Here is a 537,861-nt window from a genome sequence, read left to right on the forward strand (position 1 = left end):
TGGGTACAGATAATCTTGCGACCTACACGGACATGTAGAAGGAGAGTGATACTGCCTGGGTACTTCAATATGAGGTTCTAACTGCAGTATCATAATATTCCACAAGCATGGTTTGTATGGATTGATATGTTAGAAATCTTCTAGCGTCCACTCGTTTAGCGGAATACATGCACCGAATTTTCTAGTATCCTGACAACATGACCCGCGGAATGGGATCCACGTCGTGTGGCTGATAAACAAGAAACGTAAGCGAAGATGATGTTGTCAACGGTTACCATGAACTCATCCTATGGACTACATGGCGACATGAGCGGAGGTTCGGAGGCATGACGAGGCTTTGGTAGTACACGAGGGATGCCGTGCTGGTCTAAGAGGTATATAAGGAGGTCCCCCCCCGTGATCCTGCGTAAAGCTTCTCGACCTTAATTTTATCACTCACTCTTTTGCTGCATAAGAGGCGGGGACAGCCATACTCTGCACTTTGACAACTCTTTCACAAAGTAGGTAGAGTTGCCAGTCTCACCGTTGCGTCATACGGACGGATCGACTAACTTCACGTACTTTCGCTCCCATAGCTCAAACCTTATTAAATTTCTAGGACTTCTTTGTACATACCGAGATGGCGGCACAAACTGCAAGAGCCTGTTCTTCCATTGATCGCCAGTGGACTCTAGAGGACGTGATAATAATCCCCTCCGGTTCCGATTCCGACTGCGGCACAGATAGCGGCGACGAGGCGATGGACAGTGTCCTGCATATGAACCTGTTACATGACCATCATCCTGACGACTCACTTCCTTCTATCTCTGCGATTGTGGCCTCTACATCAGACCGTCGTTTCCCCGCTCTGTCGCCAAACTACACAGGCCCTGCAGATCTCCATCCAGTTCCTCAAATCCCAGCGACATTAAATCACCGTACCCATCGTTGCTTCCTAGATAGTCCGTTCGTATTGAATGCGAAGAATCACTGCATAAGCCTGCATAAGCCTGCTCAGCACAACCCCAGTCAGGTCTAGCCCAAGGCTGAACTTCACCTGCATTCGGTAGAGATCAACACAATGTCCGAATACCCAGCTCCAGAGGATCGTCCAACACAACATTGGCTTGCGACAGCCTTGCCTCCACGTCACCTTCTTCCTTGGGATGAGCAATTCCCCCTATCTCATTTCTTCGACTGTACTTGCTCATATCACTTTATTGTAAAACTCTCATTGTTGCACATCGACTCATTCTGAACATTCCCAAAAACTTGCACCCATCGTGCATTCGAACTGCTGGGGTCGGCCATTGATTCGATTAACAAAAAACAGCCGAGCCCTCCGCACAAACTGTCATCTCGATGACTTCGACATACGCTCCACAAGGACCACCAACATGGGGATCTCCAGGCCCTCAAGTAGCCGTCATGGCATTACCAATGAACTATAGCGTGATTAAACCTCCAGCCAAACAATTATACCCCCGTGGCTGGATTACAGTTCCCATTCTACAGCTCATTTTTGCCGTCATCAGTGCTGGCTTTACAGCATTTCTCCTATTTACAAACCTACGTATTAGAGTTATTCTTATGATTTGCGCCGTGAGTTGCGAAACCTCTAACCCAATGGGATGCACGGCACAGAAGGCTAGCGGTGGACTCTAAGAAAGCTGACATTTGCTAATGCATACTTGGTCATAGCTGCCACCTCTGCGAGCGGCGCTTCGGAAGGGTTTCTTCATAAACCCCACCGCTCCGGGATCCCAGTAAATTTCAAAGTTTGTCAAGGGAAATTGGGAGCTGGACAAGTATTTTTTAGGGAGCATACAGAAATTATGCGTTCATTCTCGGAGGACGTAGAGGCCAGCCCCCTGCTTCAAAGAGCTTGGGTTAAGCAAGAAAGACTTCTATCTCGTCGTACGATAGATTTCACTTCGAGACAGATATACTGGACTTGTCGGATGGCTAGGTTTTCAGAAGATGGTCAGGACGATAACGACGGAGGCACAGAGGCCAATGCTCTGGTACATTGTCTTGCAGCGATGGATGTCTTTAAATCCTCGGACAGAACGCTGTTTGAGGAATTGTTTTTCAGAGCTTGGGCTGATTTACTAGAAGAGTACTCTACTCTTCAACTCACATACGAAAGGGATAGATTGCCCGGGATCTCTGGCATAGCAACTATTGGGAGCCAAGTCCTTCGCGGAGGATACTTTTCAGGCATATGGGAAGCGAATTTGCCGGATGGGCTTCTTTGGAGCGCCACGAAATATCCTGCCGTGTTCACTTCTGAAAACCACGTTCCATCTTGGTCATGGGCTTCTGTTCTTGGTGGGGTCAACGCTGGTGGGCATGATCCCAAGGGGTCAATGGTCGAATTACGTGTACGAGTCTTCATAAAACACGGAAGACAGATTCTACATATATGGGGTAGGCTTCATCAGTGCAATGTAGAAACCGACCCACAACCGCCAGCACCACGCTGCCGAAGCGACCGGAAGTTGAAGGACCGTACCAGTGGAATATCCTTCGTACAAGTTCAACCTACATGCAGCGATTAACCCTAAAGAAGCAGGAGTGCGTTTCGAAAACACTTGTATTTTCGACTGGGCTGCGAGACGTGGAATCGCATTATTACGCTCTGGGAGTTGCATGTAGTGCGCCATGCTCGCATAGATCAACATTATGAATACTGCTTAGAAGGCTGGACGATGGCGACAATGACTTATTCGAACGGGTTGGTAGAGTGTGGTCGACTGACCCTTCCTGGAGAACGCCAAAACCGACAACGATATCTTTTATTTGAACCTGATGCAGTCTAATGAGGGCAATATGGTTTTACGGCAGCCACGACGCTCGCCCTCAGCTCGAATGTTGGCCTTATCAGCATCCACCAGTCAAGCTCCTCTGTGTGTAAGTATCACAGGCTCCAGCTTCATCATTGGTGAGCGCGTAGTAATAAGTCGGGTTAAGTTGTGGTCATTCTAAACGAAAACAAGGGATACTTTTGACGAGAATCTTATTAATGGATCTACCCCCAAGTCCTCATTCTAGTTGGTCGAAATGCAGCTGCCTGGCTCTTTCAAGGAGAGTTGAGCTCAATAAGTCCGTACTAACCCAAAAATCTTCGGATTGAGGGCGACCGTGGAAATGCAAAAGATATTGCCGCTTACCACGTTTGCTTTGGCGCGTATGCAACACATCGACTCCCTTATCAAATCCGGTGTAAGTTGACTCAAAATTGTGTAGCATATTCTTGTCCAGAATGTTCCTTCGTGGCTCCCAACCAGTACTGCCATCAACGTCCCACCTTAGAAAGAAGAGGTTCTTACCCCACCGTGCTAGTAATTCCGCTTGGTAGATACCAGCGTTGTCATTGTCATTCGGCGATGCTTGATAGGTTAGAACGTCTTGCTCTGGAGTCAAAGCCTTCGTCTTGAACCATCTGCGGTCTTTGGGCTTTTTTGCGCCGGTATGCGGCTGACCTGTGTCTGGGGGAGACTCGTCTGTCGTATCCTTTGGGTGTTTGGTGTGAATACCACAGGGAGAGGTCGTGTGGGTGAATTGCATTTGAAACGTCATGGTACCGTTATCGCGAATACATTTGAGCACGGCATCTGAAAGAAGCCATTCCTCATAACTTGCGATGGTGGTGTCAAGATTATAATCTTTGCTCCCAGAAATGTTCCCGTGATTCTTTGCTTGCGATTCGGTGACGTCTCTTTTAGATTTGCGGCAACGGCTTGGATTCCGTTTTTGTGTTTGACGATGCGAACTTGCTTTCCGAAGCTTCCGTGCTGGGGTAAATTCATCACCGCTGTCACTTCCTTCGCCCGTGGGTTCGCAAGCTTTGCGCCTCCGGCGCTTGTTGCGACCGTCACATATGTTGGGCGTCCTAGTCCTTCCCTCTGCGTTAATAACTGCGGCTGCTCGGGGCTGGATTTCTTCGAGATGTTGCGTGTTGGATTCCACTGTGTGGCATCCTTGACTGTCCATGAAGTCTTGTGCTTTGCCAATTGATCCATCCAAGGGCTTGCTTTCTTGGATTGTATTTGGGACAGTCGCATGGTCAAAAGTCCTCGAACCTAGGGGCAAAAGCACAAGAGCGCTGTTGCCTGCCTTCTGGACATTGGCCGAGGCGTCGGCGTTATTGATATCGTCGACGAAGTCATTATGATTCAGCAAAGTCAGGCCCCGAGTTTCAAGCTGGTGAGAAGGGCAGAGTTCGTCATCAGACTCTTGAGCGGCTGCAAAGGAATCTGTCCGGTCCAGTGGCATTTCGCCTGAGTAGCCTGAAGTTTGTGGCACGGATGCAGACTGGCTAAATGGGGCCTCCATTGAGTCGTGGGCTACAGAACCGGATGATGCTAGTCTTGATACTTCTGTCCGAAGTGAGTCTTGTTCAGCCGCTGGCAGAGAAGTGACAGTATGATCATCTACTGTGCCGAGAAGTTGAGGATGGGTATCTAAGGACCTATGGTCAGTACGAATGAAACACTTGGAACTCATTTGCCTCAGGCCTACTAACCGTCGATTGTTCCATAATAAGATTCATCCCACTCTCCAGATACATCACTTGCCGCATCGTTTCCCGCAACGGACGAATGCGATTCACACGGTCGAGAACTCTGCAACGGATCGTTGACGCCATCATCTTCATTGTCCGTGTCATCCTCCTCATCGGAGGAAATAATTATAGCATCGTTGCTGCTGCTTCCGGGCAGCACGAATCCGTCTGCTGGAGGCGATGGAGCAGTTATGTGCTGTAGCGGTAGCTTCTGCTGCTTGCAGGACGATGGTTCGCTAAAAGATTCCTGGGTGAAATTGTGCCTTGGTGGTGCCCAAATACGCTGGTCGTCAAGAGAAATGAGAGTCGCCATCGTAAGTGCATGTGACCGTTAAATTGAGGGGGTGAGAACTATGTGATTCTGATTCCAGAGAGCGCAAGGCAAACGTCTTAAGTACTTGGAACGGTCCAGCATGTCCAAGCCGATGCCATTCCTGCTCCTAGGCTTGCTCGTTCAATTTCAATCAACCAGATCTCGACCTCCCAACTAGTCGAAGCATGTCTGCAAGCAACCTGAAAGGAAGTCTTTCCAATCACCAATCATGACGATGCCGGACCGCATTTACCGCACCACCTTCCGGAGGTGTTCCTCACCTAGGCAATATCGCCGCGAATCAGCCCTCTCTGTCCTGGTTGAACCTTCCGGTCAGCCTAACCGTCCACTAATTGCACATGGTGTCCTCTGCCCTCATCCATGTCGTCGTCATCAGTCGATTTGGGAACAAGTGCGAAAGTCTAGTGCGGGACACCATGGATGCCGATCCATCAATGCATTCTATTTTCAGTGTTGAGTTACCAGCCAGAGTCGCCATGACGAGTGACTTCTGCACCCTCGTCATTTCCAAAAGTTCCTATCTAGCCGCCCGGCGCATGCATTGACGGGCCGACTCAATGCACGCCAGGCATTTCAGCTCGTTGAGGCAATATTGATGACGTGTCCATATCGGGTATGAGGCATTTTTGGCAATTAGTTTAGTTGTCGTGAGTCTGCCTCAAGCCTTATGTCTAACGCAAGAACCTTGTCCCAATAAGTCGTTATTCGGGAGAGACGTCAGAAGAGTGGCGGAGAGAAGATTGCGTGTCCGAATATCGTCACCTGCAAATCGCAAAAACTAGAGTTCGATGAGCAATTGCCGTAATAGAAGAGAAGCCTCCTGACTGGCTTCTCCATCGTCCGGAGAGAGGCGTCGGGGCAGACGTGCATCTTGCGAACTGACTCAGGGGAGCGTAAGGAACAGGGCAGGAAATGAAGAAAGGATGTGCGTGATCGGGAAGTGTGGAGCTCAAAAAAGGGCTGGCCATGAGGGAAAAACCACGATGAGGAAACAGACTGAAGTAAAGAGTACAAGTCGACGAGGTGGTGGGAAGTTCAACGTATTTATACTACAGGACATGGTCGGTGGGGTTTTGGCGTGGGGCAGGCCAATGGCGGCGAGGGCGTCTTGCCCGATCGGGGTGCCGCCTAACCCGGTGGGGGAAACAGCGCCTCCCAGACTACAGATTAAATAGCGCTCTGCTCGTATTGAAATGACCAACTGACCGTCTTTTGAATAGCCATCGTGTCGGCGAGATAACTCTGACTTGATGGCGTCGCTTCGTTGCTCCTCCGTGAAATCAATTCAGCTTCACTTACGGTAGCCTCAGCCCCTGACGACTTGTGAGTGGCGTAGACATGTGTTCTAGCAGGATATGCCACTGCTCGCCATCCAAAGGTGTTTGATTCTTGCCGATTTGCATCAGAATCTCTAAGATTATCAAGTCTATGGTATGAATCCAGAGGCCTTGAGTCGTCACCTGACCGGATATTATGTTTTGATTTAGTCCTGCCGTCTACTCTGCAATCGACGTGGAACGTCCGGACGAAAGGCCGAAGAGACGTAACGGAAGTAAATATGACGGAGAAGTGTAGGGTGGCTTCGGAGACAATGCTTGGGACAATGCTTGTGAACGTTGGTTTAGTGTTGACTGCCGGAGATAGGAGGTATAGACGAGCGATGACGAGGGGAATCAGCCTGGGAGGCAGATTAGTACGTAGGCGATAGTGCGGCGAGAAAGCCATTCACCCAGTGAGCAGCTTACAGTAAACGAACGCTAAATACGGACAAAACGACTAGACGCTTCTGTGCGTTGAGATGCAGACCATTGACTAGCTTAATGGACAACATCAACAGCAGGAACTCGATAACTAAGCCAGTGACTTCTACTGCAATCCAGCGAGCATGCTGTGCGCATGGTTATCATGAGACAAATATTGCTTGTGTAAATGTGCCAAAGTACTTACCAGTGGGCCTGTGCCATCTACAGTAGTCCATGGTGAATGGAGGTTGCCTCGCAGCGCAACCGTGAGCATTGAGGCCATTGTCCATGCTCCAGAGATACCAGCCATAATGTAGCTTGGTTTCACCTGGGGGCCTGGATATGCTAGACGTACAAGAAATAGAGCCGTGGATATTCTGCAGAATCCCATGGCTAGAATGTAAAATTGCTGGGCCGCGTAAAGCAACTGATGCGGTAGTTAGTGTATTTGGTCTTCATCGAAACCATGCAATAATCCAACGGGGTGTCGCACTCGTATTACCGCGCGTTGATCCTCAACCCGTATCCGATCAAACGAAGCACCATATCCTCGTTTTATTGCAGCAAATATAGCGGCAACGTCTAGTATCGAAATAGCCTGTGCGTGGAAATACGTTGGTGAATTGAGCTGTACATAAGGATAACCAGACTTACGAAAGCCACCGTCACGGCATAGTCGTCTATACCCCATCGTCTAACGTTCAGTTTTGCCCAAACGCGCACACAGAACATGAGTGCGGACCAAATCCCGAATAGCAACGTGGCAGAGAGAAGCCAGTTCCCATGATTTTCTACTTCAACCATATTGCTGTCGTTGACATAACTTCTCTCGCGGCAAGTCCGGAACTGTGGTATACCGGGCAGTAGAACAAAGATGTCAGTCACACAATGATAACGCAATGACCTGCGCTTTGGTTCGTTTAAATAACCTATGTATACACGAGACGGCGTGGCGGGTGATTTGCCCGTCTCGCTGCTGTGTTTACAGGTGCAAGTCAGTATTTGCGTCCCACTCCTTCTAGTCTCTACACCAGATATCATTCTGCAAACGTTAGCCGTCTCAAATTTAGAGGCACGCCTGAGAGTCCGAAGAGTGAAAACATGGCGTGTCTTATCTTGAGGTCATTGGGGCGGAAATGTTGACACTTGGAAATCCAGCTTACGTTCGTGGCTCACACAATGTGCGCCACGGGGCCAGCAGCAAATGGCGACATGGCCGTGACATCATGGGCGACACCACACCGTGCAACAACCCTGACTTTCTAAATTGGCTTAAATGGATTGTATAACGTGGTCCGTTATCTTTAATGATATTTGCCACTTATTACAACAATTAAGGCAGTTCTTTGTGTTCTTAGCAGACTTCCTTCTGCTGACGAAATCACCCGCCGGTCTCTCCTCGCTGCAACGTGCCCAGACAATGGAAATCATGTCTAGGTCCAGTATAAAGCTCCCAAGAAATAGGCTTATGACCTATTACCTAAAGAAAAGAAGACACATAGAAGTATAAAGCGGATTAGTTAGTGATAATTAACTCAGTGTGATAATGTAAACATGCGACGCCTTCTGATTAAACAAAAGCGCAATATGCTGCCAGCCATGGCGGGCCACAAATAGTAGACAAAAAGCACTGGTAACAGAATTGAGTCACTACGGCCGGGAAACGGCTGATTGGTCAAAAGCGAGTCAGGCAGCGCTCACCTGGGTTTCTGAAAAGGTTAACCCGTCTTGGATTCAGCGGCACCAAAGGAACGGTTAAGGACGCCCCAAACTTGCGCCATTCAATGCCCTCAAGTCAGGGAGGCAGGCATCGGGATAAACCGTGCCAATCACAATCTTACACAGGGGAAGCGCTATACCTCCCGTTGACCAGCTGCTCGAGACGTGCCAGTTGGGGTTTGCTGCTCGTCTGAAGTCACTTGACACCGTGCCACCACCAGGCTCCCCATGATCGCCATCAAGCAGAGCCTGTCGAATGTCAGACTCTAATTATACATATCCAAATCTCAATTTATATGCACACCTCCCAAATTCAGTCACAGCATGTTACTGATATTTCCTACTGGTAAAATTCGCTGTAATTAGTATCTCAAGGATTCCCGAATGTTGTAAACCAAAGAGCACCAAAGAGAAAATGGAATATTCAACGCCGTGGAAGAGGTTTTGCGGGCATTATGTCCCCCCATCCCTGCTTCAGTATATTACTAAGCAGGGCAGGTGATGACCTGCCGGGAGTCGCCTCGAGAGTTGCGCTTTTACTTCGAACAGAAGTAAGCTAGCCTCCAATACATGACAATTGCTGTCAAAATATGTTAACGGGCCACAGTGTAGGATGAGCGTGTTCGGAGGGCTGCTCCGGTGTAGGTAGAAGCTTCGGACATAGCGTCCGAAACATTGATGCTGGAGCGGACTTACCCACATCCGGCATCTCGGAGGCGTAGACACAATGATATTATAAAGAATATATAATCGACGATTAAATTAATCAGCCATCTGTATAGTCTGCACATTGAATCTCGTGTGCTTAATACGTTTACGATTTAACGCAACCAAAACATGAATCAATCAGACGTCCCTAACGGCGATGCGTCCACTCATCGGTCGACAGCTTTTACCGGACTTGGGTGTATCGATGTACATCATCACTGCTTTCCAGGAACGGTACCTGAGTTGAAATCAGAATTTGAAGACAATTTCTATAATGTGAACTACAGTCCGTTTCCTGCGACTCTGGAAGAACACATCGAGTACATGGACCAAGTTGGTATCCAGACAGCCGTGATAACGTCGGGGACCCATCAACCGCCCACCCTTTTTCATCCTTTCAACAGCAAATAACCTACATTCCAACCGCAATTTCTCGCGCAATTTTAGAGCAATTGCATTTCTGTTTAAATTTTTGGAATCACCATGTTAAAATACACGAAAGACAATATTTAATCTGCTATATTAGCTGTTAAGTGCCAGAATTTGGTGGATTTAGCACGTACCACAGCCAGCCACCCTAACGGCTGCCTTAGGCACCTAAGGTGTTAGATTTAGCCCCTTAAATAGGGCATCTTAGAGCCCCTTAGCTAGCTAGGAGAAAAAAACAAGAATCCTCACATTTTATATCGTAATATTAGCTGTGCGTAATAGTCTATCTGTGTTATGGATTTAAGGGTAGCGCTTAGATCTTAAGGGAAGAAAGAGATAAGTACGCTAAAAGAGCTACCTAAGAATCTATCACAGGTTTTTACTAGAGCTTAGCTAGACTCTATAAGGGCTCTCTATAGAGCTAGGCTAATCTCTTCTCTTTTTCTCTTCTCTCAATAAGAAAAGTTACTATTAGTAACGCTAGCTTGCAGAAGCTGCTAAGCTAGCCCCTTATAGAGCCTGTAAGGTGCACGCGCGCACGAGCAATACCCCGCTCTCTACCGCGTGTTACTGCCCCTTTGCCTGCATATTACCAGCGCTTTACACATACACATATAAGAGTAAGCTTTAGTCTTAAATGTAATATACCCTATTACTACTACCTAGCTTTATCTACTATTATTATAGTGCTTATTATAATTCTAAAGCTTCTCTTTAAGCTACCTAAAAGTAATATAAAAACTAAAAGCATATAAAATACTCTTATGCCTATAGTATATTCCTAGCTAACCTTAAGTATAGTAAATACTATAGCTTCTATTTAAGAGATAGAGATTCCCCTTCTAATTAAGGTTAAATAGGTAGCTATATATACCTAAATTATATAGCTAGAAGAGCTATAAAAACTATAAGAAAAGAAGAATTAGCTACTTTAGCTTATAAACTATATAAGTAGATATTTCTCTAGTAATACTCTTATAAGATACTACTAAGACTTCTAGAACTTCTTAGGTAGTAGTAGCTAAGAGATTAAGATTAAGAATATTATAGCTCTCTTCTATCTAACTAATTTATAAAAGCATAAGATCTAGATAAATAACCTAATTTATACCTTTAATAAAGTAAAGTATAAGTATTACTATAATTATTAGAAGATTCTCTTTATACTAGACTATATAACCTCTATATATAGAGTAAAATAGAACTAATACCTTAATAAATAACTAGGTAGTAAGAGGGAAGACCTTAAGAATAACTAGGAAGAATTCTAAGTATAGACTCTTATCCTACTAAAAAATACTATAAACTAAAAGGCTTAGATAGCTATACAGCTTAAAAAGGCTTAGCAGCTAGAGAGGTAAAGCCTAATAGACTTTAGTATCTATCTTAATTTACTAGAGAAATACCTAGAAAGACCTAGTAAGAAGGCTAGAGCTCTTATCTTCTTTATAAAACTTTACTTAGAGCTATAAGACTATATTAATCTATATACCTTTATAATAGAAATAACCTAAGAGAAAGTAGTATAATTAGCCTAGTAATTTTAGGATATAATGCTTAGAAAAGGGAAATAGAAATAAGAAGAAAGTCTTAATAAGAGATAAAGCTATAAGGCAAGTAAATAATAGCATAAGAACTTACTAGAAAAATAGCTATTATTTCTCTTAACTATAATAGGAAGATACTAACTATCTAGCCTAAATAATATTAGGCTATCTTAGAAACCCTAGTATTATAACTATAAGAGTAAGAGATATTTATGCCTAGCTTATAATAAGCTACTTAAAGATACATAAAATACCCTAGAAAATAGCTAGAGGTAAAAGTAGCTACTCTTACTTTTACTATATAGAAAGAAGTACCTATAGGGTACTACTTTAAGAGCTAGATAATTATATAAGGCTAAAAAGCTATTAAAATATATATAAACCTAGATAGCTATATAGCTATAAACCTTATAAGCGCCTAATTTATAAGATAATATAAGTTCTCTTAAGTAACTATAACCCCTTTTATTCTCTATATAATTAGTAACCTTATAGTTTTCTACTATAGTATTTATAGAGTCTCTCTTACTGCTATTAACTCTTAAGAATAAGAGAAATAGTTATCTATACTATATAGGAATTAATATATAGGCCTAATAGTTTTACTACCTAGGCCTAACTCTTAACTAAGCCTAACTTTTAATATCTCTAATTTGCCTAAAATATTTCTATTAAGCTCTAGAAATTCTACTACTTTAAGCCTAAGTACCTAGGCTTTATACTTACTTTATAGTAATAAGCTAAGCCTAGCTACTTTAATAAGTAAGATTAATAGCATTTAAGCTTATAAGCCTAAGAGCTTATTAAACTCTTTTTTTCTTTATTATATCTTCCCTCTTATAGTAGTTATTATACTAATTATATATATACTTAGATTATTATACTATACTTTATACTATATAGTAATAGCTTTAAGTAGTATAATCTAGTTTATATATATATTTTTATCTTATATAATTTATAAGTAGTTATATCTTTATAATATCTCTATCTATAAAGTAGAGCTTATAATATATTATACTTTATTAGAAGTAAAAGCCTAGTTCTAATAGCTAATATAACTAAAGTAAATAACTATAATTAGGTTAATAACTTAGATATAGCTTGCTATATTATAAAAGCTAACTATAATTCTTAAATAGTTATATAACTAGTATTAGGTAATAATATAAAATAGAAGATAATAATATACTTAATAACCTATTTGCCTTATATCTATAAATATTCTTAAGCTTTCCCTACCTATATAGCATATAAGGTTTACTTATACCTAAATAGTAATTCTATTATAATTATAAGATTTATCTTTAGAATAACTTTTTCTCTAGATTACTATAAATATAATAAGTTAGAGTGCTTATACTAGGTCTAAAGCTTAATCTATTTGCCTTTAAGCTACCTAAATTACTATTATTACTACTATTTACCTCTTAGCCTCTAATAAGAATAAGAGTTAAGTTTAAATCTATAATAAATATAGTATAAGAGATTATAGGTAAAGGCTAAAGGTTAACTATAGATCTTACTTAGTCTTATAAGTAGGTTTAAGTATAGTAAGAGAGATAGAGGTAATTACCTTTAAGTTTAAAAGCTTATAACTCTCTACTATTATACTCTCTACTCTATATATTATCTATACTATTATACTAAGTATTACTAGCACCTAAGAGTATTAATTTATTGCTAAACTAATAGTCTCTATCTCTAGCTTAAGATCTAATTTTAAATCTAATTATACCTAGCAATCTAGTGCCTTTAGCTAATATTCTCTTTAATTAGGTTAATACCTTTATAAAGAGTAATAGTTTTAGGATTATTTAATAGAATTAATATTCTTATAAGAGATAACTAATTAGATATTTTAATATAATTATTTTAGGAAGCCTTAAGACTTAGAAAGCTATAGTCTTTAAGATTAAAGGTCTTAAAAATATAGATATAAATAGAAGATAACTACTAAAGCTTTAGAGAAGAGTAAGTAGCTTCTCTAGTAGTATAAAGATCTAAAATATTACTAGTATAACTATAAATAGAGTATTATAGTATCTATATATCCTTCTTATTAATGCCTTAATATGCTAGTTAAGGCTACTATTAAATCTATAAGCTATTAAGCTAGTATATAGGCTAGTAATATAGCTGCTATTATTAAAGAGTATTACTCTAAGATAGCACTTAGTTAGTAGGATATCTATAATACTTATTCTCTTATTAGTTAGAAGAAGCTTAATAGCTATATATCTACTATAGTACTAATTAAACTTTTTAATAAAAAGAAGATCCTATATATCTTAAAATAGGCTAATAATAATTTAAATAGGCTATTAGGTCTTATCTAGATATTTTCCTACTATTTATAAATATAGAAATAATTCCCTAAAGTATTAAGCCTTAATAATATATATAATACTAATTAATTTAAGCTTTCTTTATTTTAAGCTACTAGCTAAATATACCTTAGTATAATATTTAATACTATATTTAGCTTAATTAATAATAAGAGAAGAGAGAGGTTTTAATTTCTTATAGAGAGTATTAGTTAACTAATCTAGCAGTATTCTATTAGGTAACCTTATATTATTATTACTAACTTTAATAAGTTAATAAAAGCTACCTTTAATAATTAATTTCTAAATATATAGTAATAGCTTTATATTTACTATATTCTTTTAAATTATTATGGATTTAAGCGTAACGCTTAGATCTTAGGAAAGAAGGAGACAGGCACGTGGGGAGAGCTACCTAAGAACCCACTATAGGTCTAGACTAGAGCTTAACTAGACCCTATAAGGGTACTGCTAGGAACTATACTAACCCCTTTTAGTCTTCTTCTCTTCTCCTTTAAAGAAAAGCTACTATTAGTAACGCTAGTCCGCAGGAGCCCCTAGGCTAGTCCCTTACATAAATATTCTACTTAATATAAAAATTAAGTAGATTAATAATTAACTAAATAGTAATAGCTCTAATAGTAGCTCTAATAATAATTAACTCTTATAGGTACTAATTATATAAAGTATAATAGATATATTATTAACTAGTATTTTATCTACTAGCAAAAAGATTTCTTATACCTACTAAGATATTATTATTATATAGAGGCATATTATCTTTACTAAAATAAAGAGTATTTTTAAGTAAGTATAAAGAGATCTTTATAATAAGTTTAATAATTAATACTTAGTTTTATAATATCTCTATAGAACTTATCTACCTATAAGAGCTTAATAGGCATACTATTATATTTATTACTATTATAACTTTAGTATCTATATTACCTCTAGTATAAAAGTAAGTAATAATAATATTAAGAATTACCTACTAAATAGTATGAGCTACCTCTACTAACTTATTAAGGCAATATAGGATATAATATATGACTAAGAAGGTATATTTTAGAATATATATAGAGAGAATAATATTCTTACTATCTCCTAGTATTAAAGCTTACTTAGAGACTATCTTAGTAAACTTTAAATAACTATATTATTAAAAGGCCTTAGACTAATTATAAAGTAATACTATATTACTTATAAATTTATACCTATAGGAAAGAAACCTTTTTCTAGCTCTATTAGACTATATAATAATAATTATATAGTTTCTATTAAGCTTAGTATTTCTTACTATTATATAGTTTATAAAAAAATATTATCTATAATGCCTTTTACTAAGTAGAATATCTATTTATACTAGTAGCTATAGAAGATAGTATTATAAGATTTATACTAATAAATTCTTAACCCTAAAATTATAATTATACTATATAGAAGACTAAAGAATAGTAAAGAAGCTATCCTAAAATTACTAGCTATTATAATAAGTAGTTAATCTACTAGTTAGGCTACTAGCTAGCTTAGAAGCTAAGTATATAAGCAAAAGTAAGATTAGCTATAAGGCAGTCTAAATAAGTTAACTCTTATAAGAAAATAGAATATATTATAAGATAATAATAAAAAGGCTAAAGATATAAGCTAATAATAGAAAGGTAGATTTACTATTATTCTATAAGCTAGTAAGGTAATAGAAGTATAATTAAGTAGTTAGAGATTATAGCTAAATATTTAGAGAATAAGAAGTTAATAGAAACTTACTATAAATAAAAAGTAAGATATAAATTATATTATAGTTAAGTAATAAAATAGATAATAGAGTATAATAGCAGAAAATATATTTTAATAGTATAATTATATAATAGTATATTATAGTAGTATTATACTAGTATATAAATAGTTTATAATAGACCTTATTATAATTAATTAATTAGTAGCTACTATAGTAGCTATTAAGGTAGCTTAATTTACTGCCTTAGTCTAAAAGTACCTATAGACTATATAAATTTAGGCAAATTAGAGATATTAAAAGTTAGGCCTAGTTAAGAGTTAGGCCTAGGTAGTAAAACTATTAGGCCTGTGTATTAATTCCTATCTTAATAGGCTTTATTATAGGATTACTCTTAAGCTACTATAGTAGGTAAGAAGTTAACTTAATCCTAGTAATAGTAGACTAATATACTAAGTATTTTCTCTTTCTTTTTATACCTACTACTATTAATACTATAGGTCTTATAGAGCTCTTTTATAAGAAAGTTAAACTCTAATTTAGAGCTCTATAAAGGATTAAATCTAATAGAGAGCTAGTCTTTACTAGCTAATTCTAGGCTAACCTCTACTATATATTAAAGATAAAGTAAAGGCTATTTATAGCTTTTTACCTATAAACTAATAGGCAAATAGAGCAAATAAACTAGGTTATTAAGTATTATTTATACTACTTTATAGAAGAGAAATAGGCTATCTAGTTATAACTACTACTATAAGCCTAATTTACTTATAATAATATAGTTAGTAGTACTATAGGCCTCTCTTCTTATTATACCTTAATAGGCTATATACTAGAGTTTTACCTTACTCTTAAGGCTAAGAGTAATATAAGAGAGATTTTAAGCGTAAAAGTCTATACTTAAAAGCTCTATAAAGTATATAAGTAACTTAAGAGTTACTAGTAAAAAGCTATAAAAGTATAAGTAAAGTATTATAACTTATAGTATTAGCTACTTACTCTAAAGAGAGAAGACTTAGTTATATTAGCTACTAAGAACCTCTAATTTAAGAAGAGAAAAAGAAAGCTAATTTCCTGCTATATTAGACTATTTTAGGTCCTTAAGATAGTAGGAAAATAAGTATATAGGATAGCTCTACTATAATAATATAGTTAGCTATATAATATATTTCCTATTATTATATTAGAACTATAGAAATATAGGTAAGATATAAGTAAAAAGGTACTCTTTATGCCTAAATTAAAAGATAATAAGAATAAGTATAAAGTAGAGAAAGTTAAGAACTAGAGAAACTTCTAAGAAGGTATCTTATACCTAGTAAAATAGAAAGAATAGCCTGCTAAATATAACTAATAGGTTACTACTAAGAATATAGAAAATACTACTAGTATAATCTAAGTATTTAAGTAAGCCTAGGCAGGCTAAACTAGAGGAAAATATTACAGAAAATATAGTAAGAAGTAATAATAACTATAATAAAAGGTAGTACTTACTGCTATTAAAACTCTATTTTAAATCTAGCTCTTTAGGTATTTATTACTATAAATAAAAGCTATATATAATACTTCTAAAGAGAGAGTAAAGTAAGAGGAAAAGAGTTTATAGTAGACCCTTTAAGTTTATTACTACTCTCCTTTAGAGGGTATATATTCTCTTTCTTATTACTTGCCTTCTTAGTAAGAGAGTAAACCTAGTAAATAGCTATTACCTAGAAGTAATATCCTAGGTTATATAGGTATAAATAGAGAATTTAGCTATTCTTTTAGGCTAGTAACTCTTTCTTATAATTAGGCTATTAAAATATTAATAAGAAGCTATAAATTTATTAGGAAAGAGCTAACCTATACTTCTATAAAGTAGAGGTAAAAATTAAAAAACCTAAAGCTACTATTAGCTTATAATATACTACTAATAGATAGTAATAATAGGCTAAATTATAGCTATTAGTAAGTAAATTCCTAGAATTATTATAATAAAGCTATATACTTACTTAGCCTTAATAGCACTAGTAAGCCTAAAAGTAATATAATAGGTAGTCTCTATATAGTTAAAATTATATATAATTACTAGTAAAAGTCTAGTATAAAGCGCTTAGAACTTATCTAAGAAGAGAGAAGATCTATTATTTTTATCTTCTAAGTTTATTATAGCTATAACTAGCTCTTATAGCTAGTTTAAAATTACCTACTATAGTAGGTAGAGTCTATAATAAAATATTAGTAAATACTAGTAGAAAATAAGAGGAATCTAGGAGAATTATAGGCTTATAGGTATTACTATACTTTTTATACTAAGTATAGTATTTAGTAACCTTAATACTACCTTTAATAGTAGTAGACTTAAGAGGGAAATAGCATAATATCTAGAGAATATTACTCTTTTTAAGCGTGCTATTCTTAAACTTCTTAGCTATAGTATATAAATAATAAAGGCAGGTAAGCTTCTTAAAGGTAATAGTTATTATTTTAGAGGCAAATTAGTAGTATTATTAAGAGTAAATAGTATCTCTTTAGAAGCTTAGATTATATTATGTGGGCGGAATTGCTCACACCTAGTAGCTTAACAAGGGATAGGAAAAAGGGACTTAGTGTTTTTATTTAATCTTATAGCTATCGCACAGATAAAAGGGAGGTTTTGCCCCCTCTAGCTAGATAACCCATAATTAACAGACTTAACCGCGATTTTCTTAACTAGAGCTATTTACTTAATGCATTTAATACTTATTTACTAAATCTCTTATTAACTAAGAGTACCTTTCTTTACTATAGGTTATATCTTATAAAGGTATACTACTAAATAATATTGCTAAGGTCTTTTAGAAAGACTAAAGTAATTAAGAATTAAATACTATTTAATCTAAGCAAGCAGGAGACTTTTAACTACCTAGTCTAAAAGCACTTTCCTTTGCTATATACTATACCTCATAAAGGTATACCACCAAATAATATTAGGAAAATCTTCTAGAAAGACTAAAGCAATTAAGAATTAAATACTATTTAATCTAGGCAATTAGAAGGATTCTAACTATTTAGACTAAAGGGAAGTAATAATCTAGACTAAATTGCTAATAAGCTGCATGTAACTAAGGTATTACGCGGACCACTCTAAGCTCTTAGGTGTGTTTATTTTAGGCTAATAAAGTATTACTACACATATTATACTGCTAACCTTTTATCTTATTATAGGGCTTATAACCTCTAGTCTAGTAATCTTTCTGCTTTATCTGCTCTTCTATATTATTCTAGCCTTAAAGAGCTTATCCCTTAGTAATAGTTATACTACTGCCTTAATATACTTATGTTTTTTTAGCTCTATGCTACTTACTTAGTAGTATATTTGCCTCTTAAAGTTAGTTAACCTCTGCCTTTAAGAGAGCTATCTTATATATAATACTATATATTCTCTTAGTAATCTAGTCTATAGTAACTAAAATTAATATTAGTAACCTTTCCTAATAGTAACTAATTTATCTTTTAATATAGTTAGTGTATAAAGTTACCTCTATTAGATTATTTAGGGTCTTTAGAACCCACGCGTTTAGTAGCTCTAGTGTCTCTTTAACTAGCATTAGAGTTTATAGCCTTATATCTAGGCGTAATAAGACGCTTTTTAGATTAAATAGAATAAGTTCTATGCCTTAAAAAGCTTCCTAAATATTTTCTCTTATTATTATAGCTTTAAATATGGTAAAAAACGCAGGGAAAAAGTTAGCCTTAGTAATATAGTATAACGGGCTAAGCCTAGTATTAGCTCGGCTTGCACTCTCGCCTTTATTCCCAGCCTTATTATTAGTAACCTCTAGCAATAAGCGAGATTAGCAGAAGCAAGCTTATAAGGCTATAAGAGCTTTGCGAGCTCTTTCCTTATTGCTCTCCTTTTCCTTTTCTCCTTAGCTTTAGATACTTATTTAGAGTTACCTAGCTAGTTATTAATATACTCGCTTAGACTGTTACATATAGGTTATATATGCTCTTATAAGTCCTTTAATTTCTTTGCTATATGCCTTCTTAAGCAGCCTAAAATAGCTAATATCTAGTAGCTAAAGAATATAAGATAAATAAGATAGCATATCTAGCGTGATAATCTTATAGTCTTTATAGAATAACTTAAATGCAGTTAAGTAGTAGCTCTTATACCTATCTAGGATAAGAAGATAGTATGCGCTATAAGTTTAAGGCTAAGTAACTTTTTAAAGTACTAGATTTAATCTATAGCTTTCTTATTTATAGTCTAGCTATTATAAGTTATAGAGACTACCTAATCCTTTAGTAGCATACTATCTTTATACTAGTTTACTAGGTAATATTACCCTATAATAATAATAAATAGTAGGATAGCCTCCCCTTAAGAATTAATAGATTAAATTACTAAAACCTATTCTCTATTACCTGGCTAAGTGTTATAGTCTAGCCCGATTAGGCTATCGCGGGTGCTAGCCGCAGACATACTAGTTGCTTTCGGCCCTTTAGCTATTACGGCAAAAGAGTACAAATTAAACTAGTCTCTTATGACTGCTTAATCTAGCACTATACAGGCTCTCTCAGTTGCACACACAAGACTGGGCTTAAGCCTAGACCTTTACACTAAGCTAAGGTTAGCTTCCTATATCTATCTAAGCTTATAATAACTATAGTAGCTAAGATTATATCTATTATAAAGCTAGTCTTATTAAAGTTATAGAAATCCTTCTCTAAAATGCTATATTTTATAACTATATTACATATAAGCTTAAACTAGTCTCTAATTAGCTTTAGATCTTTATATAAGACCTTCTAGTAGTTATATTTACGCGTAAAATATATAGTAAGCTCTTTATAGCGCTTAATAAAGTTTAAAGCCTATTATAGTTATATAGAAGGCATATTATAATTTATAAGCAGTTAACTTGCTATATCTTATATACTCCTAAGCTAGAGAGAAAATAATTATACATCTAGGTTAAGAATATACTAAATAATTATTAATTCCTCTAGATCTATTAGTTTTTATAAGTTAGGCATAGTATTATATTGCGCTATAGTGCTATTTAGATAAGTACTAAGTAAGCTATAACTAATATTATAGACCTTTATAATAGTTTAAATACTTTAGTTTAGGCCTCTTTAAAAAGCCTAACTAGCTAAGATTATTTAACTTTCTTTGTCTTAAGATTCTATTTTTTTTAGGTAGAGAAATAGATATTTAAAGAATACTACTTCTATTTGGGTTATTAGGTAGCTAGCTTATTATAGTGGCTAGCTTGTTATGTACCCACGTTAGTTATATCTAAAAATAAAGCAATTTATAGTTTTATAACGTTATTATAACTATAACTATAGATTTATAGTATATATACTATACTATAAACTAAACTATAAAAGGTAAACCTAAACTATAATTATAAGTAGGCTCTAAAAAGCTACACTAAAACTATAAGTAAACTCTAAGAACTATTCTAACTATACTACAAATAATGCTCTGCTGATATGTCTGCAGCTAGCACCTGCAATAGCCCAGTCAAGCTAGACTATAATAATATTGTGATTTAAGTTAGACTATTATTCTATACACTCTATATTATTCTTACCGCCTAAATTCCGCCTTATATCTAGCTACTTTATAAGCTATAGCTAATAATTTATAGAGTAGATATTATAAGGTTCTTACTAATATAGATATAGTTAGAAAGCGTTAGGAATTAATCTTAAGCAAATTTAAATAAATTTAATGCAGTCTAGTATTTATAAAAAACTTAACGTTAAAGATATTATAAATTGCATATATGCACTAGAATACAGTGGATATATAATGCGTTTAAGTGTTATAATAGTAGCAGAACTAGCTCTTTTCTATTGCGCTCTAAAATAGTATAACTCTAATGTACTGTTATGGATTTAAGCGTAACGCTTGGATCTTAGGAAAGAAGGAGACAGGTACGTGGGGAGAGCTACCTAAGAAATCACTAATTCCCCTCTATATCGCATTTTGCAAACCCCCCTGACCAATAACAGAGATAATTATTATTATCATTCTTACACTAGCAAAATAAACTAGTTAGTATTCTTTAGCTTTGGAATATATAGCCTCTTATCTATTAACTTACAGGCCCATATTCACCACAGGGGATTTCCTTATATTTATTCTCCCTCCTTTCTATTATACTACAGACACCATATTTAGGGCCGCCCGGGGGGTAGTAGCAGTACTAGTAGAGCACGATTTAGTTAGTTTATTGCTTAGCATTCGGTATTCTCTTAATTGCTAGCACGAACCCCAGGAAGTGGTTCCGCACTATAACGAACCCACGGGGAGTTCTTAAGCGGCCCCAGGCGGGCCACGTTGGTTGGCAAAGGCCTATCTAAACGACGCAACGGCCTATACGGCCTATACTTCGCCTTCGGTATCGCCCCAGTCCTTCGCGGCCGTCCACCCCGGGCAACCCCAGTCCTTCCCTTCCTCCCACTCCGGGCAGCCTCAATAAGGCTAGCAAACAGGGCCGTAACAAGAATTGCGATTAGCTTCATAATATTTGTAAGAGATAGAGAGATATATAACCTAGTATTGAGTTTATTAAACTTAATAGCTAGTTGGAGGAATAGAGGGGATACCAATATAGGTAGAGCGAGAAACTAGCTTATTTTTATACTTTTTTTTTAGTATACTTTTACCTTTTTAAATAGCGCTTAATATCTCGCAACTACAGGTGGCAATTGTAACGGGCTGAGCCCGATGGTGGCTCGGCTTGCACTCTCGCCTTTGTCCCCAGCCTTGCTACTACTAACTTACTAGTAACCCCCAGCAACAAGCGAGATTAGCAGAAGCAAGCTTACAAGGCCACAAGAGCTCTGCGAGCTCTTTCCTTCTTATTCTCCTTTTCCTTTTCTCCTTAGCTTTAGATACTTGTTAATAGTTACCTAGCTAGTTGTTAATATACTCGCTTAGACCGTTACAGCAACAAACGCTACAAGCAGCCTATCGCTCTTTAGACAAATAGCAAGCTCTAGACAGACACATGCCTTGCCACCCACGCGCTACTACTATAGTACTAACAGAAGAGTAGCTCCTGCAAGGGACCACTAGATAACCTGGGATATAACTAGCTATACAAGCAATAACTTTTACGTAACAGGAGGAACTCTACCACTACCTAGGGACAAAGTATAGCTGCGCTATTTACGTAGCGTGAGGGGTTTTCTCTCTATTATAGATTTTCCCTTACAACTAAGCCAAAAGGAGTACTAGGTTATATAGGTATAAGTAGCTTACTAGCGTAAATAAATAAATAAATAAATAAATAGCGCTTAATACAAAAGTGAGCATTATTTATATTGTCTAGTATAGACTATAGTAGAGGTAGTAAGCTATATAGTTGCCTAGTAGAATATACTTTACGAATTTATAAATACATTTAATTAGGATTATTTTTTTCGCGCAATGCATTATTTTGTCCTTGTATTCGTCGTTTATTCGTCGTAGTATCTCCAGATCACCCGAGTTTCGTACTAGTCCAGCCAGCAACTGGTCCAGTCTTGCTGGGCAGAGCACGAGGCAACGAAGGACCTGTATTGCGGCTACCGCAAGATTCTGTCGACTATATATCCTACAGCTTTGATTACGGGCGAGTTCTTCTCGCCCTGGGCACTGTCAGCTTCATCATTTCGCCGTAATGATTGAATATGGGATGGGTGTCGGTATATCCTACAGCATCGTGGAGTTGAAGACGTTTCATTGTCCCGGTGTCACGGTCCACAGAAGGGCGGATGTCGTTAGCAAATCCCAGCAAGCCATAAACCTTATCCTTTAACTCGGAGCAGACATTGCTGCAAAACCCTTCTATCAAATTTTCCAGAGTCATCATATCGGTGTATCTTTTTGCTCTTGTTTTAAAGAGCCGTTGCATCAACCTGATGTTCTTTAGCATAGGTTGCGGTAAACTCTGTTAAACCGTTAACTGAAATAAAAACTAGTGAAACGTCTCAAATGTCCAGATGTCCAATCTATAAGCCAACAAGAGGAGTCAAGGAAGACAGACCTCTTGCACAATCCACAAACATGTCCAATAAGTACTCTTAGAAATACGTATAAGGGTTGCCTTGGTTGGTTGGGGTGAACACCTTGTCTCTCTACCCTCTGCGATGGTAGCTCTAAGATGCCGGGTGTGGCCTGCTTTCCACTGCAGGGACATTATGCGAAACAGGCCAGCCATGTTCTTGTACCGTTGTGTTCCAAGCCAGGCGACAACCTTTATTGCTCTTGTATAAATATACGACATTAGAGAGACCTGTCGATTTCGTTCTTCCGTGTCTGCCTGGTTGATACAGATAGCATCGACCCATAAAGGTAGGGTGTACTTTGGCGAGCGTAGGTGTAACAATGCGAGTAGTAGTAGATTGGGGCCGACTGGAAACAGTTGGTTATTCAATCTGAGCAACGCTGTATTCGAGATGTATGGTGTATTCTGGGTCGAAATCCCTCGTAGCGGCGCCGTCGAACCCGCAACGTCTGGCGAGACGTGCATCTCTGACATGTCAGGGTACGGGAAGCCCCAAGTGTACGACAGAGCGACGTAAGCCGGTTTTTCGCCAAATGCCGTTGATGTGAGCATGCACTCCAAGGGGTCGTTGAAATTCCCAGCTGATAATATTAGAATCCGGATAGCATCCGCATCTGGAGGAAGAGGAGGATATGTGAATGGTCCGCCTTGGTCGGGCATGTTTGTGCCGTGTCTGTTTTGTTGACGCAGCCTCGCTGTTCCCACTGTGACCAGTTGTTCGGGACCGACGAGGATGGATTTGTTCAGATTGTAGAAGTGGATTCAATACGCGGTATATGCTGGTTTGTTAATAAGGCGTGGCTGGGCTGCGAGTTGCACAGGACTGCAGGCTGTCACGGGACAGACAAGGCATCTTCAGCTGGTACACGTCAAATCCAAAAGTATTCGCGCGGCGCGGGCCGTATGAGGTAATTCATCTTGGGCTTCTTAAGGCATGGTACAATTACTAATAATATATAAGCATTCTTATTGGTTAAATTTGCTTATAGTATTCTTCTCTTATAGAAGCTCTTTCTCTTACAGTCTTACATAAAGGACGTAAAGGATAAACTATAGGCTACCTATAAAATAAACCCTTATCCTATACTTAGAGAAATAGATAGTTTAAAGAAAGTAATTAATAAGAATCACAAGATATAGATCTTCTTAAGGTAACTTAAATTGTGGTTTTTAAATGTGCAGTATTAGAAAGGTAAGAGCATTTATAGAGGTAGATAATAACTACCTATTAATGCGCTATTAGCATTATAAGTCTTACACAAGAAGAACTACTACTCTTTATAACTAGAGAAAGAGATATTATATAGATAAAATAACCTAAAGCTAGGTATATACTATACATCTTATTCCCTAGATATATAAGGCTAGGTTACTAATGTGATATAGAGTAAGTTTCTATTTAGTTAACTAAAGCTTACAGTAAGGAAATAGACGGAAAGGTGCACTATAGGCTCCCTATGGACATAATAAATGTAATTAATAAATAGATAATCTAAAATCTAGATAAGTTGCGTCTAATTAGACCTAATCTAATAGAGTTATATAACTAAACTAGATGCTAAAGGGGTATATAGCTCTATATATGCTTAGAAGTAGTAGAATGCTAATATTATATAGAGAAAATTCTCTATAGAGTTGCCTATAAGAGGTTAAAGGAGTTAAAGAATAAATTACCAAAATAAAGGCATTATAGATAAGATAGTAAATTGTCTATAAAAGCTAAGGGTATTATTATTAACTAGATAGCTAAACATGCAAATAAGTAGCGCCTAAAATATAAGGATATAGATAAATTATAAAGCTTAGCTAGCCTTAAACTAAGTATATTTACCTATATCTCTAAGTAAATGCTTTAGTTAAATTCTAATACTATTAGCTTAAATATCTTATATAATTTATTAAGTTAGAAACTAGCAGTCTAAATAGCTAAAAACTATAAATATTAATACTTAGTTAAGATATTAAACTAGCTTTATTCCGCAGTAATACTAGGTTTAAAATAAAGGTAGTACCTATATCTCCTAGCTTAATACTAAATTATTACTAGTACTTAGTTTTAAATTCATGGAATAATTAAGAAGCTAGCTTAGAAAGGGATTCTTTAAAGGAATAACTAATAGTGCTAAGTTTAAGTTAAGCGTAAAGCCTATTTACACCCTTGCAAATTATAGTAGCCCTAAGTATAATATTCATAAGATATAGTATATATAGTAACTTAGGAACTTAAAAGAGTATATATTAATCCGTCTATAAAAGGTTATAGAATAATACACACTATACGACTACTCTGTGATTTTATGTAGGATATTACCTGATTTACCACGGCATAGATAAAAATAGATTACTTAAGTCTCTCTATTAATTGGGTAATAATAACGTAAGGCCTGTAAGCTATAATACGGTTGCAAAGGACCTAGCTGCCTAACTTCTTTGTTTGTTGTCACGCACAAACTAATACCCAAGCTAGTGCTGTCTTATCTCTACTATAAATCGCTGGTTTAACTATAGCTGCCTAGAGCTAGGTTTTATGTTATAGGTGCAGTACAAAAATAGGCCTCTCTAAGCGTGTGTAAATCTAATAGTCTGGTGTATTATGCACTATTTTTGTTGTCTAATTAGCGCAATAAAATAGCACTAGGGTATTTTGATTTGCTGTAGTCCTAGGTAAGACTTTCTATTTGTGTTTTGTAAGCGTATACGTTGCATGCTAGCAGTAGAGGGAAATAAGGGAGGGTAGAGCAAATAAGTGGTATTAAGTTCTTTTTATATTGTGCCTTCCCTGCATGTTTTTAATAAACACCCAGCTAGTTTCTTTATATATATAGCTAACTATTTAGAGGGATTTTAAATATTAAAGCTATATCTCCCATTATAAACCATATGCTTAATGCCTAACGCAAAAAAGATTATGTTAGTATTATGCACAAACGAAAATATTTCTATCCTAAGAGCTTATTTATTAAGTATAGCCTTTATCCGTCTAAATAGCAGTATAACCCGTTTGTAGGTATACTAAGTATATCTTGCTTTAGCTATAAGTGTATTTTAAATAAAGCTGTAGCATTACAATTTATTGCTAAGAAAATAGATATTCCTGTGCTAAAACTATATAGCTGCTTTAAAGATAATTAAGCAGTCTACTTAGTAATAGAGTATATTAAAGGGGTAAAGATAGCTAAGCTTTAACTAGAGCAACGTAAGACAATTAAATTGGAGTTAGATAGCTATGTAGATACTCTAAGGAACTTAAAATCTAATATATAGGGCGGGCTATTAAGCATTATGAGCTTTCTCTTCCTTTAAAGACTTTAGGGCTAATATTCCACATATAGGTTATTCCCCCGTACTAAATCATAATAAAGTTGTTGCGTCTAGTATAGAAGATAAAACCTAGAGAGTTAAAAGACCTTATCTTCTGTCATAATAACTTTTCTGCGCATAATATTATTATTAACCCGGTGAACTTAAAGGTTAAGGCTGTTCTTAATTGGGAATACGCTAGGTTTTATCTAGAGGAGTTTAAGTCTAAGTTTTTCCAGCGCCCTAGGCTGTTAGTGGCGCTTATTAGGAAAGTTAATAATGTAACCTAGCTATTAGAGACAATGCACAAAAACAAGGAGTAGATTGATCTAATTAGTCTTATAAATACCAAATAATATGGGCGATGTAGCTGATTTGTTCCTTTGCTATAACTGTGTTCCCGCCACGGCACGTTAATCCTTCCCTCTATTACAGATATTAAAATGCCTCTAGGCCCTAACCCCCCTGCTGCTTAAGAAGCTTAGAGAGGTGTTTAGTGTAAGTATAAATTATGCCACTTTAGATTAATTGGCTTACAGGTTGAATTATTTGTTGTGCGTGCAGTCCTAGGGGCAGCCTGGCTGCGTTAAGGAGTATTTATAACCGCATACTGGGCATGTAATAACTTTAGAGGGCATATTGCTTAGGATTGTAAGTAGTAAATAAAATTGCGTTGAGAAACTAGAAGGAGAGAAGTTTATAAAGAACACTACAATAAATACCTAAGATAGGGTGCTAGTAGAGTTATATATTGTAATTTTACTGCTTGCCTAACCCTAGGCCATAAAACCAAATTGACAATAAGGGGGCATACTAAGGTAGCTAAATGCAGCTAGAGTGACAGCTTGTTAGCTACTAGAGCTAATATTAAGCATACACATTAAGCTTATCTGTGTAGCTTAGGTGTTATTCTATATCTCTATTAGCCTTAAAAATAGTTAGTTTAGAGGAAAACTTCTGCTATTCTCTAGTTAATATATATATAATTATACTTTATAGAAAGGGGTATTATTATTTGTCTGTATTATGCTAGCTACTAGGAGTGCTAAAAGGCTATATTAGAGGTCTTAGACTAACATATAGTAGCTGCCTAGAGCTAGATTTTATGTAATAGATATAATAGTAAGTAGCTATAGCGTGTTTAAATGTGAAGGATATAATTAAGAGCTTTAGATAATAGCTTATAAGATAATATTAGGTGTAAGTAACTCTAGCATACTAGTCTAACTAGTTATTTCCCTAGTAACTACATGCTAGATAGATCTTTAGCCTATTTATCCTGCTAAGTATACACTATAACTATTAGCTAGTGCTTAGTTTATATAGACCTGGTAACTCTTATTCACGCGATAGAGGCATAATAGCCTGGGAACTTATAACCTAAAAGGGGGGAGGTTAGGCATTATATCACATTAAATACTATCCTAAGGTATATTATAAAAAGGGTGCCTATAGTCTACTAGTTTATTAATTTATATCTAATATAATACTAAAGTATTATAATAGCTTAATGCGCCTATTTCCTGCGTCTTAGGCTAGTATATTGCTTTAGTTAGGCGCTATAGGTATATATTACATTAGAGCATATTAGATATAGTGTGCTAAACATAAAGACATAAATATATAGTATAGAGATATATTATATATAGCTATAAAAATAGGATATATAACTAGTCTAGTAGTCTATAGTTTTAATATTTATATCTCTTAAGGCAAGATAATACTAGAATATATCTCTTAATAGCATAATATTAATGTAACTTTTTAATATTAACTTTCTTTCATATTATACTCTTCTAAATTTGCTGTCTAATTATAGAAGGTAAATCCCAGATAATTAAAGCTATATTAGCTAAGCCTAATAACTAATAAATTTAAAATTACCTTTAGGAATCTAAAATCCTTAGAGAGAGTTATAATAAAAAGCAGTATTATTTAATACTCTTAGATCTATTAGTAATATTTAGTTAGTTATATTAAATACCTACTACTAATAGAGGTCTAGTTCTTAGTACTATATAGTTAGTTTGCAAAGAGAAGTATAATAGCGTATATTTAGGCTTTAGGAACTATACTGTGCCTAATCTATATAATAAGTCTCTAGACTAGGGCAAAGAACTAGTTCCTAAGAAAAGGTTACTTAGGTTTAATAATAGGTCTCCCCTTTAAACTTAAGATAAACTACTTCAGGATAATATTAGCTTTATAGATATATTTTAGATTAATATTAGCGCTAATATATATATAGTTAAGGGATACTTTTTAAGTCTATAGATAAATAGCAATTGCCTAATTAATAAGAACTTAAAAAATCATATTAAAAAATAGAAACTAGAGCGTAAGAAACCTTATCTTATTATATGTTCTCCTTAGGTAAGCTAGAGTAATAGCAATTTATATACAACTAAGAATACACTAAATCTTTAGCAAACTAAGTATTAGGCTGGCATTTTACCTCTAGATAGAAAACCTTATTAAGCATATATAAGAATCTTATAATAATTACTTTTCTATTAACTTATTACTACTTTTAGGATGCTGCTATTCTCAGAAATAGAAGACCTAGATAATCACAAATTAATTTAGCAATATATGCTATATTAGCTAGATTACACACAAAATAAAAATATTACTAAGAATTAGGTAAGCTAAGTTATTTTTAAGAACTATAAAGGATAGTAGAGAGTTATATTTAATAGAATAGAGGTAGCCTTAGAGTTAGCACTATAGCTTATTAAATAGCTATATAGCAATAATATGCCCTATATATATAACTATATTATGGCTAGAGGCATTACGTAAAGTTATATACTCTAGGTAAATGCTAGATCTTAGTAATAGCATCTTTCTTAGTAATATTACCCTATATTATGCCTTTATAACCAAAAAACTTCCTTCTTAGCGCTTTATTTCCTGCTTATTCTCGCTTAATATAGGATACAGCATTGGGACCCTAGGGCTTAGTTTACTTTAACTAATACCATTTTTTTTGGGTTCTATTTTCTCCTATTTCTACCCGCACGGTTAACTGGAAATAGTGGTAGCAAATAGGTAAGAGCAAGTTTAGGATTATAACCAAAACGATAAAGTAAAACGCAAATGTTAAGGGTGACATGGATGACAAAAACGGGACCCCGAGGAACTTGCGGATTTGGCTCTCCCTCTCCAGCGAATCGCGCGACGTCGCGCGACCTTAGGGTGAGCAGGGTAAGCTTTATAGGTATGTGTCGCGCGGCTGGGTAAGCTAGGCACCCGCGCAGCGAGATGGGTGGGCAAAGCCACACTCTAATTGGCCGCAATCTTGTGACCTTAGATATTAACCTTTTCCGTCTTTTCTTATGCCTACCTTAGATTTGTACTTTATTATGTCGCAGACGTAAATAGCTATATAAGGTATGCGCGTTAGTAAGTTAATTAATTATTACTACCGCTATAATATTAGCTTATCTCCTTATTAACTTTATTAATAGACTGATTTACTTGTAACTCCCCTGCGTGAACGCAGGCGTACGGGAAGCAATTTTTCTCGCGCAAAGTCACAAATAGTCTGTAGCCAATTTAACATCATAAGATGCCACAGAGAAGTAAATAACCTTTAGGCCCTAGATTATACACTGCTTTACCTGTATGTAACATACTGGTTGCCTAGCTAAGCGGGTTTAACGCAGTCTGCCTTGCAAATTATTAACATCTAGGTAGGAAAATAGATAGAATATTTTTATTATTAAAACTTATAATTAGCTTCTTCTATTATCTTACCTAAATTCTCATGCAGTTAGGTTTTAGTTGCAATTTATTACAGGGGTATAGTGGTTTGTCTATTAGATAGAAGATGTGGTGGTGTGAAAACCGGCTGCCTCATCAGATTCATAGAATCGCGTGATCTAGCAGACTAACACGAATTTAGGCTGTCTCCTAAGCATTTCTAGGCAAAGGAGCTACCTTCTTGCGTAGTTATTACTATAGAACTATTTGCCTACATAGAGGATGTGGTATTAACGTCTGTATTTTTATTAGATGAGAAACCATAACTTAAGCTCTAAATCTGGTGTACATGTCTCTTTGTTGATGGAAAGAGCCCAGGATGTACTGATGGTTCTGCGACCTGTAAACCAGAACGGATCGGCGTCTTCTTCGGTGGTAACACGTCTGCCAAGACTTCAGAACGAGATTTTAGGCCGGTTGGGAATGCCAAGTTTGAGTATCTAGTACTGATACGGCCAAATCATCAAGTGGGCTTAAATCTTGCGACGAGTGCGTCCCACTAGAGCCATGGAAGCAAGGTAGGATCAGATAAGATTGAGCAGATTAAATTAAACTACTCCGTAGTGGTGTGGAGCTGTAGCCTACGACTGTCATTCGTGCAAAAACCAGACATCGATTAATGTCTGGTGCTCGAGATGGTGGGGATGGTGTGGTCTTAAACGACGGCGTATTGTCCAGCGGAAGAGGTGGTTTTGCAGAGCGAGCCGGTGTGATGCCTCCACCAGACATTTTATTCCCCTTTGGTGGGTCGTCATTGTACCATCAGCTGACATTGAAGTTGGCATAGTAAACTAGGAGCAAAAAAAAAAAAAAAAAAAAAAAAAGACCAGCTTTGATGCATGCCATGTCATGTGGTCGAGCTCCAGACAAGTTGAGCATGAAGTGGTCGGTGGTGCCTGTCAATGTGCCAAGAGATTCTGCTAATCCATCCATGTCTCATTAAGTACCGCGACTTTGGCAGGCTTTTCTGCTCCCAGCACGGTTTAAAGGGCCTGCATCGGACGTTTGCCGAAGAGAACTAGTATATTCATAACTAAGACGAAGTTTGCAACTGCCTCGCATAGAGGGGATGCGGTGTACTTGGCCAAGCGGTCAAGCGGCCAAGCAGTCTAGATTCCCATGGGCAGTACTTCTATATTGCATGACCGTCAGGCCCCCGTCTTAGAAAGTAATAAGTTGAGAATGCCTTGCGCCGCGACTGAGCACCCATCGCCATTAGACTTGCAAGTTTCCGCTATTGCAGCGGCCTTGCTTCGCATAATTGTAGCCTGCTTTCCCAGGATGACTTGCTTGAGAATTGGTGAAAGCTCTTTTCCCTGAACATTTCGGCGCGGTCTGGCGATTTCCTATCCTGCCAATCCCAAAGTACTCGACGCGACGTGCGAAATCGTAAGTATCAAACCACACGGGGAGGACTACCTGAGGCACTCCGGCACTAGTATATAATATGTAATAAATTAGTTAAAGTTAATGGAAGAAGGGTGGAAAGAGAATCGCAATAACGAACCTTACTGCTTCAAAATAGCTATTTGCGCCGCCATGATTGACAAAACAGACTACGGAACCTGACGTGAGGATAGAAATAGGTTCGGCTACAAGCCAGTCGACGATACGAACTCGATCATCGTAACCGTAGTTGATCTTCCGATGCAAGGGAGAGTAGTCGCAGTCGGATTTCTTGTCGCCCTTATTGAGCTTCCATAACACCTGAATGTCTTCTTCTTGTTCTGTTGCTGCATCTAAAAGCGACTTAATGGCAACTGCCAAGCTCATGGTTCCTTTATCATCATAGAGGAAATGTGTTCCCAAGTTGATGTATACGGTTGACCGGCGCCGTAGCCATGCATCCAATGCCGGGTCAGACTCCTTTAATGGTGCTGCTGACCGAACAATAGGCCCGCAAGAAATAATGTGGTCTGGAACAACGGAAAAGGGAAAGTCAACCGTCCAGTTGCTTGGGAGAAAAACTTTCAAACCCTCGGGCGGTTCAAAGGACACCCTGCCCCAGTCGGAATAGTAAATCTCCGTCTTCTCCCAAATGCTCATGGCAACACTATGTATCCAATCGCTATGGGGGTTCTTTCTCCATTGTCTCTGATGGTACAGAGCCGCTGGGATCAAGTAGAGCGGCAAAGGATAGGGCATAAATGAAGCTGTTCTTTCCTCCATACTCTTGCGTCAGTCATGGTTAGGAAAGGGCCGGCTTGGGCGATATAAGATAAAGATGTAGGGTGGTTTTGGACGTACGGGGGATGCTTCCAGAAAGACTCGTAACGAGGCTGACTGCCAAGGATAAATTCGCGGTAGGTATTTGGTGACAGAATGGACCACCTTGGCTTGAGGTCGTAGCACGCGGTGACGGCTGGGGTACACAGATTATCAACCATGACGAGGTTTGCATCAACAGTCTGAATAATGTTCTTTACTTGCAGAATGAGATCAAGCAACTCTTCAGCGCTCCAAGGGCATGCAACACGGGGCATCAGCGGCGCAGCGCGAGAGACGGTCCGGATCGTTGGAGGCAGGCTGCATATTTCCTGCCATTGGTGCTCGGGGCGATAGAAGAGGCATTCTTTCCATGTAGGGCCTGACAATTCGTGAAAAGTGACTCGCGCGTCCGGGGAGAGGGCAGTTTCGTTGAGTGCGTCTATAAGTGGCTGCAGAGAAGGGAACGAGCACAGGTGCAGATCAATGTCGGAGGCGTTGGACTGAAGCCATTGGATGACTGCGAGATGGACATTGGCCTGTCCAAGCTCAGCATTGGTGATGAAGAGAATGCGCTTCTTCTTCATTGTTGAAGGGAGCGCGGGTATCGGGCCAAGGTTTCCAGTCTACTGTTGTGTGCTGGAGAGGACGGCATAATACATGTTTTAGAAGGGAGATATTGATAGAGCCAAGACCAAGGCGAAGGTTGTGGGTTGATGTCCAGAGGCGCCGTCAAAATACCAGGTTGCCGGCCCACGGCCGGAGCAGTCGGCCCACGTTGCGTCAAGTCCGGTCAAGGGTATTATCGTCAAGTACCAGACTCCGTACTCCGTACATGTCTGGTACCGCTACCCTCCAGCACTGCGCCAAAGCGCCACCCCGTGCCGCCCAGACTCCACTATCAAGTAGCCAGCCACACCAGACCCTTAGGTATATTGATGTGCAAGGCTCCTTCCATATCGGGAGTGATGTGACTGGATTAACCGGATGTTGCCATCATGCCACCAGACTACCTAGGTAGCTATGAAGAAATATACATGCACATTACACGTCATCTCGTTGAAGCGGCTTTTCTCCTGAGAGTGGCCTAGTGCCTGTATCTCGGCGGGTCAACGTATGATCACTGTTCGGCGTCACTTTTCGACTCTTCCATTCTACAAAACATTTCGCTCGGACTCGTCAAGTCTGCACGCCCAGCATGAGCATTTGAAACAGTTGCTTGCGAGGCCAGAACTTGCCCAGGCAGCAAGCAAGGGCAAGAACGCCATGACCTGGGCGTCATCTCAGGGTGCAGGCTTCGCCGAGATGGTGCAACTTGTGCGCCAAGCAGCCGAGAAGGCAGATGCCGCCAACTTCATAGATGGCCTCACATCTGGCCACGGAACGTCTGTTGGGCCTCGGGGCACATCCGTTAGCGGCGGACAGCGACAGCGGATAGCCTTGGCCCAATCCCTGATCCGAGACCCTGAAATCTTGATTTTGGATGAGGCCACTGCAAGCGTCGATTCAGCCAGTGAGAAAAAAATGCAAGCCGCTATTGAGCATGCGGTAGTTACAGGAAAAAGAAAAGTAATATCCATTGCCCACCGACTCTCAACAATTCGAGGCGCCGACAAACATCATCGTGCTAGAGGCCGGTGGAGTTGTCGAACGAGGCACATATGATGAGCTCATGGCCGTGGAAGGCGGCAAGTTTGCCCATCTCATTCAACTACAAAAGTTGAGAACAACCGGCAGTGTGGCAGAAGTAGAGTCACGCGATAGTGCGTCACTTGCTGACTTACACGATAAGGTCAAAGAGACACCTACCGAGAAGGACGAGGGAAGTCAGAAGAAAGCAGCGGCTGACAGCACAATCGAAACCTCAGACGAAGCTGATAACACTCCACCTCAACCATTTAGCAGTGTCGTGAGAGGCATTGCTTGGTTGATCCGGCCATCTTTAGGTTGGGTCTTTTTGGCAATGGTCGCGGCCACCATAGTTGGTGCAACATTCTCTGGCTCTGGTCTGATATTTGGTTACACAGTTAGTCCTCTGAATCCTTGCCAGAGCACTGTCCAGCGTATTCTATCAATGGGTCGACTATTTGGGGGTTTAATATTCATGCTCGGCGCCGTTGAGCTGATTGCCAATTTCCTCGCCTGGTGGGGTTTCGGTGTTATTGGAGAGAGAATACTTTACACGTTGCGGCAGTTATCTTTCCGATCATTGTTGGAGCAGAAGCTCGATGGCATATATCGGAAGGTCGCACGCCGTCCCGGCTGCTGTCCATCATCACCAAAGACTGTATGGCCATTGGCAGTTTCAGCGGCTCTACTTTTGGCACAGTGTTTGTCATCTGTGTCAACATTATCATTGCAGTCGTTATATCTAATGTGTATGCGTGGAAAATTGCTCTTGTGGCTCTTGTCACGATTCCGATCCTGCTAGGATCTGGATTTATGCAGCTACGCATGCAAGCCCGCTTCGAGGAACGCCACCATGAAGCTTTCTCGACGGCGAATTCTTTGGCTACTGAGGCAATCCAATCCATCCGCTCTGTGGCGACTCTTTCCCTTGAAAGGACGTATATGTTATTTTACAAACGCCTTCTAGAGCCTTCAGCGAAACAAATCGTAAGGTCTGCTGCGCTGACCAATATCCTGCTTGCTATATCGCATACCGTCTCGTCCTTTATAAACGGCTTAACCTACTGGTGGGGTTCACAACTCATCATGAAAGGAAAATACACACAGAGAGACCTGCTAATTATCTTAGTAGTCATGCTAACTAGCGCTCAACTCTGGGGAACAATGTTTACTCTTGCTCCGGAGCTTTCTAGACCTTGCCTTGCTATATCGCGGGTCATGGCTATCGTTCACATGGGCTCTAGTCCCCAAGAACTTAATTAGCGTCATGATGCGGAAGCAGCCGTCGAAACAAAGGAACCTGATCCAACAGCTACGTCTGGGAAATCTGGCGCCACGGTGACCTTCGACGGTGTATCATTTGCCTACCCGGGTAACCGAGATATTTCCGTACTGGACAATGTATCTTTTACCATCAAGCCGAAACAATTCGTCGGTTTGGTTGGCCCATCTGGGGTTGGAAAAAGTACAGCCATGAACCTGGTTCAGCGACTTTATGAACCCACGGCTGGCGCTGTTCTGATTGATGGCCTGGACATTGCTAAGCTCCCTGACTCGTTCCGCAGCAGTATTGCCTAGGTGCCCCAGGACCCTGCTCTGTTTGATGGAACGGTACTTCACAATGTGGCCTTGGGTGCGGTACCTGGTCATGAGGCCTCAAACGCCGAGATTAAAGAAGCTTGCCGTGTGGCCAATATCCACGATGAGATAATGGCCTTGCCTGATGGCTATAATACGCAATGTGGACCGTCCGCGTCTCGCCTCTCCGGAGGCCAGAAACAGCGTATAGCCATTGCGCGTGCTCTCGTGAGGAGGCCGCGGTTGTTGCTACTCGACGAGAGCACGAGCGCACTTGACGCAGCAGGAGAGGCTGAACTGCAGAAGGGCCTTCAAAGAGCCTCCAAAGACACAACAGTGTTGGCAATTACACATCGTCTGCACACGGTCCACCAAGCCGACATGATTTTCGTCGTCGATGGCGGAAGAATTGTCGACCAAGGACGACATTCTGATTTGCTCGAGACAAACGAGAGTTATAGGCTTAACGCAATGCAACAAATGCTTCAATAAATAGCGTTTAGTTAAAAGGCTCGTTTTCGGTATAAAATAACGGGGGTTTCGTAAGGGAAACTTTTCGCTAGTTGTAGTCCACTCAATAAATAGAAACCAATAACATCCGAAACCCATATAAGCCGTTTGTTGCTACAATCCTGCATTGTCTGCATGTGTTCTTGCGCAGATACTCTACTCGACTTTTTTTTTTTTTTTTTGAAACAAATTCCAATAAGAGACAAGGTAGGTATATACTTCGAACCCAAGGCTCCGACATGACTAGAGCATTTCCAAAATCTTCTGTGCTGCGATGCGCCTCCCGCCGCCGTTTTCCCTGCAGATCTTGGCAAAACCAGTAGCCTTCTCCCTAAATTGCGCTGCTTGTGGTCCCAGAATGACTTGCTTTAGGATTTTTGCTAACTCTTTTGAGTTCACTTTTGGTGCATGCTTTGGGCTCCCAAATTTGCCAATGCCAAGCCATTCCGCCCGCTTCGCAAAGTCGTACGTATCGCCCCATACAGGCAGAATTATCTGTGGCACGCCGGCACTGACATGTTTGTTAGTCTATTGCGTTCCAGTGACTGGGGATAGCGAGACCCGAGACCACTTTACCTCACAGCTTCAAAGAAGGAATTCGCGCCTCCATGATTCACGGAGCAAATGACATATCCAGATTCAAGAATGCTCACAGGCTCAACATCTATCCATGTAGTAACCCGCACGGAGTCGTTCCATTTCACGCCAAAACTCTTGAAGGTGTCATCAGACAGATCAAAATCGCTCTGCCTATTGAGCTTCCACAATATTTGAAGAGGCTTGTTGAGTTTCTCTGCAGCTTTTAGTACAATATCTAGAGCTCCGGCCATTTCCATGGCGTGCTGCTTGTCATACGTTGCATGAGTACCCAGGTTGGCAAGAATCGTCGGTCGTTTCGTCAGCCACTTTGCCAGCTCAGGATCTGCATCTACCAGTGGCATGGATGGCCTGACTATTGGTCCGCATGGAATCATATGTTTGGGCAACACATCAAAAGGGAAGTCGATTTCGGGGCGGGTGGCAAGCAGGATCTTCAAACCTTCCGGAGGGACGATGGAGATGTAAGCCCAGTCAGCATACTCAGTGTCTATGGTTGCCTTCATCCCTTCTGCATGCTGCCCCATGAATGGATCATTGTGATTTAGGTACATTTTGCGCACCATGTAGTATACCAGGGGCATTTGATACCATGGAACAGGGAAAGGAATCGTTGATCTCGGGCTGGGGCAAAAAAATACCAGAATGAGTGACAAAGCGACCAACTGAGATTGGGGAACAAAACTTACGGAGGGTACTTCCAGTAGTACTGGCGATCCGGCTGAGCGGCCAACGCAAACTCCTTGTAAGTGTTTGGAGATAAAACGGCCCACCGTGGCTTCAGCTTGTAGCAAACTGTGACTGCTGGAGTGAAGAGGTTGTCCACAATGGTAATATGCGGATCTAGGTCCTGAATAATCTTTTCCAGCTGTTTTACCAAGCTGCAAAGCTCATCAGTGGTCCAAGGGCACGCGATGCGCGTGAGCTTGGCGGCTTTAGAGACGTTCCAGACAGTCGGGCGAATAGCACAAAGTTCTTGAAACTGGTGCTCTGGGCGGCCAAAGAGAGCATCCTTCCACGACGGACCGGACAGCTCAATAAAATTCAGCCTACTATCTGCCGTGCCAGTATTGTTCAGGTCACGAATAGACGATACCGATTTTCCAAGTGGTGCAAATGAGCAAATGTAGATCGTAACTGTAGCATCGAGCTGCAACAGCTCATAGGTAGCTGCTAAGAACACATTGGCTTGACCCAGCTCGGAGTTTGTGAGCAATAGTACGCGCTTCGGCTCTGCCATTTCTAATCCACGCGAAAGACTTGTGCTGAGCTGTGAGTTTTTGGTTGCTTCTTGGAGGCGGTGATAACCGAGAGGCGAACTCTACGTTCGATTCTGTACGGAAATAGTCTATTTGTAAGATAGGACAGCCTCGTTAAAAACAAAATCTGGCCTATGGCCGCAACTGTCACAATAAGGGTCCTCTGAGAAGGGCATACCTACGGCGCGTTGGCCACACGCATGCTACCCGGCATGTAGTATGCGTCAGTACATACATACACCTGGCACAGCGATCAAATCCCCGTAGAAGCTGCCCCGAACAGGCCATGATATAATTGCTCTGTGGATTGTTTCGCGATCCAGACCTGTATCCATTATACAGGGGACAGTAAGATTGTATAGCCTTGCATAAAAATCCACAGGTCAAGGTGCTAGTTATGCTGGACCTTGTCACTATACTGCCCTGTTATTCATTGCTAGCAGTCAGAAAACAAACTTGACCCTTGAATGCACCAGACAGCTTTTTATGTACACCTCCTGGCGTGGCCAGCTACAAGTGGCGCCTATAACCTTATGCGCTAGCGCGGCCCTCGTCCCCACTTTAACTCTGTAGTGATCAGATTGATAAGATGATCCTCACTGCTTAGCATCCCGTGAGGCATTTCGTCTTGCTTGCAAGTGGAGCTCTAGCACCGTATGTAAATATCCTTTTCGTCTACCTTGGGAAGTGTATGTATCTACTTAGGTAGTTGCATATAGACATGCTGCAGCAATACGTAATTCCAAGTAACCGTGCGTAAACCGACTAGCCACCCATAGCCTGCAATCTACATGAACCCGGGATGGAGAAGAACTTCCGCAGCCCCGCCCGTGATTTTGTCTTGATGATGGCATGTACTGTACACACCGTGGTCCCCAAGGTAGATGACTAAACCCACCATACAAGGTCTTGGCAACCTTCTACTATGGCATGACACTGGGGGTCTATTTGGCCTGGTTACCGTACTTATGCTGGCCTTCCGAACATGCACTCGCCCAGAACAGGTAATAAGGCATGTGATAGAACATCTGCAACTCTGGCTCGCATCTAGAATATCTCAGAGTTGCTGCAACAATTGGTAGAGCCGATCATCCAGACACCACATCTCAACAAACGCTTACAGGACAAGACATCATGGCGTCAATGCATAAAACATTCGGCCCGTTCTACTCTGATTCGACTATGCGAAAACATATTAGGCTCCGCAGAGGGGCCAGATAAGGATTAAATTGCTTTATGCAACCCAGGCTGTGGTGTGGGTAGGAGAGCATAGAGAGTGTATCTCTATAAAGCCTATATGTTTATATTATGCAATTTGCTGCCACGTAACTAAGTGCGTCGAGAGACAGCGGTATAAAACCGAGCCCCTTTCGGAATCCAGTCTGCCTCGGTACGATTAGTTTCGACAACGAGGCTCTTTGAATTGAGCAAACCAGTCAGCTTATCCCGGGTGCCGCTTCAGTCGCAAGTGTCAAGAACGACATTCTGTATACTGGCCCAATGATGACCACTAATACCTTTAAGCACAGGAACATCTGCACCTTCCACGTCTACCTTGAGCAGATCGATGTTTATGACGTCTTCCGTTGCCAGAACGTCGGACATCCATTTTATGGTTACATGTACTTCTTCGGCCCGGGAAAACATGAGGCAAAGAGCGATGGGGACGCTAAAGGAGAGAAGTGGTCGAGTTAAAGAATGATAAAGAACCAGGGAGGGGAACAACTGCGCTAATTCACAGCAAATAGTAAGCAAGGAACCAGGGACTGGGAAGAAACCGAGCGCTCATTCCACCTGAGGCTATAATGCACGAAAGTACGGGATATATCGTGGTTGTTGTAGCTCCTCATCTGACGGTGCGCGCTTATTGCGTTGCTGTCTTTGGGTGCCACGGTGCCAAGGTGCTACTAATCCAGCTTACGTGTACATAGAGCACAACATGATTGATATGATTGATATGATTGATTAGATGGGAATGATTGGATTATCGGAACACGCCCACCCCGCTGAGGGCCGCGATTGTAATCCGTATTGCAGCTCGAAAACCTACATCTTTGATTGTGCCGCACAGGCCTCGTGTGGATGGACATGTAGTAAACGACAGTGACTTACGTCTTAGCCGACGTGTAAGCTGGCAAGACTCGGTAGTGACTACAAGCTTGTATATGTAGCTGAGGGCTTTGGAGCGGGCTCCCATAAGCAAGTTGGTGTTTGAAAGGAACATTTATACGTGGCCGCAAAGGCTGGTCAAGAAACTCGCATGCGAGTCAAGCATAGGCCCAAATCATGAGATTTCATGGTGTCTGGTGCAACAGGCCTCCGAGCTGGACTGCCATTAATCTCGCAGGTGTATGTCCTCAACCCCCAGCAGATCAGACCACAGCTTATGTACATGTACCTGGTAGTTACAGATGCATGTATGTACTACCTAGGTAGGTACAAGGATGCCCTGGAGCCTACATCACTAAGTGGCACCAACTCCCCTGTCCTAACATGACGGTACTTTGTTAACTGGGTCTTGGTAGCCCACTACCCATTCAACCAAACCATCCCAACCCTGCAAGCGTTCAACTTATCTCGTACTGGCGACTATGGCACAAATTGTTATTGAAGAGGATGGCCTTTTAAGCGAGGCTTTTTGCTTCTTGGCTTAGAAGCAGGTCGCCTAAGTCGGATCTCCCGCAATTGGACTCTGCCGCCCGCCTCCAGGCCTTGGGAAATATTGGCCACAGCCTAACAGCTTTCTCGTGCTACATGAACGGGCCGTAGCATACCCTCCAGAAATTACATTCTCTGGCCCTGATCAGTTGTATGACTGATTCCTCATTGTACACAGCGGTTGTCTATCGGACTGTGCATTCACCCCGCTGTCTCTTAACCATCCAACACTACAATCATGGGTGTCTCTGCACCTGCTGGCATCATCACTGCCAGAGTTTTGATTGCAGGTGCCAGCTATGCAGGTCTGGCTGCAGCAGTGAACTTGCTCGACTTGCATGAGGGCGTATCGCCTCGCATGGCTGTCGAAGCCTACCGGCTCAAGGGCGATTGGCCAAAGGTCCGCTTCGAAATCACAATTGTTGATGAAAGGGACGGGTTTTGTACGTACCGTGTATCCTGACCTAGTCAGCCCAACTATGAGAGATGTCTTGTTAGACTGTCTAACTGCCCTTGCAGTTCATGTTGTTGGTGCGCCGCTTGCGCTGGCCAATCAATCCTATGCGGACAAAGCCTGGGTTGAGTTCGGAGACCTGCCTGACCTCCAACGTCCCAATATCACCTTCATTCATGGCACGGTAACCAATGTGGACTGGAATTCTAAAAGAGCTACGGTAAACGCTCACGGTGAAGACGCTTCAAGTGTGCTTGGGTATGACTACTTCGTGGCCGGCACCGGCCTGAGAAGAGTATGGCCCGTTGTACCTCAGTCATTCACTCGTAAAGGGTACTTGACTGAGGTCAGAGATCACATTCAACTGGCCAAGGATGCATCTCACGGCGTCTTGGTCGTCGGTGGAGGCGCGGTCGGCATCGAAATGGCTGCAGAGCTTAAGCTCTATATGCCCGACATCAAAGTCATGCTTGCGCACTCCCGTGACAAGCTTTTGTCTTCCGAGGGTCTGAGTGATGAGTGTAAAGACGCCTCGTTGAGATTGCTCAAGGAAGCCGGTGTAGAAGTATCCATGGGCCACCGATTGGATAGGTACGAACAGATTGAGACATCTGACGGTTCTGAAAAGTATCAAGTGCGTTTCACAAATGGCACTACGACTTACGCAAGCTTGGTCATCATGGCCGTTTCCAAAAGCATCCCATCGACATCCTACCTCCCAGCATCAGCACTTGACTCAGAGGGTTACGTTAAGATTCAACCCAAGTAAGCTTTTCCTTGTGCGCTACCATCGGGAAACTGCAGTCAACAACAACTGACGCCGTTTAGTTTGATGATCCAGTCGGATAGTCCAAATGCCGACCGCCACTACTGCGCTGGTGATGCAGCAAAGTGGTCTGGTATCAAGCGCTGTGGCGGCGCAATGAATGGCGGGTACCGTATCGCCAATAATATACACCAAAGCATCTTGAAAGATAGCATTAGCCATTCCCCCGAGTACAAGGAGCTAGTAGAACTTGAGCCCATGATTGCACTAGCCGTGGGCGAAAGCGCGGTCTCTTCAGGCCCACATGGGACTGACTCGGGCGCTCATGTTATGCAGAAGTATTTTGGTGACGACTTATATCTTTCAGGTGAGTTTTTGCATCTTTACAATAGTTGATACTGAAGATTAACAGTCGAGTATAGGCTGCTGGAGATGGCTGGGACTCGGAATAGGGGTGGAGTAGAAACGTCAACGAACGACTGGGGTTCCCAAGGGGTAACCAGGCAGGGTTTATGTTGTTTGATAACGGTGCCTCTGTCGACACTACTAGCAGACTTGGAGTAGTTAACAACACCATCACGTCGGTTAACATGAGAGAAAAGATAGCCGGAAAAAGCAATTATGAGGGGTAAATTGTTCGGACGAAAGGAAGAATGGTTGTATTTAAAGGACCACTAAAACAGTTTGGTGAAAGGGATGGGGTCATAAATATACAAGAATTTCAACCGCGCAACGCGACATATGTTGACAGAGACAATGGGGCAGTCAATATAAGCGGCGGGGTATTATGTTAGTGATAGGCTGTAGGCCGTAACCAGTGATTAGTGCAGTCACTGAAAGCGTGAACTTGGGATTATGCTAATAATCGTGTTGAGAGCTAATGACTATAGGAAAAGGAAAATTCGGGGTGCCTTATATAGCGTAGTTCACAGTAAGTGCCTTGAGGAACGAAGTTCCGGGAGCTTTTATTTATTAATTGTGACGTCCTTCATCCGCAAGAAACTGGGGGCGTTGTCTGTAACGGGCTGAGCCCGAGGTTGGCTTTCTACCTGTGTTTTATATTACATTTAAAGCTATAAGAATAAAAGAAAATATTTAAGAGGCTTTTAGAGGCATAGGACTTATTCTATTTAATCTAAAAAATATCTTATTATAGCTAGATATAAAGCTATAAACTCTATTGCTAGTTAAAGTAACACTTAAGCTACTAAATCTATAGGTTCTAAAGACCCTAAATAACCTAGCTAAGGTAACTTTACAAACTAATTATATAAAAAGATAAATAAGCTAATATTAGGAAAGCTTACTAATATTAATTTTAGCTGCTATAAGCTAATTTTCTAAGAGAGTATGCGAAATAATAAATTAGCTAGCTGTCTTAAACGTTAAGAATAATAAACTTTAGGAGGCAAATATAACACTAAGCAAGCAATATAGAGCTAGAAAAACACAATTACGTTAAGTTAGTAGTATAACTATTACCGAGGGACAAGCTCTTTAGGACAGAATGATATGGAAGAGCAGATAAAGCAAGAAGAATAAGAAGAACGCCCGGCGATGTGGTGTGTGCGGCAAGTCCGGTCATACTGCGCAAACTTGTCAGATTGATGTGGAAACATCTAATAAAGAGGGAGGTAATAAGGATGAATTGATTTCATATGTTGTGGTGGTTCTTTTGTACAATCTTTCTGAGAAGGTGGTTTGGGTTGTGCCGCTCACTATGCAGCTACGTTATGTGAAATAAGTAAATTAAGTAACCTCTGTGTTCAGGAGGTATGCATTGCATTTAATTCTCTATGCTCTAAGGCACCAACATACGTATGTTGTGGAACACTCGGTAATACTCAGTCCTTCTCCATTCGTTCACGAGTGAAAACCGCCTACGCCGTACTCTGTACTCCGTCCCTTGGCATACCTACGGATAAGTCCCTATACATAATTCGGTGTTACAGCCGGTCTCGGTCCCCAGGTTCACAACAACGCCTTAATTTCTACGCTAGCCTAAAATAAGAAGCTAATTTATTTCCTACATTCCATTTCTGGTGTGATATCCGTGGCATGAATACTGCGTGATTCATAGGAAACCAGGCTTTGGGGCCTTGTTCCAAAGCATCACTATCCTTAACGACACAGATATTGGCTCTCGCGAAAGATCAGCTTCCACTTCTAGAAGGTAATTGGTTGAGACAGACAATTATTTTGGATGTATCTCAACTTGGAATTTGATAGACAAAGCAAATGTGGCATGTTTCGTATATAAGTTGGGCATTCCTCGTATATTTGAAATGAAATCTTCTTCTTCGATCATCCTCATCACCCGAGCCTTATCTCGTCATATTCTATTTCTGCCTAACTCCCTTAGTCTCTTATCTCGTACTGGAATAGCAATTATGAAGCTGTCTATTCTTGTCATCTTTCTCCCAGCTATTCTAGCTGCCCGCACAACCAGTGACAAGCACGTTGAGCCCATTACTCTCTGGACACCCAATAATGCCGATATCATTGACAACAAGTACATTGTCAAGTTTAAGGATGGCATCGCGCACATTAATATTGACGAGGCTGTAAGCGTCATAAAGGCCAAGGCTGACTTCGTGTACGAGAACGTCTTTAAGGGTTTCGCTGGCCACCTTAGCACGGCCGAGCACGCAGTCCTCCTTGCCCACCCAGACGTAAGTTTTTGGATTTCCACTGATCACTTCTGAGCCATCTGAGAGGGTGAAAGGTACAAGAAATAGAATTAGCGGCAGCGGACAGCCTTTAAGACCGGCAACTGTGGCTTACAAGCGATATCTAGGTTGACTACATAGAGAAAGACGCCGTGATGCACATTAATGGCTTTGTTGAGCAAAAAGGAGCGCCCTGGGGCCTTGGCCGTATCTCTAACAGCCAGAAGGGAAGTACCACCTACAGATATGATGATAGTGCTGGCACTGAAACTTGCGCCTACGTTCTCGACACAGGTGTTGAGGCTAGCCACCCTGTAAGTTTCCCATCCACAGCCCCGCAGTACGTATCAGTGTTAGGCCGTAACGTTCTTGGCCTTTCGGGCTTTGGTACGGAGTTAACAGCGGTTTGTAGGAGTTTGAGGGTCGCGCTACTTTTCTTAAGAGCTTCATTGAGGGCCAGAACAAGGACGGTCACGGCCACGGAACCCATTGTGCCGGTACGATTGGTAGCAAGACGTACGGTGTTGCTAAGAAGGCCAAGATCTACGGTGTTAAGGTCCTAAATGATAGGGGCTCTGGGCCTGTTTCTGTTATTATTGCTGGCATGGACTTTGTTGCTCAAGACGCCAAGTCGCGCGGCTGCCCTAAGGGTGCTATTGCTAGCATGAGCTTGGGAGGTTCTCGAAACGCTGCCCTTAATCAGGCTGCCGCTTCTATGGTTAGCTCTGGAATCTTCCTCGCCGTCTCCGCTGGGAATGATAATGGAGATGCTGCCAACAAATCCCCTGCCTCTGAGCCTTCTGCTTGCACTGTTGGTTCTACAACCTCCGGCGACGCCCGATCTTCGTTCTCCAACTTTGGCCCTATTGTCGATATCTTTGCTCCTGGTAGTAGCGTTCTCTCTACCTGGATTGGTGGAGGCACGGTAAGTGCTCGAAAACACACTGCGTATGACCGGTTTTGTTTGATATCTAACGGTAATAATCTTAACTATCTGCACGTATAGAAAACCATATCTGGTACTTCTATGGCCGCTCCCCACATTGCTGGCCTCGCTGCCTACCTTGCTGCTCTTGAAGGCAGCACCAGCTGCACTCGCATCCAGCAACTAGCCACCAAGGACGCCCTCTCGGGTATCCCTTCCGGCACTGTCAACCTCCTTGCCTACAACGGCGCCAACGTTGTCTAGATAGTGGCATCTACATTTTTGCATTCTCGTGGGGAGGAACCCTTCAGGGAAGGGAGAGGCTGTTGGTTCGGGCTGAACATTTGATACAGTCTACTAAGGTCAAGTCACTCATTCAGAGCAAGCTGAGTATGCTATTGCCTGGAAGGCAAGAATAACTATTATGCCGCTGTCTTACGGACAACTCATTTCACTTCAGCTCAGTTCAATTTCGTACTCGGCTACTAGCCGCTTTTACTCATCAGCAGTGTCTGGTTGCGGGCTTGTCAGGTGACTGCCGACCCGCTGCTAGGTCAACCAGCAGGGGCCACTTCGCCAAATCGTGAAATCTGACCAGCTGTCCCTCCTTCCCTCGCTTGTTTACCCAACTTCTTGCAAATGCCACGATTAGGGGAAACTACGTGCGAGCGCAGGTCTCGTTGCCCACTAGGAAATCACGCGTGACGGGGAGGGTGGGTAGAATTTTCCTGCCCTCGTTAGTTGTCAGATATGGCGGTCTGTCGTAGGTATCGAAATCCACCATAGTAACGGCTGGGGGCTCTTCATGTGGGGCGGCCCCTGCGTTCCAGGCGATGTGGCCGGGACAGCTGGGCCTGGGTGTGTTCCTTCCCGAATTGGGAGGAGGTGGCCGGAGACCTGAAGTTACCCCTCACGCCCCCAAGGCTACGGTTTAGATGAATACATGCACTTTTACACATCACTTCTTTAAACCTGTCTTTTGGGACCTAATAGGCGGACCGGGCCCCGTCCCAGTTACTGCATCAGGCGTAGCCCCACCGCTGTCGGCCTTCAAAGAATACTGCCTGCACCCCGACGGAATCTCCGTCTCTATCACTTATGGAACAAGCAATCCTTTGGATGGTCTTGTGTTAATGAGCCAAAATATAAATAGGGGTGATACAATGGCTGAATCCCGCCACGCTCATCAAAATAAATTACTAGTATATGAAACTTCACCATTGTATGAGATGTGTTACGAGAATGCAAATACCAGCTGTAGGCAGATTGTCACACAACTCTGGGTCACATGAGATCGAGTATGGCGGCAACGAAAGTGCCTATTGTCTTGAATGGAAATTATCTTGGAATTATCTAAAGAACATATGAAAGAGGGGAATAAATGTAGCTATTTATCTTGTAAGCAGCTTCGCCGAAACGGCGAAGCTGTAACAAGTAACCATGCCTGATACAATCTTAAGACGAGGAGTCGTTGATGATACAATGCCGCGTTGCGGCATTATAGCATTGTAAAAAGTAACGACTTACCCCGTCTTGAAGTCGTGATAGCTGACAGCCTGATATGCGACAATAACTCTATCGACTGTTTTGTTAGCCCGAACACGCCGGCGACGGGGAAGCACGAACGCGAATCCTCGACTCTGCTGCCTTAAAAATTGGCCTATAAGGAGTTCTCTTCCTAGAAGAGACGAGACGTTGCTATGTACGGCGGGCTAGATATAACAATAACGCACGATTGGCGAAGACTTCTTTCATTATCGTTGTACTTTTTGGGGTACTGAACGCTCGATCAATTGAATCTCGTGGCAGATCCTAACATCCCACCGAACCCCCGCAGTTGGAGGGGACAACTTGCGTTGTCTGGTCGGTTATTGTGCTAATGATCACAACGGTCTGCAAGCGGATCCAACTTGTCCAGGTGGAAGCAAGCGATCTTTCCAAGAAATCTCGGCGACCAAACACTAATTGTCCTTCATAGCTCACCTTGCCTCTAGATCATCCTGCGAGTGAACATGTCTTAACCTAACAACTACACGGTCGGCTGGATATGCGCCATCATAACGGAGTACGTTGCTTCCCAAGCTTTCCTCGACGAAAAGCACGACCGACCTGAATACGTATCCCCAATGACAACAATGATTACACCCTGGGAAGAATGGGGAAGCGCAACACCGTCATCGCTGTGTTGCCCGACGGGGAGTATAGCACATCCCTTGCTCTCGCCTTCCCGAACCCGGCCGTGGATAACGACGTAGTGCTAGCTCCCTTCCTTACCTCATGTCAGATTATCTGGGCTTGGAACCGGTAGCCATGGCAGCCATAACAGCGCACTGTCTACTTTTTAATAACTTTGTCAGAGGTGGATATAATGGGTCCAGGTTCATTTAGAGCCGTGAGAGCCGTGATACCTTGGCTTCACTGTGCACAGTGTTGCAAATTAACCCAATTCCAATTTTAATTTGTCGCAGGTATCGGGCTGATTTATGCTGCGCGGAATATGTCTGCATGAAGACATGCAAACCGAGTGCGGCAATAAGATGACAACGAACGAATGGAGAGTGAAGAGAAAACCCATGTTATTTATTATTTTATTGAGTATCGAACAGCGCTCAATTTCCCACAAGTACCACTCATTCCATGTGTAATCCATGTGTTGCAGTCGGCGTTTCCGTTTTCTGATTCGCCCTAACTGCCTATCACGTGTGGCTGTAAGCTAAACTTAAAGCAACATTAGTAACCCTGCTGGCGGCCGCTCTAAAGTCACTCTTTATTAAATATATAAGTACTCTATCCTGCTTTAAGCTTATCCTGTATTCTTTCTTTTGCCTTTATCCCCTAAGCTCTTTATTTCTCTTGCCTGGAAGCCTACCAATAGCAAAAATGCCGCATTTCACTTAGGCGTACGCGCGTGCAATCCCTCGCAATGCCTCGCTATACCTCGCTATGCTTTGCCATGCTATTAATGCAGTAGCGAGATAATAAATAATATGTCTCTAAGCCTTCTAATTCTACACGGATATTATTTTATACTATTACTATAAGGGAAAGTTACCGTTTTACTGTTACTCTATAGCGTCTTTATAGTTTTTGCTTATTATGGATTTAAGCGTAGCGCTTAGATCTTAAGAGAAGAAGGAGATAAGTATGCTAGAAGGGCTACTTAAGAATCTACCACAGGTTTTTACTAGAGCTTAGCTAGGCTCTATAAGAGCTCTCTATAGAGCTAAGCTAACCTCTTACCTCTTTCTCTCTTCTCTCTATAAGAAAAGTTACTATTAGTAATGCTAGCTCGCAAAAGCTACTAGGCTCGCTTCTTATATTGCTAGTAGATTTACCTCTTCTTTATTTACACTTATATAGTATTGTATCTCCTATTATTGCTTTTAAACCTAGTACTAACTATTATCTTTCTTTTGGAATATTTATTTCCTCTATTAGCTTTAATATTAATAGAATCGCGTTAAATTTTAGTCTTAAGGCAGCTAACTTAAAGTTAACACCACAAAATAGAGGCTAATTATATAGTCCCTAGAGCTTGCTAGGGAACACGCTGCTAGTCTTTATAACTAGCGCTAAAAATAGATAGACACGTGTACTAAAGGTTTTAAGGTTCTATTACTCCCTAGAATACAGAAGCATTACGTTAATAATGGAAGTATTTTTATCGTTTAACTAATATTAGCTTATAATATATAACTAGACTTATTATAGACTAATAAGAACTATATAAATAGATATAAGGTAAAGCCTATAGCTAGAGTTAGTTTAATAGATGCAAGAGATAAGTCTTACGATAACCCTGTAATATTAACGTGGATAGTAGCGCAATTCTAGCCTAGAGAGAAGTAAAGCAAAATAAAAATCTTAGCATTACGCCTAGTTCTATTTTAACTAATCTTTAGCTCTTATTACTATGCAGGCTAAGGTTGCAAGAAGATAAGTGCTTTATAGTTGCTTAGCTAATATTCTTAACTGCATTTATAAATCTATAAATAGGCCTTAAGAGAACTTTTGCTATAGCATACTATAGCTTATAATTTACTCTATAGTTTTAGCTATCTAATACAGTAAGACTATTAGTAATTATTATCTATTTAGCCTCTAGCTTAAGATAGTTCTATTAAGTAATACTAAGTTTATAGTATAGCTAGATTGTATAACTATTACAGAATATACAATAAAGGAGGTTAATAAATGGAAAACAAACTGTAGGCTAGTAACTGCGCGGCTATATTATATAAACAGAATAAACCGGAATTACTGCATAATAACTAAGCAGCTAATAGGCTAGGCCTAGTAGATCTAACACAACGCTAGCATTCTAGCTAAGAATAGCGTGCTTACTAAAGTATTTAAGGCTATAGTAGTCTAGTAAACTTTTTATAGTTACTATAAGGGGCTAGCCTAGCAGCTTCTGTAAGCTAGCATTACTAATAGTAACTTTTCTTATAGAGAGAAGAGAGAAAGAGAAAAGAGGTTAGCTTAGCTCTATAAAAAGCTCTTATAGAGCTTAGCTAAGCTCTAGTAAAGACCTATAGTAGACTCTTAGGTAGCTCTCCTAGCATACTTATCTCTTTCTCCCCTTAAGATTTAAGCGCTACGCTTAAATCTATAATAATAAGTAGGCATTTACGTAATTAAGTGTGTAGCCTAAGCTAGCGTGGCTTAGCGTAGCTAAAGTGTAGCTAAGGCGCGGCTAAAAGTCCCCTATAGCTATATGCACTATACTGCTCACGTAATATCTAAGGTAATACTACAAAGAAATAAAGAAACTTAAAACCTTTAAAGAACTAAGTTACTTATATTTAATATATATATTTGCCTTAGTCTTAAGAAGATATACTATATATAAGAGTACTTTATTATTATCTAGTTTAGGTACGTATTCTCTAGTTCTCTGCTAGATAACCTCTAGGTAAATAGTCTCTAATATCTATTTAACTTATTGCCTTACTTGTGTCTTGCCTAGCTTTATCTTAGAATTATATATATACTTACACTTTAATTTAGTTGCGCTAATTAATTTAGGGCACAGAGCATATAGCGTTAGACATAATAACTATAAACAATAGAACTATCTAGTGCTATAGCACCTAGATACCTACGCTAAGTCTTTTAAGTAGATCTAGATATTATCTATAATATAATTGCGTTAAGTCTTATACTAATACTACTAGCTTATTATCTATAGGTATAATAGTATAAGTGCTATATTTAGTTATTTCTAGTAATACTAGATAATTAGCATAGTATCTATAGATTTATAGATTTATAGATTTATAGATTTATAGATTTATAGATTTATAGATTTATAGATTTATAGATTTATAGATTTATAGATTTAGATTTATAGATTTATAGATTTATAGATTTATAGATTTATAGATTTATAGATTTATAGATTTATAGATATAAAGCTATATATCTTAAATAAGCGCATATAGACTAAGTAACTAGATAATATATTAGTATATATATAAAGAGAAATCTAAACTAGATTATAGGGTTTAGAATCTACTTAAGTCTAGTACTTAAGTAGTCTTATCTCTTTAGCACTAGATATTCTATTAGCTTTATGCTATTTATACTTTTAACTCTTATCTTTTATCTCTTATCTCTTGTCTTTTAACTCTTAAGATGTAACTCTCTCTTATTTCTGTTGTTGCTATGGCGGTTCATATAATCTCGCCAGCAATTGCGATTGCAACTCAGTCGACCATAACTTTTAGGAGGCTAGAAGCGCGGCGGGGGAGAGGGGCGCGTACCTAGATACCGCATCAGGCTACCCCGGTGCCGCAATAGGCTTGGGCCCCGCCCCCGTTATACTGCCGCCTTCCCCCAATCCGTCTCGAGTTAGGGGTTATAATCCTCCTCCTAGGCTGTGGCTGCTTTACCCTTATAACCCTTCGCGTCCGCGTGGGCCGCCTTCGCTGCCTTCGCGTGGGCCGCCTCCGCGCCTGCCTCCAGTTTAGCTGCCTTACTCTCTGCCTCTGCTGCCTCTGCCTCGGCTGCCTAGGGCTCCGCCTCCGGCGTCTACGCCCCAGAAGACCATGCCCCCTCCCCTGCCCCCTAGAAGCAATAAGGCACCTGTAGTATATACTATAACTAGTTCTATAAAGCCACGTGCAGCAGTTTAGCATTAAATATTTAAAGCAGTTTAGCCTTAAATATTTAAATATTACTCTACTTATATTAACTAGTTAAGCCTTTTTAGCACTTTAATATTACTAATTATCTAAAATAATAATAGTATTGTAAGGGACTGGCCTAGGGGCTCCTGCAAACTAGCGTTACTAGTAGTAACTTTTCTCATAAGGAGAAGGAAAGAAGAAGAAAAGAGTTAGCGTGGTTCCTAGTAGCACCCTTATAGGGTTTGGTTAAGCTCTAGTTAAGACCTATAGTGGGTTCTTAGGTAGCTCTCCCCACGTGCCTATCTCCTTCTTCCCTAAGATCCAAGCGTTACGCTTGAATCCATAACAAGTATATCCTATTAAAGTATAACTCTAGGAGTTACTATTTAGTAAAAAATAGTAAGAATATAAGTATCCTATATTCTAGCAAATTACTAGTATGTTAGGTTTTCTAAATATTAAGTCTATCTAATATTAAAGCTAATCTACCTATATTAGTATAACTTAAGACTAAACTTAAATTGCAAATATATAATAATAGATATATATGCTTTATGTAATATTTGGTAAATCTATTGTGTGGGCAGTTTAGTGCATACAGCTATAGGCGACTTTTAGCCATGCTAAGCTATGCTAGCCTAGGCTATATATTTAATCACGTGGGAACCCACTTATTCTGCGGATAAAAAAACCTAATTGTAAGCCTAAGCTAGTTTTTAGATCTTTAACCTTTTGGCTGCATAGCTGTTTGTTCACAATATAACTTAACTTTACTTAATAGAGCTGTTCCTTCCTGCCTTTCTCCCTACTATTTATTTGGAAGCCTCCCTCGCCCCCTTCCTTCCTTCCTTCCTTCCTTTCTTCCTTTTCCCTGTTTTATTTCCCTTCTATAGTGGGTGCCTTTTCCACCCACAAACTATTAAGCTAGCTATTTTTGCGATTTAAGTTAATATATTTCTATTTACTAAGAGCTTTTTTGTATATCTTTATACTATTTATATAAGACTTAGAATAGAAATAAAAATAGAAATAAGAGAGTAAAAAGGGGCTATATTGCGTTCTTTAAGCGAGTAAGAGCTATTAGTAATAGTAACCTGTAATATTAGTATTAGTATTAGTTTATATTTAATATTGCCTTTTATATTTTAATTTAAGTTAGTTACGCAATATTAAACGCAATTATTCTAGACTAATCTTTTGTATCTATACTGTAATAGATTTAAGCGTAACGCTTAGATCTTTATAAGAGAAAGAGTTTCTATAAGAAGAGAATATCTCTATTACAAGCAAAGTCTACCATAAAGGCACTCAGCTTTAAGGCTATTTAAACCTTATTCTAACTTATTAATAAGCAATATTTTACTATATAAAGAAGGAATTCTCTCTCTTTAGGATAATAATAACTTAATCCTTAATTTTTTAACACAATATATTTTATTTCTATACTATTTCTAGATATAAATTCTATAATACTTGCTTATCTAATAAGCTATTATCCTAAGTTACTTTTAACTAAGGTTATATCCGTATTATATCCGTATACTAACCTTATTTCCGTCTTATTCCCGCGCATAACTAAACCTCCTTTTTACTCTAAAAAGGCTCTACCTTTTACAGTATTAGTAGCTAATTAATAGTAATACTACTATTTACTAGTAGCTTTACCTTATATAAGTTATAAAGCGTTAGCAATAGCTTTTTCTTATACGTAAGCATACGCTTTATAGCTAAACTCTTTAACTTATGCTTCCTTCTATAGTATTACTTAATGCTACTATTTACTAGTAGAATAGCAGCGTAGCATCCTAGACATATCTATATACTATGCTCCTCCTATACTTAGATATGGGAATAGTAGAATAAGGGGAATTTACAGATCTTTCTTAGGAATTTCCGTCGGCTCCTGCAGCGCGGGCCGACATTTGTGGTGCCCATTTGTGTCATTAATTGATTTGTGAGTAGTTAATTTGTCGCGGCCATAAAGCCAAGCCGTGTCATTTAAATTAACATGTGGTGATCTAGAGACGAAACATTCCAGTGCCGCGTTTATTGCATCAAACGATCCAAAGTTCTCCATAGCGATAGATTAATTATCAGCTCACTTGTGACTAAACCCATGCAGACTTCTAGTATGCAATTAGTGTTCGGTCAAGTTGCGGGGAAGGCGCAGGTGAACTGTTTAATGTCAGCATTAAACATTGCATGCTCAACCATCGCACGAGCACCAGTTTGCTTGACTCGTAACAGCTCTCCCGGCAATCACAAATTAGCCGTTCCGAATGCCTCAGAGTCAGGTCAGAGCTCCGGGCAGTCAGTCTCAGGTAGAGCATAAGGAGCCCTGTTACAAATCGCATCGTGACAACATTAAAGGCCAAGTCTAGCGTGGCACTTAATAATCCCAGCATACTTAGGTATCTAAGCATATAATGCCAGATAATCCTACCCTTAGATCGACGGAATTATCACACAATTACCACATATCTTTCTAAGTAGTACCTTGCTTTTGTCTCTTTGCACACGATTAACAAATCCTACTCAAGTATTCCGTACGCTGCTCACGACATTAATAAATCCTACCGTGATACCTCGCTCTAGCGCCCCCAGAGATATTTTCCACTTGAGTGCCAGTATTGTTGATCAATCCTTGGCTTGTTGGTGGGGTCGACAACTCAGATTATCGAGGCAAGTTATGCGAATAGCTGTTCTGAGAGGTCTTATTCCACTTGCTCTTCAACTTAAGAATACCGACGCGCCAGTCCGTGGCCGTCTTTAACCCCATTCGCAGGTCCACGCTAACATGCTCGCAAAAGACTGTTCTTGTGTACTGTGATTCGTACCTCGAAACTTGAGCTTGCAATCTCTGGAACCTGGTTGTCAAACACGGAGCTTTTGCACATGCACCCAAGCTGACCTTGTTGAAGGCTACGCTACAGCTGAGACGCCGGCCATGAAGTTTGCGAAGGAGCTTGAGAGAGATGCTGTACCAGGTAAGCCCTTCCCCTATTCCTCCAACTACTTACTTTGTGGTCTTTACGGTATTTGCTCGTCTGATTTGTCCGGGAAGCAGCTGCTTCCATAGCGTCATCAATTGGACGCTGCAGAATCAACAAATAGGCCACCCAAAAACCTTCACAGAACATGAACTCGAAGCTAATCGATTTTTTCTTTTTTTTTACCCTTCTTACAGAATGGCGCATCAACTACCTCAACTACAAGGCTGGCAAGAAATATATCAAGGCCGTCTCAAGAGCAATTAATAGGACACCGAAATTTTCTTATCGAACATCTTCCTACTTTCGGTTAAGCAATTATAATCGAGCCTTAATTCTGCCCACCTTAACTTCGGGTCTGGCCCCTAGGCGGACTCCAAAGCGAAGCAATAGGGGGCCTATTCCTCAATCCACTCCAATCTCATTTGCAGGTTATGCGAACGAAGATAAAGCGTTAGCTGGCGACGGTAACAACATGCGGCATAGAAGCTTTATGCCGACGCCGCCAACACACAGCCCTTTAAAGGAAAACGAGAGCAAGGTCCATGACTTTGCGCTGCCAGCACCTGCTATCAAGGCGCCTGAGCTCTCAGAGTTAGGGAAACCGATTGAGGCGATAACGGCTCATAGCAAATTGCCGCTGCAGCTGGGGGACTCTATAGCGGCAGAGCCTGTAACGATGAGGTTCAAGAGTCTAAGGTCACCTTCGATTGCACGGCAATCGACAGTTGGAGGTGTGACAGAGTCGCCGTCACAATTGCGACGGATACTTTCACACGTACCTGCGCCTTTGGATTTATCGAAAGATGGTGCATTGATCGACTTTGACTTGGTTCGAGAGAGGGAACAGGAGTTTTATGAATTTATGGACTCCGAGTTGGAAAAAGTTGAATCCTTTTACAAGTTTAAGGAGGATCAAGCTGGGCAGCAACTCTCTGTGCTACGGCAACAACTTCACGAAATGCGAAACCGACGAATCCATGAGATAGCTACGAATCCTGATAATAATGCCGAAACCTCCAAGGATAACCTTAATGGGTGGGTTCAACCGATAAAGGCCAAGATGTTTCCGTTAGGACCCAATTCCAAGGCGCTTCTAAACATGCCGACTACCCCGTATCTTCCACCGAGTGCATCGGTTGGTGATGCGGCCGGAGACTATAGCCGCCAGCGACAAAAAGACGATATAGTATATCGAATAGCTAAGCGCAAACTAAAGTTAGCTTTGCAAGAGTTCTATCGAGGGCTAGAATTACTCAAGTCTTACGCACTTCTCAATCAAACTGCGTTTCGCAAACTAAATAAAAAGTTTGATAAGGCTAGCAATACCCAACCGACTTTGCAATATATGAACGAAAAGGTCTATAAGGCTTGGTTCGTAAATAGCGATACTCTTAACGGGCACATTAAGGCGGTTAAAGACTTATACGCACGATACTTCGAACGTGGCAACTACAAACTTGCAGCTAGCAAGCTACAAAGTCTTTCGAAGCACTCAACAAGCGAATCTAAGAGTTCGTTTCTCAACGGCTTTCTTATTGGCACTGGACTCATTTTCAGCGCTAAGGGCCTTACTTCCGGTTCACAGTTGCTATTTAACGCTAACCCTATTATTCGCAGCTATACTAGCTATCTCCTGCAAATATATGCAGGTTACTTTCTTATGCTCTTTATGTTCTTACTCTTTTGCATAAATTGTTTTATATGGACTAAAAACAAGATTAATTATCCGTTTATTTTCGAATTCAACCAACGAAGTATACTTAACTGGCAACAGCTAGCAGAGTTTCCAAGTTTCTTTTTCCTACTATTAGGTGTCTTTATGTGGATGAACTTTAGCCAATATGATGCGGATTGGCTCTATATTTATTACCCTGTGCTTTTAATTTGCATTACTGTGGCAATTATATTCTTTCCCGGGCCGGTACTATCTCACAAAAGCCGGTTATGGTTTGTCTATACTCACGTAAGCGTTGCTGCCGCTGGTTGATTATGTATTTAAGCTAATAAATAGCAGTGGCGCCTTTTGCTAGCTGGCCTTTACCCAGTTGAGTTCCGGGATATCTTCCTTGGAGACATGTATTGTTCCTTAACATATTGCATGGCTGTAAGTTTGCTACAAGGACACTCGGTTTATGCAAAGTATCAGACTAACAAGTGTAGAATATCGAATTATCCTTTTGCTTATACGCCAATCAATGGAATAATGCCACACAATGTAATTCGAATAATTCCCGACTATTAGGCTATCTGATAACGCTACCCCCTATCTGGCGCTTCTTCCAGTGCGTTCGCCAATACAACGACACTGGCAACGTATTTCCTCACCTTGTTAACGGCAGCAAGTATATAATAACCATTATAGCTACCGTGATGCTATCTCTCTATCGCATTCAAAATACTAGCACCTATTTAGCCCTCTACATTACCTTTTCTATTATTAACGGCATCTACGTCTGTACGTCGCCTTGTTCACCCTCACCCTCTGATTAACACCAGCACTAACTACGGCCTAAAAAGCTATCTGGGATCTCTTTATGGACTTTTCCCTTCTGCAAATCGACGCGCGGCATCTTGCTCTTCGCAACATCCTAGCATTTAGACACCGGTGGCCATACTACCTTATCATAGTTGTCGACCCTATCCTTCGCTTCGGATGGATCTTCTTCGCCATCTTCACCCATAACATGCAACTGTCCCCAATAGTGTCCTTTTTCGTGTCGTTTGTGGAGATTCTCCGCCGCGGAATGTGGGCTCTCTTCCGGGTTGAAAACGAACACTGCGTCAACGTTTCGCAGTGCAAGGCATCTCGTGATATTCCGCTACCGTATCGCATCGAGCCACTTATAGGTCGCGCTAGTGAGGAAACTTCTCCCGCGTTGCCAACGGATAACTAGTAACTATAGTTAGGTGGCGACCGAACTTTAGCTTTAGGGTTAGGCAAGGCAAGCAGGACGTACAACCACAGCGTTATAAGGGAGGTCTGTAACTTAGGTTTAGGGACCCTATCGCATATCAGGCTTACGCCAAATTGCAGCTCACGAAAAACTAAGACATTAATATTAGTAATAGCAGCTGCCTGCTAAGTAGCCGCTACTGCCTAAACAGGCAGAAGGTTTCTTTTGTGTGTAAAGAGCTACACAGTTTCCATGTAGCTCTTAATAGAGTTCTTACTTCTTAGATAATTCCCACTTAACGTAATTGCCACTTTTAGCGCAGTTATGCTAGATCTTATGTGACCTGGACGTTGTCTGACAAAGGGTCTAGCTTATTGCCTAATTTGGACGAAACCCTGCTCCCCGCCATAAACAACCCCTAACTAGGTGATGCGATTAAACCACGCGAAATCTAGCCAAATAATATAACCAAAAAATAGCATTATTACTGTACATTTTTATAGTTATAGACACTGTATACTTTTTTTTCTACGTAATTCCACCGGTAATTAGCTGAGAAAATAGCAAATATACCTAATCGTCGCCAACCCGGTTTTGTTAAATCGGCGCCAAACCCCCTTGTCCTGCGAAAGTGGGGCCCGCCTTCGCACGCAGAACGAACCGTCACCAGCATTGGCGACGATTGTAATAGTGCATAGAGAGGTTCTGCCGTGTCCTTCTTGGCCTCCAACCCTTGCTTCCTGAGGTAACAAGTATAGCGGCAGCTGGTGTCGCGAACCGAGACCACGCCGTTTCTTATCCATGGCGGGGGACGTTGGTACAGTCGGCGTTGTCGCACCTGATGGCCGAGACGCAGCCTATAACAGGGTGCGTAATTAACCAATTTAACCTAACTTGTAACCCCTCGCAGTTAGATTATTATCTCGCTAAATACATTTTAGTTAGATTAAACGTTATTTTAATTAGAGACTGCTTCTCCTAGTTAAATTGCTATTAGTTAATTTAATCTAACCTATATCTTTAATCTTTATAGCTTAAAGCTAATAGCAGCAATAAGCTATTAGAAATATAGTAGCAATATTATAAAGGTTTAATTAAGCGAGTAGTTAGTTAATCTTCTTGTCCTTTTATACTAATAAGCATTACTCTTTTATTATTAGCTATACCTCTATCTTAAGATAGAGGCTTTTCTTAACTAGAGCGACTAGGTTAATAGCTCTATCTAATATACTCTAATACTAGCCCACTACTACTATAAGGGTAAGATAATACCCTTCTTGCTCTATAACTGTAGACTCTAAGTTATCCTAATGTTATACCGATTAAGATAAGTTTATAGCGATAAGACTATCTTTTCTGCGCTACTAAATAATATTTTGTCTTAGCTAATATTATAGGTATTAATAGCAAATCTATAGCTATTTAAGAAAGGTTTAGATATTTTAATTAGTGCTCTTGCTACTAAGAAAGAGAGCTAAATTAATATTTATTATTAGCAAGAGTAAAGGTCTATATATAACGTTTATACTTATTAAGTAGTGCTAAACTATTTCCCGCCTTGCTATCTCTATCTACCTTATTGCCTTTGCTTAGTAACTATACTAGAAATACGTTATATCCCAAAAGCGCTCTTTAGCCGCAAGCTATTAAGCTTACTGGTAAGGCAGAAATCTTATAATTAGCATACTTGTCTTTCTATAGCATTATAAGCCTCGCTAAATAGTCCTTTTTCTAGCCTATTATAGCTCTATATCTCTCCCAGTAGTATTAAATCGCTAGCTATCTATAATAAGGGTATAGTACTATAGCGCTAATATAGGCAACAGGCTAGAGCTTATTGTAATACTTATTAAGCTTTATCCACGCCAGATGAATATAGTTTGTTAGCCCAAAACAAACACACTTTATTAGCCCAAAACAAACACACCTAAGAGCTCAGAGCGCCCTGCAAAATACCGCACTTACATGCAGCTTATTAGCAATTTAGTCTAGATTATCACTTTCCTTTAGTCTAAGTAGTTAGAATCCTTCTAATTACCTAGATTAAATGGTATTTAATTCTTAATTGCTTTAGTCTTTCTGGGAGACTTCTAAGATATTATTTGGTGGTGCACCTTCGCGAGGTGTAACCTGTAGCAAAGAAAGGTGCTCTTAGTTAATAAGGGATTTAGTAAATAAGCATTAAATGTATTAAGTAAATAGCTCTAGTTAAGAAAAAATTGCAGTTAAGTCTATTAATTAAGAATTATCTGGCTAGAGGGGGAAGAACCTCCCTTTTATCTGTGTGCTAGCTATAAGATCAAATAAAAACTCTAAGTCCCTTTTTCCTATCCCTTGTTAGGGCCCCAAGTGTGAGCAATTCCGCTCACATACTATAAACTATAGTAGATAACTAGTAAAATACTACTAAGTAGGTAACCTAGTATAGTTAAACCTTTATAATATAAAGACTAACTAACTATATAGGAAACTTAACTAGGTAATAGTAAAATACACAGTAATAGAAGTACTAATTCTCCTAATAGTCTAACTAGATATTCTAAGGGGCATCTATAATATCTTTTATATAGACCTACTAGAGTATATAGTAACTAATCTGCTTTCCTTCTAGCACCTTATAGACTCCTACCTAGGCCTAAACCTTATACTAATAGAATAAGACTAGGCAATATAGGAGTATAAGGTTAAGAAAGTTCTAGCTGCTAAGAATACACTAGAATAGAAATACTAAAGAAATATACTAGTAAAATAGATAGGCTATATATAACTAATATAGAAGCTACTAGAGGCTATAGAGAATACTAAGGCGCTTATAAGGTTTAAGTTATAATAGAGAGATATTAGGATAAGTAATAAACCTAGATAGTACTAAACTAAGAAAAATAGTAAGCCTAAATAAGGCAAGAATTAATTAATACTAACTACTAATTATTCTTCTTAAAGAGTATATATAAAATATATAGCAAACTAAACTAAATAATAAAAATAAGCATATAGAGTATAAAGCATAATAATAGTAGCCTAGACTAAAAATAATAATAAGCCTAAAGGAGTAATAAATAGGATATAAACTAGGCCCTATTAGAAGCATACTAAGTAATAATAGGCAATATAAGAGTAACTAAATAGTTACTATAGTAAAGGGAAAAAGAGAGTAAAAGGATTCTCTATCTTATTCTTCCCACTCTCTTTAAGCTCTAGGTTAAGTATAGATAGCAGCAGAGAAGGCAATAGGCTAGGCGCTAGTAGCAGTAATAAGCTAAATAGCAGTAATAGACTAGGAAATAGTAGGATAGCATGCTACTTTTAAGCTAGGGTAGAGCTAGCAATAATATTAGCTAGATAGTAAATATTATAGTAAATACTATAAATGCTATTAAAGAGCTAATAGGAGATATTATTATCTAGTTAGAAAGTTATAGTTAGCTAGAAAGAACTAGCTAGATTATAGGGTAAAAGTAATAAGGTAAAGTTATTATATAGGCCTTTCCTATAGCAGCTAAGATTAATAGTAGTAGTAAAGCTAGAAATAACCTTACTAGACCTATAATTAGCCTAAGCAGCTAACTTAGTAGCATTATAATAGCAGATAAGAGTAAGAAACTTAGCTATAAGCTTAATATTATGCCTCTTCTATCTAGGAGTAGCTTTAATAGTAGGAATAAAAATAGCTCTCTTTTTAGTAGTAACTTGCTATATTAAGTAGATTATATAGCATAAGTAAGAGTTTAATATAAGGTTTTATAGGTTCTAGTTATAGTAATAATATGCCTTCTTATAGGCTTTATAGGTATTACCCTACTCTAAAATATAAGAGGTATAGCCCTTCTTATGCAGGTTATTTTAGTACAGCTTATAGAGCTAGGCTCTCTTCTTACTATTAGAGAGCTTCTTATCGCTAGAATTACCTTCTACTGTATAATAGCTAAGATAGCAATAAGATAACCTATTATAGTAAGAGAGAGGCAGAGAAGCACTAGCAGTAATAGATATAGTAGCAAACTAGAAATAAATAGTATACAGAAAGGTATAATATAGGATATAATAAGAGATAGATTAGTTATTAGTAAGAGTAATAAATAGTAGTAGGTAGTTATATAGTAGTAGAAAGTAAGAAATTATAAAGATTTCTAGTAAGAAGAATAATTAGATTATAATATTAGAAGGAGAAGAGTTAAGAGAAAGAAAGAATTATGTAAGATATTTTTATACTATAAACTAGAGAGAGTAGGGTAATAATAATAAGGCTCTATACTATACTAATTACTCTATATAATAAATCTATAGTACTAGTAACTATATATATATAATAATAATAAAGAGTATAAGGCCTACCTCCTAATATAAAGAAGTAAATATAAAAGCAAGTAGTAAGAGAGTATATTATAGATTTAAGTATAACGCTTAGATCTTAGGAAAGAAGGAGATAGGCATATAGAGAGAGCTACCTAAGAACCTACTATAGGTCTAGACTAGAGCTTAACTAGACCCTATAAGGGTGCTACTAGGAATTATACTAACCCCTTTCTTCTTCTTCTCTTCCCCTTATAAGAAAAGTTACTATTAGTAACGCTAGTTTGCAGGAGCCCCTAGGCTAGTCCCTTACAAATAGAAGATATTATTATCTAGTTAGAAAGTTATAATTAGCTAGAAAGAACTAGCTAGATTATAGGGTAAAAGTAATAAGATAAAGTTATTATATAGGCCTTTCCTATAGTAGTTAAGATTAATAGTAGTAATAAGGCTAGAAATAATCTTACTAGACCTATAATTAGCCTAGGTAGTAGACTTAATAGTATTATAATAGTAGCTAAGAGTAAGAAACTTAGCTATAAGCTTAATATAGTATGCCTTTTATCTAGGAGTAGCCTTAATAGTAGAAATAAAAATAGCTCTCTTTTTAGTAGTAACTTACTATATTAAGCAAATTATATAGTATAAGTAAGAGTTTAATATAAGATTTTATAGGTTCTAATTATAGTAATAATATACTATCTTATAAGCTTTATAGGTACTATTTTACCCTAGAATATAAAAAGTATAGCTTTTCTTATATAGGTTATTCTAATATAGCCTATAAAGCTACTTTTTCTTCTTACTATTAGAGAGTTTCTTATTACTAGAGTTACTCTCTATCTTATAATAGCTAAAATAGTAGTAAGATAGGTTATTATTATAAGAGAGAGACTAGAGAGTACTAATAGTAGTAAATATAATAATAGATTAAAAGTAAATAGCATATAGAAAGTAGTAATAAAGAATATAATATAGGATAAGTTAGGTAATAATAAGTATAAGAAGTAATAGTAGGCAGTTAACTAGTAGTAAAAATAGGAGATTTATAAAGTTTACTTAAAGAGAGAATACTTAGATTATAATATTAGAAGAAAGAGAGATAAAAGAAAGAAAAAAGCAAGTAGATTATTTTTATAGGTAATATTAATAGAAGTAAAATTATAATAATATAGCTTTATATTAGGCTAATTACTCTATATAATAAACCTATTATACTAATAACTATATATATATAATAATAGAGACTAAAACCTAAGGTAAAAGTAATAAGAATAACTACTAAAATCTACTTATAAGTAGAGAGAAGTATATATAAAAGTAAGTAGTAAAAGAGTATATTATAGATTTAAGTATAATACTTAGATCTTAGGAAAAAAGAAGATAAGTATATAGAAAGAGCTACCTAAGAACATACTATAGGTCTTAATTAGAGCTTAATTAGACTCTATAAGAGTACTACTAGAAACTATATTAACCCTTTTCTTCTTCTTCTCTTCTTCTTATAAGAAAAGTTACTATTAGTAATACTAGTTTATAGGAGCCTCTAAGCTAGTCCCTTACACTAGCCATAGGATTTAGTCCAGTCTATAATTGCTCCTAGGTTATTTAGTCTTTATTATAAAGAGTCTATAGCTTTAAGAGATAAAGTATTATCGCGTGGTAACTAATAGCAGATAGAAGAGAACGCTAGGAAACTCACAAAGCAAGCAAGAAAGAGAGTACTAATTTTATATTATATTGCTGCCTTTCCCCTTCTCCCCACTTTCTCTTTCTCCTAATTAGTATTAGGAGCAACTATAATAGTATAGCAATTAGTACTATTATTAAAAACCTAAATTGTAAATATTACTTTACAGGATAGTTAGCGTCGCGCGACCGTCGCGCGACCTTTATAGAGGCGGCTCACCCAGGCATCTATGCATGGCTCACCCGGTCTTGACCGTCTGGCCTGAGCCGGATTCGCATTTTCCTCGGAGTCTACTGGGACACTACTGGGTAGCTAACTGATTCTCAGATTCTTATTTCCTTCGACAGAAGAGCTCTGTACTCGATAGGCGAAATGGGTCGGAATTATACCTCAGACGGTGGCCATTGGCCACGGAGCAAATGCTCACTGGATAGGGGACCCTAAAGCCGATAATGTAATGATATGGTATCATGGTATGTCCCTCACCTTCCTGAATTCCATCAGAATGCTCCAACACTTTCCTAATTACTACTGAATAGGCGGTGGATTTTGTGTACCAGCCAATGCCGGCTACTTCAAGTTCTGGGACAACTTAGTCTAGTCCTCTCGACAGGCGGGCAAAGAGCTATCAATTCTCGCCGTAGGATACAGCCTGGCTCCAAATGCGCCATATCCGACTCAACTTATGCAAGCGGTAGATGCGCTGCGCTACGTCTTATACAATACAAATCATCAGCCAAGTCAAATACTTCTTGGGGGAGATTCAGTTGGTGGCAACCTTGCCATAGGAGTCTTGTCCCATCTAGCCCACCCACATCCTGACATTGAGCCGTTGGTAATACCGAGTCTAGTGGCTGGACTAGTTGCCATTGGCCCAAAAACATCTCATGACGACAAATTTGACGAAGTATCCATCTACTCTGGCGGGGGCTTGGTAACTCCATACACGAGCAAGGTGTGGTCAACGGTGTATCTTGGAGGAAGCGTACGGGACTATTATACAGATCCATCTGATGCGCCATCAACTTGGTTTGAATCCTTCCCCGCGAAACGTGTATTAGTAATAGCGGGAGGAAATGAGATACTACTTCCTAAGATTCGACAATTCGTTGAGCTCCTAAAGGTAAGTGGCAGAAACCTTGCTCTTGACTTGGATTTCGCTAAGAGTCTCAAAACAGGTCAGCTTCCGTCTGTAGAGTTCCTAGTCGGCAGACGAGAGGCTCATATTGCACCGATATTTAATTTGTTTCTCGGAGGCAGGAAAGAGACGGAACAAAGCCAACGAGTGCGACGGTCCAACACACAAGACGGACACCTACAGGCAGCGAGATAGAGACAGGGCGCAAGCGAGAAGTAATAACCTTATCTGTACCAAAGACGTTAGCAAGAGACCACGCAAACAGACGCCTATAACCGGACCGGCTCTAAGCCGCCAGAAGGAAGGAGGAGGAAGCAGGGGAACAGAGGGAATAGCAATAACCCCCCCCCTTTGGAAAGGGCCGGCCACGTACGTACGGGAAAGGTTAAAGAAGGGAAGGAAGGAAGGACTAAAGAGAGGGAAAATAACCGTCTTAAGTATCCTAGCCAGCAGCGCAGCTTAATCGCGGGGACCGTTAAAGTGAATTTAAGGTGAGCCTAAAGTGAACCGCACACAAACAGCTACAGCACACTAACCCCCTACTGCTCTAACTGGGCCTAAGCAGCCTCTTGCAACTGCGCGTTAATGACAAATAAAGATATAGCTTACCCACGCGTCCCGCCACCCACACGCTACCGCTACAGTACCAACAGGAAAAGTAGCTCTTAGGGGACCTACTAGATAACCCGGGATATTACTAGCTGTAAAGGCAATAACTTCTACGCAACAATAAGAGCTCTACCCCTAATTGGGAGCAGGGCGCAGCCGCACTACTAATATAGCGTGAGGGTTTTTCTTCCTATTATAGGTTTTCCCTCACAATTAAGCTAGCAGGAGTACTAGGTTAATTAGCTATAAGTAGCTAACTAGTGTAAATAAATAAATAAATAAATAAAAGCCAACGAGTGAAATTGTGGCTGATGGATTTGCTATAAGTGTGGTCGGAGATTGATGTTTGTGGGTTAGGTGATGGCATTGGTGGGGGACGCGTGAATCCAACGTATGTTTATCTGTGTATTGGTGCCGAGATGATCTGAGAGAGACGGAATTACAGGAATAATAGAGACGAAAGTTGACGTGTTTATATTGCAGCGTGCGAGACCGGAATATCTGGACACCCGACGCATTGGGTTGAGTCATCGCGGGGCTGTAAGTGAAAGAAACATGTAATTTATGACGCAACAGTCCAGAGACAACAAGCTTTCAACTTTACATTATCTAGCCACCTCGACACGGAACCATCGAGAACTCACTGTATAGCCAATCGCTAAACTGCGCACTCGAGCCGCAAGAGGACCCATAAACTGAGATGTCTCGATCAAACGTTCAGCTCAAGACTCCAAAAGGTACCCGCGACTGGGTTGGCGATGACTTGCTTCTGCGAGAAAACATCTTGTTCGTATTGTGCACAGCATTGCCAGAAATGACGAGTAGCTAACTCCGTAGTAGCAAGACAATCACCGACGTTTTCCAGCGCCACGGTGGCACCCCTCTTGATACCCCCGCCTTCGAATTAAAAGACGTCCTCTCAGAAAAGTATGGCGAGGACTCACGTCTCATGTACGACTTGGAGGATCAAGGTGGCGAGATCTGTTCCCTGCGCTTTGACCTGACGGTTCCCTTTGCTCGCTGGCTTGCCATGAACGGCAACGTCACCCATATTAAACGCTACCAGATTGCCAAGGTTTACCGCCGAGACCAACCTGCCATCGCCCGCGGGAGACTACGAGAGTTTCACCAGTGCGACTTTGACATTGCCGGTGTCTATGACCCCATGGTTCCCGACGCCGAGATCTTGTTTGTCATTGTTGAAGTCTTTGAAGCACTGGGGCTCAACATTGTCATCAAAACGAACCACAGGCGCATTCTAGACGGCTTATTTGCCGTTGCAGGCGTCCCAGATGCCAAGATACGGTCCATTAGCTCTGCGGTAGACAAACTAGATAAGATGCCGTGGGAAGCTGTCAAGAAGGAAATGCTGGAGAAAGGCCTCCCTGAGGAAGTTGCAGATCAGGTTGGCGAGTATGTGAGGCGCAGCGGCAATATTTTCGACATGCTGGACGAACTCAAGTCGAACGAAAAACTCACAGCGAATGGAGATGTGAGTGCGGGAATCGCAGACATGGCACTTCTTGCGTCATATTTAAAGGCATTCGGAATCGAAGATACTGTGTCTTTTGACTGCTCGCTTGCTCGAGGACTGGACTACTACTCTGGTTTGATATTCGAGGTTACCACGCAAGGACCAAGTACACCTGAATCCCGAAGCAAGTCCCCAGCCATTCAAGTTGATAGCATTGCTGCCGGGGGCCGATACGATAATCTCGTTGGCATGTATGGCAAACGCCCTATTCCATGTGTTGGCATATCATTTGGAGCTGACCGTATCCTTACTACCCTGAAGCCACCAACGGTGAAAGATTCAAAGAATTCCTCTATTTCTCGCAATCTAGACGTGTATGTAATGGCAATCGGCGGCAAGGAGTTTGACGGTCTTTTACTGGAGCGAATGGCTATAACCCGCCAGCTTTGGAAGGCCGGCATTCGGGCAGAATACATGGCCAAGGCGAAGCCCAAGCCACTGCAGCAATTCAAAGCTGCCATGGGCGTGCCTCTCGCTATAATTCTCGGACAGGAGGAATTGGCTGCAGGTCAAGTAAGGCTAAAGGTATTCAAGCCCGACGTGGATGAAGAGAAAGAGCCAGGGCAACTTGTCTCCAGGGACAACCTGGTTGAGGAGGTGAAGAGACTCCTATAGGGCATACTCAGACTTGTCTTTTCAGTATCACGTATATAAGTATTCAACGCAGTCAACCTGCATAATGCATGGGACGCAAGCCTGTGTATTCAGATTACTGATTCAAGCGGGGTATGCATCTGAAGTTTACATTATTATCTAGTAGGCTTCATCATATGTAAAACGCCATGACACATGTCTGCCATCTACATACCATGACCGGCAAGGGTAACGAATGCCACGATCGCGATTGGGTTGGCAGCTAATAGCACCAATGCCAGTATGACGTCTATCAAGCCATCTGAATAGTCAATATTGGCCCCTATGCCTCGTGGCACACCGTCCCTTTTTGCCAATGGAACGTTAACGGTACCAAACTATTCTATTCAAGTTCGTGTACATATGTACATACGAGAACCAATCGCAGTTGCTGCTAATAACAGTCTAGTCGCGCCACGCCCCTCTTTTCTCGCCTCGGTTAGCAAATTTAGCTGTATCCACGGCCCGATCCTAGATCTGGGGTTGAGGAACAACCGTCTCGTATGTACATCCATAGCCATTATGGAGGCGATCGACCTGAACCAAAATGTTGCAGGACTCTTTTGGAAACGTTGCAACCCCGCTTGTCATGGGTGTGTCTTTGTACGCTCGGCATTGTAATTCTCCGCATTTTCTTGATCCTTGTTGTTCGCTTAAGTCAGTCAACAGCTGAATGTGCATAGTTGACATGCAGCTTTTTAAGTATAATTCTCCGGCTGTCCCAATACATGTCTGGGGCACCCAAAATTGTTTCAACATATTACTCTAAACTGTCTTCTTTGATCACTTGATCTGTGGATACGACATGCGGTTCACGCCCATAGCTACGGCCGTGCTCGTGTCGGTCCTGGGCAGCCAGTCTGCCTGCGTAGTCGCCCAGGATCCAGAGGCATGGTACAAAGCTCATCCAGGAATGTCGCGTATCAAAAAGGTGAACCAAGATACACATCAAATTGTTGATGAATTTGGTCGTACCCGGTTTTTCCACGGAACCAATGTCGTCATGAAGGAGCCGCCATGGTATCGACCAATGGACTGGGTGCCTGGTGTTTCTTCCTTTGGCGAGCAAGACGTCCGCAACATGCACGATCTGGGCTTGAACATTGTGCGACTGGGCCATCACTGGGCTGGTGCGGAACCGGTGCGAGGGCAGTACAATCAGACGTTCCTGGATATTATGAAGAAGCAGACCAAAATGGCCGAGGATAATGGTCTCTATGTCTTGGTAGATGTCCACCAAGACTGCCTGGCTCGACAATTCTGTGGCCACGGTGCACCTGACGTAAGCTTTGAACCCGTAGATGTTCACAAGTTGAAAGGTATAACACTTACATGCGTTGCAGTGGTTCGCCAAGAAAGGCTGGGTGTCAAGTGGAACGATGTATCCTTTCCCTCTTAAATTAACACCATTCCCAGTTGATAAGGACGGGTTTCCGACTCCCCAGTCAATCTGCAGCTCTGTAGACTGGTCGCTGAGTTATACTTCAGTTGCACTTGGAAATGCATTTGGGCGACTCTACAACAACTACGATGGACTTGGTGACGCATTTGCTGCATATTGGAAAAAGCTGGCATCCGAATATGTCGAGACTACCAACATCGTCGGATACAATCTGCTGAATGAGCCGTGGGTGGGCGATACCTGGGCCGATCCGACACTACTTGTACCAGGAGTCGCTGATCATAAAGTAATGGAGGGTCTCTGGAATCGCGCTACCAAGCAGATTCGCACCGTCGACAATGATACGCTCATCTGGTTCGAAGGCGCCACGTTAGACGTGCTATCTGGCTTCAACAACGTCCCTCTCGGTGACGGGTCCAAGTCGGTTCATTCCTTTCACTACTATAGCCCTCCACAGCTGGGTTCCATCTCCGCAACTCTTAGTAATCGTCACAGGGATAATGAGCGCCTAAAGACAGCTGGCGTGTTAACAGAACTGACCTTCTGGATGGGTGATGATAAACAGATGCAGGGTCTTGCAGATGCCATGTCGGCGACGGATGCAAACATGGTGTCCTGGATGGGATGGGCATATGAGAATTTGTACAACGGCACATCAGGAAAACCGTATCCTGAGCTTGCGAAACATTATAGCCGCGCGTATCCCGCCGCCGTTGCAGGCACTGCTAATAGCTTCAGCTTTGATGAAAGCTCTGGGACCTTCAAGCTGTTGTTTACGTCGGATCCAAAGATTGACTCCCCTACCGAGATCATCCTTCCCGTGGCTACCTTTCCCAATGGCTACACCGTCCAGATTTCTCCTGGGGATAGCGTGGTTCAGTATCCTCGGGATAAACGTACTTTGGCGTTGTTCGCGGCTTCGAATAGAACGAGCCCAACTGACATATCTGTCACGATAACTCGCAAATAAACCTTGACATAGTGTAGTCAGAAATGGAACATACTTATCGCATTTGGATTGTCTCAAAAGTACTCGATTATAATGTTGCATCAACCCGAAGCTCATAAGAGGACAAATATGTATAAAGTAAGAAAGCATCAGACCTGTCACTGCCGTGCTGTTGCAGTGTTTAGGGATCTCCGCATTCTCTTCACGTTTGTCAACGGGATATAACCCATACTATCTCTCTGCATCAGCGGAGCGTTCCCTTTTGCTGAATAACCTAGCGGTTATTTTCTTTGATAACGTTGCTGTAATTCCGCAACCTTTTCACAAAGCTTCATCGAGAAAATGCTGTCAACCAATCAAAATGAAGTCAAGGCAGACATCCATAAATGTTAGAACCCTGATTGTGAATTATGTCTATAGTTGAAAATATTAGGAGATTCCTTAACGCAAGGAACGAAAATGAAGGAAGTTCAAAGAGTTCACTGAAAAAAAGTTCCGCACCAGAACAGCCTTTATCAACAACCGTGAAATGGTTGATCCTATTTGCCATTCCCAAAATTCTCAAGACACTCGCCAGTTGTGCTGGGCGGTTTTTGCCTAAAACTCTCAGCGTCGGCGAGATATCGAAAGCCGCTCCCACTACTCGAAATTGATTGAATACATCTAGATGTAACAAAGAGCTCCAATTTTGCTGAGATAAATTTTATGAGCGGTTTGAGTGTCGCCAAACTTGCTGCGCTGATGGCCAGTCCCATTTCAACAGTCGTCCATATTGAAATATCCAGTGCAGCCCCTAGATCAGTTCCGGTTAGTATACTTGATGTGTTTGAGCGAGCTAAGGGCAAGAGAGCTATACATAGAAAGTCCGGGTCATTGAATTTGTGAAGATACGCGGCCCTAATAGCGACAGCAAAGCAAGCACTATGATGAGTTAGCATGTCACTTTACACAGCGAGTCCTTATGCCATCACGGCTGCGGTACATGCAACCCATGCCTATCAGAATCGTTGCTGCAAACTTTTCTCGTCTCGTCAGCTGCGTATGGCTCCAGATAAGAAAGCCAGGCATGAGCACAAATATAGCATCAGTGACAAAACTGAAAGCACTGTAGAGAAATGCAAAGATTATTATGATGCGCATGTCGAGGCATTTCCCTTGTTGGTCTTTATCCCAGTAGTATGAGACAGGCCAACACCTGAACATAAAAACGAAGACCAGGGCTGCTCCGCCAACAACAGTGCAGAAAGCCGCACCGTATATTATCCAGATGTGCGTTCTTGTTACCATGAATCGAAGCAAAAAGAATGCGAACGAAATCTTGGCAACAATCATTGTTGTGCCGTATAGTTGGGCACAAAACCACCAATACTAAGGAGCTTTAGTTACATATTATTTACAGCGGGAAGGGTATTGCGTACCATCAAAGCCTTTTGGACTTCCTCCTTGGTCAAGTCGGCTGTATGTGCGCCATCTCCATAATACATCGAAAAGTATGACGAGGTAAAATATGAAATAAAGAGTACCTGCAGACTTATCAGACGATACCATTGCGTTGATGTACCAGGTTCCCTTGTCGCATACTTGCGCTACAATCATGAGCCAGTCATCCAAGCCAAATGATCTGATTATTTTAGCCCGTACAAAACATCGTAACAGGACCGTAGGGACCGTCAAGACCAAGAATAAAACATTCACTGCAAACATGTCCACACCCCGCTCTCGGTCAAAAAAGGTCATTTTGCGCGGTTAACTACCTGTAGCTAGGTTCCGTACAGAGTATGCATCGATGCATCTGTATTTCGTGCATGCGCAGCCTGGTAACGCTGTCTGTGCAGCTACAACAAGAGATAGAAAGGAGTCTGGTCTGGTGGAGAAGATCTATTTGGTCCTTGCGGTGCGCACTAGAACGAGGACGTGCGTCCGATATTATATCTGTTGAACTTGATTGCTGTGACCGAGCGGCCGTTACATGGGCAACCAGGGGAACCATCCCCATCTCAACTTATCCGCCAAGAGGGGACATCCCGAGGAGACTTGAAGGCGAAACTGTTCACAGCTCGTATTTATAATGGAGACCTAGACATCAGTGGGGAATTAATATGTTCATGGGGCGGGTTATGTTGAGGGTGATATACAGAACCTGACATATCACGATGCGAACAGTGCGACGAAATATATCAGTTACAACAGACTTATGATCAATTGCAGCAAGTGTTGCCTAAGACAAGTCATATGAAGCTTGGAAGTGATGTTTATATTGCAGTCTTTTATGCGTGAACTGGACTTTAGTATCGTACAGTGCGGGACACTAGCAAATACAGGCACGTTTTGACACGTCTCATGATGGTGCATAGAAAACTTGGCATAGAGGAGAATGTCTGATGTGTGAACATTTCCGTCTGCAGACACTCTCGCACACTCAAAGTTTGGCACCTTTTTCCACGGGTTGCGATTTTGCACTCGTTTCCATGACGCGACGCACACTGCAGCCACAATCTGTCACTCGTAGACAACCTTTTCTTTCAATCTGTTAGGAGTTGGTGGCATCTAAATGTCGCACTGGCCAGATTGTGATCTTTTTACGTGTCTAAAGCGGCATTGGCCGAGCGGATTATGATGGAACATACTCTGTACTACCGCCGCGTCATCCTGTCACTTTTGCTTGGTTAGCGGGACTAAAAAAGCAAAGACTATGCTCCGTATCTGCCGTGCCATCATTAATCTGATCCTTGAGATTCCGAATCCCAGGGAATTCAAGCCAGCCATTGTGCCAGGTACCCACGCAACGGCGGAAGGCAGTGAGATAATGGCAGCCCAGCCGTGTCTTGCACATAGCCAATAGCGGAGCGGCAATGTCATGCCTCGGGAGCGTCTCCAAATTGAAGCATTGTAGACTACGCCGTTATGGGCTCAGACAAGAAGTCCGGCGAAGGTATTTCGGCTCGAAGTCCGTTTTGCTCTACAGGGTTAAGTACGGAGTACTCACAGACAGGTTACTTTAGTACTAGACGCTTTCTGGTCCCTGCTTGTAATGGTCTGCCTTCTGATCTATACTTTCGCGTAGCCCAGTGTTTGCCTTGACTTTCTTGACTTTTGATCGTGCTTCCCGAGCTCCGTCGTCTTTCTTGATCCTGTTCTGGTTCCAGGATGTGTCTCAACAAGCTCCGTTTCCACTACCGAGGTAAAATAGTACTCGACGCCCACCGACCTGTCACCAGGCTTCGACTGCCGCTGGTGCTGTGTTGAACTATTCTGTAAAGCTGTCATATAACAACATTCTGTTGTACGGGGTAGTAATATTCACTACACGCGTCAAGAACTCCGGAGATCCAGTTCATTTATACATTTATGCAACTCTCTACGCCGCTCAGTGAGCTTAGATACCTTGCTTTTCATGCGATGCTATCAGGGTCTATGCTTCTCTGGCAGCTTTTCAAGTTTCCCCTGGGCTATAACCAGTCTTTTGAACATTGCGTTTGGGTAAACATGAATGAGCAAACCGCTTTTGGCGTCTACTAGCAGGGTCTGAGGTCTCCATGATAGCGTCATACTGTGCTCAAATTGCTGTATAAGCTTGTCCACTTGATATTACAACAGCCTACAATGTCCTGTATGGACGGTATGACATTGGTCACCGAAATGGAAGCTGCAATTTAGACCAGATGTCACTTCATAAGCATTCATATGGGGACAAACGACGTATATTTGCTACCTGTAGTAGACCCCAATTCACCACCTAATTTCTATCAAGCTCGATGCCAGCTCTCCATTGCAATTATGGATAGCTTTGTGCATCATCTCCCGCGCATTGATTGCTAGGTTCGGCGATACTCTCATTGTTCAGCCTTTCCAAACATCGGGGTTCTCTGGGCGTTCTATCCTACCCCTTGGTTTTCTTCTGGTGCCGAAGGTACTGAGCCACTGACAGAGTTTTGGGCTTTCCGCACTTTTCGCAACGGGAATCACTCATCTGCGAGATTACCCCTAACTTGCGCAGACAACCATAATTTGGGCAGATAAAACCGGCGGCGATAGAATTTGTGGCAGTCTTCCCGGCCCATTTATTTGAGCTTCCATCCTTCGGGCATTTTGGTTATATTCTCGTGTAGAACAGGCAAATGGCTAATAGGACAAGTTAGCTACTAGAGCACGGGATTGCAACGTCATGAGCGTCAGACTTACAAATGTTGCTTGAGGAGACGTGTTTCGGAACTCAAATATGAAAGTGCAGATGTGAGGCAAGGGTAGGATGTCGATGTATGGAGGAGAAGTGCTTCCTTTTATAGTCATCGGAGGCGCAGTCCATGCGGCATGCATTCAATGTTAATTTCAGAGGCTGAGAAGGGTAACGAGGGTTGACCGCGGGTTTAGTGCGCAGTCCACCCAAATGCAGGAACACAGCTCCTACCTTCATTGTGGAACACGCTGCGGAATGTCTGTTGTGCCTGAACAGTTTAGTTTCATTTGAAACATCAACGGCCATTACCCGTTGACCACAAAGTAAGTCCACGTGGAATTTTATGTGTGTGCACAAGCCAACCCAGCTGCCAAACTGGCATTTCCAACCGAACTCGAGGACAACAGCACAGCACTGAATGACATGGAGCCCGTTGGACCAATCTAAACATATTCGGGTCAATACAACATCCGGTCACCCTGCATGGTCATCGCACCTTCCCTGTTCAATCGAAACGGTCAATTTGATCTTGATGCATGGACTTCACGCCGCTTGAAGCTGGCCGGCGAATCGTCGAGTGAGGCAGGCGCGACGGCACCAGACATCAATGATGGGAGTCAATTTCCAAGCCAAGTTGTCATCAACTGGTCACTCCCCCCTACGTGCAGACACATACAATATCGTCAATCTGCTGATGGGTTCAGCTGAGGACGCTAAACGAGTTCCATTCAGCATTCTCAAATTATTCGATAGACCAGGCTCTATGTCGACACCTGCCAGAGCGACAACGACCCGTACAGTGATAGCGTCGAGGCCACATGGAAAGTCTGTGCCTTCCTTGGCGTGGTGGGAAAAGATGCTTCAGTATTCCGTCGTGTTGGGTGGGTTATGCCATTTTGAGGGGAAAATCATGAAGACAACACCGAATTAGAAGGAGTCGACGACGACGATGATGATTACGATGAGGAAGTTGGCCTCCAGTAGCGGGAAGCCATCAGACATCACTCGAGTCGGACACTACGCAATTCAAATTCAGGTCAATTGTGAGTCGAAAGTAGTGTCGGCCTGATCCATCCGCAACAACAGCCCTGAAAGCATCTCCGCAACTCAGTCCTAACTCAGAGCCATACCACTAGAACCTGCACTGATATGATCCCAAACCAGCATCCTGCTTGGGAGATCCATAGAGCTTGGGAACCAATTGTTGTGCTCGGAGAGGTTGGAGAGGTTGATGCGAATGGTGTTGGTTATTGCGACTGTTGCCTGAAATATGTGCAAGTATCAGAAAACGGCCATGGCGCATTTCAGTCATACTTGATTGATTTCTCACAACAGTGACAACAGAACACAGAGGACCAACTGATGATTGCCAGACTTAATACTTGCTCAGAGACATCTTGACGGCGGCCACCTCACGACGCAAGCGGAAGGTCGAAACGGTCGGTGAATTCAGAATGCGTCCATCGCTCCACCACACAACAGGCAACCGGATGCCAGATTCCAACTAGTGATGATAACATCCTGCCATCCTTAATTTCTATGCGATATTGATCTCGCCTGTGTAACCACTCGGCAGGTGGCGCTCCCATGTACATCACCGAAGACTCTGGTGGCTTACCTTTGACGAAGTTGTCGAGCTCGATAGCCACGCCTTGACCTATACCTGAGCACGGCATATTTTGCACCTGAGTCAAAGTAAGACCTACCTGCCTAGTTCTTGTTTGTGCTCAACGCAAACCACCACTCAATTGCTATCAGAAGAAGGTGCAATCAAGGCTGGTGAAATAGCGGACGGTGAAACTGTTTTACGAATTGCATCATCTACACTTTGGCTGTGTCGCGCCTCAAAGTCATGACTTTCGAGCCGAATATAACTGGAACGATCTCCCTGCATCAGCGCGGAGTTTCTGTTGCTGGTCAAATGACCTAGCGGTGATTTCCTGGGATACAATTCACTGATTGATGGCACATTTGTTCCGTATGTTCTCAATACAAGTATTTGTGTGCGAAATGGTGGTGCATGGCCAACAGTCGACCCCGCTGCACTCGAGGGGTTACTTCTTTGAAAGCTGCACTGTATTCTGTTGCCAAGTTGAAGGAGGTGACATCCAGCTCCTACGTCGCTGAGCTGCGAGGCAAGCAAACAATAAGCCACAATACATGGAGCTTAGCAGACTCTTGTGGCTCGATCCGAACGAATAAGAATTCGAAATAATCTCGGCAAACACCATATCAGGATAGCACAATGCGTCTTGGCATGCAGCGTAAATAAGATGACTTACAGCAAACATTGATGTTGGGTCCATCAATGTGTTAGCACTCCGATATTTACAAAGTATGCACCTGTGCTGCACACTTTACCGAGGCTGCTATTCTGCAAAAGCAAAAGTGTCCGGGAAACGAAGATGCCGCAAAAAGTTGGCATAGCCTCAAACTTATTCGACGCCACTATTGCCGCGCTGAAATGCCTGCAACGATGTGATAGGGCTCGGAGGGTGACATCGCATTGCATTGTCTCGAAGCCCACCAACGAAATAACTTGGTTGCCGTCTGAGACGAAGGCCTCAGCGTCATTATTGCTGACAAGCATGGGCCATGGAACCTTTGAGATGCATGTTATCGTGTGGTAGAGCCGATTGAATGAGGCAGGCACAACTTTCAGGTAACATCAAGGTTACAATTGCCGACAGGGGCGACATGCATATCTTTCATCTTCAGGTCTTCAGGCCTTCAGTTCGTCGGGGACTTCCAAAACCTTTCAAGCCACAATATTGCTACCTTCCAGCAAATGAACAGCTCAAAAAAAGCATGTAGATACGAAATAGGATCAAGCCGGGGCTGATTAGACCGCCAAAAGCCCAAGCGCCTGAGACATCCGCTATATTGTGTCATGTCGCCTAGTAGCCATCACCGCTGAAAGGGTCAACACATGTGTGTTCAAAAAGTAACTTTCTCACGGGAAATCTTGATCCTTGAAAGTTCTGAATTCCTGACAATCTTCCAAGTCGCGCGTTTGATGCACAGAAACACCAACCCACATCACAATTGCTTATCCCCATGGCCAGCCAAGATGGTGACGTTCAGCAGAGCCCCGCCGTTACCAGCGCCATAGCAGGAAAAGCGGACAGTCGCAAAGAGAAGCAGAACAGCCAAACAAATATACACAAGACCACCGACTCCGAAGATCCAGTTACCGAAGGCACGAAACATACTGACCCCGAAAAGGCCAAAAGTATCACCAATGTCGATCAAGATGGGGACGACTATGATGTCAGAAAAGAAGATCACTTTGGCGAGGCAACCGTCATCAAAACCGCAAAGGACTTGGTCACACACGTTCTCCATGTCGACGATGATCCAACCAAGTCTCCGTGGACTTTTCGCGCAATACTGATAGGTAAGTTCGGCATCGTAAAAACGGCACTACTCATCAATTTCATGGCTTGTGTTGCTGCTGTCTAACTTCTTGCTAGGTATGATCTTGTGCACCTTTGCATCTGTGCTGCAAGAAATCTTCTACTTCAAACCCCAGATTATTCTGGTGTCTGTTGTGTTCTTAACTGTGCTCGGATATATTCTTGCAATGCCATTCCAGCTCATCCCACGGCCCATTGGGGATGGCAAAATAGCTCGCCTTTGTCGCTTCCTGAACCCTGGCGAATTCAACTCCAAGGAACACGCCTTCACGATTATTATGGGCTCTGCAGGCTCCTCGTCCGCGGTGGCGACTCAAATTCTAGCAGCACAGCGTCTTTACTACGGATTCACACCTAACAAGGGAGCGGCTATCTTCCTCGTCATCTCCTCACAGTTTTTGTCCTATGGCGTTGCGGGTATGCTTCGCACAGTTCTAGTTCATCCGGCTAAGATGCTTTGGCCCGTCAACATTCCTGTCAACACTCTTCTGGAAACATTGCATCGTGACAGGAGCGAGACACAGAAAAGGCTGCGATATTTCACCTTTATATTCAGCGGTGCATTTCTCTGGGAAATAATTCCAGCGTGGATTGCACCCATTTTCCAGGGCATCTCCATTCCATGCTTGGCGAGACAAGATAGCCTTCTGATTACGAATCTGTTTGGGGGTGCGCAGAATAACGAAGGTCTTGGCTTCTTGGGCCTCTGTTTTGACTGGAACTACATTGCGGGACTTAGCTCCCCTTTGTGGTACCCTCTTTATACTCTGGTCAACAGCTTGGGGGGATACCTACTTTGCATAGTGCTCTTCATGGGTATTTACTACGGCAACATATGGCGCTCCCGGGACTTTCCATTCCTGTCGCAGTTGATGTTCCACCAGTCGTCCAACGCCACAAATTTCGTCCAGTACAACATCACCGCCATCTTGAACCCGGATAACACCATCAATAGCACCCTTGTTGCGGAACAGGGCCTCCCATATCTCTCCGGATCGTACCTACTCAGTTTTATATCCACCAATGTTGGCATCACCGCAGCAATCGTCCACTTGCTCTTATGGAACTACAACGACTTAAAAGAAGGCTGGAGCTTTCTGCGGTGGTCAAAGATCCGGTCATATTTCTCTCGCCAAACCACTTCGAATCAGGATGAAGCTGCTCGACGCCAAAAGATCGTCAACGACAGTGAGATGGATCCACACTATAAGTTGATGGTGCAAAATGGCTATGTTGAGGTACCGAATTGGTGGTTTGGTCTCGTACTCTTGTTGGCGTTTGTTATCGGCATGGTCACGCTATATCAGGTCAAATCAACATTGCCCTGGTGGGCGTTTATTGTGTCAAATCTCATCGCCGCACTTTTTATTTTGTTCTTCGGAGCCCAGATGGGCTTGACAGGTTTTCAATTCAACCAACAGCCCGTGGTCCAAATGCTGGCTGGCTATATTCTTCCTGGAAGGCCGCTTGCCAATATGTACTTCACCGTGTTCGGATTCAACGGTATTCAGCAAGGCCAGTGGCTACTCCGGGATCTGAAGCTCGCTCAGTTGGCTCATTTATCTCCCAAAGCCACATTCACAGCTCAGATGCTCGGTACCGTGATAGGAGGCATCATGGACTATGTGATCATGGTCAGTATTGTGGACAACCAAACCCCTGCCCTGTTGTCCATCAGTGGCACCAATGTCTGGTCTGGGCAGAATGTGCAATCATACAGTACGCTAGCCGTCGCGTGGTCTTTGGCCAAGGACATGTTTTCAGTGGGAAGTCGCTACCAATGGGTCACGCTCTCGTATCTTCTTGGGTTCATGGCGCCGATTCCGTTTTGGTTGGCTTGGAAATACACCAAGCGCGAGGTCTTCCGTGACGTAGACACCTCCATCATCAGTTGGTACTGTGGTTTGTTGTACGTGGGTGTCAACTCGTCTCTGCTCATGTACTTTGGTCTCGGCATCTTCGCTCAGTGGTACCTTCGCACCTATCATCCTAGTGCTTTCATCAAGTACAATTACTTGGTCTCCGCGGCTTTGGATGGTGGTACACAAGTTATGGTCTTCCTTCTCAGCTTTGCCGTCCTGGGTGCCAGTGGAAACGAATACAAATTCCCCATCTACGCATTGAATAACGGGGGTTCAAACGAGTCAAAGAACATTGACTACTGTAAGTTCAACGTTGCTGCAGCAGGTTGATGGGTGCACTCTTCATGGTAGGAAAGGGTGTTCCATGTAAGGGGTGGCTTCGCAGACAGGTCTGGAATTGTTGCAGTGGATGGGCGCACGCTACACGGCAGATGTTATTATTGACTGGATTCAACGTGTAACGACCGACAATGGGACATGCTGTGCAAATCGAAATGTGTATTTCTCCGAATTTTTTATCAGCAAGCTTGAATCAAAGTATTTTCATTCTGACTACAGGGACTTTTTCCCAGCATACATCACCGATCTTTGCACAGATACGTCGCATCGTTCCAACCCGTACTAATTTTCTTTCTTTCTCTTCCATCATTCCTTAAACCGTTCAAACATCCTTGCCAAATCAGCACTGTCCAGCAGGGCTCCTATAATCGCAGTGATGAACAGTGGCAGGAATCTTGGCCAAGCTGAACCCGTCAATATCGACACACATGGGCTCGTGCCTCCCATCGTTGAAGTATACTGTCTCTGTGAAGTCCCCGGATGCCGTGATATGCATCTGGCTGCCGGGGCAGATGCTCCAGCAGTTGTCGGTGCAGAAGTGTCCGGATTTATCGCTGCACTCGATCATGCATCCGCCGAGTGAGAGGGCCGTTGTAGCGTAGGCGAGGAGGGCTAATAGGTGAAGATGGACCATTTTGAGTGTCTTTAAGTGGTGGTAAGACGAAACAAGAGCGTAGTCTCGAAGTTGAGAGTTGTTTATGTTGCGTGCTGAGGTGAGGCAGTTACCAATGTAGTTGCACCCAAATGAATTAAAGTTCAAAGAAATAACTACGCAAAGAGTAGGTTATAAAACGGCGATGGGATTAAATACTTTTTATACAAACCTTTAAAGGCAATAGCCCGGAGCAATAGAATTCCATCTAAATGTCAGAAACTAAAATAGCATGGCCAATCTCCGAGTATGCGCCTTATCATGAGCAAATGAAACCCACAACAGGACATAAAGCCGATCACTAGAATAATACAAACCGTAAGCAAAGCTCCCTTTTTGACTTTTACAAAGTCTAATGACACACTGTTTACTTTAGGGCAGGTCGTGAGGCTGAATTTCAGTAAATCTTGAACCTACAGGGTAAGGATGTGCGTTTCCCACCAACACTGACAGCCATACCAACGCGTAGGCACCAAGCTGTTTCACCCGGGATATTTTTAGCTTCAATGAAATGTGCCTGTGGCGCCAGATCAATGCCTGAATCGGGTGAGGGAACTGGTTTTGTGGCCAATGCCATGACTGCGGCTCGTTTAGCTCGGTATCGTGTTCCGTATTTAATACGGGAGCGACTCCCAGGCTTGTTTTAAGGAGGGCTTTTTGAATGCTTACTTGTGCCTAGAGGGTTCAAGAGCGAATTTGGTCCCGTATTTTATTGAGAACCCGACATTGACATTCTCAGGACTACTTGAGAGTGAAATACACTCTTTTGATCGCTCAAGCAACTAGCATCACCACACACACAATCTGAAATAGTTTTACTATGGACATGAATTTGAGATAGTTTTGCTAGGCATTGCTTGTATAATAACTTAACTATCGTCATATACCGTTCGTGGCTGCATGCACAGTATGCAATGTGTATTCGCAACATAATTCTCACTCGCTCGTTTGCAGTGGTGGAGTATCTTGATTCAGAGTAGCCATCACGCTGTATACTGGTTAATAGTCACTCACGAGATTAAATATTGACACTTCTTGGGACACTTACGCAGTAGGATACCGAGTGCCTTCAATATCCACAGCCTCCGCCTGATCACGAATCTTCTTCAATTCTTCGTCGCTCAGCTGAAGCATTGCAGACGCTGCATTCTCGTCCATCCTAGCAGCCGTTTTAGTCCCTGGGATAGGGATAATCTCTGGCCCTTGTGCCAGCAGCCAAGCAAGAGCAACCTGTGCTGGTGTAGTTTGATGAGTATCGGCCACCTCTCGAATAACCTGAACGAGTTTCATGATTTCCGGAAAATTCTCCTCAGCGTACTTGGGGTAAAAGCGTCGCAGGTCGCCTTCCGGAATATCCTGGTGTGATTGGAACTGGCCGGTCAAGACGCCACGCCCAATGGGACTGAAAGCAACGAGACTGACACCGAGCTCGCGACAAGTCTTTAAAACATTTGATGTTGATGACTCGATGTCTAGTGTGAAGAGACTGTATTCCCACTGCAGAGCTGCAATTGGATGAACTGCGTGTGCTCGACGCAGCGTGTTTGCAGAGACCCCGGACAGTCCAATATGGCGTATTTTACCTTCCCTATATATGGAATAGTTAAATCGTGACTCATGTCATCATTCCTCTTTATAAGACCTACTTCTTCAGCTCCATCACAGCCTCGACAGTCCTTTCAATAGGTGTAACACCGTCTACCATGTGGCAATAGTAAAGGTCAATGGTGTTCACGCCCATTCTTTCAAGGCTTTTGTCGCATGATTCCTTCACAAAATCTGGGTCGGAGCGGAATGTATGCTTTCCATCTGGTTGTCGTTGAAGCGAAAACTTGGTGCATAAGCACACCTCGTCACGCTTGCCCGACCGCTTGAACCATTCTCCGACAACTTCCTCAGAGTCGCCATAGACGTCGGATAGATCCCAGAAGCGCAGGCCAGCGTTGTACGCATGATCCAGAAGAGCTAGTTTCTTGGCGCGAGTGCCTGGTGCTCCGTAGAATCCACTGAGGCTGCCGAATCCGAGGCCGATGGAAGAAACTGGAGGGCCATTTCGGCCCAGCGCTCGTTGTGGGAGAGACATTTGGAAGTTGAGAAACAGTAATTAGGATGCTTTACAAGAGGCGTTGACTGATGGTTAAATATATGATGCCTTCTTAATGCTCCACTTTTCATGTCTCTGTGTCTTTAGCAAAGTCAAAGACGTCGATGGACATTCTGCTTAGACATTTCTGGTATCGTTCGTACAGGGTAATTCGCATTTCGGGGACGACGTCAGCACTTGTAAACAAACGGTCATCCGAGTGGTATTATTTCAACGCAATGGCTGGAGCACCGAGGCACAATGGCGGCAGCATGATTCACACGGCAGCCCAGATCCATATTCAGATTGGCGCTAAAACAACTGATGCCTCGTTCACGCACTGATCTGATTGGCCGGGAAATGACGCGGGAGAGAAAGTGGACAAAATGTTTAGGAAGGACGCGGAGTCTCCAGCTTGGCGGATCGGCGAGGATACAAGACGGGGACAATTATTTGCTTGAATGAGTGTTACTTATGTCGAGCCCCTTGATGTTTTAAACTTTCATTGTTGCTCATCGTGATGGACCGGGCCATACGTTTCATACTGTCAATCTGCATGCCTATAGCTTCATACACACCATCCCTGCTCATCGAAGACCTTTAGTCTAATAAGAACAGTTTTTTCCGTTTCTTGCATTTTTTTTCTTTCATTCTTTAGCACCCTCGTCTACAGATGACTCACAATATGAAACAGAAGCTCCTTCGATGTCATCGACGAACTTTCCACGTACACAATAGGTGTGTGACAGTAGGCTCGCGACCCGGGCGGCAACTGGCCAAATGCTGCCATTAGTCTATGTCAATGCAAACCTTGCCGACGTTACCCCCAGAATTCAAGTACTCATACGCCTCCTTGAGCTGCTCTAACTTAAAGGTCCTCGAGTCAATGATAGGCCGAAGATTTTCCAGGTTGGCCTCAACCGCACGGCACATGGCCTCCATTTGCGAGCGGTTACCAACTGAAATGCCACGCACTGCATAGTGTTTAAGCCAGGGATCCAATAGATTCGGCACTTCTGCTCCATTACCGTCTCCGCCGACAAACCCAACAACACACATCGTACCGTCGAGCTTTAGACTCGCAACGCTCTGCTGCATTGTTGCCGCACCAGCTACCTCGACAACCAGATCCACGCCAACACCTCCTGTGAGCTCTTTAGCTCTTTCGCCCCAGTTCCAAGTTTCCCGGTAGTTGATGATATGGTCAGCACCGATGCGTTCAAGCAATTTAGCTTTTTCGTTTGAACTTGTCGTAGCAATGACCCTTGCGCCAACTGCTTTTGCAAACTGGAGGGCAAAAAGACTGACACCGCCTGTACCTTGTGTGAGCAGCCACTGACCGGGTGTTAGCTCTCTTCCCGGTTGCCCAAAGAGCGAATTCCAAGCCGTAACGCCGGCGCAGCTGAGAGTGGCTGCTTCTGTGAAACTAAGACCCTCGGGCATTTTTACGATGCCCTGTTCGTCAAATGCGCCAATTGAGCGAAAGGTTCCGTCAATTGACCCGCCCAGTGAAGAATCTGCTGCTGAAGGAGTGAGAGATCCTGCAATATGCCTCTGCAGGAGCGTGGTGACGACTTTGTCTCCTGGCTGGAAACGTGTAACATTCTTTCCTATGGCAAGAACGGTGCCGGCGCCATCTGAGCCCGGAACGACGTTGGGCTTTTGCGGAAAGGGATACTTTCCCAACGGAATGATGATGTCGCGAAACTGTGATATGTCGGCTTCAGGTCAATTGAAACAGGTGTTTGAGATCATACGTTGAGAGATGCCCCGTGAACTGTGATGATGTGTTACCAGGAATCAACTTGTAGCTGAAAATAGACTTACTCTTTACGAGAACTTCGTTGTCGCCAATTGTAGGTATCGCTTCTTCTGAAAATTTCAGAGAGTCAAACCCGTCATAGCCAGTGACTCGCCACTGCCTGCTCGTTTTGAGTATTGCCTCAGCCATTTTGAGTGAGAGGTTTATATGAATGTAGTGGATGTTGCGTGATAATAGCAAGTAAGCTGGTATTGTGAACCGTAAGGCAATCAAGAGGTTCGTTGCTGTGCGTTTTATTCTGCGTATACATGGCGCGAAAGTTCATCTTCATTGAGCATTTTGGTTACAGCCTGATTGGTAATCTGAATTGGCACTGCTGATAAATTTACCCTGATGATCTTAGCAAGTCAGGGATTCTACAGGGAATAGACAAGCAAAGGTGTCACATACAAGCCCGTTTTGGCAATTTCCGGGGTGGGGCCACGGCGTTTCACGGAGTTGCACGGAGTACGGAACCCAGAGTTGGATGAACCACAGTACCAGACTAAATAATGGGAAATAACATAATCACACAATAAGACGGTGATGATTCTTATTCCTGGAATATTTCAGAACTCACACATCTCTTGACTTTGAGGCGGTTTATCAAGGACATAAGCGTCGCCGGCTCCGAACACAATATTCACAACGTCAACTGGAACCGTCTAAAAAAATGACAGTTCAAAGATATCAAAGCGACAGTAATGTCGATACGACAACCCTAAGTAAGCCTTTGGACTTCCATTTCTCCAAACGGACCATCAGTAACCGTATTTTCAAGGCATCCATGGGAGAGACCCTCGCCAGCTGGGCCGGAGCAGACAGTCAAGCCTCTGGAATTCCCACTAAGGAAATCGTTGAACTTTACAAAAGGTCCGTGATCCGGAACCGATAGCATGACCATGATTTCAATGCTGTTTTGTGTCTGACTAGTCATCAGGTGGGGTGAGCATGAAAACGGCTTTGGTCTCATCCTTACAGGAAACATCCAAATCAGCTTGACAGCACCACACTTACAAGGAGATCTTATCATTGACGAATCTCATCCATTCAAGGACCACGATTTGACGCCTGGAAACAAGTAGCAGCGGCCGGAAAGGCTAAGGGCTCGCTTATGTTAGGGCAGCTGTCCTATCCTGGCCGTCAAGCGCTCGCTGCCGTTGCCCGCAAAACAGTTATTGCACCGTCCGTCGTGCCGTTCGGTAAGTTCTGCGTTGACCATGAGATTACTAGATTCGTGACTGACAGTTTGACCACAGCGACCGATGCTCTCAATGCAACCTTTGCGAAGACTCGAGGAGCTACCCAGGCGGATATTGAGTTCCTGATTAGGGGTTTCGTTCACGCCGCCAAATATCTTGAGGCAGCAGGTTTCGACGGCATAGAACTCCATAGCGCCCACGGCTACGTGTTAGCACAATTCCTTGCTTCTCGTACAAACAAGCGCACAGATGCCTACGGTGGCTCCCTCGTGAATCGAATGCGACTTCTTATCGAGATTGCAAAGCAGATTCGCGACGAAACCTCCCCGTCTTTCATAGTTGGCGTCAAACTGAACAGCGTTGAGTTCCAAGACGGAGGATTCACGGTTGAGTTCACGGCCCAGGTGGGCCGTGAACTGCAAGATGTTGGCATGGACTTTGTCGAGCTGAGTGGTGGGACTTTGGAGAAAATTGGCCACGAATGGACCAAAGATACGACACAGAAACGAGAAGCCTTTTTCCTCAAGTTTGCAGAAATGATTGTCCCGCAAATGGGAAAGACTGCTGCTGAGAGTCGCACGAAGATCTTCATTACTGGCGGGTTGCGAACCATCAGTGCTATTGCCAAAGCACTTCGAGCGATGAAAAGGCCATTGGTGTTTACTTGGAAGACAAATCCATGCATGAAGCAGCTGCGTCTAACGATACCGAAAGAAATTTGCCTTGGTTCTTGGAAGTATCCGCCGAGAGTTTACCGTATGACTATTTATAACGATCGGCTTATTAACAGGGTTAAGTAAGGCAATTAATAGTTACTCTATTGCTTAGGGTAGGTAACTTAGGTTGTAAGTGAATAAGACCTTTACAGGCTATTAAATAGTAAAGCTAAGATTATTAGGAGTTTATCCCAATTAATTGTGAATTAAATGCTTAGATTAATTACTAAAGATCTAGACTAGCTAGATATCTTAATAGTAACTATCCTATATATATTATTTCTATCTCTTTATTAATTAGTTCTGCTTTTCTTGCTTAGTTGTGCTTAGTCTAATTATCCTAAGCACTAGTAATCTAACTAAGCACCTTATAGTTCCCGTGTCTTATCACGTGACCTCCTTTACCCATAGCGGCTATCTTATGCAGCTAGGCCTTAGGTCTTATTCTAAGACTAATTATTCTGCCTTGCCCGCTCTTGCTCTTATTAGTTTGTAACATAATCCTCCTCCTCTTTATCCTCTTATTCTAAGAGGTCTTTAAATAGGTTGCTCTTTTCTAGCTTTATTAAGGTTTTGTGAGTTCCCTATTTCCGTTATAGAGCATTGCTATATCTAACTATATCTCTAAGCAGCCCTATACTTCTATATAACGCTATAAGAACGTTATAAGTTATATTAAAGTAATAGGAATCTAGCTACTTAATATGGGTTAATATACTTCTTGCTAATAAAGCGGTTTGCTTTATTTTATTTTAAAGGGCTATTTAAAATGCTCTTCTTGTACTAAGAAAGGTATTTATAGTTGTAATGGGAATTTTTCGACGAAGGAGTTTAATGCTATTAAATCTTAGAAAGAGCGCTTGCGTTAAGAAGCTTAGTTAAAGCGTTAGGAAGTTAGTTAGCTAGCTTCTGCGGTAGCTGCCGCTTATGCTGCCCTTATAAAGGCCTAGCAGGAGGAGGTTAATCTTTCCTCTAAAATTAATTAATATACCGAGATATAGTCCTAAATGCTTTATTAGGAATTAAGAGCTTTAGATAATTTAGATAAGGCAGAGGGTTAGCAAGTTGCAGTTAATAATTTTCCGTGGGAAGATTTTAGTGATCTAAGTTGGGAGGCTATTTTAAGGGGGGACCCTTTTATGCCTGTTAGTAGTACTAGTCTAGCATCCACTTAGAGTCTTTAAAGTGTAACTTAGGTTTCTATGTATTTTCTGTATAATTATAGCCTTTCTATTTAATAAGATATTTAAGCTTGTTTTTCTTTTTGCCTTTCCGTACGCTTAGTACTTACTTAACTTTATATTTACTATCTATTAGTTCTATTCCTTAGACCTTATTATCCATAGGAATGCTTTCTAGTGCTAGTTCTAGCAATAACACATAAAATATTAGATGTTATTTTAATAGTATATTAAGTTTGTAATAAATGTCTAATAATTTCTTTGTGATTTTAAATAGTCTAATTTTCTTCTAATCTAGTTTATTGGATAGTTATTAGCTCTTAATGTTTCTTTATAAAAGATAGACTTTATCTCCCTCCTTTAGGATTAGCGCTAGCAATCTAGTTTTATTAGCATAGTATTTTATTCTATTCTAAAGGAATATCTATTCTTCCTAGAGATATTTTTGTAATTCTGTGAGATTTTCTACCAAGGTAGTTACCTTAGGTGCGTTAATTGCGCTATTATTTAGTGTAATAATTATTAGGTTAAATCTATAATTTGCTCTAAAAGGTGATAATCCTATAGATTTATTATTAGAGCTATTATATGCCTATTATGCTATTAGTAATAGTTAAACCTAGTTATCTTATTTAAAGTTTACAAAACTTTAGAGGTATTATTTAAGTGTCTAGTTTAATCTTTCTATCTGTCTATTAGTCTAAGGGTAAAATACTATTAATAGCTTATATTTTAATCCTAGTTATTCTATTAGACTTTTCTAGAACTTTAAGGTTAAAACCTTATCTTAATCTAAGATAATTTCCTTTAGTAAGCTATACTAGCTTATAACTATTCTTATAAAAGTATATATAAGGTCTAAAGCAGTACTTACTTCTTTGTATAGGAGAAAGTGAGCGTATTTGGTAAGTTTATCCGTAATAACTAGGATGCTATTATAGACAGTATTAGTTATAGGTTCTTTGGACTCTAGTAGTTTAATAATCTAGTCTATAGCAATAACTTCCCACGCTTATTCTAGTGGTAAGATTAGCTATAGTTCTCTGTATAGTGCGTATTAAGCTACTTTAGCTTTATTATATATATTACAGTTTTAAACTACCTCTTGCACTATCTTTCTTAATTTAGGAAAATTATAAGTTTATCTTAGTCTAGTAAGTATTTTGTGTATACCCTAGTGTCTATATAGCAGGTATTTATGGATTTCCTTAACTAGTTCCTATTATAGTTTTACTAGAATGTAGAGTTATCTGTGGTATTAGTTTTCTTGCAGGGAGCCTTCCCTTTAGAGTTCCTTTCTATTATTTACTATAAGCAGATTATTAGGAAATTCTTTTGCAATACGTTTTTCCCATATAGTATTAGGCTAGACTTTCCACGTGGCATCTATTTCCTTGAATCCTAGCTTAAGTATTCTATTCTTAGTTTCCCTAAGCATATTAGCTAAGTAAACCTATTTCTTAGGTTTAAGGTCTTCTCTTTAGCTTAGAGTGTCTACCCTGCTATTCTTACTTCCTTTCTTATAGATAATTTTAAAGTTAAATTCTAATAGGAATTTATACTATCTGATTTATTGTTTATTTAGGTCTTTAGTTATGGTAAAGAAAGTAAGGTTTTTGTGGTCTATATAGACCTTAACCTTATAGGTAGTCCTACTTAGGTAATGCTTCTATTCTTTAAAAGCTTTAATAATTGCTATTAGTTCTTTATCTAGTATTACATAATTTAGCTTAGGTCTATTAAGCTTCTTTAAGTAGAAGGCTATAGGGTATAGTCTTTCCTATTTATCTCTTTGTCCTAATTATCCTCCTAAGGCAAAGTCTAACGCATTAGTTTTAACTTTAAAAGGTTTCTCTAGATTGGCCGGTTATAGTATAGGGTCTACTAGAACCCTTTTCTTAAGATCCTAAAAGGCCTCTTCTTCTTTTTCTATCTATTAGAATAGTTTATCTTTTTAGGTTAAATTAGTTAAGGGTATAGTAATGCCTCTAAACTTGCTAATAAAGCGTTAATAGAAGTTAATAAATCCAATAAAAGCTTAGGCTTCCTTTATTAAGGTTAGTTATAGCTAATCTTTTACTACTTTAATCTTATCTAGGTCTATCTTAATTTATCTAGGAGAGATTTTATATCTAAGAAATTAGACTATTTCTTAGTAGAACTTACATTTTTTAGCTTTAACTAGTAATTTAGCTTCTTATAGTTTCCTTAGAACTATATATATATATTGCTTGTATTCTCTAAGATCTTTAGAGAAGACAAGAATATTATTAAGATATATAACTATAAACTTATCTAGGTACTCTTATAGAACGTTATTAATTATAGTTTAAAATATTACTAGTGCGTTAGTAAGTCTAAAGGGTATAATAAGATACTTAAAATGTTCTCTTCTTATTCTAAATATAGTTTTCTATTTTTCTCCTTCTTTTATCTATATAAGGTTATATGCTCCTTTTAAATTAAGAGTAGTAAACCACTTAGCTCTATGTAGTTAGTCACAGAGTTCTAAAATAAGTAGTAATAGATATTAGTTTTTAATAGTGATTTTATTTAGCTATTAATAATCCACATATAGCTATAGTTTTCCATTTTTCTTTAGTACAAATAGGATTAGGTATCCTGCTAGTAATACTAATAGTCTAATATATCCTTTCCTAAGATTCTTATTAAGATATTTATCTAACGCCCTTTATTGCGTTTTATTTAGAGGGTACATCTTATGGAATCCTAGTTCTTTTCCAGGCTAAAGGGTGATCTTGTGGTTCTATTAGCTATATTCCGGTAATCCTATTTCTAGCTTGTCGCTAAATAGTTTGTTATACTAGCGGTATTCTTCTAGAATTGCTTATTTTAGTGATAACTTAGACTCCTTAGTTATCACAAAAATCCTAAGTGTCCTCTTTAGTTTATTTAAGGTGCTATAAAAGCGCTTCTTAGTAACTAATCTGCTTTCTAGTGTGTCCTAATAGAGTTAATTATTTCTCTAGTTAACTCTAGGATTACTTGCTTGCAACTAGGGTATCCCTAATATAATTTTATGTTTTAAGATCTCCGTGATATTAAGTTTTAAGTGGTAGCGCTTTCCGCTAATATCCATAGGGAGTAGTATAGTCTCTATATCTATAGACCCTTAGCTATACACTACTAGCTCTCCTTCCACAGTTCTAAGTTAGTAGGGCTTATCTTTTGCTTTCTAAGGTAATTATAATTTATTAATAAGATTTAGCAAGATATAGTTTCCTTATGCTCTACTATTAATTATTGCCTTAGTTAGTCTTCCTAACATAAAAATGTCTAGTACTAGGTGACTAGTAGTATTACCTATTATACTTATAAGGGACTTATTAGTTTGCTAGGTAGATACCCCTACTTTCTCTAGCAAAATCCATTTTTTAAGTGCTATATAGATTTCTAATGTTCTTGCATTTCTTTGCGTTAGTTCTTTTGTGTTTATTAGGAGCTTAAATAGCTTATTTAGCTTATTCCTTTAGATACCCTTTCTAAGCCTATATTAGTAGTTTAGTAGAATAGTAGCTATAGTTTAGGGGCATCCTATAGAACCTTGCCTTAATAAGGTAGTAGGCTATCTAATTATTCTAACTTAACTAAGTTATTATTATATATTCTATATCCTAGTTTAGTAAGGTAGGCGCCTCCTTTATTATCTTATTCTATTATAGTCTAGTTTGCTAATTATCCTCTATAGAATACTATACTATAGGGTGCTTAACTTTATTAGCATAGGAACTACTTTTAGTCTAGTTTTTCCTATATATAGTGCTAATATAGGTGGTATATACATAAGAACTAAGAGATATCTCTATGCGTACTATAACGTAGGTTTAGAGTATAGTAGTCTCTAAACTTATTCTTTATTCTTAGTTTATTATCTTACTATATATTAATAATAAGATCTTAAAGTATTTTTAGGTTTTCTACGCTATATTCTTTCCTATATACTAATCCTTTAGAGGTATTATATTTAAGTTTGTGCTAGCATTAAGCCTTAAGCTTATATCTAGTAATTTCTTTATCTATTTCTTCTAATAACGTATTGTCTACAGATTCTTCTGCTTCTAGTATCTAATTTAACCAGTTAGAGCGTTATGTACCTAGTATTTCCCAGTCTAGTTAGGTCCTATATTCCTAATCTTCTAGCTCTCTTAAAGCTATTAATACCTGCCGTTCTGGTGTCTTTTTATTTTTCTAATTCTTAGGCTTCTTTAGATAATATCCTACTCTATCCTTATCTAATTTATAGGTAAAGTAATTATTATTATAGCATGCAGTCTCAGAGAGATTTATAGTCTACTTTCTTTATAGCAGGTGTAATCCTAATTTCCGGGGTAGTATGCAATTAGTCCTCTCTTTCCGCAATATTTGCCTATTACTCTAGTATAGGCTTCTAGGATTTCCTAGGTTTTAGGCATTTATTCGCATAGTAGCCTAGCTATCCACAATTAAAGTACTTACCTATGCCTTTCTTCTTTTAGCTATTATAGCATATAGCGTCTAAATCTATTAGTCCTGCGTGTGTTCTACTTAAAGTGGGATAGTTACGCTTTCTACCTCTACTATAGTTTGCTGTAAATTAGGGCTATACCTAGGGCATAAAATATCCTTTCTTTTCTGCATATTGCTTATATAGTTAGTTATTAATTCTAATAGCAAGATCTACTATCTTTATAAGAGTCTTAGGTTATTTTTCTTTGGCAATTTTATCCTTAACTTCTTCCTTAAGCCTAATATAGTATTATTTAACTAGAGCTTCTTCTCCCTAATTAAGCTTTACAGAGATTTAGTAGAATTTAGTTATATAGAATCCTGCTAATCCCTATTATTTAAGAGAGTAAATTTGCCGTATAGCAGTATATTTCTTATCTAGATTTCCAAAGGTAATATAAAGTTTCTTCTTAAAGTTAGTATACTTACTAAAGATTTGCTTAGTAAGGTCTTCTATATTATCTATATATTCTAGGTTTATAAGGTAGTCTCTTAAGGTAGGTTCCTACTATTTAGCGGCCCTTCCTAAGAGCATCTCTCTAATATATAGCACTTTCTTATAGTCTTTAGTAATAGTAGTATAGTTAGCATGTAAGTAAGACCTAGCTTAAGTGAGAAAGGCTTGCATATTATCCTTTTCCCTATTAAAGAAAGTAGGCCGTAGAATCTTAGAGGTTCCCCCTAACTTCTTAGCTTTAAGGGAGTAAATATGCGCCTAGAGTTGCTAAATTATACCAAGCATATCCTTCTTAGATACAGTATTTCTAGATTAGGTGGATATCTTATTAGCTATTTAATAGTATAAGGTAACTTACCAAATAGGAGTAATTAAAATATAATAATTAGCTTATTAATAGGGTTAAGTAAGGCAATTAATAGTTACTCTATTGCTTAGGGTAGGTAACTTAGGTTATAAGTAAATAAGACCTTTACAGGCTATTAAATAGTAAAGCTAAGATTATTAGGAGTTTATCCTAATTAATTATAAATTAAATGCTTAGATTAATTACTAAAGATCTAGACTAGCTAGATATCTTAATAGTAACTATTCTATATATATTATTTCTATCTCTTTATTAATTAGTTCTACTTTCCTTGCTTAGTTATGCTTAGTCTAATTATCCTAAGCACTAGTGATCTAACTAAGCACCTTGCAGTTCCCGTGTCTTATCACGTGACCTCCTTTACCCATGGCGGCCATCTTATACAGCTAGGCCTTAGGTCTCGTTCCAAGACCAATTATTCTGCCTTGCCCGCTCTTGCTCTTGTTGGTTCGTAACACTGTTCGGGCAACTTTGCAGGGTAGGCGGCATATTTGAGAGCAACAGGGTTACGAAGTTGGCTGGTAAACTTCAGCATTAGAATGTGTTACTCTTATATCTTTGACGTACGTCTAAGACAGCTATGGCGATGGTTACTACCTTATGAGATTGAGATTATTTGCAAATGAATGTAGGCGATTAGCGTACTCGATTTTGCAACTCGATCTGTCGATTGATTTCGTAGGCGTAGGTGCTGTTCGAGGGGTAGAGGAGTCAAGGCGTCGTGCCGAGGAGCTGTTGTCATTAGCGACAGGTAATTGGTGATACTGCAGCCTCATAATATTAGTGATATTGGACCGTCTGGTATGATGAGGTGCTCCGCACACGGTATCTTATCATGTTCGTGTTCCATTCTCTGGTCGTCGTGCGACCGTCAAGCGAACTCATGTCTTGCAGCGAGGCAAGCGTGCTACGTCTAAAATTGATACAATGCCTTTATTTGTATAGCATCTGGGCCAAAGCGGCTAATAATATACGCAGGAAAATGAATGGAACGGGCTGGGTCATAAACTCCAGAAACGACGTGATATGGGGGAGGACGACGAGCAGTCCAGAATCGGGGAATCTTGCACAAGGCTTCCTGCAATCGGGCAGATATTGACTGTGAGAGGTTGATGACTTCGGTGACTGGTTCCGATAGTTCTTTGTCAACCAGCAATGACTCGTCGTGCATCATGTATGGCGCTTGTTTCCCGCAGACTGGAGCAAATGTATTCGTCGAGTTCAGCAAGAGGCTTTTTCTGCATGTCAAAGACAAACAAAATCGAATGTTGGGCAAAGTTTATGACCATTTGTTCTTTGTAAAGGCTCCGTCGTGTGAATACATAAAGGCGCAGCGGGACTAATGTAGTCAGAATGGCCTGGAAAACAGAGCCCTTGAAATTAAACTGAGACCTCTTTACTAGTCACAGATCTCCTCGCGGCAGGTCGGCATTTAACTTGGAGCGGCTTCACTCTAGTCGCACCCTGCTGGACTGAAGAACAGGACCATCCTGTCTCTGTCGCAAAGGTCGCCGTCTGTGAACCGCTCTGAGACAGGCTGCGGCAAACTAGTAATATAACGCGTAGCCATGGACCCAGATTGATAGGGTGATGAGTCTAATCTTAATTTTTTATCCAATGAAAACGGGAAAAGGGCTTTTTTTCGCTATGATGGTTGTCGTGACCCTGGTTAAGCCATAGGGAAGTAAAATACTACATATCACAAATGCTCGCCAAGAGGCACCGAAGTGGGAACCATCATGTGCGCCAGAACACCGCCGCCACTCAAAGGCTAAGGTCAATTGATGGGGTGATTATTGGAGCGGTCACTGTGATGTTGCTGTACGCGAGCCGCATCGGGGATATGCATTTATATTAATTGCCCCTCAGTACTGTACTTCGCGAAGCAAAGCCCTTCTCTGTTTGCGACTCGGCTGTTCGTCTCAAAGTGATCCTCGGAGCGCTGAGTGACATACAGACCCATCTCACTTGACTCCAATTGAACAAATCGAATGACTCGTTTGCGCGCTTATTCCGAGCCAAAGTCCTCGAACGGTTGGTAAAGCAAATGTACCTTCCATTTCTGGTCGAGCCCTGGATCGAGTACGGCATTGGCGTCTGCGTCCTATTCCTGCGGTACTTCGCAAGAGAGTTTAGAGGCTGGGAAGGAGATGACTATCTTGCTGTCCTCGCCCTTGTGCTATGGACCGTATGTAGGAGTAATGTTTCTTGCATAAATCTTGCCACTAACAGAACTCTGCAATTTCACAGTTTATGCCATCTTTCTGGCATGTCATCAGTGAGTAATGCCACCATTATGTCCGCAGTGATCTATTTGCTTTCACCTCTCCAATAAAATAGGAGAGTACGGGATATTCAGCAGTCTTCCGGACGAAGATAGGCCTACCTTAACTCCCCTACAGATTGCAAGGTACGAGTATTCATCGAAGCTATTTATAACAGCACGGATCTTGTACGTTACCCTGATTTGGACGTTAAAGGGTTGCCTGCTCTTTTTCTATAACCGCATTGTGTACGTTCTCCTGCAGACTTCCCAGGGGCTATGAAATGAGTAAGCTAATTGGATATTCTCTAGTCAAGGACTCAAGCAGCAAGTCCTTGTGAAATGGGCCGCGGTAGTTTGTGTTTTGTTCTACCTTGGAGCTCTGGCGACAATCTGGGGCCATTGTACGCCAGCTAGCAAGAACTGGCAAATCATGCCATATCCTGGTGGTAAGTTGTTGGATGGGATATAAAGCGGTTGCTAATATTAAATAGATGAAAGCGTGTATTCGAGAATATACTTCCTGGTTCTTATGGCCTTAAATATATCGTATGACCGTCGCATCTCTTGCAAAGCGGTTCTCTATTCTGAATCTTATTAGAACCGATGTCATTATCCTCATTATCCCACTAACATGGTTCCCAATGCTCCGAATCCCAGTTTGGCATAAGATAGCTATTGGCCTTCTTCTTTGCTCTGGCGTTTTTGCCATTATTGCCGCGATTGTGCGCTGCATTCTAGCGTTACGGGATATTAAGAGCTTCAACAACACGGTGATGTGGGCGATCCGAGAAATGGTATGACGTAGTTCACTCCTGCACAACTTCCCGCTACTGTATAGCTGAATAACGTTTCGTTTTATAGTTTATCGGGATCTTCATCGTCAACGCCGCAGTTATTAAGCCGGTATTCTCTAAAAGATTTTGGTTTGGTACCAGAGAAGACAACAACGCTGCGCGTAGCATCTGGGGCCATCATAACCATCACAACTGCTCCCCCAACACAAGCGACAGCCTAGTTTGAGTTCTTCAATGTCTAAGCCGGCGCGCAATATGTTCTTACCAGCAGATATCGAATTAGCTCATCAACGTAGGGGCTGAAGCAGGCCGACGTAATCGAACTACGTAACTCATTTACAAACAATAATGCTTAATTAGTCAACTAAAAATGGAAACTTTAACTGACAAATATTGATAGTTGTAGCCAGTAAAACTATACAGTGAATCCCAAATCTAAGCATTTGAGTCTCTACGAAGCTCTGTATAGATCTCGCAGTACTCCTGGTCGTTTCAATTCAGGAAATCACCGTAACGAGCCGTGAATGCCTCCCTGCCAGGAGTTCACAACACCATAGGCAATTACCACCAGACCACAAACCGTGTGTGACACGAAACGTGTACTCTTATCGCCTCGTATACCAAGTTCCCGTATAACGCCTTCTAGTATTTAACCTATTTTTCCTGATCTTTTTAGAAGTGAAATTTAGGGCTGAGCGTCTTTGACTTAAGTATCCCTCTTTGATGGGCGGCCGCAAAGATGCAACGGAGATTGATATAAGTTAACTTAATATTATGTAACATTTCTTGTCAAGTTGCCTCACGGCTGCCAACCGAACTGGCTTCCCTGGGATTCCCGAATCGATGCGCCTCTCTGTCAGGGAGCAACCAAAAGCAGTTTGACAATTTCGATAAAGGCTTTTATCCCTTTCGCGTTGGCGATCTTAAGAATTCTGTTACCAAAAATACCAGGCACACGATCAAGCCCAGGTCTGCGAGGTCAACGCCCATGTATAGTGCAGCCAGAAAACCGCGCAGTCTGTCCTCCATTGTCCCGCCCTTGCCATGCGTGTGCATCTCGACAGTGCCAGCAAACGCTACCCCAAGAGTAATGCCATAGTTTACAACGGTATTAACCAAGCTGGCGCTAAGGCCCTGATGTTCCTTGGATACGGCGTTCGAGAGTATCAAAGTGGCAGCAGGGAAGCTCATATCCATGCCAAAGGGCATGATAAGCATGGATACAAATATCTGACCCCAGTACACCTGATCCGTTGGCGCCAGTGCGGTGAGAATCGAGCCAGCTGTGAAGGCTAGTAGTGCAAGTGTCATGATGATAGACGGCCTTACCTGCAATGCAAACAGCTTGCCCATCACAACCGCCGCACACGCGCCGACAATTGCCACCGGGCAAAACCATGTGATCGTCAGCAATGGTGAAAGCTGGCGGATGTCCTGGAGGATCTGAACCAGGTAGAGAGTCCAAATACCGAACGTCGCCCACCCACAAACAGTGGTTGCCAGAACAAATCCAACGTCAGCGTTGACGATGTCAAATGGTAAAAGAGGCATTGGGCTAAACTTAAACTCAACAAGAAGAAACGCTCCGAACAACAGAACACCAAAAATAAGGGAAACAATAACACTTGGTGCTGGCCAGCCGTCAATCGGGGCCTGGGTCCAAGCAAAATTAAAAAGAACCAGGGATACGATACCAACGAAAGCGCCAGGAAGGTCCAATGTTTCACTAATAGACTTCCAATCTCTGTTTTGGATTTGTTTCGTCTTCTTCGGCGGCGTGGGGATCACAAAGTGTCCTGCCGCAGCCAGAATAGCGAGCCATATAGCCAAAGCCCAAAGAGACCATGGCCACCAGGCCAGTGCTAGAAGCGAGGCAAATACACCACCAAGTACGGCGCCGATTGGTGCTACGGCTCCAAATATGGCAAACACCATAGCCTTGCGAGGACCCGGTGGATAGAATGTGCCAAGGATGGCTAAGGCATTAGGCATGCAGATGGCCGGCCCAATACCCTGCAGGACTCGTGTAAAAACAGCAAACTTGTAGCTCTTAGAGTAGACGCTGATCCCAGCGATAGCTGACCAAATGGAGAACCAGGAGAAACCAGTAAGCAGCATTCGCTTATGGCCTAGAACGTCGCCTAGCCGTCCGGAAATCAGGATGAAAGTTCCCACAGTAAGAGAATATCCCGCGACGAGCCAAGCAAGCTGTGGGGGGCTCGTGACATTGAAGCTATTTCCGATTGTGCGCAAAAGCACCAATGTGCCCATGAATGCCGCCTCTGAGTTTGCTGTGTCAGCAGATGGAAGAAGCAAAAAGAAACATTACTGTTTGACTTACGTGTGCAGAACTGAGCCATGCATATCACGCCGACAAACTTGATTTCGTGAGGGAGCGAAATAGTCTCAGCCTCTGAGGGTTCTTGGCTGGGTTTGTCGGCAAGGCTATCCGCGCTCTCGGAGGAGATATCTGGCCACTTCTCGTCACCAATCTTGGAACCCATACTAGGCAGCTTAGGCGTATCTGTCTCGTTGCATGGAGGTGAAGGCAATTTGAAGAGACTACCACGGTGAACAGCTACAACGATATGCGGGTTCTGTAAAGCGCAATTCGGGTCTTATGATTTCCAATTGGAAATCCGAGATGGAGCACGATGGTAGGCCAGACAGAAAAGGAATCCTGAAATCATGAATGACCGACTTGCTTCACTTTCGTCCTTCCTAGAATGTTCTAATTCGGACCCCTCTGCCTCCGGATGGCGTGTCACGACCGCAGGGGTAAATTTGCCGCAGTGACATGTATCAGTGACTTGCAGCCTCGAGATCTCGAGACCATGAGCGGTCCCTTGTCGTGGTGACTCGCAATCATTTATTCAACTTGTTAGTCAGTGTTCTACGGCCTTGGCAAGATTCCGGGCTCAGTAGAGAGAAGAACAGGATGTGCAACTGCGGGAGATGGCACCGCCCAAAGTGTGAAACTCTGAGTTGCGCTCGTATATCCGAAACCAACCCCTGTATTCAAGCCCTGTGAGTGATTACACTTAATTGGTTGCCAGGCATGAATTTATGCCAATTGGAGGGGTGGAGTACGCAAACAATCAATTTCACAGTCAGGCATTTACATCTGGTTAGATCCGTTAGGTGTTTGTGGTATGTATTGATGAGGCCCTTGAGCAATTGCGGTTAACTCGAAGCATGGCCCCCATGAACATGAGTTTTGTCACGAATACCAGTGGTCATTTCCAATTCACACCCTACTCCTCCTTGAGACATTACGCATCATGGCGGAAAGGTTGGATATATCAAACAGTACAACCTGTGAGGCAAACAATCCACAATCAATTGCATTCTTGACAAAAACGAAAGGAAGGTAATACTGGGGTTATTAGCTGCTATTTTCTTTAATAATTGGTCGGTTATTAGCGTCTGACAAAAGGGAAGGTTTGATGACGCAGTGACATACCAGACTGTTAGTTATGGCAAGTCAGTTCACTTAACCACAACGCCTACACCCCAAGTGGAAAAAAATTGGAGAAAACAAGGAGCCAGTCAACTAGATTATCGGCCACAAGCAATCCTCCACCCTCTGGTGGATTCTGCAGAGCAAACTCAGATTTACGGAGCAGTTTCGTGTGAGCTCCACGCCGCCGCTAACAATGGCATCAACAGACTCGATCTGAAGCACAAGTTTGCAGTTGCATCAAATTCAGACAGTTTTTCATCTGAATGTCGGCTTTTTAGAGCGGACGACGCTAATATATAGTCCTGATATTCGACTTCATGCTTACACGAAGTAAAACGACCACGAGTCAGAATATCTTTCAAGAACGATAGAATTTGAGACAAGGAGTCGTCCGACTCTACGCTTGGCCCCGAAAAGCCGTGATCGAAGCAGGAGCACATGTAACTACGGCTCGATCTTCAGGGCGCAAGAGAACCGACAGACTCGTCACAAAGATGGACGTCAATGCCCGAGGTGACGGTTACAGGACAAAATACGAAGAACATGACGTACCCAGCACTTATCACCAATGTGTCCAAGGCGTTGTCCGCGTATACCTACACAACTCACATTGGTAGAAGAGTAGAACAAGGACTTGCACATCTGGTGTAGCTTTTATTTTATTTTGACAGGATGCCTCTGTTAATACCGAAGATTCTTGAGGGATAATTTAAACTTGTTAAACAGAGTTGTCATAATGTTTCAGGCTGGCTCCGTTCCGGATGAGTCAGTTTTTCTTTCCGGCCGAATCCCGAGGCCTGTCCAAACAGAGGCCAGATTGATAAGCTATACAACATGGGTTCCGCAAACAAAACATTAGTATATCTCATCCAGTGCCATTGTTCCATCTCGACTGAGTAGACTTCTTATACAATGCCCCGGAGTCTCCGCACTTTCTCCAGATCATTCCATCTACCCGCCTGTTGCCTTTATCATCCACCCTAGATGGTTCAACAGTAGGATCAGCGTGGCAGAGTATTGCCTGGAAAATGTCAAGTTCAGTAGGACGTTCCGACATATCAAAGAATAACGAGCCTACGTACCTGTCGAAGGTAGTCCATGCAGTGTAGCAGATGAGGCAACTCTGCGGCGCTATATCGGTCATTTCGGCTCTCGTGAGCCTCGGTCGTCTGATGCGCTAGCTCATTAGCGAGGGTCTGCTTTTGCAGACCAGTACGAAGTATCGTGAGGCAATGCAGCTGATGAAACATGGAAATGCCAAAAGCTTCCATTTGGCCGGTTTTCCGATTTTTCTCGAAGAAGAAACCGTTATTTTCGGTTAGTAGGTTTTCCCAATTTTGATCGTGACTGTGGGATATATTTTGAAAATCGTCGTTCTTAGAGAACTGGACGCTAATGAGTGCCAGCCGTGGGTGGCTTTGTTTTCCGAAACTGATCATTAAGTAGATCGAACCTGTGAGAATGAAACCAAGACAAACACCTATAATGACTAAACTCGCGTCACTTTGTATATTGCAACGTCTTGATCTTTTGGGGTGCGAAAATTGCTTTTCGTCTACGAGCAGCAAAGAGTCCATGCTATCGACATCTTCTTCGTCTGCATCGCTCACCCTGAGACCCATTTTCCCGTCAACCGGAAAATAAGGAAATGATGGAAAGTCAAGGTGGAATCGAGGATGCTCGTAGGCGCAATCCCGTATCGTTGATTGATTCTTGGCAAGTTTTTCAAGATTGGTGAGCCTTGGCAAGTTATTAAGACTTGGCGAAGGGAGTCGAGCATAGGCTGAGTAACCCATGCTGTCGACGCAGTTGCTCAAGTGGCTGACAAAAGTGGCTGAAATATTCAATTCTCCCCTTCTTTCCACACAGTATGGCCCTTAATAGTATGTTATTGTCCTATTGTTGCTTTCTCCATCTTTCCCCTCTGTTCCACTCATCTGGGCTCAACTGGGCTTGATTCAATCATAAAATGAGTATCTACTTCGTACTGTACCGTACCGGTACTCCTCCATCAAATAAGTAAGTGAATTAATATCTCTCCATCTTCGATGTTCATAGCCATTTTGTGACTAATGGGTAAGTCATAAGAAGCTCGTACATAGTCTTGCTGTAAGGTACCATAGTGCCGGTGGTGTGAAACGAACAAAGCAAGACCAAAATGGGTCATTGCGGCCTACGCAGGGCTATTATTATGTCAAGTACCATGAGTACCGACATCCTCCAAGCGAAGGGGATCAAGAGCTGACGGTACTTGTCGCGGCAAGCAAAGACTAGTTGGTTTAACGCACGAATAGTGGAAGAAAATGGACTCATGCGCCTCTCATTCAACTGGGTCCATCCCATGACCCTCATAAACTCATTGCCGTATTACCCGAATGTGGCGCTAATGAAACAGCATGCATCAAATGAATTTTACATATAAACTAGCGAGCAAGCTTTAAGGTGGCTGTTAACCCCTGCCAAGGCGACCTAACATTTACGGGGACTCCCACGAACAAGCAAAGCTAATTGCCACTGTGAACTAAACGCCACTGAAATACCTGCAGCAACAGACCCAAAATGGTAATAATTTGGCGACCTAGCTTGGGCAGGCGTGACAGCCACAGTTCTTGGAGTTAGCTACAGAGGTATCGTGCACATGAGGAAAGATGAAGACGATGAAGTACACAAGAGCAATGTAATGCTTGCTGATGAAATCGGCAGAAGCATGGCGGCTAACCCAGAAATATTTCTTCGGATACATTATCTGACAGGTTTGTAGGGGTCTAGAGGAAACACTTGCTGCTGCTAAGGAACGAGGGGTATTTATTCCAGAACACAGCTAACTCGAAAAAAAAAAAACACAATTCCAACATTAATGAGAGGCTTATCCGTCCTAATGAAACTGTTTGCCCGTCTGAAGACTGCGTCACCCATATCTAGAGGCATCCCTAGTCGGATGAATACAGTTCCGAAGCATCCTTGTATGTTGAACCTGGTAGACAACTCATAATTCTGTGCATGTTGAAATTCCATATCTTCAGCCAAGTTTGAGAATTGAAAGGGGATCTATTGCAACTTTACAGACTGACCAATCACCAGACGTTTACAGTCCGTGAACGGCCTGTGATCAAATATTTGCTATGTTTTCCACCCACTATTCCGGAAGTACAGCCGCAGAGTGCCAACACGAAAATTTCAAGCGGACCTAAACTCTCCAGCATCAGTCTGGTCTTTTCATGTCGGGATAAATAATGCCTTGCATGAGAATGGATACACCCCTACCACCCAGCGGTCCCGGCATGTCACCACTTCGCCCAACTTGTTGGAATCGACAAGGGTCTGCAACTACCTACCAAGTACTGGTCGAAGCGACTTTGCATTTTGGCGGTAGTCAACGCCTACAATTAGCTAGGCAGCAGGTATTCTAGTGGTTTAGCGATGAGTTTTTTTTTCCTGCCGCCCATGGGTAATCGAGATGCCGAAGACGAGTTAGCACTTGAATGCCAAGAGACCTGACAACCTTTGCTTGGCTCCAGGTGGGACCCCGAGGAACTTGCGGATTTGGCTCTCCCGCCCCAGCAAATCGCGCGACGTCGCGCGACCTCAGAGTGAGCAGGGTGAGCCCTATAGGTATGTGTTGTGCGGCTGGGTGAGCTAGGCACCCGCGCAGCAAGAAGGGTGGGCAAAGCTATACTCTAATTGGCCGCATGCTTTGTGATCTTATATATTAACCTTTTCTATCCTTTCTTATGCCTACCTTACCTTCTTACTTTATTTTATTGCAGACATAACTATCTACGCTAGATATATCTTAGTAAGTTAATTAATTATTACTACTGCTATTATGTTAGCTAATCTTCTTATTAACTTTACTAATTAATTTACTTTATATACCTCCCCTCTGTGAATGCACGCGTAATAGAAGCAATTATTCTCGCTAAGTCACAAATAGCCCGCAACTAATTTAACATTATAGATTCCACGGAGAAGTAAATAAACCTTATCTATTAGATTATATACTACTTTACTTAGATGTAATATACTAGTTGCCTAGCTAAGCGCGTTTAATGCGGTCTGCCTTGCTAATTATTAATATTAAGGTAATTAGAGATAGAAAGATAGATAGAATATTTTTATTATTAAAACTTATAATTAGCTTCTTATATTATCTTAGCTAGATTCTTATGCAGTTAGATTTTAGTTACAAGTTATCACAGGAATATAGGGATTATCTATTAGATGGAAGATATAGTAGTGTAAAATCTAGCTGCCACGTTAAGTTTATAGAATTGCGTGTTCCAGCAGATAAACACAGATTTGGGCTGTCTCCTAAGTATTTCTCGGCAAAGAGGCTAGATACTTGCGTAGCTATAGCCATAGAACTATTTCCCTGCGTGAAGGATGTGGTATTATTGTGAGTATTTTCATGAGATGAGAAACCTAGACTTAAGCTCTAAATCTAGTGTATATATCTCTTAGTTGATAAAAAGTGCCTAGGATGCACTAAAGGCTATACGGCCTGCAAACTAGAGGTAATTTGCATCTTTATTGTTAGTACCGCATCTACCAAGTCTTTAGAATAAGATTTTAGGCTGTTTAACTCCTTAATTACGTCAGAATATTAATATTCCACACTATATGTATAGTATTTAGTATAAATATAAATAAATAATGTAGTGCTAGATGGTCTTACAGATTTAAAGGGCTATTTAGAGGATAAAATAGATGTATTTACAGAGTACTTATTAGGGTAGTGCTATAAGCCAGAGTACTCATAGTGTGGATCCTATCACATAAATAAAGAGTATCCGTGTTAACGATGGACGCTCTCTCATCTTAACAACTCTTTTGCATCTTACGCAGATAACGCTTAGTATACTCTCTATATGAAATGTGGCTCCATAAACCATTTATTTTATGTACTTAAACCATCTATCACGAGAGCCTAATAAAGTCTAGCAACACGACGTTTTAGGAAACGATGTACTGCCTTGCATATTAGGGTGTGTGCAAAAATAGCGCAATATTAGGAAGACAGATATATCCGACTTCCGTGTTTGTCTGCTAACGGCTAATATATACGGCCTGCTATTATGGATAAAAGACTAGCGTTCCCTCTGCACCACCCTTAAACTAACTCTCTTCTTTGATTATTAAATTTAGTGTTGCCACTATGATTTGCGTGTACCCTAGCTCACAGACCGAGCTGGACAATATGGCACTCACTCTTAAAAAGGCCAAAAAAGTGGTTATTCTAGTTGGAGTAGGTGTTAGCACTTCTACAGGCATTTAAGTGAGTTTTTATAGTCCAAGTTATACTATTATATGCTAAGTATTTAAGATTTCCAGTCTAAAAATAGCTTACACTCACTTAGAATTACATTTAACATCTATAACCTGAGAGCCGACAAGCGTGGCACATTTCTCATACATCCTGCTAAGCTTTACTGCCAAGCACGTGCCGCATGGCTAATAATAACTCACAATTTCCTTCTGGCTCTTAGGAGGAATAGCTAGCTACTTTAGTGCTATACTTAAAATGTCGATATGCTTAAGAGAAAGGCAGGTCTCTCTACGGGAATATCAAAAGAGAATGTTTACATTACCCTTTATGGCGATCTTCGCATGCAACAACGCAACCTCTACCAGAGGGTTGCTGACTGGCAGCCTCACAAGTCCGCGATCCTGGCTAGCATCACCCCAGCATGCATTCTCTGGACTGCAAGGCGCGAGAGGCGAATCAAACTCGGAAAGCGATCTATACCAGCAGGTTACTTGCGACTGGATGTCGCTCTTTTAGGCGAGGAACATCCCCACGGGGAGACGATTGGAACTGTCACTACAAAAGATCTGAGGTCGCCGTTTATTCCATGATGACGTCAGCGCCACAACGACAGATCTTAATGACTGGTGACATTCTTAAACCATGCTCAGTTTTATATGACAATCTAAATGACCATTCACGGCCGTCACTGTGCCAGTCATGGCTGGCCAGAAACTCTCTCGCCGTCTGGTGGATTAGGTAGACCCTTGAGTTTTTGATGAAAACGAAAAGTCCACACAACTGACGGATTTTCTTATCCAACCCTTCCGGTCTTAACCCAGCTTTGCGTGTAGTTCGCGAATTCTTTGACTTTGCTACCCCTACGGCCATCGCCATTTCCTCGATTGTCAAAGGACGCCGTGCGCCGACTATAATCTGCAAGATCGTTCTTACATCCGCCATTTTATCTGATGGCACTCTATTTAACATTTTCCTATACGCGGCGCTGACAGAGCTGGGAATCAATTGAATGGATTCTTCGTCGGGCTGAAGGCTATTTCGAAACATAGTTGTGATATCTTCCATAGCCAAACATAGCCACAGGTACGTACGACGTTCCATTTGGAGAAGTTGCTGTTCCAATCGTTGCTGAAAACGAAATGAAGACAGCTTGGCCGTGCACGGGAACTATCGGGTGGGGTGGTAATCTTAGAGCGACTGAGGAAGATCCACCATTATTCTGCTAGCTCTTTGACAGTTTCGTTCAGTCTCGCCCAGTCTTAAAGGTGGTCGACCTCATAAATACGATAACACATGGAACATATCGTGTTAATTGCTATTCGTGAGACTCCTATGCAAGTTCTGTATTGATGTGCCGGTCAACAAGCGCCAATTGGCTCTCCAGCTTGTCAGTTTTTATACTAATTACACACAAGCTTGAATGCCTCTAAAATCGTCTCTTGTTGATGATTAATAAACTTAATGGAACTGCCCGCAACTCTGGCTTCAACGCACTCCTCTCTGCTAGCCCAGAGATACGTCTGGTGCTCGTTAGGATCCAACCTGATGCGTATGGGCTCCTGTACATCGACAACGAATGAATACTTCACCATCCGTAGACCACTTCTTGACAGAAAGAACGCACCCGTGTCAACCACGGATCTCCCCAACGACGAGTCTCGTCCCGTTCCAACCAGTTGACTGATATGTCGCAGATGCAACCCGGTTTCCTCCCACAGCTCGCGTGATAGCGAATGTAACAACGTATGATCTGCATCGTCACAGCTACCACCGGGTATCTCCCAGTAGGATGGGTTAGAATCGTGTTCTGATCGTTGCACCAGCAATATCCGCTTTGCTGCACCACTTCCGTCGAATACCAAAGCGCCGACAGAGACAGAATCGAACTGCGGTTGAGAAGATAAAAACTCTTTCAGAGAGACATTGAGATCTGTGACAGATTTGTCCGCTGTGAAAGTCGAAGAGGGGCCTGATTGGATACTATTACTTTTATGATCTGTCTCCATTAAAGCGATGCACAGACTAGGCGGGACAATAAGTTGCAGTATAGAATATGGAGGCGACCTCGACAGAATATTGCGTTGTGTAGTTGTATTTAAGCTAAAAAGACGTTCCAGAGATTCACTTGTGCCAAAACTTTGCTTTCCCCGCGTTTCTGCCTGGTGCGTTAATGCCTCTTGCCTTCGGCTACGGCGAACTTGCGGAGATAGCATGCCCATTAGTAGCAGTGATTGAAAATGTGTTCACATGCCTGTAAAGACATCCAATACGGCAACATCATCCCCTTAAAAAGATCTTTTATTCACTAGCCACTATTGCCTAAGGTGATATCTTAAGGTTTTACTCGATTGGGTACTGGACCCAAAATGCACGTGCAATCTACACCCCAACAGGCGGTGACGAGGCTGAACATCCTTTGGCCTCCTGTCAAAGGGCCGCCGAAAATACAACACGCGCGTGCCAACGAGACTGCCCCAATATGAGGATCGGAACAATTTGAGAAGTGGTTGGGTATACTACGCGCAAATCATGAGTGCCAAACCCATCGAGCCGCCGATGGGTGCATTGGTCAGCGGCATCAGATGTCCGGCTCAGCCAGTCTGTTTAATGCATATGTAGCTTCATTTCAGTCTTGCCAAACTTGGGCGACATTAGTAAATAGTAACGGATAGTTGCCACGGAGACAACACGGTTTTTCGGCCAGGAGAGGAGAAATTACTCTGCATGAGAAGGTATTATCCTGTAGTGGGAGTGGAAAGGAGGCGGCGATGGTAAAGGTGGCATTCCAAAAGTCTAGTCAATACCTTGCCTAATGTTACCCTAATGATGCATCTGGAATAGACAGAAGTGTGATCTTCCCTTCTGAGCGGCATAGAGTTCTACTTTTGGGCTGCTACCTGCTGCTTGCGTTTACCGGCGCCCGACCTGGGGAAATTGTAGATAATGAGAAAAAGAAGTCAAAAGACGGCTCATGGCAAGACATCTACGGCCGAAAGATTCGCCCATAAGAATGCACAGAATATGTAATATGTCTCTTGACTTAATTTGCTTTTTTTGTTCTTGGGGGGCCAGCAAATAACTCAAACAGCGGTCAGCTAGAACAGAGAAGCTCAGCTAGCCACTTAGTTCATGTAGAGTGAGACCTGCCTGGCATCGTTGGGACCAAGGTTACACATAAGGAAGACTGTCGGCCCACGATAGCTATGATTGGCCTTGAAGCAGTGTCAATATCGCACTGGGACTGTTACAGTGAAGGAATCATGTGACCTCCAAGTTTATGAGTGTCTCACATCAATACATAAGTAGCCTCAGTGAGAGTTTTCCTTACAGATCTCTCTCCTTTTCCCCCTTGTGGACAATCAATCCATCCAAATCGCATCCGAAAATATTTCTGACTCTAATCTCCGCACACATTTCGACATCGCTGAAGTCCACATTGCGAAGATGCAGCATGCATTGATCGCGGTACTGACCTTCATGGCAGGATTGACCATCGCGAAGCCATCAACGATTGAAACAATAAAGCCTAGGAGTGGTGATTGTCCTGCTCAGGCGATGACATGTCCTGAACTTGACATAAATGTCAATTGTTTTGTCGATCCGTGCTTAGGTATATCTTGTCCTGCAGGTTCCGTTTGCTGTCCTGATTATAGATCTGATTGTCAATATCTCTGTTGTTAAACTTGGTTGACGTGGACTCGCAATGCTTCGTGTCCCGTCGTTTGCTGGAGATAAGCTTCTGGTCGTTGTATGGAGTTCTCCGCTAGAGTTTAAGCTCGGCCGACTGTTAGCGGGTCTTTTTGTATTCATCGGTCTAAATTCTTTTTGGTTACACGAGTGCCGGTACCCTGTAACTGTAGATCGATGCGGGGAGATCTTGCAGACGGCGCAGGCTTTGCAGATGTGTGAATAGACGCTGTCGGGTTTTTTATTTGATCGGCCATATGCAGATTTACAAGCAGCAATACATACACCAGGCTTACCTTCGGTGCCCGTGAATAACCACAGCCAACTAACCATGTTCTTCTCTATTTCGGGTCGCTATGCCCTATAGACGAGTCTCTTTCCGATTAATTTATGGATGTTGCTCTTTCAGACCAGGTGACCTGTTGTTGGCTCTACCACCCAAGACGGCGGTGGAAGCAACAGTTTTCAACCTCCTTAAAGCGATACTCTGCATGTAGGTTTAATTGAAAAGTTCTGCTTGCTAAGTAGCAATTAAAAAAAAAACACCAATGCTAGCGATGCTAGGAAATCGTAGGAAACGCTACACTCGTAATGCTCCCGTCCATTTCTGGCACAATGCACTTCGGTACGGTAGCCATTTTAGGCGATGCCGTGATGCCACTAGCACTAGCTCGATTGTAAGGCCGTTAACTCCGGAAAGATGGCCTCTAGCGCCAAGCTTTCGATGGTCAGACGCCAGTTGTATACGGTTACTAAGACAAAGGTATAAATGCTCTAAACCGCGAGCCTCCTGCTGTTGACCAATCCCATCACCATGATTCTCTCCTATTTTCGCCAAATCCGCAGCTGCACTCTTAACAGAAACTTTTGCAGATACTTTCTACCCTGTCACAGTCATCTATATACTCTGACAAGTTCTTTCAGACCTTTCTCTCGGAGCGCTGCTACCTACGACAAGATGTCGCTGCTTCTTAAGTCAGGCATAGTACTTTGCCATAACGAAAAAGACCAAGTTGTACCCACCAAAGCAGATGTCTTAATTGAAGGAAACCGCATCACCAGAATTGATGATTCTATGTCTCCTCCCGCCTCATGCCAGATTATTGATTGTGCAAATAAAATTGTTTCGCCCGGTTTTATCGATACTCACCATCATGTATGGCAGTCGCCATTCAAGGGAATATTTGGTGACATGGCTCTTTTGCCTTATCTTGCAATAAGTAAGGGGACAATTTCATTATTCCTCTGTGTAACTCGCTTACAAGCTTTTAGCCCATGCTTCCGGTCTTGAATTTACCGAACGAGATATGTACTGGGCCAATCTATCCGGCAATATGGAGGCAATCGATGCCGGCACGACAACAACACTAGATCACGCGCATATGAACTAGTCAAGACATCATAGTAAGTCGGTTTGCTTGTGGTGTGAGGTCCAATGTCTTACACCCAATAGGTCGCTCCGCCATTGCTGGCAGCATTTCGTCTGGCATTCGATCGATATTTGCTTACACTCCGGTATCGCAGGTGTTGGCTACTAGGCCTGGGGTTCAGTTCGCCTCCGAAGCCCTGCCAAAATGGGTGATGGAGACATTCGAGCAGCTGGCAGCCTCTGAGACGCTAACTAATCCTGAAGCTCGAGTTCAGCTAGGTTTTGGCTGGGACTTTTATTTCCTGCCTGAAAGTATCACAAAGGCAGTGTTCGCAACAGTGCGCTCGCTGGGCGCAAAGGTCATCACTTCTCACTTTATTCGGCACATTCTTGACTTGGATGGGAGGAGTCTCGTGTCCAAGCTACATTCCGGCGGCCTACTTCAAAGCGACATATTGTTTTCCCATGCTGGTGGTGCGACACTAGACGATGTGAACCTCTTACGTCAGGCAAATTGCTTCATATCAGTGACGCCAAATACGGAGGAAGCTATGCAGGTAGGGCCAGCGGTTCCCTTTCGACAGAATTTGTCTGGCGTTAATGAAATCTGCTCTCTTGGTGTGGATTGCCATTCCGCAACTAGCAGCAGCCTGGTGAATGAAATGCGGCAAGTCCTTCAGATGGCCAGAGGCCGCGATAGCGAACATCACATACAACGAGGCGTGCAGCCGGCAGATATTAGCCGGAAAACAGCAGAAGTATTCAATATGGGCACGATTCAAGGTGCGCGTGCTCTGAGAATGGAGGCGGACATTGGAAGCATCAAAGTAGGTAAGAAGGCGGATATTGTATTGTTTGATGCCCTATCGCCAAGTATGTATTGCGCAGCGCAACAGGACCCGGTTCTGGCAATAGTATTGCACTCGAGCATCCGAGACGTCGATACAGTTATTGTGGATGGCTGCATTCGAAAACGTGGCGGTGAACTTTTGCCAGTAAGTTTCGTCGACTACGAGACGAGAGACTTTGGACAAACCGACCGACGAGTGGAATGGACAGAGGTCGCGCATCATGTCATGGAAATGCAGAAGCGCTTCGTTGCCAAGACAGCAGATTATAACCTTTTGGAGCTGGAGCGTACGATACGTAAGAACTGGGGGTTAGCTTAACTTTCTTGGACGATTGCAAAGAAAGCGAAAAAAAAAAAGAAAAAAAGAGCCAGTGAGGGTTTGGAGACGGAACAAGTTAACCGCATCGTGTATTCCGATATTCCAAATTGTGCGGGGTGGCTCTACTGATTAGGATTGGTTTTGTAAAAATAGGACGGCTATATTTTGCCCAAAACTGTACATATTCTAATCCTGGAATGACCTCTAGCAGCTTTTTTGTTGTCTTTCGTCTCCTCAATTTGCAGTTCCACGTATGACTTGAAATCTGCCTATATTAAATCATCGTCTTCGAGTGACCTCGATGCTATACGCGCTTAAGGAAGTTAAAGTATAGCTCGATTTGGTTAGAATCTAGCGAACTGGCCGGAACAGATCTTATTAGTTCGAGGCTGATAACGGGTTATTTTTGGGAATCACGAAGTCGCTTGGGCGCCAGACCTGCCCGAGTTCGTACTACGTTCAACCAAGCAGAGCAAGCTGAGAAAACGGCTACGATATGTGATGACCACGCCACGCCACGCCACGCCCAAGCAGTTGACCACTTCATGGCGCTTGCTCTCTTGTATAATGCGGCGCCCAAGAATCAACTGGCAACACTTGTGCAGCAGAAGCCCAGTGTGGCGCAAAGTTGAGAAATGAAATCGGGTCACCACTACGACCTGGACCCATTCAAAGCTCGCACTGTCTGTGTAACTCATTCTCTGCAGTCACCCATTTTCTGTCCCGAAAGCCATGGACATCGAATGTCAAAACCATGAGAGTCTTACGGTGTTGGGGGTGGATGCAGTCTACCTTGCTGCTGAAAATTGCTCCTCAAACAAATGAGCTAACCACCTTCTTGATCATATCCTACCCTATGTTGATACCCAGCTGTCATAGCACGATGCAGGCTACAAGCCTAACGCACTGGAAATGCAGTGTTTCGAATACGAACAAACTAAGCTGAAGAGGAGAAGACAGGGAGCTTGTGATTTTCTCTACTACACATGCTAAAAACCTAGGCCAAGAATGAAGTGGCGGTTCAAGTTACTACACTCTGACCGTAAAAGCTAATACCAGCCCCATCATATAAAAAAACGGATCCAGGTTAGGGGAAACGACGCTAAGGACGGGACGACCCTAGCACTGATCTGGAATTGTACAGATTATTGTGACTATCGAAATCACACCCTCGTGCCAAGGCGGCTCTTCTTGACCTCGACGGCCCTACTACAGTTATATATAAAGATGCAGGGGAATGAAAGGACAATAAGCGAGGCAGCGATAAGAGGCCCGAGAATAGCGAAGACGGTGAAGCTATATGACGCAGACTGGAACGCGTCGTTGCCAGCGAGAGTTTAAGTGGCGAGGCCTACTTGCATTGCGGTCAGGACAATGGCAATGTAGACAGTTGCGCTTGCCAGCCAAGCAAATTGATCGTGGAAGTAGGCACCGTACTGGTTCCAACGAGCCATGTAGCCGCGGAAGGGAGTCTGCGAGAGGGCGTATGTCTTGTTCAGACGACTCAGCCGCAGCTCGTCGGTGGAAGGGCGGATCGATGTTTGGATAGATGTGCTCTGGATCCAGCTCTTCGATGAACACCCTCCATGCAGGCCAGCTTGCCTCCTGCGGCAGCAGATGCTTTTCCCGGGCGATGCGGAAGTCACTCTCGTGGCATATGAGTGCGGCGTAGGAGAACAGGAAGCCGAGCGCACGCTTGCCGAAGTCCTAGGCGCTGGCATGTCCGTGTCATGTAGCGTTGGGCATCATCGTTGGCAGGAGAGCAGGGACAGCTCTCTGTGGAACATAGCTATTCGGCCCAAAACGCCAGCTCCAAAAGGACGCGCGGGATCGGCTTGAGAAACATCCGGCCGGTCGTCCAGACGAGATGCATATCCATCCGCTCCGTGATAAAGATCTCCCGGCTGAGCAGGAGCTGGTGGTGCAGAGGTCGCGGCGGCATGAGCAGACCGGCGATCCAGAGCCAGCCGTGGATGCTGGTGAGCCGACGCAAGTCGAGCTCCCGCGCGAAACAGGCCGTGACATTCTTACTAGCGGCGGCCAAGTCACCAGACTCCGTGCTGTACGACGCGGGCAGGAGTGATATAAGCAGCGCGCGGTTGTTTCGGGGCGCTGTGGCAGTTTGCTTGTTCTCGCTGCAGTGTGAGGCAAATCCTAATGGAGAGGGCTTCTTTTTGATGAGGGGCCAGGCATAAAAGCAGAAACTTTGGGAGACATGGCGGATAATGAGCATTTAGTTCTCGTGAAGGGTTGAAATGGCTTGATCTACGCAGCGTTGACTCACCGGAGGTATCTATTGCGACAAATGCTGGGGATTAAGGATACCAACGACAATACCCTGAGTGAATACGTAATAACCAACACACTAGGTCCCACGGCTATCAACGTCAACATCACAGATGAATACGGTAGAACTGCGCTCTATATTGCTGCAGAACAGTCAGACGAGCCCGTGGTAATCGATCTATTGTCATGTCCGAGTATTGACGTTAACGGCATGTATTCTGACCGACGAACGCCAATTTGGACCGCGATACTTAGAGGCGATCTTGGTATAACGAAAGCGCTGCTACAAACCGGGAAGGTTAACCTGAAAGAGAGGGATAGCCAAGGCTAGACACCACTTCATAATGCCATTTGGGTTGGAACACGTGATATCATTAAACTACTTATCTTAGCGGCATAACCTCCTGATTTCAGGTCGCTCTTTTGGTCCTACTAAGCAATCAGATGACTAGAACGCCTATTGAATGGTAGTAATATACATTTCCTGCCGTCATTCAAACAGAGATTGGCAGGAGGAAGCTGAGGGAACAAAGGATGATCGTCCCATTCGAGACATGTTGCAAGGAAGGATAACTTGCGCTCGCAGGAAGAAATTGAACGGTTGATATCCGATTTGCCTACAATGGCGATAATTCCTTGGAAACCCCTAACTTGAGCTCTGAATTGGTGTACATGTCTCTTGGTTGATGAACAGTGGCCAGAATGCTCTGACGGTTCTACGATCTGTGGACCAGAGTATGTACGGAGTTCAATATAAACAGGAATAAATGACGTAATGATGTATGGTCTGATAGATTCAACAGACCATTTGAGGACAAGGCAGATGTATTCGCAAAGTACTCATCGGGGGAGTGTCCATAAGCCATAGGAGTCATGATGCGGATACTATCGCATAAATGAATAGTATCCGTGCCGAGGATGCATGCTATCGCATCTTAAACAACTCTTCTACATAATACTCAGACAACGCTTGGTATGCTTATGCATTGACAGCATCTCCATCAACCATTTATGTCACATACTTCGACTGTATTATTACGAGAGCCTCATTGAACCCGGTGACTCGTCGCTTCGGGAAAAAAATATACCATCTCGCATCTTAATGTTTGTGCAATAGCAGCGCGATTCTGGCAAGACGGGATTCGTCCGACTTCTGTGATTGTTCGCTGACGGCGAACCTATATGGCTGCTGTCAAGTATAATGCTATGCAATTGGAGGGCGCTATCTGGGGGATGATCATGAGTTGGCTCCAAGGGTCCTATGTTATAGCCATGGTTTGCGTAACCCAGAGATATCCGGTAAAAGCCGTTTTATTTCATCTAACATGTCTTCATATAACTCCTTGTCTGCATGTTAACAGGGTAAAAAAATGCCACGAGGAGCAAGCTTGGGAAGTCTCCTTCATTTGAAGAGGGAAAAGATATACCACGCTTATATCGTATCGCTCGTATATCCAGGGGTTGAAATGCTGCATCATGCCTCAGCCCCAACTTCGTGCTGTTTTCTGCGCCCCACAAACCAAGTCAGGAACTCACATCGACAAGATAGAGAGGCTCGTGGCCTACAATGCTGCCATTCCGATTACAGGCTGACCCCGCGGTAAAAGAAGCACTGGCTGCTTTTTACCCGACTAGAAGTGACCACCGCTTGGCTTATGTGCTGTCGCGAGTCGAGCCCGGCACAAATGGTTGGATATTTGAGAACGAGCAAGTCGCCGCCTGGCTTGGTGGCAAGGCGGATATGAACCGGTCCGCCTCATCCCAGGGTCAAACCATCAAGAAGCTGTGGCTCTCCGGCGAGATTGGCTCTGGTAGGACGACTGTCCCAGCCTGCGTCACGCGAAAGTTGCTCGCCCATGCCACGCCTCAGCATGCCGTCGGGTACTTTGTCTGCGACGGCTACAAAGATGACAGGAATCCCACATATGTACTGCAGACGATTATTGCGCAAATAGCGCAGCAAGACAGGGCGGCGTACGACCAATATGTTCACAGTGTCGCGCAGAAGCGTATGCCGTCTGGGATAGTAGGCGTTGATGATACCATCGCGACGACGTTTGACGCAGGCAATATTGACCACTTGGCATTGCTGCTGCTCGCCATGTCCAGACACTTCGAGCGAGTATCCCTTGTTATCAGCCGGGTGGACTATATGCCGCCGAACATTGTTCTGCGCCTATCGTCGCTGGTTGACGCACCGGAGTCGCCTATTCGTACTCTTCTCAGTGCGGACGACGGCCCTGCCCAGCAGGCTGTGTGTGCGGAAACTGGCTCATGCCCAGTTCTCGTCAGTGCCACTTCGGAAGATGTTCGACTGTATTTCAGAAATGAACTACGGCGGAGGATAGCACAGGGAGACTTGTATCTGCAAAACGCGCCAGCGCAGCAGGCTGTAGAAGACTATATTGCCAGCAATCACAACGGCTCGTAAGGATGGGCTTGCAGTCAAAAATATACGACGGGATTTAGCTGACAATTCTTCCTAGGTGGCTCTGGACTGTCCATATGCTGCAAGAGCAATGCGACCTACTTCGACGCGGCATTTGGCAGCCGCCCACCACGGTCACGGAGACAAATGCGATTGCTACACGGCCTGATCTTTTTATATCCGCCGTAGATCCTTATTTGGAGCGGATCCTACGGGATCCTGACACTTTGCCCAGATTTATTCTCAAAACCGTTACCAGATGGCTCAGTTCTACATGTGATTGGCCAACCCTACAAATGTCCACGTTAGAATTGTGCGACATCGTCGCTGCCTCTTATACAGAGGAGCATAAACCGGCACAAGTTTCCGGTGTCCAAGAGCGGGATATCTTAAGGGCATGCGGTCCTCTCGTCCATAAAATTCCACTCCTCGATTATTCCGTTTTCAGTATATCCCACTCCTCCATGTACAACTACCTGAAGATAAATCTCGCAAACTATGAGTCACCCCTGAGCGAACTATTCTGCGGAGACAGCTGTCTTAGCGAAACAACCGGCGAGTTGAGAAGAGCCTGCCGGTCATTGCCGGAGGAACGATCTCCCCTAAAAGAGAGGCTATACAGGGTTATCCTGGAAGTACAAGAGAACGAATGGGGTCCAGATAACGGAAAAAGCCTATTAACAATGGAAGGCCTAGGCAGTCTATACTGGGATCAGGGCCGCATGGAAGAAGCTGAGGACATGTATCGCCGCGCCGTGCAAGGATACGGGAGAAATCCGCCAACCAGGTCCAACGCCGAATTTGCGCTCAACGTATACAACGGTCTAGCTGTCCTATGTAAGCGAAAAGGCAAATTCAACGAATCCGAAAGATTTTACAAGCTTGCTCTGGAAGGCAAAGAACAAATACTGGGGAAGGACCACGACTCTACTCTCGGTACAATGGGCAACATGGGCGTGATGTACGCTGCACAAGACCGAATACCCGAGGCGCAGGAAATCTGGACACGGTGTCTGCCCCTATTTGAAAAAGTTTATGGGTCGAAGCATAAAAACACTATCATGCTCATGTACAACCTTGGCCTCACGTACAAGGATTTACAGCAATTTGATGACGCGGAACGTCTACTGCGACAAGCTTACTACACGTATGCAGAAACTCTTGGAGACGGCAACACAGCAACTCTAGATGTCGCCAGGGCGCTGGGTCATCTCTGCATGCTGATGGATAATATGCAGGACGCAGAAAACATATACCTTATGCTGGCGGACACCTACGCAGAGCAATATGGGCCAAACTCCGAAAAAGCCCTTGCGGCGTGCCACTCCTTGGGGAAAGTCTACCAGGATCAACAACGATTCAGTGAAGCAGAAGAAATACTGGGGCATGTGCTGCAAAGCTATGAAGATAGGTATGGATGGGACCACGTCCCTACGGTTGACGTTGGGTACACGATCTTCTTGCATAAAACGCCAGAAGAGGGCGTGGAGCTGGGCGAGAAGGTGCTGGCGGCGTTTGACAAGCTCCACGGGACTTATTCCAGGGTTACAAATAGCACTGCTGACACGCTAGGCCTTATGTACGCGCAGCTTGGGCGCCTGGATAAGGCGGAGGCGATGTGGATGTGGGCGTTTAGGGGACACTCGATGAAGAAGGGGGCCAGCGATGTGGTTACAGTGGCGGCAGCTGAGAATATAGGCAAGGTGTTGAAGTTGCAGGGGCGGTATGTGGAAGCAGTGGGGTGGTTGTGCAGGGCTTTGGCTGGGTTCGAGGAGCTGGAGGGTTTGGATGGGGAGTCGACGAGGCGGTTGTGTCGGGAGTTAGCGGGTGTGTATGATGATTTAGGGTGGGATGAGGCGGCAGGTGAGATGACTAGCCGGGGGGGTTGAGCAGGCTTCGATTTATATCAGATCTTGGTGGACACGAGTTAAATATGTCTGTTTAATGGTTCCAATGAACTGTCAGGATAGCACGCCTCGTCCTTTATTCTTGACATTTTCAAGTCTCGCATGTATTCCTTGTTTAGTGATAACGTTCGGCCTCGATCGATGCCTGCCGCCAACTCTTGTGCGCGACCTGGGGTCGAGAGCGGTACATGTCTCCGAAAGCCTAGCACTGTGGATCAAGACCCCATGCCCGATGATCATGAGGCTATTGCTATAGCCGGCATGTCTATCAAAGTTGCGGGTGCCGATGACGTTGACGAGCTCTCCCAGCTCCTCCGCAAGGGGGCCTCGCAGCATGAAAAGATGACACAGGACCATCTAAACCTCGACTCACTAATTCGCCAACCTGACAATCGCGATTACTTCTGCAACTTTGTGCGCGATGCCGACGATTTTGATAACAGGGGCTTCAAACGCAGCCCGTGTGATCCAGCCGCCATGGATCCTCAGCATCGTCGACTTCACCTGGCAGCATACCAAGCTGCTGAGCAGGCGGGCTTGCTTACTGAGAATACACGAACTGGACAGCATGATAAGGGCCGGAGCCATTTGGTGTATATATCGGCTCGCCAACATTCGGCTACAAGCACAACGTCGCCACGCATCGCCTCAATGCCTTCATGGCCACTGGTTACCTGCAGAGCTACCCTTTTGGACGCGTAGCAAACCATTTCGTATGGACTGGTCGGGCCATCGCCTTCGACACTGCGTGTAACAGCCTGCGTAACGGCGAGTGTTGCGTGGTGCTAGCCGGTGGTGTCTTCATCCTGACCAACCCACACTGGTTCCAGAACTTGACCGCAGCGAGTTTCCCGAGTCATACCGGTCAGTGCAAGCCGTTCGACGAGAAGGGTGACGGCTACTGCCGTACCAGGTGTCTGGAGGCATGGCCTTTGCTAACTTCGTTTCGAAAGTGGGATACCCGGAATGAGGTGGCGCTAATCAACAACTACGGTGTCTCGGGATCCAACGCTGGCATGGCTGTGGCGGCTCCGGCAGCTTCCAAGGAGAGTCAGCACGCGGCAGCAATCAAGAAACTTGGACGACCATCCTTCTTTATCTCTGGGTCCGATGCACACTATGTCTAGGAATATGCCGCCAAGCTTGCTGCCCTCGCTCAACGCCAGCCCAAGTCAACTGTCGCCGATCTATCCTTTAACATTAACCGTCAGTGGTACAGCAAGAATATGGAAACCCAAGAACAGAGTTTCTACACGTGGGATTTTAATACTCTTCAAGTCTTTTAGTATCACAAAGTGGCTAGATAGGTCATAAGGACCAAACATTCAACGAGCGATAAGCACATGTAATAGCGTTACTTAGTCACACGCAATGCTAGGGAAGCTGCGAAACCCGATGCTCCGCCGGCAGTTCGTATACCTCCTTTTCTCCATCAGTCTGAAGTTCAGATGCCGCAACTATAGATTTCTGTGCGGTAGAAACGTTCCTACTCGGCCTATTTTGCCCAGCCTCGAGCGACGGAGTATCAGTCGGGGACTGTAGTTCCCGGGGCGAAAGCACTTCCTGAGCTATCGGCGGCCCGCTCGCCTGACGTTGAATAATTGGCGGTTGGCCTGAATCCGTACGATTTCGATTCCTACTCCTGATAAAGAAGAATGCCCCCAATGCAAGTAGCATAGCAAACACGACGGGACCAACCACAGCGCCGACGATCCAAGCCGTTGACGAGCCCCGGTCACCACTGTCCCTTTTTATCGCAGGGTCCGCCCTATACACTACCGTGGGGGCGGACATTTCCGACTCACAATAGTAGTACAGGGTCGAAGGCTGCACCCCTTCAGTGGATGTCGGTAGGATGGTTGCGGTCCGACAGAACTCTCCGGGCGAACTAGATAGCCAGAAACTAATCAGCTTTGACGTCCATTCGGCCCCTAGACGCGTTTTCGAGTGGTCATACCAGCTGAGTGTGGTCCTTGGCTGAATAAGTACATTGTTGGCGCAACCTGCGAATAGAGTCGAGCAATGGTCGCCTGATTTACAGCATCCGCCGACGGAAGTGGACGTGGTGAAGGTGTAGCTGCCTTCGCATACCCATGCTGAATCTGCGACAGTTTTAGAGAAAATATTGCGGTTGGTTGGGTATATCTGCTACGTGTCTTACAGGTTGAATGTCGAGCGGACGTGGGTATGTAGCCGATAAAGGCTGGATTCATGGTGATTGGATCTGGTCTGGATGCTGAGGCCATTGGACACAATCTCGTTGAAAATCAGCGGCGTGTGAAACGAAGAACCAAACTTTCCGAGGCAAAGCTGCAGCGGTCAGGCCTTAGCCTGCAATTAGTAGTAGTATGTTTACCCTATTTATTTCTGAACAGAAATCCGAGCGATTCCGTCGTATTTTTCGTGTCAGCATTTTCGGTTCCAGCTAACTGGAAGAGGCTACATTTGCGTTGGCGTGATGGAAGTGGTATCGCAGGTTGGCTAGGTGGTGCGGCTGGGTTATTAGTCTATTCTTGAAAATTAATCGCAATTGGGATAGCGGAGGTAAATCTCGTGGGCAAATTACTGTCGCTGCAAATCGTATATGTAGTGTCAAGGAGGAGGAAATGATGTTGCTTATGGATGCCCTTTATCTGATGGCGAAATCCGACACTCGACATTGAAGAGGCCAAGAACCTGAAGTGAGAAGTTCATCGACTGGAAAGACTATATGTGCATCTCCAAACGATGCTCGACGATGAAGCACAAATCACGTACAGGCACATTCGCTCCATCCGCACCAACGGGCCAATTGATGCACTAGGTCCTGTCTGTCACGACTACCTTTTCGGGGCGCGGGAAGACGAGGCTGAAGCCACTTTCACGGAGGTATTAGACGGGAAAAACAGCATCGCGGACTTACAGATCTGGAGGAAAGAACAATTTTGTAAAATATCCTTGACACAGATTGCGATCGCTTCGCCACCGACTTTACGGTGTGCGAGATACGGCTAATCGGCTGCTTGCGAATTGCGACGCCCTTCTTGTTGGAGTCAACTGTCCTTCAAGATTCGTCAAGCGCCACAACGAGCTGTCAAGGCGCATTACGCGTCTACCAAAGGGTACTTTGTGAAGATCCAAAGCTGGTTGGCGACTGGTTTGAGCTTGTGCGCGACACAATCGCGAATCACGGCATTTCTGACGAAGATGTCCACAACTCTGACAATATTAGCTGTACGATGGGGGCGATCTCAGCTACCTTAATTGTTACGAGCTCAGAGAGGCGTGATAGTAGCCCAGCCAAGAAATATGGAATACATCTCAGTAATTCAAAGCATTAGTTCTCAAGGGAGGCCTTCCAGGCCATCTATCAGTTGCGGGGCAGTATCACCTCGCGTACTGCATGAAGATAGCGCGGTACCAAAGGACTGGGTTATCTCTACGAATGATTACGGCGGACTATAAACCAGAGAACCATATAATGGACCCAGCACTTCAAAATGCATGCTAAGACGTGAATCCACGGTACATATCGTCTTCTGATTATACTTGGATATGAAAGCACACTTCGACGGAATTCAAGCTATTCTGCAGAGAACACAAGATTATTACGCTCTGTATGCCATCTCATTCATGCCGTATTCTCGAGCAGGTTGACGTTGGTTGCTTTGGGCGGCCAACAAGAGCCCATTGCAAGAAATTGAGGGACTTATGAGGAACTTGTAACACGTGACATGTGCGCCCTCATCACACAGCACATAATTTAAGGCCGATTTCCTACCCGCATGCTGCACTGCATTTAAAGTCGCAATAACAAAAGGAATATACAACGGCTTGTAGAGGCGAACAAATTTTTCTTTCCGATTCAAAAGTGTATTATTAATATCACATGTTGGATGTGTGACGCTAGGAACTCCAGCGCTGGTTGAAGTGGCACCTGAGCTACCGAACCTGTGGGTTTTAAAGGCCTCAAGTCTCACACGATAGCGGTCACAGATAGCATTATTGATGATAATTAAAGGTTACTATAGAAGTCCTTAATTCCTTACAAATAAGACTAGCGGTAAGAACTGCCCTTTCTATGCTCCCCCTAAGCTAGAAAGTGCTGTATTAATTATTTAAGCTTAGCCTTATAGCCTTCCTGCTTGGTTGCGCATGCGTGTAATATACCCCCTAGTTAAATAGCTGTAATGCAGTTTAAATTTAAAGCTATTCTAACCCTTTAACTGCCTATATTGCGATTTTCTATGGTGTTTTCCACGATATTAACTCTAATAGACTTACCTTTCCTTTAATAAGCCTAAAATCCCCCTCCCTATTATTAGTAGAAAGGAAATTGTAACCCTATTACAGCATAAAGAGGTAAGTTTATTATGAGTATAGGAACCTAAAGAGAAAGCGTATAAGAGTCTCTCTCTTTGGCCTCTCTTGCTCTCTTTCCTTTCTTTCCTCTTTATTATACCCTTTATAATAGCCTTAATGTTCCTATTATAATTATGCCTCTTTATTCTAGTTACTGCCTTTAGGAGGACTTCTAGTAGGAGCTCCCTTCTAAGCTATATGCCCTCTCTCTCCTGCCTTATCTAAGCTCTACTATAAGCTTCTCTTTTAAGTATTGCTATAGTGTAAGTAATACTTACTCTAATTTAGAAGCAGAGAATATATAGCTCTCTCTAATTCCCTATTATTCCTGCTCTCTAAGGCTACTAAGAGCTAAGAAGGAATAGAAGGTATGCTTTCTTAAGTATTTAACTCCTAATTCTATATTACTAACCTAAGCATTATAGTTACTATCTCCTAAGCTAGAGGTAGCTTGTAATATCCCCTATAAAGGGTGTATTTATATAGCAATTACTAGTAAGAGCGCGCGCAGCTAATATTTTAAGAGTATTAGGCGCTCTTAGCGGTATTATTTATGCAAGGAAGGCAATTACCTGTGCTAACCTTGGTAAGCTTAATTCCTTTATTCTGAGCGTTTATTGTTAACTTCCTTTATAGCTCTCTCCCTCTAGTTCCTATTGCTAGGCAGATACTAATAGCGCTTAATGCTAATAAAAAGGCAAGCTTACGTCTACCCCTAATTTAATACTCTCTTTCTAACTCTAAGTATAGAAGATATATAACTAGTACTATAAGGCGCTATAACTATAGCTTTATCTAATTACTAAGCCTAACTTAGTCTATTTAGATATTATAATTAAGCAGGCTAAGAATGCTACTAGGGGCTTCTCTATAGTAGATAGTAAGAAGATTTATTAGGTAAAGAATCTTTTTAGATAGGTTATTAACCTACTTATATAAGTACTATAGCTTTTCTTCTTACCTTACTTTACTTTACTTTACTTTACTCTTACTTTACTGTGCTCTTTTTAGCGTTTAGGCATTTTAGCGTTATTAATGCTTTGCTTGCTTTTTTATTATATTTGCCTCTTACTATATTTTATAGCGAGAGAGGAGAGCTATTATATATCTATTTAGGGTAAATATATCTTATACCCCCTATAAGGTGCACGCGCGCACAAGCGACACCCCGCTCTCTGCCACGTGTTACTGCCCCTTTGCTTGCATATTACTAGCGCTTTACACATATATATGTGGGAGCAAGCTTTAGTCTTAAATATAATATACTCTATTACTGCTACCTAGCTTTACCTACTACTATTATAGTGCTTATTATAATTCTAAAGCTTCTCTTTAAGCTACCTAGAAGCAATATAGAGACTAAAAGCACACAAAATACTCCTATACCTATGGTAAATTCCTAGCTAACCTTAAGTATAGTAAATACTATAGCCTCTATTTAAGAGATAGAGGTTTCCCTCCTAATTAAGGTTAAATAGGCAGCTATATGCGCCTAAATTATACAGCTAGAGAAGCTATAAAAACTATAAGAAAAGGAAGATTAGCTACTTTAGCTTATAAACCGCATAAGTAGATATTTCTCTAGCAATACTCTTATAAGATACTACTAAGACTTCTAGAACTTCTTAGGTAATAGTAGCTAAGAGATTAAGGTTAAGAATATTATAGCTCTCTTCTATCTAACTAATTTATAGAAGTATAAGATCTAGATAAATAACCTAACTTATACCTTTAATAAAGTAAAGTATAAGTATTACTATAATTATTAGAAGATTCTCTTTATGCTAGACTATATAACCTTTATATATAGAGTAAGATAGAACTAATACCTTAATAAATAACTAGGTAGTAAGAGGGAAGACCTTAAGAATAACTAGGAAGAATTCTAAGTATAGACTCTTACCCTGCTAAAGGATACTGTAAACTAGGAGGCTTAGATAGCTATATAGCTTAAAAAGGCTTAGCAGCTAGAGGGGTAAAGCCTAATAGACTTTAGTATCTACCTTAATTTGCTAGAGAAATACCTAGAAAGACCTAGTAAGAAGGCTAGAGCTCTTACCTTCTTTATAAAACTCTACTTAGAGCTATAAGACTATATTAATCTATATGCCTTTATAATAGGAATAACCTAAGAGAAAGTAGTATAGCTAGCCTAGTAATTCTAGGATATAATACTTAGAAAGGGGAAATAGAAATAAGAAGAGAGCCTTAATAAGGGATAAAGCTATAAGGCAAGCAAATAATAGCGTAAGAACTTACTAGGAAAATAGCTACTATTTCTCTTAACTATAATAGGAAGATACTAACTATCTAGCCTAAATAATATTAGGCTACCTTAGAAACCCTAGTGCTATAACTATAATAGTAAGAGATATTTATGCCTAGCTTGTAATAAGCTACTTAAAGATACATAAAATGCCCTAGGAAATAGCTAGAGGTAAAAGTAGCTACTCTTACTTTTACTACACAGGAAAAAGTACCTATAGGGTACTACTTTAAGAGCTAGGTAACTATATAAGGCTAAAAAGCTATTAAAATACACATAAACCTAGATAGCTATATAGCTATAAACCTTATAAGTGCCTAATTTATAAGATAATATAAGCTCTCTTAAGTAACTATAATCCCTTTTATTCTCTATATAATTAGTAATCTTATAGTTTCCTACTATAGTATTTATAGAGTCTCTCTTACTGCTATTAACTCTTAAGAATAAGAGAAATAGTTATCTATACTATATATTGCTATAGATAGAGACCTAAATCCATAGGAAAGTTCTCTACTAATTAGGATATATATACTTACTACTTATAAGATTTACTTATTAATATATAGCTAAGAATAATAGTATAAGACTTAAAAGAACCACTTTAAGCTACTTAATACCTAGCAATTTAGGAAGAAAGTCTAAGATTTAGCCTTTATATACTCTATATTAGCTATTCCTAGCAGAGATTTATTGCTACTAGAGGATATAGAGCTCCTATAAGAATAAGAAAATATAGGGGATATCCTAATAGAACTAGAGGAATTTAGGAATATCTTTATAGATATACAGGTAGGCATTCTACCTTTACATAAGAAAGCTAACTATAGTATAGACCTAATATCTAATACTATGCCTTCTTATAGCTCTATTTATTCTCTTTTATAAGGAGAGCTTAGAGAACTAAGAGAATACCTTAAGAATAACCTAGCTAAAGAGCAGATAAGACCCTTAAAAAGCCTAACTAGAGCTTCTATTCTATTTATACTAAAGAAAGATAGAATGCTTTAACTCTATATTAACTATAAAGAACTTAATAAGATTATAGAAAAGAATTAGTATGCCTTACCCCTAATTTTAGAGATCTTAGATAGGTGCTAAGAAGCTAAATTCTTCTCTAAAATTAATATTAAGAATACCTACTATTAGATTTACATTAAAGAAGGGGATAAGTAGAAGATAGCATTTTAGACCTAATATAGTTACTATAAGTACCTAGTAATACTTTTTAGCCTTACTAATACTCTAGCTACTTTCTAAAGCTATATTTATTAGGCTCTAAGAGAGCTAATTAATACTATTTATATAGTATATCTAGATAATATTCTTATCTTCTCTAAGAATAGGAAAGACTATACTAGGCATATATAGTAGGTACTAGAAAGAATAAGAGTAGTAAAGCTATTTATAAGGCTCTCTAAGTACTTCTTCTATTAGGACTCTATTAAATTCCTAGGGTTTATTCTATTAGTAGATAGAATATTAATAGATTCTTAGAGGGTTAATACTATCCTATAGTAGAAGAAGCTAACTATCTACTAAGAAGTATAGGTCTTTCTTAGATTCTATAACTTCTATTAATAGTTTATAGAGGGATACTCTAGTATTATAGCACTCTTAAATGCCTTAATAAAAGGAAGCTAGTAGGAAATTAAACCTAGGCCTATTACCTTTTAAATAGAGGAGAGGCAGGCGTTTAACTGCCTTAAAGCTGCCTTTAAGAAGGCACCTCTGCTTAGGCACTATAATTCTAACCTGCTAGTACGCATTAAAATAGATATATCTAACTTTACTATAGTAGGCATTCTCTTATAACTAGATAATAGAGAGTAATACTACCTAATAGCCTTCTAGTCTTAGAAATTTATAGATATAGAATAGAACTATAGAATGCCTAACTAAGAGCTATTTACTATAGTAGAATTATTTAAATACTAGTAATACTATATTAAAGGAGTAGCTAACCTAGTTAAAGTCCTATTAGACTATCTTAACCTGTAAACCTTTATATATTAGCTAAGGCTAAATAAAAGGCAGGCTTGCTAGTGTATATTTCTATTACCCTTCTATTTTGTAACAATTAGCTTATTAATAAGGTTAAGTAAGGTAATTAATAGTTGCTCTATTACTTAGGGTAGGTAACTTAGGTTATAAGTAAATAAAACCTTTACAAGCTATTAAATAGCAAGCTTAAATTATTAGGAGTTTATCCTAATTAATTATAAATTAAATACTTAGATTAATTACTAAAGATCTAGACTAACTAGATATCTTAATAATAATTATCCTATATATATTTATCCTATCTCTTTATTAATCCCTTAGAGCGCTCTAGAGCGTCTAATACTCCTAGCGTTCTAACTTACTTAGATTACTAAGGTAATCCTAGCGCTCCTATCTATCACGTGCCTAGTTATATAGTGCCTCTGCTAATAATTCCTTAAGCGCCTAGTTATTTGCTCCTACTAGGCTGCCTTATAGCTATAGCTTTCTGTCTCTTAGAGTTATAGTTAGTTTATAATATAATGCCTTCCCTCCTTTAGTCTTAACCTTAAGGCCTTTAAATACAGTTATATATCCCTTCCTATTAGTAAGTAATACTTAGCTTTATAATCCCTCTGCCTTAATTATACTAATATTATATCTAGTTAAATAGTTAAACCTTATTCTTAAAAAGTTAATAAATATTTCCTACTTGCTTTATATATTTCTAATTTAGGTGCTAAGATTATACCTTATTTGCGGTATTTTTAACTATTAATCCCTTATAAGGTTTCTAATTAGTCTTCTTATTATGCTAGTTATATTACTATAGCTTATTCTTATAATAGTACTAGTATAGCATTATTTTGTGAGTAGTTTATTTAGGTGATTTATTTTTGTTATTTTTCTTATTTTTATATTAGTGTCTAAAAATATATAAGAGCAGAAAAAGATTATAGTAGAAGAGCAAGAAGCTAAAGAGGCTTTAGAATAAGCTATAGCTTATCTAGCTTAGATCTATAAGCAAAAGTGTGCGTTAAAAGATTATAGTAATAAGCTATTTTAGTATAGTATTTAGGGTTTAGAAGAGAATAAGAGTTAGGAGTTAGAGGTTATATCTAATGTGTAGTCTTATAGTGCTCTTAATATGCTAGACTAGAAAGCTATTCTAGGTAACCCTTCTTTATTTCCTACTAGTAGTACTAATCTAGTAACTACTAGGAGTCTTTAAAGTGTGCCTTAGGTTCCTATATATTTTCTGTATAATTATAGCCTTTCTATTTAATAAGATATTCTAATTTATTCTTCTTTTTGCTCTTATATACACTAAGTATCTATTTAACTTTATATTTACTATCTATTAGTTCTATTTCCTAGACCTTATTATCTATAGGAATATTTTCTAGTGCTAGTTCTAGTAATAATATATAAAATATTAGATATTATTTTAATAGTATATTAAGTTTATAATAAATATCTAATAATTTCTTTATAATTTTAAATAGTCTAATTTTCTTCTAATCTAGTTTATTAGATAGTTATTAGCTCTTAATATTTCTTTATAAAAGATAGACTTTATCTCTCTTCTTTAGAATTAGCGCTAGTAATCTAGTTTTATTAGTATAATATTTTATTCTATTCTAAAGAAATATCTATTCTTCCTAGAGATATTTTTATAATTCTATAAGATTTTCTACTAAGATAGTTACCTTAGGTATATTAACTATACTATTATTTAGTATAATAATTATTAGGTTAAATCTATAATTTACTCTAAAAGGTAATAATCCTATAGATTTATTATTAGAGCTATTATATGCCTATTATGCTATTAGTAATAATTAAACCTAGTTATCTTATTTAAAGTTTATAAAACTTTAGAGGTATTATTTAAGTATCTAGTTTAATCTTTCTATCTATCTATTAGTCTAAGAGTAAAATGCTATTAATAGCTTATATTTTAATCCTAGTTATTCTATTAGATTTTTCTAGAACTTTAAGGTTAAAACCTTATCTTAATCTAAGATAATTTCCTTTAGTAAGCTATACTAGCTTATAATAGTTCTTATAAAAGTATATATAAGGTCTAAAGTAGTACTTACTTCTTTATATAGGAGAAAGTAAGCATATTTAGTAAGTTTATTTATAATAACTAGGATGCTATTATAGATAATATTAGTTATAGGTTTCTTAGACTCTAGTAGCTTAATAATCTAGTCTATAGTAATAACTTCCTATGCTTATTCTAGTAGTAAGATTAGCTATAGTTCTCTATATAGTATATATTAGGCTACTTTAGCTTTATTATATATATTATAATTCTAAACTACCTCTTATACTATCTTTCTTAATTTAGGAAAGTTATAAGTTTATCTTAACCTAGTAAGTATTTTATATATACCCTAGTATCTATATAGTAGGTATTTATAGATTTCTTTAACTAGTTCCTATTATAGTTTTACTAGAATATAGAGTTATCTATAGTATTAGTTTTCTTATAGGGAGCCTTCCCTTTAGAGTTTCTTTCTATTATTTACTATAAGTAGATTATTAGGGAATTCTTTTATAATATATTTTTCCTATATAGTATTAGGCTAGACTTTCTATATAGTATCTATTTTCTTAAATTCTAGCTTAAGTATTTTATTCTTAGTTTTCCTAAGTATATTAGCTAAGTAAACCTATTTCTTAGGTTTAAGATCTTCTCTTTAGCTTAGAGTGTCTACCCTACTATTCTTACTTTCTTTCTTATAGATAATTTTAAAGTTAAATTCTAATAGGAATTTATACTATCTAATTTATTATTTATTTAGGTCTTTAGTTATAGTAAAAGAAGTAAGGTTCTTATAATCTATATAGACCTTAACCTTATAAGTAGTTCTACTTAGGTAATACTTCTATTCTTTAAAAGCTTTAATAATTACTATTAGTTCTTTATTAGGTATTATATAATTTAGCTTAAGTCTATTAAGCTTTTTTAAGTAGAAGGCTATAGGGTATAGTCTTTCTTGCTTATCCCTTTATCCTAATTATCCTTCTAAGGTAAAGTCTAATATATTAGTTTTAACTTTAAAAGGTTTCTCTAGATTAGCTAGTTATAATATAGGGTTTACTAGAACCCTTCTTATAAGGTCCTAGAAGGCCTTCTCTTTCTTTTCTATCTATTAGAATAGTTTATCTTTTTAGGTTAAATTAGTTAAGAGTATAGTAATACTACTAAACTTATTAATAAAGTATTAATAGAAGTTAATAAATCTAATAAAAGCTTAGGCTTCCTTTATTAAGATTAGTTATAGCTAATCTTTTACTGCTTTAATCTTATCTAGGTCTATCTTAATTTATCTAGAAGAGATTTTATATCTAAGAAATTAGACTATTTCTTAGTAGAACTTATATTTTTTAGCTTTAACTAGTAATTTAGCTTCTTATAGTTTTCTTAGAACTATATATATATATTACTTATATTCTTTAAGATCTTTAGAGAAGATAAGAATATTATTAAGATATATAACTATAAACTTATCTAGATACTCTTATAGAACGTTATTAATTATAGTTTAAAATATTACTAGTATATTAGTAAGTCTAAAGAGCATAATAAGGTACTTAAAATATTCTCTTCTAGTTCTAAATACTATTTTCTATTTCTCTCTCTCCTTTATTTATATAAGGTTATATGCTCCTTTTAAATTAAGAGTAGTAAACTACTTAGCTCTATATAGTTAATTGTAGAGTTCTAAAATAAGTGGTAATAGATATTAATTCTTAATTGTGATTTTATTTAGTTGTTAGTAATCCACACATAATTGTAATTTTCCGTTTTTCTTTAGTATAAATAGGATTAGGTATCTTACTAGTAATACTAATAGTCTAATATATTCTTTTCTAAGATTCTTATTAAGATTTTTATCTAATACTTTTTATTATATTTTATTTAGAGGGTATATCTTATAGAATCCTAGTTCTTTTTTAGGCTAAAGGGTAATCTTATAATTCTATTAGCTATATTCTAGTAATCCTATTTCTAGCTTATTACTAAATAGTTTATTATACTAGTAGTATTCTTCTAGAATTACTTATTTTAGTAATAACTTAGACTTCTTAGTTATTATAAAAATCCTAAGTATTCTTTTTAGTTTATTTAAGGTGCTATAAAGGTATTTCTTAGTAACTAATCTACTTTCTAGTATATTCTAATAGAGTTAATTATTTCTCTAGTTAACTCTAGGATTACTTGCCTATAACTAGGGTATTCCTAGTATAATTTTATATTTTAAGATCTTTATAATATTAAGTTTTAAGTAGTAGTGCTTTCTACTAATATCTATAGAAAGTAGTATAATCTCTATATCTATAGATTCTTAGCTATATACTACTAGCTCTCCTTTTATAATTCTAAGTTAGTAGAGCTTATCTTTTGCTTTCTAAGGTAATTATAATTTATTAATAAGATTTAGCAAGATATAGTTTTCTTATACTCTACTATCTATTATTACCTTAGTTAGTCTTCCTAATATAAAAATATCTAGTACTAAGTAACTAGTATAGTTGCCTATTATACTTATAAGGGACTTATTAGTTTGCTAGGTAAATACTCTTACTTTCTCTAGTAAGATCTATTTTTTAAGTTCTATATAGATTTCTAATATTCTTATATTTCTTTATATTAGTTCTTTTATATTTATTAGGAGCTTAAATAGCTTATTTAGCTTATTCCTTTAGATACTCTTTTTAAGCCTATATTAGTAGTTTAATAGAATAATAGCTATAGTTTAGAGGTATCCTATAGAACCTTACCTTAATAAGATAGTAGGCTATCTAATTATTCTAATTTAACTAAGTTATTATTATATATTTTATATCCTAGTTTAGTAAGGTAAATACCTTCTTTATTATTATATTCTATTATAGTCTAGTTTGCTAATTATCCTTTATAGAATACTATACTATAGGGTACTTAACTTTATTAGTATAAAAACTACTTTTAGTCTAGTTTTTCCTATATATAGTATTAATATAGGTAATATATATATAAGAACTAAAAGATATCCCTATATAAACTATAATATGGGTTTAGAGTATAATAGTCTCTAAACTTATTCTTTATTTAGAGTTTATTATCTTATTATATATTAATAATTATATCCTAGAGTATTTTAGGGTTTTTTACGCTATATTCTTTCCTATATACTAATTCTTTAGAGGTATTATATTTAAGTTTATACTAGTATTAAGCCTTAAGCTTATATCTAGTAATTTTCTTATCTACTTTTTCTTATAATATATTATCTATAGATTCTTCTGCTTTTAGTATCTAATTTAACTAGTTAGAGCATTATATTCCTAGTATTTCCCAGTCTAATTAGGTCCTATATTCCTAATTCTCTAATTCCCTTAAAGCTATTAATACCTACTATTCTAGCGTCTTTTTATTTTTCTAATTCTTAGGCTTCTTTAGATAATATCCTACTCTATCCTTATCTAATTTATAGGTAAAGTAATTATTATTATAGCATGCGGTCTAAGAGAGAGATTTATAGTCTACTTTCTTTATAGCAGGTGTAATCCTAATTTTAGGATAATATATAATTAGTCTTCTCTTTCTGTAATATTTACCTATTACTCTAGTATAGGCTTCTAGGATTTCTTAGGTTTTAGGCATTTATTTATATAGTAGCCTAGCTATCTATAGTTAAAGCACTTACCTATACCTTTCTTCTTTTAGTTATTATAGTATATAGTATCTAAATCTATTAGTCCTATATATATTCTACTTAAAGTGGGATAATTATGCTTTCTATCTCTACTATAATTTACTATAAATTAGAGCTATACCTAGAGCATAAAATATTCTTTCTTTTCTATATATTACTTATATAATTAGTTATTAATTCTAATAGTAAGATCTACTATCTTTATAAGAGTCTTAGGTTATTTTTCTTTAGTAATTTTATTCTTAACTTCTTTCTTAAGCCTAATATAGTATTATTTAACTAGAGCTTCTTCTTCCTAATTAAGCTTTATAAAGATTTAGTAGAATTTAGTTATATAGAATCCTACTAATTCTTATTATTTAAGAGAGTAAATTTATTATATAGTAGTATATTTTTTATTTAGATTTCTAAAGGTAATATAGAGTTTCTTCTTAAAGTTAATATACTTACTAAAAATTTACTTAGTAAGGTTTTCTATATTATCTATATATTCTAGGTTTATAAGGTAGTCTCTTAAGGTAGATTTCTACTATTTAGTAGCTCTTTCTAAGAGTATTTCTCTAATATATAGCACTTTCTTATAGTCTTTAGTAATAGTAGTATAATTAGCATATAGGTAAGACCTAGCTTAAGTAAGAAAGGCTTATATATTATCTTTTTCTCTATTAAAGAAAGTAGGCTATAAAACCTTAGAGGTTCCCCCTAACTTTTTAGCTTTAAGGGAATAAATATATGCTTAGAGTTACTAAATTATACTAAGTATATCCTTCTTAGATATAGTATTTCTAAATTAAGTAGATATCTTATTAGCTATTTAATAGTATAAGGTAGCTTACTAAATAGGAGTAATTAAAATATAATAATTAGCTTATTAATAAGGTTAAGTAAGGCAATTAATAGTTACTCTATTACTTAGGGTAGGTAACTTAGGTTATAAGTAAATAAGACCTTTATAGGCTATTAAATAGCAAGCTTAAATTATTAGGAGTTTATCCTAATTAATTGTAAATTAACTAGATATCTTAATAATAATTATCCTATATAACGTAATCCACAAGCGAGTGGAACACACAAGCGAGCGGAACACCCTAACCTACCTTATTACAAAGATTCTACAAAAAAACAACCAGAACAAAAGAAATTAATTAATCTTTACTGCTATCCTCTTTATTAGATATCTCTAAATTAATCTAATAAGTTTGCGCATTATAACTAGTATTACTATATATACTATATTGCTATCCCTTTATCTTATCCTAAGGCTTTTAACCTCTTATCTTGCGATCTTCTTGCTAAATCTGCTCTTCTATATTATTCTAGTCCTAAAGAGCTTATCCCTTAGAAATAGTTATACTGCTGCCTTAACGTAAGCGTATTTTTTTAGCTTTATACTGCTTACTTAATAGTGTATTTACCTCTTAAAGTTGCTAGTTCTTAGCTTTTAGGAGAGCTATCTTATGTATTATTTTACATATACTCTTTACAAATTAATCTATAGCATCTAAAATTAATATTAGTAAGCTTCCCTAATATTAGCTTATTCTTCTTTTAATATAATTAGTTTGTAAAGTTACCTTAGTTAGGTTATTTAGGGTCTTTAGAACCCACACATTTGGTAGCTCTAGTGCCTCTTTAACTAGCATTAGAGTCTATAGCCTTATATCTAGGCGTAATAAGACGCTTTTTAGATTAAATAGAATAAGTCCTGCGCCTTAAAAAGCTCCCTAAATATTTTCTCTTATTATTATAGCTTTAAATATAGTAAAAAATATAGGGAAGAAGTTAGCCTTTATAATGTGGGTTATATACGCTCTTATAAGTCCTTTAATTTCTTTGCTATATACCTTCTTAAGCGGCCTAAAATAGCTAATATCTAGTAGCTAAAGAATATAAGATAAATAAGATAGCATATAGAGCGTAATAATCTTATAGTCTTTATAGAATAACTTAAATTTAGTTAAGTAGTAACTTTTATGCCTATCTAGGATAAGAAGATAATATATACTATAAGTTTAAGGCTAAGTATACTTTTTAAAGTGCTAGATCTAATCTATAGCTTTCTTATTTATAGTCTAGCTATTATAAGTTATTAAGATAACCTAATTCTTTAGTAATACGCTATCTTTATACTAGTTAGTAAGGTAATATTGCCCTATAATAATAATAAATAGCAGGATAGCCTCCCCTTAAGAATTAATAGATTAAAGTACTAAAACCTATTCTCTATTACCTAGCTAAGCTAGATTTACCTTACTATATCTTTTAGAGCTTATAATAACTATTATAGTTAAGATTATGCCTATTATAAAGCTAGCCTTATTAAAGTTATAGAAATCCTTATCTAGGATGCTATATTTTGCAATAGTATTACATATAAGCTTAAACTAAGGCTTAATTATCTTTAGATCTTTGCATAAGGCTCTCTAATAGTTATATTAACGCGTAAAATGTATAGTAAGCTCTTTATAGCGCTTAATAAAGTTTAAAGCCTAATTAATTCTAATAGGAGGCATATTGCAATCTATAAGCAGGCAATTTGCTATATCTTCCATACTACTAAGCTAGAGAGAAAATAATCGCAAATCTAGGTTAAGAATATATTAGAGGATTATAGATTCCTCTAAATCTATAAGTTTTCGCAAATTAGGCATAGTATTGCGCTGTGATGTAATTCCCTTAGACTAGCGCATTAATATTGTAAGGCTAATATTATATGTCTATATAGCAGCTTGTGCACTAAGATTGCAATCTTATTGCCTAGCCTAAATTGCTAGCATTAGATTTCTCTTATTTTATACAGCTTGCATGTTTATAGGCGGAAGAAATTAACATTAAAGAACGGCTTTATTAAGTCTAAGTAGAGTGTTTTGCTCGCTTGTGTGTTCCACTCGCTTGTGGATTACGTTATATTTATTCTATCTCTTTATTAATCTCTTAGAGCGCTCTAGAGCGTCTAATACTCCTAGCGTTCTAACTTACTTAGATTACTAAGGTAATCCTAGCGCTCCTATCTATCACGTGCCTAGTCACGTGGTGCCTCTACTAATAATTTCTTAAGCGCCTAGTTATCCGCCCCTACTAGGCTGCCTTACAGCTATAGCTCCCTATCTCTTAGAGTTATAGTTAGTTTGTAATATATTTTACTATAAAGTATAGGGTAGGAAAGACTAATCCTACTAATAGGCCCTCTAGACAGCCTAACTATAAAGGTAAACCTATTACTAATAGGGAGCTAATACTAGACTTAGAAAAGAAGCTAGCACCTACTTAAGAAGTAGAATTAGTACTAATACATTAAAGAAGATATAGCAAAACGCTAGGAGCTACTAGCTCTATCTTAGTTATAGCTAATAAGAAAGTCCTAGTACCTAATAATTTAGGAGATATAACTCTTATAGCTTATATAATAGCCTAAGATATAGTAACTATATCCCAAATTAATAACTAAATTAGGGAGAAAGTAGGGTTTATATAGATAGTTATAGTAGAGAAGGTTAGATAAGCTCTTAAGCTGTAACCTACCTATAATAATAACCTAGCTAAACCTCTAATAGAAATACTATATAAGGCCTAAAAGGAAGACGCTAAACTATAAAGGCAAGCTAGTATAGATTCTAAAGGGAATAGCAGGAGAAAGAGTAGTATTTATACTTATACTATAAGTAGCCTTATACTATATAATAATAGAGCTATTATTCTATAGAAACCTAGTCTTAGGTAGGAGCTATTATAGCTATATTATAATAATCTGCTAGTAGGTTACTTTAGAATAGAGAGAACTATTAAGCTACTTTAATAGTACTTCTACTAGCTAGGCATAAGAGCTAAAGTTAAAGATTATATAGCTAGCTATACTATATACTAAGAGGTTATTACTAGATAGTATTACCTATATAGATCTCTTAAATCTCTACCTATACCCTAGTAACTCTAGGTTAAAATCTTAATAGACTTTATTATAGGACTGCTCTTAAGCTACTATAGCAGGTAAGAAGTTAACTTAATTCTTATAATAGTAAACTAATATACTAAGTATTCTCTCTTCCTTTTTATACCTACTACTATTAATACTATAGGTCTTATAGAGCTCTTCCACAAGAATTTAAACTCTAATTTAGAGCTCTATAGGGGATTATATCTAATAGAGAACTAGTCTTTACTAGCTAATTCTAGGCTAACCTCTACTATATATTAAAGATAAAGTAGAGGCTATCTATAGCTTTTTACCTACAAACTAACAGGTAAATAGAGCAGATAAACCAGGTTATTAAGCATTATTTATACTACTTTATAGGAGAGAAATAGGCTATCTAGCTATAGCTACTACTATAAGCCTAATTTGCTTATAATAATATAATTAGTAGCACTATAGGCCTCTTTTCTTACTATATCTTAATAGGCTATATGCTAGAGTTTTACCTTACTCTTAAGGCTAAGAGTAATATAAGAGAGATCCTAAGCGTAAAAGACTATACTTAGAAGCTTTATAAAGTATATAAGTAACTTAAGAGTTACTAGTAAAAAGCTATAAAAGTATAAGTAAAGTATTATAACTTATAGTATTAGCTACTTACTCTAAAGAGAGAAAACTTAGTTATATTAGCTACTAAGAACCTCTAATTTAAGAAGAGAAAAAGAAAGCTAATTTCCTACTATATTAGACTATTTTAGGTTCTTAAGATAGTAGAAAAATAAGCATATAGGATAGCTCTACTATAATAATATAGTTAGCTATATAATATATTTCCTATTATTATATTAGAACTATAGAAATATAGGTAAGATATAAGTAAAAAGATACTCTTTATATCTAAATTAAAAGATAATAAGAATAAGTATAAAGTAGAGAAAGTTAAGAACTAGAGAAACTTCTAAGAAGGTACCTTATACCTAGTAAAATAGAAAGAATAGCTTACTAAATATAACTAATAGGTTACTACTAAGAATATAGAAAATACTACTAGTATAATCTAAGTATTTAAGTAAGCCTAGGTAGGCTAAACTAGAGGAAAATATTACAAAAAATATAGTAAGAAGTAATAATAACTATAATAAAAGGTAGTACTTACTACTACTAAAACTCTATTCTAAATCTAGCTTTTTAGGCATTTATTATTATAAATAAAAGCTATATATAATACTTCTAAAGAGGGGGTAAAGTAAGAGGAAAAGAGTCTATAGTAGACCCTTTAAGTTTATTATTATCCTTCTCTAGAGAGTATATATTCTCTTTCTTATTGCTTGCCTTCTTAGTAAGAGAGTAAACCTAGCAAATAGCTATTACCTAGAGGTAGTATTCTAGGTTATATAGTTATAAATAGAGAATTTAGCTATCCTTTTAAGCTAGTAACTCTTTCTTATAGTTAGGCTATTAAAATATTAGTAAGAAGCTATAGATTTATTAGGAAAGAGCTAACCTATACTTCTATAAAGTAGGGGTAGGAAATAAGAAACCTAGAGCTACTATTAGCTTATAATATACTGCTAGTAGGCAGTAATAGTAGGCTAAATTATAGCTATTAGTAAGTAAACCTCTAAGACTATTATAATAAAGCTATATACTTACTTAGCCTTAATAGCGCTAGTAAGCCTAAAGGCAATATAATAGGCAGTCTCTATATAGTTAAAACTATATATAATTACTAGTAAAAGTCTAGCATAAAGCGCTTAGAACTTATCTAAGAAGAGAGAAAATCTATTATTTTTATCTTCTAAGTTAATTATAGCTATAACTAGCTCTTATAGCTAGTTTAAAATAGCCTATAGTTTATTAAAATTACCTACTATAGTAGGCAGAATTTATAATAAAATATTAGCAAATACTAGCGGAAAATAAGGAGAATCTAGGAGAACTATAGGCTTATAGGTATTACTATACTTCTTACACTAAGTGTAGCATTTAGTAACCTTAATACTACCTCTAATAGTAGTAAACTTAAGAGGGAAATAGCATAATATCTAGAGAATATTACTCTTTCTAGGCGTGCTATTCTTAAACTTCTTAGCTACAGTATATAAGCAATAGAGGCAGGTAAGCTTCTTAAAGGTAATAGTTATTATTTTAGAGGCAAATTAGTAGTATTATTAGGGGTAATTAGTATCTCTTTAAAAGCTTAAATTATATATATAATAGTAAAGAGATAGTATAATAGAAAGAAAATAATAGCAATAGGAAGGCAAATTATTATTATTATATACACTATAATTAGTTATATAGTAACTAAATTATAATAATAAAGGTTACTTTATTATAGCAATAATATAGTATTATGCTATCTAATAGCTAGCAGATAGCTAATAAAGCTATTTAGGCGCTTAGCTATAGAGAGGGGATAATTGTAAGGTGTACGCGCGTATAAGTAATACCCTACTCTCTACTGCGTATTACTGCCCCTTTGCTTGCATATTACTAGCGCTTTACACATACACATATGGGAGCAAGCTTTAGTCTTAAATACAACGTACCCTATTGCTGCTACCTAGCTTTACCTGCTACTATTACAGTGCTTATTACACCCCCCCTTAGTGCTTTCTCTGCTTTATCTATAATATATAAGCTTTATAGATATAGTTATGTGCGTAAATTAATTAAATTAAGCATGCTATAAAGTGCTTAAATCTTTGCCTACTAAGAGCCTTTATAAATCTATCTACTAGTATCTCTATAGTAGGCATATATAATATTTTAAATGCTCCTTTAGCGCATTCCTACTTTAACTATATGCTATAAATATTAATATATTATAGGCAAGTATTAATTCTCTTACTCTTACTAAGCATAAGATAAATTATTTGCTAATTATTATACTTAATATCCTAATCCTTCCTAGTATTAAATTAAAGCTCTAAGAAGAGGCACTTAAGAGTAATAGTCTCTTATGCTACTTCCTATAAGGCAAGTAGCTCTACCTCTATTATAGATATAGTTATAGTGGTTTAGCATGTAGCTTTCTATATAACTAGTCCTCTAAAGAGCTTAATAAGGTATTCTTATAAGGATTATTAAGTCTTAGAGTTATTTGCAAAGAAAGTATTACTTGTAATCTCTAATGCTTAGATTTTGCTGCTCCCTCTAAAGCAAAGAGCAAGTTAGCTTATAGTTATAAGATATTAGATAGCTTAGTCTGCTGCTTTCTAGTGCTTAGGTCCTAGGTTTATGAGGAATTATAAGAGCTTTAATGCTATAAAGGCAATATTAACTCTTACTATAATTATAGTATAGAGTATAAAACTAACTTTTTCCTAATAGACCTTAATCTTAAGCTTAATTGCCTCTCTAAGATACTTTACAAGCTCTATTACTAGGATTAGTATTACAGGGAATATTACTTTTCCTACTTAGCTAAATTTATAGCTAATCTTATAGATATACTACTTATAACTAAGGTAGATTTTTCTGTTCTTCCTATCCCTTATAATTTAGATGCCTAGAAAGAATATTACTTTACCCTTCTCTTCTAATTTATATGCTTCTTTTAAGCTTTAGATTATATATTATACTGCTTCTAGTTTATTCTTATAGAATATAAGGATAATATTGTAACGGGCTGAGCCCGATAGTGGCTTGGCTTGCACTCTCGCCTTCCATGCTGCTATGGCGGCTAGTAGCTCCTAACAATAAGCGAGATTAGCAGCAGCAAGCTTAGGAGCTTAAGAGCTTCTAGAGCTCTTCTTTTCTTATTCCCTTTTCTCTTTCTTCTTTAGCTTTAGATACTTATTCTAGTTACCTAGCTAGTTATTAATATACTCGCTTAGACTATTATATTATCTAAAGCTTCTTTCTAAATTCTTGCAATTAATTATATTATGCTTTTACGTGTATTATAACTATATTAGGAAGTACTATATTTAATTAATTAATTAATTTAGTTAATAGAGATTTACTTATATAGCTATATAAGATAGTATATAGAGTATATACTTATAACTTTATCTAAATAACCAGATATAAAGTAAAGCCTAAGAGGGAAGATTATATTCCTAATCTTGCGGTATTACCTACTAACTTAAGAGGCATTTAAAAGCTCTACAGTTAGATAATAGCAAGTAGAAACCCTATAAAGATTCTAGCAGACCTAGGTTAGCAGAAGGCCCTTAATAAAGCAAGCAGCATTATGTTCCTGCAATAGATCTTAGAGCAAGATAGCAGAAGGCCCTTTAAGAGAGTGGCAGGATTCCTGTGAGCCTAAAGAAGCTATAAAGGATTCCTGTAAGCTAATAGAAGCTATAAAAGATCTCTATAATAGAGATACGCAAATAAAAGAGTTATCTAATAAAGAGATAACTTATAATAGAAAGTAATAGCTAGGAAGAAAGCCCCTAAAGCTAGACCTCTTAGCTATTAATGCAGATAATATTATAAATATTAGAATAAGTAGCTGTAATGTAATAAGCCTTCTAGTAAATAATAGAGACCTTACGCGCAGAATAGGCGTCTAACTGCAAAGAAATAAGAGCCTAGATATAAGCCTTATAGTTTATAATTACTACCCTAAACTATTTCTCCCTAGGGGATATTGCTAACCTAATGCTCTAGAGGTTAGGTCTTATGCCTCTAGTGTTAAACACTATCTTACTGCCGCTTATTGCCCTAAATAAAGCGCAACTAGGCCTCTAGCTAACCAAAAAGAAGGCCTTCCTACTAGATCCCCCTTAATTTAAAGGAAATTAGCTAAGCTTCTATGCGTAGCTTAGTAAGATTTAAAATAAGCTTTAAGTAGATAGCCCTACTATTAGAAGCAGACCTAACTAATTTGCCTATATCTATATAAGGCTAGGTAGATAGCCACAGAGAATAATAATTGCTTATGTGGAAGCCAGAGGAAATAATAGAATATTTAACCCAGACTAATATTTATAGTACCTAGAGGAATATTACAGCAACCTAAACGCTAAGGCTAGAGCTATAGAATGCCTTAGGTCCCTAAGGCAGAAGAACAATAAAACCTTTACTATATTCCTGCCTAAGTTTAAGAGAGAGCTAGCAGACTTAGAAGGAAGCTCTTAGCTAGAAGACGTAAAAATTAGTTATCTAGAAGCATTAATTAATGCTTAGCTTTACTATATAGCTATATATACTAACCTTAACTAAATAAGATACCTTACTTAGGTATAAACTCTATAAAAAGTCTCTTTACATTTAGAGAGTATTAGTAAAACAGAAAGACTTTAATGTGATAAGCACTTAAGCAGTTAAGCGAGAGAATAGCACTAAGAAGCTAAAGGGAAGAAGGTATTATAGCTAATAATTAAAGAAGAAGAAGCTTTAGAGCAAATAGACTAGAAACTAATAAGAGCAAATATAGTAGGAAGTAAAGCAGCTATAAATAAAATAAAGGGGACTAAGAGTATCACCTATTACTATTATAACTAACTAGGTTATATTGCTAGAGGTTATAAAGGTAAAGTTAAGAATATAGGCAAGAAGAAATCTCCTGTAAGGCATAAATTGCATTAGACTATAGCTATAAGAGCATAAGCTAGAAACTCTAATAACTCTAAACCTAGTAATAATAAATATAGAAGCTTCTATAAGATAGCCTTAGACTGGGATTTAGAAAATAAGTAGCTTCTAGCTAAAGGCGTAACTAGAAGCAGAAATTAGCTAAGAAGGACTAGGATAAATAGAGAGACTAAATAGATAGTAGGCCTTTCTATATTAATATAGGACTTAATAGGGAATACTATATAACTGCTCTTATTAACTATAAATACCTAAACTATAGTATAATTAAAGAGGCTCTTATCTAAAAACTTTAGCTACTATATATTACTATTTCTCTCTAAATACTTAAATAGGTAGCAGGATTAGTTTCTAGGGTAATTAGATATATCTTATATATAGATATTAATATTAATAGCTATTAAAAGAGCTATACTTTCTTCTATATTATACTAGGCTAGAAGGAAGATATAATTTTAGGAAGAACCTAGATAAACTAAGAGAATATTATAATTTACCTAGCAAAAGGCCTACTATATATAGGCTTAAATAGCTTATAGGTTTAAAAGAGGCATCCTAAGAAAAAGAGGAGATATAAGCTTTAAGGTATAATAGTATTTATCTTTACTAGTCTTATATAATAAGCCTAATAATAAGAACTAAAAGATAAGAAGAATAGGCTATAGGTTTTTACTATAAGTCTTTAAGATATTAAGAAGGCTCTAGCTCTAAAGAAGTAAATAGACTCTTATAAGAAGCTTCTAAAGTATTACTATAAGTTTCTCTTTATGTTTAATAGAGAAAAAGCTAACTAGCTACTGCTAAACTAGCTTAGAATTAACTACTAAATCCCCTTATAAACTAATAAGAAGGGTAAGAAGAAAGAACTACTATTTAGGCCTTTATATAGGATATTAAGAGAAGAACTTATTATTCTTTACTAAACTCTTACTAAACTTCTAGATAAAGAATTTATTTAAGCTAGTAGCTTAGTAGCCTTTATACCTATACTATTTATATAGAAACTAGGTAGAGAACTATAATTCTATGTGGACTACTAAGCACTTAATATAATTATATAGAAGGACTAATACCTACTACTCTTAATTAATAAGACCCTATAAGCTATATTAAAGGCTAAGTAGCTTACTAAGCTAGATATTATTACTGCCTTCTATAAGATCTATATTAAGAAAGGAGATAAATAGAAAACTGCCTTCTAAACCTACTATAGACTCTTTAAGTAGCTTATTATACTATTTAGGCTAATAGAAGCCCTTATAACCTTCTAATAGTATATTAACTAAACCCTATAGAATTACCTTAATAAGTTTTATTTAGCCTATATTAATAATATCTTAATCTACTTAGATAGGTTTCTAAAGAACTACTAATAGAAGGTTAAGTAGGTACTATAAAGACTCTAGAATGCTAGCTTATAGGTAGATATTAATAAATATAAATTTAAGACTAAGAGTATAAAGTACCTAGGCTTTATTATAAAAGTAGGCAAAGGAATCTAAGTAGACTCTAAGAAGGTTTAGGCTATCTAGCTATAGGAAGAACCTAAGACTATAAGAGAAGTATAATAGTTTATTAGTTTTATAAACTATTATTACTAATTTATCCCTATATTCTTAAAGATTATAATGCTACTTACTATATTAACTAAGAAAGATACCTAGTTTATATAGTTACCTACTTGCTAGGCTTCTTTTAATAAGCTTAAGTTACTACTAATTAGTGCCCCCCTATTAGCATAATAGGATTCTAACTAAGAGATAATAGTAGAGATAGACTCTTTAGGCTATATTATTAGAGGTTTGCTATCACAGAAAGATAACTAGGAACTTTTATGCCTAGTTGCCTTCTTCTCTAAAAAGAATACCCCTACTAAATATAACTACCCTATTTATAATAAGAAGTTACTTGCTATTATCTGCTACTTAGAGTATTAAAACCCTAAATTATATAGTATTACTTTATTTAAGATTCTTATAAACTACCTTAATCTTTAGTACTTTATAAAGAAGTAATAGCTTAGTAAGAGATAAGCTAGATAGGCTAAGATTCTATCATAGTATAACTTTATTATTTAGTATTATTCTAGCAAATAAGTAGTAATTCTAGATATACTTTTATAATAGGAATAGGATATACTAGTAGGACTTAATAATAAGAGACTCTAAGAATATAAGTTATAGCTATTTTAGTTAGTTAAGAGAAAGAAAGAAGCTATATACTTATATATTAAAGCTCTTATAATAGTAAAGACTAGCTTTATAAAGAAAGGCAATATAGATTAATTAGAGAACCCTACTACTAGCTATAATCCTAATATTAAGAACCTCTTTACTATAACTAACCTATAAGAACTATAGACTAAAGAATTATAAAAGTATAACTAGTACTAGCTAATAAGAGAGGTAGTTTAGAAAGGTAATAGGCGCCTTCTACTATAGTAGAGGTTACTAATTACTCTATTAGAATGCTCTATTAATAAAGGATACTAACTCTATTAGAGAGAGAGAATTTAGATTTCCTAATATAAGCTACTATATATAAAGATTATCTAAGATACCTATAACTTAATACTAACTAGCTACCTAGGTAGAAATATACTTAAGTCTCTACTTAGCAGAAGATTTTACTAGCCTAGGTTAGATAAAGATATATAGTAGTTTATATAAAATTATAATATTTATAGTTAAAGCACTATATAAAGGGAAAAATAGTATAGACTTCTTAAACTACTACTAGTACTAGATAGAATTTAGTCTAAGATATTAATAGACTTTATTATTAACCTTTCTCTAATAAGTTTAAATAGTATAACTAACCTAATAGTAATTATAGATTAACTATTAAAGAGTATTATCTTAGAGCCTATATTTATAATTACTATAAAAGTAACTACTAAAGCATTAATAAGATGCTTTATTTAATATTATAAATTCCCTAGAGTAATAGTTATAGATTAAGGTTTATAGTTTACTAGCTATCTCTAGCGCTACTTATATTAACTCTTATAAGTCTAGTAATACCTTTTAACTATATAGCACCTATAAACTAATAGAGTAATTAAGAGAGTAAACTAGAAAGTAGAAAGATACTTGTGTATCTTTATAGTGTATACTTAAGGTAATTAGGATAATCTACTACTAGTAGTAGCTATAGCCTTAAATAATAAGATAGCTACTACTATAGGTATTAGCCTATTCTTTCTAACCTATAGATACTATATTAACCTAATCTAAGTTAATAAACTGCTTTACTCTAATAATACCTTCCTAATAGTAAAAGTAGAAGCCCTAGTTAAGAGGCTATAAGAGGCAATAGAATAGGCCTAAGCTATAATAGCCTTAGCATAAGAAGTATAGGAAAAATACGCTAATACTTAGAGGTAGCCTACAGACTAATTTAGAGTAGAGAACTAGGTCTAGCTATAATTATAAAATATTTAATCTAAAAGACCTTCTAAGAAGCTAGACTAGGTAGCAGTAAAGTATAAGGTAATAAAACTTATTAGCTTATATACTTGCTAATTAGATATACTACTAGGCATCTATAATACTTTTCACGTTAGCCTATTAAGGCTAGTAGCTAATAACTATCTGCTATTATAGTAGATAGATAATTACTGCCTCCTAGTAATTCTTAATAATAAAGGAAATAAGAAATATTATATAGAGGTAATAGTAGGCAAGAAGAAGACTTAAGAAAAGTAGTAGGTTAGGGTAAAATAGAGTAGCTAGGTAAAACCTACTTAGGAATTACTTAAGGTATTTAAGAAAATATCTGCTCTTAACTAGTATAAGAAAGAGTATAGTAAGATTAAAGGATAATATAATAGAGGTTTAAGGGAATATAGCGTTTCTATTTATTTTACTTTAACCCTAATATAAGCCTCTAAAGGAGGGAGTATTATAATAGGCTAAGCCTAATAGTAGCTTAGCTTATACTCTTACCTTTTATGCTGCCACAGCAGCTAGTAGCTCCTAATAACAAGCAAGATTAGCAGTAGTAAGCTTAGAAGCTTAAGAGCTCCTAGAGCTCTTCTTTTCTTATTTTCTTTTCTCTTTCTTCTTTAGCTTTAGATACTTATTCTAGTTATCTAGCTAGTTATTAATATACTCGCTTAGACCGTTATAAATATTATCTATAAAGAATATAAGAAATATACTATAAGCTTCTAAATAGAAGATATATAGCTTCTCCTTATATGCTATAAGCTTATACTCTCTAAGTCTTATACTTAGCTCTTTAAACTATAATTAAGGTAAGTCTCTAAGCCTATAAAGTGCTTTAATAAGCTCTATATATATTTCTTTGCTCTTATACCTATTTAGAAGCTTATATATTACTAGTATTATATGCTTTCTATATATAGCATAAAGAAAGGCATTCTTTACGTTAAATTAAAGTAGTTCTAGGTTAAATCTTATAGTAAAAGTAATAATAATATAGAATATATATACTATAAGTATAATAGTATATATTTATTTAATTATTAAGCTTTCCTATAGGTCTCTATATATATAGATTCTTACTTTATATCTCTTAAGATATTCCTGCTTATTAAACTTATAGGTAAATACCTACTTAAGAGGTAGTAGCTTAGAATAGGCTTTTATATGCTTAATAAGCTTCTAAGTGCCTCTCTTCTTAAGTGTCTTAATCTCTTTATATATAGCTTCTATAAATTAAGCTTTTATTAGGTATTTCTATAGCTCTTTCTATATCTATAATAGAGTTAATAGCTTAGACTAGTATATCTTTCTAGCTATAAATTAGATTTATTTATAAGCTCTATTTTCCTTATTATAGTATATATTAAGTATTAAGAATATAGTTTTTCTACTCTATAGATCTTAGTTATCTAATATTAGTTAATTAGACTTAATATTAGATTCTAATTAATTCTATAAGTAGTTAACTAGATAAAGGTTAGGTTATCTTTTGCGTATAATTTCCTAATCTTAAATGCTCTCTTTTGCCTTTCTCTTCTTTATTCTTACGCTCTTATATATAGGAAGTACTAGTTATAAGATCTCTTTATCTAGTTATATTAAAGGGAAGTCTCTTTCTCTAACTTATACTAATAGAAATATACTCCTATTAGGTTATTATGCTTTACCTACCTTATCTGTAATAGTAGCTACTCTATTAGGTGCTTAGTAAGCTTTATTTAGAGCTTACTATGCTTCTTATTCTTACTAGCTTTACTTTATTAAGATAATAATCTTATCTAGCATGTTAGTTATAATGCTAACTATATTCTCTATTAATTCTAGATTTTAAGAATGCTTTATGTGTATATATACTATACTTTCTTAAGCATTTAAGTAGCCTCTTACTTGCTTATTTCCTCCCTAGATATTAGTTATAATAATATCTAGAGTCTAATATAGCATTTAAAGTCCTAACTATATATTAAGCTCTCTACTCTCTTATTTCTTAGGTTAAGTGCTTAGTATAGCTCCTACCTCTAAGTTTAAATGCTCTATTAGTAACTAAGTTAAGTTATCTTTATATAGCGCTAGAAGTAAGTCTAATTCCTACTATATTTCCTAATTATTATTAAGTTATAGCTATATAAAATTAAGCTCTATTTCTGCAATTAGAAGCTCTATTAAGCTTTCTTTTACTAGATTATAGAAAAGGGACTTATTAAATATTATATTCCTAGTTATTATAACTTTTCCTAGCTAAGAGACCTAAATTTAGTAAATATTAGATGTAGAGTATCTAACTAGCTACCTAATATGCTCTCTAGGACTTATCTTATAGTACCTTTTATGCCTTCTAGCCTCTCTATCCCTCTATAAAGGATATATATAGCAGCTATAAGCATATAACCCGCTCTAATCTAGTCTTAAGTTAGCTATAAGCTCTCTTATTAGCAGGTAAGTATTATTATAGAACTAGCTCTTAAGAGTCTCTACTAGTATTTTCTACCTAGCAGATTAGCTTAGACTAATATTATGCAAATAAGTAGCAGCTTAAGAGCTCTCTAACTATAGGTCTATAGGAAGCCTTACTTAAGTAAGTATTATATTTATATAAACTATAATAGTCTGTCCTGCTCTTTTAATTGCTCTATTTAGCTTATACATATAGGAAAAAGTAATTTAAAGCTCTATTTCTAACGCTCTTACCTAGCTTTAATATTCTATAACTATAGCTAGGTTAATTATAGCTCTCTTATTATCCTACTTATATTTATAAATATATAGTCTAAATTAATAATATACCTATCTTTTAAAGTAAGTAAGGCAGTTAAAGACTAACTACTTTATTTTATTAGGTAGTAGGTATACTTATATTATTCTAGTGTACTTATTAAGGAAAATAAGTAACTAATTTATACTATTATAGCTTAGTTTATAGTCTTAAAGATCCTAATAAATATGCTAAAATAGGCAAGGCAAGTAATACTTACTTAGCCTTCTTAATATTATATTCTTTGCTTTAATAAGCCTATAGGTCTTATACTTTATACGCTTAGTTCTCTTAAATACTATATTTCTTATATTCTTTATAAGCTTACTAAGTGTGTCTTTTCTAAGATAGCCTGCTTAAAGATACTATAGTTCCTTTAAATTCTTGCGTAGGATTAGGGGGTCTCTGCTTAGTCTCTAAGTGTAAGCATTTTAAATTGCCTCTTTTCTTGCGTAGATAATAGTAGTAACTATAGGTAGTATACTCTATATTACTCTACTTACTATATTTAAAGCATAGGAGCTAAATAGCTTATATTTAATAAAGATAATATTATATCTTTAAACTAGCTATACTAGGATTATATTCTATTCTATTATTCTAAAGCGTAAAGAGCTATTATAGCTATAATACTATATGCTCTTTTAGTTATAACTACTCTCTAAGACTATATTAATATAGAATCTATTAATAATAGTAATATTATTAAGTATAAGGTTCTCTATTAGAGTGCCTTTTCTGCTATTTAGAATATTCCTAAGCATATAAGTCCCTTTTCCTATGATTAGAAATAAGGTTATTCTAAATTCTATATACTCTCCTATAGTCTCCCTAAATGTCTCTAGCTCTAATAGCTTAATGTTATTAACTAGATATATAGCGCTATAGTTATTAAGAAGTATACTCTATAAGAGTGGGTATTTATAAGGTGCGCAAGCGTATAGACCCCGCTTTGCTACCACTCACGTGTTAACACATAATTACTACTATTTAGCTAGCACCTTATATATCTAGATATATAAGGGTAAGCTTAAGTCTTAAATATAATATACCCTCTTACTGCTACCTAGCTTTATCTTCTAATATGCTATATATATTATAATTCTTAAGCTTTCTTTTAAGCTACCTAGAAGCAATATAGAAACTAAAAGCATATAAAATACTTTTATACCTATAGCAAGCACCTAAATAGCCTTAAGTATAGAAAATACTATAACCTTCTACTAAGAGATAGTAGTTCCCCTCCTAATTAAGGTAGAGCAGGCAGCTATTTGCGCGTAAATTATATAGCTAGAGAAACTATAGAAATTATAAGAATAGAAGGACTAACTACTCTAACTTATAAATTATACAGGCAGCTGCTTATCTAGTAATACTATAATAAGGCATTAGTAAGACTCCTAGAACTTCTTAGGTAGTAGTAGCTAGGAGATTAAGGTTAAGAATATTATAGCTCTCTCTTACCTAACTAACCTGCAAAAGCATAAGATCTAGATAAATAACCTAACCTATACCTTTAATAGGGCAAAATATAAGTACTATTATAACTATTAAAAGATCCTCTTTACTCTTAACTATATAACCTCTATATATAGGGCAAGATAGGACTAATACCTTAATAATAAACTAGATAATAAGTGGGAGGAGATTAAAGATAACTAGGATAAATTCTAGGCTTAGATACTTATCCTGCTAAAGGATACTATAAATAGGAAAGCCTAGATAGTAATATAGCTTAAAAAGGCCTAATAGCTTAGCAGGCAAAGCTTTATAGACTTTAGCATCTACCTTAATTTACTAGAGAAATACCTAGAAAGACCTAGCAAAAAGGCCTAAGCGCTTACCTTCTTTATAAAGCTATACTCTAAGCTATAAGACTATATTAACCTATATGCCTTAATAACTAGCCTAGCCTAAGAAGAGGTTATATAATTAGCCTAGTAATTCTAGGAAGTAATACTAGGAAAGAATAAGCAAAAATAAGAGAAAGCCCCTAGTAGGAAAGGGAGCTATAAGGCTAGTAAGTACTAACCTAGCAACTTGCTAGGAAATTGCTTCTCCTTCCCCTCTATACTGCTACTAAAATACTAGCCTTCTAGCCTAAATAATATTAGGCCTTCCTAGAAACCTTAGTGCTATAACTATAAAAGTAAGAGATACTTACGCTTAGCCTGCAATAAGCTACTAAAAGACTCATAAAATACTCTAGAAAATAGCTAGCAGTAGAAGTAGTTACTCTTACTTCTACTACCTAAAAGAAAGTACCTATAGGGTGCTACTTTAAGAGCAAGGTAATTATATACAGCTAAAAAGCTATTAATATATATATAAATCTTAATAGCTATACTGCTATAAATCTTATAAGTATCTAATTTATAAAAGAATACTAACTCCCTAAGGTAACTATAACTACCCCTATTATACACGTAATTAGCAACCTTATAGTTTCCTAGTATAGCGTATATAAAGTCTCTCTTACTATAATAGACTTATAGGGGTAGGAGAAGTAATTCTCTATACTATATATTGCTATTAATAGAAACCTAAATCCCTAGGAAAGTTTCCTACTAATTAGAATGTATATACTAGCTACTTATAGAATATACCTATCTATATATAGCTAAGAATAGTAGTATAAGACTTATAGAGACTATTTTAAGCTACTTAATGCCTAGCAATTTGCTAGGAAAGCTTAAGATATAGCTTTTATATACTCTATATCTATAATCCTAAGCAAGGATTTATTACCTATAGAGGATAAAAACCTAGCAAAAGGACTAGAAAATCTAGGGGATATTCTAGTAGAGCTAAGAGCATTTATAGATATATTTATAGATACACAAGCAAGCATTCTGCTCTCTTACAAGAAATCTAATTATAGTATTAACCTAATATCTAGCATAATACTACTATATAGTCCTATCTACCCTCTCTCTTAGGGAGAGCTAATAGAATTATAGTAATACCTTAAGGATAACCTAGCAAAGGGATAGATAAGACTATCTAAAAGCCTAGTAGGGGCCCTAATCCTATTTATGCTAAAGAAAGACAGAACGCTCTAACTATGTGTTAACTATAGGGGACTTAATAAGATAATAGAAAAGAATTACTATATATTACCCCTAATTTTAGAGATTCTAGATAGGTGCTAAGAAGCTAAATTCTTCTCTAAGATTAATATTAAAGATGCCTACTATTAAATTTGCATTAAGAAAGGGGATAAGTAGAAGACTACTTTTAGGACTTATTATAGCTATTATAAATATCTAGTAATACTCTTTAGGTTAACTAATACTCTAGCTACCTTCTAAAGCTATATCTACTAAGCTCTAAGAGAGCTAGTTAATACTATTTATATAGTATATCTAGATAATATTCTTATCTTTTCTAAGACTAAGAAAGATTATACTAAATATATATAATAAGTACTAGAGAGAATAAGAGCAGTAGAGTTATTTACTAAACTCTTAAAATGCTCCTTCTACTAGAACTTAGTAGAGTTCCTAGGGTTTATCCTCTTAATTAATAGGATATTTATAGACTCTTAGCAAGTTAATACTATCCTATAATAGAAGGAGCCTACTACTTATTAAGAGGTATAGGTCTTCCTAGGATTCTATAACTTTTATAGGTAGTTTATATAGGAATACTCTAGTATTATAGCACTATTAAACGCTCTTATAAAGGGTAGCTAATAGGGGACTAAGCTAGGGCCTATTATACTAGGAAGTAAGAAGAAATAGGCATTTACTTGCCTAAAGGCTACCTTTAAGGAGGTACCTCTCCTCTAATATTACAATCTAGAACTCCCTATATGCATAGAAATAAATGCCTCTAATTTTACTATAGTAGGCATCCTCTTATAGCTAGATATTTAGGGGTAATATTACCTAATAGCCTTCTAGTCTTAGAAATTTATAGATATAGAAAGAAACTATAGAATGCTAGACTAAGAACTACTTGCTATAGTAGAGTTATTTAAGCACTAGTAATATTATATTAAAGGGGTAGCTAACCTAGTTAAGGTTCTATTAGACTACTAAAACCTTTAGACTTTTATATATTAGCTAAGATTAAATAGGAGATAAGCACGCTAGTATATATTTCTAATGCCTTTTAGTTTTATTATTAAATATTAGGCTAGGAAGTCTAATCCTACTAATAGGCTATCTAGGAGGCTAGATTATACTAGTAAACCTATAATAAATAGGGAGCTATTACTAGACCTTAAGAGGAAAATAGCACCTACTCTAGTCATAGAAACTATACTAATACATTAAAGAAGATATAGCAAAACGCTAGAAGCTACTAGCTCTATCTTAGTTAAAGCTAGTAAAGAAGTCCTAGTGCCTACTACTTAGGGAAATATAGCTCTTATAGCTTATATAATAGCTAAAGATATAGTAATTATGCTCTAAATTAATAACTAAATTAGAGAGAAAGTAGAGTCTATATAAATAGTCATAGTAGAGAAGGTTTAATAAGCTCTTAGGCTATAACCTACCTATAATAATAAACTAGCTAGGCTACTAATAGAAATACTACTTAAGGCCTAAAAGGAAGACGCTAAACTATAAAGGCAAGCTAGTATAGATTCTATAGAAAATAGCAGGAGAAAGAGTAATACCTATACTTATACTATAAGTAGCCTAATATTATATAATAATAGAGCTATTATCCCATAGAAACCTAGCCTTAGGTAAGAGCTATTATAGCTATATTATAATAATCTGCTAGTAGGTTACTTTAGAATAGAAAGAACTATTAACCTGCTATAAAGGTATTTCTATTAGCTTAGAATAAGAGCTAAAGTTAGGAACTATATTGCTAGCTATACTACCTACTAAGGGGTTATTACTAGATAGTATTGCCTATATAGATCCCTTAAATCCCTACTAATACCCTAGCAACCCTAGGTTAAAATCTTAATAGATTTTATTATAGGATTGCCTATAAGCTATTATAATAACTAAGAGGTTAATATAATCCTAGTAATAGTAGACTAATATACTAAGTATTCCCTCTTCCTACCTATATCTACTACTATTAATACTATAGACCTTATAGAGCTATTCCACAAGAAAGTAGAACTTTACTTTAGAGCTCTAGAGGGGATTATATTAGATAGAGGGCTAGTCTTTACTAGCAAGTTCTAGGGAGACCTCTGCTATATATCTAAGATAAAATACAGGCTATTAATAGCTTTTTACCCCTAAACTAATAGGCAGATAGAGCAAATAAACTAGATAATTAAGTATTATCTATAGTGCTTTATAGGCAAAAACTAGGTTATCTAGCTACTATTACTGCTATAAGTATAATATACTTGTAATAATACTACTAGTAGCATAATAGGCTATATACCTTACTATACCTTAATAGGTTATACGCTAGAGTTTTACCTTACTCTTAAGGCTAAGAGCTATAGGGTAGAGGTGCCTAGCGCTAGGAACTATATTTAGAAACCCTAAGAAGTCTATAGAAGACTAAAGTAATACTAGTAAAAGGCTATAGAAATATAGGCAAAATACTATAATAAGTAGCATTAATCTCTTACTCTAAATAGAGAAGACTTAGTAGGGCTTACTATAAAGAACCTCTAGTTTAAGAAAGAGAAAAGAAAGCTAATTCCTTATTATATTAGCCTATTTTAGGTTCTTAAAGCTATTAGCAAATAAGCATACTAACTAGCTCTGCCTAGCTAGTATAGCTACCTTTATAATGTGTTCCCTATAAGCGCATTAGAACCCTAGAAATACTAGCAAGAAATAGAAGAGAAGCTACTCTCTATACCTAACTTAGATAATAATAATAATAAGTATAAGGTAGAGAAGGTTAGAGATTAGAGAACCTCTTAAGAAGGTACCCTATACCTGGTAAAATAGAAGGGATAGCCTTTAGAATATAATTAGTAGGTGCCTGCTAAAGATATATATATGCCTCTTGCTATAGCAGCATATAAATAGGAAAAAGGCAGTAGAAAAGGCAGTAAAATATTATAATAATACTAGCTAAAGAAGACAGAAAAATCATAGAAAAGGCATTACGCTACTAAAACTCTATTTCTATAGAACTACTGCTATCTACCTAGCAAAAAATAAGCAAAAACCCTATTAAATCTAGGGGATAAAAATCAGAAAAGCTCTTAGAGCATCTAGGAAGTTAGTATTATACTTATTAGTAGTAATTACCTTCTTAATGCTATAAAAAAGACAGTAAATTACTACTGCCTAGGAGTAGTATCTAGGGTCTAAGAGATACAAATATAACACCTAGGTAGCCTTCTAGGCATCTAGAGTACTACTATAGGCCTCCTAGAAGGAAATTAGCAGGCAAAATTATAGCAAAATAAGAATAAAAAGCCTATATATACTAAGTTAAAATAAGAAGGAGAAACTATAGTAACTATAAGTTACTATTAAGCAATAATATACTGCTTATAAGTAGTAGTTATAAGCTAAATAGGAATATTAGCTAGTAATATATAGGCAATTACACTAGGTAACTATACACTAAATGCGCTTTAGCAGAACTAGTTAGCCTATAGGCAACCTAATAGGCAGTCTTAGTGTGGTTAAAACCACAGGTAAGGTCTAGTAAAAGCCAGGCAAAATAGAGGCAAGTTATAAGTATAAACACCTAAAACCTATTATTATTCTCTAGGTTATTAGGTTGCTTCTCTTTGGGAATTATTGCTATAATTAAGCTATATAAAAACTCTAGAAGCTAGAGGAAATCCTATATATCTCCTACTATTCTAGCTATAGGCTATATATAAATATTAGCAAAGGAAAGAAGAAAGTGTGGTAAAGATATAGTAACTTACTGCTTTATAGGTATTAGCACGCATAATATACTACTAGTATCTCTTGCTTAGCTCTTTCTTAGAGTTAATCTTAGTATTAAATTAACAGTAAATCTCTAGCACTTTAGGAGTACTTATCTCTCTAGCGCGGAATTTATTAATTACAGTTTATAGGCAGTATATATAGAAGTGCTTTTCTATAGTAATAAAAGTTATTTTAGCGGCAATTAGGTGGCAATTTACTTGTGAAAATAAGTTTAAATAGTAATCTAGAGCAGGAAATAGTAATAGAAAAGATAGTATAGCAGGAAGGAAAGACAAGCAAAGAGTAGGCAAAGGGGCAGCAATATATACATAATATTAGTTACTACGCAATAGTACCTTAGGTTATACGCACTAATATTTTTATAATAATAGATAGTTATATTAATATTATAAGGCAATTTATAACCTAATAGCTAGCAAACTAACTATAAGGCTATCTGGCAACTAGCTATAGTAGGGGGGGGATAATTGTAAGGTGCACAAGCGTATAGACCCCACTTTACTACCACTCACATGTTAACACATAATTGCTGCTATTTAGCTAGCACCTTGCACATCTAGATATGTAAGGGTAAGCTTAAGTCTTAAATATAATGTACCCTCTTGCTGCTACCTAGCTTTATCTTCTAATACGCTATGCACGTTATAGTATTTCTCTTTCTTAAGCGTAATATAAATTCCTATAGAAATAAGCTATATGCTTATTATTATAGGATCTAGAACTACTATACTAATACTTCTAGTTACTAGAAATATACTCTCTTAGTTCTATAAGTCTATTACCTATCTAGATAAAGCTATATATAAGTATAGGTTTGCCTATTGCGTGCTATTATAGCTATTCTTAGTAGCTTATACTGCTTTACTGCTTATATGCTTAATATTAACCTATAAGCCCTTCTTTCCTATGATTATATAGCATAGGGATTTACATTCTAAAGGCCTCTAAAAGTATATACCTCTTAGGCATAAGTATTTATAGTTATCTAATTTTTCTTAAGCTTATAAGCTCTTATTTAAGCTATCTAAGCGCTCTCTAAGTATTATATGTACTTCTTAGGCATTTATATACTTAGCCTTATAAGCTATTATAATAGCAAGAAATATTATAGTATAATCCTATAGTATATATATCTCTTCTATCTCTTATGCCTTATTTATAATAATTAAGTTAAGTATAATTCTTACTTATATAAGCTTATATTAAGCTCCTACTGCCTTAAGGAAATTATAAATAGTATTAGTCCCTTCTATCTTATTAATTCCTTTAGCTTTAGCATAATTATAAGCTCTATTCTAGTCTATATACTATTTCTCTACTTTAGAAGTTATGCATTTTGCTTCTTTTAATATTACTTAATAGTATATATAAGCCTCTTCTTATATGCTTAACTTTCCTAGAGTAAGCTATACTTTTATCTTCTTAACTATCTGCCTTAGAGAGTATCTATATAGGTTCTCTTTCTTAAGCTTTATAATAATAGCCTTATATATACTTAGTTTAACTATAAGGGATATCTAGGACTTAATTGCGTGTGCTTTATTCTTAATCTTTATATATACTGCCTACTTAATTTAGTAACTATAGCAGAGAAGAGCATATAAATTAATTACCTTTAGCTTAGTCTCTATGCAGTCTATATATTCTTTAAGTTAGCAAATTATATTATTAATTATAGGAGGTTTAGAAGTATAGAGTATATCTATTATATACTTAGAAGCCTCTAGATTAATATATTTCTAGAGCTTATATACATAAGTATAATTTCTTAGAGCTATATACTATTTAGTCTATTAAGAGAGTATCTTAAGCTTTATCTTAATAGGCAGAGTACTCTCTCTAAGTGACAATTTATCCTCTATTAAAGGGATAGGATAAATGCATTAAATGTAATTTTCTATGCTTATCTACACTATAGAAATTATAGGAGAAGTCTTCTTCTAGGCTTATAACTCTTACATAATAGCAGTTATAGATAGTATTATTAATAATAATTAAAGGTTACTATAGAAGTTCTTAATTCCTTATAAATAAGACTAGCAGTAAGGACTGCCCTTTCTATGCTCCCCCTAAGCTAGGAAGCGCTGCATTAATTATCTGAGCTCAGCCTCGCGGCCCCCCTGCTCGGTCGCGCATGCGTGCAACATCAAGCAACCTAACCAGAGGCAATTTCGCAGACTGACTATATTAAAGGACGAACGAGTCGCGTTAAAGTTGGTCACCACCATCCGTAATTGGTTTTTCCTCACACGATAGCATATTAGTCTAGATGTTGGGTCACATATTTTTGAGTGCCTAGCAAGGACTGCAGTCACTCTTCATAAAGAACACCAAACAACTCTACTGGCCCTAGGAGCTAAATTCCATTTACTACTTGGCCTGCCTGTCAAAATTCGGATCTAGCTATCTCCAGCTAATCCGTAGATTGCTGCAGCAGAGCATTATTGGGATTTTTAGTATCCTCGTTCTCTTCAACCACTGTTTTGTTGGCAGAAGCATCTAGGTATATTCTCATTATCCCGTTTGCCTGACTCCATCTTTTGCTCGTCATAGAAAAGTCGCTGTGATCACGGAGCGTTAATGTTACGATGACCCGGCCGAGAGAGGTCTGCTTGAGGCGTCGGGATGCTATACCGAAGTCGAGTCCTTGAGTAATAGTTGACAGAAGGAGGACCCCCAAAACGATTGTGAAACACAGAGCGGCTAAATAGGCGGGTATCCCGAATTCATAGTGGTACATAACTTGACGAACCATTTTACGGACTTTTATATCAGCCGCACGATCTGGCTCAAAATTATAGTGACCCAAGACTCCTTTCGTGCCGACCATTGCAGAAGCTGCAACATCTGTCCAGAGAAGCTTTAGTATTTGAGGCACGGTATCCGGAGATGAAGAAAGGGTCCTCCACTTGAGCCATAAACTCATTGAATTCCGCCCTACATAGTCAAATAAGTCATTCCCCGTAATCTCCGACAACCCCTTACGAAGAACAGTATTCATGGCCGCAATGGGAGCAATTCCGGCAGGGAGATTGTCCCTGGGGTTCGTGTAGTCCAAATCATCTTCCCACATGAATTGACCAGCAGGGAGATAGAGGGATGGTTGCCGGATCGTTGATATATTTTTTGTACCCTGATATTGCTCATCAACAATTCCCCAGATGCGTGATATAGCGGACAGCGGGAGGTAGGCATTTTCTACACCCCAGAGGGGCATATCTGCTTCACGTGAATAGTTCTTCTCGTCAATATTGTGGATGATTAAACCTCTGATGCCCTCCGTTGTTCCGTTATGAGAAAAGCTGACTGTCTTAACCGTTGCGCGTATGCCTGAGGCACAGGTGTACAGCGGGGATGACCAGGAGCTCCCGTCTTCAAAAATCATTGACGGACCACCGTCTAGTCTGCGTGGAACTCCACGTATGACATTACATGCGGTGTATGTATAGTTCAGCTTGGTTGGATAATTCGGATAGCTATCCTCACACAGGCGGACTAGATCAAGACATATTGTTAGAACCAATGTGGATAACTGATGGGAAGAAGGAAGAAGACCAATGGACTGTTTAACATACTCGGGATACTGAAGTTACTGTGGCTCATGTTCCAGGGATTTGAGAATCCAGGAAATTCACCATTTGACCCTGAGGCGTTGAAGTTATCAGTTTGAAACACCTCCGAGAGATCCTGGAGTAAACCCAGCGACTGGTACTTATCAACCTTTGCATGCTTCTCGATGAACAGTTTAAACTGCTTGCCGACTTCGGAGTGAATGTAGGAGTAACCCTCTGCCCCAGATGTTTCGTTGCGCAGGTTGGTGACGTTCATTATGACCATTGTCAGTGCATTGGCGTACCAAGAAGCCATGTAGGCTCTCGCGTGCAAATTAGGTGTGTTCAGGTTTTCCCTTCCCTCCATCTGGTATTTAAAGACATCTGCTGTTTTGTTGAAGTTGGCAAAGCCGCCGTGATCTGTGAGCGCAAGTCCAGTTATTGTGGTGCCCGAGTAACTATCACTGGATACCGATACGTTGAAGTCTAAAGAGATGTTCTGATTTACACAAGTTGTCGATGGCTCAATGAAAAGTATGTCTTCGGACCAATAAGAAGTGCGGTCAAGGTTAACGGGAACTGTGTGGTTTCTGAACCCAATAGCGCCATTTTTGGCATCAACGATTAAGCCTTCAACAATGTTGAAGCTATCTGTGAGAGCAAAGCTCTCTAGAAATCGATAACCACCAGCTGGCATAGGCTCCCCATTGTTGGACCTATTATCACGTTTGTAAACCAGCTGTCGCCATTCAATATCGAAGAAGTTGGAAACCGTCGTTGGCACCTGATTCGTTCCGCTTGAGTAAATTTCGCGAAGACTGTTGGAAACCGTGACATTGAAGCTTTTACTAGAGTTCAAACATTGAGGGAAAATTTCCTCCGGGTAAGTCCCATTAAAGAATATTACCCCCCCATTCTCGTCGTAAGGGCATGGCACGCGGCAAGAGCCCTGTGAATCCAGGTAGCATCTCCGAGTGAAAGACCATCCGTTCCTGCTTGATGTCCCAGAAAAGATGGGGCTTTCATCGCGTGCGTACATGAAACTCATCTTCGCTGCCTCCCGGCTGAGAACTTCTGTCTCGTAAAGCCCTAGAGGCGTAACAACGCTTGCGACACTAACGAGGATAGCGAAAGCAGGTATTGCCATTGTGATGCAACGCACAAACTTGCGAACCCCAAGCGACTGTGTTGTGTCTGCTCCGAGGAAGATTGGCCAGAAGGAACTTTGTAAAGGCGGGCAGACAGCGGTCCTACACAGATTCAGATTTTATATATTGGCGTTGCAGGCGCTAAACTTACCATGTTGCAGCAGTCTCCTCATCTTTCAGACTTGTTGCCAAGATGAAGGTCAGGGCAGTAGGTACCAATAACTTGACTGAAAATGTGAGCTCGCGACGTTAAACATAACAAGCTCCCTTGAATTTTACCTGTTAAGATTGCTGCGGCTATGATGCCAGCTACGAAACCGGATGTAAGCTCCATTCCTACACCATGGAAATGAGGTGCTGAAAGCAAACATCAGTTCAAGATTTTCATCGACCTGGGGAAATTTCGACAGACCACAAACGGCCACATTGTTTTTAAGATGCTGGTTACTCGTATTTCGTAATGACTAACACTACTGACTGCATGGTAGTTGCCTGATAACTTCAAGTGGAAGGGTTAAACTGTACGGACCAGGGGCTTAAGGCTGGTGCAGGACTGTTATTACGCCGGATCACTCTGAAATGGCCCCACCCCGAGCTGATTCGGGGTGGGCCAAGCTGAAGCGGTCCCAACAGAGGAAAGTGGTCATTAGTGAGATTAACAGCCCAACCCAAGGGTTATCAAGATTCTACGGGAGACACTTGTGATGCCCGGGCCATGCAACACTTTTCTCAACCAAGCGAGGCCCATGTGGCAATAATGCAATTGCACAACCGCCACCGAAGTGTCCATCATTAACCGCAAGTCAGCTCCTCACCAGCAAGTAACCCACCGTTTCCCTCTGTACCATTCTCAATGGCCGAGCTGGCTAATCTGGCTAGAGACGTTATCCGCCATGCTCTTGGCTTCCGCCTGGAGCGTGTCTCCGAAACACTCACTAGTTAGCGCGCGTCGCGATGTGCAGAGAGCACTTTGAGTCCCTGTGGCTTCCGAGCTGTCTTACGAATGCACTCCGAAGTGCAGTTTGCGGTTTACTTCCCCCGGACATTCGCACACGGCTCGACTGCCGCCACGCACGAACAGCGCGCAAAGGGTGCACTCTGATCTCGCCATGCATGATCAAGGAAACTTGAACAATGTACATGACGGGAAAGGGCTCGTCGTCATCCATGTAGCTCTTTTCCGCATGGCAACCCGGCCGCTCGCCGAAGCGTACAGGATCCTCGGCTACGAGACTCACCACGGCGTAGAGGACATTCTAGGCAATCCATGGGTTGAAATTGAACAAGCCGCGGAGGCGACATGGCCAACTGTGCCTAATGCGCGCCCTAGGTCACGATTTACACGAAGTGACTGGGACAACCTCTGGGGCAACAAGTATGACATAGTCACCGACTTGGCTTGCCCGTTCACCGACCAGCTGATCCAGGCTTATCCCGATGCAAAAGTCGTCATTGTTCAGAGAGACTTCGAAAGTTGGTGGAACAGTTACCAGGCAGGCGTGTTAGACAAGATATTCTCTCCAGGCCAGCAAATCTTCGTCTTCCTCATCAGGACCGTGATAGGGTCGCGAGCCGCTGATGCCATGATTAAAGTGAATTATATACATGCTTGGGTATGCCATGCAACGTCATACTGTGCCGTTAAATTGCCCCTGACGCCAAGCAACCAAGGGCCGCATCAAAGTCATCATTAAGAGCGCGCTTGATGCAGTAACCACCATCGCCTTAGTCTGTATGTCTTTTCTCAGCGCTGACGAATGTTCGAGACACCAAAGTAACAGCTTTCCCAATGCCCTTGCATCTCCATCGTAGTCTGGAGCTTCAGTCCCAGCGTCAATCAACACCAACTTAGCGCGCGTCCCATCCTGTTCTATCAGTTGGAGAATCGTGTTCAAATACTTAATGTCACCATGTTGCACTCCGACTTTGAAAAGCTCTCGAACCCCTCGAACCAGGTCGAGAGGCTGCCCTAGGGTTATGGGGAGGTCGCTATCTCGGGCTAAAATTTCCAAATCCTTGCCAGCATACGGCAAAAGAACGCCAGCAACCGTGCCGGGTTTCCAAGGCTTCCTGTCGGCGATAACAACTGCAAGAATGGGGACGATGCAGAAGCGACTAGCCATGTCAATATTGATTCGAGCTGCTAATATTTGACCTATAGCTTGGATGAGAAGTTGACGGGTGTGAATCTCGCCCTCAATAACCCGTACATCAACATCAAATTCGATGCGCTTGAATACACAGTCTTAGCCATCCCAGGTACACCGGTCTGCTGAGCGACTAATGTATGTCAAGTCCTTTAGATTGTCAACGGCTGTAGTTGGTAAGCTGTCAGTTTCCTTGTCCCCATAGGTGAGTGACTTTTGTATTGGCCTCTCGACTTCGTTATCTGGTTGGCAGTCAAACGTGGCCGTGATTCCCTTTGCATCCATCCGGATGGTATTCCACGGCGGTGTCTTCTGGTTTGCGTCGTAATACCGTCGAAGATGGTCTGTGATTTTCGATGATAGCCATCGATCATCTTCTATGTCTGCTTCGACCTTGAGGCAGTACCAGCGACGATTTGCTAGATCGTATCCCGCTGCAGAGCATCGTACCCCAGGCGTTATGAGGTTGCTGTAGATTTCAACAACTGGATCGTGCCAGGCACGGTTTGGTTCCATGCTTGCGGCGGATGGCCTGAGAGGTGCGGAAGGCTGTTTCTCCGTGGATAAAGTGAGCAGAGAGTACCACGTGTTTGAAAACAAGACGTGCGAAATGTAGCCAAATATGTCAAGGTCAACATGAGATGTCTGATGTCAACAGCTAAGGTCAGCTTGGTTTGGTCAGTAGTTGTCAAACTGTGTGTACAGTGCAAGAATCTTCTTTCACCCCAATTGTTACTGCACAAATGGGTGCATGCACGGTACAAGAAGTTGCGGGCACGGTGCAGAGCCAGGAAAAAGAGGCAGAAAAGTGGGGTTGCCTAATAGGGAGGGACAAAATGGAAAGGCAAGAGCGAGGATTGCTCGGGGGGCGGTTTGCTCCCAGGCCTGACTTCAGGCTCAACTCCGTGCAATATCTGTTGATGTCACTCAAGAAACGGCAGGCCTGGTTGTACTTATGACTCATCATTGATACCTATCTGTGAGCAGGGTACTCCTGACTAATTGTGCCTAGACGGTTTTGGTGTGGCTTAACTTCACTTAGCGAGTTTGGGCTAGCAATAAGGAAAGTCTGGTCTTTCCGAAAGGTTTCCATAATAAGGGTGATTTACTGGGCGCGCTATCGAGTTCTTTTTGCGTAAAGAGTACTCTAAGACATAGATTATATCTCAGGCTCAATGGTTATCCAGAGACGCAGCCCGGATATACTCAAGACAGATGCCGCTCTGGTTACATAGATTTCTAAATGTGCCACCTTGATGCCATAAGGCAAGTGCTGTGTCCGATTCTATAACCCTCCCAGCATCCATAACGTAGATACAATCGTAACTTAGAATAGACTGCAGTCTATGAGCGATACATATCATAGTCCGTCCACGGAACGCCTCCGCCACCGCGCACTGAATCATTTTGTCTGTTTCCATGTCCACAGAAGAAGTAGCCTCATCAAACACAATAATCTTTGAGTCTCGGACTAGCGCACGCGCAAATGCTATAAGTTGTCGCTGGCCGAGCGAGAAGTTCCGACCATCTTCTTCAACAACCGTATCGAGTTGAAGCCTTTGGCGGGTTTCAAGGTTGTTGCCACGGTTGTCATCATGGGCCCCTGGAGGTGCTAGACATGCCCGGTGTAGAGCGGACCAAAGGGTCGAGTCATTTTGTTCATTGAAAGGGTCGAGGTTGCTGCGCACTGTGCCTTGAAACAGGGTAACATCTTGTGGGATAATTGCTAAGCGTGATCGTAAATCATGAAGCCCAATGGCAGAGATGTCCAGTCCATCAATGGTTATACTTCCACTTGACAACTCCACAAAGCGAAAGAGAGCGTTGATAACTGACGTCTTGCCCGTGCCGGTACGACCAACAATGGCAATGCGCTGACCAGGGTTTATACGCATGGAAAGACCTCGCAGTATCAACGGAAGATGGTCTCGGTACCGCAGTTCCACGTTGTTAAAAACAACCTCACCTTTCCGAGGCCAAGACTTATGCACGCTTGGAATGAGTTTCGGGCTTTCGCTCGAATCGCCCGTCGAGCCCTCCAGCTGTCTCTGGTAGTTGCAGATATTCTCGACGGAGTGCATACCAGTCTGTACCTCCGAGAGTTCCCGCACGGCAAACTGTAACATTTGTACAACCGTAAGAATACAACTAAGCACTAGACCGCTTGTCGAGGGGTGAACGCTGAATCGCGATGTGATAACTAGCATGCCTGTAGCAAAGACAAGGGCATTGCCAATGCAGTCGAGTCGAACTGACAGCCACCTCTGATTAGCGATGGCAAGATAGTAAGAACCGCTCATCTCGTCTATTGAAACGGAAAGATCCTTCATGAATTGCTGCGTTAGACCATAGGCGCGAATGGTCGGCACGCCGGTAAGATTCTCACTAAATTGCGAAACCACGCGTGAACGCAACGCTGACTCGATCCGCCTGAGCTCCCTAGCAGACGCTGAATAGTACAACGTTGCAAAAATAAAGAGTAAAGTTGACAGTCCTACCGCAATAGCAAAATAGGGAAAGAATGCAACAATAAGTCCTGCCACAGAAACTATCATTGCCATAGTGAAACAGAATATCCGTATAGCGCCAGGTAACGATGTATCCATAACGTCCACGTCATGAGAAAAGTGATGGATGATACGACCCGTTGGTATGGCATCAAAAAAAGACATTGGTGCGAAAAGAATACTGTTGAAACCACGTCGGAAAACTGAATGAGACGCCTTCATAGCAAAGATAATGAGGGTCCCTGAGAAGAGAAGCACAAGAACAGCCTGCGCAACTCCGAGAGCAACATAAATCCCAACGTTCTGCTCAGTTGGCAAGCTAAACTTATTAGCTGTCCAGTATGAAAGCCATAAAATAGTCATGATCTTGGCCCCCTGAGCGAGAAAAAGAATGCATAGTATAAATATGCTGCTGCAAGAGGAGCCCGTGGCGCGAAGGTAGTCCCCATACGCTGAGCGGTGACAGCCTGCTGAATTCGACTCATTTTCCTGCTGTGTTGAGACTACTACACTTATCTTCTCTTCTGCTCGTATCTCCGGTTTTACAATTACTATGGCATCTGTTTTGTGCTGAGTGGTCGGTTTCTCGCCAAATGTGGTATCAATAAGCGCTTGGAAGTCCGTATCTTTACGGACCAAGTTCTCAAAGGTGTCGTTTGCACGAATTTTTCCAGCGTCCATCCATATGATGCGATCACAGCAGTGCAGAACCCATAGTTGGTGAGTAGCAAGAACGCGGCATTTGTTCCGAAGCAGACCAAGTATAGCATGGTTGAAAATTTGCTGGCCAACATTAGAGTCGACAGCGCTTAGAGGGTCATCCAGGAGCACTATATCAGCATCACAGTAAACGGCTCGGGCAATATTGAGTCGCTGCTTCTGACCTCCTGATATGACAATACCATGTTCGCCTAATTCTGTTCCATCTCCGTTGGGAAACATATCGAAGTCAGGTTGGAGACAGCACCTACACGTAGACAACCATGTATGTTAGTGATAATGATGCCAGTGAGTGGTGTTCAAGATCCCTACATACGCCTCAATTACCTCTCGATACCGTTGTTTACTCATTGGCTTGCCAAATATGATATTCTTTTCGACAGTCGCATTCTGTAGCCAGACATCTTGTGGGCAGAACGCCCTAGATGATGCAATAACGACGTCGCCGCTCATTTTGCGCATTTCTCCAGCAAGTACCGCAAGTAGGGAGCTTTTGCCACTCCCTACGGCGCCGATGACTGCAATTAGTTCGCTCCGACCAAAACTAAGATTCAGATTTTGAAGCACAAATGGCTTCGTATCACCAATACTGTCGAATGAGCCAGGCCGTGTTTGGTTTGCACCGTGTGAGTCAGCGACTCTCATTTGATTTTGATACATGTTAGATGCTTCGTCCTTGTCTTTGTCGTTTTCTTCCACTTGGGGAGTCTTCCACGAAAACGTCGCGTCGCAAATCTCGACTGCATTTGGCCCGTCTAGCCCATGGGTCATCACACCACTCTCCTCGTCTTCCATAAGAAACTCTTCAACACGCTTTAGAGATACCCAAGCATCAGCAACCTGGCTTGCCACAGGTGGCAGAAGGTTAAGCGGAATTCGAAGGGCGTTAAATAGCGCAAGGGCTGAAAATATTCGTGCCGGAGAAAGGTCATGGTTGGACAGTGAATACGCAATAAATGATAGCATAGATGCAAAGACGGGTAGCAGCATGTTTGTAGTGTTCACACCATTTCTGGTTGCAAGGAAGCCCTTCACAGCAGAAACCTCCTTGTCTCGGATGGCATCTACGTTATCCTTGAATGCCTTTTCCCAGGCGAAATACTTGATGGTTCGGATTGACAGCAAAGTCTCCCGTAAGACTGCGACACGTTGATCGCTCATCTTGTTGATGCGCTTGCGGCGACGAATTAAGCGGCGTGTTGCCAATGCCAACAGAAGTGTACCAAGTACGAGCAGCCCGAATCCAGGAAGCGCCGAGTACGTAAGGTTGACAAGTAGGACAGCGAGAGTTATCAAACAGGCCAACGGTGATGTCCATATTACATGAAATTGAGCCGCGGCTTTGTCGATCCGCATAACGTCGACGTTGACGAGGCTGGTGATGCCACCATTTGTCCAAACGGTGTCATTGCGCAGTTGTCGCGCCATTTTACGCTTTCCGGGTGCCTTTAGTTCCTCCATTTTTGCTTTTGACATGGTATATTTAGGCGCTGTATTCCGTTCATGATAGTTCTCTGGTCTCCTGTTGTCTCTCTTACCTCCCGACTTGAGTTTCGTAGAAATGACGGTGGCTTTTGCGTAGATCATGGCAACCAGTACGCCTCTGCTCTGCCCACCAAATAACATTCCAGTGTATATAAAATGGTTTATACAGATACTCTGAAGAACCAGCATCATCGTAATGCCAATCAACAGACCAACACCGCGGTATATCGGAGGCGATGGCTTACCCAGACCATGAGCCCTGTAGGCATCCGAAGCAAACTGGATCAAAAAGCGCAAGGTGAACGCCGCCATGACACGTAAGACAGCACCAAATAAAGCGCAGATGCCTCCAAAATAGAATTCGAAACGGAAACTCGCATAGAGGGCTCGAAGAAGCGGGTGCTTCTGTCTGCGGTTGACGTACTGTTTGAATAGCCCCCTAACTCTGTTCGTCAAAGATTCCACGCCACGGTTTGGATGCACTGCCCATATATCGCCTTGTTTGAGCTGCCGCTTATAGCCAGTCTGAATTTATTGGTATTCATTAGTAAGTGCTACAGAATTTGCTAGCTGCTGCTTATTTAATTCATATTGGCCAAGATCATTGCGTACCGTGATCATTGGCGTCATCCATTGAAACGTCAGTTTGCTTAGAAATCCGGCTTTGTATTCTCGCGAGACGTTGTATTTGTTGGGGGATGTCGCGGTTCCTCTGCCACTAGTTGGGTTCAACTTGTGATACCATTTTGTCTTGATTGCGTCGGTTGTCGTGTTGCTATTGAATCGGGCCATAGGTCCGGCTGTGTGGCTCTCAGTAACTGGAAAACCATCATCATCATACTTGTTGCAATCCTCCTCATTCTTCTGGATCACGCAGTCTTTATCAGTAGTGTTGCTGCTCCTGTCGTTCCCATGTGAGGCTCCTAATATACTCAAATCATGCTCCAGTCTCGGAATATCGTTCCCAGGGTACCCCATGGCCGAGGGAGAAACCGTAGGTGAAGGTACGTATCGGCGCCTCAATATAGTTGCACAGGCGGGTTAAACCGTGAAAAATCACAAAATTACGCTCACTGGAAATACAGCGAGTAACAATTGGCAAGATGATCCCGTGGTGCAGGCGCGGAGGTGTTGTATGTCGCCCTCGGGATCACAAAGCGCTGCTTTCCGTTTCTGCGGAAACGGAAATGGGGTTTGTGATTTAAGCTGCTCGAATAACCTGGACGGTAGAAAATAAACTGAGGGATATACCAACCAGGCTCGTGCATAAAATTATTCCAAGACTCTTATGGCATTTATACCAGAAATGTTGGAGAGTGAAGAACTACGAATACCAACTGGACTGACATATTATTAACATAAGCCGGCGAAATGGATTAGATGCCACCGTTTTATACTTAGCATAGATTAGAATGCATGGCTGTCGTTTACGGGAGCCTAATTTCCTATTCCAGGCAGCTTACGATGTCGATCCGCTTTGTGATGCCAGTCATATTTGGTGTCTATTTTGCTGTTGCCCAAGGCGTAGGGTGGCATAGTAAACTTACTGGATAAAACTAGCTTGTATTACCTACTTCTTTGTTGATATCTGTATGCTACGGATGATGTCAATTCTTTGATCTCCCAATGCATTCATCATGATCTTCAGGAGGTGAAAATGGGCCTGATTGATGGTGCTCGTAATCATTCGTCATTCATTAAATAACCGTTATCTACTAATGCGCCACTGTGCATGAAGCTATTATTGAACCCCGTTGATCTTCACATTTGACCGCAAGCCTCGTATTTTCATGTCGGAATGCATGTCCTCGATTTGACCGCATCTGGACTAATAGCGAGGCGAAGTAACAGGCAGGGTGTATGGAGTACTTGGTCGCTCTTTTCTTGCGATCTGCATTTCGGCACATAGAACACGGCAGGCGGAACATGACCGGCATTTCGTGGCTGAAGACAAATACCACATTGGTGGTTTGTGCGGCAGATCGTTTACGAACTTACAAATTCATAGTTGGCTATGGCGACCTCAACGATGTATCTTCCCTGCAGGTCTATCTGTGAGGGCAATTATTGATCAGATCATAACTGTCATCTCTATGGACCCTGATTGCTTTCTATTATTGTCTCAATATACTTGGCGATTGAAAGCAAGGGTAAGTGATGTTGCAGAATATCTATACATTATAACTATAGCCAGCTATCTAAGCTGCTTACATATATCCCGAATAACAATGTAGGAAACCTAGTTATTTGAACATCATCCAAAACCCACCGGAAACAATCAGTACAGGAAGAAGTTGGAGAAGGAATTTCAACAGTCGCATCATTGCCATGATGATGGACTTGTTCCTGCGTTCGGATATCCTCGAGATATACTCATCGGTTGAATTGACATGCGGGTACCCGCAGGACGGCGTCGGCTTGCCAAGAAAATCGCACAGTGTCGTCAAATCAAAGGGCGGCGAAAGTTCTAGGAGATTCTTGGCAGGGACCAGCTCCCGAATCCGCTGGTTGTGTGCCAGAAAAGCCTCTTCAGCCTCTGCTCCGCCATACTTGTTCCCATTATGGACATGAAAGATGGCTTCAAGGAGCTTCAAGAATGATCCCACCAGCTCTGGCTCCACGTATCGTAAAATTCGATAGGATGGCCATCGCATGAGCTGCCAAATAGTACCTTGCATCGATTTGATCCAAGACTCCACTGGCCTCGTGGTGAGAATCACCTTGGCTTCGGGGTAGGCGTTGATAAGTTGATCTGCGAAAATCGCACAGGGGATATCAAGGGTGGCATCAAAACCACGAAGCAGAATATCGAACTCAGGTCGGCCGTAGGGTTTCTGTGAGCTCTTGTCTATGAATGTGCTCTCGATTGCCTCAACCCAGAGTCGTTTTAGATGGGTGTCTTCCACAATATGAGACATGTGAAGTGGAGTGTAGCCCAGCATTTTTAAGGCCGCCAAAAGTGATGATGTTCCGGTACGACACATGCCCAGACAAAGGACCTGTATTGGCTCAGAGTTTTCTTCCCGCTTCTCCAAGTCAATCAGGCGAGCTTTACGGGTACTCATTGCAGTAATAAATGAAATAAAGTGAGATGCAACTCCCGCTGACTAGAGTAAAGATTCGATACAGTTGGCTGCGAAGGAAGCGTTCAGAAGAGCTGGCAGAAAGCTTGTCTTTATGAGCCTGGCGACCTGGCGATCATGTAGCTAGCCAACAAAATACAAAACTAAGGCGGACCCCTATATTAATATCAAATCTCATCGACAGGACCTTTACAAAAACGATAACAATCGGAACGGAGATCCCAGCAATGATCATGCAAGCGAGGAGCCTTGTAGAATGGTCAGAGTCTACTCATCAGAAGGTGGCGATTCACCTTGGGATGTTACGGCGCAGCACAATTGTGCGTCAACTACCCCTGAGAATCCTGTTACCTTGTTCTGATATATTACAGGCTCTGATGAGGTACTCCTCCTAATTAGATAATAAATACACCAGCCAATGCATAGATCAATATTTTTCTTTTACTACTATGCAACTACAAACGCCCTCGCTGTTGCCGGGCCTCGTGTAGCCAGTTACTGAAGAATTCCTGAGTGGTGCTGATCCTTGCTATTGTTGGAGCTTAGGTCGGGGTTCGCCTGGAGCAATGGGTGGAAATAAGACCGTACAGGGTCATACCTGCGTAGGTATTCGTCAGGCTGTTGTAGCAACTACCGTTGACAATGTGGCGAAGCGCATGCATCTGTTAGTTGCCCATCGATGTTGTTGTTACATTTGTTACATTCACCCTACGACAGATGCAGAACCATACAAAGTTATCAACATATGATTAAGTGAGAAATTGGATCGGGTCTCAAATACTTCTGGCGTCGCCGCTTCAACATGGCTGCTAGTCGATGAGAAGACAGATATTCTGGATTTACTATGCGATTCCCCAACAAAAAGAATCGGACGCAGAAGTGGATAATGTCGCACCATGCATGTAGAAAGACACGATCGGCGGATATAGAAATATAATGTACCTCAACTGTGACCATTACTACGCCATCCCCAGTTCCCGTAGGCTGCAAGAATCATGGAAACTGATTGAAACGAATAAATGGCTATTCCCAGTTGAGTTAAATCCGTGGAAAAAACGGTATCATATTCATCTTTGAGCTATCTTTATTTAATTCAACTTTGGTTTCTGTTGGTACCTCAAGCTCTTGGCCTTCGCTCACTACATCTGCCAAAACTCACCATGCTTTTGCCAGAGGACACGATAAGTCAACAGAACGCCGAAATAGAACAGCAATCTCGGCGCCGACACGTATTCCTCTTCACCCACCCTAGGACAGCATCCAATCTTCTTTGCCGTCTCCTGTCAGATCAGCCAAACTGGATGCAGGCAGAATACCACTTTCGAAACGCATTCACATTCGCTCGCAAGTCTTTCAACTGGGGTCCAGTCATAGATATAGACGAGGAACAACGGGTAACTTTCGCGAATTTGCTTCAGGATGGGTACAATGAGCTTCAGCAATTTCGGGATGCTACTCGCTTGCAGGTAGAAGCTCTTGCCTCGCATATTTCCTCCTGACAAGCAATCAATAACTGATGTTAAACAGGGCAAACATTGTTTCGTCAAAAGCCACCTGCTGCATATATGGGAACCATCCATTCTTTCCCAAAGCATATGGGGCGGTGAATCAGGCCCGTCTTTTCCCGCACTATCTCCTCGCAGAGCAGGCAGTATGGCAAAAAGAACCAATCCAACTATTTTCACAGATGACTTCCTTAGTGCTTGGTTGCCCGTCTTCCTGATTCGTCACCCGGCTCTTGTTTTCGAGTCTTGGTATAGAGCAGAGAGTTCTGCCGGGCCAGTTGACATATTCGACAAGTCTTTGGCATTCTTTACAACCTTCACATACATTCGTCAACTCTACGAATGGTTTGAAGCAAATGCGTGTAACGAGGCGAACGAGGCGGGCGAAAGCGAGAACGATGCTCAGGATCAGCCCTACATCGGGCCTATTGTCATAGATGCCGATGATATTATGGAAAAACGCTCAATAAACAGGCTGTGTGAAATATGTGGCATGGATGCACAATCCATTCGCTATACATGGGAAAAGACAACACCTGCTGACGCCAAACTAGCTAGTCGTCGGCGACTAAGTTATATGGGTGGATTCTGGAGCTCAACTTCAATCGACAAATCGAAGTCGTCTAGAGGCCTGGACCTATCAGAAAAACGCAGCCAATGGAAAGAGGAGTTTGGAGATGGGGTAGCGAACAGGCTTTACGATCTTGTCCAGAATGCCATGGCGGATTATACCTACTTACGAGATAGAAAGATCTAAATATCTAAAAAAAAAAACAACGCCCCGGAGAATAATGCCTACCCTTAAAACTCAGTGGTGTTTTGCTGTAAATGCATGCTCAGACTCGGTAACTGAACAAAATGCAGTTTTCTAAACGGTATTCCATGAGGACTTGGCCTAAGCCTAGTTAACGCTGGCCCCAATTCAGTGTAGTAGTCGACCCGAAGACTTGGTGGCTTCAAAACTGAAATTTCGATTCAAAGATAGCAACAAAAGTCATCAAACGCCCATGGTGTTTTACTCGAGCCGTGAGTATGGAATGGTAGGGGTTAAGCCCGGTGCTAGCCTGGTCTCCAGTATTCATGACCCCAGTCCGGTGGCTCAAGTGACAGCATATATTGGGACAGTCATCGAGGATATGCGGCTACATGAGCACAGGAGTGATACTGAGCTGAGTTTTCAGCTTCTGAGTCAATATCTCAACAATTTGTTAGCTATCTCCATCGTAAGTACTCCGTAGAGTAACAGATCCAGTCTAATGGTAGGCCCTTGCCTCGGTCAACTTCCTACGGGCGTTCAGAGAAAACAACGTTAAGCAAGCGGTGCAAGAAAGGGAGACAGGGTCACAATGAATTTACTCCACTGGGGCCGACTTTCATTCTCAAAGAAACACCATTCGTGTGAAATCCAACATCTCTTTTCGACAGTATCACCCAGCCACCATTTATGCATGGGGAGAATCCCTGACAACGGAGTGCCACCATGAATGTAAGACCTTGCAATTGGATGATGATCTGACCGATCGACACAGTCAAAAACAGACCCCAACATGTCCCGGTACCGTGAGCTTCGTTTCGGGCAGTTGGCATAGAAATTACTACATGTGCGAGTGAGGATCACAGCATTTGCCACCTTGGATTATGCTTGTCGGGCTCAATACTAACCCAAACACAAGGCTACGGATGAGCTCATTGCGGGTTTTGCTCGCAGGTTTAAAAGAATCCCTTGAGCCTGCGCTCTTTTAAATCGCAGGGACGATCGCATGTTCACTACGATCGCTACTGAGCCAACTCTGCTTATCCTGTCCAACAAACCAAGTCGACATATTGTGGTTGTTTCGGCGGAGATTCGAAAAGATTGTTTGACAAAGATGGCGCAGTTATTGCCAAATGAGCCTCTTTTTACACACCTACTCCAGCTTGCTAACGAGGTCAAACACGTAATTATTCATGATGCCGAAAATGGAGTTGATGCCAACTGCACCCACCTGCTTCACGATGTCTTCCAAATGCGAAAGATGTTACGGCAATCGCTGACAGAGACTGTGTTTGACACAGCACGCAATTCTTTGAAAGAGTCGAACCCATATGTCCTAATTTTATCTCCAGGAAACTATGGGTTTATTGTAGCTGCACTCTCTGTTCTCTCAATTTCGGGTGCATTCGCGCCGCTAGGTGAGCGACTGGTATTATGAGCTTTCTTGAAGTATGTTCTAATATTGTTTTCTAAGCAACCGGTCTACTGCCCGAGGAACTGTTTCATTTGTTCCAAACATGCAACGCTCTGTGCGTCTTGGCGGATCAACAATGCTTGCCGCTGGCCGAAGAGTGCCAGAAGCATGCCGCTTCTCAGGGCGTCAACATCACTGTGCTACCCATCATCTACGGGAACACTTCGTCAAAGAAGCATACTAACCCAGACTTTTACTTTGAGATAGACCCAAAGTTAACGGTTGCACCACATCGACCTGCCCTGATGCTATACACATCAGGTACAAGCGGACCGCCTAAAGGGGTGGTACACACACGCCGGCTATTTAATGACATGCACAGTTTTGCCAATACAGATGAAGTTGTACTGAGCCATACGCCTCCCCACTGGGCTAGCGGCCTGGTTACATTGCTCGGGAGCGTTCTGGCAGGAGCAAGAACCGAAATTGTGTGTCAGAATGCCAAGGCTATTTGGCAACGTTTGAGAGAGGGAGGAGTGACAAGTTTAGGTGGTTCTCCCCGGTTTTGGGCGAATATGAGAATATACTTCCAAGACCACCTAAGTCGACTTCCACCAGATGAGCGTAATGCCTACGTTCGGGGTTTTCAGTTTCTTACCAAGGCCGCCACTCGTGGGTCAATGCCAGATCCCGGGCTGCTACGATTCTTCAGAGAAGAGCTCGGCCAGCGCCTACACATCTGTTACGGAATAACCGAACTTGGCTCGACAGCAATGAGGACTAGCAACGACACCGATGTGAACCTTGAGGTAATTGTGTCCCTTTGTCACTGTGGGTCACGAGAATGTGCTCTAACAACATGGCCAATAGCGCTGTATAGGGCGGCCAGTACCAGGAGTTACGGCAAAACTCTCAAATGGAGATCACGGGGAGCTGCTCATCAAAAAATTTTCCATATTTTCTCAGTAAGTTGTGCCATAACGGATGGTTGGACCGCTGTTTACACTCTTAGCTACTTGAATGACGGAGCGGCAACTTCGGCTGCGTTCGATTGTGATGGATATTATAAAACCGGAGATCTGGCCCATCGTATAGGAGAAGACTACGTATTTGAAGGTCGAGTGTCCACGGACTGTAAGTTAAATGCCGTTTATCCATGTGCTGCCCAAGAAATTTAGATCTGATCGAGTTAACGGGTTCGCATGTCAATAGTTATACGCTACCGAGGCTTAAGAGTGCCGATACTGGAGACCGAGATGCAACTTCTGCAACTTCCATTCATCAGCGAAGGCTGTATTCTTCCACTTCCAGATCCTAATTACGGCCAACGAGTTGCTGCCCTTGTTCGGCTTCGGACCCCGCCTATACTAAGATTCGGGGAATGTGAAGAAGCACACACCCGAAGCATTGGTAAGCCCTACATACAGGTTCTTAGATGCCACCTTAGGGCATCGCTCCCGATGTTCATGCTTCCGACTGCACTGAGGATTCTCAAAGACGAGGAAGAGATTCCAAGGACGCTCTCGATGAAAGTGATAAAAGGAAAGGCTGTGGAAAAGTACTTTTTACCGACGAAAACCTCGCAACTATACAACGATGTGGAGACATGGGATCCGGCTAAGACTGAAGACATCTGGCCCCAGAAGCCTTGGGATTGGGGTGGGCTGCGCGTTGGGAGAGACTTACAGCAACATCGTGGAGGCTCAGAGGTGCTTTTCTAAGTTGGCATGGATGAAGAAGATCGCAGTCAACCGGGCAGGGGGAATACTAATTTCTTGGCCAAAGAATAAAATCATACTAGAGTAAACAATTTTGGATTACTTCTATTGCGAATGAGGCATGATATATTCTCTATGATAATGGATTTTGAAATGGCGGCCATTGCAGCTATCCGGCGTACGAGCCAGACTAATAAGTTCCATGCAACAGCCACTCCCTAACACATGCCTCGAGGCTCTGCCTTCCTGAAAGTGCCCGCAAATCTAGAAATGCGTCGTGAACATAAGCGGAATCGAATGTGAGATTTGGAGTCACATTGTCAAGCGTCGAAATTTACAGCCTTGTGGCCCTCAAAGTTGCTGGGACGGTTGGCCACCGAGACTCGATTGTGACAGTGATGCTATCGCTATCCTCTCTCGAACATACAGGTGATGGTTTTGGTGAGCTCATCGCCCAAACTACCTAGGTAGTTGTACTTTGACCATTGTCAGTCTTCACGCCGCAATTGCATTGTCGCAGACTCGTTACTCTGCCTCAGTGGTAGTTGGGAAGTCATAGCTTTGTTGGGAATGTGGTGGCGGCGGCGCAGTGAGACACACATTTCACTTGTAGAGCAAATTTCACCACACATGAATGATTGTCAACGAGCTACGGAGTATTTCGTCATGAAACCGACAAAGCATTTGCCAAAAGGATTGAAGGGTCGACGTCTCTCACGCTCGCATATCTCATTCACACAAGTACCCGCCGGGGGGTTCGAGACAGGTTACGGGTTATTTAACACGCCAAAATCCGTACCTGGCTAGTCATGCGGCCCTCCAACCGTGTTATGCCCACCACATGGCCTGCAATGTTACTTTCGTAGCTCAAGTTAAGCGTACCTCTTGTCAACGCCGCCTTCAGGGGAACTCGTACCTGGGCGTTGTGAGACATCATGCTCATTGACTCAGCTTAAGTATGACGTATCATTAAACTCCATTGACACCAGGCGTGATGTTGAGCAAGGTATCATCGCATCATCGCGGTTGCACATCTGGTCAATATGGTTGCAATGGTCTGATATCGTGGGTTTGTGTTCAACTCCCAACCCCCGCGGAAAAAGAAAATTCAAGATGACAAGAATTAAGCCTAAAACCTTTCCAAATTTGGCCAGGTAACATATGTACCAACGCCACAGTGAACCAGGCGAGCGCATAATGCATCATGTGTTGTTGATCACGGCTTTGCTAACGCCTTGCATGCCAACGCAAAGCGATCAACGACCTCACACCTTGGCAATTACCGCACTTTGGACAGTTATACCGAACGTATATTGAATGTCATTATTGAGGACTTTTCAAACGCACCCGTTATCTGTGAAATAGGGGAAGGGTGGTGGCGCAGTCTCTGGCTGCACACATCCCATGGCATGTTCGGCTTTACTTGTGATGGTCGGTGATTCGAGCTAGATCTACTGTATTGTTCGTTCGTCGCTCTCTAGGCAGTTCCATTGCCACCGTCTCACTTTTCTCGGGGAATGTATTACCACTTGTCGCATATTCCCCTAATGGCACTCAACGGGACGTCAAGCCCCGAGTCAAGCTTCTCCGAGGGTTCTTGATGTGTACCCTCCATTTACTTCGCGCATCCCAAGCCGAAGCTTCCCACTCTGAGAACAGAAGCAAGGACCGTAGAGACGCCTGGAAGAAAATGAGAAGGCACAAGTTTCGAGAGAGTGTCAACCCGGCTGGTATCGACACAGAATGTTGTATTATAGTGCTACCCTGTATATGGCTGATTCCGTTTGGAGTTTTATAATACGCTTTCGCTTATTCACTGTAGAAATTGTACCTTGCGTGGACCCATACCATCGGCAGCTCTCTTGCCGTGGTGTATTACTAAAGGCCCTGTATTAAGTAGGGTAACCTGTATCACTAAGTAAATACAGAAACAAGCTTCAAGACCAGGGCCTCGTTGAGGTACACAATGTTACTGAAACAACATGCGCCATGTACAGTACTGCCCACCTGAGAACTTCTTTTGTTTATCCGCTGTAGTCTCTCAGATGCCCTCAGAAGTACGACACCTCAAGGCGATAAAACACTGCAATGTTTTCACCACTTATGTATGTAGGCATTGCTTATTGAAATGAAACGCATATAATATATCAATCTTTTCGGCCCTTTCCACCCGGTTTCAAAATGAAAAGTACTTACTACCCTACGCCACTGGCTGGACTTGCCAGCCCATAAAATTCGCCAGCTTTTCCCAACTCCGCCACGCACGTTCTGCATGCTCCCAGATCGTCCTTTCACCTTCAACTTGCGTAGTCCTCGAAAACACCTCCATGCTTACCCAGCCTTCCCACCCAGCACTAACAAGCGCCTGAATAACGCTCAATACCGGCAAGTAACCTGTCTCCTCGAACGGGAATAGCCTGGCATTCCGGCTAAGGGCCATTAGCGGCGTAAGTCCGGTCTCCTTACGCCACGGGTGGTCCGACGTGAGTGGAGAGTCAAGTAACTCCGCATCAGCAACTTGCAGCAATGGCATTCTGTGCATAGGAACTGTGTTGATGAGATTCTGGAGCGAGGCTTGTAAGTTAACCGCCCCGTCAGGTGTTCTGCCAGATGGATCCTCAGGATTCATATATGTCTGGCCACAAATGTTAAATGTGTCTGGGAGAAAGAGCAGTTGCTTAGGCTCGCCGGCGAGTTGTATCCTATCCCATGCCTGTTCCCAATCCTTGACGTGTGCTGCAAAGCATAAGTTCTCGTAGGCAATGCGGACACCTAGTCTCTTTGCGAGCCGCGCTAATACCGCTAAATCTGCCGCAGCGGCGTCACGATTCCCAGTGTAATCGGCCGACTTAACAGTTGGCAGCGTGCTCGGCACGCCGATAACATTGGTGCCAAGCTGGCGAGCTGTAGCTACCCAGAGTTTAAACTCAGCTAGGCGTTCCTCTCGAAGGTCAGGATTCCTTAAGCCGTCAAAATTGCGGAATGGCTGAAGCGATATGATCTTCAGATGGAGGCCGGCAGCTAGCTTGGCGATATCTGCTGCCGCCAGGAGGACGGCCAAGCTGCTTTCTGTCGTTTCTGGCAAGGTATGTGGGGATATTGTATTGCGTATTGGCAGGGAGTACTGGAAAAGATCGTCCCAGTACAGCTCGACGCCGAGGAATCCCTTAGCGGCTGCGACTTTTAGTTTCGTATCAAGAGAGTGTAGGGTCGAGGAGCCGAGAGACATGGTTGCTATGGAGGGGAGGAAGCGTTTTGGATGTGAGCCATCGCTCGTGATGGCATTTTCGTTTGTCATCCCGATACTACTCAGGCAGTCTTTCGTGTTGAGCTCATTACGCTAAGATATCCAACAGTATATTGCAAGCAAGTGTTGAAATACAAGTCGTCGAATAGTGAGCATCTTAATACGAATGATGCGTAGTTAAATGTAGAATAACCTCGTTTGAACCAAAGACGTCACATTGGTCGTATTCTGCGTCATCCAGTGCAAGAAATGTCGCCCGTCAACGGATCCCTGGACAGACTGCCAGACCAAGTCTGCACCATGTTAAGGCTGTGTACTGCGGCCGATCGCCCGAATGCAGCTCACCAATATCGAATGCCCTCGGGCTTAAGCCGAGCTGACAATCCTCCTGAGGTGGTACCCGGGACCGTGGTGCATTCATGCTGCCTGGTGGACAAGAATCGCGGCATTATCCTGTTCTCCCTCTACACTATTCTGATGAATATTTGAGTTGGCGATGACTCTAGACATGAATGATCCCAGCCAGCATCAGAGTACAAGAGGCAGGTAGAAGGCTCGATGTGACCGTGTGCGGCCAACATGTGACCGTTGCTTAACGCGAAGCTCGCGACTTCTTGATGCATGCTAAGGACGTCCTTATTTTCTTTGTCCCCGGGAGTCAAAGGTATTACTCTATTTTCATGTGGTCAACACATAAATATATACATGTAGGCTTGATTGCAACTCATGATAGCATGTCTAATCCCAGGAAATGCCAAAAAGATCATCACCGGCCAGCAGCCGCTCCCACTGAAGCCATTCATTCGGGTCCGCAGCAAAGGCATCCAAGTCCGAAAACTGAAAACCATCATCTGCCGACATCACTCCCTTCTGAGGAGTCTGCACTGGCTGCTCAGCCGCATTTGTGGAATGGGATGTGACAGCTTCTTGACTCTCAGTTCGAGGCCTAGCGGTGCCGCGTGATGACTTCATTTCCACCAGGTAATCCGGCGGCACCGGCGTAGGTAGTCCCTGAGTTCTAGCTGCGGCAGCGTACTCGTCCCAAACCTCCGGTATCCATTTCGATAGCGCCGTGTAAACAGCATCAGCTGCCCTGCCAAAATTGTCCGGATTGTGAGAAATCAGTATGCCAATGAGATGCCAGAGCCGCTCAATTTCATGACCTGCTTTGCGGTGACGAGCAGCAATGAGGACGTAGAGAATGGTGTCCCAGATATACGTCGCACTTGTACGGCCAATGTACTTATGGAAACTGGGTGTGTTGCGGAGCAAGGCCGCATACTCTAGCAATTTGCTCGCGTTGACGAATAAAACTTCTCGTTCGCGTGCGGTTAATTGCATTTGCTTCTCGGCAAAGTATCTTGGATTGTAGGTCAGAACTTTCATCCTGCAAATGACAGAGCGTATGACAATCGACACAAACATGTGCAATGGCTCTGAAGGATCACAGTACCGCAGGTACTTGGATTCAAACGAGTCCTGCAACTTTGCAATCATCCGCTCCTTTTCTTCCACGGAAACTGCAGCACTGCTGATGATGTCAAAGCCACTTGCGTTCGAGGACAAGGAAGAGAGATAAAGGTGTCTGAGAAATTGAGTGATGTCACAGCGGACACGGACGAGTGTTAAGGATGTAATGCCAGTCCGCTCCCTAGGGAGCTCCGTCATGCCCGGGCCAATGTCTTCATCATCGACATTGGATGGCGGTTTTGTGTCCCCAACAAATATATCCAACGACGGCCGGATACCCAGTAAATCTGAAGTGTTGAAGTCGAGCTGAATGATGTGCCACCAAAGCCGACGACGTAGCTCTATTTCAAAAGGTGGTAAGCCCAAGGTGACCCCGTCCCGGTGCAGGCCAATACGCATAGCCAGACGAACTGCCAACCCACACAATATGTTGAGCGTGTTGTAGCTATAGAACCTTTTAACTCCAAACTATAATCTACGGTCAGACTTGGGCAACTGTGACTTGTGTTTTGTTGGAACGTACCAGGTAGAGTGAGAGCGCCTGGAGGTTGGTTAAGTCCGGATGCTCGACAAATGCAGCATTGGTGAGAGCTTGCGTTGCAATCTTCTTGTACTTGCGAAGCACAGGAGACTTATCCTGCTTCAAAATGGTCCGACATTCGTCTTGCGTCATGGTACTGACAGTGGCGAGACAGCAGCAGAACAAAATAGCTTCGGTGTTTTTTGACATGCCGTCAGGCCTAGTGAGTGCCGCGTTCAAGGTGTTAAACAGTGACGGCAGATGAAGCATCTTCAACATATTATCAATTTTGTCAGTGAATATGTGTTGAAGTTGGTAGAATGTGGCAGCATCGGGATAAAACTCCCGCAGGTCGAGTGAAGGCTCCGTGCGACTAGGACGACCTTCTAACCATGAGAGGAGGGGGGCGTCATTTTCGTCTGCGGAATCCATAGGTTCCATTTGTTCATGTGGCCTATCGTTGGATGGCTGTTTAAGCTATAGGGTTAAGAGAAAGACAAAATCAGAATCAATGTAATGAGGAACAACGATTGACGGCGGAGTTGCTTACATCGCTGCCAATGCTTGACCACAACGTGCTGTGTGACAGTTAGGATATCTAGCGGCTTTAACCCCTGCTAAGTCTGGCAAGGGGAAACCAACCTATCAAAATACCGGGACGAAGAGTTGACATTATATCTGGTAGTGTGATCCTGGGGCGTCGAGTCTATCGACATGGATGATTCAGTCGTTGGCCGTTGGAACGCAGGCTCCGAAGCGGCATCGTTGTCCGAACAGTCCATGTCCTCCTCGGGTGCCTCGTCCAGCCTCTCACCGTGCTTCTCAAGCATGAGCTCATATCGACGTAACTTGGCATGCAGACCCTCGTGGACTGCCTTTGGCTTCCTCCCGCGCCTGCCACGTACTGGTGCGACAAAGTCACATTGTGTCTGAGCCTTGAGGCAGTTAGCGCATGGGTCGTGTCGGTCGCATTTTACCTTTCGCTGCCGACAGAGTAGGCAGGAAAAGTCTCTCAGCGGTCTTGGGTCTTGGTCTTCACTGGAACCCATACTGTTTTGCTTGACGATCTGGCTTGTCCGGATTGGCCTTTGTCAGCCGATGCCGTCACTTGTCTCGCGTCTCGGTGTGTTTTGGTGTTGGTGTAACGTCGAGGTTTCATTAGGGTCGGCGTTAGAGGTATGTGCTTTCGGGGCGAGAGTCGGGGTTCGGGAAATTAAAGTTGCTGGGCTCGGCGCCGAGACCAGCTACTTTGGGGTGACGAACACCGAGATTGGTGTCATATAGGGACAGTCAAACAATGCAAAGCAGTTCAGAATAACATATCAACTCCAAAAAAACCATCTAGATACATCTGACAGAAAACATTCACATCATCAAAATGCCCGAAGTCGCTGAAGAGGTCGAAAAGGCGCCTAGTGCCCCGGACGCCAAAGTCCAAGGCCAGCAGGAGATGGAATATCCAGGCATGATGAAGCGAGCTCTTATTATGGTTTCTGTCTACCTCTCGGTCTTTCTCATTACCTTGGTAAGGGCGCAGTTTCTTCCAACCGAGTTTGGTCGCATACCATTCTAACCAACCATTCTTCAGGACCAAAATATTATCTCGACGGCTATTCCCAAAATCACCGATGAATTTCACTCCCTCGACGACATCAGCTGGTATGGAACGGCATACTTGATGACCATGTGCACCTTTCAGCTGCTCATGGGCAAAGTATACAAACAATATCCCGTTAAACCCGTCTTTATGGCCGGAGTATTTCTTTTCGAAGTCGGATCCGCCATTTGTGGCGCCGCACCCTCATCCGCCGTCTTCATCCTGGGTCGTGCCGTCGCTGGCCTCGGTGGCTCGGGCATGATCACCGGCACAATGGTCATCATGTCACACACATTGCCTCTACAGCAGCGACCTGCCTGGCAGGGTGCCTTTGGTGCCATCTTTGCCATTGCTTCAGTCATTGGTCCTCTCGTCGGCGGTGCCTTCACGAACAACGTTACCTGGAGATGGTGCTTCTATCTCAATCTCCCCGTCGGAGCGGTGTCCCTTCTTGTAACACTCCTCATTCTGCAAGTCCCCAACCAAAAGCTGGAGCCTCGTGCCGACACATTCGTCGGCAGAGTGAAGCAGCTTGATATATTTGGCAGCCTCATCTCTTTCCCGGCCATCATCTGTTTGGTTCTCGCTCTTCAGTGGGGTGGCACCACATATGCTTGGGACAATGTTCGTATTATTGTTCTTCTTGTCCTTACTGGCATCCTTTGGATCAGTTTTATTGGAGTTCAAGTTTGGAAAAAGGAGGCTGCTACTGTACCCCCTCGCATTGTCAAAAACCGAAGCGTCCTCGGAGCCATGTGGTTTGCTCTTTTCAACAACGCTAGCATGATGGTGATGGTCTACTATCTCCCTATCTGGTTCCAGGCAATCAAGGGTGTGGACGCCATCAAGTCCGGTATCATGCTACTGCCCACAATCTTGGGGACAGTTATAGGCTCAATTTCCTCTGGTTTCATCATTAGCAAGGTTGGCTACTACGCACCGTTCTTTATCCTGAGTGCCATCCTCATGCCCGTTGGCGCTGGCCTTCTCACAACCCTCAACATTGACACTGGTGCCGGTGAATGGATCGGCTATCAGGTCTTATTTGGTCTTGGCGTCGGCTTTGGCAACCAGCAACCACTCAACGTCGTACAGACGGTGCTCGACCGCCCTGATGTTCCCGTCGGGTCTGCTGTCATCGTCTTCCTCCGATTTCTGGGCTCCTCTCTTGCTCTCCCTATTGCACAGAGCGTCTTCCTCAACCACTTGGTGGCTGACCTGACAAATCTATCTTCAGTCAACCCTGAAGATATCGTCAAAGGTGGCGTGACAGATCTAAGGAACCTCGTTCGTCCCGATCAACTTTCTCTTCTCCTGAGAGATTACAATAGCGCCATCATCAATGTCTTCTATATCGTCACGGCTACTAGTAGCTTGATGGTATTTTCTTGCTTCTTCATCGAATGGAAGACAGTCAGGCCTAAGAAGTAAGCTACGTTCTAAGGACAGTATCACGCGTTGAGGTGTTCGCCTGGCCCAGAGTGTGGGCGCCGGCCCCGAATCTTCGGTGCCAGACCAGACCAGACTCTCACGTACCAAAATAATATCGCTCGAGCAGCTTCGCGTGGCGTATACTGTACACGGTGGATGGTTTTAGACGTGAAACCCGCCGTGGAGTTCTCTTCGCTACCTCCCTCTTTGGCTGTATCTCGATATTTCAAGGAGATATGCCCATCGCACCAACTCCATTCCTCCCACCTACACACAACCCTGGCATTCAGTGGGTTGTAGGGGTACCCTGTTATGTTCTCCGATAATTTCTTCTTTTTAGGCATAGTCTAGCGCTGAAGCGATTCTGACACCACTGCTGAAAATTCCAAGACTACTATTGCATCTGCTGGCCACGCATTTTCACATCGGACCTCAAAATTACATCCGCTGTGTACTTTAGCGTATAATGTATAATACAAGACTAAGATAGATACATAGATACCCAACGACAAAATTGATTGTTATTCGCCACTTAATAGTAATTCTATACAGGCTACAGGACACCACATCCTCTGGTATTTATCATCTTGTGCTTGGTTCTCGGATACCCGATTTGTAGAATGCGGTAGATCCTGTGGGAGATTATGAAGCGGACAGTGACCCAAAATACTGGGAACAGAAATGTATAGATTGGAAACGTAATTGTAACTAATACGCGAAGTAAAAAGGGAATTAATATCTTCGTAGCCCTAAGGCCATTCTGCTATCTAAGACTCAGCATTTAAGACCAGTCACCATCCTGAAGAGCCTCTAGGCTCTGACCAGCTTTAATTTGCTCTTGTACTTCTTGCATAGTCCAGGATCGAAATTTGTGACCCCGAGGATAATTAGTATTCCTTAGCGCCACCTCCCCATTACTGAGAACATGATGTAGAGCCTCACAAAACTTCTCATACGCATAAGCTTCTGCATCATGAGACCACACCCATCGCGGGTAGCGAGAGCGAATCAACGCTGGATTCTTGTCGATTGCATCCCAGTTAGTGTGCTGCTTCAGCTGTTGGTTGACAAACCCCATCTTCTGCCCGCACGATACTCTCTGGTAGCGGAGCTTGTTATACGCCTTGGTGGCATTGGCCGCCTGCGACTTGCCACCGAGTTGTAAACAGGTTGCCAAGGTGATGCCATCTTCGATGGCCTGGGTAGCACCATTGCCGGACGTTGGCAGAAAAGCATGTGCTGCATCGCCCAGCTGGACTACGCGGCCACCGGGTGAGGTCCATTGTTCATGAGAATCTCGAAGTTTGAGTTGCCAGTTGACGACGGAACCCTTCGGTGTTGTTTTGATGAGTGCCGCAACGGCTGGGTGGACGGCCACACTTTTCTCCATGACATCAATTACTTCTTCCGGATCAACGTCAGGAATCCATGCTTCCCTGGCTGATTCATCGTGCTATAGCGTACGGGTCAGACGTGTACATATGGAAGAGAGAAGTTAGAGGGCAAAATAGACCTACCGAGTGCATGAAACTCCAGAATGCAATGTCCTTTGTGAGCGAAATCATGGCATGAGCACCATTTCTGTAAAGATGTCAGCAATCGTTCGTTAAATTGGTTAAGGAGACAACCATACCCAATCCAGAACTGCCAAATAGGTCTGCCTTCTGTTTTGAAGTTCCACTGTGCCTGAACAGTTGGGTCACGCAGCGCATGCTCAATGGGGAACGCAGCACGATAGATGGCCTTTCCGCTCGCCTTCAACTCCGTGGGCATTCCAGGAACGATAGTCCCGGAGGCAGTCCGAAGGCCATCAGCTGCGACGACGATATCAGCGGTTCGCTTCTCTCCGTCTTCGAATACAACACCTCCCACGCCTTGGTCAACGTCTTCCCAGAATTCTACGACCTTGTGGCCCCATTCAATCTTCAGTCCAATGCGCTCAATTTGGTCCAAGAAAGCTCGATAGAGCTTGATGCGACTGTGGGCGTTGACAGACGAAAACCCCCTTCTCCCAATCAGACTCTCTGGGTCGTTGAACATTGGCGGACTAGGACCGTAGATGCGCTCTCCTGTTTGCTTGTAGTATGACATTTCCACATCATACTGGGTATCCTCAACCTCATAACCCAAGTCGGGCCAATGGCGCAAGAGCAGAATAGCACTGGGCTGGATTTGAATGTTATCACCGGTCCAGACAGGGCCGGAACTTCGGTCGATGATGTGGACAGTGTGTCCCTTTCGCCAGCATTCCAAGGCGCAGGCAAGACCACCAAGACCAGCACCAACAATAAGAACATTTATGCCTGTCTCTGGATAACGCATGACCGTAGCATCGATTTCCCTCTTGGCCATATCCTCAGCACGGGCCTTGGCAAAGCTAGCAGAGGTACCGAGTTTTTCGACATTTTTGACGCTCAGATGCTCGCCGTTGGTGTCATTGGTAGATGTACCGTTGGGTTCTATTCTGCCCGGCGCCATTTTGATGGGAGGTAAGAATAACTACGAGAATTGTATGGTTCTTCGAGGCACTGTAAATCTGCTAGGAGCCTTGAATATGGACACTTGTGCACATTGTGCTGCTTTATGTCCATTTTTTGGGTACGGATGCTGGGCCGGTTTTGAAGCATCAGGCCATCAAAGTCTGACATCCGCGTTGAGTGAGACAACTCAAATTGAACCGACCGGTAGCCGATTTGGTGATGCAGGGATTTGCCCGAAGACGACTGACCCATTATGAATGCCCCGAGAAGCAAGCTGCATCGGGGTCAATGTTCAAGTGTCCCCATTTATGGCTTGTCGGGATATTCTTGGTGGTACGGAAACGACAGATCTGGCCCCCACGTGCCGAATATACCGAACATGGACCCCGAGATGTTCCCAGCTTGGAAAGATTGTCAAAATTGTAAAACCGCTTGTGATGTATCTGGCGACAGCGGAAGTGCGAGAATATTCGTGGATTTTATAAAAAGAGTCTCATTTACGATGGCATGGCTCAATTGAACAAGTCGGTCAACTAAACTCACTCACCTCTCAAGCTATTCTATAAGCCATCTCCCAAAGTCAAAAACATTCCATACATATCACTTTCTTAATACCCAATGGCTGTTGAAAAGTACATCCCCGGTCGCCTTGATGGCAAAGTAGCCCTCGTCACTGGCTCAGGGCGTGGTATTGGTGCGGCCATTGCTGTTCAGCTTGGCAAGCTGGGCGCCAAAGTAGTTGTCAACTACTCTGCCTCTGCCACTCACGCCGAAAAGGTCGTAGCGGAGATCAAGGCCAATGGCTCTGACTCTATCGCCATCAAGGCTGATATCCGCGATGTATCTCAGACTGCCAAGCTCTTCGATGAGGCGGTCGCACATTTCGGCCAGCTGGATATTGCCGTCAGCAACGCCGGTGTCGTCAGCTTCGGACATCTCAAGGATGTCACCGAAGACGAATTCGATCGTGTCTTCAGCCTCAATACCCGTGGGCAGTTTTTCGTCGCGCGAGAGGCCTACCGCGTGCTAGGAGAAGGCGGCAGAATTATTCTCACCTCCTCCAACACATCCCGCGACTTTAGTGTTCCCAAGCACTCTCTCTACTCTGCCTCCAAGGGTGCTATCGACTCTTTCGTCCGAATCCTCTCAAAGGACTGCGGAGACAAGAAGATTACTATCAACGCGGTTGCTCCTGGTGGTACCGTCACCGACATGTTCCACGATGTGTCACACCACTATATCCCCAATGGCGAAAAGTACACGGCGGAAGAGATGCAGATGGCTGCCTTTGCATCTCCTCTTCACCGCAACGGATTTCCTCAGGATGTTGCTAATGTTGTTGGATTCCTTGTCAGCAAGGAGGCTGAGTGGGTGAATGGAAAGACCTTGACTCTTGATGGTGGTGCTGCTTGAGGGACATGATTACTGCATGCTGGTATAGTAAGAAATTTAGAAATACTGCTGGTTGATAGAATTGAATGATAGTGAGTAATTATAGAATTCTTTGACAGAAACTTCGCCTCTTAAGGCACATTTAAGTTTGTGATCAGAGTGTAAAGTGATAAGGATCATATGGATTCCTTTCGCCCCGAGATAAAAGTGAGACTTACGGTACGACATTGGCACCGTCTTTATAAACGACGAGCCAACCCGTAGGTCGATTCATATTTAGTGCAATTAGGCATGGATGAGTCCCCAGTATCCGTGCCAGTAGACGGTCTGGCCGGTCCAGTGCTGTCCCTCAATATACCGCCTGTCGCAGGAACTTCTAAAAGGTGATGGAGACGTACGCATGAATGAGCATGTGCTTTACAACAATCTATAATATACGTTATGTAATGCAATTATATAAATGATACTCTATAGAATTCGACATTTATTTTGGTCCAGTGCCAACAGGAAGATACGGATGCAGAAAAGGAAACGTGTGCCTGATCAATCCCATGAAAATACACCATATCGTTCCACTGGGAAACTTTGCATTCCCATTCGTATTCACAACGCTCACACTCTTATTACTGTACATCCCCCTATTATCATCAGCGGCCTCAATCATCGCAGCCGCCAAGTCAAGGTAGGACAAGGGGCTAGTTTCGTCCGTGAGACTGATGGCGTGGCCGCGTTGCACATCAATAGACAAAGCTCCTGGTTTGAAGTAAATCGACGTAAGCCAGTCTTCCTGCTGCTTGAGAAGCTCTTCAGTCTCGATCAAATCCTTGTAAACATAAGATGCGGAGCGATACAGAATTTGTCGCAGCACATATGGCACGTGGCGAGAAAACTGGTCGTCGATAGTGGCGGATGAAAGAAGGATAAGCTTTGGCAGCGACTCCGTCCGTCCGTTATGCTTAGCAACTTCTCTAATTCTCTGCAGCGCCTCGATGACGGATAGAGCGGTGTCTTTTGCCAGGCTGCAGCCAGGAATGTTATCGTTTGTTGAAACAACAAGGAAAACGGTGCGGCAGCCGCGAATACAAGACGCCAGGAGCTCGACATCGTGAATGCTGCCTTCAAAAATACCTATCTGGCCTCCGTCTTTAAGATCGGGGAACAAGCCAAGGAGCTTGGCCCGACTGCGACAGTAGGCGTTGACTTGGACATTAGATTCCCGTAGCAAGTTGTTGATAAGTGCTGTGCCACAGTTGCCCGTTGAACCAAGAACAGCATATTTTCGTGGTGTTGTCATGTTGGCCCAGGGAGAAATTCGCTTAGATGATGATGCTGCATGGACTAGACGCTAATGGAAATCTAACTTCTTCGGCACTGCCGCTGACTGTTTTGTGGCTTTTATGGGAAAAACATATGGACAGGGTGAGTACAAAGGGAGTTGTTGGACGGCATATGTAGCGGTTGCTAATCTTTGCGACCCGATCGGCTCATTAGTTTATCGGCATTCGGGACATAGCGATATGTTCGCAAGCCTGTAAGCCCGAGGTGCATACCCAAATGTTCAGATGGCGTGAAGAAGTACATGACCATGTGCAGTTACGGTTATCCAGGAAACGGCAATAACCCTATTTCATATCCAATTATTCTACCGCCCGTCCAAGTGATCATTATCGATGAAGCGGATGCATCGCCTTAAGTCCCCTAGCGAACAGACGGTATGCACCATACACGAATTTTGCGTGGTCACAGTTTGAATCCAGTCTCAGTACTGCATATTCGAGTACAGTAGCACCAATAAGACATTCATATTCCGTAGTTACTCTATAGGCTGCAAAGTTCCAAGCACAGCTCAAGCATGCGCTGGTTTCCCGCTCTCCATCAAATGCTGCTGGAACTTGGGGAAGAAGTGTCGAAAGAATGCAGTATCTACCATTTCTTCCAGCCTTGTTATTTTCGTCCCATCCTCACTAAATGATGTAAAAACAGAGTACTCATTTGTCCATTTTTCACCCGCCACCGGCGTATCTGCCTCAGCAATTGCATATACGGCAGCAGAGCCACGCGAAGTATCATGAACAATTTCTCGAATATCCAACTGTAGGGATTGTCAGATGACTCAGACGGCTTTAATATGAATGTAACATTGAGTATCAAACCTTCCAGTTTGTTAGCTTCGAGGAGAGAATATTGTTCATAATAGCAGCTTCGGTTCGTGATTTGGCCGGTAACTGCAGCGACAATGGCAGAACTCGTTGCTTGAAGTCATCAGACCATAGTGCAGTGATGTCTTCAGCTCTCTGTTCCTTCCAGGCGAGGAGGAACTTGTTGAGAGTTTCTTCTTGCACTTTTGCGATTGCCATTGGGTCAGGCGTTGGTCTCCAAAGATACGGCGACATTTAGGCGCGGTCAAAGCACGAACAGTATGAACTTGATGAAAAAAGCCGTTCTTCGTCTTAGGAGAGTATTTAGCATAGTGATACATTTTATTCCAGGCGGAGAGGTCTAGGCCATTTTGTCTCCCGGGATAGGATCACTGGAGTTCGGGGGATCTACAATTACCCCGACGTGGCTCAGGAATTTCGGAAAGTTGGGGCTCCCAGACCAGTATTGGCGCCAAGCTTGCCCATTCATGGGTAATGTGACCATTTCTGCACGCACCTGAGTGCTCATTCATTTGATAAGTGAGCTCTCATTATTGATGTGTAGTGCAATTCATCTGCCCTGACAAAGCTTATCGAATGACTCTGCGAGGGACCACTGATCACATTTCACGAAACAAGGTCGAGCTATCGTACGAGTAACGTTATTACTCCTAGGATCACATGCGCAGACTCTTCAATAATATATGGTGTCCCATTGTATTGAGGCTCTAGCAGTCTTTAAATCCATCAACAATTTCCCCATCCCGAATAAATTCCTCAACCCAACCAATGGTCATCCTACCGTGATCTTAGTACCGGTATCTTGAACTCGGAATTCAGTTGACTCACATGCTCCGTTTGGTGTCAGCAAACTTTTCGTGGTCGCCTACGAGGTGTTGCTTGTACCATGGATCCTGCTTCATGCGTTTATAATCCGCTACGCTCTTGAACACTACCTGACTGAAGCAGTCAAAATCCGCGATGTTTACCATCTGTGGGTCTACAAGTAAAGACATCATTGCACGTGTGGCTGTCTGGTTGTGAATCTGTTGTATATTAATGAACACATTCATGCCTACATATCTCATTTGAGAGGGCTGCTCACTTGCGTCCATCTTTTGACGCCATATTTGACCATGAGATCCTTGGTCATAGGGGCCGACACATTTACCATGTGATTGCGGTAAGCCCCTTCGCTCATTCCGGATTTGCGGTAGCCGCAAATTGTGAGGCAGAGAAACTTGTTGTTTTCGGAGCCATTCAGGGCTGGGATCTCTGGATCTTGAACAGGGTTCATGTTGGTGGATAAGAAAACGAATAAGATTACCGGAAGTTAGGGCGTGGTTTCGTGACTGTTGAACTGATGTATTCGTATGGAAGCATATGAAGGAGATGAGTGAGAAACTTATAATTCGTGGCAAATGACCCGAACGCCGAGTGGTGGACCATCTGTTCGGCAGATATGCATGTTGCTCTTACGGGATATAATGGTGTGCAACCACCCTGACAAAAGGAACAAGTTGGGTTGTCGAGTCCCAGGTTCATCTTTAACTTCACATTTTCGAGCAATATTCGAGCGCACGAAAGTATTCATGATGGCTTCAAAGGGAAATGCCGACAATGTGGCCAATAAGGCAAATTCTGTACTTCCCGCGACGGCAGTCATATCTGGCTCATTTCTTTCAGGTAAGTTCAAATATCTACCTGAACCACAACTACTAGATTGCAGTCGTATTTCTAAATCGTCGTGTCTAGGAGCAATGATGAGTTTGTCTGCATTCGTGATTCCGGTACTACTAGACACAAACGCATCGCCTGCGCATATCGTTCGCCAATGGGTGCGATTATATCATTACGGACACATTTATCTACCGGCATTATGCATTGCTACCTGTGGGATATACGGTATCAGCGCTTATCAGCGAGCTCGCAATAGCCGCAACTGGCGACAGTATGCGTTTGCGGCCTTGTCGACGATATCTATGGTGCCTTTCACTTGGATCATTATGACTCCGACTAACAACATCCTATTTGCACTTGATAAATCGACATCGGCCATTGACCTTAGCTACGTCAGGGGTCTGGTTGTTAAGTGGGCATGGATGCATGTTACAAGATCATTCACCCCTTTGCTTGGAGCGTACCTGGGTTTTGCACACCTTCTGCAAGAACAGCGTGTTTAGCTTTAACGGAGCGTCATGGCATGCTGGCTACATATCCGGGATATGTGGGGAGCAACTAAGGCTTAGTTTACTTTTTGGAATAGGCTATGCAAAAATTGCTCAAATTTACCCCAGGTTATCTGGGCAATTATTCCGATGTTTCATACTAATGTGACAGTGTAACGAAGTTGAAGCATGTCCCCATGACCACTGAGTCGCCCGTTCCCCTTCCATACGTTCTCCGTCACGATTCCTCATTTACTTCGGCCCTGAAATGTAACAAAACCCGCACATCAAAGTTCAGCCACTGCAAATTAGGTTAGAGGGGATTCCGATGTATGCCACGTGGTCTTTGAATCGGGAGATTATCTTTAAAGATTCTCATCGGGCTAATAAGCCCAATAACCCGAACTCCAACAGGATCGATGTGCTGGGCAACTGGGACCTGGATCTTACCCTTGTTAGATCCATGTTGTCTTACAGACCCCCCGCCATCCGCTGACAAGCCTCGCAAACAACCCGATCCCAGGCCCGAACCAAACACATCATCGACCTCTTCCAAGACGTCGTCTGACTGGCGAATCGGGCTGCCGTATATTTTTTTGGGAAGAATTAGGTAGGACGATACGTCGTCATTTATCACGAGTTTATAGTCATGTCGTAAGTGAAATCAAGTATATTGTCTCTACGGCAAGGGAAAAGTTCATCACACACAACAAACCAAAGCTGATCAATAGTTGGCAAACATCTAGTTCCCAGGACATACAAAAGAAATGTACTGTATAATGAACAAATGAAAAAGTTGTAAAAAAACGCAAACAAGATAAAACAAAGCTCATAAATGAACGAGACAAATTTATCCGTAATACTCGTCTAGCCATTTTCGCAAATCGCCAATTGTAGGGTAATCCAGGAAAAGTGATCCGCCAACCTTCACATCGAGCTCCAGTCTAAACTTCTCAACAATAACAAGAGACATGAGACTATCGACACCCAAGTCGCTGAAACTGGCGTCATCCTCCAGATCGGAAATTTCGAGGCCGGCCTCGTTTGCGATCAGTTGGAGGGCCTTGTCCGCGACGCTATCACCTCCCGTTGCCTTCGCCTTCGGCTCGGCTGGCGCTGCCGTAGGGTGAACTTCCGGCGCCGGAGTTGGGCTGGGAGTAGTCGCCTTTTGAGTTTCAATATTGATGTCCTTGTTGGATGTGACCGGTGTTGGCGTTGGCGGTACAACGGTGACAACCGTGGTAGCTTTCTGGGCTGTAGTAGACTGCTTGCCTTCAATATTCGCTGCCTTGTCAGGAGGTGAGAAGAATCGAGTGAGAAGGATTCGAGGATAGCTGTGGAATTCAATTCCTTCAACCAGGCCAACAATCACATTATCCTGCATGATGTAGACATCGCCAAAGAAGGCGGTGGGATCTTCCGGTGTAGGGATCATCTTGACGTAAGAACGGTATTTGGCGCCAGCAACGAGAGGCTTAGCAAAACGCATTCCATTCCAACCTGGCGTCACGCAGTAGTTCTTCTTGGTATCCATGGCATCGGAGCAGTTCATGATAAAACCGGCCAAGTGGGCGACGCTGTCAATGAAGTAGGGCGCAACAGTCCACACACCGCTCTCTTTCGTGGTGAGTTGAACGTCTGCGAAGCCTTCGAGCTCGTGCATGACAACAGATTGCATTCCGCGATATTTTTCTGCGTAATCTACCAGATTGGCGCCAAAGATGTTGTATGCCATATTACGCGAGAAGCGATTCGCTTTGCCTTCCACAGCAAGACGTTCCAGAGCTTCGATGCGGCTGGAAACAAGGTGCGCCATGGGGCTCCAAGATGAGAGCCACTCAGCCGAGTTGCCATAGACGATATTTGCAGTGGCAAATGGCTCATGGACGGTACCATCGTTGTCAACGTTCTGCCAAGTTAATTCAGCAATGCCAGAGTTGACATTAGCAGTGGCCACAGTCACTCGGATGAGCTGGGCGGACTTCCTGTCAGCCTTTGCGACGAGGCCCTTGGTCACGACTAGGTTGCAGACATTGATGTCGGTATTTTTTGACTTGGGAAGAAGCTTCTTGAGCAAATAACTTCCAAGGGTGTATGCAATATCGGCGTGGATCGACTATTGCAAATTGTTAGTAAATACCAATCACAGGACGTATTTGATACACATATGGGGTTTCATACCGAAGTCACAACACCGCAGTTATTCATACGATGTCCATCAGCAGCAGCCTGGAAATCTGGCTGCATGAGATCGGACTGCATGACAACCTTGCCGGCGGCGCCATCGAAGCTCTGCTCTATAATTTGTTGCACAGTCGAAGTCTGGATCTCACTGCGAGGAAGGGGTTCGGCATTGACAAGAGCTTTCTCTGTAGCGTAAAAGTTGTTTCCCTTGGTCAAGCACCAGTCACCGTTATACTGTAACCAGTAGTTCTTCTCGCTCCAAGAATAGGCGGGAAGATCAAGAAGTCTGACTCTCCTCTCAAAGGGGCGGTGGAACTCATTCCAATCAATCTTGACGCCTGCCGCGTGAAGCGCTGCCATGCTGTTGGCCAACGTTTTCCAGTTGCAGTCATCTCGGCGACTGGAGGGCACTGCGGTCCGGGTTGCTGGGATGATGGACTTGATGAAGTTGACGCAGACGGGATGAGGGCCAATTTCTACCCATATGGTGTCTTCTCCAACTGTTGCAACTTGCTGGGCAAAGTTCAGAGCGGACAAAAAGTCAACCGTTCCGCGGGTAGCCTGGCGCACGTACTTGGCGTTGAGAGTCTTGCCGTCGAATACAACCTTGCCCAACAATGGAGAGATGACGGGCAACTTGGGTTCCTGGAATATGACACTAGTCTTGCAGATCTCCTCAAAGTCGCCCAAGATGGGATCCATTTGCTCAGAATGGAACGCAAAAGCAACATCCAGCCTGAAGCACTTGAAGCCCGCTTCTTCCAGAGACACGGATACGTTGTCAATCTGTTCCTTTGTGCCGCTAAGTACAGTATCAGACGGACCATTGATGCAGGCAATGGTGTAAGTCTTTCCGGCGGAAGCGTCCGCAATTTGGGACTTGGAGGCACGGACAGCCATCATGCAATGGCTACCAGACTTGCATCTCTCCTGGAGCATTTGAGCCCGGAGACCAACCATGAAGATGGTATCACTTGCACTGGTCACACCAGCGACATGCATGGCGGCAAACTCTCCCAAGCTGTGGCCCATGACGCAATCAGGCTTGACGCCCAAAGACATCCAGTACTGAGCGAGAGCGATCTCCGAACAGACAAGTGCCAACTGAGTGACGACAGGAGAGTGAGCATGGTCTTTCGGGTGCGAGCCGTCCAGTGCGGGAACGAATGACGGGAAGCCTTGTCGTTGAGCGAGTGAGTCGAGGCTGTCGATGTGCTCTCGGAAGGTTGGCACGTCGCGGTACAACTGGATATCCATCGACTTATACGAGGCACCTTGACCCGTGAAGGTAAAGGCAATGGGTGGAGAATCAGACTTTCCAACCGGTTTGATGGAGTCTGCCTTTTCCAGCCGAGCAGAAAGCTCTTTCTTCAGCTGGGCCAGACCCGACGCAACCACAGCAATGCGATAAGTGTGATGATACCGGCGAGCAGTCGTTGTGTAAGACAGGTCTGTAAGTCTGGCGTCCGGATTTTCATCAAGATAGCTGATCAATCGCTCAATATTGTTCGCAAGGGAAATTTTAGTTTTCGCAGAGACAGAAATGACGTGTGTCTCGCGGGGATCGGTGTCGGTAATCTCACGAGCAGGGCCTTCTTCCAGGACCATGGTTGTATTTCCGCCAGCAGCACCAAAGTTATTGACTGCAGCAATACGTTTCTTCCCAGGAACGCGAGGCCAGGCCGTCATCTCAAATGGTATAATCAGGTTCCGCTTGTCAAAGTCTTTGGGGAACTTGGGGTTGATCTCAGTCTTGATACCAACATGACGCGGGATAGCACTCTTCTGCAACATCAACAGCACTTTGATAAGGGCAGCAGTACCAGCAACACTTTCACCGTGGCCTATATTAGATTTCACTGCGCCAATGTGAAGAGGCTGGTCTTTGCTTCGGCGCTTGGTGATGGGAGCATACACGTCCATGATGCCTTGCATCTCCTCGTGGTCGCCGGCTTGGGTTCCGGTGCCGTGAAGCTCAACGTACGAAACGTCTAAAGGATCCACACCAGCTTGACGAAGGACCTGACGGGACAGGTATGCCTGGTGACCAGCGTGAGGATGAGTGATAGAGACAGCTTGGGCAGAGTGGTTGGTTCCAGCGGCCAGGATGACGCCCAGAATATTATCGTTGTCGGCGTTGGCATCCTCAAGCCTCTTGATAACAAGAGAGCCAACACCGTCCGCTCGGCAGTACCCATCAGCAGTGGCGTCCCAAGTCTTGCATGCATTATGGCCTTTGGTAAGGAAGTGGCCGTTGCAAAGGCCGGCAAAACCATCCGGGTTGGTGAGTACATTGACGCCTCCAGCAACGGCAGTGTCAACATCGCCGTTCCAGAGAGCCTGGCAGGCCACTTCAATGGCAGCCAGACCAGACGAGCAGGCAGTATCAATGCTGTAGCTGGGTCCGGCAAACTTGAAGAAGTAGTTGATGCGGCCGGGGCCAAAAGCTCGGCATCCACCAGGGATGTAGTAGGTGCTAACTTCCTGGCCTTGATTGACCTCACGATAATCATCAGCAGCCTGACCATAGTAAGTACCCACACGCTCTAAGCGCGTTGAAGGAGTTCGGTTGCCGACGAAGCCTGACTGCTCTAAAGCTTCATACGCTGTCACAAGAGCGAGACGCATTTGAGGATCGACGACTTGCGCCTCACGGGGAGACATGTTGAAGAATGGGGCGTCAAACATCCCAGGTTCGTCAATAAAGCAGCCATATTGAGTCATGCTCTTGTTGAGTTGCTTTCCCGTAGGGTCATAATGAGTATCAATGTCAAATCGGTCTGCAGGGATACGTCGGGACACATCAAGACCCTTCTCCAAGATATCCCAGAATTTGGCGTTGCTTGTGGCGCCACCGGGGAGCCTGCAGGACATGCCAACAATGGCAAGTTTCGACTGAGCGCTTCCACGAGGAGCAGTATCCCTGGGACTGACATCAGAGAGCCAAGGCATGAAGTCGTTCGTGGTGACCTTGACTCCAGGGAGATCCTTGCTGAGGGCTGAGTTGAGCTCATTCAGAGGCATCGAGTTGCCAAAGCTAGATAGCACTACAGAACACGCGCCGCCATCTTTCACATTATTGACGATGTTGTTAATGACCCGATCCCAAGTTATGCCCTTGGTGAGGAGCTCAGTTACAACGGACTCAAACAGCTCAGCTGCATCCTTGGCAGGGAATGGTGAGCCAGTGCTAGTAGAGTAAATAGGCATTAACGGCCACACTTTTCTCGTCATGGTGTGCAGTTGCCCGCCATCATGGACAATTGTCCTCGTGTGCTGAGAGTTGTAAATATGTGGCGCATGGCAAAGACCGCCATAAACTGGCAAAGCAATAAATCTGGCAGTACGATAAAACTCAGACTTATTGAACAAAGCCTTGAGCTTGGCCGGCGGGCCGCTGATCGTAACTGAAGATTGGGCAATTGCGCTGATGAAGATCTTGCCGGTTGAGGGAACAGGCGACCGGGCGTGGAAGCTGTCCAGTTCCTTTTGCGCGGTGGTATGATCTACACCGTGCACAACGTAGGCCCATGTGTCAGGAGACTGCGACAAGTCACGAGATTCCAGTCCCTCTGAGATTCTTGACACAAGGAACCCAAGACGGAGAGCGACACGGATGGCATCGGCGCCAGCAAGCGGCAGGTCGCTGAGACTGGGTGACAGGGATATGGCTGTCGAGGCAAGTAGTCCGATGCCAAGACCAGTTAGGCTTTGGCCTTCAAATTCAATCAATTCATTTCGGCGGTTGATGGCATATCTGTGACATGGATTCATCGTTAGCACTGTCATCTTGTATTGGCCACGGCCTGGTACTCTTACCCAATATAGATTGCAAGTTGGGCAACAATAAGCAAAGCGCCATCTACAGCACCGCAAAGTAGCCCTTCACGCAACTCGTCATTCTCACCCCAAGCAAGAATAGTTTCGAATGCAGGAAATAAACTCCTCAATTCAGCTGGAAGCTTCTCAATCTCCTCCTTAGCAACGACAGTCGCCTCGTGAATGAACTCTGCTAGCGTACGATATCGACTGTCTTTAGAGTGTTTGTGAATTTGGCGAAAAATGCTTTGGAGATCGCCCTTTGGAAACTCGTTGCTGAAGTAGACGAATTCCATATCAGGCACCCCCAAGTCAGAGGTGGAGGATGGTGTCGAGGAGGGCGTAGAGTCAGACATTGTGCTGTTGTGTAATGACCCAGTAGTGTCTAAGACTGTGAAGAGATAGTTATATAAAGTGGAGTGGCCCTTAGTTTCGAGAGGTTATTGTGCAAATTCAGGGGATCGGTGGCTCGAAGTGATGTAGTCCTGACTGAGATTTGGCTAGGAATATTACATTGCACAATTCTCTCGAACTTCTAGATGAGTAGGTTGAAAGAGAATAGAGAACAGGAGGCACTTGTAATACAGGTTGTATTTAACAGTAGCTAGATATTATTCACGAATATAACCGATATCATATCAACCATGAATGTGCCGTGATCCCGTACAAGTGGCGTTGGAGCATGGTTGCGTCGCGATATACACTCAATAATCGTGACATAGCTCACGGTATGAGGCTATTTCCGAATAAAGTTAAAATTCTCGGTAGGCGAATTTCTCTCGCCTATTGCCAGATAAGCCAGCGGCATGGGTTTGGTTAATTCGACAATTAGCCCGTCTGCATTTGTCCCGGAGGGCGCGATGACCGAGCTGGGTGTCAACGAATCAACCCGACAGCACCTCGGAATATTTGATACCACAATGCTGACAATGCAACTAGCGTCAAGTATGTTCCAAGTCAATGTTACTTCCTAACGTGCCTTATCGTTACCGAGATGTCCCGGGATGGAGGGCCGACCTGTGCTTCCGAGGAGAGCCACTCCGGGAGGAACGCAAAATACCGACATTCTAGAACATTACGCAACTCAAAACCTGATACGGACCCCGGTTTTCTTCAAAAGTCCCAGGCCGCTATTCTACAATGATCTGCTCACCCCTAGGTGATCTCGGTGGTGGTTGTTGAGACCGTGGCCCATATATTGCCGCACGCTTCGCCCTACACAGATAGACGATTTTCGTCTCTGGTAAAAATTTACTAGCTTTCAAGATAAGCGCCCCGAATAAAGAGCTTTTATTTGCGATAATGGCAAAGCCTGATAACGAGACGGCTGTCCAAGATGACAAGGGCGGATACCGCCAAATCAACAAGGCACTGAATATTTGCGTGTTCGAAGACTATCTCGACAGCCAAAGGGAAAGGCTACCAGTTTTGGCTGATGTTGAGCAACTTACACCGCGAGTACTCCGTGTGCTTGGCCAAAACCCTGGCAAGGTATGTATCGATTATCCCGACTTACAACCACGCTGGGGCAGTACTAACAAGCCCATGCAGTTTACATATCAAGGTACAAACACATACATCGTTGGTACAGGGAAGCAGAGGTTGATGATTGACACTGGCGGCGGCGAACTGGCATGGGCTGAGCTAATTGAGTCTACGCTCAAGTCCATGGACATAAGCCTCTCTCATGTCTTATTGACTCACTGGCACGGCGACCATACCGGGGGTGTGCCCGACCTTCTACGTCTCTACCCATACCTCAAAGATGAAATTTACAAGAACGACCCCAACGGTACTCAACAAGATATTACGGACAACCAGATCTTCGCTGTTGAAGGCGCAACAGTGCGCGCTATACATGTGCCAGGTCACTCGGAAGATCACATGTGTTTCATTCTTGAAGAGGAGATGGCGATGTTCACCGGTGACAATATTCTTGGCCATGGTACTAGCGTCGTGGAAGACTTAGGAACATTCATGGCTAGTATGCACCGTATGGCAGGGGAAGCCTGTAACATCGGCTACTCAGCTCATGGTGTTACCATCACAGATCTACCCGCCAAAATAAGTACCGAACTGGATAGTCGCTACAGACGTGAACGTCAAGTTTTAAATGCACTGAAGAGGCTGCACTCCCATGGCCAGAAGAGCGCATCTGTCGGCGACGTTGTGATGCAGATTTACGGGACGGCAGTGACCAAGGAGACGCGCGAGCTGGCACTTGAACCGTTTATCAATGAAGTCTTGTGCAAACTTGCTGGAGATCTAAAGATTGCTTTCCAGATTCGGGGAGGGACGAAAAAGTGGTATTCTATCGAGAGTGTAAAGTCACATCCCCAGCTCCACACTCTCGGGACATCTGGCCCTCGATTAATGGATGTTTATGCCGGGTAAGATTATTTGAGCTTATAGATTCTTGTTTCAAAACATAGCTAGATTGAAAGTTTGATAAGTTTGCTGTTTGTGTCTCGAAGAGCTATTGTGTCCTTGTTACTCTAGCTACATCCGATGTCAACGTCTGGGGCCTATTGCAGCCTGTGAGAATGCTTCAAAGCTAGACTGATCTCATATGCGGCACTATTGGCTCCGACAGATGTGCCATGCTGACACATATGTATTAGATTCTACATTGTAGTCATAGCGGCGAATTCAGTAAGATGGAACTAAGTGCCGTCGGGGATATAAATTTCGGTCAAATTATTTCGGGCCCGAGGTTCGCGTGTCAGTGGACCCCGTCAGATGAAGGCAAAGCTCGTACTTGACCGTATGTGCCGACTTGAATGATCTAGCTAATTGGCGGAATGGATTACTTTCTCGGTAAGTTAGATTGTAGTATTCTTAGTAATATTCGGGAAGAAAACAGGTTACACGGCGGCAGGGCAAATGCCAAGTGGTGGCTGGGCGCTGTGCGCAACCCGTCTGATGTGCCAAGAATGCACACACCTTCATGGTCTCCTTTGTTTTTTTTTTCCAATATTTTGCAAAATCATCGAGTCCATCGACCTCTCTATTACCATTTCAACGGCTACCTGATTCATACCACCCGTAATATCTTCTCACTTCGAGCTTTTGTTCTTCATAGGTCCCTTGCCTCCCTGGCTACGGTAGACTTCAGGGTAAATAAACGGGATGATGATATTCGCAGATATTAATTTACGGTACACGATTTCTTATGGCAGTTTCATGGACAACGAAGTCTATTGGGTGAATTCCGGTGCTACGCTTATAAAATTGACAATGTAGCCCGAATGTAGTGTTGACCACAACATGAGAGCCGCAAATCTCATAAGGAGAAGAACTGAATCTCTAGATACGACAAGTAGATAAGAACTACATGATCTAGTGCTGTTTATATCCCGTGTATCTATCCACGATACCTCAGAATCATAGCCCGACTGAAAATACCCGTAGGCTCAACTTCCTTCCCCAATATCGCAATTTGGAACAAAAAAACCTGAGGAGGTCACCCCAACATCTTCACGTCTATTAAAATTTTCCTGTGCGGTACTCCCTCGGGATGGGAGGCAAAACATCCACACCATCTTGCAGAATCATGGACTGTCCACCTTGAATATGGCTAAGAATATGACAGTGCAGCAACCAAACACCTGGGTTATCACTTGGTCGACGTAGAGCAAGCCAGGACCCTGCATCCCCTAACGTAAGGTAGGTATCCCGGATCGGTGGATTCACAAGGTTGAACGCGTCTGGCATAGCGGCGGCTGCCTCCTCAATGGTATTCCAGGTAAAATTGGTAGAACCACGCCCAAGAACATAGAAGTGTCTACCGTGAACGTGAATAGGATGAGAAGGACCGAATCCTGGTGTGAACATAATGTAGTCAACCCATTTTGTCTTGCCAAGAGTGGTGACGGTGTGGTTGTCTTGTCTACCAGGCTGTGGCGACAGGAGCAAGGGCGGCTGGTTTTCCGTGTTCTCTGGGAGGACAGTTTCATTCATGGACCAGAAGGAGGCAGATTTACCGACAACCATGTCCAACTTGTAGGTGACATCAGCCTTGGGAGGGGTCTGGGGCGGATAAGGGCGAGCCTTGTCAGGGTCAAAAAATACGACGTTGGCAGTCAAGTTTTGACCCGTCTCGTTGATCCAAGGATCGGTAGGCGCAGGGTTCTGTTTCTGGCCACGGATCTGGAAGTCGATGGTGGCTTTGGTAGATACCATGAAGGATGGCGCAGTCGAAGAAATGCGCAATGTGTACTTTCTAGGTTTCTCCAGCTTCACGAGAACTGTGTATCGTTCGCCGTTGCTGATTCCAACCGAGTTGACCAGCTTTGGCTCAATGTCGTTGCCATCAGCAGCAACAACATACATGGACATTTCATCCAGAGAGACTTGGGCAGTCTGAGATGAGAATCCTCCAATGAGATCAAACATTGCCCAGGTCTCGTCGCCAGCTCTTCTTTGTGTGATGGGAAATGTGAGATACGGAGTCTTGGTGGCATTGCAACCGTAAAAGAAGTGGTGTGGAACAGCCTTGAGGTCCGGATTACCCCAGGGAGGACCAAATGCTGCGATAATCTCGGGGGGCAGACATCTACACATCTCGTTAGTTTGTGACGTAGTTATTTGAAGAGGCAGCATAAATGAACCGCAAAAAATGGCCAACTTACGATTTATCGGTGAGCTTGGCTCCAGGAATACTACTCAGGATGCCAATTTGCTCTGGCATGATGATTTTGTTCTGCTCTTCCGGGGTCAAGCAATTGACCTGGCCCTTGCCGTTGAGAAGCATAGAGTCAAAGCAAGGAGTTGGGACGCCTGTAACGCTCGAAGAAGCCCATTCATCACTAGAGATGAGCTGGCGCCAGTCGGAGAGCATGAGAGGGATGCGGTTCTTCTCAGCCCGCTCGATGGCCGCGAGAGATTTCGGATTTTGGGTGATGAAATGATAAGGATTAGGCGTATTGGCGGCTGGATGAATGACAATAGGTCCAATGAGGCCATCAGCCATCTGGCTATGACTATGAGCGTGATACCAGAATGAACCGTGTTGCGTCGCTTTCCACTTGTACACAAATTTGCCACCAGGTTGAATTTCATTTTGAGACATGCCTGGTGTTCCATCAGACCAAGGTGTGCCAATCATTTCAATGCCTGCAGAAATTGGGTTAGAAGGTATTTCATGGTAGAATAGAATGTTGCTAGATTGCAAGCGGCGCTTTCGTGAGACTGACCATGGAAGTGAAGGGTGGTGTTCTGTGGTGACAAGTTCTTAACTGTGACAACAACATCATCCCCCTCGTGGAGGTTCATGGTGGGACCAGGAAATTGACCATTAATCTTGAACATTTTTCGAACTTGGCCATCGGGAGCTCCATTCTCCCAGGTGATGGTGAAGTCGTAGTGGCGAGTACAGGCTGCTAACACAGCTTGTAAGACAAGGCTAAAGAATAGCCACAGGGAAGTAGACGCCATCTTTTAGAATCAAGATATTCCACTTCAGTAAATATAGTTGATTCTAATCTTGATTTCATAATTTTCAACAATAACAAAACAGGCTACGTAGTTGACATGTTTATAGAAATTGCGACCGTCTCCAAACTTGGCATCCCTGCTTTCATAACGGGATGTCAGGACTGGAGCGGCGCGGTGAGGGCATCGAAAAAACGAACGACGAGCCGTTCTTCCGGCAACAAGCTCCCGAACCGGGCCATAAGTGACCATGATGATCTAAGCTACCGATAAAAGAGCCAATTACATTAAACATGTAGTACTGGTGTTGAAAAATTGTACCGACAGTGGCGCCCAACATACAAAGGTACTGGCCGGGAGTTATGACTCGGGCCTTTGCATGTCGGGGCAATTGATGCAAGCCACCAGCCCAGCATTAGCCTATGCATGTTTCGTCGAGACGGATTAGATGGTCCTACAGACAAACCAGATTTTAGAACTATCCTTCTTAACTACCGCAGCTTTTCCATTGCCCATCTGTTGGCAGAATAGCGCTTATTCCCGACAGACTCAAAGACCTGGTGGACAGATTTCTTAAGAGCGACGGACGGGAGCCAGAAACCGTCGACCAGGGATCACAGGGCTCTATTTCATTTTACAAGAGCACGAATTTCAAGCCAATATGTCAGATACGAAAGAAATACCTGTCGCTTTATCGGACACAGAGATAGAGAGTGTCGGTTCGCCAACTCCTCCAACACCAGAAGGCAGTGATGTCGCTTCTGCTAGCAAGAATGACTTTGAAGTCGATTGGGATGGGCCAGATGACCCAAACAACCCCAGAAACTGGTCAACACCCATGCGTCTTGCGCAAATTATCCCCATTGGCATTTTTGCCCTCAACATGACTCTGGCAGCTACCATGTTTGCGCCAGGAGTCGAGCAACTCGTACAAGAGTTCGGCATCACGACCAGCATCATCTCAACCATGTCCCTCACGATTTATGTTCTCGGTTTTGGCGCCGGCGTCGTAATTGCACCACTTTCGGAGCTATACGGCCGCCTGTGGTTGTACCACGGGTCGAATATGGCTTGGTTGGCCTTTTCACTCGGCTGTGCGTTTAGTACAAACATCACTTCATTTCTCATCTGCCGTTTCTTGGCTGGGTGCGCGGGTTCCGTGCCCATGACTTGTGGAGGAGGCACAGTCGCAGATCTGGTTCCTCCAAAGGATCGAGGCAAATACATGGCTGTTTGGGGCCTTGGTCCTCAGTTGGGACCTATCATTGGCCCTATTGTGGGAGGATTCATGTCTCAGGCTGTGGGTTGGCGATGGACATTTCGCTTACTTTCCATTCTTGTGAGTTCATCTCCAATGTGGTGTTCACGCTTCAAACTCATATAAACAGCCACGCTAATGAGTATCTCTCCAGGGTGGCATCTCTCTTCTGGTTGGCGCGATAATTCTCCGAGAGACAAACGAAGCCATCCTGCTCAAGCGAAAGGCCGCAAAACTTCGCCAGGTCAGCGGCAATGAAGCATACACCCCAGCCTCTCGTGTCAACAAAGTTGGCAATTTATCCGCCGGCCGCTTCTTACTCCGCGCCCTCATTCGTCCGACCAAAATGCTCATGCTCTCGCCTATTGTGCTTTCCGCATCGCTATATAACGCCTTCATTTTCGGCCTCATGTTTATGCTGTTCGACACGTTCCCTCAGGTGTTTGACAGCCAGTACGGGTTCGCTCCTGGCGTCCAAGGCCTCGTATATGTGGCCTTTGGCGTGGGTACGTTGCTAGGAATGCCCATCTTGACTAAATTTAGCGACAAGATTATGAGCCGTGATGGAGTTAGAGCCGCGCCAGAACGACGTCTTCTGCTTATGCTCTGGTTTAGTCCAACTATCGCCATTGGTTTTGTATGGTATGGTTGGTCTGCTGAGAAACAGACGCACTGGATTGTGCCTATCCTCGGGACACTTATCATTGGGTTCGGCTCCTTGTTTGTCATGCTGATAACCCAAATCTACTTGGTGGATGTGTTTGACGCTGCTGCCGCTGCATCAGCGTTGAGTGCGGTGCTTATTACTCGTACCATTGCTGGGGCTTTTTTGCCATTCTGCGGTACGCCTCTGTATTCTCGGCTCGGCTATGGCTGGGGTAATAGCTTATTGGCACTTATTCTGGTGGTACTCTATCCCATACCGCTGATACTATATCGTTATGGCAAGAAACTTCGAGATAGGTTTCCGGTCAAGCTGTAGAGGAGCTGGTAAGTCTTTGGTGTGGAGCCAGGCGGCTGGAGGAGTGCAGATAGTACAACACATATTAGCCAGTGTTAGGCAGAGTAAAATAAACCAAAGTCACAACAGTAGTCAAATAGTATGCAATTGGTGATGGTATTACGCCCGCAGCGTATTATAAGGAGGCTCCGCTGCCTGGCCGTCTCATACTCGACTGTTCTTTGGAGCAGCACGTGAAGGACTTCTTCGAGAAAAAAACCTGTAGTAGCCGCTAAGCGCTAAGTAAGTATCATCACCTGAATCCAGTGACAGATTCCCTTGAAAAGAGTTCACAGTGGCGCAATATCGACGCAAAGATGTTTTGCCATGGCTGCAACTAGTACATCATATATCAATATCTAAAACTATGGTGCCATCCTAACTTCTGGACGCAACTGTAACTAACGGGCTCAGAATAACAAGTGTAAATCTACGACGACGAATTTTCGCTCTCAATCCTCCATTCGAGCCAATCAAATGCCAAAAGCAGTATCAGCCGAGATAAAGTTCGAGGGTGTCTTGCCAACCACCTTTCCCTTAGCCTTCAAGAACGCGACGGCACCTCGGAGGCCTTCTTCATGTGACGCGGTAAGATCTAGATGTCATGTGTTAACAACTTGACCTGCATAGTGATCCTCAAAATGCATGTACATACCTGGCAATGAACCGGCCCAACAGCCATGGGCTCTCAAAGAGATCTCAGTTTCATTCTGGAAGAGACCCCTACCCTCCATAGTAACATAAAATCCCGGAGTCCAGCCCTTGGGTGCCGTCTTGGGGTCTTCGTATTCCTGGTAACTCTGAAGAAAGGACCGGTCACGGCGCACAGTATACTTGGTTAGCTAGCAGTGCAAGAAACTGCATTAGCTCTTATTTGCTTCAAATTGCGATCAGGTTATTTCACTTACAAGCTCAGAAAAGTTGCTAGTGGGTGACTTAAAAGTGCGGATAGAACCAGGCTTGTTGTTGGGACCCTTGGTAGAATCTGGGTTTGAACCACCATACCAAGCGGTGTCAAAAACTTTTCTTGTCATTAACATCTTTCCAGTGTAACTTTAAACGTCATTGCGTAAGAAGTCAGACCTACAGCTGTTCAGAAAAGCTTCAGAGTCGGCGATCTTGCTGCCAATGATGGCAAGAGTTGCAGTTTCAAAATAGTTCTTGCCCGTCGGGCAGGCGCAAGGATAAGAACGGGTCGCCGAGCATGCGCGTTCCTTGGTAGGGACAGTGGTGGAGACAACTCCCAAGGTCGCAAAGGCGAGTATAAGCCCGGTAATGTTGGAAGTGAACTTCATGTTGGCAATGCTAGTGATACAGCCGACGATGCTTGTCTTTAGTGAAATATGTGGATTTGTACGTTTTACTATCTGGAAACAATCGGGGCTCCTTAATATATATAAAGTATCTTACCGCGGTGTGAGAGCTCTCGACGTAAAATGAGTGACGTGAAGTCCTGGTCGGGTCATTGTATGTATTGTCGGCCCGGTGGCGCCCGAGCTTCGCACTATTCAAGGTGCATTACGAGTAATAGTAACGAGTAGGATTGAATATTCCTATTGCACGAAAACTTACAAGCATGGACGCTTAGCGTGGCTCAAGTTTTATGGGAGTTCATTTATCACTACACCAAAGTGAGTCCGCTGTGGTGTACTTTGTAGCCATAACAAGATAATCACCTTGAAGATGCCATACTTATAAAGAACCCTTATTGGTCAGACTGCTACAAACTCTCTTTGTGATAGCAAGCCAGTAGTTGTTCTAATATAGTGTATCTGCTAAAGTAAGCCTGAGTAATTAGAACGGAGCCACCTCCGCAATACACACTTGCAACCAAACGATCAAATACCGACGTAGAAATTTATGGTGATAGAATACACACGTGGCACTATTATAGTATATAGAAATAGCATCGGACTTCCGGCTTTCTATCTGCGATCTGAGAAGCATTGTTATTAATTAGAACTAGTGCAACAAGTCAGAGTCTCACAAGCTCCAATGTGAGAGGTAGGATCACGCAACGTCTGAGTTGTACCCATTCGAGTACCAAGTTATTTTGGCTCAGACCATATCACTACTTGATGTGTTGCACTTCCTTCTCCGCTCGCGGTATCTATCTCAGATGAGCCAAGTCCTCAGCCGCAATCAAAAAGTGATGTATAATGCAAGCGGCTAACGGAACTAGCTCGGACGCCGAATGTGAAGCCCTAAGGGCCGTGCAATGTTTAATGTCGTACCGAACCATCGAATTGGTAATGCTCAGCGTGTTCCGGTCCAAATGAATGTGCGGCAGATGCAAGTGCTGACAAAACCTCCCGAACGCCACATCGAATTGCCCCGAGCCAACGTCGCATTTATACCGAACGCACCTCGCCTTTCTCTTTCTATTGCCCTATCCTGGTGTTTTGCATACTTGTGTCAATCGATATCGCTATCTCACTAAAACATCAAGTTATTAAAACCTTTAGTATTGTTTTGTTTCGTCTCTCTTCTTCATTACCACAAACCAGAATATCGTGCTGACACAACCTGAAACTATTCTGGCTCTACAGCATACACTGGTCTAAAGTACAATGTCTTCCAAGCCCATAGTAGTAATCTTTGGCGCGGGTGCCAACATTGGCGCTGCAGTCACCAAAACCTTTGTCGAGGCCGGGTATCGCGTATGTGCAGTGTCACGCAGTGCAAAGCCATCCGACGATGGTAATGTGCTGTCCGTCCAGGCTGACCTGAGCAAGCCCGCGGAGGTGCCCCCCGTCTTTGACACAATCAAAAGCCACTGGGGTAGTGACGCTTTTCCCAAAGTAATTATCTGGAATGCTGGTCGTCGAACGCCTACTCCTGACAAGAGTAACATCTTTAGTGTTCCCACCGAGGACTTGCTAACAGATTTTGCCATTGCCAATGCGAGCCCTTGGGCAGCTGCCAATGAGGCCATCAAAAACTGGGCCGATAACGTCCAAGGAGTCTTTATTTGCAATGGAAACATTATGGGCAAAGCTGTCTTTCCACACCCAGACTACACTACCCTTGGGGTTGGCAAGAGAGCTGCAGCATACTGGGTTGAGGCGGCTGACATAACTTATAAGCCAAAGGGCTTAAGGTAGGTGACATATCAACTTGAGGCAAGTTTAGTGGTGCTGACTATTTCACCCGTTGTAACAGATTTTACTTTGCTGATGAACGAACTGCCGAGGGTCGTCCTGTAGGTAGCGTGCCAGGGGCTGATTCACATGCTCGCATGTTCCTGGAGCTTGCAAAAGGCAACGACGATCTACCATGGTACCTTACGTTTGTTCAGGGGAAATATAAGCAGTTTTAGGAGGGGTGTTTTAAGGGGTAGCTGCACCATGCGCTATGTTTTCTGGTTGCATGGAACGAGTGATAGACATTAGACGAAGCCACATCACAAGACTTCAGCTACTGCAACCTTGTTCTTAATCTTAAAGGGAAAGCAATGTTATGCACATTAACACCAGGCTGGTTAGAACAGCTCATAGAACGTTTCTCGAAGCCCATTGTGCAACATGCCTGTACCTCGACTATGTGATATGTCGGTATGCTTCTGTCTCAGATAAAGAAGATACAAGTAAAAACAACAAAGCCATGCGGAGGTGAACGAATAGAGAACGGTCATTACTCTATAGCCAGAGACTAGTAGTTACGCAGTGTGCTTCCCGAAAATGCCGGTACATCGTGAGTCCCTGCTTGTTCACAATGGTGCCGCAGTATGGTGTGGCTGACCCATGTCAAGAAACGAAGCCAGGAGAACGTTCAACTGGAACATTCGCCTGCCGAAGGTACAGACCGAGGAGCCATGGAGGCGAAATTAACCCCAAAGCCATAAGACAGAACGGGTTGGTCCGCCACCGAGCTTCCCGGCACCGAATTTCGGGGCCGACAGTGCCGGTCCACGGCTTCGGTTCATGGCTTCGGGCCTGTTATTTCGGGCCCGAGTACCTGACATATACGCCGATACGATGTGTAGTGACTCCCGACTGGCTAGGACTCAGGAGATTGGTTTGAATTACTCTCCAAGACAATGGAAATGGCAAATTTGACTAATGGTATTCTGCGTTGAATGGCCGTTGCAAGTAGATTCTAATTGTGCAACAAAGTATTGCACACTTCTACCAAAGTATGGATATCCTAATTATGATGAACAAATTTTATACAACTATTGTTTCACCCGGTGCCCTATCGGACGAGGCCAACGACTAAATAAGAGTAACATATTTGTCAGCGGCATTTGCAGTGTTTAGTGTGCTGACCCTCTCTGTCCGTGACGTCTACTTCCTGCAAGAACTATGATTCTGTCAACTATGCCGCAGCCTCGCAATGATTTCAGAAGAAAGTGCGGTAAGGCCTCTTCGCAAATCTGCTTCTATGTGCCCTAACGTAGCTGCCGAAAAAGTATCTGCTCGCCGTCGACCACTACTGACCGGAGAGTCCATCGGCCGCTCCAAAGCTACCCTCGCCGCGAGAGCGTTCCGCCGTAACGTCAACTGGTTTACTATACTCTGGACATGGTGCAACTCTCCCAATATCAGCTGAGTCGTTGTTCGCCTTGTAGCTTGGTCATCCAACGAGCTATAGTCTATACAAAGCTGTCTAATGGACGCAGTGGCCATCGTCTGACTCCGGACACCGCCGAAGCTGATCTCCATACCTTCAAGACTTGTCCCGCTATGAATTTGACGCACTGCCATGGCATATAGCTCTAGCACTTTAAACACGATTATCGATAACATGGTCGTCATGTACCCCGTCTCTGTACAAGAACACTGCAGCATATTGCTGACTGCTTGAGTGGTTTCCTTGTTCTGCTCCAACACGGCAATGGTGGACAAGGTACTTCCAACGGTCCCGTCGCTGGAGCCGGAAACTGAATTGCCTGAGCTGCCACACACAGACTCGGGCGAGAAGACCTTGTGTAAGAGGCTCATTGTTAGTCCCATGCAGCGGCACATGGTACTCAACTCTGATTGAGTGCCTGCGCTTTCGCTACTCGATGACTGCGCCAGATTGTTGCTAAGAGATGGGCACAAGTCGAACGGCATCGTGCGACCAAATGATGGGTTTAGTCTGTTTAGGTCTATATTACTGTCGTCCGATATAAGAAGATCAGCGATATCGCGGTGGTCTTGCGGGATGGAAGAGCCTCCAACATTGAGCAACTCAGCCTCAATGTCAAATGGTTGGGTAAGAAAGTCAGTGAATTGATCATTTATTGCCGAAAAATTCGGCAATCCTAAGAGATCAAGCGAACAAGTGGTATCTGTGAAGCCATTCATAAAGCAGGCCAATTCGGCGGAAAGTTCGCTAGAGAATTCGGCAGAGTCAGCTACAGTGCTGAGCGGTGGCGACGGCGGACTCGTTTCTGCGGGTGGCAAGGTATCTTGCTTCTCCCCGACATTGGAGCCTTCAGTGCAGCTTCTATCAGAGCTCCCGACGCTATGGGAGGCATCACGATGCTTCTCTCGCTTGCGGCCAGGACGTTTTGTGACAAAGTACTCGCAGGCGATACCCCTCTTTTCGCATCGTGAGCAAGTTGGTCTTTCTTTTGGGCATCTGACTTTGGATACTGCACAAGAGTGGCAGCTGTCTCTAATCTTTGTCATTGTAGATCCGGACGACAGGGCGACGGTGATTGTATCATGTGGTTGTACTGGTCTTGGCATTGCCATTGAAGGAGTAATACGCGACTTTGACTTCAAAAACAAATGATATGCAGCAGCAATTGACTCGTAGGAACGAAGCAAACAGTTTCTTGGCAGACCTTCCTTCCGCTTAGTTTTATTGCTGGCCTGCAGATGCAGGTCATCGTAAAGGTGCGGCTGAGGTGGGATAGCGCACTCGCGCGTCTGATATCTCTGGCAAATTCCACCCGGTTTGCAACTGTCGACACTCAAGAGGATTACCCGTCTTACGTGGCCATGCATACGTCCGCTCAGAGCGTTTCGGACTTATTCGTCCATTTGTATCTCGAGCATTGAACCACATAGGGGAACATGTACCTCGCGCCTAGTCAACAGCCGTCACAACCTTGATATGTTATGCCCCGCCCGGACCGTTATTTGCCGTCCGCTTGGGATGAGATTATCAGGATTCAGCGTGCATATGTAGTTAGGCAAGTTGATAGGTGCTTCCTTTCCTAAAGAGGCGAAGGGTTCCCTGTGATGGTGAACTACTGACCCGTTGTCTGTCGCTACATCTTCAGTGGGACAAGCTCTAATTTAGTGATCCTTTTAAGGCAATTCGCCAATTTTAGTGCGCGTGTCCTCGATACATCTGAGACAGTTATGCGCTCTATTTTTGCTTGTTCTACTTTGGGCAAGGAACGTTACTTTGGTAACTCGACATGTCCTGGGTAGAGCAGGGTCGTATTTTCCAAGGGCTATGCTATGCCATCGCTTGCCGTCGCGTGTCAAGGTCGTAGTGATTACTACCGTACAGGTAGGCATAAAGTATAGCAGGTGGTCAGTTTCCAAGGATGAAACGTCGATGCACATACATAAGTCCATGGCTTAGGGAGTCTTAGTCATGGTCGCAAGTTCCAGGTGTATAGCCAGATATCGGCGATGCTGAGTGTTATTTGGGAAGATCAGGGATTTGTGACGTAGACGAATATGCGGCCGTGATATACCGAAGCGATTATCATTCTTCGACTCTGGAGGTGAGAACAGTTTCATGGCGCAGCCACTACGTGTTTGTACTACTGCACCAACAATGGCTCCTCATTCTGACTGGGCCATTTCTCCATCAGGCCTCACCACTAGATACTCCGTTCGGTGGCTGATGAAGCCATCGCCAGGGTCCAGGTCAAAAGGGTGGTGAGCTTGTGCGGCTACCCTTGTTCGCTCACCAAGATGCGATCGCCCTTCGAATCTGCCGCCAAAAAAACAGAAGCTAGTTCGATAGCTAATCGCATTTGACTAGCTTCGGGACAAAAGAATCAACGCACCGAACCATATCCAGGCGGAAACGTACCGAAAGCCACGCATCTGGCATGCGTCCGCCCTGCATCAATTGACAAGAGATCCCATCATCGACTCCGAACAAAATGGTGACATGAACCGCCAGTCAGCCAGCCTCACCTGAGCTGATAGTTCTCTCGTTGTCAGCACTTGCGGATACACGGCTGGCTATTTACACGAAAACCCCTACTTGAGGCCTTTAAAAGGCCAAAGAACGTAACTAAACGAGCGAACAACAGCGAGAGTAAGGCACTGCAACCCTCCCCGCAACGCCGACAGGTCGCAGGACGCAAGAAGACAGCCATCCTGTCAGACGGGCTGCTGTTGGACCGCAGAACTGACAGGGTATTATGCCAGGGAACGGCTAACCGGCACGTCTTACAACCATTTTACATCTCTTGGCTTGCACGGCAATCGATGCACAACGGACCCCAAATGGTGGCAGGGCGTGATAACTCCAACCCCCCATCCCCACACGTTCGGTCGTGATCATGAGCTTTCAGACTTACGACCTGTGCGAACCACGTCAGCGGTATGTTTTGGTAGTCACGGAGTGACCGTGTCGACTGAAAGCTGCTGCCAGGGTCACTGTTCGACTCTACCTCGTGGCGTTGCAGGGAATGCTTGCCGGCAAACCATTATGCAAAGAGGTAATGACGACAGTAGTGGCATGATCGACGTCTTTTGGATGTGGGCCATGTGTTTATGAGCATTCATAATCCTCCGCACATGTAAGTCTTTTCATACTATACTGTTTCGTGATATTTTCACATCGGCCCCGGCTGTAGGGTAGTGGATGAAAACACGAGGATCGACGAGTGGCGTATATTACTTCTACAAGTGGGGATACTACTACAGTAGATGACAATACTTTGTTGGATTTTGTTCATAATATGGCACTAGTTTCATCACATAGCAATATCGTCACTCTCACAAACTCGTTCTGATGGCTCTTGGTTTATGGATAGCGTACTCCAATTCCACTCCGTTGAGACCTCGGCAATTCTCAATGAAAGACAGGGACGGAAATTAAAAAGTTCAGCTCGCTGTAGTTAGTTACTTTAGATTATTTTAACGTTATTAACGCCTCCTCCTCCAGTGGAGAATGTGGTACGCCATGTGGTGAATGGGGCTGGTGGTATCAGTCGGCATGGGTGGAAAGGCGCCAGCATGTCTATGGTCGTTCGCCCATGAATTGTCTCTGAATTGGCCATCCAGTCTCAAATACGGTGGTCGTGTCAACCCTGCTCTGGTTTCGGTGGCAGTGTACTACCAGGCTAAGCAGCTGGAGGCGGCGGACTTTGCCGTTCTACGGGATAATATCTGTCGGCCTCCTTACAATATCGCCGAGTTTCATAGCAACAGGGCGATTCACATGCCTAAAATGGGCGGCTCGACGGGCCGTTGATCAGTTTCTTGATATGTCGTCTCAACGCTGCAATCCTCTTAACTCACTATGCGGGCATCTCATTATTTAATCGTGCCAGCTAGCTTTGGATGTAGACTGAAACATGGCACAGGCAAGAGGTGACCAACGTGTCAAAATAGCCCCCCAATAGCGAGCACTTAGCTACGCACGGCATAATCTTTATTTGGTACCGTATTAAGCATACGTGCTTAGTGAGACACTGGGCATACATTGACCGGAGATATCCACACCGGAAAAATGGATCAAGTTCTAGAATAAAGTGGTGGAAAACGTGGGCTTCGACATGAGCCGACGATGACCTCGCAGCTGGTGATGATTCGCGTGGCGTTCATATAGGTGTGCAACTCATATGTGCTTTCTCAGCATTTGTCTCATGGTTGCGATTTCTTCTGTACTATTGCTTGGAGATTGGTTATCGGGACAAGTCCTTGTCGCTCGCATTTCTTACGCTATCTGCAGGTGTTTGCATCGATAGTTGCATCTCGGCATGAGTTGCCGGCGATTTGTCTTGGCTTGGAGCGATAGCTATTGACGAAATAGGTAGCGACTTTCGGCCCCGAAGTTGTCGACGAAGGAATTTGGACCCCGAGGTATTCGCCGAGACATCACCAAGTTATTTTGCGGCTTTTCGTGGTGTAAAGACGTCAGCATCACCTCGGGCTGTTATGACTATGCGAGGGGTGTTACATCGTCTTTGACATTGGGCGCAAGGCCCAGTCTGGCAGACGAATAAGGGCACTATATCAAGAGTGCTAGGCCTGATTTCATAGATAACAGGCGAGGGAAGCCAGGTCGGGTAAGCGTGATGCAGTGCTGACATGCAAAAGCCACGCAGCGCAGGGATAACAGGCGAGACAATGTTACCAGACAGAGACAGTACTTGGCCATACAAGAAACGAAAATGCAGCGGCTCTCCAAGCAGCCACTCAGTGATATGGAGTGAGGTGAAGGAAGTGCCAAGTCTCTGATTCCTCGATTTGTCCCGGTAGACACAAACGGGTAAGATTTGGGCAGCGCCACAGGGCGTTGCATCATCAATTGTGTGCAACAAACTAACTAGCAAAGGGAAGGCGACTACTATTTCCTGATTGCTATGGTGAGGCACTTATCGAACCATGTTACTGAAGTACGGAGATGCCTTGAGCAAGAGTCGGGTTGAATGCTGTTGACCTGAACTCGGGCGAAGTCAAGAGTAGACTGTCAATGGCAGGACGCTTGTTAAAGTTTAAAGGGAAAATTTCCTGGCGAATCTCTGATAGAGCCAACTTGCTCGATAACACATGTAACAAACACCATGGCTATGCATCAACGTCGGTATCCAAGTCAATGATAGACTTATAATTCAAACAACGATATCATCTAGAGATCCTGGAGCAAGGCATTCCCTAGCTGGATTGATACTAGCCCTTCACTTCGTATATGTAAAGAGATCATTAACCATGCACATGGCGTTATTTTGTACATGTACTTCCTATCCGGCCGAGTAAGACGGCCTCTAACCCCCACTCTCGCCACGTTTTTCGAAGTTTCGGGGTGCGGCAGGATACTGTCGATCCTTCGAGGAATATTCGCTAGCGAAGTGGAATTTTCCCGATCGGTTTATGACTACCACTCCATGCTGCCCAGACATTTAGTTTGACGTATTCCAAGACATTCATCTCTTGCCGCCTTGGGGTAGAATCCACTGCATTGGCATATACGCATCGTACCGATTGGTGCCACTCCTTACAATTTGGTTACATTCCCCAAACTTTGTTTTGGAGCTTACACGCTAGATATTCTGCAATCCGACCTCTGGGTAAAAGTTGGAGACCATTTTACACATAACAAACACCATTTCGGACGACTACAGAATATCAATGCTTGAAGTCAAATCGTTTCCGGATATCTAAAGGTAAGGTGATTTTCCAGAACACGGAAGCCAATGGTGGTAGTGTTGGCCTTAAATTCATGTAATCTGACGTGGCAATAGGATCTTAGATGCACCCTTAGATAAATATTGTCGCAAGATACTAAGCAAGATCATATCAACAAAGCGAACTCAGCGCCTATAATGTCTAAAATTCGAGATAGCTGCCACTCATGCGCCGTTTCCAAGGTCAGATGCCCCAAGGAAAAACCATCTTGTTCAAGGTGCGAAAAACGAGGCATGGTTTGCGAATACTTTGCCACCAAACGCCCTGGTCGCAAACGGGATCCCACACGATTACATCATAGTGCTTCAACCTCAGATACATCTAGTATCGCCAGCGCTTCTCATCATGATGCGAGGGAATCGGAGATATCTACAGATCTTCAATCGCTTGCACAGCCGGATCAGATAGTTGTTTCTCCCACAGCATCCGGCGGCTTTTCTGTACCATCGGCGATGACACAAGATGTCACTACTCTCATGGAAGATTTTGCAGATATTTCCACGCCACTTGAACCATCGGCGTGGCCTAAAGCCTCTGAAATGGACATTGATGGTGACTTTACGCACCTGCTTACGCCTCCCATTGACTTTTCGGAGATGGAACCCATGCACTTTGAGTTTCCAAGCCTGGGTGAGGGACAGGACGACATTGCTGAGCTTCTTATCACCAATGATGTCGATGCACAATCTCTGTCAGCAAAGTCCTTCCATTATATGGCTTCCTCTGTGTCGTCTTTGCCATCCTCGGATGGACAGCTGCTGATGGAGCATTCACCTCAATCAAGCCCTGTTTGTAGCTGCACAGCTGAGGCACTCGGTCTGATGAGCAGGCTTTTCTCGACTGAGTCACTTCGCTCTAGCTCCGAGCCAGCTAGTCCACAGAAACAGGCTGCGATTTCAGGTATCAACCAGTCGACTCATAATGAGTTTTCAACTCAGACAATCATACTGCAAAATAAGCAATCTATAGAAGTCGTTAGCCGCATACTGCAATGCTCGTGTGCAGATGACGGACATCTCATGACCATGATTTCTATTATTGTTTTTAAAATTCTAGAGCTTTATTCTCAGGCGGCAAGACAAAAGCAAGGGGCCGCCAAGTACAGTCACTGGAGCAACACATCTACGACTGGAAACCTCATGAGGACGAGTGGCCTGGACCAATTTGGCTGTTCAGACGACAATGACAGACGCATAACTACTCAATTGATCATGAGTGAGTTACATCGCGTACGACAACTGCTTAACCAACTGACCATCCGGCGCAATACTCGTGGTGCCCAAGAGACCTTCGGAATGAACTTGAGTTGTCTTGGGAACTGGCAGGGTACACTTTCGCCCCATGACGATTGGATGAATGCTAGTTTCTCAGGTTCCACCCTGGGACAAATCGAGGTTGATCTACGAAGGTGTCTCACTACTTTATCAAGAGAGATTATTCACGTGTTACGGGAGAGCTAGGGGCAGTACATGGATGATTACCGAGGCGCTATTGTCTGATCTGTAATAAAAAGGCTATAGAGTCTAGACTTGTTTGTCGGGATGTTTTCCTTTGCTTTTTGTTGGTTTACGTGTGTTGAAAGGCACCTGTTGTGATCGGTGTCATTCTAGATGTGCGAACAGTCTTTTCACTATCCTTGATGGATATAGAACTACTTGGAGAGATCTTGGCCTAGAGCTAGCTGTTGTTGTCAAACTGTCATTTATGGGATGAATCAATTGAGATAAATCGGTGTCACACGGGACGGTCTGTCATAATCACCGCCCTTTAGTAGTGAGATTCATGCGTAGTCTCGGCTTGCCTCACCTGCAACACACCAGCAACAATCCTACCTATAAATCCACATTTTGAGAAAATCGAGTAAAATACAACGATCAAGTTTACAATGCATCTCACAGTGAATTGTCATATGCAGTAGTGTACAATGTACAACTTGCCAGCTTACAACGGCCTTCGCCTACCCTTGTTGTTGTGCAAAACACCATCACTTTCTCCGACTCGGGTGATTGGTACTGCACTAGCATCAGATTGGAAGTACCGATGTGGCTCGCCTCTAAGAAATGTGCCGTAGCGGAGCGGAAAGGCGACTTATGCACGTCCTACGGGGGTTACATCTAGTTATCTTGTGTCAGATGCAGGCGGGGGACCTTTTGCCATGTCTGACCTCAGGTTGCAGAACCTAGCCACCAAGTACGACAGGATCCCAAGAGCGGATTAAGCCAAAAAGAATGTCTCTTACTTCGGGTTATTTCGTCGGGTTTGTTGGAGCTTCACCCCATGTCCGTTAACAGACCTGCCAGACTTTCGTTGATGGCATTTTCATCTGGAGCACTGCGGCTCTCAATCGTAGCTGCGTGAGTCGTATTAAAACTGTCTAGCTGTAACGCATGTTCAATTCCGAAGGCCAGAAGATGTTGAGGTAATGGAGCGAGATCAATTGTAAGATGGGGGTCGGTCGGGGGTTGCATTTGACACACCAGACTTCCTAATGGAGGTTATGCTGAGTAGGCCGTGAGCTAATTAAAGGCTGAAATGCGGCATGTGAGGCTATGAAGTTGATACTTTATTTAATGTACTTCTGCTCTAACCTTTAACCTGACCTCTACATCTCAATCCCCAAACCTCCTTCGGCGATCTGACGCTGTCTTCGGAATGGATACCATAACGCTACTAAAATTGTATAGCGACGATCTCGCTGCAGCAATTGAGAGACTTTCAGACGAGACCCGGACTGCCAAAGAACAACAAGACTCATGCCAAAAGCCACCACCTTATGCATGTGATGGGGCACAAGCAGCCAAAGCGGCGGTATTGTCAGCCAACGCCAAGATCAACGCGCTCGTGTGCGGCCCAACTCAGTTCCTTCAGCATCTAGCAAACCAGGTCTGTATCTCATTATTATATCTAGTGTAATAGACGCGGCCCTAATCGTGATATCATAGACTGAGATCCTGGCTTGCTTGCGCTGGTTGGGCGAGTTTCAGATCCTCGCCTGTATACCCTTGGTTGGAAGCGTCTTGATCGAGGACGTAGCAAATCTGACAAACGTGCCCGAGACGCATCTCAGCAGGATTATCAGACTGACATCGACTGCTGGCTTTCTTGAAGAGCCGGAACCAGGCCACGTAAGCCACACGCCATTATCAGCTTCGTTCTTCTTTTCACCCTCGCTGCTTGATGCGGCCATGTTTCTATCCGAATGCGTGGCTCCAGCAGCTCTGCAAATGACCAAGGTTACTCACGAGTTTGGTGATTCCGGGCGGTTCAATGAGACGGCTTACACACTGGCCTTGCCTGTTGCAAAGCCATTCCATACCATGCGATCTGGAGCGCCGAAACTAAATCGCCAGTGGTGTGCATATCTCCAATATGCTGGGGGACTTCCCAACTGTGACGACGTTAATAGCATTCTCAAACAGCTATCTTGGCATAACATCGGGAGTATGCCGGACACGCATATAGTTGAGGTATGGCCAGTGCAGTAATACATAGGATCAGCATATTCCTGGCTAGCTAACCACATTTGAGTATGATGACAGGTCAACGCGCCATCGGTGTCAACATCAGTGACCCGATGCCTTGTAGAGCTGCATCCGACCCTGCAATTGACTCTACAATTGGCCGACTTAGGACCACAGAGCTCGCAGGATATTGGGTCAAAGGACCTTGATTCTCAGGTTACTATTAGCAGACGTACCCCCGGTGCTCGGCAAACCGCAACAGACGCAGCAGTCTACATCCTTCACTTGCCTTTGACGTCGCCGAGTTCAGTACTTAGTGAGCTGCTGGTACATCTTGAGGTTCTCCGTGAAAGAAGGGGTATTATGCTTATCTGGACGGCACGCATGCTCCCAGAGCCAGGAACACTTACTGATCCTGAACTTGAAGCCACAGCTCGCTCTCGAGATCTGGCGCTGCTTCAGTTAGCAAATGAGGGAGAAATGGAAGTTTGTAGCCTCATTAGTATGGTTGAAAGAGTCAGAGATAGCATGGGAAGGCTTGTAATAGCCAAAGAACTACGTACGAGTGGCAATATGGTTGCTGCTTTGGTGGTCAAGTACCAACCAGGTCACCCAAACCACAGAGAATAATGAATCGTTCCAAAAACATAGGGACGAGAAAAAGATCAAATACATCTCTACAAATGTTGATACACACGCTACGGCCATTTTCCGCGCCCCAAAGTGTAATACTACGTGCAATAGGTCTATACGGCTGCCCATACGGCTGATGTAATGCTGGTTTTGTCACACGGGACGGTCTTTGAGTCTTTAATATTGGTTACATAAAAATACCACAAAGACAGGTGGTTACAAAACAACACCAGAAGGTAGGAATTAGATCCTAAGGCCCTCAGCCCAATGGCAGGATTAAATAGGGATCCCAAGGATCAGTCCGACTTAAAAGAACCGAGGGGCTTTGGTACCAAAGGAACTTATGTGTGAATTCAGGCTATTTGCTCCAAGCCCAGAACACTGCCCTCGTCACAGGTTCACATACATGTGTAGTGAGACTTCGTTTCACTTCAATGTTAGCTTTATCATTAGATATTTGATGGCTAAAGTGGAGCTTACGATGAGTATCATCCCTACTGAACACGGTTTAATGTACTTCAAGCGACCATCTAGTCCACCGAAGAGGTTTGATATAGCAGGTGAACGCCTTCCTTTGTAACAGGAAGTTGCAAGGCTAAATGATCAGAAATGAGCTTCGGTGATCCAGGACCGCCATGAGGACATGTGGAGGTAGTTAAGCTGCTACTCAAGAAGGGAGCTAACATTGCGACTGTGGATGATATTAGCACCACTCCGCTTTTTGTAGCATCAACGAAAGGACATTTGGAGGTGGTCAAGGTGCTGCTCGAGAACGGGGCTAGCACTGCGACTGCAAATATCACTGGAGTCGCACCGCTACATGTAGCAGCAAGGTTGGGACATTTGGAGATGATCAAGCTGCTACTCGTGGAGGGAGCTGCCATTGAGGCTGTAGATGATAATGGAAGGAGTCCGCAAGTCGAAGCATCAAGAAGAGGACATGTAGAGGTGGCTGAGCTGCTATACAAGAAGCGAGCTGACATTGAGGCCGCAAGCAAGAAAAAAGGTGGCAGAGAGCTGGTACCGTACAGGGAGTACCAGTTTGTTACCACAAGAGTTGTTGGAATATCTTCGGCCGCTGCTGGCTGGTAGAGGGAAGTAGCGGGGTTTTTATATATTGTGACTTCAATGTTTGGTTGTGACTCTGGTTCTCCCTCCTCTCCTTCAACCATAGTTATGTAGTTAGTCGTACCAAATAGGCCAATAAACACGTCAACATACCAGCCGTTTTTTCTGTCGGTGGGGTCTTGCACATTTTACCAACTATAAAATGCTAATATTGGACATGTCCTTCTTATCTTATTGAGAGTACGGCCCCAGACTGCATATGGAGACAACTGTCACTGGTCAGATAGCATAAATACTTTGAAACCACCTGAAGTTCTAGGTAGCAGGAGTAAGACAGCATACCGTTTGCTATCACATCAAGTCAAGGAGGACAGCCGCCGCATGTCAGCTGTTTTGGCCCATACCCCTTGCGAGACTCTTCTTCTCAAGGTCTTTTACTATCAACTGTCTAGTAGGTTCTCGTCTACGCCCAGCGGCCAAGTGTTGAGCATCCTGCCGTGTTACATGCCTGTTTCCCACGCAGAACAGCGATGTCACTTCAGGCGTCTGTAGATCTGATCGAGTTATCCTGCGGCCGGTTGGCGGTCTCGCTACTCGAGCCGGTGCTAACGCTGCCAATACTACCGACCAACTCCAACAAGGCTACATCCCTGGATTCATTTTTTCATAAACCCCCGGCTACGGCGGTGCACATGTAAAAATCATTAAACCTGTCGATGCTTCCAATCAAGCCTCAACGCTTACTGGCTCTGCCGAAGACCTCCCTTTCCATGTTCCCATACTACTAGCAACCGTTCACCACTACCCTGTAAGAATGTGCGTAACGTATGGTGGACAAGAATGGTTGAAAGCTCCTGCCAATAAATTATTACTTCGAACGCATGGGCCCGGTTCAGTTGATCCACTCCGCACACGCGCTTCAATATGTCTGATTCCCGTACAGGAAGTCAGCATTGAAGTTCTCTGAGCAGAGTCCCAACTCGCAACATTCTTCCACTCATGCCATCACCTACACTGCTATCTGCCAAAGCGTCCGAGTCCATGGCGAGGCCTAACATACAACACGTGTCTTCGCTCGAAACATACTTTGACGAAATTGAAGTGACTAATGGCGATAATGAGTGCAGAGTTTGGTCAGAGAAGCTTCTCGATGCCATCGCCGAGCTAGCCGCCTTTGTTGCTAGCCGTAGAGAAGGAGGTCCTGCCACCGAGTATGTTGAACTTCTTAAGGGATCTTTCAACATGAGCTTTCGTTTCAGATTCGATGACGAAGGACCCGATGCAATCATTCGGTTTCCGAAGCCGGGGCACACAGCTACAGCCCTCAGAGACGAGAAGCTTGCCAACGAGGTCAGAATCATGGAGTACATCAGCCAGAATACCACCATTCCTATTCCTCGTATTCATAGCTGGGGCACTACTGCAGAGAGTTCACAACAGTTTGGTCCCTTTATCATTATGGATTTCGTCGAAGGAATGCTCTTGTCTGAAGTGCTGAAGCGCCCCACAGAAAGCGATCAAGAGGACTTTATACTAAACCCCGACGTCGACAAGACAATGTTAGAGAAGGTTTACCGTCAAATCGCAGGTTATATTCTCCAACTCTCTCAGCTACATTTTTCTCACATCGGGTCCATCTCCAAAGAGCCTACCTCAAACGAGTGGGTGGTTACCGGCCGGCCGGTGACATACAACATGAATGAGCTGGTATCTGTCTCGGGTTGCCCAAGTGACAATTTCCCGACAACAAGCTTCAACTCTGCAGCAGACTACCTGAAATCTGTTTCTGTACTGCACTTGGATCATGTGTGGGCACAGCACAACATTGCGGACAACGCGGAAATTGCAGAAAAGCGATATATTGCTAGACGCCGAATGCCCCAGCTCATTGACAAATATTGTATCGAGAATACCGGACCATTTCTTCTCTTCTGCGACGACTTGCGTCCATCGAATATTCTGATTAATCCAGACACGCTTGAAATAACCGCATTGATCGACCTTGAGTACACAAATGCCATGCCAGCACAATTCACGTACGATCCCCCGTGGTGGCTTTTATTATCTGGCCCGGAATTTTGGCTCGATCGTGGTTGTCTCGAAGAATTCAACAGCCTTTATGAGCTCAGAATGGAACAGTTTCTTCAGGCGTTAGAAGAAGTTGAAAGTACGTCATGCACCGGGAAGCAGCTCGAGCCGCCACTTTCTGCGAGGATGCGTGACTCGTGGGCAAATGGGAGATTCTGGTTCAACTATGCGATGCGAAAGAGTTTCGAGTTGGATTCAATCTATTGGGCGGTGTTGCACGAGAAAGATACTGAACATGGTCAAGAGGAGTATCCGGAGATGGAGAAATTCATCGCCACAAAGATGGAGCAGCTGGAAAAGTATAGAAAGGAATGTGCAGCTCGTTCCTCAACATAAGAGATTGTGAAAGATGTCCATGCCGAGAGGGAGAAAGCTTACCGAGAATCAACGCGGCAGATAGAGGAGTTGTACGCGATAGATTATTCCCCAGGACATCTGTAAAGTGGGATAAGTGCCAGTACGAATGTCGAAATGGTTTCTTTCAGCAGGTATATATTCATCAAGTCTACATCAAAGGCACACTCTAAAGACAGTGATATATCTGTTTTCATAATCCACGGGGAAAAGAATACCGTGAAAAAGATAGCGCTACAGAAGTGTGCCGTCTCCGTATCCAAAAGCCTCCCTCCTCAGTCATCTCCTCTGTCAGATGGAGTTGACCAATCTCCGCTCCTCCTTCAACAGCACAAGGCGCTTGACGACGTCATCTAGATCAATCATGGCCCCCTTTTGCTGACTGGAAGTATCATCCCGATTTCTAATATTGACCGCACGCTGCGCAATTTCCTCAGCACCCACAACCATGACAAAGTTGTACTGGGCCAACTGCGCCGCCCGAATCTTCTTTTGCAATGTGTTACCCGACACATCGACATCAGCATATAGCTTCGCATCGTGCAAGATATCTCGCACCTCCCTGGCATAGTCTTCCGCTTCTTTCATAATGGGTATGACCATGACTTGACGTGGTGAGAGCCAGAAGGGCCACTTGCCGGCAAAGTGTTCAATGATGATGCCCAGGAAGCGCTCGAAAGAGCCCACGACGGCACGGTGAATCATGACGGGTCTTGCCATGCCAGACGGAATGCTGCCCTCTTCTGCCCCCTCGGTTTTGGCCTGATCGGCCACAGATTCGCTGGTACGGTAAAGGAGGTTGAAGTTCTGGGGAAGTTGGAAGTCGAGCTGGATTGTGGCGCATTGGAATTCTCTACCCAAGGCATCGTTGACTGTGACATCGATCTTAGGTCCGTAGAAAGCACCATCTCCGGGATTAAGAACCCAGTCATCGCCCCTGAATTCTTTGAGTGCGTTCTTGAGTCTCTCCTCAGCAGCATCCCAGTCGGACAATTTGCCCATGTAAGAGTCTGGACGAGTGGAGAGCTTGAGCTTGAAAGAGAATCCGAACAGGGTGTACACGTGAGTCATGAATTTGAACATGCCTCGAAGCTCGTCGGTGACTTGGTCGATGGTGCAGAAAATGTGCGCGTCATCTTGCTGGAACTTGCGGACTCTGGTGAGACCACTCAGCGCACCAGAAGCTTCATTGCGATGAAGAGCGCTGAAATCAGCGACTCGCCAGGGGAGAGACCGATAGGACCGCTCTTCGCTGGCAAACATGAGAGCGTGGCCAGGGCAGTTCATTGGCTTCAGAGCAAACAGCCTCTCCTGTTCCAATTTTGCAGTCTCGTCAGCCTTCTTGTCCGTTGGTTTGTCTGTGTCTTTGCTCGCATCTGGGCTAGAGGCGGGCGCGGTATCAGGTGCTGTAGTGTGCTTCAACGGTACGCTGAACATATCCTCCTGATAATGTTGCCAGTGGCCCGAAGTTTTCCAGAGCTGGACATCGTACATGAGAGGCGATTGCACCTCGTCGTAGCCACGCATCCAGTATTGTTCGCGGAGCATGGACTGAATGGCGTTAAAGATACGAGTACCGTGGGGGAGAAAGAATGGAGAGCCTGGAGAGAGCGGACTGAACCAGAATAGCTTCTGGTTTTTGCCAATAAGCTGATGGTCGCGCTTCTTGGCCTCTTCCAGATAGGTAAGCCAGGCCTTCATTTGGTCATTCTTGGCGAAGGCAACGCCAGAGATACGCTGAAGTGAGTCATTGGCTTGGTCACCCAAGAAATAAGCTGAGCTGTTACCCATGATTTTGAAAGCAGAGATCTGTTTGGTGTTTTGAATGTGCGGGCCGGTGCAGAGATCGACGAGCGAGCCGTTGCGGTACACGGTGGTGGAACCGCCATCGGGGACGAATTTCTCGATGTAGTGCATTTTGTACTTGGAGTATCCAAATAGCTTTCGCAGATCCTCTTTGCCAATCTCGACTCGCTCGAAGGGCTGCTTCGCTTTGAAGAACTTCTTTGCCAACGACTCGAGGACTGGGCGATCTGTCTCCTTGACGGCGTCTCCTTCTTGCATAGCCATGTCATAGAAGAACCCCATGTTGGTTGGAGGGCCATGGGACAGCCTACAGCCATAATGGTGCTCGCAAGCCTCTCCGAGTACGTGAGCGGCTGAGTGCCAAAAGACAGCACGACCCTCGGGATCAGCCGAGGACAGGTAGGAGACACTGCTGTCCGCTTCCAAAGGCCTGGTAAGGTCCCACACCTCGCCATTGACCTTGGCAACGATAGCCTCCGATGCGATGGTCTTGGGGGCATGTTTCAACAATTGACCCGGAGTGGTCTCCCAGGCAGTAGCAGAGACCTCAGTCACACTATCCGGTCCGACTGTGAGCGACACAGTGATGGGGTTTCGGGGTTTCGCAGCTACGGCGTCGTCGTGTTTCTTCTTGAGCTCCTCGAAGAGCGCGTTTCGCTCGGTAACGAAGCTAGGTAGTCGATCGCCGTCAGACTGTGCTGGGGGACCACCCCTCACGGGGATATCGGCGGGTGCGGCAGCGGCCATCGTGTCTTTGGACAGGTCAGTGGGAGATATAAATGTTTCCCAGATTACACCGAGATGGGGGAAAACTGAGGCTCAGAATGGTCATGACCACCGAACCGTAAGGGCAGTTGGGGGAGACGGGGAGCCTTGAGTTCGAGTTATATGGGATGAGGATATGATCGATCTGCCTACCAAAACAATGTCACACCAGTTGGGCCTCTTGGTTTTCTGCCTTCGGCAATTGGTCTTGGGGGCTCGAGCCTCTAAACTTGCGGGCCCTCGACGCGTCAATTAATCGAGAATATGTCTCCGGCGCGAATGACACTGACGAGAAGAGATGCAGGCTCTAGTATCTCGGAAAGGCGGAGAGAGCAGCAATACCACACCAAGGGGTCAGCTGTCCATTTCATCGCGGGGTGAAAATTATTATGCGTCAAGATTGACAAGATGGAGGGGTCGACGAGATTCAGCCCCACCAACTTTCAAAAGTGGGGTCTTCAGGAACCAAGGAAACACCCGACTTTGAAGTTTTCTCAGGACCCAGGTCAAAAATTATCTGTGGAATGGAAGTACCTACCCAGGCATTTAAATAGCATGGGTACTTCAGGCACAAGGGCACAAATTGTTGTTCGCAACTTTGCATCACCCCAAGTACACCAGACTTGACGATATGTCGATTCCACCTCCACACCTGAGAGGGTGTTCTGTAGCAACAGCTTAGCAACAAGTGAGTCCCTTTACATAGATATTCCTAAGAGACGATCTAATCTATATTGATCTTGAGTGTGAGGAAGCATCCGGTATAGCATGTCAACTTCCATGGCCGTAATTGCATCAGAATCTATTCAGGATAATAGACGAAGCCAGTTACAAGTTGTAATGATAGTCCCTTCGCGTGATCAGTTAGAGTCGCAGGCCCAAGTCGGCGCATTCGTCCGGGTCCCAAGGCTTCTTAGCCTTACTAAGATCAACTTATGTTGCCCACGCCGGGCTGGATCTTCCCCTAGACCCAGAAGGCACTGCATACTCGAGAACAGATTTCTCAAGTTTAAACGGTGGTGCCAAGATGAGAATGTCTTCATCTACTCCCCACTCCTTGCCTGGCATCTTGACAAAGTATTCTGGCCGTTTGAGTAATTCCGGCCGAGCCTTGCAGATGGCCGCATGTGTTTTCCGCACCAAAGAAAACATTTCATCGTAATGCCGCACATGAAACCCTTCATTTCGTGCCAAAAGCGCCTTGCTTTGTTCTGCGTTGTACTGACCGAGTCGGTAATACCAGATATTATACTGCGTGAGGCTGACATCAATGTCGTATGTGGTATCTAGCTTTGTCCGTTGGAAAAGGGCTTGCATGACTGCGATTGCGCCGACGAGACCTGTTTGATAGTCCGAATTGGCTGAGCAAATACCAGTTAGCTGATGTGCCTTTAGATTCAGAATTTACTCACGAAGTAAAGGCACTACAGGCTCGTTTAATCCCAGAAATTTGCCTTGTAGCCATGATATGCCCACCAAGCAGTCGCTGATCTGCTGCCAGCCAGACCTATATGCCAGCGGCCCTTTAAAGCCGTAACAGTTCTCGCGGACGTATACTAGTTTCTGGTTGATTTGACGCAATGACTCGGAATTGAAGCCATGTTTACTCAACACGCCAGGGCGGTAGCCGTCGATCAGAACGTCGGCGCCTTCAACAAGCGCTTCAAAAGCCTTTTTCCCCTCCGCTGTCTTCAAATCGATGTTTGTATCCTTCTTTCCCGCGCTCAGGTCAACCCACGTGCCACTGACGTCCGGTAGGTTCTGATTCGACACTTTGATGACGTCGGCACCAAGAACTGCCAGGATTTTAGAGATTACAGGAGCAGCTATAACACGAGAGAAGTCAATGACACGTATACCCTCCAGTGGCTTGAGTTTGTTCGACTTTTGTTGTGGCCAAGTACTTCGTGATGCGGCAATTGGCCTCATTGTCCAAAGTGGTTCACCAGACATGATTTTCCCGTGTTCCGAGGCAAAGAACTCTTCGGGTGTCAAACATGTCACCCCTGCTTGCCTAAGGTCTTCGTTCGCCGTCCTTTCCAAGTATGTCGCGTCATACTGTGCTACTTTATCACTGAAAATCTTGATGGCCTCCTCGCGAGTAACGTCTTGCTCTTCAACACCAACCATACCCATCGTAGCGGTCGCGTTCATAGAGCCATGCAGATGGTACCATTTGCCATCTTTGGTTTGGTAAACGTTCGTTGCTTGCTGGTGGATTGCCTTCGACATGTTATACAAGTCACCCTTCTTTAGCTCAGCCATCAGTGGACCATTTTGTAAGGCTGGCTCGCCATTGATCGTGGGAAGCACAATCGACTCTAGGAAAAGAGTGGCGAGGTCCCTGTTATGAGGAGAGTAGTCAGCAGTGTGCCAAGATACGGCTATGGCCAGCTTCTAATTACTCACGTATCAACCTCGGCGTTTTGGTATTCAATATCGTAGCGATCTGCGCTGATTGCGCTCCCTGCAGCCGCTGCAAGAGCAGACAACGCAGATGCAGACTCCGTGATTTTGCATGGTGTCGGAATGAACGGATTTGAGTCGCTGCCTGTAATTTTTACATGTTTGGCTGCTTCCACGAATTCCTTAGGCAGAGACAGCTGGCTATTGATGAGCAGATGCTCCTCTAGGATGCGGTGGCTCTCCCGTTGAACAGAGTACGTTGCCATGACTTGATATGTTGGTGCCAAAGTGGTGCTAAGGGAGAGATTGAACAGTTCATGAGATTTATGTTTTATGCTGACGCGGTTTTGTTTCAATCGTGTCTAATGTCAGATTCGGAACTCCTTGGTCTGCGGGGTCACTTTAGAGTAAGCCGGATCGGTTTCCTCGGCATTTAGTCCAGCCTGGTGTCATCGGTTTTACATGTAGCACCAAATGGGAAGTGACAAAGCGAATTTCTTTACTCCGTATTACGTATGGTGCAAATGTGAAATTGGAACGGAACTTTAACATACACCCCGCCCAAAGGTCCACGATATGCTCAGAAGCATGGAAACTCCGTGGCCCTGGGCTCGGGTCCCCATTCCCGTGTTCCATATTTTCCAGTGCGATCGCTAGGGGGTTGTCTTGGCTAATCGTAGGGGCGAATTGAAGATTGGGTGCGCTTTGTTAATGGTAGATACCCCAGCCGTAACACAACAGAACTTGCATGTCACCGTCAAGATGTCCTATTGCCTGGCAAGTGTAGCAGCAACACGAGAACACGATCTGGTATTATATTATAAGCTAGACTACGATAATATGCTTATTCAGCTTTAATACGTTTCAAAAGCCTTAAAGCTTGAGTATGGGAACAGTCGCTCAATGCAAAGCAGGTCTAATTATCCGGGTCATGTCAAGTTATGAGCTCATTCACAATACTCCAACAAGAAGGAGACGGAAGAGGTTGAGCAATCGAATTAGCATGAGACCATTGAACTATATAGACGCTGTGTATTATTGCAGGGAACAAGCAACCGTCCACCCTACTAACAGTCCCAAACCATGCTCATCAAATCCTATTTGCAGTGAGATGGAAACGGGTCATCATTGACAGCAAAACCATATCTTCGGAGTCTAGCTCTAGCAGTAGACCTGGTATTTGTGCTTGTTGCTAATATTGATGCAATCGTTGGGATTGACATAGCGCCAGTCGGGATTGACAGAGTTGGAGCAATCGCCCAGCAACACTACGTTTTTCATCTGCCGTTAGGTTCCATCTTCCATGACAGTTTGAGTAGTATTCTTGTTGCAACTTACCTCTGCAACCTGGTGCAAGCCACCAAATCTTCATTCCCTGACCGGGAAGGTCGTAGCAAACGCCATCTGGCTGGTGAAAGTCTCGTTGGCCCCTCGTGCACGAGGTATCCGAAAACGTAGCCATAGCCACGGCCGGGTTAAATTTGCCGCGCTTGTCTATCAAATCTTCGACAGGCTGAGCGGTGGCAGCACAGGTGAGGGCCGCAACCAAGATGGTTCGGAGACTGATGGGCATCATTGTATGCAGGGAGTGAGCTTGAACGAGACCGCAGTCTGTGTTTGCGTGAGTTTAAGCTTTGAAGTGTTGAAGATGGGAGTAGCGAAGTGCAGGTATCGACTTCGGAGACGGATTGCTTGAGTCTTTATATAGAAACGATGGTTGCGATTAAGTTTCGTTTAAAGCTTTGAACGAGCCCACATACATTGCAATGACCACACCTCGTTGTGCAAACATGATCATACGATGGAAACTCATTCGGTGTTTCTCGATAGCAATATCGGTTGTGCCTTATGATCATTCCTCAGCTGTGGGATATGTATGCAGTGCGGATCCATGCATACCGACTTTTTAAGGGAAAGAAACAAAAGAATGACTATGCAAATGCAAATGCAACATAAGCTGATCACTGCCGCGCTGGTCTCCAACCGGGCGTATAAGCAGTGGGTGCATGAATATTGGAATGTGCCGCATTTAGTGGCTCGACTTCTACTACAAGGTTGCATCAGCCACAAAGTTCGGTTGTTCTCAAGGTTATCAACTCGAACTACGGCTCATTTAGAATGGAAAACTGGTATTAACGTAACGCAGCTAACGTCCTCGAAGATCCCGAGGTATAGCATTCGATTCTGGACGAGCAGCCGGTCGGCTTGGCGTATTCATAGTGCGTGACAACATACTGTTCGCGTGTTTAGGCGCTAGACTGCAGTCCTTATAAGTTCCCTCGACTTCTATTTCTGCTGTTAGATTGAGACTCAACATGGTGACAGTAACGCCGAAAGACGAAAAATAGGCACGCGACCACATGGAGACTTGACGCCCGACATTCGGGTGATGCCGAATGCTGAGTCCAGACTCTGGAGCATGGCTATATGATTTGCTACACAGTCTACGCAAAGGTCCACTTTGGCACTTGTGGTGACATTGAATACTGCATGGCAATATACGATATTCCATATTCGTATTACATCAGCCGAAGCTGTCATGTACCTTTCCTCGTTCTTGCCAAAAGACATGCGGATGTAGGGCCGTCATCCCGTTACAGCGACTGTAAGCAGGTCAAGTGTTAGAGACCAAGATCAACGTAATATGCCACGGCCCAGGCAAGACGAAACATATGAACTTCTTCTAGTACTGAGTTGGGCATCGGCATCGGACCTGCCGCAGCTCGGTCGGCGACTTGGTGGGTTGTCATATATGAATCCCGACTTGATGCTGTTGGCAGCGCTGATGGAGCCGTTGCAAGGAATCCGGTGATGCATCATGAAATTGGTCGAAACAGCTAAGTACGACGTGTTCTTGGCGATGATAACAGCAATTCAAGATAAGTAAAGACCGAAATGGCTGCGTGGAATTAAATCTCGGGCTCCAGTCATGCCAGTTGATGACTTCTTCCCTGCACCCAAACAACGGATAATAATATTCTGTCTGGCAATACCTTTGATTGTGTATGTTTCCTCTCCATGCCCCAACCCTAAGTATGCAGTCTTATTGGTTCCCCCGGCATTATTGGCTCCAGTTTACTCAATCCATAGGGTTTCTCGGAATTGCGCCCCTTATTCTTGACCTTTTATGGTGCCAAAGTACACTCACAGATAGCATGACAACAGCTCAGTCTACCTCAAGAAAGTGATTATCTTAGTTTCTCCAGACATTTGGCGGCAGACATGGACTTGTGAAGTCCTGGGTGATGAAGGCACAGGAGTCTGCTGGATCCATTCACGTGTGGAGTTGCCCAGGACAGGGATGACGAAAAGCAACCGTTGACCTCTTGAGTTGCAAGCTGAACTCTACATCTCAACCTGCGACATAGACTCTGAGAACACGACCACGCCAAGTATGGGGCATGAATGTTGCAGCCGGCCGGCTCCGGTGGCCGAGCTGACAGCTTCGCCAATCAGGGCTTTGACGGAAGAGGCGAATGCTGATGACTGGACTCAAGATTGTGCGGAAGACGACGACGACCCAGAAACGCCCAGTATTCAGGCGCCGCAACAGACCGAATGCGCCGCCAGCGTATCAAATGATTGCTGCTTTTCTGGGAAATGTGAAGACACTGGGACTGTGTCCAATCCAGACACGCCTGATTGCTGCCGTGGAAAACAAAGCCCATGCTGTAATGAATCTTGTCTCGACCGGCTGGCAATGCGCGAGTGTGGTAAAGACGCCCACGCGAAAAGTGAGTAGCTGAATCTTGCAAAATTCGATATATTCCTGCAAGATATGCTAACTATATCCAGCATGTGCAGGGAGTTCCGACGGCAAGGCTTGCAACGAGCACAGTCTCTCCATCCTGGACCGCTATGGCGCAACTCTTCAAGCCCTTGGTTGCATCTGCCGTGCTCTCATTGCGCTTGGCCAAGAGACATGTTGTGAAATTCGCGAACGCCACTCACCAGGCGGTACCCCATTGCTGAATGCGATGTCAACTTGCTCTCCTCCTCGCGGTTCTCTGGACTCCTGTTGCAACAGCGGCTCTATCACGAGTGAAAAGGCCGCGCAGAACCGCCTTCGTCTTCGGAAGAATCCCAGCGGGACTTGCTCGCCTTTCAAGGAACCTGATTCGGTGAACTGTGCTCCCTCTCGCTGTGGCAAGTCTCAGCCAGCAACGAAACCTCCAGTTGAAAGCAAGTGCTTGAAACCTTGCTGCTCGAAGGGAGAAGCCGTCAACGACGCACCCACCGAGAGTAAATGTGTCAAGCGTGGTTGCTGTCAGGCCTCAATTGCAAATTCCAAAACCGCGGTCAAGTCCTCTTCGTCTTGCTGCATGGGTGGTGATGTTACAAGTGGGGAGCCTCCCGCAATTGGAGATGTCAATTGTTGCGCATCCACGAACAAGGCCACTGAGGCGCGCTGTAGCAAGGGCGAGCTTGTAGAAGCTTGTTGCGGACCAGCTCTAATTGAAGCCACTAAGTGTCTTCCAACTTCCTGCTCAGCAAGTTCTTGCGGGAAATCATCCACCCCTGCCACGCCGAAGGGTCCAGGGACTGTTTGCCCAAAATCCTGCTGTGCGAAGGAGAGACTCACAAATACTCAAGATGCTTCCGGCAAGGGATGCTGCCCCTTTCCAGCGCAGGGCCCTGAATTGAAGGTTCACGGAATGCCCATCCAGGTAGTGCCAGACATCGAGAACCAAGGTATTGGCAACGAACATGTCGTCCTTAGTGTTTCCGGAATGACCTGTATTGGCTGTGAGACCAAACTTAACAGAACCCTGACTACCATGTCCGCTGTCAAGAATTTAAAGACCAGTCTGATTCTCTCTCGAGCCGAATTTGATATAGATCTTCGGCTCAGCTCCCTAGCAGACATCATGAAACACCTGGAACGGACGACCGAGTTCAAATGTGAAAGAATTCAGAGTCAAGGCTCTAGCTTGGATATAATCACCTCTATTGACCCTTTGAACTTTGTCAAGCAGACATGGCCAGACGGAGTTATTGATATGGAACCCATGGACAAACAAACAGTACGAGTGGTGTTTGACCCCAAGGTCGTTGGAGCACGAGACCTCACTGGAGAAGTTTGGCGTACACCAATTGAACTTGCTCCTCTACGTGGTGACCCTTCCTTGGAGGCTGGTAGCAAGCATGTTCGCCATATTGCGTACATGACGCTCCTGTCTATCGTCTTGACGATTCCGGTGCTCGTCATGTCTTGGGCACCGCTACCTGAGAGAGAGCTGGCGTATTCCTCTGCTTCATGTGCCTTAGCCACCGTTGTTCAAGTTTTTATCGCAGGGCCCTTCTATCCTAAAGCTCTCAAGGCTCTTGTCTTTTCTAGACTTATCGAAATGGACCTGTTGATTGTCCTGAGCACGAGCACTGCTTACGTGTTTTGCGTGGTTTCCTTCGGTTATTTCGTTGCAGAGAGGCCCCTTTTGACCGGTCAATTCTTTGAAACGAGCACTCTCTTGGTCACTTTAATCATGGTTGGCCGGTGGGTTGCAGCCATTGCTCGCCAGCGGGCTGTTGAGTCCATTTCTATCCAATCACTTCAGTCATCAACAGCTATGCTCGTCGAAGGAGAGAGCCAAACCGATCGTGAGATTGATGTGCGACTATTGCAATACGGCGACATTTTTAAGGTTTTGCCTGACACCAGGATCCCTACCGACGGCACTGTTCTCACCGGATCATCTGAGATTGACGAATCTATGCTTACTGGCGAATCAACGCCAGTGGAGAAACATCCTGGGTCTGTGGTGATTGCCGGGTCAATCAACGGATCTGGTGTGATTACCGTTCGGCTGAACAGGCTACCAAGTGATAACACGATCCGTGCCATCGCCGCGATGGTAGATGAGGCTAAGCTCTCGAAGCCCAAGCTGCAAGACCTTGCGGATCGGGTAGCGTCTTACTTCGTGCCAGTTATAGTAGCACTCACAATTATCACATTCGTCATCTGGGTCGCAGTCGGCATGACTGTTCGTGGGCAGGGAGGATCAGAGGCGACGATTCAGGCTATCACGTACGCCATTACTGTTCTAATCGTCTCCTGTCCCTGTGCCATTGGACTAGCTGTCCCCATGGTAATTGTGATTGCAAGCGGAGTTGCTGCAGAAAAGGGCATCATTTTCAAGTCTGCGCATGCTATTGAAGTTGCACACCGAACATCCCATGTGGTATTCGATAAAACTGGAACCCTAACTCGGGGAAAACTTGCTGTCGCCAAAACGGACTGCGTCGATAACGACACCCTTCCTCTCCTCCTTGCGCTCGTCGAAAACAGTCGACACCCCGTGTCGATAGCAGTGGCTACTCACCTTAAAAACGCCGGGATCACAACTTCATTCACTCTCGAACCCAATAGTCTCACTGGAAGAGGCATTGAAGCCACCTGGGGTGGGCAGATTCTTCGAGCAGGCAATTCCCGTTGGCTAAGCTTATCTACTAATGAACATGTACTACCAATGCTTGATCAAGGGCACACAGTCTTCTGCTTCACAGTTGATAATACTGTGAAAGCAGTCTTTGGTCTTGAAGACGAAATTCGACCTGACGCCGCAGAGACTGTGAAGAACCTGCAAAATAGAGGTATCTCGGTACATGTAGTCTCGGGCGATGATGAGAAAGCTGTGAAAGCCGTGGCTGCTACACTTGACATTCCGGATGGCAATGTGCGGTCTCGAAGCTCTCCGCCTGAGAAGAGGGATTACATCCAAGATTTGTTTGGCTCTTGTACAGATCAAAAAAAGCCTATTGTTGTGTTCTGCGGCGACGGCACCAACGATGCCGTTGCTCTCGCCCAAGCTACAATCGGCGTCCACATCAACGAAGGCACAGATGTAGCGCAATCTGCCGCAGATGTAGTTCTCATGCGTCCTTCTCTGCGCGGCATTCCCACCATGATGAACGTCAGCCGCAAGTCCGTCAACCGTATCAAGTTCAACTTTGCTTGGAGCTTCATCTACAACACCTTTGCGGTCCTTCTTGCCGCGGGTGCTTTTGTCAATGCAAGGATTCCGCCACAGTTTGCGGGACTAGGAGAGCTGGTGAGCGTGTTGCCAGTCATTGCGGCAGCAGTGCTTTTGCGTTGGTCAGCGATCTAGGCACAACGGGCATACGATGCAGATGAGCAGCTGGGTTTCGATTTCTAGCTAATTTTGCCGTCAACGTCCTGTCTCAACCAACAGAGGCCTGTCGTTATACTGATTCTGCGGCACAATCGTCTGAGACTCAGTCCTCATTGCCTGAATACTGGAGAAGGCTATCAATCGAGATAGTTGTTTCTCTCACTTTACCGTTCTTTTCGTCCTATTCAAAGCAGTGAGTAGGGCGTACGTAATTTTGAACAATCACTTTTATCAAATTGAGAAAGCTACCGTCGGTAAACTGCACTGTCCCCGTGACAATATTCTCTCTCCTGAGCCTTTAAAGTCACAATATGATTGCCAAGCCATCTGCGTATAAGTGCTACGTGTACAACCAACCATCACAAAATTGGTAACTGAATGTTAAGTGGAATTAGTATGTAGGACAGGACCTGGGTGTGGTGCACCCGCATTGCAAGCCAGAGCAGATTTCTCAAACTGGTGTTTTGGGCCGCAGAAAGTCTTGCAGCAGCCTTTCTGTGATGAATGAATCAGGCCGTGATTACTGAAACAGCCAACGTGACGTTCAGCGGATAGGTCGGTGTGAAAGCCCCGGACGACTACCGGTAGCTTTACGTCCCCATCACCTAAAGGTGCATGAGTGATCCCATTGCGCTTACATGCTTGGCGGTAGCACAAAACCATCAACCTCCAATACATTCTTTTCGCCTATCTCCACACATGCAGCCCCTGATTCAAAAAGAGCCAGGCAGGCGTGTATCGGTCGAGGAATGATAAAAGCCTGGAAGCCCTAGATGCCAGTGCTCAAAATGTGTAACCCCATCACTCTTTCTAGCGTCAGACGTGCATCCGGAAGCAAACATGACCAAGATCACAACATCATAAGGAGAAGCTGTGCCGCCGGCTCCTCGACACGCGGTGACCGTTCACATGGGGGGCTGGAAGACAATGGAGAAATATGCCTTTGACTCTGCTTCGGTTCTTTCTTCTTTTCGAAGCTGGTATCCACGAATGCAGCCACATCGAGATATTGAGTCTGTAAGTGTTTCCTTCGTCTAGATCATTACGGGATTCAACATCCTCTCATTTCGACCCGCTCTAACACAGTAACGCAGCTTGCAGGAAACGTTCTAGAGTACATCAAAGCCGATGGGCAATCATGTCTGCTATTCTCATCGCTACAGTCCGCAACAGAGTGCGTAGATTACGCAACATCGAGTCGTCGAGACAATGGAGTGGACAAATCTCCCGTTCCGTCTGAGCAGATTAGCCTGCGAGCTTTTTGCGCAAAAGATTGCTTCTTCGCTGTCATCTTCCCGGTCGAAAAGCGCTCTGTTGTAGCTGGATTTTGGGGCACGCCAGGTTCTGGTATATCTTCTCGATTTGCTGAAGCAAATCTTGGCCACCTGCACGATGTAAAGGAAGTTGATGTAGCCGAAAGCATTAGGAAGGCAAGCAATTTCGACGGTCCAGTATATAAAGTTCGGCGTGCTCGGATTATGGACTACCTCCATAGAGCCGCGACAACTCTTCAAAACCCGAGTCCGAATATCGACGACGTTTACTTCTTCCCAACAGGGCTGGCGGCAATCTACAAACCTCATACGTACATGCTAAGTCACTTTGGAGGCACAACGGTGCTGTTCGGAATGGCTTTCGTGAACACGGTCATATTATTTGAAGAGTTTGGATTAAACCACAAGTTTTTCGGCCGGGGTGATGACAATGATATGGACGAACTGGAGAAGTATCTTGACTTAGAACATCGCCGTGGCGGCAGGGTCCAGACCATCTGGGCCGAGTTCCCTTCCAACCCACTTCTTACAACTCCCAATCTCGACCGTCTACGACAGCTAGCAGACACTTACGACATTGTTCTCGCTATCGACGACACTCTCGGCAGCTGGTCCAACATTGACGTCACGGGCAAGACCGACATACTAGTAACGTCTCTCACCAAATCCTTCAACGGCTACGCAGATGTCATTGCCGGCAGTGCAATCCTCAACCCAGCATCAAAAAAGTACCCTGTACTTAAATCGCTGTTCAATGAGTCTTACATCCCAGAGCTATATGTCGGCGACGCAGAAGCCGTCGAACGGAATAGCCGCGACTATCTATCCCGCACAACCACACTCAACTACAACGCAAGCCAACTCGTCCAATATCTAAGCACCTGCGTCTCCGACCCAAGCAGTGCTGTTCATCGTGTATATTATCCGTCGTTGAACCCCTCAGGAAAGTACTACGAGAAAGTACTGCGCCTAGATAACCCAGATTTCACACCCGGGTATGGTTGTGTTTTTTCGGTTGAGCTAGTAGACGTGGAGTCTGCCATCGCATTCTTCAACGCGCTCAATGTGCACAAGAGTCCTCATCTTGGCGCGCCGTTTACACTGGCCATTCCCTACACCGTTGTTGTTTACGGAAGTAAATTGGAGTGGGCGGCAAAATACAACTTGCGCCCAGCGTTGATTCGAATCTCAGCCGGTTTAGAAGACATCAATTCACTTCTGGCGGATTTTAAAATGGCAGTCGAAGCCGCAAGTCAGATTCAGACAAAGCAAAGCAAAAGTTAGACCTCTTGAGCTTAGTACCTCAATTATAAAACTATGAGAATAATCTCAAAATTGCCCCCGCGACAATCACCCCATCGTGTTCCAAGTGCGCCGTCTCCGCCGCTCTGTCCGCGTGCTCTATGTCCTGGATGCTGCCCTTGTCAACGCGCATCTGTATCTGGCGCTTCACCATGTCCTCATCAAACGCCAAGTGAGCCTGTGTCGTAAACAGTCTATTCGGTATGTATAGTCCCTGGATAGTGGTATGCGGACTACTTCCCCAGACGGCAATTTCTGCCTCATCGGGTATCATTCCCTTTGCTGACTCGTGTGTAGGTTGCTGTACGACTTGATCTTGGTGCATTTGGTGTAAGTGGATGTGGTCTTCGTGTGTGCGGAATAACCGTCGTCCAGTGGGAGTGGTGTCGATGCGGCAGTGGCCGAGTTCCCAGTCTCCGGAAGCAGATGGCGCGACTGTGCCTCCGAGAAGACGGGAGAGGAGCTGGTGGCCGAAACAGACGCCTGTGAAGTGGAAGTCTGGTTTGGATAACCATAGATCTGAGGAGTGTTAGTTGTCACATTTCTGCTGAGACTTTGTTTGTCACATGCCTTTGAGAAGAGCCAGGAGTTCAAGTATCCATGGATTATTTCCGTGGGCGTCATATATACTCCCGGTAATTAATATCCCATCGTATCCATCAAATTCGTCTTTTGTGGGCATTCGACCACCCTGCTCAGTCACCACGAAAATCTGATTTGTTTCCACAGCAAGAGGCGGATCGTGAGCCGCTCCCGCTTTGGAGAAGTGTTGATGCAGAATTTCACCAAATGATCCTTTCTCGGACTCTGTGTCCGGGTGAGGTTTGTCTGTCTCTAGGACCATGAGCCGGGTCTTGGGACTATCCGGGGTGGGTTTGAAAATCTGCGCCATGTCTTCTTAGAGTCAATGTACCTTCTTGGAGGAAATGGAGCGTAATGGTTGCAGCAGGAGGAGCCTGAACATTGTGGCAGCCGTTGGAGGGAAGCTTATTATAAGTCTATTCGTATGCAGTCTTGGCATCCAGTCGGATTACGCAGTTTACGGTCGTTAAGGGTGGTACTTCAAGGGTCGATGCCCAAAGACTTGGCTTGACGTCAATTTCCGGGAACAAAAGCATCAAAGTCTGCATAAGTGGAACGTAGGCCCTGAAGCAGCCATTACTGCGGATATAAAGTGGTTCGAACTGACGTCGGTGGACCCACAGCATGGCTTGGTGATGGTGTTGCTCCATGTGGTGGATCACGGCAACATTATTTCACGGGAGTAGTATTGGAAAGGTTCTCGAATTTTCGCTCATTGGTTATTCTCTAACCTTAATTAGATCTATTCTGCCTGATTAACATCCATCCCCCGCCAGTCGTTCACATCGTCTCGTCTAATCGTGGCTGCTAACTATTTAGTTCTTGAGCTCCCGCTCGATCTGCATATCGAGGACCTTTTGCAGCTGGCCCGGAGGAGCATCTTCTCTCTCCATAATGACTTCAATCATAGACAGACCCTTAGTATTGTTCACCTTGTCATTTTCCATAATCGTCTTCAGCTCAGCCCACGTCTTGGCGGATGCGGTATAGGTATCTTTCGAGGCACCGAAGAAGCTTGGTGCTTCCAAGTACCTCCATCTAGCCACATCGTTGTACCCCTGTTTTCTGCCGTGAATGAATCTCTCAATGGAATATCCGTCGTTATTAATCAGTACAATGACGACGTCCAGGTCGTGTTTGATCATGGTTGACATTTCCTGTGCCGTCATTTGGAAACTGCCATCGCCAATGAACAGAATAGTCTTGGCTTTCTTGATTCCATGCCATTTAGACGCAGCAATGAGCTCCTTTTGTGCGAGGGAAGCGCCCTGAGCAGCCGGGAGCATGTAACCAATCGACAACCAGGTGACGTGACTGAAAACACGGCAATGTTTTTGCATGGGCATCTCGCGAACACCAAATCCTGGCGTGCCAGTTTCTCCCATCACAATGTCGCCGGGTTGGATAAGGTTTCCTAGGATCTTCCAGACTCTGTCTTGTTTGATAATCTCATCCGCCGGCGCTGACGAGGGTGCAAGGAGTTCGTACTTGGGTAAATCAGGCAAAGGGCTGTACGACTTGATCTTTGACACGTCAAGTTCGTTGAGGAGTCGTGAAAGAATCAGCTTAGCAGACACGTCTCGATAGAGTTCAGACCCGATCTTGATGCCTGATGTGGTGAATTCAATGGTCTCCTTGCTTTGAGGAATGCTGTTCCACATATAAGTGTTAGTGCCACTGTAATGGGGACCGAAGCATAGCGCCAAATCGGTCTCCTTTACAAAGTCATGAACACCTTTGGCCCCCCATTGTCCCTGGTATACGCCAACAAAGCTGGGCTCGGTCTCATCAATCAATCCCTTTCCAAAGGGCGAGGTAAGAGTTGGCCATTTCGTCTTGGATACGAACTGTTGTAACGTGTCTACGATGCGGAGGGGTCTGCTCTCTCCGTCGACGTATATGACGGGTTGCTTGGCCGCTTCAATCTTGCTGATGACCTTGGCAAGGACCTCGTCCAAGTTGGCGGTTGGCTGTGGCTCCGGAACGACGATTGGTGACTGCAATCTCTCTGCAGAGACAAAGGCATCAACCATATCAACAGGGAGCTCAATGTAGACGGGGCGACAGTGCAGCAGACATTTGGCCAAGATGTCGTCGACTTGCTGGGCACTCGTCAAGGGATCCCAAAGCCGAGTCTGTGCAATGGTGACGTGGGCGTGCATTTGGGAGAATCTCTTATATTCGCCATCATTCAAGGTGTGATGCATCAAGGTCCGAGCGTCCTGGGTCTGTCGAGCAGGGATGCCGACGATGTGAACGACAGGCGCAAACTCGGAGTAGGCGCCAGCAATGGCATTGATGGCAGAGAGCTCTCCCACTCCAAATGTGGTAACAATGGCGCCAAGTCCCTTTATTCTGGAATATCCATCAGCAGCATATGCGGCGTTGAGCTCGTTGGCATTTCCAACCCAATTGAGACCTGCAGGCTCCACATGGTCGAGCATGGTCAGATTGAAGTCGCCGGGGACACCATGAACCGACTCGACGCCAAGCTGGCGTAAGCGAGTGAAGAGATACTCTGCAAGCTTGACAGATGCCATGATGGGAAAGAAGAAAGAAAAAGAAGAAATTAAATTCACGTTGCTGTCTTCCTGTGACTTCAGTTTTCTGCTTCCTCCTGTTTTCCAAGGGCAGATGTGTGGTTGTAAGAAGTTTGAGATGCGCATAAACGCACTACTGAGAGACGACTTATAAAGAGCCCCACTTACCCCGTGCCCTCTCCTTCAAGTGAGCAGCCGTTCACCGGCTTGCGGCGGGCCTATTTCGGAATTTAGCCGTTGCCCATAGGTTGGCTCAGGTGCAATCAAGATCCACTTTCGGCTGTCGAATTGTCAAAGCCGGGGAAGGAGAGATCCAAGGGCGTCAATGGCAGGTAATGTCAATGTCTTGTCATCAAATATCAGCACTAGGGTCAGTGTGAGGCTTCGGGAATAGACACGGCCATCTTGTATGCATCAGCATCGGTTTTCGGTTTTGAATATGGCCTTTGCTTCGTAATATGCATCGAGTGTTGGCCAACACGCAGCCAATGCGACTACTTTGTCGCATCTGGTGCGGAGGCGGAGCTAGTGGGCCGCCTCGGTCCAGAAGCGAAACAAATTTGACGAGACTTGATGGCCGGAGCGGGGTGCCGAGTGTTTGTTTACATAAAGACCACTTCTTTCATATATCCGACCTCGGACTGAGGACTGTGTGGGCGATGTGCATCTCACTGGTGAGCACCCGTAAATGTCTGTGAAGTGGATAAATGCTGCTGGTCGAATCTCTGTCAGCTACCTGCTGGGTCTCCAAGCATTTGGTAGTATCTATTTTTATTGTATTTGTGTAACATATCTGGTACAAAGTACGGAGTAGCATTCATCTAATTGATCAATGATGCATGAGTACAAATGCCCAGCCTGCCATTTCCCTTTCCCATGGTTGGCTGTTCCTTCCAAAATTCCGCGCCAGTTGCAAGACCCGGATGCCTGCATCCCGCCGGCGCCTTCCCTCAGAGACCGAGAGTGGGGCGAGTCCCGGAAACACCAACCAGCAATGTCGATTTCCTCGCCCTCTTCCGACGATCAAGCTACAGGGTACCTCATGAACCTCAAAAAGTTGATTCACACAACACTCTGGTGCGAACGCTGCCTAGAGTGAGAAACCAAATCTATGGGATGTCCATGACACGTGTCAGTCAGGTGGGCTGCTTTTTTTGACTGTATTTTGAGTATTTCAAGTATATGCCGTTCATTCGTTCCTTAACATCCTGTGGGTGCCTTCACTTTATGACCGCCGGTGCAGAAACACCTCCAAATGTCTTTGCTGTCCGTGGGATAAAACCACCGTGGTTTCCAATTGGACCAGTTCTCATTATCGGAACTATCCGGCTCCTCAGAGAAGTACCGCGAGGCGGACAAAGGGTAGAAAGCGCCACAGATAAGTCGTAGCGACGGCCCAGAGCTCCAATGCGAAGGCGCTCGTCGGGGGTACAATGCGATGGTGCTGTCGGTGCTGCTGGGACCCTTTTGTTCAGTCTGCATCGAGTAACATGTTTTTGTTTCTCTTGAAGGTCACCTGGTTTCTCAAATTCGTTGTATGCTGTATTCGACGCCTCTTCTGGTGTCGCCTCCGCGAAATTAAGGCCTCCCTCTTCTCGATCGACATTGAAGAACACGACGAAATTGTTGGAGTCGTTGTTTGCCCAATACTCTTGTCCGTTGACACAATACCGAATACAAAACTCCAAGGTGTTGTTCCCCAGCCGACAATAATCCGAAATCGGGATGGAAAATACAAAGGAATCTCGAGCACTGTTTCTGTCTGTCTGCCTGACAGGATACACGTACTCAGCAGCAATATCAGACTGAGTCGTCCAGCCGTCCAACGTGAAACGGCAAAAAACGTGCTTCTGAAAGGCCAAGTTCTTGACAGTAACAACTCCAATTGCCGACATTGTCTCCCTGGAAATGCGGATGTTTCTGAATTGTATGACAGGCTCCTCCACTTGCGACTGTTTATAATTGTTCAAGATACAATTATTGCCTTCAAAACGACGGATGAGGTGCGGCGATGAGTCTGTCACAGTCACCGAGAGATGCTGGCTGACAACACTGAGGCTGTTGGGGGTATCTTGGTTCGCAGCCTCGGGGCAATCGGATTTCCGGAATACTCTGACGTGCTCGAGGTCATCTTTAAATCGTACAAGCTTTTTGGCTGTGCAAATGGCAGTAGCGGCAGCTTTCATTGCGGGCTTGCGAGGTGAAGTGCGGATCCCGCTGGAAGCAGGCTTATTGAGCGGCAAGCTCCTTTCAGTGCGGAGTTTCCCATCATACTTGTGCTATGATACCGTTAGTCTTCGAACCTCCACTTGATGGGCTTCCCTTACCTGGGTTCCGTTTGCTTTGCCCGTCACTTGTGCTAGTTGTGAACTAGGTTGTGTGTATGGCATTGCAGAGAAAAAGAGTTATGGTGATATTGATCCTTCAATAGTAGGATGTATGGTATGTATGGTGATTTGCCAATGTTATATATGTGGTGAAGGAAGTCATTGTGCAGTCAACTAAATGACCACGCCGTGCAGCCGAATCTGAGGTCTGTTGGGGACAGCCTCTGTTTTATCGCCCCCAGTACGAGGACAAATCCTACACAACCGTCCTGCGGCTAACAAGATTCCCAATCTGATAGCCAATTGTTTTGGCCATTCACAACGTCCACACATATCCGTTGGCCGATATCCCAACTCTAATTTGGCACACGGAAAAGTCGTAGCATTCCCGTCGAGAATCTTGCTAGTCTGCCAATCTGTGGCGCTGGCCAACACTAATGACTGGGCGCCACAAGGGGACATCATGACATTATCACCCCACCGCGCTTGAAGTTTGATGGCCTGACACCTATCTCCCACGGTATTTTACGGTAGCATTGGCATCTCTGTAATGGCTGAGCTGACATGGCTGGGTGAAATGGCTTGGCAGAGTGTTCCCGTCTTCCGCACCTGCTCCCACTTAGCGGAAGACACAGTTTGCCTCCAGAAGTATCGTGATTGTGATTATGATTTGAACTGGAAAATTCTAAATGAATAAATATATAATGCATCTTGAAGCGGTCTGTAATCAGGTGAAAAATGCCAAGACTTTAAGTGATACAACTCTTACACAAACAATTGTACGTGTTTACTTTCAATGGCAATCGACACCTTGAACAAGACTAACCTGCTCCAGACACAATGAACAACAAAAATCTCTACAACAACAAATTGAGCACAAACAGCCAAACAGCCGCTCAAGCTCACACAACTACAAAGCAAAAAGCAACCTCGGAGAATGGCTGCCGAAAAACAGATGGGGCACGCACCCCAAGAAGCCATGCCTATGCATTGGCCATGACATGCACGGAGGGCTGGCAGCCCAGAAGCCAGCATGAGGCGCATTTCAGCATGGAGGACATGAAACATCGGCTGCATAGCGTGATGTGCAGTATGACGGAGGCACCAGGGTTTACTGAAGAGAAGAAGTTGACAAAGGGGTGACCGAGAATGAATTGGAGGGGCGGGCATCTGGACGGCGTTCAATTGGAATTACACGGAGGACGGACTCAAAATGGAGGTTGGGGTTCACTTTGGCGCTGGACGCGTTTTCCGCCAGCCCAGTGCAACACAGGCGTTATTAGCACAAAATAGGAAATTGCTACACATCTACATCATTTTCCATTCATTCTTTGTAAACTGTTACAAATTTGTCTCGCAACCCGAGTCAACTAGGTTTGCCGGCTCCAACGGATGAAAGCGGAGCTCCCCGGGAAGCTTAGGGTTCGGCGGACCAGCCGGATCGCCCATGGGCAGATTGAAAAGATGGCTTGGAATGGGAGACTAAAACTCGATTGATGCATCTTTCGACCAAGGCGTCAGTTCTACGGCCAAGCCTCGATAGATTGCAAAGTGGGACATTGGGCGTTGCCGCACGTGTTGCCCTTACACCAATGACCCTGGTGTTGACGGTACGCATGGCATGGGCAACGCCATTGTATCATCGTCAGTCGATGAGCCCTGGCGTGGCCGACCGGTGGCGCTGCAATCTTTTCCACGCGGTAATTGGATGCTAGTGAGGTGAACTTCCTGATGAAGAACCATGTTCTTCGGCTAGTTTGCACTAGGGGATGGGTTGGACTAGGATGAGCTGCGGAGATTGGTTCGTTTGCCGCTCGGACCTATAGATTGTGAAAATTGTTAGAGTAAGTTTTGCGTCTAACAGCTATTGAAAGATTTTAAAAGACGATTCTAGAGACCTTTTCTTGAGTACCTGTCTGTCTCTTGTGGCAGCTGTGTCGTAAGGTAGCATTTGGTTACGAGATGAGTGGTCACGTCAACATTACGCGGATGTCAACGCCACTTGGTGCTTGTCCACTCACTTTTGTTGGGCTTGAATTGATCACATGAGCTTTGCGATGGAATAGGCGAAAAGTTAAAGTCAGGTTTGGTGTGAATTGAAATGATGCCACAGGTTGCCATCTGAGAGTATAATGTCGAAGTGAACAGCTGATATGGTTTCCGAGCTATGTCCGGCAGAGGGCTACTTGAAGACGAACTCGTGATATTGACATGAAGTTAAGTTTGAGGATGGACGCCTTTAAAGAAGTGATGCGAATGGAAAACTGATACCGTGTCTCAGGGAGAGCCTGTGCCAACATTGAGTGAAGATGAAGAACACGAGGTGCAACGCAATGTTGAGACCTGGCTCATCTGAGGCCATCTGTTGGTGTTAGAGACTGACTTTTTGGACTAGAAGTATAACAACGGCCCATTAAACATTAGGAACGAAATATACGACTCAAATCCATTACTAGTCTACCTATTATCCCTCACATCATAGCCCCAGCTTCGAGTAGAGCATGAAATATGTCCCTGTCTATGTCAAAACAACTATTTTCCCGCCGGCCGTGTTATTGTCCATAGTCCGATGAGCTTCCACGATATCATCCATCTTAAAAACCTTGCCAATCTGGACACTTAGCTTCCCGTCCTTGATCTGCTGCGCAAGCTTTTCCAGTGGCGTGGCCGCAAACTCCTCCTGGCCGCCGCTGTAAGCCGTCAAATTAACACCAGTTGGTATGGAGGCCATTGGCGAAAAGTCACTGAAAGTCCATTGTCCCCCAACGATGCCCACCATACAAACAGATCCACCTCGCTTCACACACAAAAGTGAGTCCTTGAGCGTTGTTGTCCCGATGAGATCCAGCACCTTGTCAAATTTCTTCGACACGATCTTGGCAATGTCCCCGTCGTCAATTATTACCTCATCGGCGCCGTTGCGCAGTAATAGAGTTTCGCTTTCCTTCTTCCGAGTAGTTGCCGCTACGTAACAACCGAGATCCTTGGCTATCGCAGCGGCAGCCAAACCCACGGAGGTCGTGCCGCCACGAATGAGTACACGATCGCTCTTGGACAGCCGCAATGCGATGAACAAGGAGCCCCACGCCGTCTGCAGCATCTCAGGAATAGCACCGAGCGTTTCCCAAGGAAGCTCAGTCTCAATTTTCTGGACGTTTTGCACGGGTACACAAGTGTACTCTGCATATCCGCCGTCAAAATCCCGGCCCAAGCCTCCCATTGCAGTGACGACGACGGCGCCTTTGGGGAGTTCGCCGCCCGGGCATGCCTCAACTACACCCGAGGCTTCGATTCCGAGAACGCGGGGGAATGAGACATTGGGAGAGTGGCCTTGTCGTGTGAATAGCTCAGAGCGGTTAAGGCCGAAGGCTTTGATGCGGATGAGGACTTGACCGGGCTGTGGCGTTGGGATACGGCGTTCCTCTATCTTCAAGACCTCTGGGCCACCTGCTTCTCGAATGACAACTGCTCTCATTGTAGCCATGGCGATGGTTTACAATCGTCGAAATTTGTAGGGGACTATGGTGGTAGTGGTCTGTATTCACGGCCGAGGTTTAATATATTATCCCTCTAGATTGAAGCTGCTGTTTTATTCTCAGGCTCTTCGGCATTTGAAGCACTCGTTGACGTCAATAGGGCGCGATGTCATTCCCTGACCAGGGAGATGGGCGATACTGGGACATGGAGTTTATGCGCTGACAAATGGTGTGTCATTTAAACTTTCTGGTGCTCTTGAAAAGCCGCTCTCCGCGTTTCCCTTGCCGGCATCTGGTTCCCGCAGTGGGACCGTACTGGACTTTCGGATACATTAAGTTCAAACGAAGATAGAGGGTGAATTGGTAAGCGGCCTAAGTGCGGCTTTCATTAGCCGTCACTGTTGTAATTATTATTCGACCTATTGCCCTTATTATATAAGTTGAAAGAATCGGCGGTTCGGGTGGGATGGGTGCACGTCGCGTGATTCTGGGTTTGGTAAGGAGAAGTAGCTCTACGGATATATCGGAGTTTGATCTAGACATGATGGTGAGCGCAGCTACCGATTGGAAGCTTGAGATACTGTCGTCGTCGAAACGATGCACTCCTGGCAAAGTTCTTGATCGTTTCCAATACAGTTGTCTGCCCAACGAGCTGAAAGAGATTCACCCGAAGAAGAGATGTCCCGAGAACCTAACTTTTTGTTCTCCTCATCAAACGACCAACTGGTGGTTGCCTGATTCCGGCAGCGTATATGTAACCTGGTTGGACAATGCTGGCGCAGGGCTCCACAAATTTACAACCCAAAGAGTCAATCGCCTTCTGGATGTCTTCCAACTCACACAATTCCTTTCACACCTCAATCACCATTTCCTGCTCTTGCCAATTTGACCACTGAACACCATGCTCAGCGTCGCAGATTACCAGGCAAAATTTGACGAGATCTCGGCCATCCGTCAGGCCGCCAAGTCAGATTTCTCCATTTCGAATGCTAGGAAGCGAGAGATAGCCGAGGAGTACGCCGCCGCAGCCAAGGATCTGCGGGATGCTTCTGCAGCAGTCATGGCCGCCGCCGCCCAGAAATCTTCTGCTACCAAACCTGCCGCACAGCCAGCAGACAGCAGTTGAGAAGACATCTCTTATGCGTCTAGAATGCTCGCAACATACAAATTGTTCGTTTTTAGTTCGGTGATGTTTCTTGAAGCAGGCTTCTGGAACCCACCATGCTTAAACCGAACAGCAAGCACGGAGGAAAGGCTCAACGAAATAGAAAGATGGCCCAACTATGCTAAGCACCTCATTACCTATGTCAACATCATCCGTGGAATTGATAACTCGATGAGCCGACAAGTCTACCTCTTGGCGTACCCTTTGTGGAACTCATTCAAGGCGGTAGTGCGCTTTCTGGGGTGCGCATGTCAAAGAAGCCAAGTGTTTCTCTCTTCACCCTCCAGGAGCAGACGATCTAAATACCATCGTAGCGACACTTCACAGAGTTACTTGGGTTTGGGAGTGTCTGGCTCATCAATACTACGTGCATTGTTATAGGAGAAACACAAAACACACGGAAACACTTAAACCCCCCCGAGATAGCTCCTAGTACTTAGTCTCAAGCAATATCAAGAGTACTGCGTATAATCTTATACAAACTGTAGTGACTGTACTAAATACCAGATTCATCTCTAACCCATTCCCCAAGTGCAACCTAACGGCTCGTGAACTGCCACCTTGTTTTTGTTACCATCAACTATGTCTATGGTAGCTTGGGAGGCGCTGATCCCCTGCGCTGATCCCTCTGCCAGGTCATGTAGCGCGAGCACAATCGGGCAAAGCTATTACCAATATTTACTTCCCAATGCTAGAGACTCACCGTCTATATCCTGTGTGTGGGCATGCTAGACTTCCCACCAACTGACACAATCTGAACTCGTAACACCAATCGTCTCCTTGCTATTGTCTTTCTCGTTGATGTTTCTTACATTTATATATGTTTTGTATTGCTCGCACGCGTGGACCATTTTATTTCTGGCCCTATAATGTACCAACGTAGCACATGTATATGTTGTTATGGACCCTTGGGTCTGCTGGCTGAGGATTGACGAGGACTCATGGTTGACCGCTAAGTAGTAGCATAAAGATGGGTTACAAGGGGATACAAACAGAACTCCACAGCTAAACTGTAGTGGTTTATCGCTCGATTTGACAAGTGAATCACATAATGTCTGCTAAATATTGGTGGCCCCTCTTAATACTCTGATACCGGGCCTTCCTGCCAAGTTGTTGGGGCTCATCTAGACTTCTGTGCACAGAAATCGGAACCCTTCATCCTTGGACTCCGCAGCAGGCATGACAGATCATTTTGGCGCTGTGAGTAATAATCCCTGCCTTGCCTTAGCTTCTTAGGGGTTAGTGTTTGCGTACAAACTAATGTTGTTGCTATTAAGCTAACGCACGCATTAAACCACGTATATCCCCGAACAATATGGTGCCATGTGCGCCCGCATTGCCTGCAAGGACCCTACTAGCCTTGGTAGGAACTAACCCAACAGCGTCTAGTATCCAGGCTGTTGGAATTTGACAACAAGTATTGACTTATGGGCTGAAAATTTGGGGACGTCTTATCCTTACTCTGAATGCGGTCTTTCCACCTTATTCAATGAGTTTTGGCTCGAGAATCCACTCATTGCTTGTCATGATTTGGAGTTGCCAGGCTAATATTCCCCCCATATTTCTGGGCTAAGCTCAGCCTTTCTCATGCCGCCAAAACAAAGCTTGGTATTAGTGACGCAAATGCTTAAGCCAGCTCGTTCCTTTGAAGAAAAGCGGAAACGAAGGCCACGTGCTGAGACTCTGGCTGGGAGTCCTACTTCTGAGTTGGTTGTCTTATGGAGTTCCCCGCAACTCACAACACACTGCTGCTGTCACAAGGTATAATTAGTGTCAACATATTACTAGTGCGATAACTACACTGCCATTTGAATCGTTGAGTCCCAGTGCACAGCGGCACTACCCGTGAGGAGTTGGCACCATAACAGCTGAGGTCAACTGGCTTTTAGTACGCCGAACGGGTGGCTTGAAACAAAACGGTGCAGTTTGCACAACCACAAGATCTAAACGAAACTATTAGTTGATACGCATGACATCAACCCGGAGCAATTGCACCGCAAACCCTTATGAGGGATAGACAACAGATGAGGTTTGGTTCCCGCATCGTGTGGTTCAAGCCACGCGGGTAGAGCGGCCAAGTCATGGGAGCCAAAAAAAAAAAAAAAAAGCAAAAAAGAATGACGGACATAAAAGAACTACTGAGCAGGGCTGAAGTCATGAACCATGCGCCTGTTCCGTCTGGTTTAAGCCCAGTCAGGCCGCCCTCGATGTCTCAATTTGGGTGGATTGCGCTCAATTTGGCAACTAGCCCGCGAACTACCACGTTCTAGAGGTTCAATATTTTTGGTGGCGTGCGGCACGCTAGGCCCGGCACACGCAAATGGCTTTTTTAGCACTGGAATGGGGAGCCTCGACTTGGCTGGGTGCCTCAATTTGGCCAGGGGCACGAGATCTACACAATCTAGAATCGAAACGGTGAGGCTGAAGCCTCAATGTGAGCACTCACGCATCAATATTCGCAACTCACCGATATGTCGACCCGGTCGAGTTGGATAGAGACGATGAACTGCTGGCTGCTCCGTGGAAAAAAGTAGATAAATATGAGAGTCTTGACCATGGGGTTGTCGAGCATGAGAAGCAATCTACCAGACATCAGTCCTCAACCCCCAGTTCTCCAGCAACAGCGTCTTGTCAACAATTTACAATGCGGTTCTCTATTCTCGCTGGCCTTGTGGCCGTGGCCGACGCCGGAGTCATCGGTTCTAAGCCAGACTTCTGCAACAACGTGGCCCTCAAAGAGATTGTGAAAATTTTGAAAATTGAGAAAGCTTCCGCCTTTTGCTCCCAGATCATGACCCCCCAGACTAAGACGGCAACAGGTGGGCATTGAGGGTCTCCAAATTTGTCACCAGAACTAACTAACAGTTAACGTTTCGCAGTCACTGCAACATCGACTTCCATCACGACGGACTCTGCGTTGGCTACATCCACGGTTCTGGTTCATCAAACAGCCAGTTTGACAGCCGTGGAAATCATCATTGACACTGAAACGGTTTCCGACACTGTGACCATTACTCCAGACCCGGTGACTGCTACCGCTACTGCCTTGGCAACAATAACTTCGACTGTCACCAGCACCAGTACCACGACCAGGTGAGCTCCACAAGTCTTTACATGGATGGCAAGAACTTCAAAGAAATATTAACAGAAGTATAGCACGGTATGCACTGGTAATGGAGTCATGAAGCGTGATCCCAACCCTACCTCACCAGCAGTTGTCGAGGCCCGCGGAGGATTGAGTGGTGAGTTGTCTTTTGTTGCCATATTCTTGTCAACTCCACAAGTAAAGTCACCAGGCCTAGATTCTAATTTCACACATCTCAGCGCTTAAAAACTTCGCCCGAAACTTGATCGAGGACGCCTGCAGCTGCTACGTTGCCGCCCCGACTGTGACCAAAACCGTCACTGTGACTTCTGTACAGCAATCCACAACAACATCGACGTCGACAATTCTCACTACCGTAACTACACAAGATGCGACGGTCGTTGAATCTCTCACTACACATGTACCTACCACCATCACAGCCTACGTCAGCGTAAGTACGCCACCGCCCTTTCATCACAGGCACACACAACTAACTTGGTTCAAGAATACTCTCGACCCAGTCACAGCTACGGTCACCATTACCAATACCGGTACCAAGACGGTAACAACAGTTGCTGTCCAGACTGCAACCGTTTCCAACAGCAAGAACTACCAACAGGTGACCGGATTTCCCACCTCCGGATGCGGCATCGGTAACTACCAACAATTCTTCGCCTATAACTCTGCTACCTGGCAGGACGGTCAACAACAGTGTGCATGCTACTGTAACCGTAAGTTTTCCATTGGAAGTGGGAATAGCTGGAGAGATACTAACTGTGACCGAAATCAGGCGACTCTCAATGCAGGTCATTCTTTCTCGTCCAAGACACTAATGGCTTATACCGCTGCGCGATGTATGTATTTTCCTTTCAACCGCCGAGAGGGCAATAACCCTTGCCATTATAACCGCTAACATTTGTTGTAATCTAGCACATATAGCCCTGTAAATATGGCCTATATCTCGTGCGGAATTTCCTTCTTTGGACGGGACGTCGCTTACAAGTAAGTTAGATATTATTATGTCCTATTTCTTTCAGTTGATCTAACAAATATCTAGTGTTGTCTGATTGGGTTAAACTTATGCTGGGTTTGCATTTTCCAGCGTTTGAAAGGATGAGTTATGACATTATGCCATCGGCTGAATACGGTTGCCCAATCGGTTCCGCTGCATACAGGATATACGAAGACCTTATATTTATCATAACTAGAATAGCATACAATAGAATGTTATGGCTCAAGAAACATGTTCGCCTCTCACACTCTCCCCGATTTTTTTCGTCAGATTTTCCAACTTGGGAGTAATACTGATTTGCGCAGGGTTCCTGCTCATTTGAACAACGAAAGTAATGAGGCAGTTTGACTTTCATTGCATTCAAATTCCCCTAGTTTGCTCTTTCTACCTATATGTACAGTTGCAGCTATAATACTCGTATGAGATAGCTGCTCAAATCTGCATGAAGAGGTGACATTTATATGGTCTAGTACTGTCCAGTATCATCCCAAAGGAACGGCATTTGCGACTTCTAATAACACATCTCCCAGTGGCGACCTCGCGTAAGGCGTTCCAAATCCTGGAGGGTTCCTATGTTCCTTTGTGAGGAACCCTTTGCCCCACGTAAACGTACTGAGCTGAGATGAGCTACGATTCGTACCATCCACGTCTTACCTTTCATGCAGAGGAGCATTTAGCACTGCTGTTCGTGCAAGAACACCGAGATTCGAGTACTTGAATTGCTTGGGTATTTCAGCATGTTTTCCTTCGATTGTTTGGTACGGCTAGCGCTTATACATGTTCTTCCGCAACGGAACCAACGACGGACCGGAGAATACGGACATTGCTACGAGGTTTTGGACTTGCCTATGCCGGGTGAAGTAATTGGTGACGTGAAAACAGAGTCTTTCTATACACAGAATACACCCCACTTTCACTTGGTTAACTACAATACGAAACAAATCCAACTCCGCTTGATATCATCCCCTTCCCAAGTCTATGTACAAGGACGCGAAGATGGGAGATGTGTTGTACCTTGTATGACGACTGAAGTAACCAACCTAGGCAAACCACCAGCACACCATCTCGCACCTAGCTACAACACCAACTAAAAGTCTACGCCTTCAATCGGAAGGTGTTTCTTCTCCCTTGTCAACTCGTCCACCTTCTCACTTCCCAAAGCAGCAAGCAGACGATTCTCGATGCTTTTCTTGAATCGCTGCACGTCCTCATCATCATCAACCTGATCTACCGTAGTGTGAATAAGCTGTATGACGTGTCGCAAGATATCATCACGAGAAGTGTCCACATCATTTGTGCAAACGTGATATTCCAGGGTGCGAGTAGCGACCCAAGTTCGTTCGTCTATCTTTCTGCCGTTCAAAATCTTCTCATATTCGGCATTCATGGACCAGAACAGGTTGACCAAACGTGCGTGTTGCTCTTCAACGGTTGGTTTCAGAGATTGAAGGTGCCGCACCATGCCCTCTGCATACTTTTCACTCTTTCTCGCTTCCCAGTATGTGCTTTGGCAGCCCTCTGCGTTCCGTTCATTGGTCTTTACTTGCTCGTCAATTGCACCACCACCCCCAAAGAAGGCACTAACTTCATACCATCCCTATGATTCGTGTGCCGTCAGCCAGAATGCCTTCCAAAACTGTGCTTCCACGTCAGGGGATTGGAGGGAATCTTACGTCTTTCTTGGCCCTCGCGTCGTTCAACTGGTTCTCGGCGGTAGTGAAATTTTCTCCGCAGGTCATGCGCCACGTAGTAGCTCGTTGCAGTGATTCTTTCTCGCCACTCAGGTCTCCATTGATCTGATTCAGTAGATCCTGAAGTCTGTCCTGTAGCTGCCGATTCTCTCCGCCGTATTGCGTGGTGTCGACAAACTCCTGCCCCATTCTATCCACTGCTCCTTCACAAGTCTTTGACAGGCGACGAAAGAGGTCAACCACGGTGGGTAGATGGGGCAGAGCATCCTTGCCAACGGCCTCATCGCCATCCTGGATAATGACTAGCTCGCCAACCAAGACGTCCAAGGACTCAAAGGCAGCGTCATTTGCAACATTACGATCAGAAGAAGCTTTAAACACAATGCGTTCGTCTTCCTCGATCTGGTTTTTGAATCGAACAGCAAACGTGTCTACTTCATGTTTGAGTGTTGCAACTTCGTTGGAATACTTCTGAAAAGAATTTGGGTCAATGTATGTCATCTTTTCCTCTTGTGCTGAACGAATTTGTGCGATGATCTCCTCCAAACCCATTGGAACAGGACCAGTCCACGCAGCCATTTGGTGTAGGAACAATTGAACAGATGATATTGGTGGTACGGGGTAAACTTGATTAGAGTATGTCGAAACTTGCATAGATTTCCGGACAAGTCGACGGGGTGTCACAATACTATAGTTACTTCAGAAGAACGAACGATACTTTCTTGCCAAGACAATACCGGCAACTGAGTAACTCGATTCAGCGGCAATAATATCCGCAACCCCAGCCAGCGCTATGATGTTAAACTGAGACATATTGAGTCTCGACGACATATTGTATAAATAGTTTTGGTACTACTATCTGTGACGGTGACGAGTAACGCAGCGTGATATGCCCATGTTGGTGAAGTGAAAGTTCAGCTCCGGCTAAGATGGAGCTATCGAGTAGTTGAATGGGCCAATTGCCATCAGAAGCTCAGATGGGCACAGCAGAAAAGTGGCGTATTTGAGAAGTCAATATATCCCATTGTCAACTGAGCTAGATGGAGGCATAGCCCGCGGTCCGGGCCTTGAGCTGATCTGGGGCTCAGACTGGGCGCGACCGTTGTGTGACGAACTCATGGCGCTCATGTTTCACTAGCACGCGTCGTGGCGCAAATACTCACCAATATCTTGACTCCATGGACCAAAATTGGATTGCGCCACCGGGACTCCCGCACCATCTCCACGCGGGCCGGCACCGATTTCATTCTAGCTCAGGTCCCTTCACTTCTGGAACCAGCTAGGGTCTCGGGAGTGGCTGGCTGAGTGGCATTTATCGATTTGAGCGGGAGCATTTTGCCCGTAGAACAACTCCAGACAATGAAAGTCATGATGATCAAGTCTAAATGTATTATAGCAATATTTAAACATCAATATAGTCTTCACATTTTTGTCAAAATCACTACAATCATCTCCATCATTCACTTCACAACTCGCAATTCGCCAGACAAACTCCCGCATCATCCTCCAAACACAACCTTTTTCCAACAACATGTCGGCTGAAGATCTTGCCAAAGTTGAGGCAGCCCAGCAGGCTGTCTTGAAGAAGACACATGGCGGTAAAGCTGGTGCTCAATTCACGCAAGAGGTCAGAGAATCACTTCTGTTCCAGTACAATTGGAACGAATTGCTCTCTGCAGCGCCCACCGCCATCACTTTAGTTGGCGCGTGCCATGTTGCGGCCGCTTCTCCTGAAGCAGCAGCCATCAGTCTCGCCGATGCCGTTCCCAAAGAAGGATTCAAGTATCTCCGGTCAGTGCTCATCAAATGCTCTTCATAATTACAACTGCTAACATGACGTCCTCAGGGTTGCTGCCAAACCCACACTCAGAGCTTGCCTTGTTTATGTCGCTGGCGAAGGAGACAAGGCCTTCAGAATCGCCGGTTCAAACATGTCCGCTATCGCAGGAACTTCCGGTGAGCTCATCGAGACGGTCAGCCGCACCGTCAAGGCTATCCAGAGCCTGCCAGACACGCAGAGAAATCTCACCAATGAGCTGGTTAAGCTCCGCAGAATGTCGACCAATTGCTTGACTTACGCTCAGGACACTGAGAAGGCTTTCGACACTTGGCTCTTGTCCGTTTCCGAGTTCCACCAAGCTTCGGTCCAGAAGCATGGCACGACTGAGCAGGAGGCCCAGGATAATATTTCGGCCAAGCTCCAAGCTGAGATTGAAGCCAGTTACACGAACAAAGAGCTTGAGAAGTCTGACAAGGCTGCCGAGGACATGAAGAAGTCGCTGGCGAAGCAGGAGAAGGCCTTCCAAGCCGCCAACGATGCGGTCCCTTCCGGTACGTTTGCAAACTGTTTCGAGATCGAAGTGGTCACTCTTCACGATGCTAACAACGATGTGTGAAACAGCTTGGGAAACTTGTGCCATGGGTGCTCTAACTGCAATCACTTCCGCTGGCCCCAGTATGATTGCCCAGGCCCTCCCGGCCATCATCAACGGCGCCAACCCCATGTCTGCAGTTGGTGGTCTCGTAGGAGCTCTAGGTCAGATCGGCCGTGAGGGTGCCTTGAATGCCCCTGGTGCTCCTATTGCAGCAAAGGCTCTTCTCGGCGGAAGTGCAAATCATAACGGAGCCCAGACCGCAACCCAAACCGCAACTCTCCAATTCCCCGATGCCACACCCCAAACTGATCCTGCCTACGTTGCTGCTCCTCTCCTCGCACCATTCATGACCACTCTCTTGACGTACCTCACTTCCGGTCCTGAGAACTCTCCAGATTGGTCCAAGTTCAAGGATACGGCTTCGACCACGGCAGGAAGTGATGGTACTCAGGGATTGACCTGGCTTCTCAGCAACCTGAAGATGCAGCAGAAGTCTGCTAGTCTCGGTGCTACTGAGCCCAGTACCGAGCTTGGAGCAGCTTTCGATGCCAGCATTGCCATCGTAGAGGAAATCAAGAAGGAGGTCGCCAACCAGCAAAAGCTCAGTTCCGCCAAGACTGATCCTGCGATGATCAAGAAATGGCAAGAGGCCATTACCAATGCCAAGCTAACCGTCACTAAGCTTGAGGCGACAGCCAAGTCCTTCCCCGGTGCTTCATCCAATGCCCCCAAGCTAAACAACATCTCCATGGCGCCACCCAAAAACGACAACAGCGCCGTGACCGCAGCTCTCAACACCGCGACCGAGAAGCTTGCGCTGAACCAAAAGGCTCTCGAGACCGCTCAAGCCAATTACTCCAAAGCTGTTGAGAATGCAGCCGAGGTTCAAAAGAGACTCACTGGAATTCAGACTAAACTCAAGGGCCTGGAGATTGCAGGCGCCGCCTTGGAGCGTGTCAAGGAAATTCTCATCGACTGCATTGGCATCCTCGTGGAGTTGAAGGTTCAAATCAGCAAGCTCACCACCTTCTTCAACGCCTTGTCCACCATGGTCAAGGTCATTATCGACACAAAGGTCAAGAACTTTGATGTCGATGCCACTGCTATTGGGCAGGAGGCCGCTCAGAGGGGTATCCTGAAGCTCAACAACCTCGACATCGAGACCATTTACATCTCTACCTTGCAGATCAAGGCGTACTTTGACCTGTTACAGATGATCTGCCAGATGTACACCAACGTGCACGCCCAGTACATCAACCCCGGCTTAGACCTTCTCACGGACTTGAGCAAGGTCACCAAGACGGCGGAAGAGATTGGCCCCAAGCGTGACGCTTTGAACGCCTTCACAGACAAGGCCCACAAGGCTATCAACCAAATTGTTGAACAGGTGAGTTAACTTCTCTTTGCAGTCATACTTCCAATTTGTGCACAGTCGAATGCTAATGACTTGCAGAAACAACAAGAAATCTCCAACGGTTTGCAAGACCGTATCGACGCCATCGCCGAGCAGACCGATATGCTTCACAAGGTTGGCGTGCCGATGCCTGCGGCTGGCATCATCCAGGCTATGAGAAGCGGTGGTGAGATGATCCAAGATGCTGTCAAGGATAACTTGCCTACCGGTATGCGCATTGAGGTGAATGCCGATGCTGCTTTTGACATGTGACGGACTTGGGGGCGGAGGCACCAAGCCGCCAGGCAGCCACGATGTCTGCGAAGGAAAATATTCCACAATGGCATCAACTTCATTTTCGTTTCCCGCGACTTCCTACACGTTGCAATAGATAGCTGCATTTAAATACTACACAGTACATAAAGCACTTAGACACTGAACCATACTCCTTGATCTTTTGAGAAAAATGTCCACCCGACCCGAGGTTTCTACTCGCTTTTTCGACCTCTCCGGGCGTTTTCTTTGTAATTGGCACATGGTTCATTCAACTCTCAGTTCTTGATCATCAAATCTCATTCAATGGTGCGCGTTGGTCCTGTTAAGTTGCAAGTGTTGATGATCGGTGCGACAGCTTCATCACAGGTGGTCAAACTCTGAGTCCAATAAGCGTAGTCAAATTCACATTTTGAGTATGTCGCCAAGCAACTACCCCTAGGTATCTCATCGTGCCTTGTCAAAACAGGTATGCCCCCAAATGAACAATGATCCTTCTCCTTCGGCAAAGCAGGACCTTTGCCGAACCGACGCTCACCCTGATATTGTCCTTTTGCTCACAAAGCATTATCCATTCCCTGAACGCCAAACCCCAGAAATTTAGTCCCACACGTGCTGGTTGTTAATGCCTTAGACCCTTCAACCGCGGCCGAACTTCGCGTCAACAGAACTTATTCGAGCCAAGATTTGTGCGTGACGGGTGGCCATATCGCGAGGATCATCGCCAAGGCTAGGCTGAAAGGAATACGATGGTGGGTTATTTGTGACGTTCTGTTGGCCTGAGGACACGCTGTGATGGGTATATTTGTGAGTTGGCTTGGGAGGAGCCGATCTGAGGCATCAACGTTAGTAGATACGCGCGAGCCGAACCAATCGTGATGCCTTACCCGTTGTAAACGGCATCCGTTGAGGCCATTTTGTAGTCGCTGCCTGACAGCTGAGGTATTCGTTTGATCTGAATCAGTACTCGGATAGCAGAGATGTCGTCTCGTCCGGCAACGCTGAACTAATGTCGCAAGTTTCGAACGAGATAGTCTCACTCGTCACAGCAAGATGGAATTGTCGACGGCGAGTACCACCATGGCATGTCGACTGCTGCAGATTTCAAGAGCGAAATCTTCGTTTAAAAAACCCCTCTTGTCACTCAGTTTCCCAAGAGAACAGCCCTCTGCAACCCATGCAAGGCGACCTCCTGCCCTTGACCTCCTACCAAGAGCACCAGGAGTACATGACAGAGTCTCGATAGCGAATACCCGATCCATATTTGAAGGTATTGGTCTAGCGTAATTCTGCGATAGCCGGCCGTCCTTTCCTCAACACGATGTGCCGATCCGGTAGTGTGGTACTCGGTCGGTACCGTGTGGGCAAGCGTTCGTCACGTACAGGAAGGTATCGAATGCCACTTTCATGTCCGCCTCGTTCTCGAGCTGCATAAACCCAGGCGAATAGGTCGTCTTTCTGCGGTGGGTCTGGTTCGGGGCACTTGGAGCGTTTGCAAAGAAGAGTTGGTTCCAGGTGGCGCCTCGCAGCAGCTTCTGCGAATTCGACTCGGTATTCGTCCAGCTCAACATTGCAATCCTCGAATCAGAGGCCTAGATTCTCTTCCTAGCTCTTTTCAACCATCTCTTAGTCTCTTAGTCGTTGTTGTTCCATCTTGTTCTCATATTGAGCCGGTTCGCTTTGATCGAGTTAGTTATCTCCTAGAGCCGATTTCACCAATTGTTGAGCCAGTCTCTTTGCAAAACTTACGCCTTTTGACCAGGATCCACCCTCTGGTGCTGCGGAGTTCCTCTTTCCACTCTGGAAAGTAGAAAAACACTGCATGGGCGAATCTCTCGACTTACGCGGCTTGTTGCCGACCACGTTGCAAGAAGTCTTCCCGGGAGCACAATGTATGCTCCCCGGACCAATTAGTATTCAACGGCTGGTGAATCCTCTTTAGTCTGGTGACCTGTTGGACAAGACATTGTAAACGGCTCGCAAATCCATCCGAAGTTGCGGTGTGGTGAAAAGAGGCGTCCAGGTCGTCCGCATCATGCTTGGAAAGTGAGGCTGGCGGCAGGCTGACGTGGCCTGCACAATCGCCTCACTTCCGTCGCCTCATTCTATCGCCTCACTTTGGTCACGAAATTCTTGTCGCCTCACTGTTGCTCGCCTCATTCTCGTCGTGTTCGATGTCGGTTGATACGCCTGACGAAGCCTGCCCGGTGTTGTTGGAGATTGCTGATTCGAGGGTCGCGTTGTTGTCCTTGAAGACTCGGCGGAAAGGTCGGCCCGTCAACTTGGAGGTCAAACTGCGATCTGCGACGCCGAGGTCCTTCGGAAGCAATGTTGTTGTCGAAGTCTTGTAAGCGATTGGAAGACGAAGTAGTGGATGTGTGATGAAAACCCAATGCTGGTTCTTCGGGTGTCAATTTCGCAGTAAAGCACAACGATGCAGAAAGGAAGCGGTGCTACAAACTAGTGAGAAAATGTGGTAAGAAAGGATGACAGGACAATGGATGCAATTTAAACAGAAGGAGCCGGCCGTGTGTGAGGAATGCCTGCCTTCTTAAGTGAAGTTGAACATCTGCGAACTTGTCTGCCCACTTTTCATCATGATGATGGTGTGGAGGTCATCGCCTTTCAGGCTGGCTGCGGTGGAAGTCCGATGGCGGCACACCCTTGCTGTCTGAAATGTGGCTTCTGAGGCCTTTTATCATTCGTTAAATAGAAGAACCATGTTTGGAAAAATTATCCAGAGTAGCTGGGAGGGAGCAAATAGATTGTCCTACCTGATAAAATGACATCACTCTGCAGCCCTATCGACCAATTGGCACTTACACCATTTCATTCGAGCCCCTGTTTCTGCTTCACGAAAAGCATGTGGTTGGGATCAATGTCTCACTTGACCAGACGACGAGTTTAGAAAACATTTAGTTACCTTGCCGCCGCCGCCACGTACCATCCATGCATTGGTTGGGTCTCACGCGTGCTTACAGAGTAACTCCTTGACACATCCCCCACATTGCATTGGGCGGGAGAAGTAAGATGAAATCTTGCAGGGGAGTTGCAAACCGATGTATCGAATCTGGAAATCTGAGGCGGGCGTTTCATCAGCCAAGGTGAAAATATGACTTCGGTGGGTAGCATTGGGACACAACGGTTTCTGCCTCAAGAAATTGGAACTGCGCAACTGGCATTGACCCGAAATGCGAGTGTCCAAAAGAGATGACATGTGTGAGAGGCGAGCTTCCACTTCAGCCACTTGAGCAGGGTTGTTCAACTCGGGCCAAGCAAAGGACGCGAGGGTGACACGATGCATTGCCCCGACGCCCCAAACATCAAAGACAGTTTTACTCGCCGGACACCGTGAATTATTGGGTTGGCTTTGGATGCTTCCACTCTTCTAGGTGAACAAATCGTTCAGGTTGGTGTTAGCACTGACTGGGAAAACGGAGACCCCGGTTCATGCGCGATATGCCTCGCGATACGGCAAGTTCTTTCCCGCTCGATTCACGACATGTACGCTGTATGAGGTCATATTTCGACAAGACAGTGTACAGTGAATCCGAGGCAAAAGGCGAATAACTCGCGTAAAATACGCATTACACCTTTTTACTATCACTTCGACATTGGGCATACTTCAATCCTCTCCTGAGTTCTGAGCCGTCCAAACCCCAGCTAGTCCTTGTCCCAGTCTCAATGCCACAGCTTGGCAGATATTGTCCCCGTTGAGACTTCGACCCGGGTATGCGGTTAGAAAGGTCTAAACGAGTAGCCTAATCAAACAGTTTTGATATCCATCACAATCTCAATAGCCAACAATATGAGCACGCGTTCCGGCTTTGATGCCATTGCCTCTTTTATCAGCTTCTTAATGTTCTGCAAAACGACAACCGAAGACTCCTCAAGGGAAAGAGATGACACCACAGCTTTGGTCCCAGCTATGGGTATTATGAAGCTACAGGCTACCTATTTAACTTATCGTTGATCTATGAACAACACCCAGAATGTAAATTGAGCACTATCCAGCAGGAAGCTATCCGAGATAACTGTAGAACCCTCCCACAGTCAGCCGACTGCTGAGTAGGGCTCTTCCAAATATTGCTACACGCCAGATCTACATACAAATATCATGCAAGAAATCAAAATATCAAAAAACACCTCTCTATCACCTCAGAATTAGGAGCGTTGTGGTGCATGGAAGTGTTTAGATACTCATGACTTCTCACCGTAGGCCAACGGCCACGTTCCTGGTGAGCCCTTAAATGTAGTCGCAGTTGTGGACGCTTCCATTACGAATGAAGGTCGATCTAGAAGCAGTTAAAAAATGGCAATGATGACGTTGAACATGAGGACAGAGCCACAAAACACCCCCAAAGTGCAATCATACTGACTACATGAGACCATGCCCTCCTGCCAACCCATACGCGTGGCCTGCCATGTCCCACAGACCCTGACCTCCAGCAATAGCTCGAATATGCTGTTTACCCCCTCAAATATGGAGCCTCATATGGGCAATGTTGACATTTCCAAGTTCCCGGAATACAAATTAAAATGGCAGTTACACCGCTGTCTGTCTAGTCTATGCAATCACCCAAAACGCCCCGCCTAATGCTTTGATACTTTCTTCCATCCCATCCCCTATTCTATGTGTTTCATATTACCCTCGTTATGACCACTAGGAGAATGAGTATGACTCCAGTACGTAATGGCTATACTACCATCCTTTTCTACAGCCAGTCTCTTCTTGCACACCTTCGCATTGAAGCTATTCGACACCACCCAACACACGTTGCGAACGTGTTCACCATCCGACCCCCAACTATATGGATAGACAACATGACCAGGCAGCAACACCACCTCGTCATCCTTGCTTTTCTCACCTTCAAACTCAACGCTCGTAGCGTGCTCCCTCACAGCATCCTTCATAGCCTCTTTATCCGCCTCGTATTCCGTGATAGCAGCGCGCAGCGCCACCGGCCCAGTTATAGTCTCTGCGGGCTTCACTCTCGTCCATCTCCATTTGTTCTCAATCATCTTATACCTCTGCTTGACCTCGTTCATTATGACTAGGAAAAATGGATGGCCGGGAGACGCCGCCATCCAGGCGTTTGGAATAGAGTGCTCGAAACTGGGGTCCGTACCCATGCGACCGAACATCGCTGTATTGTTCTTTCCTTCAGACTCTTGAAAAAGCTGTCCGTAGGTCGGTTGGAGAGCTTCGGTTGATCGGAGACATTCCGTATCCAGATCGGCGTAGACACTACAACTTTTGGTAAGTGCCGAGTCAAACGCATAAAGTTGTCACATTGAGCTTACGTACCCTCCGTAGATATACATGTAGAGATATCGCGCCAAGTCGGCACGGTAAATTTCACTAGGTAGTCCCCGGTAGGTGTGTTCCAACCATGGGAAATGCCTTTGGACAAGTTGAAGGTTGTCGTCATCAGTCCATATTACCCATTCCCAATCGGGGTGGTTCCGGCGACATGACCGACTCCACGACTGGAATTTTCTAGGCAGCTGTAAGGATACCCAACTTTGGTGGAAGATTTTAGGTATCCGGCCATTTGTGTAGGTCGGCGGGCGAGAGAGTAGCTCGGATGCTTTTATTTGCTTCGCTAACGGTTCGTTTGGATACTCGACATCGTCATCGTTTTCTTTCTGTTCAGGAGTCGGTGTCGGTGTCGGTGTCGGTGTATCGAGTTGGAATGCACTCTTGTAGTCATTTGGCAGATTGAACCACAGGAGATGAAGTGAAACAATCACAATCACCAGAACTGCGCATGACCTCAGCGCGACGCCGGAGGAACGTATCATGGCGGGAGGTTGAATGGCTCAAGTTGTCGACTCCGCGACGGCATGCGGATGAGAGGAGCCGGGCGTAGTGAAAGTCAAATTTGTAGAAATCATTCGCACATCATGCTGAATTTTACTCGCGCGATAATGTCGACATTGTGTGGGGAGGTAGCTTCGAGAAGTATTCTACATTGCTCACAACTCCTTAAATCCAGGAGAACAAAGTGGAATTTAGGCGAGCATCATTCTCCATACTGCTGTTGCCTCGTAATTAAAACAAACCCTGTCGTCCGCCTTTTCGGAAAGCTACGTCACAAATTTGCTGACAAGCCAAAGTATCCAGAATTATGATACAGAATGGGCCATGCTGATCAGAAATGGCACATCATAGGTTGATGTGGGCTCAAGTACCGACTAAATTAGGAGATTTGAACGGCACTCGGTGGTAGCAGTGCCTCCTGATCAGCCGTTGGGACAGGGATCTCAGCCTTGACACGTATTGGTGTGTCAAGGTTGATCAACGTCTGAGTAAGACACGAGTCTAGGAAGACGACGGTAAGGGGTCACGAATTGCCTGTGATAATATAGACTTTAATCTGGTATTGCAGCAACTTGAACTGTGTTTGTCAGCTACTTATTGTGCTCTATTACAGTTAGCATCGTATATTTTACAGTCATTCTAGGTTCTGTCACCAACTATCCACGTATACCAGCAACCGAATGCTAATTTCCCAGCCCACTCAACCAACGTTTCATCGCACGAGCATTATGCAACCAACAACATGACAATTTCCTCTAAGAATGGGCAAACAAAGTGACCAGCCTTTCGGAGCTCACCCGAAAGAAACAGTGTGCATGTCAAATATCCCATTCCGCCACCCATCTTGGCGGTACTCAAAGATGTTCTGTTCTGCATCACGAGCCTCCCTCTCCCACACCTCGACCAAACTCCCTGGTGCATATCGACCTTTGAACACACCTTTTCCAGGCCCGACACCAACCCTCGTATGGACATCCGGATCCGGCGCGGGCACCAAGCGAGCAGCGACTGCACGAACAAAAGTCCACAGATCATTCGGGTTGCATACACGCGTCGCTCGTAGTCTCTCCCGTGCAAACACAAGTTCTCGGTTCAGCGTCCTCAGCCCTTCTTCAATGCCTGATGCTATTTGGATCTCTAGGGCTTTCCGTAGGATGGGTCGGATGAATGGTTTGAGACACCATGCCATGCATGAGAACTTCGATTTCTGGAGCGAGTAGTCGAGGTGGTGAACTTTGACATGCACGCCTCGCAATGAGACGAGCTGCTCCAATCGTTCGCGGCCAATTTCCACGTCAATCGTGACATCTATGCCGCGCTCATCGAGATGGAAGCTGGTGAGCCCTTGGTCCATGAAGCGAAGGATGCCCGAGTGCATTTGGAGCCAGTATCCCAAGTCATTGGCTGCGATTGACATTCCTGCCAGTTTAATGGTAGCTAACGACGCTACCGATGAGCTGGTTCCAAACTGCGCCTTGGTGATGTCGAGATCGTTGCGGGTGGAAAATTGCAAGTTATACGGCAGGAATGAGCTTTGATTGACCGTCTTGCCGGGCTCCAGGATGAGGTTTTCCAAGAGTATGTCTGCCGCGGGTGTTGATACTTCCAATCGCGGTATTGGAATATACTGTACAGCCTGCATCATCAACGGTATGAAGACGTTGATGCAGTCGCCCACAAGATCCGAGTTCCCCATCTCTCCGGACGGAAACATAACCTGTACGAGGCGCAACGTCGTCGATGCCATGTTTTTGATGTCCTTGTCTTCGGCGGTTGATCGAAGCGCTTGCTGCAGGTTATGCAAAAGATTGCCAGCGTCCTCACCCATTGATGATCCCGAGGTGAGTTCCTTGATCCGCTCCCGCATCTCATGAAGTCTGTCATCTATATTGTCGAAAAACTCTGGCTTTGAGAGCATTTCCTGAACCAAATTCGCAAATTGATTCACAAAGTCGTCCAAGTTCTCATCCGTCTTGTTATGCTCCATGAAGTCAATGAACGACTTCTTGACTCTATCCCAGTCCCCCCGATCACCAAACGACGAAACCAACAGCCAGAAATTGTGAGCCACATGCTCTGCTTGGCGGTTGTGCTGAATGTTGCCCTCAATTGTGTCGGCTGCCTCCGACCCAATTGACAGGTATATCATTAGGTAACGCTGCAAGAGTTTGGACAAGACTGAGACAGACTCAGAGTAGTCACTTCGTTTTCGAAGATTCGTGACTGCGCTCTTGAGACGACCGACCAAAATATCCCGCGCCTCGTCATTCATGTGCTCGGCAAAACTGGTGTAGGCTTCCTCTCCAACTTGAGTGACTTCTTCATATGTAGTTTCAGCAACCTCCTTTGCTTGGTGCTTGACATCTTCAGATGATGCAGGCTGCTGCTCTTCTTGATCCGTCTTCTTGAGTGCTTCCAGATCCTTGTCCGATGTGTCCAGCTTGTTGCCCACTTCCTTTGACACATCACCTAATGCGAATGCGGTATCTCGTAAAACTTGTCTTGCAATGGTAGTCGCATCAGCGATAAATACTCGAAAATCGCTATTCAAGAGTGCCAAGGAGACTACCGTGCGAAGACTCTCCACGGTCGCAGACACATCTGCCTTAGCTTTGCCTTTCGCAATGTTCTGCTTTACATTTTTCACATCCAAATCGAGCTTCGTTTGAGACAAGTACCAAATGAAATCTTGGATCTGGTCTTTTGAGTTTTTCCCGTCCAGTAGATCCATAAACTGTTGTAGCCAAAGACGCGTCGTTCGTATCAATGCGCGACCAGAATTGCTCAGGCTGCTCTGCTCCGACGGGTTCAACACAGCTGCACATAACAATGCCCTCAGGTGAGTGATGACCTGTTCATTCGATGGCATGTATCCCGTTGACATGGCCCGAAGCATTTGGTATGTGTGCAGCTTCTCATGGAGCCGAGTTTGTCGCTCTGTGTCCTCATTGTATTGAGGCAGCAATGGCTGTCGCTCCAAGTCCTCCTCACTCCCCGAACCGCAGAGTCCGAAACATGACATGATTGCTGGAACTCAACTGCTGAGTCGGATGCAAAATGATTTATGGGCTTGGTACCGAGTTTGCTGCACAAGGAGCAGCATACGGTCGGTATCTAGCATGGTCGACGCTTGTTCAGACAACAAAGAGTGACACTATTTGACAAAGACAGGACAAGTACTACGAAGCTCTTTTAAGGTATCAATTGATATTAATGTTGACGTCACACTGGCTGTTAAACATTGATGACGCTTAGTTGACGTGTGGGGAAAGTCATCAACTGAAACCGGAACAAGTTGCCCGGCTTCTGACAACTAACTTCAGCCCAATACACGGGTCTTGCACCCGCACAACACCCATAACCTTGTTTTAGTCTTGTCAAGACGCTACATATGTATTGTATCTCAAATATGATTTCGATCCCACCTTCCATCAGCACGACATTCCCACGCCAGAGCATCCGATTGGCAAGACCATGCATCTACACCTTTGCTGACAACCCGCCAATTCGATTTAGCTACCTAGGTAGTTGACTCAGCGTCCATTGAAGCTGTCACTTGCTGGACTTGCAACCGTTTCATCATTTCCGCAGCTTCAAACGCGTACTTGCACTTCATCCTCAACCTCCCCCCATACCGATACATAAAAAACGGAAATGGCATGCACACCAACGTCAGAAACGCGGGTATCGAGGTCGCCCAGTGAATACCGAGATTATCATACATTTTCGTGGTGAAAAGAGGGAAAATCGCTCCCATCACAGACCGAAAGATGGCCGCCGCCGCAAGAACAGAAGCTGCGTATATGGTATACGAGTCGATGAGGTAGTTGACCATTGGCAGAATGACAAGCACGCAGCCAAATCCAAATGGTGCCGACAGGACAATACCGACAGACCAGTGAATGCTGGGAAAATTTGTCCATGCAAAGCCAAACATACCAAGCGGCAAGGCGGCGGCACCGACAATTGCTGGCGGCAGTCGAGATTCTGCGGTCGCAGTTTTCGCTATGAACAGCATCATGTACCGACGGTTGTCCCAAATTGCATAGACGAGCCCTAGGATAATTCCGGCAGCGATACCCATGAATGAGAGGCCTCCGGTGCCTTCATTCCATCCCCTCTCTTTGTTGTATACTATTGGCATCGCACTCATGAACAGGTAGACCGTTCCGTAGATGATGGCCATGTAAACTGAGGCAACCAGGACGATGGGTTCTTTGAACAGCAGCACCCATGGGCGTATCAAGGCTCTCGTGAAGACTTCGGATGGCTCTTTTCTGCCTTGGTTCTTTTCAAGAACGCTGACATAAACTCTGGCGTCTACCTTGGAGAGCCGTGTCGCCCGGTTCGCTAAAATCACCGGTCCATACGTTTCCGGGACGAAGACGGCCCCGATGATGCCTATCTAAGGTCAGCATGGTTGTTCCTGCTGGCGGTACGGACGCATCAACACAATACCTATCACTGCTATGAAGATGCAGCACACCCCTTGAACCCATCTCCATCCAATAGTCTGCGATATGAATCCGCCCATTACCGGACCGAGAATTGGCCCAAGGAACGGGGCAACACAGTACAGTGTCATGGCAAGACCTCGCTGTGCCGGGGGGAACAGATCAGCAATGGCGCCACCCGAGTTTACTAATGGCGATCCACCAAACGTGCCACCAAAGAAACGCAATAGAAGCAGGGTGGTGATGCTTTGACTCCCAGCGGAACCACCAATGAAGGCCACCATTGCGATGTGGGATGTTATCCAGAGGGTCCGCCGTCCATACAACTCAGACCTACAGAGACTTGTCAGGAACAGGTATCGTGAATTACCTCAAAAGTTACGCTACTCACTGATGTAATCGACATTTCGTTAGCCTTTGATATGCAAATGATTATGCCAGGAGGACTGAAGCAACTAACCAGAGGGCCCCAAACGGCTGGACCGATAGCAAAACCGAGTACAAACAGGGAGACACCGAGTGTGAAAACTTCTGTACTAATGTTGAAATCTCTCATTATCTCATTTGATGAAACGGAGTATGCTGAAGAAGTAAGCGTGACCGCGAATACGGACAATGTGACGATGGTGGTGATGAACCACTTTCGGAACTGGGACCAGTTCATAGGATTACGCGAATCGTCTTTTTCGAACTCAACCACAAATGGATCCTCATGAGTACCTTTTCCAGCATATACGCCAGCACTTTCAACTTCCTTCGAATGGGACATTTCGCTCATTACGGCTATTTGAGCCGTGCTTTGGATAATTTGTGAAGATCGCGATTTCGTCTAGGGTAAGAGGCGAAGTTAACTTGTATTGCATGTCTGGAGACGCTGCTTGAGGGTTATATAGACAAGTATTTCTCAGATGTTAAGAGTATTCAAGTCAAGAGTCCTTATATCGGCGCGGAATGGCATATGATTGGTGAAGAAGAGTCAAATGTGTTCCCAATGGCAGATTCGCGTGTTCAAGCATTGGTAAGCTCCGTGTTGAAGCGCAGCAACAAGACAAACGCTGACCAACCAGAAAACTTGCCGCTGTGGGTCCATCGGACGGAGCAGGACATGATTGGTTTGGTTCCCGGGGTGCGCAGTTGTCAAACGAGCAACACCAAACAATTCGACTTCACGATTCTGTTCTCGCAACAATGCACGAGATGGCCATATCTCACTACAAAAGAGGCAAACGTTCATCAACTCGGATTTCACAGATCATGGGCCATCACGATGCGGTACACAGGCCCTTGCGCCGGGAGCGTCTCAGAGCCTCATTAGCTTGTCATGCTTGTCGACTCCGGAAAGTGAAATGTGACGGCGTTCGTCCGGGTATTTTTCTCCCTTTCCTCCCAATCACCAGCCTTAGATTCTCATGTCTCCAGCATGTGCCCGTTACGGCAAGACACAGAGCGATAGCCCGCCAGTCAAACTGTCCCTCAATGGATCGCGACAAGATTCACCAAGAGAGGCCATCCATAGCCAAAATGCCCATCGCGTCTTGTATCCGATCTCACCACCAGCCTCTAAGACTCACTTACTCGAAGAATCCGCAATCAACACACCCGCAAATAGTGTCCCGTTATCTACCCCGACGCAGGTTGCTGATGACCGTGACCCTGAAAGTGCCGAGCATCGACCATACTACACAGCACATGGACGCTTTGCTGGTGATGTTGCGGCTGCTATAGATGCAAAGGCGGGATTGCCGCCAGTTGCATCAAATCTCGTTCCATTTGTGGATGCGCCACTGTTTGGAGAGATAGACCTACGGCCGCAATATACAGATGACAACTTCATCACAGAATTGCCCCCTAGGACGCACGCAGATATGCTCGCTGCTTTATATTGGGAATACATTGACCCCATAGAACCTGTGTTGGATCAAACGCAGATCTCTTATGCTCTAGACGAGGCTTACGCTGGAACTAACTCAACCAAGCATGGCAAACGTGGTATCTGGCTCAGCATCCTCAATGTTGTCTTTGCCCTAGCTGTGCAGAGACAGGAAGTCACCCCCGAACAGCATCGAAACGAAGAAGCTAGTCGCTACTTTCAGCGTGCGTGGGCGCTTCTGCGACCGGAAACAGTTGTTTGGGAACCGGGATCATTGGAGCTTGTGCAGTGTCTGATGTTGATGAATCGCTATCTCCACTGCACTAATAATCAGCACATGACATGGATGACAGCGGGTTTAGCAATACGCATAGCTCAAAACATGTGCAACAGTTTTCCAGTGTCATCTGCTACTCTAGAAGACAGACATATACGGCAGAAGGTCTGGGCGAGTTGTGTGGGTTTGGATCGGTGAGTTGTTTGGTCCAAATTGCGAACTCACCGCGAATCTCCTCCAAGAATGCTAATATGGCATAGCTGCGTATCATGGTCACTTGGCAGAACTTCGGCACCAACTCTCACTTCACTGCCGAGAAGGAGTGAATTCATGATGCGTGATGATGAACTGGATCTGTCCAGGGGAGAAGAGCATCACACGCGGATGCTGGAACTTTTCGAAATTGGCAACCACATTCAGTTGGCACAGACTCAGACGCGGAATACCCTTGCTGCCAAATTAAGACTTCCGCGATTGTACCAGCAAGACGAATACCACGTGGTGGCTGTGCAGCTGGATGCTTGTCTTCAAGAATGGGAGTGTAACTTGCCTGTCTACATGAAGCGTCAGGGTCTTAAATCCATCACTGACAGGAGGTCTCGTGCCAAAGCGTGTTTACTTCACCTCCAGTACGTAATGCCTGCATTCGCTTGATGCAAAGACTACGCCCAAACACAAGGACAAAAGTTGCGGGCAGTTGTCTGATGGAAATTCTGTCTTGACATCGCTAATGACATGTCATCAGTTTACTTCACACGAGAATATACCTCTTCCGACCGCTCCTGGCGCGCCTGTACGCGATGAACTCCCAGGAATCTACGAGTAGCCCATTCGACCGTTCTAGTCTCAGTGACAGACTTCTCCACGACTCTGCTAAAATGTGCATTGAGGCGGCACAAAATGTCACAACCCTAGTTATGGAAACGATGCAGTCCGACGGGGACATCGGTCTACTACCGTGGTGGCATAGAGTCTACTATTTGCACATTACAGGCACAAACTTCCTTGCGGCAATGTGCACGCCAGACTTATTCACTGAGTCCGTGGCAGTGGCGTGGCAGGATGTGCTGTCCGGGCTACACAAGCATGAGCATTTGAGCAAGTATGTGCCGCAATGCATTCAGATGTTTGAGATGTTGTCCATGCGGATTCGCGCAGCTCAAAAGAGCAACCAAGTGAGCGACGAGAACAGGTTTCTTGATGATGCTCTCGTCATGCCCTTTGACGACATTTTTCAGGATGTGGACTTTGACTTTGACAGCTTTGTCTTTGGTGTTGGTGGTCCTGCGAGTCATGCATACTGACACACACCAAAGGGTAGAGAAATTGGTATTATTTGGTATGGAAATGGCTCATATTGACCTCTCCCCTGATGCATGATGATGCAAGCTCAGGCTGCGGGCTGGACAACAGTGCTCAAGACATTTGAGCTGGCTTCTATCTCACACGTTCGGTATCAACCTTGGATTCCTGCACCAAGCCATACTGCTTCTCACCTGGAACTATACCGGCGTTCCCACCGCCTAGATGGTGTCCCTCACATAACCATTGAAATGGAGCTTCCAGGCTATTTCCATGGTCAGCACTTGGAGCACAATCAAATTTCGCATCGGAAGGAGGACTCACTGTTGGCATCAAAGGTAAGGTAAGACCAGCTATCGTTAAGATATGCCTTCTCGGTACCGACGACGATGGTTTTGACTTGTCCCATCGCACCTGGCGCCGGACGTAATTGGTTGAGATTGGCAGAGATCTTGACGAGTCCGGTCATGAAGCTGAGTGCCACCTCTTTGGCCAAGCACTCATGCTGGCCGTAACTGAAAGAAGTTATAGAATTCGGCTTACGCTTTGGGTCAAACTTGGTTGGATTAGTCACTTCCGATGGATCGCGCCCAGCCACTCCCTAAGACAATGTCAGACGTCTTCTCGTTATTTGCGGAAGATACACTGGGAAAATGCCAGTGATGGAATCTGGACTTACAAGCATCAAAACGACGGGATTTCCCGGCTGGACCTGCTTGTCCTCAAGCGTATTTGGCTGTGTTGCGATGCGTACATTACGCTGTGAGCTCGTGAGGCGTTGAGCCTCGACGACATATGCGCGAAGGGATTTATCATCATTCTTTTGAGCAAGGTTCCGGACTTCGGACCAGATGGATGCATTCTCCGAGCGCAGGAAGAACTCTAGGACTTCATAAAACTAGATGGAATTAGTCAACTTTCCACCATCTTTTACAATCAATGCGCAACACTCACTGCAGTAACTGGAACACCAACTCCACCAAAGGATGTGAGCCACAGATTATCGACAACCCTCTCGGGTGAATTGCCCTGATCCAGAAGCTCCTCAACAAGCTTCCTGCCACAAGCACGCAGGGAGTCCTTCCTAGCGAAACCCTTGTGGATGAGTTTGCTGATCCCTAATCCGGAACCGCGATTCAAGTTGACGTCGTCGACTAACCTGCGGGTTGCGTCAATAATTACTTTCGCACTTTCTTGAGCCCGGCGGCGACGGTTCCAAGCCTGGCCAGGGTCATTGTTGTTGACGCCCCAGGTTCGAATGTTGGATAAATGTCCATACAGCTCGGCCGTACCAAACGTACCGTTTGGATTCTCGTCGGAGCGTAAGTCGAAGTAGAAGAGATCCGCCAGGAGCCGGGTGTTGAGCGGAATGGCGACATCGCGGATCAGGTCGATCTGGTCAAGTCCGTCTTTGATCTTAAAGCTCTCTTTCTGTATCAGTTGCGTTCCCACGCGGTTGATAAACTCTGGGACAGCTGCGTGCAAGTTTGGGATGCTACCCAGAGCTTTCATGAAACTGGCTCGGTGCTCACGGTTGTGCGGCTCGTCACCAGCCAACATGAACCAACTCACGTCCTTGCCTGGGATCAACGAGTTCAAAGGCTTGAGCCAAGGCACAGCGAATTGCTTGGGGTTGTCAAGCACTTTCTTGATGGCCGCACCTGTCGTGACGATCACTGGCTTTGCGGGGGGCTTTGGATCGTCTAGTGTGTACTGGCCGAACGTCCCGAGCTCTTTGGAAATCTTCTCGTTTGTTGCTTTGGTGAACATTGGCTGCATGATAGCGATTGAGTTGTAGGGGAACCAGCCGGGAACGCCTCGCTGGATCAGCTTGTACAGCATTGAGCCACCAAGAGTCTTGTAGTCCTGCTGTACCTCATTGTAGCCCCAGCTTGTAAGGTTCGCGACTGTGTAGTCGATGGTGTTGAACCGGTCTGACCGTACGAGTGTGACCGCGTCAGAGAGGACAGCTCTTCCAACTGAGTACGTGGGACAGATTCCGCAGCCTGTGTTGCGGGCTGGCTTGATGTCCTCAATCATGAGGCCAGGGTAGAGCTCTACCATGTCAGGATCTGAGTACAGCTTCTCCAGAATCGAGGCAATCTCTTCATTTGAGTTGATTCCACTGAACGTATCGTATCGCTTCAGGCCAAAGAACTCGCGGAACTCGTTCAATGATGCGACCTGCCATTTGCGAGCTTGAATGATACCAAGCACTTCGACGATCTTGAGTACCTTTGGGACCATGCGGGCACCAAAGCAACCAGCTGGGTCCTCCATTGCATCTTTAAGAATGCGAACAAGGTCCTCATCCCTGAATGTTCCGTTTTCTTGACGCTCCAGGCCGTCGAAGGTTCGGACGCTTGGGTCCTTTGGAATGCTCTGATCAAACAGGGCGAAAGCTCGGCCAATCTCAGTATCGCTCACATCCCCTATATCATTGGCGGTGCGACCTGGAAAGAGTTTGAGGAAGAAGTTGTTAATCCAGCGTTCATCCTTCTTGGAAATACATGAATGGAATCGGTATAGAAGGTTAAATTCCACGCTGACTTGGTTGCCAACACCTCGTGGGACGCCATCATCTCCCACGCTGCCAGTGTCGACGCGGGGGTCTAAAGTCCAGTCACTGTTGGAGTGATGCGTATTGGTGATGGCACGCAGGTAGTCATGCAAGGAAATGTTGATGTACAAACCCCCGACGATCAAACGAGCTGTGTTGAACAAATCGTGATCTTGTTTGGCTATGGCCCGAGCCTTGTCCTCTGCGCTGGCATTAGGCGGACATGCCAGTGTAAAACGTCCATTTTCGTTGATTTTGAGCAAGATGTCCGCAACGTAATTATGGAATCGGTTGTACAGGACGAGCATGACGTTCACGCCAGGTGGCTGCCCTATCAGACGCCTCTCATGGAAGGTGTCAGGCTTTAGCTTGCCCTCTTTCATGGTGCGGATTTCCAGCTGGTCCTTGAGGGATGAACCATACAGAGGTGCCAGGTCAAGATATGATGACGTATCAGATCTGTTCGTGTCTGTACGGTTGGTGCGGAAGATGTCGTGAATGATGACGGATGCATGATAGAAGAGCATGGACGAGATGCCTGCAGGGTTCTCTCTGAAACTTTCATCGTCACGAGCCATCAAGAGGTCGAACAGCAGACCGGGCTCAGGTTTAACACCGTGAAGCCGTTTGAGAGGTCGGACACTCTTGGCATAGGGCATACCAGCTCTTCCCAGGTTTGGTTCGAGGATGTTGTTAAAGCCTCCATCAGGCTGACGATATTGGTAAAGACCGTTGAGTGGATGTGAGGCGCTCTGTCGTAGCAGAATATTGCTGTCGGGGGCTGTATACTCGATGAAGTCACCGAGACTATCGTTACGTTTTGGCGCTGGGTTCTGGGCATTGACAGCCTCAAAGCCGATTTGTCCTCCGACATAGCTCTGTGGTGGATGTTGCAGATTACCCCAAAGCGTCTCGATAAGCTTGTTTGTGAACTTAGTTCTGAGCCTGGACGAGCGAGGCAGAGAAGTAAGGATACCAATCAAGACCTCGGTGGTGCTGCTGGTCATCAGTATGCTTCGTTTTGCGTCCTCATGAGTTGCACATACGCTTTCTTGTCATCAAGTGGCTGCCCCTTCTGCGCAAGGCCTGTAATAAGATCACCTAGCTCTTTTGGGGTCACCTGATGCTCAACTCCAGCAGAGTTGCTCCAGAAATATCTGGCAACAGCATTCGTGTTCCAGAGATACTTGGCAAGGTTGCTGGCATTGGCAAGTAAACCAGAAGGCTCTTCTTCTGAGTCACCATATGCCTCTCCGGCCTGGTATTTCTCATCTCTTGACATGGTAGCAACTTGCCTCGGACCTAGGAGTCAATTGTTGATGTATTATATGAATGATAACGATATAAAAGAACAAGGTACTGCGGCGATCATCATAAGAACGTGTCTCCGAGACAATTTAATATAGTTTGCATGCAGCCTCTACCGGCCACTACAGCCTATCGGGCAAGCCGCATTTCCGATTTGTGCCTTCAGCCTGCAAACATGGCAGAGGCGCCAAGAACATATTTTGCTGAATCAGTCACGCTACGGAATAGCAACGCTCGGGATAAACTACAACCCCAAAGTGGTATCAATGGCCGGGGTGCTATTCATCAAAAGATCCTGTCCTGGAGCTGAATAGGTTACAACCACTTACGTCCCTGAACAGACACACAGAATACTCAGTAGGAGTGGTCCGGGTTGTGCAGTCAGCCACTTGATGCGGACTTGTCTCGATTGCTTGGGTGGATTTAGGCGACCAAATTCACGTTAGGAGGATCGCATGCCTTGGGTTGACATTCACAAGTTGCCCGACTTTACCACGTCTTACATTGGGTGATGAATCAATATTACTGCAGGGAGCCCAGTGCGTATGATTGATGTACTTATGCGTCATGTCACGACAGCCCTGGAAAGGCAGCCACCTGCGCCGTTGGGAGCACAAGAATGTGACTGACTGTACGGAGAAGTGTGATACGAGTCTCTGGTTGGTGCTAACCGACATGAGCTGATGAGGAGTAAACAGGGCTTCACGAATATCGGACAAGGGATCAAACGTGTTGGTGGCGACGTAGCCGCTGGTAGTCAGGTGAGTGAAGTGCTTCACCATTACGTGGAAGAATACCTGTGCCAACAACATACCGAAACTATAATGAAGTTGCTAGCAAAGACTATACCGAAACCTTGTAAAATGCCCAAAAGCTGGTGCCCAAAGCGGAACAAACAACCATTACAGAAGATTGAGGCTGACTGACAGATTACCATTAACCAATAGCAGGCGCCACATTTGAAAGAAGACAAGGCTGCAGGTGTACCAGCCAAGCCTTTCACTAATGTAGTTATGCATGAGCGAATCGGATTCGTCATGACAGATTCAAGCTGGTGTCTTGGGTTTCGGGACTGAGACCCCAAACCACACCGGTCTTCAACAGGCACCTCACAGGTGACGGTGGCCAAGCCATTGCAAGGATTAGAACAACGCCTTGTCTACCGCTGTGGCGTCCCGTGGAATGTACTCGATCGGGTTTTGGGATGACGAGTAACAGGGTGACAATACTACGCCATTGTAAATATATTGGAGGCTGGTCGCATTGGGTAGCAGCAGCAGCCTGGATTGGGTTCTCGGTGCATCCGTGAAAGGGTTGCATGGACAGCCAAGATCCGACAACATTCTGAACCATAGATGCCACTCATGAGAAAATTCCTGTGGTGACTCAGTCGCAGGCGAACCAACTACAATTGGATGCAGTCGAAATAAAAGGTCAGCCAAAGGGAGTCGTGGTCATGGATACGGAGTATGCCCACATTTAATAACATTGAACCTGTTGGTAGCGAAGGGAAATCTTTGTCCAAACTACAATTCTATTCGGAGCGCGTCCAAGAAAAACTGTTTGGCACCTTCACAAGCTGCTTGACAACTCGCAAACCATGGCTCAAGCAGAAGCAACCAAAGAGCCTACCAAGCTGATTCTATGCTTTGATGGTACTGGCAACTCTTTCAGCGGATCCAATGCTGACACCAATGTTGTCAAGATCCTGAGAATGCTGGACAGGACTCATCCTAATCAGTATCATTACTATCAGAGTAAGTGCTAGTTGCTCGTTGAAGTCTCTTTGGCTGACCAACTGCCCTACAGCGGGCATTGGCACATATGATATCAATGAAACATCTGTAAACAAGACATGGCTGGGTGAGATACGGAGTTTTGTTTCGCAGACCATTGATCAAGGGTTTGCTACGACATTCGACGCACATGTCATGGCAGGTTACCGATTTTTGATGCGGTACTATGAATCTGTAAGGCCGCTTGCGCTGATGAATTTTGCTATTGTCTCTAGCTAACATCACGTAGGGTGCCAAGATCTACATGTTTGGCTTCAGCCGAGGTGCCTATACTGCCAAATTCCTAGCACGCATGATCAACACCGTCGGCCTTCTATGCAAAGGAAATGAGGAAATGGTTCCATTCGCATACCTTCTCTACCAGCGCTATTTATCTGGGAAACTCAATGATCGCATAGCCGAGCAAAAAGAACTGTTTGACAAGGCCAGCATAATTGGGAGGGCCGTAAAAAGTGTGCCGGACATCACCAAAAATTTACCCTTCTCAATGGAACAAGTGGCGAATACGTTGACAGCGGAGCAACTCCAAAATGCTCTCTCACAGGCCACAACAAGCAACTCAATCGACAAAGTTAAGTTAGCAGTAGCAAAGGCCATGAGGCCGGACAAACTCAAGAATACCATCTCCGACAACCTTACTAGAGCTATGCAAGCCGCGACAACGGATCAACCCGCTAACAGTGCCACGCAAGGGAGGCCTGTGGGTATAATGGATGTTGACAAACTTGAGCAAGATCGGCTTGAAGAAGAGAGCCGGCAGTCGAAGGAAGATGTCAACGAGGCCCTAGACGAACTACGAGCCTTTAGTGAAACATTTTGTCGAGAAGAGACAGATGAGGACGGCAAGGGAAGAAACATCAAGGTGTACTTCCTGGGCATTTGGGACTGTGTGAGCTCCGTCGCCGTTTTGGAACAGAAAGCTCCCATCCCAGTGGAAGTCATTGGCACGGCGCGTATTGTCCGACACGCTGTGGCAGTTGATGAGCGTCGAGTCAAGTTCAAGGCGGCTCTTCTAGCCCAGGATATCAAGGACACGAAGAATACTAAGGCAGAAGATATCAAGGAGGTCTGGTTCCCGGGCTGTCACGGCGATGTGGGCGGCGGATGGCCTGCTTGTCAAGACGGGATGTCCACTGCCGACGACAACCAAACGTTTTGGCAGCACCTGACCCAGAGCATTCAGAACTTTTTGAGATCTTCGAAGCCTCAGGGACCCAGCCACGACGTTGGCGCGGATGAGTTCCAGATGAGCGACGTGCCACTGGCATGGATGATCCACGAGCTCGAGCTTGTGGGCCAAGCAAAACCATCTGCTTCCGTGAAGTGGAATATCAATAGAGACACCTTCCATGAGAGATTCGACGAGTGGTACAAGAACAAGAAGCTCGCCTTTGGCGGTTTTGTGCATGACTCGCTCTCGTACGGATATGGCACGGGTTTCGCCAAGGTGCTGCTTTGGAAGTTTATGGGTAAGTGAAATCCAATTTCTACCTACCACCATACCTCCTACTAATTACGTTTTGTTGAAAAGAGTATTTACCAGTAGCAACACTCCTAGCCCCAGTAACAGAGCTCTACGCCGTGGCTTGCATCTTCTCACCACGCCCAGTTCAACATGACATACACGGAGACAACGACGGCTGGGATAATGTGACATGCATAAATCACCGGGAGTTATCCCCAAATATTGGGCCGGGGTGGGATCTTCAAGTTACGAGGGAGACCTTGGAATGTTGAAGGTGGTTCCCCATGTTGACAGTTGCATATGCACCTGTGCAATTCTGAGTGCTGAAATGTACTTCAGCTGATGAGCTACAGGGTGTAATGGAGATGCATGTCTGGATGTGACTCTCTCTGCATGTGGCCAAGTCTTACTCATTTTGGAAGGTAATCATGGCTGGCTGATGGACATGGAAGTTTAGTTCCTCTTACCGGCTCCGCCGTTTGCACGATTCTGATTGACGATGATTACGAAGGCCAAGTCTGTCGCACAGTTATTCCATCAAAACTCTCCAAACGGCTCAGCGCATACGCACATCTCCAAGGATGGCAGCCCATCGCATCTGGAACATTGAACCTGTCATCCTGGCTGATGCTCCGGCATTAGCTAGCAATAATGTCTCTGCCTACTGGGAGGATGACACCTTTCGCCGCAAGTGGGACAGCGCCATTACGCCCGAATATCTCATCGAACAGGAGACGGCGCGCATTCCGGACGCCCTGCTCTATAGGCGGGACATACTACGCCATCTCAAGGCGACTAATCCATGTACGGGAGAACTCATGGGGTACCTACGAGCTGCGCTGCCAGTGGAACATGCGAACTTGCCGGATGGTTCGCTAGTTTGGCCAGAATTGCAAATTGCGGATGTCAGCGCTGAGGAACGGAACCGGATCCGGGAGGTTGCTGAGAATGCTTGGTATAACCCGAAAGATGATGGCTCGGAAGACAGAGCATTTGAGATGCAAAGAGAGATACTCTCAAAGGGAGTCTACATTAGTAAGTACTTGAGTACTGTTGCAAGCCGTAACACATGCGGGGTTTGCTCTCATTTCCATCACTGTGAGAGGGTTGGAAGCGTGAACATAAGTCTGATCTGAGAAAAACAGAGCTGCGTTATCTTGCCGTCCACCCGAAGTACCAGCGTAAAGGTGTTGGAGCGGCATTAGCGAAAGCTCTTATAAAAATGGCCGAGGAGTTAGGCGTGGATATTTACCTTATGGGCTATGAGGCTGGTCGCTCTCTATATGAAAGACTTGGCTTTCGGGAGATTGATCGATGTGTCGAAGATAGTATCAAGAATGGGATCAGAGTACGACATGCAGCTTATTTCATGGTGTATCGTGTAACTAATGGAGATAACCTGAGTACCGGAGCTGAGCATCAGGCCTAAGCTGCAGCCGGTAATGAATCAATGGCACGTTGCTACAAATGAACACGAAATTGTCGCTGCTAAGCCATGCATAAAATGTTAAAAGTGGTGCAAATAGTTATTTCAAAATTACGGTAAAGAAGGTAACGAAGCGATCTGAGGCTCTCTCTCCCAACTGCTACTCGAAGGTAAGCTACAGTTGCATTGCTTTCCTTGTAACCTTCGTGATGTTTAATGCCCCGCAGACTAGGGGGCTATTTCCGTTGACAGCTTTTGTGCTGGAAGTAGGTTTAGTGAGACAAGCTTTAGACATACCAGCTGTCTTCCGGTCCAGGCGTACCGTACATTCCTTACCACCTCTTGAATTTATCAATATCAAAGTTATCCCAGATCAGCCTGCCATATTCTAGTTCGCGAAAGACCTTTCCTTCCTTATTCCACCATATGGTGGACAACATGATCATACCCGATGTGTCGCCCTTTTTGATGCCAGGCGGGAGGTTTTTCTTGGCTTCCTCCGGAGGGTCAACCGCCAATGTAAACCAGACCACATTCTCCATTATCGCGAATGAACCGGGCTCAGAGCTGCCGTCAATAGAAATGGCCTGGACTTTGACGTTCGTCATGAGAGAGCTGAATCCCTTGTTCGCCGCGTACCAGGCTGGCTTTGGTGCTCTAACAATTTCAAGAGCTAAGAATAATAAGTTACAATAGTCCGATTAAGGGGGAGAAGGTGAAAAGCGGCCTTACGTATGTCGGTGATGTGGAAGTCATCTGATTCTAAGTCGTTCATTCGGTCAAAGTTCCCAGTAGTGAATGATATGAAGTACTCGCTGATGCGCGACAACAACAGCTTGTCGGGATAGTCTTTGATACGACTGATATCGAATGAGGGATCGGAAGGTATGCAAACGGGAACCTGGGCGGGTGCCGCTATGACTCCAAGAATCTGAGGAGGGACGAGCACACTAAGCAAGAGAAGAGATCCGAATGAGTAAAACATCTTGTGTTGGATGTGAGGATAGATGATGGAGAATTGCGTAGGGGACCAAGGCCATATATTTATACTGATGGTCGTGACCGGATGCCGACTCTGGGCCTCAGCTCCTTCGGCCGACGCTGGCGCCACTCATCAGAGTTTTTCATCACACCGACTACCACTACATGCAGTGTCTTAACTGGTGTTCCCGTGTCTGCCATGGCTGGTAGGTTGTTTGACTGATCGACCCCTGATGTCGACATTCGGGGCGTATGGTTGTCAGAACAGAGACTGATTAGGCCGAAACCGGCCTTAGACCTCTTTGGTGTGACGGATATGATGTATATGCGTGGTTCAAGCAGAACGACGAATAACTAACTTGCCATACAGAAAGCTGAGCCGCATTGCTGCCTGAGGGTGAGAGACATCCGAACTAACTCGGGCAACAGTGTCAACGGTATACATGTAGGCCATATCAACGGGTTACTTGCAAGGACACTGGGGATTGTACGGTAGTCTCTCCTCCTGGGTCAGATATCATCGGCGGATGTCTTTGCTTTGTCGTGCTGGCGTTTTTCACTGTGTAGTAAAGGAAGTCACAGCATGGCTACACCAGACACTTCTTATCGTTCATCAATTACGACACACTTAAACCTTGGCTCTCTGGTGGAAGCATGGCGTCCGCGCCACCGCGGCATAGCTCCTGGTTTTGAGGAACCCTCGTCCACTCTTCACCCGCATCAGACATGTCAAGTGTATTGTGGTGTGCTAAAGTGATACATATCGCCGTGAATATATATCACACTTTTATTTAGCCAAGCGTGATATCACAGTTGCTGAAATGATATATACGTGCATGTGCATAAGACATGCCACATCGCAGAGCTGGCGGTAGGCAACCTGTTCAATTACGACTTTATGATTGGCCCAACGTTGCTTTTTACAAGTTCCACCTTCGGGAGAGGCGTGCTGGACTGTGTGATCCCGTCGCAGTAGCCTGACACCATATGGAGTAGTTGCCGCGAATTCTCCTAGACAGTTGTCTGCTCATGACTTCATCATCAGACATCTGGAGGATATTAGCAATACCCTGACTTCGCTCCGTCGCCCGCTGGAGAAACATCGAATGGTCTTCCTTTCGGTCCAACTAAATTCGATGCTATCTTCTGGATCAGCTGTACAGACAGGGTCAAACTAGGTCGATCGAGTGAACGACAGACAAGAAAACGATCGTAGTGCATTTGCCACTAGTGGCAGAACATCCACACCTTGGTGCGGAAATAAGACTTCATGTAAGGCATGCCTATCAATAAACGGCACGGCAATGCCCGTGTTGCATTAGTAAAGTTTAAAAACAGGCGACCTTATGCAGTGTAGCGGAGGCTGAGACCAATACTGCCAACAAATGGACCCTGAGTCCTCGTACGTAACGATGCTGTCTTGGAGTGTGCGATGAACACTGCTCTGGCTGAAAATGCTCTCACACGCCTAAAGAAGTGTAGATCAAGCGATGATGCTGTCATGGCTTCCGTGTCAGCTGCGGTAATTGCTTGTGGCTTCATTGTCGACGCTGGGCAGAGTCTGTTGTTGGGGTTAGAGAGCAGGGTTTTCCCTGGTAGCACAAAGCCCAAGCCGTGTATCTCACTTGCATGAAATGTCTGGCTTGAGGGTTACTGGGCGTCCATACTGCGATCTAAATGGTTGGTGATGAGCTGAAAGATGCGTGCAATGACAACGAAATTGAAACCAAGAAATTCTTTTGTGTTTGCCACGGCTGCCCTTACCACACGTAAGGCATCCTCAGGTACCAAACTGCTTACCACCCTCCAGCATCACGAGAAGCAAGATGATAGGTTCATTCTTGCAACGGCGGTTCGCCGCAGTTCCATGCACAGTATGAGAAAAGTTCCCAAGATGAGCAGCATGACACCTCAAAACTCTCTCGGAACATGCCAATCTTCAATACTAGGCTCTTACATCACGAACAGGTGGCTGCCCAGCACGACGTCTTTGGTGTTACGAGACTTTAGTCAGAAATAAGCCAAGAGCGTACGACAGATGAGCAAATTTGCATTAGATGACGCTGGATATTGCCATTTTATATGTTGTCAATATGCCAGCCTTCTGATGCTCAGCTTTATCAATCGCTCCAGGAATTCCGAGTACAGTAGGTGACACGATTTGCGTGCATCCGTTGCTCGTCTTTCACGGCCGAGATAATGTACGCCAGGCCATCACTGTGTCCATAGTTCAGAGGCATTGGCCCCGGTTTAGGCAGTTATTTGGCTTGAGAAATTGGTATGGTATCTTAGGTATTGGGGTTGAGGCTGTTTTGAGTGAATGGCTGTAGAGTAGCCAACAGGGAACCAAAGTTTCCACCGCCGTAACAAACAATGCCACACAAAAACTTGGCTCACAAACCTGCAACCCGCATAGCACTCTACTCAGATTCAGATTTACGAGACCAGAAATAGAAAATTGACGAAAAATGGCCAATTCCTTTCTCACAAACCCGCCAACTTAATGTCTGAGATTGTTCTGTGTTTACCAATCTCTTATGAATTAAGTCCCTGAACAGGGATTATCGTAATCATCTGGAACAAGAAGATGGCGTCCAACACGACACTTTTGCACTACCATTGCTCAGTGTTTGGCGTGTTGTTCACATTTCCACTGTAGTGTCGAAGAGTGAATTGACATGCCCATGTGTCATAGTAGAACCTATAAATTCTGTTGGTAGCATCGATCATCAAGGGTAAGAAGGGCTGTAAATTTTTTCAACATCAAATGGAGTCAAGATTGCAACACATTACCAAAATTAACGCCGATATACAGCGCTACTGGCTAGGACATTGCTATAGACGGGTCCATGAGCCAGTCGTGGTTTGGCTGTTTTACCATCCCACTTGCCCGATTGTATATCCAACTCCGTGGACTTTGTGGATCAAGCCCATCGGGATGACCAAGCCCTGCAAATCGTCGTGATTTATTCTGTAAAATATATTAGTATGACTAAGAATGCGTATAAATACAAGTGTTTCATAGGGAAACCTCTGAACGAAATAGGATTGCCTCATTTCATATTACGAATCTAGAAGTGCTCGGTCGAAGGGATCAGTTAAAATAAGGCAGGGATTGGGAATAGAAGACGAAGTATATATTTTGGCAGAGTGAGCTGTTTCGGCAATAAATCAACTCAACACCTTTGTGAAATCTAGTCGTGGAAAGCCATATAACACGTCCTTGAAGTATGGCAAATCACATGAAATACTTCATCGCGGAACCAGTTCCCAATGTTGACGCTTCTCCACCTCATCTCAACAATACGCTGACTCTGGCGTATCAAACGCATGGAAGCCCAAATAATCCCGCAATTCTCATCCCTTCATGCTTCAGTGGAAGAGTCGAGTCCACGCTGAGCTTTCTTTATGATGGTCCCAACGCCCCTCTCAATGACTACTTCGTGGTGGTTTGCGGACTCCTTGGCGGAGGCGATTCATCATCGCCTTCAAACGCGCCGAGCCATTTGCGTGGACTAAACTTCGCCAAGGCGACATACCAAGACAACATTCGGCTTCAACACGAGCTGTGTAAGTCTCTTGGCGTCTCTCAACTCGAAGCCTACATCGGATTCTCCATGGGCGGTCAACAAGCATACTACATGGCTGTCCTGCATCCAGATTTCGCCAAACGTATCGTCGTCCTGGCTAGCTCGGCCCGAACCAGCTGGCACAACAAGTCTTTCCTGGAGGGGCCCAAGACGGCGCTCCTCAATAGCATAGACTGGTTCGACGGTGCGTATACACAGCCAGCAAGGAAGGGGACGCAGGCTTTTGCTCGTGCGTATTCAACTTGGGCGCTCAGCTCTGATTGGTTTCGGCAGAGATGCTGGGAGACTCTGGGTTGTGTGTCTGTCGAAGACTACTTGACTAAGTATTGGGATCAGATGATGGGATCGCTGGACGCGCTGGATTTGATGTGCATGCTGCAAACATGGTATCCTGGGGACATTTCCACTGCTGAAGAAGGAGATGGCAGTTTGGAGACCGCTTTGGGAAAGATCCGTGCTGAGGTTTTGCTTATGCCTTGTCGAACTGATCTCTATTTTCCTCCGGTAGATAGTGAGCAGGAACTGAAGCATCTGAAACATGGCAAGCTGAGGGTCATTGAGAGTGCATGGGGTCATCTTGCGGGAGGTGAATTCGGGCCTCAGCAGGATAAGGACTTTATTAGCGCCGAGATTAAGAGCTTCTTGTCGTAGTTACGACTGGAAATTTCGACATGAAAGCAAAAAGTCCCAACTTCGTCAGTGACAGACAATCAGGGCTTCCACAAGAGGTTATACGAGATGAGAATGACATTGTGAGTTATGAGACAGTTGCGAGTTGTCTTGGACTGCCATGGACGGTTTACTGGTGGTGAACAAAAGAGCTTAGTGTATAAGATATTCAGTTCATAAATAGTCTACTCAAGTTTTGCAATTGAAACATCCTTCTAGCCTTGGCATCCGATTCTTTGGTGGACGGTCCCGTGGCTGCTGAAAGCTGTGACAGTTGTCCCATTGAGACTTCACTCTTCCTCCAATTCCGGATAGTGTCTCCAAATACCATCAGAATAGTCGGAGCGACGATCACTGGCAAGATAGTTCTTGATGTTTGGCCGTTCTTTAACAGTGTCATAGAGTTTAAAGGCGCCGTCATACTTTCCAGATTCCCTCATCTTCTTCATGGTTTTGGGAAACGCATATTCCGTTCCATCCATGCCCTGCCGCGTTGTTAACTCTCATCCAACTTATGTCGTTTCGGCAGTGAACAAACCTGGAAAAGCACCAAATCGGCGTATGTTAGTTTCCCGCCATACAGCCAGGGGCCGTCTCCGCTGGCCTTTCCATCGAGCACACGTTGGATGTACGTCAGAAACTTGGGTAGTCTCTCTTCAATGAACGATTTAGCACGTCTCTTGGCCTCGGGTTTCTGAACTTCGTAGTAATCCGATACAGAAACCGGGTGGTGCGTCTCGTGCACCTCATTCGACAGACCATCCAGGATGGTCAACACAATCTGGTTGATGTGGTAGATTCCATTGCCCTCGGTCGGAGCAAGTCCAAGCTTGGGACCAAGATAAAGCAGGATATTCGGTGTCTGGGATAGATGCAAGTCGCCGTGTTTCAGAGCTGGACACGCAAACGAAGGAGGATTGCTATCATCCCCTTTGTTGTCTGGGGCCATGAGATTGAGAACCGTTGGAACAGCTTCTTCCCCGGTTTTGGCCGAGTCGACATACGGCACGCCCGCCTCTTCAAACAGAAGGCGAACGAATTCGCCTCTACCTGGAATTTTAGGCCAGTAGATGAGCTCATAGGGGGCGTCATCGTTTGTCTTTACACGTTTGGCGTCAGGTTCAGACATGGTTGTGTGGTGTGATGTCAGTCGACGGGCGAGCAATGAGACAATCAGAAGGGTGGAAAGTTGAACTGGTGTACGCAATACCAATAATGCTGGAATCACGTAGTTTGGGTTGGAGTAAAGGATGTTGCTGATGTGAAATCTGAAAATGCCCTGGCTGGATCGAAGCTTCGATTCAAATCTTGGGCCAGACTAGTCATTGCGGGGAATTGCGGGGTCCAAGACGGGAGGGTTGTTATGTTCACGTAAGGGAACCTTGAAGTCAGGTTGGGAGCAAGAGAGAGGGCTCAAAGTCTAGCAATTGAAGATGATTGATGCATGTGAGCTTTCGACAGGCTAGTAGAGTCCGTGGTTGATTGGCTTCTCTGGCAAACAGCTGGGAGGGTCAAGGCATTTGAAGTCTTGGTAGCTTCCATTCGAGCAAACAAAATTCTCCCTCTGCCATGAAATCACTTACGAACACTGGTATTCGCCACAGATATATCGGGACCGTAGCACTGCGTAACTTATCAAGATGCAAAGTTCATGAATGGATCAATTGATGGCAACTTGTCATAAAATCGGTGCGATGATGTCCGTGCACAACCCGCCCTTCTGTTGCATAAACACTCACAATTGCATGCATGTACTTATTCAACCTCGACGGGCAGGCACGACCCTTAGTAATGGCCATTGCCCCGACACTCCTCAACTTGAAATGTCAAGGTTGATCTCATCACCATCGTCGAGCACTTGGGCATGCAATAATCACCCCGTTCCTCCGCAGACGTTGACCAGGCAATGATGGACGAAGACGGCATACGACATGCAAGTGTTCCAGACTTCCGTGGCAGGCTCCGTCAGTTCGTCGTCCGAAACGATCAATTAGTGGTTTTGGGTGTGTGGGTTTTCTTCTCTTCGAACCATGACAATTGAACCTCGATGTTGAAAATGCTCACTTTGTGCTCGGTCGAGCTCTAGCCCTTCGGGACGGCGACGATGCAACCCTCCATTCAGCCTTCAAAGACCCACGACTTGCCGCGACGCTGGCGCCAGAATCTATTTTCACGTGTGCGGTGACGATCTTTGCAGAGGGCTAGAGCTGCCAGCTTCATGTTTCCACAGGGAATGTTATTCCGTCAAGCTGTTTGCCATATCCTCCAACTTTCTGGCCGCCACATAATATCGGTTCAGTCCATCAATACACGTGGAATTCGAACGCCAGGAGCGCTTTAAGTTGGCTGCGGCGAGGAATTTGGGCCACACCTTTTTACGTCCGTTACCCCCAGAAGTCTGCTATATGGTCGCAGGACATCTTTACCAGCAATTTGCTGCCATTTCGTGCCAACTCGGTATTCGTCCGCTTTCTCCGTCTTATTCTGTGATTGATATCACTCGGAATGTCTACGCGACGTACGTAAGCTTTGAGGGCATCTCGTATCTCCATTTCTTGGAGAACTCGACTCACGGAGGCGATTTTGAGAGCCGTTGTATATCAATTGGAGGGCAGGGCAAGCTAACCCGGACAATCTATGTGGCATACGACCATATTGGCATCAGAAACATATATTTCGAATTGCCCAAGCTGGAAGATGTGCCACCTTCGTTTTTGAGCGGTTGTGGCGTGTGGTGGAAGCAGAAGACCAGACATAATGGCCTTGAAAGACTAATTGCACACTTTGACGTAAGATCTTCCAAGCGCTAGTCATGCTATGATCCTACCTAACACCTTTCCAGGGCTTGAAAATCAGAGAAATCCTAGATGATACAGTTCCCTCCTCCCTTTGGAGCTCCCCTTGGAGAGACAACTCAGGCCTTGGTCCAGCGTGGCCTATCCCAGGCTTATCTTGTCGTCTCATAGATCTGAACGAGTCTGCTTCCCATGATGATATGGAACCGCCGGACGATATGAGGATGAATTTCATGCATTTCAACTTGCCCGGAACGCACGGCTATTCCGCCGGCTTCATCGGGCCCGAATTGTAAAGCTTCATGCTCATGCCCTGGATAACACGACACGGTTTTATCGTGACTTGGGCGGACATTCGAGCTCCATACTATGGATGTACATGCCCGCAAATGCGGAAGAATACCTGGCACACCTTTGGGCTATCAAATATCTTTTTAATTCTGACTTTATAGGCTTTATAGTACGATCTGAAGCCTGTCAAAAATCGAGCACACTCGCTGACCCGAATCGTGTAGTTCCTCTCAATTTAGGGTCATGTTCGGGAGTTACATACTGCAACCTACGCACGAACTGCATTTCGATCACGTTTACGAGTCAACGAATACCCCGTCACGCTTGTACGTCAACGAATGGGAACCGTTTGATGACAACACAGGAATCGAGCACTGAGGGGTAGACGTCGCGAATGTTGGGGGGGGACAGCATATCTGCAGATATCGCCTCGAATTACTGGACAACCTACCTGCAGTCTCTGGTGCCTTCATCGCCGCCACCTTATTGCCATTCTCAAGGAAAGTGGTCTTATACAAACTGTCGATTGGAAGACGTCGCAGGACTGGCTCTTTGCATCGACAAATACGCATCGCACAAGCCAATCGTTTGCATGTTAATTCATTATGGCGAGGGCCGCCGGGCCTAGGTAGGGCAGTATCGCATCGACTGGGCCCTTGGTCGCTTCTCAGTAAACTGCTCAATGCCACTGCGCATTGTCATAGTTCAAACGAAGCTAAATACCTCGTATGTGGCGGGCATTTGCTTACGCGAGGCGGCAGTGCCTAGCCGGAATTCGGTGTCACGTATGGACTTACCATGTCAAGGTAAACTTGAATGGTGGTTTTCAGCACGACATTGTAGGATACGTCATTTTGATTAGGCAGGTTTGCTGACGTATTGCGCTTTGGAACGTTGCTGTTCAACTGGCCGGCAAGTTTTTTCGCCGGAGGAGACATCCCATATATTCTCCGAGCCATGAGCCAGTACCAAGGCCTAGAGTGTCTTCCATTGCTCCATATCGCCCTGCCTTTCTGATTTCTACGGCAGTATGTTTGTGCTGGGAGGAAGAGTTGCGAATATCCAGTTTTTATTGTGGAATACTCGCCGGAGAGTTGACTCCGGTACCCTCAGCTGAAGTGGCAAACCGACGAGCAACAACTACACAGTATCCACAAAAGATTTCATCTGCCTTGTTGTGCAGAACTGAAATTTATATGATATGCCAAATGGTTGGTTCGCAAAGTGCCATGGCTATCCTAACTACAATCTTAAAACACCAATGCAGTCACTAGGAGTGCCTGGGTTCGTGCCCTCGATACCACACAAATGATGCAAGAAAGTACGGACCTGGAGATCCGGAGTATCGTCATGTACAAAATTTCAGTGGAGTAGTTGGTAGGTCTTTTCCGGTTCTGCATAATTTGCATCGAAGACAGATGATTGCACGATATATTTCTTTCTTCCTTTGATCTCTCGTTCTGCTGTATATGGCCAATTATATATGACCAACCTGCAGAACCAGTCTCGACTCGACAAGATGCACAGTTTCCAAAACTTAGGCGACGGCGTTTCCATTCTTCCCAGTTCGATTTGTGAGAAATTTGAGGGCGCAGTCGGTCATACAATATGAGTGACGTTTCTAAGTTAGAGCGCGAACAAAGCAATTCCGGCCATATTGGCCGAGGGTCACAAGTTGACGGTAATGATGCTGCGGTCAGGCAAAGTACGTTGAGGTCTGAACTGGCAACTAGCCCAAATACTGTGATTGGTGAATTTCCCTATCTCATCTCACAGCCACCGTAAAATAAGCTAACATTTGAGGGAAGGTGATCTAGAAAGCCTTCCGTCGATTGGGGTACAATCTACCTTACAGAACCGGTCTTCTTACTTCCCTCGCGCGCCATCGAATCATTCTGCCCGCAGACCTCGTTGTCGTGGCTCATACTCTACTAGACATGGGCGACAGGCATTTCCAAGAAACGCAACTCAGTCCAGCTGGGTTGATGAAAGCTACCAGGACGAAAATCCGTGGTATGGTTACGCCAAAGACAAACCACTATTTAGTCTTGCCCAACCTCTACCGCATGTTGCTCGTTTAAGGAAGGGACAAACTCGACAGGGAGGACAACGTACCATTCCAGAAACAGGCGACCTCAGCCGAGGTTGCTTCCCATACACCAGCAACGCTGAACCAACTCAACAATCGACTTTCCAAGGCACATCCCAAACAGTCCAGACCAACAGACCAGGGAATGTGCTCAGTAATGCTAGTCGATTTGGCATCAATGCAGAACCACTTGGGCATGAAGAGTGCCCTGACGTTGAAGGCAAAAAGAATGCAGATGACGAGCGTAACTGCTGGGCTAAACTACGGGCGCGACATCCAGAACCTCTCGCTGAGTTTGTCGCGGTACGTCTTATTACAACTCCAGTATTCTCAGCTACAACGCTAATATTTGACAATTTCCAGACGTTTGTTTCCATTTTTCTCGGTATTGCTGGAACACTCAACGTAATTCTCTCGCCAGACAAATCCAGTATCTACGGCTTATTTGAGACCAGTTGGTCTTGGGGCTTCGCCTGGATGCTCGGCATATACATAGCGGGAGGTGTCTCTGGAGCGCATATGAATCCAGCTATTTCTTTCGCCCTTGCCATCTACAGGCGCTTCCCCTGGCGCCAATGCCTGGTGTATGTTACCGCTCAGTTGTTGGCCGCATTCACAGCCGGTGCACTCGTCTTTGCAGTATTCCGCGATACAATTCGCCATGTTGATCCAGATCTCAAAACTAGCTGGAAGGGATTCTGCTCCGCTCCCCAGGACTGGATGAGTTTGGGTGGCGCTACGATAAGCCAGCTTGTTCAGAGCATTATCATGGTCATTGTGGTGTTTGCTCTAGGAGATGATCAAAATAATCCGCCTGGTGCAGGGATGCACGCTTTTGTACGTTTTAGGCATGTTTTTTGTCATGGGGTTGTGTTCAAAGCTAACGATATAGGTGCTGGGTCTGCTGTTGACTACCCTTAAATTAACGCTTGACCGAAATACCGGCTCTGCTCTGAATCCTGCTGCTGATTTGGGGCCGCGGCTGGTAACATTGGGAGTTGGATATGGTCGGTCTACGGTGTTTGGAGATGTGTGGTGGATAGTAGGTCCTTGGGCAGCCAATTTCGCTGGGTCCGTTCTTGGGGGTGCTATATATGATGGGCTTATATTTGTTGGCACGGAGAGTCCAGTGAATCATCGTATTCGTGCTTTTAGACGAAAGAGTAATGAAAGTTCTGAATGTTGTTGAATGAGGGTGTTCCGAAGTGTTGACATTGCTTGCCTTGAGATGAAGTGACATTGGGTTTTAGAGTACACGTCCAAATAGACCTATGACTGGGTTATCAACGAACTCTACTAGCATGGATGTCGCGCAATCAGATCACAGTGATTTTCCATGATTCGTAATGATCGGACATCTGCAGTTGGGAAGGGGGGGTGGTAATGGCTGCACCGTTTTCTATTGGAGAGGATCTTAAGCCATTCTCAGAGGCACACGAAACGCTTTCAATAATACGACGCAAGCCGTGTAAGATTGCTGATACTTTATGCACCTGGACCAATATAGTAAAGGAGCAGCCATGACACGTCCTCGTGGCGTGTCTGGCTTAAAGCCGTGACCCGTCTCGTGCCCCACGATCTGCGCTGCCGGTCAAAGATGAGAGGCACCTTGGACCCAAGACAGTGATAGTATCTTTATCGATAATTTTTGAGGCACTTTAGCATCTCAATCTTTAACATGGGCAAAGGAAACGGTGCTGCAAATAATCTGCTCCCACATGGTGAGAGTATCGGATGCTAATCTAATACAAGCGAGCGGAGTAACACTGTCGTCATAATCTCTTGCAAAACCAGTGGCTGTGATATTTCGAAAGTCTAATTTCGCGCTATACTTAATCGGTATTCTTTCCATTGTATCTGTCCAATATCTGCCCGAAGCACAGACCGAGGCGAGTGTTGGCTATCAGCACTCACCCGTACTTCTCAATAGGGGCAGGGCCTGCTAATCCAGCTAGTAGCCACGTCTCACGCAGACAATGCAGCCACTTTTATTCGAGACAAAGCCGGACGACATGCACTCTGTAGACTGAAAAGCTCCCGAGGCCGGGGGTGTTGAAGCAAATTCGCTCAAGTACTCGTAATGCCAGTGGTTCGGCTGGGAGATTCATTTCTTGCGTTTGACCACGACTACACCTCTATCATCAAGTTCCCAGATGTAGTTCTGCTTGTAGTTGCAGTCATAGGCACCTTATACCACCATGTCAGATGTAACTCAATCAACCGAGATGCCTGTTGCGCAACCGATGGAAGTGACAGAAGGTCAGTCCTGCTCTTTTCATTGTTCGACTCTGGTCGAATAAGTAATTGGCTGTTGCAGAGTAAACCTGACAGTTGCTCTAGAGGCTGTACCTACCATTGTTCACTTCACGGATGGCTACAACGAACAACAAGCGTTTTATCTAAAACTTGTCAAATCCAACCTCGATGACGAGACACTCTCTGACCTTCGCGCAATTATTGCCGGATGCACTGGCAGCATCGAAGTGTAGGTTTGCTTTTATATCTGCTCCAGTATTTGCACCAAACTCATCATCTCAGATCTCACCTCCCGTTCTGCACCAAGAAAGGAGCAGTTGTTCCAGACAGTTTTGGCATTGACGAGTACTTGAAAGATTGCTTGCATGTGAGTAAGCTTGACGTGGCGCTCAATTTCCAGTGCTAACTACAGCCGGCAAGGTCCATGTCACGGACGCCATCGTGCTTGATGTGTATATGAAGTGTGAAAATGTTTCCGTGCCGAGAAGTTCCGTATGTCTGTCATGATATCTCAACGACGTCAGCTGCCCAATTGACCTCATGTAGGGTGATACAATTGGCATTAGTAGAGTCATTGAAAGCGGCAAACTTGCGGGATTAAAGCAAGAGGTTGACGAGACTACGTTCAAGTTGCTAACGGGTACCAATTCAAAGTATACTTGTCATATTCTATCGCCAATAAGCTTGTTAAGATGCTAAGCTGGCTGCAGATATATTCCTGAGCTTGAGGAGCAAGACTGGTCTGTCGTCGTTGAGAGTAACTCACTCTGCTATGGCATCTGTGTGATACGTGCGAAGACCGGTAATGTTGCCGTTGGTGTCGAGAAGGCTCGGTATCCAGGTACGTTTGGTTGCCTTAGCAAGACTAGGTGCTTGTGTCTAACCGACCCGCCTAGCCTTTCGATTGAAGAAGAGGACGATCTTGTCAGACAACATTACCAACACATCCTTGCAAGACGTCGAAGTGAGTATATTCCCGCCTTCCAATGACGTGCATGACGTAATCGTTGACCAGTTGGACTGAAGATGGACCTGCGTATTCCAGAGTACATCATTGACGACAAGTCATACATCTCGGTCTACGAGACGGAGAGCGCCGCACAGTTGGCAATGGTTACGTCGGCATTCTCGGAGGCTGACGTTGAAGCAGCAGGGTCCAATTTCCCCTCGACGTTGTCTTGCGCTTGTTAACTAACAGTCACATAGATCTGGGTCCTTCTGGGGATGTTCGCTGGCAGCGAAAGCGGGCTACGGACAGAAGGTGGCCATTCAAAACGCTATGCAAGCACGCAAAACCAGTAAACAGGTCACAATTGCGTATAATGCGAGTGATCGACTCCCAGTATTTGCTATCTCACATGTTAATAAAGGGACAGTTTCCACGAGCGACACTTCTCCTAGATGAGCGTAGTTTGGAGTTGACACAACAATGTCAAAAGGCTATATGCAACGTCGTCGATGGTCCATCTTTGACGCAATTCCTAGATGACTACGGTGTGTTTGTTTAACCGCATTTACATGATTATTACTAACAAATTAGGTGAGTTCTTCAGTCGGAGAGTTCAAGTTGGCGGCCGACTCTTCGCCACTGAAGATGTTATCGCCGCCGAAGTAGGTAGCAGCAAAGAGACTGCCAACTCAATGAAAGCCGCCGCTTCCCTATCATTCACACTTTGGGGCTTGGGTCCATCCGGATCTTCATTGCTTGAACAAAAAGGTTCCGGAGCGGCCAACAGCACCACCAGCTGTACGAGTAAAACGCTGGCGTGGCAGGCGAACGGCGGAGACACTTTGCTCGCGAACAGGTTTGTCTAGCCTGACTGGTCAACGTCCTCAAGCCGGATACTAATAATTCCAGTCCCAGAGAATGGACACCTACGGTGGCGTACCATTGGAATTGGAGAATTACTCAGGTTTGGAATGCTACCCAGAGCGTCACTTCTATTGTCTGACCTAGGCACACGTCCAATAGCAAGATCGAGTCTGTACACTCATCGATTTGCTGAATAAGTTTGAGGGTCAGCGTGGTCTCGTGGACAAAGTCAAGGCGTATGACCCAAAGACGTCGCTCGGTATCAGCCCTGGGAAACACAAGAGGTTCACTCTGAGTGCTGATGGGGTTGCCAACGGAAGATATCTTGTGGCTTTCAGACCGGCCACCAAAAATCTCAGTATGATCTTGTGTTGACGTAGATGATTCATAGCTCACCACTGGCAGCCCATACGGCCGAAATTTTCAACGCAGCCAAAAAGGGCTGCATGCCTCCAGAGCCATGTCTGTCAAACAGGGGCTGTGTGTTCATGGGGCCAAAGGAAGCTCTGCGATCCCCAATTGAACTGGCCCTTCAAGCAGATACTACCAATTGTTCAGCAGCGACAACTGTAAGTTCATTGCCGGATTATCGTTCTGACATTCACTGATTGTTCCTTGACTAGCTCAACTATGGCACCGAGTACTACGTGAAACATGTAGCCACAGATACCTGGATCGGGTTTTTGGACGGTGTGGGTGGAATGCGACCGCTGTTTGCCGCGTCGTCAAAAGAAGCCCGTGTGAAGTTCATCAACCCTGACGATACAGATAGCACATCGGAGATTGTGTCCAATGGAAAAGTTAAGCTGGAAATGCATTGGAGTTCCAAAGTGCTGTATCTTTACGATGCGGTGGAGGATCGAGTCCATGACCACGCATATCTGTGTGCGACAAAAGACAACGAGACATCAAGGGTTGCTCAGATTATGCGAGTGAGGTATTAAAAAGGCCATTCATAGCTTTGGGAGAGTTTGGTCGTGTTTAATGATTCACTTTCATGATGCGACACTGACCATCATACGGGTATCAGGTTGTTGAGTGAGGGCATAACATTTTCAGGCCACAGATAGTATTACTAAGAATTTGGTGTGCCGAGGGCTTGACTAATGCTCCAGAAATAAACTGTTACCCAGAGTACACCCATCTGACACTGTAGGACAGTTGATGGCAACCATTTGTTGCTGCTGGATCACTCTCTCTCCTCTCGAATGGTTAAAACCCCAACCTCCAGAAACCCAACACATTCCTTGAAAGGTTTTCCACCTCCCCATGCTTGTCATGATAAATGGGAATACTAGTTCTTTCCACCAACCCGACATTCTGGCTTGCAGATGACACAGTTTCCTACATTAATTGTGCAGTCTGCACGGCGCAAGCAGGCCTAACATTCACATAGAGGGTCAGCATGGCATTGAATGTTATTGCCCTCTTGAGCTGTGGCGTTACGATACTCACAACAGGGGGAGGACAGTAATCAGCGGGCTGGTCAGGAGACTCCTTGGTAAGTCCCAGTCCTGCGAAGAGGGTGATGACAAGTACGATGACCTTCATTATGGTAATATGACAAGAATTTAGGACAAGATATTCCTCAAAATGTTTCAGGTGTTCCAGTACAAATTTGCGTAGCACCGAAGGCGAGTGTGCTGGACAGGTATGAGATGAAGAATGGAAAGTCAGACAGAAGTGTTCATCTCGCTCACTATTTATACTTCGACGGAGAAGTTCAACATGTACTATTCACTTTTACGGCCCTTTACAAAGTCTGGTACTGAAATTTAGACTTTAACGTTTAAGTCACTGAACCGTCGTATCACGGCTGAGAAAAGACGGCACATGTCAGCAGCGGGATGCATCTCGCCAAAATTGGCAGAATTTGTCCCATAATTCTCCACACGTTGTGCAGGCATCCAAAAGAGTCAATTTATTAAGTACTTTTTAGCTGTTAAGCCGCTTCACGAATGTTTGTTCCACAGGACTCATGACGGCTACTGACGGGGGGGGAGCTTCACACTTTTTCCCTCCAACGTTCGATCGCCTGAGAGACTCCGTCAGTTGCAGGCAAATGCATCCACCGGCCACATCTCATTAGGAGGTGAAATATCCGATAGCTGTGATGATTGGTTAGAATTGGAGATCAAAGGTTGTTCGTCTCGTTGTTTGCTGTCAAGCTTTGGCAATTGACGAGAGCAAGATGAGTTTCATCCTTCATATTGTTGTAGGAATCCGGACCTTTATGGAGAAACTGTTATTTTCTAGCGTTGTAATGAATATACCAGTGATTTGAGTAAAATCAGAGAAAGGAGTAATTTTACACTGTATTAAACTCTTTAATACAGCTACAGTCATACGTTGCCAAGCAATTTGCTCTCTTCACCCAATTTTCGTGCCTGCTTTAGGGTAAGTCGATAGTGAGGTCAAACACAATGCTTACATAAGCTTTTCCTTCGTGCCTCCTCGGAGCTCAGACGGGTACGGCATCCAAAAGCATCTCCACAGGGCACTGAGCAGGGGTCTCGAGGCCCATCGTCCACCAATGTTGACACTGGTCCTCTATTTCCACCTGCTAAATCCGGGCATGCCACGCCACCAGCTCCTTCCTACTTCTCCACCAGACGCCATCACCACGGAGCTCTGACAGCCAAAACAAATAGATTGACCGACCACCTCTCGAACTTCGTCCCTTGGAGGTCTCTCGACTTCATACTTCAAAGTCAATTCGTTGTGATTCTGTCGTTCCTGTGGTATGCATGGGTATTGAAGCCATCATGGACGAGAAGAGCGGCCCTCCTCCCTATTCTTCTCCGCAATTCGCTGCTGAGTCGCACCATCCCGTTGGACACGGTCACAGTGGCCGGTTTCGGGGCCGACGCGGCTTTCGTCGCAGCAGAGGCATCAAATTCTTTGCTCTGGCATGCTTATCACTTATTGTCCTGGCACAGTGGAAGCAGATATGGCACTCCAACCACCATTCCACCAGACTCTCGGTTGAGAAGCTGAACGAGAACGCAGCCACCTGCAAGAAGCTACGTCATAAGCCCCAGGACCCTGTCGGCGCGGGCCGCGACAAGAGCGCCAGATATGTCGACGGCGGCAAGCCTACCCTCATAAAGAATGCTACCATTTGGGTTGGCGAGCCCGTTCAGGGTACCAGCGAGGATGATGCGAGAGCAGGAAAGGGTTGGCAATGGATTCATGGCGACGTTTACCTGGAGCATGGTCTCATCAAAAAGGTGGAAAAGGACATCGCCATGAGCTCGTTATCCAAGGACACTCACCTATTCAATGCAGAAGGACGGCTCCTCACAAGTGGAATCATTGATATGCATAGCCATGCTGGAGTCGATTCTTTACCCAATCTCCGTGGCAGCGGTGACACCAATGAGTTTTCCAGTCCTATCACTCCATGGGTCCGCTCCATTGATGGGCTCTATGTCCTCGACCCTCAAATCCAGGTCATCAAATCCGGAGGTGTTACCACATCGCTCATCTTGCCTGGATCGAGCAACAACATTGCTGGCGAGGCGTATTTGATCAAGCTGGCTGTTGGCAAGGAACAAGGCCGCAACGAGATCAGTGCCACGGATATGTTGGCCGACCCTGAACGAACCTGGCGCTACATGAAGATGGCGTGCGGTGAGAATCCCAAGCACCCATCTCCTGCCAATGGCCGAATGACGAGTCGCATGGGGGAGAGTTTTGACTTCCGCCGTGCGTTTGAGAAGGCCCGGAACTTGGTACAGCGGCAGGACGATTGGTGTGATAAAGCCGAGGCTGTGGGAATCGACAATATGGATGAGTATCTTCCCGAAGAGCTCGAATGGGAATCTCTGGCAGCGGCAATGCGTGGACAGGTACACATCAACACACATTGCTACACTGTGCCTGATTTGGAGGCCATGGTCGATCATACCAATGAGTTCAAGTTTGCTGTGCGAACCTTTCATCACGCCCACCAAACATTCCTGGTCCCAGAGGTATGTCTGAGTCGTTTAATTCCACACAGCTAGCATTTTACTCACCGGTCAGTAGATTTTGAAACGCACGTGGGGAGGACGAGCGCCTGCTTCCGCCCTCTTCGCCGACAACATGTACTACAAGATGGAGGCATTCATTGGGTCCGAGTTTGCTGCGAAGACTCTGTATGAATCAGGGCTGACGCCTGTGTTTGTGAGCGATAATCCCGTTCTAAACGCTCAGCACGTACTTTTTGAGGCTGCCAAGGGATACCACTACGGTCTACCCTACCACGCCGCAATGGCTAGTGTCACGACCGCTCCAGCTGAAGAGTTGGGCATGGGCAAGCGCCTGGGTAAAGTCAAGGCCGGATTCGATGCCGATGTTGTCGTTTGGGACAGCGACCCTCTCAGCGTCGGGGCTGCACCTGTGCAGGTTTGGATTGATGGCACCGCCCAGTTTGTAGCTCCGGTTTACCTTGATAAGCCGATTGAGGGCCCGATTGGACCTGAGCCAGCTCTTGCTGAACTCGTCTCTGAGCCAAGTGAAACCGCAGATGCTCTGTTCAAGGGCGTCACCAAGGTTCTTTTGTCCGACGATCAGGTGTACAAATCCGAGGACAGTTCGTTCAATGTCGCCATATCCAAGGGAAAGATCTCCTGCATTGGATCATGCGAGGTCGAATTTAAGGCTGCTACAGCCGCTGGAGCGAAAGCAGTCGAACTACAGAATGGCTACCTCACCCATTCTTTCACTGGCGTTGCTGGTACAATCGGTCTCAATGAAATCGACATGGAAGACTCTACAGACAACGGCGCCAACAAAGAGAAATTTACCCGCGCAGTCGACGGCCTCCTACTCGACAGTAAGAAGCTGCGTGTTGCTGCAAAATACGGCGTGACCCGTGCCATCTCTGCCCCGAAGTTTACCGATTTGGGTACACACCACGGGACGAGTGTTGGCTTCGTCACGTCTGCTCTCACAAGTATCGAGAAAGGCGCCGTGTTCGCAGAAGATGCTGCCGTTCATTACACCCTGGATGTCTCTGCTCGTGGGGCTGACAAGAGTTACAGCGAAGTTTTCGGCGCTTTGCGAAAGAAGCTTCTCGATGCCACCAAGTTGGACAAAGAGCTTGAGCCCTATTCCGAGGCAGCCTATCTTAAGAAAGTCGTTGCTGGAGATGTTGTGCTCGCATTGACCATCAATTCTGCTGATGGCATCGCGTCCGCATTGCGCGTGAAGTCCGACGTTGAAAAGGTGCTCAAATCCAAGATCAAGATGGCCATCATTGGCGGTGCAGAGTCCTACTTGCTGGCCACTGAACTCGCTGAAGCGTCTGTTGGCGTCATTCTCACACCTCTACAGCCAATGCCGCTCACTTGGGACCGACGACGTGCACTCTCTGGCGCACCACTCACAAATGGTACCTCGGCGGATTGGCTCGTTACTGCTGGCGTCACAGTTGCCGTGGGCTTGCCAGAGGATTGGTGGGTTCGCGATCTGGGATTTGAAGCGGGCACGGCGTACCGCAATGGTCAGGGCCGTTTCACCGAGAAGTCGGCCTTAGACTTGGTCAGTCGAAATATTTACAAGATTCTTGGGGTTGATGTGGATGAGGAGGAAGAGAAGGGCCATTTCATGATTAGTGAGGGGAGCCCGTTGGAAATTGGATCGAGAATTCGGGCTGTGGGTGCTGGGAAGGGTAAGGTGTCCGTGTTTGCGTAGCGGCAATGCTATTTACAATGTGCTAGTGTTGTGCATGAAATACAAGTATTTTCAACTTCGCCTAAAGCGCGCTTAACAGGACAATATGAAAGAATTATTTCCAACCACTGCCAGTAGAGACTTGCATTTGGATTGCCATATTGTGTCAATAGATGCTGACAAATGACACCTGCAAAGTTGGTGGACCTCCCGCGCGGTTGTTACCAAAACACCCCAAAGCAGACTAAATGAACCAATAGTCAAACATCAATTTCATCACATAAGCCGAATCTAAGCTAATAGGCAAGCCAAGCTGTCAGATCGCGCCAGCGCCACAAAGTCGGGCGTGTGCCGAAAATGAGAAAGCTTGGGGTCCACAGATTGATAAAATCGGAAGGATGGGATGAGTTCCGATGGTCGCCATCGCGGGGTATTTAAGAATTGAGATGACCCAGTTCAGCCTTTCATCTGTCAATTGAATTGTAGATTTTGATCGATAGTATTCAGGACAATCCGTAAACATGACTGTAGCGCCCGTAATTGCTCTTTCGCACGGCGGAGGTATGTTCACTCATGATTCACGATGATGTGTCAATAACGGCAACTGACATCCGCGATTACAGGTCCTCTCCCCATTCTGGGCGACAAGAATCACAAATCAATCATATACTCACTCAAAAACCGAGTCCCCAAGATCCTCGGCCTGGGAACACCGTCCGCGCCACGTGCGATTGTTCTTGTTACCGCACACTGGACGACCGCCGAACCCACCATCTCATCATCCAACCACCACGACCTCTACTACGACTATTACAACTTCCCTCCTGAATCATATAACCTCAAGTACCCTGCGTCCGGCGACACCGAAATCGCACAAGAAATCAAGTCCCTCCTCGAAGCCGAAGGCCTCACCGGCCGTCTAGACCCGAAACGCGGCTGGGACCACGGCGTCTTCATCCCAATGCTGCTCATCAACTCTGCCGCCGACATCCCCATCGTTCAAGTATCTGTTCTAGGATCCGAAGATCCAGAGCACCATCTCCGCATGGGCGCGGCATTATCCCGCCTGCGCGAACAGAATATTGCCGTCATAGGGTCGGGGTTTGCCTCGTTACATAACTTTACCGAGATGAGGACCCTGTGGTCTGGCGACGCCGATGCTATCAAAAAGTTTAAGGTTGTTTCGGATGAGTGGAATGATGCGTTGACGAGAGCTACTACCGCAGAGAGTAAGGAGGATCGGTGGAATGGACTGAGGGCGTGGAGGGATTTGCCTCATGCGGATAGAATGCATCCCCCTAATGGAGGAGAGCATTTTATGCCGTTGATTGTTTGTGCTGGGGCGGCGGGGGATGGCGAAAAGGCCGATTTTTATAAGGATGTGTATTCGGGAGTGGATATATATACATATTATTGGGGGGCGGAGAGAGTTGATTGATGGCGGGCGTAAAGAGGGTTTTCGTGTAGCAGTGTGATAGCTAGGTATGTTTTGATGAATTAATGATATGCTCAACCGTCGCCGTTTGTAGTTCGCAGGATAATGAGGCTGGTCAATCATGATGCCTTGAGAGTATTTGGCATGATCAACTCTTGATGATGTATTGTCCAGAGTATTAACTTCTGATTCGACGACTTCAAAATTGAAATGTCTGGGCTACAAGTAACATGCATAATTGTACACCCAATACAGGCCAGGTAGTCAAGAAACGTCAATTCTGCTCACTTCACTGATTCACAACCAGTTGCGACAAAACGTAAGTGCGTAAGTCATCAAGGTCTTCATTGCTGGAGGTGAGTACAATTTGTACAAAATAAGTCGCGAAACACGACATCTATGAACAATATCTAACAACATGAAGCGAAACTACTCCCCCCTCAGACCTTATATAGCCTACTGAGCATTTAGAACATGGCGCCAACAACGGCAGCGATTGCTACAGCGACGGGGACAGCTCCTCGGGAGGCACCGGCAATAACAACGGGAGAAGAGGGAGAGGGGCTGCTGCCACTGCCACCATTACCTCCGTTTCCGCCAGACGGGATGGGAGTCAGAGTCGTGGCACCGGGTCCAGATCCGGATCCAGGGCTGGTTTCTCCAGGACCGCATTCCTTACAGCCAGAGCCTCCGGTGGGCTGAGAGCCAGATCCAGTCTCGGTGGTGCAGGGAACGGTCTCAGTGGTGTCGACTTCGACAGTAGTGGTCACATCACAGGGCTCAGTTCCAGTAGCAGTAGCAGAGCCAGAGTGAGTCTTGGAGCCAGTCTCAGTAGCGCTGGCGGTGGCAGACGTTTGTGTGGCGGTACCAGTCTCAGAGGCAGTGCCAGTCTGAGAACCAGAAACGCTGTTGGAAGCAGTAGAGCCTTGAGAAGCAGTCGTAGTAGTGGCAGGAGGCTCGGAAGAGGAGGCAGATGTAGTCGTAGAAGTGGCGGCTGCGGACGAGCTGGTTGAAGTAGCAGCGCACTGAACGTCCTTGAAGGCAGCAGCACCATCAGACAAACTTTGCAAGATGGGAACAGCGATCTGACTGGCGATATCTTTGAGTTCATCGGGAACCTTGGGAACAATGTTGTCGGAGAAGGCTTGGGTGGCAGTCTGCTGGGCGATAAGCTGGGGATAAACCTCGCAGCCACGGCCGGAATCCACAAAGAGCTGCTTCTTATCGACCAGTGTGGTAACTGTTGCCTGCACAACTGGGATCAAGTTGGCTAGAGGATCGATGAACAGGGCGATATCATCGTATGAGAGCGGAGGCGAGGCCTTGGCATCTGTGGCGGCCTTCTGAATAGCGGAAACAACGGCCTCAGAGGCCGCGACCAGAGCATCGGCCTGCTCAACGCCCTTGAAGTCGTTGATGGTCGTTTGGAGGCTGTTGACATTGGCGATAATGGCGTTAACATCGGCCTGGAGGACGTCGCCCTGTCGCTTAACGAGGGCCAGGGCCGTAGAGGCAAAGAGGAGGAACTTCATTATGTACGTAGGACTGTAATACGCAGAATAGGCAATGTTTTCCAAACGAATGTATGATTTGTCTAATTCAGACAACTGCTATTAACTCGACGTCTCGCAAACTACAAGTGTAAGTCCAGAAAGTGGTAAAGATCGTCGCGTATATATATTTATAAACCAGTGGGACTTGTGTCCGCCTCTTATTTCCCGAAGACGACAAAGCCTACCAATGAGAGAACAAGTGTCAGAAGCTTTGCCTTGACAAGAGCTTTGTTATTGAGCTAACCTTCGCCATGATGCCACTCTCCGGGGAAAACTGCACTATTGACTTCAGGAACAAGGGCCATATAAGGCTAATATCTACGAAATGTGGCACGAGTTGCATAATCCACGTTCTTCCTGCTTCGAAAAAGGGTCTTTGACAACCCTCAAGACGACCACTGACCAATCTTATGCAGCCTGTCATCCTGAACTAGAGCGTGGCTTGCCCGTATTTCTGAACCCCCACACAATGAATGTGGAACTAACCTGATAAAGGCTTCCCCGTGGTTCCGTTTGGTCTCCAAGCGAACCAAGATCGTCTTAGCTTCGAAAGACGTGAAATGCGACTGGATCCCCGGAAAAAAGTAGTCCTTCCACATATCCCTTGTACGCGAAATTATAAACGCGCGGGGGAGGGGTTGTCAAAGTTCCAGGCCTCTTTGCTCGTGTCATATTTGTGGCAAGTTGTTGTGATCCCCTTGGTCTGCTCGAGGTGAGCTTTTGTTTGGAAATATTGAAAGTTGCTGACCTAGCACCCGCCTCAAAGAATGGTAGACATCTTGATGAGAGATACAGCAAGCGACATGCCACATGTTTTGCACAGTTCACACTTTCTACCTCGGCCATGGATTTAGCCAAGACGCCCCGTTTTAATGTCCTGGTTAAAACCGTTGGTGCCGCCGCCACAACGTACAAGCTCAGTTTTCAATGCAGAGAAGGCGACGAGGCATTGGTGGTTGTAAGGGGGGGGGGGGGGGGTGGAACCAGTGAAGCTATGAACCAGAGATCAGATAATCGCCAACGTTGGGTGTATGCTCGTAGGTTATGTTCATGCAATCTCGGTGAGATCCAACCATAGCATCCCGTTCATGGCGGCGGCTCCGAGCTGATGATGCTGCAGCCTTTTCTGGCAACAGGTTCATTGTTGCAATGTATTATTTTGCCACTGTAATCCCACCTATGATAAATGTGCGTCTGGCTTATTGTAGTTGCAGTCAGTGAGGGTATGTTGATGCAGTCCCGCTTGTAACAAACGAGTTCACTAGCCTAGTGGTTAACTTTGGAATGTATTTGCTTTGTAGCCAAAATAAGCTCGAAAGTTAATGGGTATCATAATAGTGCTATCAAAAATCCAGACTCTCACACCATCGTTACTTTCACATCTTGTTACGCAGATGGTATGCTCTCCTGAGATTTGCACCCCAAGTTGCCCAGCCATACATCTCAAAGCAGTCATTGTCATCTAGCTATAAACAAATCAATGCGTTACTCAAACCACCATGTTTTGAGATCATCTTCCGGATGTCACCTCTTCCAACAGCCATTTAGCTGCGACGCTGCCATACCTCTTCGCAAACTCCAAGATGGTACCGCCTCGAAAGGGTGAATTTGGATCAAGTCCATGGTCGAGCAAACCTCTCAGGAACTTCACATCGTTGCTTTTACAGGCCGTCTCAATGGCACATGTCCCCTCGATCAACTTGCCACCACATCGTTTTGCGCCCTTAAGGTCCTGCATAATCTCGACATGGTCCGCAAGCTTTTCCGCGCTACCTCCCGCTGTGAGTTTCGCCGCATGTTTGATTGCTAACCCGATTGCGTCGTTCTTTTCGTAATCCTTCTTGGATGCATCTGCCCCAGCCTCTACCAGCCTCGAAACAGCTTGAGCGGATCCCGCAATCACGGCCCAGTGTAGTGCTGTACGCCCCAAGGCACCTGCTCGAAGATCTACACGTGCGCCATGTTGCAGTAGATGATCAAGGACTCTCGCGTGGTCTGGACTAAGCTCTCCCTTGAATTGTTTGGCCGTTATCTGTAAAGGTGTGGTGCCGCTCGTATCCTTGGCGTCAACGGCCGCACCCCCGTGCAGCAGCATAGCAACGACAATCTCGTCCTGCCGTCGGACGGCTAGATGTAGTGGCGTGTGTTTTGATCCTGGTAAAGCGAAATCCGGTTTGGCCCCGGCCTTGAGGAGCATGATGAGCGCTCCGCGCTTGTGTGGCTCCAATGGATTGTCATCGGCACCGAGAAATAACTTCCTGAGAGGTAACTCCCCGTCCCGGTCGCGACCGTTGGGGTCGGCCTTGATTCGATTGGAGAGAAGGAGCCAGATAAGATTCGCATATCCTTTAAATTCGGCGTGTTGGACTGCTATGTGGAGTGGTGTAAGACCAGTTTTGCTGCTCTTGTGGTTTGGGTTGACTCCCGCAGCTAGTAGCTCCCGGACACACTTATTATGGCAGCGACTGGCGCCTTTGACGGCGTGTACGAGAGGCTTGAAATATTGCATTTTTAAAAGGGGTTTGTTCCTCGATGGCGCCATCTGCAGGATAGTTTTGACGGTGCTGGCAGAGCCTTCCTTGCAGGCACGGCTGAGCGCATCCTCAATTTGTTTACTGCTGGGAAGCATGAAAAAAAACTTGGTAAAGGCTGACTTGGTTTCTTCTGAAAGGACGGATGTCGGTGCGCTGGATGCCATATCCCAAGTGTTATTCATGAGTCTATCGGCATCAATCGGCACTAGTCTGTTACGCTCGCGAGGAATTATAGGCGTCCTCCTTGCGGGGTCCATAGAAAGTAAATTATATCTCGTTAACCTTGCTGATGCTTTGCGATGACCATTTGGACCTTGGACCACTATGTCCGGGACCGCTGGTTCTTTCCTGGTATTGTTCGATTTGGTTTGACGAGACCCGGCCGTTGTTGTCCCTTCCAGATTCCTAGCCGATTTATCGGTTATGCTCCTAGTGCTGCCGAGTTTCCCGGGCTGTCTTTCCACGTCTTGAGGGTCAATGAAGTCCGGAATCGGCTCTTCGTGGGTCTGTGGAAGGACTCGGCCACTGACTTGAGGAAAAGGCTCTGAGGCGTCGGTCACCTTCTTCACTAGATGGTCTTCATATCGTGGGATCCGTTTCCCTAACACCGAAGGCGAAACTGGGAGATCTTCCGCATCCTCAATATCATCTGGTTCCACAATGTGTCGAGCTTCATCGAAGTCTTCGGCATCAGGTCGCTCTTCTATACTCACCATGGCTTTAGGATCACCCTTCCTATCAGTTAAGATTTCTTTCTCAGAATCTGATCGATCCGAAGCTTCATCCCACGGATATCCAGTTTCAGACCTGTCGTCCACCTCATCAAATAGAAGCTCGCTGCTTTCCCGCGGCCTTTCGTCGTTTCTCTCAACTTCTCCAACTTGGTTTCGCTCCGGTATCAGCGACCCGAGGAAATCGGCTTCGCCTGGAAGTAAAGAGCTATTTTCGGAGTGTAGTGAAGAACGATCAGAGAGTTCTTCAAAAGGCTGCAGGACCTTGCCGTCTTTTGACGAGCAACTTTCGTATTCCAAAAACCCTAGACCGGAGTCTCGGAGGACTTTATCATCCTCAAGCTTCACCTCTGGTGTATCAGAGGGGTTTAATGGCCATGACGTGTCTCCTGCCAACTCGGTAATTTTGGGCTGGGAGAGCGAAGCCTCATAGTTGGCGCGATGCGACGAGTGGCTGGCTGGACCGTTCTCAAGATAAGTGGGATGGTAAAACTCATACTCATACGTGCTGTGCAGATATTGATCAGTTTTCGCGTCTTCGTAATCGATGGATTCAATATTTTCTTTTTCCCAAGGGTCTTCTGCATTCTCCAATTCCGGACAGCAAGCCTCCAGGTCGTCATCAGCGCCAGCGGCGTCAATCCACTGCTTAATCGAGTCGGTTCGTTCTGCGGATATTGGATTTGGGTCAGATTTCGACGAATACCTCTTGAACAGCTCTTCAACATCTTCCCGAGTTTGTCGTGAATTCTCTCGATAATCCGTCCGAGACACAGTCGGACCACAGATAAGGTTTTCATTTTGAAAGTCATCGACACATCCAAGACAACGGAAAACACCAAATGAAGGTGATTCAGCGATGTACTTCATCAACTGGGGAGGGTTAGGACGATGCTGCTGCTCAAGATGGAGCAACTCTGTAGTCCAACCGAGTGGCTCACGATCATAGCTGTAATCCGAATTGGTGCTCCCCAGAGTTCGTATCCAGCTAGTGACGACGTTCATGTTGGCATACGGATATGGCTGAACCCGAGATTTGTGGGAGTTACTTTGAATCTGTTTCCGGACGTCATCCAGGCCATGATTAAGGAGCCTTGTGGTCATCTCGAAAAACACGATTCCCAAGGACCACATATCGCTCTTTGTTCCTCGTTCGTCCCCTCTGGCAACCTCGGGCGCCATATAGTCTGGACTTGTTGGGACATCCCGATGCTTCGTCTTACTGGATGGCTTAGACGACCAGTTATATGAGGACCCGAAATCACTGATGTAAACTTCGCCCGCAGAACTAATCAGTATATTTCTTGCTGTCAAGTCTCTGTGCCGCACTTGGTGGGAGTACAAATAATACATAGCCCCGGCAAGACAACCGTAGAACTGGCGTAAAGTAACCTTTTCGAGTGGTCCCAGTACCCTAGAGCCGCTGAGAAACTCCTCGAGAGTCCCTTCCGCAACAGGTTTCATCAGGTATGCTATGCATTCGATGTCGGTGTAGCTTCCAATAATCTTAACTAAATGGTGATGATGCAGTTTTCTTAGCTGTTTTAGTTCCTGGATAAGGTGTTGTTGCTCCTTCTCCGTGCCATGTATGCGCATAACTCGTTTGCGGGCGAATTTTTCTATGCTGAGGCGACTGAATACTAGATCGACACCACTGAATTTCTGCTTCAGCTTGTTGATACCGCGTTAAGACGTCACAGTACTCACCCGCAGCCACCGTGACCAAGATGTCTCTCGCGAATATAGTACATATCCCCGCTTACGGGCAAAACACGATGAATGGATTTTTCAGACTCTATGTCCTTTATGTTCGTCAAAAAATAGTCTTGGGTGGTGAAAAAGTCTGCCCTCGAACATTTTCCATCCGTATTTTCGAAGAAGCGAGGAAGAGTTTGCTCATTAAACGGGAGGTGAAAATCAGTAAAGTTGTCACGGATAAAGTCGTTCATATATTCCGTGGCCTGAATATTGTAAAGTATCGCATATAGCCGGGGTCGCAACACCCATCGATGGTCGTTGAATCGCTGGGATCGCTCGTCTAGAGCCTGAAGGAATGTTTGGATGCTTCGAACATCCTTGTCGGATATTCTACGTCCCGAGGATGGAAGGCACAGCCTATGTAGTCCCTCATGAATTTCTTCAAGAGTAAGGATCTGGCTTTGGGCAGCACGGCGAGAGCGGCTACCAAAGAACATCTTGATCTTGAGACCCTGCGATGACCTCGCTCACTGGGGGAAGTCGGTCGTCGGAATCAATACAGACGAGCTAGAAGTAAAGTGAACCCCAAGGCGTCCTTGACCATCTTCAGCATTGGCTAAGCTGTATGTACCGGAAACTCACTCAGAGAACTCTCTGGTGACACAAGGAGGCTGAGTGAGTGCCGACAAGAAACGCCACCAACAGGGTGTGTATAGAAATGCGGTCAGCCCTCGGTGTAGCCTTGCAAGTCAGGTTTGTGCAGTTAGTTTCGGTTATTGAAGGTAAAGGTTTCCAACCGGTTTCCGTTGTTGAACAGAATCATATTCTGAGCGGGGAAGTCGACTGCTACTTGCCCATGGACGTCAGTATTGCCAAAATGCTGACTTTGCACTCTGTAGACTACAAGACAAAGACAACCATCCACCCCCCAATTCGACAGGGGTGGCAAGAAACTGCGCTGTCATTATCTTTTGACGGAAGCACAGGCCTGTATCATGCATTCCTGTTGGACTGGTTGTTCAGCTCATGCATCCTGTCGAATGAGTTGTCGTATGCAGTCAGCCTCCTGGAGCCGAGTACCCCATGTCCATTGTAGCTTGTCCATTTACCACCCTTTTGACAATCACTGTTCCCTGACGAGAAGCTGTTCACAACACCAAAAAACCTCAACTTGGTTCAGCGAACTGTTGTTATCATGGAGATTGCGGCAAGTGCGTTGCAGTTTACGACAATGGCCGTGCAGGCTTTCCGTGGCTGTGTTGTTGCCATCGAGCTAATCCGTACGGCGCAACATATGGGCATCGACGGCGATATAATCAATACGGCATTGGTTTTCGAAGAATGGCGACTTTTGTCCTGGGCTCAGAGAGCTGGATTGCACGACAACACTCCGAGACAGACAATCAATTGGCCTCTTGCCAGCGTCATACTTCAACAACTTGTGACGTTGCTAAGCTCAGCGGAGGTGCTCCAACGACGATACTCTCTGCGTGTCACTGCGGAGGACACAGAAGCTGCCGAGGAAACGCAGGCGGTCGAAGCTAAAACCCGCGGCGTGGCTAAACTACTCGCCCGCTTGAAACCTGAATTCAGTACAGTGGCAGGCAAGATCATCCAGGAAAACAACTCAACATTTAAGAGACTCCGATGGGCAGTTCTTGATAAGAACAAACTGAAGCAGTTTCAAACAGACATCTCTGAGCTCATCAGCAAGCTTGAATTTCTTCCCGATAGCGCCGTCCAAGAAGAAGAAAGGCGCCTCTTTAACCGACTTGTGCGGGAAGCAATCTCTTTGTCCACTACTACGGCCGAGGCTGGGCAAATAAAACAAATGCTTGATGACGCTCCTCAAACACGCAAAGTCGACAAATCTATCAATGCTGTAGCATATCTCAAACAAGTCCGTCTAGTCCTCGGAGCCGACAAGCGTAGTGACGAGGTGACACCAAATCTGCTGAACCATGTCGGCGATACGGCCATGCCAAAGATGCCCAAGCTGCCTATCTTACAAAGATCATTAGAGCCCTGGAGTGGGGGCGAGCTTTATGTCAACAGCCTTGGATTTGGGACATATCATAACAAACAAGTGCTAGTCCAGTGGAAGCCCGTAGGCGCCACACAATGGGACAAATACACGAAACAGATCAAGCGTCTCGCCGTGTTCCTTATGTCGCTTTCAGATGAATCATTCCTATCGTTGAAGTGCTTGGGATACTTGCCCCTAGAGGCTCAGGGTAGACATGGTATTGTGTATTCTTTGCCCGAGGGTGACACGGATTGGGACTTTAGGTCTTTGAAGCAGCTCATTCAATCGCAACCTCATGTGTCCTTGAAAAGACGGCTTGAGTTGGCCCAGGCCCTTGCTAATACGTTACTGCAACTACATACGGCTGGATGGCTGCATAAGAACCTACGTTCTGACAACATCATCTTTCTCGCTCCTCGGGGTTCAGATGACACTGTTTTCCTCAATTCTGAGCCTTATGTCGTTGGCTACGAGTACGCACGATCCGACACCGACGACTCAGCGAAGGCGTTCACACAGCTGCCAGACACTGAGGTAGAGGCAGATCTATACAGGCATCCTCAGGCTCGAGGCTCGAACCGCGAGACTTTCCAGAAACGTTTTGATATGTATTCACTAGGGTGTATTGCTTTGGAGTTGGTGACATGGCAGCCTTTGGTCGATGTATTCTCATTGTATACCAAACACGACCTCAAGGCAGTCATTGGACTTGCCCAAGCATCGAATGAGGCAATCGCGTTGCCCTCCTTGACGGACCTCTTTGAAAGCGAAGATGCCATAGACATTGTCACTCACCAGGCGGGTGAATCCGTGTTGGAAGTAATCCGGACGTGCTTTTCGGCTGAGAAAGCGAAGGAAGGCGAGGAAGGTCTGCTAACTGACCAGACGGCCGTGGTGGAAAAACTAAGGTGGTGCAGGGTTTAAGTATGTAAAAGGCTGCAGTCTGTATTCATTTAAATTCGTCCACCTTTCACCAATAGAAGTGGCTGTTTACATTTACAAGCCCACGGATAACAATCGGCGAACCTTCTCTGTCCCTGATCTTTGACCTTGGTACAATGCGGCTGGTGGGGGACTTGAATAGGCTGGAAGAGCTTCAATATTATGGTGATTACGGTCATTGGCAGCCTCGTTAGTTGTGATTGCTAATGTGTACTATCAACGCAGTGCGATTTAACTGCTCTCAGCACAACGGGAGAACATGACAAAGAACAATGTAGTTTTCACAGCGTCCTATCTTACTATCGATAGCAATAGAGAACATTCCATGTCATCCATATACATTGTATTCACCTGTTTAATCCCTGAGATAGAATAATACTAGACAATTCACACAGAATACTTCTCGTGATAATAGGTAGTGCAGAACATTGACTTGGGACCTGGAACATATTGCTATTACTCTCGTGGCAGTGATGCACCAGAAAAATAGCCGTTGACATGCTTAATTTCCATGTTCAACCACTAAGATATCCCTCAATTTGGGTTTACCCATCTCAATGTAGATCCAGGACAGCCCAACAACAGGCAGCTTCTTAACAGCCAGCTTGGAATTGAATCCCACTCTCCCATGTCAGAAGCTCGTCATGCATGTCTAATTGAAGGCACACTATTCGTTTTCACGTCAGCAGCTGCTCACTACCAATGTTGATGAGGAATGACTTACGATGCCAAACATGCAGAATGTAGGGCAGCACTTAAATTCGGGTGAACGCTTCGATCTTCATCAGCTTGGTCTCCAGACGTAAATTTCGGGCTAAAATACGTACAGTGCAGCAGTTACTGTCGCAAATCCTCTGATCGCCACCGCACCACGCGCCATCTCGCTTGAACGCCGAAAATGGCGTCGACATGCTGGATGGCATCGCCATGGAAGTGGCAAAAAGCGCTGCGCTCATGATCCAAACGGACTTCATCTTTGTTGACTTCCTGTTCCCTTCACAAGGCAAACAAGATTAGTGTCAACTCCAAGTATGTCAAATATTGCGTCTGAAACTCACCGTTGCCGATGTATTGGATGAACACCTTGCTTGCGGTCGGTCAGTCACTTGGTTCTTGCACAAAGAAGACACCAAGTTGGATGGAGGTGGCCGGGTTTTTATACCTACACCGTACTCACCAAAAGCTTTAAGCAATGTCTGAAATATCCACGAATACTTCTGCGCGGCTTATCTGTAATTGCGCCGAGTCATAGGGGCCAGGCTTGTGCTGATTGTCTCAGAGAGTAAACGAGGGATACGGCTCAGAGGCTTGGGACCGTGTCTTACGAGGGATTTGCGGTGCGCTCACCAAATGAAGACATAATTGGAACAAACGTTGGGGGCTGTAAGATGTCAGACGTTTGGGAAAGTAGCTGTCATTGAGAAAAAGGGCAAGTATCATCAGCAAAGCTGCGTCAACGTCGCAACGTGATCCGCGTGCCGCCTCATCCTGCCCGTCCGTTGCATCTTCACATTCGTGCTGAAGCTGTCCCAGTCATTAGAAAGACATTCATCGACATAGAGCTGCCCCTTCTGTCATTTCATTGGGGAGAAGCGTAAGAACTGGTGCTGTGCAACGCGATCGCTGCACCGCAGTGGAGCTCTCCGGCGGCCGAGAGGTCTTTGAGAAGTCATGCGAATGTCATGCAGCCTGAAATGTTGTTTGCGTTGGCTTAGGAAGGTTTTCTGAGTTCAGCACGGATAGAATTGACTGCCGACTGAGCAGCATTGCAAGTCAGAAATGCTTACTTGCCACCCTCCTCGGTACTTATGACAGGGCTGAGGGCTAGGCGATCTGCATGATCGCCACTAGGAAGAAAGGACGCCAATCGCTATGCGTTGCCACCTTCTGGTGGCCTAAAAAGGATAGATCGTTTATGTCAATTGGCGAAGTTCTAACTCATGCCATCGACCTTCACCGCTGCATGTTGTTCTCCAGGTTCGCAGGTGACGCGATTCACATCATGATTGAACCAGAAGCCCCAACACTGGTTTCATCTGATCCCGGGTGCTGTTGAGCGGAAGAGATAAATTATAAACGACTTTTAGCCATGCTGTTCTAATGTGTTTGCAATCTCGAAGTATTTATGCCCCATTCTGGCCCACCAATTTGGACTCTTACCCGACTCATCTTAATAGTAGACCTATGCTGTTCGTTTGGCAATGTAAAGATCAGTTAATGAAGATACATGAGACTGATAGTACTTGTGGACTTCAACCATTCTTGTTCAGGAAGCTCGCAATCCATTACTTGAAGCCTCTCGTACTCCGATACCGCTCGTCCATGCAAATACCGAAGACACATAAGCATTGTGATGATCCACTTCCCTGGTCTATTTGGGTCGATATTGCCTGCCAAGGCCATGAAATGCATTGTACAAGGATTCTTTTGTCGCTCTCGCCACTTTATTTGTAGCCAGATGAAGCCTAATGGAGGAACTAAATCTTCATTTGACTGGTCATCACATATACTTGGGAAGACGGCGTAAAAGCCATCGTGACCAGTTGAGCCTTGAGGGCTGCTAGCAATGCTCAACTTCGCCACACTTGCGAATAAACACAGCCTTGATGATGAGTGGCCGAACCCTCTGAGTGTTACAGGAAATCCAAACCCATGCGGCTTTGAGTAGCCATCCGCAGGCTTTCGAATCTCAGTAATCTCCCGAAATCCAGGTCCGGCTTGGTGAATATATATGTCCTCGTGCTTTTCGGAAGTTAATGTGGCAAACGATTGATTTGTATGCGCCTTTCGCACCATTTGTCGATCGAAAACGATGGCATGATCCCAGCCCAACCATGACCGGCTCGGGAAGGCATGGTTACGTGCGTCTGGATTATGCAACTTGGAGCGCCAGCAGAGGACCTGATCAAATGTGAACGTCGGGAGACCAAAACAGAATGTGTTTACGACTCTGTTCAAGGTGCCTTTGTACATTTGAAGTATCCCCTGAAAAGCATTCATCTTGTCTGACTGCTTTGTGGTTGTTCGTGCGCTGTAGTACTCCACCGCAGACAGATACGACTCGAGCTCGTCTTCGGGAGCGGTGTGCGTTGGAAGCATTCCACCCACGACATTATACCTGTCTGGTGTCGGTTGCCCTGTCTGTCTCGCTAACTAAGGACGTTCCCATACCGTTGTATGTAATAGCTTGACATTGCATGTACAGTCCGTCTGTGGTGAAGAAGATCATGCGGCGTGAGAGAACCTTTTCTTGGTAGCACCAAGCACGCTGACTCCAAGGTGACTTTTCGATCAGTTTATGGAGAGATTCGACCGTTAGACAAGTCCATTTGTGGGTTGTGAAGTTGTTCAGTATACTCGCCTCAGCACTGCTAGCAGAGATCGCACCAAGTGTGCATTTAGCAGCCGCATAAACCTGTCTCATACGCAAAATTGATAGCCTCATATCCCGGGGATAGTCTTGTATGATGCACAGCGCGTCAACCCATAAATATCGCTCCCCAATTTGCTGGCAGAATGCGATTGCATCTCTGACCGTTTGAGGAATGCGCGTCCAAATAACATCAAGGCCGCCCTCTTGCATTAGCCTATCCAACACCTCCAATATGAGCTTTGGCTGATCAACACCACCCCATACGTACGATAATGCAAGGTATTGGCATCCATCTGGACAGACAGTGATGCAGCGCCGAAAGACATCAATCACTCGAAATTGAACGCCAGGAAAAGTCGGCCAATGAAAGGACGCTGGTCTGCATTTGCTATGTGCAGTATCTACTTGACAGTGAGCCAACCAAGAGCGAATGTTCATTACGCATATCTCATCGACGACGTGAGAGAAAGAAGGAAATTGAGAGGCCCGCCTGTGCCAGTTCGCAGTAGAAGACGTCGCACGCTGAGCTTCTACCATCTCCAACTGCATTTCGGTCGGAATATCAGCGCTTTTGTGCACAACCACAGGCTCAAGAAGCCTAGGCGCTTACTACTTGAAGCTCGTCGTCGTCATCGTCGCCCCAAGGACATCGGCAAGGTTCTCCAGGCCAAAGGTCAGCATAAAGGCTACGAGCTGGCTTCCAATCCGTATTCCAATATCCATCAGAGCTGCAGAAAAGTTAACATCTTTTACGTCGTGAACCGTGTACAGGGAGGTATCATGACTGATGAATGTCTCAGCTGTGACGTACCTCAGTTCGACCATTTCGGGTGCCAACATGTACGCCCTCAACAGGGTACAAGCTACAGCAATATCGTAAGGCTTTCTTGCCGTCTTAACAAAACAGTTCTTTGACTCATCTTGACGGATGCAAAGGGGCTCGTGCCCATCTTCAGCAATTCCATTAAAGTCTATCCCCTCAGTCTCATCGATAAGCGGTGGCGTGACCGCAGACGTTTCCGTCCAAGGCCCTTCCGTGGGGACGTCAGCAGCTTCTAAAATCATCGGAACTTCCTTCGTCAGTGTTGGCCAAGCCTTTTGCCATTCTGCTGAATCCCAGTCGCGAATGGTGTAGTAGTGCGTATACCTGTCGTACCAATTAGTTATGCTGGCTCAGATGCATCGATGTGCTTCAAGTACCCCATTTTTGGCCTTTGCTGTGATGAACACGCGCAGAGTTAGTATCTATTGAGTGTGTAAAGGGTCGCAAAGGGAAGACATGGAGACGTGGAGTTGTCTTAAATTAATTTATTATTGCCATCCGTTCAACCTCTAGGCTGCTGTGGCTCCCCGCAAGTTTGACTGTTGGACCAGACAGCAAAACGGTGGTCATGCGCTCAAGCTGCATATGCAAGGCTTTGGCTACTGGCTTACTAGCGCCTTTGCTGCCTAATTTGATGCGAAGCCTTTCACTGGACCATTTTCTTGTTCCAGCGTCTTGATTATCGGTGTATCTGAGGATATTCATTCACTTCAAAGCCATACCTAAAGCGTCCCACAAGGCATCTCACAAGCATTCAAGCCCCCACGAGCTGGAGAATTGAGCAGCTCACACATATTTAGCCTTTTCCAGAATCTAACCGATTTCTACTTCAAAGAGTCTGTTGAGCTGTGCAGCACTGCCTTCCGAGCCCCGCCAGAATATTCGTCATTGGCCAACAAACAGTCTGTTGTTGGTTACACAAACTAATCAGAAACCAAATGATACGATCACACGGAGGAACGACATTTCCAATTGGAAGGAAATCTTGGTATTCACTCAACCTGATGCCTCCTGCACTGCGCCACACTAACCTTACAAGGTTGGTCACCTGTCTGTGTGTGTTAGCAGTATCCTTGTTGGCTAAGAACACCAGGCACATACGCAGTGAAAATACATGCAGATCAAGTTTGAAGCTTGGTGAAAAATTCCGCTTTACGTAGGAAATATACTACACTTTAAAAATCTCTGATAAGATAGCTGATCTCTAACAGTCTACACTGCCCTGATAACCTTGGACTAAGGATGGAAGCAAACTGCAACTGATGTTGTCACATGTGGAGTTTAGTTTCCCGCATACCCAATGGTATGACCTCTTTTTTAGATCTCTAGCTTGACCTAAATCGTTTCAGTGTTAGCATCGTCCTGCAGGGTCTCCTGTGTGGTATCCAACTAGTGCTACCATTGCCTTCTTAGTTAAGATGGAAGAGGTAATATGCGGCAACGTCGCATACCCGCGGGTACCATATGACGCAACATGTAGCTGAATCTGGCGGATATAGATGGCATTTACATACAAGAGGAGTTATAATCCCATTTAAAATAAAATTTATTATTCGTTATATTTTTAGACACCTTTGTATCAAGTAAACTCAAGGTTTGGTAATCACTGAAGCACCTAGTACTAGTTACTAGGCTGCACATCCTTTGCAAAGTTGACGGCTTTGCTAGCACCACCCGCCGCCTTCTTGTCCAAGTTGATGTTGTTGGTTAGTTTCTTTTGTTCCTGATCTATCTTGGCTTGGTTGCTCGCTCCCTGAGCCTGCTGAATCTGGAGTGCTGACACTTCCAAAAACAGTTTTAAGACTTTGTTCTTGATTTTTCCATTCTGCAATGCCTTGGCTTCGTCACCACTCGTCGCTTTGATCTGGCTGTTGAATGCATCTGTTTCAGCTGCCTCAGCGGTTTCTCGGGCAGCCTTGATAATTGCCAGATCTCCTTCCGAGACAGCCTTCAAGTTGTTGGTATCAATCTAGGATAGGTTTAGATTTCGTTTCTCATACACAGTTGCCATGTACCTACGGGAAATTTCGCTTTAACCTCGTTCAGCGCGTTGCCCGCAACGCCGTCTGAAACTTGGAAGTCTGCATATTTGCGGAACTCTAATGCCCTTTTTTCTAGGGGGAAAAGAGCAGTTGGTAGTGCAAAAGTGGTTGATGCGATATATGCGCCAACAAATACTTTCGTGAGCTGCATCGTGTTTGAACGAAATTTAGAATGGCTAACGAGCTGCTGGTCAGTAGACAATCGAAGGAGTTGGAAGTAAACGATCGCAAGCAGTGAATAGAGTGATGAAGTGCATTGCTAAGAGGATTTATACTCTATCCATGGTTATTTATATTCTCTAGAACTTGTCTACTTCTCGGAAAAAATAGCGGGTTTGGGGAGATGCGGTGGGTTCAGATTCCAAACAGTTTCAGTGGTGTTTGACAGTCTTGCAAGTGTAATTCATCCGGATATGAAACCCCACGGATATCGCTAGCTGGCGCCTCTAGCTAGATCCTAATATGTGGCACTGTTGAGGACTCCGTAAATGATGAACATGAGAAGTTCCTAAACCATGTCGTAGAGCTTAGAGGGCCAGTCATTGGGCGCGACATTAACTGTAATCACATCACGATGTAGACGGCTTCATGCACCCATAGCCCGAGTCCCTGTCCTGGTTCAAAGTATCAAGCACCTGTCCCTATGATAACGTCCCATGTCCTCCCCTTGATTGTCCCTTCGTCATGACATGCCATTAGCAGCAAGTGATGCAGGGCTACCCCAGGTCAGATCTTCAGCAAGTGTAGATCTCCATCATTCTCAGCTCGGTCCTGGCTGCCATATTAAAGGTAGCGTATCAATTGCGCTCAACATTGCAACACATTTAAAGCTTCTCTTACATGCCATATGCAAACAAACTTGCTGGCGTTGTCCGCAAGTATGCCATTACGGGCGAGTTGCATACAGGACCACAATGAAGCCCGGCTACGAACGGTGAGTAGACACAGCGGAGGCGCTTCCTCAAAAGGTGACCTTCATCATTTCAGGTATATAGACTTTGAAAGTGGTGATACTCTAACCAGTTTGAACATGTCTCGTCTCGTCTCATGCCTGTGCCTGAATCTCGCGCGAATATAGACCGAGATGTCGATCGCTAGTCTTGTTGGCAACCCCTAGTTCATCCGGATCTCCATCGTGCGTTCGGGGCTTTTAACCTTGCATGCACATCATAAAACTACTAGCATTATCGTCGGAAAAGCTGCCCGCATTCCCGGATTAATCGGGTGAACATCGAACAATTGGTGTTTCAAATCATGATTCCACACGGCTCCGAGTCCCCCGTTCAGCCTCCTCCGTGGCTCTAGACCACGTCATCGACCCAGACCATACGCGTGCACACATGAACCGACGGGATAATTGACAGGGTTCTGGTCCAGTCCTTAACCCAGGCGCCAAAGGGTATCAACAGGGGATTTGGCGCGCCCTATGGTGCCCCGTGGTGTTTAGCAAAACGATAGGAACGCCAGGCTTGAGTTGTTCATTCATTCGCCTAGCATGGGTGCTTGAGTTGCCACCTCTCAGATTTGTACTCTTAGATGAATTCGAGACAAGCCACCTACCTAGGTAGGCAAGAGTCCATTACCGACTCCCGCCAGGCATTGCGAGAGACAGCGACACGTCCTGAAGTTGAACCGATCACCAGATTTCACGCACAAGAGCATTAGAATGCAAAGGACTAAGCATGTTGTGAAGGAGCAAGTAAATGTCTTCGATGCTGACAATTTGAATTCGCAACCGCCATGGCAAATACTGGTTGTACCGAAGACTCCGTTGTAATTAGCCTGTAGTGTCTATCGAGTAGCGTCTATTTGTATAGCACACTCTAAATTTGTAAACGGTAGCATCATTGCAACAATTTAGTGCTGAATGCTAGTTTTGCAGTTGTGTGTTTGTACTCATATCACAGCCCAGCTACCCTGGCCTACATTTTGTGCAAGATGCCACTTCAACAAAGATGAACGCAACAAAGAATGTCGTTTAACCAAGTATACGTATAGTTTTACCTGGATGTCAAAGGCTTGTCGATAAGTGTGTTTAGAGATTCACTGTTGAGGACAACAAGGCAGGAGAGACAAGACCGCCACGCGTCCATTTTTCCTAGACTAACACTCATCTACCACAGCCTCTTTGCCAGCAATTGATTCAACATTCGGATGTTACATCTATAATATTTTTTAGAAAAGAAAAACAGCGCCTTATGTTTTAGTACATGATTCTCCAAGATTTCGAGACCAACTCTAAGGCTAGCATAACAACCTTCCAACATTTACAAAACCCATATACCCGCTACAAATCAAGTTTTCGCCAGCGAAATTTAACTTAGAACAGCATGGCACAGCTAGGTGTGACCCACTAGCCCTGCCTTAGGGGCATTATCAGGGTTAATATTGGCATTTTCGAAACCAAGAAGCGTGTTCCATGTGTTCGCCGTGTCGGCATCCCTGGTCCCTAATGCGGATATTTTAGCCTGGGCGGCCGCTACTGCAGCTTTAGCCTCGGCATTTGCGCCACAAACATTTGTGAGCTGGTCGTGAATTCGGTTGGTGATAATATTAGGATTCAGAGCCTCCTGCTGGCCCTTATTAACAAGCGGATCAACAGCTTGAAATGTGAATTCGGTATTGGACCGCCCATTGAGACCGGCTTCAAATTTCATCGTAGGAACACAAAGACCAAAGTCTAGGCCTTGGATGCTGGATGCTTGAAACCCATCAAAATTGCCGGTGACATCGTTCTGAACTGCTCCTGTTCCTTGCTGGGGAGCGGAGCAAGTCATCGTGTTTCCACTACCAGTACATCCTCCTGGCTTCGCGGCGTTTGTTGCTGAGGGTTGAGCAGATGGCGAAGCAACCGTGACCAAGGTCGTTGGGCGAACATTTGCGCAACCAACGTCCGTTGGTGACTTGGTGGTAGTGGGAGCATCTTTTGCGGGCGCCTTATTCCCCTGATCTGGCGACGATCCAGTTACCGGCTTGTTTGTGTTCGTCTGCTTCGTCCCATCAGCAGCCACGGAAGTGAAGTTGGAGAAGCCCTGCGCAATCATTACTTGAGCAACACTGAGCCCATCGGCTTGGAACGGGTTGGTTGTAGACGCCTTCGCATTATCATTCTCGGTCTCTGAGCCGACGACCGCGGGATCAATTAGCGGCACAACTCCCCTTAGTTCAGGAGATTTGGGTAGAGCAGCATCCGAACAAATTGATGGAATGCTGACAACGAAGGGGTTGAAGTTCTGCTCAGCTGCTACAAGTCCCCGTGCAGCTGCAACAGCGGCATCACTTGTGCCTAGTTGGCTTAAGATGAGGTCTGCTTGTGTGAGTTTACCACAGGGGTTGGCCGCTGCGAGGAGAAACTGTATAGATTGACCGGCTAGAGTTGCGGCCTGTCCAGGTTGTCCTAGATCTGTAAGAGCACCAATAGCGGCAATAGCGCCGTCTCCTTGCTCTTGGCCAAACCGTGCGTTCACAACAGCTATGTTGACAGCCGTAAGGAAAATATGCGTCTTCATTTTGAAGGGTTGCAGAGGGAGAAAAGAGGGCTCTTGGGTCACAAAAGTAATGAGCGGATATGGTAAGGGAAGGGCAAACGGCTGGCTGAGTAAACACGAATGATAAGATATAGTGACATTAAATAATGGCTCTGTATAGTTATTTATATTGAGGTCCCATCGCAAGGAAAATATCGTGTCAGGGTTAATGATGTTGTGCGGCTTGTCCTGGCCGCCCGCACCATTGTCTCGTAACCCGCGCGCCAACAACCTCTGCAGGTATTCTGTTTCATCCTGAGCCGAGGCTTGTAGTTAGCCTGCATTGAATATGTTGCTTTCGATCCTTCTCTTCAATGAAATTAAATTTTGCCATTGTTAAGGAAACTGATCCATGTTCGTCTTGTCTCATACTGGCTCTCCTAAATACGCGTAACATGCCCTACGACTATCCCAGCCAACCGAGGGGCTAAGCCTAGACGTATCAGACAACCGATGGGACCCGGACTGATTTCATACGCGACAATATGTCGAATGGGCCTAGCCTGCGAGGCAAGTTAATGACCATGAGTATCCGCAGGAGCGAAAGTTGCCACATCCCAGGCCAGACCCGCGTCACCCGTCACCCAAAAGTGAGCTGCCTGTGGCTTCCAAGATTACAGAGCCAGCTTTCGTCTAGCTGCTTAACAAAAGCAGCATACTTTGTTGTAGGAGCAGCATACACAAGGTATCCTTCAGCAGGTGAGGGCTGCAAAAGATTTGCCACAAATATCAATATATTTCTCCAAACGTTGAGTAAGAACGGCTAAACACTTGTTACATGACAAGAATTTTCTAGTGCTTTTCTGAAATTCCCACTCAATGGGCAATAATCTTTCTCAGTCGGCCGAGCTTAAACTCCAGAGGAGAACTCCATACATCGACTCAAGGTTTCTTACACCACTTGTGTACTCTTGTTATAAATGCCTGTCGTAGGTTAGCTATCACCACTAGAGATATACCTAGAATTTCTGAAAAGAACACTTACCAATTCTGAAAGCAGATTTATGACGCAAATGGGTTCTTCCTGACCTTTAAGCATCTCTGCCTGAGTACATCAAACACTTCACCCTCTGCACAGTTGTTCTGCGGAAGATCCCCTGGACGAGGCACAATGGGACTGCGCTTGATCGCCGTATTCTTTCTGACCTTTAAACATTCAAACAATACCCCGCTTGGACAGTCCTTCTCCGGGAGATCCCCTGGTCGAGGCACAACAGGGCTTCGCACCAAATTCGCGCCCTATAGTTCCAAGTGGCGTTAGCACGCGTTCATCGACCAGACAAGTGTTGATTAGTGGTAGTATGTCGTCTCACGACAACGCCCACCGCATCACATGGGGACAGTCAGAAAACGCTTTTCACTGGGGCACTCACCCGTTCTCCCAAGCCTTCTTCCATTACCGGGCTGGCTGTCGCAAGGCCGTAGAGGACGGCAGAAAAAGCGACTGAGAACTTCATTTTTGCTGAGGATAAGAAGGGAAATGTTAAGAATAGTGGGGATGTGAATGAAATGCTAATTGGGCACAGGAATTGATTGTTGAGATGATTGCTTGGATGGTATTAGCTACAGTCGAGGATCGAGGTTAGATTATATATTCGAATGACCGAAGTGAATTTCGAAGACGCACAGTCTTAGCCTCGTGAGCACTTGACGATTTTTCGGAGTAAGATGGTGCCAAAGTTGATGCCATAGCACGCAGTATTATCCATAATTATGCATTTATGTAGGACTGAAACAATTTTCTGAATCGCTATCTATGCTTGCTCTAGATGCCACTTGCAAGAGATGCTAAGTACAACGAATGGACTTGTCCCCATAGTAAGGAACATGTTCTTGGGCATACTATTATCCGATCAGGTCTTCAAAGCGTCATAAGAGTCCGAACACTATCCACCCCTCCGTCGGGGAGCCCCCAGAGGATCAAACAGAAATTGTAGCATTACCTTAGATTATGAGTAGATGAGTGGCATGGGTAAGGCTGAATCGGACGAAATAGCGCTAGCATTTGTTTCAAGAAATTTATGCGTTACAAATTTAGTAAATTTTGACCAATCTTGAGAAACTTGGTACGAGTATTATGCTTGGCTGCGTGGCAAACAGGAGCTTAAAATAGTAGCAGCATATCACAATATAGCGAACAAGCCACCTCTGCCAATCAATCTAACTGATAGAATGTAGCATATTAAGTACTTTATGATGTTGCATAGATCCCATGACTCTTGGGCTCGTCTTACCGCCCCTATCTTTTGTTCATTCATCCTTTCAATGTTGCCACTTCGGCTCAACCCTCACCAAGCTCTCTGGTTTTCGGCATCTGCGACTGTAAATTTCGTTCCCAATGTGCCACCATGCAGACTAGCCTCAATGGAACTCGCGCTTCTCCGGTGATAGAAGCTCGTCGTGCAAGCTGCCACCGAGCATTTACGGACGTAGACTAGCATGATGCTTAGATTTAGGCAAAATGCGACATGGATACTGGCTCCGATGCGGGGATCTTCACCTTAGACTGATGGAGAATAGCCCGTAAGTTTAGCACATGGATTTCACTGATCAGTTATGAGAGATCTTGAATGTTTTTGCAGATGACTCCGGTATGTGGGGTAAGAACGCATTTCTAGAGAGATCAGTTCAGGAGTTAGAAACTCCTTCGGGTTTTTAATCGTCCGACGGATATCGGGACTATATGAATTGCTCTCCAGAGCTCAATCAAGCCAACTATCTTCAAAGAATCGAAACATCCACCTAACGAATACACCATGGTACAATTGCGCGATGGCATGTGGTTGCCCGCCGAATGTGCTCGGACTGAGTATGCTGAAGAGGTCTACAATGTCACAGTGTCTGAACAAGAGCAACGCATGAGCCTGCTTTGTCCGACAAAATGCATTCGTTCACGAGGCGACACATTAAATCAGCCCACCGTGACACTTGACCTACAAGCCGAGTTTGATGGAGTCATTTCCCTCGAGGCAACGCATTGGGCAGGCGAACAACGCAAAGGACCACATTTCGAACTCTTCCCGGACGGGAGACCAGAAGCAAAAGGCCTCATTGTTAAGAATGGTGGCGCAACAACTTTGCAGTCGGGATCTTTGTCAGTGACTGCAACAACTTGTTCACAAATCTTCGATATCAGCTTCCATGGCACCGAGGACAACAAGTTGCTGACTTCCTTGAAGGACCGAAGTGTGGGCTTTGCTTACAGTCCTGCACCAAGTACACCAATGCAATTGGCTTCCATGAAGGACTTTAAGCAGTACAAGTTTCTGCAGACGAATCTCTCAGTTGGTGAATCAATCCATGGGTTAGGCGAGCGATTTGGTGCCTGGAATAAAGTTGGCCAGACCGTCTGCCTTTGGAACGCTGACGGAGGCACATCCAGCGATCAAGCTTACAAGAATGTCAGCTTTTGGATGAGCAGTCGTGGCTATGGAGTGTTCATAGATAACCCAAGTAAGGTAGAGTTACAAATCGGCAGTGAGCGATGCTCTCGTACACAGACTATTGTGGAAGGACAGCGACTGAAGATGTACTTTATCTATGGACCGACGCCTAGAGATCTCTTGAACAGGTATACCATTCTTACCGGCAAGGCGAGCAAAGTCCCCAGATGGAGTTTCGGACTTTGGTTAACGACAAGCTTCACCACGAGCTACGACGAAGCCGCAGTGACATCATTTCTACAAGGCATGAAAGCTAGGGGGTCGCCGGTTGATGTCTTCCATTTTGACTGCTTTTGGATGAAGGCATTCTGTTGGACAGACTTCCAATTTGACTCGGAGAATTTCCCTGATCCAGTGGGTCAAATTGCACGTATGAAGAACTCGGGGCTCTGCAACAAAGTTTGCGTGTGGATTAACCCGTACTTCGGCCAGCATGGTGCGGCATTCAAACATGCCGGAGAAAAAGGGTATCTCCTTAAACGAAAAAGCGGCGACATCTGGCAATGGGACCTGTGGCAAGCAGGAATGGGTCTCTTGGATGTGACAAACCCTCAAGCTGTGGCTTGGTTCACCGAATGCTTGAACAAGCTGCTTGATATGGGAGTGGATGCCATCAAGACAGATTTTGGAGAGCGAATACCTACTGTCGACGTGCAATGGCATGATAATAGCGTGGACCCGGAAAGAATGCACAACTATTATGCGTTTGAGTACAATCGTATTGTATACGAGGCTCTTCAGAAACGATTCGGGAAGCATGAAGCTGTTCTATTTGCGCGCACAGCCTGTGCTGGAACTCAACGATACCCCTTGGTATGGGGCGGAGATTGCGAATCGACCCCCGAGGCCTTGGGTGAGTCAATACGAGGTGGCCTTTCAATGGGAGTATCAGGATTCTCTTTCTGGAGCTGTGATATTGGAGGATTCGAGGGTTCTCCGCCGCCATGGATTTACAAACGATGGGTTGCTATGGGCTTGCTTTGCAGCCACAGTCGCTTACATGGCAGTAACTCGTATCGTGTACCCTGGACGATTGATAATGACGACCAATCCGAGGAAGGGTGCTCAAGAACCCTTGCTAAGTGGACGAGTCTCAAAAACCGCCTCATGCCGTATATTTACAGTGAATCGTTGGAATCTATTCAATACGGACTACCATTGTCACTTCGATCAGTTGCCATCGAGTTCCCTGAAGATCCAACATCTTGGATGCTGGACCGGCAATTTATGCTTGGCTCCCGACTTATGGTGGCTCCCATCTATGAAGAGTCTGGTGAAGTAGAATTTTACTTGCCAAAGGGTAAATGGACCTCATATTTCACGAATGAGGTCAAAGTTGGACCAGGTTGGTTCAAGGAGAAGCACGGATTCGGCACCCTGCCGTTTTATGTGAGAGAAAACACGGTTCTGGTTTTGAACCACCGTGAACAAGCCAAGTCATCTGACTATACCTCCGATCTTGAGGTATGCTTATATCAGGTACAACCGGGAGCCGTCGGCAAGACTGTGGACAATGCAGACAACCCCATCGAAGTCATTGTAGGATCGAGCGGCGAGTTAGAAGACACATCTATGCTCTCCGGGAGACTCGCATTTTCCGAATCTGGGAGAAGCTTAGAAGGAGATGAGATGATTTCGATTGAGCACCTATAGGTCAATGTGTGACAGATATAGTTCTATACATTCTATATTAGTGCATAGACGTTGTATTTCCTCACAGCAGCATCATTTTCAAACTATACCACCTACTCCGTAAATATCTTCACCGTCATATCCATGCTCCCAGTAGCAACGACGCAACGCACTTGTGCTTTGGAAGATGCAATCCCCTCATTCGCAACACGTTTTCCATCGCCATTCAGACCAACATCATCCCTAGTAGCCCCTGGCGCCCATCGAAGACATGTGATGAACTGCGTGTGTAAGCCCTCCAAAACTTTGACACATTGTCCACCTTGCGCCAAGTCCCAACAACGCAAGGTCTTGTCGTCCGCCACTGATAACAGAAACTTGCCACCGGGGTGAAACGTAATGTTGCTTATCCAGTTGTCGTGACCCATGAGGGTCTTCAGACATGTCCCATGCCTATCCCACAGCTTAATGCTCCTATCTCGCGATGCAGTGGCTATGAACTCGGCAGGGCTGCTAGCCGCAGGTATGGTCTTAATATTCGCCATTTTTGCCAAGTATGGATACGATGTTTCGGGTGCCAAGGCACAGCAATTAATGCCTTGATTATGGCCCACTAATGTGAGCATGTTCTCAGTTTGTGGCACAGAGATATCCCACAAGCAGGCGGTTTTGTCATTGCTCGCTGACAACAGGAATTGTCCATTGACAGACGGGCAAACTGAGCGTACCCAGTCGGCATGACCTCGTAGTGTCTTGATACAATGCCCCGTGTCGACATTCCATACTCTTAGGGTTCGATCACCGCTTGTGCTGGCAAGAAGGTTCGCAAATCCGTTGCCCACGCCACAGGGTATAAATCGTATGGAGCTAATGGCGTGATCGTGACCCTGCATGGTCCGGATGTTCTTGTAATTGTTGGAAGGATCCCACAACTTGATAGCAAGGTCGGAGCTACAAGAAGCGAGAAGGACGCCGCCCTTTGGCCTGCCGAAGTCTACGTCCCTGACTGCCTGCGTATGTCCTTTGATTGTCCTTTCCAGCTCTCCAAATTCCCAGTCCCATACTTTGATGGTGCAATCATCTGATCCTGAAGCAATTGAGGAGAATGTAGGGTGAAAGGCGATGCAATTGACAGCCCCGGTGTGAGACTGTAGGGAATGCCGTGGCGGTGAGTCCGGCAACCAAGAGATAGGGTCTCTGCTTGGCCTGGAATTTTCTTCTCTAGCAGCCTCTAGATCAGATTGTAAAGCCGTGTGCTGCATCTCCAGTTCCATTATCTGACATTCGAAGCAAGTTAGACAACGCCAGCAAAAGCTTTTGGTCAATGGAGGGAATGGAGGAACCTTTTTCTGAAGCCTCATCACCCCAATCCATTTCTTCTCCAGCAAGCTCTCGTACTTCTTGGCTGCAGCCGTATTGAATACATCTTCTCCGAGGCCAAGCTCCGCGCGAAGGGTTGCGGCAGTGTTCGTTTTGCCGTTGGCCACAAGGTGTGCTATGATCGACTTGTGCCTAGAATTGGATTGTTAGTTTTACTTCGCATCACAGGTTCCCGATTCACACGCACAACTCTTCGGCTTGCCGGCCACCCAGCATGCGGCTCATGGCGGCTGTACTGCACTGTCCAATTTTACGATTTGTGCGGCCGAAGCTATCGCTAACAGTAGCGGCCGGCTTCGTTGACTTTGTATTTTCCAAATTCTAGGTTCTTCCGCTTCCACTCCACATCGGTGACGAGACATGCATTAACCGAGACATGTGTGACACGGAACAATACTCGGTGCGTGTGATGTCGCACTGACATTAGGAATGGGTATGGGCGGTGTTGGCAGGAGATATGCCCGGTCATGACGGAAACACCAGACGTGTATCGTAAACGACGAGCAGCAAAGTTCCGGTGGGAATCAGCTCTCTTAAAGAGGCATTGAAGAAGCCCTTTTGCAGCGAATGTCTCGTAGCAGAGGGAACAGCGTCCAATAGCAGCTTGATGGACCAAACGGCAAGACAACAGGGTGACAGAATGGCTTGGCTTCACCGCTTGAGGTCGTTTCAGTGTGGCGTTCTATGTATGTATCTCTCTATATTACTGGCATCAATCGAACCGCTGGAGCGACTTCCACCAAGCTCTCCAGTCGTACTCCTGACAATGAGTAGACAATCAACAGGTCGTTCATAAATTCCTACTGTTATCCCTAGTCGCAGACGAATGTTATCATGAAGGCAGTCGGTTATTTACGACGCTCCAGCCCTCTAAATCGGCTCCCCATAATCCTATGCTTGGGCGCCGCCATTTTGGCACCAGACTGCAATGTGGCGGGCCAGGTATGGTCAAGCAAGTCCCCGTCTCTTCGATACAATGCGTATTACGGAGTTTCATAATTTGATAACTGACCGAATTAGTCAGGGCTGCAAATATACTCAGAACATAAGTAAAAGTTGACCGAGCCTTGTTGAAGGTAGCGCTTCCAAATAATGTCTCTGCCGGCCCGGCCTGAGATGCTGCACTTTACGCGCCCATGACAGCACATCGACTTATTTGTGGCGTTGTGACAGACCAAGTGTCACTTCCTAGATCGATCGCGAATGAAACTTTACTAGAGATAGATCTTTCTGTGCTCGCAGGCCAAAGATAGCAGGACCTTGTTGATCGTACAAGTGTCCCAATTGGAAAGCAGGGCCACTCCCGCGAATCACGATAGTTGCGGCAGAAAGCCATGGCTTTCCAATATTTCCTCAAATATTAAGTATAATTTAACATGGTTTAGCTTGTGAGTTGGCAGTGCGTTTAACAACTAGTTCCAAGTCATGATACTACCTGCCGTCAGATTCGCATATCCTCATCCAATTGCAGGGTAGGGGCATGATAACCAGATTCCCAGATTAACAGACCGTGACGACTTGCCAAATCTTGACTCTATCATAGGGTTTAGTCCGTTTTCCCTATCTCTGGCTAAGCGAGCCATGGTCGGGCCGAACCTCGCCGTATTTATTCACAACTTTATTCGTTGCATCGGCGACAATCTCGAGGATCGGTGGAGCAGCTTGGGAGTTACAGGATTGGTGGACAAAATGAGGCCAACTAAACCACCTATGCAAGTAGCGTCCTTTGATACTAAAGCTATGAAATGTGAGAGAAGAGCTAAGCGATAGACCTTCAAGGGTCAGGTTATGCAACTCATCATTGCCATCGCAATCGGGTGCCGAGTCTTGATACCCACCAATGAGATGCCGCTGACATTATCCATCATTGGGTGTGATAGGGTAATTCCAGGTTTAACGTTACCTGCAACTAACTGTATTAGCACCTCTCCTCGCGAAAAGGCACAGGTACACGAATTAGATCTAAGGTCTCGACCCTATTGTGCGTTCGGCTTCGTCCGGTGTTCAGTGCCGGTCCGGGGTACAGGCGGGGAAATTTCCGGGGTAAATGACTATACTTGCAGGATAACTCTTGAAACATAAAGGAACGGGTGCCAAGAATAATCTTTGCTAGCTCAGGCTGTGTACGTGGTTCATAGTTGGCTATTGTTTAGTACTATCACCAACCATGTGTTACGGCAAGCAAGCCATCATCGGCTTGGCTTGTGTTGTTGCAGCGCAAGCCCTAGCCGTTGCGCCGCCACTGGTATCTACAGCTGGACAAACTGCTGCCATACCAAAATGGGATCTTCAGTCCTCATCAAAGACATCTAACTGCAATCCTCCAACATTGTCGAAGCCTGGTGCTGATACCTCCTCGTGGTATCACGCCCCGGTCTCACGATGCACCTTAATGGGATGCCTGCTGGAGGCCGGTGTGTATAAGGACAGCGAGCTCTGGTTCTCTAACACACTTGAGAATTTTGACAAGTCGCAGTTTGGCGTGAACTGGTGCTACCGCCAAGAATTCTCGCTTGTTCCGGCCACCGGACAGCACTTCTTCCTCAAGACACATGGCATTTCTTCAAAAGCCGACCTATACCTGAACGGCCAACTGGTCGCTGATAAGTCGAAGCAAGCCGGGTCTTACGCCGGATACACCTACGACATTACAAAATTTGTTGCCGCTAACAACGCGTTGCTTATCCGCACATACCCAACAGACTACAACGTTGACCTTGCTGTTGGCTTCGTTGACTGGAATCCTTACCCTCCGGACAGTGGCTCGGGAGTTTGGCGTGATGTCGAGATCAAACAGACAGGCTCTGTGGCCCTAGGAGACTTGCGCATCGCCTATGACCTTGCACAGCCCCTGGGGAGCAGCGCGACCGTCACGTTGAAGGCAACGGCCCAGAACCTGGAGTCCTCCAGCGTCACCGTGAGCTTGGCAGGCGTTGTCGACGGGGATTCGCAGCAGACCGCCAGCAAGTCCTTTACTTTGGCACCCTTGGCCACGCAAGAACTGAGCGTTTCTGTGAAACTGGATAGCGTCAAACTCTGGTGGCCAAAGCAGTGGGGAGACCAACCACTCTATGCTGCCCAACTGACAGCTTCCGTGGGCGGGAAGGTCTCTGATGTTACTGCAAAGAAGAACTTCGGCCTTCGCCAAGTCAGCTCCAAGGTCAATTCGAACTCTGATACCATATTCACTGTGAACGGGAAACCGTTCCAAGTGTCTGGTGGAGGATACTCTCCGGACATGTTCCTCCGATGGGACGCCGCCTACTTCGAGAACGTGGCCAAGTATGTCCTTGATATGGGTATGAATACCATCCGCTTGGAAGGCAAAATGGAACAACCTGAGCTCTACGACATTGCAGACCGTCTTGGTGTTTTCATCATGGCGGGCTGGGAATGCTGTGACAAGTGGGAAGCATGGAGTTACAATGACGAGGGAAGCTCCAAAGCGGTATGGGTCGACAGCGATTACGTTATAGGCAACGCAAGCATGCTACATGAAGCACTCATGATTCAATCGCACCCCAGCGCTCTTGCGTTCCTTGTTGGAAGCGATTTCTGGCCAGATGATAAGGCTACTGCCCTATATCTCAACTCGCTCAAAGCAGCTGACTGGAATGCTGCCATTATCTCCTCTGCCTCCAAGCGCGGGTATCCCAAGGCACTTGGACCGTCGGGCATGAAGATGGACGGCCCATATGATTGGGTTCCCCCTAATTACTGGTTCGACACAACTGGTAGTGAAGACCGCTTGGGTTCTTCATTTGGCTTTGGATCTGAGTTGGGTTCTGGTGTTGGAACCCCTGAACTCGGCAGCTTGAAGAAGTTCTTATCCAAGGCCGACATGGATGACCTGTGGAAATCACCTTCAAAGGGCCTATGGCACATGTCGTCATCAAACGGACAATTTCATAACCGGAAACTCTACAACGCTGCCCTATACGCACGATTTGGTTCTCCTACCTCATTAGATGACTATTTAATGAAAGCTCAGATGATGGACTACGAAGCTACTAGGTCTCAGTATGAAGGCTATTCTGCTATGTGGAACGCTCAACGTCCTGCTACTGGCTTGATCTACTGGATGCTCAATAACGTGTGGCCTGGGTTACACTGGAACCAATTCGATTACTACCTCCATCCCGCTGGGTCATATTTCGGCACAAAGGTAGGGTCAAGAATCGAGCATGCCGCTTTCGACCCCGTCAAAAGCGCAGTGTGGTTGATCAACCACTCGCTCAAGGCTCAGGGTGCAAGAACCGTTGCGGTCGATATAGTAGGTCTTGATGGAAAGGTAGTGTCATCGTCTAAGATGAGTGCCACGACCACGCCAAACACGAGCAAGAACATTGGCACTATTACCGCAATCAAGAGTCCCAAAGCTATCCAGCTTCTGCGGCTAGTGCTGTCGGACGACCAAGGTAAGGTGTTGAGTCGCAACGTGTACTGGGTCGGCACAAGTATCGACACATTGAACTGGGGAGGCTCGGATTGGTACTACACTCCTGTGTCCAAGTATGCCGACTTCAAGCCTCTTAACACTATGGCCAAGGCCACGGTTAGTGGTTCGCCTGCAAAGTCAGGTAATGGGTGGAAGGTCACTCTTGAGAACAAGTCGTCTGTCCCAGCAGTCTTTATACGGCTCAACTTGGTGGACGCAGCTGGGGCCGATGTGGTTCCTGTCAATTGGTCTGACAATTATATTACCTTGTGGCCAAACGAAAAGATCACTTTGGACACCTCCGGCTCTGGTGCTGCTGCTGTTGAAATTAGTGGGAAGAACGTCGTGAGCAGTAAGGTAGCTTTAGCATAGGCATGTAAATAGCAAGCAACTGAGAGCCTATGTATTTACCGAGCAACTCCGACATGATACACTTTGTGAATGGAGTTTGGCCGTTTGAGAGGGTCTCGTACCTGCGATGTGTGAGTGAGGCAGTGGCAATTAGTATGGCAGTATCATAATCAGGTTGGTTAAACTTGTTCCGTAGCCAAAGTATCACTACATTTGTCTCGTTAACTCGGGGGATTTCACCCCGAGGAGAAAATCATTCCGGATACATTCCCTGTATCACAGAATGCGGGGGACTTTAGCCGGCGGCAGACAGGCGACTTGTCTTTAGCCGGTGACTGCATCGAGCTATCAACCGTTGTTTTTGGCTCTTTATATCCCTGTCCCCCACATGCCGCCTGGAAATCTAGATGCTCATCTACTAAAATCGGGTACAACTGGGGAAACCTGAAGCAAGGTGTGTTATGTAGTGCGCTGATGGTTTCGATATGCGCCACCACATCTATTTCTTGTCTTACCCGTCGGTACATTTAGTAAAGTATAGTGGTTCCAAGGTTGTCCCCAGGAGTTATGCCTGGATGCCACTCGACCATCCCCACGGGAATGGCGAAAATGGTGTGGGGAAGCAATTCCTGATAGAAATGTTCTTATACACAACTCTCCCACAAATATTCTAGCGTCTGACGCCTTATGGTGAGGGTGTTTGCTTCTTCAATACAATCCAGCGCAGAGTTGTACTGAACATTGCTTGCCAGTCACGATGGGCAAAGCTTACAATATTGGTCTTGCGATATTCGCGGCCATTGGGTAAGTCCCCTCATGTATCAGTAGTGAAGAAAAGCCTTCTGACTTGTATCCAGGTCTTTTCTGTTCGGTTACGACTCAGGTGTGATGACGGACGTTATCGCATCGCAGAACTTCTTGGACTTCTTTGGCACGACTCCTACATCACCAACCATCGGCGCGATCAATGCTACTTTCAGTGGAGGTGCCGTCTTTGGCGCCCTATTCGGCGGTGTCATTATGGATAAATACGGTCGCCGCAGAACTATTGGCATCGGAGCGTTGATCTGCACGGTAGGTGCTGTCTTACAAGCGGCAGCATACTAGTGAGTCCATCTCAAATGTATTGTCCGAACGACTCAAGACTCATGTAAAGTAGCTTAGCCATGATGTTGGTGGGCCGAATCGTCGCCGGATTTGCCGTTGGACTCCTATCCATGAGTGGTGAGTCCTCACTTCACATTTTATTCCGAGCTTGTGTAAACTACTAACTGTACAAGTGCCCGTGTATCAGTCCGAGTGCGCTCATCCAAAGATCCGTGGCCTAATCGTTGGAATCGCCCAGCAAATGATTGGAGTTGGCTTCATTGTTTCGACATGGGTCGGCTACGGCTCCCATCAGATGCCCGATTCGTCGTCCTTCCAGTGGCGATTTCCATTAGCATTCCAGGCTTTGCCGTCGGCGCTGCTCTGTGTTGGTATGCTCTGGTTACCAGAATCTCCACGGCATCTTATTGCAACAGATCGTTTGGAGGATGCTATGCGTATCCTGAGAAAGCTTCACTTTGACGGCAGTAACAACGACTGGATTCAAGCTGAATTTGCGGAGATCAAGATGACCATTGATACGGAAAAAGCTGTAACTGCGCCAGGATGGCTCATCATGTTCCGAATTCCTCAATGGAGGCGGCGACTGATGCTGGGCACGCTGGTGCAGGTGTTCACTCAATTCACCGGGATCAATGTCATTGGATATTACCAGACCATCATGTATGAGTCGCTTGGCTTTACCGGAAAGACAAAGTTGTTGGTGGCCGGTATCTACAACTGTGTTGGCCCGCTTGCCAGTATGTCACTACGGCCCAGTATTCCTAGGTATTGAATTTCCGCCATTGCTAACGGATTATAGACCTGGTGTTCATCACATTCCTCATTGACCGTATTGGCCGGAAACGACCGCTTATATACGGTGTTATCGCCATTACTATCGCGTTGATTTGCGAAGGTGTTGTCAATAGCCAAAATATTGACGGGTCTAAACACGGTCTCAGCATTGCTGGCGTGGCCTTCCTCTTCAGTGTTAGCATCATCTTTTCGCTGTCATTCGGACCTGTATCCTGGACATACATGTCAGAAGTGATGCCGTATCAAATCCGCGGCAAGGGCTGTGCATTCGCGACTGGTATTGGCAACTGGCTTGTGAGTACGTTCTGGGCACAAGTCAGCCCGATCGCCCTAGGAGACCTTGGCTGGAAGTTCTACTTTGTCTTCGTTGGTATGTAGCAACTGCGTCGTGTACGCCAAACTATGCGAGGTTTATTCGTCCGTTTTCACTAACGATTCTAGCTTTCAATCTCGTCGTAACTCTTCCCACGCTTATAGTGATGTTTGAGGAAACCAAGGGCAAGTCTTTAGAAGAAATCGACTTGATGTTTGGGGATAGAGCATTGGGAAATCTACCCACAGACATTGAGAAAGTGGCGTCCAAGGCGGCGGCCGAGGACACCGGCAACCATGACGGGGTCGCCTAGACAGTTCCCAAGGCGGAAACAGCACAGAAATGACTGTCACGAAATAACGCATCAGGCTCTAAAGTAGTACGAAATATGGAGGACGGGGTAAAGAAGTCGGGGTAAGGAAGACGGGGAAGGGGAAGCATATACGAATCTAAACCCAAATGAGAAGCTAATCTCCATTAGTGGGCATTCGGTGACACTTTTCCGCCAAACAACCAGCCTTGTCACGTAGGTTTCAAGGAGTGCACCATTCAGGGATATCCTCCATCGCCCAGTCTTGGTGGCATCGGTTTGTCTCGGCACACCCACCAATGGCTATGCACATCTGCGCGGAATCTCAGCCGCCGCTTGATATCCGTAAGCCACATCGGATCATAGAAAACCACAGCCGAGTAGAACAACGCCTGGATTGGGACAATATACGGAGGCCACGGCTGGGCTATTGGCAAAGGAAGGACGCCATAATAAACCCAGAGCCACTTTCAATTTTGACAAGCAAAGACCCACGATATCAATGCTACGTCAAAAAGGTTGAGTGAATAACCGCGCTCAACTCGGTACGGGTCTATGGAGTACGGAACTGGATCTCGACCGTGGCCTCTTCGGTGGCTTCGCGTATTCAGCTTTGTGGACGCTTTCCACTTTAAAGGGGGCATACATGATAACTTGAAATTATGGATACATGTTAGGTAACCATTAGCATAGAAAGCCGTACTGCTGAAAACTTGGATACAACGGTCGTTATGGATACTGTGGATGTTGTGGATGTTGAAGCCAGGGTGACCGCGGGAAATCCTGACTCGCTTGATGTGAAGGATCCGGCAAAGCCGACTGTGTGAAACTGGGCGGCAAAACAGTGTGTGATGGGAAATATACAAGTTGTTGAAGCTATTCAGCTTACTCGGCAACTGTAAATATCGAGGACTCATATTATTTTTTTCACGTGCGTGGTTCCGTTGACAATAGATGAAAATCACCAACTTCAAGGTTCAGGTGGAAACGCGCCAGAGACGCATTAGACAACGCAGACAAGGTGATGATCTGCGCATCATTATCTCCATTTTTATTTCCGAAAACGGTAAGGTCGGGAGATTTTTTCCTTCGGGGTCCCCACAGTTCCTGAGGGACTCAGAAGGACTAGAAGGACTAGAATAAACTTTTTCTCTAGACTTTTCCAGATTCATGCAAGGTGGCGCAACTAGCCAAGAGTCAAGAAAGACTAGCCCGTTTGCAGAGTCAGTCCCCGTCTTCAACATGATGGCAAAGAAAAAGATTCCAGATTCTAGACCTAGAGTATAAAAACAATGCTTCCCCGTACCCCATGATTTTCTCCGCATTCAAGCACGATCTCCCGTCTGCTTCGTCTCTTCTTTTCGATTAGTTTGCTACGCGGGTCAAGTCATCGGTAATCATGGCCAAGTCTCCCCACGATCCCCACAACATGCTCGCCGACGAGATCGAGCGGTCTCCCTCACAGTCTGAGGGAGAAGTGTTGGACACAGAGGTCAAGACCAATGATGCTGTCTTTGGTAACATTACAGACGATGGTCCCAACTACCGTAATGTAAGTTGTTGTGGTAATTGGCATTGCTTCCCTCACATACAAGTATACTGACGCCAAACTCAACAGGTCGGGTGGTTGGGAACCGCAGCTCTCATGATGAAGACACAAATCGGTCTAGGTGTCCTTTCGATCCCCTCTGTCTTCGATACCGTGGGCCTCATCCCCGGTGTTATCCTCCTTTTGGTGATTGGAACCATCACTACCTGGTCAGCCTACATGATTGGTGTTTTTAAGCTTCGACACCGTCAAGTATATGGCATCGACGACGCTGGCGGCCTGGTTTTCGGCCGCGTTGGTCGCGAAGTTTTTGGCATTTCCTTCACTCTTCGTACGTACTAGCTGATCGCCTACCTGACATCTAACGAACAGAGTTTGGCTAACAAATCTTACTATCAGTCTTGACCTTTGCTGCCGCCGCGGCCATGATCGGAATCTCGGTTGCCCTGAACGCCCTGTCCACTCATGGCGCGTGTACCGCCGTGTTTGTTGTAGTGGCAGCAGTTTTTGGATTCGCCTTTTCGAGCATCCAAACTCTTGGCAGAATTAGCGCACTGGCATGGATCGGTGTTACCTCCATTGTTATCGCTGGTGAGTTTTCATCACACACCACTCTACCTTGTCGTCTCTGGCTCCGATCTAACTCCGAATCATGTAGTCTTCACCGTGACAGTTGCTGTCGGTGTCCGGGGCGAACCTGCGCCTCCTACTAAGAGCTTCGAAGGACCATTGGAGTCCAACTACAAGCTTTTCAAGAACCCCAGCTTTACCGACGCCTTGGGAGCCATTACCACTCTCATCTTTGCTTATGCCGGTACCCCCACTTTCTTCAGCATCGCGTCCGAGATGAAAGATCCTAAGCACTACACTAAGGCGTTGATGGTGTGCCAAAGCGGTATTACCCTGGCGTACATTGTTGTCGGTGTCGTCGTATACTATTACTGCGGCTCATATGTCGCGTCTCCTGCTCTCGGGTCAGCTGGTCCGTTGATCAAGAAGGTTGCGTACGGCATCGCTCTTCCTGGTCTGTTGGTTACCGACCTTCTTCTCCTCCACGTTAGTCTCTCCACGATTCAATCATCGTATCTAAAACAGAACCACATAACTAACTAAATTATGCAGATTGCTGCCAAATCCATCTTTGTCCGCATCCTCCGTAATTCAAGGCATCTGGCTTCCAACACCGTCAAGCACTGGGTGGTTTGGCTGGGCTCAACCTTTGCCATTGCCGTTGTGGCATACATCATTGCCAGTGCCATCCCTATCTTCGGACAGCTTATTGCACTCATCGGCGCACTTCTCGGCCCAATCTTGTGCTTCTACCCACCCGGTTTCATGTGGATGTACGATAACTGGAAGAGATATGATGGTCAGAAGCAAAGCCGATGGTACTCTGGAGTGACTGCCAGTGTTTTCGTCATCGTCACTGGCACGTTTTTGATTGTCGCAGGCACCTATAGTGCCATCTATACCATTGTTAATACGCCGGGAAGTTCTCAGGTTTGGTCGTGTGCGGATAACTCCAATTCGACTTAAGTTTGAGAAACCGGCATCCTCACAGCCTTTTATGACACCTCTATGTGGACCCTACCTTGATATTTCATAAAGCGCGATTGGAATTATTATCTTGCAACTGCTCTTTTAGGCAGTCTTGAAATTACCCTTCAAATCAGGTTGGTGGACGGCTGGTCACCCACCAACGCACTTAGCAATCAACAGAGCGAATCAATTTATGCTGGATATGTATTTGTATATCGATTGGCGTGGGAGGCAAGCATTATTGGAGATCAACGCTGTTGATAGACAAAAGGGACACTGGGCGAGTGTATAATAGACATGACGGAAGATAGTCATTCGTAGAACGAATATGACACAACTGAATCCTAGAAACCATTGTTCAGACAGCCAGTTCTAGCCATATAGGCTATTGAGGTCAAGATTGCGTGCCACTATCAAATGATAATCCGAAACCAAGCAATCGTTGGATTTAGGCATTTGAAGAATGTGACTTCGTTCATCTTGGCAGGGCAGCCCGTCTCTCGTATATGTATAGTTTATCCGATATGAACTTTTCTTTCCTGCTTTGGACTGCTGGCGGTGCATAAAATTCAGGCATCTATCCCCAATATTTTCGCCTGATGCTGTCAAGCACTCCATAGATTAATTCTTATACGTCAATATGCGATGCATTTGTTTCGTGGGTCACAGCCTGAGCCTTAGCAGGAGGCATAACGCCAGAGTTCAGCCGGTTCAACTGGGAACACGTCAGATAAACCTCATTCGGCCAAACCTCATCATCGTCTTAGTAGCATTGCGCTATTCAGGCAACGAAATCATCCAGGACTTTCTACAAAGAAAAGAGCATAACTTTACTACAAGCGCGATGAGCGACGAGAACCAGCGGCGTCGCATCCTACCCATACCTCTCAGGGAGAGGACATCTGCAGAGGCTTACCTTGTTCTACCGCAAGACTTTACCGACGCAGAGCGCCGAGAGATTTTCAAAGATGCAACAACGGCATTTAGCGCAGGTGATGTCTACATGCACGATATGTATCAGCTTTCAGGCCAAATCAGAGTACCCTTGGCAAACGCCGCAGCCGTATGCTTCAACAAAGCCACGGAGTTGGCTACACCATCGACATTGAGGCTAGACGAGGCAGAAGCTCTTTTAATGAGTTTTGAGGACCGTCGTGGTCGGATCCCGGACACAGGAGGATTGTCAGTTGCAGCTCTCGACGCTGCGATTGATAACCACCCAGCCGCTGTCGAAGAGCCAAAATCGGTACAATTCGGCGCATTGGCTTGGCAGGTTTTAGTACGGTACGTCGTCTCAGGGCGCCGTGAGCACTTCGACCAAGCTGTTGATATGTGGACTCGGCGAGTGCAAGACCTAGCGTCAATGGACGACGCGGATGATGATTCCGCATTGTCGCATGCGCGTGTTCACTTAATAACTACGTCCTTACAAAAATGTACGAGGCACGAGCGTGATGCCTCCACGGTTCAAAGGGCACTCGAGCTCGCGAAAGAGGCAGTTGCTGTCGATGAAGACGAATCTCCCTTCGAACAATCAATCTTGTTGGCGATTGCGTACGAGCAGTCTTACATATTACATGGAGACCGCGAACACATGGACACAGCTATCAAGACAGTCGAACCTCTAACAAAAGACTCGGAATTGGAGGAAGAGCAACAGGCAAGAGCTCAGTATGAGTTCGGAAGACTAAACGCTGCTCTGGGAATGGCAACCGGTGACCGGGATACATGGCACGAGGGAAACTACAACATCCAAAGAGCAACAGAAGACACACCCAGGGGAACTCCACTCTGGGAACGTCGACAGGAAGTATTCCAAGATTATCTCGAAGATTACATCCCACAAGACGACGTCAAGGGGTGCAACGCCGTAATCCGAGCCCTCAAAGCTCAGGTTATAGCCGCTGAAGCCATGAACTCACCCAAGCTCCCCGAGCTACTGGAGCAGCGGGCGGACCATCAAGAGAACCGTTACCGCAGACGGCACACTCTCGACGACTTACATGAGGCCAAGGAGTGTCGCAAAAGGGCAGCAGGAGCGGCAGCCAACCCAACCTTGCTAGACAAATTTCGCACTGCAGCCTTGTCCGTACAAGATAACATGGACCTCTATCACGATGAGGATGACGATCCCGAATATGTAGAAACAGCTCTCCGCGACGGCAAGCTGGCCATGGAACTGTTCGGCCAACTTGGCCGCGAGGAAATACTGTCCTTGGTGCATCCAACGTTTGTGGGGGGCGTTTTTCAAAACACCGCCACGGCATACAGACTCACGTACGATGAAAATATACTCAACTCATTCATCGAGACTAACAATGCTGATGCAGCGAGTGTTGAGAACACGAAACTGTTGGAGACGGCGATAAAGACTTTGGAGAAAGGCATAGCGTTCTTGGAGCTTTGTCCGGGTGACTCTTCGGTTAGAGGTTTCACAGAGTCAATGCGTCGTGATGTACAGACACATCAGAAGGAGTTGGATAGAATAACGAAGATGGAAGCCAAAGAGCCAGATCAGGCGTGATACCGTGTCGCTCGCCGCGTAGGTAGTTGCTAGAGTCTGGCCCTGGTTGGGGTACAGACCTGTTGTCGCGGTGATTTCCAGGCAAGGGAACTGGAAAGGTGTCAGGGGGATTGAGATGGTGAGGTCCTGACAAAGACTGCGGTTGCAAATATGTCAAGGAACTTGGCATCAGTCCATGCCTGCTGGGGATGCCTTCAACCCAGGCGGTCAGATATTGTTGTCTAGGCTGCGGAAATATGGCAGATTATATATCTTTCTTCACTTTTTTCTCCAATGCTGTAGTATTCTGTGTGACTCAATGAGTTGTTCTTTGGAAACTACTTGTGCCCACCGATGCTTCGATGTCTGCATCAAGTGTTTCTTGTTGATAGCACCGACCTTATCACTGGGTTAGCAGAAAACGAACGAGCGGCTCTGACCAGTATCGCCTATCTTGTCTCCTTTTATGCAAAAATATTTCAACTTAATCTTGTATAATGTGTCTCTCATTGGGAGAGCTGTATAAAGCTGGTAGCCCTGTGATGCGAAGCTAACGCTGACTGGAGACGTCTGGTTCAAATCGCAGGTAACCCAATTCCCCGTGCAATGCAGAGTAAATACAACATGGTCCAACATTTCAATGGTCTCTAGTAGCGTCCAAGAACTCGCCAAGTCAATTTTTATCCTACTCGGTAAGTTCAGTTTTCCGCATAGATCATGGCTCACATAATCCAGAGGGAGCATGCATCTAATAACTTCAGCCGTGGAGACTAGAGTCTGAGTTCAGCGTGAGCATCTGCGGCCGGAAAAAGTGACAGTGAAGCCAAAGGTAATTGGAACCATGGGAGTTTTCAAGTATTAAACCGGAAACTAGACACATCCTCGGCACAATGCTTAGCAACCACAATTGGGAAGTCATCTGGGCCGTCCGTTCGTACGGCAACCAGAATAGTAGACACGCCGTTCATTTACTGACAACAACAGTTTCTCAAACCCAAAGTCTCCAGTGCAGTCTATCTCTTCCTTTTTGAAACATGAATCTTTCCAACGTCATCGGTGATCGTAGACCATGCAACACCACAAGTTGCGGCTGAGATTCCCGCCGGCAAAAGCGGCCCGTCAGGAACTACCGCTGACCAATAGTCTAGCAAGACTTGAAAAGTGGCGCAGAACTGAAGCGCGACCATTGCCTCTGGTGCAGCCGCTTACATGCAATAGTCACGAAACATTGTTGAAGTGCTGAATCCAAGGCGAACTAATGAGGCGAGTTGACATGGGAAGAGAGCCTCGCCCGTCTTATCAGCCCAAACGGATTGCCGGTAAGCCGAGAAGCAATGGAGCCGAGAAGCAATGGAGCCGAGAAGCAATGGAGCCGAGAAGCAATGGAAATTGGTGCGTAGATCGTGTGCGGTGAGGCTCAGCTGTGCTGGATATGGCATTGTCGCTGGGCAGAATTCGTTTGATGATGATTTCTTCCTTCAGCCCAGTTTTGTGACCTGTACCTGTATTCCATTCCCTTGTATTTACAATCCTTTGCTGTTGCAGTGTTCCGGTTTGCCATTGACGTTTCGAAAGTAATACATGAATCTCGAAAATGGTGACCGCAATGGCGAGAACTAGATCGAGAGTCAACTTGGCAATTTGTTCCATATCGCTTCTACTACTCCAAACAGTTTCCGCTGGTCGAATACCAGTATACCCGTCCCCGACCCCCGTGTTGGATTTGAGTCCGTTCCCAGTCGTCACGGCCGCGCCTTCGCCCGATCAGGTCAACAAACGCCTCGAAAAGCGCACGGCGATCGTCAACTCTTGTGCGACAGGATGTATTGCCAGTGCCGTGACGAAATCCACAGAATGCAAGCTTGGTGATACGGCCTGCGAATGTGAGCCTGTGAATGCCAGTGCTGTCCTATGGGGGGCATTTAGTTGTATCGAGTCTGCTTGTGGTGCTTTCGTTGCCCAAGGCATGTCTATTCACACCCAAGCCAGGCCATCCTGTCATTCTCACTGCTGACTTTACTTCTTTGCAGAGGCACTCTCCGCGGTAAGCGTCATTTGCGTGAGCGTCTTAATGCATGGAAGCACATCGTCGGTAGGGGTCGTGGCCACATCGTCGTCATCGGGTGCTTCACCGACCAGTGGCGGTCTCGATGGGAACTCTGGTAGTGGAAATTCTGGAAGTGGAAATTCGGGTGGAGGTGGAAGTTCTGGCAACAACTCCGGTAATGGAAACTCATCTGGCTCAGGAGGATCATCAAACACGTCATCCAATGGTCTCTCTTCTGGCGCCATCGCGGGCGTGGCCATTGGAGCTGCTGCAATCGTCGTCATTGCTGCCGCTCTGGTGTATTACTTTTGCGTTCAAAAGAAGCGCCAGGACAAACTAACGGCCGCCAACGCAGCTTCCGTAGGTTTGGTTGGTGATAATCAGCCGCCAATGGGCTCAATACCTCCAGCGTCAAACGCAGGCGGCAAACCTCCTACACAAGTTGCAATGTCAACAACTCCGATTAATCCTAACAGTCATCCTCCAAGTACCTTGAGGACATCGCCGTACACGAATACAATGAATACCGTCAGTCCGATATCTGGCAGGTCTCCACCGATATATCCAGGCACAACGGAATTGGCTGCAGGTGGTTGGCAGCAACAGCATCAAGTTGAGGTTAACGGTGTATACTCTCCGCAAAGCGCCCAGACACTAGTAGGACCGAACGCTCCACAAGGATAACATGAAGTCCATGGGCAAGCTGCACGTCCCTTGCAGCCACAAGAAATGTTTGCGGGTCCTCAAACAGCGGGCGAGTTGTACAGCGAAGCTTATGCAGGGGGTGTTCATGAGATGTCAGCCAAGAAAGACAGCTGATAAGTAGCAAAATTATTAGTAGTTTAGTTGATATTGCATCTGATAGCGTGAATTACACTTACCGGGCATGTCTCTAGTAGTATTTCGTGGCAAATAGATGTCAGGAGGCAAACTAACCCGTTCTCGACGTCATAAACATCGATTCCCAGCTTCAACCAACAGGGCCCATCTCAACTCCATGGACGGAGAGTACATACATGCAGGCCATTATGCCCAAACAAGGTTGTGAACCTACACCCGCCGCAGTGAAGGCTGTGCAGCTCCGAACAACAGCGAAACTTGGAATAGAAGCCGAAACGTAATTGCAACCTTCTATGTTGCAAAAGTAGTCTTTAAAATCTGGCCATCTATCTTTGATAGCAGTGTACAGGACAATATATTTCGACCTGAGCTAGAATCATGTCAATTTGCTTCTAACTTGCACCTCCAATATCTCTTTGCCAACATTCCATGACTCAAAGTATTAAGTTTCGTAGAATATAACTCCTTCTTTACATATACTTCCAAACAAATAACCACCTATATTCACCCAGTCGACCTACATACAAATTGCGCCTGCGATGATAACCGCAGCCAATCCCACACCAGAGGCAGCTCTCAAATTACCAGCCGCCGCAACAGGGGGCATCATGGTAGAAGTAGAATTGCCCCCAGGCATCATCGATGGCATGTTGCTACCTCCTGTAGTAGCCGCTACAGTTGTAAGGGCAGGTTCCGTGCATGAAGTGACTGGTACGGACGATCGAGTGACAATATCAGGCGTTGAGGGGGCAGGCTTGCAGGCTTGACATTCAACGGTCGAGACTGATGAAGTTGCCAGCACTCCGTAGCAACTAGCGAAGGCTGAAATAGAGTCAGTACGAAGTGTCCTTCAGCAAGATTGTGTAAAGCTTCCCATACCTAAGACTCCAGCAAGTGTGAAGGTCTTCATGATTTCGACGAAATACAACGACGCAACAAAAGTCAATGCGAGTGCTTGCCGAGTTCTATGCGAAAATTCAGAGCAAATAATCCAGCAACAAAGCAACAAAGTCCAGTTTTAAAGATTAGCTCAAACCAAGCTGCGATATGAAAACGAATGCAGAAGAAGGAGGCCTCATCAAGTCAAACCAAACAAGTAGTCATGGCGACTGGCGCGTCATATTTGTTTACCGTTTATGTATTCAACCGCAACTAGTCCAACTTCGATCCGTTTTATTAAACACGTTTCCTAAGACGGCAGTTGCGGAGTATTACGTCCGATGTTGAAGCCATCGCACACCTTAGATTGTTTACCACACGGATGGAAAGCATTCCGAACCAAATTAGCAGAAGAACCGCTAGTATAGAGACCATAATTTTAATCTGGGGTCAACAACGATTGGCAGCGATAGCCAAGACCAAACTGGACGTCAGTCTTACATGTTGGAGGCTTGCTGTGGCCACCTTGATTCGCTGCCTTGTGGGCGCAGCTAAGAATACGTAGGGTGTGATACTTCTTTCGAAAGAATCTGGGCGTTTCCCCAGTTAATTTAGCTTCGGGAGTGTTGCTTGCCGAGAGGGAACTCCAACTTTCGTAGCGCCGGCAATCCTGTCAGCCGAGCTTTAGCGTCGATCTAGGTCATTCTAATTTCCCAGTTCGGAACTAAACAGTGAATTGTTTCAACGTTTGTTTTTTTGCCAGCAGAAAGCGCCTGCCAAGGTGGTCGATTGATAAGTGTCGATCGCGATGGCATTTGGAATCAATAGTTGGGCCTGGCTTGGCGTAAGATGTAATACTTGATTTGCCGTAGGAACTTAGTTGTCAACTTGAGTTTGATTAAATCAGCAATTGGATGTGTTAACTCTGACGCCCTTCGTAGCCACTTTGGATCATATTTATTGATTGCCACTTCTTTTAAGGCTGTTTCGTTTATTTGATTCTTTTCAACTCAAGAAGAACTGTAACACCATTCGCTCTGCCCTCCACAACATCACACATCAGACGAAATGTTTTTCTCTCGTGCTACAGCTCTCGTTGCCATCGCAGGCCTCACCGCAGCCGGCCCTATTCAGAAACGTGATGGCATCAACGATGGTAAGAAACTGAATGCAATAGCTTTAAAGGTAATGCCACTTCTAACCTTAAGTATTTCAGGCGTCATTCTCAACTACGCTTTGACTCTGGAGCATCTCGAAGACACCTTCTACCGCCAAGGGCTAGAGAAGTTCACAGAGCAGGACTTTGCCGCTGCTGGCTTCGATTCCTCCTTCTACGGCAACCTCAAGAAGGTTTCATCTGATGAATCAGAGCACGTTGGCTTTTTGACCAAAGCGCTAAAGGGTATGTCACATAATCTGGCACAATACACACGTTGCTAAACTGTATCTTGCTTATAGCTGCTGGTGTTACCCCCGTCGCCGCATGCACATACGACTTTGGCTACAAAGATGTCAAAACCTTCCTTGCCACCGCTTCCATTCTCGAAGGTGTTGGCGTCTCTGCCTACCTCGGCGCTGCTGCCGATATCATGAGCAAGACATATCTCACCGCGGCCGGTTCCATTCTGACTGTCGAGGCGAGACACTCGTCATACATCCGAGCTGGACTGAAGGAAGCTCCATTCCCTCAACCTTTTGATGCCCCTCTATCAATCAACGAAGTCTATTCTCTTGCTTCGCAATTCATCACGTCTTGCCCCAAGGAGAACCCTGCTCTTCCCGTCAAGGCATTCCCCAAGTTGGCCCTCGACCCCAAGACTGCCATGCCCGTCAAGACAGGAGCAACCGTCACTCTCCAGACTCCAGTAAGTAGATGAATTCCCAAAAAAAAAAACCCCCATTATGTTACCGTTGTACGGCTTCTGACCACTATCCTATAGGGCTACACCCTCAAAGCTCCCCAGGGCTCTACCCAAGTCTACGCCGCTTTCATCGCCGTCACCGGACCAACATTCGTTCCTGCCACGCCCGTTGACGGAGGTTACTCTGTCAAGATTCCTGAGGGTTTTGCCGGCCAGACTTACGTCGTTCTTACTGGCTGCAACAAGAGCGTCACTGATGACACTGTCGGTGCTGGGCCTGCGATCATTGAGGTATGTGTCTATAGTGAAAAGTTGTGGCGCGCATAGTATTAATCATTGGTCACAGATCTCGAGCTAGTTTAATTAAGAAATATGATTGATTTCTTGTTAATATACGGACGGGTTTTATGTTTGCTGCATTTGGCATGTAGGTCAAAGTGTTTGGCAAAAGTTTACTGTGGCTACAATCAGTAGCGGTAATAACAATGAATAATATTCTCCCTTTTATTACGTTATTTTCATGCATTCGGTCTATCAGGCTTGAATCGCTGTGGGAGGGATTGTGTCATGTCGTCGATCGGGTGTGTCTCTGGATGATACCGAGTGAAGAGCCCAGTGAACCCGCCGTAACGTAGACGCCTGCTCGCCACGTCCAATGGAACTCGAAAGCTTCAAAGTATGGCTTCATGTATCCTTTTCCCCTTTGGAAAGTCACATTGGTTCATAGACATCATGCAAAGTGGAATTGTCGCCAAACGCAAACGCCTTTGTCGTGGACGAATCTACCTCAGCCTTCTGCTTTCGATCAGCGCAACCGGCCCTCTATATCTCTTGCGGCCGATCACAACGTAGTGTAACAAGGCTTCAAGGAGAGCAGAGACAAACAAGGCCGACGCCCAGTTAAAGGTCGTCGCGGTAACAGGGTAAGACTGCGGCCAGAACGACGAAAAGAAGCTCCATATCCCAAATATCACGGCAATAGAATTGATGGCAACCCCGTATTTGCCGAGAGAAAACTGAGCGTGCGGAAGGGTCTCCGGGTGTATATTCTCCTCCATAAAATAAAACCGATGCTCAGACAGTAGCATTGGAGTAATGCAACAGTGAAGAGCGAGGTGATGGCGTAAAAAGCAACAGAGCTGCCCAGGTAAATTAAAGCCATTCCCAGAGTGATGACGCTTGTCACTATAGCGGCGTTTTGAGGTACCGGTCCCTTAGGGTCAACCGTAGATATCCAAGACGAGAGGGGCATACCATTATCGCGAGAAAATGCAAACAGATCGCGGGTTGTGGCAGTGAGGAATGAGATGTTCGAACAGACAACCAAGGTGTCAACGAGAGCTGCTCTGGATCATCACGGACCAAGTCAACCGAGTCATTCAATAGGATTGAATATCCCTATTCAACTGAGTCATTGAATATCCCTCAGAAACGCCTTATAAAAAGAGTCATGATTTCCTTCCTTTCCTTCTTTCCGTTAGATAGTCAGTCAAGTAAATATCATTCAATTCAGTCTTTTGTTGCCCTCAATCTCTCAAATCCGTAGCTATCTAGCGATACAAGGCGTTGATCGCGACGAGTACTACAGTCAGCCAGGCTGTGTTCATGGACTGCCGTAGTACATAAACAACGGGATAGGTGCTGATGTCTTCGATTGCCGCCGCCGTGTCTGGAATATGGTACATAATCGTGACGAGCATTGGAAGAACCAGTACAAAATCGGTAATGTACACCGCCAGCATCGCCTTGGGCACAGAGACGGCAGCATTTCGAACTTCTTCAGCCATGTGCACGGTCTTGTTGAATCAAGTAGTTAGCGTATAATCGCCACAGCAGATATTGGAAAGTTGGAATTGAGCCCACGTACTGTGTCAACGCCGACTTGAACGGATATGCCGGGCAATTGTCCGATCATGACGGCAAGCGCCAAGCTCGACCATCCTCCGAAGTTTTCGAATCCGGTCCAAACCTTCTCAGAAGTTGCTTTGGGAGCATTCACCCAGATGGGAATTAGAACAGCAAAGTAGACCAGCACGTGGAAAGCAAATGCAGCGTTCTGCCAATGAGGTAAGACTCTATAACCCCAGACACTGCCAGCGAAAGCCGTTACAACTGCAACAAGAATAAACACAAACATGTGCCATGGTGGCGCCGTGTACTCCGGGTAATTAACGCGTATCGTGGTTTGGATCAAAGTACCAGTTAGAAGCACGCCCAGGGACTGACCAGCTTGCAAGGCCAAAGACGATGTCCATCTACTCATTCCATTAGCCAATGTTGTCTTGGACCTGCTTCGACAAAGGTGTTGTTTACCCGCTCACGTAACTTAGAGGTTTTTGCATGTTTTCTGGCGCGAATTCGCTGACCCAGTGATACTGGGCGCCGGCGATGGGAGCCATACTAGCCATTTCAGCCATACTAAGATATGTTGGGCCAAAGCCGACGAACGCCCAGATGGTCGAGTATACCAAAGTTGGACTGCCACCATCAATGAGCGCGGGAGTAATCAGGAAGATGGTAAACTCCCAGACTGCCGTAGCTACCGCCGCAAATGAAGCTACCGAGAATGTACGAAAGCTTCGAACAAGTTCTTGATCTCGGCCCATGCGGCGCATGTCAGCTGCATCGGCAGAGGTTGACTTTGTCATTCGCCGATGGGACTCGGGGTCTTCAACTGCCATTTCTTCCGAGTCCATCCCATCGTTACGTCTTCCACGGACCCCATTTGGTGTCAATTTCGGATATGGTGTCAGTTTCGTCCCATTAAGCGAACGGGACGACTCTCTCGAGGCGGACCGTGGCTCAGCCTTGGTGTCCATGGCTCAAGTTGCGTGACCTTATGGCGGATATTCTGAGGGAGAAATGACGCGCAAAGGAATTTTCTTGATTGACAAGCGAGAAAATGATCTGGCTCAAGAAATAGGATAAGACGCAAAATACATGTGACGACGAGACGACCGTTGTTGACTGATTGTAACCATGACCGCCTAAGACTCCCTGCGTTGCCTCAGAACGGCCGACATGAGAGACAACCAAATCTCATCCGGCTGGATGGTAGATTACAGGACTAGACCCGACCGTATATTGCACCGTAGTCTCAGCGCACAAGTCACTTGTTGGTCACACAACTTGCATCATTGCGCCCAAAACATGGCCTTGGGCTGAGTGTTGTCTCACATTGGACACCGTCTTCTGTTGTCCTTTGGGGCGTCCGTAAACTTATGGACCAGTTTACAAGTGTTAGATAGCCAAGTACAGCGCTTACAGAATCATGTATATATAAATCTGTTTTCTTTCTAGTCCTACTACTTAATTGGCTATTCGGTCCCGGCATCTGCACCTCCACAATGCTACAAACACCAGTTGGGAGACAAATCTCTGAATCCCGAGTCACGATTTACTCTGCCGTCCGTAGGCAACAATGCCGACATAGACATACGGGTGCCTGAATTGATAAATGTCCGGAAATGACGTGAGCCGTTGTAGATCTGCTCTCCGCTCCGCTGTCTTGATTGCGAAAACTAGAGATTACAGAACGTCGTGCTGATCGTGCTCACGGGACAATACGGCTATGATTCTCAGCATTTTTGCGACCTGTCACTAACAAGCAACTCTGCTCGCACCTAGTTGGTGGCAGAGGTTGGCCTTGTATGACTCTTGTTCGACCGGAAAGCTATGCACGGAGCAATGGATGCGCCGTGTATGAAGGAAGAATTTGGAAGCGAAAGCCGTGCAGCTCCGTCGTGGCTGGTACAATTGTCCTGACCAGGACAACTGAAGTACCGCAGATCCCGCGACTCCTCATTCTGTACTCCGTACTGGGAAGCTACCTGCCCGACTCTGTGGCGAGATTAGTAGCCAGAATTTTACATATTATTTGGCCGGCTTCCCCGGATCCCTCTGCTGTTACACGAAACAATGACAATTTGTCGCCAATCTCTCTTGCCATCATCGATTGGCAATGGCAAAACCAGATAACAATGGGAGCTGGCTCATTTCTGCCATGATGATTTCATGGGTTTGGTCGGTTCTGTTGTATTTCGTACGTGTTTGGGCGAAATTGAGCGTGAAGCGATGGGGCTCCGAGGATTATACTGTGACTACGGCTCTTGTAAGTTCCCGTCGTGCCCGCTGTTGTGGGAGAAAACGCTAAATTTGTGTTGATAGCTGGCGTCAACGATGGATATTGGGGTGGCATACCGGGCAATTCGAAGAGGCTATGGTCTGCCAGTAAGCCAGATTCTCGACGAGAACAGAGTCAAAGTTGAACAGGTGGGTGGCCCTCCTCGTTTGCATTTGGAGAGTAAGACTAACGAAATTGAAGTTATTATACGCCACGCAGCAACTATATGTCCTTGCTCATGGGCTATCCAAGATATCCACAGGGCTATTTATTATACAACTCTCATATTCCGGTCCTCAAGCAAAACCAGGTTACGTCCTGGTCGCTGCAACTACTCTCTGGACTGTGGCATCTATGCTAGCCGTAGCTTTTCGAGGTGATCTCAACAATCCCTGGCGAACATTGGATGGATCAAAGACAATGGTAAGCTTGCGATTCAAGTACATAATCGTAACATGATTCTAACATAATCTTGAAGCACCATCGGTGGATTGTCATAGAGATAACGGGTCTCGCAATTGAGATTCTGTTACTATTGCTAGCGACCAATCTTGTCAATGGGCTGCACGCAAACGCACGAAAACGATTTACAATCCTGGCCGCATTCGGAGCTCGTATACTGTACGTTTCCCTAATTTCTTCCTGCATCGCTGAAATACTGAAGCAACGTAGATTGATCCCCCTTGTCGCCATACGGCTGCACCTGCTCTCACCATCTGTAAACACGCTTCCCACCAGCACAAGCATCGTGCCCAGCATCGTGACCGAAGTGACCCTTCATTTCGCCGTCATGTCTGCATCCATCACGTCTCTTCGGCCACTCTTACGGACATTCGAGACAACATACAACCTTGAGAGCAAAAACACTTCGCAACAAGACTCTCGGCTGAACTCGCAGTTGAAGTCAGGACACGCTTACCATGCGTCGTACGACTCACGTCTTACCATTATAAAGGATCATGCCAATCAGCAACAATGGACAGATGAACTGAGCTTGCCGAATTTGGCGTATTCTTCCTTGGGACATGCACCAAGGCTCAACAGAGTATCTACGGCGGTCACGGCGGTCCATAACAAAGATGACTTGGTTACGCGGGCAAGTCTTGCGTCACGGGAGGGCCTTCCAGCGGATGCAATTATTATCCAGAAGACACTTGATTGGGAGGTACAGTATGAGCGGAACAATAAGTAGGCGTATGGTTTGGGCGCGTGCTTTGTTCACCTTTACGGAGTATGATAGGACGAGATACCGACATGAGGCGTTGACTAGACCGGATAAATGATTCCTTCGCTTTCTGTATCTTGGAGACACCGCCATGGTAATGTTTCATTCGTCTGTGGCTCGGCACTTGCCAGACTTGCGGAGATCCGATGTGACATCGTCTGGTTAATGGCCCATATTCAGCCGTCACCATGCCTCAACAAAGCCTGGCATCGGATGAACGAGGCGTCCAAGACATCATCCATATAATGTAACATTCCTCTGAATGAATTGCAACAATACGGGTTGTCAGGTTGACCCTCATGGCAGGATTTGAAGAGTTTTGCGACCTTATGCTCAGTCGTTTGACAAGTCACAAACACATGTCTCAGTGCTGGGAGCACAACTTGGGGCATCCACGGCTGAGACTGACTGAATGATGAAAATGCCACTGGCAATGTAGTCAGAAGTTCTTTACCCCGCTGTTGTCCTACTCTGCTTATGTCTGTGATGAGGACCGGTTAGAGCGAATGCAATATGAATTCTTCTGAGACATATTTCAGCCACCAACCCTAACCCTGTCCGTCCAATGCCGCCTGCCAGTTGCCTGGATCGACGTTCGAACAGGCATCGCGGTGAATAGGCGTGCTTTGAGTTGCAGTCCTTGCGCCGGGCAGCTCTCGCAATAATATATTTTTAACCAAAGACCGCGTGGCGCATTTTGATGTGTCAAGCTGTGTGGTTGTTGTGCATATTTCGCCGATGATTGAATCATTCACACGTGTAAGTCTACATGAGGTATAATAAGCCGCATATGCGGTAGGCTTCCGCGCCACCGGAGCAACATACCAGGGACCAGCACAAGCGAGGAACGTTGACCTGAGTTAGAATTCTGAGTGTGATATCTCATGCATGATCATATCCAGAAACGGGCTTATTATTACAAAGAGTCGGCACGGGAGAAAATTTGCAAAAATTAGCCAGCTACAGGGTAGGTCCGCACTGTGATGCGGAGTCCGAGAGCGCAAGAATATCAGGCAGTTCATGCTGTTGGAGTAAATATTCCCACATTTATGGTCAACTGCCTAGATAGCTAGATACGTAAGTACTCGGAATGGTTCCATTTGCTATTGCTATTGACGAACGGTCAAGTTGCGGAACCGCAGAGTCTGCTGTCAAAGATGTTGCTGAGTAAGCATGAGATGCGACACGAACCCACATCCACAATTATTTTTGGACTGATGCCGTTGGAGGGGTCCAGTTCACTTCACTTCAATAAACCCAAACCTGCACATTCAATCCACACACCAGCAGTCATCATTACCAACATAATGACACAATCAAAAGCGGCCAAGCGAAAGAGAAAGGCCCAAGCCCAACTTCCTAACAAACAGACCAAGACTGCTACCATCGTGACACCGCCTCCCGATGGCGACGCCAATCAGTTCGAACCGAAAAACCTGCAGACGGTCATATCCGATGAAGAGCTCGACATCACAATTGAGACTCTGACGACTCTGGCCCAATACCCGAGTCTCACAAAGTCGAAACTCTGCAAAAATCTGCGAACGGCTGTCTATGACTTCCGACAGTCATGTACCACGGGCGTAAACTCTGCCGAAGGCGCCAATCTCACAGCCCGAGTTACAGCAGCGTTGACTGATGAAAAGTACCTCGAAGCTAAGATTTTGCTTGCCGAGATGCGATTGCGAGGAGAGGAACCGAAATTGGGTGCTCTTTGTCGCTGGGTTCGAGATCTTGATGTTGTCACGCAGCCCAATGGCGCTAGCATTGTCAGTCCCAATCGATCTGACAAGGAAAAGGAACTTCTCGAGGTTCTTGATGCTGTCATGCGTGTCAGCTGCCCAATTGATGACAATCCCGAAGCAAAACTTCCGTCTCGATTGTCTTCTCACATCGCCTTACAGCCTACCTGGGATCTCCGAGAGTCCACCGAGCCTCACCAAGTCTATGCCTCTGTGCTGGACAAATCCATCCTCTCTTCTGGCCCAGAGTCTCTGCCTTCTTCTCTCCGAATTATCGAAACAACGCCCGGCCATCTGCGCAAACCGCCCAACCACCACCCTGCTATTCTCTACACAACCGAACCCAACACTGTCAACTTATCGACAGAGCATTCAGGAATAACCTACCATAACCATCCTAATGTTCCTCACCTTGGTCTCGCCACTGGTGTGCTCTCACCGGACGAATGCAAAGCTATAATTGCAGCGGGCGAGAGTGTTGGTTTTCTTCCCGACACACCCATCCGAGAGGGCGGTGATACTAGCGTCCTTGCACACAACTTCTACTGGATTGTGGACACGGCGTTCCACGATAAGCTCTGGGCACGCATGGCTCCATTTGTTCCAGCATCGATTAATGGTCGGCGTTCCCGTGGAGTCAACCGAAGGTTTCGTGTCTATCGATATGTGCCCGGTGCTGAGTACAGATGCCACATCGATGGAGCATGGCCGCCTTCAGGCATTCGCCCTGACGACACGTACGTTTACGACGATTCACCAGCAGAAAAGAAACAGAGCTCACTCTTCACTTTCTTGCTCTATCTCAATGACGAGTTTGAAGGTGGAGAGACGACATTTTATATACCTGGCCTGCGGGAGGGCACGCTCAATGCGTATCCTGTGCGGCCCGTTATGGGGGGCGTTGCCGTCTTCCCACATGGTGAAACCAAAGGCGCGTTGCTGCATGAGGGGACTAGTGTCAGGAAGGGAGCCAAGTATATCATAAGGACGGACATTGAGTATGATGTTGAACCGTCAAAGGAATGAGCGATGACGTACATTGTCTATGAAGTTACGACGTTGATGAACCTGCTGGCGTTGGATGCGAAGGAACCAAGAAAATGTACATCGAGCCCCGGGATTGTGAGACTGTACTACGAGGCCACCAAGGTTGCTAAGGGAGGGATTCCGGGCTGGAGATCTTGCGACTGTTCCACGCTCAGGTATGGCGGTGATATTCCATAGGCAGGACTACGGGCTTCAACAGAAGGACCGGTACTAGCGACGCGTCGCCTGCCTTGGCGTAGCATATCACAAAGTGCAATCGAGCCGCTCCGATACCCTAGCGAACGTAGATGGTGAGGTGGACGGCGGGGCAACCTCCTTCGCCAAAGACCGGCCGAGCCATGACAAGAGACGGGAACCAATTCCAATACCTCTTGATGCACCACAAACCTGTGGCGTTATTTCCAAAACGAACAGAAGTGTGGCTCTGAGAAGCATGAGCTTACGCCTGTACTCGTTGACCGAACAAGGTTTGCAGCATGGATGGAACGGTTTCTTCCGCTCCCAGCCTTGGCGTGTCGTGCTGAGTTGGAGAGCCGCCGCAATGGTTGACAAAACTGGAAAATGTATCCTCTCTCGAACCCAGTAACTCAACCGTATTTCAGGCACAAATTGCAAAGAATACCTATTTATAGAGTCTTCAGCAGAACATAACGCTTTGTGGGGGTCTGTTGTCGGCTTTGCGTTCCTTACTCTTCAGCCGCAGCCCATCCTAGGCAACATAACACTTAACAACCCTTGTAGCCGGCAATAAGGTACTAGCGCTTATTTTGAATGCAGTATGTCGCGTGCTCATCATCATTTCTTCAGATTCTCAACGAGATTGAAATAGTCTCCAAGGACTCAACTCTGTCTGTGAAGTCTTTCCACCCTCTGCATCCGTTCATTTCCCTTTTGTATATTTTATAAGCTTCAATTTAGACAATTATTGCAATGCGGTGTACATTTCAGCTGTTGAGTGCCCTAGGCGCTGCCCTCCTTTCTCTTTCTTCGACAGTGGCTGCCGCCCCTGTTTCCTCCGAGGAACTTGCAGTTCGAGATTCTCCAGAAGCTCGACAACTGCCGACATCAAGCTACTTTAACCTCGAAGCCCCTTCCCACGACCTCTTCCGCAACAAGGCCCTTCAAGACGGAACCGTCCAGCAGGGTTTCGCATTCGACAACAAGAACCGTCGCCTCTTTGTTGTCCAGCTCAAGAATGGATCGCCCGAAAAAGCCGGCGACTTGGCTGTTACGCAGCTCGATTTCTCGGGCAAGAAACTCGGACACATGTACTTGAAAGGTTTTGGCCACGGCGTTGCCATCGCCGCAGAGGGAGTCGGCTCAGACACCTACCTCTGGACCGAAGCTAGTGTCAACAAAGATAGCGGTTATGGCCTCAAACTCGCACGATTCAAGTTCCAAAACGGCAAAACCATCACATCTACTTCCGCTGGTGTCAAGACTTTCAAGCCCTTTGCCAACGGGTCATCGTTCACTTGTGTCATCAACCCGACTGACAATACCCTTGTCGTGCGATATCAGCTCAGTGGGGCGAAGCACATTGCTGCATTTCCGCTGGCGAGCGCTGCCAAGGGCGATTTCTCAAAGCCTCTGGTCAATTTTAAACAGCCAGAAATCAAGGGACTCTCAGATGTTTTCCAGGGATATGCTGCCTATGGCCAGTATCTGTACGTGCTGACGGGAACCTCGTATGAGAAGAGCGGAGGCAAGGTCAACTCGGAAGTTACGAGCGTGGATATGAATACTGGCAAAATTCAGCAGAAACCCGTCCTGACCAAGGCGGGATCGACTTTGAAGTTTCGTGAACCTGAGGGTATGGCTGTTTATGTCACAGCTGCTGGAGAGCCTAGACTTTTCTTGGGCTTTGCGTCAAATACGACCCCTGGACAGCGTCGATCTAATTTGTTCTATAAGAATGAGCTTGTGAAGAAGAAGTAAATACTAGATATTGTTAGACTGTATATACAAACTCATTGAGCATCGGAATATTTCCTGCATGTGCATGCATTGTAATACGAATTGGGCTAGCTGTGCGATGTGAACAAGGACCCCAGTGATCTACAGGGGTTACCATGCTGAATATGTCCCTGCTGAAGGTACCGCATCAGCTGCTGAGGTGAATTCCTTTGTGAGATGTTAGCTTCGCCCGAGGATGACTTGAGTTGAGGCTCTCACGAATACGAGCAACCCGGTACGGCTTAAAACCGCAGGTTGTCCTCAACGTAGGGCACTTCTGCCACTGATATTGAAGCTTATCTCACCCGTCAAATTTAAATGCCACTACTCCGTACACCATGAGACTTCTCAATTCGGCAACCTTGGCGCTCGAGGAGTTCCCAGGCGCCACTCCAGAGTATGCCATTCTGTCGCACAGATGGCTGGATGGAGAGGTGTCATTAAAAGATATGCAAGATGGCAAAGCAACAGCCAAAGCAGGGTACACCAAGATCAAACAATGCTGTGAGCAGGCCAGCAAGGATGGGCTCAAATACGCTTGGGTTGACACCTGCTGCATTGACAAGTCGAGCAGTGCTGAGCTCAACGAGGCGATTAACTCCATGTACCGGTGGTATCAAGAGGCGAAAGTATGCTATGCGTATCTCTCTGACGTCTCAACGAGCGATCTCGCCAGTGACGACACCAGCTTCAGGGCCAGCGCATGGTTTACTCGCGGATGGACCCTGCAGGAGTTGACGGCTCCAGCAATTGTTGAATTCTATAACGCGTCATGGCAGAAAATTGGCACAAAGGAAGACCTGAAGGGGATCCTTTGCGACATCACCAACATCGATATCGCCATGTTAGAAGGCGGAGACCCAGATGATTTCAGTGTTGCCAAACGCATGTCGTGGGCATCAATGCGCACAACTACACGACCAGAGGACCGAGCATACAGTTTGCTGGGGCTTTTTGGCGTCAACATGCCCATGTTGTATGGGGAAGGCGATCGCGCATTTGTTCGACTTCAAGAGGAGATCATGAAACACTCTGACGACCAGTCGATATTTGCCTGGAAGCGGGACGGGACATCCAAATGGCGAGCAGGACTACTAGCCAAGTCGCCATCCGAGTTCAAAGAATGCTCCAATGTCGTGAGAGCGACAGTTCCGTGGAGTCGCAGCCCGTATTCGGTTTCAAACAAGGGCCTGTCAATTGAATGGCCCATGGTTCCGTGGGCCATGGAAACATATCTCGTAGCTCTAGACTGTCAGTTCGAAAACGAGCCCAACAGTCGGATTGGAATATACCTGCAACTTTTAGAGGAGGAATCGCAATTCAGTCGCGTACCTCTAGATGGGAAAGACAGTCGGATATTTCCTTCGAAGTACGTGGACAGGGTCATCTATAAAACACTATATGTTCGACAAAAGGATCGCCCGGCACCAGCTGTGGACCGTCTTTACGGATTCTGGATTCGAACTCTGCCCACTCCAATAAGCACTGAGGATGTCGAAGGAAATGGACGCCGGGCTTCCAGAGTTAATGCGTTGATGCCGTGGTCCGACGAGGATCGAATCCTCCGCATGCCAACCGGTTCACGAGGCACCGCAGGATCAATCTGGTACAATAGAGGCGAGAATAAATCTACACCTCTGAAGTTAGGTTTCGATCTCGACTTTAATCCGATTTGCCAGTGGGGAGGCCGGATTTCCAGTCCCGTCAAGCCTCCTTTATATCCGGGCACCCGCGAAGCTGAACTTCACCCTTCCTGGATGGATGCTCCTAGTACAACCGAGTGGATGCATAGAGGAAACCGGCTGAAACAATACAATGGAATTTCCGGTGTTCGTACGCGGATCCTCATGACGGATCAAATTGTGAATGGTACTCGGATGTGGGTGGTTGACATTGTCGATATGGATGGTCGACCTTATCACAGTACGGCAATCTGCGATGGTTGCAATAATGTGAGTTGCCATAATTTTAGCTCCACCAGTCCTTTGGAAATGGAAAGTCCTTACAGTTGTCTAGCATATTTTTGGCGTTCGGTACAAGTGCAGGGATTGTGCTGACTTTGACTATTGCGATGTTTGCCACGGTCGTTCTGGGCAAACTCATCCGGGTCACGAGTTTGAAGCTATAGAAACTCCGCTGTCTTGAACAGCTGCTACTCCGATACAGGAAATCAGCGCCGTGGATATGCAGGAAGGAAGTTTGCGGAATAAAAGTATGTGTAAGTTGGGATAATGTCTGTTGGAGTCGTGAAGGGGTGATATCTCGGATGTAGGTTCAACTTGATACATCCTATAGCACGTCATATAATGTCTTAGAGTACGGCAAATACTGATTCAATAATAGCTGAATATTGAGACAATTGCCCCTTCTCCAGGCCGCAGAGCCACTACCTAACAATCCGTCGTAAACAGTGTTCTCAATTTATCGTATCATTGAACCCGTCCTCAACGTGATCCCGTACAACACAAGTGAAACAATATTACTTGAACCGCCTAGTGATTGAAAATGGAGCGCAGCAGAAAACGTAACAAGGCGTTGTTCTTGGCTTGTTTCTTTGAAAAGATTTTGCCCTCGCGTTGGGTGTAAGCTGCGAGTTGTCGAACGGTTTTAAACACATGGACCGGATTACCAGTTCGTTCGCAGTCAATAAAGTCGATAATATTCACATGAAACTTTCCGATAACCTAAAATTGCGTGCCGATGAATTAGCCTCCTTCACCTTCAGAAAGTGAGCTTGTATGTTACCTTTTTGCATGCGGCTACACTGGCGGGGATGGGATCAACACCCAATTTTTGGCAGAGACGTTGAAGATTCTCCAACTTGTTGTCACTTGTGCCGTATTGGTACGAGAATTGCCTTCCAAGTGCAGCCCGGAAAGCATTGTTGGCAGCCTTCTCCTTCTTCCCCTCCGGTTTCCATCCAACATGTCGAACAAGACGATGATACTCTGACCACACCTCGTTATTGGGGTCATAGGGAAATCCAGGATATTGAGCGAAGAAGTCGCTAATGTGATCACTGGCCATGATCAGCGAACCGCCGGGGGCAGTGGTCTTGGGCATTTTAGTCATGATATCGGTGATCTTGTTGATGAATCAAAGTCGAGTTTTGAGTTCGGATGAGAGAAATCACGTTCTTTGAAGATGAAACGGGGAGAAAAGAAGGTCAGAGTTGGGGAAAATGGGAATATAGGCACTGGAGAGCTGTGAATGCAACACCCGTACCAGTGAACAGATTTGCTGCTACTGGGAACGTGTGTCTATGGCATCTGTTTGCACCAAGTGTGACACAGGCCAACCTATGGTTATAAACCACTGTGAAGACTGGTTAATACTTCAATGAATGTACAAACGCTCCCGCGCTTCGGGGTAACGCGTCGCAACCCCTCGCCTATGAAATTGCTGTTCAGATGATGTAGGCTTGCTGGACAAGTGAGGCTGGGCAATTCTGTTACTGAGGCTGATATTGAAGCCTGAATAACTATATAGAATGCGGTGCTCGGAGCGGGTTTATATCTCTAGGGGTGATCATGGGGAATATATGATGATTGTGGTTGATCATTTTTCTTCTAAGTGATCATTTGGAATGATCACTTTGATGCAGAGATCGCCGATATCCGGGCCGCCGATTGGTCGGCCACATCAGGCCTGATTCTTCTGCGGCCTTGAAATGTTTGTTGGGCTGTAACAGCGTACATATACATGTCCACTCTACTCAGTGTCCCAGCCGGCAATTGTTGCCAACCACAGCTTGCCGTAAGTTCGTCCATCGATACAGATACCAGTTATTATCAAATCGAATAACCGCTAGGTCATTCCAGTAAAGGGTAACGCTCCTCTAATGCAGAGACATAGTACAGGTTATATGCTTTTGGCAGTTATTACTAAGATATATGTTAATAATAACATCAGCGGGAACTATATATCATCATGCTGTGGCTCAATATCTTGACTGTTGACATTCATAACGCCTCTACTTTTGTTTGACCAGTGGCCGTTTTCGCTCGAAGTTCCACTTTCAATCGCTCAATCTCTCATGTATGCAAAATTTTGAACGAATTATTTATTTCTGTCTCTTCACTCAGAAGGCTAGACCCCATGCATAGAACTGCGATTCCGCAATCTGGTCCTGTGACGATGGCTGTATTCTGGACTTGGGGTCAATAGACTCTACTCAAATATAATTTCTTTTGGCATCAAAGGTCCTTGGTTCCGTATTTATACCCAACCTTGGGCTCTGTGCCTTAGGCTCTGATTCCGACCTCATGATGCTGTTGTGTAACCATCCCTCTTTGTGTCAATCTTGTGTTATCAATATGAAAGGCGCTCGGATCGCTCCGTCCCGTGTGACAGGTCCTGTCGCGTACGTACTCATGTGAGAGGAACATCTTTCACGCCTTCCAAAATCTCAGCATCACTGGGCTCCCACGGATGTTGCCTCTCCAACTCTCTAATGAGCTGAGCGTGTTTCTCACTTCTTGGCCTAACATTCACGTCAAAGTTGGTCGGATATGCCAATACCCCTGGCTTAATCTTAACATCCAACTCCACCTCCTGAAGGTTTTTGTCAATAGCCTTGCAAAATTTGAACACAGCCAATGACTGTGCAATGTGAAGGTACAAACTTGACTCCGCGACATACTGTCCGGCACAAGCCCTTCTTCCGTAACCGAAAGCTGCAGGCCGGGGATCGGGTTCATTGCTTGGTGGGAGGAAGCGATCTGGGTTAAACGTGTCTGGGGATCCATAAACTTCAGGATCGTGCAGGAACCACCAGACAGCAGGGAGTAGCATAGCGCCTTTCGGAATATGCATGCCGTCGTACTCGATATCCTCTGTTGCTGTATGTGGAAACCCCATAGGCGCTATTGGCCACCATCTAATCGACTCTTTAACTAGGGCGCCCACATATGGCAAATTCTCCCGGTCATCGAAAGTTGGCAAGCGATTCGTCCCGATGACATGGTAAATTTCTTCTTGCGCCTTACTTTGCACCTCTGGGAACAGTATCATGGCGAATGTAAAGGCTGTCAAAGCAATAACCGTGGTGTCAGCAGCAGCCCCATACAAACTAGCAGCCGTCCAAATGATTGTTTGCTCGTCGTCTTCACTGATATTGTCACTTTCCTGTTTGAAATGCTGAATAAGTTTCGAAACGTATGATGGTCGATGTGTAAAGGTAGCCATCTGGCGTTGAACAAATCTATACGGAACGTACGCAGTCGATTGGATCGAATGTCTCCATTTGCGAGCCGTTTTGTGAAACGAGGTGCCAGGGAATCCCTCAGGAAGATATTGTAACGCAGGGATGATGTCAACTATCCACGACATGGGAGAGGCGGCAAGAGAAAACTCAGTCATCATTTTGTCCACTAGATGGACCAATGCATCAGGTTTGTCGTGGTCAATGGCGTACCCATACGCCATCTTCAATACAGTGGCACCAGCGGTACTGCAAATTTTGTCAACTGAAGGCTGTCGTGTCTTTGGGCTTCCACGGGACTTACGTCTTGAAATGATCAATCCACTTTGTTGGCTCATCCAGCGCCCGGACTAGTTGTCTGCTAACTTCAACCTCTTGGGCATCTCGAAATTGCGCGGCCGCTGCTTTCGTACCGAACTGTTGGTGAAGAAATTTGCGGTATCTCTTAAATGTGGGAGTATAACCCTGACAAAGTACAATTGATTCGTAACCACATAGCTTGTTGGCCATGACCATCGTCGGCCGTCCTGAGGTTTTGCTAGCTTGTTTCTCGAGCAATTCATGCGCGATGGTCTGGTCGTGAATAAGGACCAACGTCATACCCATAACAGTAACTGAACTGATGCCACCGTACAAGTCTTTATGCTTTAACCAATGTTCATGTTCGGGTACGCCATTGGGAGGAAGATCTCTAACGTTTCCTAACAGCGGAAGCGGTTGTGGGCCTGGAGGCAGCTTCCGAGAGACCCTTTTCACGGTTTGGGCGTATACAAAATAACCAAGCAAGGCAATTATGGCCCAGTATGCCGCCTCCTTAGCTGCCATGCTTTTCTGAGCGGTGTGAGGTGTGAAAGCTTGAAGAACGCTGCTCAATGTAGATATGAAGGAGATGCATGCGAAACTCCAGTAAGATGGGCTGCTTGCGGTGGGATAGCTGATACGAGATCAATTTATCAACTTCTGAGTATCGGTTACAGCTACAAGGCCTGGTACTTCAGCTCTATTTAGGTAACCCAAGGCACTCGCCCAGGGAGTCTTCGGGCTTGACCCTCTGCACATGAGTAACTCGATGACTTCACTAATCATGCATAGACGGCTTGACTTCGCCAATTCTATTGGTGAAAATGGCGATATTTCCAACCATCCCAGTTCTACGATCAACAACCATGTCAAATCTATTTTGCTCTGGGAAGGTAAGAACCGGGGGGTGGTTACTGGCGTCTGCCAGCAACCAGTCAGGCATCAGTTGCAGGAAGTATCATGGCAAAGCGAAGTGTCAGAGTTAGCCTTGACTCCCAAAAGGGTCCTATGCGACGACAAGGCAACCGAACGCTCCAACTTTTCCATGAGTCCCCGTCAAATCTGATGCGAGCCGAGAGGTGGCGAAACCAGGTAGTAAGAATAACATGCATCTAAGAAGACGCCACACATCTAGCGGCCCATTCATTCCGTTGTTGTTGGCTAAACGCTGGTGAAGTTGTCAGATTTGGCAAAAACGTGCGCCACCAATCACGGACCATCAAAGATGATCCCTGACCCGGTCTCCCGCTTATTTGTTCAACTACTCGACGGCTCACTGTAGGTCTAGGATGTTGAGAGAATCTGGTGCTTCCCCCCGTTCCCTCGCCCTAAGACATTAGTGGAAATATTGTCATATCGATATATTTGAAGCGAAGACCTCATCCAGCTATACCAGCTAACTTGGCCGTTCCCTTGTCCATCGACGGGCACGGGTCGCCCGATACCAGTACATGGTCGGGGTTTCGACGGTTGGACAGGTAATTCATCTCGCAGATGCCCATCTGGCCAGGGTAATACAGACAGAGCCCATTGAATACACGGTCAGCGCTATTCCGCAGTTCTCATCTCCGCAAACTTAACCAAAAAGTCTAGACAGAATCTCTAACTAATGTCACCGTTAGGTAAAATTGGCAATTGACGTAGCAGATTTGAGCAGAATGCATACCCACTCAACCGAAGTGCAATGAATGTAGAAACACAGATCATGGCAACTAGTCGTAGCTGGTCTTGGAAACGACAATGGCCACATAAGATGGCAAGAGCCTCAAACACTATGGAGTCATGGACATCTGTTCTTGCTTTCAAGCCTTATATCAGCGTTCTTGCCAAGCGTGAGGTCAAACATTTTTGTTCCTTTATACTCTGTTATACTTGTCAACTGTTATACAATTCATTGATAGCGGCCATGTATCTCAATAGTTCTCAGCAGAAGTTATAGTCATATCTATAGAGGTGCGAATGTGCCAAGAAAATAGAATATTCAGAGACTGCATACACTAAGAGGTACTACTAAACGTGATATGAGACGGTTGACTTCTGCCTTTGTACCCTGATATACCACTCACGTATTATACAAATAACGTAGAAGCAACATAACGATGCCAACGTCGGTTAATGTCACCAGACCGCAAGCCCTACCATTCCCACGTCGAAAGGGTGTAGGAGGCCGGAAGCGACTTGAATCACAACCTTTTCTCTCCAAAATGGGAGGGAGTGATGGTATCATCCTTTCGTGTAAACACCTGGAACTATTTGCATGTGCTTTGTTAGCTTGCAGTAGCAGCACTTCGTATAACCTTATATTCTTCTATTCTTAAAACAGACATTAAGCACTACGTGATATCGAGCCCAGGGTGTGGATGACGCTGATGCCGTGACTTTGGTTTTCTACTATGAAACCCTTCAGGCACTTTCATGTAACAAGCTTTTTAAACGGCCCCCAGCACCAAGGTGAGCAGTGGAAGGTTTTCACATTCAAAGTTTATTTACATTCGATTTGTCACTAAGTACGATGCTGTGACTCACTCAGTCTAACTATTTTATGTACTTATTTCTGCACGGCTAGTTCCCCACGAGCGCTCACCAGCATTGAAATGGTTCTCTTTTGCCATCCTTCTAGCGGACCTAATGTGTGAAACTGAGCATTCCATCCAACACATGTCTTATCAAATAGCAACCGTCATGGAACAATAGCACCCGTCTTTGACTCCGCAGAAAGCTATTGAAAGGCTACCAATGCAGAATTGTTCGTCTATGACTTGGAAAAGCCTCAGATCCCGCGTCAAATCCCTCTCTCTACCGATGTCTCCTTTATCACCTGATAGTATAGGGAACCTACGTCCCTCTACCGTGGCGTTGCGGCACATTTTTGGCCATTCCGATCTTTCGCTGAACACGCCCTTGGCCTTGGAGGACACCAACTTTGGAGCTAAATTACCGGATTCTCCTGTCACTGATCTTCTTCTTGTATCAGCCGACATTGACACTGGCTCATTCCTGTCGTACAGGATCCTGGATAACGAGAAGCAGTATTCCATTGGCATCTCCGTTTTAGATACGCGCAAGATACAAGCTCACAGCAAGTCCACAGCCCAAGACGAGCGGCATCAACATACTATTCAATCCTTCCAATTCACCGTGGGACAGGGAACGTATGTTAATAGAGCATGTCGCCGATTTCTATTCGGGGAAACGAAACCCATCATATTTTCTGAATTGAAAGCAGAGTTCGATGCCATCGTACAAGGTAGAGAATATGTTCTCATCTGTCACGGCAGCCAAGCAGATATGATGGTCCTGCGGCAGCTCGACATCGGCCAGCAAGCACTCTATATTCTCGATACCGTCTACGCCTCGCGATTCCCTCTGCAGCTCGATTTCCAACCTAGCTTAGGGAGGCTTCTGGAAGTACTGGGAATACCGTTTCACAACTTACATGCCGCCGGTAACGATGCCCATTTTGTACTCAAAGCTCTTTTGTTGCTTGCAGTTCGCGACGCCCGAGTCGAGCATGTCGTCCCAAGCAAGGCTGTACTGGAAGTGCTAATGGGTCTTGAGGATATCGCTCGATCTCCTGTTCCAGCTCCGAAACCGAAGCCACCGCAAAAGGCTCCAAGGATTAAACAGCCAAACAGCCAAAACAGCCCAAAAGGACGGATACTGCTCGTACAAGGAGGAGAGAGCGGAGAAGACTGGAGAGAGAAGCTAAAGAGTTGGAAGATACCGCCTGTGCTAACGACAAGTCTACTGTTGATGTATTGACAGATATTTTCTCACATTTATAATTTGCAGTAGCATCATGAAATTAATAATGTTATATCCTGCCATGACCCTGAGCTATGAAATTAAGTTAGGAAACATTACCAAGATGTCTTACGCAAATCGGTATTCTTAGAAATCAACCTCATAATACTACTTTAAACTATTCTCCTTATAATACCTCTTGAAGAAATGTAATTCTGCTAGCAGCATTCGCACCACACATTCCTATACCACAAGCTATTCACCAAATATATTCAGTCTGTAGGCACTTTGCAAGCTATCCCACAACATATGATCATGCTCAGTCTACGCACTATTACACGAACAGGGACTTACTACAAAACCTCCTCCAACCAGCATTCAATATGTCACTGAGAAAAGGTTCAACATTCCTTGCTTTTTTCAACCTTCCTTCTTTTCAGCCTCCTCTCAATGTCAGAAAATCCCTAAAATTGGTCTATAAACGGGGGTTATTTTTCCCTTCTCTCCTTCAGTCAATCGGACAGTCAGTTAGTCAGAAAAGTAGCCAATCAGTTCAAACAGTTATTTCCTTCAAATTGCATAGCTATCTAGCGATATTTATGAGTCTAGGCCTTTGCTGCGCTAATCCCTCCTGACTTCTCTGCAGGGCCATTTTGGGCTGACGTGTGCGGTGCTGAAATATTGGTCGAGTCATATCCTACTAGATACCCGATTTTGGCGTGGGCTTTGGTCTTTAGGGCCCATCTCTGGAATCCCTGGATAGCTTGCTTTGTTAAGGGATAGGCTCTGCATCCGTACGCCCTAAGGTCATACTGCCTTTCAATGTGGGCTGCGATGCTTTTGAACCCTCTGAGCAGGGCTTCCTGAGTGACTTCTGCGAGGGTTTTCATCACAATATCAAAAACACCCATCAACCCAGCGGTGAAGAATCATCCAACTAAGATGTCTACCTATATCAGCCACAACACCTCGTCATTTTGTCGTCAACCTACAGTCAACCAACCACACCGATCACATGCCTCAAACAACTCACCACGTCAACCTCATCCCTATTACCCTCTTAACAAAATCCAAAAGACCGACAACATCAACTTATTTATCACAGTATAAATCAACTACATAGTCTCGTTGATAGTGTGCCAACACGTGGCTTACGTGGCTGAACACATTACGCACGCATCCACAACACCAAACCCATCACTCACCATCCTCAACCATCAAAACAACTCATCATGAAGCTACTTCTTCTCCTCGCCGCAACCGTATGCATATCCGCAATACACGTCCCAGAATACTTCCTCATCCGCCACGCAGAAAAGAACCCCGACGGCACAATCTCTGCGCTCGGCCGACTCCGGGAACAATGCCTCGTAAAAGTATTCGGCAAAAGCAGCGCCTTCAACATCAAGCACATCATGGTGCAGACACCCTACCCAGGAAGTTCGTTCTTTCTCTCCTCCACCGAAATCCACACTAACAAGCTAGCTTCTGCTGAGGAACGCACCACGCAAAGGCCCTACAATACGAGCCTGCCTCTCGCGCGATCGCTAGGCATCAAGATCGACCACCCGTGCGACTATCAAGATACAAAGTGTGCTGGGAGAGCGGCGCTGAAGTATTCCGGGCCGGGAAACGTGCTTATCGTCTGGGAACATGACCATCTCCCTGATGTAGCGAGGGCGATTGGTGCGCGACATGTGCCTCGGTATCCAGGTATGTCAGTCTAGCATCAACGTGTAAAGTGCATTGCTAACGGAGGCAGATAACCGGTTTGATCTGATTTATAATCTGCCGTGGCCGTACAAGGAGGTAACAGTCACTTCGGAATACTGCGCTCGGTTCGATCCAGCTAGTTTGGTTACCGGTGTTAGCAGCAGCAGTCCAAGTGCGAGTTCCAGTGCCACTGGGACTGAGACAAGTTCTGCTGCTCCTACGGTGGCAACAAGTTCAGGTACTAAGGCGCAGTGTACTGCCATCACATCGAATAGCTTTGTTGCAATTGTAGTGAGTGTCGCTGCTCTACTTGCGATCTAGGCTGGGAACATTTTTGCAGCATCGTGGGCAAATATTGGGGAGCATGGCTACAGAATGGAGCGAACATCTTCGCAGCGCGTTGGCCAAGTATTGGGGGCAATGGTCTCTGAGATTGTGAAAACATTTTTTGTTGGATCTTAGGCAAAGCTTGAGGAGCATGGTTACGAGAATGGAGAATGGAACTTGGTGTTAGCATACTGACTAAATTGATGAGAGCTAAACCACTTGAAGGGAAATTGCAAGACTGGGCAAATAGCTACTAAAATGTATGAATCTGGTGATGGCGACCCGAGCACAGTCACTATTCCATGAGGTTATCGGTGCAATACATGCATCAGCCCTCCAGAACACTACAATCAGAGGTTGACTGAATTAAGCAATTTGACTTGACATTGTCTTGGCGCCAAGAATTTGGATCTCTTGGCTCTCTTGGCGTCTTCTTCACTCACTGCCTTGCACAGCACCAACATGTTGATCTCTCCAGTCATACAAACTTTCTTTTATACAACAATCGCTTGTCCACACTCATTACAGAAACTAAACGTCGCTTTGCCATAGCCGCAATCCCATTCCACCGTCTACCATGAATCTAACAGACCACCTACTACCTCTTGCTCTTCTTGCGTTTCGACTTTTTGCCCTTCGCCTTTGCCATATTACTCTTCCCAGGCTTGTATGCAGCACCAGAGTTCTCCAGCGTTATTTCTTCGACCAACTGTCCCAGTGCTTTTCCTTCCAATCGCTTTCCGCGTTTGACGCCTGTCTCGTCCCGTGCCATCTTTTCTGCTCTGGCCTTCTCTGCCTCCCTGTTAAGTATACGGGTGGTTTGCAATTCACACATGTCTGACCAAGGAGCGTCCATCACCTCATTCTTGGAGTCTGTCCATTCCTTCGTGCTGGCATCCCCGATACGTCGCCATTCAATCCATCTTTGCGGAATATTGTCAAACCAGCCAACATGCCTGTTGAAATCGCGCAAACTTGGTTCGTCGTTGTTGTTATGTACCAGTCGATTAGGCCATCGTCGAGTTATTGTATTCTTGTCCTGATATTGCAAACCAAGGTATCCAGTTTTGAAAACACTCTGATCGAGCTCGGTTGCGCTGTCAATGGCGAGGTGGAAGGCAAACAGTTTAGGATTGTGGAAATATCTGCTCCCGTTGCTCAGTCAATTGCTGCCATCAGAGACAATCCGTCACTCAAGACAGTTCTTACCGATACGCAAACTTGTCCCAGTTGCGCCACATTAACAGACCAACCCGTCGACGAAATAGGGCATCTGCCGTACAGTTTTCTAACTCGTCGATGGGAGGTGCATAGTCGTCAAGAATCGTGCCGCACGGATCAAAAGTCAAGTAACTTTCTTCGTCAATTTCAGGTTCCATATCCTTGTCAGCAAGAACGACTGGCGTTCGAGTAATGACAAGTAGTCTGGCAAATGGATTCTCATTTTGGTGAATGAGGTGTACAGCAGCAATGGTCAAAGCGAGAGGCGGATGAACATCCCACAATTCTCCCAACTTGATACATCATTAGCACAGCACATGCGTTTCTGTAGTGTTGGCATGTCCAAACTCCACTCACATGGATGCGGTCGAACTGGTGGATGGGAAAGGAGAAGCCACGACGAAGTAGACACGATACATCGAACGATGTCATGCCAATCGATATATCCAGTCGCTTACTCTGCTCCTGAAATCTGACCAACCCGTCACGGAGGTAATAGAACATCTTGCCGTAAACATCATTTTGTGCCGGACAGTCGGGGAAATCGAGTAGTTCCATCGGCCATTCACCCAAAGGTTCAGCGGTTGCCCCATCAGGGTAGGTACCGTTTCCTGGAAAGAATATTCTGCAGCCGCACACCGTCAGGCTTTTGAAGAAACTAGAAAACATATAGTGCTACAGCAACTCACGGGTTAAACATGTCAAAGTCGTCTCGCGGATGTCCGAAAGGTAGCAGCATGCCGTCGTTTCGCCACTTACAGAGTCCCAAAAACCTGGAGTGCGTCATTCGTGCGGCGGCAACGTTCAGAGGCTCACTGTTCTTTTCTAAGTCCAGAGCCCGGATTGCTGCTGCGTCTTCAGAGGATATCTGATCCCTTTGTTTCAGCACATCTCTCAACAGCTGCCACCCATCCTCGCGCAGACAGCATTGGAAATCAATGTTGTTCCGTGTCCATCCCAGCGTGCATGATAGCGGAAACAGTTTTGTCCCTGCCTTGGCTTTGTTCGGGTCTCTTAGCTTATCTTCAATACTTGCCTCAAAGTCTTCAAAATATTCCTTCATCACGATAGCGACATGATTCCAAAGCATAGAAGGCATTTTGGCAGAATACCACAAGTGAATCACTGCCTCAGCATTGATGTAGGGATCGTGCTGTCTGGCGAAGAGTATATGAAGAGCGAGGAAGTCCCGGCAAAGATGTGGTGAGAGATCTGGCATCAGCGTGAATTTCAGAACCGGATTTGCTGTTTTCGGCAACCTTAGAATCGTGGCTATGACATGTCGAAGCAGCGATTCTGTGGGCAATGGTCATTACCCATACACCTTTCAATCGCATGGTTGAGTATCATACGGCCAGATATTATAATGTTCAACCTCCCATCAAAGTACCTGCCTTCATTCCTCCTGAGATTTAGCAGGTCTGTCGCGGCGTAGCTTGACCAAAACGTCTCGTGCATTCTCATGGCCAGTTGTTCGCCGTCGGCCACGTCGTTCAGGCTGTCAAATTCGTGTTTTCTTGTGCAGTCTGGCTCGTGTTGTGGCCAATGCGCATCTTTGCAGGCATCATCGCAATACTATCTGTGTCAGTCTACGAGTTTGCCACATGTGCCATACGTACAGCAACGAGCAAGCAATGTGGACAATCGATGGTTGGAGAGCCGCCACAAGGATGACCATCCTTGTCTCGCGCCGCACAGGCTGGCTTGGTAATGGAATATGACTCTGATTTTGCTTTCGATTTGGCCATGGCGGTATCGTATCAAGCCCATATGCTTGGCGGTAATGGGTTACTTTCCCTTGATCCAAAGGAGCGAATGAGGTGGTAATGAATTTGCTGACGAACAATCGAAACAAGACGACGGCGAAAGGCGGCCGAAGTAGATGACGAGATGACGGATTGCTCGGCAACGGCAAGACAGAAAGAAACAGAACCATTAGATCATTGGATCAAGCGAAGTAACCAGACAACTCAAATGCTCCTTCCAACCGCGAGGCAGGAGCCACGGTTTTCCGTTTCCAATTCCACATGATTCTCAATTCAGCAGTGTCAGGTATTTATGGAACGAGTATATTTTTAGACACTTCCGAGATCAATAATAATAGAATCAACTCAGCCGGGCGCCTGCTAACACAACAAAGCAGCCCATCCGTCTGTCCATCTCAACCCTCCCATTATCAGTACCATGACCGCAAACGAGACGACAACACTTGTCGCGCCATATATGTACGAGTGTCTCCTCCTTAAACTATTCAACTCGGCAACCCACGTCGACACCGTCGTCAAGCAGCCACAAAATCCGTCTTCTACGCCCTGCAGGACCTGGCAGCCGATGACGCCACCACTCGGAATGTGAGCCACGTCCCACGCCATGCCCAAAACTGCAGTCCCAAGAACATTGGCAGCAAATGTGCCTAGTGGGAACGACGCCATCTTGCCGTTCAGATAGATGGCAAGGTAGAATCTGGCGAGACACCCAAGAGGCGCAAATACAAGGGCAAACGTTGCCTGTCCACGCCACTGGTCGTGCGGAGGGAAGATGGACATGAGGACTGCACCTAGCCAGCAACCCCATCCTAGCAAGACAAACAGAGGATCCAAGACCTTCCTAGCAACGTTGTATGGTATTGATGGGATGATGGACTCTGTTGCAATCGCAAGGTGTGCCCCAAAGACCAGGCCGGCCAACGAAAGGCCGACTGTCGTAATGATGACCGCCAGCATGGCCATAAATGAATAGCCACCGTTTCGACTCTGCGCAGTGGTCCCAAACCCTGGTGCTACAATGTCGTTGGACATGGCGAGAAAGACATCGCGAATGAAGGTGGAGAAGCTGGTGAAACTCCCACAGAACCCCGTTGCAAGTCCAATGTACAAGGGAATAGTCTTCTTCGTCGCAAGGTACGCTTTCTTGGCAGCTGCGAGATCGATACCCGTTGTTGAATCCGACCCAGATGCGCTCTCCTCATCGTTTCGTTTCTTTGCGCGCGTGAGAACTCGGTCGTATGTGGGTGTTCCCCATTCGTTGCGGAATAACATGCGATCCTCTGCCAGGAAGCCCATGATGAGGCTGCCTCCGAAATTGGCCCATATTGTGGTAAATATCACGGGTGTATCGACGTAGTGTGTTAGGGCAACGAGGCCCAGTCGCGCCAGAGTGCCCATTATTGCGAAGAATACCAGATATGATAGTGTGAATATTTGGGTGGCGAGTTTGGACACATGGTGCCTCCCAGCCGAGTCTTCGGATGGCGGTTCGGGTAGCGTTTCCGATCTCTTCGCCATTCCTGCTCATGGCTACGCGCAAGCTCTAGACTTGAATGGCGGTAGATGGGGCCATCCGTAACGTTTTCAACCGGACATGGCGCCGCGACTTCGTCAAGGTTTTGGTATTCGTCGGGAACAGAATAGCATTCTGCGTCTGCGTCTGCGTCAGACAGTCGCCGACGTCGATGGTTTGGAGCGCGAACATCCATGTTCATTTCCGTCGTTATTGACTCGCTGGTGTTGTGCTCGGTTGTGCTTGGACTGCGCGATGCATTGTTGGTCGCGTTGGATGAGTTTGCGACAGTCGTGGCTGTGGATGCCACGCCGTTGTCGCGCTGCTTGTTCTCACCGCCAGCCATGGTGTCTGGCAGTTCTGGTCCATGTGACACCGTATCGCAGCGGCTCACGACTGTTATAACGGTAACATGAGAGTAGAAGTTGAGAATCCATGAAGGCGGTTGAGTTGACGGAAGAATGAAGGCTGGGAGCTTAGCTGCCAGGTTGAATGGATCCACAAATCCACAAATCCACACCAGACCGGATATACCGGCTTGTCAACGGGAATATTGGAGCGATTTGCCGTCTACTAGTTGTTGAAGAAGCGGGTCAAGCATTCCAGACACATCTACCGGAACAATAGATTTAGTCCATTGCAAGATTCTATTATTATACCAGACGTGATAGATGATTGATTCAAGATATTTTTCCTTACCCTACAAAGTGCAAAAATGCGGCCCGCGGCATGAAATCTCCTGGATGCAGATGGAATGGGAGCCAAGAAGAATGTTGAGGCAGTGATGCAAACCGACCGGGATTCTCCAAACTGGACATTGATGCAATTTTGTGTTGGAAAATCGAGATGCCTTCTCAAAGATACTTAGATTACACCATTATCATCCAAACTAACGGAAGATCTCACTGCTTCTGAGCGTTTCGAATGTCTATCTGGACTTCATCGCACTTTTACTATCAGCATGTGTAGGTATCGTGGCATTTCATACTCTTCATTACCATTAATAGGGAAATGCCCTTCTAAGTACAGTGACAGCTCCATATTAAGTGACTAATAAAGCCCAGCATCACTATCTGACGAGTGGCCACAGAGACCAGGGACTTGTTCACAACTTGTTCAAGAACGCATGTGCCGCTGGGAAACTAGCAAAAGCTTAAAGCGTTAAATCCTCGTCAGCTTCTCAAGCCACTTCCCAAAGAGGGGACGTCAACGTCGTGTCCTACAATAGTCTGACAGACCCTACCTTCAGCTTGCATGCCGGCTGTATTAAGCTCTTAAGCTGGAAGCCATCAAGGCGTCTAGATGCGGGGATACATCCAGACAAGCAATCTGATTCACCAGTAGTTAGCCACCGGGTATAAGTGATGCAAACATGGTGCCGTGATGCCGAACACATCCCACTGTTCCGAGAGTTGGGCAGGCATTGAGATATAAGTTGTTGTATTCCGCCCCTCGCAGCCTGTGTCCGTATGTGCCGCTTATGTCTTCAGTGACTTAGCTGTGCTACTGTTCCCATCACTGGAACCTCTTCCTCGATATACAACATGTCTACAACCAAGCCCAAGATTTTGTTTGTGCTCTCTTCTCACTCGGCCGGATGGTATCTGGTACGCAATTCACACCAGTAACATGAATTCTCTACTCAATCTAACCATTCCGATGTAGCCAGAATTTGCACACCCCTACGAAGTGCTATCACCACATGTCGACATGACCGTAGCCTCTCCAACAGGCACCTCGACAGTCGACCCCATTTCCGTGAGACTCTTCAAAGACGACGCATACTGCCAAGAGTTCTACAACACCAAGCAAGACATCTGGACCTCCACAGAGAAGCTGTCTTCCATGCTGGGTCGCGCTAAAGAATTTGATGTCATCTTTGTTGTCGGTGGATTTGGACGTACGGACGCCGCATTGCCCTGCCCCGTCGTCTAAGCACAATGACTAACACATTGAGTAGCCATGTACGATCTCGCAACAGACCAGAATTGCATCCAACTAATCCGCGAATTCCACGACGCCAACCGCATCATCGTCGCTCTTTGCCACGGCTCAGCCGCCCTTGTAAACGTCAAGCTAGCCGACGGGTCGCCCATTCTCGCAAATCATCGCGTTACCGGTTTCAGCAACTTGGAGGAGGAGCAGGCATACGGAAATAAAATAGTCCCACCAGGTATGCCGTTTAGCCTTGAAGATGCTCTGAACAAGGCTAGCGATGGGAAGTACGAGAAGGCCAGTGAGGCTTGGAGCCCGCATGTCATTGTGGAACCGTCTCGGAAGCTGCTGTTCGGGCAGAATCCCAATAGCGCTCGTCCTTTGGGTGAGGCATTACTGAAGGTTTTGCAAGATGGGTAGCTGGATGTAGAGTGATGTTAGTTGTGTGTGGTGGCTGTCATTGAAGCGCTCGTGGTAATTTTGCTACGGTACCGATGTCTTGACTTTGGCCATTGTGAATCTGAATCGCATGCCATGCCCTTGTTCAGGGCTTCGCCATCGTGAACGGACGCTGGTCTACGGTCTCTTCCTTTGTGCACGAAAGGGAGGAGTCTCTTTGGGCAACGAAGAAAGATCACACGTAAACTACCCCTGTATTATGCGGTGATCCAAGCTTCCTAAGCTTTCAAGAACGTTTCTCCTCTGGAAATTATATGTCTTGCTAAATTGTGTGGAGGCCCACCGTCACCAGTCTCGTCGCCAAGAACACCCACTTCATAAGTTGAGTTGAAGGTATGTCACAGAGGTCCGATGCGACGACGAACACATGCGGTAGTACATTCATAACCAAGACGAGGACATGGACAACTGATGCTGAGCTTCACATACATAAGGTCCGGGTTGCAGTTCAGCCCATTACGTACATTGAACACAGACGATGAGTGGTCTGGGAGTCACTGCAGACATCAAGGCAGTGTTATGTGTGTTCACAGGCTTAGTGAAACAACGACGCGTTCACACACATAGGACGACGAACTGTACATACTTTCGTGGTAATGAAAGATCCGTCGTGCATGTGTCGCTCTGATTGCCTAACTTAGGTCATGGTGGCGATGTCCTGTTTTGCGCCGTCAGTTCACAGATGCATGATTTGTTCGTGTTTACGGCAATTTCGACTTGATAATTTTAGCTGTGGTTATATAATTTGAGCCATGCTCCCCAATTTGCTCCTTTTTCCCTGGTCGTCCTTCACTTTCTGCGCCAAGGTGTTTATGTCACAACCGGTACTGGCTCGTGAGTGATAAATACTTCATAATCCTTGGCGCAGGCATATCCACCGGGTTTTCAGGCTCTTCTCTCACCAACACAATTGACTTGCTTTCAGTTCACGCCTTTGGCCCGCGATCATGGAGCTAAACCCTAACGATTTCCGGGGCATTTCCCTTGCCGACGCAGCAAGACAGTGTCTGGATGCCCTGGAAAAGTGTAAAGCCATCCCAGCATTACAAGAGAACTCGTGGGCAGAAAACAGAATTTTTGCTCTCAGAATCTGGGCTTCTGAAACTGGTACGTTTGCTATTGGGATAGCTTCGCTTGACTCGAAGCTCGGATTCGATGGGCAGTCTAGGACCATATACATGGGACTCCTGGTCGGCCTGCTAGAAAGTGTTTATAACTGCCAAAAGAGAGGTAAGGTTCCATTTCCCGTGTCCTAAACTTAATATTCTTCGTACCGGAATGCTAACAAGTGAATACAGCTAGCGAATCGGAAATCCACGAGCAGGGCACCGCAAGTGCAGGAAGGCAAGATCGATCCCATATGCTCTCCCCGGGGACTGAACCAGTAGATATGCCAATGCTATCTTCATAGGTGGCCCGTCCGTCGAGAAGATATATCGCTAACCTCCGATGATAGGATGTCCCCGCTTGACATGTCAAAGCAAGAGCTGGACAGCCGCATCAGGAATCTCACAAGATACACATTGGTAATGGAGGAACCAGACTTGGATATTGGGGCTGACATATGTTTCAATCCAGAAGATCATCGAGAGTTGCGCAATCATCTGACTGCCGTTGTTCTTGCCCAAGGGTGTGAAGCGGAACGGAACAGTTGGAACTTTGATGGCAGCTCGCTAACAGCTGTGCAAGAGCGTCTGATACTGGCAAATCTCAAACGACGGAACAGGTTCTTGTATGCACAGCGACACGCCCCGAGTCTTCCGTTTGACCCCCCAAACCCTGACTACGAGTCCCTGGAGCCCCATTCGGAAGCGGATGACACGCGCCACGACAGTAACTCGGCAAGCCTCTCACAGGAACAGACGAGGCAGGGCATTTTGCAAAAGCCATCATCAAAACAAGCGCTGTCATCAAACCACATTGCGACGACTGCTCCGGCTACTTCACCTGTTGAATCGCAGTTCGACAGAGTCCCCAAGCACCCCGTCACGTCATCTGAGGCAGCAAAGACATGGATATCGACCACAGCATCCAAGATTGCTTATCCTCGCCCTCCAGCACTTAGGGATGGACCTAAAGGGCTGAAATACTTTCGCTGCCCTTGTTGTTGCCAGGTGCTTCCAGAATTATTGTGGCATGACACCCATTGGAAGTAAGCACAATGTCGCAGCTCTTTGCACACCTTGCAATTACTCGGTCTGCGAGGCTTGACACTAACGAGCAAGCAGGAAGCATCTAAAAAAAGATATATGCCCATACACCTGTATCTTGGAGGACTGTGACTGGGCCAACAAATCGTTCGTCAGCCGATTCGAGTGGATGGAGCACATGCGCAACGATCATGAGCGGGTCGTGGTGTGCGAGCCTTGCTTGATTCCGGGCAAAGCGCCAGTCACATTTCCGTCGAAAGAACAATACGACCACCACCTCAAGACAACTCATGCCGATGATATCGATGAAGAGATGCGCTCTCTGCTCATGATAGATTGCACTTTACCGGCACCTAGAAACATCAGCCAGTGTCCACTATGTCAGTTCACTGGACCTCCTGATTCTGATGCCGTTCTTGATCATATTGCGGAGCACTTGCACGATTTCTCTTTGCGGTCCTTGCCGTGGCCGAAAGATGAAGTGCAGAACAGACGGGAAGAAGTTGAAGATTATTTTGATCGCAATGACTACTTTGACTGTTATTCGGAGAATGCTTGCCATCAGCCCACCGCAAATGATGGCTCTGATAGGGACGAGGAGTGGGATGACCCAGGTTTCGTGCTCTCAGGCACCAAGCCTGCATTCATTTCTCTTGATGTCGACGGTATAGAACGGGAAGGTAATAAAGCCATCCCTGACAATGAAGGTTATCAAGGCTACACCAGCGACGGCATCAATGGCAATGGAGTTTACCATATACCAGCATTCTCTAACGGCGCCTCTCTCCAGGCTCCCAAGTCAACAGGCAGGCAGCCTTCATTGCGCTTAGAGTGCTCACATTGACAAGCCGATTCCACCAGCTGTACACCGAAAACAATGCAAAAGGTGTCACGTAGCATGGATGGAAACATGAGGCAGCAGATTTGCTTTGCAGGTCGGGGGGCATTCAAGTGATCATGGCTACGGTTACGACGGGAAGGGGCTTGGGGCTTTGCAGCCAGATTAGTGGCCACAACTCGCTGGTGAGAGGCCGATTGGTTGTATTCTGTAAGAGATGGGAAGAGTACGGAACAGTTGTAGTTGTATTCTAGCAGGTCATGCAAGATAGTATGCTAGCAGGCCTCAGGAAAGAGTATAGCCCTTGCAGGATGACTCAAATTCATGGTGGACTGGGAGGTGATGGAGAGGAGAAGACTTCAGACTGGTGGCAGCAAGGTATCAGCAGTTGGTGATTACCTGATATCCGGGTTACTTGTTTCATATTCGGTGGATAAGGATGCATAATACTGCTTGAGACCAGTTGACCTCTGCGGTTTGTGCCCATCAAGTGCCTCATTGTCGGTATGCTGTATGCGAGCAGCCAGATGTACGGAAGGTATCCGTATGCGGAACCTCGACTGTCCATGTGGTCAACCATCTCCGTGGTATGAGTCTAGGCCGAGAGGGCGTCAATGTACCTTGGAACATTGAAGTCAATGCCATCAGAGTCTGCTAGGGCCTTGGAAGAGAAGATAGGACTGCAGTGGTAGAGGTTGTATTTCTTGGACGGTCAAGTTCCAATCCAACAGTGTTGCGCTGTCCGCGGAGCTGGACTTGTTTTAACCGAAAGAGGCCTGGAAGCTTTGGACAGAACAGGCGTCAATACGATTGGGACCATCTTGGGAGCGTTGAAACCATGATCCAATTGACGGTTCTTGACAGTTGAAATGGCCAAATGATGGCTACCTACGGAGTACGTAGTTTCCAGGTTGTCAATTGATCAAGAAATGTTCCAATGTTGCCAGCCTCCAATTTCAAGCATCCGTGGATCCTTCAGCCCCGCAGTGACAAACAATTGCCCCCAGTGCCTCTTCGCCTCTTCATCTCTCCACTCCATCCACCACCTCAATCGGATGCGCATCCGCTCCAACACCACCAGACAATACCACCGCAACACCCTCAAATTCATTGGCTCCATCAACAAGCTCCGGCAGCTCATGTCCCCATCCATCCATCTCATTTGATCCAAACCGACAGCCAGCCAGCTGACCGGTCCCTGCGCCCGTCTCAAACCGTCACTTCTGTCAAACCTCAAATACCTGTGCATCGTCACATCTCCTCTCTTCGCCCTCCTTTCTCCCTTCTTCTCCTTGGCCTCCGCCCGCTTCCTCCGGTTGCTCTACTCCTACCGTCAAGTATCTCCGCACAAAGCTGTAATTTATCAATTCCTACATAATCCAAAATACGAATCTGAATACCTTACCGACTTTTGATCACAATGTCGTCCCTGCCCAACGTCCACGTCTCCCAACATCCCTCGCTGCGCGCCAAACTGAGCCAGCTGCGCTCCAGTTCCACCAATTCGAAGCAAGTGAATGCGCTCGTGAATGACATTTCGCTCATCCTGGCTTGCGAAGCGCTCGCCAAGAACATTACACCAGCGGAAGGACCAAAGGTAGCTCTTCTCTTGTCCTTGGCGGGAACACTCATTCTGACTTGAATGCGACGCAGGATCAAACCCCCCTCGGCTTCGAGTACACCACCACCACGGCAGAGCCCCAAACAATCTGCATTGTGCCTATCCTCCGATCTGGTCTAGGCATGGTAGAAGGTATTTCCACTTCAGCCCCCGCAAATACCCACCGCAACCTAATGCTAGGTACAGCCGTTCAAACGATTCTCCCCACTCTCGTCCCCGTTCACCACCTAGGCATGTATCGTGAGCCGTCGACCCTCGATCCCGTAGAGTACTATAACAATTTGCCGCACCACATGCCTTCTACGGGGAACAGCAACGCCAGCAGTCTTGCCATTCTTGTTGATCCTGTTATTGCTACGGGCGGTACCTGTGCGGCTGCGATTCAGACGCTGAAAGAGTGGGGTGCGAAGAAAGTTCTCGTCATGTCCATTATTGGCGCGGAAGAGGGTGTTAGGAAGGCAGCTGAGGAGTGGCCGGAGGGGACTGAGTTATGGATTGCGGGCGTGGATGGGGAGCTGACCAGGGATGGGATGCTGAAGCCTGGGCTGGGTGACATTGGCGATAGGTTGTTTTTGACAATTGGCAAGTAAAGCGGATGGTTGGAGATGGAATTTAACTATTATACATCAAATGGATCATGAACTATTCACCACCCTTGGAGCGTCTATGTAATGACCACAAGATTGAAGCAGAACCCACGCACACAAAGCCGACAACACCTTGAGCCGTTCATGAAATCATATATGCCTCCTCGTCCAACAAGGTCTTCTCATTCCAACACTCGGAAACCCACCTATCGCCCAAAACACGCGGAACTTTCTTCCAGGAGCTAACCTCTTTCCTCGCTCCGTCCGCTGTCTCTCCCACCTCCATTGCATCTTCTCCAACAATAACAATATGCGTCACACCCTCTCCAAGCTCATCCACTACTCGCCCACCACCATACTTTACATAATGTGCCAGCTTCCCCAACGGTGCGGCATTGACGCTGTCTACTTGCCGGAAATGTACAACGCATCTTCTAAACATGAAGCCGCGCAAATCTGTAATTCCCTTCCCTCTCTCTTCCAATTCCTCAAGGAAGTGTTCTTCGTCAAATCGATGCTCTAGCTTTGGCATATCCTGCAGTATCTCACGTAGCTCATCCACAGAGATATCCCTGGCATAGCTGTCGCCATACATGTCGGTATTCTCAGCTGCAATAAGGCCCAAATCCTCCGTGGCGTGAAACAAATGACCCTCTTCATATGGAAGTAAAAACGAACCGCCCTGTTCGACACAGTCTCTTATCCACTTCGGTCGAATGATGTTCGCGGTGCCATCCTTGATTAGACTCGCCACTTTAACCACCTTTTTATCGGCAATGAGAACCATTTGCGTACCCGCAACAGCTCGCTGAGAAATTGAGCCACCGTTTTCTTTAATGATTGCTTCAAGCTGCGCCTTGGTCTTCTTATACGGCTTCAGTGACTCGGAAAGGACGCAAAACTCGAGACCGTCAAAGACGTGAGACTTTTCTCCTTCAAACTCGGCGGGTGTCGTGTCCTCGCCAGCAATCACGAGCTCTCGCTTCACGCGCTTGGGATTTCTGCGCTTTCTGTCCTCTACCGTCATGGCTTTTTCTTTTGCTTCCTGGTCTACCATTTTCTTGAGCTCTTCAAACTCGTCGACTGAGAGAGCGGAGTCCCAGCTGCGGTCGAGTCGCAGCCGCCGGAATCGCGGGAATCGCAGCGTGTATCCCATCGCAAAACTATCAGATGGTCCGACACTTGCCGCCTTTGCAGAAAGAACAAACGAATCTTTTGGGCGAATCCACACATCCGGTCGTTCTAATTGCTTGCTTTCACCGCCACCAAGCTCAATGTACTCTGTTGGCGGATTCTTCCTATCCCACTCTATCCACTTGCCCTCGGTGTGATGCCGAATTTCAGCGTAGTCTTCACCTCGAAACCCGCCCCCTACTTTGAAGAAACTGTAGCATTTTTCGGGGTTCTTGCCAGCTTGTATGTGATTCTGCGAAACACGTAGCCCGCAAAGAAAACTGGACAGCGTGCCACCCCTTCTACCGGAGCCGTAGTATCCGCCGATGACGACGCAGTCTAGCGACTCGCCGAACTCAGACATGTATTCAGGCTTGACTTTGAGCCAGTCGTCGTTTCGACTGTTGAGCCTGTACATTGAGCGGGGATTTTTGAGGACAAGGCCCTCCGAGGCATTGGCCACGACATCTCGGAGCATAGGTTCAATGGCATCTGCCGTTGTGGCACTTGTATATGCGTGGATTTCAAGGCGTCGGTGGACTGACTTGACTGCCTTTTCGAGGGCATTGTGGCGGTCACGGAGGGTGTATTGCGTGAGAGACTTATCGTTGAGATACAATATGTCAAAGACACGGAACAAGGGCCGGTGGCCAGATGCGTCTGAACCAGATTTGTTTTGTTGTTCTGCAATCGCGGCAGTTTTCAACGTTCCAAAGGGGACGATTTTGTCGACTGCCATGTCCCAGGTGATCATTTCTCCGTCCAAAATGAGGTTGCGAACTCCCGAAGCGAATGCATCTTTGAGATGGCGTGTCAGGCTAGAATTGCCGTCAAGAACTCCGTCTCCATATAAATACGTGTAATCCTTTGCCTTTCGTGACCAAAAGCAGAAACGCTTTCCGCCGGGATGAGAAGGGTCATTCACCATGTGCATCTGCATTCGTTCTCCATCCAGCTTTTCCTCGATCCAAAACTCCGGGTCATCCTCTGTTGGCCGAAGTAACTCAATCATCTTTTGAAACGACGCAGGCATTTGGAACTGTGCTAGTTGCGGTTGAAAGCACTGCATCAGCGATATTCCAGCTTCTTCCTGTTCCAGTCTAAGCGTCGGGTCGTACAATTCCCAGCATACACGCCTCAAACTCGATGACACGCTGAAAAGAGTCTCGCCGTCAGGGTGCCACAAATAGAGAAAAGTCTTCTCCGTAGCACCAACTTTCATTTGCTTCAGAATGATGCGAATGAGCCAGAGCATTTCCTCTGCATTCATGCGGTTATAAAACGTCTCAAACACCGTCAAATTCTCTGCTTCCGCGGTCGACGCGGCCAACTTATCCAGCTGCTGATTTACCTCTGCAATAGTCATGTCGCCAACCTCCGTCCGCATTGGTCTCTTGGAGATGACTTCGTAGCAGCGACCAGCGAAATCGCCGGCCAGTCGTGCAGCCATTGTCTGGCCGGGGAGCTTCCAATGCAACAAATTGTATCCATCTTCGGAGTTCTTGTCAATTTTGAGAAGCTTAACAAGCAGCTTTCCTATGGCATTTTCCTTCAGTCCATAGACGCCACGATCGCGATCTTTGTCAGGGAGGATCAAACGCAGGGCAGGATAAAAGTCATTGCCAACTTCTTTCCGCCATCTGTTGATAAACCTCTCAATTATGTGTCGTCTCTGTTCCTGTGGTGAGAGTGTTGTTGCGCCATGTGGCCCCTTCTTACGAGCTGGTCCTCCAGCGGGTTGTTTTTTGTTCTCATTCAGTGGATTGAAGAGTTGCAGGAAAAGCTCAGAAAAGGCCAACGTCTTAGAGTGGTTCAGTGGCCTGTTAGGGTATCTGTCATACTGTCAGCCTATGGCATAATCGGAAATTTTGAGTCGGGTATTGATTACTTTTCTGCCAGCTCTTCTTTTGTCAAACCGACTGAGCCATATTGCATCTCCTCCTCACGCTCAGCATCGCCATCGGGGGACTTGCTCCGCTTGACAGCACTCATCGTTGATCGTGCAATTGCAACAAACGGCCAAATGTTCCCAAAGATTGTGCTACAAACTTCCTGTAGAGATGAGAAACATGACGATGGGGTTCTGTTGTAATTCGTGAGTTGCCTCAAATATCTTGGAGCGTTCAGCTTGTTTCGAGCCATCGAGGACGGAACCAAGTTTCATTGGCCGAGTTGCACTGGGACTGCATGCTTGGCGGCTGGTGCCTGCTTGCTAGGGGCCTACCAGCTGCTAGGTACGTCCCATGATTATGTAAGAATCCCGCTGTTGCTTCGGGCTTCACGTGCAGTTTGAGTTCCTGCATGTGCTCAGTTGAGAAATTGCTCAGGGTGTGGTCAATTGCAGTGCTGGTGCAAATAGTAGTCACATTGATGCCAGTCGCCCAGGAAATTGAAGCAGCCGGGTCTGATGCCATTTGATCTTTGATTCAATGTTCTTCTCTACCATCTACCAGACGGATGCAGGCCCTCTGTATTTTATCTAGTTGTGTTCCAGTCGCGCCACAGCAAGGTATCCCTCCCCGCGTCAACTTCTGGTTGCTTCTGGACGTTGTCTACGTTCTTGAGACGCCCCCCGCAGTTCACCGCTTCAATTTCCGTCGTCGAACTGATTGGAGGAATCTTCTATTAGGGATAATCAAGTCGGAGGACAGACCACCAAAAGGTTCGAGCACATACCCAAAAACACGACGCAAAACGATTACTTTGACCTGTATACTTGGGAACTGGGAACTGCAAAGAAAATTTCCTGAACATTGCGTGGGGGGATTGAATCCAAGGAAACCGACTGATGTCTTCCGAATCGCCATCGAGGAACGCCATGTCGACAAGCCCGTTAACCGAGTGCCCAGTTCCCGTCAAAAGTGAGCCGAGTTGGTCAAACCAATCGCACTTGCACCTTTCTGTGTGGAAGCGACGATATGTGGGGGAGAAGACCAGTTGACCCTTCTCACTCCTCATTTCAGGGTTGATATTCATTGCCTGGAGAACTCGATGCTGTAGAATCTCGACTCCCGACATCATCCTAGACGAGTCTGACGCCGTTCTCATCTAGCATTTGAAACGCCAAAGCATGGAACTCTTATAGGCTATAAGCTAGCTGATGATCCGTGTAGCTAAATATTTAATCAAATTTGCGAGTGACAGCTGCCTTTTATGATAGTCGGCCGCGAATCCCTTGTTGATGACTGGACATGCAGCTTAAGGAGAGCCAGACGGGCTCTTCTCGCTCGAATATGTGGCCTTGACTTTGTAGTCTTGTGGCGAGCTGTCGGATTCACAGACCTTTCTTAAATTCCACGAGATTGTTTCTGCACCAGACTGCATTTCGATAATGTCATAACGACCAGCTTCTTATGTTCTCAATGACTCCTAAGTAAGCAACATCACATCCGTCAGCCGTTATTCGGTACTCTATGGACACCGAGGTATCCTGTCAACTTCCAAACAACTAAGAAGTCCCTGAACAAAATCGACCCCCATTCCAATGCCGCCATCGGGCTTTTTGGACATTGCTGGGGAACAGGCGCCTTACATCAACCATGGCAACTGGGATATCCAAGTCCGGTCATATGCCAAGACGAAATTTAAAATTCGACTTTTGCACCCTCGTGGTCCGTAGAAGCCATTGTTCACAGCTATTCCACAAATTTTAGCTGTATCAATTCTCTGCCAGTCAAATCCCCCTTAACTCCTAGCCTTTCTCTAAACATTCCGGCAACGGCAGAAAGAATTGGCAACTTATCGAGTTTACGGGAATAGACATGCCAATGCATTAGAACAAAAATGGTGCGCAGCTGAGACGAATTTCCTTTTGCAGGATACCAGGGACCAACTTCGACTTGTTCCATTTTCGCGGAGTAATTGTCTTCTCTCCGCAACGTCCAGCCCATCGCACTGAGGTAGGGCTGTACCATGTTCGGCAGTGAGATGCAGGATCGTCATCACGCTTTTAGAACACTGCCGAGAGACGGCGGGCCGTCGTACCGCTCGGTTTTTCTGACCCCAAGATTATTTGCGGCTGAACAGGGTCAAACGCTAGATCTTATCTGGGACCACTCTTTACTGGTTCATCCGTCATAGACCAGAGTTAAGCGCTGCTTGGTTGCCACTACCCGCGCTGATCTAATTCGCCACTTACAGCATTTCCAGCTCAACGTGATACAGGTTCAATCCTCTTTGGAGAATTGATGTAGCTGGACTTGCAGTGTAGCTTAATTTGGCAACGTGCTACTGCATCGACGACCTGCTATGGAATACACTGGGCCAAAAGGCGAGTACAATCCCTGATTGGTTTTGCGGTCGTATTCTCGTACTTTATTCGACGACATTAAAGTAGCTTGATCCTTCTTCTTAGAGATCGGCAGTCAGCTCAAGGCATGAAGGTGGCCCACACAGATCGTGACGTCGAGGGATGGACGAATCAATTGCCTAGCAACCCAGCTCTCTAGATGCTCACTGCTCTGTCAATGATAGTTTAAGTCTCAGGATGTGTATCTATATTCAAAAATCGTCGTGTTGGTGACGTCATTTCAATTTGAAAGACTGACGGAGAGCTTTGAGACAGCAGGAAATTGTTGAAATGTCCTGCTGCGGCAGCGAAGTCTATCAGGTGTCAATCGAGCTGTATCTTAGCCAAACAGTTACATGGATCGAGCATTTTTCTTCTGCCAAAGTAGAGTTGGTGGCCAAGTCCGGTCATATGCCGAATCAGGATCACCGATGCACATTCCACCAGGCTGGATAGGGCACGGGATAAGTTCTGTGGTGATCTTCGCCGGCCCAACAAGGTTCCAAATTAAGCAAGTATAGTTAATAGACCACACATTTCTGTTTCTTACACTCAATATGAGTCGTCGACCCACAGATTGCATCTCTGGGCAGGGCATATATGACGCGAGGTTAGAATGTCATCTGCTCCGTCTTTCCAAATATAGTGACCAGCATCCGGACCATCGCCGAACTGGAACGAGCTATAGCAAACGGTGGGTATGTTAAGTCATTTTCGGAAATAAGCTTCCGGTTGACACGGACTGTTGTCTGTCCATGTTGCAGCGACCATCCGTAATGGATTGGAGAGGATCAGTTCACTGAACGTTCCGACCAAAGAAGGAAGTCTAAGAGTGGCGTAAGACGGGAACATTGTTTCCAAGACCAGATTAATTTCTGCTTCAACAGGATCAAGATGTTGATTTCGATGGTTATAAATACCCAGTCTGTTTCCTCCAAAAAGCCAGTCAAACAGACTTTCAACAATCAAGAAGCCAGCACCTTCAAAGTATCACTCAACTTACATTTAAACCTATCATCTGCCTCATTTTTGACATTTCAAAGAACACACTTATTCACTTTCAAACCATCCTACATAATGAAGTACATCGTCGCCATTATTGCTCTCGCCACTGCCGCCAACGCAGTTGGTTGCTGGCCATCGATTGCGTGCCACAACGGAGGCGACGATACCTGCAACAGAGTATGCATTCGTCAGGGCAATCCCAAGGGAGGACGCTGTCTCCCAAGAGACGGCTGCCCAGGCTCCAACATTTGTGCTTGCTTCCCACGGAAGCGCAGTGCTGGGGCCATCGACGGCGATGAAGCACTCATCAACGACCCAAACCTCTACGCTGAAGTCTTTGGATCTGACGCCAAGCCACCAGAGAAGCGGTCCGAAGAGCCCGTCAACGAAGTTGTCTCCAGAGATGCCGCTCATGCTGCGGTTGCAGATATTGTCTCTCGAGACGTCGATGCTCGATCTCTTTGCTGCAGTCTCTTGCCGCCTGCTAAGGGTCTCTGCTGCGACCAGCACTGCACTCATATTCAGTTCCCTGGTGGACAGTGCTCTGATAAGGACATTTGTGTCTGCAACCCTCGACCATAAATAACTCTTTTGGAGAGGCACTGAGACTGTCGTCGAAACTGATCAGCCGTGACTCCAACATGGGAAACTCTGACATTGTTGGGTGCTCCCGCCGTGTTCGGAGAACTGGAAGACTGCAAGACAACAGTTGCACAAACATAGATGGATTCACTGCAGGGCTCTGGATGCACTGATTATAACTTTTTGATTATTCTTTATGTATTATTAGCAATGCTTACTACAAATAAACATTGAATCGAACTAATACTTCGTGCCTAAGCAGGATTCCTAATTGTCCACCTCTCTTCTTTAAAATGAAACAGATATTCTTCCGTAAATTGCCACAGCAGACTACTATCCTGTGTCTCAAATGCTGCACCGTTATAGAACGTACCTCGCTGCCCATTCAACATGGACAACCTCGCATAGAACTTGTTTTTGATCTCCTCCGTGCTGACTTCCAAGTTAAAAGGCACATGTCCCGAAAATACTACCCAGGCTGCCTTTGTTTGTTCCAACCACTGGGCCTTTTGCATGTGAACCAAGCTCTTCTCGATATCGGCCTTGACATCTGCATCAGGTAGGACCGTCGGCGACCCATAGTACACCTGCGTAAGTCCAGTAGGCGGCGACCCACCAAGTGAGTAGATGCCCGGTAACTTGCGTAGCCCATATGGCACATTTGGCTCAGCGCCTCTGAACGTCATGCTGTCGTTGAGGCCAGTGTTGTTCAAGATGCCCGTGTAGTATCCGCTGGAGTGCACTTCCCTAATAGTTCCTTCTCATCCGAGGAACGGCCATGCGCAGAAAGCGTTGAGAGAGTTGGCGGAATGTATGAAACCAATTTCTTAGCCAGAATAAGCTTCTTCCCAGCAGAAGTTTGCACCACAACCCGAGCTTCGCCTGCGCGTTGACGATCCATTGCAACCGGGATGGTCTCGCGGAGAATGTTGCCAAGCCCAAGGTATGAAGCTGCTGCGTCGTAAAGAGCGGTGATGTGGTGGTGTTTTGTTATCAGAAACCCTTGTGCAAAGCTGTTGAGCAGTCCTGGGTTAAAATACTTAAAAATGTACAAGATCGAAATGTCGAAAACGGCACTAAATCCTTGGCAGGTTATGAATGTGTCGTAGACCATCGCATCTAACTTGTATGTCTTGACAAAGTCTTTGAATGGTAAGAGAAGCTCAGGAGGAACTGGGTACGTCATGTTGAAGTGCTGCTGAATAGTAGGGTACTTGGCAATCTGTTCGCCATAAACCATGAGCGCAGCGGTTTGAACAGTACCATTCGGTTGAGTAAGGTCGACCAATTTGCCAGTACAAAAGTCGACATAGTTCGCTTTTCCCAACGAAGCAGGTTGTTAATGAGCGGTACGTTCAGCCGCGTAAAGTTGTCTTTGACAAGCTTCATGTCGGCGAAAAACGTAGCTCCGTAGTCGATGACATAGCCGTTAGGAGCGGTGCGAGTCTCAGCATGTCCACCATAGTCCTTGGGTCGAGACTGACGTGGCCCATCGTGTAAGTGCCAAAAGCAATGCCAGCAAAGGTGGCCAAGAGTGTTTTCGTGTATAGCATGTTTTGTCGTTGTCCTCGCCACCACAGAAAAGCATGAAAGAGGGGAAATCCACCTTGCTTTCACTCGGGTTACACTCGTACTAGGCGGATCAATGTTGCACAAAGCAATAAACACCAGCCTCTGATGAACTCGTCATTTGGCCCAAGATGGATTGAACTCGATATCCATACACACCCAAATATGGCTTAGCGTGCCAGCAATGTCCATTTCCGAGACCTAAATCTCCACACTCAGCCCACCAACGCCTCCAGTGCTCTTAGAGAAGCGCATTTTTGAAAGGAGGGACTTATACGAACTCATCTTCCAGTGTTGCAGGCACAGATGCGATCTGCACAATTCGTGGCAATTTTGGCTTCAAAGTGTCCTTGGCGGTAATAATATCGGTTATTAAGGAGTTGCAAATGTGTTCCGTGTTTATGTGAGAGGCCGCGTGTACCGACAATGATAATGCGTGAAATAACACCCCAGGGCAACATCGGTGGCTCGTCGAAGAAGCAGAAAACCTCAAGGTTTGAGAGCTTGCGCGTCGCCGTTATAAAGGTACTAATAGCAAACCCAACTGCCGCTTTGACTACGTAATGCTCGCGGCATTGACAACAAGTCAGTCATCGGGATTCAATGGATAGTATTAATAATTAAAAGTACCGCCACTCAACGCAAAACACCAAATGCATGCAATAAATTGTCTTCGAGTCGCCAATTCAACGGCAACGTACCTCGAGAAACAAGACCAGTCATGCTACACGTTCTCTTTGCAATGCCGTTCTGCCATTCGTAAGACAACATGGCATTAGAACATTGAGATATACCTGTAAGGCAGCACATTGCTGTTAAGACGTCAATTGCATTACTCGTGGGCGTGGCCGAACGTGAAACAAGCCTTGCGGCGTAATTCAGCATCATCAACTATTGTTCCTGTGCAACCACCAAATGTATGTAAACCTGGACTTTTGGGGATAGGGAGAAATTTCTAATAAGCATAAAAATTAAAAAAAGAACGCCTTTTTACTAACTTTTTCTCCGTCAGCACTATGCATGACATCGCATTTTGCAGCAGAGTCAGAGGTCGAGGGGGCCACGAGGCGCTTAATCGTGTGCTGTCATCCATTCATCCAAAGAGTTGCTGTTTTGAGACGCCAGACACTCGGATAGGTGTTTTATGCGGTGTGTCAACTGGCTACAATGTAGTATCCGTTGAAAAGTTCAAACTTGACATGTTCCGAAAATGCCGATACTCGAGGCAATGCGCAGCATGCGACAACTCGGACTTGATTGGCATGGAGAACACGTTCAGCCGGTTCACAAGTTACGAGTCAGATGGAACCGAACCTACGTGGTGAGGGGATTTCGCCTTGCTCAGATCCCGAAGTCTCCTTAGATTTCAAACCGGAACAACCGTTGCACGGTTGCACCTTGACATTGTTCGATACCATTCCTCTCGACTCAAAGATGAATGATGCTCCGGGATGCCCCCAGTTCGCTCCGGGTAAGAATTTGAAGATGTTGCCGGCAGAGGATCTACGCTGTCTTGATTCAATCTCGCTCAGCCGCTCACTTGGACCATGCTTCACCTTGCTTGCGTCAAGGCGGAGTCCATCGTGATTCCAAACCCGTAACGTTATGGATCGTTTCAAAACACCAGGGCACGAGAAAGCAACAGCCGCCAAGTGGGCATATCTTGGATATGCCACGCAAGCCTCATATCGAGAACGACCGTCCATCGCCAAATGTACAAATACCATCATCATCTCGCCTTATTCTGTCGATCGAACATCATCAAAACATCATCTCCTTCAGCATCCTTTTCTTGTCCCAGCCCTGAACCTTAATCCAGTATAGCTAGTCTATACAGTGCATTCCATAATATTTTCACTACAAAACTACAACCACAACAGCCACACTCCACAATGGTTCGCATCAACAACTTTGCTCTTCTTGCCCGTACGTCTTGAACTCTACCCCATGCTCCGCTCGCAACCCAATGTGCCTACTGACAATCTTGTGATATCAGTGAGTGCGTCTGCCCTGGCGGCGACTACTCATAATGCCCGTCGTTCAATCGACAGCATCTCCGAGTCCGATCTCATCGATCGGGCCGTTCCTTTGATGGGCTTGGACCGGCGCCAGCAGAACAACCAACAAGATAGCCCCGAGGTCCAGAAGCTGAAGGAGGATCGAAAAGCCATCTCTGTTGAGCTCGCTCAGGCCCAGACTGAAAGGCAGGATGCTGAGAAGGCCATGGAGGCCGCCATCCCTCAAGACCTCAAGACAAAGGAGGATCAGGCTAGGCAGGCCTTGAAAGACGCTCGCAAGGCTGCCAACGACGCTATTCCCGCAGATCTCAAGCAGAAGGAGGAGGCCGCCTTCCAGAAGGTGAAGAGCATCCGTGAGGGTCTTCCCGAGGACAAGAAGAAGGCACTTCAGGAGAACGGAAAAGCCCTCAGGGCTGCCAGGAAGGGTCAGAAAAGTGCTGCTCCTGCTCCCGCCGCCAGCGTTCCGCCTGCCCCTGCTGCCCCGGCTGCTTCTCCAGCTCCTCCTCCTCCTCCTGCTGCCAAGTTCTAAATGTCTGGTGGCTCAAGACCCTCGCGCCCGCAAATTCGACATTTCCACGTTGGGATGGAAATCTAGGTGTGAACTTGAACTACATGACAACGGTACTCGCGCCCCTTTCATTGTGCCTCATGAGCATCTGGAATGTTCTAGTTAGTTAAGCAAAGATAGTTGCGAGAATTGAACTTGGTGACCTGGCAGAATAGTTGTGCTTCTCTGTTGACTTTGGAACCGTGATGCTTGATTTGTCAAGTGAATATATCCATGGGTATAGAGTGATGAAAACACACAGCAGTGTCAGAGCACCTTCTTTCACCATGTACTCTCAATTGATCGGCCAAGCGACTGCACTGATGGGGATTGCATAGCAGATTTCCACGCCATGTGGTCAATCGAAACGGCAGGGAAACAAATAGCAACGTGTCTCTTTGCCATGTTTGTCTTCTCAGATTTTCCGTCCAGGTCGCCTTGCGTATTTTTCATCCGTTAATACGAAGACGCGTCTGTGTTTGCTTGATGAAACTCGTCGCTCGTTGTAAGATGTGGCTAAGTTTTCGCGGAGTGTTGTGTGACAACTTTTGTGTGACAATAACAACAACCCACCGAACACGGTGGGGCAGACACGTCACACATCTCCATATGATAGGTCAATCAATCAGCTCGCTTGATCTGACATAGTATTGCAGTATTACCCTATAGCAAAATCAACAAATCTTGGGAACGACGCCTTGAGCAATCTACTGGCAGAATTTCTTATGAGGGGAGATAAAGTCAATTGCTTTCTAATATATAATTGCTATGGCTTTGCAGGTTGGGCATGATATTCAATGCATAGTACCCTCGCTGACATTTTGGAGCTCATAGCGATATCTCTGAGGTGCGCGCTTGATCTAAATTTATAAACGCAACTTGTTCACCGGCGTCCGTGCATAAAATTACTAAACAAGTTTGCGGACACTGCATATACACGCCTCAAACTCGCACAGAGAATAATGGCGTCTTATTTCTGCCAACTATCACTTCAATTCTCTCCAACAGTCAGCATGGTGTATCCCAGGGTAGACAGCTTGGTTGTCTGATGCCAAAAAATGTAGCATGCCATAGGTCTCTCCACTAATTTGACTACAGGACTGCAAAGGAAACTTGGGGTCCAACAATTCTAAGTTATGCGTGTGGGTAAGGAAATTTAATGTAGATAAAGAAATAACGAGTATGCCTGGCCGCATACTCGATATTTCTTTCTCAATAGGATCATGAGTGTCTTTGCAATTGGAAAACGAGCTTGCTCGATGGGTCCCGTGGACTGGGCGAAGCGCTTTGGCCAATCTGCCCAAGTAGGGTTTCGCCTTGTGCTTTTGTTGTAAACTCGACAGATCAGTATGGTGGACACCTTCAAGGCCGCATCGGTTAAGAGGGTACATATGATCGTCTACGGTATTCAGCTGGGGATGTCGTAATTCGCGGGCCTGGTGGTCTTTTTGGCCATGGGTTTACATGAGGGTTATCATATTGACTGTCGCAAACTCGCGGTTTGGGCAACAGGCCATTTGGGAAACCTGACGGGTGCGTCGGTGTTGGATCGTGGAGTTGCTGGAGGTCGTTGATGGCAACGATAACTTGATGGTTGAACAAGGCATACCGCGTCATCAGGGCGGGTAGCTAAACGTAGCTCTGGCTGCCATATTCCGACATGGCTGGAGGCTCAGAGCCGTGGAAAATGCTGCAAGTAACATGAAGCCAACATCGCTGCTCAGCGGCGCATCATAACGGTAGTCGATCGGTGAACAGTCCAAATAGATTTCACTTCGAGGCAGCACAAAGTCAAACAAATCTCGTCGGACGAAACGGTCGAGGTGGTTGTTCACAATGATTCCGAATCTTATTTTTTCTTCCCTCCGTGCTAGCTGGACCCAAATTACCGCTACGCCGCAATTTTTCGCGAATAGCGCCGGAAAACCACCCTGCAAATCCCCTCGAAACCGTATCTATTGGTCATATTCGGCCAGCCCAAGATGTATGTTGCATGTCGTGAACGGAAAAATGGAAATGCTCGGTACGCAAAACATTTATCGGAACTGTCTCAAGGTCAGCATTTCGCCTTGGCCTTGTTGCATTCGAGTTTTCGTTCGCATGAGGTATATACCTTCTGGAATCCGATCTGAGCAGCGCGCTCACGGAAGCACTGACGGCACAAGTTCAATCCGTACTTGCGGATCAAACCGGCCTGGTGGGCGCAGACACGGCTATACACAAACTTTGGTGAGTATTTTCTCGAAATATCGCGGGCGATCGGGATGTTCAAGTGACGAACCATTGGCGGGAGCCCTTGCCGAACTCGCGGGGGCGGCTGTACCAAACAGACTCGTGCGACATGATGGCGATTTATGAAGCGTATCGGTTGCTGCCTCAAATTGTCGATGGCTTTTTGCTGGGCGTGTCGGGGTCACGATCGTTTGGCGTGGTGTGCTGGATGGGGAACGAAAAGATGCAGGCAAATGTCGAATCTGTTGGAGTGCCCCACTTCCCCCCCGGCTGTGAGTGCCCTAGCCCTAAGAAATTCGGATAAAATATTTTGCCGTGGTTCCTTTTGCCTGGGTGTGGGCGCATTTTGATCTCACTTTGAGGGATCCCCTTGCGGATGCCCCACTTTTCGCATTGTCTTCTCCCGAGACTCTCAAATTGTGCCTGTTCAACACACGCAAATTGTGAACATCTGGACCACTACGACTTGCAATGGTGGATGAGATCAGGAAGTCTGAACAATATCATTGCGCCCTACTCCGGCCAGCTGGATGAATTTCTTCTACAAGCTCTAGCGCCCCTGGCGTTGTTTGACTTGAGTACCACAATGATCCGACTGTCGTAATCACCGGCGCGCAGGCTCCTGGACGAAGCCGATGCCTATCAACATACCTGTAACGGGATGCCGCATCTTCGTTTGACGCCTTGTCACACCGATACCAATACACAGATATCACGATTCGTCCCGCTGAGCTGGCGTATCTGATGCCTCACTCTGCTGACAGTGCCTGTCGGTACAACACGGCGATCCTAGACAAGGGCCAAACTCGAGTTCTCGTAGCTTACTTTGCATCATTGATGAACCGGCACCCGATACCACTGGGCCCTGTGAGATGGGCCAACCACACAAACGACGACTGGAGACAAGAAGGTGAACAATACTGTGGCGTGCTCGTGGGACTTACGTACCTGGTGCCGTGGGAATTGAGTTGTGCTTCTGCGTAGATACAATCCCCTGCGCCATGACGTTATGTTTTCTCCAGAAGATTCACCAACAATGTCACTAAGCGGCTTGTGAGAATCTTATATCACACAGTTGATCAGCGAGGACAACTTATAACCCGCAAGTGTATTATCGTAGAGGAGACTGCACAACCAGATGTCCTTGAAGAAGCCATAGATCAGAGCTGATAAATACTTGGCCAAATATGTGATGCAGGGTGTTAGCACCTACTTCAGAGACGAGAGTCCAATGCGGTCGGTCGTCCCCACAACGGCTATCATGCAAGCTCAACACCCAATGGAACTTTCGAATGATGGTCAAGCATATGCCCCTAACTCATGACTTCGTATACCTCGTCTTCATTATGGCCAAGCCAAAGCGTATCAAAGAGTCTGTAGTTTTGCCAAAACGTTACACAGAATGTACGGCGCATCTAGCGATGGTTAAGAGGTATATGCCAGCAAGCAAGATTCTAGCCCATCGGACTGTCGTCCTGTCGTCTTGAATACTAACTTGACAACTCACCAGTCATGCACTTTGGGTTTTGCATTTGGAATGGTTGTAAAACTTTTGCGATACATTATCTCATTAAGAACTACGTCGTGATTCAAATTATTTCTTGCCACCGAGCCAATTTCCTTGCCTCTGGTGTATGTAGAAGCAAACCAGTCTCCAAACTCCTGACTATTCATATTACCACCATATCCACAAGAGCACTAATACACTTATGGTTGAACGCCGGCTGGGGTGTTGCAGAGAATGCCCTGATCCAGGATCGGAAGCACACAGCAGCGAGCGCGCTGTCCAATGGCAGAACAGACAGAGGAAAAGTCGTCAGCTGAGGCTGGCGTCTTGGGTGCTTTTAAAACAATTAGCCCAAATACTTCTACGTAATGGATCTATGACTGTCAACAAGACAGTCTAGGTTACTTACGCTGTCCGCAGTCGAGGTCGGCAATGCCAAGAACGTCTGTTGCACAACACTGAGCTGTTCCGTATAAACCGGAGCATGCGACATAAGCCTGTCTCTCGTCTATGGAGCTGGGGGCAGCAAGTGCGAGTGCGGTGCAGAAAGCACTGATAATGACTGTGCTTGCCTTCATTTTGTCTTTCGTTCCGATTAGGAGTAGTTATTTAATAAAGTGAAACGTAAACGGACTGGATCTGACGGAAGAAATGTGACTTAGAGTTGGCGTCACTGACTCTTTTTATATTCGGTATTGTAATTCACCATTTGCTTTCTTGCCTCTAAAGATAATTCCATCATAATTACTGTGTTCTACATTCGTAGAAGCATCTTTACAGCGCTGATGGATGCAATTGAGCATGCTCATTCGCCAACCAAAATGGCTTGTGGCACGGAGATCGACACCCTAATTACTTCATTTCATGCAGTGACAGGGCGAAGCTGCCAGGAACAAGCCTTACAACGTGGATTATTTGCAAAAAAACTTGGCTGTGATGGATGGCATATCAATGGTTGGCATATCAATGGTTGGCATTATATACACCACTCCATAAGAGGGCAGATCGACGGTGCCTTTAATTACATCGCAGTCGCGTCGCATGTAAGTACCGGAGTATATGTTTAGATACGAGGGTGGCGGACAAGGAAGTCCAACTGGGTTGTGGCGAGAAACAGGAACTGGGCATCGACGATTTCTTGTTGCAAGGGGTTGACACATTCAGGCTAAAGTGGGCCGATGCCAAAACAGGAGCTCAATCCGGGATGCATGAGCTGAAGGAGGACAGTGTTGGAACCTGTGTGGCTTGAGTTCATATTAGCAAGTTGGCACCCGATGGGATAACTTGGAAACGCAACGTCTTGTCTGCATTGCCTTGTCCAATTATGGTTGCTGTCCATGACATATTCGGAGCGTTCTCTACGGACAAACGTGGCACCCCTTCGCTCACAATGGCTTATTTGAATCACTAAGATCAGTCGTGCATGGATTTGCCTTTGTTGCATCAGGGACGCAGTTACATCTTGTTGCTTGTTCGGTTGTTACTCGTGGGTTGCCAAGGACACACTCCAAGCATCTTTGCCACCTGTGGCATCACCAATGCAACCAACAAGGCCTGTCAAGCTGAGAACACGAGGCTGCCTTCATCAGACAACAAGACATCCGATGGCCCGTAGGTATTATGGCCAGTATTACAACCAGCAACCGGAAGCACTTAATGCATGGATAGAATTAGTTGGCGGCAAGTAAACAACAGACTACATCGGTCAACTGGTACGGCGGGCGTCATGGATAAGTGCAAGACTCTCGATAGCCAATAATAACCAATGAACTCATATTTGCCCGCTTTCCCAGGATGTGGTTGTTGCGTCGCCGAAGACATTGCATGAAAACCAGTTTCTGACTTGCTACATGTCTGACTGATCGGCGCAAATCAATCTAATGTTGAGCCAGAAAGAGCGGCCTAGAGAGCCAGGCTACCAACTGTCACCCCCGTTGAGCATTGCTTCTCAGAGTTCAGCGTTGAAGAGTCCTGAGATCAACTTGTTTCTACAACGAGTGGCCAAACTTGCTTGATAACACTCACATATCTAGGAAGATTGTGATGCCAATCCTCGTTGCTCTAATGTCAACGGGATATAACCCATACTATCTCTCTGCATTAGCGGAGCGTTCCCTTTTGCTGGAATGACCTAGCGGTCATTTTCTTTGATATCTAACGTACCAATATACGCGGTTAGAAAGTGGCCATGAGCCTATGCCGTCAAACCCGAACAACCACTGTGGAAATTTTCCGCAATTAACTTGGGGAAGAGTATATGGGCTACGTGACCACGCACGAAAAACAAGCGCTTTCCACTTCCGGAATTCGCTGGGAGCCAGGGCTGGTTGAGGAACAGAGTCTAGGTAAAAGAGGCGTCTAGAGTAGCGGTTTGTGCGAACCTCATAGCCCCAGATCGCCACAAATTGCACGGTTATCAATATTTAATATCCTAGATGGACTATTCGAGTCGTGATGTCCATGTAGAGTGGTGAGGAAAAGGGAAGTAGAAGTTTAATAGCTTTCATCACAAAAGAACCCACTCTTAGAGTTGCATGATTTTGATTTGTTACTACGATTTTGCAATTGTGGGCTGAAAGAAGAAGTAAATAAGGAAGAAAAAGTACGATTGGATGAAAAGAGAAGAACTGTTGAATATATTAGCTATCCAGTTCAGCTCAGCTCTCTCGGCTGCTTCCGTTGACCGATATATTCGCTGTCAAGCGGAGTGGATCATTGGCCACCATGTTGGGAATGCCACACAGAGAGTTGGTTACACAATGAGATCACGAGTTCAGAATCAAAGCCTAACGTGCGGAGCCCAAAGATAGGTACAAATGGAGCTCTGGAGGGTCAATTAAAATGTATGAAACCAAGAACCTGCGATATCTTCAGAGATTGAGCATGAAAGTAGAGTTCCTCCTCCAAGCCCTGAATACGGCCCTTGTCACATACGAAGAATATAATCTTTAGTGCCTATTCGATCATGTGCGAATATATTACGGGCATACAGGCCACTGAGTACTAATAGTGACACTTATACCCTGGATCTCAAGTGTTAAGAGCGTTCAGGTGGCTGCGGACCACTGCAAGGAGTACCTAAAGGATGGATAGATTTGGACAGAAATTCTAGGTACATGTGCGAATACGAATACTCCATGTCTCAAAAGTTGACCCTAAATGCCCCCGGGAAGTCTCCGTGACGACTGTTTGGCAAATGCAAGGCTCTGCAAGAAGAAAAAATGGCGTCAAATAGCACGCGAGATGTTGTGGGATGTGACGAGAGGCTGCTTCACAAATTCACGGCTTCCCGTTAGTGCGTTCACCAATGCACACATTCGCTGGTCTCTGGGTTCATTGTAAATGCAGAGACCGTAAAATGTTACTTCGTGGCGTTTGTAAGCTTTTTGCCCACTCACGATGCTCACATTCAAGAGTGTTCATCGTTTTCCCGGCTACAGAAGTGTTGTTCTGCTGCGTGGTGTGGGAAAAGGGACGTTATCAACAAGTGCGCTGGTTGCTTAGCAGTGGGATATTGTGGGAAAGACCATCAAAAATATGACTGGAAACAGCATAAAAGGATGTGCTCAAATGATACTAACACTCATTGAAAAAGATATGATGCTAAGCAGGTTTGAAGATGTGAATTCAGAATGAGACAAAACACACTTCATTATTGCTGTAAAATGTTGCCGAAGGACACATGAAGGCTTGACTAGAATGTAGAAGATGCCTTGGCTCCCAATGCAAACCTGAATTGCGCATGATTTATATCAAAGAAAATGACCGCTAGGTAGTCTGGCCATCAAAAAGGAACGGTCCGCTGATTCAGAGAAACAGTCTGAGATGTACTCCGTTGACAAATTACGGCGACAGATGCTACTCAGCAGACTTGAAACAATTTCAGCCTATCCCAGTCTCCAGCTGCATGAGCCTGCTTTATACTCGCATCTAGTTTCCTCTAGCATCGAAACAGTACTAAAGATAGCCTATCTATAATGGTGGTCTGAAACAGAATGTCACTGCAATTACGCCAGAGGCCGCATGTGCACTTTCTTGCCCATTACGTAGCAGCTGAACTGAGACAATATACGGGACGCCGGAATAGCTGATCGAGCCTGAAGCGGCCTTTTGACAGCCAGCCTAAGGAGAAGGGATGCTGTTTACTTCATTGTGAATCCTCTGTTTTGAAGTAATTCACTCTGGAGACCAACTCTCAAATTTGGCAGACCATTTCTGTCTCAGCCCAAGCGACTTGTCGTATTGACTTGATTGGTATATCTTCCCGGCCTCTCAACGGGAAATGGAGACCATATGATATATTTATTTTACCACCGTGTCCCTTCCAATGCCAATGCTCTAAATCCTTGTGAAGCAATATTTTGGCAATACTCTACGGCGTTGCGTCTCAACATGCCGGAAGCCGTCGACTTCGTCACGATCTTGCCCCCACCAGATGGTTATCATGTAGATATACATCACCCACAACGTCAGGGTGTTCCTCAGGGTGTTCCTCAGGGTGTACTGGGCTGTAGGGATCGGCTTGGTTGGCACCTGGCTGTTTCTGGGCCAGCGCCTATACACAAAGCTTATCATCATACGCAAGATTCAGTTAGACGATGGTATGTCTCACCTTGTCAACGACCTGCCTACTGCACATGCGCTAAGGCTTGATAATAGCATTTCTAATTCTTGCTTGGGTGGGTTGAACATGACTCTGCACTGGTGGACTAAGATAAAAGTAACGCTCTTCTTACACCCAAATAGGTTATTTGCCAAATTTGTCTTGCAATAAGTATCAGTAAGTCTGCTTGTCATTCGACATGAACGATCCCAGAGTAACGCGTGACGCCTAGATATGTTTGCCCGAGGCGCTTCTGGAGTTCACGGTTGGGAGTTGACACCCCAAAAGTATAAGATTTATTTAGTGGTACGCACCTATTAGCTCTAAAGGCAATAAGGCTGCTCAGGCTGACTGTTCCTAGGGTTTATACATCGCGGCTCCCACTTTCTTTACGTGCTCAGGATGTGCTAAGGTGTCACTCTTAATCTTCTACCTACGTCTATCGCCTGAGATGTGGTTTAAGATTCTAAGTTACATAACCATCTTTATTATCTCAATCTACACAATTGGAATAACTCTTGCTCATCTTTTTGCCTGTCAACCTGTCTCACTCAGCTGGAATTATGATAGCATAGACGGTGGGCGATTTATAAGCACTGTAGCTTTATACACCCTCTTTGCCGCGCTTAATATTTTTTCTGATGTTGCGCTTTTCTGTCTCCCACTTCCAATTCTATACAGGGTACGGATTCATTGGAAGCAGAAGCTCGCTTTGCTGTGTGTCTTCTTCCTTGCCTCATTGTAAGCACCACCCATGCTCCTCTTTCTCTTAACCTTTCCGCACTAAGAATGTAGATTATGCACAAAATCTAACAACGATTGATTCGTTTATTTACTCATGTAATTTTTTTTATAGCACAATTGGTACGTCTATTATTCGAACAGTCATTCTTCCGGACCTGCTTAGCAGCAAAGACACCACCTGGGATATTACGTGGATTCATATTTGGTGGTAGGTGCCTCCAAGCTGGATCCGTCATCACAGTGAACTAACCAAGTTTTATTGTGACTTACTAGTATGGTGGAAACGAGCCTACTAGTTATTTGCGCATCGCTTCCTACTGCGCATAAGTTTCTCACTCACGTCGCTCCGAAACTACTAGGAAGTGCGGCTGCAAGTGAGTAGAGTGCCGAGGCGGCCCAAGATAACATCGTGCTCAATCATGTAGAGACAATTGGAAGCGCAGGAAAGCTCCGAAAGCATGATTGCAGGCGATTCGATTGGGGGGAATGCGATATCTGCGATCAAACCGTTAGCAGTGGCAATCGTGACGCTCCCAGTACCTCTGGGCAAGAAGGGTCCGGAGTCACGGTCACCAGTCAGGCAACATCAGGGCCAGGGACAAGTGACAATTGCGAAGCAAATAGTCAGGGCCACTCTGTCTCTTTGCGTAGCTTTTAGAGTTAATATTCATTTTATCCCAACTCCCTGGCCACCTGGACTCATTCTGATATCTGCGATTTTGTTCTGGTTGAGAATCTAACACTAACATCGGCCTGGGGCATTACAAACAACACCCAACCACAACACTCTATCAATCCAGCCCTTGCAACCGGAAGCGGTCTGATCTTTCCATGGCTGAAAGAAATCAAGAGGGCTAGCCCTGTTCCTTGATAGGTCAACATCTGATGGCAAGGGGGCAAATTGATTGGTCAAGGGTAAGAACACGAAGGTTTCGGGGCAGCACAGAGAGGCTTGACAAACGAAGTGACGAGGCGCAAAACGTACATTTCCCGTGAACTTAAATGGCCGGAGGCCTGCGATAATTTCGCTTGTTACCGGGGGCCTTTACAAGGGTTCAGTGCGGAAGCAGACAAGGAGTCATCGTCAGGCCCCGGCCTAACCCGTTACAGCATGGAGCCAATGGACTCCTAGGCTGGTCATCTATCCACAAATGGTTGGACCGGCAGTTCGACCTGGGCGGCGGTTCAAGCTGGGTTTATTGAATTTTAACAACCATTGAGTGCGACTGTATTGTTCGCAGTTGGTGGCGAACTCTGAAACGAACCACATAAGAACCCACAAACTTCTTGCTAAGTCTAGATGTATTTTTGCGAATGCGCCTGCTAGTTCTAGATCTGGTGGCTTATCGATGACAGAAGAGGTCACTGCTTACATGAATATGGCTGAAATGTCAAGAGTTACTGGGTATTGTGGCCCAGTTTGCACGCACGCTCCAAGCTGTAACATGGGGAAGGTGAAATAGCAGGAGAATATCCGCGGACAGACCAGTCACCGTGACGATTATCAGTGTGTAAGTGATGGCGACGCACGATAACTTAGGGCTACTGCGGAGAATGCGCACCACTAACACGAAAGGAAGACATTTATAAAGAATCACCACAGGCCCAAGCAATTATCCAAGTAGTATCGACACCATGAGTTTCGTCCTTGGTTTTTAGCTCTCAGTACAATCATTCCGAGTTCACTCGTTGACTGACTACACTAATCACTGGTTCGGTCTCTGAGCTGTTTATTACCGTCAGCTAATTGCTAGTGACCGCAGTAGTAGCCATCATTTCGGCAGTTAGTCGTAATCATGGGTCTGACAATGCGTCATATAACATTTTTACCAAGGCATTACCCAAATTACTTGGATTAGATGACCAATTTTTCATACCAAAGTAAGCCGACTGGTGATCTCTTGGGACGCAAACCAACAAACTCCGGTTAAGGAGCTTCTCACTCGGTGTTAGCTCTCAGTTTGTAGAGTCAATAGCCTATAGGAATTGTGTGTGGGGAAGAGGGGCGAACTGTCACTCTAATATTAACGTAATAAGCTTAATGTTGTCAACTTCCGATTAAGGAATGTCTCAATACACTTGTAATATAACGTATTTCCAATTCGGGAAGTTACATCATGTTTGTCCCACTCTGGTTTGCAGTGCCCCTATTCTCCCAATAAGTCACATCAGTTGGTTTGAACACTCGAACATCTATAAAAGCGAATCCATGATGCCCTTGCTTGAACGTTCATCGCACTCTCATCCTCGTCATTAGTCCAATCTACAAGTGTTTCTGAACATTACAATTTATCATTGTTTAAAAATGCATATCAAAACGTATCTGCTTGCCGGTTCCCTTGCTGCTACCTGCCTGGGTAACCCACTTACCACCCCTGCGCCGGCTTTTTGCGGCACTCCCAAGTTAAGCGAGGAGTAGAAAAATGAAGCTCGCATACAGTTGGCCAGCGTAGACGTCGGCTCGTCCCTGGAATCCCGGGCAACCATCAACGTACCCGTGTATATGCACGTTATTGCTAGCTCCCAAACCGCGCAAGGTGGTTATCTTGCCGTAAGACCTGCTCCTAAAAGATGTTCTATAATAAGCCTAACTCGAAACAATAGCGAGAGACCTTGCTGGCTCAGCTACAACAGATCAATAAAGACTTTGCCGGAAGTGGTTTCAACTTTGTCCTTGCGGATATCGATTGGACTGTGAATGCGAGGTGGGACGTCAGCCCTAGATGGGTATTCTCTTGTGATGCCAACGGCAACAATTGTGATGAGGCTGCTAAGAGGGATGACGCGGAAATGAGAAGGACGCTTCGAAAGGGCGGTTACAGCGCTCTCAATCTTTACTTCCAGAACGGCTCTTTTGGAGGAGGATATTGCTACTTTCCTGCAAATGCCCAACCGGGCAGTGAAACATTCCTCCAAGACGGTTGCTATGTTAGCAGACACGCCGTGCCTGGAGGAGCCGCTGTTGGTGGGAATGAAGGCAAGGTAGCGACCCATGAGATTGGTCACTGGCTCTTCCTGTATCACACATTTGAGAATGGATGCACTGGAGCTGGCGATGAAGTGAGCGACACTCCTGCAGAGCAGGTCAGGACTAGCATCGGAAGCTGCAGAGTCAGTGACACTTGTCCTGGTCTGCCTGGCCAGGACCCCATCAACAACTACATGACTTACACGGTTGAGTGAGTATTTTGCCCGTTTTTGCTCTATGTATTACTAACATGTGTGTTCGTAGCTCCTGCAAGACTCAGTTTACTAGTGGCCAGATTCAGCGCATGACCAACGCTTGGAACCGGTACCGTGCTGGAAAATAACGAAATAATCAGTATCTCAGCTATCAAAAAGGCTGTGGAAAACTAGTGAAGAAGAGGAGACAGAAATATCAAAAGGCTCTTGATGGTGGGGTCGAAGTTTATTAGGTGTGGTAGACTGGCGAAGAAGTTCTGAACTAAACTGGAAACTACTTTATTTTACATTGTTCTTAGCACTTAAAGCAATAAAGGTCCTTGGTGTATTTTCACATTAAAAGCTATATTCCATTGCGAACTCCGTTACTCACGTTGTAATTGTGCAGGTAGGCGCATCTTCACCTCTTGGAGGCGGAAAAGAAGAGAGGAGGGAATGGAAGTACAAGGACATATGCCCTCCCAAATCCAACCTCCGATAGAAACAAACAAAGGGAGCCACCATTCAAGAAACGCTATTAGCCAACGTCAAGATTTCAGCCGCACTTTCCTCTGGTTTTTCCATATTAATCCAGTGTCCAGCTCCTGGAACAAGTGTTTCTCCCCTCCAACACTCCGGTTCAACGCTGACCCCTTGCTGCATTGCTTCGAGGCCACCTGGAATTTGAAAAGTGCCCCAGTCCTTGAGCCCAGAAACATATTTGGTGGGAATTCTAAGTTTTGACCCGGCAAAACATACTAGATCTCTGGACAGCTCAGGATCAGTAAGCACTCGGTACCAAAGCAATGGGCCTTCAAAACTGGTCCGAGTGTATTCTTGCTCATACACATCAAGATCTGCATCGGTAAGCCATGGCGTGAGGTTTAGCTTAGCTACAATATCAGAGGGTTCCTCAGCCATATCCAGGTCAACATTTTCTCTCATCGTCTTATCCGCACGCATGACGTAGTAATGAGGCAAGATGGCCAACTCCTCTGCCGTCCAAGCCTTGAGGGGCCGAGGAGATATGTTCTGGATATGGATACCAGATTTCAAATGGAAGTATCCTCTTAAAAACTGCCGTAGTGGCTCGCCAGTTGGGTATGTCCATTCATCAGATGCTTGCGAGGACGCATTGGACCACTTGTAGTGCTTTCGTGGCGGTTCAAGCTTGGCAAGCGATGTATGTATGTCAGAGTCTCTGTTCTGTTCCCAACGAGGGATTTCTGCACGACTAATCATCTTCGCCAACGACTCTGCAGGCGAGGTTCCGAAGGCACTGGCTGGCGCGCCCTTCCATGTGTGTGCCATCAAGAGCAATGACCTGATCATGTCCGGCCGCATCAAGGCAGTAATTGCGGCGATGTACGCACCGAGATCCTGGCCCACCAAGGTGTGAATGTTTGTGTATCCCAATGCGTATACCAATGTCACCACATCCCGGATTGCGGTGAGCGGCCGGAATGTTTCTTCGGCAATGGGGCTCAAATCAGCATTGTGACTCCGCCCGAATCCCCGCAGGTCAAAAGCAACAGCATAGTACCCTGCCTCTGCTAGCTTTGGCAGGACAAATCGCCAGTCATATGAGAGGTTTGGGAAACCGTGAAGTAGCAATATCAACGGTGGAGGTTGTCCATTTTTGCTGCCTAATGATGAATCTTGGTCCGGAATTGACTCCAGAATATGAAACTTCAGTCCAACCGGCGATGTGTCAACGAACCGCGAGGTAACACCTGCGGGGAGATTCCAGGGCGGGAGAGTAGTAGGGTCCATAAGGATAGTGCGTAATGTTGGGGTTGAAGGGCACAGAAATGAAGCTTACCAAGTGGATGAGGAGTTGAGATCTCCATAACCTGCCAATTATAATCACACTCGTTCTAGTTTATCATGTGATTCGGGTAATGACACCAGACCGAGGTGGTTGACGGTAAACGAGTATGACTCACAAAATGAACGCGAATGCATATGGAAGTTGCCCAACAGTCGATATGGGGCCCATTGTAATGTCAGTGGCTAGATCTTTGACGGTATCCAGTTGGCTTGACGTGCGCCGATACATCTACGGAACCGGATCATGGGGAAATTCAGTTTCCAATTACTACGGTAATATACCAGCCCTAGATTGTTACATACCTAAACACACTACACTATGGCTTAATCACCGTATTCATGAAGCGTTATGCAGCGCGAGTGGGCGTGTCTTCCAAAACTCCTGTCATTTTGGAGCACCGGCTGCTCGAAACGCCATAAAGAAGGGGGGATTTAGAAATGAAGAGGAAAGAATGAAGTATACGGTGAATTACGAATCTCATTTCTTCCATAAATATAGCCGCTTGGTGTCCCTGGAAGCTCCAATCCCTGCATGTCTGCACATACCATCCACCGGACATCCTGAAATGAGAGGAGAAACGACGACCTTTGCATTTCGAAATCGATGGACCCAGGCGAGTCCTGACCCATCGTCGATCTTGCGCTGCGTGGTATCATAATTGTGCCACGGGTATTAATTTGGTTATTTTTACTCTGTCTAGTCCGCCGCAAAGGAGATCATGCGCGTCTCACTTCTTTCTACTTGAAGGCTGCTTTTCCAACTATATTTTGTAAATTCCCCTCAGGTATCAACAATATTTCAAAGTCTGATCTGATCGTGAAATAGGGCTCTTGTTCTTTTTGTTGGATTAGATGCAGCTTTCATCGCCTTGGTTATCCTTGGTGCCTAATGGGGTTTTACCAAGAGCATCTACAATGTAGTGGACTACCCACCGAATCATGAGACCAACCTCTTATTATCACAGTTGATGGACCGTCTTGGGCATGTCGGAGGGTTGCCTGCAGCGCATTGGAGAAATTATCCTCTTACTCTGCCTGGCTGAGCTAGGCAACGGGCTTTTATACTGCCTCACCAGAACACGGACCAGCCTGCGGAAAATTGCTCGACTTGCAGGCGTTGCCATTTGTATTGTTTTGTTTGCCTTTGCACTTGCATCGTTGCGCTTATCAACCGTACAGCACTCGAAATACTACGATAATCAGGCAGTTCAAGTGTCAGACTTTAACTACACAAGCAATGAGTGGTATCTGACTGGGCCGACTTTTGATGAAGCGGCCTACGAAAAGGGTCTCAAGACCAGCCTAATCGTGCAGACTTCCAAGATTTTGTGACCTTTGCTACGAGCTTAGCACTCGATGGTGCATACTTCATCCCCAATTATGGCTCTGTCCTTCTGCACGGCATCGAAAACGTTGCGGATCCTATTCTGGGCGATTACACGTACCTCACTACCCTGATACTCCTCTTTGTCGTTGGATTGCGAAAACAGAAGGGATTGTGGTTGAGCCAGAGATGGGAATATTGTCCCCACACATGCAGGCATCGTCAGTATATGAACCGCAATACATGTCGCCTCGTCATGAGCTCCGTGGAGAACATCCAGCACAAGCATGGACGCTGTTGACGTACAAACCCGGGCCCTTGTATTCGTCAACGTCCCCACCAGGGGAGATGGAGCAACCTGGTATTGTGCATGAGATGAAGTAATCTAATTATACGTGTAGTTAATAAGACATGACACGCCAGAGGCTGTCGTACTGTTCCATTTGGAGAAAGTGTCTGGTGCTTGTATGCCCAAAATCCAGCAGTGGTTCGGCAGTGGGATGAATACGTGAGTACACATATGGACAACTTTGTGCATTTCGACATGGTGGTAGTGCTTGTTGAGAAAATATGAACTTTAACAGTGGTCGAGCGGCAAGAACGACGCCAAGAAGATTAATTCCCCCTGTTCGCAACTCTGGTCATTTTAAAACCCCTCAAAGCCGTGGTGGATCTGCAGAGGCTAATCTTTTCTCTATTTACGGAGCATATCCGAGAATAAAGCCTGCAAGTCCGTCATCATAGGAACATTTGAAGCCTTGCCCTGGCATACGGGCTGGGGAACAGTCCCGAAGAGGCTCGAGCGTCTGGAAAGACGAGTTCCTCGTGGTATGGCCCCCAAATTTCGGCCATTGCTCCGCCCCATGAAAACCGATGAATGCACGTATTTAGTTGAACTCGAAGAACCCGAGAATTGCACTGGCATCGTACTTCGTATGGCCGCGCTGAAATCCGACTCAGCTGGGGCTCAAAAACATTCAAAAGTACGCTCGTTGCCAAGGTTATCGCCCCTTGGATATGGGAGGGCTCAGATGTCTGGTTTCTTCAGGCATTGGAGCCAGTGGGCAGATTTTACAGATTAACATGGTGATGAACACTTATATTCTGAGACAACAGGGGCATGTAGATTCCCGTCACGGCGATTGCTCCGGAGGCGTTCCAGGACCTTGTCTCTGAAAACCCGTCGCACAACCAAGGGGATTGTCCTTCTCCCAGAATAGTTGTCACAAAGCCGAGGTCAAATCAACCGTCTCTTCGTAAGATATGCGCACAGTAGGTATAATCAAGGAGATTAACAGCATGCTGGAAGTCACAGGACTTTGAACATTGGGACTTAGTTTACTCCACCTTGTCGCCAAAGTTTGCGATTTCAAAGGCCAATACCTAGAGGCGAAAACTACGTGTATATGCTCCCAGTGACCTTAACCAGATTTTATGAAGCGGAACCTTCTGCAATGTCTCATTTAGCAACCTCAGCCCCCAATCAGCTGAAGACACACTCCCCGGATCTTCTTGGACTAGCCAAGAATTGCCTTTGAAGCAGTGGGCAAACGCTTTGAACAATACACAGCCCAGCGCTTTGGTCTACATCATACGTATTTAGCAAATAATCAAGTCTCCCCCTCATGAAAACAAACTCGAAATTCACTGACTTCGTGGACTTTTTTTTTCAGGAGCAGTGCCACAGCCGCCCACGTTGCTTTTCAGCCTCCCTCCCTTGCCTCATGAGGAGCCAATCGCGGGATAAGCCGCAGGAACTGAAAAGGACTTATGCAGCGCTAACCCATGGTCGGAATTGATCTTCCAAAGGGTCGACCGCTCTGGTTCCACAGTCCCTGGGGGAGCCTGCCAAACGGTTGAACACCAACCCGACCCTGGAATCGGCATTGAGAGCTAGTTCCCCGTTTCCGCGGTCATAGATCGGCGAAGAAAGAAAAAGTGACAGAATCCAAGGATAGGAAGATCGGCCGCCAAAGATCTACCCCTACGTAACATGAGTTTTCGCTCATTTCTTTTTCCATATGATGCTTCCTTTTTCGTCTTGTTGTTTAAAGAGGGCTGAGGGCCCGACACTAACGGGCCGCTCCGCACCGTTCGTAATTAGCAACACAGAAACAAGCCATTTTGACCGAGTTCTACAAATATCGTTATTGTTTGGTCTTGAAAGGGAGCCTTTTCATCGATATACTTTCGACATCGATCTCACTCAGCTATAATTGTTCTCAGTAGCACCGGTCGTATTCTACGTTTGCAATCACCAGTATTTGTTGTTCAATTGTGGATTATGAGACCTCCAGCATAGTCGCTCTGTCGTTCGTATGGCGACATCGTCATGGCAAGTGGATGATTTGGGGAGTGTTGCTGATCAAGCATGCTGGGCTCTCTTTGCAGTAACTGCTGGTAAGTACTTTGTAAAGAATCTTTCCTTCATAGCTTCGGATGAATTTAGTAACTATGCTGAGGGCCACGGACTAACAACTGCACTAGTTATTGTAATCCTTAGAGTTATATGTCGACTCTTTTTGAAACGAGGACCCCACGGCGGCATCGGTCTAGACGACTATATCACCATCTTCTGCGTTCTCGTACTTCTCGTAACATGCGTGCTAGTCAATATTGGGTCCTCCCATGGTCTAGGCAGACACATGAAGACACTTGAACCAGAACAAATCGTGCAAGCCAACAGATGGAACGTCATAATCAGCTCCGTCCTAATATGGTCGTTCTCACTACCCAAATTTGCCATGGTGGCTATTCTAAAACGAATTCTCAGTTACGGATTAAAAACGACGATTGTCTTCTGGTTCCTGGCCCTCTCGTCCCAAGCTTGTATCCTCGCCACGTCGGTATGGTGGTGGAAGCAGTGCACACCCATCGAGCGAGGATGGGACCGCACAATCGAAGGAACCTGTGCGCCGGTGAGCGTGCTGGCAAACCTGGGATATTTCACTTCTGCTTATTCGGCGTTTCTTGATATTTTCTTTGCCATGTATCCGATACCCTTTGTTATGCGGCTCAATATGCCACTCAAGTCACGAATCGCGGTTTCAGTGGCACTTGGGCTGAGCGCGCTTGCTTGCATTGTGTCCATTTATAAGTTGGCGATTTTTGGGGAGATTTTTGAGATTCTCGCCGTGGATCCGACATGTAAGTTTGCAGTGAATTTCCTCATATAATCATTCTTTTTTAGGTGATGGGACTCCACATTTCATACCATGGAGAGTGTTCTCGTCAACAGATTCGGGATGCTAACCTGCTTTATTTACAGATCCAGTACCGTATCTTGACATCCTCGGAGTTGCGGAAGGCTCCATTCTGCTCATTTGTGCATCTCTTCCCACGCTGGGACCGCTCGTCCGCTTGGTACGAGACCAATTCACCACACATCGGAGCTCGAGACAGCAGTCAAACAAAAGCGAAGGTAGTTCTCGTGTCATTGGAGGCCAATGGTCAGGGTACAAGGGCCAGAAACTTGATGATGGAGAGCACACGTCTATCAACGACAGGTCTATCAATGGTATGCTTTCCAGCGTAGACGACATCCCGCTGGTTTCAAAGTCGGAAGACAGGGACGTTGAATCAGGCAACGTCGTTGGCAACACGAAGTCCGAGCATGTTCAAGGGCTTCCGAAGGCGACCAGGATGTGAGCTGGCCACTCCCTGGTTTGGTGGCTGGTCCCTGGCACACTGTTGCATATCAACCCCCTGCGAGCGCGGTGATGAGTGGAATTAAACCACTCATATCCAAGGGGACAGCTTTGTTATTGAACCGATCGTAACATCCGCAGTTTATTAAATAAAAGCAATAAGTTACACTCTTTACTTCGTATGTTCCAGGCAGTCCATGCTTCATTGTGAGCTTCCAAATGCACACCGGTTTTGTGAGGGCTCCGTGTAACCGATCGACAACAACAACCTCAGATATGATGTTGCACAACCCAACCAACGTCACCACCCACAATTGCACAGCAGAGGAATGCGCCTGTGGCAGATTTAGCGTTCAGCAACCGGGATTCATAGAACCACTCAAGTGTACCACAAACCTGGGACCAAATTCGCCGATGGCCGCCCAACCACCCACTGCACATGCCGCACCTCGCCAAACTCGCCTCCAGCAATGTGGCGTAACGGTGGAACGGGCCGGCTCATAGTGAGGCATGGCAACAATCTTAGCTCCCCATCATGAGAGACTATGGCCAGGATGGGACTAGCCAACCGTTCATCATTCATATCCCTTCCTCTCTGGCGGGGAACCACCGCGGAAAGTCTTCAAGAGAAACCTGTGAGGAAATTAGGCGGGGAAGAGAGGCATTTCGGTTTCCTGGTTGAAGTCATGGTCATAAAATTCAATCTATTCGCATCCTTGTAGAGTCAAATCACACAAACCTTGCATCGCATATGCTGCTTACTCACACCATGGCCACGGCAGACAAACTGATTCAAGACCTGCAGGGTCTCGATGCGAAGACATTCGCGACCGAGGCTGAGCGTGTACGAGCCAGAGATGCCCTTTTTGGGGCCCTGAGACGCGTTCAGTCTCCATGGGATATAGTGTGGGATCAAAACTGGGTAAACCCAGCTACCAATGCCTCCGTCAAGACTCTCATCGATGCAGGCATCTTTTCGAAGTGGGCAGAAGTGGGAGGCACGCCAAAAACATCTGCCGAGCTCGCTGAGCTCGTGGGAGCAGATGCCCTGCTTATTCGGCGCATGATGAGGCAAATTTCGGGTCAACATCTCGTGACTGAGACATCGGAGGACACCTTTGTTCCAACACCCTGGGCAAAGGCACTTGCCGAGGACCCTGCATTAACAAGCGTGTATGGCAAGTTCTACTCTCGGCTTAATAACCCCATGTTCATGAGCCTGCCGTACTTTTTGAAGGAACGGGGATTCAACAACCCGACAGACGTGACAGACTGCAATTGGCATTACTGGAGAGGCACCAAGGATGGATTCTTCCATGATGTTGGTACCGAACCAGAGCTGGGAGCTCACTTTCATGATGCTATGCAATGCCACTCAAAGTACAACCTAACGCCTTGGCCGGAGGTATACCCTACGGATAAAATTCTGGCTGCTGCCAAGGAAAAGCCAGACCGGACTCTGGTGGTTGACATTGGCGGCAGTAAGGGCCACGATCTCGAAAAGTTCTACCTTCGTCACCCTGGTATCCCGGACGGTAGCCTCATTCTACAGGACTTACCTGAAGTTGTTAAAGACTTGACGCTTTCCAAAGCGATTACGCCGGTGGAATATGACTTCTTCACAGAGCAGCCTGTCAAGGGTGCAGCCGCCTACTTCATGCATAATGTTCTTCATGATTGGGCGGATGAAAAGGCGGTATCGATTCTAAAAATCGTTGCAGATGCAATGGAGAAGGGCTACTCGCGACTACTTATACACGAGAGTCTCATTAGCGCTGTGAAGCCCCTAGCCAGAGTGACCACATCTGATATCACCATGATGGCTTGCCTGTCTGCTCAAGAAAGAGATGAGGGCGAGTGGAGAAGATTGATTGAAAAGGCTGGGTTGAAGGTGATTAAGATTTGGAGGCCAGCACAGTCTGTGGAGAGTGTTATTGAGACTGAAGTGGCATGATTTCTACTTGCAACGAGTTGAAGAATAATTTTTGTTGATAAGCGAGGACTCAATATACAGAAGAATATATCCACTTTAAGTTTAGGGTTGTCGCAGAAGAGATAAACGGAATTTGACCACAGCTTGTGCATATAGTAAATTAAAATTACGAAGACGATATGGCTGCCTGGAAGCTCAAGCATCGAGATTAGAAACTGGATCGCGAATGTAAACCTGCAAGGGGAGGGGGAAACGGTAAGTCTCTCGTCCAGCGCGGCGATCTTGTTGTAAACTGACGACTCGGCATGGTCGGTCGTCGGTCGCAACATCAGACGGAATGGTATCGGGATCTGTAAAACTCAGTACTTACCACGGAGTGGGCACTCAAGAAAAATAAGTAGCCTGGAAGCCAAACGTTTGTACAGATTCCAAGACTTCTCAACTTGCATACCCTAGGGCAACCACCGAGTCAGAAATTGAGAGCAAGCCCGCCATCAGTATTTAAAACTGGATTAAGTTTATTGGTGATTTATATACAATTCTGGTATTGCGGCCTGTGAATAGCAAGGGCCCAAGTAATCCATGGGCAGCCTTGATGTGTCACCACCATATCTCAACAATTTTCCACAATGATTTCGTGTGGCACGACGCTGTCCGTCGCAACGGCTGGCCATCGACACGGGGGTAACAAAATCCGCCAAGGCTAGTTTGGGCACCAGCTTTGCGTAATAAAATGACGACACGAAAGTCTTTTTAATTAAGATTTTGCGGAGTCGGGCATTAAGAGTCCATATTGTCCGAGCAGGTTGGAACTCTTCAACCTGCTACTTGGCCCCGGCGGATATAAGAAAGCTTACCTCCGCATAGTTGCCCCACATTTGATTGGTGGTGTTTCCAGATCGGGAAGTTTTGGCTTAGACTTATCTGGAGATGAGTTCGGAGACTGGTGAGCTTGTTGCCGAACGCCAGAGCGAAAAATAAGTATATATACGGCTTGTTAGTTGCCTTTGGAAAAGATTAGGTGCTTCTTCTCTACTTGATTTAGCGGCAATTTACTTTGAGACTCTCAATACACTGCGTCCACAAAGGTCCCCAACAACTATCCTCAGCACACAATGGCATCAGTAACACATGCCGAGTTTGGAGCAAACACTGAAGGTGTCGAGGTAGCCAAGGCATTTGCCGACGGGGTACGCGGAAAAACCATCCTAGTTACGGGAGGAAATAAAAACGGACTGGGATTTTCTGCCGCACACGCACTGGTATGTACAGTCATGCTTCTGAATTCTACGCCTATAACTAACACTCTGCTAGGCATCCCAATCTCCAAAGCAGATTATAATCACCGGTCGAAACGTAAACAGGGTTCAAGAGTGCATCGATGCTATCAAGAAGGACTTCCCTGATATCGACTATCGCATCCTGCAAGTCGACCTCTCCAGCCAAGAATCAGTCCGCAAAGCAGGCGAAGAAGTCCTCTCCTGGCAAGATGTACCGAAGATCGATATTGTAATCAACAGTGCTGGTGTAATGGGCATCCAGGAACGCACTTTGTCAAAAGATGGAATTGAACTGACATTTGCCACTAACCACATTGGACACTGGCTTCTCTCATGTTTGATTATGCCCAAGCTCATCAAGGCGGCCGAAACAAATCCAAAGGGAGCAACAAGAATTGTAAACGTTACATCTGGGTCACCGTTCATCTCAGGCATGCGATGGAGTGACATGACCTTTGACAAGAAGAACAAAGACCTACCCGAGGTGGAGCAGCCCGTATACAAGTTCTTTGAAACCTGGGGCTACAAGGACTCAGACCAGGTCGCCTATATTCCACTAGATAGCTACAACCGCAGCAAAGTGGCAAATGTGCTGTTTGGCATTGGCGCAAATAAGCGGCTCTTTGACAAGTATGGCATCCTGACGCTGGCTGTACATCCTGGTGTCATTACAACGGACCTTGGTAGGAACTTTCCGGAAGAGACTCTCGACGCTGTCAAGGAGATGAGCAAGAATGGAACGTTTACATATAAGAGTCTTGGTGCAGGGTCATCCACGGCAATGGTTGCGGCTTTGGACCCAAAACTAGCTGTTGGTGTTGGCGAAACTCATAATGACAGTGAGAACTGGGGAAGCTTCATGGCTGATTGCCAGATTACGGGTAAGGCGAAACCTCAAGCAGTTTCTAGTCAGGAGGCAGAAAAGCTATGGGATGTTTCTGAGAAGCTCGTTGGTCAGAACTTCTCTTGGTAAATAGCTCGCGGGTCATACATGAATTGTGTATGTAGTCAAACTTCTGGTGAGGAGGCTGTTGGTTGTGTGAAAGTGATAGCACTTTCACATGAGCTATTGTAAGAAGAAATTAGAATTTACTACAGTTGAAATACATCTGAGCACATTCGACTTGGTATTTTGCTCCTCTTACTTGGTGCATCTTAGTCCAGTGCCTGTGGGAACAGCTCATCCAGCCACAATGCTGTACCCAGCTGACAACTTTATTCCCTTCTGTTGCTGGGAGACTAGGCCTCTTTCGGCTGCGGATCTGATGTAAGATGGCGTTCAGAGTCTCCAACCCCGGCTTGTTCAATGTACCTTAACTGCTCTTTGCCTTCTTCTGTAGTTTGGGAGGCGCTGTTTGCCCCGCTGGGTTTGGTGGCACCCCAATCGGGCAAGGCGCCCTCGCCCACGCTTCACTAATGCCCCACTTTCTAGAGCTAGCTGTATAAATTCGCCGAACCTCCCACCACTTCGCCAACTTGTACTCTTGACTTCAGTCTCCTCCCAACCGACGCATTTTTTCCCTCACGGCCTGCATACCATCCTGGCTTCATAATCCATGGATCCCCGATCATGCAGGTCCTTTCATTTCGCCGCCCTGTTTATTCGCTCCCCTGAGCCAGTTTGCCAGACCGACGCCCGTTTTAACACGCCAGCTACCCCCAGACCTACACAGAAGCCAGCCTGCGTGCCTTCTTTTCTTAACGAAATAGTTTCTTGAAGCCTGATCTATCTGATTTATTATTGACGACATACGAGTGCGTAACCTCGTCTTTGCCTTTGTTATTTAGTTTGTCCAGATAGGTTAAAGACATCTTGAGGCAACGCTCTTACTGTGAGCGATAATAGGCCTTAAGAAACACATATTTAATAACTTAGCTAATAGTAAAAATGCCTTTTATCTAGTTTTAATATATTATTATTGCCTTTACAAGCTAAGATGTATAGCGCGCATTAATTTAGCCTATTATTATGTGCCTAGGACAGCAAGATAGGATCTTTTGGAAACAAGACTAATGTAAAACTAACCCCTAACAGCGACTGTGGTTGGTTATGTGGATAACTTTGTGGAAATTGCCATTTGCATGAGGTTGGAATGCATTAATAGATGGGCATCAATAGTCCCACGCAGAAGACTTACGCGCATATTACCGAATCGACTGATGATGACTGCATGTTAGATGAAAGGAGAGCATCGTATATGCGTGCGTGTGACTATTGGAGTGTCAGGCTGACTGCAAAAGCTCTGCCACCGAGGCTGAATTTGCGGCAATATTGCCTGGATGAGAAACATGTCCGAATCAGGCGCGGCAAATGTGGCCTGGCATCCTCATGATTGGTGATCAGAAGGATGTCATGAGACGGCTTCAAATCAACGGAACTCTGACTAGTTGCGACGACAAATTTGCGTTGACACAACGAGCAGACACGAGAGCAGATTTGCATCCACTTGGAAGTACTGAGCCGTTGTCAAGTATTATAAGGCGCTTGCCTTGGACTCCTGAATCAGAATCACACTCTTTTTCTCTCAAGTTATCAATTACATGTTCTTATGATGCTGACTCCTTATTTCTCTCGAAACCCAGTCTATCTGGTCACCATTAACGCACATGTCTGCTAACAGATCTTTTAGCAAACCGCCGTCCTGCGAGCAGCAGGAGCTATCGCAGCAATATAGAACTGATGGGTTGTCTTAGGACGGATATTTGCCGCCCATAAGCACGATATCACAGTGCCAAATGACTAGCAACAACGTGATAATGATTTCCTCTGATAAGGAATCTAACACGGACGATGGAATTAATGATGTTAATGACACATCGTGGAGTTCTTCGCCTTGCGGATCTCATTCGTCTATTGCAGGAAGCGACGCTTCCGGGGAGTTGGTAGAATCTTACGACGGAAAAATCGACCGTTGGTAAGTCTGAGGCAAACGGGTTCCAACAGTTCGGTTGTACTAATCATCGGTCCTCAGAACACCCTCGTCAACTTCTTGGCCCGACAGATCGTCCATCACCATCCGGGTCTGTGGCCGACGACTCTATGGAGATCCCATTTAGCCAGTTTGTATCCGTGCCACAAATTCCAGTTTGCTCGGACAAAATGGCACCTGAACCGACAGGCTCGTTTAACGTTGCTCTAGAGCCTGATGATGAACTTTGCCCTTCCAATCAGCTTGAAACTCGAGACGCGACTTTGTCGAATTATGATGATTTTGTTGACAACAGGGATAACACTGACGCCTCGGCCAATGTCCGACAGGCAAGCAAAAGTTCTCCCATGCTTGTGCAATCAGGTACTAGGTCGTTTGACGAAGCGGCTGTCCGAATTTCAACCTAGGGGGGCAAGCTCTTAAATGCAACCAGCGACGATGCACGGGACCTCTCGGGCCACATTCGTCAAGAGCGTCACACGGTGGAATCAAAGACGCAGTGTCTTAATGAAGCCCATACCGGCGTCATCACCATGAACGACAGAGAAGGAAGCTCTATAATTCCTAACCTACATGGCAGTAGCAACAAGCGACGGCGCTGCAAACCTCGTGAGCCCGCAGACAGAGGAAGCGACAGTAATGATGAATTTGTTTTAACACAAAAGCTACCAAAGGCTAGCTTGCACCATCACAAACAAAATCCAAGCCATTATATCAAATCTAATAGACGCGTCACCAAACGGCGAGCAAGAGACCACGAGAATGTTTCACATACGAGTGGATGTGAGAATTTGGATACTACCATTGCAAGCTATGAAGAACGGCTCCTTTCAGATGCCGTACTCAAGTGCCAACGAGATAACGGGACGATGACGTTTCAAATGCAATTCACCCATACGCCCTCTCCCTGTGGTATCCACACCAAACATCCACAGACACTTAAACGCACGAACCAGTCGCGAAGCCGGGCAGTAAAGCCTAGAGATGCTGGGTTGCTCAACGAAAGCTCCTTAACATTAAAGCAAGGCGTTCCCCTGCGTCATCAAGCGACTCCGAGGACGACGACATTGATATCTACAGGGCAGAATTACTGGCTCAATGGGGTAAAAACACCTTCTTCCTGAGATGGGATGTTGACGGCAGCACTGGTTGGGAGCCGCGGAGGAACATCCTGGACAAGAAGATGCTGCACAACTTTGAGTCGAATTACGACGGATTTGATGAGGGAGTTGATGTTCTGGATACACCTGAAACCAAGGGCGACAAGCGAAAATATCTCTTGCATTTCCGTGGACGGCCGGCGGGTGAGGACTCTTGGGTTGATGAGAAGTTGTTGAGCCAGAGTCTTCTAGTAAAATCCAGGAAAAGGGGGCTGGATACCATTAGTACTTGATATATGCGAAATCAAGACGTTCCTACGAGTATATCGATCCAACTTGCTTCTTACAGGGTTTTGAGACTGGGCAAACCCGCCGATTTAGGTCAAATTACCGGCTGGTTCAGGTAGCAGTGCATGATTCAGTTTTGTTTACTCTTCAATGAGAAATTGACACGTAAGATAGGCAGGAAGGTCAAGTGCACCAAGCCCGCCGTTCGTAGATTTGTTTTGAACGTATTGCAAATATGCCGGGTGCAATAAAGGGATACTAGCTTCTTCGTATTTTTCATAGCGAACGCTGTAAACATGCCAAAAATTCTCAACTAGATGATGCATATCAAGTGGCCGTCCTCCGTATACTCTTCACATGGAAACCGGCTTTCCTCGTCACTGCGAGTAAGGACTTTTGCCTGCAAGTCCATACCCCACCCACGAGCAAGCCCTATGCGACGGAAAATCCCTCTCCCCCGATCGACGACTTCTAATAACAGGATGTATATGCTCCCCTCCTCGGTCCTCCGCACTCTGCCAGGCATGCAATACAGTGCTGCATTGGCGTTTTGCTCCTTAAAGCTATTGTGAAAAGAATCGAGCATGACTTGAAGCTGTGTTTCTTGCATTCCGTAGTCATCTAGAGCACTGAAATGCAAACCGTTGATGACTACGTTCCAATTTTTGGTGTTACATGTATCTGGCAAACATGGCTTCACCAGCAGTATCTGTTTTAGCATCCCGCGTAAACGTAACCATCCACTCCGGATGAGGCCTGTATTGTCATCTGTTGAGTACTCTAGGCCTAGGGATTCCACTGTAATAAGAACATCAGCAGCCTGAATATCTGGCCGGCCAGCTGCAACGGCTCCAGTTGTTGACGCCCATGACCAGCTTGGGGCACGATATGTCCCATGCCCCAATGGTGTACCTTCTGGGTACGGAGTCACATTCCAGAGCAGCTCGCATGCTAAATAGCGTCGCCACATGCCGGCGACATACTCATCCTGCAAAATTGGCCTCAGAACCTTTGCAATACCAGAAAGAGCGACGAGTTTATCATTCGGAAATGTAAGACTGCATGCCGTATATTTTTCGACAATTGGAGGCCAGAGTAGGTGAGCTGCAACGTTGCTGCAGTTTACCGGAATATACCGAGCTGGGGAAAGGCTCTTGATGCGGGAATCAAGTGTGGAGATCTCGGGTGGTAAGCCATCTGGATAGACCTCGGCCGCGACTTTCGTTTGACATTCCCAGAGCAACTGGCGGACCCCGAAGTGCAATATGCGACGAGACAGTAGTCGTTCCTGAAGAACCCAGGCCCTAGAATTGACCAGAGCGTGAGAGACTTCGCTTTCCCAAAACTTGAGGTGAGATATGACGTACGGGGCAGGTTGACCATCAGTAGTGAGATACGTAACCTCTGGGCGAAGTGATTCTGGATTCCGGGCGCAGAACAAAGAATGATGAGCATCTGGCACATCCACAGCAGAGATGTTGCAGGACGAGTTCGAATAGACTTCGCCCATCAGAGATGCTTCTTGTCGCCAATCAGCAAATCCATCCCCATTCTGGATGATACATAAAGAATCAATCCACAAATATGTAATACCCAAATTAAGAGCCACATACAACACGTCTTGGTACAACTGAGGCAAAATCGTTGAGGGAAGCCCAAGGAGTATGTTGTGGTAGTTTTCAGTTGTTAACTTTATACACTCAGCAGAGCCCCAGCAATGACTAAGAGTTAAATATGGTCCGTCAATAGCGGAATGCCTTGTCTCGATTAGGCGCCAATGTGGCCCTGCGCTATTAGAAGGCTGAATTTCGAGAAGACGAGTCGGATACCAGTCCTTTTCTGAAGGACGTTTGTTGCACAGTGGGTGATTTTCTTCACAGTCGGCGATCCAGCTCTTCGCAAGATCAAATAACTGGATAGATTTTGTGTTCTGTGAAAGAGGCTCGCTGATTCTTATCTTGCTGAAGGCTAAATCTCTATTAGATCAAAGATTTTCTGACTTGGACGAGCTCCCCCGCCTCGACAGCGGAGAGATATGGGGGCGACTCAGTATGGCCTTACTGTCTCGAGGCTGCAATACAAAGGTCGCGTCGCACCAACACGCCCTGCTAGGCATCATTTCGGAAGTAATCATTGCCTTCACATTGACAGCAAGCTTCAATTGGTACCATCCCAGATGGCCGTATGGTGGGCCATCGTCAACACCAAATGCCGTAATGAACGGCTCCGTAGAGTCCGCAAGCGTGCCGGGCGACTTAACGTCACTCACATCTTCAAGGACAGGATCGGATTTGGCCAAGGCTGAAACCGTGTCGCGGTCTGTAGTCCGTAGGCTGGCCCATAATCGATTACAGATGTAACATCCTAATGCAATAGCGTGCTTGAGGCTCCTGGAAGATCGGTGGTGGATTCTTAACTCTCCAATTGAGGTTGAGTGGACAACGAGAAGTTGGGGAGTAAAAATTCTCTGGCAAGCCGTGCACAGCATGTGTATAACTGGTATACACTCTTAACCTGCGTATAAAGTCAAAATTTGGCGGGGAAGCAATCAATCACCTCAGCCTGAGAGTTCCAACACCATCGCAAAAGTGATCGGCGCTTGTTGTCTGAGAATATTGCGGCGGCCAGGCTCGCTATAAGTAACCACACAACTACTATGGCTGTCTGCCTTATTTCCTGTACTGCCTTGTGACAAGGTCCTGTGGAAGCGATGTAGGCAGTGCAGTCACCTACACCCTTACGGGCTAGAGGGGCTGGGGAAATTAGGCTGCAACTTCTTTCAACTAGCCAATAACATACGACGAAGCGAAGTTGCAGTCAAATGATTGAGGCTTGATTGAGTTTGGTAAGTTATTCAGACCTTTAGGCAGCAGTAGGGTTCGGCCCTCCAGACAGGGCCTAGATGTCCATTGATCAAATTGGTCCCTACTTGCCACTTCGAGACGGCACGCTGCACAATAGTTTGACATCGAGTTAGATTAGTGAGGCTGTCGATAAGCAAAAGGTCTACAGTACACTGCCCGCAAAGCCACAGCGCTCACGCACGAGCAGCCTAGCCAGCTTTGCCAACAGCTCTTTAATCGGCAGAGCCTCATACATACCACTTGACAGATCAATGGTGGTGATTAACCTTGTCCACTTTTAGAGGAAACGTAAAAGCTCAACTATATCATTGATTCGTTCGTCGTGCATCCCGCTGGAGCATTGCGATTTAGGATAGCTATCTAATAAGTTCATTGCGACATTTAGACATTAGGCATTCCTATCCTTGCTATCCTCGTCTGTCTGCCTGGTACCAGTGACTGCCTCTACATTGTCTAATAGGACTTGCACGATCTCGAGATGTCCTCGTTCAGAGGCTGCCTGGAGCGCATTGCCATATAGTCCACCTTGGACATGGACTTCAGCTCCCTTGTCAAGTATCATCCGCACAGCCTTGAGATGACCTCCTTCAGAAGCTGCCTGAAGAGCATTCCCATACCGTCCGCCTTGAGCATTGACGTCGGCTCCCTTGTGTAGCAGGATCTGCATAATTTCGAGATGTCCCCTCCGAGAAGCTGCTTGCAGAGCGTTGCCGTATCGCCCTCCTTGGGCTTTGACTTCCGCTCCCATGTCCAATAACATTTGCACAACCTCCACATGTCCTCCTATACAAGCTTCATGTAGGGCATTGCTCTGGTCTCCGCCGACCTGCGTGGGGTGTTGGCCCTGAACTGTCGAAGCCGCCAAAAGCGGTGGCCGTTCCCGCCAGATTCGGTGGGGAGAACAGCGTCTCCCGGATTCTGTCTGTATTCTGGGAGGCGCTGTTTCCCCTACCGAGTTAGGTGGCACCAGGTCTTTCCAGGCTGGAGGCGGGTGTTCCCGAACTTGCATCAAATGTGAAGCCGCTTCACCGTTAGTTACTCCTCTCGGACAACCGGGCCGCTCATTAGCTGCCCTCTCACTGCTTGGGCACTTACAGAATCCAACGAAACAATGCCAACGCATAAATGCAGCTACAGCTGAAACAGATGAAGTGAGCATGTTTCTTCAGTAATTCAAATCTTGGTAGCAGATGCAACTTACCGACTTCTGGCCACAATTTTGGTAAACCTTCCGTCGTAGGTATGTTATGCTGTCCGGTGAAATAAGTGACACTACAACCGTTGTATTCCCTCTATGATTGACAACACATCGCAGCAGTCAGCTTCCCGCAGGTTCAATGTTCTTTGTGAATCTCGACAAGCACTTCACATGATACAGCACCGTGCTCATGGGACCATTAAATGGGCTCTGCGGATATATCAAGGTAAGGGGTTACCAACCCGGCCAGCAATCCTGCTCAACAGCTCAATCCAGAAATTGTTTGTTCCACCATGGGTCGTTCCATCATCATCATTCATGACTTTACCACCCCGAGAATGCGCCAAGTTCGTTGATCCTTTTTGCTGCATTTTCGCACCTTTCTTTGCCACGATAGACGCAGCAATTGAGGCTTAGTCAACAATATCGCGACCGCGATCCGAGCCGTTGTCGGACTCCTCGTCACTAGAGTCGACTCTCAAAGCCGATGACAGCTCCTCCACTTGGGTTCTCAGATACGATCTGATGTAGCGCAAGGCATCCCTGGGATCTGCCTCGTCGCCATTGGTACGTTCTGCCGTTTTTGAAACCTTATTGCACCGTTGACGCCTTCTTTGTGGTATTTGCAAGCGGCTAGCTATGAATCGGTTCCATCGATCAGTAATCTCTTTGCCATGTTGCTCTAGAAAGCTCCTTCTCATGCCTCTGCTCGATCTGGACCTCTGTATCCACTGACGGAAAATGTAAACTTCTAAGAAGACTTTTCGAACAATTTTGACAAAAAGAGTCCCTTATGAATGCTGTGTTAGCTAGTGTTGATAGAGTCTGGTGCATATCGTACTACCTACTCTGGTGGAGCCGTGTCGCAATGTTCTTACAGTCCGACTGGGAAATGCCTTTGGCCAACGACACCGCTGCAACTACGACGCCTATGCCCAGTACTATGGGATTTGTAACAGTGGCTGCCGTGGGTAAGGCTCCTGTGCTAATAGTAGTGAGGACTTGGGCAAAGGAAAGCTGTGTGATCGGTACGGTTGCCGTCCCCATACCCATCAAGGCAGTGGCGGCACCTCCCAAAATTCCAGCTGCGCTAGCAGCCATGCCTTTGTTCGGATCATAATTCTGGCACATTTTAATGAAATACTCCAGTATAGTATCATTGCTCAGTGTGATCTGTATTACAGACACGGATACAGATGCGCAATCAAGTTTCGTCGTCTTTAACCAGTTGTCCACTGTTTCAACGTCTAAGCTCACTCTCAGATTCTCTTTATATTTTTAGCCTGAAGTGCAATACAAATAAGATATTGGGAGGAATTCCTTTACCTGGAAGTAATATTGTGCTATCTGCCAAGGCTTTTATGGAGTTTTGCAGCTGCTCGTTGGCCTGACTCAATTCGTCTGTTGACACGCCTTTGGGCTAGAATGGATTAACCTTGCGACGTTTCTGACTACGTAAGTAAGACTCACTGTGCTGAGATCTTTTAAAGCTTTGAGAAATGAAGTTCCTTCGTTCAATTTCGTCTTCTGAGGCTTCTCGAGTGGCGCGTCTATAGAGTCAAAGTTGCATGTTTGTATGCCCGTTAGTAGGCTATATATGAGAGCGAGGTAGCTTTAACAGACATTAGACGCGCAGGAACTAAGAAATGAAAGTCCTGAAACTACTTGCCAACTGGGGATATTGTTCAAACCTGGTGGGATAATCTTTCCCAGGCAGTCTGATAATCCTCGAGAAGTTGCCGCAGCGAGTGAGAATCGGAATTGCAAGTCCACCTCTGGCTGAAGAGGAGAAATGCCGAGAATATTCCTGGTTGTAAGTTTTTTAATAAAGTCTCTGTTATCGCGCCTGCAAAGGGCGTCGCAAAGCTGCCCGATAGCCAACTTCAGCGTCCTGTCGAGCTCGGAATTTTTCAGTCGGAGCTTTATCTATCTTACTGTGAGAAATCTAGCTATCATAAAGTAACTATAAGTGACCATACCTGTGCTACATGGCTCTCTGGTAGTCTTGCGTCCCGTACCCTCAGCTGCTTTGATGAGTGAGGAAGGGCCTTCAACCAGTTGTTCATGTGATCCTTGAACTCCTGAGAGTCATTATAGTCCTGTTTTAGGCCGCGTATTTGAAAATGATACGATTTTGATGTAGCACTTTCGAACATACGATCTGGACTCATGGCTGTGCATTGAATTGTTGTACGTGTATAGTTTGTTGTGCTGTTCCAGAATGAGGAAAACGAGGACAAGGGGCCTAGGAAGTTAAGTAGGGCCAAGTTTTTTGCAGCGAAGGCTGTTCTGGGCCGAATCCAGCCGCATTTGCAATGCCGCAGCCGCCCTCCTCGTGTCGTCTTGGGTGATCAAGTGCGGCATCCAGATATCCTTCCGAGTTAGTGCGATGCAATTGTTATAGGTTGATCATTTGGCTACTGCTTGCAGCCCACCATCTCATACGAATAAAAACACCACATAGGCTGCGGATTTTGGCTAATGTCGTACAAGACCCATGCATCTGTTCAGCTTTGAGTTGATGCAACAGATGGTTGGTCAGGGATATGCATTTGTGACGACAACGCATCGGAGCTGGTCGTCATTCTGCGACCCTCACAGCCTCACTTCAACAGGCAGAACGGACACTTCCATGGGGTCCCTACTGCCGAATTCTTCGGCGTTTTACCAGCAATTTCCCTAGAATATGGCAGTAGGTTTCTTCCACCAGCTACGATGGTGAAAAATCTTGAAAACATGTTAAGCTGTGACCTTGAGCCGTGACCTTAAGCCAAAGGCATGTGTTCCATGTCGGACTCGGAAAGTCAGTGTGGTAAGAAGGAACCTTGTGGAAATTGTTGCGAGTGGGAGATTAAGTGTGTTTTCCCGTCACCTATGCGAACTTGCAATCATGTGAGACGAAGGGCTACAGAAACAAGATGCACTATGAAGCCAAAGTTGGAGTCAGCATCGCGTATTCCACGTCGGGACCTAATTAACGATTTGATGTTCTTGAAGTAGAATTTGGGAGAGCAAGCACTGCTGCCTGGCCAGCGGGATCAAATACTTGATTTCAGTCAGCAACTCGAAGATATTACGGAGACAATTACGAACAAAATGGGAGGGGCACAATAGAGCAAGCTTTGGCAGGTGTGGACTACGCTGCAATTACTTAACCACGGCCTTGTGTCCTTTCTCAGCCGAGAACCATAGTGGTGTCTAACCATACTTATCCTTCGCCTTGACATTGGAGCCTTTCCGCAGCAGCTGATGGACAACCACTTCGTGCCCGTTGTTGTTCATAGCCTTAACGTACTCCACCACCAAGTTAGCCACTTCTACCTAACAATAGCGTCCATGGGACATTTTTTTGCAATGCCTCAACGCCAACGAGTTTAGTTGCCTTCAAATAAGGCCAGAATTAAGATAGCTAAATTAGCTATAAAACAAGGTTAGTTCCAATTAAATTAGGCCGCTACAGCTAGCTTTAATGTTAATAAAGATATGTTCTATAACTGCTGTAATAGAATATGTTCCCGACGTGATTGTGTCCCTAATGTAAAAACGCTATTAAGCATAGAAGAGAAAGTGATAATAGACTATGTGTCAGGGAGGGTGTTCAAATAAGCAGAGTGAGGGACAAGGGGAGTAATCTTGTATTCGTAGCGAAATAGCAGATATCTGGCAGTCAGAATGGTGACGGTCTTAATCTCTAACCTTCCTTCAAACCCCAAAGATCTCTTCTCCCCTTCCTTTTATACTAGGAGCGGGGTAGCAGTGCGGCGTCTGCTACTCACAGTCAGCCCCTCTTTGGGATAGCTTCTGACACTATGCTATTATTATTAATATGAATAGGTTTTAACTTAATTATCATATATCGTAAGATACTACTAATAAGCTACTTAGCAAGTACAGTTAGCCTAAGGCTAGGAAAAATTAGTCATTAAGATTTAAATAATGCATTCTAGAGCTTAAAATACGTATTAATTAAGCTTATAACTACAAAAGAGTTCTAAATAAAGACCTAGAGACTATCCGCGTATAGTTTTGCCTTGCGCAGAACATAAGAGCAAAATATAGCTTCCTTAATAAAGATACATATAGCTTTAATAAAGCTAGCTTTTAAATAGGCATTAATTAATAAAGTTAATAAGTAGATTAGCTAATATAATAGCAATAGTAGTAATTAATTAACTCACTAAGATAGATCTAGTGTAGATATACGTCCGCGATATTACAAAGTACAAAGGTAAGGTAGGCATAAGAAAAGATGGGAAAGGTTGATAGTTATAGGAGGCCACCAAGATTGCGGCCAATTAGAGCGCGGCTCCGCCCACCTATCTCGCTGCGCGGGTGCCTGGCTCACCCAGCCGCGCGATTCGCTGGAGCGAGGGAGCCAAATCCGCAAGTTCCTCGGGGTCGGAGCAAAGGATGGAGTACCCGCGGCTGCATAAGATGGCTATTAACGTACTTTTAATTGCGCCTATGTCGGATAAAGCTAAACGTGTCTTTTTAGGTACTTGGCGTACTGTGTCGTATAATCGTGCATGCCTCGGGACAGAAACTATTGAGATAACGGAGTGTCTTGGAAGCTGGAACAAGAACGACCTTATCCGGAAGGTATATGTAGTTCAAGATAATGGCAATTCAGAATAAGAACAATAAAAACGACAGTGATGTTATCTTGTTCCTGTGCAGCTCTTTATGGAGTTCTTGCTCCTTAAATAATTCTCGCTCAAGACGAGTGGCACTTTCGGCACCGTAATACTCGATCCCAATTGATCTCAAAGTTGTCTGACATCTATCCATGACGAATCCAGTTGTGGGGAGAGCGGGGAGGGGTGGAATTAGCCAACGCAATTGTATTACTGAGAAACGATGATAACTGTCGCACCGCTAGCACAATGACGTCATGTCTTAGCACTTACTGATAAGCTAGTCAATCAGTATCAGTAACAGAGTATATCAATCAATCAGTATTAGTACAGGCCTTATCAATTAGTACTGCTTGTTGAGAAGTCTGGCTGAGGTTCAAAGAACCGCCTTCACAAGCAGCACTGGTGTCAAAACCGACGGCCTCCATTTGCAGTAATCTAGCACTAGCTCTAACCAATGCCTTAGATCTAACGATATGCAAGTCAGTGCAAGCGCGGTCTACTTCCTGTGTTGCAGACATAATACTGCCTTTTAAAGCCCATTAGCCTACGCTAGTAGATATGCCTACATCGCTAGTGCTATTATTTTCTTAGCTGCCTGCATAAGCTAACCTTAGTTTCTCTGTATTAACTCCTTAATCTAAGGAGGTTTTACAGATACCTACGAATAAGAAAGAGCTATTAGAGGCGCATCCCGCGCCCGTGCTTTCTCACGCAGAGCGATATAATTCCCTGCAGGCTATTTATGCATAATATATCTTAGCTAGAGATGCATAGTATAAAGAGCAGCCTATAGGCAGTATTAGAACTAACTAGCAATATTATAAAGCGGTAGGCCTGCCGTAAAGATATAATAAGCAGAGTTATAAGTGGTGCCTAGACTATAAATAAATGTCTAAGCGCTATAGCACTATAATAGGGTTAAGGGAATAGACTAAAGAGAAAATAATAGCATATTTAGATTAGAGTAAAGCAGAAGACAAACGTGTTAAAGCTATTATAGCTAAAGAGCTATATTATAACCTATAGGCAAATAACAGAAGGGGAATAAAAGATGTCTAGAGAAGCGCAGAAAAAGATAGCAGAGAGCAGCAAGCATTACACTTAAAGGCTAGAAAAGTTATAGATTATATTATTGTAAAACCTTAGAGAAGATATTCTTTAAGAATAAAATAAGGTTTTTCTTTTTGGATCTCCCAGTTTAATTACCCACACACTAAAGTATGCTGTGGACGCACTAATGGGAAATGCCCCTCTACGGTGCTTAGTTATTTTGGACGCCTGGGCGCTCGAGGATAAATGGGCGCCCGGGCGCCCATGTAGCAGCCGCCCTTTTGATGGTTTGGGCCAATATACATACCATTAAATGCCGATAGTTCTGCCTATTTAGGAAAGAGATTCCACCAAACTGCAAGTTGAGTGTGTTTCGGAGTTCTTGGCGTTTGCACTGCGGACAGGGCCTGCACCTCAAGTAATAAGGTAGTAGCGAAGAATTTACGGTGTTTAGCTATACGAGTGGACGGAAGAAGGGGGAGCAGCTAGCAAAGCAGCTGCGGCTTTGGGATTTAAGAAAGGTCAGTGTGAGGGGAAACCTAAAGGCTACTATATACCAATTGCTGTTTTAGTCCAAAGTGTTTGCTGTCCTAGGTGTCTGTTGTCTGCAGTGGGGTGTCGTGCCAGCTGTAGCCTGGGGTAGAAGGTATATGCCGCGGTTGGCATAGCTACACGGTTGCTCTCGGCGCTAAATATATGTTCCGGGCTAGTAACAAATAAGTGCAATTCGCAAAGGGCCCAGTCTATTCGCGAATCGCCCGGGCCAGTAACAAATATCCACATTCGCAACTGGCCTAGTCTAGTCGCAAATATAAACTAGCGGTATATGCTAAAATAAGTCTACTAATTGCGCTTCTACTTCTCTATCTTTTACTTTTACCAAAATGCTAAAATGCTAAAATAGAGCTAGTAGTTACTCTTATTAATCTATTTCTAAATAATATGCGCTATATATTTTAGTCCTATATATAAAGCTCTATATATACTAATAGAGAGCATATTAAATACACTAAATAGCGCAAGTTATAAATTCTCCTTAATAACTCTAACCTAAAACTATAGAACTAAGTAAAATCTTAACTAAAATACTAAGCTTTCTCTAAATTTAAACTTATTAATAATAGGCTATATTATAGGCTAGATTCTAAATATCTAGAACTATAATATATAGTGCTTAAAAATAAAACTTTTAATATTATTACTAATTAATATCTATAGCTACTTTATGCTAGAAAGAATAAGACTTAAGTAGTAGTATAGCAAAAGTTTTATAGCATCACGTGTGTAAATATTAAATTTATTATTAAATATTATAAGAACTATACACTTAATTAACTAGCTGCAATAAAGGCACTACTAGTTCCTATTATTACTAGCTAGGCTTAGGAGTATATCTAAGCTAATCTAATTAATATATAATATAAACTATTAGGTTAATATAAGTAGATTCTATATATTAAGGATTACTTTTCTAAGTATACCTAGCTATATCTATTAAAAAGCAAGTATATAGACCTAATTACAGAGGCGTTTACTTGCTTTATTGCTGCCTTTCTATCTCCTAAGATTATCTAGACTAATAATAGCAAAGAGTTTAAGGGAGCCTTACTAATCTTGCTGCGCAAGTATAGAATCTAGATTATTAATAGAGCGCTAAGGTTACCTTAAACCTAAGGCTTAGTTAAGCAAGCTAATAGAGTTATAGAAGCAAAGCTTAGAGCTTAGAAAATAGATAATAGGTCTACTAAGTAAGCTAATAGAATTATGGAAGTTATATTAGCAATAAACACCTAGAAGCATTCTATGATTAGTTATGCCTCTGTAGAGCTACTCTTTAGGAAATATGCTCTCTATACTAACTGGCTAAATTAGCAAAAGCGAGTAGACTCTACCGTTAGCGTGCCTTAAGAGGATTCTGCTTAAGCTTTAATCTATACCCTTAGCCTAATACTTTTGCTTCTAGCCCTATAATTAATATTAGCGTTAACCTAGGCGCTTCTAAAATTACCATGCTTATTAGCCTAGAAGCTAGGGTCTAGTCAGAAATTAACGTGTGCATCTCGCTATTAATCTAGAGCTCTCTAACTTATAAGCTAAGAAAGAAGCAAATAAGCTTACAGAATATAGATCAGGTAATCGCAAAGGCCTAGAAGGCAACCTAGAAAGCAAAGCTTTAGATAATACAGAAGTACTCTAAATAGCACACAATCTAACACTTTAATGTTAGAGATATTATCTCTATTAAGGTTTCTAGAGAAGATTAAATATCTACTAATAACTAGCAACTATTTAGGCGTATTCTAGAAGAACTCTACTCCTATAGATACAGGATTTTAACTACTTTAGGGGTTATTAAGCGGTTAATACCCACTAAGGGACTAAGCGCAGTAAATAAATCCCTATAGTTAGATATTATTATTCCTCTAACTGCTAAGAAAGTTACACTTATAGAAGCAGCTAGGGATGCTTCTACTAGTGCACAAGTAGAAGTATTATATTAGTATAAAGGCGAGTGTAATACTAAGAGATATAGGTATTATAAGGAAGATAAAGAATATATAGTCTACTGCTATAGAGATAACTATAACTGCGAAAATTAATTAGGGCTAGCAATTAGCGCTAAACTAGTATTAGTTAAGCAACCGAAAAGAAAGAGGGCAAGAGCAGATACAGTAGAGAATAACAATTAGAACATGGTAGGTGCTATGTATTTGCGACTAGACCGGGCTAGTCGCGGATGTGGATATTTGTTACTAGCCCGGGCGATTCGCGAATGGACTGGGCCCTTCGCGAATTGCACTTATTCGTCACTAGCCCGAAACATACATAAATGATACGTGGGCACCCGAATGCCCAGATAGACTAGCGCACCCGGGACAGGGCATCCATGTAGCAGCCGCCCCGCTGACGGGCGAGTGGTAGGGCCACCGACTTGGTGCCTCTAATTCCCACAACCCCGGTGGAGGGGCTTCTTGAAGCTGGCCAATAAGGCGGCGCCGCGAGCCTCAAAATTGTTGTCGACGAACCCCAAATTGTACGAAGAAATTGGAAATATTTGTGACTGAGTAATTGAAGTTCTTTATATTCTGCCTCTTGGTGCCTCAAATATAGCTTCCTGCTCGCGGTCATCTTCTGCAATGATATCATAAATGTAGCCAATACCACGTCTTCCTCGTTGTGAATTATCTGCAAATTCGAGTGCAACAGCGGCTTCAACACGTTCATCTTCTTTGTTTGACCAGTCTAGATACGCCGTTTTCTCCTCTCTAGTCAATTTCCGCGGCCTCTTTTCGGGTTTGCAGAGTTGACCCATTTGCTTCCAATTTTCACACCACTGATAGTCTGTCTTCGCATAAGTAGGTAGATTTGAGTCTTTCCGCGAGAGCCTGGTAGTGCTGAGTACGGATTACTCCAAGATCTTGCTCAAGTAAGCGATACTCAACTGTATTCCCTTCAGTTATACTCAAAATTTGGTGGAATAATTATTGCTTTTCAATATTCTCAATATGCTCCATATTGCTCAATATTGAAAAGTCCTGTATTGAGGAGTCAATATTGAGAATATTGACAGGGGTTATGCAATACCGGATGCATCACTGCCCATGATGATAATCAAGGATTCATCCTGAGTTACGTACCGACTTGCGGTAGTTTGAGTGCTAAACACCAGGAGAAATTTGCTTTCAATTACCCTCAGGGATTTGTGAATTATGGCCGTACTGAATAGTCCTCGCCTTTCGTTAAATGGAAAAGACTGAAAAAATAACTGGCTGCCGCACCAATGTCATGAACGTCCGATCCGTCACACCCCCCTGGAGTAGCATTCCATTTAATGATTACAACAGGTGGTCGATAACATTGTCAATAACCCTCCTTGCTTGTCGATTATGTCCCTGACATGCTCGTGGAATCAACCCCGCGGGAATTGTCCTATGAAAAGAATTTGGAATGTATTGCAGTTTCAATTAGGAAGCAAGCAGTTGTTCAAATCCTTAAGGTCGGCACTAACTTGGCAAGTTTTGGTAATCATGTAACACATTATTAGCCAACCATATCAGTGCCAAAGTTCTCACTTCTCCCCGAGATCACTAAATTTTCGCAGCACCTTAGCTAGTTCTGGGGACAACCACGATGCTCGAGGTCACGGGTAGGTTGGTCTGTGATATAAAGGTGCTAGATTGCTAGAGTGATATCATAGGTGCTAAAGTGAAATCAATCGTACCAAAGTGCTGGAGGAATAATTTAGCACACTTAATTATGTTACGTGAATATGAATATGAATATCACCTTAGCGCGTGATATCACAATACGCAGGTCTGTAACCTATGCCGGCTCTAACTGTCACCAAATAAAAGGTTCAACCTAGCTGATAACCATGGCACCGTCAGAAGCTTCAATTGACGAAGGTTCAATCGCATCACTAGTTACAGAAGCTAGTCATCGCCCTAGATGATAGAAGGCGCCCGTGAATATCAATCGGACCACTATAAGAAGCCCTGAATATTCCTCCCTAGATAGACGAAAATCAAAGATCAAGTCCACTGTTCAATGACTCTAGCAGCTATCGCGTGAAACTAACCCACTGTGCCAGATTATACCTGACTATTTGAAACGATCTCTTGCGTTCCCACATTAGGCACCTTCCTGGATTCGGCGACATTAGCGAGGTTGCTGCTTCTTGCCCTCCTCTCGTCCTCAAACACGAGGCGTGAGGCGATAATATCAACGCTATTAACAGTATCTCCGAGTTAGAAGTCTTTTGCATGGTATTGATAATAGTGTGTTAAAAGGGTAGCAGCAAACTTACAACATAACCACTGGGAATAGAGCCTCTAGCGTGTACATGAACGTATCAAGCTGGCCAGCCACACTCCTGTACTCAAGGTACTCAATGCCTTGCTTTTTGCGCAAGGTATACGTCACAGCGCGCCCAATGCCAATAAACGTTAGCGTAGCGACGCGTATCTCGCCACTGCGCATGAGGAGCCGGTACAGCTTGCCGCTGCTCATAGGGCTTGTTATTGACGACCGGAGCGCTAAGCGAAGCGTCTTTAGTAGGAACACAGCCGTTACGCACTCAGCTAACGCGATAGCCACGAAGCCAGTAATAGACAGCCTGATGTCGATGGGTTGGCGTAGGGCATCAGGCATTTTCCCGAGGACATTAAGTAACCCGATCACGGCGACAACGATACGGGCAGCCATAAAGACGAACATTACCGCCCAGAAGAGCATTAGGAAGATCACGCGTTCCCTAGTTTGCAAGATAGGGGCCAGTATAAAGTAGCCATAGAAGGGTAGTGTACCCTCTTGAATCTATAGAGGCATGCCAAAGAGACCATTGCGTTAGTTGAAAGTAGCATAGCCGACCAGGATTAGGACACAGATAGAGGCACTAGGGGAGGACTGAAGCGGTAGGGGAAGTGCAGCTTTCTTTACCTGCACGGCAATATCGCACTTACTAGCCAAGCGAGATAGCAGAACGCGATAGAGACGACCTTATTAATGAACGGCGGGTTAGCAGTATAAGCATAGTATGCTAAACCAGCCAGAGCACCCGCAGCGGAGCTAACAATCGGCACCAGAAGGAGAAGCGAAAACCCGCCCGTGATGCCAGCAATTATAAGGCCAATAAGAACATTATGAAGCCCAATAGTGCTAAGTATGGAACTAGTTGTTTCCCAGTAGACTGGTATATTAGTAGTCGTATTTAGTGCCATGGCGTTTGAACCGACGGGGTCCTGAATAATAATATAGTCTTGAGGGCAGAGGGTGGGTCTCTATTTTGTAAACGGATCTCCATGCTATCTATCCATAATGCATCCATTACCCTCGTTCCCCATGGAGCTTTCTATCCATTCTAGTGATTTGATAATGAAGGTATTTTGTGTTCGGAGGATGTAAAACCGCCAATAACATGATACAATGTAGCCAAGATATTAGGCGCCACTATATGCACGCACGCCACCAAAAGGAATCATAGCGATACGAAGATCAAGAATGAAAAGCCAGTAACTGTCTAGACTATGTGTATTTAGTAGCTATCAGAGGTCTCGACCAAAAGCCATGCATCCAGAGCCAATAACCCTCCCCCCTCCTCAAACTCGCAATAGCAAGCACTTGAGACGTGTGCTGCTGGACGCACGACGTGAAGCTTGCCAGCATCTCAGTGGCCACGGCGACGATGGAGGCGGTAGTGCACTAAACCAAACACAGCACTGGATTGTGATCTTGGATCGATGCCGGCAACACGGAAACCAAGGTGGCGACACCAGTTGAATAGTGGACGTCCACATCCACATTCACAACCACTCAACTCAATCATCGCGGCAATGTCTACTCGCGGGACCCCGCGAATATTACTAAGCACATTCTAGTACGCCAACGAAGGGACGCCATTTTCTGAGATTGGCTGGCAATCCGCATAGGACTAAACGAAGCCACTGCCAAATGACTGAAGTTAAAATGCTACGTGACACCTTGCACTTTAGAGTGGTGGTGCAAGGCGTACAATCAGCCGAGGCTGTAGATCTCCGGTCAACGATAAGGCAGTTACTAAACAATTAAGTATCTACAGTTATACATTTATTGCGTTATCTACGTTAATAGCATGAAGTGGAGCTATATGGTCCTGTGGCCATTCTTATACGGATTCTGAGTAAGAACCTGCTAACTTCTAAGCCTTTAGTCTCTTATCTTTATCTTAATACCCTCTAGGGGGAATGTGTATGTTAGACGATTGCGGTTAAACGAGGCATCTAGCATTAAACCCTGCAGCGTTTTCACACGCGAGATAGCCACATAACTTAAACCTGTCTAGAAGTCACAGCAGGATAGATCTATTATAATCCTGTCTTTAGTAATGCTCTGTGACTTATAAACTATAATAGCATAGCATATAATCAGAGGAAACTAAGTGCGAGTGTAGAGTATAGCTCTAACGAGAAAGTCTCTATCTACTGGCAGAATTAAGACAATCTTTCTACTGTTTGCGGTGGTTAGGAATGCTAGTCTGGTATATTTATTAAACTCCATTATAATTACACATGGTTAGTTTTAGATAGAGTTAACCCCAGGCGCCCAGCTAATATTATACACTGTGCTATGAGCGCTATTATAGAGACTAACTTATTGCCAGATATTGCATGTTAACATTAAATGGGCACTAATGCATATAGGGACTTATTTCGCAAGGTTGCTCGCCTTATTATCTAGAGCAATAGCCGCGCCAGAGCTAACGTTTGCAGCGATAACCTAGATGACTGGTTAGCTAAGGCAGTCAAGGTGGTAGTAATTATATTTGTTTACCCGGTCTTTTATAGCGTATACCCATAAGGCGTTGGTAAACCTAGCGGCCTCTTAATTATCTAGCTTTGCCTGCACGCGGCTAGAGAGAAGTTTCCAGGACTTATGGGATAGCTAGAGCAGCTAAAGTTTCCTAAGAGCCTTGCAAAAGACCGCTTAATTATCACTATACTGCTGCTAAATAACACTTAGAAAGACAGTTTTATTAAAGCATATATATATATTCCTGCCCTTAATCTCTACTCTCTGTACTTCTTTGTTATAATATAGCGGCTTCTGTAGAATAGAAGGCAGCTAAAAGAAGTCACCCACTAAAAGAATATTAAGTTTGCCAAAGAACTCCTTATTTCTATGCGGAAATGCCTTATAGAGATAGTTATTAATCTAGGATAGCTAGCGCAGTCCTAGCATGCTTTTCTCGTTAATAATTAAGTACTAAATATCCTTTAGCTTCTTCTAGAGCTACGCTGTATTAATAGCAAAGAGCAGTCTAAAGTCCTTATTAATCGAGAGGTAAAGCAGCAAGTGCAAAGTGGTGCCTAATATCTAATTTCCTGCAATGCTCATAGGTATAGCACGCTAGATAGTTTGTTGGCCCAAAACGAACACACCCAAGAGCTCAGAGCGCCCTGCAAAATACCGCACTTACACGCAACTTATCAGCAATTTAGTCTAGATTATCACTTCCCTTTAGTTTAAGTAGTCAGAATCCTTCTAATTGCCTAGATTAAATCGTATTTAATCCTTAATTGCTTTAGTCTTTCCGAAAGACCTCAGCAATATCGTTTGGTGGTGTACCTCCGTGAGGTGCAACCTGTGGCAAAGGGAAGTGCTCTTAGTTAACAAGGGATTTAGCAAATAAGCAATAAATGCGTCTAGTAAATAGCTCTAGTTAAGAAAATCGCAGTTAAGTCTATTAATTAATAGTTGTCTAGCTAGAGAGGGCAGAACCTCTCTTTTATCTGTGCGGTAGCTATAAGATCAAATAAAAACACCAAGTCCCTTTTTCCTATCCCTTGTTAAGCCCCCAGGTGTGAGCAATTCCGCCCACATAATAGGTGTCCTTTCCTGCCTGTTACAGCCTAAAGTTACGCTAAGAGCAGGTTAATTAGATATAACTTACCCGTGCTACCGCTACTATCCACATAGAGTAATAGCTAGAAACAGTCTTAGGTTAGAAAGTGGTCTATTACCGTGTTATATACTAGTGTTATAGAGGGTATTTAAATAAGCAAAGTAAGGGATAAAAGGAGTAATCTTATATTTATAGCAAAATAGCGGATATCTAGCAGTTAGAATAGTAATAGTCTTAATCTCTAACTCTTCTTTAAATCCTAAAGATCTCTTCTCCCCTTTCTTTTATGCTAGAAGTAGGGTAGTAGTGTGGTATTTACTACTCATATTTGCCCTCTTACTGTTAAAGCCGCCAAAAGCGGCGGTAGTTCCCGCCAGATTTGGTGGGGAGAACAGCGCCCCCTGGATTCAAGCTGTAGCTGTGTCGATGATATCGCGTTCTATACTAAGACAACCGGCCTTTTCGTCGAAAGAAAACACGCACATATACATCAGCAGAACCGTTGCTAAACGGGGAAAGGATCCAAAAAAATGGACAACTTGCCTCACTAAGAAGAGCAACCATATCTTCGGCATCCTTAACTCCCATCTTCCCCAGAACTTTGTTAACCTCGTCCAACGAGCCAGTTTCAAGTGCAGCTCTCATGTCGGGAGAAAATTGCTTGAAAATTGTGCGGGCCTTCTTTTCGTCATCGTCCTCAGAGTCCAGGCGGGGAACTCTGATTTCAATGGTCGTGTCTTTATCGATAGCGTGAATTTGGATATGCTCCACGTCTTCATCCTTTGTGGCACGTTGCTCCGCGTTTTCCTTGGCAAGCTGCTGTATACGCTGAAATCGCTCGTCAACATCCTTGGTGAAAGCCTCTTGAGCACCATGTCCCGGTGAAGTCATCCCTTTGAAGAAGACGGTGACACCGTCAGGGCCTAACGTACGGCACCACTGCAGGAGCATCGCTTGATGCACATACTGCCTCGCTCGGGCGTCATCTTCTTGCTCTAGTGCTATGTTGAAGGCTTCAACTAGGAGACCGTCTATATTGGACTCTTGGAGTATGTCGGGGTGAGAAGAGATGAAGTCGCGACTGGCTGGGTAGTTTGAGGGTTGAATTTCTGCAAACTTCTTCGCGTCCGGCGATGCTACAGCCTGAACCAACTCTCCGGTAGAATCAGTCGAGTTATCAGCTGAACTCCCAACATCCACCTTGCCTGTGTCATAATTTGGGTTTAGTAGCTCTGGTTGTGTTGATGTCGATCTTCCTACAGACTTCTTGTTCACATGAGAGCTATCGAAGCCTATGCGATAGCTCTCACTGGTGATCTTGGTTCCATCTGACTTCAGTAATTCTTTCAGTCTGTTGTCTGATTGAGCGATCAGGTCCGCAATCATCTGCCGGTGAACATGAATCTCCCGCACGAAGCTGTCGAATCGTTCTGCAGCCGGCGTGCCTCTTTCATCCAATGTTTTATTCACTTCATCCAGTAATCCGGCGATCATCTTCGAATTACAGTTAAGGATTGCTCGGGCTCAAGCACACCCTCTGGAGGCGGTGGCGGATTGTCGTCCTCTGGGTTACGCATGGCCAGCGCCATGTTCATTTCGAATGCAACCTCAGTTGGGCTTCTGTTGTGAGATTCCGGTCCAGCCGCTTCCAAAGATTGAAGCAGATCGGATACTCTCTGCAAGAGCCTACTATTCACAACAAGTTCATAATTGAGACCATCGATGTTGATTTTACGTTGCCGTCGCTCATTATGGATTTGATTCTGCTTTGCTCTGATAAAGGATCGCTTGTCGACGTTGGGATGTACCTCGATGTCGGAATCGTCGCTCAGTTCTAGGGCATCCTACACGATTGCCGTTTGTACTAGCTTCTTTAGACTATTGTTCATATGATACATTACATACCCATTTGCTGTAGTCAACCATCTTGGGGACTCAACGGTGCCGTCTGGTTGTACTCACGGCTACAGCACACCTAATGCACGATGTATGTCCTCGCGGCGTAATGATGGCACAGAGGTTCAGTGAAGGGACTCGAACCTAACGATTTAGAGTGGCTGGCGTTGCTGTTGATTCTTGAGTGCCTAAGGATGCTCGTGGTGACTTGTTTGGTGACTTCTCGCTTTTGCTGATGCCCAAACATGGAGGTGAGTCGGTGACAACCAACATGCAGATATTCAAATTATTGATCTGCTGACTCATGATTTGTTCCAGCTCTCTCAAGTTCTCAACCAACAGCGACTCCGCCAATCTCCTCCAATTTGACAACCTGGCGGTGAGCTATGCACTCTAGGTTAATCAATTGACATGAGTTCAGCAAATTTCGGGATTTACAAAGTTATAAACTGCTACTATATCAAAAACATATAAACTGGGCTATTACCGTCGGGGCCACCTTACTACGGGAAAGCCTGGTTGCACATAATTAGATACTTTGGACCCAGTTGACTGCTTCATGAAACCGTAACTACTGTCGGAAGAATGGCTTACTGTATGTTGGCACTGCAGCGTAGATTCATAGGCGAATTGTGCTCCATCGTCAATCACATACGACCACAGCCGCTAGCAGAGCTCAGGATCCCGTCCGATCTCCCAGGAGAATCTAGCGAGCGCCGGATTAGTAGTTGGGTCGGTGACGACCAGCGAATACCTGGTGTTGTATGTTTTTTTGCCCCAGGTGCCATTTTTTGACTCCATAGATACCTGGATACAAAGATTTATAGGGCCCATACGCTACCCCATCTACTACATACGACCATAGCCGCCAGTAGAGCTCAGGATCCCGTTTGATCTCCCAAGAGAATCTGGCGAGCGCTAGATTAGTAGTTAGCTCGGTGACGACTAGCGAATACCTAGTGTTGTATGTTTTTTTGTGCCGGGTTTCGTTTTTTTGACTCCACAGATACCAGTTGGCCCGAATACACAGATAAGACCCATAGGCCACCCCGCTCACCACATACGATCACGGCTGCCAGTAGAGCTCAGGACCTCGTTAAGCTCTTCCCTGGGGTTTGTGGCCCTCCAAATATGTAGTAATGTGTCTCTTTTTTTTTTTTTTTTTTGGAGGATGTGGTGTCCGTTTTTGGAGACAGAGAGCTGAGAGTTAGTGTGGGAGGATTACGGCCATCTCGAGCGTTGGCGAGTCTAAAAGAACAAAACGCCAGGCAAGCGCTGGTGCTGGCGTTTGCAACACCTCAGAATTGCTGACTTGGACTTTGTTGGCGCAAAGCAAACACACCAAAAGCTTAGAGCAGCCCGCAAAGTGATGCACTTACACGCAAGTCGTTAGCAATGTAGCTTAAATTAGGGAATTGCTACGGGGGCCTGACACTTTGGCTACGGGGGCCTAACTCTTACGGGGGCCTGACTTTTACCACTTTTAATTCGTCCCACGTGTTCCTGTTAACCACCTTAGATTCTGCCGCCTTCACCTTAAGTACCTAGGCCTTTATCTGTAGACTTACCGTTATTATGCGTGTAGTGCTCTCCCCACAATGCTTTTAGGTTAGGCAAGAGTTTAACTCTACCTAAGCTAACAACTAAATTAAATGGGAATTATCTAAGGAGCCACACTAAATGCTTAAGAATGCTTTGCCTATTTATATAGTATTAGCTGCCTGCTATACAGCTATATCTACTCTAAGGAGGTTAGGCATATAACAAGCAGTTATTGCCTTTTATAGTTATAAATAGTATATTACTACCGTATAAGAGGGATATAGCACTTAGTAGCCTAAAAACTTTAATCTATAATAGTTTCTCTCTTATATTTTCGCCTACCTCCATCTAGGGATAGGGGCTTCTTTGTTTTCTATAGCCCTATAGCTATAAGTTAACAGCTTGTCACATAACTTTAAGATTACCTAAGATTAAGTATAGCAGCGCCAAAAGTGCCAATTATATTGCGTGAGAATTATCCTAGAATTATCTAAAGAACATATAATAGAAGGGAATAAATACAGCTATTTATCTTATTACAGCTTTACTGCTTTAGTAAAGCTATAACAAGTAACCACAATCTAATACAATCTTAAGACTAGGAGTTATTAGTAATATAATGCTGCGTTACAGCATTATAGCATTATAAAAAGTAATAATTTACCCTATCTTAAAGTCATAATAGCTAATAGCCTAATATGCAATATAGCTCTTATTTAACTATATAGATAGTTATGCAAACGCATTACCCTTTATTTCTAAGACCCACAAGCATAAGAACGTTTTATAGTAATATTTATATCTATATCTAAACATTCTGCTCGCGTAAATCTTTGCTAACAGCAAAGTTACAGTCTAAGTGATTAACTGCGCTAACAAAAATAATAATATTCTAGCTAGCACGCTAGATCTAGTCCTTTACTATTAATAAGTAGTTCTAGTATAAGTATTAGTTAGTTCTATAGACTTAGGGATAATAATGCCCTAGATAACCTGTTTGCCTCCTTTTTGCAGACGTTTTTAAGCATATTACATCCTTATAGCTCGCAAGGTCTCTATAAGCCTGCATAGGAGCTTTATTCTAATTATAAGATCTATCTCTAAAATGACTTCTTCCGTGAATAAAGACAAAGTTAACAAGTAATTACGCTTATCCTAGGGCTAGAGCTTAATCTATTTGCCCCTAAACCTCCTAAATTACTCCTATCCGCCCAGTAACCCCTAATAAGAATAAGAGCCAAGTTTAAATCCATAATAAGTATAGTATAGGAGGTTATAAGCAAAGGCTAAAGGTTAACCATAGATCTTGCTTAATTATACAAATAGGTATAAGCTTAGAGAGAAAGATAGGGATAGTCTCTATTAAGCTTAGAAGCATATAACTCTCCTCCACCATATTCTCTAGCCTATACGTTCCCACCACAATCATCCTAATCTTTACTATTGCCCAAGAATATTACTCTACTGCCTATTTAATAATCTTAGTCCCCTATTCTAGAGCTAATCCCAAACCTAATAATCCCAGGCAACCTAGCTCTCTCAGCTAAAGCTCTTTTTAATACAGTAAATACATTTGCAAAGAAGAACAGATTTAGGATTATTCGGCGGAATTAATACTCTTATAAAGGACAGGTAATTAGATATTCTTTTTAATGTGACTAGTTTGGCTAACCTTAGGCCCTAAGAGGCACTAGTCTTTAAAATCAAAAATCTTAGAAGTATAGATGTAAATGGAAAATAACTGCTAAGTCTTTAAAGGAAGGGCTCTAGCTTCTTTAATAACATAAGAATCTAAAATATCACTAGTATAACTATAAACTAAGCATTACCCTATCTGCGTATCCTTCTTATTAATGCCTTACCGGCCTAGTTAAAGCAACTATTAAGTTAGTTAGCTGTTAGGCAGGTATTTAAGCTAGGGATATAGCTGCTATTATTAAAGAGCAATTCCCTAATGCTATACTCCTGCAAAAGAATATCTATAATACCCGCTTGCTTATTAACTAAGAGAAGCTTAATAGCTATATATCTACCGCTATATTAATTAAACTTTTTAATAAGAAGAAGATCCTATATATTATAAAGTAGGCTATAGATAAGCTAGATAGACTACTTAGCCTTATATAGACCTTTCCTTATTATCTATAGATATAGAAGCGCTTCCCTAAGGTTATTAGCTTTAATAATACATATAATACTAATTACTTTAAGCTTCCTTTATTTTAAGCTATAGGCTAAACCTATCTTAGGATAGTATTTAATGCCGCATTTAGTTTAATAGATAATAAGAGAAGAGAGAGATTCTAATTCCTTACAGAGAGCATTTACAAACTTATTACCAAACACTTAATTTAGCAGCCTAATATTATTATTATAGACTTTAATAAGGCAATAAAATCTACTCTTAATAATTAGTTCCCAAATACACAGTAGTAACTTTACATTTACTATATCCTTTTAAACGTCTTACTTAAATTAAAGAATAAGTAGACTAGTAAACGTAAGGAGAGTACTAGTCCTAGCGCTAGTAAAAACAGAGATATTCCACTCCAGGTAAAGGTTAGGCTAAGCGCTACAAATAAACATCTAATCGCAGAATCTTTAACTTGTAATAAGATTCCTTATACCTACTAAGGTATTATTTTAATATGGAAAAGGGTTCTCTATGCTAAGATAGAGAAAGCCTTTAAGCAAGCATAGAGAGATCTTTGTAAAGAATTTAATAACTAACAAGCTATTCTGTAATACCTCTATTTAACCTATCTGCCTGTTAGTATCTAATAGGCCTGCTGCTTTATTTATTACTATTATAACTTTAGTATCCGTGTTACATCTAGCACAAAAGCAAGCAATAATAATATTAAAAGTTATCTTTTGAACAGCATAAGTAACCTCTACTAACTTATTAAGGCAGTAGAGGATATAATATATAACTAAGAATATGCCTTTATAGATGCTTATAGCTAGGATAATATCCTTACTGCTCCCTAATACCTAGGTTTAATTAGAAACTACCTTAGCAAACTGCAAATAACTATATCGTTAAAGGGACTTAGGCTAATTAATAAGCAATATTGTATTGCTTGCAAGTTTCTGCCGACTAGTAAGAATCCCTTTCTAGACTCAATTAGACCTTATAATAACAACTATATAGTTTTAATTAAACTTAGAATCCCTTGCTATCATAAAATCTACGTAAAGCTAGTTTCTATAATACCTTTTACAAAATGGGAGGTCCACCCACGTTAGCAATTACAAGAATCTATATCCTAAGATCCATACCAATAAATCCTTAACCCAAAGATTGCTATATTATTACGTGGACAACCAAAGAACACTGTGCAGGCTATTCTAGTATGTCTAGCTATCACAGAAAGTAGCCAATCTACAAGTCAATTAAGCGGGCAAAGGCAAGGCCAGCCAAAAGGGAGTCTTAATAAGTTAACCCTAGCTAAGAGAGCGTAAAAGGCGTCTTAAGAAGGTATCATACAAACTAGTAACCAAAGTAGCACCTTAACTCGGCAACATACAGGTAGACTTTCTAAAGTTCTTAGAAGTAGAAAGACAACAGGTATGCGCTATAGTAGCCAGAGGATACAACTAAGTATTCGCAGGACTAGGAGTTAATAGGAATTAGCTAAGGGCAATAATAAGAATACAGGTTACATTATTATAAGGCAATAAAATTAACTAGCGTCTATTAATTAGTATTATCTTGTAATAGTATTACTCCTTTTATCAGGTTTTATCACTATAAGTAATATAGAATATAAGCTAAATAGCGCTGCCGCAATTATGCCTAATCGCCCTAGAATTAACAAGGTTATAGGGATTAGGTACTATTAGTAAAGCTTAGTTTACCGCCTTCAAAAGGAAGTAGCAGTAGGCTACAAAAGTTTTAGACAAATCAAAAGTGGTAAAAGTCAGGCCCCCGTAAGAGTCAGGCCCCCGTAGCCAAAGTGTCAGGCCCCCGTAGCAATTCCCTTAAATTATATCTCCTCACCAAAGTCAAGTAGTTAGAGATCATGTGTAGCCATTGATCAAAAGGTATTTAATCCTCTGTAGCTTTAATCTTTCCAGAAGACTTTAATAATGTCGTTTGGCAGTGCACCTCTGCTACGTGCTATTTCCGTTGAAGACCCTTGGTCAACAAGGGGGAAAGTCGATAAACAAGCAATACGTCAAATAATAAGATAGGGTCAAAAATTCGCGGTTAGATCCGTTGATTGAGTTCTCATTTAGGAGGATAGGCCTCCCTTTTTATCTATATGCTAGCTAAATAATCAAATAAAAACGCCAAGTCCCCGTCCCCTAGCTCCCTTGTCCAGTCCCTATGTGTGAGCAATCCCGCCCACACAGTACGATACGTTTACTTCCCACCATCACTCAATCCCTGGTCATCCGTCTTCCCAGGACAGAGTCAAGTCACAACCCAGTAAAACTCTAGGCAGCCTTTTGGCGCCTAGCCCGCTTCTAACATGCACATCTACAGGAACGTCACCCTGAAAGCATTAGCCTCATACTTGATGGACAGGAAAAGGAGGTATGTCACTTGGGACATTCAATCTCGGCCACGAAAGAAAAGTTCCCGCCAGCACCAGCCTATGACAACTTCCTGTCCCGCACGGACTTTGCAGTAATTTGACGAGCAAGGCTGACGTCGTCAGTGGACTGCAAGCCAAGTTGGCAATTCAAGTTGAAGCCCGTGGAGAATGCCTTGCCGTCAGTGTTGATGAATATTGTATGGTCAATACCACAAGCGGCCTGGGTTACACGGCCGACATTCTGAACTAGTGTAGGACACGCACAAACCCCGGGCTTGTCTCGTATACCCTGGCGGATAACGGATTCATCTTGGAGGTCACTGTCAGCAAATTCGATGCCAAGTTGGCCAGCGTCCATTTTACCTCAGGCAAAACAGCGGCCGTCGGCTGTAATCGCCACAGAATGATTTGCACCACCACATAGTTGTACGACGTGCTGGCCGGAGAAGAAGCGAATTCTTTGGGGATATGCTGGGCTCCCGTACTGTGCGCCAGGGGCGGCCTCGTTGTTGGTGTTGCGGGCCCAAGACCAAACCTCCCCCCGCTGGTCCAATGCAAATGAATGACATTCACCTGAAGCAATATATGTGACCTTGTTCCGACAAACACGGATTGGGAGTGGAACTAGGCTGTTCTGGTGGCGGCCAAATAGCCGATGCCCAAGCTGGTTCTCCTCGCCGTTGCCCCAGCCCCAAACAATTCCCTTTGTGTCGAGAGCCAGAACATGGTTGGTTCCGCAAACGATTTGTGAAATGTTTGGCAGGCCCTTGATGAGTATCGGTGTCGTCTGCTTCTTGATAGGATTGCCTCCAAGATCGTAGCCGAAACACTCGTTACCTTTTGTGTTCTGTATATGTTCAGGCATCGTCTCGTCAGTGGTAGGGACTGGGAAGGTTGGGTGCAAGAAGAAGACTCAATGTTGAACTTACACGAAACGTGCCCCAGCCGTAGACGCTGCCCTTTGTCGTCAAGGCGAATGTACAACTATCCCCTGCAGCAACCTGCGCGAAGACAGCACCCGGCTCAAAATGAGGAAGCGCAACCTCACCAGGAGTAGATTCAAAGGGGTTGAGATCTCCCTCTTCGTCGTCGGATTCGGCATCCATGTCACGAAGGCTGCCATCCCAGTCTGTTGGCCTGCCAAGAGTGCCACTATCATTGATTCCCCATGTGACAATTTTATTATCGGCTGTGATGGCGACGGAAGTCGTGCGAGGCTGCAGTCAGGGTGTGGCCGCCTAAAGAAAAGTCAAGGGTGCACATGTCAACTGGTGGCCTGGCACGGGGTATGTGTAACCGATACATGCTTTTTATGTACTTGACGCGTTCAATGTTGTGGCAATCATCACAGCTCTACCTTCCGTCACGCGTCAAGTCAGTTGTACCAGACGCATTGACACCGCATGAAGTTAAGTGAATAACAATTGCATGTATTGATGTATTGATGAGTCTGGTCCCGATCATGTGGCCAATGGAGAGCTGCCGGAGTACCAGATGCGGCTCAATGCGCCAACGGCCCAATTGCATTCAAATGTCAAGTTGATCCATTGATGTCTGGTGGCGCCACGTTTTCGTGTGACTGCAATATCAAGATATGTGTGGTACGTACTCCCAGTGCCGCAGCTACAAACATTTGAACACACCACTCCACAAAGGTAGAAGGAATTAAGCGGCGCAAGGGAACCTAGATGGACTCGAGGATCGATTCTCATGCAGTAAAAAATATTTTAATGCACTGGTTTTCCACGAACGTCGCCGCAGTGTTGCATCGCCAGAACATAAAGAGCCCTCACGTGTGCAAGTTTAATGTACCCATCAGATAGTTCAACAATTTTTAGATGACCAATCTATCATAGAACTGAACAACAGCTAAAATTCTAATGTATCCATATTGCTTATAGGCTTATTTGTATAACAAAATTTGTGCTTTAGAGCGTTAGCTTCTATTAAAGGAGGTTAAAAGTATAATTACCAAAAAATTAAATACATAGGGAATTAGATACACCTTAACAATGTACGATAATATTACCAACCTATGCGGCTGCTAAATTCGGTCTTCGGTAGTGTCATTCCATCATTTTCGGTAAAGAAAATTTGACGCTAATAGTCATTTATGTAGTAATCTATTTTGGAAACCCAAACTACCGAATTTCGGTTATATGAAGACAACTAATCACAAACCTGTCCGGTGAATTACCCGCAACCAAAATTAGCCATCTACGTAGACCCACTACAGCCTTTATACGACAAGGAATATCGAGAAGAAATAATAGCGTACAGCAACAAAAGGAAGAATGTGGGTAATGCGGCTTCTGCCCAATGGCCGTCTAATGTAGTATTATCTCAGTTCCAAAGTCAAGTCTTCTCACATTGTAGTCTTGCTAATCGTCATGTTGCCCAAACCCCATAGAATATATCCAACTGACCTTGCCCTTCATCCGCTCTTCCTTGAACACGTAATCCAGAACCTGGCCCTTTCGAAATTCCGGCATCATCATGTATTGCATGACCAGGTTCTCGACCGCACTCGGCACTGATAAATATCTCGAAAGAACATAATACCCCAAGTTATGCCAGGCATGCATACGGGTCTCAAGCCCAGACTTGTAAATATCACCCGTGAGCGAGCTCAAAGAGCCCATCCGGACTGCCGCGTACTCGAAAAACACACCCGTGAGGGTGTTGGCATCGACTTTCCCGCTGGGTGTTGCCTGTAGAGACTTGCGAAGACGGTTACAGAGTACCACCACATCCTGAATGCCGTGGTTAAATCCGAGACCAAGATGTGTAGTCATCTTGTGACACGCATCGCCCACAAGGACTATCCGCCCAAAACTCCAGTTCTTCACAAGCCCTTCGTCCAGATTCGTCAACCCCGAACCCAACATCTTTGGCCACACATCCTTGACTTTGACGCCCCTTGTTAGCGGGAACTCTGCGAACTCCTTGGCCATCTTGTCGATATCTTCATCCGTATAACTTGTCCGCTCACTGGTCGGCTTCTGTAGTCTCTTGTATAGGAAAAACCACCCGCGTTCAGGCCCGCTAAAATACATTATCGCCCTGTCCTTGGCCTGGATGTCGTATCCTTGACCAGGCGGAGATGGAGACGGAAATGAACCAAACAGAAGCTTGTATTCTGCTGTGTATGGCTGCTGGGGATCCCATTCTCGTGATGGGTCTTCTGCGAGGGCGAGACCGCGCATCAATAGTCTCGTTTTGCTGTGGACGCCGTCGGCGCCAATCACAATCGACCCGAGAAAGGTACTGCCATCGGCGCAAGCTACAGTTACTCCATCCTGTGCTGTTTGAATGTCAACGACCTTTTTGTCCGTCAGGATATTCTCTCTGATCGTGGTAGGTAGGCCGTTGTATAGCGTCTCGACTAACTCTGCGCGGTGGAAAGCAACGGGCCCGTGGCCATGGCTGGACACAACGTGATGGATCAGTTGAACCATTCTTCATTTATACTATGAAATAGGAACAGTTTGGAGATATGGTTGCACTAACTTTTCACGTATCTGAGTATACCTATTGCTCTCGTTGAAGACGTGACCGCTTGCGAGAAATGAGAGATGGTGGGATAACTCTGCACCACGAGGCAGTAATTCATCTAGAACGCCAAACTGATGGAGAACTCGGAGGGTATGCGGATGGACAATAAGGCTCGCCCCCTTGTCCTCAACGATTGCAGGGCGGCGCTCAAGAAGGACGAAATCGATGTTGGCCAGGTGGAGGGCGTGCGCGGTAGCAAGACCGACTGGGCCTCCCCCAATGATTATAGCTTTGAAAGAACTGTTGGCCGATATCATCTTGAGCTGGCCAATCTGTAATACTTGCGGGAGATGGGGTGCGGGAGCCACCAGCGAGCAGGGAGCCCTCTTACCACTGGGAATGGCATTGAGAGGTCGTTCGCCAGTGATTCTAGCCCACGGCAGCATCGCAGTTTTAATACATCTCCCACGTATTGGCGCTTCATTTCGAATCCGTACATCAGTAACGGGATAGAGCTTAGCTTTTCCGCGACTGTTGCTTAGTTCCCGGAAGCTAACTAAAACACTGGGTTTCTAATTCCGGGGGATCCTCCGTAAAAGTTATGCCGGAAGAATGCTCCGAACCACGTGTCTCTCCGCGTCGGATTTTCCACGGTGCTGTTGATATATCAACTGTTCCAGCGTTAGAAATGAGTAATTTCTAACTTTTTGCTTTTTCGACTCTAGTCTTACAACGAATTAACGTGATTTGAAGCTGACACCTGAACTCCATCAAGCAAAATATATCCGATTTGAGTATTATGTCCAGCAAAAGCGTAGAAGAAATTTTATTAGGACACACAAAATAAATAAAAATAAGACAAAAAGAAACCAAAAAAAAAAAAAAATAGACAAAAGTAAATCAGCTCAGAAAGCATCGTGGAACGATTTTGCTCCCGGCAGGGCTTGAACCTGCGGCCTCCGCATCACTAACGTTTATTAGTACGAAGCTCTAACCAACTGAGCTACGGAAGCTTTCTGAGATGATTGGCTGTGTAAGGCTGTAAGAATTGGTTTTGTTGGAGGTGATTTGCAAACGATTTTGCAAAGCCAATGCAAGGTTGGCCTGGCTGATTTTACGACAAACATGAGAGAGGGCATCGTGGCATTTAATTCATTTAATATTATGATTATAGTGCTACGTGACTGTGTTAAATGCCTTTCTCACAATTTCTCTCCATGGTAAGACATGACTACGGCGAAGGGTATGGCATGAAGTGTATATGCATTCACATCCTCTTTTGCAAGTAAGATGTGGGCAACTCCTCAGAGTAGGAAATTGAATAGTTATTTTAACATTAAACTAACAATCATGTCCTCTAAAGAAATGGCCCATTACGATGAGTAGAAATGTTGCCCTGCTCTCGCCGTCGTCCAGCTCTTGAAGCACCCATGATCCATTCTACGGCATCTTTAACCATATTATTGCTGAACTCGTGCCCTATTCCACCGTAAAGCCTATCATCAATTGTTACTGCATCCTCTCCTTGCCAATTTTGCCGGCTGATTGCGCATGATAGTTGTTGCACAAATGGCTGGGTGATGGTATATGGCACGAGCTCATCCTCCTGTCCGGAACATAGCAGCAATTTCTTTCCCCTGATAGTATGATTGAGAACAGTCCATAAGCGACATTCGTCATTGGACGATAGCGTGATCTTTTCCAGTGCATCTCTTCCAAACAGATATGTCTTTGGGTCGCTGTACATACAGATGTTGGAAACGTCACTGGGAAAAATTCGGCTACCTTGGAAAGAACCCGTCCATTGAACTTTGGACTTACGTGCACGACTCTGCATTAAACCTATATTATGATGTTAGTATGCACCAGTTATTAAAAAAAGTACATTGCGTTCAAGATGGTTGCCAGGGACGTTGGGTCTCACAAGGCACATGCCTCTGATCCACGTCGGCCCTAGGAGGGTTTAAAAAGACTGTACTTACCAGGAATATCAGGGCATCCTACAATAATTACAGCAGAAGCTATCTTGGGCTCCCAGAGCCAAGCTTGCCAGACCACATGTCCGCCCAAACTCCACCCAAGAGCAATGTGGTTTTCGATCTTGCCACTTTCCAAAATATCCTCAAGCTCAACAATGAGTTTCGATAGATCTGTTCGTCCGTGTCTGATGGTATTTACCATATTGATTGCATGTTGATCATTCCCATCAACAAACTCCCGGTTATACGTTTCATTGACCAAACGTGAACCATGGTTGGGTAAGTCAAAGGCCAATGCTAATAGCCCCCGGCCGTGCCTGACGTCTTTGTCTTGGCTCAGCCAAGTGCCAACTGTAAGATGGGCAAATGATCCCATATGCTGCCGTGAATACAACCTTGGGTGTAGCAGCCAGAGACATGTAACGGTTCCAGGATCGACGAGTTGATCCAAGCCATAGACATCAATCAAAATGCCCGCCAATGATAGAGTTGTTACCGAGACCTCCGGCAAGTGTGAAGCTCCCTCCATGTCAAGTTGCTATGCTCGGAAAATACGAAAAGCTGAAAGAATGGAAACTCAGAAGAGGGATCCTGTATGCGTCGGAATATATGGCCGAAACAATTGATCTTTAATAAGTGCATGATGGCAGTTTCTGTGAACCTCATCATCGGGGAATTATACACATTGTGACAAATTGGATCATTTTCAATACATAACAGCCGCATTACATTAATTGTAATATTGCCCTTCTGCTTGGGCGGCTTGAATGTCGTCTATTTGACTCGGCTAATTTCACTGTGCGTAATTAACCGAGACATCACCACAACTCCGTGTGACCCCGTACTTTGCATCAAGCACCTTGCGCTAATTTAATTAAACTATTTCGGTAGTTTAAAGCGTAATACTCCGATTCGGGAGTGATTATCTTGTCTATTTTGCCGACCACTAAACCTTCATGGCAAAATCGCTTTTCCTCTTACGGCCTGGCCGCCAACGCCTAACCAACAACGCCATCTTGAATATCACCGAGGTTTCGGCGAGTTCACAAAGACGCAGGCTTGACTCGCGTTGTCATTGAATAAAGAGACTTTTACCCTCACCTCATGTAGATTCAATGCGAGCATCTGCACTTTGCTAATACTACGATTTCCTGTTTCCTTTATCCCAATCTGAAAAATCATGCGTAACCACATGGAAGCCGGGTGGTTCTATTCACCTAGACAAATTGCCAGATATGCTGCAACTCGAGTGACTAGTCTTAAGCCTCCAAAGGTAAGATATGCGGTCTAATGTTGATGGTTGGCTTTACTTGTCTGATATAAGCAACAGGCAAGAGTTAACAACCCGGTACGAGTTTTAGCGGAATTGAACGGATATCAGTGGTCTATGTTCTTTCTAGGTTTCATAGCATGGGTTTGGGATGCTGTTGACTTGTGAGTTGAATGTTGAGATATCATCCGCTTTGGGAAGCTTGAAAACTAAACCAGCTTATAGTTTCACTGTGTCGTAAGTTGCGACTATACTCTGGCTTCAACTGCGGATCAAGTGCTCATCAGACAAATAGACTAGCTCTGACGGAGATTGCGAAAGATTTTGGTGTTGAAAACTCTGAGGTTTCTTGGGTACGTTACTTTATTAACGTCTATTTCATGACTTTCTTATGTAATAACTGCCTTATCTTAGGGGATAACCGTGTCTCTGATGCTTCGGTCCGTTGGAGCGCTAACATTCGGAGCATTTGCTGATCGATATGGATGCAAGTGGCCCATGATAGTTGCATTGGGTCTCTTCGTTATCCTTGAGCTGGCATCTGGGTTTTGCCAAACTCTACCACAGTTTCTTGCGGTACGATCACTCTATGGTATTGCCATGGGAGGTAAGAAGATTCCGAAGAATAGCTCTCTCGTGTTTTCTGCAGTTACTTACATTGTCCAGGCATGTATGGACCGGCTGCCAGCACAGCATTGTCAGATCTCCCTTACGACGCGAGAGGAGTCCTTTCTGGGCTATATCAAAACGGGTACTCTACTGGCTACTTACTTGCCTGTGTATTTTACAGAGCCTTGGTTCCAACGACTAGTCATGGCTGGCGGAGCCTCTTCTGGTTCTGCTCTGTTCCTCCATTGTTTATCATAGTTTTCCGTTGGTATATGCCCGAAACATGCCACTTCAAGGCATTGAAGGCAAGTAGAGAGGCACAAGTCATAAGCGAGCAAACCACTCAAGAACCATCAGCCACAAGATCTCGCAACACCACAAAATACTTAGAATTGGCTGCTTTCGCGAAAGAATCTGCGAGAGCTATCCGGCAAAATTGGGTTCTGTTTATCTACATGGTCATTATGATGACCGGATTCAACTCCTGCTCCCATGGCAGTCAAGACTTCTTCCCAACTTACCTGAAAAGCCAGGTAAATCTCGATGCTACTCAAGTTGTCATAATATCGGTTGTTGGACAACTCGGCTCTATCACAGGTGGCACCATCTTAGGGTACATCAGCACATATTCTGGCAGACGGCTCATCATGCTGATTGCTTGTATATGCGGAGGAGCTTTGGTACCTGCATATATAATCCCGCGAAGTATGGTTCTCGTCGCAACTGCATTCTTTGAGCAGGTATTTGTTGGCGGCGTTTGGGGACCAATTCCGATTCACCTTATGGAATTGTCACCGCCTGCGCTGCGAACGACGGTCGTAGGCCTGACTTATCAGCTTGGCAACCTGGCTTCATCTGCATGTGCAACGATTCAAGCAATCATTGGCGAGCGATTCCCCCTGGCACCAGGACCACACGGAGAGAAGAGATTCGACTACGGCAAGGTGATTGCAATATTCATGGGCTCTGTTTGGGCGTTCCTTTTTGTCTTACTGCTCATTGGGCCTGAAATGACGCAGGGAGAGAGGGATGCGGAAGCTGAGGCAGCCCGGAATCTGGAGAGGTTGCGACTTGATGGCATGAATCTGGATCAAGTTCAGGTCGTTGTTGCTGAAAAACAGGTGGATTAGGCAAAGGTTGCGACTGGGTGAGACCTGGATTGGGGGTACTTGGGGAAACCGACAGGGGCTTGATGTCCTGACAGGGGAGGGTTGAAGCCTTGTGGATGTCGATCTTGGTCGTTGCAAGTTCTGTCTGACAGGAGCGGAATGCGTCAAGTTGCGAACTTATTTTAAACGAGAACTCTGTATAAATTAGCGGTGGCCAGGTGTGCTGAGCCTGGGACCGTGATGGCTAACCCGGATATTTGCGAGCATGACGATGTGGGCATGTTGATCAGTGATCACACTGTATGTAAAGAAGACTAGGCAAAGTTGACGAGTTTGTCACACATATGACGAGATTCGTCTATCAACATCTAAGCTGAGCAAGCGAGGCTAGTAATTTCGTTTCAAATATAAGTGGGAGACAGGTGCCCGGAAGCTAAGGTCAAGATCACTGCAGGAGTAGGGTTTATACCTTCATCAATGTTAAGCTTTTATCTTTTGGACTCTGGGCTTCTTGTTGTTAGTAGGATTATTGTTAAGTAATATACAATTTCTACGCTTGGTGCTGTCTCTCTCCCCAGTTCCTTTTCGTGCATCTTCCTCGTGCTTAATGCAGATTCGGATACAACTGGAACCCACAGTGTCGCTGATGCAAATGGATACAGTACACCTTGGAACTGACAAGTTATGTCTCCGAGAGGCGAAAAGTTCCAGAATCTGGGGTGGGTGGTATGGATGGCTGTACTAAAACGTCCGTGATCCAGTGGCTAGTTTAGCGGCTGGGGATGACACTGCGGGGAAAATTATTGCGAATAAAGCGAGAGTATTCATGTGAATGACCTGATTTAGGCAAGGGGAGTTTCACAAGTTGTGCCACAGTTGACAAACCACAACCCACAACTTGTTTTCTCGAGTCGGGTTCAACTCGGGAGACCGGGCCCGAAGGCTGAATCTAAATTCCAACAGCTCTTAAGAATAATTAACAACTCCCCAACCCCATTGTCAACCATGTCATGAACAAACCTCGATGACTACAGTTCTGGAAATCAGAGCGTCATGTCTTCAATTACCGTAGCCGCACCGCTGGCTCCAAAAGCGCGCCGATCCCTAAAGGCATGTCGGAAGTGTCACGAACGCAAAGTCCGGTGCGATGTGACCAGAGTCGGAGCGCCGTGCTCCAACTGCCAGTGCGGCCACATTGACTGCATACTCCTGGATGGGAAACGGAGGTTTGTCGCTCTGATCAGGACTCGGGAAATTGTAAGGCAAGCTCGACACCATAGCTGACAACGGCGTTGCGATAGGGGCCGCAAAAAGAGGCAGCATACAGCCTACGAAAATCAGAAAAATACGAGACTCGCCAAGATGCCTTTCAATGGGGACACTCTGCAAGCAGCCAAACAAAGAGGCTCGGGATGTGTTGAGGCACCAAGATCTACATCCTCGGACACCATTGGTAGAACATCACTCACTGCAGAAATCCCCGAGCGTAGACTTACCAATTGTTCATCAGGGAGCTCCATGACGCGAGAGCATACAACAGCCGAATCCAATTATGCGAACGATATCCCCGGGGTAGCAATACCGCCCTACGTCAAACCATTTCCCAAAACCATGAGCAAAGACGACATTGACTACTTAGTTAGGAAGCAAGTATTGAATCTTCCATCGGTTAAGTTCCGTAATATTTGCCTCCAGGGTTATGTCGAATGGGTTCATTTCTTTTGCCCGTTGCTCGATCTGGGAGCATTTCTAAATTCAATATCGTGCCCTTCTGATCAACGGGATGATGGCGTCAGCCTCATGCTCTTGTATGCGGTCCTCCTTACAGGAGTTGCCTTCATCGATGAGCGGTATATCTTGGACGCAGGCTATGAGTCGCGGCTTGCGGTTCGCAAAGAGTTTTTCACCAAGGCAAAGGTAAGTAGTGCTGTTATATTCTCGGCGTTGCCAGTAAAGCTGTAAGCTGATACAGTGTGGACTCGTAGATTTTATACTCATTTGGTTGCGAATTGGACCGGAAAGTGATTGTGCAGTCCTTGCTACTCATGTCCTATTTTCAGGAAAAGCACGACGAACCAACCAACCACTGGTATTGGGCAGAGCTGGGTTGTGTCATGGCTCGCACAATTGGCCTTTTTCTTGACCCGACTGCATCCAACTTGCCAGGCCGAACGAAGCGGCTGTGGAAAAGAATCGGTTGGTCCTGTATTTTGCGAGATCGCGTTCTCAATCTTGGCGTACGAATGCCACCCAAAGTTCGGCAAGAGGAATTCCGGGTCCCAAATCTCGTCGAAGAGGATTTCGAGCCAATGCGATTTACGGAAGAGGTAACGAGCCTCCTACCGGACTGTGAACTTCTTCAAGATGAGCAAATGCAACGACACCTCGCCAGGATGTGCATTGAAAAAACAAAGCTTTGTATCTTACTTGGGGATGTGTTCAACTGTCTCTACAAAGAAGGAAGTCCCAAGCTTGGCGAAACTTCGGAGATAACACTCATTCTCCAACCCAAGTCAGGAGATTTGAACGCGTCAGACGTTGCGGAAATCGGAAACAATCTGCAAACTTGGCTGAAGAACCTGCCGAGTGACGTTCAAAGTCTTCAACCGCTTGATCCCATCATACGCAAAAAGGAACGAATTGCATTTGCACACTCGTCCATGCTTCACATGTTCTATCAAACCATACTTTGTGCCTTTTATAGACCACAGATTCTCGCAGCACCATCGCCAACTGCTCGAGACACTACCACCCAACGCATGAGTTATTCAACCATGATGATAACACGACACTTTGAGGATCTACAAAGCTATGGCCTCATTCAATATCTACCTTCATCCGCCGTCACTTTTCTGCTCACCGCTGCAGTGAACCATCTCGTGGAATACAAAACGGTCGACGAAGAAGACTCGCAAGAGCGGCATCTACGAAGATTTCGCGATTGCTTGGGCTACTTAAAGACTCTTCAAACTGTACATGTGTATGCGAAATATGGCGGAATATTCTTGATAAGCTCTGCCCGCCAAGAGGGTATCACGGTACCTACCGAGCCACCAGACCCAGAGCCAACACAAACGTCGAACGTGCCGTTCAACCCAACAGATCGAGAAGGGCTTGGTCCGTGGGCCGTGGCACATACTCCGGATGTGCTTATGCATGCACCCAACACTGATCCTGCAACTAAAAAGAACAAACGTAGCTTGCGAAGTGAATCGAATTCTATTTCCGCAGATGGGTTCTCATTTCCTGACATCCGGTCAGATGCCGACCAAATATCATCGAACAATCAACTACTTGATGATACTACCTACCACCGCATTGAAGACATGAACTACCACGGTTGGATTCCGGGGGTTGCTCAGAGCGGTGCAGAGCTGCCTGATGCTGATACTGTGTCGAACAGCTCAGGGTTCCTGAATTGTACGCTCTGGGAACATGGCTGGATTGACCAAATCGCGGAAAATTGGCTTGAACAACTACCAAGTGGGCAAGACAGCTTAGGGCTGAATTATACAGTTATGTCGAACATGGAGTTGCCATAGTCTAGACAAGAAAGTGCTGCAGAACGTACACTGTGTGGTGGCATTGGAAACAAGATGTACATGGATTTATCGCAGGGATAGCTTGGCATACCGGTCATAAACAGAAGGTTAACTAAAGTTGAGTTTTCAAAGGCAATTAAACAAAACGTGACTCTTCTCCTTTTGTATTGATCCTCTGACAGCTTCCCCTTAACGAACCTCAAGGTTAAAGGGTTTGTGGTCATCTGTAAGTAGATAGGAGAGCATCAGCACCTGCTTCCATTGACAGGACATAATATCAACGCCTTTTATTACTCCATTTTAAACCGGGGGAGGTGAGATCAACCGAGCTTCCCTGGAAATAAAGCCACGGCCAGTCGCTACCTCTTTTTCAATCGTGGTAAATGTCATGTCCCGCCATCCAAACCTGTTTCTGGCCTTCGGCTAATTTCTTCTCTCAACATCCAACTCGGTTAATTTTCCATTGGGGAACTACAATCCCTCCCCCTCCTTTCCCCTCTGAATGGAACCCAGTGAGCCCGAGTGCCACACAAGGACCTTGGCGTCAGACGATCAGTGGAGATTTCTCCAAATCACAACTGCCGTCATCCTTGGTGTTGTGGAGTTGATTCCAAGAGCTGCCCGATTTGGGCAACTGCTTCTCCTGTGAGAGATGGGTCGAAACTCGGCATCACCCGTGGATATTATTAAATTCCCGGAGCTTAGTTGTAGGCGGGGCATTTTGTTAAAACAACATCTTTGGGGATGACAGGGACATATAAGAAGAGATTAACACCCATCCAACTTCAGCCCTGCTTCCAGATTGTCGCAAGCCCTACCCCTATTTTTTTTGAACGGCCGCTTCCTAATCATGAAGTATTTTAACCTAAACCGTGCGACTGTGCTGCTGCTGCTGATTGGAGCAGCGCACTGTTCCGCTAGGTCTGTGCTGAGAGATTGGGCTGGAGCAGATTGCGCTCCTATTCATCTTCTTGTTGCCCGAGGAAGCACTGAACCTCCTGGGTACGGACAATTAAACTCGCTAGCGTCCAAGATCATCCAAAACAATCCAGGTGCTACGAAAGAAGCTATCGACTATCCTGCCAAACTTCAACCTTACCCGCCATCCGTCAGCGCTGGGGTGATCGCAGTCAAGAAACAGCTTTCTGGATACGTTGAGAAATGCCCGGAGTCCAAAATTGTGCTTTTGGGTTATTCTCAAGGTGCTAATATCATTGGGGATGCCTTGTGCGGTGGAAACACTGGTGGCAGTGGTCCAGATACTCCGCCACTGGACTCGAGCATCAGCCGTCACGGTACGTCTTCCCGGGGTGCTGTGGCACTGAATAGTCCAGTTGTCCTGATGCTTACATGATGAAAGTCTCGGCAATTGTATGGTATGGCGACCCACGCTTCGTTACTGGAGAGCCATTCGACAAGGGTACATCACAAACCAGTGGGGTGAGCATAATGGCCTATGTGCCTCAGACCTTATCAGAAGTCGTTTTCTAATTAGTGTTCCAGATCAACGCAAGAACAGACAGTCAGAGTTGCAAGAATTTTGCTAACGATATTGCGTCATACTGCGATACTGGAGACCCTTTCTGTGCAAGTGGTAATGATGTTATGGTGCATCTTACATATCCGCGTAGATATGATGATGATGCGGTGTTGTTTGTGGGTCAAAAACTCGCATGAAACTGAATTAAACAACATCGGACATGTTTACTCACTTGGAGCACATTTCCAGAGTTTTTTTGCCTACTGATATTTATCTCATAAGGGTTTGGTTGGTTAGGCGTCTAAAACGATTCTGGACACTGGAAACTTACCAATTGCGACTGTCTTACATCTTCTCTCATATCTTCTAATCCCTAAATTCAAGGATATTCTCGCGGCTATCATGACCCATACGCGAAAATTTGCTGTTGGCCGCTGTCATTTGAGATTTGGCGCCACTCCCCAGCTCCTTGCTGCTTCGGCGAGTCCTGTCTGCTGTGTATGACTAGAAACTGTACTTCAGGGATCCATATTGAAATTTGCCTAAAACCAGCGCAGATATCTTTGGACTCACGGAACTTGAAAAAATGATACTTGTTGGCCAGATGTATGCCCAAGGACCAGCAGGTTGTTGTGGATTGCTGCACATGTGGCCCTGTAATCTGGCGGCAGACGAAGAAGATTCCAACCGCCTTGGGCTATCCAACCCTCAGTAATAAATATGGGCAAATTAAACCTCTGTCCTTGGTATTTTTGGTAGCCTCGGCGGACTGAAGCTCAGGGGACTCGTCAGATCCTGGTTTGCTCATGTCTTTTTAGGCAATCGCTTGTTTAGAAGTGTAGTCACTGCCCAATAATCCTGTCTATTGTAACTGGGTTGGCCCAACGTAGGTCATTAGATCCAGTCTGTGAATAGCTGATGCAGCGATCGTGGCTGCGGATAACCCTGCTTTCCGCAAATGAGCATCTTTTTGTACACTTCATCGCGGAAAGAGTTTGCTTGGAAATGTCTGGCCAGCTGCGGAACCTGTGTCGTTGATATATGAGACTCATACTTAACTCGTTCTCTTCCGTGCTTCTCAGAGCGAGTGCAACTTGGAAAACTACCCTGTGAAGGATCAATAGTGAGAAGGATGATTAAGCACGTAAGTCTGGTACAACGCGAACCTTTCAAGATTAGGATACTTTACAGAGTATCAGTCTCGTCAAGATTTCACATCGATTTAACGGGTAATTGCTTAGCTGTCATAACGTCGGTTATGATGACCTACTTTGGCCGAAAAATAGATTTGGGCGGAAGGAAGTGTTTTGATATTAAAAGGAGAGCTGCAGAATCTAAACAACAACAAGGACAATGGTTTTGTGAAGGAGCTTAGTTAACAACGGTCTCATAACGTGACATTATCGCGACAGTCCGTGTCTATTATAGCATGCTAATACTGTTACACCTCCAGCTGGTGTTAATCCCATAAACCAACTGCAGTGTCGGAGTAGTTAATTTGAAACTCTCTTGAGTATATAATGGCCAAGACTGGGTCTGGTGCAGAGGGTTCATTTGCGCGACAGTGTCGTGGGGGGGTTATTGCTGTCTTGTCTCTTGTCGATCCTAAAGCCCTCGAGAACAGGTGATTAAGAAGGAGGCGCACGCTTGGCATACAGGCACAGCATATGCTAACGTTTATTTCGACTGTGGACCAGTAGAACGCTGGGAAGTTATCCCACGTCCGGTTTGTTGATTCCATAAACTTCATAAGGAATTGAAGCCGGACAATACTAATAGCGGTAACACTATGATATAAAATTAGCTATGCTGTATAACATCAATGGGAAGGCCAGGCACACAATAATCCTACACTAAACATTAGAGTAGCTCCAACTCTCTTTTTCCAGTGTAGTTGCATCTTTTTAAGCGGTGGAAGAGGCAAGCCAAGCATCCACATATCAAGGAGAATGTTTGAAGCAGCGTTTGCCCAGGCCATGGCGTTCATGTTCAAACAATGTCCTTCTGTCTCTCCAGCCCAACCTCTCCAGTAATGCGAAATGGGGTAGCACTGAAAGACAGTGATGAGGCCATAGATGATGATAAAAGACACTATCACCCCTATAGTGGCCCAGATGAGACGCCGCATTATTTTGCCTGGAAAGAGCCGCAGGTAAAAGGCAAGTATTGATAATTTAACTGCAAAGACCTGGATAAAATAGAGGACTTCAATCACGTACCCGGACTGCACTATAGTTAGCATTAGCCGCTATAGCCACCAGCGAGACTAGCCTACAAGAAGACATTTGGGGATGCTATCAAACGATAGTGTCCATATGTCCCTTCCCAGCCCGTTTCCAACACCTACATACTATCAGTATAAGCTATTAAGACTAAGCAGTCTTGCACCTACATTTAACAGTAACGATAACTGCGCTAGCTATTTTGCAAATCTTATAACAACAGCGTTTATTAACGACTAAAGATGGACAGGAGGAAAAGAAGGTTATGGTAGACTCACAAATGATAACGTAATAATATAATCGTCAAAATAAAGGCCTTTACCAAGATAAAACCTCTCAAAAAGCCGTAAACTAACCATAACACTTGTAACGCAAAGGAGTGCAATTGATATCTGTATCAACTTTGGTCCTCTGTCTCGAATCGGGGCATCGCAGGCAATAGAAGTCAGGTTGAGAGTTACTGACACATGTTAGTTAACTCTTACTGTAATTCTCTTATTCGTATCTTTTACTGGCATACCAAGAGTGTCTTTTGGTTTGCATTTATATTCTGTGCAGGTAACAACCCTAGCGTATAATGCAGCGTTGGTGCAGAGACAGCCAATAATATTAATGGAGCAATTGGAAGCTATTAAAGTGTCCGCAAGACACGTCTCCTGTGGTCAAGTACAACTTGTATTAGCCAGAAAATTTATATAAGGCTTAAAGGGCTATACCTACGGCACACGCAGGTAACAGACCTGTCCACGAACCTTGGGCAACAACTGGGGTAAGTTGGGCCATGGCGGCGAAGAGGTGCATGATGGATATCATATTCTAAAATGGCAAGATTCTTTTCGAATACATGCGAGCGGTAATGGTTAGCAGCGAACGATACTAGCACCTGTGAATCCTTTAAATGTCTTTAATGCCGTTGGTCCTGTCTCGTATACGAAATTGCCTGCCGCGGATATTGCCCCGATGCGACGATCCGACGATACTAGCCGCCACATTGCCACATGGCTGATCAGAGGCAAGCCAGCTAACACCCACTTTCAACCCGGGTTCCAAGTAACTATGGCGTGACACGTGTACATAGACGTGGACTCCGTAGATTCCGTTGGGTTCCAACCACGATCACAAAGTAGCGTAGTCCTCATGGTTAAACTTGTCGTGACGATGCCAGACTAATAAGCGTACAAGTCCCCCATTTTAGAGCAATATTGCAATAGGGATTAATTATTATGTAATAGTACTCTTACGAATAAAGAAGTATTAACAATATAACGTACTCCACCAGCGAGTCGGTCACCCAACCACAAAAATGTACTATGGTCCTTTAACCCTGTATTTCTGCACCAAAAATCATGGAATCCTTAAGTAAAGAGAATTAAATAATTTTAGCTATAAAGCGAAATCTAGAGCTAAGCATTCGAGCGACTGCGAAAGTCTACGGAGTGGGCCGTAGTTTACTAGGCGATCGCTTTAACAGTATTATTGCGCGGTGAGATACTATGCCTAGTTGTCGGAAACTCACATATCTAGAGGAATCTACAATTATTCAATATGTCCTTAACCTAGATGCTTGATCGTTTCTTCCCGGCTTCGTGGCGTTAAAGATACGGCCAATCAATTTTATGCTACTTTTCCAAAATCAAGGACCCCGGCAATCCGTTCGTCGACTAGGATCTACGATCTTGCTTTGGAGTTTACAACCAGTTGGGAGGAAGCATGCAACCCTTTAAAGACACCACGTATACTAAAGTACTATTCCTAGAGCCTTTACAGACCTTTGTATTTGTCTTGTGGCGGGAGGTGATTGGGTATGTATGGGTGCGACGGCTCTGAACGTTCGAGTCAAGGCTACCATGGACTCCTTAGTCAAGAGCGACTGACTTGGGGTCCGTTTCGGGGTCCTTGACGTCAATTTGTACAATCTTCTTCATTCCGGACATCTCGCAGGCAGTGCAGTCCTCGCCTCTTTCGATATGAGTCAAGGTTACATCGTATAGAATATCATCCTCCTCTGGCTGCTTAAACCTGGAAGTCTTCTTCATAATAAACTCTAGGTTCTCGGGGAGCGGGCAGCGATCCATCATTTCTTCACCTTCCAAGTAGGTAACGGCCCTTAGCTGTGTCGGATGAGGCTTGTCAAGGGTGCCTTTCAAAACAACCTGGCCACTGCCTTCAGCCTTAATCAAGTCATACTGCAGGACCCCAGGCAGATTGGTCACAGGCTTGCTTACAGCAACATCGCCAAGGCGCATATTTTTCTTCTTGCTGGAAATGCCACCTCCAATGCCAAGCATCAGGGCAAGGCGAACATTGGGAACTCATGACTGACATAAACCGCAATATTAGAGGCGCTGACTTTGCCCATGTCAATTGGTTGAGCAACCACGACACTGTGTTGACCAATACGACCGGACCTATATTTTTGGTTGTGTTCATGAAGCACTGAAACTCCTCGTTAAAGCTTAGCGCAACAGCAACGGATTCCTTAACCAAGGCATTGAAGATTGCTACAGTGACCTCCTCTGGCCGGATGCTCTTCAATTTGAGCTTTGAAGGCAGCATTATCGTCGTTTCTTCAGATTGAAAGCAGAAATCAATGAATTAACTGCTTCGAAAGCGTGTTCCGTCGGCAAACATGAGTTTCTTTACAGAAGGGAGGAGTTAATCACTAGTTCGTCCTGAGGAGAAGCCTGCTCCTCAGTTTGAGTCCGCCTTTCCACCACCAGGCAGGATGGGACGTGCCTCGCTGTTCCAGCCGGTGTCAGGCACTGCAGGCATAATCACACCAGCTGCATGACAAATCCAGCTACAGGTTGAGATTGGCTTACACACCCTGAGACGATATATATAGCAACATGCCAACCATGCAACCTCAGAGGCAACCAAGACTTCATCCACGACCTTTACGAGGCAGAGAACTTGGACCGTGATTATTACTCGTTGCTCTTATCGGCTTGGCGTTGGGTTATTCAACTCTGCCCAAAATGTTCCACTGTGTGGGACTAACCCCTTTTCCCAATGGGATCATGTTGGCCAAGGCGTACGGGGCCCACGGCCGTAATATTCAGGGATCAGCTTGGTACCGGGACGTCATTCGAATTGCGGAGTAAGACAATTGAAATCTTTCCAAAAAATTCGATGCAAAGCCTTGCTGCGAGCAGTACTACGTCTCAAAGACTACATTACCAACCTCTAGCAAACAAGAGGCGGAGCCAGATGCTCCGCGTCAGGGTAAATTTGGATTCTCTGCAGATATTCACGTACTAACATTTGACAAAGCATGAAACAGCTGCTGAAAGTACAGACAGGGGCAAGATGAACTTCTAGCAAAATTGTCCGTGGTATATTGCCTGCCTATACCTACTTAGTCATAACCCTCTGCTTAGTGCCTTGCACAACGCCATAAACCTATTGCCTGATAATATTAATAACGCTGGTTAGTATTTAGGATTCTCATGTATTGTGTTGACAGCCTTCTTTCACGCTGTCTCAGTGGTATTAGACCTAAAGCTGAGACTTGTATATTGATAGCATTCTTATTGTAACAGTTATGGCCCCCTTTATAGGCGTTTTGACCAGTGTTGTAAACTACGGAGGACACAGTCGCCCTGAGCTTTATTGTGCTGATATATAAGCTGAAAAACCGCCGTGTGGAGATGTCCGCCCCTTGCTGGATGACATTGTGTCACGTCAATTGCATTGGGCAGCGGCGGCGATGGCCATGTTTGATTTAAGCTACTTTATCAATCATGCAGTATTATATTTCTATTTTTATACTTGTTAGAGGTTCTCCGTCATGTTGTTCCTGATTGGGGTAAGGGGATTCGTATTGAGATGAGATGTTTGGCAGCATGGAGTTGACTTGGTAGGCAGTTTATCCTAAATGAGTTAACAGGCAATCGGGCTATTATGATGACAGCCCTTCAATGACATATTTGGAAGCATCAGTGTGTCATAGTATTGCAGTTGGTGTTGGCTAGAAATTTTAACAGCTATGTTTGGGGTCCGAAAGCTCGTCTGAGAAAGAGGCACACGGCTGGTGACAAGTTTCGATGGATAATGAGAAATCAGGCGTGGAGGCCTGATTTTGTAAGTTGAAGTTTGCTCGCCTTTAGAATATCCATAAAATGCTGCTTTAGTAATAACTTCTCAAATCTCCAGCTACATGTATAACTTTAAACTATCACAGTAGTGCTTGCCCCCTTGTGAATTGACTAAACTCCACTAAGTCCCAGTTCCGCATTTGGAGCTAACATGCCCACAGGACATCTGAGCCTTACCGCAATACGTACCAGGGATGATACAAGGATAATGCGCCAACATGAACTCAGATTGGCCACTCACAGCAGACTCAGAGGGCCTTGGCAGACGTAGGTTTCCAGGTCAAGTGGCATATTATCTTCCAGTCGCGCTGCCTCCTCAACTTGAAGCCCAGGTCCGAGACACCACTTCAGTTCTGATGCATTGCCAATACGTATCCCAGAGCATTGTACTAGATCATTCGCTTCAGCACCCACCTAAGCATGTTAGAGCCGTTTTCATACAATCCCCTTGCCGATCCAACAGTCGAGATACGTCTCCTTCGCGTGCATCATGGATCTATGGTGCCTCATGCGGCCGAAGAAGTCCAAGGCTTCCTTCCAACGCAACGATCAACCGAGACTTCAACAAACTCGTCCTCTAAAGGCTCTATCTCTTGGACACTAACGCATGTGTCTATTGACGATTGCCCTCCTTACACGGCTCTGTCTTATGCCTGGGGCGATCCCACGCCTTTGTACCCAATTGTCGTCAACGGTAGGGTACTCTATCTTGCCAAGAACATTTATGAAGCCCTGCAGGCAATTTCAAACCACCCAGGATCGCCATACCTATGGGTCGATGCTGCGTGTATTGATCAGAGTGATGATGCAGAGCGGAGTAGTCAGGTCCTATTGATGCATCGAATCTATCGCGAGGCGGAACACGGACTCATCTGGCTTGGTCCTCCAACGGATGGGTTATTAAACGCACTGCGAGTTCTTTCTCAACTGGGCTGGGATTTCTGGTCGCTACGGAAGGACGATCATAATTCCATTTGTTTTGAACCTACAACGCCGTACTTTACTCTTGCCCAGAGGTTTGTGCAGAGCGTTACCGATAAGACATGGCTTGATATTAGAGAATTATTATCACGGCCGTGGTGGCGTAGAGTATGGGTTATTCAGGAAGCCATACTTCCAGAAGAGGCGTCCATGATGTGTGGTACTCTAGTCGTTTCCTGGCGTAATATTCTAGAAGCGATTCAGTTTTTTTCGCTGCTACTTCTCGACACTCACCTCGACCTAGCAGCCCAAGCCCAAGAGATTGCATTTGCAGTAGGGCACTTCAACTTGGTAAATCGGTATTATCTCGAAGCCTCCGAAGAGAGCTCACCAGGTCTGACTCTGGAAAGCCTGTTGGATTCCATCCGATATATTAAATCCGGCGTTATCAAAGCCACTGATAATCGAGATCACATGTATGGACTGATGGGTTTGCTGAAAGATAAAGACCGCGACGCCATCAATGTCGACTACTCCAAGAGAACTACACTGGCAAACATTAATTACGATATGTCCTGTATTCTGCTCGGTCGTAACGGCCCGCAAGTCATGTCCTTGTGCGAACGGTCTCCAATGCACCAAGATGGGCTTCCATCTTGGGGATTTGACTGCCTTGATATCGGCGGCACCAAGGGTCCAGCGTTGCTAGGACAAATTCAGTTTCGAAAAGAAACTAACTCGCCATACAATGCTTCCTCAGGTACTTCCTGGACACCACGCAAGTTAAGCATTCCGTTCAAACAGCCCAGGCTCACGTTGAGGGCGTTGAGACAGGGCAGAGTACAGGGGCTCGTCCAAACGGTATTACCGCCTCAATTTACAGTGGATGAGTTTAGAGACTGGCTATCTGAGCTGGAGACTAAAACGCGAGATATTGCTTCAGGCAAAGTTCCAGAAGTGGAAACAGAATATCTTCTTTCTCTCATCTGGCGTTTACCAATCGCTGGAATTGCACTGCGGAACTGGAAGCCCCCAACCCACGAGGAAGACGTTCAACTTCTGCGGGGTTTCAAAATTCTGCTTGGATTAGTTCCTAAGCCCGAAAATATTGGTAACGACATCGAGCGGTTTCGTGAGTGGTTTCAGGAAGGCGTCGACCTCTATATGCGTTCAATAAAACTCCTCTGGCATAAGGCTTTTGTAACTTCATGTGGTTTGCCAGGATTGGGGCCAAAAGACGTTTTGGAAGATGATGTTGTAGCCATATTTGAAGGGGCGAATAATCCCTTTATAATACGGGAGCGGCCTGGTGAAACGTTTCGCATTGTGGGATGTTGCTACATACTTGGTCTGATGAGGGGAGAGGCAATGCGTCCTGATGTCACATTCGAAGATATTGTCCTAATTTGACTCTTCTCACGTTTGTTCTCCATGGATTACAAATTTACGTCTGGCGCGGTGGGCCTTCTTGATTGTACGGGATGTCCTGGTGACAAGATTGTTGGTCAACCTAACCCCATGGTTGGTTTCAACTGGGGGTGAAAATGGGTACCCACGGGAATCTCACGGGTACCCGCGACCTTGACTTTTCTTGGGTATCTGTGGTTTCCCATTTTAGCACTTGGGTTTAATTTGGGATGTATAGGTTCCTATAAAATGTGCTAGGTTAAAATAGGTGCCCACTAAGAACCTAAGCTCTAAATTCCCTATATCAAAATTAGCTTAGTAGGTATATAGCTAGCTTTTAGGTTACCTACTAACTAAAAATTAAAATCTATAGGTATTTTAGGTAACCCAAGTTACCCTACGAGTGATTCTTGGGTTGCTTTTTGGACCTAAGTTTACCCAGTAGAGTCAAATGGGGCCCCAATTTACGGGGATCCATGGGTAATTTACACACTAGTTTTAACCAGCGCTTGAGGTAGGTTGGCGGGCCAAAACAGTCAATTGCTCGTGGTCCAGCTCTCTACGGCGGTTTTATGTAAGGTGGAGCTGGTCGAGGACTAATCATCAACACCAAGAAGTCTCCCAATGGACTTCATAGTCTATACACATTACCAAAGTTGGTCGTGGCGCCCTCCTCTTCATGTAGAGCATTGAGAAACATCGAAAAGCTGTAAATGCTTGGATCAAGATAGTCACAACGTAGGAGTATCCTTTTATTCCGTGCATAGGCCCTTTCTTGCCGGCCTTATTGTGTGTGTCTCGAAAGTGTTTACTGCAACGTCAGCTGTATTGACGACGAACTGCACAAGTAAGTCATCTGAGTCCACACATGCCTATAAATGGTACGCCAACTGTTTCGTTGAAACAATCTGTCTTGAGTCTTGAGTCTTGAGTCTCTTGTACTAGCTCTCCCTGCCCTGTAGCAACATAACTTGAGATGATTGATGTCGTGGTCCCATAAGAAGATGGGTAGAAACGTCATCAGAAACGCAACCTAACGTAGGGCTTTGTTTATAGTGCGGATCTCTATTTCTTAGTAGCACCAAAGCATCTTGGGGGACAAAGTCACCATCACTTGGTTCAACATGTTGATCCACGTCCTACAAACGTAATTTACTGCTGGTCCTCTGCCATTTTCCCACTTTGGGCGGCTGAACAAACCACAGAAGATTCGCCATGCAAGATGATTGAACTAGTACGTAGCTTTATCCACTAGCTGCAGCACTTGACCTCCTTCTGGGGGTTTTATTGAGTACGGGGCATATATTTATAGTTCCTGGACACAAATTGAAGATGAGTTTGGTCTGTGATAAAGCGAATGTACGACATTCTCAGCGGATGTGGTATCGAATACGGGTTGGGATGGCTCCCAAGGCAATGTTTCATGATACAAGATCCAGGCCTGCCTGTCGTTTGTCGCTGCATGCAGATTTCTTTCTATGCTATGCCATCGCTTTGCGGCCGGGCATGACACTGATGACAAACCTGAGTCTTTATTTCTTGCTATCTAAAACTAGGAAAATACAAATGCATTCATACCTCAAAGTATCATCTACCGCACGCTCGAAGTGTTGGGAGAGTTTCGGTATTGGTAGACACTGGAAACGATCCCCACGTCAGCTAGTAAGGTACTAGCGGAAGAGTTCCGTCTAGTACTCTTAGTAATGGGGAAAGTATCGAATGACATGAGAACATCCCACTGAACTTCGACACGGCTATACACAACGATCCCCGGCACATCAAGACCGGCAAACTGAATCCAATACCCTCCACGACCTATCACATGCCTAATCCGGCTCGATAGTACAGCCAAACATGCTATTTGGCAAAATAAACCCAAGGCTGCTATTCACGGGGGGTATGATTTCCCATGTAACGAAAATACGCATTGGTCTGAGAGTTGCTGAACGCCGCGAGAATGAGACGTCGCTCAACGTCTGAAATCTCCACTGAAAAACGGGTGTAGTTTCCATGCACAACATCGACTCGATTCAAGTTTGAGAACTTGCCGGCAGCAACCTGAGGACCCAGCTCTACGATATCGTTGATGGATTTTCGGCCTTTCCGTAACTTGATAGACGGGTATTTGACAGTGGTTGGCAGGATGCTCGTTATGCAACTAACATCATGGTCTTGAGTTATCGACTCAGGGTCCGGTTCGTGGTGGCAAAAGCATTGCGCATCCATGGATAAGGTCACAAGATTTGTTAGGGTTGCAAGAGCCGGCCCCAAGTTGGTGTGATCTGTGGGCATAGAATCATCGCTTGTGTCAATCTCTATTCGTTTTAACGTCGTGCTGACTGAGCTCAGAGATAAAATGACGTCGGCCGGCGAGAAAACTGTCTGTGGGTAGTCATCGATGTAATCAAATCTGGGATAAAAATTGAACTCTTCCAATTGTTGAAATAGCTTTGCAAGGGTCTGAATTGCAGGACCCATACCGTCTTCATCCAACATGTTGTCCTCGGAGGGGTAAAAGTCCAACACTTTAACTTTTATTTTTTGCAAGACTTCATCGGATAAATTATCCAATGCACATATCGGTCCTGGCCGGATGGGAGAAATCCGTAATCGATGCAGGTTTGGTGCCGCCTTCAATAAGGTAACGAGCGGCCCGAGTCCTTCTGCACGTATGGGGAGACATTCCATGGTCAACACTTTGAGAGACGGCAAAACGGGCCGTGGATTTAGACAATTCACTCGCAACGACAAATGAGGAAACACGACGTAGTCTGTATCGTCGGCATCTGCTCCGAAATAATACAAAGCAGGTAGTCTGCAATCCTCGACGTTTGCTAACAGAGACAGAAGAATCTCAAGTTTCAGGGAACGCTGAACGCTGTGGAAGTGATTATGCCTTCCACGAAAGCTTTGACCGGGCGATGTCAGATGTAATTCGCCAGCTGTTCTTGAAAATGCTTATCATCTGCATCATCGTCATCAAAGGGTGTGACAAGGGGACTGAAGCTTATTTGCCGTGTCCAACTTCCCAGGTCGGGGCGGCTTGCTATGAGCCTAATAAAAGCATTTTGGTCGCTTCGAGGACGTAGTGAGTGAAATAATATAGGTTGCGCATTGGTGTGCAGTCTCCGGCAAGTCTCAGAGAGTGATTTGAGGCCCTGCCACTCCTCATTCATGTAATTTTCCCACTCCATTATGTGCCCTTGGAAAGGGAGAGTGCAGTGGTCGCACAGATGAGAGCAGATTTCGGTGAGACACTCGGTGGGAAGAGAAAGTAAATGGGATGCCATTGGGAGATGAATGTCCTAGTCGTGACCGACCGAAATGAGCAAAGATGGTTTTTGGTGGTGTGCAACAAGGTATGGAGAGGATGTAAAGGGAGAGTTGAAGAAGAATATTGTGTGTGGCGACAAAGAGAAAAGCAGCCAACGCTGCAGGGGAGTGAGGTCAAGGCGAATTGAGGAGCAGTGAATGTCAAGTACCTTCTAACGGACACAGTGAACGTGTGAAGAATGATCACACGACTATCACACGACCTTCACAGACTGAAGATAAACATTGACACAATACCCAGACCAGACATGTAAACATTGAATTGTCCCAGGCAGGATTTATGTACCCACAAGCACGTGCCTCTTCACATTGTAAGAAATTCACCTGGCTACCTGTAGGGAAAGAGCTATCGATTGCCTTTGACTTGCTCTGCCTGATATCATTGCGTGTAGGGACCGTAAATGCATTCGACCCTCACAGTGAAGTTGTGAACTTCTTCAACTTTTGCTGTGCTCTCCACGAATCCTCAAGCAAGGTTGGCTTCTTGCACAGCTCAAAACTTTGAATGCCCAGACGTCTTACCATCTTGAAACCGCCAGTACCAATCCTCGTTGTTTGCCCCAGGATAATAGACTCAGACACCCCATCTAATCGATCAGTCTTCATGCCTGCAACCGCATCAAACAGATGATCCGCCGTTTTCTCAAACGAAGCCAGATGTAACACACTATCCCGAGTCTTCGATAATCCATAGCGAGTGATGCCAAGAACCTCACCTTTGTAGGTCATTGCGTCTGCCAGCAAATGCATATGCCGATGATCAATGTCCATGTACCCCATGACTTGGTCCATCTCCTTTACGATCGTTGTTCGAGCAGCTTCGATGCCAAGTATCTCGCTGCATTCTATGACACTATTTGTCGTAACTTGCGTACCGATTACCCCCGCGGTTGTCATACAAGCTCGCAAGCCCTGACCTTCCACTAGAATCCGGTATGTATTGTCCTCAGTACTCTCGATCAAGGCTCTGGTAGCACCTGAGTGACCTGAGATGACCACTGACGGTAGTTTCCGGCGCAGAAAGTTGGCTTTGAGCAGCATGTCAGAGGACTCGGCTGTTCTTGCTTGCCTTTCACCTCCAGGCCTGGTTGGTGAGCCGGAAGCGCCACTGATGTGGACGGTTATGATATTCCCGTTAATTCTGATATCTGATGGCAGTATCTTCAACTTCTTCTCTCCACAAATTGCTTGTGCTATGTCAGATACAGCAATGCCTAGATGTAAAGATGCGAGTGTACCAGTGTCAATCTGTAAGACGATATGACCACCTTCGGGCCGCCATTCAAGCTCAACAAACCGAAGAACGTCGGCCAGATAAGTCTTCTCCATTCGGGCTTTAACAACCCTAGAGACTTCCATCTTTCGGTTGTTGAGCAAGGGACAAGTAATAACAGGCGTGCTGATATTCTTAGACGCGTTAATAATCTCGTTAATACGAGGAACACCCTGTGTGATGCTCATGCCAGCAACGCCAGCAAAGTGAAATGTTTTCAAAGTCATCTGCGTTCCCGGTTCACCAATAGATTGGGCTGCGATGGCTCCAACTGGGTGGCCAGGCTCAGTGTGAGCTTTCTGATATTTCTCGAAGCACATCTTCATGAAGAGTCGTAAAGTTGTCATCGACACCTTAGCAGTCTGACATGTATGACTCTCTGCCTGATTTGTGTCTGAAATTTGATAAATGTTCGTCATCGTCTGCATCTTGTGGAGCTTATCAGCCAAGATATTGACATAGTTTCGGACTGATGATAGAAATTTGCGCCCACTTTCGTGTTCGTCGATTCCGTAGTGGCTTGTGTCATCATACGACAGGTCCTCGTTCTTCAGAAGACCTTTGCGGGAAAAATGCCTCCGTCTCATCTCCAGCTCATGACTACAAACTAATCTTATCTCCTCTGGTGTCAATGACGGTTCACCATTATCCCATGTAAGACTTTCAGCATGAGTCCAAGTCCGTTGAAAATGAACCGGGCAACCTGCTGGGCCTTCAATATTTGCCGGATCCAGCTTGTCAGCTCCGCACTGAAACTGCACAATAGTGCCTCCAGACGTCCGAACAGTGTTATCATACTGCGTAGAAAGGTCCTCCAGAGACTTCATGAGTCGACGTGACATGTACCCCGTCTCTGCAGTTTTCACTGCTGTGTCTATCAGTCCTTCTCTTCCCGAGATGGCATGAAATAAGAATTCAGTAGGTAGAAGCCCCGAGTAGAAGCTATTTCGCACAAAGCCTTTAGAATCCGGCTGCCGAGCATTCTTGTGAAAGTGTGGAAGTGTTCGGTCTTGAAAACCGTCGGGCACTCTCTGCCCACTGATAATCTGTTGACCAACAAGGGCAATCATTTGTGCAACATTGATATTTGAACCCTTTGATCCTGACAGGGCCATAATTAATGGCGCATTATTCCGACTTAGCGTATTGATGCAATGCTCACCAGCGAGTTGCCGCACTTTGTTGAGAGCACCAGATATAGAATTTTCGAGAGTTTGTTCCATATTGCAGCCTGAAGCTTTTTCGAGTCTCCCAGCGTTAAAGGCGGAAATTATATTGTCACATGAGTGATACGCACTGGAAACGAGGCGATCTCTCTCTCGTACCAAACTTGCAGCTGGGAAAACGTCGGCAACGCCAATAGAGAGCCCTTGGCGTGTTAGATACCGAGCACACAACTTCGCAAGACGATTCATGGCAATTACAGCCTGATCAGGACCGTAATCACGAAGAATGACGTAAAAGATAGAATCCTTCTTCCCCGTTCCAACAGTGGACTTGTCCATGAGTCCACACATGACCTGAGAGTTTCGAACCACAAGCCATCCGTCGTAGGGATCCATGTCAGGACAGTGACGCTGCCCTGGACTTGCTTTGAAGTTTTTGCATTTCGCATCGAGATTGACCATAACAGGTGACTGTCTATTCGGCCGCATCAGGATATCAAATACCTGCTTGCCTGTCCACAATGCTCGTGGCACGATAATTGATGGGGGCGGAACATCCACTAAGATTTGTCCGTCCAGCATATCCATGCATATCGACATAAACGTCTTGCGGTCAAAGAAGCGATCCTTACTACTCAGAAGGAAAGCTGCTGTTATAAAATCCTGAGTTGCTGCAATGATAGGCTCGCCGCTTTTGGGGGTGATCAAATTATATCGAACGCCCATCAGCATCATTGCCTCGGCGCGAGCTTCCTCCGTCTGAGGAACATGCAGATTCATCTCATCGCCGTCAAAGTCAGCATTATATGGATTACATACGCACTCGTTGAGGCGAAATGTTCGCCATGGTCGAACCTTGACAAAGTGGCTCATTATGCTGAGCTTATGAAGCGATGGCTGGCGGTTGAATAAAACAATATCACCGTCTTCGAGATGGCGCTCGACCACGTCTCCGACAGCCAGATTATGTGCAACTAGCTCCTTGTTGGCGAACTTGAGTGATATCTTGTACTCTCCATCATCTTTTTTGATGACAGCTAAGGCACCAGGCCAGATGTCCGGGCCGTTCCTGACACATGCCTGTAGCTTGGCAATGTTGTGACGGTGAACTTTCTCCGGGTAAGTCATGTTCTTCGCAACCGGTTGCGGAACTGCCACCTCATCAATACCGAGATTCGGATCTGGGGATATGACAGTGCGTGCTGAAAAGTCAACTCTCTTTCCGGAAAGATTTCCGCGGAACCGTCCCTGTTTCCCTTTCAGTCGTTGACATATGCCCCTAATGCTCTTTCCTTGACTGAGTTGTTGCAAGCCTGGTGCGTCACTATTGACGTAAATAGCAACTTGAGTCTGTAAATATTCCCATTGTTCCATGATTGTGTCGATAGATGACCCTTTGTGCAAGGCGGAGCGTATCATGCCACTCACCCACACAATTTCAGCCAGCTTGGTAGTCAAATCATCCTCATTACTGGCATTCTCCTGCGCAACAGAGGGTCGAATGCAGACCGGTGGCGCTGGGAGATATCGCCAAATAAACATCTCTGGGCGACCTTCAGCAGGGTCTAAGCCCAGTAGCTCACAATCTATTGGGCTGATACACTTGAATAGATTGAGGACCCTCAGAGGATTCAAGTCTGCCATGGCCTTTTTCAAATGCTTGTCCAAATCAGGGGTATGGGAGAGAGCTTCGACAAAAGACTCATCAAATCTCAACTTGCTCTCTGGTGGTGTCTTCTTCGCCGCAGTGGATCTAGTATATGCAGAAAATTTATCGTGAACGAGCTTTAGCACGCCGACTTTGCGGATTTGCCCATTGATAGAACCACAAGAGAAACAGGTCTTGGCAACACGGCAAGTTTTATTTATTCGTTTGCATATCTGCTTTCTGCCGAGATTATCGAGGAAAGGACGTCGTAGCTCTTTCAGAAAAAATTGTCGGTCCAATGGCCCTAGTAACACGCAGCCACAGCTCTAACACAACCTATTAGCTTTCACAGTTCTACTGAGGAATAAGATAAATAGAATACCTTGCAAATATTTTGTAAAACGGATATGACATAACGTAGATACCCCACATGAAACACCGGGAGCGGCAGCTTAACGTAGCCGAAGTGTCCGATGCAAGTCTGCAGTGGTTCTTGGCAGGTATTGCATCTACCGGACTTGGTCGACGTGCCCTAAGATAAATGGTACTCAGTATTGAGCTAAAACAACTTTGACAGTGCATGATTTAATGGAACGTACCAGTCGAGGATCAAGAGGCCCGTTACGGTAAGGAGCTCGGTTATTCTCGACATCGTACAGCAGCCTATCGGAGACCTCGACAACCGCCTGATTCGTGATATTTTGACTTGATCTTCGATACGTATCTTCTGTTAGTTATGGAAAGCAGAAGGTGCTCGGTGTGCTCTGTGCTTGTTCTCACTGTACTCCAAATTTGAGGCTTTTGAATCGCTTGGGCAGTCTATCGACAACCTGCTGCTTAGACAGCACATCGGTGGAGGCAGTCATTGTATCAAAGATTCCAGAAATATAAGCCAGAGTAAATAAAACAGTCTTTTAAAGCAGTCTTTCTATATTCTAAACTGCCTTAGCTCACTCGCTCCACAGGAAAATCATTGACAAAGGAGCGGCGAGTCCGGGAAATCGACCAGCGGCCGTGCCACCAACAACGGCCAGCTGATATACTCTGAATGTGAAGCGCATGAAGAATTGGTGGGGGACGAGGTGACTCACAACAACACGAGCCATTTGACTTCGGTCATTCTTTTGAATCTAGTGTTGGGCCTACGAGTTGTTGGTTGAGCGTACCAGGTCTTCCGCGTGAGATGTATACACAACCGCAGCTGCATTAATTTGGCAACATGTCTTCCGCACCGCAACATGCCATCAATGCGAATTGATGATGTCGTTTTCAAAGTATTCGATGGCTGGCAGTCGGATGTAAGTGTCTATCCGTCAATCTTGGGTCACAACCTTCTCGTATTACCCGCATAGTCATGTGCTCGCCCCGGGTAGAACTGAAGATCCATACGAAGTGCAATATCAGCTACCTAATTCCATCACGTACATACTCTTTACAAATGTATGGTAAAGTTGTCTATGAAAATAATGGAGAAATGTATTGGTGACCCGTGTTGTTGTCCGTTAGCAAACACGGTAACTTTGGAAAACAAAATATGGAAACAACCCGGGATTAACCATACGGTTTGCCACTACAGGTTAACAGATATCTACATTTTTAATACACTGCTTCGATTCTGGAGTCTAGACTGTTCAAGTGCCTTGCCAGTCCTAATTTGCCATCAGTTTAACACGTTTATGATGGCATAATGTATCATCATTTCAGTGCTCAAGAAATGGCGCATAGAATGAATGCAAACATCAATGCAACTCAAAAGATCATTTGCTTCTCAATATTTCATTACATCTAGCGTCCAATCATTATTATATCTACACAATAACATACAGTCGTAATCCATCCATACTTTTAACTTATCACAGAACCACTCACGCCGTATCACAATCTCTATGTTTTCCATCTCGTTCACTACACGCCGTACTCGGACTCTGCAAATACGTCTCCGAGTTTCGATCATCACGTCCTCGTTCCTTCTTCCCCCATCTTAAACGAGACTTTAACGCCACACCAGGCTCATGATGCGACAGCTTCCCTGTTCGGCGCCTCCTAAAGCGGTCCTTGTTACGCTTGATGCCCTGGCCATTGATGTGCGTCAAGATCGCGATGACGACCCATACCAATGTGATGATTGGCATTACCCATGCTGAGGACAAGAATACGTCTAGCCTGTTTGCGTTGTACCATAGCGTGGCAACCAGACCGGTGCCTATAGCCAAGAGGAAAATAATGATCAGACGCAGGATTGGCCACACCTTGAACGGTGTTGTGCGAGCAATGATGGTTAGCATTATCATGAAGAGAATGGTACTGCCGGCAGCGATGTATCCATATGCAAACTATACAAGTACACATTAGCAGCCAGATGTGGTCGGGTGTGAGAAAAGTGACATACCACCAACTTGTACCGACGCCACGTCTTGTCTTGTACTAACAGCTGGTACCCTCCGTCTTTGATATTCTTCGCTGCAGCAGGATCCTTCTTGGACACATCATCGTCCAAATTAATCCCAAAAGCCCCATATAGAGCATTCACCATGGAAAGATATAAAGCATAAACAACGCCAGCGAGAGTATCCCAAGCAGCATCCAACTCCGCCGAGAGCTTATCATCCATGACAGTCGACTGATTCGCAATCATGGGCCAAATCTTATCCGGTATTCTCGTAATGTTGTTCAATGCCTCGTTGACTGTTTCCATGGTGCTCGAAATTTTGGGCGGGTAATCTTTGAAAAACTGGTGAACAGAGGCGTTCAAGGAATTCCGTACATCTATGCTCGTAGGATTGCGAGCATCGTCTGTTGGGTCGGAAATGTCGCCGATTCGGTTGATCTGGCTGACGATCTTGGACCAGAGGAGGTACTGCGTGAATGCTTGCATGAACAGGACGAGGGATAGGTGGAATGGCAGATGGAGGCATGTCCATAGCTGTTGGCGGATGCGTGGGAGATGGAATGAGGACCTTAACCAGTCGAAGTAGACTAAGAAGACGAGGTAAATCGTCGTAGCTGCTGCCGTTACCAGACTAACAGTTAAGGAATCTTGAAATATTCGTTAGCTATTTTGTGGCGGCGGCATAAAAAATGTGAGACATACCCCAAACATCTGGATTTTTTACAATCGTCACAACTTCCTTTGCCAATTGTTGAATGCCCTCACCCAGTATCATGACCGTCAAAAGTGCCATCCGCTTCATCATATGCGTGTCTGTAAGGCTAGCCACGGACGATATGTTGGAGACCAACACACTTGCAATGGCCTCAGCACCCGCAATAAAGTACCAAGTCATATAAACACGGCTCTGCTTCCCGCCTGTAAACCGAAAAGTAACCCCCAGGTACACCGCCGAGGCGGCCGCGTGAATCGCAATCTGCATATAAAGCGGCATGTGCGCCTTTTTATATCGTCGTACATGCCACAAGGTGGATGCGTATTCGACGGCAAGGCATGCCCGGGAGACGCACAGGATGAGAGCTAATACGATTAGTTGAGTTTGCTAATGGCTGGGACATCGAGTCCGGAATGAAGAGCGCTCACACATGGCTCGCATTGTGCTTTGGTCTTGATCGTTCGGGTGGAATTTTGGGGCGACAACGACAAAGCCTACTAGGACGCCGAGTTGAATCGCTCTGGTAATGCGAGCTGGTGGTTGAGAACTTGTCAGTATTCTGGATATTTCATGTTGTGATGAAAGGAACAGCGTACAAAAAATGCTATCGGTGACGTAGCGCACATCAAACATTGCGACCTGGAACCAGGTCAACCATAGCAGGCTGCACACTCAATCCGTTAGTATCGCCCATGAGTATGGATCTACAGGATGAAATTCGGATGGCAATTGCACGAACCAGAAATATCCAACAGAAGCTTTAAATTTGCTGTGTCCAGTGACCTGTTGCGTATCGGAAAAGACATTGTAGTTGGCGGCGAAGAACAAATCATAAAAGATTTCTAGCAACGTCGGCTCCTCGTACTTCAAGGCGTCAGAATTGGTAAATCTCAACAAGCAATTGCGCTCATAAAATCCAACACTCACCCGTTCAAACCTAGGAAGCTCATCCCCATGGTCACGTTCTTCGTCGTCGGATTCAACGCCCCCATCATAGTTGGATCCCCAAGTACGAGCTGTTCTCACTCCATCACCTCGTTTGTCAGCCCTATGAACGAGAGGGCTACTAAATATCCGAAGTTTCTTGTGCTGATGTCGAATATCGCGCGCGTCGTCCAGCATTTTGTGCAACTGTACCTGAAACACTGGAAATCGCGCTCAAGTTCCGATTCAATCGTTCTCGTCAAAGGATGCGACAATCTCCGCAAACTCAGGCGACACAGACGGCGCTGTTAGTCGAAAAAGTGCAACATCATGTAGAAGGCAAAAAAACAAAAGAAAAACATTGAATCCAACAATCGCAAAAGAAGGGTAGTATCCTCATCCGCGGGTGGCCGACCACCAAATTTGCCGACAGCCACAACCTCAACATGAAACCAATCAAGACACATTACGATGCTCTGGATTCACAAATGGTCCACGTCAATCCGTATGCAGTTCTACGCCGGATTTGCACCATATCCCGGCCCAATGGGACAAAAGTTCGATGAGGGAACCAACGCAAGCGGGTCTGGATGGGGTGACGCAGAACAGTCAGACTTCACCAAATGGGAGGACAAACTCAGCAATTTTGTTGGTGGGCCTTCGGATTGTTGCCGAAAGGGCTGATCGGTGCAGACAGACCAAGGTTACATGACAAGGTGTCCAACGTGGCTGAGATCTTGGCTAGTGATATTGAGTTTTGGATGGAGTCAAACTGGTGGTTGTGCTCCGCTCGTCAGGCTGTGTCAGGGGCTCCATCGAATATCGTTTGGAGATTTGTTCTTGAGACATTTGGAGTTGAGGGGGAGTGACTGGGTTTAATTGCCTGGTGAACACGGAGTATCGACAGGGCTGAAGATCGTTGCTGGTTTGTGCTACTGGCAGACTCGCCTGACTCGTGTCGATTACCGAACAGGCAGGAAATAATGTTGGGCAGAAGGAGATGCCATAAAGTTACAAAGATCAACGGCTATGTCCGGTCTTTCATTGTAATTCGTCCTTCTTCATATTCTGCCGAGATTCCTGAGAGCTGCGCCACCACCACCGTCTCGCATAGCAAGTAGGGGTGAAAAGCTCATCTGGGAATTGATCCATCCCCTTATTTCCATTATTATTTACACGTAGGCTGCCTTTGTGCTGGACAAATTAAATACCCACGTGCTGTGCGGCCTCATCCACGCCACTGGCTTGGAAGCAGAAACATCTTCATGTCGATGAGCCATGAAAGGTCTCATTCCGCCACAAATCAACCAATTCGTAAGGGCTAAAGCCTCCACGATGCTGTGATTCGGTCGGTGTCACAAGCCGAGTTGGGATTACCACAGTACAAAATAGGCTACAAGCGTCATTACTACAAATACACAACCCAATAGTCTAATGCCACATCTTCGCAAGCATCACGTATATTCTCTCATTATGTGTTTCAACAATAGTTTGTAATAAGTGATTCGTCTCGCATTCGGCTGCTTCTTGTCAACCCGACAACCAGATTTAGTAATATTTACTAAAAACTTCTAACACATTATCTATGCTGTATCTCAAAGCCATACATATCCCACAGGACGAATGAACCGCAATGCAAAACTCCTCAAACTCCAAACAAGACGCCATCTGCTTAGATATACAGAGTATTACATGCACACCTCGATTTTGACTGCAACTCGTATAATACCTCTATACGCTGGGGGCGTACGTCTTTGTTGTCTCATCAGGCAAGTCGTAGCGCTTCTTGAGGTCGTCCAGTAACGGGCCGAGCGCATAGTCGCTACGCATGTCATCGTGATTGCAGCACGGGGAATGTTTAATGGGCAGTATCCACTCGAGCGGGTTGTTGCCCATGACGGACTTCCAGTTCTCCCAGAACCCAAGATCCCATGGGTTTTCGTGCGACTCCGTCCTCACAATGGCAAAGGTACGGAACGCGCCTTGATCTCGAGCAGAGATGGACCCCACAGCGCCGTCTGCTTGTCTGAGCATGGCTGACCCTGACGGGCCCGGGAGGAGTGGGTATGTTATTGTTTGGTATTTGGTCGATGGAGCGGCGCCTCGGGGAATTAGAACGGCCAAGTTGAACGCTTGTCTCCTTCGCAGCACGTCAATATTGGTGATGTTGGTGAAGATGAAGCGTCCGGCTGTGAGGGTCATGCCCAAGGCAAAGAGGCCGAAGAAGGCCGACACGGCAATGGCCGCAATGACCCAACCGTCGACAGAAATGTTATCTGATTTGAGTTGTTGGGTCAGGCAGTAAACGGCGATTCCGAGACATAAGCTGCACAGACAAAAAGTATAAAAAACGAATTGCGTAAAAAAGTTGAATGCTGTTAGGTCTTGGGTCAGCCAACCAACGCGGACCAACGAATGTGGCAAAGTGATAGTCTTGTCTCATTTAGTATCAGGACGCAACTCACAGGTTTCTGATACCATGCCGCCTACCCAGGGGCACAGATGATCCATCTTTTTGACGCAGCGACCCAGTTCACGAGAGTGGTGTGCTCGATCCGGCTTCCACTGCCGACAATGTGAACACCACTTGGGCCGACCATCTGCCTCGCACACAAAGACATCCTTGCTATAAAAGGCCTCGAGTCCAGGGCTGTCTGGGCTTAAATCAGGCGGGATCCAGGGGGGTTCTTCTGGATCCATATGGCGCCTCGATCGGTAGCGGCGTCGCTTCTCGGGGACGTCGGTGGCATCGTGACCTCGATCGTTTGTAAGGGGGACGAGTCCAGGGTCGAACTGGATTGTGAAGAAGACTCGGCCATAAGAGACTATTGTGAGAATTAAGAATAGAAAATAGAGCACCATGAGGCCAGCGGCAAGACCCGGTTTTCCTTGGTACCGGTATATATATTGCACTGCGGAGTTGTCAGCGTTGGGGCGATTTCCATGTCTCCGTCGATGATAATTTCAGACGCACCGCAAATGTGGCCGGCAACGGCGTACGATGCAACGCCAAAGGTACCGAATATAAAAAAAGGGATGATCCGGAAGCTCCAACGCTTGACAGCGCTCATATTAGGCGTTTCGCGCGCCATGGCGACATGGCGACGGCAAGGAGGTGGAAGCCGGAGACGAGGGAGAGATCCGGTTGAGCTGTTGAGGCGTTTGAAGAGATCAGATGCGTCATGACGTGAGACGATTGAATGCGATGGGATCAAGGTCAAACATGCTAAGTGTGGCTAAGCACATCTCAATTGAGGCTGCACCGCCCCATATCGATAAGGCGACACACCGGCAAGTGGGGACAATGGACTGACTGGAGTGGAGAATTCAGACCAGAGAGCTACATGTCTGGTCTGGTCTGGTTCGTTTGCCTCGGCCAAAGCTTCACCCTCAATTCTGTCTCTCATCATTCACTCACTTTGGATACCGTCACACCGCTTCCCTCACATTTGATTGCCCTGCCCTGCCCTGCCCTGCACTCCCAAACACCACCGACCCCAAACGGCTCTCGGTATTTGCTTCTAGCTGCTTTCCACCAGTGGACCTCACGAACATGTTCGGGCCAAGTTGTTGGACCCATCGCTCTGTTTCTGCGCATGCACGATAAATGGCGTCAGATCAAAGCAGCCTTGTTTCCGATCCGCTCGATCCTGAAAGCACGGCCAGGAACGCAAACAACAGGCCACAGTCGCCACTGGAGTAGCAAAAAAAATAGAAAAAAAATCCTCCCAATTTCTTGCTAACACAAAAGAACCAAGTCTTTCTCTCGGTGCGGGGGCATCGTCATCTCGTTGCAAATCTCAAAGTCGAAGAAGGCTGTCTCCCAAACCCTCCTCACGGCTTCCATCGGTCTTCCGCTTTTCAATCCTCACCACTCGTCATCAACACATCATCAAACAGACTTCACGATTGGGCATCAACCAACGCAATAACGTCACAAAAGCAAAAACCCTTATCGGTGCCCTCGTCCCGTGATCATGTAGCCTCAGTTTTCGTAGATAAGGGTCCGAACGCGGAGAGGCGGAAGTGGCCGATCATCATCACCAATCCATCTCAAGGGCAGTGCTACCGACAATGAAACAACAAGAACAGACATCTTCAAACAAAGACACCTTGCCTCACAATTGTTGGCACCACATTCGGTAATCCTCGCCGGTGGCACTTCTACCCAAATCGTCACGTGTGGTATCATAAGCGCTGGACGCCTTCCTGAACGGGCATGTTAGCCAGGATGAGGCTGAAAGTCAACACACCTCGTCCTTTTTTCTAAAGATCTATCTGCACTTTGCTGCGCCCCTTTCCGCCCTGACGGTAATGGTTTTCAGCACCGTAAATTTCATTACGTCACTACGTAGATTGAGAAGGCTTGACATCTGGAGCGCTCAACTGTGTGAGCACCATGCCATCTCCCAGCACTGTCGTAAACGCTCCCGGCTCTCGTCACATCAATAGTCTCTGTATCTCTCCTCCCTTTTCTCCCCCCTCCGTCGTGCCACCATCCAATATCTGCAGTCAATCTATGTGACCACGTGGGAGATCGCACACCCAATTCCCCTTAGCACCCTTCCCTTCCTCTGCCAGTAGAAACATGCTGCCACCACCATTGCCTCGGTCCTTTCATCCATCGTGGATGCCCGACATCGCCAGCAGCTATACAATTGAAATTAAGAAAATAGACAGCCTTATATTCAGATCGTACCCCACACCCATCGGGAATCTTGTCCGATGATAGCCCTTGTCATTTTCCTCCGTTCTACCGACGTCACGGGACTCTTTCTTTCCTCCCATCTTATCTCATTTTCCAAGGCTTTTCAAACTCCAAACAACGTCTGAAGGCTGTGCAGTTTAACACGATGAGGCAAGTGGTTTGCTTTTCCCTGTCCCAATACCCAATCAGTCATGTGAGAGGTGAAGCAACCTCCTCTCTGTTACCCCATTGACTCATTCCTGCCTTCGCACAATGTTGTGTTTTCGGTGGTATAAACGTGTTACCGAGACCGGATGTGTCCAACCGCACGTCCTCCATTGGCTGCTTGGACACTATCGTGTTGTGATTTGGCAGTTGCCTTTTACACTGGAGGCGGAGTCGGTGCTCTGTCACTTGGGTTTCATGGCCGCCTCATTGTGTTTGTGATGTGTGAGGGTTGTGACGATATCCGGTTGCCGGACAAGTTGTTGTATTATTGTGTATATATATTCTGAATTATCTCTGCTTCTTGGAAAATATTTCTTCATTTTCAAACAATCAGACAAGAACAAGCAACAGTCTTACACAATCAATACTTTTTAAACACAAAGCTTTTACTGCAAACTTCTACATCCCACTCAACCTCCCACTAAAACAACAATGGAAGGCTACGGATACCAAACTCAGCACTCCTGGATTTGCTGCCAATGTGGCTTCGGAGCATTTCTGTGCTCCACCACTCCCTCTTGCCTCGGCTGCTCGCACCCCAGGTGCGGCGGTTGCACGGTCTACATCGATCATGTTGCTTGCGGCCGCTAAAGAAAACACTCTGGCCGTGACAGGCATCTCTGCCTCTCAGCCAATAAATGCTCATGAATACTTAAGTATTCTAAGCTTGTCACGCTGGACATGACAAGTTTCTTCGCTTCGAAACATCTTCTGTCTTGTCTTATCTCATATGTCTCGTCTTGTCTTGGTTTTTGTTGTTTGCTTTCCTTCACTTCACTTTTGATCTTCTTCCCCCTTGAACAACAGAACAAAACACAATAGATAGAACAGGATATGGTTCACGCCATGCGGTGGATACGGAGACGGCAACGTCGATTAAAACGGGTTATTGCGTTTCCTCTTCATTTCTTTCACATTTTGTATTAGCACACACATTCTTTTAAATTTCATCACATTACTCTTTCTTGCTCATGCAAGTCTTACAATAAGCCGTGATACTGTGACGTGATTCTGTACATGATTTCCCCCCTTTTACTCTCCGGCTAGGATTCAATGGCCTTGAGTAATATAAAATTAGTTTGCTACATTCATAAGCCTAGGGTAGTTGTCCGGCTCACTCTACTTGGTCTAATCCTACTTGTAAGGATAGTGTAAAGAAAGTACATCAAGAATATCTCGGTTTGTGCTTCAACCTCGCTATAAAGATAGCCTAGACCTACTGCTTCCAACCCAATAGCCCTTAGTGGCATGGCCATCTGGTGATGATGCAATGACACGACTGTGAAGTAATGGTCTACATAGTTAATCTCTTCTTAATCAAGCAAGACTGCGGATCCATTTCTACCAACCCTAAACAACCAGAGAAAATATACCATCAACAGAAGCAAGTCAGATCTTTTGCTATGAGTTTACGTTTATCTCATAGGAATCTACTATTGCGCGTGGCGGATGCTCTTACCTTGAGACAAGCTTGGCTAATCTCCGGCTATCGGCTGCAGTTACATCAACCAACAAGGCATCCAACTTTCCAACTCCTTGCACTCTTCACCGGAAAATTCATCAGGACTCGTTGCATTGGGACTCAAAATTTACGTGGACGCTAGGTGTAAACTGATGTTTTTGTTTGTTATGTGTCTTTTGATACCATCTTCATCCTCTTTCAGTAGCTGGCGTCGGGCTTGGATCTCATCAAGATTGAGGCTTGGTGACAAGCACCTCTCATTCAATCGGAGGAATGGCGACCACAGAGTCAGAAAGTGTGGCTGCAGCTGAGCTGGAAACCGGGCAGAATGGTATACTGACGCTTTCCTTTTGGGATTCAGAGTCTGTGCTAATTCCTGGGAAAGCAATATTTACATTACTGCAGCCGCCGAAAGTACGGACGGGACCTTTTTCGCAGACCTTCGACTCACCAACAACCGTCCACATGCCTCCAACTACACGCGATATTCCTCCAGTAACACTGACAAACATCACGCACGTTGACGTAGCCGAGTTTAGTTCTTATATAACACAGTTTAGTGCAATATACGAACAATTGCAAAGATTGCGGGAGAGCGAAGATGGAACGACCAAGAAGTTTTACAGAAGAAACGTATGCACAAACGACTCAACTACCGATGACAACCACTTGCAGCCGGGACAACAGCCATCGGTATCAAAGAGAGGTCTCGCCTCTTCGGTTTCTTGTCTCTCGCAGTTAGAAGTGCCTAGTGTCACTGGAAAATCTAGCAGATTTGCAAGAAGAGCAACCCAGGAACCACCTCCATTGTCGACTATACCTCGTGTATATTTCGACAAGGATTTTCACTTACAAAACCCTCGCACATTTGACGTAGTCAGTGAGAGATCGGAGGTTGTTCAACCAATGGGCCTAGAAACCGAGAATGCGGCGATGCCACGAAAAGCTCTTGCAACAAACGCGATATTGCAGGACAAAATGTCCTGGTATCTGGACATAACCGAAATGTACTTGATATCATCCATTTCAGTTGCCGCCACGGCCTTCTTCGCTGCACTGGGCTCACTATGGGAACTTCACTTAGAAGCCGCCCGCTCTGTAGAGCAAACCAAAGCCCTCCGGGAAGAGATTGAGGCTTTGGATAAAGAGATTTCAACAAGCGGGCTCCAAATTGTTCAGAAACGCCGGAGGCGCCAGAACCTCCAACCGCTACACGATGCAGTCCTGCAGCTAAAACACGTTGTAGATGGTGTTGCCACCTGCAAGACTCTTGTGGACAACGGAGAAGTTGAGAAGGCTTTAGAGACCATCGACTCTCTCGAGAGTATCATGGCAGGCAAGTCAGATTTAGAGACACCGCTAAAAATAGATGGACGTAACTTCCCGTTGAGAGATCTTAGAGCCGTACCTGCGCTTCAAGGCGTCCGGGATGATTTGAACAAGCTTCGAAACCGAATCGGTAAGGCTTTTGAAACAAGATTTCTCAGTTTTCTTATGGGAGACCTACGGCGTCACTCTGATGCTGTCTCTGCGGAAGAGGTTCTTGTGCGCTGGGCCGCTGCTTCAGCACGGTCTCGGGGTGGCCGTGTACAGAAGCATTCCGTCCTTCCATCCTATATTAACTCAACAGATGGTCTACGGTCAGAGCTACTGGAGATCCTGACCGGCTTGCATCGAGCACGATACCTCACTACTGCTGTCTCCGCCTACAAAGAGGGTGTACTAAGAGAAATTGCCAATCTTGTTCGGCGGCCGCTTCCTCATTCCAACAATGATGACAATGATTCAGTGATGTCTTCATCGACCATGACTAGTAAATCGTCCCAGCAACACAAGTCCTCTATTCTAGGTCATAACCTACGGGCTCTTGGACCAGAAGACGCCGAAGAACTGTTCATCGGAATTTACATGAGCGTCACTGAGACGCTGAGGAGATTTTCCACGCAAGTCAAGATCTTGTTGGACATTACCAGCTCGTTAAGCCATAATTCTGGCCACAGGATAGAATTCTCTGAAATGGAATCATTAACGACTAGCACCGCCGCCAAGAAATCTTCCATTTCGGCAACCCTTGAAGTAGAAGAAATCCATGAAGTGATTGACCTACAAAATCTCCTAGGCCAAGCCGTGGATATCGCACAGGAGAAAGTTGCCAAGCTTCTCCGGGTACGTTCAGAACGAATTACAGATCTATCACTAGTTTGGTTCCTCCGATATTTTTCTTTGAACCTTCACTTTGTGAACGAGTGCGAATTAATCTCTGGGCGATGTGGCACACCGCTTAATGCAGTCATCAATGAGCAAATTAAAATCTTTGCGCAGCAGCATGACAAAGCAGAACAGCAAAAGCTTGCTCAGGGCATGGAATCAGACCAATGGTACGCAACATACGTTTCCGAGAGAGACATGGCCGAGCTCAGTAGGATTCTGTCCTGTACCAAGGAGGACCCTGCTGAATGGTCAAATACTCTCAAACTCTGGGTTCGATGTGCAGATGAGCACAATCGGTCCGATGAGGCTGCTGATCCGCCACTCAAAGCCGATGGGAAAATTAGATCTGTGTCCATCGACGAGGAAGAATTCGTCCTTCCTCACTCTGCAATTGTTTGCATGAATGGGGTGGCCCATTTCTTACAACTAATAGTTGGCATCCCATCGATGACTGGAGACATCGGGGCTTCACTAGTGTCCTATCTCGAGCTTTTTAACAAACGCTGCGCACAACTTATCTTGGGGGCAGGAGCAAGACAATCTGCGGGCTTAAAGAACATCACCTCGAAACATCTAGTTCTCGCATCACGCGCACTGGGATTTATTGCGACACTGATCAGTCATATTACCGGGTTTGTGAGGCGCCATGCTAGAAGTACTGATGTTGCCCCAACTCTCGTGCATTTCGTTGAACTGAGACGCCTTTACCAAGAGCACGTGGATAGCCTTCATGCCAAGATTGTCGAAATCATGAGTCGCCTAGCTGCCTCACACGCAAAGACCATGAGAAATATTGATTGGGATGACAGCCAGACCAACGTGCATCCACACATGGCGACATTGGCCAAAGACACCATGTCGTTGCATCGTATCCTGACGAAAACTCTGCCAGAAGCAACTATTCTAAGGCTGATGGATTTAGTATTTAGCAGCTACAAGGATCAGCTCGGCACAGCGTTCCGGGACGTAGATCCCAAGACCGACATAGGACGGGACAGGTATACCCATAACCACAAGCAGCTTACTCTGTACGGTTTGTACTAATTTCATGCAGTATGCTACGCGACATTGAGTTTTTCCAAACCAAACTCGGTGGTATTGATGGGTGCAGTGAAGCTGGAGGATACCTGACTGCAATTGTCAAATCCAAGCTAGTGAAGGGAGTAACCATGGCCGGCACCGAATGACACGCGGGCTTGGCTGTGATGAGTGATAAGTTTGATGAAACCAGGGAGAGGCAGGGAATGCTATTAGAAAGAGTGTGCTAAGAAATCTGCAGACTCGAAGTTGACCAATTTTATGTTGGATAGATTCAGGCTACGATGGACCAACCTAGGACTGAGAATCAAGGCTTGAAATAGTCTTTCATGAGAACTTTGTGCCATCTACTAGGAGCTTTTAGCTCTGGACATGTAAAATGCACGAGGTACTCGAAACCCAACTACGGAGTACATGGGAATAGATTGTGTGAAATGGCCTTCGAGTGTTAATCCCTGTGGTGTAGACTAACAATTTTTTTTTTTTCTCTTTGTGATGACAAGGACCGCCAAATCACACACTTTGATGCGTCAAGCCATAACTTCACTTCTGCTTGTAACTATTAGAGAGCTTAGGACTACGTATTATACTCCGCACACCAAAGTGACATAAATTTACTAAAAAATGAGAAAACAAAGCAGGTTGAGAGCACGAAAAGTGTCGGGGAAGCGCCACAATTTCCCGCGGTAATCTCGCTTGCCTTACTATCCGTTGGCAAGATGCGACATAAGGCAGGGGTAGACACCAGGCCACTTTTATTTAGCTAAGAATATTGTTTATTTCCATAGCTAGCTTAGTCACGCTATTTTAAGAATGAACCTCTGAAGCCTTTTTGCTGAGTTTCGAGCCCATTTACTGTCAGAGTTGGTGACGCAGGCCAAAACAAAACAATCACGAAAGAGCCACGACTGCGACACGCACCCGTTGAATGAAGCATGTTTTATGTCTCTACTGGATGTAACAGAGCGTACATTCCGATTGGAAGTCGCCACATGCATGATGCACTCCGAACAGCACACGGAGCCAGCCCGCGATGGGCGCAACCTATTGTACGGGAGAATAGAATCATAAATTACACATGGGGGGGTACTTTGCACCATGTTTCACCATTTGATACTGATGTCGTGGCTGTGGCGAGGCGACATGCGAACCACGCATGGCGCCTTGCCGCCTCCAACTTGATGACAAACCAACTGCTAAGATATTCTAGGGCATAGTCACTCAAACCTGGGCAGAAAAATACGTGCGGAGATGTTTAAGAAACGCCCTATTCGCTTGTTGTGGAAGGGGACCCTGGTTATTTTGAAATCCATCTGATGGGGGAACTGCCTAGGTTAGGGGAATTGGGTTCTAACTGGAAAACCCTACATCCGGCTGACACACTGGGCTACAGACATTGTATTTCACAATTATGAATGTTTCATTCCTTTGATCTAGAGCTGCGGGAGGTTAAAATTTCGAGCGTACAACTTGAACCCGTAGACGTGTCGCTAGCATCGCTGGCAATATCTATTGGCCTGGAAAACACACCCCGTGGCAAACAAAACCCATGAAGATCTTTTCAACCATGAAAGTATAAGTATCAATTTCCAAGGCCACAGAAGTTTTCTCAGCAAAAGCACAACTCTCATGGTTGCAGCTTTTATGCCACGTCGGGGTTGACGGAGCGGACAGGCAGACCATGTCTGTTTGCTCCCCAAATCTTCAGCCCCGTTTCTACGGTCCCTCTTTTCTCTTTTTTTTCTTTTTTCTTTTGAGACACACAGTGCTGTCTGCCTAGAATGCTGATGAACTTACCAACACCGCCGGAACGGTGGCTGCAGTTGTGCAACGTCAATGTACTCCGTAGGGTTCAGACATATCAAATTTAATTAATTTCTGCTGCTCTAATTGCGGACAATCCTGGAGCATGATGCAATTCCTGAATTGGGTTTAGATTTCCTGCATTCCTTTTCTCTTTCCACCAACACCATTATTCCCAAAGTGGATGGTTGTTGGTTGTGTTCACAACAAGAACAAGGATATGTTTTCCCGCTGCTCCCATTGCAAAATTTTCCACCACACCAAAAGTCAAGCCACGGCGCGTCAAATTTGGTTTTTGAGGGGAGAATATGCGGTAGATACGTGCGCAGAGCCCATCCCCGGACGCGTGAACTGAGAGGCTGGCCTGATATGCAGTTATTTGAGCAAACAACATTGAAGGCTGCCAATGCGGAATATCCCCGTTCGCCTCACCAGCTCGTGAAAAATGCTCCGTAAGTCTCTGGTGTCAAGATCTCTGGTGTGTTTTTGCTATGATCAAAGTCTCAGCTCACAGCCCCAGTGCCATCCACCCCCCCCCCCCCCCCCCCCCCCCCCCCCCCCCGGGACAGTGCACAGATTGTGCCAAAAGTGACCAACATTCGATGACTTTCTCTTAAGCCTATGCATACGGAGCACGCTATAACCACCCACGGCCCGTGCAAATTTATCTGACTAAACACTGTGTGTTGTTTGTTTGGTATTCTTCAACTCACCCAGGTCCTGCCTTCCCAACCAAGTGTTCAACAACGCGTCGCTCGTCACGGTATAAATGATACTGTGCCACGTTATCACAAGCCTTCATTACGGCGATTGTATCGGTGTTGCCGCTCTATTAGCCTTTGTTTTCCATTTTTTTGTTAAAAACACTTCTCCTGGACCGACTCGGCTGCTCCTGCTGTCCACGTTTGGCAAGAGTTTCTTTAGCCAGGCCAGTGTCATAGATTTTACCACCGTTACTGCTTTGGATACATGAATCAAACATCGAGAAGCTTCCACTAGGTCAACAGGAAAATGCAAGCCAAACCAGATCTCTCAACACAGAGGACGGGGAGTATACCGTCTGAGACGTATAGCCCGTAAGTAACATTTGTCATGCTCCGAACTCAAGCGGAGCATAGCTGACCATGACCGTTTGAAACATAGTGAAGGGAGTTGTGAAAAAATTGCCCGCCTAGAGACCGAGTTGCAGCAGCTGGGTATAAAGCGAAACCAATTCTACGAAGCCTTAATGGCTTTCTTCGAAGCCTTAATGGCTCGCCGGGCCTCGTGGCAACCAAAAGAGTCCTTCGAGTCTCCACTGTCTGTCTCTGACAGAAAGCTAGAGCAGCTTAATCGTGAGACGGATGACATTCTCGGTCAGATACGCAAGATGACTGGCAAACCTGAGTATTCATCTGAGAGAAAGCAACTATTCGCATTGTACATGGACCTTCAGTCTCAACAGAATGTCCTTCTGGAAGAACAAGGAGACTCTGGAGTACAGCAGCAAAAGGAGTACGCTTTGGAACTGGAGCGGGAAAAACAGAACTTCCAGGAAGAACTGGAATGTATGGTACAACTCATCAGTGATTTGGTAGTTGAAGTCAAACTCCCCGGTCGAGGGCCGACGACTGACGAGCCAACACCAGAACCCACTACAAGCCGAAGCACGCCAGTAGAAGCCAGAAATGACGATGTACTCAAAGGAAAAGACGTCCAAGGTGCTGTCAGTGACAGCACTGGACATGACGAGCAGGACGAGCAGCCAGCTGATCTGCCAGCAAGTGAGGATGCATCGGCTACAGGAGCAACTCCAGATGACGACAGCTGCGAGTCTTCCATTACCGTTGCAGCGGAGACTGTTACTGAAATCCAAGAAGAGGAACCCGAAGAGCCTCGACAAGATCGACCGGGGAAGAGGAAATATCCATCTACAAAGAGAAATCGCGGAGAAACAGGTCCAAAAAAGAGGAAGGGGGCGGGAAAATTGACTCTGGAAGAGGAGACCAAATACCATTTCGCAAATAACCCGCAGATTAATGGCGAAAGGAAGATACAGTTCAGCAGACTCTCTTTGTCTGCCAATAAACTGCCACCTTGCAAGGTGGTCCAACATCCACGGAAGCCGGATGAGTTTTACATACTCCACTGCTCGGATCATGACGCTTGGTTTGTAACAGACCCATTCTCTAAAGCACAGAGTCACTTTGAGGATGAACACAGATCGTCCCAAATCGTTTCTGCCGAACTCTTGATCGACACATTTGGCATCAGGGTTCTAGACTGTACAAAGGAGATGGTGAATAGACACAACTCTCTGGTTGCGGCACGCCTGGAAAGCCAAGCACAGCACGCTGAGAAAAAACAAGAAGCAGAAGAAACACATGCACAACTACAAAGCAATCAGTCTGGCGTCGGTGGCTTACCCCAAGACACTACATCAGCCTCGAACATCCAGCCGCAGTTCCCTCCGGCTAGACGCTCAAGCCGGAACATCAGCACTGGCAGCGGTCCTTTTACAAGAAGCCAAGAGCGACAGCTTATAAGACCGGTAGTGGGGAAAATTTACCGTGCAAGATGGAGCGGTATAGAACATGCCCTCGTTATCCTGCCGTTCGGAAGCTTCAAAGCCATCGGACTGGATAGTCACATATGCAGCACGGGCCTGCTCGAACGATCCAGGCTCAAATGTCACGACACAGATCCCGAGACAAAGGACTACATTTGGAGCAAAGGATATGAGGATGGTGGGCCCAAGGAGTTCGAGAGGAAATACCCAGTTCTTTATTTCGACCAGCCCATGTCTTCCTTTCCCAGGCATGCCTGTTATGATTGGGTGTCGAACTCGGACCTGAGAAAGTTTGACATCAAAGACCACCCAAAGGTTATGTTTCCCAAAACTGTGATTCAATTCATAGAGGATCAAAAGCGTATAGGCTGTAACATCAATGATGACGATTATACTGGTTCGTGATATCACCCTACTTGGAAACCAGTGTGCTAACAAACAATATTACTGGAATCAGATAATCAAGGACAAAGGACGGTAAATACAACACCAAGTGTACCATGCCTACGACTCCGTGATCGCCCTGATTCTGAGGTTGAAGCATATTTCACAGGAGAAAAGGGCAACGAATACTCTCCTACTGCTGAACCCGGTGACGACGAGGATGATTCGGACTACGAGCCTCCCGATAACCGACACGGCTGGCGATTGCCAAGTGGCCGGAACCCAGCTAATAAAACTCAAAAACCGGCGGGCGCAGCAAGGATAGGCACAGGCACGCGTCCAGAGGGCATCCGGGAGCACACAGGGGATACCTCACAGACCGAAGCAGCTCAGGGCGAACAAGGAGGTAAAAGCACCGTCCAACAAGCTGGGACTGAGAAAAATTCGAGCACAAATACTTCTAGACAACAGGTAAACTCTTCTCCTGCGAGAACCCGAACAACGCCCGTGCCCAATACGGATGCCGCTTCAGCAACTACACACACCGACGACATCACCAGTGCGCCTTCTCACGCCACCAGAGGATCGGCCTCTCCATCCGCTACCTCAGCTCAGCAGACCAGCCAGGATGGGGAATCCAGAGCGCGTCGTGACTCCAGCTTTGAACGGAATGAACGACCAATTCCGCCGCTGCGTCATCAGTTTGGCACCAACTCATCATTTTCTCAATCGCCGCTATCTGCTGAAGACCGTATCGGATTGGATGAACAGAAACATCAGCGTAAATTGCCTGGGATTTCCTCACTTATGAGAGAGGTCGGGCGTTAAATCCAGGTTGTTGTTGGTCTGGAAGAAATGGCTGTGCTAAAAGTGCAAGCTTGCGGCCAAGCATGGACATGATGGTTGAGCTCAAATGATAGATGACGCGTATTTGGTGGGGATTCTATGGCTATTATAGAAGCTTTTTTCATTCTTTATTTTCTCTTGTTGGTGTTTCTGACGCTAGGAACTCACGGACTCGTGCTACATTCGTTGGCTAACCCATTCACTCTTTCTATCGTTTCAATAGTCCCCGGCATTCGGGCAACTCTCAGATCTCACACCACCGGTGTAGTACAATTAAGTTGACCTATTTGCCAAGCCAGTTCCCCGAGCATCCTTCATGCGTGAAAGAGCCCTGTCAACAAGCCCAATTGAACCCGGGGAACAGGAATCCAGAAGTCCACGCAAAGCTTCCTCCCAACTCTCCCACATCTCTTGCGTCATAACAGTTCCAGCGTCATCTCCACGGCGGTCGAAAACCTGACGATGTAGAATGTTAGACCACAGACGATCAGACGCGTAAATTAGCCACATGCAGGCTGTCCGTACAGCCGCGTCGGCGGGAGCTTGTTGGGTGTGACCCTCGAATGCTTCCTTGAATGCCCTCATGGACCAGAACGAAAAGTCCATTTCAGGCACTGTCGAGTCACTATAGTCGACATGAGCAGCGGAGCTCATTCGTGCAAGTAGAGCGATAAAATTCTCGTATCGATGTAGCACCTCGGGGACAGTATTTGCATCCGTTACATCTAAAAGAGTGGCAACAAGTCAGTGGCTGCAATCTCAAATGCGCTGAAATACTTACCGATTTCATTCCAATCATCCGCGGCAGTGTAGCCAAGAGTTGGCATCTCCGTCCAAAGAAGCTGGCCGCCGCTCTTGAGCTGCTCTCCGGTTGTAGGGTTTACAACCTTGACTTTTTGCAAGCTAACGACAAACTCAACCAACTTGGCTTGTTTGTCATGACCTGTTCGCTTGGCGACTTCAATGAGGGAGCAGAATGTGTGCCATGGATGCACTCCGACTGGATCTGCATTCTCTGTGTTGATGAGAGAAGACGTTAGTCGGGAGAATTGGTCGAGTGCATCTGCGACAGAGGTGTCTGGTTGATGGACGAGCTGGTTGATGATTTTGAATTCTGGGTACTCTTCCATCAGAATGATCCATCTAGGCAACGTGAAGGGCTGTACGGTGTTTCTGTTGATCATTGTCATGAAGGTGGTGAAGATTCACTGTGGTGGAAAGGAGGAGCAGGTTTGAAGATGGGCTGTGAGACTTTGAGAAAAGCTCCCACAAAACGTTCAGAGGTAATAATACAACGAAGATCATATGAAGGTGCGAATGATTGAATGCAACCCATGCACTTTTATCAACGTATTCCTTGTAGAAAAGGAAATTGCCAGCAGTGGCGCAAGATGAAGCATCGATCAGCAGTTGGGCCGTTCGCCAGCGGAGGTTTACCCAAGTCACATTACGACGCTAAATGACATCACCGTGCATTATTCCAGAAAGAGGGTTTCTTTTTGCATCCTTCAGGGTCTATGCTAAGATTGAATAAGCTTTTTTCTCCCGGCCGCTATTCCTGCGACTGAATGGTGCACCAAAATCATGGGATGGTAAGCTGACAGGATTCAGTCGATCACAACAAATGTGTTTCAGCGCGTGCTTACTGATGCGCAATTTTGTCTCGATTAGGGAGTTTCTAGTCATGCTGTACCAGTAGGAATTAATTTTTACTTCAAGTACATAGATACCGGGGTGCCATAGAAAACACTACTGTTCATAAAGTCGTGCATGAAGCATTCACTTGCACTCGACAGTGAGATAATGCTCTGGCTGTCGTCTTATGGCCATTCCATAGCTCATTTATCCTCCGAGGAAAGTCGGACGACTGAATTGGGTACCAGGGGGTCTGTAGAAGAGTATGAATGTTTGAAAGGTTGAGATATTGCGATCTTCGACGCGCTGCTTCACATTCAAGCTCTCAGCAAGAGTATATCGGAGCTTTACCGTGCATGAACGGAAAGGATACCCTTAATAAAGTACTCTGAATTTGTATAAAAATGCTTGATATTCGACCGTTGGATATCGTAATTCAAGTCACAATCAAATAGTCCAACAACAACCACAATCAATTCTCTATAGAACAAATCAGCAGCAAGCATGATGCTCAATCTCAAGAACGTTTTTCTCTTCTCCCTTGCAGCTCTTTCAGCTGCTCAACCAACTATTCAGAGTCGAGCCCAGGTCAAGGAACTTAACTGCGATGGAACTCACTGGTCAAAGGACCAGATCAACCATTCCAAGCAGCAGGCACGTAATCTCGAAAACGACGGGTTTGCTTATCCTAAGCCCTTTGGTAACAAAGATGGCAAGGGAAACAATATCTTTAATGCAAAGGGTCAGCTTTGGGAGTTCCCTCTCACTGATCCCGTCTGGACCAGTACGCTTCAGTCGCTCACAAGCTGCCAACTTTCACAAACCTTTTTACTAACTGTATTGCTTGCAGATGGTGTTACGCCGGGAACGTTCCGTGTCATTGTCAAGGATAACTATGATTTCGTGGGTGTTACTAACAAGGATGCTGGCACAGGCGGCACAGTTCACAAGTGCTAAGCGTGGAACGAGCTCACAAGTCATTTGGTCTATATATTTTAGCTAGATGGCCTGTGCCAATACATTTGGAATTCCCCCTCGCTTCAAGTGTCTGACAAACGTAGTCAAACATGCAGGTCATAAATTATCATCACAAATGTGCAATTAAGACGCTTAGCCCGATGCCTGTCCACAGCAGAGCCTCCCCATGGGCCCTCCCAAGTGCGTCCCCTGCTGACACAGTCTCAGTGGCAGTGGCATTGGAGAATACCGTAACTGTTGCAGTAGGTTTAGGTTTAGGTATTCGTATTGTTGGCAGCTTCTTGACATTACTAGTAAGATTGGCTTCGGCATCGTCCGAAAGTCTTGGGGCTAAGAATTTGATTAGAATCCTTCTGCTGGCCGAATGTCATACACATACCAATGGGTGCTGCCAAACTTCCAAAATCGAGGGCCTGTCCAACTCCAAACAGCAAAACTGAGGACAGTAGCAGGTTCGATGCTTGCATGGTTTCTTTGTGAGATAAGTAAAAATTATGGATTTTGGTTTGTTGGTAGTTGGAAATTCACAGATATTGATCGACAAGAGAGCTCCCGTTTCGCACGGCAGACCACTACCTTAAGTACACGAATAACATTCCCAGTGACTCGGTTGTTACGCGGGTATTCTTTGTTGTGTTAGAGGAATCACTGGTTTGTTCTACGGACATATCCGACAAAGCACCATGTTCTATATTGGTCCGGCTTTGATGGTGGCTTGGGCACCACTCTTTGAGTGGTATTCGGTCTACAAATTGAACTTTTGGTTTGCTGAAACGTACAAAGAGAGTTACAACTCCGTTTCCGATTTCGAATCGATTCATCTTCTGCTCTTCGTCGTATGTACGGAAACCCTGCAGTGTTTTTGTCACGCCTTCTTGTGTGAAGTCTGCAGAGAACAATGGGTTAACCGTAGCTAAACAACAGTCAGGGGCGATTTGAAGGCTCGAACAAGCTCACAAAAACAAAGCTGCTACTAAATACAAAGTCCCAGATCGATGTGCCAAATCTGTCTGGGGAATGATGAGTGACTGGCTAGTTCATATCTAGGCATCTGAACCAGTTGTCGATTGTATTGTACTTGTAGTACAACATATGTTTTCATGCATTCTTGTACAGTACAGTGCAACACATTCAATGAAGGGCTCTCTCAAGCCAAAGCACCGACCACATACGGTGACGCGCTTGGATGTTGGTCAGATTCGATGCACCAAAGCAACGACGCGTGTTGGGTAATACTAAGCCCAAACTACACCGCTATTCCCCTGATCCACCCTTGTTCACAGAAGAACACCATCGGCAAAACACGTAGATGGGCTTAGAGAGTGTGTATTGAAACGCTCCTATTTCCCTGTAGAGAACATGTTCTATTATGACGCGTCAACGTTGGTTTTTTACCCTTCCAGTAGAGTGTTGGATGCACGACTCCGGGTGAACATCGCCCCGGGAAATGTCAAGTCAGCCATGATTCTGGTTTTGCTTTTGACTGGACTGGTCTGTGCTGCCTGGTCTATCGCCTGTCCTACAAGGTTGATACAACTTCATGACTTCCACAACCTTGAAGCCTTCAACCACTACTCCTCTCAGCATGCAACCACACAGAAGCAGTTGGAGCATCCACCTTCTGGTATTCATAGTATGCGAGGTAGGGCTAAAGATAATAAAAGTATTGCCTGTCTCAAAAGCGTCAAAATCAGCTACTAATTGTAAACGAGCTATTTCCCGGCAAGGAGAAATTGGAAAAGTCTTCCAAGAAATGCTCGACATCACTTAGATACGCTCTATGCAGCATCGGCACGGCATAACGCAATATATTATCTGCGAGCTCAGCGGGTGGATGACTCTTGCCATCCATCCAAAAATGCCGTACAAACGTGCCATTACAGCCTTCTGTCGCATAGGTCATTGGCGACCCGTTTGCTTCGGAACAAGGTATGCCACGAATATCTTCGGCCTCGTTGAAATCCAATTTGCTCACGAATGCTCCCAGCGCAGCCTGCTCATGGGGCCACTGGTAGGCAAGGCGGCTGCAACCGAAATACTTGGTCTCGCGGGGACATTCCTCCCATGCGTCCATGATCTCGAAGGTACGAGGGCTATTCCTCGCAATAATAAATCCAGTATTGTGATAGAGCGTGCCGCTGTCGTCCTTGTTTTTGTCCCGGTCAGCATCTTCTGCGAGCATGAGCCGAGTCTCTAAAGTGTGGTTCCAGTAATTCATGAGCCACTCAATCGGTAAAGCTGGGTAGTGAAACATGGCGTCCTGGTCAAGAAATACCACAATCTCGTATGATTTCAGGGCCTTCGTAATCATTGGTACCTTCGACCACGTTACATGTCGGTCAGAGTAGACTGGTGCCTTGATGAATTTGTAGTCATAGCCATGTATCATTGCTCTCTGTCGTTAGCTTTCACACGGTACTTGCCCAGTATCGGACGGAGTATAAGGTAACAAACCATACAAGTAATGGCTCATGAATCCCGCTGCCATTGGCTGTAGTCCTGGCCATTTAATGTCATTGAGACTCATCACTTGTCCGTCTTCATTCATTGGCCGCGAGTCGATATCTAGAATTAACAGTCGTTTCCCGAAGGTCGATGTGTACACTGGTTCGCGTGCTACATGGTAGGTGCGGCCAACTTCATCAGTAAATGATGGAGCAGTAATCGGATGCAGTACCGGTTGGTAGAGGTCCCGTATGAGTCTTGCTAAGACGTTGCTGTCCGTGGTTGTTGGAGAGCCTTGCCTAAAACACACGGAATAATGCGCTAGAGGGTTGGGAGCTTTTATCCAGCGTGTGACGAGCAAAAAAAGAGTGATCAAGATAGCAGCTATGAACAAGCGACTTTGCTGCTTTCCGAACCCTGATTGCAGAGCTCTCATTCTGTGAGATGCATATATTCACTCTTAGATATACCACATCATAGATACCACGCAACCAAGGTCAAGGACTGAAAATACTGCTGCGGTGCCCTACTAATTTATTACTCTCAAGTCGGCGTCGCTAAGTTATGGTACAAACCAATGATAGCCGTCCTTGGGTCTTGTACGTGTGGTTGTATATCTGAAGCAAGAGATTGCGACTTATGCAAGAGAGGAGACCCTTACTCATACCATGCCCCCGCCTGAGGAAGTTAAAGCAAAGCTCTCGTGGCACAATTGTTAAATATGAAGTTCGCCCCCAACACCTCCTGATTGACATGGCATGGTGCAACCGGAGCGTTGGTGGTGCCATATCTCGCGTTGCTTGTCTTGGCCCAGGCAGTGCAAGTGGTCTGGGCAACATTGAAACCATTCAAGTCCGGTGGGTGTAGTTTCATGCGGCTCGGCACATGTGCATGCATAAAAGACCAAACAAGGGTAAGATGAAAGACACCGTGACGTTCGGGTACGTGAGACGCAAGTCAGACCAAGGTGCTAAATGTCTAGATGTCTGGGCTCGGAGCTATAGTGAAAGCAGGTTGCTGTTAAAAGCAAGCTAACGTCTTCCAGTGCGTCCGGTATCTATTTGATGCCCGTTTATGCGAAGCTGGGCGTGCTTACATGCACCTAGCTGCATTGTACTAGGTTATCAGTTGACCGTTGTATTTAGCAAACTTATGCCCAATGCATAATGTAGTTAAAATGAGTTAGGCTAGGCGGATTAACCTTTTTAAGGATTTCGGTATTCTCTGACGATTTCAAAACGGCAATACTGACTAGTGTACTGTTTGCCAAGTGGGCAAGAGAGCTATTGCCTTCACAAAGGGTCAAGTTTCTTTTGTAAGAGTCAGTTGAGTGGGGTTGTTTGCCTGACTCGAGTACTTCTGGATAAAACAAACTAAGCTGCTACTATTAGGACGGCTAATGCAACGCAAGTCTGTCCTCTGAGCACTATTTCTTTCTTTCTTCTAACTAGTATTAGTGCGAGCTAGGCATGGCTCACGCGGTGTCAACATCATCTAACTTCGAATTTTGCCATTAAGTCTCGTGAGGCTGCAAATTAAGGTCGGATAATTTCACACATTCCGTCCCGATTTTATCGTATGCCCGTACTTTACCGCTAAATTTTTTACCTGCGCCAGGCTAACTTGGTTCTGTCTCTATCTCTCCGGCTTTCTGTTTATACAATAACGCAAAGAGTTTGACTCTCTCCTATTGCATTTTTAAATTTCACACCACGCGACTCTTTTTACTGTTCCCACAAGAGTAGGGATAGGAACACGGACGGGTAAATGTAGGGCTACCAAAACTAGCTTTAGAGAAAGTCTTGGTTGAGACCCGGCTTCAGATTTCCATCTAGTTAGTTGTCCAAACATAACCATTAAGTTTATTTATTTCTACTACAATTAATATAAAAGCTACCATAGGGAAATTAACACAAAATGTGTGTATTATATAGACAGTTTATCTTTAATATAATACAGCGGATGGATCAATAGGACTACCACACATAACGGCACACATTACTCATCCAGAGACTGCACCAAGACGGGCTAATCGCCACACGACGCTTGCTTCCTTGGAAAATCCAAAAATTCCTAAGATGCTCCAATGATTCAATACAGCACATGTTACATTTCCGTTTGTACGTTATATCTGTCCTCATGATGGACTTACATCTACTCAATATGTCCTCCGCGACTAAATCGTTGTCTCTTGCCGAAATTACTATGCTGGCCGCCTCTAGTTTCCCAGTGGTACTATGCGAGGAGGTGTCAACAAAGAAAATCAATAAAGAACTTGAAAACTCCTACTTTTGTTCATTGTATTCCAGTCGTTCAGATATAAGCAAACCGTGACAAGAGATCTTTCACAGCCGTCCTATGTTAAGTAGAAACTATCTCCAAGTGCCGGAAGCAATATTGAGCTTAACGTGTCCTTGGTATTCGGTGCTTCTATTAAATACAAGACCTGGTGGGAATGCGAGACCCAAGTAATTGGTTAGGGGAAACGTTCTTCCAAGTCTGACGTTCCCACGTCACCGACTTTAGCTTCGCAACTCTGCCCCATGTTCAATTTATCAATGGGAATATTCTTGGCGAGATTATTGCGGTACGTCGGAACCGGACGCGGTCCCATGGCCTGAAGCCTCGCGTCTTCTATAGCACTCGCCCATTTGATCAAATCTTCTTCTCTCCATGCCGTTTGTTGCAGAGTGATGCCTACTGGCATACCATTCCTATCCTGGCCGACTGGTAGCGTAATTGTCGGATATCCTGTCCACTGTTAGCATGCAGATACGACTAAGCCTAATAGGACTGTACGGTGTATATACCTGCTTGAGCGGCAAGTTGTTGTCCAACAAGTCTCCTATCACATAGAATCAAAGCATCCAACTGAATAGTTTTTTCTGGGTCGTAGCGTAGAGCAGCATCGATGCCATTTTCTCTAGTCTGTTTTCGGGTGTACTCCAAAGCGTCGTGATAATCTTGATCCTTGACATCTTTGTGGGCCGCAATCTTTTCAAACGTATCCTTAATGTTTGGAGCATGCATCAGCCATGGATTACACGGGCCATTCATCGTCGTGTTGAACTTACCTGGCCAGTTGGAATTGCATGTAGATCACCAGCGTCACCGACTTCTGTTCCAGTATTCCTTTGATGGTATTCCAATAGATCTTTGGAATCTTTCATTTCTGTGTTCTCGAGCTCAGATAAATACGCATTGACACCATTGTTGGTCTCTGTCCGGATGCTTGTGAACTCACTTTGAGCCGGGGTGCCAAGTTCCCTAGTATCGTCAGAAGAGCAGCTTGAAGAAACGTGCTATCTCATTGGGGCTTACCAATTCCATTCTCCGTCTGAACCTATACGACCTTCTGCACATGGATAATCTACCTCGATTATCTTCGCACCCTCCGCTTCGAGGTGGGAAAACAGTGTGTCAACGACAGCCCTTTGGTCATCTGGCACAGAGTCCCAACAGTGTTTCATTGGAAGGCCGAATTTCGCACCCTTCAAAGCATCCTTATTCTTGATGAACTTGGAATAGTCTTCATGCCTCAAATCTTTACTGCACATGGTCAAAGGATCATCCGGGTCCTCTCCAACCATAGCGTTCAGCCCTATCACAGCATCTGCAACAGTCTTAGCGAGTACCCCAACCGTATCCATAGTTTCGGTTATTGGAATCGGTCCCATCCTCGAAGTCAAACCCGGAGTCGGCTTGATACAAACCAGTCCGGTGATCTGGGCAGGGCCAGCGATCGACCCATCTGTATCCGTGCCGATTGCCAAAGGGACCAGATTCGCAGCAACGGCCGCAGCTGAACCACCACTAGAACCGGCTATACTTGCAGTATGAGAAGACCGTCGCACTTTTGTTCGCAATTGAAGTGCTCACATAGACTTTGAGACAGGTCATAGGGATTCCTAACTTGACCTCGACGAGCTGAATATCCGTCCGAGTACTCCGTAGACCTCGTCGACGCGCCTTCTGTCATATTTGCGTAGCCGATGATAATTGCCCCCGCTCTTCTCAACTGCGACACGATAAAAGCATCTCTTGGTACAGTCGATCCTAATAGAGCCCAGGACCCGCAAGTGGTTTGCATCTTGTCCTTTGTAGCAATATTCTGGTATGTTGTTAGATACCCAAAAATATGCCCGAATTGTCAGACTCACATCGTTGACCAATATTGGAATTCCATGAAGTTGACTCCGTACTTTGCCTTCCTGCCTTTCCTTGTCCAGCGCCGCAGCAATCTCGACAGCATCGAGGTTTCTTTGCATTACAGCGTCCAAAAGAGTATCAGTCTGTCGAAATTTAGCTCCATCTATTCATCGCGGTTTCAACACCTACCCGACGAATTCGTTCGAAACAGAAATTGACGAAGTCCTCGGAGGTGAAAGACCCTCGAGAAAGGTGGCTCTGTAGCTCTGCAATCGACATTTCAAACAGGTCTACTGAATTTAACATTTCCATATGAAAGGCTGAAGGGATCTTTTCCCGGATGGTGAGATTGCGTTTCATGGTTGAAGTTGACACAATTTGAAAACCAATTCTTCGGTTGAACAGCCGAAAAGGCTTCGCCAGAAGCTCTGCTAAGGTATGAAAATATGAACGAGCAAGTCAGGAACGTTCGTTCTGAGGCGGATTTATTCCTTTGGTTCATGTTGCTTTGTTGGTCGACAGCTCGTGCCAACAATAGGCCTGTTTGAGTGATGACAACAGTCGCGTTTCTGTTTCATAAGGAACAAAGCGCATGGGGAAACACTTTGGGTCACCGGCTGGAAGTGCTCTTCCATCTTTTTGTTCCACGTTTAACGAATATGACTGCCAACTTGCCGTCTGTACTATCTGTGGCAGGCATTGGGCACGGGATACAATGTCTTCATTCGGAAACTCCAGAGCCACGGTTATATTCTCCTGACCGGGAAGTTTCTCCTTACGAGTATATGGGATAGAGTTTCACATTCTGCCTATTGTTGCTCTTTCGCACCCCCTTCCTTCTCCCATTTATCGACGCCCCAACTGTGAAATCTGCCCAGACTGTAGTAAGACTGTTCTTACAGACACAGTCAAGATACCACGACTCTTTGAGTCTCCTGTAGCCGTCCACCTACCTCTATGTACACCTATCCAATACCTGTACTCAGTAGGCAAATCTCATCCCTCAGCTGCGCCATTGTTCACCCTTCTCGGCCAAACACAAAACAAAATAACCCCCGAAAGCACAAATATCACAACAGATATAATCTGCCCAATCCCACCCAGAAGATACAGCAAAGCCGACAACGGCTTCTGAATAATAATTCCAACACTTTGGGCTACTCCGAACAGCGCATACAACGCACCAATGTCCTTCCCTTCACTCAGATGCACAAGCAGACCTCTCATGATAGCTGGATATAGGTTCGTTGCTGAAATCAACACCATTCCAATAAGCATATTAAACGGCAGGACACTCCCTCCCGAAAAGACAAGAAGCAGGGCTCCCGGGAGAGAAATCAGAGCAATGATTCGAGCCATCCATAAATCTTTTGAAAGGGGTGATTTGTAGCATGGTATCAGGCCCAGAAGTAGGATCAATATCGTCCAGAATAGAGATGATTGGGGGAATGGATTAAGAGATAATTCCGTTTTTACCTGAAGATCCGTACTGGTAAGTTTCTTTCCTTAGGACGAAGGATTGACAGTAAGCATGAGGACTTACCCCGAGGTGTGCTGCAAATAGCAAAGCTAGCAGGATAGCTCCAATTTGTTTGTTATCACGACACACGAGACGTGCTACTCTAGCAACTTCGTGGAGTACTTTTCTGATATCGATTAGGTAGGAAATTTCACTGTTTAACAAGCCATTTTTTAGTGTAGACGAGCCGCCAGCAAGAGTATCTGGCGTAAATGCAGCGACACAAATAGTGATGCTATACATGACCAGACCAAGGAGTATGGCAATCGAGTAGTCAATCGATACTGATAGATAAGTCCCAAGAAAGCCGCCAATCATTGCTACAGCACCGAGCAGTAAGAACACCATGGACCTATGTTTCATTAGAACAGCACCCACAGGAAAGGCTAAAAGACGAGGTAAGAAGCTTACATTCGCTTTTCACTAGTCACATCCGCTGCCACAGCAAACGTAAACGCGCAAAACGCAAGCTCACTGCCACTAAAAGACGTAACAAGTGACGCAAGCCAAATAAGACGAAGCGGCAAAAAGCCAGGAAACATGCCTAAAAAGTCAGCTGGCGTTTTGATAACCCATCCCTCCAAGACACTCACATATAATGGCTTCCAATACCGCATTCACCAAAATACCGCCAGCACTTAGGACCACGAACTTCTTACGACCGTGTTGATCTGCCGTGAGCCCATACGGCAAGGCCACCACCATGGCAGGAAGCAAAGCGAAGATCATGCCCCAATATTCAACCACGCCGAATTCAACGTCAACTTCCGGGGCAGTTCCACCGGTTGGCCTTTTACACGTCTGGTCATATCCATCGTGCCCATTCGCTGACAAGAATTTCTCGCAAATAATATCCTTCTGGCGTAACTTTAGGCTCAGCACGGTGAGGGAGCGGCCGATACTGAAGGCGAATAGTTGCAGGGCGAGTAGCAGCGTAACCACCACTCGACTTCGTTGCGGCTTATCGTTTTTCTGGTCCACCTCGTCTCCCTGCTCCAACTCTAGAAACGGTCTATGCTCTTCCGGTTGCTCCATGTCGTCGTTACGCGCAGATTGAGATGGGTGTTGAATCACAGATGGGATGAGAGTAGTGAAGATGGAAATTTATGAATCATGGCGACCGAGGTACGCAGATTTTTCATCTGTGACTGTTGGTTGTACAGTGATGCTTACGGGTTACCCAGGATGATTGGAATAAGTGGGCGCCCCCTGGTGTCTCGTATGTTCTAGGCTGTCCAGTGTCGATCTGTAAGATTCCTCGGGCATTCCCGTTTTTGGTGAGTATTGACTGTAGTTTCTCACATGGCTGGCCTGGGTGTTTGTTTTGAATCCACCATGCTACCTGGTAATATTGGCAACTAGTGCGTCAAGCAAACTGTCAACGGAATATAACTTGAACTACCTCTCTTCGTTAGCGGAGTATTCCTTTTTGCTCATCATATGACCCAGCGGTTATTGTCTTTGACACAAACTGCAAGAGGATGTGCGATAGACACAGATGTAAGAATCTGCTAACAAAATTTCAAGACACCTGGACGTTCGGTTAGTTCTTTTGCTGAGTGTAAACACCATGACTATGTCGACTCTGTAACCTGACAACTTCAACCCAACACAGGACTATCACTTTCAACCTATCCGCTTCAACTAAAAACAGAACCCAACCCTAGTACCCACGCAACCAACATCCCATAACCTCACAAAACACCAAGTCCAACCCACCAACCACCCCCAAACCCTAAACCTCCCTATCCCACTCCCCAGCCCACCCCGTCAAATAATCCTCCTTCCCCAACCCAACGCCCCTCATCCTCAAAATCGCATACACAGTCTGCAAATGAAAAAAGAAATTCGGCACCGCGAACCCCAACACGAACTGCTTCCCGCTCACATCGCCCCCCGGCATCCTCACCCTCACGCCCTCCCTCCCGTCCATCGTCTCAGCGCCCACCCCCCGCACGAGCTCCAACGTCCGTTCCACACGAGCAATCACTTCCTCCATTGTACACTCTGAATCCTGCATGTCGGGGATGTTGTCGAGGCCCAGCTTTCGGAGGGACTTGCAGACGGTGTGGGAGACGGACTGGACGTGGAAGCTGAGGGGGAGCATGTCGTCGATGAGGCGGGCGGCGGGGAAGGTTGACGCGTCGGGGTGGGCGGCTGATTTTTGGAGGATGTGCAGGAGGACGGTGAGGCCTTTGGTGTAGATGCCTATTGTGATGTCGTGGATGTTGATGTCTGCCATGGTGGGGATTGTGTTGGTGGAAGCTGTGACTGAGTTGGAGCTGAGTTGTAACTTGAGTTGGGAGTTGAGTTGTGAGTTGTGAGTTGGATTGAGAGTTGAGTTGGAAAGGAAGCATTTGATGTTAACGGAAGCTAATTACCTGCCTGATTGGTGCCATGGGTCAAACTAATGTCAGCATTTAGGACAGTTCGCAACTCTGCGGAGTTGCTGTTGGCAATTGCTAACTATACCAGTCACAGAACATCTCGAACCACATTGTCAAGTACCTACATCCAACCTTCGTATTCGCCTCCATGACCGCTGACTCAAAAAGCAACCAACTAACTACTGTACAGTGTCATAGAAAAGACCTTTATTCGCCAGTGCGCCAAACTCAACCATTCATTCCAACGTAGAACCCTCGCAGTACAAAGAAAATAAAACAATTCAGCTCAGTCCTCAGTCCCTTACTCCACCGTCACACGTGAAATTATACTCCTTCTCCTCCTTTTCCCCAGTTCCCCCCTCTATCCTAGCACTCACTCCCTCACTCTTGAGGGACCATTCGAATCTTAGCCTTGGGCGAAGGCTTGAGAACACGGCCTGTTGAACTCAACGACACCCGCGAGGCCTTGCTCGAAGTAGATACTGTCCGCTTGCCCATTCCAGGAGACATCTTGCCCTTCTTTCCAGGCTTGATGTTCTCGTCGGTGACAGCCACAATGGTCATGCTGGAAGCCCGAGAAGAAACCTGCGCGACTCGTCCACCAGGTCCATTCTTCTTGACCAACTTGGTCGAGGTTTTCTTGATGACAGCACCGGTGCTAGCACGTCTTTGAGCGGGAGACTTGCTTCCCATCGTCTTCTTTCCCTTGACTGTGATTGATGACACGCTCTTCTTCAATGCAGTGGCGGCTCCCTTGGCGGCCTTGAGACTGGCATTTGAAATGGATCGCTTTAGGCCCGTGGCCGGAGCAATCTTGCGCTTTTTCGCTTTCCCTTTATCCTGCTCTTCATCGCCAATGAGCTCCTTGAGCTTGCGCTTCCCAGCCTTGACAGTTGCCTTGACAGCCTTCTTGATGTCGGCCTTGGGAGGCTTCACATCCCGTGGCCTCGGTCCCAAAACGCCGCGGCAGTTGTGTTCGCCGCAGAGACATTTCTGTACGTTCTTGGCGGAGAATGGATCAAAGTTGTAGTCGTAAGTGAGCTCGTCTCCGGTCAAAATGGGCCGGTCTCCGGCAAAGAGGGCCATGCGAGGTTGTCCTGATACAATCCATTTAATCATACGGCAATTGGGGTTGCAGCTGTGGTTTACAAATCGAGCAATACTGCCCGTAGTCGCATCAATGATCATGTTTTGGTCGAAACTCATCAAATAGTAGCACTACACAGAAAATTAGCAAAAGCAACGGTTGTGCACGGCTGCGTGTTCTTACCTCATTCTTCTTGTACTCTTCATTCATACGGCGTTCACATTCTTCCTCGGTGATGATTTCACCGGTGTACTCCATAATGATCTGGTTTGCCTTGAAGCTGCGGTTGCTTCGTACACCATAACCACGATCTGAAGTCTTGATGACTTCTACACCAACTCTATATTTACCTCCCTTGGCGCGTCGAGCAGCGAGGTCAGTAAAGGAGCGGTTAGTGCAGAAGTCCTTGCCGACATTACAGTTGCCGGCATCACACTCGTAAAGCATGATTCGATTCTGGCAATTATCGCCACATCCGTCCTCAGGCTTGCAAACGCACTTAGACAAGTCGTGCATGTGAGGCATCTTGCGCCAATAGTCTTTGGAATCACCAATAAATCGGTCTGCATATATCTTCGTCAGCAAAATGATTTCATGCCAGATGTCGCATTACCAGAGTTATGCGTCCTTACTCTTTGTCATCTTTTTCCACTCATCTGGCTTCGGTTGTCCGGGCGGCAGAGGGTTGCAGGTGTTGAAGGGGAGCTTGAAGTCCCGCCCAGCAATCAGCATGCGCAGGCCAGTGTACATGAGCGAAGGCATTGTCTTGTTCACACGGCCAGTGGGTGCAAGCTCCGGGAGGTGGGCAAGCTTCTTCTTCTCGGCCATGGTGAGGCCCTTGAAGACGTCCAGCGGCATTTCCTGGCCGGCGTACAGTCCTTTGTCGAGATACTTCTTGACACGTCGCTTCTTGGTATTGGTAATGGGCTCCTTGTCCTCTTCGTCGGAATCCTCCTCCTGCGGCTCTTCAACCTTGGCCTTCTTGCGAACGGGCTCAGGAGGTGGTGCATTGGGGTCGACGTATTTGCCATTGGCCCAGACGGTGTGCACGACAGGGCGCTCGTCAACTCCAGAAAATTCATTGGTGTCTTGTAGCCGTCGCAGCTCACGCGACAGCTTGGAGACTCCCTGGTTCACAGCCTTGCGTCCCTTTTTGCTCATATTAGTCAGACTGGTGGCAATGGCAGATACACCGTTCCGACGCGACGAGTATCGAAGAGGACGCGGTGATACTTGAGCCTGGCGGCGCGTACGTGGCGTGCTCAAGCTCTCAGGCGACCATTGAAGGTTTAACGCGTCAATTCCGGCCTTGAGTGCTTTATCGTGGACCTTGGAGGGCCGAGAGCCATCGCCAGCAACCTCGATGCTACCAACCAAGGTGTCACCAGAGATGGTCCGGCGGCGCTTGTCGGCGACAGCATCACCCTTGGCGCGTCGTTTTCCATGATCAGACGTGCCACTCAGCTTGGACAGGTTATAAACGGGCTCGGAGACACGTGCCCGTCTTGCACGGCGAGGAGCAGGAGGCGACTGGGAGGGTGAGGGCTCCTGAACCTGGACTGGCGCGGCGTGAATAGCATCGTTTGCCACGGTGATAACATCGTGTTTCGGGGCGTCCGAGAGCTGGCTGTCACTATCGGCGACGGTTGTCGGAGGCGTAGAGCTCGAAGACGCGAGAGTCGACGAGGTGTCGGTCGCGGGAGCTGAGAAGCTGCTCTCCACAAAGAGAGACATGGCGACAGGACGGTAAGGAGTGGGACGGCGCGTAGCTTCACAAAACCTCTGCGCACACGACAATATGCCGCGTCAAAAGGTTTTGCGTGTTGCCAGCAGCACGAGTAGCCGGGAGGGGACGAGAGTTGGACGATTGGGAGGATCAGGTAAAGGGTTGGTGTGGATAGGATAGGATAGCAAAGAAGGGGCCAAGGGTGCCAGACGTTAAATGAGAGACAAGAAAGGATGCCAGGTCAGGTCAGGTCTGGTGCTGGCTGGTGTGTGTGATGGCGGTGGTGGGTAAATGCTGATGGCTGATGAAAGTGGCCGATGCGATGGCCGGATGGCTGAGATTGCTTGCTTGAGAAGTGGGCAAAGGCAAAGGCCAGACGAGACGCGCTTGGCCAGGGAGGGACGTGACCCAAATCAATCAATCAGTCAATCAATCAATGCACTCGGTAACTTGATATCGAGAACAAGAATGGAGTGAAGTGTCAGAACCAACGGGAAGGATACCGTGCAAGGACAGTTGACGCGATGGGAAAAAGCCCAGGCCAAGATGTCTGGTCAATGTGATATTTGATGTCTGTCTCTTTCGCGACGAAGCAGAAGTGTCAAGAAGCAGCACAACACACCATCAACAGTGACCGTCGGCGATGAAACACTGCACCAACAAGCACCTGCAGTTGGATAATGCCAAGTAATAAAACGAGAAAATAAAATAGTCAACAGATCCGGTTGTCAGAAGTTGACTTTGCGGAAACAAACCAGCTTAACAGTAGTCCCCGCGTGCGCGTTTGCAAAGGGAAGAAGTCTGGTGGCTGCTGTGCCTCAAGATCGCTCCGAAAGGAAAAGCCAAGATTGAAGGATAAAATCGCTCTTCAAAGGCGGGCGAGATGACATGTAAGCAAAACTACAACCGGTCAAAAAGGTCAAGGTGCATGTGGGAACTGAACTGGATGCCCGGTTATGTAACGAGGCTGGATGCGATATGTAAACAAGACAGACCAGACATGAACACATGCACCTCCACGAGGCCGCCAATACTTGAGTATGTACACTTTGTCATCCAGCCTTGTGTGTTATGAAAATGGCCTTGACGAGGCTCGTTTGTCTTGACTCTTGTGCAAGCAAATTCTTGTTATTTCATCTCCCGCCTGTTCACTGGTCCGCAGCTCAGAGCACCAACATCACTTACAAGTTACAACATACAAATGCAAGGCATTGCACATAAAATGGTGCAACTGTTCTGCCACCCATTCAATTTGCAACAAGGCCATCTCGTCGTCCTCGAACTTGTCAACATGGCGCTATTTCATGTTGTTGCACATACAAGCGACCCAATTGACCTCCACGATCAACTTTCATGTTACCTACAGCCCTCCTCCGACTTCGACACATGCAAGTGTCAAGTGTACCTCCGCTCTCCATATCCAATGTGCATAAACGCAACCTCATTTGACGTCTCCTCTGCTCATATCAATGCCTTGCCTCACATCACTCAGTTTCAGTAGTCCGCCATACGCCTTCAATGCCACATCACCCAATCGAGTACCAAGCCTGTCCTCCACAAGACGAACCCGTATGCAGAAGAGAGCTAATGCTCATTCCCGGGCTAATTGGGGGCTATTGGCGCCACCGGCTTACCTAGCTGAACTTGAACATCACCAACGTCAAGAGTGGTGTTTTGCACATCTCAGCTGCCAGCTTGTCTGTAAATGTACCCCCATGCGTACACATCAACAAAAATAAACCTTGATACAAGTAGGAAGATTTTGACACTTCAAGTTGTTTAGCTACAAGTCGGGTAGTGCCTGTGCTTGTCGTCTCTCAATTCCCAACGCACAACCCATACGACGCACATGTAATGTTAGTGACCGCGTCATTCAGACTTACTCATCAGTGGTAAACAAGAAACACCAAACACAGCGTCTTGTCGCGTATGCCTCCTAGTTGCCCCTTTAAACCAGCTTGTCGCTTCTCCACATCCAGTCCATATAAAGCTGCAACGCCCAAGCGCGGCAGATATGTCATGTAAAACGAGGGCCTTAGGATTTCGACGGAAAACCAGCTCCCTGTTGCAATGGTTCCTGAATGCAAGTCACAAATCGCTCAGTTTTTTATGGCAACTGCACGAGGCATGGAGCCTTACATTTGAGTACCTGAATAATAGCCCGTAGCTGCGCCGAAGTGACCCCAAGTTTCATGGAAAGGTTAACCGCCTTGTATTTTGCCGCGCCAATATATTGGACTACTCCGCCCTCCTAGGTTTGACATTGGCCATGTCAAAGATGTTGCTGACTCTGATGTGCACCAGCGGGGTAGACTTCGCGATGATGGCGACATGACCGGGCCCAGGGACATCGGTCAACAGACACGAACAACGGAAGGTCAGACGTATGGATCAGTCAAATTCAGTAAACTGAATCCTTAGAGAGATTCTGGGGCCAGATGAAGGCGCATAAGGCTGTGTTTGTCATAAATCTCAGACGCATGGGCATATGTGCTGAGGGTGGCATGCAAATTGTGCGGATTGTCTGGGTCCAAACCCAGGACGTGGTATCTTCTTCACACCGGAATCGCCCGGAGCAATTTTCCCACGTTTATTTTGTCGATTTGTGTAGCAGTCATTGACGAGTGCTCCAGGGTATGGCCGGGTATCTGGCTGAATGCGACCGAGGGATTGTGTATCAACACTCAAGCTGCTTAGGTCTTTAACTGGGGAAAAAAGAGAATAGCCTCGCGCCAATGGAAACTGCGCTCGTCGGATGTGCGATTTATTTGAAGCACCGGACACTAGATCTTCTGCGAGGAGCAGCTGTTTCGGATAGTGTATAGAGAGATGCGGATTCCGATATTGAGAAAGTGATGTCAACCTCGTGAGTAGTTAGCTGCTGGAAAGAAGCATAGCTACTAGAAGGGCAGTTCAGGTTATGGCGTCACCGTAGGCAGCCTTCACCGTTAAGATCCTTCTCGTCACGGGAATGACTACGGAGATTTAGACGGAACAGCTAACACTCAACCTACGATGTGCCTTTGACAACCAGCAATTGGCAGAACACCTCGAAATGCCCTTCATCAACGTCATTTGTAGCGGTACCTGCAGCAGATTGCATGGTTACCTACCTAGGTATGTATCTATCACAAGTACTGCAACAGTACCATTGGCCGACGTTGGAATCGCAGTGAACGAGCCTCATGATACGTACTTCCTCAGTCACTAACAGGGCATGCCTACTACGCAGGCTCACATTCCGTACGGTACTTCGACTCATTAGCCAAAAGGCACAACTCGCGCTACTCGATTTTAATTCGCATCTATCTTCCAAACACTGTGAGGGGTATTATCTCCATCTAACAAGGACCGTCTTCGCAAAACCACGAAAAAAAAAAAAAAAAAAAAAAAATCAATAGCAACGACAAAGATTAAGAACCGAAAGTCGTTCTCCGATATCCATTTTGGGCAGCAGTCTAAGCAGCAATCTCCTTCTTGGCAGCCTCATCAGCGACCTTGGTCTCAGCTTCAGTTGCGGGGCTCTTCTCAACGACCGCAGGTACAGCAGGCTCCTCCTTGGTCTCAACAGCCTTAGAATCAGGTTCAGAAGCCGGCGCGGCATCCTCCTTGTCTTCCACCTTGGGTGCCAGTTCAGCCAGCTTGACCGTCTCGCCCTCCTTCACACTCGGGCCCTGACCACCATACTCCTTGGGTAACGACGCAGTAATACCCTTCAGCTCAGTAGCAAGCGTAGTCCCCGAGGTCATGGGGTGAAATTTCCGCAGCGTAGCAGGCGCAAGGAAGAGCTTCATGACGCCAAACATCCAGCCCATGATGGCGGGTACATTGACAAAGTACTTGTGGGCAAGCAACTCCGGGTACGCCATGGAGAAGGTCTCAATAGTCTCCTTGCTGGCAGCCTTGACGGCGGGGTCCATACGGAAGAAACTGACGGATTGGTAGTCGTGGACTTGCAGCATCTGGTGAATGTCTGGAGCGTCCTCGGCAAGTGGCTCCTTGATATCGTTAAGACGGAGTTTCTGGACACCGAGTTCCATGAGAGCAGCTCGCCAGCGAATGAACCTAGTACCGTTAGAAAATATATTTGAGCAAGTGAGTGTCTGAACAGACTTACTCTTCGACGTTGCCAAACGTAGCCTTGTTGTCCTTGACAGCCCCATAAATATTCCACGTAATAACCGTCTCCTTCACATCCTCGCTCTCGCCCTTGTGAACAGTAACAAAGCCCAAATCACCAAACTTGGCCTTGTCAAAGGTTTCGGTTACGAGACTAGCGGGCTGGATCTTCTTGCGCCACTCCAGTGCAGAAACAAGTTGTTTCTCGGCAGCAGCGACGTCACTATTGTTGGCTCTGAGAAACTTGACGAGGACGACCTGAGTAGGGGCGTGAGCACCGTCTGGTGACAGCTCGACCCCCCACATCTCGCTGTAGTCTGCCTTCTTGATGATCTCGGGCAGACGAGCAGTAAGTTTGGTTAGAGGGGTCTCGGGGGGAGTTGAAACTTCGGCGGAGGCGCCCAGAGATGATGCCTGAGCTGCGGAGGCCACAGGCTCAGTGGCAGCGGGAGCTTGCTCGGTAGACATGGCGATGTTGAGCTCTCTGGTGATGGTGGATTGAACTTTGAAGAAAGTGGCGTGATGGGATGAATGAGTGGCTGCTGTCTTGCGTGGAAGAAAAACGATGTCTGGAACAAGACGGAGTGCACAGCGGAAACGTAATCTATAAACTGCCTGGGGAATAATTATCTGCACCTTGTTGCTCTGGGAATGATTCTATCGCTGGAAGTGTGGAATGGGAAGAGAAATAAGATCAAAAACAAGAAAGATGCAGAGCTTTGGTGATGACAAGAAAAGAAGAAACAACTCGGCGTTTGGCTGGGCGACGGAAGCTCCCGGTTTTCAATTGTCAAGTCCAATGCAGTCTGGTCCAATCTGGTCCAATCTGGTCCAGTCGAGGAAAGGAAACAAGAAACAGGAGGGAGCTCTGGTGGGGCAAAAGTTCAAAATGTTCCAGATTCAAATTCCCATGCGAAATATTCCAGGGGCCGGTGCAACGTCAATTAAAAAGACCATTTGCCCAATTTTGTGATTGTTTTTTATCCGGTGGTGGCGGCAATCCGGTGTGGTCCTTGACTCCTTGTCCATCCATTCAATGCATCAAATGTGTTTGCATTGGATAAAGTAGCATCCGTATCCATTAGATTTGATGCGTGGTCTGTCTCTCTGTCCCTTTGTCCCTCTCTGTCTCCAGTCTGTCAGATCCGACTCACCGAGACTAGCTCCGAGCCAATCTCAACATCCATTCACCTCATGCATGCATGAAGGGCTACACACACGCCCATAACTGGCGCGATCCTTTCCTCTACCAGACATTTGAACAAAGTGCCGAGCATCAAGGCATGCAGACCTCGTGGCATAACGAACGCACTGATGATCTGCATCATCCCGTGCTGCGCTGTGTGCATTAATTAAGTGGTCTGTGTCCATTCAATGTTGTTGCTTCTTCAACAGTCATCCCAACAATTCACGGCCTCGATGCTCATCCACGCCTTTACGTCACATCGTCACACCCTCATCCTAAAAGGCGCAACTATCCGATCATTCGGGCTGTTCTTCCTAAGAATCTACCAATAGTAAAACGTCAAGTACTCCGATCCCCTTTCACAACTCTGACTCAACGCAGTCCATCTGGCGGACTGCCAGGAAATTGCACCATTCATAAGCCCAAGGCCAGACCATCATCGTCCATGTCACTCTACGGCCGCCCATGCCAATGTATCCCAGGTGCAATAGCATAACTCCTCAATCATCACAAGGCCATCAACTTCTAATGACCCTGAACAATCCAGCTTCCCGCACGAATTTTCCACTCTCGAGAGTCTTCTTTTTGTAGCCCAATCGCAGAGTAATAAAGCCAAGTCTTTTTATCAAAACACCACATCCCAGTTTTGCCCAATTTTTGAGATATCCTTAATTCCCATTGTCAAGAAACTTACCAATGAATCCCAATGAGTCTCCAATCATTTGGCTACAAGCCGCTACTGAGAAGCCAGAGCCCGAGCAAGGATTCGCTCAACGGCAGTGAACTCCGCTTGAGCCGCTTGCGACAAAGTCATTTGATCAAATGCAGGGCCAAACATATAGCCAAGTTCGGCCCAAAAATAGCCCCAGTACATGTCAGTTTCCTGGCTTTTCTCCTGGAGAACTGTGCGATTCGCATGATGACGAGTCAACATGTCTCGCTCCGTCTGCTCACGTATAACAGCAATATACCACTGCAAACATGTCAGCACCTTCAAACTACAGAGTGTGCACATGAAGCATACCTCAAGGACATCAAGTGGCATGCCCGGCTTTGGAGCAATGCTATACTGGTGGCGCCACGAATTTGCAAATCGTGGCTGGTTGTAGCGCCGCTCGTCCATTTCCGACAAGCCGGCCAGACAAGCAATATCATCTTTCATAAGGGGAGTGAATCCGGGGCACTTCATGGCAGTCGTCACCAAGCGTCGGTAAAGCTGAGTGGTAAGATTGACCGGATCATCTTGTTTGTGAATGCTGCGAGATAGCAATCGAGCGAGTTCACAGGTAGCCTTGAAAATGGCTTGTCTCTGGCTAATGGTAATACGATCGGTAACATACCAAGGAAATTTTTTCAAGGTGCTAATCAAGCATTCATACGGACGCTGGGGGCAGTCCTTGGAGAATGGAGACTGCGAGAGTGGTCAGGTAGAGGTCAATAAGCGAGATTAGGTTTAATAAACTCACACGATGGGGGACCTCGACATGTTTCACGAGCATAATCATCTCTTCCTCGGATACGAAACCCTTGAAGTTTTCCCAAGGCTCCTTGGCATTGAATGGCTTGAACTGGGGAGACACTCCATTCCACGCAATTCCTTTGGCAAGAGGAAACAAGTCCTTCATCAGGCTTTCCTGGCTAGAGAGCTCAACCTCGACCGGCCGATCACCAAGCCTGCTGACGCGACCGTTGACGAGATGGTTATGATGCTTTTCGACAGCTTTGTTGGCATCATCGAGGCTAACAAATTCGACGTAGGCATCCATCGTCTTGCTAGTCACTCGTTCCATAATGATGTGAACAGGTTCATCAGAGTCGTTCAGTATTTTCGAGTTACGCCCCAAGAAAGCAATAACTTCCGATCGTCTTGTGGCAAATGGAATCTAAAGTCCATGGTTAGGTAAAGCCATTAAGCTCTGGCGGTCTAAAACTCACATTCTTCAGTTTGACGACCCCATAATTCGTGGCCACTGCCTGGCGAGCACCTTCAATGAATGGGAAGTTGTCTGGTGCCAGAGCCGTCTGAAGCACAGGCAAACCAACCCCAGTGGCAGTAAGCCGGTTGAGCTGTTCGGATCGCGACTGACGCACTGGATCAGGAGACAACTCATAGTTCGGAGCAATGAATGGCACAACGGCAGCATTTCCAGCGCTCTGGCTGACAATGGGCAAAGTAGAGGAGTTGGACTCAGGCAAACTGAGGCCATTCCCATTCCCAGTAGCAGCACCGACGTCGCTGCCTCGAACGCCAGTGGCCACACTCAGATCAAACTTGGGGGGAGGCTCGCTCGTGACTGACACCGGGAGACCCGAAGTTCGAGGCGCATAATTGCGAGGCTCTGTGAATGTCCCGCCTCTGCAATGCTCGGGACTTGGCATAAACTCATTGCCGGAGCTGTTACAGCCGGGTCGTCCACTAGCACCTGGGCTCAAGAAAGCCGATGCAGATTGAAACGAGTGGCTGATTGGGAGGCCAGCACCCGCTCCAGGTGGTGAAAATGGGACATGATTATAATGCCCTTGTGCATAGGTAGAATGAGGCTCAGCCCTTGAAATTGGAACTGCCGCCGTGTTGCAAAGACTCTGACCAGCGGAATGACCTACATGGTCCTCGCCGCCGCCTTGAATGGCATTAGCAGCTTGGTTGGCCGTCTGGGGCTTGGTTCCATCCTAGGAAACCGCACCCTTTTCGGGGTCACAGCGGAGAGCGTGCGACAGCAGGTCCAGAGCCGCATTTCCCTCCAAGGAGCTGGTGAAGCTCGTGGCAGAAGAGCCAGTATTGCTACCACTCTGGGCTGCATGGCCGGGCGACCCACGCGAAGACTATGAGAAGCGCAAGTTAGTATGGTTCAGGTCAATGGTAGCCCACGCTTCTTACTTCGCTGTCATTGTTAGAGCAGTTGTTTTCCTGGGGCTGCCAGGCTACGGACTGCGGGTTGAGGGAGGTGATAAAGCTCATGATGAGAACGGCTGTTTGCCAAGTAGACGGAAAGAGAAGTAGACGATGGCCAGATTTAGAATTGAAAATTAGCAAATAGCTGTTGTCGGTGCCTTGGTAAGTTTGTTTACAGCTCGTGAAGGTTTCGTCAAATTTCGCCGGAGACAAAATCCTAAACGCGGTCAGAGAGTTCCTCAAGCTGAATGCAGAAGAGATAATAAGCAGCCAGAGCTTTGAGTGCAGGTCTGACCAAACTTCGAGGTAGTAATACCACGCAACGTACGGTAAAGTATTCGTGGCAATCTCTTCGTCAAGCAACGCAGAATCTGAGTTGATGAGTTGGGATTCTCTGGGCGTCTCCCAAAGGGTTGTATGGTTTCGGAGAGAGCGAGATGAGAGCGAGTTCGAGAGAGGGAGAAGAAGGGAAGATGGGCGGGAGAGCAGTTCGCTCGAGACTGAAAGCTCAGTTCCACCAAAAGTGATCGAGCAACGCAATTTAATCACCAATGGTAGTCGATGTTATTGTTATGATGCCCAGGGTCACAACAAGGTTGTTGACCAAGTGGGGAGAGAAGGCTCCTTGACATATTGTGTTGATGCAGTTGGCCGCCAGCTGCCCGAGGATGGGTACAGTTGGCAGAGCCAAGCAAACGCAGAGCCTCGCGTGCAGATTCTGCCAATCTCGTCAGATCGATAAACTCTTTGGTTTTCGTGTCTTCGAAGGGCCCAGCGCATGCAGTGGAGCCCAACTCGGCCATCTTCACTCGGTGCAGCCACAACCGAAGGTCAGTAGAACAGCCAGATCGCCAGACATCATTTTGTAAGAACTTTTCCATGTTGTAACATAGTTTGTGGCCACAGGATTCACCAAAAAGGATCCTGCAAGATGATACGTCCCCAACGTGTAACGGTAATCGTGTTCATTGCTGCTACAGAGTAGCATCATATCTATTCATCGAATGCGCTCCCCCGTCTGTGAGAGATGCCTGCACTGCGTCATTGAATACAGCGCATCACCTCACAAAACGAGGACCGCGGATGCTTGTACAGAATTGAGACCCAGTTCGCCATAGCTAAAGTTCGCCCATCCGCTCCCATATTTAATCAAACTGCAAATTTTCAGCATCCTGCGCCGTGGTCACATGGATAATTAACTTACCGGCGTCAAGAAAGACTCCGCAACAAATCTTGCCCTTGCATTCAACTGTTGTACCAGGTTAGACATTACCAGAATTCAAAGCGGGACCGACATTAACACTTACGAAAAGCTTCATCTCGGAAATTTCCTTGTCCACATCTTCCATAAACTGTATTATGAAATCGACCAGCTTGTGCTTCAACATCTCGTCGGTGTGAAAGTTTGTTATTAAGAAGGAAATGTCATAGCCCTTGGGTTACAAGTTAGCAGCTGTTGCAGAGTAGTTGTGGCAGCCAGCCTCTGGTGAGGAACAGACCTTGATTGGCTTTCTTCGCAGAATAAAGAAGGATTCGGCTCGTTGCGTCAGGAATCTGGTGAACTTGTGGACCAAGATGTGTTCAATCTCGTCGGCCTGCTTGATCTTGATGCTGATACGGATGGAGTTGATACTGGGCTCGATGAGGACTCGCTCATTTTCGTTTCGCGCAATCGTCAATGGGGTTAAGAGAACTTCGGGTGACGTCTGGGCCTCGATCTCGGGGACGTTATGTCGCTCAGCTGTTTGCGAAGCAAAGTTGGACAACGTAAGCGCAGCAGTCAAGCTGCTACGCACGCACTGAAGGTACGGCCGCAGAGATTGAGACTATTTCAGGGACAATATTAGACACAACTTCACCCAACCCGTCCGTTCGATCCGGCAGTACTTACCATGATGGCTGATAGAAGCGAGCCCTGGCAGCGTGTGCAGAGTGATCACTTCGTGAATGACAGCAGTGATGTCTGGAGTAGCTCAGCGGGGTCACTGGAGATGGAGCTTCTGGCGTGTCTGACGTTGCTGCGTGGGGCCGTGACGAGGCGCATGGCCGCAGGGACTCACGTGACACACTTTCGACGATGGGGGCATTATGGCCAGAGATTGGACAAATATGACAGGGCGAGCCTTCGGTGGAATTGCACGACGTACACAACAAGCCTGCTCTCGTCACCTTCAACTTGGAGATGTGCAAGGCCGTATTTGGCACAGAAAACAAAGCCAAGAAGATAGCCCGTCACAAAGTGATAGCAATTTATTAATAGTAATAACGGTGTGTTGTATAGCTGGAGTAAAACTGCTCCTTACAGGTAGCTCGCTCATTCGGTCAGAAAGAGCCTCATCTTAAATACCTAGGCACCAAAGAGCCAAGGATTGGAAATGACGAGACCCCCAATAAACTGGACATTTAATGAACAGCACAATAATCCAATAACATGTAGCCAAATAAAATTAGTTAACTCTATATGCTGCTTAATGATATCAGTGTTGTGTTTCGCAAAAGAGTATATAAGCGTTTGCAAGCCAGCTTCTGGCATAAGCATCTCTCCCTTGCTGTCAAGCACTACTCTGCGAACTGGTAGTCACGTCCATCCATTGTCGGGGCGAACACAAGCTCACAACCTCACAAATCAATCAAGCTGGATTGTCCGATGTGTCGAATATTTGAAACTACAACTCGCTACACGGGCTGTCGTCATGCCTGCACAGAAGTTCACCAAATGCTTGTCACCTTCGATTGCTTAAACTTTAGGGTAACACAGGGTCTTTGTCCAAACATGACCTATGTCTACCTCGCACAAACCAGACGTCGTTCCCAGTGCCCGCTCCACAAAGACGAGGGTTACCAGGGCAGATGCCCGATTTGGTCATTTTAACGGGTCAGAGAAAAACTGCAGCTAAATTTGGACGATGCGATTCGGCCTCTGACAAACGCTGGATGCTTGAGAACATCGAATTGTGAACAGCCAGGCCAGTCCATGAATGAAGCTTTGACATTGACCTTTCATGGCGGGGCATTTCAAGACCCACATACTGCAAGCCGTCCATTGATTCGCTGGCGCCACCAGCCCACAGAGATATCTCCCATTGCCAGGTACCAGCCGTGACGCATCGGCTTTGACCTGGTCCAAAGCTTCTCCCTCCTTCCATTCATCTCGCCATTTGCCAACCCAGCGCGTCTCAACAGACTGTGCTTATTTTGGCGCGCTACGATTGACTTTGCGCTTCGTCTCCTTCTGAAATTATTATATTCATATTGCAACCGCGGCTTGGCTGTCGACTTGATCGTCTCTTCAGTGCAACCATGGCGTCGCTGACTGGTTTGTTTACCCCTCCAAGCTCACCGCTGGTGGCAACTTGCTGACAATTCCATCCTCAGTCGTGGTCAAGCACCAAGGCAAAAAATATGATATCGAAATCGACCCTTCCTCGACAGGCGAAGACTTTAAGTTGCAGCTTTTCAGTCTTACCAATGTCGAGCCGGACCGACAAAAGATCCTGATCAAGGGCGGCCAGCTCAAGGATGATGCCGACATGACCAAACTGGGGCTGAAGCCCAACCAAGTAATCATGATGATGGGCACCCCTGGATCAGGCGGTGGTGATCTCGTTCGCCCAAAGGATAAGATCAAATTCGTTGAGGATATGACCGAGGCCGAACAGGCCCAGCAAGTTGGGGCCACACCAGCTGGTTTGGTCAACCTAGGCAACACCTGCTACCTGAACTCGACCCTTCAAACACTGCGATCAATTCCCGAACTTCAGACCTCACTGCAAAAGTACACACCCAATTCGTCAGGGCTGATGGCTGGTATGGCTTCGGCCGACCTGGCTGCTCAGTTGGCCAGCTTGTACAAAAAGATGGGCGAGACGCAGGATGCATTTCCACCCATGAACTTTCTCACTGCCCTTAGGGTTGTGTTCCCCCAGTTTGCTGAAAAGGCCAAATCAAACAACGGTTACGCCCAGCAGGATGCTGAGGAGGCATGGTCGCAAATTGTCCAGCAGTTGAGCCAGAAGGTCAAGATTAAGGAGTCCGACGATGCTCCCGACATTTCGTTTGTTGACAAGTACATGTCTGGCGAGTTTTCTTCGACTTTGGAATGCGACGAAGAGGAAGCTCGCAATGGTGGCGAGCAGGTTATCCAATCCAAGGACCAATTTTACAAGCTCAACTGCCACATCGACGGGTCTACGAACCATCTTCGAGACGGAATACTAGCGGCTCTGAGCGAAAAACTGGAAAAGAAATCAGACGTTTTGGGCCACGACGCCTCGTACACCAAAAAATCGAAAATCTCCCGCGCCCCCAAGTACTTGACGGTTCACTTTGTACGATTCTTTTGGAAGCGAGAGACGCAGAAAAAAGCCAAGATTATGCGAAAAGTCACGTTCCCACAAGAACTGGATATTGTTGAGTTTTGCTCGGATGAGCTAAAGAAGGCCCTGGTACCCGTGCGCGACAAGGTCCGCGAGGTCAGGAAGGATGAGGAAGACATTGAGCGGGCTCGCAAGCGTCGTAAGAAGAACAACAATGACGACGTGGGTGATATTCCTGGCGGTGCTGGATTGCCTTCGGAGAAGGAGAAGAAGGAAAAGAAGGACAAAGAGGTTGAGAAGAAACCGGAGACGTCTGCCGATGGAGACACCGAGATGGGTGAGACATACAAGACGGATGCGGAAATTGACGCGGAAAAGAATGCCGCCCTTCTCGCTGCTAAGAAGGAATTGAACGCCTTGATTGACCCGGCACTTCGCAACGATGACGGCGCCAACCAATCTGGATTGTATGAGCTTCGTGGTGTCGTAACTCACCAAGGCGCCAGTGCAGACAGCGGCCACTACACATCCTATGTCAAGAAGTCAGCACCTATTGATCCCAAAACCGGCAAGAAAGGCGAGGAAGACGGCAAGTGGTGGTGGTTTAACGACGACAAAGTGACTGAGGTTACTGTTGACAAGGTTGAGGCGTTGGCTGGTGGAGGCGAATCGCACTCTGCGTTGATTTTGCTGTACAAGGCTGTTCCCTTGCCATCATCAGAAGGGACTCTGGAGTAAATGAGCAGGTTGGGTAGCTTGACGACGATATGCGAACATGAACTGCAATAGACGGGCAAAATACCTGGCGAGCGGCGACTTTAGCACAGTGTAAGACAGCATCAAATGGGAATAAATAACAAAACTTGTCAAAACCTCATTGTACATGTATACGGGTATCTCTCAAACGCCATCCATGGATCATATAATACAGTATCACCTCACTCGTTCACACATCATCATTTCGACCCTTTATCCTCCCGTTCCCGAACCCGCTCCCGAAACAAGTCCAGTTTCTTCTCCAATCCCACCTTTTGCTGCACCAAATGTCCCCTTTGCACCTCCAAAATAGCAATCTGGTCGGCCGTAGACGTCCCCCTAAATTCCTTGATTGCCTGCCCAATCCCACATTAGCAGCCATCCGAATTGCGAGCAAAGCGAAAATCCCTACCTCTCCCTTTTGTTTATCCGTCTTCAACTGCGCACCCGTAATGGCGCCGACACATATCACGGCCGCTATGGCTACCGACCACACGCCTCTTCTGAACTTTTCCTGTCTGGTCCACTGGTATGCCATTTTGCGCAGAAGTCACCAGAATTCGCGCCAGATTTGCTCCGCCTTCTTTTGTCGTTGGGCCGGTGTCATGCGCTCCGGGGATTCGGATTCAGGCCACAGCGCTGTGAGGGATTCTCGGTTGAAGAGCGCTTCGGTTAGAGGACGGGTGGGCGATTCGGAGCGCGAGCGTAACGTTGAGGAGGCGTGTCTTAGGCGTGGGCGAGAGGGCGGCGGTAGGGGAAGTGATGGTCGCTTGGGGAGGATGGCGAGCTCGACTGCGTTGGATGGGAATTTGGTGGATGAATGGGTGTGAGTTGGCGACATGGTTGGTGGTTGATGGGTGGGATATGACTAAGCGATGTTGATGGAGAATGGGTGATGAGATGTAGGAGGAGAACTGGGATTAAATATTGGGGAAGAAAAGAGGTTTTATTATATTTGATGAACGGAATTTACTTTAATTAACTATTTTTTTCTCGTCAGGGGACTCTGTATTCGCATCGTTGGCATTTCATCGCATCTATTCTCGCGTCAGCGCTGTGACAAAATGCCCCGCCTGAAACGTCAAAGCCGCGAGAGGAGATCAGCGTGGTTTCGCTTCGTTCCGTCTCGTTTCACTAGAGTGAGGTGATGGTGTTGAAACTTTGGGGATGGAGATCTGGGGCGCGTTTTGGAGTCGATGTATTTATTATTAACCTGGAGGTCGTCCTTGGTCGAGTTGTGTTGCAGCTGTTGGATGCAAGTCGTGAGGCTGCGTGCCTGATGGAGGCAAATGGATGATACATGACACTTACGGAGTACCATGGACAGCTACGTTTGGGTCCTTCTTAGGTCTTGCACCATCTGTTTCTTTTTTTCTTTCTATTTTAAGGGAGAAATTGATCTCATGATCTTCTACGGTCAATCCTCCTGCTTCCCGTTCTATCAGGACTGGGTAAACATTCGTGGTTGACTTGCATGCAAGTGCTCGGCCGTTGCAGATTTTGGAAACATGTTTGAAACACCAAGCGAGTTGACTTGCGCCGATGACGGACAAAACTGCAGGCGAAGGAATGCACATGTACGCCGTGCGGTGCATACGGATAGGTGCGTGCGCTGGATACTTGCTGAGGTCCGTTGTGCTCGGTACTGGTTTGCATGGAGATGCTGGAAATAAGGGCATTCTGTGTCAACATGAAGTGGTTGTGCCGAGTTGAGTTGAGTCAAGTTTGTTGAGGAGATGTATGCTGCATGCTGCATCTTGTGGCTCGGATTTGTGACGACTTTCATTATTAACCCGGTTTTTAACGAGTGTGCACCAACGAGGTAGAGGTCCATGCTGACGGTGTGTTATGGCTGTCGCGCTTGTTATTTAATTGCTTTCTAAGAAGTACTGTACCTACCGTGCTTTGTGATGGTTAGTAAAGGATGACAACTTGATGTTAAATGACCACAATGCATCAAATGAGATAGAGATAGAAACGTCTGGTTGTTATAATTAGCCGCATCGGGCGAATGACGCCGAGGTCCACATAAGCTAAGCCCCAGACGATCCGGAGCTTGAGCTTGAGCTCTTGCTCTTGCTTGCAAGTCTGGCTGGTCTGGTCTGGTCTGGTGCCTTTGAGTTTGGCTTCTGCCCCTCCATGCATCGAATCCTCATCAATTCTATCAATTCCATCATCTCCCCGCCTTGGATACTTCACATCACACAGCCAGGCCAGGATAAATAGGTGGCATCAATTTTTATCTTTTCTCATTCCTTCATCCGTGCGCATTCAATCATCACACCCGGGTCTTTCCTAATTGCTTACTGTCCTGGAGACAACCCCCGGCCACAGTCATCAACTCATCCATCAGATCAGTCACCCTGCATCCGGAGCATCCCCAACCACCAACCACCAACCACCAACAAGCCGGCATCGACACAGTCGCAACAACCATGACAGCGCCTCGATTGTTCCTCGTCCGCCACGGCGAAACAGAATGGTCCCTCAGCGGCAAACACACGGGCCGTACCGACATCCCCCTTACTGCCAATGGCGAGAAACGAGTCCGCGCAACAGGCAAGGCCCTTGTTGGCCGTGATCGCCTCATTGTGCCTCAAAAGCTGGTACACATGTAAGCATAAGCAAAGCCCAGGCATTACGCAACACACTGCACTGCACCATATCCCACCCCAGCCCCCTTCAATTTTCAACCTTGACCACATTGACACTCCCCGACTTGATTTCGAACCCTGGGAACATGCCTGTCGCCAAGGTTCCCCGCGCAGACAAACCAGACAGGATGCTCTCGGTGTACGAAAGCTGCATTGGCCCACGATATTCGCTGCAACCTGCTTCCATGGCCAGGGTTAAAAAAACCTGGATATCACCCACATACCGCCTTTTTACACGAGCAATAAACGCCCGGGATGTCGTCTGCTTCCCGAGCCGTGTCAAGATACATACAGACGGGCCATCTACATGTAACCTTGTAGAACGGGCCGCCTGCATGTTCACACATGTGACGCTATTCCGCTCACGCCCCCCTCCTATACCACATTCCTCAACCTTATAATACCACAATGTTATCAACCATCTAGGCGTTCTGGATGGAGCCACGATGTTCACTGCATGCATCAACATCCGGCCCCATCCTTCCCTCACTGCATTTGTCCTGCACGCCGCCCCAGCAGGCAAACGAAAAGAACGAGAACCAAGAAAAAATACACACGAAACTAACTAACCCCTTTACTCTTGCAGCTACGTCTCGCCACGGAAACGGGCCCAACGAACTTTTGAGTTGATAAATTTAGGAATATCAGGTGATTTGCCGTGGGAGGCACACGGCGAAAGTACCGAGCAAGGGTTGGAATGCGATGCAAAGGTCCAAGTGACAGACGACGTGAGGGAGTGGGACTACGGTGACTACGAGGGCATCACGTCGCCCGAGATTCGCAAGATACGCGCCGACCAGGGCATACAGGGGACATGGGATATCTGGAAGGACGGATGTCCTGGCGGCGAGTATGCACAATGCTCCCAACCACCCCGGCACCCAAACCAAACCAAACCACTTCCATTTGATAATGCTGACTGTATTGCCAGGAGCCCGGAACAAATCACCGAGCGTCTGGACCGCCTGATTCACGAGATACGCGAGAAATGGCACAAACCTGCCATTGGACAGCCCAAGGACCAGAACGTCCATGGAGACGTGCTGATTGTAGCCCATGGCCATATTCTTCGTGCATTGGCAATGCGATGGGCGGGCAAGTCGTTGCAGGACGGGCCTGCCTTTTTGCTGGAGGCTGGTGGCGTAGGCATCCTGAGGTATGTGTGTCTGTAGAGATTTCGGTGGTATTTGTGCTAACAGGTGTAGTTATGAGCACCATAGATTGGAGGAGCCGGCTATTTTGTTGGGCGGTGCGTTTGTGGTTGATGTTGAGGGCAAGTGAGATGTAGAGGCAGATATAGATGGTTTGGCGTATGATATAGAGCAGATTGACAGACCATATGAAGGACATGACGAACATTGCCATTTTGAGATATAAGCCAGAATTCCACACTTTGTTTCGTTCCAATGCATTGCACGTCAATCATGAAGTTTGCATCGCGTCATCTTGCCATATAGAAACGCGTCGTTAACCAGAACGAATCACAGACCTAGTATCCTCTACCCAGGCCGATCTGTAGGTTGTAGGTTGTAGGTTGTAGGTTGTAGGTTGTAGGTTGTAGAGGTTGTAGGTTGTAGGTTGTAGGTTGTAGGTTGTAGGTTGTAGGTTGTAGGTTGTAGGTTGTAGGTTGTAGGTTGTAGGTTGTAGGTTGTAGGTTACAAGACGTCCAAGCTACCTGAGTATTGTCCCTGCGAGCTGGTATCCATCAAACATGTTTCTGCCTCAACTCAGACATATATCAAAAACAGGTACTTACCACCTCATGAACTCTCATGACAAAATGGGCTGCCAGTCTTGGAATCATCGCAAGTCAACGAAGCACGATTCATAGTAATAGTGCACACGGCTAGGCCCCCACCTTATCCAGAATACTTTCATCGTACAAGGCGTCAACGCGTGTTCGACATTGTCAACTGTGTTTTGACCTGATATCCCAGGGAAGCAGTGATCATCTTGTCCGCAGCCATAAAGTTATCAAGGCCACTTGTCGAGTCTACTAATGCTTGCCACTTGCTGCACTCACCTCGAGGCTATAACCAACTTACCTGATGGAGAATTGCCAACTCTGACAGCCCCCCGGTCTTAGATATGCTTCCTCCATGACTTGCTTGACACGCACCATACAGTGCATCTTGGATGTGCAATCAAATCAACCCAGTTGAACTAGTCCCGACTAACACAGCTAGTATAACTTGGTGTGAACTACATGGCTGAGGCTGAATGTGAGTCCCGCATTCGATGATAATTGTTTAGAAATGACGGGAATGGGAAGGGACAAAAGGTGCGGCTGCATGAGGGGTAAGTGCAAAGTAGGTGCACGGGAGCCGGAAACTCAGCCGCAAGACATACATCAGCGAACATCGTATTCAGGAAATCATGAGAAAACATTCGTCGTCATTCGTAGGATAAAATTGGAATCTACCGCTATGCCACCAGACCGTCTATGTATGCTCACTAATCATGACCAACCAATAAACCAACCAACCCAATGCCACTGTCCGCGGTCAAACCAACACTTAGTTATGTCATGACGCATCTTCACGTCCAAACTTTTTTTTTCAAATCTGAGCACTGATCCCCTCCTTCTCCCCGCTTGCGAAAAATACCCTTCGGACCATGTGCTTGCCTTCCCCGTGGGCATGGTCAAACGAAATGTCAGAGCTCATTTCCTCGTAGTGAAAGTTCTTGCCGACGCCGGCCCCGTCAAAAATGGTCTTGACCTGATCCTCTGTGAAGCCGTGGTGGCGAACACCCCTCGACGCGGAGTGGTACTCCACCGGCGCGTGGCTGATAAAGTCGACTATGAAGAAGGCTCCGCCGGGTCGAAGGCGCTCTGCCAGTCTTTTGGCGGCTAGGTCGCAGTCGTCGACGTGGTGGAAGCCCAGGCCAACGCCTGCCATGTCAAAGTTGAAGAAGTTGGGGGATGAGAATGCTGCGGGGGAGGGGTCCTCAGGCGAGATGAGATTGCCCACGTATGCGATGCGCTTGTCGGAGTGGCCCTGGTACGAATAGTTAGGTGGCTATTTTTCTTCGTTTGTACTTAGACTTGATGGGAGGTGTTTGGGACGTACGTCGGCTTTTGCTTTGGCGTTGTATTGTTGGACCATGGACTCGGATATATCGACGCCCACGCACTGACTTAGTTGGTCTCCGAGGGCCTTTAGGTATTGTTAGAACAATGACGTAGCTGAGGGTGAGTCCACCAAGATGGACAAGAGCTTGCGATTTACCTTTGTCACAAGCCCGGTTCCGCAGGCATAGTCGAGGAGACGGCCGCCTTGCTGGAGACCGAGCGAGGTGGCTCGTGTTCGAAGTTCGTCTTGGAGCCTGTTTACGGTTGCTTGATACCTCCGGTCATAGTCCGGTGCGAGCTTGCTATTTGCAAATAGTGTCAGCAATGTTGCTCGGAAGAAACACCGACAGCCAGTGGTGAAGGGCGATAAGACGGCACGGGGCCAAACTCCGTGCAGCTTTGCATATGGTAGATTCTGATTCATGGTGATGCTTTTCTCCAAGTTTCCGATTCTAGCAACAAGACTTACTTGAAAAACGCCTGGTTAAGAGAGGTAGTATCGGACATGGTAACAGCTTTACGACCTGATGATGATGGGGAAAGTGTAAATCGTAAATCGTAAACCGTCGAGGGTTGGTCATGCAATGGTGTCTGATTGGTACGATGCAAAAAGCCACTGACTGCATTTATCTTCAACGTGTTTGCCAGGATGCGCCGCCTTCTTATATCGATCCGTGGCGGACACTTCTCGGGAGGTTTTTGCCTTAGTTGGTGTTTTTGGCGTCATCAGCACTAGTCTTCAAGGTTCTCAAGTTGCCGAAAGGGCGGGACGATGCATGTGTGCATTTGGCACATTCACGTATGGCCGAGTGGATGAGCGATTGAAGAACCGCCGAACATCAGGAACTGATTGGCATATTTGGTTGGTACGGGGATAAACAAGCCAGACTAGGTACTTGAGTATGACGTGGGAGATTCGTCAGTCCAAAAGCCGGCGTTTGTTCTTGGATTGTTTGCTGTGGGTGGAGTGATGATTGTTGATGGAGCCCAAAAAAAAAAAGGCGAGATCCGAAGTGAGCGAGAACTGAACTCGCACCTCAGAAGAGCCTGCCCGTCAATCATAGGCTCATAGCATGCTTCTATCCAATTGCCCGCCTGCCTTCAATGTTCCTGCCTGATCCAGTTTCCATCTGAGTGTCCCACCCCCACCAACTTCGAAGCCCACCAGACAGCTTCCCCCATCTTCTGCTCGCTTCGACTGTGAAGCAAAACAATCCAAGCCTTGAAGTCCACCTCCATGTCGTCCGTCATCAACAGACACTGAATACAAACTGGCTCTTGCCGCCGGTTCAGTCCGCCATTGTCACCATCGCTGTGAATAGTTGGCGCTGCGAAACTTATGCGTCTCTCTACCTACCACCTGCATTAAATTCGATCGATGAAAATGCCTCGTCTATCCTCCTCCCCTTGGACAAGTCACTCTCACAAGGTTGTGCATGTTCGCCAACAACATCCAACCCTGAGAACAAACCATTTCACAGCCCCTGCACGGGAGTGCGAATCAGAGATTGCCACAGCCATGATAAATCATCGAACTAGACAGTCATTACCTTTACCCGCGCACAGTCACTTGTCATAGCATCTCGATTTAAGCCAAAGCATGCGGGATTCCGGGCTTTGTTCGCCTAGACTACAGTTGGACGGACATGGTTTGATCATGACGGATTCGCCTGCCCTTCAACGGAGAGAGTATGTGGTGGGATGAGGAACTCGAAACGTGTCTGTGGTGGGACAGGTCGTCTTCAGACCAAATTGACGGTGCTACTTCTTGCGGACTACTGAGAAAGTCGACAAATACAAGATGCCTTGCATGTACAAGAACTGCAACTCCAGTTTTATTCCTGACCTGTCAACAGTTTGTACACTTCAGGAGCAGTTAAGATGTTTGTAGATAGTGACACGGCTGAGCACATTGTGATACCATTCCGTTGATTTATCAAACGCAACTCGAACAGCCGACTGCACTTGTCCCGTGAATATCTTCTCCATTGAGAGCCGTGTCTCAACAGCACGGTAGGGTCATGATCCATTCGTTCAACAATTGGTACGGGACGACCGCCGTCGTGACCCGTCCGATCTCGCGGGTCGTCTTCTCCAAGATGCCAAGGAGTAATCATAGCATAGTGGGCAAAGAGATGATTTCTTGAAGCACGACACGAAAAGAAGTCACTCCAGGTTTCCCACTAGTTTCGGCAACGGATGCTCTACATTTTACCGGGTGCGGAATCAACTTATCCCAGTGTCCACCTGCCATGATGCACAAGTGTCCCTGATGAGAATTTCATGGACTGACTGCCAACAGTCTTACGCAGCGAATTCAGTAGTTCACTGCCCAAAATGGTGCTGACGCACCAGGCCGTTCTCTGAATTTTGGCAGTCCAGTCTTTGGGTCGGAGCACTGGAAGCTGCCCGCCAGCTTGATATTCGCACAACTTACCCCGGTTTGAGGCGCATCCGTAAAATACTTCCAGCGAGGCAGGTAATCGCTTGACACTATCCCCATTTTGTCACTACACTATAAGCTTCACTAGAGCCCTGACTTGTTTCCCAATTTGAGACCTATTAAATCGCCAGCTTTTAAGCTGTTGATCGACGGCAGGGCACCGTGCCGCCCATATGAAGCGCGATGCTGCATATGGGACCTTGATTTATCCCATGAGCTCAATGCACCGGGTTTAGCTTTTGCTGCTATCATGAGTTTGTGCCACGACTCGTCGTTGCGCTCTCATAAACACCAAAACCAGCCGGTGGATGTCGGAAAGTCTGGGAGTCGGGTGTGGCTGGGTGCCAACTCTGAAAGTGAGAGGAGTACTGATTAATTACAAGTCGCCTGCAGAATGAAAATCATCATGTGTTGATGAGCGAAAATATTGCAAGGTAATGCATTGCACAACAAACTGCAACAACCGCAGGCTGGGGCTCTTTTGCGAAACATTCTGTGTCTATTGCCCAAGAGAAAACTGCTGTGCCGCACTGCGCTCACAACTGGCACGTCGGAAGTGGCTGGTTCACATGACTTCGTCTGTCTGTGTTGTTTGTCGCAGATGTCTTGTCCGAATTTGTTTCCTCGCACATTGACCGCGGCATTTTCCCTCGAGGCTTGATTGCAGCACCCTTGACCAGCAAGGTTTACCCAGTTCTTGCATATCAAAGTACCTGCTACCACCGTGAATGAATAGGGCCAACTGGTGTGACAGCAACGGGAAAAACAACGCCCGTTAGTGTCCTGTGCAAGACTGGCATGCTGCATGGTGCGGGCATCGAAACGTGGCGGGTTTCTATACGCATACAACTGGTGAAGGACCAGGATGCGAATGCATCTGTCAGCTTCTGCCCATGGACACTAGCAGTATCAGCCGATCACGGGTGATCATGCAGCTGCAGGAGCGCACCGTTCCGTGCCCCAACTAAAATTTTCGTTCCCATGTGGTCCGTTGTCCGTTGTCCGGTTGTCCCTCGTCACCAGGAGTCTGCAGTGAGACCCGGGCTGGTTCTTGGTCTTGGAAAGGGGCGTGCAAGAAGAACATTGCAGTCCCCAATGTCAAAATACGAATTGGCCCTGGCCCCTCGGAGTCTCGGGGTTGTTTTAGAATGATTGCAGGCAATATTGTCTCGGTAAAATCATTGCTGGATGACGAGCCCTGTCGGTCTTGTTCGTCTGTTGAGGACCTTCCTCTGGATCGTAATAATTGGCGAATTTGAACTTGGACCATCTCGCCAATTGGCGATGAAAGACATCTAACCAATTGGAAATGTCCACTTCCCCGCCCCTCCGGTCCCCAACATCAGCCCGAACTTGGAAAAGCAGTAAGTTACTCCGTACGTTAGCGATATATGTCTTTGGTCATAATTCTCTGCCTGTTACCTCGTTTGCTCGCCTTAAGCAACAGCCTGTCCCAACTTGGTTCAATCAACAAGGGCTCAAATCTCAGCCAGTGATGCCTCACGCAATAAAACCCCGCAATGGACCAGACTCCTTGGAGAGTTCCCAAAGCGTCATCCTGCAGCTGCCCGCTCACCGCTGCTTCACGGCCAAGGTACGGCGTTAGGTGGTGTGCTTGTCGGCTGCTGTCGATATGCAGGGTCATGGTGCCTTGTTGAGTACTGAATACTACCAGCCTCCATAAAACACAGCCAGAGTAGTGTGCGAGATAATGTCCAAGTTTCTGACCGATTTCGTAGCAAACGATCACCCTCTCGGTCCCATCAGCATCATCTCATCTGACTTGCTAACAAATTCTGTGTCGGCTGCCATGCGCAACTGAAATATCAGACAGTTTCACAACGGGATGGCGACGGTAGCTGCCCAGGGGACTTTTCTTTCAGTGCCCGACATACAGGTACCACGGATTCTCGGATACGATGGTTTCGGATTTGAAGCAGAGATTTGTGGCAGCAGCATTTGCCTACCATACGACTTCCCGTTCCTCGTAAACCCAGCCTTTGCTGATTGGGTTTTTGACGTGGTAACGCATCCCAAAGCTTGGGACCCGAGGGGTTACAAGGTATGCAGCCAACAAAGGGTTGCCGTATAGAGCCGCAGTGCACTATTATGATATAGGGTTGTGGTGATGTATACTTAGATTCGGTTGCCACAGTCTGTATCTGGCGGTATAGCTGACACGCTGCGATTCGCTCCCACAGCCTTCTTTCTTGACGATTGCTTGCCCGAGTTGATTACCCATTGCCTTTGTCGGAGAACGTCTCGACCCCGGCGCGGTGCAACTGTTTCCCGATTTGCTGGACATCCGCGCAGGCCAAGACGTTGCAAGCTATCCCACTGAACCTTATTTACGTTGCCATCCGGCGCGTTTCCAAAGGGCTTCGTAGGAGTCGTGTCTTGTGCACAACTGTCGAAATGCGCATTATGATTGGGCCTACACAACCTCCGTACAGAGGTGGTTGGAATTGTCCTCTGGTGTGGTTTTGAACGACAAGACAAGGTACATCCTGGAATACTGGCCTCAGCAGCTCTTTCAATTTGCAGTAGAACGGGGTAGCTTGCAGGGAAGAATTGTGACGAAACTTAGTCCCAAATCAACCAGAACCCTGCCACAGCACAGGCCGTGTGCTAGGACGTCATGGCCATGCCATGTCGCAGTGATAAATTAGCATATGGTGGCACCACAAGGCTTTACAGGATGAGCCACACACAAACCCCCTGGACCGAAGCCTGATAGACAGCTCACGGCGTCCTTTCGTGATGGCTGGTGACGAGACCCCCTCCCTTTGGGAGATAGATCAGCTTTGCAGATCCATCATAGCATGGGGACAGGTTACGTTGCCCATCGGTTTCAAACATTGCAGCCATTCGTTGCGGAAGTGGAAGAAACAGCTAGCATGGGTAATGTCTTGCTCCATCAGGCATGGCTCTCAGGCGAAACACAGGTATCTGGCTTGAAAACTGGGGCCGAAAGGCGGAAGGATGCAGGTTACCCGAATTGCATGCATGGTCCGCATGAAAAATACATCACGTGATGTGCCGCTGCTGTGGTTGGTGAGCGGGACGGCCCTTGTGTCGAGCCAATCAGTCTTGGAGCATGGTTGTGAGGGCTGAATCAAAGTGTTGGATAGACAGCCCCCTCCAATGACCAACCCCTGAGCCTTACATGGTGCAACACTGTTGATGTAGCGCAACATAGGAGAGAAAATGTCGGTGTGGCAGCGAGTAGTGGTAAGTAGTTGATAGCCAGCCCAGCCAATACTTCGTAGATGTGGATGGTAAGTCGTGCTTGACGGTGGCAAGCTGACATTCACCGAGACGGGACTGACTGGTCGGTATGCAGCCGCGCGTTTGGTGTTTGACGGGCAGCCGCTTTTGCCTGGATGGTATTCCAAAGTCCCACCCGACATGTCACCTCCTCTGCTGTGTGAACAATGCATTGATGCGGGTCGGTCTGCAGACGGAGCTTTCGACGTCACCTGCACGGCCGAGTGTTCGAGTTGCTCCCACCTGCTGGAAGTCAACCCCCCAGACACACCAGACTCGACGAAGGTAAAATGTCTGTGGGTCTCTGGTCGTCAACAAGAGCTGAGGGCAGAGAATGAGGGGGGACAAGCAATCCTGGTGCAGAAGCCCTTGGCTATGTGTCCGGCGATAGACTCTCCTCGTTTGCGGTGTCAACGGTCCTCGAGGTGAGGGCAAGGGTGATGCCTTGAAGTGACACGGTTCAGCCTCTGGTCAATAGAGCTGAAAAGAACTACTCGTCCAGTGCCTTTGGTTCCCGTCCAGGCGCTGATTACGAGCAGGCCACAGGGGTCGGCTCTTTCATCGAAAACGTTCTGTAGGCAAGGCTGGTGCACAGGTTCTTCTTTGCTGGAGCGATTGGATGCGGTAACATTGTTTGGGCGGCTTTGGTAACCAGGCCAGGTCCTCCCACTTGCTCCAGTTGTCAGGATGTTCTCAAGTGAGATAACATTGCAGCCAAGAAAAGGAAACATTGAAACAAAGGCCATTGGACCCATGGGTAGCCCCCCTGAACAGAAGTTGGGCGACTTAACATGATGTCTGGTGAAAACCAACATTGAAAGCTTACCGGGTTGGTTGCTCCTGCCATCTGGAAAATGTTCCCCGATCAGCGCACAATTGGAAGGCACTTTCCGGAAGACACTTTTCAGTTCCTGATGTTTGGTGTGGTAAGTGCTACCCAGGACATGGCACAATGTGCGAGACGAGTCAAGTGGTGTCAAACTAGAAAGTGGGGTCGGATGGGTGTAGCTACAAGGACGCATGCATGGAGCAAACAAAGCAATTATCATCTAACCCAAATAGCCGACAATGGTACTTTCGCAATCCAATACGATCTTCTGGCACCCTTTGGCAGTGTGTAAAGCTTGATTCTTGTGGAAGGCAGCGAAAGGGCCAACGTCGTTGGGCCGATGTGGCTCAACTGCGACAACGTCACACATTGGATGCCATTTCATCCAAAAGGTCTGCCCCGCCAGGAAGATTTGTGCCCACGAGCCAGTTGTAAGACATAGAGGACTAACTTGCCTACAGATGTCTTACAAGTCTAACAGGGCAGGTACTTCTTCTCTTTGAAACCGCTCTGGAGAAACTCGTGGGAGTCCCTGAGAGACGCATTCTCTCCACGTCTCAAGCTTATCTTGCACCCATCAAGATTTTGAGGCGAGCGTTGAGCACCGGTAGCACCTGCCAATTGCCAGAAATGAATCTAGGTTACGTTCTCATGGCAAACTCTCAATCCAAGGTGATAGGAGTGCAAACTGCTTTGCATGGGACGACCTGTATCTTCGTGACCCCTGGTCCCGAAATCAAGGCGGAGACTCAATCCAATATTCAATATTCAATCACTCATCATACGTTGAGCCCAAGTTTACTTTCATCGAACGATGTTTGGTGGTAATAATACTCGTACCTTTTTCGCAAGTCGGGTCATCAGTTCTCACCTGGCGACCACCACTACCCGACGCCGTCTTTCCCCAATGGAAACGGGGTTCGGCTTTGATTTGGAACCTGTGGCCTAGCAGCCCTGTTCGTTTCAGCATTTTGCCTAATAGTCTCTACCATCCCCCATCTGTGCTCCATTCGGAGCCTCATCGATCTGGACGTGGCAAACTGGAGAATTTGGCCGCTATGGAGCATGGGGAAAACAGGGTGACGCCATCCCAGCTACGTATTTGGCGGACAGGCTCACATTTGTGTTTCTTTGACAGCTGGAGATTTTCCGACAATAGCCTGGGCCATTCGTCGAGCATGGATCCTGCACTTGTAAAACTTCAATCCATGTCAATTCTGCCGGCAATACTGGATTTTTTCTGCCATTACGCGTTCCTCTGAGCTAACACAAACGTTCATCGATCCTCAACATCATGCTCGGCTCAATCGAGAATTCTCATCAAGACTGGCCTCGGAGTCGATCACCTGCGTTAAGAAAGTCTTCAGGGCTCTCCTACCATCGAATTTATCGCTTGCACGACTGATCATCTCTTGTGATCGATACTAAGCCGTTCGTTGTACGAGGTGCCCCAAAGACTGGGATGGGTGCAGGGACATGGCGCGGCAAGGACGGGACGAGCCTTGTTGCGTTTGACCGATGCCTATTCACCTACACCCCTCCCTGGCCCTCCCGTGTTGGTATGCATGCGCTACGAAGACCCTGGTTGATTAGGCACCATTGGTCTAACCCTGCCAGTGCCGTGGACTGGCGTTCCCTTTGCTCACTCGGTCTGCAGATGAAGAGGGTGGGAAGATTAAGTCTTTGACGCTTCGATGGAGAATGTCAAATTTCTCTCTCAGACTTTCGGCGGATGTGTAATTCAATGGTGGGTTGTACGAGCTGCTTTGCCACTAATTCTTCACAACGGGACTGTTTTGGACGGTGCTTGAGTGGATGGGTGCCAACAAAACCATGCGAGATTGTCACGCTGGAGGCAAAAATTGAACCAGAGGGTGCTTGAAACCAAGCCACACCGCTGACCGTTGGTCTTCAACCAGGTAACAAACCCTGGATTCGGATTTTCACTGGACGACGGTCAACAGCCTTGTTGTCGAGCCAGACCAACCAGCAGCCAGGTCTCGGTGCGTTCCCAAACCGTCGGGAAGCGCTAGGGCCGACCCACAGAACGGTTCATCAGGTCTGGTTCCCCTCAGCCGCCTTGGTGGCGATCTGTTGCTTGTCCTGCTGGACTTTGGGAGGCCGAGGCTACGTCCTTGTAGTAGCTGGGGAATATGATCGTCAGCATCGACTCCATCAAACCAAGGGCGATGACAGAAGAGACCATCAGTGGCGCAATCACCATGGCCCCAGGTTGAATCCGCGAGCATCACGACCCAGGCTTTGATGCCGATGCGAAAATAACAATCAGTGACGAGGTACTGTGCAGCGGCAGTTGGAATGTTATTGAAAATCCAGCCACCAGCTTTGTTAGCGACGAGCTGGGGAGGTCGAAGGAATTACGTCACGAAGAGTCAAACTCAGAAGACGATGCCATTTGAAGATTTATTCTTTGTTCCGCTGATATCGGTTGCCAGCCGAGCCCGAACAATTTTTTTGCGTAGGAGTGTATCGTACGCTCTTGCGAGCAATTAATTGTTCGATCCTGCTGATGGCTTCTGTTTACGTTCAAACACCTTTTTTCCCCTCTAGGATGAGACAGGGCATTGCCAGGCCTCAATGACGGACGATGGTAATTCAATTTCAGGTTGCCGCTGAGTGATTTAGAGGCAGCACCACGGCTTTCAGGGAAGAGTCGATAACAGCACAGAACAAGTCACCTAACAACTGCAAGGATCAGGAGCCGGTTCCTGCCAATGGAGGTGGTCATTCTCCAACAACCTACAACAGCTCACTCACTTGCGCTACTTTTACAAATAATGAAATGCCCATCAAGGCAAACCACATCCACACTATTAATCTCAGTGTGAACCGCTCACATAGGCGATCCTTGTTGCTGTCACCACCCCATCAGCACCCATTCCAATGGACCAGAATGAAGCAGAAGCCCACAGGCGCAGAGTAGGGCTTGAAGGGCGGAAAGTAAGGGAAGTGCATGAAGGGCGACGAGGGACACTAGCAGCCAGCGGGAGGATCCACGCGAATCCCAAAGGCACACTACTCGTGCATGCTGCGGCCGCCTCTGCAGCCAACCCGCTCTCGGGAACGGGCGCCGTCCCTCGGGACCCCAGACGGACAAACCTTGGAACATGAGTCGTTTATTTATGGGTGAATAGGGAACCTCCCTGGTCCATGGGGAAAGGCAAACGCCGCCGCTCCTGCTCCATTGTATTGTACCAGTGACACAATGATGGGGAGGGGGGCGTTTGGTCTTGTAAGCCCTAGCGCGGATGCAAGAACACTTGCACAACGCGCTCGTACGACACGCATTTGATGGAAGCCCAACTTTGTGTCTAAGGCGGGTGACAACAAGACGCATTAGACCAACAGCAGCCAGGAAAGCACTGTCATGGCTTCGGCGGCGAAGGCCGATACCTAGAAACACGAAGAAGTGATCCACTCCATGACCATCATCGGCCTCATGTTGTGGCTCCAACCTGGTCTTCCTTTATCGTGCATTCACCAAGAAGGATCCGCTGGAGAGGGGCATGATACACTAAATAAGTTGATTGACTCACAACAAACAGTGTCTGTTCAATGCACTCAAAGTCGCGTGTCTTGGCAGTTCACAGCAGGCTTGAGCATGGCTTGTTTCGTGGGCAGCCTTTCACACTTGGAGAGCATCTGAGTCTCTATCCCGCGATTTTTGACACCAGACAACAAGACATCTGAAGTGTTGCCGTTCCGGGCAGCTGCCGGCGAACAGCCCGTGACACTTGTTGTCTCCCGATTTGTCTCCCCGGTTAGCCGGCGGCTGCGAATTTGGGTTGGAATTGTTTCCTCAATGACACATCTCAAAACTTGGTGGACGTGCTGCGTGGATAGAAAGCGTCTGCACACCCACCAACAAGGTCTGCCAGTCTCCGGCAGTCCATTTGGATGCTGGGCTCCCATTCAGGACTGCAGCCCACAAGCCACGCATATAGCTGCACATCTCATCCACACCACACACACCCTGCCACGCACAAGAAAGTGCTCACCCCCTTAATCCACTGTTCTCGTGGCGTCTCGCACACTTCTTCTCATCGCCCGATTGTGGCTCGCTCGCTTGGGCCAGGAGCGCAACCCACCTAGTGTTTTGTTTGCATCATGCTTCCGCGGCGTGAGCGGACCAGCTGCCTTTTGTGGAGGAATCTCGGCGGAGCGTGATTGACCAAGAAAAGCCTGGCACTCGCCAGGGGCGGTGACTGAATCAACCATGAATGGCCACTCACTATTCGTGAATGCCAGAAGCAATGAGATGGAACCAGTTTTGCTTTGTTTCCACCAGCTGCATAACTGGTAGCCAACGAGCTGCTCCATCCGTTCCGTTGGGTCAGGGCTAATTGTGGTAGTTCGCCGCCAATCTATTACCGACATCAATGCTCCGTCAGATGTTCAGACTAATGACCACCAATTTTCCAAATGTTGCAATGTGCCAACATCTTGCATCTCACTCATCCATTCATGGCATGAGGGGTACACACACCTTTCCTACGAATTGTGAACGATCACAACATGGATCCAATGCGTCCCTCCACTATAATATTACTCGACCCAGACGGAATATACCACTCGCAACCGAAACTGCATGCGTCGCCCACACAGCCATGAGACCCTTGACCCCGTTTTCCCACCGTCATAGGAGGTGTGGAGAGATGCCCTTTCTTCATGGAATGGTCAAGATACAACACGAAAATAGTTGACAGCATAAGTATCAGACCGCGAAGCTGCTTTCCTCCCATTTCCTTCCTTCCATTCACTTTTTTCCCGCTGCCGCGAGAAAACACATCGTGTTTGAGGGAGCTTGGGGCATAATCGATGCCTCAGTACATCTATGAAAACGGGTTTTGTGACGACAGTACGGAGTATTCACTCGGTGGCTGAGCCAAGCACACAGAACAAACTGGTGGTGAACGAGACCCATGTAGAAAACCAAGGTCGATTGCATGCACGTCAGATGTGACTGAGCCAAATACGGCGTGCCACATCAAGATCGAATCATCTTCACCGCCGGCCAGCAATCTTCGGCAGTCAAATTATGAGGTAGTCATGGAGAGTCCGGTGCTGGCAGCAGGGAGACAATTGGTAGCTATAGTCAACCACATTTGCCTTGTGCTTTCAGTTTAACTCTTCCATGGGCTGAAGGCTTGCAAACAGTCCGAAGGAGCATGGGTTGTCATCACCCGCTGATCAATGCGATGCAGTCATTGCTGGTGTAGCACCGTGGCTCATAAGCGGGCAGGCTACTCAAGAAATGTTTGCGCATGCCTCGAGGTCCAAGGGGTAAAGGGAGGAAACCCGCCAGGGAAATGGTGCTCGTTTGCATCCAATGTGTTGGCCCTGTGATGCATGCCGTGTCAATCGCTGGCTGGGCCTCGGTTTTGTGGTTACTCTACTTGGATGCCAGTTGCACCTAGGCGCAGGGGAGCTGAGGAGCGGACCGAATTTCTGTTCAATGTTTGCATTTCCTTGCCAAATGCTGGCGTTTACTTTGGCAGAATCAATGACTGCGGTAAGCCGGCGCTGACAATCCAGCCAGTGTATT

At 45.6% G+C, this 537,861-nt stretch overlaps 148 protein-coding genes and 1 non-coding gene across 149 annotated transcripts; 68 read left to right on the plus strand and 81 right to left on the minus strand.

Annotated features, from left to right (window-relative positions):
* Positions 1–1,341: 1,341 nt before the first annotated feature.
* Positions 1,342–2,540, plus strand: VFPPC_18191 (hypothetical protein; the record flags this gene model as incomplete). Its single annotated transcript, XM_022429842.1, has 3 exons — positions 1,342–1,581; positions 1,627–1,630; positions 1,681–2,540. The coding sequence occupies 3 exons, from the start codon at positions 1,342–1,344 to the stop codon at positions 2,538–2,540; spliced, it is 1,104 nt and encodes a 367-aa protein (XP_022285119.1).
* Positions 2,541–3,024: 484 nt separating this feature from the next.
* VFPPC_18192 (hypothetical protein) lies at positions 3,025–4,859 on the minus strand (the record flags this gene model as incomplete). Its single annotated transcript, XM_022429843.1, has 2 exons — positions 3,025–4,445; positions 4,508–4,859. The coding sequence occupies 2 exons, from the start codon at positions 4,857–4,859 to the stop codon at positions 3,025–3,027; spliced, it is 1,773 nt and encodes a 590-aa protein (XP_022285120.1).
* Positions 4,860–6,047: 1,188 nt separating this feature from the next.
* On the minus strand, positions 6,048–7,426 carry VFPPC_16769 (hypothetical protein; the record flags this gene model as incomplete). Its single annotated transcript, XM_018294522.1, has 5 exons — positions 6,048–6,558; positions 6,626–6,768; positions 6,828–7,049; positions 7,125–7,220; positions 7,277–7,426. 5 exons carry the CDS (start codon positions 7,424–7,426, stop codon positions 6,048–6,050), a joined length of 1,122 nt encoding a protein of 373 aa, XP_018138668.1.
* A 15,655-nt stretch (positions 7,427–23,081) lies between these two features.
* VFPPC_18193 (heterokaryon incompatibility protein (HET) domain-containing protein) lies at positions 23,082–23,777 on the minus strand (the record flags this gene model as incomplete). Its single annotated transcript, XM_018285846.2, has 1 exon — positions 23,082–23,777. The coding sequence occupies one exon, from the start codon at positions 23,775–23,777 to the stop codon at positions 23,082–23,084; it is 696 nt and encodes a 231-aa protein (XP_018138667.2).
* A 7,620-nt stretch (positions 23,778–31,397) lies between these two features.
* On the minus strand, positions 31,398–32,974 carry VFPPC_06886 (UDP-glucoronosyl and UDP-glucosyl transferase; the record flags this gene model as incomplete). The annotated part of the gene is made up of 3 exons (XM_022428534.1): positions 31,398–31,617; positions 31,690–32,352; positions 32,430–32,974. The coding sequence occupies 3 exons, from the start codon at positions 32,972–32,974 to the stop codon at positions 31,398–31,400; spliced, it is 1,428 nt and encodes a 475-aa protein (XP_022284094.1).
* A 679-nt stretch (positions 32,975–33,653) lies between these two features.
* Positions 33,654–36,086, plus strand: VFPPC_06885 (ABC multidrug transporter protein; the record flags this gene model as incomplete). Its single annotated transcript, XM_018285844.1, has 3 exons — positions 33,654–33,935; positions 33,994–34,674; positions 35,595–36,086. The coding sequence occupies 3 exons, from the start codon at positions 33,654–33,656 to the stop codon at positions 36,084–36,086; spliced, it is 1,455 nt and encodes a 484-aa protein (XP_018138665.1).
* A 261-nt stretch (positions 36,087–36,347) lies between these two features.
* On the minus strand, positions 36,348–37,941 carry VFPPC_06884 (UDP-glucoronosyl and UDP-glucosyl transferase; the record flags this gene model as incomplete). The annotated part of the gene is made up of 3 exons (XM_018285843.1): positions 36,348–36,615; positions 36,681–37,325; positions 37,391–37,941. 3 exons carry the CDS (start codon positions 37,939–37,941, stop codon positions 36,348–36,350), a joined length of 1,464 nt encoding a protein of 487 aa, XP_018138664.1.
* Positions 37,942–39,944: 2,003 nt separating this feature from the next.
* Positions 39,945–40,157, minus strand: VFPPC_06883 (methyltransferase fkbM domain-containing protein; the record flags this gene model as incomplete). Its single annotated transcript, XM_018285842.2, has 1 exon — positions 39,945–40,157. One exon carries the CDS (start codon positions 40,155–40,157, stop codon positions 39,945–39,947), a length of 213 nt encoding a protein of 70 aa, XP_018138663.2.
* Positions 40,158–40,856: 699 nt separating this feature from the next.
* VFPPC_06882 (pyridine nucleotide-disulfide oxidoreductase, NAD-binding domain-containing protein) lies at positions 40,857–42,301 on the plus strand (the record flags this gene model as incomplete). The annotated part of the gene is made up of 4 exons (XM_022428533.1): positions 40,857–41,061; positions 41,138–41,837; positions 41,901–42,205; positions 42,261–42,301. The coding sequence occupies 4 exons, from the start codon at positions 40,857–40,859 to the stop codon at positions 42,299–42,301; spliced, it is 1,251 nt and encodes a 416-aa protein (XP_022284093.1).
* Positions 42,302–44,228: 1,927 nt separating this feature from the next.
* Positions 44,229–45,696, plus strand: VFPPC_06881 (alkaline serine protease P32; the record flags this gene model as incomplete). Its single annotated transcript, XM_018285840.1, has 4 exons — positions 44,229–44,510; positions 44,636–44,821; positions 44,920–45,432; positions 45,514–45,696. 4 exons carry the CDS (start codon positions 44,229–44,231, stop codon positions 45,694–45,696), a joined length of 1,164 nt encoding a protein of 387 aa, XP_018138661.1.
* Positions 45,697–54,252: 8,556 nt separating this feature from the next.
* Positions 54,253–56,586, plus strand: VFPPC_16768 (EXS family protein; the record flags this gene model as incomplete). The annotated part of the gene is made up of 5 exons (XM_022429037.1): positions 54,253–54,325; positions 54,470–54,550; positions 54,751–56,172; positions 56,495–56,519; positions 56,571–56,586. The coding sequence occupies 5 exons, from the start codon at positions 54,253–54,255 to the stop codon at positions 56,584–56,586; spliced, it is 1,617 nt and encodes a 538-aa protein (XP_022284092.1).
* Positions 56,587–65,880: 9,294 nt separating this feature from the next.
* Positions 65,881–67,329, plus strand: VFPPC_16767 (histidyl-tRNA synthetase, mitochondrial precursor; the record flags this gene model as incomplete). The annotated part of the gene is made up of 2 exons (XM_018294520.1): positions 65,881–65,966; positions 66,021–67,329. 2 exons carry the CDS (start codon positions 65,881–65,883, stop codon positions 67,327–67,329), a joined length of 1,395 nt encoding a protein of 464 aa, XP_018138658.1.
* Positions 67,330–68,152: 823 nt separating this feature from the next.
* Positions 68,153–69,719, plus strand: VFPPC_06874 (cellulase; the record flags this gene model as incomplete). Its single annotated transcript, XM_018285838.1, has 2 exons — positions 68,153–68,629; positions 68,691–69,719. 2 exons carry the CDS (start codon positions 68,153–68,155, stop codon positions 69,717–69,719), a joined length of 1,506 nt encoding a protein of 501 aa, XP_018138657.1.
* Positions 69,720–76,932: 7,213 nt separating this feature from the next.
* On the plus strand, positions 76,933–79,483 carry VFPPC_06871 (oligopeptide transporter; the record flags this gene model as incomplete). The annotated part of the gene is made up of 2 exons (XM_018285836.1): positions 76,933–77,272; positions 77,349–79,483. The coding sequence occupies 2 exons, from the start codon at positions 76,933–76,935 to the stop codon at positions 79,481–79,483; spliced, it is 2,475 nt and encodes an 824-aa protein (XP_018138655.1).
* Positions 79,484–81,080: 1,597 nt separating this feature from the next.
* Positions 81,081–82,227, minus strand: VFPPC_06870 (aldo/keto reductase; the record flags this gene model as incomplete). The annotated part of the gene is made up of 3 exons (XM_018285835.1): positions 81,081–81,132; positions 81,193–81,732; positions 81,791–82,227. 3 exons carry the CDS (start codon positions 82,225–82,227, stop codon positions 81,081–81,083), a joined length of 1,029 nt encoding a protein of 342 aa, XP_018138654.1.
* Positions 82,228–83,016: 789 nt separating this feature from the next.
* On the minus strand, positions 83,017–84,178 carry VFPPC_06868 (alcohol dehydrogenase; the record flags this gene model as incomplete). The annotated part of the gene is made up of 3 exons (XM_018285834.1): positions 83,017–83,934; positions 83,985–84,004; positions 84,055–84,178. The coding sequence occupies 3 exons, from the start codon at positions 84,176–84,178 to the stop codon at positions 83,017–83,019; spliced, it is 1,062 nt and encodes a 353-aa protein (XP_018138653.1).
* A 964-nt stretch (positions 84,179–85,142) lies between these two features.
* On the plus strand, positions 85,143–86,030 carry VFPPC_06867 (NADH oxidase; the record flags this gene model as incomplete). Its single annotated transcript, XM_018285833.2, has 2 exons — positions 85,143–85,230; positions 85,288–86,030. The coding sequence occupies 2 exons, from the start codon at positions 85,143–85,145 to the stop codon at positions 86,028–86,030; spliced, it is 831 nt and encodes a 276-aa protein (XP_018138652.2).
* Positions 86,031–94,504: 8,474 nt separating this feature from the next.
* VFPPC_14128 (hypothetical protein) lies at positions 94,505–95,743 on the plus strand (the record flags this gene model as incomplete). Its single annotated transcript, XM_018291898.1, has 7 exons — positions 94,505–94,645; positions 94,708–94,735; positions 94,798–94,969; positions 95,033–95,169; positions 95,215–95,269; positions 95,322–95,517; positions 95,585–95,743. The coding sequence occupies 7 exons, from the start codon at positions 94,505–94,507 to the stop codon at positions 95,741–95,743; spliced, it is 888 nt and encodes a 295-aa protein (XP_018138651.1).
* Positions 95,744–96,417: 674 nt separating this feature from the next.
* On the minus strand, positions 96,418–98,021 carry VFPPC_06866 (MFS transporter; the record flags this gene model as incomplete). Its single annotated transcript, XM_018285832.1, has 2 exons — positions 96,418–97,799; positions 97,859–98,021. 2 exons carry the CDS (start codon positions 98,019–98,021, stop codon positions 96,418–96,420), a joined length of 1,545 nt encoding a protein of 514 aa, XP_018138650.1.
* A 2,017-nt stretch (positions 98,022–100,038) lies between these two features.
* VFPPC_06865 (hypothetical protein) lies at positions 100,039–100,776 on the minus strand (the record flags this gene model as incomplete). Its single annotated transcript, XM_018285831.1, has 1 exon — positions 100,039–100,776. One exon carries the CDS (start codon positions 100,774–100,776, stop codon positions 100,039–100,041), a length of 738 nt encoding a protein of 245 aa, XP_018138649.1.
* A 4,870-nt stretch (positions 100,777–105,646) lies between these two features.
* Positions 105,647–106,465, minus strand: VFPPC_06864 (NUDIX domain-containing protein; the record flags this gene model as incomplete). The annotated part of the gene is made up of 1 exon (XM_018285830.1): positions 105,647–106,465. The coding sequence occupies one exon, from the start codon at positions 106,463–106,465 to the stop codon at positions 105,647–105,649; it is 819 nt and encodes a 272-aa protein (XP_018138648.1).
* A 3,042-nt stretch (positions 106,466–109,507) lies between these two features.
* On the plus strand, positions 109,508–110,471 carry VFPPC_06862 (amidohydrolase family protein; the record flags this gene model as incomplete). Its single annotated transcript, XM_022428532.1, has 2 exons — positions 109,508–109,511; positions 109,567–110,471. 2 exons carry the CDS (start codon positions 109,508–109,510, stop codon positions 110,469–110,471), a joined length of 909 nt encoding a protein of 302 aa, XP_022284091.1.
* Positions 110,472–114,324: 3,853 nt separating this feature from the next.
* VFPPC_06860 (tetratricopeptide repeat domain-containing protein) lies at positions 114,325–118,219 on the plus strand (the record flags this gene model as incomplete). Its single annotated transcript, XM_022428531.1, has 4 exons — positions 114,325–115,184; positions 115,244–116,908; positions 117,212–117,683; positions 117,719–118,219. 4 exons carry the CDS (start codon positions 114,325–114,327, stop codon positions 118,217–118,219), a joined length of 3,498 nt encoding a protein of 1,165 aa, XP_022284090.1.
* Positions 118,220–156,324: 38,105 nt separating this feature from the next.
* Positions 156,325–158,944, minus strand: VFPPC_06856 (hypothetical protein; the record flags this gene model as incomplete). The annotated part of the gene is made up of 4 exons (XM_018285823.1): positions 156,325–157,406; positions 157,487–158,712; positions 158,762–158,837; positions 158,890–158,944. The coding sequence occupies 4 exons, from the start codon at positions 158,942–158,944 to the stop codon at positions 156,325–156,327; spliced, it is 2,439 nt and encodes an 812-aa protein (XP_018138640.1).
* A 775-nt stretch (positions 158,945–159,719) lies between these two features.
* On the plus strand, positions 159,720–160,583 carry VFPPC_16766 (efflux pump antibiotic resistance protein; the record flags this gene model as incomplete). The annotated part of the gene is made up of 3 exons (XM_018294519.1): positions 159,720–160,223; positions 160,282–160,342; positions 160,423–160,583. The coding sequence occupies 3 exons, from the start codon at positions 159,720–159,722 to the stop codon at positions 160,581–160,583; spliced, it is 726 nt and encodes a 241-aa protein (XP_018138639.1).
* A 273-nt stretch (positions 160,584–160,856) lies between these two features.
* VFPPC_16765 (alpha-L-fucosidase) lies at positions 160,857–161,273 on the minus strand (the record flags this gene model as incomplete). The annotated part of the gene is made up of 1 exon (XM_018294518.1): positions 160,857–161,273. The coding sequence occupies one exon, from the start codon at positions 161,271–161,273 to the stop codon at positions 160,857–160,859; it is 417 nt and encodes a 138-aa protein (XP_018138638.1).
* A 656-nt stretch (positions 161,274–161,929) lies between these two features.
* On the minus strand, positions 161,930–166,447 carry VFPPC_06854 (cadmium factor; the record flags this gene model as incomplete). Its single annotated transcript, XM_018285822.1, has 3 exons — positions 161,930–164,231; positions 164,301–165,994; positions 166,082–166,447. 3 exons carry the CDS (start codon positions 166,445–166,447, stop codon positions 161,930–161,932), a joined length of 4,362 nt encoding a protein of 1,453 aa, XP_018138637.1.
* Positions 166,448–167,712: 1,265 nt separating this feature from the next.
* VFPPC_06853 (hypothetical protein) lies at positions 167,713–168,534 on the minus strand (the record flags this gene model as incomplete). Its single annotated transcript, XM_018285821.1, has 1 exon — positions 167,713–168,534. The coding sequence occupies one exon, from the start codon at positions 168,532–168,534 to the stop codon at positions 167,713–167,715; it is 822 nt and encodes a 273-aa protein (XP_018138636.1).
* A 1,178-nt stretch (positions 168,535–169,712) lies between these two features.
* VFPPC_06852 (sulfotransferase family domain-containing protein) lies at positions 169,713–170,814 on the plus strand (the record flags this gene model as incomplete). Its single annotated transcript, XM_018285820.1, has 2 exons — positions 169,713–170,018; positions 170,080–170,814. The coding sequence occupies 2 exons, from the start codon at positions 169,713–169,715 to the stop codon at positions 170,812–170,814; spliced, it is 1,041 nt and encodes a 346-aa protein (XP_018138635.1).
* Positions 170,815–176,143: 5,329 nt separating this feature from the next.
* VFPPC_16764 (4-hydroxyphenylpyruvate dioxygenase) lies at positions 176,144–177,172 on the minus strand (the record flags this gene model as incomplete). Its single annotated transcript, XM_018294517.1, has 1 exon — positions 176,144–177,172. One exon carries the CDS (start codon positions 177,170–177,172, stop codon positions 176,144–176,146), a length of 1,029 nt encoding a protein of 342 aa, XP_018138633.1.
* Positions 177,173–177,928: 756 nt separating this feature from the next.
* On the minus strand, positions 177,929–180,229 carry VFPPC_06850 (C6 transcription factor; the record flags this gene model as incomplete). Its single annotated transcript, XM_022428530.1, has 4 exons — positions 177,929–179,128; positions 179,184–179,657; positions 179,731–179,758; positions 179,823–180,229. The coding sequence occupies 4 exons, from the start codon at positions 180,227–180,229 to the stop codon at positions 177,929–177,931; spliced, it is 2,109 nt and encodes a 702-aa protein (XP_022284089.1).
* Positions 180,230–180,558: 329 nt separating this feature from the next.
* On the plus strand, positions 180,559–182,208 carry VFPPC_06849 (major facilitator superfamily transporter; the record flags this gene model as incomplete). Its single annotated transcript, XM_018285817.1, has 2 exons — positions 180,559–180,705; positions 180,769–182,208. 2 exons carry the CDS (start codon positions 180,559–180,561, stop codon positions 182,206–182,208), a joined length of 1,587 nt encoding a protein of 528 aa, XP_018138631.1.
* A 781-nt stretch (positions 182,209–182,989) lies between these two features.
* VFPPC_06848 (monooxygenase) lies at positions 182,990–184,686 on the minus strand (the record flags this gene model as incomplete). The annotated part of the gene is made up of 3 exons (XM_018285816.1): positions 182,990–183,661; positions 183,726–183,789; positions 183,842–184,686. The coding sequence occupies 3 exons, from the start codon at positions 184,684–184,686 to the stop codon at positions 182,990–182,992; spliced, it is 1,581 nt and encodes a 526-aa protein (XP_018138630.1).
* A 620-nt stretch (positions 184,687–185,306) lies between these two features.
* Positions 185,307–186,101, plus strand: VFPPC_06847 (hydroxysteroid dehydrogenase; the record flags this gene model as incomplete). The annotated part of the gene is made up of 1 exon (XM_018285815.2): positions 185,307–186,101. The coding sequence occupies one exon, from the start codon at positions 185,307–185,309 to the stop codon at positions 186,099–186,101; it is 795 nt and encodes a 264-aa protein (XP_018138629.2).
* Positions 186,102–186,564: 463 nt separating this feature from the next.
* VFPPC_06846 (NAD-dependent epimerase/dehydratase) lies at positions 186,565–187,374 on the minus strand (the record flags this gene model as incomplete). Its single annotated transcript, XM_018285814.1, has 1 exon — positions 186,565–187,374. One exon carries the CDS (start codon positions 187,372–187,374, stop codon positions 186,565–186,567), a length of 810 nt encoding a protein of 269 aa, XP_018138628.1.
* A 552-nt stretch (positions 187,375–187,926) lies between these two features.
* On the minus strand, positions 187,927–188,473 carry VFPPC_14126 (snoaL-like domain-containing protein; the record flags this gene model as incomplete). The annotated part of the gene is made up of 2 exons (XM_018291896.1): positions 187,927–188,172; positions 188,234–188,473. 2 exons carry the CDS (start codon positions 188,471–188,473, stop codon positions 187,927–187,929), a joined length of 486 nt encoding a protein of 161 aa, XP_018138627.1.
* A 473-nt stretch (positions 188,474–188,946) lies between these two features.
* Positions 188,947–189,515, minus strand: VFPPC_14125 (ethD domain-containing protein; the record flags this gene model as incomplete). Its single annotated transcript, XM_018291895.1, has 3 exons — positions 188,947–189,016; positions 189,068–189,264; positions 189,324–189,515. 3 exons carry the CDS (start codon positions 189,513–189,515, stop codon positions 188,947–188,949), a joined length of 459 nt encoding a protein of 152 aa, XP_018138626.1.
* A 1,721-nt stretch (positions 189,516–191,236) lies between these two features.
* Positions 191,237–196,745, minus strand: VFPPC_06844 (polyketide synthase; the record flags this gene model as incomplete). The annotated part of the gene is made up of 3 exons (XM_018285812.1): positions 191,237–192,502; positions 192,568–196,327; positions 196,390–196,745. 3 exons carry the CDS (start codon positions 196,743–196,745, stop codon positions 191,237–191,239), a joined length of 5,382 nt encoding a protein of 1,793 aa, XP_018138624.1.
* Positions 196,746–197,691: 946 nt separating this feature from the next.
* On the plus strand, positions 197,692–198,783 carry VFPPC_06843 (beta-lactamase-like protein; the record flags this gene model as incomplete). The annotated part of the gene is made up of 2 exons (XM_018285811.1): positions 197,692–197,880; positions 197,941–198,783. The coding sequence occupies 2 exons, from the start codon at positions 197,692–197,694 to the stop codon at positions 198,781–198,783; spliced, it is 1,032 nt and encodes a 343-aa protein (XP_018138623.1).
* Positions 198,784–199,875: 1,092 nt separating this feature from the next.
* Positions 199,876–201,825, minus strand: VFPPC_06842 (multicopper oxidase; the record flags this gene model as incomplete). Its single annotated transcript, XM_018285810.1, has 3 exons — positions 199,876–200,944; positions 201,021–201,504; positions 201,585–201,825. 3 exons carry the CDS (start codon positions 201,823–201,825, stop codon positions 199,876–199,878), a joined length of 1,794 nt encoding a protein of 597 aa, XP_018138622.1.
* A 658-nt stretch (positions 201,826–202,483) lies between these two features.
* On the plus strand, positions 202,484–204,062 carry VFPPC_06841 (MFS transporter; the record flags this gene model as incomplete). Its single annotated transcript, XM_018285809.1, has 2 exons — positions 202,484–203,161; positions 203,235–204,062. 2 exons carry the CDS (start codon positions 202,484–202,486, stop codon positions 204,060–204,062), a joined length of 1,506 nt encoding a protein of 501 aa, XP_018138621.1.
* A 491-nt stretch (positions 204,063–204,553) lies between these two features.
* On the minus strand, positions 204,554–205,375 carry VFPPC_06840 (hypothetical protein; the record flags this gene model as incomplete). The annotated part of the gene is made up of 4 exons (XM_018285808.1): positions 204,554–204,675; positions 204,736–204,922; positions 204,989–205,101; positions 205,168–205,375. 4 exons carry the CDS (start codon positions 205,373–205,375, stop codon positions 204,554–204,556), a joined length of 630 nt encoding a protein of 209 aa, XP_018138620.1.
* Positions 205,376–206,650: 1,275 nt separating this feature from the next.
* VFPPC_06839 (short-chain dehydrogenase/reductase SDR) lies at positions 206,651–207,399 on the plus strand (the record flags this gene model as incomplete). Its single annotated transcript, XM_018285807.1, has 2 exons — positions 206,651–207,180; positions 207,243–207,399. The coding sequence occupies 2 exons, from the start codon at positions 206,651–206,653 to the stop codon at positions 207,397–207,399; spliced, it is 687 nt and encodes a 228-aa protein (XP_018138619.1).
* A 994-nt stretch (positions 207,400–208,393) lies between these two features.
* Positions 208,394–209,764, minus strand: VFPPC_06838 (C6 transcription factor (AflR); the record flags this gene model as incomplete). The annotated part of the gene is made up of 1 exon (XM_018285806.1): positions 208,394–209,764. The coding sequence occupies one exon, from the start codon at positions 209,762–209,764 to the stop codon at positions 208,394–208,396; it is 1,371 nt and encodes a 456-aa protein (XP_018138618.1).
* A 4,772-nt stretch (positions 209,765–214,536) lies between these two features.
* Positions 214,537–215,859, plus strand: VFPPC_06837 (C6 transcription factor (AflR); the record flags this gene model as incomplete). Its single annotated transcript, XM_018285805.1, has 1 exon — positions 214,537–215,859. One exon carries the CDS (start codon positions 214,537–214,539, stop codon positions 215,857–215,859), a length of 1,323 nt encoding a protein of 440 aa, XP_018138617.1.
* A 1,192-nt stretch (positions 215,860–217,051) lies between these two features.
* On the plus strand, positions 217,052–219,585 carry VFPPC_06836 (O-methyltransferase family protein; the record flags this gene model as incomplete). Its single annotated transcript, XM_018285804.1, has 4 exons — positions 217,052–217,282; positions 217,342–217,866; positions 217,939–218,321; positions 219,201–219,585. The coding sequence occupies 4 exons, from the start codon at positions 217,052–217,054 to the stop codon at positions 219,583–219,585; spliced, it is 1,524 nt and encodes a 507-aa protein (XP_018138616.1).
* Positions 219,586–220,560: 975 nt separating this feature from the next.
* VFPPC_06835 (phosphotransferase enzyme family domain-containing protein) lies at positions 220,561–221,985 on the plus strand (the record flags this gene model as incomplete). The annotated part of the gene is made up of 1 exon (XM_018285803.1): positions 220,561–221,985. The coding sequence occupies one exon, from the start codon at positions 220,561–220,563 to the stop codon at positions 221,983–221,985; it is 1,425 nt and encodes a 474-aa protein (XP_018138615.1).
* A 309-nt stretch (positions 221,986–222,294) lies between these two features.
* VFPPC_06834 (threonyl-tRNA synthetase) lies at positions 222,295–224,556 on the minus strand (the record flags this gene model as incomplete). The annotated part of the gene is made up of 1 exon (XM_018285802.2): positions 222,295–224,556. One exon carries the CDS (start codon positions 224,554–224,556, stop codon positions 222,295–222,297), a length of 2,262 nt encoding a protein of 753 aa, XP_018138614.2.
* Positions 224,557–225,507: 951 nt separating this feature from the next.
* Positions 225,508–227,246, minus strand: VFPPC_06833 (coA-transferase family III domain-containing protein; the record flags this gene model as incomplete). Its single annotated transcript, XM_018285801.1, has 3 exons — positions 225,508–225,935; positions 225,987–226,918; positions 226,984–227,246. 3 exons carry the CDS (start codon positions 227,244–227,246, stop codon positions 225,508–225,510), a joined length of 1,623 nt encoding a protein of 540 aa, XP_018138613.1.
* Positions 227,247–228,141: 895 nt separating this feature from the next.
* Positions 228,142–228,553, minus strand: VFPPC_06832 (hypothetical protein; the record flags this gene model as incomplete). Its single annotated transcript, XM_018285800.1, has 2 exons — positions 228,142–228,248; positions 228,319–228,553. The coding sequence occupies 2 exons, from the start codon at positions 228,551–228,553 to the stop codon at positions 228,142–228,144; spliced, it is 342 nt and encodes a 113-aa protein (XP_018138612.1).
* A 1,821-nt stretch (positions 228,554–230,374) lies between these two features.
* Positions 230,375–234,086, plus strand: VFPPC_06831 (heavy metal translocating P-type ATPase; the record flags this gene model as incomplete). The annotated part of the gene is made up of 2 exons (XM_018285799.1): positions 230,375–230,714; positions 230,776–234,086. 2 exons carry the CDS (start codon positions 230,375–230,377, stop codon positions 234,084–234,086), a joined length of 3,651 nt encoding a protein of 1,216 aa, XP_018138611.1.
* A 951-nt stretch (positions 234,087–235,037) lies between these two features.
* Positions 235,038–236,668, plus strand: VFPPC_16763 (Cystathionine gamma-synthase, converts cysteine into cystathionine; the record flags this gene model as incomplete). Its single annotated transcript, XM_018294516.1, has 2 exons — positions 235,038–235,127; positions 235,205–236,668. 2 exons carry the CDS (start codon positions 235,038–235,040, stop codon positions 236,666–236,668), a joined length of 1,554 nt encoding a protein of 517 aa, XP_018138610.1.
* A 31-nt stretch (positions 236,669–236,699) lies between these two features.
* VFPPC_06830 (GMP synthase) lies at positions 236,700–237,578 on the minus strand (the record flags this gene model as incomplete). Its single annotated transcript, XM_018285798.1, has 2 exons — positions 236,700–237,205; positions 237,317–237,578. The coding sequence occupies 2 exons, from the start codon at positions 237,576–237,578 to the stop codon at positions 236,700–236,702; spliced, it is 768 nt and encodes a 255-aa protein (XP_018138609.1).
* Positions 237,579–238,083: 505 nt separating this feature from the next.
* On the minus strand, positions 238,084–239,808 carry VFPPC_06828 (pyruvate decarboxylase; the record flags this gene model as incomplete). The annotated part of the gene is made up of 1 exon (XM_018285797.1): positions 238,084–239,808. The coding sequence occupies one exon, from the start codon at positions 239,806–239,808 to the stop codon at positions 238,084–238,086; it is 1,725 nt and encodes a 574-aa protein (XP_018138608.1).
* Positions 239,809–241,028: 1,220 nt separating this feature from the next.
* Positions 241,029–242,198, minus strand: VFPPC_14124 (protein phosphatase regulatory subunit Gac1; the record flags this gene model as incomplete). Its single annotated transcript, XM_018291894.1, has 2 exons — positions 241,029–242,087; positions 242,136–242,198. 2 exons carry the CDS (start codon positions 242,196–242,198, stop codon positions 241,029–241,031), a joined length of 1,122 nt encoding a protein of 373 aa, XP_018138607.1.
* A 2,455-nt stretch (positions 242,199–244,653) lies between these two features.
* Positions 244,654–245,619, minus strand: VFPPC_06827 (zinc-binding oxidoreductase; the record flags this gene model as incomplete). The annotated part of the gene is made up of 1 exon (XM_018285796.1): positions 244,654–245,619. The coding sequence occupies one exon, from the start codon at positions 245,617–245,619 to the stop codon at positions 244,654–244,656; it is 966 nt and encodes a 321-aa protein (XP_018138606.1).
* A 1,181-nt stretch (positions 245,620–246,800) lies between these two features.
* Positions 246,801–247,157, plus strand: VFPPC_18194 (hypothetical protein; the record flags this gene model as incomplete). Its single annotated transcript, XM_022429844.1, has 1 exon — positions 246,801–247,157. One exon carries the CDS (start codon positions 246,801–246,803, stop codon positions 247,155–247,157), a length of 357 nt encoding a protein of 118 aa, XP_022285121.1.
* Positions 247,158–249,420: 2,263 nt separating this feature from the next.
* On the plus strand, positions 249,421–250,928 carry VFPPC_14123 (hypothetical protein; the record flags this gene model as incomplete). Its single annotated transcript, XM_018291893.1, has 8 exons — positions 249,421–249,595; positions 249,656–249,869; positions 249,933–250,018; positions 250,101–250,312; positions 250,367–250,592; positions 250,652–250,715; positions 250,792–250,863; positions 250,919–250,928. 8 exons carry the CDS (start codon positions 249,421–249,423, stop codon positions 250,926–250,928), a joined length of 1,059 nt encoding a protein of 352 aa, XP_018138604.1.
* A 1,032-nt stretch (positions 250,929–251,960) lies between these two features.
* Positions 251,961–253,143, minus strand: VFPPC_06825 (hypothetical protein; the record flags this gene model as incomplete). Its single annotated transcript, XM_018285794.1, has 2 exons — positions 251,961–252,470; positions 252,547–253,143. 2 exons carry the CDS (start codon positions 253,141–253,143, stop codon positions 251,961–251,963), a joined length of 1,107 nt encoding a protein of 368 aa, XP_018138603.1.
* A 952-nt stretch (positions 253,144–254,095) lies between these two features.
* VFPPC_06824 (exonuclease VII small subunit domain-containing protein) lies at positions 254,096–256,605 on the plus strand (the record flags this gene model as incomplete). The annotated part of the gene is made up of 4 exons (XM_018285793.1): positions 254,096–254,355; positions 254,411–254,895; positions 254,966–256,326; positions 256,393–256,605. The coding sequence occupies 4 exons, from the start codon at positions 254,096–254,098 to the stop codon at positions 256,603–256,605; spliced, it is 2,319 nt and encodes a 772-aa protein (XP_018138602.1).
* Positions 256,606–259,570: 2,965 nt separating this feature from the next.
* On the minus strand, positions 259,571–259,909 carry VFPPC_16762 (hypothetical protein; the record flags this gene model as incomplete). Its single annotated transcript, XM_018294515.1, has 1 exon — positions 259,571–259,909. The coding sequence occupies one exon, from the start codon at positions 259,907–259,909 to the stop codon at positions 259,571–259,573; it is 339 nt and encodes a 112-aa protein (XP_018138601.1).
* Positions 259,910–261,231: 1,322 nt separating this feature from the next.
* On the minus strand, positions 261,232–262,410 carry VFPPC_06823 (glycosyltransferase family 32 protein; the record flags this gene model as incomplete). The annotated part of the gene is made up of 2 exons (XM_018285792.1): positions 261,232–261,853; positions 261,914–262,410. 2 exons carry the CDS (start codon positions 262,408–262,410, stop codon positions 261,232–261,234), a joined length of 1,119 nt encoding a protein of 372 aa, XP_018138600.1.
* Positions 262,411–263,222: 812 nt separating this feature from the next.
* VFPPC_06822 (hypothetical protein) lies at positions 263,223–265,451 on the minus strand (the record flags this gene model as incomplete). The annotated part of the gene is made up of 1 exon (XM_018285791.1): positions 263,223–265,451. One exon carries the CDS (start codon positions 265,449–265,451, stop codon positions 263,223–263,225), a length of 2,229 nt encoding a protein of 742 aa, XP_018138599.1.
* Positions 265,452–265,949: 498 nt separating this feature from the next.
* VFPPC_06821 (MFS transporter) lies at positions 265,950–267,167 on the minus strand (the record flags this gene model as incomplete). The annotated part of the gene is made up of 2 exons (XM_018285790.1): positions 265,950–266,830; positions 266,888–267,167. 2 exons carry the CDS (start codon positions 267,165–267,167, stop codon positions 265,950–265,952), a joined length of 1,161 nt encoding a protein of 386 aa, XP_018138598.1.
* Positions 267,168–268,292: 1,125 nt separating this feature from the next.
* On the plus strand, positions 268,293–270,334 carry VFPPC_14122 (fungal specific transcription factor; the record flags this gene model as incomplete). Its single annotated transcript, XM_018291892.1, has 3 exons — positions 268,293–269,224; positions 269,291–269,659; positions 269,776–270,334. 3 exons carry the CDS (start codon positions 268,293–268,295, stop codon positions 270,332–270,334), a joined length of 1,860 nt encoding a protein of 619 aa, XP_018138597.1.
* Positions 270,335–270,553: 219 nt separating this feature from the next.
* Positions 270,554–274,174, minus strand: VFPPC_06820 (linoleate diol synthase; the record flags this gene model as incomplete). Its single annotated transcript, XM_018285789.1, has 5 exons — positions 270,554–270,597; positions 270,657–270,933; positions 271,012–271,230; positions 271,287–273,888; positions 273,939–274,174. The coding sequence occupies 5 exons, from the start codon at positions 274,172–274,174 to the stop codon at positions 270,554–270,556; spliced, it is 3,378 nt and encodes a 1,125-aa protein (XP_018138596.1).
* A 1,061-nt stretch (positions 274,175–275,235) lies between these two features.
* Positions 275,236–275,553, minus strand: VFPPC_16761 (hypothetical protein; the record flags this gene model as incomplete). The annotated part of the gene is made up of 1 exon (XM_018294514.1): positions 275,236–275,553. The coding sequence occupies one exon, from the start codon at positions 275,551–275,553 to the stop codon at positions 275,236–275,238; it is 318 nt and encodes a 105-aa protein (XP_018138595.1).
* Positions 275,554–275,800: 247 nt separating this feature from the next.
* VFPPC_06819 (sporulation associated protein) lies at positions 275,801–277,733 on the plus strand (the record flags this gene model as incomplete). Its single annotated transcript, XM_018285788.1, has 4 exons — positions 275,801–275,957; positions 276,010–276,170; positions 276,226–277,465; positions 277,528–277,733. The coding sequence occupies 4 exons, from the start codon at positions 275,801–275,803 to the stop codon at positions 277,731–277,733; spliced, it is 1,764 nt and encodes a 587-aa protein (XP_018138594.1).
* Positions 277,734–279,219: 1,486 nt separating this feature from the next.
* On the minus strand, positions 279,220–279,872 carry VFPPC_14121 (hypothetical protein; the record flags this gene model as incomplete). Its single annotated transcript, XM_018291891.1, has 2 exons — positions 279,220–279,560; positions 279,620–279,872. The coding sequence occupies 2 exons, from the start codon at positions 279,870–279,872 to the stop codon at positions 279,220–279,222; spliced, it is 594 nt and encodes a 197-aa protein (XP_018138592.1).
* A 3,226-nt stretch (positions 279,873–283,098) lies between these two features.
* VFPPC_06816 (homoserine o-acetyltransferase protein) lies at positions 283,099–284,109 on the plus strand (the record flags this gene model as incomplete). The annotated part of the gene is made up of 1 exon (XM_018285786.1): positions 283,099–284,109. One exon carries the CDS (start codon positions 283,099–283,101, stop codon positions 284,107–284,109), a length of 1,011 nt encoding a protein of 336 aa, XP_018138591.1.
* Positions 284,110–284,417: 308 nt separating this feature from the next.
* On the minus strand, positions 284,418–285,256 carry VFPPC_16760 (glutathione S-transferase family protein; the record flags this gene model as incomplete). The annotated part of the gene is made up of 2 exons (XM_018294513.1): positions 284,418–284,612; positions 284,666–285,256. The coding sequence occupies 2 exons, from the start codon at positions 285,254–285,256 to the stop codon at positions 284,418–284,420; spliced, it is 786 nt and encodes a 261-aa protein (XP_018138590.1).
* Positions 285,257–288,821: 3,565 nt separating this feature from the next.
* VFPPC_06814 (glycerol uptake facilitator protein) lies at positions 288,822–290,491 on the plus strand (the record flags this gene model as incomplete). The annotated part of the gene is made up of 4 exons (XM_018285784.1): positions 288,822–288,918; positions 289,022–289,605; positions 289,666–290,139; positions 290,195–290,491. 4 exons carry the CDS (start codon positions 288,822–288,824, stop codon positions 290,489–290,491), a joined length of 1,452 nt encoding a protein of 483 aa, XP_018138588.1.
* A 1,009-nt stretch (positions 290,492–291,500) lies between these two features.
* VFPPC_06813 (membrane attack complex component/perforin) lies at positions 291,501–294,315 on the plus strand (the record flags this gene model as incomplete). The annotated part of the gene is made up of 15 exons (XM_018285783.1): positions 291,501–291,561; positions 291,643–291,787; positions 291,841–291,925; positions 291,979–292,050; positions 292,105–292,211; positions 292,269–292,399; positions 292,455–292,522; positions 292,585–292,712; positions 292,765–292,864; positions 292,929–293,052; positions 293,099–293,363; positions 293,417–293,471; positions 293,531–293,729; positions 293,777–293,940; positions 293,995–294,315. The coding sequence occupies 15 exons, from the start codon at positions 291,501–291,503 to the stop codon at positions 294,313–294,315; spliced, it is 2,025 nt and encodes a 674-aa protein (XP_018138587.1).
* A 1,821-nt stretch (positions 294,316–296,136) lies between these two features.
* On the plus strand, positions 296,137–299,050 carry VFPPC_14120 (amidohydrolase; the record flags this gene model as incomplete). Its single annotated transcript, XM_018291890.1, has 2 exons — positions 296,137–297,345; positions 297,401–299,050. 2 exons carry the CDS (start codon positions 296,137–296,139, stop codon positions 299,048–299,050), a joined length of 2,859 nt encoding a protein of 952 aa, XP_018138586.1.
* A 500-nt stretch (positions 299,051–299,550) lies between these two features.
* Positions 299,551–300,467, plus strand: VFPPC_18195 (carbohydrate esterase family 9 protein; the record flags this gene model as incomplete). Its single annotated transcript, XM_022429845.1, has 2 exons — positions 299,551–299,584; positions 299,653–300,467. The coding sequence occupies 2 exons, from the start codon at positions 299,551–299,553 to the stop codon at positions 300,465–300,467; spliced, it is 849 nt and encodes a 282-aa protein (XP_022285122.1).
* A 464-nt stretch (positions 300,468–300,931) lies between these two features.
* Positions 300,932–301,996, minus strand: VFPPC_06811 (heterokaryon incompatibility; the record flags this gene model as incomplete). The annotated part of the gene is made up of 1 exon (XM_018285782.1): positions 300,932–301,996. The coding sequence occupies one exon, from the start codon at positions 301,994–301,996 to the stop codon at positions 300,932–300,934; it is 1,065 nt and encodes a 354-aa protein (XP_018138585.1).
* A 1,531-nt stretch (positions 301,997–303,527) lies between these two features.
* Positions 303,528–307,477, minus strand: VFPPC_06810 (ankyrin repeat protein; the record flags this gene model as incomplete). Its single annotated transcript, XM_018285781.1, has 2 exons — positions 303,528–306,936; positions 306,990–307,477. The coding sequence occupies 2 exons, from the start codon at positions 307,475–307,477 to the stop codon at positions 303,528–303,530; spliced, it is 3,897 nt and encodes a 1,298-aa protein (XP_018138584.1).
* Positions 307,478–308,175: 698 nt separating this feature from the next.
* On the plus strand, positions 308,176–309,930 carry VFPPC_06809 (prion-inhibition and propagation domain-containing protein; the record flags this gene model as incomplete). The annotated part of the gene is made up of 1 exon (XM_018285780.1): positions 308,176–309,930. The coding sequence occupies one exon, from the start codon at positions 308,176–308,178 to the stop codon at positions 309,928–309,930; it is 1,755 nt and encodes a 584-aa protein (XP_018138583.1).
* Positions 309,931–313,060: 3,130 nt separating this feature from the next.
* Positions 313,061–313,870, minus strand: VFPPC_18196 (heterokaryon incompatibility protein (HET) domain-containing protein; the record flags this gene model as incomplete). The annotated part of the gene is made up of 1 exon (XM_022429846.1): positions 313,061–313,870. One exon carries the CDS (start codon positions 313,868–313,870, stop codon positions 313,061–313,063), a length of 810 nt encoding a protein of 269 aa, XP_022285123.1.
* A 1,838-nt stretch (positions 313,871–315,708) lies between these two features.
* Positions 315,709–316,337, minus strand: VFPPC_14118 (hypothetical protein; the record flags this gene model as incomplete). The annotated part of the gene is made up of 3 exons (XM_022428903.1): positions 315,709–315,716; positions 315,774–316,113; positions 316,164–316,337. The coding sequence occupies 3 exons, from the start codon at positions 316,335–316,337 to the stop codon at positions 315,709–315,711; spliced, it is 522 nt and encodes a 173-aa protein (XP_022284088.1).
* Positions 316,338–318,525: 2,188 nt separating this feature from the next.
* Positions 318,526–319,695, minus strand: VFPPC_14117 (hypothetical protein; the record flags this gene model as incomplete). The annotated part of the gene is made up of 1 exon (XM_018291887.1): positions 318,526–319,695. The coding sequence occupies one exon, from the start codon at positions 319,693–319,695 to the stop codon at positions 318,526–318,528; it is 1,170 nt and encodes a 389-aa protein (XP_018138580.1).
* Positions 319,696–322,469: 2,774 nt separating this feature from the next.
* Positions 322,470–324,809, plus strand: VFPPC_14116 (sugar hydrolase; the record flags this gene model as incomplete). The annotated part of the gene is made up of 1 exon (XM_018291886.1): positions 322,470–324,809. The coding sequence occupies one exon, from the start codon at positions 322,470–322,472 to the stop codon at positions 324,807–324,809; it is 2,340 nt and encodes a 779-aa protein (XP_018138579.1).
* Positions 324,810–324,901: 92 nt separating this feature from the next.
* On the minus strand, positions 324,902–326,393 carry VFPPC_14115 (WD domain, g-beta repeat domain-containing protein; the record flags this gene model as incomplete). The annotated part of the gene is made up of 3 exons (XM_018291885.1): positions 324,902–326,065; positions 326,132–326,300; positions 326,356–326,393. The coding sequence occupies 3 exons, from the start codon at positions 326,391–326,393 to the stop codon at positions 324,902–324,904; spliced, it is 1,371 nt and encodes a 456-aa protein (XP_018138578.1).
* Positions 326,394–327,749: 1,356 nt separating this feature from the next.
* Positions 327,750–328,250, plus strand: VFPPC_16759 (hypothetical protein; the record flags this gene model as incomplete). The annotated part of the gene is made up of 2 exons (XM_018294512.2): positions 327,750–327,887; positions 327,948–328,250. 2 exons carry the CDS (start codon positions 327,750–327,752, stop codon positions 328,248–328,250), a joined length of 441 nt encoding a protein of 146 aa, XP_018138577.2.
* Positions 328,251–328,335: 85 nt separating this feature from the next.
* VFPPC_06806 (glycosyl hydrolase) lies at positions 328,336–330,978 on the plus strand (the record flags this gene model as incomplete). Its single annotated transcript, XM_018285779.1, has 1 exon — positions 328,336–330,978. The coding sequence occupies one exon, from the start codon at positions 328,336–328,338 to the stop codon at positions 330,976–330,978; it is 2,643 nt and encodes an 880-aa protein (XP_018138576.1).
* A 736-nt stretch (positions 330,979–331,714) lies between these two features.
* On the plus strand, positions 331,715–333,488 carry VFPPC_16758 (MFS sugar transporter; the record flags this gene model as incomplete). The annotated part of the gene is made up of 6 exons (XM_018294511.1): positions 331,715–331,761; positions 331,815–332,063; positions 332,117–332,181; positions 332,238–332,804; positions 332,867–333,232; positions 333,304–333,488. 6 exons carry the CDS (start codon positions 331,715–331,717, stop codon positions 333,486–333,488), a joined length of 1,479 nt encoding a protein of 492 aa, XP_018138575.1.
* Positions 333,489–333,955: 467 nt separating this feature from the next.
* VFPPC_16757 (hypothetical protein) lies at positions 333,956–334,402 on the minus strand (the record flags this gene model as incomplete). Its single annotated transcript, XM_018294510.1, has 2 exons — positions 333,956–334,082; positions 334,128–334,402. 2 exons carry the CDS (start codon positions 334,400–334,402, stop codon positions 333,956–333,958), a joined length of 402 nt encoding a protein of 133 aa, XP_018138574.1.
* Positions 334,403–334,884: 482 nt separating this feature from the next.
* VFPPC_06804 (amino acid transporter) lies at positions 334,885–336,570 on the plus strand (the record flags this gene model as incomplete). The annotated part of the gene is made up of 5 exons (XM_018285778.1): positions 334,885–335,037; positions 335,104–335,365; positions 335,434–335,625; positions 335,693–336,090; positions 336,157–336,570. 5 exons carry the CDS (start codon positions 334,885–334,887, stop codon positions 336,568–336,570), a joined length of 1,419 nt encoding a protein of 472 aa, XP_018138573.1.
* An 847-nt stretch (positions 336,571–337,417) lies between these two features.
* On the plus strand, positions 337,418–339,097 carry VFPPC_06803 (hypothetical protein; the record flags this gene model as incomplete). The annotated part of the gene is made up of 1 exon (XM_018285777.1): positions 337,418–339,097. The coding sequence occupies one exon, from the start codon at positions 337,418–337,420 to the stop codon at positions 339,095–339,097; it is 1,680 nt and encodes a 559-aa protein (XP_018138572.1).
* A 1,585-nt stretch (positions 339,098–340,682) lies between these two features.
* On the plus strand, positions 340,683–341,807 carry VFPPC_18197 (CFEM domain-containing protein; the record flags this gene model as incomplete). Its single annotated transcript, XM_022429847.1, has 2 exons — positions 340,683–341,022; positions 341,107–341,807. The coding sequence occupies 2 exons, from the start codon at positions 340,683–340,685 to the stop codon at positions 341,805–341,807; spliced, it is 1,041 nt and encodes a 346-aa protein (XP_022285124.1).
* Positions 341,808–343,910: 2,103 nt separating this feature from the next.
* VFPPC_06802 (Ferritin/ribonucleotide reductase-like protein) lies at positions 343,911–345,062 on the plus strand (the record flags this gene model as incomplete). Its single annotated transcript, XM_018285776.1, has 5 exons — positions 343,911–343,998; positions 344,059–344,244; positions 344,301–344,707; positions 344,783–344,995; positions 345,051–345,062. 5 exons carry the CDS (start codon positions 343,911–343,913, stop codon positions 345,060–345,062), a joined length of 906 nt encoding a protein of 301 aa, XP_018138571.1.
* Positions 345,063–346,254: 1,192 nt separating this feature from the next.
* Positions 346,255–347,523, minus strand: VFPPC_06801 (amino acid permease 2; the record flags this gene model as incomplete). Its single annotated transcript, XM_018285775.1, has 3 exons — positions 346,255–346,500; positions 346,572–346,959; positions 347,018–347,523. 3 exons carry the CDS (start codon positions 347,521–347,523, stop codon positions 346,255–346,257), a joined length of 1,140 nt encoding a protein of 379 aa, XP_018138570.1.
* A 1,142-nt stretch (positions 347,524–348,665) lies between these two features.
* On the plus strand, positions 348,666–350,019 carry VFPPC_06800 (hypothetical protein; the record flags this gene model as incomplete). Its single annotated transcript, XM_018285774.1, has 5 exons — positions 348,666–348,815; positions 348,872–348,976; positions 349,029–349,250; positions 349,306–349,448; positions 349,500–350,019. The coding sequence occupies 5 exons, from the start codon at positions 348,666–348,668 to the stop codon at positions 350,017–350,019; spliced, it is 1,140 nt and encodes a 379-aa protein (XP_018138569.1).
* Positions 350,020–351,359: 1,340 nt separating this feature from the next.
* VFPPC_06798 (prolyl 4-hydroxylase) lies at positions 351,360–352,820 on the plus strand (the record flags this gene model as incomplete). The annotated part of the gene is made up of 1 exon (XM_018285772.1): positions 351,360–352,820. One exon carries the CDS (start codon positions 351,360–351,362, stop codon positions 352,818–352,820), a length of 1,461 nt encoding a protein of 486 aa, XP_018138567.1.
* Positions 352,821–353,771: 951 nt separating this feature from the next.
* On the plus strand, positions 353,772–354,779 carry VFPPC_06797 (FacC-like extracellular signaling protein; the record flags this gene model as incomplete). Its single annotated transcript, XM_018285771.1, has 1 exon — positions 353,772–354,779. The coding sequence occupies one exon, from the start codon at positions 353,772–353,774 to the stop codon at positions 354,777–354,779; it is 1,008 nt and encodes a 335-aa protein (XP_018138566.1).
* A 356-nt stretch (positions 354,780–355,135) lies between these two features.
* VFPPC_06796 (HET domain-containing protein) lies at positions 355,136–356,942 on the plus strand (the record flags this gene model as incomplete). Its single annotated transcript, XM_018285770.1, has 2 exons — positions 355,136–356,749; positions 356,814–356,942. The coding sequence occupies 2 exons, from the start codon at positions 355,136–355,138 to the stop codon at positions 356,940–356,942; spliced, it is 1,743 nt and encodes a 580-aa protein (XP_018138565.1).
* A 347-nt stretch (positions 356,943–357,289) lies between these two features.
* On the minus strand, positions 357,290–357,860 carry VFPPC_14114 (transcription factor Zn, C2H2; the record flags this gene model as incomplete). Its single annotated transcript, XM_018291884.1, has 2 exons — positions 357,290–357,481; positions 357,543–357,860. 2 exons carry the CDS (start codon positions 357,858–357,860, stop codon positions 357,290–357,292), a joined length of 510 nt encoding a protein of 169 aa, XP_018138564.1.
* A 1,308-nt stretch (positions 357,861–359,168) lies between these two features.
* On the minus strand, positions 359,169–360,825 carry VFPPC_06795 (OrdA protein; the record flags this gene model as incomplete). Its single annotated transcript, XM_018285769.1, has 2 exons — positions 359,169–360,249; positions 360,305–360,825. The coding sequence occupies 2 exons, from the start codon at positions 360,823–360,825 to the stop codon at positions 359,169–359,171; spliced, it is 1,602 nt and encodes a 533-aa protein (XP_018138563.1).
* Positions 360,826–363,102: 2,277 nt separating this feature from the next.
* On the plus strand, positions 363,103–364,062 carry VFPPC_06794 (hypothetical protein; the record flags this gene model as incomplete). The annotated part of the gene is made up of 1 exon (XM_018285768.1): positions 363,103–364,062. The coding sequence occupies one exon, from the start codon at positions 363,103–363,105 to the stop codon at positions 364,060–364,062; it is 960 nt and encodes a 319-aa protein (XP_018138562.1).
* Positions 364,063–365,276: 1,214 nt separating this feature from the next.
* Positions 365,277–366,078, plus strand: VFPPC_06793 (phosphoglycerate mutase family protein; the record flags this gene model as incomplete). The annotated part of the gene is made up of 2 exons (XM_018285767.1): positions 365,277–365,757; positions 365,807–366,078. The coding sequence occupies 2 exons, from the start codon at positions 365,277–365,279 to the stop codon at positions 366,076–366,078; spliced, it is 753 nt and encodes a 250-aa protein (XP_018138561.1).
* Positions 366,079–367,990: 1,912 nt separating this feature from the next.
* VFPPC_06792 (MYND finger family protein) lies at positions 367,991–368,524 on the minus strand (the record flags this gene model as incomplete). Its single annotated transcript, XM_018285766.1, has 1 exon — positions 367,991–368,524. The coding sequence occupies one exon, from the start codon at positions 368,522–368,524 to the stop codon at positions 367,991–367,993; it is 534 nt and encodes a 177-aa protein (XP_018138560.1).
* Positions 368,525–369,431: 907 nt separating this feature from the next.
* VFPPC_06790 (CrcB-like protein) lies at positions 369,432–370,367 on the minus strand (the record flags this gene model as incomplete). The annotated part of the gene is made up of 1 exon (XM_018285765.2): positions 369,432–370,367. One exon carries the CDS (start codon positions 370,365–370,367, stop codon positions 369,432–369,434), a length of 936 nt encoding a protein of 311 aa, XP_018138559.2.
* A 101-nt stretch (positions 370,368–370,468) lies between these two features.
* Positions 370,469–370,930, minus strand: VFPPC_18198 (hypothetical protein; the record flags this gene model as incomplete). Its single annotated transcript, XM_022429848.1, has 1 exon — positions 370,469–370,930. One exon carries the CDS (start codon positions 370,928–370,930, stop codon positions 370,469–370,471), a length of 462 nt encoding a protein of 153 aa, XP_022285125.1.
* Positions 370,931–372,128: 1,198 nt separating this feature from the next.
* On the plus strand, positions 372,129–372,939 carry VFPPC_06789 (Class I glutamine amidotransferase-like protein; the record flags this gene model as incomplete). Its single annotated transcript, XM_018285764.1, has 3 exons — positions 372,129–372,191; positions 372,250–372,484; positions 372,545–372,939. 3 exons carry the CDS (start codon positions 372,129–372,131, stop codon positions 372,937–372,939), a joined length of 693 nt encoding a protein of 230 aa, XP_018138558.1.
* Positions 372,940–373,925: 986 nt separating this feature from the next.
* Positions 373,926–376,025, plus strand: VFPPC_06788 (protein phosphatase-1; the record flags this gene model as incomplete). The annotated part of the gene is made up of 5 exons (XM_022428529.1): positions 373,926–374,208; positions 374,281–374,362; positions 374,435–375,130; positions 375,207–375,926; positions 375,977–376,025. The coding sequence occupies 5 exons, from the start codon at positions 373,926–373,928 to the stop codon at positions 376,023–376,025; spliced, it is 1,830 nt and encodes a 609-aa protein (XP_022284087.1).
* A 1,361-nt stretch (positions 376,026–377,386) lies between these two features.
* Positions 377,387–378,177, plus strand: VFPPC_14113 (uracil phosphoribosyl transferase; the record flags this gene model as incomplete). Its single annotated transcript, XM_018291883.1, has 3 exons — positions 377,387–377,563; positions 377,620–377,719; positions 377,774–378,177. The coding sequence occupies 3 exons, from the start codon at positions 377,387–377,389 to the stop codon at positions 378,175–378,177; spliced, it is 681 nt and encodes a 226-aa protein (XP_018138556.1).
* Positions 378,178–378,316: 139 nt separating this feature from the next.
* On the minus strand, positions 378,317–381,339 carry VFPPC_14112 (DNA ligase 4; the record flags this gene model as incomplete). The annotated part of the gene is made up of 2 exons (XM_018291882.1): positions 378,317–381,179; positions 381,236–381,339. 2 exons carry the CDS (start codon positions 381,337–381,339, stop codon positions 378,317–378,319), a joined length of 2,967 nt encoding a protein of 988 aa, XP_018138555.1.
* Positions 381,340–384,712: 3,373 nt separating this feature from the next.
* VFPPC_14111 (arthropod defensin domain-containing protein) lies at positions 384,713–385,222 on the plus strand (the record flags this gene model as incomplete). The annotated part of the gene is made up of 1 exon (XM_018291881.1): positions 384,713–385,222. The coding sequence occupies one exon, from the start codon at positions 384,713–384,715 to the stop codon at positions 385,220–385,222; it is 510 nt and encodes a 169-aa protein (XP_018138554.1).
* Positions 385,223–388,683: 3,461 nt separating this feature from the next.
* On the plus strand, positions 388,684–389,338 carry VFPPC_14110 (hypothetical protein; the record flags this gene model as incomplete). Its single annotated transcript, XM_018291880.1, has 2 exons — positions 388,684–388,717; positions 388,788–389,338. The coding sequence occupies 2 exons, from the start codon at positions 388,684–388,686 to the stop codon at positions 389,336–389,338; spliced, it is 585 nt and encodes a 194-aa protein (XP_018138552.1).
* Positions 389,339–389,638: 300 nt separating this feature from the next.
* Positions 389,639–389,809, minus strand: VFPPC_16755 (hypothetical protein; the record flags this gene model as incomplete). The annotated part of the gene is made up of 1 exon (XM_018294508.1): positions 389,639–389,809. The coding sequence occupies one exon, from the start codon at positions 389,807–389,809 to the stop codon at positions 389,639–389,641; it is 171 nt and encodes a 56-aa protein (XP_018138551.1).
* Positions 389,810–393,295: 3,486 nt separating this feature from the next.
* VFPPC_06785 (fungal hydrophobin domain-containing protein) lies at positions 393,296–393,673 on the minus strand (the record flags this gene model as incomplete). The annotated part of the gene is made up of 2 exons (XM_018285761.1): positions 393,296–393,429; positions 393,505–393,673. The coding sequence occupies 2 exons, from the start codon at positions 393,671–393,673 to the stop codon at positions 393,296–393,298; spliced, it is 303 nt and encodes a 100-aa protein (XP_018138549.1).
* Positions 393,674–400,945: 7,272 nt separating this feature from the next.
* VFPPC_14109 (extracellular metalloprotease 1) lies at positions 400,946–401,753 on the plus strand (the record flags this gene model as incomplete). The annotated part of the gene is made up of 3 exons (XM_018291879.1): positions 400,946–400,993; positions 401,047–401,621; positions 401,675–401,753. The coding sequence occupies 3 exons, from the start codon at positions 400,946–400,948 to the stop codon at positions 401,751–401,753; spliced, it is 702 nt and encodes a 233-aa protein (XP_018138548.1).
* Positions 401,754–402,129: 376 nt separating this feature from the next.
* VFPPC_06783 (epoxide hydrolase) lies at positions 402,130–403,377 on the minus strand (the record flags this gene model as incomplete). The annotated part of the gene is made up of 1 exon (XM_018285760.1): positions 402,130–403,377. The coding sequence occupies one exon, from the start codon at positions 403,375–403,377 to the stop codon at positions 402,130–402,132; it is 1,248 nt and encodes a 415-aa protein (XP_018138547.1).
* Positions 403,378–405,588: 2,211 nt separating this feature from the next.
* On the plus strand, positions 405,589–406,034 carry VFPPC_06782 (hypothetical protein; the record flags this gene model as incomplete). Its single annotated transcript, XM_018285759.2, has 2 exons — positions 405,589–405,822; positions 405,885–406,034. 2 exons carry the CDS (start codon positions 405,589–405,591, stop codon positions 406,032–406,034), a joined length of 384 nt encoding a protein of 127 aa, XP_018138546.2.
* Positions 406,035–407,076: 1,042 nt separating this feature from the next.
* On the plus strand, positions 407,077–408,406 carry VFPPC_06781 (hypothetical protein; the record flags this gene model as incomplete). The annotated part of the gene is made up of 3 exons (XM_018285758.1): positions 407,077–407,158; positions 407,246–407,905; positions 408,027–408,406. The coding sequence occupies 3 exons, from the start codon at positions 407,077–407,079 to the stop codon at positions 408,404–408,406; spliced, it is 1,122 nt and encodes a 373-aa protein (XP_018138545.1).
* A 768-nt stretch (positions 408,407–409,174) lies between these two features.
* VFPPC_06779 (o-methyltransferase-like protein) lies at positions 409,175–410,359 on the plus strand (the record flags this gene model as incomplete). The annotated part of the gene is made up of 1 exon (XM_018285757.1): positions 409,175–410,359. One exon carries the CDS (start codon positions 409,175–409,177, stop codon positions 410,357–410,359), a length of 1,185 nt encoding a protein of 394 aa, XP_018138544.1.
* Positions 410,360–411,453: 1,094 nt separating this feature from the next.
* Positions 411,454–412,591, plus strand: VFPPC_06777 (retinol dehydrogenase protein; the record flags this gene model as incomplete). The annotated part of the gene is made up of 2 exons (XM_018285756.1): positions 411,454–411,600; positions 411,653–412,591. The coding sequence occupies 2 exons, from the start codon at positions 411,454–411,456 to the stop codon at positions 412,589–412,591; spliced, it is 1,086 nt and encodes a 361-aa protein (XP_018138543.1).
* A 2,490-nt stretch (positions 412,592–415,081) lies between these two features.
* Positions 415,082–415,672, plus strand: VFPPC_18199 (hypothetical protein; the record flags this gene model as incomplete). Its single annotated transcript, XM_022429849.1, has 1 exon — positions 415,082–415,672. One exon carries the CDS (start codon positions 415,082–415,084, stop codon positions 415,670–415,672), a length of 591 nt encoding a protein of 196 aa, XP_022285126.1.
* A 577-nt stretch (positions 415,673–416,249) lies between these two features.
* VFPPC_06776 (heterokaryon incompatibility protein) lies at positions 416,250–418,424 on the minus strand (the record flags this gene model as incomplete). Its single annotated transcript, XM_018285755.1, has 2 exons — positions 416,250–417,904; positions 417,947–418,424. 2 exons carry the CDS (start codon positions 418,422–418,424, stop codon positions 416,250–416,252), a joined length of 2,133 nt encoding a protein of 710 aa, XP_018138542.1.
* Positions 418,425–419,188: 764 nt separating this feature from the next.
* VFPPC_06775 (ankyrin repeats (3 copies) domain-containing protein) lies at positions 419,189–419,548 on the minus strand (the record flags this gene model as incomplete). The annotated part of the gene is made up of 1 exon (XM_018285754.1): positions 419,189–419,548. One exon carries the CDS (start codon positions 419,546–419,548, stop codon positions 419,189–419,191), a length of 360 nt encoding a protein of 119 aa, XP_018138541.1.
* An 863-nt stretch (positions 419,549–420,411) lies between these two features.
* On the minus strand, positions 420,412–422,169 carry VFPPC_14107 (hypothetical protein; the record flags this gene model as incomplete). The annotated part of the gene is made up of 6 exons (XM_018291878.1): positions 420,412–420,788; positions 420,877–421,266; positions 421,325–421,418; positions 421,469–421,548; positions 421,690–421,924; positions 421,978–422,169. 6 exons carry the CDS (start codon positions 422,167–422,169, stop codon positions 420,412–420,414), a joined length of 1,368 nt encoding a protein of 455 aa, XP_018138540.1.
* Positions 422,170–430,277: 8,108 nt separating this feature from the next.
* On the minus strand, positions 430,278–435,991 carry VFPPC_18200 (hsp90 co-chaperone cdc37 protein; the record flags this gene model as incomplete). Its single annotated transcript, XM_022429850.1, has 6 exons — positions 430,278–430,413; positions 430,493–431,001; positions 431,148–431,374; positions 434,614–435,451; positions 435,571–435,909; positions 435,971–435,991. 6 exons carry the CDS (start codon positions 435,989–435,991, stop codon positions 430,278–430,280), a joined length of 2,070 nt encoding a protein of 689 aa, XP_022285127.1.
* Positions 435,992–444,428: 8,437 nt separating this feature from the next.
* VFPPC_06770 (FAD binding domain-containing protein) lies at positions 444,429–445,988 on the minus strand (the record flags this gene model as incomplete). The annotated part of the gene is made up of 2 exons (XM_018285750.1): positions 444,429–445,473; positions 445,558–445,988. The coding sequence occupies 2 exons, from the start codon at positions 445,986–445,988 to the stop codon at positions 444,429–444,431; spliced, it is 1,476 nt and encodes a 491-aa protein (XP_018138536.1).
* A 483-nt stretch (positions 445,989–446,471) lies between these two features.
* VFPPC_17342 lies at positions 446,472–446,555 on the minus strand. Its single transcript has one exon. It is a non-coding gene; the product is annotated as a tRNA-Ile (tRNA).
* A 344-nt stretch (positions 446,556–446,899) lies between these two features.
* VFPPC_06769 (alpha/beta hydrolase family domain-containing protein) lies at positions 446,900–447,723 on the minus strand (the record flags this gene model as incomplete). The annotated part of the gene is made up of 2 exons (XM_018285749.1): positions 446,900–447,384; positions 447,525–447,723. The coding sequence occupies 2 exons, from the start codon at positions 447,721–447,723 to the stop codon at positions 446,900–446,902; spliced, it is 684 nt and encodes a 227-aa protein (XP_018138535.1).
* A 978-nt stretch (positions 447,724–448,701) lies between these two features.
* Positions 448,702–450,530, plus strand: VFPPC_14106 (carboxylic acid transporter; the record flags this gene model as incomplete). Its single annotated transcript, XM_018291877.1, has 6 exons — positions 448,702–448,794; positions 448,852–448,955; positions 449,017–449,028; positions 449,087–449,144; positions 449,206–449,398; positions 449,458–450,530. 6 exons carry the CDS (start codon positions 448,702–448,704, stop codon positions 450,528–450,530), a joined length of 1,533 nt encoding a protein of 510 aa, XP_018138534.1.
* Positions 450,531–451,871: 1,341 nt separating this feature from the next.
* Positions 451,872–454,051, plus strand: VFPPC_06768 (C6 transcription factor (Ctf1B); the record flags this gene model as incomplete). Its single annotated transcript, XM_018285748.2, has 2 exons — positions 451,872–452,426; positions 452,495–454,051. 2 exons carry the CDS (start codon positions 451,872–451,874, stop codon positions 454,049–454,051), a joined length of 2,112 nt encoding a protein of 703 aa, XP_018138533.2.
* A 5,558-nt stretch (positions 454,052–459,609) lies between these two features.
* Positions 459,610–460,041, minus strand: VFPPC_06766 (hypothetical protein; the record flags this gene model as incomplete). The annotated part of the gene is made up of 1 exon (XM_018285747.1): positions 459,610–460,041. The coding sequence occupies one exon, from the start codon at positions 460,039–460,041 to the stop codon at positions 459,610–459,612; it is 432 nt and encodes a 143-aa protein (XP_018138532.1).
* Positions 460,042–462,270: 2,229 nt separating this feature from the next.
* Positions 462,271–464,181, plus strand: VFPPC_06765 (heterokaryon incompatibility protein; the record flags this gene model as incomplete). Its single annotated transcript, XM_018285746.1, has 1 exon — positions 462,271–464,181. One exon carries the CDS (start codon positions 462,271–462,273, stop codon positions 464,179–464,181), a length of 1,911 nt encoding a protein of 636 aa, XP_018138531.1.
* Positions 464,182–466,062: 1,881 nt separating this feature from the next.
* Positions 466,063–466,866, minus strand: VFPPC_06764 (hypothetical protein; the record flags this gene model as incomplete). The annotated part of the gene is made up of 1 exon (XM_018285745.1): positions 466,063–466,866. The coding sequence occupies one exon, from the start codon at positions 466,864–466,866 to the stop codon at positions 466,063–466,065; it is 804 nt and encodes a 267-aa protein (XP_018138530.1).
* A 236-nt stretch (positions 466,867–467,102) lies between these two features.
* Positions 467,103–467,372, minus strand: VFPPC_16754 (F-box-like domain-containing protein; the record flags this gene model as incomplete). The annotated part of the gene is made up of 1 exon (XM_018294507.2): positions 467,103–467,372. The coding sequence occupies one exon, from the start codon at positions 467,370–467,372 to the stop codon at positions 467,103–467,105; it is 270 nt and encodes an 89-aa protein (XP_018138529.2).
* Positions 467,373–467,925: 553 nt separating this feature from the next.
* VFPPC_06763 (DNA-directed RNA polymerase III largest subunit) lies at positions 467,926–471,594 on the minus strand (the record flags this gene model as incomplete). The annotated part of the gene is made up of 1 exon (XM_018285744.2): positions 467,926–471,594. The coding sequence occupies one exon, from the start codon at positions 471,592–471,594 to the stop codon at positions 467,926–467,928; it is 3,669 nt and encodes a 1,222-aa protein (XP_018138528.2).
* Positions 471,595–473,463: 1,869 nt separating this feature from the next.
* Positions 473,464–475,824, minus strand: VFPPC_06762 (low temperature requirement A; the record flags this gene model as incomplete). Its single annotated transcript, XM_022428528.1, has 9 exons — positions 473,464–473,931; positions 474,060–474,283; positions 474,345–474,555; positions 474,603–474,634; positions 474,747–475,067; positions 475,125–475,235; positions 475,339–475,366; positions 475,550–475,566; positions 475,608–475,824. The coding sequence occupies 9 exons, from the start codon at positions 475,822–475,824 to the stop codon at positions 473,464–473,466; spliced, it is 1,629 nt and encodes a 542-aa protein (XP_022284086.1).
* A 1,533-nt stretch (positions 475,825–477,357) lies between these two features.
* Positions 477,358–478,718, minus strand: VFPPC_06760 (DHHC zinc finger membrane protein; the record flags this gene model as incomplete). The annotated part of the gene is made up of 3 exons (XM_018285741.1): positions 477,358–478,001; positions 478,092–478,538; positions 478,601–478,718. 3 exons carry the CDS (start codon positions 478,716–478,718, stop codon positions 477,358–477,360), a joined length of 1,209 nt encoding a protein of 402 aa, XP_018138525.1.
* Positions 478,719–482,276: 3,558 nt separating this feature from the next.
* On the plus strand, positions 482,277–485,401 carry VFPPC_06759 (GARP complex component; the record flags this gene model as incomplete). Its single annotated transcript, XM_018285740.1, has 2 exons — positions 482,277–485,212; positions 485,269–485,401. 2 exons carry the CDS (start codon positions 482,277–482,279, stop codon positions 485,399–485,401), a joined length of 3,069 nt encoding a protein of 1,022 aa, XP_018138524.1.
* Positions 485,402–488,066: 2,665 nt separating this feature from the next.
* VFPPC_06758 (hypothetical protein) lies at positions 488,067–490,815 on the plus strand (the record flags this gene model as incomplete). Its single annotated transcript, XM_018285739.1, has 3 exons — positions 488,067–488,131; positions 488,199–490,000; positions 490,061–490,815. The coding sequence occupies 3 exons, from the start codon at positions 488,067–488,069 to the stop codon at positions 490,813–490,815; spliced, it is 2,622 nt and encodes an 873-aa protein (XP_018138523.1).
* A 291-nt stretch (positions 490,816–491,106) lies between these two features.
* Positions 491,107–492,017, minus strand: VFPPC_06757 (hypothetical protein; the record flags this gene model as incomplete). Its single annotated transcript, XM_018285738.1, has 3 exons — positions 491,107–491,289; positions 491,359–491,558; positions 491,615–492,017. The coding sequence occupies 3 exons, from the start codon at positions 492,015–492,017 to the stop codon at positions 491,107–491,109; spliced, it is 786 nt and encodes a 261-aa protein (XP_018138522.1).
* Positions 492,018–492,972: 955 nt separating this feature from the next.
* Positions 492,973–493,425, plus strand: VFPPC_06756 (ribonuclease domain-containing protein; the record flags this gene model as incomplete). The annotated part of the gene is made up of 2 exons (XM_018285737.1): positions 492,973–493,252; positions 493,319–493,425. The coding sequence occupies 2 exons, from the start codon at positions 492,973–492,975 to the stop codon at positions 493,423–493,425; spliced, it is 387 nt and encodes a 128-aa protein (XP_018138521.1).
* Positions 493,426–495,136: 1,711 nt separating this feature from the next.
* VFPPC_06755 (Glycosyltransferase, family GT34) lies at positions 495,137–495,835 on the minus strand (the record flags this gene model as incomplete). Its single annotated transcript, XM_018285736.1, has 1 exon — positions 495,137–495,835. One exon carries the CDS (start codon positions 495,833–495,835, stop codon positions 495,137–495,139), a length of 699 nt encoding a protein of 232 aa, XP_018138520.1.
* A 2,532-nt stretch (positions 495,836–498,367) lies between these two features.
* On the minus strand, positions 498,368–500,400 carry VFPPC_16753 (amidase family protein; the record flags this gene model as incomplete). The annotated part of the gene is made up of 7 exons (XM_018294506.1): positions 498,368–498,642; positions 498,702–498,900; positions 498,966–499,158; positions 499,213–499,714; positions 499,771–500,002; positions 500,052–500,183; positions 500,230–500,400. 7 exons carry the CDS (start codon positions 500,398–500,400, stop codon positions 498,368–498,370), a joined length of 1,704 nt encoding a protein of 567 aa, XP_018138519.1.
* A 636-nt stretch (positions 500,401–501,036) lies between these two features.
* Positions 501,037–502,594, minus strand: VFPPC_14105 (major facilitator superfamily domain-containing protein; the record flags this gene model as incomplete). Its single annotated transcript, XM_018291876.1, has 4 exons — positions 501,037–501,516; positions 501,584–501,911; positions 501,971–502,103; positions 502,153–502,594. 4 exons carry the CDS (start codon positions 502,592–502,594, stop codon positions 501,037–501,039), a joined length of 1,383 nt encoding a protein of 460 aa, XP_018138518.1.
* A 700-nt stretch (positions 502,595–503,294) lies between these two features.
* Positions 503,295–503,801, minus strand: VFPPC_14104 (hypothetical protein; the record flags this gene model as incomplete). Its single annotated transcript, XM_018291875.1, has 1 exon — positions 503,295–503,801. One exon carries the CDS (start codon positions 503,799–503,801, stop codon positions 503,295–503,297), a length of 507 nt encoding a protein of 168 aa, XP_018138517.1.
* Positions 503,802–504,327: 526 nt separating this feature from the next.
* Positions 504,328–506,767, minus strand: VFPPC_06753 (histone-lysine N-methyltransferase (Ash1); the record flags this gene model as incomplete). The annotated part of the gene is made up of 3 exons (XM_018285735.1): positions 504,328–505,164; positions 505,217–505,596; positions 505,666–506,767. The coding sequence occupies 3 exons, from the start codon at positions 506,765–506,767 to the stop codon at positions 504,328–504,330; spliced, it is 2,319 nt and encodes a 772-aa protein (XP_018138516.1).
* A 3,450-nt stretch (positions 506,768–510,217) lies between these two features.
* Positions 510,218–511,346, minus strand: VFPPC_06752 (CRAL/TRIO domain-containing protein; the record flags this gene model as incomplete). Its single annotated transcript, XM_018285734.1, has 2 exons — positions 510,218–510,824; positions 510,877–511,346. 2 exons carry the CDS (start codon positions 511,344–511,346, stop codon positions 510,218–510,220), a joined length of 1,077 nt encoding a protein of 358 aa, XP_018138515.1.
* Positions 511,347–512,800: 1,454 nt separating this feature from the next.
* Positions 512,801–515,023, minus strand: VFPPC_06751 (RNA recognition, RNP-1; the record flags this gene model as incomplete). The annotated part of the gene is made up of 6 exons (XM_018285733.1): positions 512,801–513,037; positions 513,089–513,475; positions 513,531–513,947; positions 514,000–514,685; positions 514,749–514,887; positions 514,943–515,023. 6 exons carry the CDS (start codon positions 515,021–515,023, stop codon positions 512,801–512,803), a joined length of 1,947 nt encoding a protein of 648 aa, XP_018138514.1.
* A 1,079-nt stretch (positions 515,024–516,102) lies between these two features.
* VFPPC_06750 (ARP2/3 complex) lies at positions 516,103–516,851 on the minus strand (the record flags this gene model as incomplete). The annotated part of the gene is made up of 5 exons (XM_018285732.1): positions 516,103–516,111; positions 516,162–516,206; positions 516,265–516,390; positions 516,457–516,783; positions 516,849–516,851. 5 exons carry the CDS (start codon positions 516,849–516,851, stop codon positions 516,103–516,105), a joined length of 510 nt encoding a protein of 169 aa, XP_018138513.1.
* A 1,406-nt stretch (positions 516,852–518,257) lies between these two features.
* Positions 518,258–520,011, plus strand: VFPPC_06749 (ubiquitin C-terminal hydrolase; the record flags this gene model as incomplete). The annotated part of the gene is made up of 2 exons (XM_018285731.1): positions 518,258–518,273; positions 518,333–520,011. 2 exons carry the CDS (start codon positions 518,258–518,260, stop codon positions 520,009–520,011), a joined length of 1,695 nt encoding a protein of 564 aa, XP_018138512.1.
* Positions 520,012–522,464: 2,453 nt separating this feature from the next.
* VFPPC_06747 (phosphoglycerate mutase family protein) lies at positions 522,465–523,964 on the plus strand (the record flags this gene model as incomplete). Its single annotated transcript, XM_018285729.1, has 4 exons — positions 522,465–522,643; positions 523,270–523,533; positions 523,615–523,839; positions 523,889–523,964. 4 exons carry the CDS (start codon positions 522,465–522,467, stop codon positions 523,962–523,964), a joined length of 744 nt encoding a protein of 247 aa, XP_018138510.1.
* A 1,277-nt stretch (positions 523,965–525,241) lies between these two features.
* On the minus strand, positions 525,242–526,263 carry VFPPC_06746 (2-heptaprenyl-1,4-naphthoquinone methyltransferase; the record flags this gene model as incomplete). Its single annotated transcript, XM_018285728.1, has 4 exons — positions 525,242–525,682; positions 525,755–525,841; positions 525,914–526,058; positions 526,226–526,263. 4 exons carry the CDS (start codon positions 526,261–526,263, stop codon positions 525,242–525,244), a joined length of 711 nt encoding a protein of 236 aa, XP_018138509.1.
* Between the last annotated feature and the right edge of the window lie 11,598 nt (positions 526,264–537,861).

The sequence above is a fragment of the Pochonia chlamydosporia genome (genome assembly GCF_001653235.2).
Source record: "Pochonia chlamydosporia 170 chromosome Unknown PCv3seq00008, whole genome shotgun sequence".
Taxonomy (NCBI): Eukaryota; Fungi; Ascomycota; class Sordariomycetes; order Hypocreales; family Clavicipitaceae; genus Pochonia; species Pochonia chlamydosporia.